Here is a 576716-nt window from a genome sequence, read left to right on the forward strand (position 1 = left end):
AAAGCAGAAAGTTCTTTTAAGGATCATAAAGAGATTAGTAAGTTGATAAAATATTGTTTGAGTATAGAATTATATCCAAAAAGTTCGCCTTACAGGGAAAAAACACAAATTATTTTAAGGGGTGTAAATTGACTCTCCTGTCTTTGCAGCTAAGTACAGAGAGAGTACATGTGGAGTCAATGAAGCAGCATGGGGAGACTCTTGCCAACACCATCAGAAATCTGGTTCAAACCGCCAGGTCAGTCTGTGTAACCAATCATTTACAATGTGTGCGGGAATGGTAAAAATCTTTGATAAAAAATCACTGGATGGTCTGTTCTCATAGCAGACCATAGATTAATCCATGTAGTGAAGATTGTGATTAATTTCTGTTTTGTTTGCTTGTAGTTCCCATGCCGATGTAGCCATTTCCTCCCTTGCAGCAGACATCTTGAAAATGACTGGTTATTTGAAATAATTCTGATCTTATTCATGCCCTAAAGATCTAAAAGTGTTCAGTTGTTGAATGTTTATTCATATTGTGTATGTTGTTATAGTATTAAGCACAGATTGACAATTGTTGCTTGTATACTTTTATACATCTTGTGTACATCTAATGCTATACTATTAGACAAAATACTAGTGTCTAGGGGCTTTACACCACATTATACCTATAAAATTTGTGTGTATTTATTTTCTAAAGAAAATCCGTCCTTAATAGAAACTTGACTATATAACAAAGAATAAAAAAGATTTAAAAAAAAACAATTTTGTTATTAAATGAGTCCTTTCTTCTGTTGTAAAACACAGGAGAAAAATAAGAAATAAAACGATAAAATGTATAAAGTAAACAGTTGGGTACAATTTGTGTGTTCCAGATTTGACTGTCACAATTTCCTGTTTTAAACATCATTCTTTTTAAAATGCATACTGGATATTTACCAGGTAGTTTTATTTCATAATAGCATCAAATAAAACAATGGTAGTAAAACAAGTAAAGAGTAAGTCATTAAAATTGGTTAGACACGTGACTGTTATCTAACTATTTTAAAATTAAAAAAGAACTTGTTCCTTCAATATGACCATTCTGGCTTTATAATTTTGAGGTTGGTGCATGGTGCAGGCTACTACTCATGCATATCCCATAGCATGTTTAAAACAAAAAGGGCATTTAATTTTTAAAACAATGTTATATTTGAATGAATGTAAATGTATCATGGCGAAATACTAGTAGGTATTTAGTTTCCCAAACGAAGTTTGGAAATACTGTTTTTGTACGGTTTCTTCTTCTTTTTTCTTTCTCGCCTCCGAACTTGTCCATCATGTTTCTCAAAGATGGGTGATCAGAATTGTACATTACTCTAGGAGATGATAGGCCTGTATATCTAGTTGGGCACCCATATTAATTTTTTTTAATTTGGGGTTGGTCTACCATATTTTTGGGGGGTCAAATTGGGGTGGGGTCTAACATTGAATCCTATGGGAAAAATTGTACACTATATCGTAAATGCTTATAATTTGAAAACCGTTAAAGATATTGACATGGGGTCTTCAGATGAATATATTGAGTGTTATCGGCAATATATATGATACATTAGATATGGTCCCTGGGGTCATCCCCAACTCCCAGGTTTGGGAAATTATTTAATATCTTAAAAACTTTTGACATCTTCATCTTTACACCATATATCTTCTTGTTTCTTTGACATCATATGGTATATTCATGTAGGTTATGGCCATATGGGGTGGTTCCGTCCCCCCCTGAAACAGGAAGTGTCCTAATATCTCAAAATCCATTGAGATCCCCACCCTCAAACTATATAACTATATTCTTTTCCTTTGTTTAAAGGGACATCAAATGATATGTAAGTCATCAGCCCCTGAAGGTGGTCCTGACTCTCCTCAAACAGGAAGTGCCTAAATAATCTTGAAAACGGTTGAGATTCCCACCCTTTAACCATATATATTTTCTTGTTCCTTGTCTTAAGGGGCATCAAATGGTATGTATGTTATAGGCCATATGGTGTGGTTCCATCCCTCCTGAAACGTCCAAATAATCTTGAAAACGGGTGAGATCCCCAACCCTAAACTGTATGTATTCTTGTTTCTTGTGTCAAGGGGCATCAAATGGCATATAAGGCATGGGCCTCGGGAATGGTCCTGAGCCTCATTTTGAACAGGAAGTGCCCAAATATCTTTAAAATAATTGAGACCCCCACCCATAGATATATATATTCTTGTTCCTTGGGTCATGTAGGTTCACCTGAGATAGAGTAAATGACCCTTGGGGGGCATCATCAAATTTCAGAAATGGAAATTATCAAATATTAAATCTTTTTGTCATTAAAGTTTGACCCATGGGGGTTAATTTACAACATGTATCTGCTATGAAATAGAATCTCCCCTTTGAGAAATAAAGTCTTGCTGTGGAGCTAAATTCTACCTCTTCTTTTTTTCTATGTAATCTCAATAAAAATTACTAACCTCTCTTTAATAAAAATCACAGTATCTAATAGGTCCCCTAATTGAACAAATATAAGTTTGATTTTAACTGGTTTGCCTACCACTGACCCCGTATATGGATAAAGTATGGTTCCATATGTTTGGTCTGCAGAACTGCAGAACGTTATATGAAGGTAATCATTTTGACTTGGAAAGAGTGTCCAGGTGACTTTGGTGCCCTCTCCATAATTCATGTATTTTGTCTTTGTAATAAGCAATCATTTATTTTAATCCCTCTAATGATGTAAGATATATATATATATATATATAGATAAAAGTTGTTTGAGCATTGGACTTATTTTTGTGTTTTTATATATATATATATATATATATATATATATATATATATATATATATATATATATATATATATATATATATATATATATATATATATATATATATACGTAAATGTTAATCCAAACTTTGGCTGGTAAATGGGGGACTATAAAACTCAAAAATGAAAACAAAATTTATGATAACTGATGGATGGCACCAAAATCTTATTGAAATGATTATTATTGTTTTTAAGCATCCGTGACCCCATTGATCATAGTATGTGCACATTCGTGACAGTTTGATACGACTTTGGCCTACTCATCTGTTTCATTCGTGATGATGCTGCAATAAACAATATTTAATGCCTCGGGCGGATTGCAAATACCAGTAAATACCAGTAAATACCAGTAATTCAAACTTTCAACAAATTCAAACCAGTCGGCGATTATTAAAAATCAGGTGATTCTGTTGTCGGCTTTCAAGTTGATTTATTCACGAAACACAATTCAAACATATGATACATGATAATTAGGACAATATATTAGGACAATATAGAACGTTACAAAGTACACTTTAAAGTTGTGGGGAGAAAACTCGTGGAGGAGACGAACTACGACATACTATATACAATCACCTTCACTGCATGACTATATGGATTAACATATATACGGCACGCCAAACTCACAAAAATGAGCTAATCATTGTTTCACCGTCGATAAACTAGGTTTTACGGTTGTACACTATAGTTTACGGACAGAAAACTATTATTATTAAAAATAGTTTACGGACAGAAAACTATAGTTAACGACATCTGTAAACCATAGTTAACATGATCAACATGTTTCAGAGGTGTTAAACTATAACTAACACTGAAAATAGGCATTTGCGATCGCAAAACATTGTTTATCTGATAAATATGGTTTTACCATTGTGAAACTATGATTAACAACTCTTAACCATAGTTATCGAATGCAAATTATAGTTTACAGATGTGAATCTTTATTTATCAGCAAAATCTATTGTTAACGTTAATTGCAGACAGATAAACATAGATTATCATTTGTTAACTATAGTTTACAAAAGTTTAATAAAGTTTTACAGATGAAAACTATAGTTCACGAATCATTAACTATAGTTTGCGGTTCGTAAACTATAGTTACCAGTCGATGAATCTATGTTTAGCTCATTTTTGTGAATTAGGCGTGCCATACATATAGGCGTTATATGAATCATATTATTTGTTTAAAATAAACAAACAAACAAAAGACATGAAATGTGAATTTTATACAGTTAATTGCTTCATATGATCTCTAAAAACTATCTTTAAAGGAGATTTACAGATTGAACCGGAAAAAAGTCCGTTTTCAATTGTATTAAATGGGTTTTTTTTTTCAAGCAAGACTCCGGTGCTGATGTTTTTACATTGTATTTGATACACAGAGTTAGCCAAGACGACACATGGCTCAGGTGAGCAACATATTATGTCAAAATTGTCATTGCTCTTAAATGTTTCACAAATCTTACGATTGGTAACTACATGGGCAATTTTGTCACATTTGATTCTCATATGAATTGCCTTTTATAAGAGGATCACACTGTAGTTTCATCAATGTTCGTGGCCATCAACTTTTGTGTATTTTGGTAGATATAGCATTTTTAAGGATTTGTAAATTTGTGCTCGACGATGATTACTATTTGTATGTAAATTTGTGTTTCAAATGGGGGCAGATCATGTAAAATAAAAATCATTAAAACTCGTTTGTTGATCATATGAAACAATTAACTTTTATAAAATTCACATTTCATGCCTTTTTGGAATTCATATGAAACAACTCATATGACTCAAATGATGCTATGTCGTATTTCGTCTCCCCCACAACATTAAAATGTACATAGTAACGTACTATATTGTCCTAATTATTATGTACCATATGTTTTAATGATGCTTAGTGAATGAATGAACCTGAAAGCAGACAAATCAATTTATTAAATGATATGATCTCCTGATTTTCAATAATGTGCCAACTGGTTTGGATATTTGCAATCCACCCAAGGCATTAAATTTTGTTTATCGAAGCCTCATCACGAATAAAACAGATGAGTAGGCCAAAGTCGCATCAAACTGTCACAAATGTGCACGTACTATGATCAATGGTGTCACGGATGCTTAAAAAACAGTAACAATCATGTTTTGGTGCCATCCATCAGTTATCAGTACATTTTGTTTTTATTTTTTTAGTTTTATAGTCCCTCAGTTACAAGCCAAAGTTTAGATTCACTTATACGTATATATCTTACATCATTAGAGGGATTATAATAAATGATTGTTTATTACAAAGACAAAATACATGAATTACTTGAGAGAGCAACGAAGTCACCTAGATACTCTCTCCAAGTCAAGTGTTGACTCTCAAAAAGTTCTACAGACCAAATAATTTTTTTTGCCAACAAGCCGAACCATATGCATCCAAATACTTGGTCAGTGGTAGGCAAACTAATCAAAACTTAAACCTATAATTGTCTAATAAGAAGATAATTTATATACTGATTTTTTCTGAGAGTTTAGTTATTTTTGTTGAGATAACATAGAAATATAAAAGGGAAAAATTATATTTACACCCATTCATCCACCCAGTAAATTCAAAATTTTAAACATGACAGCAGAGACTAAATGTGAAGTCGGCAATGGATTCAATAAAAGTTACAGAGAGTTACATTTATCAATAGTAAGTCACGTTTGCAATCTGTCTCATGATTGATCTTAATGACAAGGCCTAATGCCTATATATACCCACTCCAACCGACTTGGACCCCCAGATTAGTATCATGCACCTCTCCGTGTTCGTTAGATTCTGTTTCGGTTTGTTGTGTATCGGTAAGTTTTAAGTACTCAGTACTCACTACTCATTGTTTTCTTCTGTCGATGACTTTTAATAATGTTATTACTCTTTGAAAGTGGGTATTATATGTTCTTGATTCTTTTCCCTTTTACAATTGCAAAGAGAGTGAAATATTTTCGATATTTCCCATAAGTCAACGTTAAATCAAGAGTTGCCATAGAGTATTACTTAATTGTATTGGCCGTTGTGTATGAAATATTTTTTATAGCTACTTCTCTAAAACCATTTGAGATAGAGATTTGAAACTTTTACCAATGTCTTTTGTTCCTTTAGAGGCTTCTCACTTTTTTCTATCGAAAGGGGCGGATGGCCCCTTCTAGTAGTTATTGCCACTGAAAGTTTATAAAGTTCAATTAAAAACGCTAACAACTTTTAAACAATTCATCTTCAAGACATCGTACTACCTGGGATGGAAGCGTTTACCATGGCCGATCAAAATGACATAAGGGTCAAAAATCAAGGTCATTTGTAAACTATTATTCTTTGTATCATTTTTTTGTGTAGGGCGGTGTAGAACAACTTTTCCATAATGTAGAATGATGTAAAAGAACTTCGTAAGAAAATTCAGTACTAGTATAGATCCCTTAAGCCCCCATCTAGAAATAGTTATAGTTATATGTTTTATAAAGCCGTAACAGAAAGTCATTATGTACATTCTCATTCAAATGAATCTAGCACTTGCTTAATCATTTACCGTTTCTTCGATCTCATGCAGGCAGATTATTTTTTAAAACAGGACTTTGACAAAACCGACTAACGGAAGTATTTTTTCCACAATGTTTTTTTTTATTATATACAATATAATCACTGAAATGTCAGGATGATGACCTCTTTCGAAAAATCGCCCTCATAAAATGTTTTCTTTATCTCTCTTTTTAGGTCATTGGACCAATGGTTTGGAAAATGACCCCACATTTCTTCCTAATGCTTCTGTGCCATCTATCGGTAAGTTTCATAAACTTAAAAAATCAAATTCAATTAGATGTCTAAAACTTGAAGAACTTCATACTGTAAAAAAAATTGATGTAAATATATTTTATATACAATACAAATTACCACATTTGATTAAATGTTTAAGATAATTCTTTATTTTTCAAATGTCACCTTTAACCTGTATTTAAATCTTCCGGCTGCCATAGTAAGGAGAGGTAAGTGGATATGAATACCATACCTTTAAGGGCCACGGTTACGAATTAGGTCAAAATTTATTTTTCCGTTTTCATTTTTTACAATGCTTTTGGAAAACAATTCTATTAATCAACCAAAATTTGAGTTTAAAGCTCAGGTCATGTTTTTGTTTATATTTTAAATGTTTTAAATAAAATTCCAGGTTTAGATCCAATATAAATGTAAGCAACGTTGGGAACTGTTTAGCTATGTTCAACATGAATAATCAGATAGAAAAATCAGCTTGAAAAGGATCTTTTAAAGATACATTGAACCAATGTAAACAAAAATACTGCACGAGCCTTGTTTACGTAACAAAGAATTGTGAACTCTGTATATTCCTTATAACTCTGACACTTAAATTTTGGTTGTCAATTAGAAATACTGCTGTGTACGTACTCGGTGTTTGCTAATTTAATAGCTCTGCATCAAAGGTTAATGTAAATGAATGAATATTCAAATTTTTCAGCTGCTAAGGAAAAGTTACTTCTTCCCAGATTTTTATTTTTTTTTTAGAAAATAATTCACTCCTATCGTAAAATTAACCAAAACTTAACCATCCATTTTCCAGGAGTTTTAAATATCTCAAATACATAAAAGCTGTTTTTATTTCATTTTAAGAAAATTGAAAACTTGAGAAATGAACAAATGCATACTCGTAGATTTTGTGGGTTGTTACATGGATCAAGAACCCCGAACCTTGAACGAAAAGATGACTGTCTCTACAACAATGACAGTGGACAGCTGCCGAAAAACGTGTACGGATCTGAAGTTTAAATACTACGGTGTAGAGGTATGAATTAATCAGAAAAGGACAAAAGATTAACTGCTGCTTGAGTCACAGTTATGCATTGATGTTCAGGTGAACACTGCTGACTATGGGCCTTTGTATAGATGTTTTTTTTTATATCTACAGTATAGTGCACAGTGTTTTTGTGGAAATCAACCGTTGAACGTGAGGAAAATGAGGGAGGGCGACTGTTTGAAACCGTGCGCAGGTGATAGAACTCAGGCTTGTGGTGGGTCATGGAGAATTGCTGTGTATGAAAATCCACAAAACATACCAAGTAAGTACTTCAATAAACAATGTGTTTTTTTTTTAAATAAGAAATAATTTTTTTTTAAATTGCCGGTGTAACGAAGAATTTTGACATGGGTTGAAAATTGAACGATGGGTATTTTTACAATGTTGAATGTTGAGACCAAAGGTGTTGAATAAAGACCCTGTTAAGTTGAAAAGTGACCCGCATCGTGGAATTTTGATCATGAAACCGGTTCAAAATTCAACACTGCATAAGCACAAATAAATGAATTTATAGGTATAACTTAGTTTTATTTAACCCCAATTTTACAGTTTTATTCATATTTATTCTTTAGATTAATATCTTTTATATGTTTACATATTTTATCGATAGGACAAAAAAATGAAACAGTTTAAAGATTATTTTTCTAATTTACATATTAACCCTTCAAATATACATGAAACAGGTTTTTAAAAAAATATTTTCTGGATAGGTGTACAAATATAAAGATATAAATAATATATAAAAGTTTGCATTACGTCATATTGATTAATTTTGGTCTTACATTTACCCACTAAATTGAAATTTTGATATTGTTCATTATAAGTTTTCGTTATAGGTGTAAATACAAAATTTACAATATGACATATTATAATTTTTGTTCTTGAACACAGTTTGTTAAAAATGTGGTTATCTAAAGTTTTACTGACCCAGTAAATAACAAAATCACAATATGAAACTACGCTAACAGTATTCTCCTTATATGTTTTTTTAAAGAGAAAAAACCAGCAATCATCTTTTTGTTTTTTAAATTCATTTCCCCTAACATTTGTTATATTACTATATCGGAAATGTTAGCTTTTTGAGACACATTGTACATGTACATTTTTATGTATACTCTTTTTCAATGTTTTGTTTTGCTGTAAAAAAAAATTACGATTGGGATAAATCAGAATGTAACTCAATGCAAATTGTCCCTAGGCAATAATCATTCTGTTAATTGGAATATATAACAAGTTAGTATCCTAATTTTTGTACAGGATGACAATTGATAACGTAATTTTGCTTCTATAGTTTCTAAACAGTTTTGATCACGAAAACGTATCAGAAGTTTTAATTGATTATTTGAATGAAATGGTAAATTGCATTTTTTAAAATAAAGACAATTGTACATGAAAATGAAGTAGAGGGTCATGCCACTGGGTCAGAGTTGGTGTTGGACCTTCCTATCACTCGCACCTTCATTATAAGTGTAAAGAGTTTAATTTTTTATTATGAGAAAAATATATAACGTCATGTCCATGTGTTTTAATCTACACGTAAAATAAGTAATAAAAAGGACAACTTGAAAATAATAGAGATCAACTGTAATATTTTTTATAAAGAAATGTGCATAATTATGCAGAAAGTAAGCTTGTGCTTCAAAAATAGTTTATCTGACAAGTTTACGAATAATATTGTTAAGTAGAATAAATTGAATTAAATGTGTTGAGAAATTGTCAGATAAAAAAATGACAATTGTTCATTTATTATTTTTCAAAGTATGCCTTCTACCAAATAAAACAGTTTTAATTATCATTAATAATAATTAAAACAGTTGGTATATATTTTTTTATCATGAGAAAAATACAACTTCAGATGCCCGTGGATTTAAGCTATGTCAATTTGCTTAAAAGGTACCACTAAAGGTCAGTATTTTATCAAAGATAATGACAAGTTAACATCAATTAAAGCTGAACACCGCTCGTCAATAGGCAATGTCCGCCATATTTCTCCCTGACCACCGTTATCCCTACAACCCCTATATAAGCTGCAGACCTCTAAGCTGTTCAAAGTAGTTCGTTGTAGTGTAAAGTAGTGGTCTCACCAGTGTGGACGTATATCTTGTCTCGCCGTATTACTCGGACCCGATGACAAGTTTTACGCATTTTTTTAACAGAATATGCACATAAAATAAGAATTAAATGCACAAAATCCAAAGACCACGAAAGGAATACTACAGTCGTCGGCCACGAGGCTCGGATGTGCAATCGGGTTTTATAACGAAATCGAAGGGTTTATATACCAGGTACCTGTGTGATGGTGCCTATTTACGAGCGGTGTTCAACTTTAAAGGGGCATGGTCACGATTTTGTTCAAATTTTATTTTTCTGTTTTTATTATCTACAATGCTTAAGAACTGCATTTCTAACGATTAAATAAAATTTGGGTGCCAGTCGATGAGTTTTAAGCAAGATATAGGGCTCACAATTCTTCGTCATGTAAACAAGGCTCGTGCCCTGTTTTTGTTTACATGGGTTCAATATACCAGTGAAAAATCTTTTTCAAGCTGATTTGTCTATCTTCTTATTCATTTTAAGCATAAATAAACAGTTCCTAACGATTGACACATTCATTTTAGGTCTAAAACTAGAATTTTTACTTCACCATTCAAAATGTAAATAAAAGCTTTGTTTACATACTGAAAAAATGTAAGCTCTGTAACTCGCTTATAACTCAACAAATGACACTCAAATTTTGGTTGTCTTTTACAAATGCCTTACTGAAGCATTGTAAACATTAAAATCGAAAAAATAAGTTTTGACCAAAATCGTGACCATGCCCCTTTAAGGGACAATCATTTTATCCTAATAAAGGGAAACGGGAGGTCGGGGTGAGTTTTTTATAATCTGAATAGAGACATTAATTTGCATTCTGTTCTAAAACACTTGAAGACAATTAACCCATTTTCTTTAAGCTACAAAGATGACAATAAAGACTATTAAATAATCTGGCATTTGTGACCTTTAATTTCTGTCCCAAGAGGGATTGAAAATCAATTCAATGACCAAAAAATTGCTAGCCCGATTCGCCCTCCGATTATAAGGCAAAACAAAAAATCATCATCTTGACTTCATTTACATAGTATAATAAATGAGTTTTCAGTCTTAATATTAAATTATTGTAATCGGACAAATCAATCTAAAATAAATCAGCAACGTCCGCATGTGTATCGGACAGAACAAAGGCTTTAAAAATAAAGCTTCTAAGTATATACGTTTAAACCGTGTAAAGCAAGTTCCAGTTCATTTCAAAGACAGTTCAAAATAGTTGGAGTCAATTTTCAACGTGTCGAGATCATTTGTGTTTAAATTTTTTTTTTTATTAAGCTGTTGAAAAATGACCTGGGTATAATTTTCACGACTTTTGGTCTCAATTTTCAGCGTTGAAAAATGACCCTGCGGTCAATATTCAACGTTGAAAAATGATACCCGGGTCAATATTCTTCATTACAGAAGTTTAAATAAATTATTTTCTGTTAGGAATATTTTGATAAATTGTTGGCTTTCATTATTCACTATCTACAAACATCAAAGTTTGTACCAGAATTCGGAAAAAGATCAATCAATTAGGTGTTTTAAAACATTTTTCTACTGAATTCTTTCAAGTCTTAAAGAACTAAAGATAACCACATATTATACTATATACCCAGTAACATGCCTTTTTTAATCGTTCGTTAACAAACGTTAATGTAAAAGAGTGTTCAATCTTTCAGCCGCCATCGTAAGGAAAGGTTAGTCTTTTCTCAGATCTTTTTTTGTTGTTGAATTAAACCATTCATGTGCTAAAATTAAACAAAAAACTAAACCATACATTTTCCAGTAGTCACGAATACTAGTATCTCAAGTATATAAAAACTGTCTTTATTTCAACTAAAGAACATTGAAAACTTTAAAAATGAACTTTGTTGTTTTAAAACTAATGCATATTTGTAGAATTTCTTGGTTGCTACATGGATCAAGAAGCCAGAACCTTGAACGAAAAGATGACCTCCTCTACAGCAATGACAGTGAACAGCTGCAGAAAAACGTGTACGGACCTGAAGTTTAAATACTACGGTGTAGAGGTATGAATTGATTAGAAAAGGACAATGATTAAGAGAAAGTTCCGATACGGTTAATTGTTTCATAAAAGATTGAAGTCAGGCAATAGAATTATATAAGTGTTCCGTCATTTTGGAACAAACACTTAATTGTAAAATATGACATATAAAATTGAGTATTTACAGTCGTAATTTGTCGAGCAAAATCGTGCATTGTTCTCAACAAGATTGTCAGAGGGTTACAGTTTATACACTCATATCATATGATATATCATACTTGATTCATGCAGGAAGCTAGCATGTATGGCAAAACAAGTGTGAAATAATTATCTTTTTTTTCGGCAGTGCTTGCTTCCTTCTTTGCTCGTTTATAATATTGTTTTACTTGGGTACAGTTATAGAAATTGCTGCTTGAGTCACCGTTAGACATTGATGTTCAGGTGAAAACTGCTAACTATGGTCCTAATGTATAGATGTCTCTTGTATATCTGCAGTGGAGTTCACAATGTTTTTGTGGAAATCAATTATTGAACGTGAGGAAAATGAGGGAGGGCGACTGTTTGACACCGTGCGCAGGAGATAAAATACAGGCTTGTGGTGGAAATTGGAGAATTGCTGTATATGAAAATCCTCAATACAGACCAAGTGAGTACCTTGAGAAAACAATACGGTTAAAAAACTATTAAAATTCGCCGGTTTAAAATTCTTTTTCTGTTATTCATATTTTAATAAAATGTTGGTTTTCATTATTCACTATCTACGAAAATGAAAGTTTGTACCAAACTTCGGAAAAAAAACCAATCAGTTAGATGTATTGTTTTTCCTCCTAAGAATACCTTTCTAATCTTAATGATTAACTATTGATAACCCCACATTATACTAAATACTTTGTTATATGTCCTCATTAATCGTTCGTTATCAAACGTTTATGTAAATGAGTGTATAAATCTTTCAGCTGCCATCGTAAGAAAAGGTTAGTCTTTTTTCAGATTCTTTTTTGTATAAAATAAATCAATCGTATGGTAAACTAAACCAAAACCTTACCATCTATTTCCTTAAGAGTCATAAATATCTTAAGTACATATACATATACGCTGTCTTTATTTCATTTAAAGAAAACTGGAAAAGTTTTAAAATGTTGTATTTTGTTTAAAGACAAATACATGTTTGTATTTAGAATTTGTTGGTTGTTACATGGATCAACAAGCCAGAACCTTGAACGAAAAGATGACCTCCTCTACAACAATGACAGTGGACAGCTGCCGAAAAACGTGTACGGATTTGAATTTCAAATACTACGGTGTAGAGGTACGAAGTAATCAGAAAAGGACAGTGATTAAGAGAACGTTCAGATACGGTAAATTGTTTCATAAAAGATTGCAAGTCAGGCAATAGAATTATATAAGTGTTGCATCATTTCGGAACAAATAATTAATTGTAAAATATGACATATAAAATTGAGTATTAACAGGTTGTAATTTGTCGAGCAAAATCGTGCATCGTTCTCAACAAGATTGTCAGAGGGTTACATTTTATACACTCATATCATATGATATATATATATATATATATATATATATATATATATATATATATATATATATATATATATATATATATATATATATATATATATATATTTTTAATTGAAATAAGAAAATCTTCTTTTAAAGAGTGTACATGTACATAAGTTGGCTACATTTGTAAATTGAATTTAACATTAATATGCGTTCATACTTGATTCATGCAGGAATGAAGCTTGCAAGCATGGCAAAACAAGTGTGAAATTATCTTTTTTTTCTGCAGTGCCTGCTTCCTTCATTGTCCGTTTAAAATATTGTTTTACTTGGATACAGTTATAGAAATCGCTGCTTGAGTCACCGTTAGACATTGATGTTCAGGTGAAAACTGCTAACTATGGTCCTAATGTATAGATGTCTCTTGTATATCTGCAGTGGAGTTCACAATGTTTTTGTGGAAATCAATTATTGAACGTGAGGAAAATGAGGGAGGGCGACTGTTTGACACCGTGCGCAGGAGATAGAACACAGGCTTGTGGTGGAAATTATAGAATTGCTGTATATGAAAATCCTCAATACAGACCAAGTGAGTACTTCGAGAAAACAATACGGTTAAAAAAACTATTAAAATTCGCCGGTTTAAAATTGTTTTCTGTTATTTATATTTTGATAAAATGTTTGTTTTCATTATTCACTATCTACGAAAATGAAAGTTTGTACCAAAATTCGGAAAAAAAACCCAATCAGTTAGACGTATTGTTTTTCCTCCTAAGAATACCTTTCTAATCTTAATGATTAACTAGTGATAACCCCACATTATACTAAATACTTGGTTATATATCCTCTTTAATCGTTCATTATCAAACGTTTATGTAAATGAGTGTATAATCTTTCAGCTGCCATCGTAAGAAAAGGTTAGTCTTTTTTCAGATTCTTTTTTGTATAAAATAAATCAATCGTATGGTAAACTAAACCAAAACCTAACCATCTATTTCCCTATGAGTCATAAATATCCCAAGAACATGTACATATGAGCTGTCTTTATTTCATTGAAAGAAAACTGGAAACGTTTTAAAATGTTGTATTTTGTTTTAAGACAAATACATGTTTGTATTTAGAATTTGTTGGTTGTTACATTGATCAAAAAGCCCGAATCTTGGGAGAAAAGATGACCTCCCATACAGCAATGACAGTAAACAGCTGCCGAAAAACGTGTTCGGATTTGAATTTCAAATACTACGGTGTAGAGGTACGAAGTAATCAGAAAATGACAAATATTGAAGAGAAAGTTCAGATTTAAAAAAAATATTCCTTTAATAGGGAAAGGTAACTCAAAACACGTTTTTCAATAAATTCAAAACCACAGTCAAAACAACAGATGTAGCAACGAACTTTGAACAAAATTAAAGAATTTGTTTTGATTTTCAAAGTGCGTGAAGTTTGGGAACAAGTAAACGCATGAATCTTTTTCTTATCGAAGTGCACTATGAATGCACATCAACATTTTTAAATATCGAGGCACTTAACACAATTTGAAAAAATGGGTAAATAAAAAATTCTAGATCTTGATGCCTCTTCATTTGATTTTACTGATTTTTTAACCCAAGGTGTGCAAGTTTTTAAACTGCGTTGAAACATTGTTACATGTATTTTCATTGCCCGTTTGAGAAATCATATTGGTAGTGTTTGAGTCACGGTTAGACAAGGGTGTTTATGTGGTCAATGCTAACTATGGTTTTTTGTTATTAATGTATAAACTCGTATATTTGCAGTATAGTTCGCAGTGTTTTTGTGGATATGACCTTATACATGCAATAAAAGTGAGTGAGGAAGACTGTCTGAGACCGTGTTCAGGAGATAGAACACAGGCTTGTGGTGGGTCATGGAGAATTGCTGTTTATGAAAATCCTAGATACATACCACGTGAGTACTACGAGGAAAACAATGTAATTTTTTTTTAAAATAGGAAATAAAAAGTATTGAGATTTGTCACTTTAAATAAATGTGTTCTGTTAGTTACACTTTGATAAAGTATTGGTTTTTATTATTTACTATCTACGAACACAGAACTTTCTACCAAAATTCACAAAAAGACCTGTCAATCCGATATTGTAAATGTGTTTTCTAAGAATACCTTTCTATTGTTAAAAAATAATGATTTTTCTTATTTTATTATACATATTATAGTTCATGCTTAGATCAGTGATATGCCTATTTTAATTGTTCTCTATCAAACCTTCTTCTAATAAGTGTTAAAACCTTTCAGCTGCCATCGTAACAAAAGGTACGTCTATTTAGGCCTTTCCACCTCTGGTGAAATACATTTTGATTTTCTTTTTTTCTTTACATATTTAATTCATGGTGACTCTTTTTTTAAAATTATATTTATATAAGTAATTGAAAATTTATGTCATTTTTCATTAAAAGTTGACCAAGATTTTTCTTTGGCCTAAAATTCCAGAATTTATAGAGTTATTGCCCTTTGTTTTGAAAATGCTTGTTATCACTTCTCTTCTCCTCTCTCTCAATCATGAGATATAGAGAATGTGAACATTAACCAATGTCTTAAGTTAATTGTTAGGATTCTTCAATCTATTCATACCAAAAGGCCCTGAGGCCCCCTTTTAGCAGCTGTTGCCCCTGAAGTATTTAGAATTTTATAAAAACAACTTCCAACTTTTTTACTCTTCGTCGTAGAGACTTCGTACCACTTGGAATAGGATAGATTAATCAAAATGACATGAGGATTGAAGTTCTAGGTCATTTAAAAATATGTGATATTACATGAATAGTGCCTGTTTGGGAGGGTAACAGTAAATTGACACCCCGAGAAAACCATTGTCAACCGACGTGAAGTGGAGGTTGACAATGGTTTTTGAGGGGTATTAATTTCAACTGTTATCCTCACAAACAGGCACTATTTAATGTCTTAATTTAAATGACGTGAATTCTACGGCGAACCGTACGCGCCTAATTTACGAACATGTAACAATTCGTTGTGTTTCCCGTTGCCAAATGTGTTGCTAACGCTGAGGGTAATAGAACGAATTATTAACTGCGTATAAACCAATCAGAATTCAGTATTTAACATGGAAGTATAATAAAATGAGTTTTCACGTTTCTATTGTTTTGGGTAGTATTGAAAGTTGTATATGAATGTAGTAGGACTTCTTATAACATTTCAAAATATAGCCCTTCAGCCCTATCTTGAAATAGCGACATAGTAATTGCCCCTATTGTATGACTTGTTTGTTATTGCTTTTCCTCTAAAACCAGAACAGCTAGAAACTTGAAACTTTCACACTTTTATAAAAGTGACGAACTTAACCAACCAAAATAACATAAAGGTAATATTTCAAGGTAATATGACAATTTGTGAATTATTGAATTTTCATATTTCAATTTCTAGGGTTGTATAGAAAAACTTTATCATGTATGTAGTAGGTACTTCTTTAGACAATTGAAATATGACAGAGATATTGCTCCTGATACATGAATTGCCTGTTATTGCTACAACGCTGGATCAATAGGGAACTTTTACGAATGTCATAACATGTAATTTACTTTAAGGATCTTTCACTCTATTAATACCAAATGGATTCAGAGCCTCTATTGATTGATCCTGATAGTTTCTTTATTTCGTTGACAACATTTACAAATGTTAAACTATACATGACAGGGACATTGGACAATAAAAAAAAATTGACCATGTCAAATGACATAAACGTCAAAGATCAAATGGAAAAGTATCATTAAACAATCATTTGACTTTATTTTTTTAAACCGCAGAGGTAGCATTTCATCAATTCTATTAAAACAAATATGTTTTAACATAAAAATGATGAGGAAAGACTTCTAATAAATCAGGAACAATTAGTCTAATAGTTTACTGATATTTTGTGTAGTAACTAAACCATTAATACAGCGAAATAGACTAATACTTTGCATCTAGTTTCCAGGAGTAATAACTATCTCAAGGATAAAAACTAAAAAAATCTAAATTTTATTTTAAGAAACTAGAAAAAATTGGAAATGAACTTCAAATGCAAATTTGTAGAATTTGTTGGCTGTTTCGTGGATCAACAAGCCAGAACCTTGAACGGAAAGATGACCACTTCTACAACAATGACAGTGTACAACTGCAGAAAAACGTGTACAGATCTGAAGTTCATGTTCTATGGTGTAGAGGTATGAATTAATCAGAAAAAGACAAATGAATTAGAGAAAGTTCAGATTCAAAAAATGATTATTGATTAATAGTCAGATAATTGATTTGGATTTGTATTGTACCATTTAATTAATAAAACTGTGACATATAAATATTAGGTATTAGTCGAAAAAATATTTTATTTTCGCAATGAATGTGAAATGAATGTGTCATAATTTTAATATCACGTAATACCATTAATTATCTTTTAAAGAGTAAACTTGCACGATATGACTACATTTGTAATTTGAATTTTACAATAAAATACAATGATTCGTGCAGATATAAAGTTTGCTAGCATGACAGAAAAAGTGCGGAATTTATTTTTTTTCTGCAACGCTTGCTACTTTTATTGCCTATTTGATATATTCTTTCACTCGAATAAAGTTATATAATTTGCTGTTTGAGTCACGATTAGATATTGGTGTTCAAGTGAACACTGCTGACTTTTGGCCTTTTGTATAGTTGTATCTTGTATATTTGCAGTATGGTATACAGTGTTTTTGTGGAAATATACTAACACACTTCCAAGTAGTGAGCAAAGGCGACTGTTTAAAACCGTGCGCAGGGAATAAAAGACAGGCTTGTGGCGGACCCTGGAGAATTGCCGTTTATAGAAATTCTTAAATCATCAATGTGTTTGCTCCGGGACAAGATTGTTTTTAAACAAGAAATAAAAACTATTGAAATTTGACGTTTTTTACTTAGATATTAATTACATGTTTGCCTTTGTTATTCACATTATACGAACATAAAAACCTGCATCTAAATTTGCAATAGGGCCAATTAGATATTATAAAAATTGTGTCTTGAAATACCTCTCCGTCTGATAGAAAACTTGATAATAAGCATATATTAGACTGCATACTTATTGGTATGCCTAATTTGGTCGTTCTTTATCAAACATTTTTGTAAATGGGTGTTCAAACCTTTCAGTTTCAAAAGGAAGGTTCTGTAAGGAAAGATAATTCATTTTTCAGATTCTTTTTTTTTTTAAATTAAACGATTCAAATTCATATGGCGGAACAAAGCAATTTTTGCCATCTATTGTTAAAATTTTGCAGAAGTAAATAATATCTTAAGAATTTAAAAGCTGTCACTATATCATTTTAAGAAAATTAAAATGTAATTATAACCAAATACATACAAGCAATTGCCTCTGTCGTCAAAGAAAATACGGGAGTTACTCTAATACAGTGCAGTTACTATAAAAAAAATCCCAAGAGTTTCGAATGTCAACATGGTGTGTAAAAAACGTTGTTGAAATATGTTGAATTCTGCAATTATAGAATTAAAATTTTCGAAGAAAGGTATTTACAGCTTCAAAATGGTTTGTTATGAACAATTTGACTGTTATTTTCAATGCAACTTTAATTATTATCCCAAATCCTTTTGGAACGATTCTGCAATTTTCTGCAACATTACGGGTATATGGGATTCATTTTAACTGTGGTGAAGGCCTTTCCCGAGACACAGGTAGATTATTCCAACTCAGCAGAGTGTGGTGAAATTAATACCATTATTGTAGGTTTGAAGTTTGGTTATGCAAATGTCAACAATATACGGTGTTTCGATGTATCTATTTTGTAAATGCCCGATATCATAAAATTATGCAATGTCAACCCGTGCACGCACGGGTCAAAGTCTAGTTGTTTAATATGAAGATTATGATAACCTGATACTTTATTATTTAACGATCACTGATACATGTATTCAGATATTGATCACTGCTATTTCAGTAAATGACAATTATTTAATTGACTTATAGAACATTTATTGCAGAGCAGTTTTAAATGTTTATTAATTTTAATGAATTTAGTAATGTTACGGTAAAGTACTAAGCTGATGCCTAACGCAGAATGTTATTTAAGGATCATAAGGAGACTGTTTGATGGATCATACTCATTTTATAGGACAAAATCTCATAAAATCTAAACAAAGAAAAAATCACCACAACTATGTTTGATCAATTCCAAATAGCCGTACTTTGATCCACCTAAGTACAAAGAGGTACAATATGCATGTCAAGTCAGTGAAGCAGCATGGGAAAATTTTGACAAAACCACCAGAAATCTGGTCCAAACCGCCTGATCAGTCTATTAAACCAGTAAATTACAGTTTGTTCAAAATTGGAAAAAAATCATAGCTGAACACCACTCTTATATAGGCACAGCCACACATGAAGTACATGTAGTATATAAACCCTTCGTTTTTTTACATGAGTTTTAAGCACTTTTCTGAAGCCATTAGAATAATAATATCTATGATATAGAGGTATATGTAAATGCATTCGTTTAAGGAGTCCATAGCAGATATAAAGACTGTGCTGACATTAAGAAGCACATAACCCTGAATAGAGATGGCGTGTACACAATTTATCAAACATCGGGGACAAACAAACAGTAATTTGTGACTTAACCACTGATAGAGGGTAATTGACGGCGAGTAATAACAAGTAATAAGAAATAGAATAATGCAACAATAGAAATCGTTTTGTGTGTGTAATCCAAAGAAAACAAGACGGGGACATAAACTTTCTTTAAATCTGGAAGGACTACAAAACGAGGTTGGTAACGCTTGATGAATATTGGCTGGGTAAGTTACTTTATGATATAGGCTGGGTAGGTTGATGTAGGTTATTGGCTGGATAGGTTACTGAAGAATGTTGGCTCAGTCAGTTACTGAAAATTGTTGGCTTGGTAGGTCACTATAGAATATTAGCTCAGTAAGTCACAGTAGAATATTTGCTCGATAAGTTAATGTAATATATTGGTTGGGTAGGTTACTGTACATGTCGAATATTAGCCCGGTACATGCCAAGTTTTTAAGGCGTTATTAAATTTTCTGGAATCGTTATGAATTAGCAAAATTTAAACTTTTTTCATATAATGTTAACATGAAAAAGATGCCAAGGCTGCTTGATAGGGACTGAAGTGTTTGTACAAAGCTTCTGCGTGTAACGGCCCATTCCGTGCTAAGAGTGTTCACTTCGCATTCATTACGGGCTTAATTCTCTGACCAGATGCCCTTCATTCTTGTGACGCAATGACATTCTAAAGGACTGCGAGAGAGCTCCGTCTAAGCGCACTCGACTTATCACTGTCTCTTTACTGCGATTATGTGGGTTACCGAAGGGCACCAACGGAGCTCTTGTGACACTGCAACGGCGATAACACCTCGTTTCTAGTGCTTGTTTATCAGAACGCAGAGACACGTCGCGTGCTTTGTGCATGATTAAAGTACCCGCCGTCGAATGTCGCTTTTGGCTACACAACGGCGACTTATAATGCAGATGCCGTTGCTTTGTTGCGCCGCTGTAGGAGAATCTAGTGCGTTCTGTATGTACATAGAACACAGCAGAATCGCCTTAAGGGTGTTCACACGCTCAAAAAAAATTATATTTATTTTTGTTTGATTTCTTCTTTCAGGACACGATGCCATTCATGCATTGTCAGAAGATAATAAACACGTTCTTAGAATTGACCAATGTAATTTTAAGGGAGAAGCTCAGGCAACCTCTTCTTCATTTTTCGTGGAAGATGAGGCTAAAAAATAAAAACTGTCGCTAGGAAATTTTATTCAAGCATTGTCTAGGTATGTAGGATTTCTAACAAAATGTTGTAGCTTTGGAAAAAGTATTACCCATAGGTAACAGCGTGTATATTGAATAAAATGTGAGCATCCTGAACCACTGTCAAAACGCCCGTATAATAACAGCGTGATTTATGAAGAAACATATTGAAGATGTAAAATATCTATGAAACATTGAGATTAAGTCTACAAAACCAAATGGTTCTAAAAAATGGGTTGGTCTTTATGAGAAAACAGTTCATAATCACTGATATCTAGAATAACTACATTTATTATCTGATTCAGGTGTAAACATTGTTTTTATTTCCCTTCAGGGTATAGTATTGCCTCTTCCAAGAACGCGTACTTCAGTATACTGTGGAATCATTAGAATTCGTGGTGGCTCAATTTTCGTGGTATTCGTGGGTACCCCATGCCCACGAATTTACATCCTCAACGAAAATTAATTATTAAAGATTTAGTTTACCTACTCAAACTGAAAACTGACACATCCTCGAAATTACATCCCCACAAATAAGCAAAAAATCCACAATCCACGAAAATTGGCCCCCATGAAATTAAATGATTCCACAGTACTTGTAATAAGTATAGATAACGACAAAAAATTCAAAAACGGAGGAGATTGTGCAAGAATGAAAGAAGCAGGATGGAGGTTTAATTCATGCATCTATTCTTATAAATGAGGACTTTTTACCAATAAGCTTAAAATGCCTGCACCAGCGTAATTGCTTACACCTTTGGTAATTCAACAGGTGTTATATGATGTCCGTAATTAAGCTATAGTTGAGTTTACCTGATAAGTAAATAATGTAAAAATTAATTAAAAAACTACTTCAATTTTCATTAAACCAGCAAATAGCGAAAATGTGAGTAAGGTGGTGGACACACTTTGGCGGATCCAAGTCAGGGGTAGTTTGCATCAAAATATATGCTTGCAATTAAATAATATTGAATGATTACCTAAACAGTGAATAAAATAATAGGAACTTACACAGATCACATTAAGATATCAAAAAGTGCCATCATTTTTTAAACCTAGAAAACTACAAATTTTTATTACAAATGCACATTTGTAGACTTTCTTAGTTGTTATTTGGATCAAAAAGCCCAAATCCTGGGCGAAAAGATGACCACCTCAACATCAATGACAGTGGACAGCTGCAGAAAAACGTGTACGGATCTGAATTTCAAATACTACGGTGTAGAGGTAAGCATTAATTAGAAAAGGGCTGTTGATTAAGAAAAAACACGGATTCGGCAAACATATTACTGTAAAAATCTAAAGTCAAGTAATAGAATAGTATAAGTATTCTACCATCCTCATTGAACTTACAATTAATTGTAAAATGAACGTTTGTGACAATTAATTCAATAATATTTACATTCTACTGTGTTTTTTCATTTAATTCTGTGATATTTAAGTGCCTCTAAATGCAACAACTAATCACTGCGTATTAATTTACATGTAATTTGAATAAGTAGTTCCCAAACAGTGATTTCTTTGTTATCGGTTAAAAATATATTTCATACAGGTTGTCAACACAGCAATTTTTACAATTATTCAACAAAAAGATGATTTTATTGTTATAAGCAAAATTTCAAGAGTTATTTTTTATGGATTATTTTCATTCTCGTCAATCTCAACTCAACAGTGTATGTGATAACAAGTTTAAAATGGTTTTATAAAACAGCTGTTATTGCTGTTCAAACTCAATAATAACTTCACAATCACATTATGAAAATAAATTGCATTGTACAAACATTTAAATGTAGTCGACCAAAGGGTCATTGGCATTTTATTGCAATGATATTCTACAAGATCATTTTGTGTTAGATTGACGTAACTACGTATATCATATTTCTAGTAATGTTTGTTCACTAGTAATAGTCCATTTAAAATAATTTATATATCGATCAGTTTCTTTTCTGTTTTTGCATATTCTGTTGTACCAAATTAAAGATCCTCGTTAAGGAAGAAATTTGCTGCATACAAATATATAAAGGTAAAAGAATGGGAGAAAGAACGGACAGTTCTTAGCAGTGCAGCTTTTTTCCTATTTGATTAAAAATTTCACAAATTATTGAAAATGTGAAAAGTTTACAGACAGACGGACGGACAAACGGACAGACAGACGGACGACAGACAAAATGTGATCAGAATAGCTCACTTGAGCTTTCAGCTCAGGTGAGCTAAAAACTAGTGACGGCGACTGTGTGAGACCGTGCGCAGGTTATCAAACACAGGCCTGTGGTGGGGACTTGAGAATTGCTATTTATGAAAATCCTCAATACATACCAAGTAAGCACTTCGAAAAAAATAATGTGTTTTGTAACAATGAAAAGTACCTACAATTTAAGTTTGACGATTTAAGTTTTTTGTTGATTTTGTGTACATAAGAAATGGCTTCCATTGTTTAATATCCACAAAACCTCAGGTTTTCACCTATATTTACAAAAATACCAATCAATGAGATATTGTAATGAACATTTCTAAGAAAACAAGTCTAAGAGAAAAACTTATTATAACCGCATATTAGGTTGCATACTTACTGATATGCCTATTCAAATCATTGTTAATCAAACGTTACTAAAATGAATGTTCAAACCTTTCAGGTTCCATCGTAAGGAAACGTGAGTCTTTCTTTCTTTTTTTTTCTTTTTTTTTTTTAGAAATCAAACCATTCATTTGGTAAAATAAACTAAAACTTTGTCCTTATTATCCTAGAGTAATAAATATTTTAAGTGTATAAAAGCTGTCATTTAATTATAAAACGTTTGAAATGTATTTTGTTGTTTTCATACTTCTGCATTTTTAAGACTTTCTTGGCTGTTACTTGGATCGAAAATCCCGTACCTTGAAGTCACATTCGACCACCTCTACATCAATGACAGTGGACAGCTGCAGAAAAACGTGTACGGATTCGAAGTTCAAATACTACGGTGTAGAGGTACGAAGTAATAAAAAAAAGACAAAAGGTTTCAAAACAATTTGAATTCGGAAAAAAATATTACTACAAGGCTGTATGGCGTGCAATTTTACTATATCAGTTTTAGTGGTTGCAGTATTTTCCTTGAACTAACAATAAATTGTAAAGTGTAACAGAAATGTATTTACTATTTATAGCCCATTAATTGTCAAACAAAATAGATTAATGTTCGTGAAAAATTTTTCAGAAGGCTACTGGTTGAGAACGTATGATAGCAAGTAAAAAATGTTCCTTTAACCAGACTACATTAACGTAAGATGACTAAATTTGAAATTTGAAATTTTACATTAAAATGCTTTAACTGGTAAATCATGCGGATACAAAGTAATCTTATATCTTTTTGCAATGTTTTCTACATTTATTGCCCATTTGAAACATCCTTTCATTTAATGCACTCGTTTATAACTTTTTAAAAAAATAATTAAGTGAAGCTCGCCCTCCCCCATTGTAACTGATATTATTACATTATGTGAACATGATTAATCCTTTATAATGTTACCTGTCTCTATTACGCATGTCACGTAATATCTAAATCGGTAAGCGTGTCAGATGTGAATTTATATGCCATAAAAATTAATGCAAATGCATTTTTTGTAAGTGCTACCTTCAATGGATGTTATTTCTGATTCCACAACGGTAAGATTTTGGCGATAAACAATGTCATGTGATATGAAAATAAGTCTTGTCCTATTTCCATTTCATTCATTTTTTGGGATTTAATTTTTAATCAACTCTCCTATGCAGTCACTCTGGCAAACCGAAACTGAATCAGTGTTTGGACCTAAGCACAAATCATCACCGCTGACAAGATTTAGTTTTTGAAAATAATCCATAAATTCGATGTAATTTATCTTTAAGCATTGTGTTTTAAGAAATTTATTATGAACACCTTGAAAATAGTCAGATGTTAAATAGTACGAACAATTTAGATATTTTTTGCAGTCGTATGTATTCATACGCCAGAGTTCAATATAGAGCGAGTTCGATCACGAACCACGGTCGCCGTAGTTCGTCTAAAATGAGATCGAACTCACTTTAGTCCGACTAAAATGAAACCGTGGTCCTACCAACGGAGAGTCTCTGGTCTGTCTCTGGTCAGGTAGTTTAAAGATGGCGGCGGAAAGCGAAACCTCCAAAAATTGCTTTTTTTAATCAGCACAACATGCAATGTGTTAAATTTTAGCGCGCACACATATGATTTAATGTGTTTACAAGGTATTGTCCGTCCCTTTTCATGAACAGTAAAATTATGAGTAGCAATTAACATCTTTCTCATTTTTGAAACCAGACATTGACCAATGTGCGTTCAAACACAGACATGCGCATCATAAGTTTTCCTTACTACCGTGGTTTAACTCTAGTTAATGATCTAACTCGTCTATAGTCTCGTTCAACCTTCGGCTGTATCCGTAAATCCCTGACAAGCAGAGAGTCATTCCATATTTAGAGGTCGCGTCATCAAGCTATCACGTGACCTGGTGTACACAATTCTCTTGCTTGTGGGAGACCCGAACATCTGGTTGAACGAGACTAGAGTTATTATTCCTTGGATCCATACAATTCTCGGAATATTTCAATTACTTCTACATAGTTTGATGGAATCAATTCTATCTTTAATTATTACATAATTCATACGGGGTTTTCTCGAAATTCTTGTCGGAAAAGTCCAAGAATTCATATTATAAAAATATACGTAACTCAAACACAGGTTATAAACTACTTGCCGAGTAAAGTAACATATCGTTGATTTTAAAATGAATAATAATCGATATAATCAACTCTCGTCAGTACTTCAGTAGTTTGATTATTCATTGTAAGGACAAGGTCACAAAGGAAACAAAATTCCACTGTTAGTGGTTCTACAAAATCTTCTGTTAAATCAAGATTATTAAATCATCAAGTGATCAAAGCCATTAACACTCATTTATATTTGTCACTTTGTTCACTCTCATTTTAAAAAATGTCAAACTTATGATACTATATTTTATTTATAATTCAACATGTAAAAAGCAACAGACGTCATATGTAAAATGTAAATACTTTGCTGTTTTGTTAGGCATTGATTTTCAGGTAAACATTGCTGACTACGGACCTTAAGTATAAATGTATTTTGTATATTTGCAGTATGGTAAAATATGTTTTTGTATAAACGTAAAGAAAATGGAAGACGACGACTGTTTGAGACCATGCGCAGGTGATAGAACACAGGCTTGTGGTGGGGACTGGAGACTTGCTATTTATGAAAATCCTCAATACAAGCCAAGTAAGTTCTTCAAGGAACACTATGTGATTTTTTAAATAAAAGCTTTGATGTAAATAAATGTTTCACATTAGTTTCTTTTGATAGAATGTTATCATTCATTTTCTAACTCTAAAAGGTTAATATAAGTATTGAACAGCAATGATAAAAGATCACCGGGATATGAACTTGATTGGTACATGTAAATTTGATAAAATCTTCAGAGAAGTCCTTCGGGCTTTGCAGGATTTGATCACGTGACAAATCTCTCGGGCTTCGCAGGTTATGATCACATGACCAACCAAGTTCATATTCAAGTGAACTTAAATCGCTCTTTATTTCTGAAATAATTATTCTGTAGAGAAAGTTGTTGTAAATGAGTGCATAAATTTTTCAGATGCCATCGTAAGGAAGGGCAAGTTTTTCAGATATCTTTTTTGTAGAAAATAAACCATTTAAATATTAAAAAAATTAACCATCCATTTCCCAGGATTCATATATATCCTAGTATAAAAGCTGTCTTTATCTTATTTCAAGAAAATTGAAAAAAAATGAAATTTATTTTTTGGTTTTCATACAAATGCATATTTGTAGACTTTCTTGGTTGTTACTTGGATCACAAAGCCCGAACTTTAAACGAAAAGATGACCACCTCTACAACAATGACAGTGGACAGCTGCAGAAAAACGTGTACAGATCTGAATTTCAAATTCTACGGTGTAGAGGTATGCATTGATTGAAAAGGAACAAACTTCAAAAAGAAAGTTCAGATTTGGCAAAATGTTTCACTAAAGATCAAAAGTCAGTCAATAAATTGTTTTGATATTGCAGCATTATCCTTGAACATGTATTGCTAATTGAGACACACATCTTTAAAGTATTAACAGGCAATAATTGTTGAACAAAATGTTGCGTTGTTCTTGACTAAAGTGTCAACAGGCTACAGATCTAGATCATTCAGTGTTAGCAAGTAAATATTATTGAAAAACAAAATATTTTTAATAAGAGTTAACGTTCATGAGAGGCTACATTTGCAAGTTAAATTTTATCATAAAAATGCTTTGATTGTTGATTCATGGAGGAATCAAGTTAACAAGCATGGCTAAATAGTGTTGAGTGTATCTTTTTCAGCAATGCTAAGTGCTTCCGTCATTGCCCATTTGAAATATCATTTCCCTCTGGCACAGTTATAAAAATTCACTGCCTGAGTCATGGTTAGGCATTGTGTTCATGTGAACACTGCTGACTTTGTATAGATGTATCTCGAACATGTATATCTGCAAAATATTTCACAGTGTTTTTGTGGAAATAAACTAACAGTAAATTGGGAGCTAAATGAGAACGACTGTCTGAGATTGTGTGCAGGTGATAAACACAGGCTTGTGGTGGGGTATGGAGACTTGCTCTGTATAAAAATCCTCAATACATACCTAGTGAGTACTTCGAGAAAAATAATGAGATTTATTTGAATAAGAAATAAAAGGTATTGAGATTTCAAGGTTTAAATATTTTTTTCGGTAATTTATTTGAATTAAATGTTTGTTTTTATTTTTAGCAATCTATACGAACACACAACATTGGAACAAAATTTGCAAAAAGCCAATTAATTAGATATTGTAATTGTTTTTGATACCTTTCCAATATATGAGAAAAACATGATTGTAACGACATATTATATACTCAGTGTATTGTCTATTTCAATATTTCTGTAAGTGAATGATTAAATCTTACAGCTTCCATCGTACGGAAAGGTAAGTCTTTTGGTAGATAAACACAGTTTCGTATAAAATTCAGGGGGGGGGGGGGAGGGGTGTTTCTGGGGAAATGAGCATGATAGGTAGGGATTTTACTGCAGTATACATGAAAATTAATATTTTGAATTCTCAGTTGCATAAAATAGAGGTTTATCTTTTGAATACATGAAAAAAGTATGCAGAAAATTTTTAAAAATTAATTTTGTGAAACTTTAAAATAAAGAGAGGTAACTACAAAAATTGGTTAATTAGAGTTAAAACACCAAATGACCTTTTGTCTAAAAACTTTAGGAACTTACAGAGGAAATGCCTTTTGACTAGGAAATGCTTGTTTTCGCTTCTCCTGTAAAATCATGAGAGATAAAATCGTGGAAATTTTACCAATGTCTCAAGGTTACTTAGAGGGTTTAATATATAAAAGTTTAAAAAATTCAATAAAACTCTTTCAACCATTTTTTTTACTTTTGACGTAGTGACTACGAACCACTCGGGATAGGATCAAATGACATAAACGTCAACGGCCAAAGTCATTGAAAATCTGTGAAATAATGAGTTTTTATAACTCTTTTGTTCAGGGTGGTGTGGAAAAACTTTTTCATGTGTAGTAGGATTTCCAAATCTTTTCAAAATAAAGCCTTTAGGCACAACTTATTTTTTTTTTTCTTGAAGTAATGCTCTTATATGAATGGGCTGTTGTCGCTTTTTTTATGAATCCATAAAGTATTTTACCTCTTTAGTTTAAGGTTGCTCTATACACCCACAGTTTATTCCAATTTTCAATAGAAGCCACAAAACATATACTTATCAAATATTAAGATGTTTATAGGGATACAATAAGTATTTTAAAAGAATTTTTTAATGTTTTTTTGTGTTTTTGTAAAATAATTTTTAAAAAGTTAACTATTAACAAATTGAAAGAATTTTTTTTGTCATATGATGGATATTTCCTTCGGATATCTAAAAAAATATATAACACTTCTTAACATTCAAAAATGTTATTATTGCAATTTTTTTAGTAATTCCCCAAACCATAATTTTTCATATTTTCTTACTCTGTTCACAAACCAACTGAAAAAGCTGCTTTATGTTATAAGAAAATGTATTTTAATAAATGTGACATAATAAAATTGAATGAAAATCATTGCAAATAAACACAAAAACTATTTTAAATTTTATTTGGTATAAAAGATCCTCAGGTAAGAGTTATCGTTCCTAAGTCCCAAGGCCCAAACACTTTAGGGGCTTTTCATTTCTGAGTTGAATAAAATTTCTTAAATATCATGTTGGAATGATACATTTATACATATTTCATTATAGGCCAATATAAATGAAGATATTCGCTTTAATACAAAACTAAGTCAAATAAATAAAGGAGAAAATTAACTATAGTTTGTCCCAAGTTATTGCTTCCATCACTTTTTGATGATTTTTAATAAAAATACACACACATGAAAGAAATACAGTTGAAATCGATGAAAGGGAATATATCCAACATATCTTCATTGAACAATTATCATTTTTCACTCATAAAAGTTTTCAGGAACGAAATCAAATTTCTTACGGAGATTTATAATGGAAATTGTTTACATCTTTTCTTTTCTCAATTCGGAAGTACTCGGGATACCTCGCGCAATTTTTCAACGTTATCATCCGGGCTTATAAATGACTGATGCAATGCAAAATTCCCGTAGACTTTTTATTTTGGGATGTGCATTGAAACCTGAAGCAGTAGAGGGGGCGTTTCAAAACAGATAATCTGGACATTTTTCATATTAGTGGATGAACGTAGTTTGAGCACAAAGGTATTTATGATTATCGAAAGATCAAGCAAAAAGTGGTGGAGGCAAAAACTCGGGACAGAGTATAATAGGTTTTATGTATCCCAACCTGAGAGAAATTCAAAGCCACCCTTCCATCCCCTAAAGTTTAATACAATTAAAATACTTTCATCGGTTTAGAAATTTCTTTAACAGTATTCGACCAAAAAATTTGTTTTACAAAATTTTATCGTCCTCAACAGGATTCGAACTCATGACTTACAGGTTTGTAGTGAACCCACTTTTTTTTTTTTTTTATCTTTTGTTGATATTCAACATAATAAACACTGAACATATCTATTCTTAAAAACAGCAATGTCTAATAAACAAATGAATTTTTACAAAAGGAAAAGTATTCAAAAATAAATATCAACACACTCTCCGTTTCTTTAACTAGAGGATTTCTGTTTAAAAATAATTTGGAAAAAATATTTCTTCTGTTTTTCTTGATACACAATTGGTAATGATTATATGAATTGTCTTAACATGTATTTACAAAATTTAGTAACATCCATCTTCTGTTGACTTTTGATAAACAGTTTTCGTCGTTTGTATATACTTAATCTTAATCTATACTTAATCTACATACTGATAAAAAGAAATTAACAAAAAATGTATTTACATTTTTTATACCTGTTGACAATGACGAGAAAAACATCTCATCAAATCTTAAAGCTATACACGCTATAATTTGCGTCAATTTTGAATGACAGTGAAAACGCATGTGTTTGTCTACTTATAAAAGTTATCCTTAATCTGTAAATTACAAGGGTGAATTCCATCTCGTTGCAAAGATATAGATTTTTAATTGTTTATTTTCCTGCCAGGAAAATATACCTTTTCATGAATATTGATGAAGGAAGAGCAAACCGACCTCATTGCGCATGTCCGCGGAGAACTAGGTGGTCGTTATTGTTTGCCTAATTAAATATCCAAATTGATTTTTAATATGCTTAACAGTTGTTAATTTGAAATACATACATGTATAATGAGTAAAATACGCTTGCCATTTACGATACCCTTACTTCTGCATTAACACTTATAGGATCTATAAATAGCACATAGGGGAAAAACACAGGTCTACGTCATTTTTTTAAAGGAAGTATTCATATCTACTCACAGGCTTGTATTTTTTTTCTTTTGTTTGTACTCGTATATCTGACAAATTTATGCTTTACTGAAAATATCCTTTCCTTTGTGAAACTATCACAATTATGAAGATGTTGACCCTTCACCAGTTTTGGTATGATAGGCTAAATTTAGCTGTCGATATCACGTGATAGATTGATATTCACGAGGAGGCATTACTTTCCTGGCAGGAAAATAAATATTTTTTATTGTTTAATATTTGATATATTTGTTACGTGATCGAATTGAGCATTATAATTAACAGAATAAAGGTAACTTTTATTAGTAATCAAACACATACATTTTCCCCTTTATTCAAAATTGACGCAAATTATAGCGTGTATAGCTTTAAAGTATTGAAAATATTTACATCTACATCTTTAAAATGTTTCTAAATGATACACAACAAATTTGTTTATAAATTCATATAGTTCATTACAGCCAATAAATAAATTTATAATAACTTTATTTTGTAATGAGCAAATTGGGCAACAATTAGATTCTGTTTTACCGATTTTAAAAAATTTTCATAATGTACCCCATCTTTTGAAAAATACATCAGAATCATCAATATTAAATTTTTCTTTCCAAAATCTATTTGATACAGGATGTTGAAACAATTTGTGTACCAGTAATTTGTAAAATATTTTAACAGTTCATGTACTTAAAACTATAGATTGTTTTTCATATTTTACACAAAAGTCTGCAAGAAAACCAGTATTGTGAAACTCCTTTTTTTTTTTTTTTTTTTTTTTTTCCATATTCTGTCCATTCCCTCGGAATGCTTTCTAAAAGAGTTCTGTAATTTTCCTTGATAGCCAATACATTTACATCAGGGTCATACTCTTGAATAATATCAACAATATAAGAACTTGGTAAAAAAAACCCTGGTATAACTTCATATGCGATATGTTTTACATGTTTACTCCTGCCTTAATAAAAACATTCCACTTTAACATTTTACCATTGTTTGTTACTTTTGGATTACAAAAAAGACAAAAATTATACACGTCACTTTCTTTTCCGTTAAATATCACATAATCTTCTGTTGCATACCATGCGCTAAACATTTCTTTGTAAAACTGAGGTAATGTAGGTAAGTCTTGACTAAACAATCTCAGTAAAAATATTTCTGAATTTGCGCCTAAAGATTTTAAATGATTGATAAAATTAATCAATTCTTAAGAGCTCGGGTAAAGCCGGAAAAAAAACCCGACCTCAAATCGTTACAATTAGTTTATCCGTTATACCCAGTAATAATTCTTCTTTACTGACGCGAGCATTAATTTCAGCAAGCACTCTTTGTAATTTTTATGATTATATAAATATGTTCAACATGTTTAAAGTTTTATTCATTTATATTTTATTTTATAATATACAACATTAATTTCGGGAATAACTGATCATACGGCTGAATATACACGCAAGATCAAGTTTTTGGATCGACATCGTAACAAAGCATTCATGAAAATTACAATCGCAAATTGCCAAAGTAGTTAAAATCAGTCATTGATTATTTCTGACTGTTAGGATTAACAAGTCTCGGTCAAAATTGTAAAAGCAAAATCACACGCAGAGCTTTTTTGTTTAGTCCATTCACAGTCAAAATTAACTCCTTCTGCTTCTTTGTCCTTTTTGTTCCGTAAAAAAAGTTAGAATAGCTTGTCTCTATAGGGAAAAGCCTACCAATTATTTTCCCATAGAACTCCATACAAACGTTATGACCTCTCAGTACTTTACTATAATAGGTTCAGTCAAATCTTTGGTATGATTTGAAACTTCAATTCAAGACCTTTCAGGAAATGACAAAAAAATTATAGGGTCCCGTGGCGTTTATAGGTCAAATTTGCAGATGTTTACAACTTACAGCGATCGGCATAAATGTCACTCTACATAAAAAAATCAACCCCCACCCCTACAATTTTTCCTACTGATGCTATATTCTTTAAAATATTCCCCCATTTCATCATTTATTTTAAAAACTAATATTTTTACTACAAAATGAGAATGTCACCACCTGAATTCAGTCAATCGCGTAACGCCTACTCATTCATTCCTTAATACAACGTTCTATAATTTTTTGTGATGTAAACATCCGGGGATTTGGTACTCTCATTCCTATAATGTATACAAGCTTATCTTTTAAAAAGATTTGTGAGCTAGCGCTGTAGCAATCACAAAACACAGAATCAGATTTCTAAAACATTGGTTTAAATTTCTAAATCGATTAATTAACAATAGGAGGCACAGTGGTGTACTGGAATTGTGCTGGAGTGGGGTCTCAATTTAAAATTGTGAATCTTGAGTGGGCTTCACATCGGCATTTGCATAGCTCACTGACTGTGCCTTAATCATTATGTATCTACTGTAATTTTAATTTCGAGGTGAACATTTTCAAGAACCATTGGCACTGTTTTGTAGCAATCGTATCTTCTCGGGCTTTTACGGCAAGCTCGGAAAACATATCCGAAGCTGTTTTCCGAGGGAGTTTAAGATAAAGCTAGCTATAATTTATTATAATATTAAAAATAACTTTGCATTATAAGACCTAAGCTACTGTTACTTTTCGACATTTACAATAAAACACAAAACTTCATGTGAAGATGATAAAACGAAATTCAAACGGTACAGTTTATCTACAATAGTACAGTATTCCCAAAATCCCCTACTATGGAGTCGAGCATGCGTATTCCAGTGAAAGAGACTAACGTAGTTGCTAGCGCTCGAGAGCGCTAGCAACAAGCTTATTCCGATCCCGGGTGTAGTAAATGACAAAACCGAATGAGGAGAAAATATTTCCGAAATAAAATCTATATTTCTATTGTACTGAAATCGCCATTGTAATAACAATATGGCCGCTATGCAAATTAGTAAAATGTAAACCATTTCTCCATATGAACGCTCACGTATTTTCTTTGCTACAGACACAATGCACGGAGCGCATTCAATCGTAAAACCAGGTCCGTAGGACATTTATCATTTTAACGATAAAACATTCAATCTTCACTCTCCTAAGAAATACAATGATTTTTTTTTGCATGGAATCAAATTTTTTTTTGCCATCACGATGACAAAAGTAAGTACTAAGTTGATATGTATAATAGTTATTTTATAATTTCTCTCAAAAGAAATCATATAAATATATATATGAACAGAATATAAGGCAAATTTCCAATGAAAATGTACACGTATGTCGCTTAACATAATTCAGCCACTGTAGGAAGACAAGGGGTCCTCTTAAGTGGAATATCCATTAGGAGACCAGAGGTAACCTTAGGTCTTTAACCAATAAAATAATTTTGTTAGTCTAAAGAGTATGGGTCACTTTAAGTAAACTATTCAAAATAACACCAGAGGCCATCTTAGGTCCTAGATCAATGAAGTAATAATTTGTGAATCTATAGAGAGACCAAAGGTCACCTTAATGTAATTTTGAAGATGGATATTCACCAAAAGTCAATCACTGTAAGAAGGCTAAATATCAATTTACATTCACAAGGAGACTAGAGGTCAACGTGGGTCTGAAATCAATGGAGTAATAATTTTTATCTATAGGGAGACCAGAGGTCACCTTATGTCATTTTATAGTATGGAGAGTCACCAGTCATTTGATGCATTTTGCAAATTGGAGATTAATCAGTCTTCATCCATCCATTGACTACCTGGTGTTACCTCAGATCATTTTACAAGATGGATAATCACTAAGGTTATTCACTGTAGGATAACCATAGGTCACCTTAGGTAAAAAAAAAGAATAAGTGACGTCACCAATGGTTTTAGATTGATGTTGTAATTCTTTGAATCAATATTGAGACCAGATTTAATAAATATTTTAATATACAAGGTGAAGATTTACCAAAGCCAGAGGTTACCTTATAGGGGCATGGTCACGATTTTGGTAAAAAATCACTTTTCCTATTTTAATATTTACAATGCTTCAGTAAGGCATTCGTAATAAGCAACCGAAATTTGAGTGTTATTTGTTGAATTCTGAGCAAGTTACAGAGCTTGAACTTCTTTGCAAAGTAAACAAAGCGTTTGTTTATATTATAAATGTTAAAGTGAAAATTCTAATTTTAGACCTCAAATGAATGTGTTAAACGTTAGAAACTGTTTATTTATGCTTAAAAAAAATTAAAAGATAGACAAATCAGGTTTACATTTTTTTTACTCGTATATTGAACCTATGTAAACAAAAACAGGACACGAGCGTTGTTTACATAACAAAGAATTCTGTATCTTGCTATTCACTCCACGAATGACTATCAAATTTCATTTGATCATTGGAAATGCATGTCTAAAGCATTCTAAATAATAAAAAAAGGAAAAAATAGAAAAATAGAATTTGACCAAAATCGTGACCATGCCACTTTAATTGAAATATGCCTAGGGAGACCAGAGGTAACTTAAGTTTTTTTTTTATCACTGTTGTATTAATTCTCTATATCAATACGGAGACCTCGGGTCACCTTCTGTCAAATAACAGGATGGAGAGTCACAAGTAATCCACTGCAGGGTGCCCACAGGTCACCTTATATCATTTTACACAATGTAGAGTCACCGGTCAACCACTGTAGGGTGACCAGGGGTCCCCGTAGGTCATTTTACACAACGAATAATTAAAACATGCCTAGGAGGACCAGAGGTAACTTAAGGTTTTTTTTATCACTGTTGTATTAATTCTTATATCAATGCGGAGATCTCGGGTGACCGTATGTCATATAACAGGATGGAGAGTCACCAGTTATCCTATGCAGGGTGCCCACAGGTAACCTTATATCATCTACACAATGGAGAGTCACCAGTCAACCACTGTAGGGTGACCAAGGGTCCCCGTATGTCATTTTACACGATGAATATTTGAAATATGCCTAGGGGGATCAGAGGTAACCTAAGTTTTTTTTTATCACTGTTGTATTAATTCTTTATAACAATACGGAGATCTCGGGTCACCTTATGTCATATTACAGGATGGAGAGTCACCAGTTATCCACTGCAGGGTGCCCACAGGTCACCTTATATTATTTTACACAATGGAGAGTCCCGGTCAACCACTGTAGGGTGACAAGGGGTCCCCGTATGTCATTTTACACAACGAATTATTGAAATATGCCTAGGGGGACCAGAGGTAACCTTATTTTTTCTTAATTTCTTTTTATCAATACGGAGACTTCGGGTCACCTTATGTCATATAACAGGATGGAGAGTCACAAGTAATCCACTGCAGGGTGCCCACAGGTCACCTTATATCATTTTACACAGTGGAGAGTCACCGGTCAACCACAATAAGGCTACTCAGGGTCCCCGTATGTCATTTAGCACAACGAATAATTAAAATACCGTACAACGGGTACTTTTTACTGCTGTAATTTTTTACGAATTTTACTAAAAGTAGGCCGATTTGAATTTTTGCGCGTTATTTTTTTACGAATTGAACATGTCCGTAAAATTCAAAATCATCTGTGGAAAAAGGGGGGAGGGGGATTTCACCGTGACTTTGTTACAGTTAACACACATACAAATCAGAAAATCGTTTTTCTGTTAGCTTCGTATCTCTGTCATAGTTATTGACTGAGTGATTGAAATCTAGCTACTAACGTGGCATTATACGTAGTTTTAAAAAATACTCAAGACTAAATAGAAAGATCTGAACTGTTAACACCACGTGACCAAAAACGCTCAAATATACCTACATGTACAGCCGTCAGGGACTGAGCTGAAGGTCATGAACATTACTCTCATACGTACGATGTAGAAAATTTACGTGCGGTGTGTTTTTACTTCTATAAAATTTACGCGTTTAATTTTTACGGATTTATAAAACTCGTAAAAATTAGTAAAAATTAGCAGCACGTAAAAAATACCCGTTATACGGTATGCCTAGGGGGACAAGAGGTAACTTAAGTTTTTTTTATATCACTGTTGTATTAATTCTTTATATCAATACAGAGATCTCGGGTCACCTTATGTCATATAACAGGATGGAGATTCACCAGTTATCATATGCAGGGTGCCCACAGGTCACCTTATATCATTTTACACAATGGAGAGTCACCGGTCAACCACAAAAAGGCTACCAAGGGTCCCCGTATGTCATTTTACACGATGAATAATTGAAATATGCCAATGGGGACCAGAGGTAACCTAAGTTTTTTTTCTGTTGTATTAATTCTTTATATCAATACGGAGATCTCGGGTCACCTTTTGTCATATTACAGGATGGAGAGTCACCAGTTATCCACTGCAGGGTGCCCAGGGGTCACCTTATCTCATTTTACACAATGGAGAGTCACCGGTCAACCACTGTAGGGTGACCAGGGGTCCCCGTATGTCATTTTACACGATGGAGAGTCACTGATCATCCTCCAGAGGATGACCGATGACTCTCCATAGCGTAAAATATCATAAGGTGACAACTGGTCACCCTACAGAGGAATTCACCGGTGACTCTCCATCGTGTAAAATGACATAAAGTGACCCCTGTTCACCCTACAGTGGATGACAAGTGTCTCTCCATCGTGTAAAATGACATTAGTTGACCCCTGGTCACCCTGCAGTCGATGACCGGTGACACTCCATTGTGTAAAATGACATAAGGTGACCCGTGGGCACCCTTCAGAGGATGACTGGTGACTCTCCATCATGTAAAATGACATACGGGGACCCCTGGTCACCCTACAAAGGATGACCGGTGACTCTGCTTCGTGTTGCAGTGGATGACCGGTGACTCTCCATTGTGTAAAATGGTATAAGGTGACAACTGGTCACCCTGCAGTGGACGACCGGTGACTCTCCAAAGTGTAAAATGACATAAAGTGACTCCTGGCCACCCTGCAGAGGATAACCGATGACTCTCCATCGTTTAAAATGACATACGGAGACCTTTGGTCACCTACAGTGGATAACAGGTGACTCTCCATCGTGTAAAATGATATAAGGTGACCCCTGATCATTCTACAGTGGATGACCGATGACTCTCCATCGTGTAAAATGATATACGGGGACCCCTGGTCACTCTACGGAGGATGACCGGTGACTCTTTAAAATGATATAAGGTGACTAGTGAGCACCCTACTGTGGATAAATGGTGACTCTCCATCATGTTATATGACATAAGGTGAGAGTCACCGGTCATATACTCTAGGGTGACCAGGGATCACCTTATGTCACTTTACAGGATGGAGAGTCACCAGTCATCCACTGAAGGGTGTCCACGGGTCACCTTATGTCATTTTGCACAATGGAGAGTGACCGGTCTTCCACAGTAGGGTGACCAGGGGTCACCTGATGTCATTTTACATTATGGGGAGTTACCGGTCTTTCACAGCAGGGTGACCTGGGGTCACCTTAACAGAAATATCATGAGAGAGAGAAAGAGAAGTCACCTCCTTACATTTATTTCCCACACAATGTCGTTATGATTATGTGAACCTTATGTAATTTTACACGATGGAGAGGGACTGGTCATCCATTGTAGGGTGACTAGGGGCACCCTTATATCATTTTACAATATAGAGAGTCACCAGTCATTTACTGTAGGGTGACCAGGGGTCACCTTATGTCATTTTACAGAATGGAGAGTCACCAGTCATCCATTGAAGGGTTCCACGGGTCACCTTATGTCATTTTGCACAATGGAGAGTTACCGGTCATCCACTGTAGGGTGACCAGGGGTCACCTTAACAGAAATATCATGAGAGAAAGAGAAGTCACCTCCTTACATGTATTTCCCACACAAATGTCGTTATGATTTTGTGAACTTTATGTCATTTTACACGATGGAAATTGACCGGTCATCCACTGTAGGGTGCCCAGGGGTCACCTTAAGTGAAATATCATGAGAGAAAGAGAAGTCACCTCCTTACATGTATTTCCTACGCAAATGTCGTAATAATTTTGTAAATCAATATATACGGAAACTGGAAGTCGGCTGATGCATTTTCCAGATGGAGATTAATCAGTCTTCATCCATATCTTTGACTACCTGGTGTTACCTCAGATCATTTTACAAGATGAAGATTCACTAAGGTTATTCACTGTAGGATAACCAAAGGGTCACTTTAAGTGAAAAATGAATAAGTGACGTCATCAATGTTTTTATATTGATGTTGTAATTCTTTGAGTCATTACGGAGACCAGATTTAACAAATACTTAAATATTCAAGGTGAAGATTTACTAAAGCCATCCAACGTAGGGACACCAGGGGTCACCTTAATTGATATATGCCTAAGGGGACCAGAGGTAACCTAAGTTTTTTTTTTATCAGTGTTGTATTAATTCTTTATATCAATAGGGAGACCATGGATCACCTTATGTCATTTTACAGGATAAAGAGTCACCAGTTATCACTGTAGGGTGCCCAGGGGTCACCTTATGTCATTTTACACTATGGAGAGTGACCGGTCATCCACTGTAGGGTGACCAGGGTTCACCTTATGTCATTTAACAATATAGAGAGTCACAAGTCATTTACTGTAGGGTGACCAGGGGTCACCTTGTGTCGTTTTACAGGATAGAGAGTCACCAGTCATCCACTGAAGGGTGCCCAGGGGTCACCTTATGTCATTTTATACTATGGAGAGTGACCGCTCATCCACTGTAGGGTGACCAAGCGTCCCCTTATGTCATTTTACAATATAGAAAGTCACTGGTCATTTACTGTAGGGTGACCAGGAGTCACCTTATGTCATTTTACAGGATAGAGAGTCACCAGCCATCCAGCGAAGGGTGACCACGGGTCACCTTATGTCATTTTACACTATGGAAAGTCATTGGTCATCCAATGTAGGGTGACCAGGGGTCACCTTATGTCATTTTACAGGATTGATAGTTACTGGTCATCCACTGTAGGGTTACCAGGGGTCACCTTAAGGATGTTGTTTACTAAGGGTTTGAGTTCTCAAATTCGGATTCTTATAAAGTTAAATGTCACGAGTAAAATTTGTTCTAAACACTAAAAGTATTCATGAAGTGAAAATTTATTGACATGCCATTCGATTGTTTTACTACATTATGGAATTAGGCTCAAACAAAGTTGGACTTTTAGCAAAACAGAGGAAATTCGGATTAAAATTTTCAGATTTTGTTTTTCACTGAAATATTTTTGGTAGTACTGTAATATTCAAAGTAAAGAATTTATTTCTTAGTCAACATAATTTTGCATATTTTCTGTTGGTTTTATCTCATTTTTTCGTTTAGATAATCAAATTACACGCATTACAAAAATATTGAAAAATGCTTAAAAACGATAAAAGACGCCATATCTCAAAATTTTGATCATTGACCTCATATAAGTTTTATGCCTGCAGAGTAAGGTCAATATACCTAGTTTAATGCTATAAATTATTTAGTATTATCATCATTCAGTTTTTTGTTAAATTGAATCAAAAAAGGGTAAGAATTTGAAAACTAACAGAGGAAATTCGGACTGGAATATTTATAAAAATTGTGAATGAAAACTTGATGTTTTGTGTCCGTTTAGTGTCACTGCCAATCATAAACTGTATTTCATTTATAAAAGAGTTTAGCAATTTGTATTATTTTCATAATTAAGAAAATTTCAATCTTAGTGTAAACATTTTAGGGATTTTTCTTAAATTTTCAAAAAATATTCAATGGCCATTATCTCAAAAAGTAGGTCATTGACCTACTTTTTTGAAAGTGAAAAATAGCACTACCATGATAGGTCTCTAACACACAATAGATGGTTTTTCATTATCATCAGTGGAATTTTTTTTCATTCTGAGTAAACGTATACCTTAACAGAAATATCATGAGAGAAAGAGAAGTCACCTTCTTACATGTATTTCCCACACAAATGTCGTTATGATTTTGTGAACCTTATGCCATTTTACACGATGATACGTGACCGGTCATACACTGTAGGGTGACCAGGGGTCCCCTTTTGTCATTTTACATGATTGAGAGCTACCGGTCATCCACTGTAGTAATTGAAATATCATGAGAGAAAGAGAAGTCACCTCCTTACATGTATTTCCTACACAATTGTCGTAGTGATTTTGTAAATCAATACGGAAACTGGAGGTCGGCAGATGCATTTTGCAGATAGAGATTAATTAGTCTTCATCCATTTTTTCACTACCTCAGATCATTTTACAAGATGGAGATTCACTAAGGTTATTCACGGTAGGGTGACCAGGGGTCACCTAAAGTAAAAAAATCGACAAGGGGACCAGAGGTCACCAATAATTTTAGATTGACGTTGCAAAAAAAAGTGAATATCTAAAAGGCTACCAGACGTCAACCTGGGTCTAAGACAATGTAGTTTAAATTTTCTTAAAATGACATGAAGTCCAGATGTCAACGTATGTCATTTACAGGAACACCCATAAGGAGACCAGAGGGCAGTTCATGTCCCCATCAATTAAATGATTATTTTCCTTATCTATAGGGAGACCAGAGACCTTATGTCATTTACATGATAGGTATTCAGCCATGGTAGGGGGGTCAGGGGTCACCTGAAGTAAAACTATGCACACCATGTCACCTCAGGTCCTTCATCAATAAAATAATTTTAATATAGAAACGGTCAGCTAATGTCATTACAAGATGGATATCCCTAGAAGCCATCCACTAAAGGGCACCTTTGGAAAGCGATGTCTGTCGTTATAATTTTGTCAATTAATAACGGAAATCAGGGGTCACCTAATGTCATTTTACAAGATGTAGATTCAAATAAGTCATTTACTGTAGGGAGAGCAGAGGTCACATTTAGTAAAATAACCATGAGGAGTCCTGAGGTCCCCTTATGTCCTACAATAATGTAACAATAATTTTGTTTATCAATAGGAGACCAGAGGTCCCCAAATGTCACTAAACAAGATGTATACTCACTAGATGTCATCCATTTGTTAGATCATGGGTCAACTTGAATGGAATTTCAAGATGATAGGTCCCGATATGTCCTAAATCAATGTAATAGTTTGTTGATAAACACGAACACCAGATGTCACCTTCTTTTCCAAAATAAACATTTACCTGAAGTCATTTAGTGTAGAGAAACCAAGTGGTCATTATAAGAGGAATATGTAAAAGGAATTTAGAGGTCACCTTAACTTCAAAAAGGTTTAGATTTAATTCAAAGATCAATACATTATCCAGAGGTCAGCAAATGTCATTTTACAAGATGGAAATTCCCAACAAACCATCCACTGTAGGAAAACCAAAGGTCACCTTTGGTAATCGATCTATGTCGTTATATTTTTGTTAACTAATAACGGAGACCAGAGGTCACTTAATGTCATTTTACAAGATAGAGATTCAAAAAAGTCATCTACTGTAGGGGACCCAAGGGTCACCTTAAGTGGAATATCCAAAAGAAGACCATAGGTCACCTTATGATCTAAATTAATGTAGTAATTATTAATTCTATAAATCAATACGGTGATCAGAGATCCGTTAATTTTTTTTTACAAGATGGAGAATCATAAAATATCATCTATTGTAGGTAAACCAGAGTTCGTTTTAGGTCTTGGATATGTGTCGTAATAATTTTGTTAATTAAGAAGGAGATCAGAGGTCACCTTATTTCATTTTATAAGGTGGAGATACCAAAGTAATCCACTGTAGAGAGACCAAAGTAATCCACGGTAGAGAGATCAGGGATAAAATTTAATGAATTATCAATAAGGAGATGAGAGGTCACCTTTAGACCTAAATTATTGTAATAAATTGTTCATCAATACAAAGACCAGATGCCACCTTCTTTTACAAGATGGAGAATTACCATGCAGAATTCATTCACTGTAAAGAAAGCAATGTCTATTAGGAGACCAGAGGTCACCTTAGCTTCTAAATCAATGTAATATTTTGAAAATAAATACGGATATCAGAGGTTATCTTATTTCATTTTACAAGACGAAAATCATGCACTATATTAATATTGTTTATTAGGAAGAACATAATTGTTAGAGGGAACAGGTGTCACATAAAGATGATAATAAATACGTAAAGCAGAGTTCGCCATATATTGTACATCATTGGGGAGACCAGAGATTGCATAACTTATAAGGAGACAACAGGTTAAAAATGTGGTGTGTGAAAAATTATACTCTAATCTACTCAACACAAAAGTTCAGACTATAATTTTATAAATAAGCAAAAACGGCACACATTTCGATCACATTTATTCCTTATTTTTTGTCGTCAAAGGATGTTGGGGGGGGGGGGCGGGGGTAAAGGGGTGACACTTTGCTCGTCTTCATTTATTTCTCAGATGCAATTCACAATATTTACTATATTTATTTTAGCAATTTAGATATTTTTTTTTAATTTGATGAGTGAAAAGCCAGTCCACGGAAGTGGTAGGTGGAGCGGGGGGAGGGGGGGGGAGGGGAAGTGTTGAACTCAAACCCTCATGCAACACCTGTAGACAGGGGAACACCTTCTTCGTAATGATAATAAAGAGACCAGATGTTAGCTAGAGCATTAGGTTTATAAGGTTGCCTTTGTTGTATGATGTATCTTTAGTTAAAACACAAATTTGATGTCATTCCTTTCTTCCAGCAGTCTAAAATGTTACATGTACAGTCCGATATAAGTGAGCTTCTAAAAATAAGACCGATACTCGTGGTTACAGTACTGATATCCTTCAAAATCAGACTGTCTCAGGTAAATCAACAATAAAATTCAATAGCAGTGTTTTAAGTACGATGTATGCCGAAAACAGCTCTCATCACTAACTGGCTCGAAAACTGTTTTTGCATGCATCCATTACGGAAACCAGAGGTCATCTAATGTAATTTATTATCAAATCATTTTGCCATTATATTAAAGTATCAGTAAAAAGTCTATGGGTGGGTGGCTGGGGGGGGGGGGGTGGGGGCGGGGGGGGGGGGGGCAAAACTACATCTTTCTACAGGCTACACCTACGTTTACAGAGTAAGAAGGTGAAGTACTTTGATATTTTAATGAGGAGGATTTTGTGTTACATTTAACTTATATATCCTTAGGGGGACCACAGGTCACCTTTTGTCTGTATAACGTATAGCATATATCGTAAATGTTGATTTTTTTATCCTCTATAGTGTATTTCCAATACTTAGAGGGGTATTCTTTGAAAAAAAATACATTTCTGCAAGCTGTATATCATTTCTAAAGGCTAAGTAGTGGTACTAGTTATTTACTTTCACTTTGCGGTTGTAATGCACTACATTTTGTAGAGGAGTGCACAGATTTGGTAGTTGTGAATGAGCAGGTGTCCTGGTGTCCTAGTTGAGCCTAGTTTATCCCCCTGTGCATTATCGTGTTTATTTATTGCAGCAAAATCACTAGATACGTTTACATTCATTTTGGAGGCCGTGCCCGATAACAAATAAATTTACATATCAAATTTTATTTCTATCGGGCACGGCCTCCAATTAAAATGTAAGCGATAAACTAAAATAATATTTCGTGAATGTTTACACCTTATTGTATTCATCCGCCATTCTTGATTAGGCAAATTTATACTTATGCAATGAGTTGTCAATAACCAGGTAGGCAAAGTTGGATTTTTTGTACACAATGTAGTTGAATAAATGGAATAAACATCTGGTAATACGTTTAATACTTTTAGGAACTTATTTCTTGTGCGCATTTAAAAGGCGGTGCAGAGCATGAATTTTTGGACGATTGCCAATCCAGACCATCGCTAGAAGACTGCCGAGCATTAGCTCGACGCTTTAAAAACTAGTGCTTTCTATCTTATTTCTTGCGATTTGATAAAAACGGCGGAATCGCAGAATTATGGTATACAAGATGCAAGATGCAAAAAAAAATGCTATATCCCGCACTATTTCTGCCAGATAAATTAACACCTGCATTATTCACCAAAAAAGTATGTTAATGTTAAAATCAAATTCAGTAATATTACGCATGTTTACGCTAATTTAAAAAAGATTTTGTTTTTTAATATTAATAATATTAACTTTATTATTGCTATGTGTGTGCTTTTCTAAATCGTTAAAGTTTATTGAATTTTTAATAAAGTTATATCTAGACATTGCGACGTGACACTTCCTTTTGCTGCAGAAAAATTTATTCAGATTAATATTACATTCAATATAGGAAAAAATTAAAACGTTAAAGTAAACAATGTAGACGATATAGTTTTCATTTCACCGAATTTCTAACATCCATGGGCCAGGGTGTCCTGTATCACAAGGTAGTCTCCCATTACTTTGAAATAAGCACACTTGTTGACGCTTTTTCCTTCCTTAAGAGAAAACTTTGTTGATCCGTATTTGACACCTGCTTTCAGTTTCCCAGCGCCATCTTTATCTGTTTTTACACTGTATTTGCATTCGTTTCTATAGTGTGACTGGTAATAGCAACCTCCATGTATCTTGTAAAGAACCTTGCAGCCAGGACCTTTCTCTTGTTTAATTTCACAGGCAGCTAATAAATGACACCGATTAAATATGTAAATGATAAAACAAGAAACTACGATTTCTATTACTTCTTAAAATTGCTTTTCTTAGATATATGTAGATTTGGTATTTATAAATGATTTAAGCAATTTTAACCACGATTACAAAGTGTGTATGAGAAATTCCCAGCAATATTATTCCGTTCTTACCACATTCCGGAATATCACAGGTTTCCAAGCGGGTGTCTTTCTCTGTCGTGTAACACCGAGGTTTTGGCTCTCCATCAGGGTTTCTGCAATAGTTCTCTTGATTGCCGGGTTAAAGAATGACTGTGAGGCGTCTTCACAGACCAGACTTGGCATTTCAGTCCTGACTTCATTACATTTTTGGTTCCCTGGTAGATTTGTCCTTTTAGTTCCAGAAGACATTCTTCAATTTAAACAATATTCAAAAAATGCCATTTTAAATTAAGTAAATGTTTCGAAAGGAAATTGCCAATGTGATTTAACAAAATAAAATGGTTCATAAAATATTATTTTTCAGTTCGTAACGTTTCAAATATAGAGGTAGAATAATTACCGTCTGCTTCTCCTGGAGCTGGCGTCTCTATTAAACAGTAGTATAAATAATGAGTATTTTATTTTCAATTTTATTGTCACATTTGTTATCAAACACGAATGAATTTTGACAAATTGTTATCGTCATTCTTGCTTACATTTGCATATCTTAATTTTCTGCGATTTATAATTTTATTACTAGCTCATTTAAAACAAAATGATTAAATTATCAAGAAATGCATTTCAACACGCACTATAACACTACCACGCGTATATTACGTAACTAGTGTACACGTTAAGAAAAAGTCTTAAGTGATCGAATAGTGGTTTTATTTGACAAAAGGCAAACTAAATACACAGTCCCAATTCGGGGAAGTCAGAGAGCTATTGAGAGTTCAAGAGAACCTCGGAATTAACCTAACTTGCGAGAAGTTGGTAGTTTAAGCTATTTGGGGAAATCAACTAGCAAAGTAAAACAAGTGTTCATTGGTTGTTGAAAAGCCCCGTAAGAGGGCACCACCAGCTTGTTACTACGATGCTCCAAGATGGCGTCAAGCCGGTCAGTCAAGAACCCGCCTTCAATCAGTGTTCTTAGGGTCAACCAAGGATGCGACAGATATTTATTAGGGTGAAGGGTCACTGTATCGTGACCAATTATTGTCATCTACATGATTCAACCAAAGGACTAATTGACTTCAATAATCAGATTTAGGTAATTGTTAAGTTTACTTTAAACTTTACCCCCTTTGGGTATTTGTGTACCAATCTGGAAACATAATGTCCAAATTGGAGACATACTGACCAGCAAGAACTTAATTACTGTTATCAAAGGAACATTACCTTAAAACAAAACACCCCAGCAATATGTAAACATGGTAGCTATTGGCTCTCTCTGACTTTCCTTTAAAGCAATGTAGTCTTTGATGGACACATAATATTCGTGGTTCAATTAACATGGAATATACACCAAAAAACGGTATTTACTTTACAAAAGCATTCGATACTGATTCTGAAATTGAATATTAAAGTCAAATCACAATAGTCCAACGAATAATATATAACGTCCAATCAGTATAGTCAAAGTTATAGAATACGCAAAATATAAAGTCCAATCACCAGTGTTCGGTTATACAATTATAGGTAACAAGTGCTATTTTGTAAAAGCACTGCACTGAAAAATTTCACAGAACTCCCATCGACTGTTGGGATCGGTGGTGTAGCACCAAGCGTGGGGTTCACCATCTGGATTACGACAGAAGTTGTTTGGAAGGGAGGTAAATCTGTGTTTATGTGGTATTTGAGATGACCAGGCTTGGCAGGTTTTGCCGGATTTAGTTTTATTTAACGTCCCTGTGTAATCAGTACCATCTGCTGTCTTTACGCAGTCTACAAAGATATGGATGCAAAGCTAGTGTCACATGAATAGGTTTGTTTGAGTTTGAATAATGAAAAGTTTGAATATGGGGGTGGGGGGGGGGGGGGGGGGGTCCAGATCTTCCCTCCAAAATTCAAATTTCTTTAAATTTCGACGATACATTTTAAAATTCCACCCCTCCCCTCTCACCTGCATACTCAAATTCATGTCCCACCCCTTGAAAAAACTTTCTTGTTCTTCTCATGTATACCTTCTTAAATTGTTTATATAATGAAGCCCCCCACCACCTCCCGAATGATCTATTAAGATTAAAATATAATTTGGGACCTAAACAGTTTATATCTTAATATCTGCATATATATATATATATATATATATATATATATATATATATATATATATATATATATATATATATATATATATATATATATATACTGTAAAACGAGAAAATTTGGCGCATACGTATTTTAGCGCAAACCCAAGTGCTAGTACATTGGCGGAGTTATATTTTAGCACACGTCACCTTTCTTTCAAAAATAATACAAAAAATGTTCTTGTTTGATAAACGATCACGCCCAAATTTAGTTCTTTGTTCACTCAAGCACGTGAACACAACGACTTTGATTTCTATCTCGCATGCACGGTAAACTGTCGTTGAGAACACTTACTTTTGTATAAATCGTCAGTTGATAAATATTAAAACTACATTTATTGGCGATGATGTGTAATTTTTGTTGGTAAACAAATTTGAGTTATCGGACTTTAACGTGTCGACTTGGATAACACTAGAAGAGTCCCGAAACTAAAAGAGAAATCGAATGCTACATTTACCATGAGTTTAGATCACCATGAGCGTATCTTTTTTACAGTAATTTTACATTAAAATAACACAAAAGAGGTATCGTCTTGTTATATCCACTAATCAGAGATCAAAGAAATTAATTATGATCAATCATGTATTGTCAGCGTTAACGATCGCCACGCTTAATCACATTTTCAACTCAAGGCGCTTAATGAAAGTGGCATGGGAAGAAGCCCAATTTTCAAAGTGCTAATGAGATATATTAAAAAGCAATTAAAATTGAATCAATTAATCCGTTTTAGGCACTTATACCTGATAACCCATACCGTTTACCTGTGTAATTGTTTAAACAAACAAAATCGACGGCATCTGATATTACGTATACGAACACTTCTATATAGCATTAAAAATGGACTGACGTTATTGTTTTGCAACTTGAAGAAATTTACTACATATGGAAAATCGTTGGCGCACTTTTAATTTTAGCGCTCAGAGGCAGTTGCGCCAAAGGCGCTAAAATTTGTAGTGCGCCATATTTTCTCGTTTTACAGTGTATATATATATATACTACGTGTGTGGATTTATACTATTTATATATATATATATATATATATATATATATATATATATATAGTATATATAGTATAAATCCACACACGTAGTATTATATGAAAAAAATCACAACACCGAAATAAACTCAACTAGTTTCATTTTAAATCATCAGGAGTTTTGTATAAACTCCTGATGATTTAAAATGAAACTAGTTGAGTTTATTTTGGTCTTGTGAATTTTTTCATATATATATATATATATATATATATATATATATATATATATATATATATATATATATATATATATATATATATATATATATTTATTGATTTATCTCATACGTGTGGTGTATATTACCCGTGTGATAAACCTTTGCTATATCAAACGGGTGATGCTTTATCAAATACTTCCGGTCCGAACTATTTTTGACACATCCCCTCGCATCAACGCTTCAGTAACTTATTTTCGAAGATTCGCTAGTACTTTCATCATAACTGTATCTACTACAAAAATTGATATAAAATGGATTTTGTCAAAGATTTACATTACAAATACGAAGGAAAACACATAACTGCGTAGCATAGGCGTCGGAACTGGGGGGGGGGGGGGCTAACCCACCCCCCTCTCACAGCCCCCCCCCCCAATTTTTATTCAAAGTTATACATAACCGTAACCACAAGACCCTTTTTTCTTGTTTGTCAAGATTTTTGATAAGTTTACCCCCTTTCAACTTTCAATTTGCTATATGAAGTTTATAAAAACTACAAATTACGTTAACTATAAAGGAGTTTATCATGCATCCTGACGACGCGATGAAAACAGAGCGCTCTGGTTGTGTTTATATACAAGAACTTACCGAAATAATGTTCCATAAGACTTTTATTCCACCACCAGTAAGCATCCTTATTCACTATTTTCAATTTCGATTCATTAGGCTAGTGTTTGTTTTATAAAACATCAACAATTGTTCCTCGTTCGAGTCAATTCAAACTAACGAGCATTCCCAACTTTGTGTATGTCAACAAACGTGATTATTCAAGTCTTCTGATCAGTATTTCCATTTGATCAAGTTAATTAGCTCTAAGAAAAATTATTTAGAGCTAAGAAATTGTTTTAAGGTTTATTTCAGTGAAACTTTACATTAAAACAATTAGATTTATCTCAGAAATGACGTACTAAATTGTATTGCGTAAGGTCACAATAACCGCATAACACAACGTTGCATCATTGTTTATAATCTTTGAAAAAAAAATCAATTCGGGTCATATAAGGGGCTGTCTCAAAAGCTTCATAATATAAATCAAATTGTATGAGATAAAAAGAACATCTATAATTGTGTGATTTTATATTTGCTATATCCAACTCGTTGAAATGGTTATATTGTATATATATACACCATTTCAACTCGTTGGATAAAGCAAATATAAAATCACACAATATAGATATCCTCTATATATATATATATATATATATATATATATATATATATATATATATATATATATATATATATATAATTTCCCAATACAACAAAAAATAAATCGGCACAGTTTTAAATAATTTAGAAATATTAAATATCCAGAATAAAACCACAAATTGATCCTATTTACTGCAAACTCTTTCGCCATTCCTGGCTCTTCAGCCAGGAATGGCGAAAACGGTAACGATATAGAAAGGGGTTTTCAGTAGACGATAACACAATAATCCATTTCGTTCGCGCCTCGCTGCGCTCCTATAAAAATCAAATCTTCATCAATCATTGTACAGAGAATGCCTATCACTTTAAGCTTGATTTTAGTCATCATTGCTCATTTGCTGTTTACGCAGTACAGTTAAGGCGGTCAATAAAAATATGGGCAAATTTTTGTGATGAAAACACGTATACTTTAGTTAAACTGGCATGTCCTTTTTAAAATCATTAACAGTCACTCAAATGCAATATATTTCTAAAATATATATATAACAGTACAATCTTTTATGTTCATAGTGGTCACGTGATATGGCAGTCGCATGGTACAAGCAGATGTATTTGTGGTTTTGAGGTCATTTAAAAAATTCAATATTGCAAGGGCGTAATCATGTCAAAATTCACAACTGAATTATGAAATAACTTGATGTTATATCGTAGATTTTGAAAAACGGTGCGAACTTTTTAAGATAAGAATATTTGTTAGTAGAAACCGTAATTTATAATGCATATGGTGAATAATTTTGAAGGTCACAGGGTTAATTTCATTAAAAAATAATTAATTTGTAAGATTTTACAAGGATCGTAGAAGTTTTTAAGTAACATAGCATATTTCAAATTCACATGTAAAAGTTTGTCGGGATCAGGTAAGTGTATGCCCTTGCAATTAAGTGATTTATTTAGGTACTCAGATTTTAGATATACGATATTTTATACAAAACCGAGGTGGCTTCTTTATACGATGCATACTTTTAACAAAATGAAAATAAGACTATATAGGTAGCATTCTACTACTAATAATTTTAAACAAAATATTCATTTATACTTTTCCGTTAATGTATGACATTTATTTTTCTTCGCTATAAAACTGCACGATAGCCTTCAATGATTTAACTTAATGCGTCATTTTGAAGCATATGACGTCATATTTTGTAGTACAGCGAGAACGACATCTCGCTTATTTTCAGTGTGTACGATATAACGGACATCAAAATTGTAAGTAATAGCATTTGTTGTTTTTAATTAAAAGATTAGTATAAGTTAATTTTACTAATAAATAGATTAATAAGTACTTTCGAGGTTTGTAATATACTGTGATGTCATAATGCACATTTCCCGTACTTTTTGTCTGAACGGAGTTTATTGACAGCCTTAACTGTGCTGCGTATCTATTACGTCACCTAAATAACCTTATTCCCGCAAATTTGCCAAACAAATGAAATTATTCTCATTTTTGCTTTATATTTTGCAAAAATAGTATAGAGCGCAAGTCTGCTCAAGTACAATTTTAACATTTGTTTTTCTTCAAATAGTTATACACATTATACTAAAAAATGATACTTGAGCAAGTCTGCGCTCGATGTTTCCCAGTCGAAAAAACATCGGAAAACACCAATAATTTGCTACAAAACATCATTTTTTTCAAAAAAGGCAAATGTTCATGACGTCATTTCTACATTATAACGTCACTGTGGTGATTGTCTTTTACACCCTCATTTTCAATATGATTTTAACTATCTTTGACGTTATTTTCAAAGCTTTTTATAGAATTTGCTTTTGGAGGCAAAACATGCCTAATACCGCACATAGTCCTTTACTGAAGAGTCCGGTAGGGCGAAAGCGCAATAGATAAAAGTTGTTTGAGAATTGGACTTATTCTTTGTGTTTATTCATTCCCGGTACCAAGAAAAAGGATTTATTGAATATATATATAAATTTATTTATTTCACACACACACACACCTTTAAAATGAAGTATGCTATATTACTACTAATATTTATAATTTGTAGAATATATAGTATATTCTTACTGTACATGTAGTTGTGGAAAAAATGCTTTCTTTATCTCATCTGAAATTTATATATGCCAACTCTTTCTTCTTTTTTTTTAAAAAGTCTAAATATGTGATGTTCCTTCTTAAAGGGGCATGGTCACGATTTTGGTCAAATTCTATTTTAATGTTTTTATTTTTTACAATGCATAAGAAATGCATTTCTAATGATCAAATAAAATTTGAGAGTCATTTGTAGAGTTATTAGCAAGATACGAGGCTCACAATTCTCTGTCATGTAAACAATGCTCGTCCCCTGTTTTTGTTTACATTGGTTCAATATACCAGTAAAAACCCTTTTTACAGCTTATTTATCTATCTGTTTTTATTTTAAGCATAGATAAGCAGTTTCTAATGTTTAAAACATTCGTTTTAGGTTTAAAACTGGAATTTTTACTTCAACGTTCAAAATGTAAACTAACGCTTTGTTTACATAGCGAAGAATTTCGGGCTCTGTAACTCGCTTATAACTCAACAAATGACACTCAAATTTCAGTTGCCTATTAAAAATGCCTTTTTGAAGCATTGTAAAAATAAAAACCGGAAAAATAATTTTTGACCAAAATCGTGACCATGCCCCTTGAACACAACGATCGATAGCGTGATTTTCTTCGTAAACAACGATCGATTGAAAGAAGATAAGATAAGATAGGTTTTTAACCTGACATTTACAAAGTATTTGCAAGGTAAAGAGGTTCATATGGGGATTTTAATGTGTATTTATATTACTTATTACTAGTAAAGGAACAATTCATATTTTACGTCATTGCCACTCTTTTTCATTGGAATGTACTCTATAAAGATATGCAAGTCAAACATTAAACAAACGCTGTGCAGATAAAGGTTCTTTTGTATGTGCGTCCCCTCTGATACCCGATTTGCTGTAAAATGTTGTAACATATTTAAAGTTCTTATCTCAAATATTTTGCAGTCTATCATATCTAGTCGTACTGTTAGTGTGTATTTTATTTTTATTGATAGCTATAACTGCACATTTTGTGAACAGGCGGCATACGTTGAACTTAACAGTTTATATTGGGATATAAGAAACATTTGTAACATCGTTTCCCTACTATATGAGTATGTAAGTATAAAATCTACTTGATCAAGTTGATAAAACCCTACTTCTTTTCTTTTTTCAACAGACCTGAATTGTTTTTCAAAGATATTTTGAAGATTTTTATTCCATTTTAAATGTTTTTTCTATAAAGCAAATGCTCAAGGTTAAAAATCGACAAGAAATACGCATCAACGATTTATTCCGTATAATTACTTTTCAGTTGTACACATGCACACGCTTTATTTGCCAAAATATATGCATTAGAAACTCAATTACCGTACAGATACTAATTAATTTATCATAATACGGAGAGAAGCCCAACTTTGGAGGTGCTAATGATAATAATAAGCAATAAAATTGTAATAAATAATTCCGGTGTAGAAGAGCTTACTCAATTACCAATGCTGTTTACCTGTGTAATTGTGTTGGGTAAACAAATTGTAACTTCAAGATAATTAATATGTGTACATGGCGCACTATCAACGTTAGCACCAAAGGCGCACACATTTGTAGTGCGCCCTATTTTTTCGTTTTAATATATATATATATATATATATATATATATATATATATATATATATACGACTACCGACTTGACTGTACCTGAAGTATGAAAAACATACGGCTTAGCGCCGTCTCGGTATTGCAGGCTGTTTTTGGAACAGCCTGCAAGTCCATGCTCTTTGTATTTAAATGTCGTTTAGTTATCCGTAAATCTGTTAAGCGAAAAAGAAACTACAATGTTTCAGCTTTCAATCGGTGTATAAATTATTCATATAGACAATATACAAGAACAGTAATTAGACATCAAAGGTGGGTACCCTCTCAAAGTGTATATCGAATAGGGTAAAAACACAGGATTACGGGACTATGCTGGTTTTTGTCAATTTTCTTTATTAAATGACATACATAAGAAGATGGTTGCACTATCTATCCATGCCAGGACTGCCTTTACATCTCTGATTGAAAGAAATTGCGTTAATTCTCCTGCTTTTATTCATAATCATTGTTTTTCTATTTTACCTGTGCAACTTTTGCAGTTTGTTTTGATGTATATAACTACGCATGCTCAGTGCATCGAAAATGTTACAATATAGGTCATTACAAAATGGCGTTTTTGTTCGCCTCGAAATGTTGTGCTAAGAAGTTTTTGATTATTTGTTTCTGTGTCAATTAATAGTGGAAAATTTCTCTGTGGAGTCTAGAAATTGGTTATGTATCATCCGATAGATAAACTAAAGGAGTTAGGAAAGGCAAGCCGAAGGCTATTAAACGTCTAAAGATAAGTATTCAATTGTTTATATAAAACTTGTATTTTTTAACGGTACAGTGATCTAAAGATATGATGTGTATATGCTGTTTATGGAGAAGGACATTTTCATATTTTTTTATTGTTCATAATAGTATTGGTTTATTAATTAACGGTGATATAAATGAAAAACATAATACCCGAGTTTGTAGACACTCTAATCCTTGTAATGTAAACAAAGTTTTTTCTTAAATTTGATGCTGAATAGAAAATATAGTTTTGATTCCGTCACTTTATAATATTTATTTATGCATTTAACAAACTAACAATGGAGACATTTGCTTAAAACAGATTATTAGTGCATGTAAAAACGTAAACAAATTCATGACCCAATCCTTGTTTACATAGCAAAAATGATACGTACTTGTGAAGAGATTTGGATTATATTTAATCAATTCACTATCTACAAAAAATTGATAATTCTCTCATATTTAAAACAAACTACAAAAAATTAACTGAAATATATCTATATACATAAAAAGAAACGGCAATTTTTGATTAACATCCAGATAGCTTAAGGAAAAGCAGCCATGATAATTGAAATCATCATGGATTATCTAGGTTCAAGTCCTAGTCTGGATATATAATCTACCAAAGTTGTTCTGTTTTCTTTGAGTCTTTTCAGTCTGAATTAACGAAAAACCGCATTCCAATCATGCACTTTACGTGAACTGATGACCCAGATAACATTACCTCCCTTCCATTAGGAGTTTGCGTCTCAGCACAGAAGCATAAACAGATGTCTAGATCATTTTCCAGTAGCAGAATGTTTAGCTTTTACACGATACTTCTGATATTAAAACAGAAGGTGTACTTTTAGTTTGTATTACCACTGATCTTTCATCATTCCTAGCACACGCTAAATATATGTATGCAATAAAGAAAATACATTTCAATTTATCCTAGAATGTCCAAATTACTCTCTGGACATAATTTACAAAAACCCTTTACGGTAACTTAACATGTACATGTATTTTTCTAATAAATGGCAGTGAGTACTGAAACAATATTTTTTGCCGTATTTTTAGATGAAATTCAATTGTGTGTGTATATTCAGCTTAATTTGATAATAAATGAGTTATTTATCTGATTTTTGCAATTTTGTATTGCAATTTATATCCAATCAAAGCAGATATGTTGTCGAATTGTTAACATTGATTAAGCATTTCTTATTGCATCTGCTTTTGAGTTACTAGACAGTAAATCACAAGAACCACAAATAATAAAAATAACTGTGTAAATAAAATCTGAGGATTTTATCTTTACAAATTACTCAGAACAGGCAATCACAAACTGTCTCAACACTTCAAATCAGGTGTTAATAATTAATATCTCATGTTTTGTCATATAAAAGCATTAGAAAAAACCCTTTTGCGCTCTCTTTTTTATAATTGAGGTAATGGACTTCACGTCCTACCATACCTTACGATTTCACCATTATAAAAACATCAGAGTAAGCTGAACTTAAAAGATAAATAATAAACATATCCTGTTTAAACACTTTAAAACAAGTGCTATTGATCAATATCTCATGTTTTATCATAAAAATGGTGTTAAATATCCAGTTTGTGCTCATTATTTTTATATTGAATAGTTAACATGCCTTTCACTACCATAGATTTGTTCCATTATAAGAATACACCTTGGAAATTATCTCATTCACTGCCCATTTCCAATCATTATCCATGTGCTCATGTGCAGATGGCAAATTAGAGGAAAATTGACTAAGTCCAATTTGTAACAACATTTTCAGTTTGCTCTTGAACTCCTTCAGAGCCTTCATTTCTAACAAGCACCATTCCTCCGCATTATAAATGTGATCAAGATCACACTTTTCATTCATGAAACATTACACATCATCAATAATTATTCCTCCCAATCAAATACCCCATTGCGCTCTACATTAAATAGCTTGCAGGTCTCCTCCATAGAGCTCAGCTCCCTTGTTTCTATCATATCTTAGGATTTCACCATTATAAACTCATCAGAGTAAGCTGAACTTAAAAGATAAATAATAAACACGTCCTGTTTAAACACTTTAAAACAAGTGCTATTGATCAATATCTCATCTTTATCATTTAAATGGTGTAAAAAACCCAGTTTGTGCTCACTATTTTCATATTGAAAGGTTCACATGCCTTTCACTACCATGGATGTGTTCCATTATAAGAATACACCCTGAAAATTGTCTCATTCACTGCCCATTTCCAAGCACTATCCATGTGCTCCTGTGCAGATGGCAAATTAGAGGAAAATTGTCTAAAAGCAATTTGTAACAACATTTTCAGTTTGCTCTTGAACTCCTTCAGAGTCTTCATTTCTAACAAGCACCATTCCTCCGCATTATAAATGTGATCAAGATCACACTTTTCATTCATTAATCATTACACATCATCAATAATTATTCCTCCCAATCAAATACCCCATTGCGCTCTACATTAAATAGCTTGAAGGTCTTCTCCATAGAACTTAGCTACCTTGTTTCTATCATATCTTAGGATTTCACCATTATAAACTCATCAGAGTAAGCTGAACTTAAAAGATAACTAATAAACATGTCCTGTTTAAACACTTTAAAACAAGTGCTATTCATCAATATCTCATCTTTTATCATATAAATGGTGTAAAAACCCAGTTTGTACTCACTATTTTTATATTAATGGTTCACATGCTTTTCACTACCATAAATGTGTTCCATTATAAGAATACACCTTGGAAATTATCTCATTCACTGCCCATTTCCAAGCACTATCCATGTGCTCATGTGCAGATGGCAAATTAGAGGAAAATTGTCTAAGTGCAATTTGTAACAACATTTTCAGTTTGCTCTTGAACTCCTTCAGAGTCTTCATTTCTAACAAGCACCATTCCTCCGCATTATAAATGTGATCAAGATCACACTTTTCATTCATTAAACATTACACATCATCAATAATTATTCCTCCCAATCAAATACTCCATTGCGCTCTACATCAAATAGCTTGCAGGTCTCCTCCATAGAGCTCAGCTACCCTTTTTCTATCATATCTTAGGATTTCACCATTATAAACTCATCAGAGTAAGCTGAACTTAAAAGATAACTAATAAACATGTCCTGTTTAAACACTTTAAAACAAGTGCTATTCATCAATATCTCATCTTTTATCATATAAATGGTGTAAAAACCCAGTTTGTACTCACTATTTTTATATTAATGGTTCACATGCTTTTCACTACCATAAATGTGTTCCATTATAAGAATACACCTTGGAAATTATCTCATTCACTGCCCATTTCCAAGCACTATCCATGTGCTCATGTGCAGATGGCAAATTAGAGGAAAATTGTCTAAGTGCAATTTGTAACAACATTTTCAGTTTGCTCTTGAACTCCTTCAGAGTCTTCATTTCTAACAAGCACCATTCCTCCGCATTATAAATGTGATCAAGATCACACTTTTCATTCATTAAACATTACACATCATCAATAATTATTCCTCCCAATCAAATACTCCATTGCGCTCTACATCAAATAGCTTGCAGGTCTCCTCCATAGAGCTCAGCTACCCTTTTTCTATCATATCTTAGGATTTCACCATTATAAACTCATCAGAGTAAGCTGAACTTAAAAGATAACTAATAAATATGTCCTGTTTAAACACTTTAAAACAAGTGCTATTCATCAATATCTCATCTTTATCATTTAAATGGTGTAAAAACCCAGTTTGTGCTCATTATTTTTATATTAAATGGTTCACATGCTTTTCACTACCATGGATGTGTTCTATTATAAGAATACACCTTGGAAATTATCTCATTTACTGCCCATTTCCAAGCACTATCCATGTGCTCCTGTGCAGATGGCAAATTAGAGGAAAATTGTCTAAAAGCAATTTGTAACAACATTTTTAGTTTTCTCTTGAACTCCTTCAGAGTCTTCAATTCTAACAAGCACCATTCCTCCGCATTATGAATGTGATCAAGATCACACTTTTCATTCATTAAACATTACACATCACCAATAATTATTCCTCCCAATCAAATTCCCCATTGCGCTCTACATTAAATAGCTTGAAGGTCTTCTCCATAGAACTCAGCTACCTTGTTTCTATCATATCTTAGAATTTCACCATTATAAACTCATCAGAGTAAGCTAAACTTAAAAGATAACTAATAAACATGTCCTGTTTAAACACTTTAAAACAAGTGCTATTGATCAATATCTCATCTTTTATCATATAAATGGTGTAAAAAACCCAGTTTGTGCTCACTATTTTTATATTAAATGGTTCACATGCTTTTCACTACAATGGATGTGTTCCAAAATAAGAATACACCTTGGAAATTATCTCATTCACTGCCCATTTCGAAGCACTATCCATGTGCTCCTGTGCAGATGGCAAATTAGAGAAAAATTGTCTAAGTGCAATTTGTAACAACATTTTCAGTTTGCTCTTGAACTCCTTCAGAGTCTTCATTTCTAACAAGCACCATTCCTCCGCATTATAAATCTGATCAAGATCACACTTTTCATACATTAATCATTACACATCATCAATAATTATTCCTCCCAATCAAATACCCCATTGCGCTATACATCAAAAAGCTTGCAGGTCTCCTCCATAGAGCTCAGCTACCTTGTTCCTATCATATCTTAGGATTTCACCATTATAAACTCATCAGAGTAAGCTGAACTTAAAAGATAAATAATAAACATGTCCTGTTTAAACACTGTAAAACAAGTGCTATTGATCAATATCTCATTTCTTATCATATAAATGGTGTAAAAACCCAGTTTGTGCTCACTATTTTTATATTAAATGGTTCACATGCTTTTCACTACCATAAATGTGTTCCATTATAAGAATACACCTTGGAAATTATCTCATTCACTGCCCATTTCCAAGCACTATCCATGTGCTCATGTGCAGATGGCAAATTACAGGAAAATTGTCTAAGTGCAATTTGTAACAACATTTTCAGTTTGCTCTTGAACTCCTTCAGAGCCTTCATTTCTAACAAGCACCGTTCCTCCGCATTATAAATGTGATCAAGATCACACTTTTCATTCATTAAACATTACACATCATCAATAATTATTCCTCCCAATCAAATACTCCATTGCGCTCTACATCAAATAGCTTGCAGGTCTCCTCCATAGAGCTCAGCTACCTTGTTTCTATCATATCTTAGGATTTCACCATTATAAACTCATCAGAGTAAGCTGAACTTAAAAGATAACTAATAAACATGTCCTGTTTAAACACTGTAAAACAAGTGCTATTGATCAATATCTCATCTTTTATCATATAAATGGTGTAAAAAAACCCAGTTTGTGCTCACTATTTTTATATTAAATGGTTCACATGCTTTTCACTACCATGGATGTGTTCCATTATAAGAATACACCTTGAAAATTATCTCATTTACTGCCCATTTCGAAGCACTATCCATGTGCTCCTGTGCAGATGGCAAATTAGAGGGAAAATTGTCTAAAAGCAATTTGTAACAACATTTTCAGTTTGCTCTTGAACTCCTTCAGAGTCTTCAATTCTAACAAACACCATTCCTCCGCATTATAAATGTGATCAAGATCACACTTTTCATTCATTAATCATTACACATCATCAATAATTATTCCTCCAAATCAAATACCACATTGCGCTCTACATCAAAAAGCTTGCAGGTCTCCTCCATAGAGCTCAGCTACCTTGTTTCTATCATATCTTAGGATTTCACCATTATAAACTCATCAGAGTAAGCTGAACTTAAAAGATAAATAATAAACATGTCCTGTTTAAACACTTTAAAACAAGTGCTATTCATCAATATCTCATGTTTTATCATAAAAATGGTGTAAAATATCCAGTTTGTGCTCATTATTTTTATATTGAATGGTTCACATGCTTTTCACTACCATAAATGTGTTCCATTATAAGAATACACCTTGGAAATTATCTCATTCACTGCCCATTTCCAAGCACTATCCATGTGCTCCTGTGCAGATGGCAAATTACAGGAAAATTGTCTAAGTGCAATTTGTAACAACATTTTCAGTTTGCTCTTGAACTCCTTCAGAGTCTTCATTTCTAACAAACACCATTCCTCCGCATTATAAATGTGATCAAGATCACACTTTTTATTTATTAATCATTACACATCACAAATAATTATTCCTCCCAATCAAATTCCCCATTGCGCTCTACATTAAATAGCTTGAAGGTCTTCTCCATAGAGCTCAGCTACCTTGTTTCTATCATATCTTAGGATTTCACCATTATAAACTCATCAGAGTAAGCTGAACTTAAAAGATAAGTAATAAACATGTCCTGTTTAAACACTTTAAAACAAGTGCTATTGATCAATATCTCATCTTTTATCATATAAATGGTGTAAAAAACCCAGTTTGTGCTCATTATTTTTATATTAAATGGTTCACATGCTTTTCACTATCATGGATGTGTTCCATTATAAGAATACACCTTGGAAATTGTCTCATTCACTGCCCATTTCAAAGCACTATCCATGTGCTCCTGTGCAGATGGCAAATTAGAGGAAAATTGTCTAAGTGCAATTTGTAACAACATTTTCAGTTTGCTCTTGAACTCCTTCAGAGTCTTCAATTCTAACAAGCACCATTCCTCCGCATTATAAATCTGATCAAAATCACACTTTTCATTCATTAAACATTACACATCACCAATAATTATTTCTCCCAATCAAATACCCCATTGCGCTCTACATTAAATAGCTTGCAGGTCTCCTCCATAGAGCTCAGCTACCTTGTTTCTATCATATCTTAGGATTTCACCATTATAAACTCATCAGAGTAAGCTGAACTTAAAAGATAAATAATAAACATGTCCTGTTTAAACACTTTAAAACAAGTGCTATTCATCAATATCTCATTTTTTATCATATAAATGGTGTAAAAAGCCAGTTTGTATTCACTATTTTTATATTAAATGGTTCACATGCTTTTCACTACCATAAATGTGTTCCATTATAAGAATACACCTTGGAAATTATCTCATTCACTGCCCATTTCGAAGCACTATCCATGTGCTCCTGTGCAGATGGCAAATTAGAGGAAAATTGTCTAAGTGCAATTTGTAACAACATTTTCAGTTTGCTCTTGAACTCCTTCAGAGTCTTCATTTCTAACAAGCACCATTCCTCCGCATTATAAATGTGATCAAGATCACACTTTTCATTCATTAAACATTACACATCATCAATAATTATTCCTCCCAATCAAATACCCCATTGCGCTCTACATTAAATAGCTTGAAGGTCTTCTCCATAGAACTCAGCTACCTTGTTTCTATCATAGCTTAAGATTTCACCATTATAAACTCATCAGAGTAAGCTGAACTTAAAAGATAACTAATAAACATGTCCTGTTTAAACACTTTAAAACAAGTGCTATTCATCAATATCTCATCTTTTATCATATAAATGGTGTAAAATATCCAGTTTGTGCTCATTATTTTTATATTGAATGGTTCACATGCTTTTCACTACTATAGATGTGTTCCATTATAAGAATACACCCTGGAATTATCTCATTCACTGCCCATTTTCAATCATTATATATGTGCTCCTGTGCAGATGGCAAATTAGAGGGAAATTGTCTAAGTGCAATTTGTAACAACATTTTCAGTTTGCTCTTGAACTCCTTCAGAGTCTTCATTTCTAACAAGCACCATTCCTCCGCATTATAAATGTGATCAAGATCACACTTTTCATTCATTAAACATTACACATCATCAATAATTATTCCTCCCAATCAAATACCCCATTGTGCTCTACATTAAATAGCTTGAAGGTCTTCTCCATAGAACTCAGCTACCTTGTTTCTATCATATCTTAGGATTTCACCATTATAAACTCATCAGAGTAAGCTGAACTTAAAAGATAACTAATAAACATGTCCTGTTTAAACACTTTAAAACAAGTGCTATTCATCAATATCTCATCTTTTATCATATAAATGGTGTAAAATATCCAGTTTGTGCTCATTCTTTTTATATTGAATGGTTCACATGCTTTTCACTACCATAGATGTGTTCCATTATAAGAATACACCTTGGAATTATCTCATTCACTGCCCATTTTCATCATTATCTATGTGCTCATGTGCAGATGGCAAATTAGAGGGAAATTGTCTAAGTGCAATTTGTAACAACATTTTCAGTTTGCTCTTGAACTCCTTCAGAGTCTTCAATTCTAACAAGCACCATTCCTCCGCATTATAAATGTGATCAAAATCACACTTTTCATTCATTAAACATTACACATCATCAATAATTATTCCTCCCAATCAAATACCCCATTGCGCTCTACATTAAATAGCTTGCAGGTCTCCTCCATAGAGCTCAGCTACCTTGTTTCTATCATATCTTAGGATTTCACCATTATAAACTCATCAGAGTAAGCTGAACTTAAAAGATAAATAATAAATATGTCCTGTTTAAACACTTTAAAACAAGTGCTATTGATCAATATCTCATCTTTTATCATATAAATGGTGTAAAAAGCCAGTTTGTATTCACTATTTTTATATTAAATGGTTCACATGCTTTTCACTACCATAAATGTGTTCCATTATAAGAATAAACCTTGGAAATTATCTCATTCACTGCCCATTTCGAAGCACTATCCATGTGCTCCTGTGCAGATGGCAAATTAGAGGAAAATTGTCTAAGTGCAATTTGTAACAACATTTTCAGTTTGCTCTTGAACTCCTTCAGAGTCTTCATTTCTAACAAGCACCATTCCTCCGCATTATAAATCTGATCAAGATCACACACTTTTCATTCATTAAACATTACACATCATCAATAATTATTCCTCCGAATCAAATGCCCCATTGTGCTCTACATTAAATAGCTTGAAGGTCTTCTCCATAGAACTCAGCTACCTTGTTTCTATCATATCTTAGGATTTCACCATTATAAACTCATCAGAGTAAGCTGAACTTAAAAGATAAGTAATAAACATGTCCTGTTTAAACACTTTAAAACAAGTGCTATTCATCAATATCTCATCTTTTATCATATAAATGGTGTAAAATATCCAGTTTGTGCTCATTATTTTTATATTGAATGGTTCACATGCTTTTCACTACCATAGATGTGTTCCATTATAAGAATACACCCTGGAATTATCTCATTCACTGCCCATTTTCAATCATTACCTATGTGCTCATGTGCAGATGGCAAATTAGAGGGAAATTGTCTAAGTGCAATTTGTAACAACATTTTCAGTTTTCTCTTGAACTCCTTCAGAGTCTTCATTTCTAACAAGCACCATTCCTCCGCATTATAAATCTGATCAAGATCACACTTTTCATTCATTAAACATTACACATCATCAATAATTATTCCTCCCAATCAAATACCCCAGTGCGCTCTACATTAAATAGCTTGCAGGTCTCCTCCATAGAGCTCAGCTACCTTGTTTCTATCATATCTTAGGATTTCACCATTATAAACTCATCAGAGTAAGCTGAACTTAAAAGATAAATAATAAACATGTCCTGTTTAAACACTTTAAAACAAGTGCTATTGATCAATATCTCATCTTTTATCATATAAATGGTGTAAAATATACAGTTTGTGCTCATTATTTTTATATTGAATGGTTCACATGCTTTTCACTACCATAAATGTGTTCCATTATAAGAATACACCCTGGAAATTATCTCATTCACTGCCCATTTCCAAGCATTATCTATGTGCTCATGTGCAGATGGCAAATTAGAGGAAAATTGTCTAAGTGCAATTTGTAACAACATTTTCAGTTTGCTCTTGAACTCCTTCAGAGTCTTCAATTCTAACAAGCACCATTCCTCCGCATTATAAATGTGATCAAGATCACACTTTTCATTCATTAATCATTACACATCATCAATAATTATTCCTCCCAATCAAATACCCCATTGCGCTCTACATTAAATAGCTTGCAGGTCTCCTCCATAGAGCTCAGCTACCTTGTTTCTATCATATCTTAGGATTTCACCATTATAAACTCATCAGAGTAAGCTGAACTTAAAAGATAAATAATAAACATGTCCTGTTTAAACACTTTAAAACAAGTGCTATTGATCAATATCTCATTTTTTATCATATAAATGGTGTAAAAAGCCAGTTTGTATTCACTATTTTTATATTAAATGGTTCACATGCTTTTCACTACCATAAATGTGTTCCATTATAAGAATACACCTTGGAAATTATCTCATTCACTGCCCATTTCGAAGCACTATCCATGTGCTCCTGTGCAGATGGCAAATTAGAGGAAAATTGTCTAAGTGCAATTTGTAACAACATTTTCAGTTTGCTCTTGAACTCCTTCAGAGTCTTCATTTCTAACAAGCACCATTCCTCCGCATTATAAATGTGATCAAGATCACACTTTTCATTCATTAAACATTACACATCATCAATAATTATTCCTCCCAATCAAATACCCCATTGCGCTCTACATTAAATAGCTTGAAGGTCTTCTCCATAGAACTCAGCTACCTTGTTTCTATCATAGCTTAGGATTTCACCATTATAAACTCATCAGAGTAAGCTGAACTTAAAAGATAACTAATAAACATGTCCTGTTTAAACACTTTAAAACAAGTGCTATTCATCAATATCTCATGTTTTATCATATAAATGGTGTAAAATATCCAGTTTGTGCTCATTATTTTTATATTGAATGGTTCACATGCTTTTCACTACTATAGATGTGTTCCATTATAAGAATACACCCTGGAATTATCTCATTCACTGCCCATTTTCAATCATTATATATGTGCTCCTGTGCAGATGGCAAATTAGAGGGAAATTGTCTAAGTGCAATTTGTAACAACATTTTCAGTTTGCTCTTGAACTCCTTCAGAGTCTTCATTTCTAACAAGCACCATTCCTCCGCATTATAAATGTGATCAAGATCACACTTTTCATTCATTAAACATTACACATCATCAATAATTATTCCTCCCAATCAAATACCCCATTGTGCTCTACATTAAATAGCTTGAAGGTCTTCTCCATAGAACTCAGCTACCTTGTTTCTATCATATCTTAGGATTTCACCATTATAAACTCATCAGAGTAAGCTGAACTTAAAAGATAACTAATAAACATGTCCTGTTTAAACACTTTAAAACAAGTGCTATTCATCAATATCTCATCTTTTATCATATAAATGGTGTAAAATATCCAGTTTGTGCTCATTCTTTTTATATTGAATGGTTCACATGCTTTTCACTACCATAGATGTGTTCCAGTATAAGAATACACCCTGGAATTATCTCATTCACTGCCCATTTTCATCATTATCTATGTGCTCATGTGCAGATGGCAAATTAGAGGGAAATTGTCTAAGTGCAATTTGTAACAACATTTTCAGTTTTCTCTTGAACTCCTTCAGAGTCTTCAATTCTAACAAGCACCATTCCTCCGCATTATAAATGTGATCAAAATCACACTTTTCATTCATTAAACATTACACATCATCAATAATTATTCCTCCCAATCAAATACCCCATTGCGCTCTACATTAAATAGCTTGCAGGTCTCCTCCATAGAGCTCAGCTACCTTGTTTCTATCATATCTTAGGATTTCACCATTATAAACTCATCAGAGTAAGCTGAACTTAAAAGATAAATAATAAATATGTCCTGTTTAAACACTTTAAAACAAGTGCTATTGATCAATATCTCATCTTTTATCATATAAATGGTGTAAAAAGCCAGTTTGTATTCACTATTTTTATATTAAATGGTTCACATGCTTTTCACTACCATAAATGTGTTCCATTATAAGAATACACCTTGGAAATTATCTCATTCACTGCCCATTTCGAAGCACTATCCATGTGCTCCTGTGCAGATGGCAAATTAGAGGAAAATTGTCTAAGTGCAATTTGTAACAACATTTTCAGTTTGCTCTTGAACTCCTTCAGAGTCTTCATTTCTAACAAGCACCATTCCTCCGCATTATAAATCTGATCAAGATCACACACTTTTCATTCATTAAACATTACACATCATCAATAATTATTCCTCCCAATCAAATGCCCCATTGTGCTCTACATTAAATAGCTTGAAGGTCTTCTCCATAGAACTCAGCTACCTTGTTTCTATCATATCTTAGGATTTCACCATTATAAACTCATCAGAGTAAGCTGAACTTAAAAGATAAATAATAAACATGTCCTGTTTAAACACTTTAAAACAAGTGCTATTCATCAATATCTCATCTTTTATCATATAAATGGTGTAAAATATACAGTTTGTGCTCATTATTTTTATATTGAATGGTTCACATGCTTTTCACTACCATAAATGTGTTCCATTATAAGAATACACCCTGGAAATTATCTCATTCACTGCCCATTTCCAAGCATTATCTATGTGCTCATGTGCAGATGGCAAATTAGAGGGAAATTGTCTAAGTGCAATTTGTAACAACATTTTCAGTTTGCTCTTGAACTCCTTCAGAGTCTTCAATTCTAACAAGCACCATTCCTCCGCATTATAAATGTGATCAAGATCACACTTTTCATTCATTAATCATTACACATCATCAATAATTATTCCTCCCAATCAAATACCCCATTGCGCTCTACATTAAATAGCTTGCAGGTCTCCTCCATAGAGCTCAGCTACCTTGTTTCTATCATATCTTAGGATTTCACCATTATAAACTCATCAGAGTAAGCTGAACTTAAAAGATAAATAATAAACATGTCCTGTTTAAACACTTTAAAACAAGTGCTATTGATCAATATCTCATTTCTTATCATATAAATGGTGTAAAAACCCAGTTTGTACACCTAATTTTTATATTAAATGGTTCACATGCTTTTCACTACCATAAATGTGTTCCATTATAGGAATACACCTTGGAAATTATCTCATTCACTGCCCATTTCGAAGCACTATCCATGTGCTCCTGTGCAGATGGCAAATTACAGGAAAATTGTCTAAGTGCAATTTGTAACAACATTTTCAGTTTGCTCTTGAACTCCTTCAGAGTCTTCATTTCTAACAAGCACCATTCCTCCGCATTATAAATCTGATCAAGATCACACTTTTCATTCATTAATCATTACACATCATCAATAATTATTCCTCCCAATCAAATTCCCCATTGCGCTCTACATTAAATAGCTTGCAGGTCTCCTCCATAGAGCTCAGCTACCTTGTTTCTATCATATCTTAGGATTTCACTATTATAAACTCATCAGAGTAAGCTGAACTTAAAAGATAAATAATAAACATGTCCTGTTTAAACACTGTAAAACAAGTGCTATTGATCAATATCTCATTTCTTATCATAAAAATGGTGTAAAAACCCAGTTTGTACACACAATTTTATATTAAATGGTTCACATGCTTTTCACTACCATAAATGTGTTCCATTATAAGAATACACCTTGGAAATTGTCTCATTCACTGCCCATTTCCAAGCACTATCCATGTGCTCATGTGCAGATGGCAAATTAGAGGAAAATTGTCTAAGTGCAATTTGTAACAACATTTTCAGTTTGCTCTTGAACTCCTTCAGAGTCTTCATTTCTAACAAGCACCATTCCTCCGCATTATGAATGTGATCAAGATCACACTTTTCATTCATTAATCATTACACATCACAAATAATTATTCCTCCCAATCAAATTCCCCATTGCGCTCTACATTAAATAGCTTGAAGGTCTTCTCCATAGAACTCAGCTACCTTGTTTCTATCATATCTTAGGATTTCACCATTATAAACTCATCAGAGTAAGCTGAACTCAAAAGATAACTAATAAACATGTCCTGTTTAAACACTTTAAAACAAGTGCTATTCATCAATATCTCATCTTTTATCATATAAATGGTGTAAAATATCCAGTTTGTGCTCATTATTTTTATATTGAATGGTTCACATGCTTTTCACTACTATAGATGTGTTCAATTATAAGAACACACCCTGGAATTATCTCATTCACTGCCCATTTTCAATCATTATATATGTGCTCATGTGCAGATGGCAAATTAGAGGGAAATTGTCTAAGTGCAATTTGTAACAACATTTTCAGTTTGCTCTTGAACTCCTTCAGAGTCTTCATTTCTAACAAGCACTATTCCTCCGCATTATAAATCTGATCAAGATCACACTTTTCATTCATTAAACATTACACATCATCAATAATTATTCCTCCCAATCAAATACCCCATTGCGCTCTACATTAAATAGCTTGCAGGTCTCCTCCATAGAGCTCAGCTACCTTGTTTCTATCATATCTTAGGATTTCACCATTATAAACTCATCAGAGTAAGCTGAACTTAAAAGATAAATAATAAACATGTCCTGTTTAAACACTTTAAAACAAGTGCTATTGATCAATATCTCATCTTTTATCATATAAATGGTGTAAAATATACAGTTTGTGCTCATTATTTTTATATTGAATGGTTCACATGCTTTTCACTACCATAAATGTGTTCCATTATAAGAATACACCCTGGAAATTATCTCATTCACTGCCCATTTCCAAGCATTATCTATGTGCTCATGTGCAGATGGCAAATTAGAGGGAAATTGTCTAAGTGCAATTTGTAACAACATTTTCAGTTTGCTCTTGAACTCCTTCAGAGTCTTCAATTCTAACAAGCACCATTCCTCCGCATTATAAATGTGATCAAGATCACACTTTTCATTCATTAATCATTACACATCATCAATAATTATTCCTCCCAATCAAATACCCCATTGCGCTCTACATTAAATAGCTTGCAGGTCTCCTCCATAGAGCTCAGCTACCTTGTTTCTATCATATCTTAGGATTTCACCATTATAAACTCATCAGAGTAAGCTGAACTTAAAAGATAAATAATAAACATGTCCTGTTTAAACACTTTAAAACAAGTGCTATTGATCAATATCTCATTTCTTATCATATAAATGGTGTAAAAACCCAGTTTGTACACCTAATTTTTATATTAAATGGTTCACATGCTTTTCACTACCATAAATGTGTTCCATTATAGGAATACACCTTGGAAATTATCTCATTCACTGCCCATTTCGAAGCACTATCCATGTGCTCATGTGCAGATGGCAAATTACAGGAAAATTGTCTAAGTGCAATTTGTAACAACATTTTCAGTTTGCTCTTGAACTCCTTCAGAGTCTTCATTTCTAACAAGCACCATTCCTCCGCATTATGAATGTGATCAAGATCACACTTTTCATTCATTAATCATTACACATCACAAATAATTATTCCTCCCAATCAAATTCCCCATTGCGCTCTACATTAAATAGCTTGAAGGTCTTCTCCATAGAACTCAGCTACCTTGTTTCTATCATATCTTAGGATTTCACCATTATAAACTCATCAGAGTAAGCTGAACTTAAAAGATAACTAATAAACATGTCCTGTTTAAACACTTTAAAACAAGTGCTATTGATCAATATCTCATCTTTTATCATATAAATGGTGTAAAAAACCCAGTTTGTGCTCATTATTTTTATATTAAATGGTTCACATGCTTTTCACTATCATGGATGTGTTCCATTATAAGAATACACCTTGGAAATTGTCTCATTCACTGCCCATTTCAAAGCACTATCCATGTGCTCCTGTGCAGATGGCAAATTAACTCCTTCAGAGTCTTCATTTCTAACAAGCACCATTCCTCCGCATTATAAATGTGATCAAGATCACACTTTTCATTCATTAAACATTACACATCATCAATAATTATTCCTCCCAATCAAATACCCCATTGCGCTCTACATTAAATAGCTTGAAGGTCTTCTCCATAGAACTCAGCTACATTGTTTCTATCATATCTTAGGATTTCACCATTATAAACTCATCAGAGTAAGCTGAACTTAAAAGATAACTAATAAACATGTCCTGTTTAAACACTTTAAAACAAGTGCTATTCATCAATATATCATCTTTTATCATATAAATGGTGTAAAATATCCAGTTTGTGCTCATTATTTTTATATTGAATGGTTCACATGCTTTTCACTACTATAGATGTGTTCAATTATAAGAATACACCCTGGAATTATCTCATTCACTGCCCATTTTCAATCATTATATATGTGCTCATGTGCAGATGGCAAATTAGAGGGAAATTGTCTAAGTGCAATTTGTAACAACATTTTCAGTTTGCTCTTGAACTCCTTCAGAGTCTTCATTTCTAACAAGCACCATTCCTCCGCATTATAAATCTGATCAAGATCACACTTTTCATTCATTAAACATTACACATCATCAATAATTATTCCTCCCAATCAAATACCCCATTGCGCTCTACATTAAATAGCTTGCAGGTCTCCTCCATAGAGCTCAGCTACCTTGTTTCTATCATATCTTAGGATTTCACCATTATAAACTCATCAGAGTAAGCTGAACTTAAAAGATAAATAATAAACATGTCCTGTTTAAACACTTTAAAACAAGTGCTATTGATCAATATCTCATCTTTTATCATATAAACGGTGTAAAATATCCAGTTTGTGCTCATTATTTTTATATTGAATGGTTCACATGCTTTTCACTACCATAAATGTGTTCCATTATAAGAATACACCTTGGAAATTATCTCATTCACTGCCCATTTCCAAGCACTATCCATGTGCTCCTGTGCAGATGGCAAATTACAGGAAAATTGTCTAAGTGCAATTTGTAACAACATTTTCAGTTTGCTCTTGAACTCCTTCAGAGTCTTCATTTCTAACAAGCACCATTCCTCCGCATTATAAATGTGATCAAGATCACACTTTTCATTCATTAAACATTACACATCATCAATAATTATTCCTCCCAATCAAATACCCCATTGTGCTCTACATTAAATAGCTTGAAGGTCTTCTCCATAGAACTCAGCTACCTTGTTTCTATCATATCTTAGGATTTCACCATTATAAACTCATCAGAGTAAGCTGAACTTAAAAGATAAGTAATAAACATGTCCTGTTTAAACACTATAAAACAAGTGCTATTCATCAATATCTCATCTTTTATCATATAAATTGTGTAAAATATCCAGTTTGTGCTCATTATTTTTATATTGAATGGTTCACATGCTTTTCACTACCATAGATGTGTTCCATTATAAGAATACACCCTGGAATAATCTCATTCACTGCCAATTTTCATCATTATCTATGTGCTCATGTGCAGATGGCAAATTAGAGGGAAATTGTCTAAGTGCAATTTGTAACAACATTTTCAGTTTGCTCTTGAACTCCTTCAGAGTCTTCATTTCTAACAAGCACCATTCCTCCGCATTATAAATCTGATCAAGATCACACTTTTCATTCATTAAACATTACACATCATCAATAATTATTCCTCCCAATCAAATACCCCATTGCGCTCTACATTAAATAGCTTGCAGGTCTCCTCCATAGAGCTCAGCTACCTTGTTTCTATCATATCTTAGGATTTCACCATTATAAACTCATCAGAGTAAGCTGAACTTAAAAGATAAATAATAAACATGTCCTGTTTAAACACTTTAAAACAAGTGCTATTCATCAATATCTCATCTTTTATCATATAAATGGTGTAAAATATCCAGTTTCTGCTCATTATTTTTATATTGAATGGTTCACATGCTTTTGACTACCATAAATGTGTTCCATTATAAGAATACACCTTGGAAATTATCTCATTCACTGCCCATTTCCAAGCACTATCCATGTGCTCATGTGCCGATGGCAAATTAGATGAAAATTGTCTAAGTGCAATTTGTAACAACATTTTCAGTTTGCTCTTGAACTCCTTCAGAGTCTTCATTTCTAACAAGCACCATTCCTCCGCATTATAAATTTGATCAAGATCACACTTTTCATTCATTAAACATTACACATCATCAATAATTATTCCTCCCAATCAAATACCCCCTTGCGCTCTACATTAAATAGCTTGCAGGTCTCCTCCATAGAGCTCAGATACCTTGTTTCTATCATATCTTAGGATTTCACCATTATAAACTCATCAGAGTAAGCTGAACTTAAAAGATAAATAATAGACATGTCCTGTTTAAACACTTTAAAACAAGTGCTATTCATCAATATCTCATCTTTTATCATATAAATGGTGTAAAATATACAGTTTGTGCTCATTATTTTTATATTGAATGGTTCACATGCTTTTCACTACCATAAATGTGTTCCATTATAAGAAAACACCCTGGAAATTATCTCATTCACTGCCCATTTCCAAGCATTATCTATGTGCTCATGTGCAGATGGCAAATTAGAGGGAAATTGTCTAAGTGCAATTTGTAACAACATTTTCAGTTTGCTCTTGAACTCCTTCAGAGTCTTCAATTCTAACAAGCACCATTCCTCCGCATTATAAATCTGATCAAGATCACACTTTTCATTCATTAAACATTACACATCATCAATAATTATTCCTCCCAATCAAATACCCCATTGCGCTCTACATTAAATAGCTTGCAGGTCTCCTCCATAGAGCTCAGCTACCTTGTTTCTATCATATCTTAGGATTTCACCATTATAAACTCATCAGAGTAAGCTGAACTTAAAAGATAAATAATAAACATGTCCTGTTTAAACACTTTAAAACAAGTGCTATTGATCAATATCTCATCTTTTATCATATAAATGGTGTAAAAAGCCAGTTTGTACACACAATTTTTATATTAAATGGTTCACATGCTTTTCACTACCATAAATGTGTTCCATTATAAGAATACACCTTGGAAATTATCTCATTCACTGCCCATTTCTAAGCACTATCCATGTGCTCATGTGCAGATGGCAAATTACAGGAAAATTGTCTAAGTGCAATTTGTAACAACATTTTCAGTTTGCTCTTGAACTCCTTCAGAGTCTTCATTTCTAACAAGCACCATTCCTCCGCATTATAAATCTGATCAAGATCACACTTTTCATTCATTAAACATTACACATCACCAATAATTATTCCTCCCAATCAAATTCCCCATTGCGCTCTACATTAAATAGCTTGAAGGTCTTCTCCATAGAACTCAGCTACCTTGTTTCTATCATATCTTAGGATTTCACCATTATAAACTCATCAGAGTAAGCTGAACTTAAAAGATAACTAATAAACATGTCCTGTTTAAACACTTTAAAACAAGTGCTATTGATCAATATCTCATCTTTTATCATATAAATGGTGTAAAAAACCCAGTTTGTGCTCACTATTTTTATATTAAATGGTTCACATGCTTTTCACTATCATGGATGTGTTCCATTATAAGAATACACCTTGGAAATTGTCTCATTCACTGCCCATTTCGAAGCACTATCCATGTGCTCCTGTGCAGATGGCAAATTAGAGGGAAATTGTCTAAGTGCAAATTGTAACAACATTTTCAGTTTTCTCTTGAACTCCTTCAGAGTCTTCATTTCTAACAAGCACCATTCCTCCGCATTATGAATGTGATCAAGATCGCACTTTTCATTCATTAAACATTAAACATCACCAATAATTATTCCTCCCAATCAAATTCCCCATTGCGCTCTACATTAAATAGCTTGCAGGTCTCCTCCATAGAGCTCAGCTACCTTATTTCTATCATATCTTAGGATTTCACCATTATAAACACATCAGAGTAAGCTGAACTTAAAAGATAAATAATAAATATGTCCTGTTTAAACACTTTAAAACAAGTGTTATTGATCAATATCTCATTTTTTATCATATAAATGGTGTAAAAAGCCAGTTTGTACTCACTATTTTTATATTAAATGGTTCACATGCTTTTCACTACCATAAATGTGTTCCATTATAAGAATACACCTTGGTAATTATCTCATTCACTGCCCATTTCGAAGCACTATCCATGTGCTCCTGTGCAGATGGCATATTAGAGGAAAATTGTCTAAGTGCAATTTGTAACAACATTTTCAGTTTTCTCTTGAACTCCTTCAGAGTCTTCATTTCTAACAAGCACCATTCCTCCGCATTATAAATCTGATCAAAATCACACTTTTCATTCATTAAACATTACACATCATCAATAATTATTCCTCCCAATCAAATACCCCATTGCGCTCTACATTAAATAGCTTGAAGGCCTTCTCCATAGAACTCAGCTACCTTGTTTCTATCATATCTTAGGATTTCACCATTATAAACTCATCAGAGTAAGCTGAACTTAAAAGATAAATAATAAACATGTCCTGTTTAAACACCATAAAACAAGTGCTATTGATCAATATCTCATCTTTTATCATATAAATGGTGTAAAAATCCAGTTTGTGCTCACTATTTGTATATTAAATGGTTCACATGCTTTTCACTACCATGGATGTGTTCCATTATAAGAATACACCTTGGAAATTGTCTCATTCACTGCCCATTTCGAAGCACTATCCATGTGCTCCTGTGCAGATGGCAAATTAGAGGAAAATTGTCTAAGTGCAATTTGTAACAACATTTTCAGTTTGCTCTTGAACTCCTTCAGAGTCTTCAATTCTAACAAGCACCATTCCTCCGCATTATAAATCTGATCAAAATCACACTTTTCATTCATTAAACATTACACATCATCAATAATTATTCCTCCCAATCAAATACCCCATTGCGCTCTACATTAAATAGCTTGCAGGTCTCCTCCATAGAGCTCAGCTACCTTATTTCTATCATATCTTAGGATTTCACCATTATAAACTCATCAGAGTAAGCTGAACTTAAAATATAAATAATAAACATGTCCTGTTTAAACACTTTAAAACAAGTGCTATTGATCAATATCTCATCTTTTATCATATAAATGGTGTAAAAAACCCAGTTTGTACTCACTATTTTTATATTAAATGGTTCACATGCTTTTCACTACAATGGATGTGTTCCATTATAAGAATACACCCTGAAAATTGTCTCATTCACTGCCCATTTCCAAGCACTATCCATGTGCTCCTGTGCAGATGGCAAATTAGAGGGAAATTGTCTAAGTGCAATTTGTAACAACATTTTCAGTTTGCTCTTGAACTCCTTCAGAGTCTTCAATTCTAACAAGCACCATTCCTCCGCATTATAAATGTGATCAAAATCACACTTTCATTCATTAAACATTACACATCATCAATAATTATTCCTCCCAATCAAATACCCCATTGCGCTCTACATTAAATAGCTTGCAGGTCTCCTCCATAGAGCTCAGCTACCTTATTTCTATCATATCTTAGGATTTCACCATTATAAACTCATCAGAGTAAGCTGAACTTAAAAGATAAATAATAAACATGTCCTGTTTAAACACTTTAAAACAAGTGCTATTGATCAATATCTCATTTCTTATCATATAAATGGTGTAAAAAACCCAGTTTGTACTCACTATTTTTATATTAAATGGTTCACATGCTTTTCACTACAATGGATGTGTTCCATTATAAGAATACACCTTGGAAATTGTCTCATTCACTGCCCATTTCGAAGCACTATCCATGTGCTTCTGTGCAGATGGCAAATTAGAGGAAAATTGTCTAAGTGCAATTTGTAACAACATTTTCAGTTTGCTCTTGAACTCCTTCAGAGTCTTCAATTCTAACAAGCACCATTCCTCCGCATTATAAATCTGATCAAAATCACACTTTTCATTCATTAAACATTACACATCATCAATAATTATTCCTCCCAATCAAATACCCCATTGCGCTCTACATTAAATAGCTTGCAGGTCTCCTCCATAGAGCTCAGCTACCTTATTTCTATCATATCTTAGGATTTCACCATTATAAACTCATCAGAGTAAGCTGAACTTAAAAGATAAATAATAAACATGTCCTGTTTAAACACTTTAAAACAAGTGCTATTGATCAATATCTCATTTCTTATCATATAAATGGTGTAAAAAACCCAGTTTGTACTCACTATTTTTATATTAAATGGTTCACATGCTTTTCACTACAATGGATGTGTTCCATTATAAGAATACACCCTGAAAATTGTCTCATTCACTGCCCATTTCCAAGCACTATCCATGTGCTCCTGTGCAGATGGCAAATTAGAGGAAAATTGTCTAAGTGCAATTTGTAACAACATTTTCAGTTTTCTCTTGAACTCCTTCAGAGTCTTCAATTCTAACAAGCACCATTCCTCCGCATTATAAATGTGATCAAAATCACACTTTCATTCATTAAACATTACACATCATCAATAATTATTCCTCCCAATCAAATACCCCATTGCGCTCTACATTAAATAGCTTGCAGGTCTCCTCCATAGAGCTCAGCTACCTTATTTCTATCATATCTTAGGATTTCACCATTATAAACTCATCAGAGTAAGCTGAACTTAAAAGATAAATAATAAACATGTCCTGTTTAAACACTTTAAAACAAGTGCTATTCATCAATATCTCATTTCTTATCATATAAATGGTGTAAAAAACCCAGTTTGTACTCACTATTTTTATATTAAATGGTTCACATGCTTTTCACTACAATGGATGTGTTCCATTATAAGAATACACCCTGAAAATTGTCTCATTCACTGCCCATTTCCAAGCACTATCCATGTGCTCCTGTGCAGATGGCAAATTAGAGGAAAATTGTCTAAGTGCAATTTGTAACAACATTTTCAGTTTTCTCTTGAACTCCTTCAGAGTCTTCAATTCTAACAAGCACCATTCCTCCGCATTATAAATGTGATCAAAATCACACTTTCATTCATTAAACATTACACATCATCAATAATTATTCCTCCCAATCAAATACCCCATTGCGCTCTACATTAAATAGCTTGCAGGTCTCCTCCATAGAGCTCAGCTACCTTATTTCTATCATATCTTAGGATTTCACCATTATAAACACATCAGAGTAAGCTGAACTTAAAAGATAAATAATAAATATGTCCTGTTTAAACACTTTAAAACAAGTGCTATTGATCAAAATCTCATTTTTTATCATATAAATGGTGTAAAAAGCCAGTTTGTATTCACTATTTTTATATTAAATGGTTCACATGCTTTTCACTACCATAAATGTGTTCCATTATAAGAATACACCTTGGAAATTATCTCATTCACTGCCCATTTCGAAGCACTATCCATGTGCTCCTGTGCAGATGGCATATTAGAGGAAAATTGTCTAAGTGCAATTTGTAACAACATTTTCAGTTTTCTCTTGAACTCCTTCAGAGTCTTCATTTCTAACAAGCACCATTCCTCCGCATTATAAATCTGATCAAAATCACACTTTTCATTCATTAAACATTACACATCATCAATAATTATTCCTCCCAATCAAATACCCCATTGCGCTCTACATTAAATAGCTTGCAGGTCTCCTCCATAGAGCTCAGCTACCTTATTTCTATCATATCTTAGGATTTCACCATTATAAACTCATCAGAGTAAGCTGAACTTAAAAGATAAATAATAAACATGTCCTGTTTAAACACTTTAAAACAAGTGCTATTGATCAATATCTCATTTCTTATCATATAAATGGTGTAAAAAACCCAGTTTGTACTCACTATTTTTATATTAAATGGTTCACATGCTTTTCACTACAATGGATGTGTTCCATTATAAGAATACACCCTGAAAATTGTCTCATTCACTGCCCATTTCCAAGCACTATCCATGTGCTCCTGTGCAGATGGCAAATTAGAGGAAAATTGTCTAAGTGCAATTTGTAACAACATTTTCAGTTTTCTCTTGAACTCCTTCAGAGTCTTCAATTCTAACAAGCACCATTCCTCCGCATTATAAATGTGATCAAAATCACACTTTCATTCATTAAACATTACACATCATCAATAATTATTCCTCCCAATCAAATACCCCATTGCGCTCTACATTAAATAGCTTGCAGGTCTCCTCCATAGAGCTCAGCTACCTTATTTCTATCATATCTTAGGATTTCACCATTATAAACACATCAGAGTAAGCTGAACTTAAAAGATAAATAATAAATATGTCCTGTTTAAACACTTTAAAACAAGTGCTATTGATCAATATCTCATTTTTTATCATATAAATGGTGTAAAAAGCCAGTTTGTATTCACTATTTTTATATTAAATGGTTCACATGCTTTTCACTACCATAAATGTGTTCCATTATAAGAATACACCTTGGAAATTATCTCATTCACTGCCCATTTCCAAGCACTATCCATGTGCTCCTGTGCAGATGGCATATTAGAGGAAAATTGTCTAAGTGCAATTTGTAACAACATTTTCAGTTTGCTCTTGAACTCCTTCAGAGTCTTCATTTCTAACAAGCACCATTCCTCCGCATTATAAATCTGATCAAAATCACACTTTTCATTCATTAAACATTACACATCATCAATAATTATTCCTCCCAATCAAATACCCCATTGCGCTCTACATTAAATAGCTTGCAGGTCTCCTCCATAGAGCTCAGCTACCTTGTTTCTATCATATCTTAGGATTTCACCATTATAAACTCATCAGAGTAAGCTGAACTTAAAAGATAAATAATAAACATGTCCTGTTTAAACACTTTAAAACAAGTGCTATTGATCAATATCTCATCTTTTATCATATAAATGGTGTAAAAAATCCAGTTTGTGCTCACTATTTTTATATTAAATGGTTCACATGCTTTTCACTACCATGGATGTGTTCCATTATAAGAATACACCCTGAAAATTGTCTCATTCACTGCCCATTTCCAAGCACTATCGATGTGCTCCTGTGCATATGGCAAATTAGAGGGAAAATTGTCCAAGTCCAATTTGTAACAACATTTTCAGTTTGCTCTTGAACTCCTTCAGAGTCTTCATTTCTAACAAGCACCATTCCTCCGCATTATAAATGTGATCAAGATCACACTTTTCATTTATTAATCATTACACATCATCAATAATTATTCCTCCCAATCAAATACCCCATTGCGTTCTACATTAAATAGCTTGCATAGTATTCAATTATGTATTTGAATATTATTATAAATTCATGTTTTAATGATATGAGATTCCTAGGTGAACAATAAAGATGTCTCTAATTTTTACTCTTAATGATAAATGATATAATGACCGTTCTATCATGGTTTGTTCTCATTTTTTTTAACAGGCAGGAGTCCTATAATATACGACTCAACATTCAATTATGATATTTTTTAATATCTTGGATTAAAATTTTGTTATGCCTCTCCCCCCCTTTTTTTTTTGTTTAAAACTCCAAGCAGTTGCTGAGGCTCTGAGTCAGTGGAAATACCTTGTTGAAAGATTAATGTGATGTGTGGATATGGGGTACCATACGGTTTAATTTTGTTTTGCAGATTAAAAAAACCCAGAATCGTGAGAGAGATATTGTTTGAGTACATCATAATGTAAATCATAAGGAAAAATTAGATGTACTGTAAAATATATATGAACTATCATTGCAAACCTTTCCCCCAATTTACCCCCTCTTCTTTCTGGAACCCTATGGAATTTGTGTTGTTTTCAATCTTCTGCCCTATGTTGCAGTGCTTGTCGCATACGAAAAATTTGCAAAGTTGGATTTCACTTGTGAAAACTGTTTACAATCTAAATTTCTGAATTGGCGTTTCTGATATTGTTTGATTTTATTTTTACATTTGGAAGCTGAGTATTTTAACTTGTGGGTTTGTTTTTAAAGTAGAAATTCTATCATTTTTCTGTCTTCTAGTCCTAATTTCAGATATTCATTGGATTTGGATTTAACCCTCTCATCTGAAGTAAGTTTCCTTTTTTACTTAATTTAATGTGTATATGATTCCTTATCATTTTTACCACACAACTCTTTCACATGTATAAAATATACAAACACCATTCAATTGAAGGATTCTTACTTACAGAATTTACATTTAATTTACCACAGATATATTGGACTGCTCTCTCTCTCTCTCTCTCTCTCTCTCTCTCTCTCTCTGAAATCCCCATCTATTCTCTCTCTCTCTCTCTCTCTCTCTCTCTCTCTCTCTCTCTCTCTCTCTCTCTCTCTCTTTTGAATATTTTACAGTTCTTACATGGTTCTCTATTTAAGGATGGCTGGAGAAAACCCAAGACGTTTTAATTTGAGAAGAAAGAAGACATCCGAGGTAATAGTCATAAATTGTGGTGATTTACCATAGTCATTAACGCCTATGCTAAAATCAATAACTGAATATTTCAATAGACTTCAAAAATATACAAATCCAAACAAAAACTAAAATCATGTATTACTTTTTTTTTTACTGAAAGGTTATTCAATGCAATGAAATAACTTCAAAGCCCAAATTCATCCCATCTCTCCCCAATTAGCACAGAGCCTCTCTCTCTCTCTCTCTCTCTCTCTCTCTCTCTCTCTCTCTCTCTCTCTATCTCTCTCTCTCTCCACTCGAGTTTTATTTAATCATGATGTGGTGTTTAGAGGGACACTTACTTCAATTTAACCAAATCAATTAATATTTGGCAGTTTTTAATTTTCTTATGATCTAGAAAATGAAAAAAGATAATGTATTTGCACAAAGTAAAAACAAGTTATTTGGAAATAATTGTGCCATGCAGTAGCAATGTATAGAGATGTTTCTATTACTGATAATTCATATAACCTTTCGTTTACAATTAGGCAGAAACTAGATTTTGGAATTAGAGAGCCTTTCTCACATTATTATCATTTGAAGAGTCCAACCATGTTGTGTACATACGGGAAATCTCAGTTAATACCTCACAAGTCTGTTGTGTACGTCTCCAATTTCATGTCACGCACACGTAGATTATAGTGGTTGGTCTTATCAAACAATTAATTCTTTTTATACAGAATATTGTGTTATAATACATAGATTGGGGAGATGGGGGGGGGGGGGGGGTTACTCCATAGGAGCCTTCCGCTTCGCTAAAAATAATGGGGGAAATTCCCTCCCCCAAATCTGTTGATTATGCGTATGCGCGTTTTATCATGACACAAATATTTTATCTTGCACATACACCAAATGCTGAAAAACGAAGTTTGTGTCAGCTCAGTGTGGACGTTTCTGATCTACAGACACAATTGGAATCAAAATGCACATTAACTTCTCTAGTTACGCCACGTTCCCTTACACTTTTAATCGTGCAAAAGTAGATAACATTAAAGCTGAACACAGCTCGTAAATAGGCAATGTCCGCCATATTTCTCATTCATCACCGCTTTCCCTACAACTCTTATGTATGGAGGTCTTAGTCTGGTACCACACTTGTTGACCTTTCACAGCTACTACGTGGGAGAATCTCCCCTTTACCAACTTGACTTTTCTTACGCAAAAGTTGTTATTATTATAAATAAAAAAATAAATAAAATACCTTATATTTATTTTACAATTTGAATGCATTTGCAATCAATTTAAATGTGATTACTTCTATATGACTATCAGTTTGCAATTACAACTTGTATTGCTGTGATCAAAAAACCATTATTTTGTTTGCATGTTACAATACAAGGCTCAAATGGTGTCACTTCTTTTATTATAGGTATTATTGTTCAATATTGCAAACATTGTGCAAAAAAATATCTGTGAACCATCAATGATGACATCAAGGATAAACTCAGAAAATTTATTTTGCTTAGACTATGAATTTGTAGTGAAACTCATTGAAATATAATACCAGTTTAATACCGAGCGCAGCGAGAGGCGGGCGAAGCCCGCCTCGCGAAGCGAGGATTAATGGTAACACGTATATATAAGAAAATCAGTGAAAAATGAAAGTTGAATCAGGGGTACTAAGGCCAAAAAAAATTTCTTCCAGCCCTGGGCGCCGCCATTTTGGCAGCCATTTTGTTTTTAAAAAGTTAATTCGATCATTATTTGACCGGTACTTATCGATGTTTGTTGCCCCTAAACTCGATTAAAATGTTCCAGTATTTAAATAGAAGGTAATTTGAATCAAAAGAAATAAAAGAGGACACCGAATAAGTTTCAATAGTGCTTCAGTCAAGAAACACGACTAGGTCTATGTATGTCTTATCAAATTATCAGATGGAAAATAAAAACATTAATATCAATGATCTGATCTTTTATATATTGAATAAAGTATTCAATTTTATAACTGCGGCATTTATATGAATTAAATTGATAAACAATGAAAGAAGAAATAAAAAAAAGTTCGGAATAACGTAACTCTCTTCGGCTATTTCCGAAGATGAAACGTGTATTACGTTTGAAACATGACGTCATAATGTAGACTGAGCACGCGACGTTTCGTTAAACTTTGGCTAATGCTTTGAGTAGTCAACCAGACGGATCCTATTTATTCTACAAAAATCAAACTGCACTGAGTTAAATCTGCGCTCGGTCCAACGGTCACACCGTTTACATATTAATATTTATTACCTAGGATAGATTTTTTAGTACACAAAACTATTTCTCCAATATTATTTTGGACTGGTCTCTGTTTTAACCTCTGTAATATCCCTTATAATAATCATGATACTGGTTTAAAAAATTCTGTCAAATTTAATGGTTTTGCACTTTTTCCACGTGCTACACAGCTCTTATCGGTAGCATGTACAAACGGGTCTTCCCAATCACTTTGATTTTTACTGACAGTGCCGGCCAGCCAGGATTAATCACGCCTCACTGCACGTGGGTTGGCTACTTCACCTGGCAAGTGGCACCACTGGCCGAGTATTTTTTTTTTTAGTTGCTTCAGAGTAAAACCTGGGTGTTTATTATATCTTTGTATAAGGCCTACTGGCACTGTACCAGTTATCGGCTATAATTTAACATTTTCTTTTCGTGTTTTCTTATTTCTTGATATATTGGAATAAAACTTTATGGCTAATACTTTAAATTGTGAACTCCTTATTTATCCATCGGTTAGATTATATCATTATTTAGAACCCAAAACATATTGTTTCTGTGCCTTTTACCACGCCCCGAATTTGCCGAGGTTTTATGATTTACATTTACTGTACCAGTTATCAGCTTCGTGATAATAACAGAGTCAAATCCTTGTACATGTTGATTTTATATTCTGCAAAGTGTTGATTGAATTATGTCCCTTGCGGGGTCAGCCTATTAGGTCTTAGGGGTTATTATAGCGAGCGCAGCGCCGGCGAGCGAAGCGAGCTCTAAGAACCAGTGTGCGCGGGAAAAAGAACGAGCTAAACCTTCGTCCCATAATGCTCTCTAATGTTTTCACCCGTGGTGCTATGCCAAAAATGGCCGACTTTTAACTCGTAATTTACAGTGACTTAAAGTTTGAAGACACGTTTTAAGTACCGCATATGCTATGGCGAGACTCAAAAGATTTGTTACATGCTTCCATACCTCCGTATTGAGCAGAGAAACGTAAACAAAGACGAACAAAGTCATGGATGACGTCACAGTGCACTCGCGCTTTATTTCCCGCGATAAATTTAGAGGTGGATCAAACATCTGTAATGCTTTTACTAGCTATTCCAGAATAGACTGCGATACCTGCCTCATTGACGGATGATATGTTTTTATTTATTTTTTAATATAGAGATTTTATATATATATATATATATATATATATATATATATATTAGCAAGAGTCATACTTTACTGTCATAACGATCCATTTTTAAGCTAATTGTGCATGCATGAGTAGGGAGGAAATAAACAATAGGACATTTTGAAATAAATAAAAAGGAATAAAATGAAAAAATAAAGTTAAAAAAATTATGTAGATATTGCATATAGTCAGACCATTAAATTTAAAAGTGGGAAATTACACACCTACAAACAGATACCGGACTCTCTCTCTCTCTCTCTCTCTCTCTCTCTCTCTCTCTCTCTCTCTCTCTCTCTCTCTCGCTGGGAAGGGGGTTGCGCTGTATGTATCATAACCATTAAAATTAGTACATTTGACATACTTATTGTAGAGCAATACTCTCTCAAAAATTCTTTGACGTTCGTTGATACCTAAATAAAACTATACGTTGCCAATGATGCAAGGTATGTGTAATTTTTGCTGCGCTTGCCATAACGGTAGCACCGTAAAACATATAACATAAATAAAACTCAACAAATTATTCTTTTATCATCATACGGTAATATACACAATCATACGCTAATCAATGCATAATTATACAATCAGGCGTTCAACTGCGCAATGAATCTCTCAGAATTTAGTGAGTTCCTTTTGTTTATAAATGTTATAGCGAGCTCCATAGACAACGTGTACGAACGGAGGAAATTCGAGTTGAAATCTGCACATTGTTCAAAGAAAATTTTGTGGACCCGCGTGAAAACATTCTACTATCCCAATTGGATACTATCTACTGGTGATCCTTTTCGGTCTTCACCAATAACGTGCGAGTACCCATTATTGCCGAGTATCCATTATTGCCGATTGTTATTAAAACAGCAAGATTTCCGCTATCTATTCGTAGTTTTCAGCTACAAGCCAAAATAAATAAATAACAGAATTTTTAAGACACTTAGTCTATAAGAGTTGGGAATGAAGAAAATCTTTTTCAAACAGTTTGAACCCATGCACCTTACACTGGCGTCGGAAGCAAAATGAAAGTGGGGGGGGGGGGGGCTAGACTAATCCTCAGAAATATTGAGAAAAAAGTAATTCCCAAAATCTTGGAAATCCTAATCCGGGGGGGGGGGGGGGGGGGGGGGGGGGCTAGTATGCTTCTGAATCCAACTTCTCAATCTTTCAAGGTAAATTTTTGAACAATTATCTTTCCTGCAAGAAAAAGTCAGTGGGGGGGGGGGGGGGGGGCTGAACCCTCTACCATACTATGTTTCTAATGGTAAGGTATAACTTTGTAAAAAAAGTAGGGGGGGGGCTAAGCCCCCCCCCCCTAGCCCCCCCCCCGGTTCCGACGCCTATGCCTTAACAATGGTAAGCCTATCAAAACGTATCACAGCTGTAGTGTATCCGTGCGATGACACATGCCACTGAATCTTTGACTTGTAATCCACTTTGATGACAGGGCATTTTTTGTTTAGGTCCAAATTCGAAGAATATTTACCTCCGTGTTATGATATTTGACAAAAAATAAGCAAGATACAATTCCTATTACACAATATTTAAAAGGTAGTACAAAACAGATAAGCAAAATTTTTCCTATCATTCAATTTTTCTGAAATTTTTATATTTTTTTCTTTAGAATAAAATCTTACAATACGTAAAATTTAAAAAAAATCCGACCTCACAATTTTTGCCCACATTGCCCCAAACCTACCATTTGAACTTCCGCTCGGTCGTCCGCTTGCTTGTAAGACGCCATTTTGTTTTCAACCTGAGGCGGATCAAAGATTTATCAACACGCACCTGCGCTGTAAATCAGAGGCGTTGCTATTAACTTGCACACACATTATTTCTTTAACTGGACTCACTAAAACTTATTTTTAAAAAGCTTTTATTAAATAAACAATGCATTCTTTTTAATTTTTAATCATTTATCCCAAGACATGCGAAGCACATGTTCCCCCGTTTGTGTGCATGTGGCCGCAGGAACATTGAAAAGAATATTGCTTATAATCTGATTAAATTGCGTTTCTGATATAATTTTTTTTAATGTTATATTCTTACATTTTATCTTATATTGATAGATTCTTTTAAATTTGTGACCTTTTTACCGATTAATTACTGGAAAATAACGAAAAGATATGAGCGGCAATAATGGGTACTCGAACTTCCTGTAAATCAAGGTCATGGACAGGGTTTAATTTTAGCCAGCAGTAAGTCGATATTAATAAAATATATTCCTCAAATTAACTAAATGAACAGTGCAGAGATTTGCCTAGAAATTTTTACATTTTATGTGGGCGTACAAGATGCCTCGCCGTGTTATTCGTTTTTCTGTCTTTTTTTAACGTTTTTGATATTTTATATGCCAGGTTTTCCTGGCAAGTATAATTTCAAAATCGTTAAATTTTGGACTAAGACATGTAGTGTCAACCGTTTTCTATGGCAATATATTTTAACATAACTTTTTTTAATTGCTAAAAACCTATCTTTCTACAATACATCTAAATTTTCCAGGGGATAAACATTAATGACTTCATATCAAATTTCATTTTTTTTTAAATATTTTCAAATGTATATAAGTTAATATTTTATTTTAGTAATGTTAACGGTAAGGGAATTGTTTAAATAAATAATTAGCTATAAAAATGCCGAAATCGCAGGGTCCGTAAAAGCTGAAGACACGAATTGTGTAGACACCTCTTGGAAAGAAGATTAGGCGCGTGAAAGCGAACAGTACAGTGAGTACTGTCAGCAGACCTTAAGTTAGTGAGTTAAACGCTAAATATGGGATAAATCCGATCGCTACCGTATATATGAGACAGGAAAACTTGATTATTAGGCCTACTATAAAAACATGGACATTTCTGGATGATATCTGAATCATGCCTAAAGGTAATTATACATACGTATTGTTTATCGTTCGACCGAGCCGTTGACATTGATGATTGAAGCAATTCTCATGAAACAATATATCCTGGGCCCACACTGTGGCCACAGGGCTTTTGTGATCGACAGTTGTGTATGTCCGAAGTATTCGACAAATTTGGACACGCAGTGCCTGTGATCTGCAAATATGTTCGTTCCTTGAGCTTTGGTCATTTGTGCATGGACCTCTGTATAGACCAATCCACACTTTACAAAAGTTATGTCCCTTGGCCGCCATATTTGGGGGGAAAACCCACAGTAGCCTTTGTAGTTACGAGGTCTGTAACTTTGTCATTTGACCATAAAATTCGTTCCTTTTCCGTTGTGTATTTTGATTGCCCCAGAATGGGGCAACATACACATCAAATGAATAGATTAAATTTAAAGAGATTTTATCACATGACATCCAAATATTTGGTACAGTGAGGTTGCCTTTAACGAATCACTAAGTAAATTCGCGTTGATAGTACTGTACGTAACCAAGCCCGAGTTAAATTCATAATACAACATTGTTTTATTGTTCCATGCTTGACTCATAACATCATATATTTCTTTCCCATCACCCAATGATTAAACAAAAATTATCGCTGTACTTTGATGAACAATGTTTTCTCCCTTAGCGGATCATTTTCTCCATTACCGAATCATGTGATATACAGCTGATTATTTTTTGTTAGGGACAGTGTCAAATATTTTTTTTTATTAAGTTTTAATATGCAGTTATAACTCATGTCGCGAGGGGATGCTCCGCTTAGCAGTGCCCATACATGTTGATAGCAATTCAGAGGCCTGTGATTTGTGCAAGTTTAAGTTTTCTTAAAAAAAAATAGGACATCCATTACTTTTCAGTAGAGAAATACTCGAGTTATTATTTTTTTAGGGTATCAATAGTGTCAGCTTGCTCTCAGGAATTACAGAGTAATTTCCCCTTATTTAACATGATTGAGTCATTAGAGTTCATGTCCGTTAAGTGTCGACTGGCTCCTTAAAAACTCCCCTGATAATTAAAACTAGGTGTAGTATATATTTTTTTTTTTTTGCTTATATTTACCAGGGACGTATATACGTCCCTGTATTTACATTTTCTGCTGTCTTTGTGTGTAAGGCCTAAAAACAAAAATTGTGTGTTTAAGGTAACATTGATGAAAACATTAGGTTAGGTAGGTAGGGATTTTTTTTAATTTTATCATATATTTTTTGTATGAATCCTAAGAATGTTTGTTTCTTTCATATTTAAAAACGTATTTTTTATTGGAAATAAGATAATATTCACAATCGGATAAAATCAGACATCTTACAGAAAATTTTTGAAGCATGGGGGGAAGTTTGTCAGAGTAAGTGCGCGGTGCAGCATTAAAGCGCCTAAGCGGGCGAAATCACTGTGCGTAATAATATAACCATTTGATGAAACGTACTACATGATTAATCTCAGCGAGATTCGTCGAGACTGAAAAATTTTTGACGGACGTCTCTTCTGAATCACAGACCAGTGCCACACAAAGTGATTCGGGAAAATTTGCCCCAACTTAGGCCGGTTGTTACGATAGAAATACGCTGAATTAAATCATCTGCTCGCTTCAACTTTTTACTTTGAACATCCCTTTAACTCCCTATCAACATAAAATGTTAGCTTCCTACTGTTAAAAGAGTTATATCCCACAAAATATGAACTTGTTTATTTTTCAATTCATTTCCACACTCATTCACATCTCCAATGCTGAAGAGTTCCAGTCAAGGTCACAAATAGCCTGTTTCAGAATATGTCGTGCTCAAAGATTTCAACCTAGCATTTAATGCGCATCTTTTAACCCCAAGGAACCCCAAGGAAACCCCAAGGAACCCCAAGGAAACCCCAAGGAACCCCAAGGAACCCCAAGGAACCCAAATTATAGAATTTAATAACTATTAATACCCTAGGGGGTCTCATTAGAGTGCAAGGGTCACCCCTCAGTACCCCAAGGATACCCCATGGATACCCCAAGGAACCCCAAAGATGCCGAAATAATACAGATTTATAACTCTTGATGCACCATAGAACCCAAAGGAACCTCAAGGATACCCTAAAAATAAAAAATTTAAACTCTTGGTACCCCTGGGGACTCATTAGTATCCAAGACCCACCTCTAAAAACCCCAGGGAATCCCATGGATATCCAAGGAACTCCAAGGATACCCTAATAATACAGATTTATAACTTCTGATACACCATAGAACCCAAAGGATACCATAATACCGTATATCAGGTTTTTTCCGCGTGTATTTAATTTCCGCTTTGTTCGCGACGATTTCCGAATCGCGGAAAATAAATCAGCGTAAATTTGATACAAAGTTTCGTTTTTGTAATAGAGTTCTCTCTTTCCTGATAAAGTGTACAGGTAAATAAAAGTACGGTGAACTGTGTTCAATTAGTTTACTTAGAGGTACAAATTGCGGGATCGGAGGACAAGATTTGTAAGCCTCGTTGTTTATTTAATAATCCACTGACAAGCTTATTAATTAAAACGGTCGCTTTCCTTACGTAAACCGATGTCTAATTATACCTAAGCCACTGGTACATGTAACGATACATGATCTATTTATTTATGACTGTTTGCGTCTCCGAAAATAATTATCGGTAATTATTTCACATTAAGGAAAACGTGTAATGGATTCATTGTCCAAATTTTTCATTACAAAGAGCGACAATTTAGATACTTTCCCCCTCTTTCCTTACATGTTTAAACAATCGTAAATTATATTTACAATGTGACTTTGAAATAGTGAAAATTGGATTCGCGTAAATTTAATATACCGTTTTAGGCTCTGATTCGCGGAAAAAACATGACGCGGAAAAAACCTGATATACGGTAATACAAAATTAAAACTCTTGATACCCCTGGGGACTCATTGACTTTCCAGACACACCTGTAAGAACCACAGGGATATCCCAAGGAACTCCAAGAATACCCCAATAATACAGAATCATAATTCTTGATACACCATAGAGCCCCAAAGATATCGCAAGGAACCCCAAAATTACCCCAAGGATACCCTAATAATACAAATTTAAAATTCTTGATACCCCTTGGGACTCATTGTTATCCCTTACACATCCTACAGATACTTCAAGGAACTCCAAGGATACCAGTACACCAGTAATTTAAATTTTATAATTTTTGACATCCCAAGGAACCCTAAGGATACCCTAATAACACAATTTTATATCTCTTGATACACCTTGGGGTCTTTTTTGATATCCCAAACACCACAAGGTATCCCACGGAACCCCATGGATACCCCATGGAACTTAAAGGATACCCTTTAATACAGATTCATAAAAGTTGATACCCCATAGAACCCAATGGAACCCCAAGGGGACTCATTGGTATCCCAGACTTACCTCTAAAAAGCCTAAGGAACCCCACGGAAATCCCAAGAAACTCTAAAAGATACCCTAATAAAACAGACTTATAAATCTTAATACACCATAGAAAAGGATACCCTAATAATACAAATTTCAAACACTTGATAGCTAGGTCATCACTAGGTATCCAAAGGAACCCTATGGAACTCCAATGATACATCCATACATTTATGACCTTTGATACACCAGGGCACTTAGTGTATACCATTAATACTCTGTGTAATTTGGTTCAATTGGAGACCATAATACATCATATGCTTTATATGCATTGTTTTTCAATGCCTATTTGTGACAACTTTATTTCCCAAATAACCTAAGATAAACTCATCTATGGTGACTTATTTTTGCAATCAACCTTAATCTACAACTGTGTTGTTCTAACACCTATAGGGCAAGAACTGATTCTTAGCAAGAAATATTTGTGAGGATGAGATTCCCGGGACCTCTTGAAAAATTCTTTCCCGCAAGTAAAAGTTAATTGCTTTCCAGTATTTGATAAACACACATGAAAAAAATGACATTCTCATAAAAATGTCAACCCGAAGAACCTTAAATATACTCTAATGTACTCGAACAACACTCCAATTGTATGGTATTTACATGTACCTAGTATTACCTAAATTGATAAACTAAAACAAGATGCATTGATTATTTGAATGACTCCTTTTAGGAAAAAGGAACAACTAGCTCTCGGTCTTTATACACAAGTTATTTACTGATGATATCTGTTTAAGCTTAAATAATAAGCTTAAAATGGTTGATATAAATCAATGTGTTTTTTTTTAATCCTTATTTTTAGTTTAGTATGTAAAGTTCTACTATGTAAGGGGGGGGGGGGTATATTTTTTTCGCACAGTAAACAGCACTCCTTGCACACGTACGCTTTTCACCGCTGCAACCCGAGTTCGATCCCCCTGATCGACAGTGGTTGTATGTGATAGGGTATAGCATTCGCCCGCTTGGACACGTGGATTCTCTCCGGGTACTCCGGCTTCTTCCCACACCAATGACCCCCTCGTGTTAACATCCGTGCCAACGAGAGATATTAATATAAGTTGTAAAACTTGCTTATTAATCGTTGTAAAATAAAAAAAAGTTCAGTTTTTTAAACAGCATTTCTTGAAACATATTTTCCAAGTTTTTGCATCCTCTTTTCCTTTGATTTTTATGCACATCATAAGTTAAATGTACCTCAAATACAACCAGGCTGGTATATACTTTTTATTATTCTTTCTCCTTGTAATTTTATTCAAATTTTTTATTGTCTTATAAAAAAAACACCTTTTTTTAAGGATTTTAAGTAAGAGAGAGGAAGAGAGGGGGGGGGGGGGGGGAGAGAGAGAGTATTAATAAAATTGTTTGATATCGTCAATTATCAATCAATGGCCTACATGTCTATGACTAAACAAGTTAATGAGAGTAATATAATAGTTCAGATTTTATCTTTGTGAAAAAGGGCTAAAACTATTCATTGTGTTTTAATTTGAGTTTTGATAAACAATTTGCTGTAGGGATTCTCCAGATGTACATTTTTATTAAACATAATTAATCAATACAAATTCAGCAACAATTAATAAGGATTGTCTTGGGTCCAAACTGTGTACTGCTTTTGCTTTGAATTCCCCTTGTAATCCAGACAAAAAGTCCATTGGAGCTATCCAAACTTCATGAGGTTTGTCTACCCCCAATAAACAAGGAAATGTAGGTATCAGGGTTGTCTACCCCTAATAAACAAGGAGATGTAGGTATAGGTAAATATATTGCAACAGTGATGGTGAAGCCATTGTGTCTACATGTAAAGGGTGATGTTGGCCCTTTAATCCCTGTCCAAGAGCTACTACGAATAAGGAGATTAATAATAATTTAGTTTAAAATGACCATCCAGCCCTCTTAAGGTACTTCACTACACCTAAGCTTATACTTTTTAAGACACTAGTCACAAGATGGCGATATAATGTTTTTTAAATTTTGTTTCAATCCATTCAGATGTATATCGTCATAGCTTTGTGGTTAAAGCAGGGGTGTGCAATTACAAAATTTGGCCACTAGCCCAGGGGCTAGTGGGAGTACCAAAGTTACTAGCCCAAGATTCAAAGTTACTAGCCAGACTATTTCGGACATGTCAACATTTCATTTTATAAAAAAAACCTAAATTTTATGTACATAATTTTTTCTCCTGTATGATACTAGTATATAATTATTAATATATGAAATATTTATTACTTGCATGTTTTTTGTGGTAGACTAGTTCAAAAATATTCAACTTCATTGATCTCTCAAATTTTAGTTACAAAATTGGTTTGGGTACTGTTTATATACATGTAATAAAACCCAAACATAACATTGTGAATGTGAACAGACTCTATAAAATCACTGCAACTATATAATCTATGTGTGCATGCATTTTATCCTGTTTAATTTCCATGTATGAAATACAACTATGCAATTAATTACGTAATGGTAAATTTTAAATAAAAATAATGGAAAATGCACAAATAATAATATGCAAAATATGAATATTTTCTTAATTCACCAAGCAGGTCACTTTAAAATGTGTTCATGAGAATAGTTAGTGCAGAAATTTATAATATCTCTGTAATGCATCTCTCTCTCTCTCTCTCTCTCTCTCTCTGTAAAAAAAATTATATTAAACTAGAGCAAAGCTCGTTGCAAAGCAACGAGTGGGTCTTCCGTTAATGTCGGAAGTAAAGCTGGAAGTTCCTGTAAGAAGCAGAGCTCTTAAACCAATAACAAGAATAACTAAAATAAAAAGATGAAAAAAGTCGAATTATTCCTGGTACGACTTAACAAAATCCGAATGATTTTCAGTACGACTTAACAAAAATCATTTTAATTTCAAGAACGACTTAACAAAAAAATCCAAATGTGCTCAAGTACGACTTAACAATTCTTATTGGTACGAGTTAATTTTACTCTGAACGTTAAGCTATTTTTTAAACCAAGGACGCGGAAGGAAAATTTCCGGAATAATCAATTTTCAACCCCGATATCTCTGTAATGCATCGGCCGATTTTCAAACGGATTTCAGTTTGGTGTTCAGCATAACCAACTCTACAAACTGCATAAACATTTGAAATTCAAACGAAAAATTCGAAAATTTTAAAACACTTCCAGTTTGGACCGGAAGAGATGGAAACTAAATTCCAGCCTTATATCCAAATAAAAATGATCAATGCTTCAACACAAAAAATTTCAAGTCTTTATCTTCAAGCGTTTTCGAAAATTGATCAAAAAATTCAATTTTTCGAAAAATTTGATTCACTTCCGGTTTTGACCGGAAGTGACAGATTTTCATTCCGAGCCTTATTACAGAGGTAAATCGACAAAATCATAACCATTGAAAATTTCAAGCCTCTATCTTAAAGCGTTTCTAGAAACGCTGCGGACAAAATGAATTTTTAATTTTTTTTTATAAATGACCTAACGTAAAAACGGAAAGGACGTTTTCAAAGAAACTTTAAGATCTTAGAGGCATAATAGTTGCACATAATCTCTCAAAGTTTCATCTCAATCGGTTATAAACTTTTTGAGTTATAAAGCCGAAAAGGAGTCAGAAACAAAAGATGTCACCTATGACCTTCCAAACTGTGTGCTTGTTGCACCATCAAAAGTCAACACAACAGTCTTAGCCGCAAGTTTCACCATTCAATTCTCATGTACTTATTAAACATTAAGAGTCTTAATTCATATTGCATACCAACTCCAACAAGGGAGATCCCTCTAATGATGATCATTAAAATTCATTTTATGAATCTTAGCATAAGTCTAGGTGTAGTGATGTACCTTAGTTTTACAAAAAATATTAACGGGTACTTTATCTGAATCGTCCCTTGCTACCTTTAACTTAGTACATTTTATTCTTTTACTCAACACAGATTTACAGGGTTCTCCATAGTAAAACATCTGTACCTGACCTTTTACAGGTCAATTGTTGTTCAACCACCTTTAATAAGAAACCTTATTCAATACAACATACATCTACATGATATTATCTTGATAAAAGCATCACATAACTTAGAAATGCCCTTACATGTATACCCAACCCCTATCTTTTGATTTTCATAAAAAGTCATGGTTTGAAATCTTTTACCTAATGTTCTGAAACTTGTGACAATTTCTATGAGTCATTTCTCACACATATTTGAAAACAATCATCAATGATACTAAAATTTGATCGTTTTATGTTTCTTGAATGAGTGTAGCATTTTAATAATTAAATAGACAAGTATTCCTGCATGTGATTTCTTTTTTCCATGAAAAAAAGTAAGCTAACAATCATATTTATTAAATACATGTATCTAATCTATTCTGGTTTCTTGTCTCTTTTTAACCATGCTAAAACAGTAAGATCAACAAGTTCAACAACTGCCTTAAATAAAATTAAATTCAAACACACCCGGGAAGCTGGAGGCGGAGAATTCCATTAAAAATGTTCAAATTTGACATCTTTTTTTCTACTTTTTTTATGCATATATACCTTAAAAGGATGAAAAAAGATTGTTTCTTGCTCATTTCATAAGTAATTATCATTGCTGGTGTTATTCAAAAGTCAAATGTACATTTACATATCCTACATGTAATCTTAATGGAGACAATTGGAAAGAGTTGGGTGATTTTTCAACTATGTAAACACATCTAAATATCTTTATAAAATAAAAAATGAAAGAAACATAATTGCATACTTTTATTGAAAAACAAATTTTCACAACAATTATATTTCTTTAAACAGCCTTAATTTCTTATCAAACATGATGCTTTCTTAAAGTTCCATTATTGTTTGTGCATTATCCGATTTAATTTGAATTACCGGTAGATAGTCTGTAGAACACAAGGAATATGCATGTAGGTAGAGGTGACAGGTTAACCTCAAGAGCTGAAACCACAAGAATCAACAGGTAAAAGCCATGTGGTAACAAGAGTCTGCTTTAAGCTGAAATAAAAAAAAAAATTAGCTGTGTTAACATACATGTACTTGTAATAGCTGTGTTTACATTATCATATATATGGTACATAATATTTTTGGAAAAAATACACTGACCATGCAGTGTTATAAGTATGACATTAACATTTAGGCAGTACAAAAACCAAAATGTGCATATCAAGTCATAATATCATAACATTAAAATAATTTTTTGGTATAGACATATCAGATTGAGAGAGAGCGAGAGCAGGAGCGAGAGAGAGAGTTTGTTTTACTTGAAGTGCGACAGCAATATTTCAACTCATAAACTACAAAGGAATATTACCAATGCAAACAGTGTTAAAGTATAAGCTTCTGCTACGTGTATACCATGTTTTGTCAATTCTACTGGGGTTTTTTGCGAATAAATTTAGCGAGGGTTTTTTTTTTCTTACGAATTAATTGTTTTAAAAACAATACTATGTATAATGCGCATAAAAATGAGGGATTAATAATACATGCTCATTTTAAAATTCAATGCACTTTGGATTTCTTTTACAAGACCAAGCTATTTTTGTCACAAAATTAAGTTGCCCTCTGACAGTTTCAGTCTTTGCCAAGAATAAAAGAGAGAGAGAGAGAGAGAGAGAGAGAGAGGGAGAGATCTGAGGCACATGCAGTAAAAATTATTTACATACTATGTAGATGTGATATGCATGTAAAGCTTACCTAAAATGAATCAATATGAATAAAAGATAAACTAATCTCTCAAATTACAATGATTCTGTGAAATACTTATACCTTGAGAAGACTGTTAAATAGATATCATGGAACATTGACCTAAATTCTGAGCTTGATATAATATAAAATTTGAGACTTTTCATCTCGCACCCTGTTTTACATGCCTGTTACCATGGTTACACAAGCAATAACCATATTTAACAGAGAGCGAGACAAAGGGTCTAATTTTAATTAGATTGAATATTAACTTTGTCAAATATATTTATTTAATTAAACACAAGTCTGAGTTTTTTAATTGATAAATTAAGTGAAGGCGATATGGTAAAGATCTGCTATATTTAAACATTTAGGGTAAAGTTATCATCATGCAAACATGCACTCTAATTACAACATTCTATTCTTGTGTACCCTAGGACTCCCACCGTTTTTAATTCTAAATTCTTCATGCAATTTACTACTGATATTCTCTCTTCACTTGCCTCGGATAGTCTTTTAAACACCATCACCAGTCCCGTAAATTCATGTGGTCCACTTTGTTTACATGTAAAAATGGCGACTCTCGATCTCGATGTAAATTCAACATACTTGATTTTCCGAGGTCGGTAGCGTGTTTTGGAGAAAGTCTGAGGCAAATAAAGAGGCGATATCAGTAGTAAATTGCATGAAGAATTTAATGGTACTAATTGTTTTCACAGAATTTGCGTATAAATAAGGTAAATCAGTCCAAAACTAGCGCACGTTTTTCTGCGCAATAAATATACATGTACAATTTTTTCAATGGGTGGCCCTGTAGCTCTCCGGTCTGTCGATATTTTTTCCCCGGAGAGCTACAGTTCTGCAGCTACCGTGAAAATACACTGGACAGATAATATTCCGAGATTCCTCTGACTCTAACTCCCGCTTTTATATTGTGACGTACTTCAAAAGCGGAGGTTAGAGTCAGAGGAATGTCGGATTAGATTGAAAAGTGCAAATACTTTGAAAAGAAAAAGTCAATACGACATATCCTGTATTGAAACATACCTTTATAATCTGTCATACGTTAGTTGAGCTGAAATTTCCACTATCGACGTCTTGCAGGCCATGCTTCTTTTAAAAATGTAGACACACCGCTATCAGCTGTTTGTTCGCAGTCAAAACATGGCGAGTTGAAATGGGGAATCGTACGATACTTATTTCGATTAAAACTGATAAGACTAATAAAAACTAACAACGTAATTATCGATCGAAATAACGAAATTGTATCGATAAACACTTTAATTAACTATTAAAAAAACAAAGTCCGGTTTTATGACCTGTACGAAATCTTTTCAGCAGAAGTTACTTTCAATGTGAATTTTACACTATTTTTTAAACCAAGAACACGGAATCAAAATTTCCGGAAAAATCAACATTTAAACCCCGATATCTCTGCAATGCATCATCCGATTCGAAAACGAATTTCAGTTTTGTAATAAGCTTTGCAAACTCTACAATATGCATATAATTTTGTGTTTTATATATAGTTTAATGATCAGTACGAATTGTTTTCAGTAGAAATTATTTTCAGTGTGAAATTCGCACTATTTTTAAAACCAAAAACACGGAATCAAAATTTCCGGAAAGATCAATTTTTAAACCCCGATATCTCTGAAATGCATCAACCGATTTGAAAACGAGTTTCAGTTTTGCATTAAGCTTTGCAAACTCTACAACATGCATATAATTTTATTATTCGCTCAAAAAAATGAAAATTCCGAAAAATTAGAATCACTTCCGGTTTCGACCGAAAGTGACTAAATTAATTTTTTTGTTCAAATGCCATTAGTAAATCTGCAGATTTACAATCACAGAAAATTTCAAGTCTTTATAAACAACCGTTTACGAGAAAAGTCCTGGACAAAATCACTTTTTATATTTTTTTAAAATGACGTAACTAAAAAATGAAAGTAATTTAATGACTGAAACTTTGAGAGCTTCAAGGGACAGAAATTTAACATAATCCCTGAAAATTCCTTGCAAATCGGTTGAATAGTTTTTGAGATATAAAGCAAAAAAGAAGTCAGAAGGAAAAACAAGAAGATTAATAATAATAAAAAAAAAACAATAGAATAACAAAAGGGTCTTCCGTTGAAAACGGAAGACCCTAAAAAGCCAATGAATACATATTAAAGGAAAAGGAATCATTTTACAGTGATGTCACTTGAAACAGCTGCACAGGTAACTACGGAAGCCATGTGCAGTGAGGCGTGACTATCTCGTCTAGCCACTGGTCAGGTCAACACACACTGTCGGTAAAACTTCAAAGTGTGAAACTTACAGCAGAGTGTTTTTTCTCAGAAGAATGTAGCACGAGAAAAAAATGCTTAAGAAATTTTTAATCTATCATGACTTAAAAGGAGCAGATATTATGCCTCTGTGATAACAATGATGATACACTTTTCCTACTAGGACACTGCAAATTTATCGGCATATTTTGCCAACTCTGGTTATGATTTACTAGCCCGACGGGCTACCACAGTTAATGTTTTAGCTAGCCCGACCTCTAAAATCGGTAGCCCCGGGCGTCGGGCGATGGTAATTGCACACCCCTGCAAAGTATCAGGCTTGTGAACAGCAGATCATGAGTTCGAATCCGCCTCTGGCTTTTGTTCATGTTTACCAAAAGAATTTTTTTCAAATATTGTTTTTATCCAAAATCGCACATTTTTTCACCTATTTGACAATACTTCTTATCCTTCATGCTCTCTATCATAATCAAGTAATTTTCTGCTGATTTGAGAAACTATTTGAAGGTGTAGTGAAGTACTTTAAGTCAGATAAACTTAGTATACATGCTGCAAATGAACTCAAAGTAGAATATCCCTCAAAACTTGCATTGCTCCATCATATCTTCCTTTCATCACCTAATTCTTTTCATCTCCCTATGTCAAGTGCTTCTGGCGTACTCCGAGTAGTGGAGGGATCGAAACCCTTGACTTAAGAAGATGAATTCATCTATTCTCTATATTGCTTCAAAACAGTTTGAATTATAAGATGGTTTATACCTGATGTGTATACACAACTTGCGCAAGCATTGTTAATAGTGTTGTCAAGATGAACAATTTTTAATCGTTGATCAGTTAAAAAGGTTGTCAATTTACATAATCGATTTTGATATTAAGATCAATTCTATTTAAGAATCAAAATTCGGTGGTCACGCATAGTCACTGATTATCTTCGTACTTTAAACATGTTAAAATTTGATAGATTTTAATAAGTAATAAAGCCTAACAACATTTATTTGTTGCTATGTGGTCCTGTTGTCATGGTAACAGAGCATAAAGATGTAAAAATGACATTTTAATGCTTATTAAGGTCTTCCGTTTCCAACGGAAGACCTTTCTATTATTGTGCGGGAAAAAAATTAAGATTATTCTTATTTTTCTTTTTTTTTTTTTGTTTCCTAGACGCGAACTTTGAGGCTTCATATCTTGCTCATTTCTAAACGGTTTTTGCTCAAATTTTCAGGGCTAATGTACTTTACAAAACACTATCTTAAGCAATTCATAAAATGTAGAATTCCCTTTCCGTTAAAGAGTTATTCCCCTTTTAAATTTTTTTAGGGCCTTTTGTTTCCAGACAAAGGCTCCGAGACTATGATAGCAGGGAATGGGAATCCAACGAATTTGAATAACAGAGACATTGTAGTTGTGCACATCTGTTTATGTTTTTAGATTACGTTTTTTATTTAGGAAAAGGTAGGGGGTCAAAAAACAGGATTCAAAAAAGTGCAAAAATTTAGACATGTTTTCCTTTATATCTTTTGAACGAAAAAAATTTTGTAAAGACATGTAGAATAAAAGTTGTGCAAAATAACAAGGGCTTTCATTTGACACCAATAAAAAGGGGCTGGCCCCTTAAATTAAGGGCCAATGGCCCCTAAAAAATTTTGCTTAATAACTCAAAAACGGTTAGGATTTTGATATGGCTGTTGCTGGAAAAGTTGTTTGTTGGGATCTCATGAAGGTCGTTTCAATGTTATTTTGTAAGTGGTTTGTGTAGTATGAGTGTAAAAAGCTTTACATGTTAGCATGTACCTGTTTTTATTTGACAAGTTAACGAAAGACTTTGTGCGTACAACTGGCATGAAGTTACCGCAGAAAGTATGCTGGTTTATACAGGAGGCATTAATTCATAAGAATTTTTTTTTTTAGAATACATGCTTTTTTTTAGGAGTTTAAGTCGTTGTTAAGTTCTTATAGTGCACAATCCTTAAAAACGGGAATTGGAAAACAAAACATTCTTTTTCCTTTCCAGTAAAACACAAAATATGGAATGAAAAAATATATGCATTACCTTTTTAATATAAACATCTTGCATTCAAAATCTACCTTGAATCAGAGCTGTGTGTGTACCATTACGTAAGCTCTCCCTCGCCCGCGGCCGATAAAGTCGGTCACCGTGGTCGCGGCTGGACTACCTAGCGGTCAGTGGTTATCTAATACACGAGAGTTGCGTCTCTCATATATGAATTTATTTAGCCGCGAACTCAAGAATTGTTTTAGTTTTGATTACACAAAATCTTTTGTGGATTAAACGATTGGATGTCAAGTAAGAAATACATGTAGTTCATTTAATTAATAAAAGCAATGTCATTCTCTAAAGCAATAATAGACATAGATCAATTGTGGGTTTTTAGTTTAAAATAAAGAACTTCTATTTGATAGAGTAAGGTCATTATACTGCAAACTTTTCAAATCTTCCTTGGTTCTGAGCTGTGCGTTTCTGTGCGTTGTACCTTTACGTAATCTATCCTTCGCCCACGGCCGTGGAGATCAGCCACGGCTGCATTACCTAGCGGTAAGCGGTTATTTAATACACAAGATTCGCACACCGCGACTTACACTTGCATGCATATGAATGTGTTTGAGTTAATATAGCCGTATATACAAGAACTGTTTTAATTTTATGTTATAAAGGTTTGTCCTACTTGTATATATTTAATTAAATATTTGAGTGTAATTGAATATTAATGAACGATATTACTCCATATCGGAAAAATCGTTAGACATAAACTAATGGTTGGTTGGTTTATGTAAACTACTTTAAAAACTGTACAATTAATGTTTTAAATCAACACCCCCCACCCCACCCCCCTCAAATATTAAACCTTTAAATAATGATCATCCCTCGCACATGGCTGAGGAGATCCGGCGCGAGTGGTTAAGTGATCCGCGGTCGGTTCGTGTTCTTCTACATGTACCTTATGACGCGTTTATGTTTCATATTTTGCACGGACACAACTTTATTTTATTATGTTTTCAACTATTATATTGGTTTAAGATAAAGTTATTTTACTTTTACAGTTGATTAAGCATTGATTTATACGATAGCGTACAAGGTAGTTTAAAAATCAAATCAAATTATAATCAAAGTTCCATGTTACATGTTTGCGGTAGGTGCTAGCACGATAAAGGAATGCCCTGAATTGAGGCATTCGATGATTATTTTAGAAAATATTCACATGAGTTTAAACAACTTTAGATTAGATTCTATCGGTCACATATTAATCACTTCTGTAGTTTCATTGTGGAAGCGAACTCATTGCTGCCCCCCCCCCCCCCCACTCCTCCCGCCCCGCTGACAGGTGCTCGCGCTGGATTTTTTTTTAATTGGAGAAAAGATATCAAGATCTGTCGAAAAACATTTTTGGTGGTTTCTTCTTATGTGTAACATTTTGTTTCACTTTCCCACCCCTTTGTTTATTCGGCCAGTCTGTGTTAATTCAATTGCCGCATGCGATCGAGAATCTTGTGCCGCTTCAGCGCACACAGCTCAGAACATATATAGCCCCAGGTCATCAATTGTTATGTAATTGAGTAACAGTTGGAAGGGTGATTTTACTACATAAAATAATAAAATCATAATATAATCTATTTTAATTGAGTACCATGCGTATAGATTCCCATAATAATTAATTTTTTTATTTCCTTTCAATGTTTACATTTAATTTTGTTCAAATAATTAATAAATTTTCTATCATTTAAATTGTGTGCTTTATCAAATTCTGATTCCGATTACCTTGAATTCATTAATTTTCCATTGGCTTTTGACAAAAGAGAGACGCCTGACCATCCAATGAAAACAAATACACAGAGTTTGATTGACAGGTTCAGCCAGGTGCAGGTCTCGCCCGATGTCCGAGGTTATGTGTGCTGCTTGTACACAGCCGAATGGTCTCAGTAAGAGTTATCGATGTAAATAGATAATAAAAATACATGCTTATCAAAACATGATCGTGCAAGTTAAAGTTGATTTAGCTTTGTTCCAATAGAAATCATGTTTCGCTAACTGTATTTAATATTTTTTATGTATAGCGAATTTTAATATTGTTTCAGTACTGAAACATCGCATGAAAACGTTAAATATACATGTACTCTGTAACTAGTCGTCTTTTAATACATATACCTTTCTTTTGTTTGTTAAAAATTCGTTCAATTTTGTTAAAGTAATGTAAAACACGCGCGCCATTTTGAAACAATTAACTTGTCAGAGAGTTCCGAATGAAATCTGATGAACGTTTCAAACGGTTCTCGCACGCTTTGCTCGAAACGATTTACACGCTTTGCCCGAAACGCTAGACGGTTTACATGAAACTCTAAAAGGTTTACACGAAACGTTTCTCGCACGTTGGCCGCACGCTTTTTTGGTGTAGTAGTACGTTTTAGGGTCTGTAAATTTTGTCAGCACGCAATTCTAAACTTGCACATAGTCTTCTAAAATTTAGAAATATTTTAATATAGAAGTTATCTTTGAGAAAAGTTTACGTGTTTTGTAGGCGAGTTCAGTTTAAAAAAGAAATACAATTCCTGACATGAATCATGAGTACATACTGTTTAATGTTTATAACAATGCTTGCTACCCTTTGAAAATTTAACTCGCCATTAAACATGATCTCATTTTTTAAACAATGTTTGAAACGATTACATAAACTCTGCTCGACAAATAGTTTTCCTGAAATATTTTCTTCATTTCTTTTTTCAAAACACGTTTTATATACAGACTTTCAATTACAACACATTTTTATAACAAAAGCAGAACTGAAAGTATAGTCATTATAATCGTAACATATATTTTCAACTCGCAGCAACAACGGAAGACCTACTCGGGGCTTTGCCACGAGCTCTGCTCTAGTTAGAGATATTATTGTAAGTAATGTACATAACCTGGGGCTTTTAGGAATGAATAAATTATTGAACAAAATTGTCATTTTTCAAGTAAAACATTTATGGGGAAACACATCTTTTAAAAGTGTTTCCATGGTAACTAAAGAGAAATTTCAAAATATGATTTTATCTTTTAATTTGAATAATAATTGTAAATCTGTTTTTTGGTACACACTATCATGGTTTTTCAATTCAGATTTCAAAAATAAAAATTGAAAACTGTTGCTATGGTAACAAGCTGAAAAATAAAGTATTTTTAAAAATAAGGTTACCCAGAGATGTTTTTATGATATTCCATTGAGTCATTCGGTATTAATTAGAAATATGTTTTACAGTAAAACCATTGGGGTGGTTATTAGATTGTATCATTTGGGTACCTTGGGGTTCCTAACTTCCTACAGGTATCCTTGGGGTACCAATAGTTGACCCGTAGACTCCAATAAGTATCCTTGGGTATCAATAGTTATCAATTTTTATCATTGTGGTATCCTTGGGGTTCCTTGAGGTGACCCTTGATATCAATGAGACTCCTGGGGTATCACTTGTTACTAATTTCTATTATTGGGGTTCTTGTGAGTATCCTTCGGGTTCCTAGGGGTATCCTTGGGATACTTGGAGGTGACCCTTGGATTCCAGTGAGATCCCTTCGGTATTAATAGTTATTAATTTCTATCATTGGGGGTACCTTGGGGTGAGCCTTGGATTTGAATGGGACCCCTGGATTTTCAGTGGTTAATAATTTCTATCATTGGGGTTCGTAGGGGTATCCTAGGGTTTCCTTGGGGTGTCCTTGGAGTACTAAGAGGTGACCCGTGAACTCCAATGAGACCCCTTGGGTATTAATAGTTATTAATTTCAAACATTGGGGTTCCTTGGGGTTTCCTTGGGGTTTCCTTGGGGTTCCTTGGGGTTAAAAGACGCACCCCATTTAATGAATATAACATTATAAAATTAAAAGGTTTAGTTATAAATACCGGATATTTCCTTTTTATTTATTATAAATTCCATATTTTATTTTTTTGGCAAATAACTTGACATCTAAATGCATTTATAAAGTTTCTGTTTGCCCTATTATAGTTTTCTATGTAAAACTACGAATACGACATATTCTGAAACAGGCTATTTATGACCTGGACTGTGATTACCGTAATGTCGCGTGTATAACACACACTTTTTTTCAGCCAAAATTTGATCAAAAGTGGGGGGTGCGTGTTATACATAGGACTAAAATTTTGCCCCATTTTTTCAAGCCGTGATTCTTAATACCCCGGGAGACGTGACTGCCGATATAGCGTGTTATGCAAGTTGTATGAGTGTATATTTTCTGCTGATATAGCGCGTTATGCAAGTTGTACGAGTGTATACTAAATACTAAATTTACTGCATCAGAAATACCTTATTCTTAGTTTTATTTCCATGTATTGAAATATTTATCCACTCTCAACACTATTTCTTGCATCAAACAAGTTTAAATATCGCCAGTGTATTCGCCATTACGTAAGCAATCACCTGTTGACTCGGCGCGTGGTCAATGTTTGTTTAACAATTTCCGGTGTCAGAAGCATGCACCTGTCTTGTGTCGGACTTCACAGGGTGTTTTCAAGTGCATGAAGATTAGCGATTATTCTGATTTTATTAAACTTGATTACTACGTGTCCAGTTATGCAGTTAAACGTTATTGCTTTACAAAGACACTGCTAAAAATACATCGATCATTTGTACGACTTGATAATGACGATATACGACATACATACGTTTCTTCAGAATGTTTATTTAACAACAATCAATCAGTTTGACTATAATTAATCAATTAAATCATTTCTTTTGATGTTGTTTTGGTTTATATCTGCAAACATTATAACTTTTAAGCTCGGTTGCCGTTCTTCCCTACGTATGATCTTCAACTTTTCCACTGTTTTACGAAGTGTCTAATGATATTTGATACCGCCCATGTAAATCATGCCGTCCTTTTTAAGTAAAATTGTAAGAACTTTGACTGTAATATCGCTTGGGCAATGTTCCGATCACGAATTTACAGTAATTGCGCATGGGTTACAAAATTATCATTAAACATCGATAGTTATTTGGAAAAATGGCGGCCGTCGATTTTCATCATTGTGCTATGTTCCGATCACAAAATTAAAGAAATTGCCCATGGATTATAAAATTATCATGAAACATCGATTGTTTTAGGGGAAATTGCGGCCGTTGATTTCGCCATTTTTTGGGTGCGTGTTATACATAGGACCTGCTGTTTTTTCGCTATTTTTTGGTCAACTTTGGGGGTGCGTATTATACACGAGTGCGTATTATACACGATACATTACGGTACCTATGTTTTGTATGATTACAATCGGGTTCGTTATTGGGTTGGTCTGTTGATTCAGGGTACAGAAGACGGTAAGAAATGATATACTTTCAGAATGCTTGTTGTTGTTCAGATTATTGTTCAGATCAACATTGTCACATATTTATTTCCAATACATGTATCAGATTAAGGTACGTGTATCTCACTCCTAACATATATATTAATTGATTTCATTGTGCAGATGATCCTTTTTTTTTAATGAATATGATTTTATATATTTTATCATAACATGCAACAGAAAGACTATTATTTTATAATACACAACATTCATCTGAAATCAAATCCATCTGAATTCGAGAAATGAACAAGTTTTCGGGGGAACTATAAATTTTTTTGTGTGGAAGGTTTTTTTTTTTTTTTAGACGAAAATGACAGAAACAGCAGTTTTAGGCCTAACAAAAAAATATTCTTGTTTACGGTTACCCGACCGACCCTATATTTAATCGCCGACCCTAATTGTTTTTATCCATCGTTAGAAATCCGGAAGTCACACGTTGCCTCAATTAACTTTTATATTCATCTTAATCTGTCAAGCGTTTGAAATCGAAAGTGAAAAAAAAACATGGCGTCAATATCTATGTCCACATGTTCTCTGCAGTTTGAAGAATGCGCACATATAAAGCAAATGCAGTTGATATTGGCATTGCCGAATAATATGACATCTTAATCTGTCAAGCGTTTGAAATCGAAATCGAAAGTGAAAAAAAAACATGGCGTCAATATCTACGTCCACATGTTCTTTGCAGTTTGAAGAATGCGCACATATAAAGCAAATGCAGTTGATATTGGCATTGCGGAATAATATGACATTTATCCAGGTGTTCGATCGATAACATGGGGGAAATGAAAAGGTTCCCGTTTTTGAAATACGAGGCAAACAACATGGAGGCAAGATAGTTTTGACCACAGGAGTCGGCGATTTTACCAATTTCTTGAAAATAAATGAGAAACAGGCAAAATCCTACCAGTGAGCTTCGTGAGCGTGGCGAGCGAAGCGACAGGATGGCAATGAGTTTTCTAGATTTTCTTTATTTCGCTATCCAACCAATATTAAACACCAGACATCAGTGGTGTTATCTTATCAATTTCTTGCATTTATTTCCCTAAAATTATCCTCCAAAATCATTTTAAATTTATTTTTGCACATCTCGATCATGGCCATGTTTGATGCTTGTGGTGTGCAATATCATGTTTTTAAAAAAATAATGGGTGTCTGTTTTGTATATAAACTTAGCATATCGAGCCATTTTCAAGGAACATTCTGCATAAAAATATATAGTCTGTTGCACTATTGATACTATTACTAGGTCAGGTGCAAATCGAAAATTAACCCTCAGGGGAGATCTCTACTAAGCATGTTAATTGTTGCAACAGCAGACATAAACTATTTTTAGCTCACCTGAGCTGAAAGCTCAAGTGAGCTATTCTGATCACTTTTTGTCCGTTGTCCGTCTGTCCGTCTGTCGGTCTGTCTGTCCATCTGTAAACTTTTTACATTTTGAACTTCTTCTCTAAAACCGCTTATCCAATTTCAACCAAATTTGGCACAAAGCATCCTTATGGGAGGGCGAATATAAATTGCAGAAATAAAAGTCTGATCTGTATTCAAAGCGGAGAAAACCTTGAAACTGTAGAAAAAGGGGGGTGCATTTTTAAAAATCTTCTTCTCAAGAACTACTGATTCCAATTCAACGTAGTTTAGCATAAATTATCCTTATGGGAAGGAAAATATAAATTGCAAAAATTAAGGTCTAATTCTGTTTCAAATCTGAGTTATTACGAAAATAATAATAAAGGAAAGGCGTGTTTCAATCAGTTTAATAGCCTCGGATTCGGCATCCGGTAAAATGGGTAGACAAGACTTGGCCTGGGCAAAACAAAAGATAAGCAGTTATTAATCTGCCAATCTCATTAAAATTTCAGGATATTTGATGGACCAGTATATTTGTATTTGCTGTAAATATTGCTGCAAAATAATGCTTATTTGGAATTGACGATTGCCGATTTGCCCCGGCTTTTATTTTGCCACGGCCCGGTTTTGCTTACCCATTTTACCAAGACTCGTATTCCATACTTCTAAAACGAGGTTCTTTGTTTAAAGCAGCCATGACATTATACAAAAAAGGGTCGATCTGACTATGATGAATTTGCTTGTTTTGCAACAGTTCGCGTATGAAGGGAAATTTTTGAAACATGAAAAATATATTGGTGCCGATTTTGTGAAGTAAATTGAGGCTAAATATTTCAATGCGTTGACAGTTTTCACACATGACGTTGATGTTAGCTTGTTCTGATTTTCGTTTCGTTTTCATTATTTATGCTTTGTAACCTGGAAACTGTCGTCTGTATTTCGTGATTTTTACGTATCAAATCAAACAGAGACTTCGGTAAATCAAACAGTTACGTTAACTGTTTACCTGCGCAAATTAAGCAAAATCTGATGTAGGAGTACTGAAATACAATTCATTCTATCGGTAATTCGGCATTATTTTTTGCGTAATGGTAGATTAATGCAATAGGTTTTTGTTGAGATGCTCGGCATTTTCTCTAGTTTATTCAGTTTAAATAGAGTTTGATATCGCTTACGGAAATATGTAGGTATATACATGTATATATATGATTCATTTCGAAAAAATAAATTGTGTTCTTTATTTGTTATACATGTAGTGCATGTTTCTTGTGTTTAATTATTAACAATTTCTATTTACTAACCATTTTTGAGTGTTTGCTTCGAATTATAAGCAAGATACAGAGATTTGCTAACAATTCTATGTTTGTACACAGATCTTAAAAGCTAAAGATTAAATCAAAGTACTGATAGTACTGAAAAGCGCTAACCCAGCTTCTGTATGTATATAACAGATATATGTATATAGCATTTCAGCTTCTGTATACGCACTATATTTCCTCATCACTGCATGACAGTCCCTGCAATGATGTATGTAAGCCCCGTACATTAATTTCACAATAACCCGTAAATTAGATTCACAATAGCCCGTGCAGTTATGTGCATAAACCCCTGAAACTGGTTCCCTAACCAGTTTAAATGATGTATACTTTTGCTTAGAGGGGGCGGTTATTCGATGCACCGGAAGTTGAAGTCTAACGACAATAAAGGGCTGAGCTATGCTTAGCGCTTTAAAAAGTAAAAAAATTGTCAATATTTATTACGAAAATTTTCAAAATCTGTTCTTCCAGAAACCAACTTATTGAATTGTAAACTTAACCTTTTTAGCTCACCTGAGAATGCGGCCACAATGGGGGGTCGAAGTTTAACAAATGAATATATAGAGTAAATCTTTAGAAATCCTCTTCTCAGAAACTAATCGGCCAGGAAAGCTGAAACTTGTGTGGAAGCATCCTCAGGTAGTGTAGATTCAAAGATGTGAAAATCATGACCCCTGGGGATAGGGTGGGGCCACAATGGAGGGTCGAAGTTTAACATATGAATATAAAAAGTAAATCTTTAAAAATCTTCTTCTCAGAAACTAATTGGCCAGGAAAGCTGACACTTGTGTGGATGCATCCTTATGTAGTGAAGATTCAAATTTGTGAAAATCATGACCCCCGGGGGTAGGTTGGGGCCACAATGGGAGATCGACGTTTTACATAGGAATATACACAGTTAATCTTTAAAAATCTTCTTCTCAGAAACTAATCAGCCAGGAAAGCTGACACTTGTGTGGATGCATCCTCAGGTAGTGTAAATTCAAAGTTGTAAAAATCATGACCCCCGGGGGTAGGGTTGGGCCACAATGGGGGATCGAAGTTTAACATAGGAATATATACAGTAAATCTTTAAAAATCTTCTTCTCAGTAACTAATTCGAAGGCAAAGCTGGAACTTGTGTGGAAGCATCCTCAGGTAGTGAAGATTCAAAGTTGTGAAATCATGACCCCTGGGGGTAGGTTGGGGCCACAATGGGGGATTGAAGTTAAACATATGATTATATACAGTAAATCTTTAAAAATCTTCTTCTCAGAAACTAATTAGCCAGGAAAGCTAAAACTTGTGTGGAAGCATCCTCAGTTAGTGTAGATTCAAATTTGTGAAAAGCATGACCCCTTGGGGTAGGTTTGGGCCACAATGGGAGGTCGATGTTTTACATAGGAATAAACAGTCATCTTTAAAAATCCTCTTCTCAGAAACTAATCAGCCAGGAAAGCTGGAACTTGTGTGAAAGCATCCTCAGGTAGTGTAGATTCAAAGTTGTTAAAATAATGATCCCCAGGGGTAGGGTGGGGCCACAATGGGGGGGGGGGGGGGGTGAAAGTTTAACAAAGGAATTTATAGGGTAAATCTTTAAAAATCTTCTCAGAAACTAATCAGCCAGATGATTCTTTATAATTGTTAAGACTTTGGCCCCAGGACAATTCTTTGGCCTCACGAGAAGGTTGAGAGTTTACTGTACGTTTATATCCCATATATAAACTATTGTAAGGGATCTTTTTGAGAACTGCAATACTCAACACATGATATGACTATAAAATCATCCTGTTAGAAAAGGGACTAATGATTATAAACATAAGAATATCCAGGGGAAAATGGATTTTATTTATACAGGATTTACATGAATTATTGTATATTGTCCAGATAGTTTGTATTATGACTCCATTGAGCTGATTTTATCATACCTATTGTTCCTCAGGTGAGCGATGTGGCCCATGGGCCTCTTGTTTTGTATTGTCTTATTTATTTCTAGAACACATTTTATCCACCAATTAATGAAGATAAAGTTTAAAATCAATAAACCTCTATATTTTATATTTGATTACAAGTACCTAGATTCTATGAAATAGACTACAAACACGAGGCACGATTTTTACTGCGAAACTGAAAGGGTCAAATATAACCACGTGGTCTAAAATTTAAATGACAATAAAATTCGCAGGGGTGCATATGGCAAACAAAAGTAAGCATAACACAATGGCAAAACAGTTTTGTATTATCAGTTTACGAGGGTTGTTTGGAAATTATTGAGACATTTTCTCTTATTCTTTTAGGAAAAGAGATAAACCCTTGAAATTTCACCAAAATGTAAATCAGAATAGAGTTTATCAATGTAAAAAGTTTCTTTTCCATGGCATGAATAGATCATTATTGGTAAGTGGATCAACGTACCTGTGTCCAGTGACCCAGCGCAACCGCAAACTTTTCGCAACTTCATTTTAACGCTTCTCATTGCTCCTGTGTTTAAACACCTTACAAACGACCGGAAATAAGAATTATTTTTTATTTCTCATCTTTTGTTTTGATTTCAAAATGTCATCATTTACATTTTCTCTCATTCTTGATTTTTATTTTGAGTTCTGTTTACCCTAAAATCAAATTACAGTGAATGTCTCCTGCTTGTTTTTATTTTAGAACTGTTGACAACAGTTAGTGGTAAACAGTACTTGATATTTAGTCTATTTGTCTTAATTCTAGTTAAACAATCAGTGAAAAAAATATGATGAACTGAAGCTCTGTATCCCTGGTTATCGTATAGTTTTGGTTTAAGGAATTGCGTGGCCTTAAAGGTCTTTTTCTGAGATTTCCACCAGTTTGATGTATATTCGCTGTGCCGTCTTGAGGTCAAAATTCAATGTAATGTCGTTGTCTTATTTCTATAGCTTGGTAAATATATTTGTACCATATCCGTATTTCAGCTCAAAAATCAGTGAAACGTAATCAAAAGTTAGTTGCAAAATATAGCAAAATGAACATATTTAATTTGATTTCTTTTATCATTAACTGTAATTCTACAGACACTTTGAAATGGGATGTTTAAGTTTTTTAATCTCGGAGATTATGCCTGCGCCAGGTACCCCGACCACTGACTTGTTTATCTACCGTCGTAAACAAAATATTTAAATAGTAAAATATTTACTTTCAATATTACTTTGTTTATTTATTTGTTTTGGATTCTTCAATGTTTGTTTTGGATTCTTCAATGTTTATGCCAATTTTCGTCAAAATTTGTCACTTAGAAAGGGATAAGGGATATATTTGAGTTGTCTCAATAATTTAATGTAAGTGACGTTTCTGAAGTTGTGTAAAAAAAAAATAATAAAATAAAAAAAAAATCCTACCTACCGACCCTATTTTTTTTCAGCATGTAACAGTAAACAAATATATTTTTTTGTTTGGCCTTATGAATTTTCAGTATACCTTTCTTTTTATTATACTTTATTAATTATTCACATTTTTAACATCTGGTAGGTTTGTAATATATTCTAAAGGTTCTTTTTGACATGTACATAATTCAATCTTGAAAGAGTGATAGTTGTTTAGCATAAAATATTAATGCAAATATATAGAAAATGTTAGAATTTTTTAAAGGCAAATTTTTCGAGAATTTTACCTTTGAAACCATATATATATATCTAAAATTTGACATCACTGACCCCCATGTTTTATTATGTCAAAATGATACTGAAAACATATCTAGGCAAACTGGATTTATCTAATAATTAAATTCTTGATATTTAAAAAGGTTTTTATTTCAAATCAAATTGTAACTGTTACAGAAATTGAAGCAAGAGCCCAAGTAGCTCAGTCGTTAGAGTTGTGAAGGCTACCTGGGTTCAAGCCCCAAGAGCCGAAATTTTTTAAAATAATTTTTTGTGTAGATTTTCTTATTTACTCAAAAATCAGATGGAAGACCCATTTGTTGCTTGCAATGAGATTGTCTCTAGTTATTATTTTTTTTCTTGTAACGTTTTGTCAGAAACGCTTCAGCCGATTTTGATAATTTTCCCAATTTTATAACTAAGCAAATTTACTCTTGATCTCATGATCTCTGATCTCTTTAAGTTCTGGATTTCTCGAAGTAAAACCTGGGTCTTGTTATACTTATAAAAAATATTTCATTGTAATTATCATAATTAAGCTCCTTGTGGACCTCACCTGGATGGTCGATCAAAGTTCGATACATCCTGTCACCTGTATAGAGAGAAATCTTTAAAAATCTTATTCTCAGAAGCCGATTGGCCAAAAACACTATAACTTGTTTGGAAGCATCCTCATGTAGTGTAGATTTAAGTCTGTTGAAATCATGATTCAGGGGGTAGGGTGGGGCCACAATGGGGTGGGTTGAATTTTTACAGAAAATGATTGGCCAGAAAAGCTATTACTCGTGTAGGAGCATCCTCATGTAGGGTGGATTCCTTTTTTATAGGTGCCAGCTGCAGAGGCAAGGAAAGAAGCGGACCACTACATCAAGCTGAAGTTAGATAAAGATGGCTGTGAAGTAAAGCATATAAATGATGTTATTGGTAAGTGTTAGCAATTACATTTTACATAAAGAATCTTATTTTTTAGCTCACCTGAGCTGAAAGCTCAAGTGAGCTTTTCTGATCACATTTTGTCCATCATCCGTCTGTCTATCTGTCTGTCCGTATGTTTGTCTGCCCGTCTGTAAACTTTTCACATTTTGAACTTCTTCTCTAAAACCACAAGGCCAATTTCAACCAAATTTGGCACAAAGCATCCCTATGGAAAGATGAATAAAAATTGCAAAAATGAAAGGCCAGTTTTTATTCAAAGCAGAGAAAAAATTTTAAACTGCAAGAAAAGGGGGTGCATTTTTAAAAATCTTCTTCTCAAGAACTACTGAGTCAAATTCAACATAATTTAGCATAAAATCATTCTTATAGATAGGAAAATTTAAATTGAAAAAATTAAGGGCTAATTTAATCCCAAATTTGAGTTATTACGAAAATAATAAAGAGGCTGTTAAATCATTTCATAACATTGAGTTCAGTATTCTATGTCCAAAACAAGGTTCTTTGTTTTAAGCAGCCATGTTGGACGTATGATATCTGACAAAAATGAATTTGTTTGTTATGGAACAGTCACGTGCTAAAAGAATCTTTGAAACATGTAAGATACATGCTCAAGTGAGCTTTTCTGATCACATTTTGTGCAGTGTCTGTCTGTCTGTCAGTAAACATTTTACATTTTTGACTTCTTCTCCAAAACCACTGGGCCGATTTCAACCAAATGTGGTACAAAGCATCCTTAGTTAAAGGGAATTAAAATTTGTTAATAATATGTTTTAGGGTGTGACTGTTGGGGCGAGCGCAGCATGTCATCATAATGAATTATGAAAATAATCAATAAAAATAAAAGTAGCAACATAATGTAAATGAATTTGAATGCAAAATAAAATAAAACTTACTTATTTTTTTTCAGTAAATTTTCATTAGATTTTAACATAATGAACCTCAAACTTACATATTTAAAAAAAAAATATTTTTTTTTTTTTTAATTTACGTAAAAAAAATTTGCTAATCATAGTCATATAAGGAAAATGGAGCCCCCCCCCCCCCCGCGGAAGCGTGTAATAAATGGAAGTGAAAATAAAGATACCATTGAGCAGCTAAAGAACTAAAGGCATACTACGCACTCCCCATTCCTCACCCCGGATTAGAATTTTTCTGATTTTGAGAATTATATTTTTTTCTTTTTGCTTGTGAAGATTTTTTGAATGAGGCTGCCACGCCCCTTTTAAAGAAATTACCGTAAATATAGTGAATAAAATAAATATGAGTATTCATCCAAATGAGAGCAAGTTACAAAGTTCTGTTCCCTATCTTTGAAGAAATGTCCCCATTCGATAGCTCTGCAAGATTTTGAGAAGATTTTGGTATTTACATATTTCAGCAGATTTACAATAAATAGTTACAGTAAGAACAAGGGACGTTATTGGCCGAAATTTGCCGCGTTTCAAATATGTACAGCACAAGACAATTTTAAAAGCCTTGAATTTATTAAATACCAAACATTTAAACGCGACGTCATGCATCTTTACGAGAGAAACTGCCGATTTTTGTTAAAGCTGCAGAATCCGGTTTTTTTTAAATATTAAATATGTACGCAATAAACGATGGCTTTGTATAATGAATGTATGATTATTAGCATAGCAGTAGTTTTTCCGGTCAATAAGGCCATATTTCCATGGGGAAATGAGTTTCAATATTTGTGTATAAACAAAGTTTAACGTTACATATAAATACCGCGTTATTTCGCCGGTCCCTTTGCATCCTGGTCGAGGCAAGCTTTACTGTAATAAAGAAAATAAGATTTGAAAAAATCATTTTGCAAATTATAAATACACTTGTGTGCATTTTTTAAAGAGGTATAGCGCCTTTTTCCATTATTTCGCCTACACCTGTGTTTGGACGGAAAGTACCTGTTACTAAAAATAGCTTCAGGTACCTATAGCTGTCGCAATATGATTTTCGAAACCTGGATACACTGTACTGATTTTATAATGGTGTCTGTAACAACTGATTTGTCATAAATTCGGGAAACTCTGTGTATAACAGTAGTTTATATTCTGAACCGAAAGCAGAGCAAAATGCAATGAATCTAAGTGTTAATAGAGTACATGTATAGTGTTAATGAAGAGACCTGTTTATATTGGGTATGCTCATACTCAGACTGAATTAAACAAGATAATTTTTAAAAAAATCCAGAAGAATAGATACATGTAACTTAACCTCTCTATTCTGTTCATGTTTCAATTTAAGTGAGAAAAAAATTTACTTCTTAGTGGATTCGATCCAGCGACAACAAAATCAACTAGATGCTGTCATTAGACAGTAATACCCGCACCAAGTGTTTGCCCCTAAATAACACTGTTTTGTACCAGTTTAATTAAAAATGAAGGCCACATGCAAACTCCGGTAATTCATTTAAAAATTAAAATTTTCATAACTGATGGATGAGATCCCTTCCCATATGATAAGACACATGAGCAGCATTTTATGTGCAATTTGGGGTTGAACTGTTTGCAGTGAATTTTCAGTTAATCAGTGAATAAAATATCAACAAAATTGAAAATTAAATTATGCCCCCTCCCCGTGTCGGTTGCCGGTTTCAGATTTGCTTCTGTGTGCATACATATGTACATCATCGTGTGCACAGATTTAGAGAAGGGGTGGGAGTGAGGTGTCCAGACCCCCCCCCCCCCATGAAAATTCATTTATATCAATTGTAAAATTACCAAAAATACACCTTGGACCCCAATGCGCTTACAGACATGTAAACGCTCTAACCCACTGCGCTTCAATGTGAGGTAACATTATTTGGGGGGTAAATATTTAATTAATATTTATAATATACTTTATTGTTTATCTCAATAGGAAGTATACATCACAATATGCAGGTGTCCTGCACTACCTTAAAGCTGTTATTTACCTAATAAAATGGTGCAAGTGGATTTGAAGAATAGGTCATAACAATACATGCATGTTACAAATAACTGATCTTTGTCTGAAGTTATGTACACTGGTCTGCAGGTATCATTAGTGGGTACTAGTTTTACCCAGCTCTTCGATTAGATAGGTTCGCGTGTACATGTATGTCTGTGTTTTCCATATGCAGAAAAGGATTAGTTAAGATCAGCTAAAGGAATTCATTATTGTGTTTTAATTGGATTATCATTATGATGCTGATCAATATAGGTAAGCATAATACATGTAGTAGCAGTAGCACAATATAATGAGATGCCAGCATACATACATTGTAAGTTCTACTTTCACTTTCTAAATGTGATCTCCCTTTGACAGCATACTGTATCATCATCTTTTAATATTTAAATAAGCTTATCATCGTTACCTATCCTATTGCATTTGTAAAGTTTCTGTCATTTTAGTTGCAAGAGTTATTTTTTTCATTTGTCAGACTTAGAGCTGAAACGAATGTTCGAATATTCGCGAATGAATAGTAAATTTCTAATATTCGAATAGATATTTGGTATTCGAATATTCGGTCACATGTTTAATACCCGTATGCATTGCTGTAAACGATGCAGCATCGTGTTATTTCGTCACGATGGAAAAGAGAAGCTGGGTGTGGGAGCATTTCACGTTGAACGAAACCAAAGACAATGCCATTTGTAAACTATGTCCTGTCGGCACAACTAGCCTTATTTATAAAGGCACGACATCAAACCTTATTAATCACCTTAAAGGCAAGCACCCGTCGGCCTCATGGTTTGTAAAATTTATCATTTCTCCGAACTGCCATACTTGTTTACATTGGAAGTAAAAGCAGAGTTTACATCGCTCGGGTAGAAAAAATCCGGATTTTTCGATTCATATTTATTAGAACAATTTATACGATGAATGAATTATAGCATGATATACTGAAAAATATGTTTGAGCTAGTGTGAATAACGCAGTGATAATTCTATTTTTACTTGAGTTTATTAACAAGAGTTGTCAACAAAAAATGCCATTCGTTGTTTCAACCTGGCGATTTTAGCTAGTAAAACATTTTGGCGATTTTAGCTATTAAATTTTTTTAATAAAATTGTTAAAATAAATCGTTTGTAGGTATTGTATGTATTACATAATACAGAAATTCTGTATTATTATTTTAATTGCTAGTGTGCAGCATACATCTACATGAATTACTAGGTAAGTTCAAAGTCATGTATTATGATGTATATCGACGGTTTCTTAATCTATTTAGATACGTCGATATTTTTTTCTTCAATTTGAAATAAACGGAACGTTTCCGGAATTGATGTCGTTATTGGTTTTTTAAAGTACTATAATCAAACATGGCGGAAAGCTTTGTGTACGTATCGACAGGAGTTGGGACCTTACAACTGCAGTATATCAAAGTTATTTTTCGATTGTAGTTGAATGAGATATCATTTGCATAAAAGAATGCACACCAAATACAACGGAGAAAGTTTATTAAATGACTACATGTACCAACATCGAACTGAGGTGTTTACGTAACATACACATAAATTAATACTGTCATATAAGGTAAACATGCATAATACATTGCACATGACGTCTACGAATATTCGAATACGAATAGAATAGCAGTCACGAATATTCGAATATTGATTTTGGGTATTCGTTTCAGCTCTAGTCAGACTTGCACTATTTGCACTATTGAGTTGACCCCATCTTGACCATGTATTAACAATTTCTTATTAAATTTGTGTATTACATGTAAGTAAGTGTACTAGACACATAATTATCATTTTTATATGAGTTATAATGGGAAGGAAGGAGTATTTCTTTCTTAATGTATTATAATGCATCAAAAACAATGTAGGTCCTGACCTTATGGGAGTAGCTGTTCTGACCCCACGAAACAGGAAAATACAAAATATCTTGTCATTATGATGCATCAAATGGTGTTAAGTACATTAATGACCCCAAAGTGTTGTCTTTAACTCGCTTTGCCCGAGTAAGTGCATAGAAGAGTTGATTAAAACAAATGCCAATAAAGTATTTTATCTTATCCATATGTTACAGTAGTGTTTGATCCATGTGGGTAATTCCTATAGCCTAATGATGTCACTGCTTTATTTAGGAGACTTTACAATTGCCCCAAATAGGCGAATACACATGCATATAACATTTTGTTTATAAATCTTAAAAATTGAATTAAGCAATAATTTCAAAATGTTAATGTGCATCAGGAGAGAAAAAGCAATCAAGAAATGATTTAAAATTTGCTACTGCAAACATATAAGAATGTATTAAGAAGACTGAATCTTAAGAACCAGGTTAGATTGGGGAGGGGGTTGAATGTGGAGTATAAACATTTGTACAGGGGCTGACAAATCCGATTGCCCGACGCCCGGGGCTAGTGCTTTTTGCGATCGGGCAAGTGAAAAATCAGTAGGAACTTGCCCGAGGGCAAGTGAATTTTTTAAACACAACAAACGACTACACTGAAAATAGATTTACGTACGAGTTAACAATTTATCATCTAACTTTACATTCAGCAAACCTCGGTCGATAGCTTTTCTGGGCACTGGACTGTGGGGAATTTATACGGAGAAATTCATAATTTTGAAGCAAGCAAAGCGAAAGGATCGACGTTCGAGGCATTAAATGAGTTCTATTGAGATGACGAGTCATTTCCCATTTATTGTAAAATGTTTTGTAACACACAGGGCACCCATGTTGGGGCTCACTATCATGTTTCTTCATATGTCTCTTGGGGGAAGAGAAGAGCCTAATTAAGAGTTAGTTTCCACATACAGCTTACCTAAAAAAACCAGTTAAATATAATGTAAAGGTAAAATAAAATGTCAAGTTAAAAAAAAAAAGTAATTGCCTACCTACCTACCCTAATTTTGGGGGACATGTTACCGGAAACACAAATATTTTTTTTTGGCCTAACCTCTCTGTTATCTCCTAAAACACATTGTCTAGAAAAGCTCTAACTTTTAAAGTCAGTTCAGATAGTGTAGATTAAAATTTTTCAAAGTCTTATTCTTCAGGAGTAGAGTTGGGCCACATGGGGGGGTGGGGGGGGGGGGGTTCAGATTTTACAAAGGTAAACACTTAAATTATTCGCAAAAACTCAAATGTTATTATAAATGGTTTTACTTATATGTAAGTATTTTGACATATTGTTGATTCCTCAAAATTGTTTAGACTCTGGCCCCTGGACAATTCTTGGACCTCACAAGTGGTTCAAAGTTTGATGTAGGTTTATAATCCATATATAAACAGTTGTTTAAGTCTGATCATCATCTTGAGAACCGCAATGCTCAATATGTGAAATGAATTAAAATTCATCCTTTTACAAAGGGGCTCAATGATAAACATAGGAATATGCAGGGGAAATTTTTTTGATACATGATCTATTATACGACATTGTTTTGATATTTTGTATATGACTCCATACAGCTGATTTTATTATGCCTACTGTTGCTCAGGTGAGCGATTTTGCCCATGGGCCTCTTGTTTTTATAATTCCAAATAGTTTACATCTGTATGAAAAATAAAAACATGATTTTAAAACTGCGAGATGTGCTTCTGGCAATTAAATTTGTGCGGAATATATATTAATTCCTCACATTTAATTAGGAATTTATTTACAGTAGCTTTCATTATGATAAATTTTCATATGATATGGCAATTGTGGTCTCATAAAGTTGATTCCTCTTCTCTGTGATATTTGGTTACCTGCAGTCATGTTTATCTTGATTTGTAGGGAAAGGAGTTTTTGCCAAGAAGGATTATAAAAAAGGGGAGTTCATTTTGGAATATGATGGTGAACTTATTAGCAGAAGAGAGGGAGAAAACCGAGAAAAAAACTACTCTTCTGCCTTGGGAAGTTATATCTTTTTCTTCAAATCACCCCAAGGAGGAAAAAAATTGTGGTAAGTATTTTGTAGTTATTCTGTCTTCTTTAAATTTTGCTCTAGGTTGGTCCCTTAATTGAATCAAAATGGAATCGGCAAGGTAAAGATCATTTTTTAATCTAATTAAAATGAAAAGTATTAAGATTAACGGAACTGTGAATCGTCCCAGCCTTAATTAATAACGATCATTTAATGCTTTTTCTATACAAAATTTTTTTTTTTAGTTTTTGATTTAAAAAAATATTTGTTTCATAGTTAAAAGCTAGATGCTTCCTACCAATCTTGATTTGGTATATTTATCTCACTAAATACAAGTGCCACCTGCAATGCAGTGCTAGGTGGTACTAAGAATTTAATCATTTGTACATTAAAAAAAGAATATCCCTACTTTTACCTCGTAATTTTTTTAAAGATGTTACATGAACCACACAAATTTTTTTATTTGGCCTTACTAACTTGGCTAGACATTCATGATTGAGGGGTTGGGTTTTATGTTTACAAAAGTTTTTTGTTTTATTTATAATGATTCCTATTGGGCTGATGTGTACACCTTTTTTTAGCATCGATGGAACATTTTCAAAAAGAATGGGACGTTTTGTCAATGATGCTCCACGGCATGATCATCAATGCAATGCCGACATGGAAAAACTTTTCATCGATTACAGGCCTGTGTTAGTTTTGTTCGCCAGAAGATTCATTAAAGCTGGTGAAGAAATTCGATATGACTATGGAGTGAAGAATTTGCCATGGCGATGCAAAAAGGTAAAAAGAGTTTTTCATGGAAGGGAATTAGATATACCAATATTTAGAGAGGCTTGATAGTCAACAAATTACCTAGCTTGATTTTTGAGTCGGCTCGCGAAGCGAGTGAGTCCTTGTTATCATAGCTGTTTCTGCAAACATTTTGCACTACATTATTCATGCACTAAAGAAAATAGTGCATGCATTAACAGCTTTTGTTGGCATAATTGCTATTTCGAAAGGGTGAAACAATCTCATCTTTATTTACACATTTATTTTTTTTTATTTTTAAAGTTTTTCTTGTTGTTTGAAAAAATAAAACAAATCAAAGTAAATTTTGTTAATTTGCTGCCCATGAATTCAACAACAAGCGGGGCAAACCTTTTGACTGTTCTGTAACTATTTGAGAAGTTCTGAATGGAGATGTGCGTGAAATCTGTTTTAAGAAAAACCATTTTCTTTATTGAGGTCGCGAAGCGTTTAGACCCTTGCTGTCATCGGCACTCTCGGAGTGGATTTTGAGCACAAATGTGAAATGATAATGTGCGATATAATGCAAATAGTTCTTATTTCTTCGTCATTGAAATAGACTGGTCCTCTGTCTCTTTTTTATGAAATATGCACATATCAGACAGGCATTGCCAGTCTATCATTGAAATATCAGCAGAACGTGGTAAAAAATGTTATCCCTTTCTTATTCTTTGTCTATGAAAACATAACTAAGTATGCTTATACGAGATAAAACATCCAATTTACCCCTCAGATAGTCTTTTTATTCAAAATGTGTAAATGATATTACATGTATGAGTATGAACTGATGAATATCTTGTTTCAAGAACAACCCGTCTAACTCCATGTGATTGCCTTGTGACTTAGAGGTTTAAAATTGTGTGTTTACAGAAGATTTTGCAGTGCAGAAAAGAATAATTTAACATATTAATCATAATTACTTTATATGAACATATTGTAATTAAGGAAGATTCTTGTATAATATTCGACGATTCTTTTCGGCACGTTCGATGTCCATTATAAGAACTAGGTAATGTAATGTAAACAAGCTTATCTTTTATAAAGATTGGTGAGCTAGCGCTGTAGCCATCATATAACATACAAGTAGATTTCTAAACCATTGGTTTAATTTTCTGAATCGATTAATTATTAATAGGAAGGCACAGTGGTGCACTAGAATTGTGTTGGGGATTGGAAGGGGGGGGTCTCAATTCAGAACGATGAATCTAGAAGTAGCTTCACATCGGTAATGACATAGCAGTGATTGGGAAGGCCAAAAATGTCAATGGGACTATGGCCCCACAGTTATTGATTTTAATGGGCCATTTTCATAATGAAAGGGCCATCTTTTTATTTATTGGGGCCATTTTGTAAAATTGAAATTATCAAGGACCAACCTAGAGCACAACTTCTATAAAATTTAAAAACTTAACCAATTGGTTAAATTTCATTTATTTGATGTGTTTATACATTTCACTGATGCAATTTTTGTAATGGTGTTTGCTTAATGATAAATAAAATCAGTCTCTGTACTTCTGTGTTTTTTGGAGGTTACCGTTAGCCTCGGTTAGGTAGAGAATCTTTCAAACTTAGAAGATAACTGTAGGAAAACAGTTTTTCTTATTATTTAAACATTAATTTTGCGAGTTATTAACTAACTACAAGTTACAACTAATTGTAGTATCGACACTTAAATAAATAAACATCGGTTGTAATTTTCAAAGCACAGTGTTGTTGCATCACCCGCATTTATAGCCCCTACAGTAACAATAAGCATGGTAAGGCAGTAGTGAGTTTTAATAATCACAACAGGGATTAATTGAGGCTGTGAAAACGTCTTTTCAATTAGATAAACATCATTTTACTGCATTTGGGGTTAGTTTACATAATTGAGAACTCAGGATACTGGGCGACTTCAACTTCTCTTTCGGAGGAAATTCTAAAATGATCTACCACTGTCGTTTTTATTGGTTGTTTATTTCTGTTTTACCAAACACGACCAATGAAATTTGATGTTTTAAAACGAATGTATTAAAAGACGATTAGGTTAGTCGTATAGAGTAAATTTCCAGCGGACATCGCTAAAACTTTTATAACCGATGGGAAATTTGAATGAAATTTGAATGCGCACTTCGGCGCTTAGAGTAATTGATTTAATGCGCCATTTTTCTCTTAAATGCGACTGGCGCGTGGCGCAGGTCCTTCCCAATCACTGACATAGCTCATTAACTGCACTTTAATCATTCTGTATTTACTGTAATTTCAATTTTGAGATGAAAAATAAAGACCAGTAGAACCAATGGTACTGTTTTGTAGCAAGATTCGTATCTAGCTTCATGGGCCTTTCCGGCAAGCTCGGAAAACATATCTGAGGTTGTTTTACGAGCTTAAATGTAGTTAAGAAAACTGGCTATTTATTATAATTTTAGACATAACTTGGCATAGAAGACCTAAACTACTGTTGACAATGATAAAATGAAATTGACATGGTACAGTTTATCTACAGTAGTATTCCCAAAATGCCCTACCGTTAAGTCAAGCATGCGTATTCCAGTAACAAGAATAGATAAGGGTTACCCCATATCCAAGATATTCGACGTGAATTTTTACTGTGCTAAGTCGATGTCTAAGTTAAAATCACTGAACTTGTTAAGGAAACTGGCGAATATAATTCTTCATGTTCGTAGCAAATACTGCTACAAGTCTTGCATCACTAGCAAACAGTGCACACATCCTAAAACAGAGTCTACACGAGTGCAATCAGAAATACAGTGCAGGTGTTGCATAACAATTTCGTCATTTAATAAAAGAAAAACACACACACTCATACACTATAAATAATTAAAAGAGATTTTGTGATAACAAACAACAATAATCATGACAGTAATATAATTGTTGTAATATAATACATGTACAAGCAATATTCATAAGTGAAAAAATTGTCAATCGAAGAATGACCTATATTTTCGTGAAAAAAGACTGAGGAGGCAGCTAGCCTAGGAATATAAATACTTCACTTTTACTTTTCTTGGGGGAAGGTGCCTTTTAAAATTAATTTTACGTTAATTTGGTTTTCTTACACTTATTACATATACAACGATATTCTAAACATTTGTTGTAATATTGTATCTGCATGCTGATCATGAATAGAATTATATTTTTTTTTTAGCGCAGTTGTGTAAAGAGTATCTGACTATATATCTTGAATAGATAGTAGGCTCGAGAGCACTAGCAATAAACTGGTGTAAATGTCGCGTAAAATTCAGATTCGTAATCAACAAAAAATGAGGAAACGGCGAAATTTTCAATCAACGGTTTAAGCTAAGAAACCGATCAATCATGAGGAAGTGCCATAAGAATTTAATATTAAAAGACTTTCAAATAGACGTAAAATTTTCATTTTGCATTTGTTTATCTGTGAAAATTTAAACCGTCGTAGTATTTATCTAAAAGAGGAATTGAACTGAGATATATCTTGTTATTTCGATTGTTGTTGAATCATATGTACATATTTTCCCTTGAACTTTCCCCCTTTGAATTTCAAATTATGACCAATAAAGATACAGTATAAGAATATTATAACATTGAATCATGATATTTTGAAGTATACAGTCTCATAACTGCAGCGTTGTGTGCATACAGATTGAGTAATGCGCGTTAGCGCGTCATGAAAATTTGTATGCAAGCATCGCTGCAGTTATGAGACTATACTTCAAAATGTCATGATTTAATGCTTATATTTACATTTATTATTTTAACTTCATGCCTTGTTTGAAAATGTGATTTATACCTTAAAATTCCTATCTTATACTAAGGGTAAGTTCATATTAATGGAAGAGCCACAGTAACAGCCGCAAGCGTGAACTTTGATTTTCGCTTGTGACTTTGCAGTTAACGGCGTTCAACGTTTGTGACGTCATAATAAAACTCGTCATTTTAACCTTTGAGTAACTTGTGTGCATTACAGTGTTATAACTGCCGTAGCTTTCAATACACTTTACAAGCAAAAAATATGTGAAATGTTAATATACATTGTTTTTAGCAAACCCCCTTTGCAACTGCTTTATGGAAATTTTAAAAGATAGAAACTTTGAGCTATTAGGACATAATGTGTGGATGTGCATTATAATATACAGGACATTCTGATTTCATTCTGATTTCATTATCTTTTGGAAGTTTTTAAAAACAAGGTTTTTAAGTTAACTGAATATATTACTGATCATAAATAGTTTTTCAGCGCAACTCTTCTAAATTGGATATCACTTTAGTTACTAGAAATTCATCAAACATTGCTATCAAAGACTAAGGTTTTCAACTATAGTTGGTTTACCTTTGCATGTAAAATGCCATCTTCCCAATATAAGGGTTTCTGATCCGCTCTGCTCTACATAAACCCTTGACCGAATAGGCAGAATTTGACAGGGTTAGAAACCTCGCACGCTGGTTGATGTCATACAAGTTTGCATGATCCAATAAACGTTGTTTCAATAATGATGTAAATTGTGAATTGATCAATGTTAAACCGTTGTCAAATGAATTTGAGACGGAATAGTAAAGTATTTGACTTACTGATATCGGTTTTTAGCTCACCGAGATGAAGTCAGGGGGAGCTTATGCTATACCCTCGGCGTCAGTGTCGGCGTCGGCGTCCGGACCTGGTTAAAGTTTTTGTTGCAGGTCCTGTATCTAAGCTATTACTTGTCCTATCTTCACCAAACTTGCATGGATGATGCATCTGGACCTACTTATGGACTTGAAAGACTTAGATGCTGAATCTGAGTCCTAAATTTCAGATGCTGGAGGAGGTTAAGGTTGTTGGACCAGGTTAAAGTTTTTGTTGCAGGTGCCCTTTGATAGCAATATCTAACTTACTGCAGGTCCGTACTTCACCAAACTTGCATGGATGGTGTGTCTTATGATACTGATGCACCAGACAGGCTTGGGTGCTGAATCTGAGCTATAGGTTACAGATGCTGGAGGAGGTTAATGTTTTTGTTGCAGGTGCCCTCTGATGATTATATCTTAGTTACTACTTGACGTAACTTCACCAGACTTCCATGGATGGTGCGTCTTATGATACTGATGCACCAGACAGGCTTGAATGCTGAATCTGAGCCATAGGTTTCGGATGCTGGGGGAGGTTAAGGTTTTTAGAGCTGGTTAAAGTTTTTGAAACAGGTGCCCTCTGATGATCATATTTTAGTTATTACTTGTCCTAACTACACCAGACTTCCATGGATGGTGCGTTTTATTATACTGATGCACCTGGCGGGCTTGAATGCTGAGTCTGAGCCATAGGTGTCAGATGTTGGATATGGTTAAGTTTTTTGGAACAGGTCACATGTTTAATGGATAATAGTACTATTTCAATCTTGCATAGTTGATTAAACTGTAAATAAATATGAATGAATCACAGAGGAAGCTTCAGATGCAGAGCTTGATCTCCATTATCAAGGCTGCTAAAAAATATATCTTAGTTAATACAGGTCCTAACTTCACCAAACTTGAATGGATGGTGTGTCTTATGATACAAATGCACCTGACAGGCATGGATGTTGAATCTTAGCCATTTTAGGTTGCGGATGCTGGAGGAGGTTAAGGTTTAATTGCTAGTGCCCTCTGATGATAATATCTTAGTTATTACTGGTCTGAACTTCACCAAACTTGCATGGAGATGCGTCTTATGTATACTGATGCACCTGACAGGCTTGAATGCTGAATCTGAGCCATAGGTTTCGGATGCTGGATGAGGTTTAGTTTTTTTGGAACAGGTCACATGTTTTATAGATGATAGCTTGCATAGTTGATTTCACTATATTATAAATGAAACGCAGAGGTTGCTTCAGATGCAGAGCCTGATCTCCATTATCAAGGATGCTAAAGAAATCTCCCACCTCACTCAAACCTGCTCGATAGATAGATGTGTTTGTTGATAAATGATATAACATGATTCCTATGATATAGTATTGTATGGTATGAAACAATATTGTTTAATATGATACAATATAATATCATATGTAATATTATAAAAAGTGATATGATACGATATGATATTGAATCATTTTTTTTATATTTTATGTTATGATATTGTAACATGATATCGTTATGTATAGTATTGTATATTATGATACAATATAATTGTATAATATTATATTGTATTATTAATTTATTATTTTATCACATGATACTATTACATAAGATATTGCAAAATATAATAGTGTATCCTATGATACAATATTGTATATTCTATAATATTGTATCATACGATATTGTATAATATGATATTAGTTTCTGTAATATAGAATTATATCACATGAAATTGTATATTAATATGATACTGTAATATTATATAATATCGTATCATACGATATTGTATAATATGATTTTGGTTTATAATATGATATATTATCACATCACATGAAATTGTATTGTATGATATTGTTGAATATATTATTGTATCATATGATACAATTTGTATAATATAATGTTGTATTATATATTTTACTTCATCACATAATATTGTATCATTTGATATGATACAATGTTGTATCAAATTTTATTGTATCATATGATACAATATCATATTATGTTTCAAAAATGATACAGTATCATACAATATCATACGATATTATACAATATAATATCATATGTTTCAATGTTATGATGTATTATGTAATATGATATTGTAATATAATACTATATTGTTTTATATATTATGATATTGTATTATGTGATCAAATACAATAACGTATAACACAATACAATGTCATACCTTACGTTACAATATCAAATCTCAACATTGTTTATTATGGTATTTTATTGTATTATATGATATATGTTGTAAATATGATAGGATGCAATATTTAATTCTATATTATTGTCTTGATTTACATATATGAACATATGATTATCGTACAATTTTTTAACAGATGATATACGATATTGTGTCAAAACAGAATCCATGAATATCCAAGATCATAAAGTATGATTTTCATTTAATATGATAAAGGTGGTCTCATAAAGGTGAAGTCTCATAGGGTGATGTCTCGTCTCGGTGAGCTTTGTAATCTGTGATTACCTATGTTTAGTACTAGTGAATCCATAATTTCTACGAATTTGATTTTGTTCATGGGAGCAGCCATATTGTTATACTGTTTCTGTTTATAAAGCATTCTCTGATTGGTCAGAACAAGAGGTCACAAAGGTTTAAAAATGAGTACTCTTACTAGATGGCGCAATTATTAACCCGCATATGTGTTGCCTTTTCAGTCAAGGGTTTATGTAGAGCGAAGCGGATCAGAAACCCTTGACTTGGGAAGATGGTAACATGCAAACAATTTATAGTTCGAATGAATTTGAATTTAAATTTTATCCCATTAAAACATAATACATGTCGAAGTTAATTAAAACTAGCTTATATTGTTACACATAATGCAAATGTTAAAATTAATAAATATTAAGAATACATACATATATAATGTAATGCACTACTCATTAAAAAAGCAATATTTCTTTGGACTACACGTAAAAATATATCAATTTATCTCCCTATCTACAAAATATGAGATTAAGATATTGAATAAGGAAATTCATTAACTAAGAATCTTTAATCATTTGTCAAAATATTAATGATTATAACATGTATATGCAAAACTAATCATTGTATTGTGTAATTGTATTGTGTATTTGAAAAAAAAAATTGCGAAAATCTGCAGAAGCAGAGTTATGAAGTGTACTATTTCAATTAAATTGATGTTGATTTATTATTTTTTAGGTTTTAGACATGCATATGAATTCCTCTTCAAATGCCAATGATATACATCGGGTAAGTCAATTTATATATGGAGGAAATAGTTTGAGCTAATGGCATCTAGCTTTGCCTTTAGGGAATACTCTAAAAATTCAGCTGTCAAAGTTTTATACATTAAGAAATAGAAATATTATTGCTGGTATCCAAGGTTTTATACCCCTGACTTTAGAAACAAATATTATCATTATGGGATGCTACAGCTGGCATGGATTTGATATTAAGGAGGTATTGGAAACTTCTATATTAGGCCACATAAAATAAATATTTAGATTCTCATTCTGATTTGCAAAAAATATGGGGAGAGTGGGCGAATTTTATTAATTTTTTTTTTAAAACAACTTTTGCACAGTTCAAATTCTAGAAATAACAACTGCTCTATTATTTTAAATTGTTTATGCTAATATGAGTACACAAATAACTTATAATCTTTAATTCCATTTTATTTTAACTTAACAGGGTGTTAATTCACGAAAACATTTGTATCCTTATGATAACAATCATGACTGGACTCAAACAGTGATCCACATGCTTAGGCAGCCATTAAAATGTTTCGAATTTTTAGTATACCAAGCCCAATTTTTTTTCTTGAAATTTTTTTTTTTCACATAATTATTTTTTTCAAGTAAAATTAAATGCTTCTTGGGCCCAATTTTCAGAGGGGCGGATTGGAATGAGAATCAAAAAATTAATTTTATGTGGCCTTGTGACCTAATTTTATTTTATTTTTTAAAAATAGACAACTAGCGCCAAGCTTGTTGCAAAGCGACAAGTAGGTATTCTGCCGCAGCTGTGTCATAAACGTTACGTAATACAAAGTTGATATGTATAACCTTTCCTTGATACAATGTAAGATATAAAGGCCTTTACTACATGTATTGGTATATGTTTGTTTTAAGACGATGTGCTTGTGAAATTTAATTGCCCTCTAACTTATTCTGTACATTTGAATTTTTAGCTCACCTGAGCTGAAAGCTCAAGTAAGCTATTCTGATCACATTTTGTCCGTCGTCAGTCTGTCCGTCCGTCTGTCTGTCCGTCTGTAAACTTTTTACATTTTGAACTTCTTTTCTAAAACCGCTTGGCCAATTTCAACCAAATTTGGCACAAAGCATCCTTATTGGAAGGCAAATATAAATTGCAGAAATGAAAGACCGATCTTTATTCAAAGCGGAGAAAACATCGAAAATGTAGAAAAAGGGGGGTGCATTTTTTAAAATCTTCTTCTCACGAACTACTGAGTCAAATACAACGTAATTTAGCTGAAATCATCCTTATGGGAAGGAAAATATAAATTGCTAAAAACTAAGTGCTAATTCTGTTTCAAATTTGAGTAATTTACGAAAATAATAATAAGACAGAGAGAATGGGGGTCAATCAGTTTAACTTCAGGCTTGATATTTCATATATCGAAAACCAGTTTAGAGGTAGAAGCAGCCATCTTAAAGTTGAACGGAGATGAATTTAATTTGGTTGTTGTGCAACAGTTTACGTGCGAAGGGAATATTTGAAACATCAAAAATATATTTGGGTCTCAATTCAGAACGATGAATCTAGAAGTAGCTTCACATCGGTAATGACATAGCAGTGATTGGGAAGGCCAAAAATGTCAATGGGACTATGGCCCCACAGTTATTGATTTTAATGGGCCATTTTCATAATGAAAGGGCCATCTTTTTATTTATTGGGGCCATTTTGTAAAATTGAAATTATCAAGGACCAACCTAGAGCACAACTTCTATAAAATTTAAAAACTTAACCAATTGGTTAAATTTCATTTATTTGATGTGTTTATACATTTCACTGATGCAATTTTTGTAATGGTGTTTGCTTAATGATAAATAAAATCAGTCTCTGTACTTCTGTGTTTTTTGGAGGTTACCGTTAGCCTCGGTTAGGTAGAGAATCTTTCAAACTTAGAAGATAACTGTAGGAAAACAGTTTTTCTTATTATTTAAACATTAATTTTGCGAGTTATTAACTAACTACAAGTTACAACTAATTGTAGTATCGACACTTAAATAAATAAACATCGGTTGTAATTTTCAAAGCACAGTGTTGTTGCATCACCCGCATTTATAGCCCCTACAGTAACAATAAGCATGGTAAGGCAGTAGTGAGTTTTAATAATCACAACAGGGATTAATTGAGGCTGTGAAAACGTCTTTTCAATTAGATAAACATCATTTTACTGCATTTGGGGTTAGTTTACATAATTGAGAACTCAGGATACTGGGCGACTTCAACTTCTCTTTGAATTCGGAGGAAATTCTAAAATGATCTACCACTGTCGTTTTTATTGGTTGTTTATTTCTGTTTTACCAAACACGACCAATGAAATTTGATGTTTTAAAACGAATGTATTAAAAGACGATTAGGTTAGTCGTATAGAGTAAATTTCCAGCGGACATCGCTAAAACTTTTATAACCGATGGGAAATTTGAATGAAATTTGAATGCGCACTTCGGCGCTTAGAGTAATTGATTTAATGCGCCATTTTTCTCTTAAATGCGACTGGCGCGTGGCGCAGGTCCTTCCCAATCACTGACATAGCTCATTAACTGCACTTTAATCATTCTGTATTTACTGTAATTTCAATTTTGAGATGAAAAATAAAGACCAGTAGAACCAATGGTACTGTTTTGTAGCAAGATTCGTATCTAGCTTCATGGGCCTTTCCGGCAAGCTCGGAAAACATATCTGAGGTTGTTTTACGAGCTTAAATGTAGTTAAGAAAACTGGCTATTTATTATAATTTTAGACATAACTTGGCATAGAAGACCTAAACTACTGTTGACAATGATAAAATGAAATTGACATGGTACAGTTTATCTACAGTAGTATTCCCAAAATGCCCTACCGTTAAGTCAAGCATGCGTATTCCAGTAACAAGAATAGATAAGGGTTACCCCATATCCAAGATATTCGACGTGAATTTTTACTGTGCTAAGTCGATGTCTAAGTTAAAATCACTGAACTTGTTAAGGAAACTGGCGAATATAATTCTTCATGTTCGTAGCAAATACTGCTACAAGTCTTGCATCACTAGCAAACAGTGCACACATCCTAAAACAGAGTCTACACGAGTGCAATCAGAAATACAGTGCAGGTGTTGCATAACAATTTCGTCATTTAATAAAAGAAAAACACACACACTCATACACTATAAATAATTAAAAGAGATTTTGTGATAACAAACAACAATAATCATGACAGTAATATAATTGTTGTAATATAATACATGTACAAGCAATATTCATAAGTGAAAAAATTGTCAATCGAAGAATGACCTATATTTTCGTGAAAAAAGACTGAGGAGGCAGCTAGCCTAGGAATATAAATACTTCACTTTTACTTTTCTTGGGGGAAGGTGCCTTTTAAAATTAATTTTACGTTAATTTGGTTTTCTTACACTTATTACATATACAACGATATTCTAAACATTTGTTGTAATATTGTATCTGCATGCTGATCATGAATAGAATTATATTTTTTTTTTAGCGCAGTTGTGTAAAGAGTATCTGACTATATATCTTGAATAGATAGTAGGCTCGAGAGCACTAGCAATAAACTGGTGTAAATGTCGCGTAAAATTCAGATTCGTAATCAACAAAAAATGAGGAAACGGCGAAATTTTCAATCAACGGTTTAAGCTAAGAAACCGATCAATCATGAGGAAGTGCCATAAGAATTTAATATTAAAAGACTTTCAAATAGACGTAAAATTTTCATTTTGCATTTGTTTATCTGTGAAAATTTAAACCGTCGTAGTATTTATCTAAAAGAGGAATTGAACTGAGATATATCTTGTTATTTCGATTGTTGTTGAATCATATGTACATATTTTCCCTTGAACTTTCCCCCTTTGAATTTCAAATTATGACCAATAAAGATACAGTATAAGAATATTATAACATTGAATCATGATATTTTGAAGTATACAGTCTCATAACTGCAGCGTTGTGTGCATACAGATTGAGTAATGCGCGTTAGCGCGTCATGAAAATTTGTATGCAAGCATCGCTGCAGTTATGAGACTATACTTCAAAATGTCATGATTTAATGCTTATATTTACATTTATTATTTTAACTTCATGCCTTGTTTGAAAATGTGATTTATACCTTAAAATTCCTATCTTATACTAAGGGTAAGTTCATATTAATGGAAGAGCCACAGTAACAGCCGCAAGCGTGAACTTTGATTTTCGCTTGTGACTTTGCAGTTAACGGCGTTCAACGTTTGTGACGTCATAATAAAACTCGTTATTTTAACCTTTGAGTAACTTGTGTGCATTACAGTGTTATAACTGCCGTAGCTTTCAATACACTTTACAAGCAAAAAATATGTGAAATGTTAATATACATTGTTTTTAGCAAACCCCCTTTGCAACTGCTTTATGGAAATTTTAAAAGATAGAAACTTTGAGCTATTAGGACATAATGTGTGGATGTGCATTATAATTTACAGGACATTCTGATTTCATTATCTTTTGGAAGTTTTTAAAAACAAGGTTTTTAAGTTAACTGAATATATTACTGATCATAAATAGTTTTTCAGCGCAACTCTTCTAAATTGGATATCACTTTAGTTACTAGAAATTCATCAAACATTGCTATCAAAGACTAAGGTTTTCAACTATAGTTGGTTTACCTTTGCATGTAAAATGCCATCTTCCCAATATAAGGGTTTCTGATCCGCTCTGCTCTACATAAACCCTTGACCGAATAGGCAGAATTTGACAGGGTTAGAAACCTCGCACGCTGGTTGATGTCATACAAGTTTGCATGATCCAATAAACGTTGTTTCAATAATGATGTAAATTGTGAATTGATCAATGTTAAACCGTTGTCAAATGAATTTGAGACGGAATAGTAAAGTATTTGACTTACTGATATCGGTTTTTAGCTCACCGAGATGAAGTCAGGGGGAGCTTATGCTATACCCTCGGCGTCAGTGTCGGCGTCGGCGTCCGGACCTGGTTAAAGTTTTTGTTGCAGGTCCTGTATCTAAGCTATTACTTGTCCTATCTTCACCAAACTTGCATGGATGATGCATCTGGACCTACTTATGGACTTGAAAGACTTAGATGCTGAATCTGAGTCCTAAATTTCAGATGCTGGAGGAGGTTAAGGTTGTTGGACCAGGTTAAAGTTTTTGTTGCAGGTGCCCTTTGATAGCAATATCTAACTTACTGCAGGTCCGTACTTCACCAAACTTGCATGGATGGTGTGTCTTATGATACTGATGCACCAGACAGGCTTGGGTGCTGAATCTGAGCTATAGGTTACAGATGCTGGAGGAGGTTAATGTTTTTGTTGCAGGTGCCCTCTGATGATTATATCTTAGTTACTACTTGACGTAACTTCACCAGACTTCCATGGATGGTGCGTCTTATGATACTGATGCACCAGACAGGCTTGAATGCTGAATCTGAGCCATAGGTTTCGGATGCTGGGGGAGGTTAAGGTTTTTAGAGCTGGTTAAAGTTTTTGAAACAGGTGCCCTCTGATGATCATATTTTAGTTATTACTTGTCCTAACTACACCAGACTTCCATGGATGGTGCGTTTTATTATACTGATGCACCTGGCGGGCTTGAATGCTGAGTCTGAGCCATAGGTGTCAGATGTTGGATATGGTTAAGTTTTTTGGAACAGGTCACATGTTTAATGGATAATAGTACTATTTCAATCTTGCATAGTTGATTAAACTGTAAATAAATATGAATGAATCACAGAGGAAGCTTCAGATGCAGAGCTTGATCTCCATTATCAAGGCTGCTAAAAAATATATCTTAGTTAATACAGGTCCTAACTTCACCAAACTTGAATGGATGGTGTGTCTTATGATACAAATGCACCTGACAGGCATGGATGTTGAATCTTAGCCATTTTAGGTTGCGGATGCTGGAGGAGGTTAAGGTTTAATTGCTAGTGCCCTCTGATGATAATATCTTAGTTATTACTGGTCTGAACTTCACCAAACTTGCATGGAGATGCGTCTTATGTATACTGATGCACCTGACAGGCTTGAATGCTGAATCTGAGCCATAGGTTTCGGATGCTGGATGAGGTTTAGTTTTTTTGGAACAGGTCACATGTTTTATAGATGATAGCTTGCATAGTTGATTTCACTATATTATAAATGAAACGCAGAGGTTGCTTCAGATGCAGAGCCTGATCTCCATTATCAAGGATGCTAAAGAAATCTCCCACCTCACTCAAACCTGCTCGATAGATAGATGTGTTTGTTGATAAATGATATAACATGATTCCTATGATATAGTATTGTATGGTATGAAACAATATTGTTTAATATGATACAATATAATATCATATGTAATATTATAAAAAGTGATATGATACGATATGATATTGAATCATTTTTTTTATATTTTATGTTATGATATTGTAACATGATATCGTTATGTATAGTATTGTATATTATGATACAATATAATTGTATAATATTATATTGTATTATTAATTTATTATTTTATCACATGATACTATTACATAAGATATTGCAAAATATAATAGTGTATCCTATGATACAATATTGTATATTCTATAATATTGTATCATACGATATTGTATAATATGATATTAGTTTCTGTAATATAGAATTATATCACATGAAATTGTATATTAATATGATACTGTAATATTATATAATATCGTATCATACGATATTGTATAATATGATTTTGGTTTATAATATGATATATTATCACATCACATGAAATTGTATTGTATGATATTGTTAAATATATTATTGTATCATATGATACAATTTGTATAATATAATGTTGTATTATATATTTTACTTCATCACATAATATTGTATCATTTGATATGATACAATGTTGTATCAAATTTTATTGTATCATATGATACAATATCATATTATGTTTCAAAAATGATACAGTATCATACAATATCATACGATATTATACAATATAATATCATATGTTTCAATGTTATGATGTATTATGTAATATGATATTGTAATATAATACTATATTGTTTTATATATTATGATATTGTATTATGTGATCAAATACAATAACGTATAACACAATACAATGTCATACCTTACGTTACAATATCAAATCTCAACATTGTTTATTATGGTATTTTATTGTATTATATGATATATGTTGTAAATATGATAGGATGCAATATTTAATTCTATATTATTGTCTTGATTTACATATATGAACATATGATTATCGTACAATTTTTTAACAGATGATATACGATATTGTGTCAAAACAGAATCCATGAATATCCAAGATCATAAAGTATGATTTTCATTTAATATGATAAAGGTGGTCTCATAAAGGTGAAGTCTCATAGGGTGATGTCTCGTCTCGGTGAGCTTTGTAATCTGTGATTACCTATGTTTAGTACTAGTGAATCCATAATTTCTACGAATTTGATTTTGTTCATGGGAGCAGCCATATTGTTATACTGTTTCTGTTTATAAAGCATTCTCTGATTGGTCAGAACAAGAGGTCACAAAGGTTTAAAAATGAGTACTCTTACTAGATGGCGCAATTATTAACCCGCATATGTGTTGCCTTTTCAGTCAAGGGTTTATGTAGAGCGAAGCGGATCAGAAACCCTTGACTTGGGAAGATGGTAACATGCAAACAATTTATAGTTCGAATGAATTTGAATTTAAATTTTATCCCATTAAAACATAATACATGTCGAAGTTAATTAAAACTAGCTTATATTGTTACACATAATGCAAATGTTAAAATTAATAAATATTAAGAATACATACATATATAATGTAATGCACTACTCATTAAAAAAGCAATATTTCTTTGGACTACACGTAAAAATATATCAATTTATCTCCCTATCTACAAAATATGAGATTAAGATATTGAATAAGGAAATTCATTAACTAAGAATCTTTAATCATTTGTCAAAATATTAATGATTATAACATGTATATGCAAAACTAATCATTGTATTGTGTAATTGTATTGTGTATTTGAAAAAAAAAATTGCGAAAATCTGCAGAAGCAGAGTTATGAAGTGTACTATTTCAATTAAATTGATGTTGATTTATTATTTTTTAGGTTTTAGACATGCATATGAATTCCTCTTCAAATGCCAATGATATACATCGGGTAAGTCAATTTATATATGGAGGAAATAGTTTGAGCTAATGGCATCTAGCTTTGCCTTTAGGGAATACTCTAAAAATTCAGCTGTCAAAGTTTTATACATTAAGAAATAGAAATATTATTGCTGGTATCCAAGGTTTTATACCCCTGACTTTAGAAACAAATATTATCATTATGGGATGCTACAGCTGGCATGGATTTGATATTAAGGAGGTATTGGAAACTTCTATATTAGGCCACATAAAATAAATATTTAGATTCTCATTCTGATTTGCAAAAAATATGGGGAGAGTGGGCGAATTTTATTAATTTTTTTTTTAAAACAACTTTTGCACAGTTCAAATTCTAGAAATAACAACTGCTCTATTATTTTAAATTGTTTATGCTAATATGAGTACACAAATAACTTATAATCTTTAATTCCATTTTATTTTAACTTAACAGGGTGTTAATTCACGAAAACATTTGTATCCTTATGATAACAATCATGACTGGACTCAAACAGTGATCCACATGCTTAGGCAGCCATTAAAATGTTTCGAATTTTTAGTATACCAAGCCCAATTTTTTTTCTTGAAATTTTTTTTTTTCACATAATTATTTTTTTCAAGTAAAATTAAATGCTTCTTGGGCCCAATTTTCAGAGGGGCGGATTGGAATGAGAATCAAAAAATTAATTTTATGTGGCCTTGTGACCTAATTTTATTTTATTTTTTAAAAATAGACAACTAGCGCCAAGCTTGTTGCAAAGCGACAAGTAGGTATTCTGCCGCAGCTGTGTCATAAACGTTACGTAATACAAAGTTGATATGTATAACCTTTCCTTGATACAATGTAAGATATAAAGGCCTTTACTACATGTATTGGTATATGTTTGTTTTAAGACGATGTGCTTGTGAAATTTAATTGCCCTCTAACTTATTCTGTACATTTGAATTTTTAGCTCACCTGAGCTGAAAGCTCAAGTAAGCTATTCTGATCACATTTTGTCCGTCGTCAGTCTGTCCGTCCGTCTGTCTGTCCGTCTGTAAACTTTTTACATTTTGAACTTCTTTTCTAAAACCGCTTGGCCAATTTCAACCAAATTTGGCACAAAGCATCCTTATTGGAAGGCAAATATAAATTGCAGAAATGAAAGACCGATCTTTATTCAAAGCGGAGAAAACATCGAAAATGTAGAAAAAGGGGGGTGCATTTTTTAAAATCTTCTTCTCACGAACTACTGAGTCAAATACAACGTAATTTAGCTGAAATCATCCTTATGGGAAGGAAAATATAAATTGCTAAAAACTAAGTGCTAATTCTGTTTCAAATTTGAGTAATTTACGAAAATAATAATAAGACAGAGAGAATGGGGGTCAATCAGTTTAACTTCAGGCTTGATATTTCATATATCGAAAACCAGTTTAGAGGTAGAAGCAGCCATCTTAAAGTTGAACGGAGATGAATTTAATTTGGTTGTTGTGCAACAGTTTACGTGCGAAGGGAATATTTGAAACATCAAAAATATATTTGTGCGTTTATGTGAAGTACATGTAAATTGAGGTTACCGGTATATATTTCAATGAGTTGACATTTTCATTTGTGACGGTTGGTTTAGCTTGTTTTGATTTTCGTTTAGCATGTTAAGTTTCTTTTAATTTAACTTGAGAGGAACCATCATCTTTATTTTAGAATTAAAAATTTTTACGTGTAGACCGGTTAATCAGATAGCTGATTGCTTACATGTACCAGCGCAAAATCTGATGCACTGACAACATATTACAGAATACTAGAGAGCTCTCTTCATTATGTTGGTACGTGTAATTTGGTACAATCTCTACGTAATGGTTGATTAATGCAACATGTTTTATTAAGATGCTCAGCAATTTCAATCTAAACAGAGATTATTCTCGCTGCTTAAAATATATAAGTATATATATGATGAAAAATAAATTTTTCTCTTGTTTTAATTGTTAACAAATTTCTATTTACTAACCTGGCCTAGGAGTCAAGTTTCGGGTTATAAAGCAAGATACAGAGCTTTGCGCACAATGCAACTGTATGTTTGTACACAAAGCTGAGGTCATGCTTTAGTTCGTTTATATTTAAATGCAGCTATGCTGAATAGGAAATACCAAGTTTAAAAATCTTAAGTTGAATGTTATATACTCATGTGAACAAAAACGTGACACAAACCAAGCTATGTATCTTGCTTATAATTCTATGATTGACACTGAAATTTTGGTTGATCAATAGAAATGTCTTGCTTAAAGGATGGTATGCTGTAACTACTTTCTGGTGCCCCTTATTCAACGATTAATTGCATAAAATCTACACAAATTTTTGATACTTTTTCGAACAGAGTAAATGAAAATGACGTCTTTTAAACAGTTTCCATAGTCCTGACACATCATTGTTATGAAATTGCTTATAATTCTACGATTATTGCTGAAATTTTGGTTGATTGATAAAAATGTCTTGCTATATAGGATGATATGCTGTAACTACTTTCTGATGCCCCTTCTTCAACAATGAATTGCATAAAATCTACACAAATTTTTGATAGTTTTTCGAACACAAGTAAATGAAAACAACATCTTTTAAACTGTTTCCATAGTCCTGACACACTATTATTTTAGGATAAAAGCATTATCGGTGTTCTTAAAAAAATATTGCAACAGAAAATCATCTTTGTTTGTGGACATTTGTTGTTGTTTTTCAATAAAGTTGAAAATAATTGGTACAATAGAGCGACATGCCTGCCAATACATTAATTTGAATTATAGCTTTTAACATGTGACAACATTTTTTAGTTAAGTTTATTCATCAGTCAAGTGAGTTTAGATATGAAACGTCATACGAAATGAATTCATGCCTGGTAAACGACAATAATTTATAATGGAGAATGCCAATTAAAAATTTTTCAATGTTTTTAGTTTGAGGAATTGTGTAACACAGCACAAAGAAAACAGAGTACTAATGTAAATAAGTTTAATAAAGTTATGCAACAAATAATAAAAATAATAATATTTCATATGATTAATAGTTCTGATATAATATCACAGTCCAATTATAGTTCACTGATAATCAATTGTTCTTGGAATCAAAGAAATGATTAAAAGAATTAAAGTCACTGTCCAAATATCGAGGTAAGCCGGGAGTCTTGGTACGTAGGAACCTTCCTCACTGGTGGTGGGTTGAGGACTAACTCTTCTTGACCAAGTATGGGTATTAAACGTGGCTGAGGAAACAATGGGCGATGTTTCTTCATATCGTAGTGGACAAATGTATAGATGAAAGTACATTCATTATTACTTTGATGTTTATGCCATGGGGTTCCACGTAATCTATGTCCATAAAAGAGATATCAAGCACTTAATGTTTATTTATGATTACCACGCCATGGTCAAGATATTCATATCAAACCCAAAAGAGATATTGTTTATTTATGAACTTGGTTGATCAGCACGCCATGGTCAAGATGTCTCCCTGGCTATCAAATTAATCCAGCACAAAATGTATGTCTGTTCATGATTATCACGGTATGGGCAAAATTATCCTCAGTTGTTATCTGGTGTTTGTAAAAAAAAAAGGAAACTGGTTTTAACCGTGAACACCAACTGAAAATTTAGTTATTTACTAGTCTTTGACCCATGCCTGCACGGGTTGAGATATTGCATATGATATCTGACATTCAGGAAATAGATACATCGACACACCGTATTATTGACATTTACATAAGCAAGCTTTAAGCAGCAATAAAGCCTATAATAATGCTATTAATTTTACTACACTCTGCATAGTTAGAATAGTCTGTGTCTCAGGACAGGCCTTCACCACCATTAAAATGCCTCTCATATTCCCGTAATGTAGCTAAAAATTGCAGAATCGCTCCGAAACAATTTTGGAGAAAATTAATGAAGCTGCATTGAAAATGACAGTCAAATTATTCATAACAATTCATTTTGGGGCGGTGAATACCTTTCATCTAAAAATTTAATTCATGTTAATGAAGAATTAAACACTTTTTCACCAATGTTTTTACTCGTTTCAAATTTACACACCATGTTGACATTCCCAACTCTTGAGATTTTTCATATTAAATGCACTGAGAGTTATCTCCTGTATTTTCTTTGATGAACAGAATAGATAGCAAATTTTCAATGAAAATTTACACATATTTGTATTATCGTTTCTGAGTTTATCCATGCAAATGTGATATTGTGGAAACGTAAACTTAGTAATTTAGTGTGAATGTAATGCGCATGCGCAAGATTGTAAAATCCAAAAAATCCAGATGAGTTCCGGAATTTTTAAAGGAATTTTCATTGATTATTAATTAGCGAAGCTTGATTTAGAAAAAATAAAAAAAAATTGGTAATCTTCAAGTACCGTATATACTCGCCTATAAGTCAGATTTTTGGGAGTAGAAAATTGAGTGAAAAGTGGGGGTCTGACTTATAGGTGAGACATAGTAAAAAAATATTCACAAGAGAGAAGTAAGTTATATTTCTTTTTAAATAATAAACAGATAAATGCATTGAACATGTGTTCATAAAAAGAAAATTCAAGCAGTCTGTTTTTCACACCTAAGGTGATAATAGATATAGGGGTCATGTCACCTAAAACAACACAAGCCAACACCCCAGTTTAAGGGGCTAATAACCAACCTAATCAGTCAGTAAGGAAATAAATCGCTATCATCAAATTTTCAAAAGGACTCTTTTTAAATACTTGGTAGTTTTGAAGCTATTACCAACTTGTAATTAGTGTTATAAAAAATAATGGCATTTAAATCAAAAGTTATTTACATCATAGACCCATGATAGAAATAGTCTAGAAGCAATTATGGGGTGAAAAAAGGACATTTTTTTTTTAGAACTCAAAACATGTATGATAAAATGTGGTATTTTATTGAGAGTATCTGTACATCAATTGTCCCGACTTATAAGGGAGTCAACAGCAAAATCTTCAAATTAAAGCTGGAAAAAGACAACCGACTTATAGGCGAGTATATATGGTACCCATGATGTTTTAAATATAGAAAACAAAAGATAGTACTCTTCCGATTTCTTGGTATTAAAGCCAAAAATTTTAGTCTATTATTTTAATATAGTAGTATAGATATTGCATATGATCTTATTTTCGGTAAAAATGGTATTCCATAAAGATAAATATGTCAAATGTTAAGTATATGCAAAAATAAGTGTAGAATTCGGATATTCATTTTTATTTAATCTACCGAGGGGCCACATGGCACAGTATCCTTTGAACGCCCATATAAAGCTAGTGTTGCTCAGGTGAGCGATGTGGCCCATTTGGCCTCTTATGTAATATATTATGATGCAATAGAACATGGCAAAATGTGGAATTATTGACTTAGAGTTTTGTTTTAAATAGTTCTTATACTCTTGATTTTAGGAGATAAAGAGTTGTTCAGTAGTATTGACACGACTTCCCACAAAGAGGAAACTTCCCTTCAAGAGTAAGTTTCAATAGATTACATGAAAATAAAGTGAAACCAGCTGAAATAATGAAACAAGTTGAAATTAATTGTCAATAATTAGATGTATGAAACAAGAGAACAAAATTTCAGAAAATGACAAAAAGCTATTGGAGAATACTTTGATATATACTCTTATGGCAGAGAAAATATTAATTCTAAGAATTATGTTATTAATTTACCTGTAGTGGAATTTTATCCCAAAATAAGTACAGGTAACTCTTGATGGCTCGAACTTTGATTGCTGGAAGTTCTGGATTGTTCAACATGTCTCTGGACCTGATTTTTTTCCTTATATAACTAAACAAATTTAAACTTGATTTCTCGAACTCTTTATCTATCGAAACCTTCAATCCCTTGAAGTCAAACTGCAGCCCCATTATTTATAATCTATTGTTTTTAGCTGACCTGAGCTGAAGGCTCAAGTGAGATATTCTGATCACATTTTGTCTGTCATCCGTCAATCTGTCTGTCTATCTGTTTTTCCGTCTGTAAACTTTTCACATATTCAACATCTTGTTAAGAACCACTGGGCCAATTTCAACCAAACTTGGCACAAAGCATCCTTAGGCTTAGGGGATTTAAAATTGTGAAAATTAAGGACCATGCCCTTTTGCAAAGCGAGTTAATTAGTAATTATTGAAAATTTTGGAGAAATTTTCATAAATCTTCTCACGAACCATAAGACTGGGAAAGCTGAAGCTTGTGTTAAAGCATCCTCAGGTAGTGTAGATTCAAAGTTGTGATAATCATGACCCTCAGGGGTAGGGTGGGGCGGCATTGGGGGGTCAACATTGCTTGGAAAGCAATCAGTCAGGAAAGCTGAAAATTGTGTGGATGCATCCTCGGGTAGTGTAGGCTCAAATTTGTGAATATCATGACCCTTGGGGTAGGAAGGGGCTGCAATAAGGGGTTGCATTTTAACATAGGAATATATAAAGTAAATCTTTAAAATCTTCTCAAAAACCATTTGGGAAGGAAAGTTGAAACTTGTGTGAAAGCATCTGTAGCTGGCGTAAATTCGAGGTTGTGAAAATCATGACCCTCGGGGTAGGGTTGGGCCACAATGGGGGGTCAAGTTTTTACAAAAGAATATATACAGACCCTGAAACGTGCTACTACACCTCTAAAACGAACCGTACCGTTCCGTGCAAGAAACGAACCGTACCGTTCACAAAACGAAACGTTCCGTTCACAAAGCATACCGTACCGTTCACAAAACGAACCGTACCGTTCACAAAGCGAATCGTACCGTGCAAAAAGCGTGCAAGATAATTTATGCAAGCCCCGCCTCTAGACGGACAAAAAAGCGTACCGTACCGTGCAATAAGCGTGCAACTTCCATATACGGCTTATTGACCTAATGTCTTTAGATGAGTATGGACGGAGATTATCGCTGACCAGATAAGTTCAATATTTAGCTAGTTTTTTTTTATACGGGATAAGATAACACATACAAAGATTTAAAGCTGTTATTCTTATTAAAACAGTTACAAAAATATTTCCTTTCTTAGACCGTAATCATTTCTTTGTTTTTCGACAAAACTTGCATCGCTGATTTCTTAAACATTGTAAACTATTAACGTTCACACAATTATATTTATTAAATAATTTTATTAAATGCAAGCATTGAACGGGAAAAAGTACACGCATTCCATAAAATAACTTTCAACTTTATTTCCCGCATAGCTGGTAATGGCGTCGTGATTTCACGTGAACAAAAATCACTCGCGCGAAACACGAGTACAGAAGCTGATCTTTGGTTCTATACACAACAGGTGTTATTGTCTTTCTTTGTTTTTAGCAGTTATTGTACTTTACAACTAACTCTGTATATTTGGACGCTTAAACAGGTGTACACGAGATGCCGGTATTCACACCTTTCCACGGACACCTGTTAGGTAACTCATCACAATCTGTCGTGTGTATAGTCTAAATATATCTTACTTATACTTTGTTAGTTTCTTGGCTTTTCTTAATCTCTAGAGAACACAAACAAATACACGTAAGACTATCGGCGCGTGGATCCGTAGAACAATTCAGCGACTCTGTACATGCGGGATTTTCACATATTAACTTGCGATAAAATATCATTTACCGGGTACATTAATGTATCATCAAATGATTAATTACATCATAAATAGTTGAATGAGATAACAAGTACATGTAAGCACAAACACAGCTCTTTTTAAATTTATTTTCAATCTAATATCTTTGATGTGAAATAGCGTCGAAATTTTAACCGTCGAGATCAATCTATATGTACATCGTCCACTGTACAAACTTTTAGTCATTGTGTTGAAATCGTTGTGAAAACCATGAGTCTAAAATAAATGAATTAAATTCATACAAATAAAAATCTAATAATTGTAAGCCTTCTGTCTTACAGGATCCTATTGAGGGTCAGCTCAAGCTTATGGATGACAAGTCCAGTATTTCTTTCTTAAGCGGTTTTATTAAGCGTGATCGTATAGTTAAGATTACAACAATCTAAAGCAGCCCAAATCAGGAGTCTGCACAATCTCATTTCATATGGGTATATATAAGGTTTTACTTATGATGGACAGTTTTGACTAGTTCGGCCCATATACGACGATCATGAGTGAACATTTAGTGTTCAAAATTAAGATTAATATTTTATTTCTAAATAAAGTAACAAAACCGTCAAAACTGCCAATCAAAGAGTCTGGATGCAGGATGTGGGTCTCCGAGTCCTGGGTCTCGGAGCCCCCCCACCTAGTATGAGGCATCACTTACTCACAATACGTTCATTCATACACGGCATAAAAGGTTACAAAGGTTAATATATAGAATACACAATACATGACTCAATATAGAATACTAGAGCATTCGTTGCAGACACATAATCGCCAAATAGGTCACATGTTGCTAAACTCTCAATTTGGATATTATTCTGCCCGTATTATGACCTGGTTTCATAACATCATTTAGGAATACTACGCATTGCTACAAGAGTCACAGAGTTCATTCTGTCAATTATCATTAACAGCATTCAGTGCGCAGCATCTAGGTACACATAAATATCATAGTGACCATTATGTAATACTAGCAATTCAAGGTCATAGCATGGCTATCTGTTTACATAATTCAAAATTGTTTGCACACAATCACAAACGCCCTCAAATTGAGAGAGAGAGAGAGAGAGAGAGAGAGAGAGAGAGAGAGAGAGAGAGAGAGAGAGAGAACTTGTGTGTTGATTATAATATTTAAATTTAAGTTTTATTACTGAACTTTATTATTTCGCTTTAAGTTTCTATAGTTGGTCATTTGAGCGAGATTTTATCTCAGGACTCCACGTGCTTCGCCTGTAAATCAGTTTAAGTATAACAGTACAGATCACGCCATGCGCCGTGTGCTACTTGGCTCCTCCTATAGGGCTAGAAGAAAATTATCGAATGAAACATTTTTGTTTTATGTTTTCTTAAATCCCTATTGAAAAGAGTGTTCCTATTTTAAATTATTCAACAATAATTTCTTTCCGATTTCATGATTATAATTCAGGTACTGGCGATCAGAGTCGTTTTCCCTCGCTGTCGTATTATTTTGTTACTTGATAAATTTTTATATATTTATCACTTTTAACATTCATTTGTTGATTACTGGGTATTTGTTCGTGTCCTATTTACAACAAGTTTGTGTGTAAAAAGGTAAATAAAATATAAACAGGTTAGTCAGCATTTGTAAAACGTCAGCTAAATCGCATGCATACAGTGAAGAGCGGACACTTGTTCAACAGAATGATAAATATCGCCATAAGATATATAAAAGTTATTGACTTGTTGTGTATATCCAGTTGTGTACATATCGTAAGAATATGTTACATGTACATGTACATGTATAGTTTAACGGAAAAACAAAAACTTATTGTCATATTTTGACTATACACGCGATCTTAGTTGAGATAAGAGAAGCGATGACGGGTTACATGTAGGTATCATCTGTGTATACGAACAATTGCAGAAAATCATAGAATCAATATTTAAATGAATAAAATTCGTGTCAAAAAACTATATAACAGTTTAATTCAAGATTTCTTATCTGAAATTCATTGTTTATCTGATCATTAATTTTACATCGTCTATTCACTAAGGCAATCGGCGATCGGCAGTAGTATTACAGTAATACGCAATAAAGAATGATCATACGAATTATGAATAATAACAACTAGCCGAGAATCAAGACAACGATAAAGGAAACTAAAGAAATATCGGAATAAAGTCGGGGCAATTTTTTGTAGAAATTTTTAATGGATTAGAAATATTTAATGACTTCAACTCAAGTACATGTATAGAAATAAAAACTTAAGATGATGTGTAAAATTATCGACAGCACACTAAATGAACAAAAATATATCGGATTAAAGTCAAACAGTTCTTTTAATCTGTCTTAATGATTACATTTATCTAAATGAAATACTAATAATAACAGATTGATCAAAATTAAAATTACCCCCGCTTCCCGGTTGTCACTGAGTACACGTTTCGCGCAACGTATCAAAAACGGGGGAACGGATGGAAGTCCTGATTTTAAATAGATCGATTGAAATACTTTTGTAATATATCATATAAATAAAGAAAAATTCTTGTCATAATTACCACCATGCTGAAGTAGATCGGGCAAAAACTAAACAAAATTATATAGAGAAAAATCAAAGCGTGCAGGCCACGCCTACCTCATTAATAAAGCGCGCAAACCGTTCACAAAGCGTGCAGCTTTTTTTAGCAAAGCGTACCGTGCAAGAAGTGAACCGTTCCGTTCACAAAGCGTACCGTACCGTTCACAAAGCGAACCGTACCGTTCACAAAACGAACCGTACCGTTCACAAAGCGAACCGTACCGTTAAAAAAGCGTAACGAACCGAACTGTGCAACTGGTGTAGTAGCACGTTTCAGGGTCTGTAGAGTAAATTCTTTAAAAATCTTCTTCTCAGAAACCAATTAGCAAGGAAAGCTGAAACTTATGTGGAAGCTTTCTCATGTAGTGTTGATTTAATTTTGTGAAAATCATGACCCCCAGGGGTAGGGTGGGGCCACAATGGGGTGTCATACTTTTACATAGAAATATATTGTGTAAATCTTTTAAAATTTTCTTCTCAAAAACCATTTGGCCAGAAAAGCTGAAACTTGTGTGGAAGCATCTTCAGAGGGTGTATATTCAAGTTTGTACACATCATTGTCCCCATGGATAAGGTGGGGCCACAATGGGGGGTCAAAGTTTCACATTCTAATATACAAAGTAAATTTTTTAAAATATTTTTCTCAGAAACTAATCAGCCAGGATAGCTGAAACTTGGGTGAAAGCATCCTTAGGTAGTGTAGATACAAATTTGTGAAAATCATGACTCCGGGGAGGGTGGCGTCCCAATGAGGGGGGGGGGGGTCAAACTTTTACATTGGAATATAGTGTAAATCTTTTAAAATCTTTATCTCAGAAACTATTCAGACAGGAAAGCTGAAACTTGTGTAAAAGCATTCTCAGATAGGGTAGATTCAAGTTTGTTCAAATCATGGTCCCTGGGGAGGGGGGTGTGCAAAAATTTACAAAGGAATATAAATAAGAACAATTTAAAATATCTTTTTCTAAAAACCATTTGCCCAGAAAAGCTGTAAATTTACTGAAAGCAACCTCAGATAATGTAGATTTAGATTCTTTCAAATCAAAATCTTGAGGAGTAGAGAGGGGCCACATTAGGATTACAAAGGAGAATATTTTAATTATTCACGAAAAATGAAATGTTATGATGTATGGACTCACCTATATGCAAGCATTTTGACTTATTGCCGATTCTTTCAAATTGTTTAGACTTTGGTCCTTGGACGAGTCTAGGGCCCCACAAGGGGTTCAGAGTTTGATGTAGGTTTTTATCCTTTATATAAACAATTGTTTAGGATCTTTTTGAGAACTTCAATGCTGGTGATATGACTATAAAATAATCCTTTTAGAAAAGGGACTTAATTATAAACATAAGAATATCCAGGATTTAAAAAAATGGACCTTTACTTATACAGGATCTACATGTATTATTGTACATTTTTTGTAGTATATACATGTACAGCCTGTATAAGTAAGAGTTCTTTTTTTTTTTATCCTGGATATTCTTATGCCAAGATAGTTTGAATTATGACTCTGTTAAGCTGATTTTATCATACCTATTGTTGCTCAGTTGAGCGATGTGGCCCATGGGCCTCTTGTAATACCAGAACCATGTTTTGTTGACAATATTATGCCATTTTATTAATAATTATGATGTGCCCACTGTATGTATATTAGCATCTTTGTCATCATAGCAATGTGGTCAACTCATAATATGATGCATAAAATAAAATGATATTTTGCATATGACTTTACTCAACATTTGTTTCTATTTCGTTTTAAATATCCAGATCTGAATATTTAAGTGAAAAGCAATGTTGTTCAAGCACATGCGTAAGGTTAGCAATAAAATAAATGACTTAATATCATAACATCCTGTAAGACTAAATTAAAAACCCATTGGTCAATTGGAAAATTTCAAACTCTTGAAAAAAATGTTCCTTGGGTGCCATGGACTTGGAGCCATCGAGAGTCACCTGTATACTATATTTATTATTATGTTATTGTAAATGTTTAACATCTGATTTGTATAAAACTTAAGGATAGATGCAATGTTCCTTATAGTTTTATATAATTTTCCTTGATAAATTATTTCTTCTTTATTAACATTAAAAATAGTTGTTAAAGCCCAAAAACTCAAGGTGCGAGCGCATTACCAGGCTATTTTTGGAGTTAGAATATTTTGAATTTTTCTTTTAATTGCATACAAAATGCAATAAAATGCTTTAAAAAAAAATAAAAACATATCTTTGATTGAAACCATATATCCAAATAGAAAAAAAGTCATGTAACATGAAAATATTAATTTGGCATAATGCAGTGGAAATCTTTGCACTGCGGAGATAGAAAGAATGAGAAAATAATGGAAGACAGGTCGCGTCTGACCTTCAAATTGCTTTCAAAGAATTAACAATAAAAGAAACTTTTTTTCCTTTATTTATTTAAGCCCTGTTCTTAAACTTTACAGATCAAAATGCTAAATTAAAGGTATGCTGTGTATATTCCATTAGACTCTACATTTTTGCTCTTTTGTTTTTTCTTTGAGAATATTATAAGTATTATAAGTTTTGAATTTCTTTATGTTTGAAGCAGAGGCAGTTGAACAGTCCATTGCTTGTAACTTGTTTTCTTGGCATGCATGAAGGTTATATGTGATTTTTTTCAGGAGATATTTTAAATCTTATGCATGTATTGATTAATTTGAAGTCCTATATATAATTAGTATCCTACAGCTGCATTAGAACTTGCACTGGCATCTTCATTTTTGGGGTAGGATTGCCAAGAACGCATTTGATAGCGCATATCTTGACCATGCACAAAGTCTGTGCCATGGCTCTGCTCTCTGATAAACATACAGTAAAGAAAAAATTGTGGTTACTGTGGCGGCACAGTTTAGTCTCCAGCAGCACCACTAAAGCTTCAACTGCAAGCCCTAATAAGGCACATAATGGCAGTATCAATGCAGTGATAAGTCGAGTGTGTTTGCATGACTACCTCTCAAGAGTCCTTTGGGATGTCCCTCCTCAGAGTTCTGTCAATCTCCAACTTGGGGCGACATGGCCTTAATGAATTATGTAAATTTGTTATCTTTTTCCAAAGAATTTCGATTTTACACATTCCATAGTATACCTTACTAATTTATTGAATTCCAAGTACCGTATTTTTCAGGGCATATGCCGATGTGGGGCATAGGCCGAATTGCTCATTTTCAGACAAAATTCAGGAAAAATCCATAGACTAGCCGAATTGGGGGAGAGGCCGATTTTCAATCGATGATTACTGTGGTGAAAGTATGATCGCTGCATGATGAAGGAATTTAAGTTGTCGTATTAAGTATATACTTTCAGAATATCGATGTAGAAAGTCAAAAGAGTAATTAAAGTTATTAAATTTGCTTAACATATATATTTTAAACATTTAAAAAAAATATAATTGTGTTTTGTGGTTGTTTGGTCTCTTCCGTATTCGTCGGTATATATCGTTAGGTATCGTAATTTTACATAATGTAAATTTAATTGCAACACCAACCTCCGTGGTACTGTCTGATAGAACTAAGTATGAAATTTTACCAAACCTTTTATATTTTATTAAAACCTTACTGCTCAATTTCATTTAATCAAGTAATACTTTGAAAGCTACTTGTAGATCGGGGTATGGCGTCCATTAGCTCAACAGGTGGTTTCATATTCAAATAGAGTTATCCCCCGTAATCGCATGAATGAGAAAACGAAATACCACACATAAAATATTTAATTTGTGTTTTTTTTCATATTTAATAAATTAAAAAGTGACTTGCCGTTATGCAAAGAAGTTGTAATGTTAAAAACACAATTAATGCGGTGAGGTGTAAGGGTGTACACTACGTGCCCCCAGGCTGTGTAAATAGTCACGGGTTTCACACCTTTGTATATACACACGACACCAGAATACCGTTATTTCATCCAACAGAAAATTAACTGTAAAAACACAAAGCATTGATATATTCTGCACCCAAGACCAGTGATTCCCACGAACGCAGACAAGAAGAAATTCACAAAAGTTCCGTCATATTTCATTCTACCCGGTTCCGTTTTTTTTTTACTACGCATTAATAGTTTCCAGTGTTCATATGTGAACGTGGGGGAAAAAATTCTTTTGATTGGGGTTGTAAAGAAATACCTCGTACAGTACTGTACATTTTATTACTCGCAATGTCATTACAAAAATTATCAACGGGACAACTATCAGAGACGTATATATTAACGGGCTCTGTTATATCTATGTATCTGCAACTATCGAACAATAGTTCAAACGGACGAAAAAAAAACAACAACCCTGATGATAAACTGCTAAAAACAGTGGATTTTAAATTTGACTGTTTAATTTTTTCAACTTTGAGCCTATGATTAGCCGATCCCGGGGGATAAGCCGATGCTCGCGCATTGGAGAAAAAAAATACCGGCCTATGCCCCGAAAAATACAGTATTCTAAATTTTAGAGCGTGTAAATAAATTTAGATTGTAATGAATGTTTATACAATGTAACAGAGAGGAATGCATTTTTTTCTTGGCGGGGGGTATCAATTGTGAGCTCGCTCATAGTACCTCTAGTTAAAACTGTAACTCATGATTGCATCAGATCATTAGTTAGATTCAGTTGTTTCGTTGCTCAATGCAGTACAGTATCTGTGGAAGTGTGTACCTACTTGCAAGATTTAGGATAATATTGGAATTTTTTGCAGTTTAAAAAAAAATCTTCTTCTAATTAAAAGAATTATTTGGCAAGGAAAGCTGAAACTTATGTGGAAGTATCTTTAGGTAGTGTAGATTCAAGTTTGTTCAAGTCTAGACCCCTGGCAAACAACCCTGGTGACCATCATAAATTAAATGACTTTGTATACTGTGGAATCATCATTTTTCAAGAGGGGGGGGGGGGGCATTTAGTGGATTTTGTTGGTGACCTTAACCCATGAATTTACATCCTAACAAATGTGTTTTCATATATTAATATATCTTATTGTTTATCCACAACAAAGAGTTGAACACAAAAATTACATCCCAACAAACAAGTAAGATTTAGGTTATCCTCGAAAAAATTGGGGCCCACAAATTGAAATGATTCCACATACAGCATATTAAATGATATGCCTTTTGAACAGAGCTGACACCATATGTTTAGGTGTCTGATTGTTGTATCCGTTTAGATGATTGTTGTATCTATATTTAATTACTTTTCCTTTAGTGGAGTCATCAGTTGAGGTGGATTTGAAAAATGCTGTTACAGTAGTCTCTAAACCAGTGCAAAAATTTACAGGTAACTTTGAACTTTAATAATTAAAAGATGATAACTTGAAATAATTTCTGTAGACGAACTTGCAAGAAAATATCCTGAGAATATTATGTGCCTATATATAGTCGTTGCAAACCTTTTTTGTAACAAACTAGTATTTGATCGTCTTTTGTCTTTTGTTTATCATTAATAATATAGGTTTAGTCATAAAAATTAGTCAGTATGAATCAATTTTAGCCTGCTGATTGCGAAACAAAGTCATCAGGAAAGATCTGGTTTACAGTTCATTTTTATTTAAATTCAGAAAACGGCTTTAAATTACCAGGAAATACCTTAATGAACTTTGATTTTACTGAAAATACAGTAGAATTTTCTAATTGCTAATTAGCAAATTAAATGCAAGCAGAAAGCCAAAATTTTATTGAAATTTATTTCCTTTTTTGCATTTATCAAAATATATAATATTACTTGATTTTTTCTATTACTCTTTTACAGGATATACCTGTCATGTATGTGAAATTCTTTTTCGCCATGAATCATCTTTACAAAGGCATAACTTGTCATGTCATACAGGTAAATGCTATTATTACAATTATCATGATGGTATTAAACTTAACAACAAAACATAGTGATAGACCTAAATGTATTAGGGTCTTTTGTTTCTAAAAGAAGACCCTCTTGTTATTCTATTGTTTCTTCTTAGAGTCTTCTTGATACTTGATAGTAGAAAAAGTTAAGCTGATGACGTCACTTCCAGTTCAAGATTTTGATAATTTTATCCATATATCTTCTCCAAAACTAATTGTGATAGAAAATTGAAACTTTCAGTGGTAGTAGATAAATGTCTGTAGATATCCTATTTATTTGATATTTTGATAGATGCACAAGGTGCAGAAGCTCGCCTGCGCTTAAAAGTTGACACCTAATTTTTTCATAAAATTTCCCACATTTTCTGCACTAACTTTTAATGTGTTGAGTCTTTTTATAATAACTCTTTACAGAGCAATAATTTGTTATTAATGATAGAGGCAAACGTGTTCATTGAAAGGCTGTGTATCCATACAGTACAATACTTAAATCATTATGTTCGTTATTAGGGGTTTCAAGGGGCCAGAGGTCTAAAACTTTTATCAATAATATCTAAAAAAGGAGAAATATTTTTAAAAGCTGGCAGAGGAAAAGTTGCTCAGAATACTGTTCTTAACAAAATGCTACCTAAAAGATTTTTACTGGTGGCCTCGGTAAGGAGTTTAAGGGTACGCCCCTAGATATCTGTAGAACGATCAACAATTCTTCAAGACTTGTTGAACAAAATATGTTTGTATTTTCTAGACCTTTTATTTGATATCAAGAAAAAGGGGCTGACCCTTTCAAGTTAGGGCTAAGAGGTTTTACTGAGTGATAATTTGTTATTAATCATAGAAGCAAGAAAGAGCTTATTAAGCTGAATTTAAAACTGAAATTCGTTATAAAATCAGACTATGCATTACAGAGATACTGGGGTTAAAGCATTACAGAGATACTGGGGTTAAAACATTAATTTTACCGAAAAATTTTTATTATGTGTACTTTGCTAAGAAAATAATTTAAAGTTCAAAGTTAATTTAAATCATACAAGAAATAATTCGATATTTGTTAAGTCGTTCTTGAACAAATTTGGATTTTTGTTTGGTAAGAGGTTATTGAAATTGTGAAGATTTTAGTAAATTGACTAAATTAAAACTTAGAATCATTTGGATTTTGTTAAGTCGTACTAAGAAGCATTTGACTTTTTTTATCTTTTTGTTTCAAATACACTTGTTATTTATTTTAGAAATCTGCTTTTTACAGGAACTTCAATTCCGCCATCTCACTGGTTTGTATCAAATCGTGGGAATATAAAATCGTAAACATGGAAATTTTCCCCCTTATTTCTTGCAGTTTTCAACTCTCAGAGAATAATGGCGAGATTTTAAAATCCGGGAAGGATGCTTCTTGCTATTTTACGCGGATATGAATTTCACACAATTAATTAGGAATTTACAGTGCTTTCGGCATTAACGTTGCTTTGCAAAGAGGTTTGCTCTAGTTAACTTTTATTTTTTTATTGTCAGGTGCCAGATGTTTTTGGTTTCAGTTGTGTTTGGTTTGAGATGTGTAAATTGTGAGATATGTCAAGTACGAGATGTGTCAGGTGTGAGATATGGCAGGTGTATTATGTGTCAGGTGTAAAATATGTCAGGTGTGAGATGTCAACTTCCCTTCTAATGCAGATATATACCTGGTACCTTTTTGAGACCTAATTATCTGCATATGGGGTTTTAAATTACAGTTAAGTGATATATAGCACTTATAAAGTTCCCCATTTCTTTTCTTTTTTCAGTCAATGAGGAAAGGACTGCACAAGTTTGTTCTTCTGATAATTGTTTTGAGGAACCAATAATAGAGACAGTAAGTAGCAACTACCTGAAATTAACAAAGTAAACATAATTTTAAACAACCTAGATGTGAACTGACATTGTTATAGCTGCAGACACAAACTTCAGTCCCCCCCCCCCCCCTCCCCCTTTCTTAAAAAAAGTGAAGCTTAATTAGATTGATAAAACTATTACAGTGTGATGATGCAGTCAGATTATTATACCTCATTATAATAATTCTATGTAACACCTCATCTGATTGGTTCTAGACAGTCACATGCACGGTCAGTAAAACTTCTTATTTCCATGTCATGTTCTTCCCCTTCGGCAGCCTCGTGCTCTTTTTTGCAGGAGTTAGCACTTGCTAAATGAAAACTCCTGAGAGCAATTTAATGATGTCACAATAGGTGGCAGGGGACAGTTTTTTTGATACAATTCACTGTAGCCAGGGGATGTGTGTCTACGGAACTCTGTAACTAGAATGTTCTCAGTTCCCATTCAGCACAAATACCTTTAATTCACTCTTTCTGAAGAAAATTACTAGTCAAAACCTGTAAAATTCTCTACATACTGGTTTTTATGAGATTTTGACCCTTTCTAGACCTCCCCCAGCTAATTCCCTGCAAAGGGTTGACCTTCCGTACCGCGTGCATGTTGCACCATCACTTGTCAGAAACTTACCGGTGTATAGTTTACAATGTCCCATCCACCTACTTTTCATGTTATTTTGTCTCCTGTCTGTAACTTGCATTTTCACTGTGTAAAGTCACTACAAGAGTCATAGCCGCAGGTTTCGCATTTTACTTCTGATTCTCATGTACCTAACATATGGGGCCTACATATTGGATATCAATTTCAACAAGAGACACCCCTCTAGCTAATAATAATCATTAAAAATCATTTCATGAATTCAAGCAACACTTATAAGCCTTCAAGTACAGCAACTCTCAATTTTACAAAAATATTGACGGTTACTTTATCCGAAACTGTCCCTTGCTACCTTTAACTTACACTAACATTCTCGGAAAAGTCATCATGTCTCAAAATTAAACAGCTTATGTTATTCTGAGAAAAAGTACACCACATATTGCCGATTCCATTGAGGTTTAAGAAATTTAAGTGAACCCACCATTTCCACTTTCCTCTATTTAACACAGATTCATAGGGCTCTCCATAAATAAAGCATCTTTACCTAATCTTTTAGAGGTCAACTGTTGTTCAACCTCCTTAAAAAAGAAACCTTATTCAAAACTACATACATCTACTTGATATTATCATGATAAAAGCATCACATCACTTAGAAATACCATTACATGTATACCCTCTCCCTATCTTTTGATTTTCACAAGAAGCATTAGTTTGAACACTTTAACCTAATTTTATAAAACTTGTGGCAATTTCCTTGAGTCATTTCTCGCATATACTTGAAAACAACCATCACTGATATTTAAAATTGATCTTTTTTGGTAAATGGATGATTTGTAGCATTTTTATTCACAAAAAGACATGCCGCCATACATGTGATTTCTTGTTTTCATGAAAAAGTAAGCCTATTATCATATTTAGTGGATATCTTATATATTCTGGTTTCTAGCCTCCTTTTCACTTTGCTAAATTTGTAAGATCTACAAGTGTGATGTCTGCCTTTTATTAAAATGAAATTCAACCACACCCGGGTACCTGGGGACGGATGAGAATTCCATGAAAAATGTTCAAATTTTACATGTTTTTCTACATTTTTGATGCATATATACAATCAAATGGTAAAAATATATTGTTTTTTATGATCCTTTCAAGAAGAATTATCATAGCAGATGTTATTTCAAGGTCAAATGTACATTTACATATCCTACATGTAATGGTAATGGAGTCAATTGGAAAGAGGGGGTGGCTTTTTCAATTCTGTAAATACATCTAAAATATCATTTTTGGATAGGAAGGAGCAAAAACTTGATTTTTTGACATATTGTATACTTTGATAACTGCATTTGTCTACATGTAAAGTTCATTTGAAATAAAAATATGCTGTTTTAAAAACTTGGGTCATATAAGTCAGGTGGCTTAATGTTATTTCATAAAATCAGACAGCAAAATGGCTGCAAATTCATAAATTTAATGATTCAATTGATCAAAACTGTTTTAAAGTATTTATTCTTATCTCAGTAATCAACTTAAGCTTATTTATTGTCATCAGGATAGGAAATACCTACTCTCTAAGCCAATTTACTCTAGTGGTGGTCATTCTACACATTTAAGAGGGAGTTACTCCCCTTGAATATTTTTGCTAATAAATCATGTAATGACATCTATAGCCAAAAAATCATCCATTTTCAGAAAATACATTAATTACTTATGGTACAAAATCCACTCAAAATTACACTGAAATGAGAAATCTGAAAATACCATGTAGTTTTAAAGGTGGCACGGGACAGTTTTTTTTATACAAAAATATTGACGGTTACTTTATCCGAAACTGTCCCTTGCTACCATGATAGCATATATTGTGGAACTGTTCAAACAAAAGAAAAGAGATTCAAATTGCTGTAATTATTTTTTTTAGTAAAATTATAATTTATTGCATGAACATTTGGGAGATAAGAGGAACGTTACTCATTTTAAATGTCTGTGTAATGCATTTAAATGTCAATGATTCAGGAAAATTCCATGAACTTTGACTTGTAAAGGCTTATATTGTAAAGGAGATTTTACGCGGATATTAATTCCTCGTGTTTAATTAGGAATCTACAGTTACCGGTACTATAGTTCTTATAACTGTTGCTTTTATAACAAAAGCATTCCCTTGAGACATGATATATTGAACATAAACACTTAAAATATCATACACACTAAAACACTAACATACACAGTAGCAATGCTAATCATGCTATATCCCCTTCCCATTGAACAGCACAAGGGGATTATGAATTTTAATATTAGGGCAACTAAAAATGTTGTAAGCATCAGAATTTTTTAACTGTACTGTTTTAATTATAACACATATATAATTTTTGTAGAATGAACTGGATGTAGAGAACCTTTGTGCATTGGCCATAATGGGTCATTTCCATCAATCTTCTGACCAGTACTTTAGACATGCAGCTGCTGGCTCTCAATGTACAAGCAATAGTCTAATGGCTATAGTTGCTTCTCATGTGAAATCAGTTGACAACTGGAACTCTGGATTTATTGATGAAGTTCTTCTTGAAGGTGATAAACTTCACCTTAGTGTTCTCAAGAAGAAAAACTGGCCATTTGGTAGAAAAGAATCAAGGATAGACATTGATGAAATCCCTGAAAAAATAAGTTGTCAAATTGATGGATGTAAAATAGAGGCTAGTGTTGGAGTTTTGCAAGAAGCAACCTTTGCTCTCTCTACAGAAATTGATAGCACTGTTAGAACAGCTCTGGAAAGAATGCCAAATCGAAGTTTCATTCTTAGAATGTTTGGATCATGCACAGCAATCATCAAGAGGGAAAATCAACAATATTGCATATTTGATCCTCATTCTAGAAACCCTTTTGGTTTCATTGATCCCAATGGCTTTGCTGGTCTGTTTTATTTTGACACTCTGTTAGATATGATAAGATATCTTAAGAGTAATGTTGGAGAAAGAGCAGAGCAGATAGACTTATTTCCTGTTTTTGTCAACTTGTTGAATTCAGATGCATTTAAATTTGAACCAAGTCCATCAAAACCTGAACATGGAAATGCCCGTGAGTTACCCATGCAGGAAAATTTTCAGGATTTATTGACAAACACAAGTAAGTGTCTATTTCTTATGAAAGAACTGTCGAGTAAGAAAAGCATGTGTAATTACGTCTCCCAATTAAAGTTTGGAGACTTACATGTATTTTTTTGTACGGATTCTTCTTCATTTTCTTCTTCTTTCTCGCTCTGAACATAATTGTATAGAATCTAGGATATGATAGACCTGCATAGTTGTGCGCCCTGTTTTAAATTTTTTTATTTGGGTCGGTCAACCATATTTTTGGGGGGGTCAAATGGGAGTGGGGTCTAACATTGAATCCTATGGAAAAATTTGAACATCATATTTTAAATAGTTATAACTCAAAAATCATTAAAGATATTTACATGGCATCTTCAGATGCATATATTGAGTGTTATGGGCAATATGTAATGGTACATTAGATAAAGTCCCTGGGGTCATCCCCAACCCCCAGGTTTGGGAAATTATTTAATATGTCAAAAACTGTTGACATCCTCACCCCTAAACCATATATATTTTTGTTCCTTGTGTAATGGGACATCATATGGTATATAGGTTATGACCATAGGGGGGTGGTTCTGTCCCTCCTGAAACAGGAAGTGCCATAATATCTCAAAATCCATTTAGAACCCCACCCCAAACTATATACGTTCTTTGTGTTAAGAAGCATCAAATGGTATGTAGGTCATGGGCCCCTGGAATGATCAAGATTTTAAAACAGTATTAAGATTTTAAATCAACAAAGGCCGAAACATGAATGCCATTTAATAAACATAAAGTATCTTATTGATGAAACATCAAGACCAACATTTTTAGCTCACCTGAGCTGAAAGCTCAAGTAAGCTATTCTAATAACATTTTGTCTATCGTCCATCTGTCTGTGTGTAAACTTTTCACATTTTTAACATCGTCTCGAGAACCACTGGGCCAATTTCAACCAAACCTAGCACAAAGCATCCTTAAGCTAAAGGAATTCAAAGTTGTGAATATTAAGGACCACGCCTTTTTACAAGGGAAGATACAGACCCTGAAACTTGCTACTACACCAGTTGCACGGTTCGGTTTGTTACGCTTCTTGCACGGTACGCTTTGCTAAAAATAGCTGCACGCATTGTGAACTGTTTGCGCGCTTTATTTATGAGGTAAGCGTGGCCTGAACGCTTTGGTTTTTCTTGATATATTTGCGTTTAGTTTTTGTCCGATATACTTCAGCAAAGTGGTAATCATGACAAGAATTTTTCTTTATTTATATGATATATTACAAAAGTATTTCAATCGATCTATTTAAAATCAGGACTTCCATCCGTTCCCCCGTTTTTGATACGTTGCGTGAAACGTGTACCCAGTGACAACCGGGAAGCGGGGGTAATTTTAATTTTGATTAGTCTGTGATTATTAGTATTTAATTTTAGATAAATGTAATTATTATGATAGATAATAACAAAAATAATACGAGGGAAAAAGACTCTGATTGCAAGTACATGAGTTATATAATCATGAAGTCGGAAGTAAATTATTGTTGAATAATTTCAAATAGGAACACTTATTAAACATAACTCATGTACTTGCGATCAGAGTCTCTCTCTCTCTCATAGAGTGTATGTAATTTTGTGCAAACCATTTGGAATTATTAGATTTTTATTTGTATGAAATTCAATTATTTTAGACTCATGGTTTTCACAACGATTTCAACACAATGACTAAAAGTTTGTACAGTAGACGATGTATTCACATTGATCTCGATGGTTAAAATTTTGACGTTTTTTCACATCACACATATTAGATCAAAAGAGCTGTGTTTGTGCTTATATGAACTTGCAAAATGTTATTATCTCATTCAACTATTTACAATATAATTAATCAGTTTTTTGGTACATTAATGTACCCGGTAAATGATATTTTTATCGCAAGTTAATATGTGTGAAAATCCCTCATGTATAGAGTCGCTGAATTGTCCTATGGATCCACGCGCCGATAGTCTTACGTGTAGTTGTTTGTGTACATATCTACAATCAGTTCTTTTGTTTTTTTAACTCACCGAGACGAAGTCAGGGGGAGCTTATGCTGTACCGTCGGCGTCGGCGTCCGGACCTGGTTAAAGTTTTTGGTGCAGGTCCTGTATCTAAGCTATTACTTGTCCTATCTTCACCAAACTTGCATGGATGATGCATCTGGACCTACTTAATATGGACTTGAAAGACTTGGATGCTGAATCTGAGTCCTAAATTTCAGATGCTGGAGGAGGTTAAGGTTGTTGGACCAGGTTAAAGTTTTTGTTGCAAATGCCCTTTGATAGCAATATCTAAGTTACTGCTGGTCCGTACTTCTCCAAACTTGCATTGATGGTGTGTCTTATGATACTGATGCACCAGGCAGGCTTGGATGCTGAATCTGAGCTATAGGTTACAGATGCTGGAGGAGGTTAAGGTTTTTGGAGCAGGTTAAAGTTTTTGTTGCATGTGCCCTTTGATGGCAATATCAAAGTTACTGCAGGTCTGTACTTCTCCAAACTTGCATGGATGGTGTGTCTTATGATACTGATGCACCAGACAGACTTGAGTGCTGAATCTGAGCTGTAGGTTTCGGATGCTCGAGGAGGTTAAGGTTTTTGGAGCAGGTTAAAGTTTCTGTTGCAAATGCCCTTTGATAGCAATATCTAAGTTACTGCTGGTCCGTACTTCTCCAAACTTGCATTGATGGTGTGTCTTATGATACTGATGCACCAGGCAGGCTTGGATGCTGAATCTGAGCTATAGGTTACAGATGCTGAAGGAGGTTAATGTTTTTAGAGCTGGTTAAAGTTTTTGTTGCAGGTGCCCTCTGATGATTATATCTTGTTACTACTTGTCCTAAATTCACCAGAGCGTCTTATGATACTGATGCACCAGGCAGGCTTGAATGCTGAATCTGAGCCATAGGTTTCGGATGCTGGAGGAGGTTAGGGTTTTTAGAGCTGGTTAAAGTTTTTGAAACAGGTGCCCTCTGATGATTATATCTTAGTTATTACTTGTCCTAACTACACCAGACTTCCATGGATGGTGCGTCTTATGATACTGATGCACCTGACAGGCTTGAATGCTGAGTTTGAGCTATAGGTTTCAGACAATAACAATTGTTATGTATAGAACCAAAGATGAAAGACACTGCTGTGTTTCTGATCAGCTTCTGCACATCTGTATCGCACGAGTGATTTTTGTTCATGTGAAATCACGACGCCATTACCAGCTAAGTGGAAAACAAAGTTGAAAGTTATTTTATGGAATGCGTATACTTTTTTTCGTTCAATGCTTGCATTTAATTTACTATGATTTTGTACATGTATTGATTTATAATTTATCATATGTCATGAGTGATTTTTTTGTTTATTTATTGCTACATAAATGGCCGAAGTACAAATCACTCGAGTCACCGGTATTATGTGGTTGTCATTAAACTACAACACACCCATTATATTTAAAAACATGATCTAAAATGTTTTCTTTTCTCATTTTCAATTGGTTTAAAGTTTAACTGTAAATTAATTAACAAATCAAAAGGTGTTCTATCAAAAGGGTTTTTCCGATTACAGTAAATAAGACATTAAGGCAAGCTCCCGACATTTTAATCGGATTGTCAGTTACAACATCATTCTTATTTTTTTTTAATTTGAAAAGGATATAATTATATAAATAGTGCCTGTTTGGGAGGGTAACAGTTGAAATTGCCACCCCGAGGTTGAGAATGGTTTTCGAGGGGTGTCAATTTCAACTGTTATCCTCCCAAACAGGCACTATTTATTTTATTATACTGAATGTCAATTTAAAGAAAACTTAACTGCTTTTCTATAGGAATGATTTGAATTCTACTGCGAACCGTACGTGCATCATTTAGGCGCATGTAACAATTTGTAATGTTACCCTTTGCCAAGTGTGTTGCTAACGCTGAGGGTAATAGAACGGATTATCAACTGGGTCTAAATCAATCAGATTTCAGTATTTAACATGAAAGTATAATAAAGTTATATATATCTATATATATATATATTTCAACCCTTGTTTAACCATAATGTATTTTTATGGATACCTGATAGATACACCTCCTTAATAAGCAACGTAACACCAATCTGAGGAATAGAAGAGGTCATTTATTCATATAAATAAATGACAAATATAAAACAATCCAAATGCATAGAATAACTACTGCAAAATAAACAAATTAAGTCATGGCACAATTTATAAACAATTATGCAAAAATCAGAGATCCTGTGTTACGTAAAAAGAACAATTATATACAACTTTTTTGACTAGCAAATTACATACAATATCAAGGTATATATAAGTAACACAAAATTGTGTAAAAAGATGGGGCACATTTGCCTATACAACACAAAATTGTGGAAAAAGATGGGGCACATTTGCCCCAAAAAATATCAAAACATATAGAAAACTACAAAATATAATAGAAAGCACACATTCGTTAACAAAAAGTGAGCAAATTTGATACGTTTTATACAGCAAAGGATAGTAATGGTGTAATAAAAAGAGCAATAAAGGAGGTGGGGTGGGTGGTGGTTACTTAATTTTTCCAAATGCTTCTTCAGTAAATCAAAACAAAATGGCGAGTGACGCTAAGATATAGCGCATGCGCATCTAACATAAACAGACAGGCTATCTTTAGATATGGCGCCAGATATGAACATCAAAACAGGGACAGTATCCATAAATGTTTTATTGACATAAACATGTTTTATGGATACCTGATAGATACACCTCCTTAATAAGCAACGTAACACCAATCTGAGGAATAGAAGAGGTCATTTATTCATATAAATAAATGACAAATATAAAACAATCCAAATGCATAGAATAACTACTGCAAAATAAACAAATTAAGTCATGGCACAATTTATAAACAATTATGCAAAAATCAGAGATCCTGTGTTACGTAAAAAGAACAATTATATACAACTTTTTTGACTAGCAAATTACATACAATATCAAGGTATATATAAGTAACACAAAATTGTGTAAAAAGATGGGGCACATTTGCCAACGATCATAAACAGTTTACTGTTTTTGATCTGCCCCATCATCAACCTGAAGGATTCAATAGAAACAAGAAAATAAAATGAAACGTGTTAAAAACAGAAAACCAATAAATGTTATACAAATAATGATAAAGAGTTCCTGAGTCTATTGGTCATTACACAACAAAATACATGTATTATACGAAATTTAGGATCAAAAGCTCCTGACTTTATGATCCATAAAGGCAGGACGGAAGTAACTGAGAGCTCCTGACTCTACAGCTCTAATAAAATTGTAGGGCGGTATATTTAGGGCACATTACAACTGAAGATTGAGAATTGGGATGCGTATGTATTTCTTGAAAGCTGCTGACTTCCAACGGCCCATACTTTGGATCTGAATGTCTGAGGCACCAGATTCCGCTGCGGAAGTTGCAGCCCCGATGCGAAAGCTGTGTGCTTGATAACGCTGCATTGGGAGTCCGCAAGCAGATATCGCCCTTTGAAGATGTTCCGTGAAAAATTTCCTTGGCACTGGTGCTCCGTCCATAAAGGAGAATAAGGGTTCTTCAGGCGACTTGTGATATCGCAGAGATAAAAATTCTTTGCACGCTACATAAGGGCAAAGCCGTAGATTTTGATTCTTTGGTATTTGTAAGGTAACAGATTTATGGGAGTGTTTACTATGAGGAATTGTTAATTGAAGGTTTTCATCTTGCTTGTCTTCCGATGCGATTTTTAAGTGTTTGACAAGGATGAAATGTTGTTTCATGCTGCCAGTATTAGTCATCTCTCCAACTCGAAGGAAAGCATAGAATGCTAATAAAAACATTGCCCGCAGCATTGATGTAATGAATGCTGAGTTTGAAATATGAGGCAATACGGTGATTAACTTGGTCAAAATAGATGGAGTTATTGGTAGTCTAGAATCTGATGATGGATTAAGCTTGGTGAATCCTTGGAGTTGCTTCTTTATTAGGAAATGCTGAGTTATATCTTCGAATCCCCCTAATTGGAAGGTGAAGCTTAATGCCGAAATATGAGTTCTGGTGGTACTGGCAGCTAGTCCTTGGGTATAGCAATAAGCTATGTATAAGACCATATGGTTTAACGATGGTGGAAGTGGACTGTGTAGAGGATGAACATACTGTTTCACAAAGTCTTTATATCTTGAAAAGATATGTTTGTAAGAATACAAAGAATCTTCTGACAGAGAATTGCTGATCAGGAAGTCCGCAGTTTTGGTTAGAGATGAAGAGATGCTGGTGGAATTTTGGTGCAGTCTTTGTCCATGCCTGGGAACTGGACTTTGAATTGCTGGACCTGTAAGCGAGACAAAAGGTCAGCGGCATTGTTAAGTAGTCCTGGAATATGTTCAGCATGAAAACTTATATTGTACTTAAGAGATGTAACCATGAGGCGTCTCATAAGTTTCATTAGGTTTGAGTCTTTAGAAGTTAGTTTATTAATCACATACACCACTGCTATATTATCTGAATGGAGCACAATAGATGTATTTGTCAGTAATGAACCCCAAATTTCTACAGCTAGAATAATTGGAAAAAATTCACGCACAGAGATGTGGTATTCCAGCCAACTGGTGTCAAAAGAGCCAAAGAACCACTTAGTACCGAACACACAACCAAAACCTACATTACTAGCATCGGTGAATAAGTGTAGGGTTTTTGAAGTGAATGACAGTCCAGATGGGAAAAAGGCTTTGCCATTAAAATGTTCTATAAAAAGGGACCAGGCGGCCAGATCAGCACGAGCATCCTTATCAAGGTTGCGGTGATGATGAGGTTTTTGGATGCCTCTGGTAAGGTCAATGATTCTTCTTAGGAAAGTTCTGCCTGGGGGAACAACGGCACAAGCGAAATTTAACAATCCAATGAGCGATTGCAATTCACGAAGTGTGGCTGTCCGTTTACCCTTAAATGCGCTAATTGTTTGTCTCAACTTGATTAATTTGTCTTCGGGAAGACGTATTTCAAAGTTCAATGAGTCAATTTCCAATCCCATGAATGTTAAGGTAGTAGTAGGTAACACAGTTTTTTCAGACTTGATAGGGAGATTGATATCTTGAGCTAGAACATGGAATGATGCTAATGCATCGTGACATTCATTGGTTCCTGGCTTCCCAAGAAAAAGAAAATCATCAAGAATATGTACACAATGTTTGACAGAAAACTTGTTTTGGAGAATCCAGTGAAGGGAAGAACTAAATTTTTCAAAGAGGTTACATGCATAACTCAAACCGAATGGTAAAGTTTTGTCAAAGTAAAACTTTTCATTGACACGAAAGCCCAGCAGCTCAAAATCATCACTATGGATAGGAATTTGCTTGTATGCATTTTCCAAGTCAGTTTTTGCAATAAGGGCACCAACTCCTATTTCTTTAAGGGCTATGATTGCATCCTGGATTGACTGGTATTTGACAGTGCAAAAATCATGTGGAATTTTATCATTGATTGAAGATCCTTGTGGATAAGACAAATGGTGGATGAGACGAAATTCATTAGGTTGTTTTTTAGGTACTAGTCCTAGAGGTGATACCTGTAAGTTTTTGAAAGGGGGATCATCATAGGGGCCAGCAACCCGACCTGCTTTTATTTCTTGCTCAATTTTTTGTTGAAGAATGTCTTCCTTGCCAAGGAGGGAAGGAAGATTTCTAGATAGACGAAACTGCCGATCACCTTGAAAGGGGATTCTAAAACCCACTTGAAATCCTTGGATTAGGAAATGGTAAAGTGTTGAATTGTAACCTTGAAGATATTTCGCATAAGTGTTAAGAATGACTGGAGTATGGATGGTTTTAGTCTGATTTAGCAGGTTGATTTCTTCTTGTGTTGTCGGGAATTTTTGGTCTGTGGTCCTGTCCTGGTTTTGGTTTGGAGCAAGTGAGTCTAGAGTGTTTACCTGCGCAATATTGGCAGACATGCAGGTATGAGCAGGTGTTACCTCTTGCGCAGGATCCCTTGTTGTTGAAGGTGAAACAGTACTTTTGTTTCTGTGAAGTGAGACGAAAGGGCTGTTTCTTTGGTTTTAACTTATACTCTAATCCTGACACCATAGCATCCTGGAAGAGCTCAGTATTTTTTTGATTCCAGGGACAGGAAGTTGGGGATGTTTCACGCCATTGTCGGAACTTTTGGTCATAATCAATGGCAGCATCATCGCCACAAGATTTAGCTATACCCTGGACAATTTGGGCATAAGTCATGAGGTCCGCGACTTCTGAAGGGTGGATAGAGCAATAAATAGATACAAAGACGTGGAAGGCCTCCATCCATTTGTGGATAGATTTGATCTTGGGGCCTTCATTATTTTTCACAAAAACCAGTTGACCATCTTTCTCCACGGTATGAAATTTTTCGTCAAGTTCCTGAGATTTAGGGAGAAGGGATGAGAATTTCACATATTCATTAGCCAGAATTTTGGATTTAATTTTTGGCTCAACTCCCAACCCGACAGGCTTTGCAATGCCAGGTATGGTACACGTACCTGATGCAGGATAATCTGATGTTATGATCGAGAGAGCAGATGGCTGCGAAGGACTGCTAGCAGATGGCTGCGAAGGACTGTTAACAGTTTGCTCAGGGGGTGTTGTGGAGGTCTGCGCATTATGTATTACAGAAGTAATTGTGTCCTTAATTTTCGGTAGAAGAGCAGTCATGCAGGCTTCGACTAAATGGTTGATGTCAGGGGTTGGAGGGTCCGTAGTTGTTACTGGAGCTGGAGAGGAGGCTGGGGTGGATGTTCTCTTCCTCTTGGATCTCGATGCCATTCTAAAACATTAATGCAAATTTATAAATCCAGTACACATTTTACAAACTAGTAAAGCCTTGTAGCATAAACAACACATATTACAACGAACGTGCAATATTTTTATTTTGGGGTGTTGTTCAAGGTACGATCCATATTTATATTTATCACAGATAATCCTATTAAAATCAGAGGTTGTGATAGAAGCAGCCAGAGCTATTATTACCTAAAGCCAGAGCAATTGTAAATTTTTGTAGCCAGTGCTATGAAAACAAATCAAGGTCAGAACCAAGATTCAAGCATCACATTGCAGTAGTGAAATGAATTCTAAATAAATAGCCAGTGCTATTTTTAACTAACTCATTGCCAGTGCAAATGATATTGAAAGTTAACTGTTTAAGCATTACATTGAAGTGGAAGCTCAGGTCCAAATATACCCAGAGGTATACAGGACTGTAACTAAAAATAATGACTTAATACAGATACCGCCAGTGCGATTACTGTACGTAATGTCCAAATATGGAGCCAATAGTTTTACAGTACCATATACCACAAATCAATGCCAGTGCAATGATATCTATGAGGTATAAGCACATCTCTGTTCAATATAAAATTTTAGTACATGTATACAGAATGATTATGATACCTTGTTGACTTGTCAAAACTTCCGATACCTTGTTGACCTGTCAACCTTTCAATGTCGGAACAAACGTTAATACAAAAGGATCACAGCAAAGCTATAAAATAGAGAAAAACCTGGTTAGTACATAAATAAAAATATAATCATACATATACGAAAGATAAATACAAGCAATATTGTTGGGACAAAAGTTAAACAATATCTACCAATTATTAAGTAAATAATAATCATTTAATAATTCAATTATAGCCAGAAGCACCTGACATCATGGCTATATAAACAATCAAAAGGTGTGTGAAAGCAAAATTCCTCTCAGTTGTCGGAAATATTTGTTCATTCCAACAGAATTGAGGTGAACACCATCAGCGAAAATGTTTGTTCCACTGTTTGTGAAGCCGCGCATTCTCCAATACACTAAACCCGTCAATGCACACTGATCTTTCAGAAAGGTATTCGCGGCTATGACACGCTGATTATAAAAAACTGGATCAACATGTCTTGTCTGCTCTCTTGGTAAAAGTTTCACAACGGTCACCTTGTGTATGGTAAAACGTACTTTAACAGTTTGAAGAAATGCGATAAGTTTTAAAACAACTAATTGTGTATTGTCTTCGTCGCTGTCAAGATCATTGCCACCTAAGTGCACTACGAGAAATTTCGGTCGGTGATGCTGGACCGCTGCCAAGAATGACTCTAAATGTCGAGGATTTGTTACAGTTCCACCACTGAGCCCAAAAAATCGAACAGGGGGAAGTCCGTCTATATTAAACAGCTCCGCTGAAGTCCCTCTATTTCCTAAATACGACGAAAACCTTTTCACGTGCGAACTTCCTATAAATAATGTTGTCATTGCTTTGGTCACGTGACCCGTTAAATGTAAACAAGCACTGCACTACTATTACAAATGTTAAACAATCAGTGTATTTAAGTCCATAAAATCTTATCAAATATACAAATACGTTTCACTGACGGCCATAATGACTGACTGTTTATACACATCTTCGGAAATGAACTGCCTCGGACTCGTCCATGACTAGTCTACTGACCAACGTATTCACTGGCCGAAATGAAATATCACATTTGTCAAAATGCATATACCAGTAAATGTACACGTTCACGAATACAGTCACTCCGAAACAAAATAAGGTTATCCTTGTGGTTTCTACGTGTTTTATATGAATAAAACACCGCAAAACTTACTTAATTTTTCCAAATGCTTCTTCAGTAAATCAAAACAAAATGGCGAGTGACGCTAAGATATAGCGCATGCGCATCTAACATAAACAGACAGGCTATCTTTAGATATGGCGCCAGATATGAACATCAAAACAGGGACAGTATCCATAAATGTTTTATTGACATAAACATGTTATTTCTAAACATATGCTATTTTTTTAACGCCTCAGGTAACGATCGCTATCTCTCTCTTTCTCTCTCTCTTTCTCTCTCTCTTTCTCTCTCTCTCCTGAGAATCACATAAAGCAGTAAAGCAGTAAAGTCAAGTATGTACCCAATGTTTCAAACATTTCATAAAAACAATCAAGATAGTATTACCACAAATTGTGTGAACATCAATAGTCTACAGTGTCTAAGAAATCGGCCATGCAAGTTTTGTCGAAAACCAAAGAAATGATTACGGTCTAAGAAAGGAAATATTTTTTAAACTGTTTTAATAAGAATGACATAAGTCTTAGCATGTGTTATCTTATCCTGTCTAAAAAATCTAGCAAAATATTCAACTTATCTGGTCAGCGATAATCTCCGTCCGTTTTCATTGCAAGACATTAGGTCAATAAGCCGTATATGGAAGTTGCACGCTTATTGCACGGTACGGTATGCTTTTTTGTCCGTCTGGAGGCTGGTCTTGCATAAATTATCTTGCACGCTTTTTGCACGGAGCGGTTCGTTTTGTGAACAGTACAGTTCGCTTTGTGAACGGAACAGTTTGTTTTGTGAACAGTACGGTTCGCTTTGTGAACGGTAGGTTTCGTTTTGTGAACGGTACGATTCGCTTTGTGAACGGTACGTTTCGTTTTGTGAACGGTACGGTTCGTTTCTTGCATGGAACGGTACGGTTCGTTTTAGCGGTGTAGTAGCAAGTTTCAGGGTCTGTAATTAGGAATTATTGAAAATTTTCAAGAAATTTTCAAAAACACTTCTTCACAAGAAACATAAGACCAAAAAAAGCTGAAAATTGTGTTGGCCAGTCCTTAGATTGTGTAGATTTAAAGATGTGAAAATCATGACCCATGGGGGTAAGGTGGGGCCTCAAAGGTGGTTCGAATGTTTACATAGGAGTATATACAGTAAATCTTTAAAAAATCTTCCGCTCAAGAACTATTTGGCCAGGAAAGCTGAAACTTATGTGGAAGCATCCTAAGGTAGTGTAGATTCAAAGTGGTAAAAATCATGACCCCCGGGGCACAATAGAGGGTTGAATTTTTTACATATTAAGAATATATAGAGTAAATCTTTAAAGATCTTCTTCTCCAAAACCATTTGGCCAGGAAAGCTGAAACTTACGTGGAAGCATCTTCAGAGGATGTAGATGCCAAGTTGTGAAAATCATGACCCCCATGGGTAGGGTGGGTCCACAATGGGGGGGGGGGGGGGGGGGGAGGGGAGGGTGATCAACTTTTTACATAGGAATACAGCCTACTCCGGATAAATTGAAATTCAGGGGACCTTGCAAATTATTTCAATACATCCGTATTTCAATATAAGCGAAATTGACTGACGTGAAGCCGCCATTTTTAAAAGTTCAGTCCCGATGTAAGCATAGAAAACCAAACCTGAACAAATTATTTGGTTATCATTTATTTATTACAGTGAACAGATTACATGGAATATTAGTCCTTGAAAGTTTGATTAAAATTATATCCGTAAGTTTTGTAAGTTTCATTTTGTTACTTTCTTAAACCTCATCATAACCTCCGATCGCATTCTTTTACGTTCAAGAGAAAAATCACCAGTCTCAAACGCTTCAAATACTGCTGAACGCTGCTTGTATATCATCGTAAGTGTACGCGATAATATCAAAATTCTAAGCTATTTCCAATTTAGGCTTTGTCCTTTTATCCATAGCCATAACTAGTTCGTATTTTGTGCCCGAAGATCAGTTTTTTTTCCTGTGGGGTTTCCATATTACGTCAATACATCTGTATACGTAAGAACAAACAAATCAACAGTGAATAAATTTTACTATTTAAAAGAAGTATAAAAACACACATGATGAGAACCTATCAATTCACACCTTTGTATATCAACCGGTCAGTCTTTTATAATTACTGTCACCAACTGTAACGACAGCCGCCAGGGAGTACTTCAATATATATTACCGTTATAAAAACAACTAATTATCACCTTTGGGGACCGATCAGTGGCTTCAATATAAGCGATATTTCAAAAAAGCCGATTTCATTATATCCGTTAAATCAATGCAAAGAAAATGAGAGGCAAAAACAGGGGATTTATTTCTATTTCATAATAAGCGGAATTTCAAAATAAGCGATTTCAATATAAGTGGAGTAAGCTGTATATAGAGTAAATCTTAAAAAATCTTCTTCTTAGAAACCGTTAGGCCAGATAAGCTGAAACTTATATGGAAGCATTCTCAGGTAGTGTAGAATCAAAGTTGTGAAAATCATGATCCTAAATGAAATAGTAGGGCCACAGAGGGAGGTCAACTTTTTTTACATAGGAGTATATACAGTAAATCTTTAAAAATCTTCCCTTCAAGAACCATTTGGTCATGAAAGTTGAAACTTATTTGGAAGCATCCTTAGGTAGTGTAGATTCAAAGTGGTGAAGATCATGACCCCCTGTGGTAGGGTGGGGCCACAATGGGGGGGGACACATTTTTACATAGGAATATATAGAGTATATCTTTAAAAATCTTCCTTCTTAAAACCCATTTGGCCAGGAAAGCTGAAATTTGTGTGGAAGCATTCTCAGGTAGTGAAAATTCAAGTTTATTTGAATCATGATTCCCGGGGGTAGGATGGGGTCACAAGGGGAGGGGGACAAATTTTTACATAGGAATATACCGGTATATAAAAATATTTTTGAATCTTTTTCTAAAAAACATTTGTCTAGAAAAGCTGTAACTTTAGTGAAAGCAACTTCAGATAGTGTAGATAGAAATTTGTTCAAATAAAATTCTTAAGGAGTAAGGTGGGGCCACATTTGGAATCCAGTTGTACAAAGGAAGACATTTTTATTATTCACAAAAGATGAATTGTTATTATATGCTTTTACTTAAATGCAAGCATTTTTACACATCACTGATTTTTAACTGGGTTTTCCGACGGAGAAATCCGGATATTAAAATGGTAAAAATGGTGGGTGTGTTAATGGCGGCTGCCAAAATTAAGGGTACCCTCATTGTATGGGTAACTCCTCTTACAGTTTTCAAGATAGGAAGTCGTTTGTAGATCAATTGTACATATATCAGAGGTGTGCATATTGCAAGGATTTTGATTTCTGATATTTTATGAAAAAAATACCAGCTTTTGAGGTTATTCATTTTTTGACAAAATATTGCATATAGGGTTCTCCCTTTCACTGGATACAGTAGGTAGTGTTTATCAATTCAGGGTTGACATGGATTATGGTTACAGTTTACTGAAAGAAAACCTGGTCTGCTGTCACATTCACAGCTTTTCACTTGTCTAAGATTGGTTGAACTTTGGCCCCATGATGATTTTTCTGCCTCACAAGGGGTTCAGAGTTTGATGTAGGTTTATAACCTGTTGCAATGCTGAATGTGATATGTGACTATAAAATAATCCAGTTAGAAAAGGAACTTGATTATCAACATAAGAAAATCCAGGGGGAAACAGATTTTTTTTTATACAGGATCTACATGTACATGTATTATACCACATTGTCCAGATATTTTTATTATGACTCCATGAAGCTGATTTTATCATGCACATTTTTGCTCAGGTGAGCGATGTGGCCCATGGGCCTCTTGTTTTATCAATTATAATTCCCTTGCTTATTTAGCTGTATTGATAACTAAGTTTGACCATCTATTTTAGAGAAAAACAAAGGGAAATCAAGACCAAAAAGACCATGTCCATTTTGTGGTCAAGTGAAAGGCAGACTAACAGAACATATCAAGTCAAAACACAAAACAGAAGAAAAAGTGAAGCATGCCCTAACGCTTCCCAAAGATCTCAGGGACAGAGCCTTTGACACAATGAAAAAAGAGGGCATTTTTATGGCAAACAACCAGTTGCTTAAGTCTCGTGATGTGGACATGACCAACCTTATCCGAGAAAGAAACCAAGGAAAGAAGAGTTTGAAGGTTTGTTCAACATGCAAAGGGTTTTTCAGTACATCACAGATTTATAAACATATAAGGAAATGTCTTGGAGCTGAAGGATCTACCAATACACCTGTATCATTGTCTACAAGAAGCTTAGTGGATGATTCGGAGTTCACCACAGATTTTAAGGAAGAGGTTTTGGAAAGTTTCAGGGATTCTGACTATGGAGATTTGATACGAAATGATAATTGGATCAAACACTACGGTTACTTTCTTTATGAAAACATGCAGGGAAGCTGTAAAAAGTTTGAAAAAAGGCTGTCATTAAATTCAAAGCTGAGACGATTGGCTCATTTGTTTTTAGAATTTAAAAGTGTTATGGCAGATAGAAAACAGAAAGTTGTAGAAAGTTGCAGTGAGATGTTTAATATAGATTACTATGAGGAATTGAAGCAAGCTATTGGAAACATGACAAGAGACAAAGAAAGCAACAAAATTAAGAATGGTCTAAAGCTAACATTGAAGTACCTGGTGAAAGATGTGTGTGATGCTATGCATGTATACTACCTGAAAAGAAAGGAAAATCAAAAAGCAGCTGATCTTGGAAACTATATGGTAGTCCTCAGCAAATCATGGTCATCCTTCTTCAAGAATGCAGAAGAATCTATAATTACCAAAAGACTTACCGAACTAAGGGCACCCGTCAAGCTTCCCAGTAAATCTGACATTGTGAAACTTCGAGACCACACAAAGAAAACTATCCAGGATCAGACAGGAGATGGGTATTGCTTGCTAGAAAATGCAGACTTCTGTCAGTTAAGAGATGCTCTTGTATCAAGACTAACTCTATTCAATGCAAGAAGAGGGGGAGAACCAAGTAGGATGGTTATTTCTGAATTAGAAGATGCCTTAAGTGACAAATGGGTAGATAAGAGCAGGATAGATTTTGTTAAGGATGACATTGAAAAAAAATTATTATGTGATACTAAAATAGCTTATCTCCATGCTTCCAAAATTGCAAAACTTGTCCCAGTCATAATCCCAACCGACTGCTTAAAAGCACTGAATGTTTTAGTTGATGTTGAAGTTAGGAGAGCAGTAGGAATTAACCCTAACAACAATTTTGTTTTTCCAAATACTAAAAATTCCATGGGCCATGTAGTTGGCTGGGATTGTGTAAATAGAATGTGCCAGGAAGCAGGACTGGAAAAAAGAATGAATGCTACCAGTATGAGGCATTATGTTGCTACAGAATATGCTCTTTTGGATGTTGCAGCACGTGACCGTGACTTATTTTATAAGCACATGGGACATTCTGAGACAATTAATGAAAATATCTATCAATGCCCCCCTGCAGTGAGAGAAATTACACATGTTGGAAGAGTTCTTGGTCAAATGGATGCCATGAATGAAGGTAATTGATTTATTCATTCTCTAAAGGTATTTATTTAGATTATCGGTGTGATGTACACAAGTTTCCTCTACATTAAAAAAGCAAGTTCAAGGTAAAAAAAAAAAATGATTTTTTGCAACAGTTGCAGAACATGTACTTGAAGTACTAAACACACTAAATTTTAATGTAGCCAAATTTGCAGGGGCAATACACTAGCTATTGTAAACCAAATTTTATTAGCGATTACTTTATTTCGTGACGTACTGGAGATAAATTGGTATGTGACTAATTTTTGCAACCAAAATATATCCAGACCCGGGTTGTTATTAAAACCATACCACAAGTACTGTTAGCAGCGAGAAGCATTTGCAACGGCGAGGCTCTCGCAGTTCTGAAACTTTCTTTCACGTGAATTAAAGTTGGTTTACAGTAACTGTTTCTTGCAGGAAAGATTTTTAATGTAAAAGCATGTTTGCCCAAAATTATTTGCCATTTCAATTTTGTTTTAAGATGAAGCTGATTTGCCAAATAGAGATATTGACTCTGGTGTCAATGATGAAGAAATTGATGCAATAGAAGGTTTGCTGAGTTTTGTTCTTTTTTTAAAACAAAATTAGGAACAATGAAACAAAAACTATTCTTTAACACAGAATTTTGTGAGAAATGATCTGCTTTTTTGTGAATATTTTTAAAAAAATCTTTTCAGTTATTTTGTGTGTAAAATATAAAAAAAAATTAGCTGCCCAAAATATATTAAAGTAATCTTTTGAACAACCAAGTGCATCGTCAAATACAATTTAAATGTTCTTTTTTTTGGGGGGGGGGGGGTATTTTTTTTTTTAGCTCACCAGAGCTTAATGCTAAAGTGAGCTTTTCTGATAAAAATTTGTCAATTGTCTGTCATTGTTGTTGGTATTGTCGTTGTTTTAAACTTTTCTCATTTTAATCTTCTTCTCCAGAACCACTTGGACGATTTAAACCAAACTTGGCACAAAGCATCACTGGGTGAAGGGGATTCACCTTTGTTCAGATGAAGGGCCACACCCTTTTTAAAGGGGAGATCATTTAGAATTATTAATTTTTTTTGGTATTTTTAAAAAATCTTCTGAAAAACTATAATCCAGAAAACTGTATTGAATGAAAGCATCCTCAGTTAATGAAAGTTCAAATTTGTTTAAATCATTGTCCCCGGGGGTAGGGTGGGACAACAATGGGGGGGGATATATTTTACATGGGAATATAAAATCTTTAAAAATCTTCTTATAAACTATTAGGCCAGAAAAACTTAAATGTGTGTGGAGGCATCCTCAGGTAGTGTAGATTCAAGTTCATTCAAATCATGGTCCCCGGGGTAGGGTTGGGCAACCATAGGGTTTTCAAGTTTTACATAGAAATATATAGCAATAATCGCTACTTCTTATCTTCTGCCTAAAAACTATTTTGCCAGAAAAGCTCAAATTTGAGTTGAAGCATCTTCAGATAGTGCTGATTTTAGTTTGTTTAAGCATGGTCCCAGGGGTAGGTTAAATGTGAATGTATAGGGAAAATCTTTAAAAATCTTCTTCAATATTTGGTCAGAAAAACTTGTGAGGAAGCATCCTAAGATACTGTAGATTCAAATTTGTTCAAATCATGATCTCCAGGATATGATTGGGCCACCTTGGGGGGGGGGGGGGGGGGGGGTCAAATTTTTACATAGGACGATATAGTAAAAAATCTTTAAAAATCTTCTTGAAAAGTATTCAGTCAAAAAAGCAGTCAAAGCACAGGTTGTGCAGATTATAGTTTTATCAAATCATTTCCTAGAGAAAAGTGGGGCAACAAAGGGGGGATGTAATAATAGAGAAAAATCTTATTACAAATACTTAAACAACAAAAGGGGCTTGGAATTAAACGTAAAAATATGTGGATAAAAATCAGTAGATTTTTTTTAAAAAAATTGAGCAAGTTGTACTGTACTTAAATGTCAAGATATTTTAATTTTGATACCGTAATGTTGATTTGATTAATTAAGACTATTGTCGCTCAGGTAAGTGATGTGGCCCCTGGGCCTCATTTTTTATTTTTTGCAGAATTTCTTGGTCTGATGGCAGAGGAAGTTTCAACTTTTCAGTTACTTGATCTTAGCAAGAAAGTAGAAGAAAAGGAAGTCACGGTTGATGTAAAAAAATTGACATCAAAGAAGGCACTACTTCTTGACAAAAATCTCCAAAAAAAGGCAAAGCAGTACTTTACTTCAAGTGCTTGGCTTGCAGTCAAAAATACTTTGAAAATGCTAGAAGGTATGTCATTATGATATATCTTCAAACTGAAAAAAAAATGTTATTAAAGTAATGAAGAAGTTTCAATATTTAAACGAAGAATTGCTCTATTTTTTACATTGTTATACAACCATAGCATTTAAGTTATACAATTTAGTGTTACATATTGATGATTTTTTTTCTGATGGTGCATTATGAATGGGATTTCTACTGTTTTTGGTCCAGGTTGCTTGCTTTTGATCAAAAGCAATTGCTTAAAGTAGTCCGAGTATCGCATAGCTGCAATAATGTAGCCCTCTCCAATTTTTTATATTTGATGTTTACTGGAGAGGGCTACAATTCCACAGGATCTCTGTAATGGTGCAAAATTAATTTTTTAATGTGACTGACTTCGGTCTAACAATTTCGATTTTATATTTGACTTCCTTTAGACAAAACCAGATAAAACACATAAGCATGATTACCAGTCGTCTTTTTCAGCAGCCATGACAGTTCTCGCGTGATTGTATGGGATATACGCTTGGAGTTTTGATGGCCTTGATAACGTGAATGACAGTGTAAATAATTGATCTTACCTCGTTCTATCACTAAAACATCGTTTCAGGAAATGGTATATAAAGGAAAATTCATATTTACCGCGATATGTTTAAAATAGGGAAAATCAACGGCCGCCATTCCCCCCCAAACTATCAATGTTTCATGATGGTTTTTATAATCCATACGCAATTTCTTTAATTTTGTGATCGGAAGATAGCACAAAGGATGAAAATTGACGCCTGCTTTTTTCCCAAATAACTATCGATGTTTAATGATAATTTTATAACCCAAGATTAATTACTGTAATTTCATGATCGGAACATGGCCCAAGCGATATTAGAGTCAAAGTTCTTACAATTTTACTTAAAAAGGACGGCATGATTTACATGGGCAGTATCAAATATCATTTGACACTTCGTAAAGAGTTTCTTATACAACATCGGAGAAGTTGAAGATCATCATACATAGAAAAGAACGGCAACTGAGCTTAGTGCTCAAAAGTAATATTGTTTGCAGATATAAACCAAAACAACATCAGAAGAAATGATTTATTTGATTAATTATAGTAAAACCTTTTGATTGTTGTTTAAATAAATATTGTGAAGAAACGTATGTATGTCCTATATCGTCATTATCAAGTCGTACAAATGATTGATGTAATTTTAGCAGAGTGTATATTAAGCAATAATGTTTAACTGCATAACTGGACACAAAGTAATTAAGTTTAATAAAATCAGAATAATAGCTTATCTACATGCACTTGGAAACACCCTGTGAAGTCCGACACGAGACAGGTGCATGCTTCTGACACCGGAAATTGTCAAACAAACATTGATCACACGCCGAGTCAACAGGTGGCTGCTTACGTAATGGCGAATACACTGGCGATATTTAAACTTGTTTGATGCAAGAAATAGTGTTAAGAGAGGATAAATATTTCAATACATGGGAAAAAAACCTAAGAATAATGTATTTATGATGCAGTAAATTTAGTATACACTCATACAGCTTGCATAACACGCTATATCGACAGTCACTACTCCCGTGGTATCAAGAATCATGGCTTGAAAAAATGGGGTAAAATTTTTGTACTATGTATAACACACACCCCCCACTTTTGATCAAATTTTGGCTGAAAAAAGTGTGTGTTATACACGCGACATTACGGTATGTAAAGCATGCATTTCAGTCTTAAGGTGGTACAGTAACCTTGCATATCGTGATGTACTCCCTATTGAAATAAACAATAAAGTATGAATATAATATTTTCCCCCAAAATAATGTTACCTTACAGTGAAGCGCAATGGGTTAGAGCATTTAACTGCATGTCTGTAAGTAGAAAATTCAAATCCTGCTGGATTTTTCCAAAATCCTACCAGCCCCTGGACACAAAACAAAGAGTCAATATACTGGGGCCTTATACTGATAGCTTTTAAGTGAAATTTACTATATATTTCGAGATGCGAACAATCCATAGTCTGACCTTTAAAAGAAATTCTTGTTAAAATATTCTATGTAGGTTTTAGCCCCTATGAAGTTTTTTTTAAAATAATTTTATTGATATATTTTCTGACTGGTTATCAGTATTGGTCACCCTTACACCCAAAACATATGGTTTTCATTGTATTGCAGGATTGAAGCGAAAAGCAGAATATGCTTCTGGTCAAGGAGTAAATACTGAAACACCAGAAGAAATGAGAGTTGAAACACCAGAAGAAGTGAGAGACGAAATACCAGAAGAAGTGAGTGTTGGAACTTTTTTTGCTGTTTAACGGACAAAACAAAAAATTACCCCCTTCCCCCCCCCCCCCCCCCCCCCACACACACACACACACACACACAAATAAGTTTTGGGGAGTATATAGGAATCATCTTGTCTCTGTCCATCTGTTTGTCTTCAGCCTGTATTCCTCTGTCTGTCCGTCTGTATGTCTGCCAGTTTCTACTTCAGAGTTCAAACTTACCTGTAAGAAATAGTCATGTCTTTGACCTAGGGACATTGGGGAAAGTTCAAGGTCACATTCGCTTATATACCCTAAAACCTCTAAAAATAAGACTGATTTAATAAAATGCCAGTTTTGAAAATAAGCTACCTCTTTCTTGCACTGAAAATGGCTCGAAAATAAGCCTGTTTTTAAAAAGAAAAAAAAAAGTCATGACAATTCCAGTTTGAATCAAAGATTTCAGACTACCGTAAAGTCTCATGTGTAGCATACCCTGTGTGGATCTATATCATGCTGAAAAAAATCCTGTTGTAACTGTGCATTATGCGCATCCCCAAAAAGACGAAATATTTTAAAAGCTAGATACTGTGGTTTCATTAATATACGTTGAATACCAATTTTCGTGGATTTCGTTGTTAAGTTTATCCATGAAAATAAATGTTCATTGAAGTGAAATTTCTACTAACATTTTGTATTGATAGGATTCATTAACCACGAATTTACGTATCCTTGAAAATGTGTTTTTCACTTTAACCACGAAAAATATTAATGAAACCACAGTATGCATGATGTGTACATTGTATATTAAATTTGTTTAAAAGTAATAACGTAAGCAACAGCAGTAATTATTTACGGTAACTGATATTTAATCCAATTAATTGAACATTGTAAAATAAACATTGTGAAGAAACGTTACAGCATAACAGGACGTTAAGTAAATGATTTTTAATTAAATCGTAATTATTGCTGATCTTCCTGTAGTCATAGTGTATCTGTTTGTAAATACTCAGAGCAAAAGAAAATTGTTATATGCAAATATACTTTAATCAGTTTAGAGAAGATTTATCTGCAAAGTGAATGTGTGATACTATGTAGCAATTGTTCCATTTGTTCTTCCTTACATTCAATTAATTGAATTTAAATTCTAATGTGTAGTTTTTAGCACCACCTAGGAAAAAAACATTTGAAGAGCATAGTTCAGATTTTCATGAAGAAAGTCTGAATGGTTCCGAATATTTGGAACCTAGTTCTTCACCTCAAGATAGTGAAGATGAAAATACATTTGAAGGTGAAGAAATTACTAAAGAAGAAAGAAACGCACTTAAGGGTATGTATTGAGAAACTACACAAATAAACTCTATTTATTAATTAATCAACATCTTGTGATTGCATTTTAGAAAATATACAATTTTCTGATGGAAAAATAGATTGTTTAAAAACTATAGGAACTATTCTTATTGAAGGTTCAATCAAGAAAGTCAAACGTCTCAGACATGTATGGTCCTCGGAAGAAGATAAAGCGGTTTACTCCTTCTTCCAAATGGAAATAGAGGATTCACCTGGTACTGGAAACGAAGGAACCTTGAGAGGTGAGTTGGATTCTAAAAGCAGTAGAATTGTGCACGACCTTTTTCTTACATATTTTATATGTACCGGTACACATGTAATAAAGGTTTCTGATTAGTAATTAACAATATCAACTAAAGTATAAAAGACTTTTGAAATTGAGTTATATCAATGCATGCAATAAAAAGGTTTACATGCATTTTCAATCAAGTGGATTAAGCTAATTTTTTTTTGAGAAAAAATCTGTGAGTGTAGAGACTTTAAAAATTAACAATAATTTCCTTTGTTCAGTAAAAATAGGCAAAGATGGTCAACTTTAACATATGAGATAAATAAGAACTAGTAGGAAATTGTATATTCTTTAAATGATGTTAACATGCTTATCACAAATCATGCAGTGCAATAAACTGCAAGTCAAGTTTACTGATATGGCCAAGTTAAAAGAAATATTCAGTCATCATTAAAATTGCATATATAGCTTCTTTTTCTTCACAAACTTCAAGATAATATTGACATGTCTGGTAACTAATGAAATCACTAGAAGTGGCTTCTTTCATCTTCAATATTGGTAATCATATGCTTAAAAACTTATTATTCATTCGCCTTATAAAAGCATTTGTGTGTCAGGCTTGTGATCCGTACATTCTGAGTTCGAATCTAGAAGGGGCTTTTGTTGTTACTTACTATTGAATTTTTTAGATATTCATTTTTTATCCCCAAACTTGAAATCTTTTGCTTATTTGACATATGTACAGTTTATTTATGATTAAAACTTTCATAATTAGATAATTTAATGTTAATTTGATTGACTTTTTCCAGGTGTGTTATTCCACCTTAATCACAGCTCACTGCATGTGGCTTGGGTACTTTACCTGTGCGCTTCTTCAGTGACACCACTGACTGTTTATTGTTTTATTTAGTGTTTTAGAGTAAAATCTGAACATTTAAAGCTTTCATTTTTTTTTTAAATTTAAGGCGGATGCACTACAAAACACGCTACTGATTTTAGACAAAACTGGAAGTATTCATAAAAAGTGAACTAGATAAAAACATGACATACTATGATAAAGGTAGACAGTACTTTGATGGATTTTGATATATCCAAGCTACACAGCAGCTTTTTAAGGCCAAAATCACAAAAAAAAAACCTCAGTTGTTGTTGAAATTTGCATGTAAAGATTTAGAAGTTAGGAGGGAAAGGGGTATGGGGAAGACCAATGTGGTTGTAGGAGAATTTAGTCTCCAATGGGGGAGATTGGTCGGATGCGGGATATTTTAGATTTTCAGGCCATTTTGCCGGAGTCTCTCACCCAATTCTGGTGGGTTAAAACCTCGGTCAAGACTTCCGTCTACTGTCAATTCCAGTTGTCACTGGAAGTTAATTTTAAAAAAATTAATTTTTCAACTTTTTAATTTTTTAGCTCACTTGAGCTGAATGCTCAAGTAAGCTATACTGATCACATTTTGTCCGTCGTCCGTCTGTTTATCCGTCTGTAAACTTTACATTTGAAACTTCTTCTCTAAAACTGCTTGGCCAATTTCAACCAAATTTGGCACAAGGCATCTTTATGGGATATGGCAAATTTAAATTGTAGAAATAAAAGACCGATCTTTATTCAAAACGGAGAAAACCTCGAAACTGTAGAAAAAGGGTGCATTTTAAAAATCTTCTCAAGAACTACTGAGTCAAATTGAATGTAATTTAGCATATATAATCCTTATAGAAAGGAAAATATAAATTGCAAAAATTATGGGCTTATTCTGTTTCAAATCTGAGTTATAGCGAAAATAATAATAAAGCAAAGGCGTGTTTCAAACAGTTTATAGCTTCAGGTTTGGTATCCATGAGTCTTGGTAAAATGGGTAGGCAAAACCGGGCCGGGGTAAAACAAAAAAATGGCAGTTATTAATCTGCCAATCTCATTAAAATTTTTACATGTAGACCGGTAAATCAGACAGCTGATTGTTTACATGTACCTGCGCAAAATCTGATGCACTAATGTTCAACATATTATAAAATACTATTCATTCTCTTGGTACATGTATTTCAGTACGATCTCTACGTAATGGTTGATGAATGCAACATATTTGATTAAGATGCTCAGCAATTTCAATCTAAATGGAGATTATTCTCGCTGCTAGAAATATATAAGTATATACAGGTGACACTCAATGGCTCGAACTTCGATCTCTTGAAGTTCTTGATCTCTCGAAGTGAACTCACAGTCCCAATTTTCTTTCTCTATATAACTAAGCAAATTTACTCTTGATCTCTCGAACTCCGATCTCTTGAAGTTCTTGATAACTCGAAGTAAAACCGAGGACCCATTATACACATTTCATTGTTTTTCACTCTTGATAACTCGAAGTGGTTGCTGTGTACACATGCGCCCAAAAAAACGTGATACTACCCCTTGCTTCCTTTATCGCAAATCTTACATGAAAGTATTCGCTACGACCGATGTAGCATTGCGTTGAGTGATGACACTTTCTAATCGGTGTGTATTTCAATTGTGATTTGAAATAAAGATTCTGATTGGTGCATTTATATAGACCCGCCCATTTATCAAATGCATGTTGAGAACATGATGCTAACACGTGGAAAGATATGTCGGAGAGAAAACATATCATAAAGTTGTACTAGCAAGTTAAAAATTTACGTACAGAGTTATGTAATAACAAACGAGGAGATGTTCACGTACATGTGTAAAATATTAATGAAAAGAAAAAGAAAAAGTTCCCTAAAAGCAGGGATCGGCACATATAGATTATCAGTCACAGAATAAGATTGTACTTCGCTTATCGAATAATGTCATTCAGTTCATTGTGAAAAAAAAATCGCCAGAAACTGTTTAGTGAACAAATAAATTTTACGTTACCGTTAATAATGTACCATATACTGTATATATTGAAAATCGCATGAGTTTTAACTGTTTTTCCTCATAAAAAACTTGTTGCAAAATGAAGATCCACGGGAAAATTCGGGTTGACACGCCGTGAAATCCATTAGACGTTTTACAGCATATGTCTTCACTGTTTTATTTACAATAAATATGTATTGAAATCTTTGAAACATCGTCAACAGCTCCGCAAAATGAAGAAGTGTGGTTTGTTTATATTCATTGAAAACTGTAAAATGGCGACTCGATCTGCACGTGAATTATACAATCCGAGGTCGATTAGCGTGTCAGTCATGAGTGTCAACATCAGAAGTAAATATTGTGTGATTAATATCGAAGAACATATAATAAAATGAATGTTTATACAGACTAAGTGAGTTACAAAATAACGTTGATCACAGATCAGTCCAAAATTGAACACGTTTACATGCCGTAAAATTCAATGTTTTGGTATGTTTGAAAACACATGCACATTTGCAGTTTTAAGTGTGTCATATTAATCAGTTAAAGTTCAACAAAATGCAATATAGGCTATGTAATATTTATTGTCAGTATTGATGTGAATTCTTTGGAATAAGCTACAACAAAATAAATATAGCCTTATCTTAAATTGATGCGTTTAACAGCTAAAAGGATTTGAATTTTTCGATGAAGTATGTATTATATTTAAAAATGAATTGGGGATTGAACCTGTCTTAACAGCGTGTTTTTGACAATTGTTTACACAAAAAAAGAAGATGCGATTATTGTGAGAACTCTTAGTCAATTATTGCAGAAACAACACAAATACCACGTCGGCAGGTAAGGGTGGGCGGGTACTAAAACGGCCAATGAAAATGCTTGTTTATATAACTGGAACTCGCAATCCCGATAGTGTCGTCACTCAACGCATCAGTTTATCACTCGCAGCGAATACACCCGTGTAAGATTTGCGATAAAGGGTAGATAGGTTATTTGTAACTGATCTATTAATTTCAACATTGTGAAAGTTACGGTAAACTGCTCTTTATTTAAAATATTCTAACTTTATACTTAAGAAAACATAATAAAACATAATATGCTTAAAAGTTTTTTAACATGAAAAAATACATTTAATAACCACACAACTATAAGTTCTGTATTGTTTAAATTGGTTTAATAAATAATTAATGTAGCAGAAAATACGATTGAAATCATGTCAGACTATCCTTCCATGTTATACATATAGATTTCCGGCTACTTTAATTTTAGAACCAAAATGATGGAACAAAAATTTCCGTTTTTTTTTAAACTTTCAATCTCTCGAACTTTTGAAGTTTAATCATGGTCCCCTGAAGTTCAAGTTATCGAGATTCACCTGTATATGATGAAAAATAAATTGAGTTTTTTCTTTGTTTAGTGCATTTTTCTCTTGTTTTAATTGTTTCCAAATTTCTGTTTACTAACCTGAGAGTCAAGCTTTGAGTTATAAGCAAGATACAGAGCTTTTTGCACTATGCTTAGTGTATGTTTGTACATTAAGCTTAGGTAATGCTTAAGTTCGTTTATATTTAAATGCAGCTATGTTGAATAGGAAATACGAAATTTAAAAATCTTAAGTTGAATGTAATTAACTGATGTGAACAAAAACATGACTCAAACCAAGCTATGTATCTTGGTTATAATTCTATGATTGACGCTAAAACTTTGGTTGATCAATAGAAATGTCTTGCTAAAAGGATGATGTGCTGTAACTACTTTCTGGTGCCCCTTCTTCAATGATGAATTGCAAAAAATCTACACAAATTTTTGATAGTTTTTTGAACAAAAGAAAGAAAAAAACCGACGTCTTTTAAACAGTTTCCATAGTCCTAGCCTGACACATTATTATTATGAAGATAAAAGCATAATCTGTGTTCTTAAAAAATTAACGAGCGTTACTCAATTTGTATGCACACACCGCTGCAGTTATGAGACTGCAGTATTCTTCAAAAAAATCATGATTCAATGCTATATGTCAGAAAATGTCAGTAAATTTTGGAGAATATTATTGGATTTTGAATTCAGTGATCTTACTTCGCTTAGCCTAGCTTCTGTCTCTGTTTCTCAAAATTTCAGTGATGATTGTTATTCTTCAGCTGCAGTGCACTTTGCACATCCGAACGTCTGCTGTCACTTCTGGTCGTCACCGGAAGAAAGTAGAAACCATTTATTTTTCAACTTTTCTTGTTTTTAAATATTTTTTTGCCACGTTACGATACAAACGCTTTACTGAATGTAGTATAAAATTATATATATTTTTGTTCTAAAATTGATCCAAGTTAAAGTGGTAGACTTTTGTCCAGGCGACCCGGGTTCAATCCCCAAGTGCCGAGTCTTTTTTCTTCCTTAATTGTGTTTCGATTCAAAATGTTATCCCTGAAATGATGAATTTTAAAAAGTTTTGTTTGAATTTTATCAAAACTCACAGTAACAGAGCCCTTTTCTAATCTTAAGATATGTCTGTTGAAATCCTTAGAGACGCTTACTGGAATTTGAGAAAGTGTTGAGAAATGAAAGAAACTGTCCTGATAGCTTAATATTTAATGTGTATTCAAACGGAAGACCTCTTCTTGTCCGCAACGAGTGTATTTTTTTTTTCGCTTGTTTTCTTGAAATTTATAGAAGTAATAGACTTTAAAAATACCTCTGGGCATTGTTTCATTTTTTAAGAAATCGCTTCCATTTGTCTTTGTCTGGTCTCGAGTCTAAAAACTTTGTTCCCTCCAGGTCTCAAAAACGGTAAAACTTGAACATCCAAACTTTGTGGGATAATAAACCTATGTATGTAGATGTGATTAAGTTATTTTTCCTGAGTTTTCATACTTTCCAGTATTCACCATAAGTATGTAAACATTAATATTTTTTTTAAGTTTTAAATGAAATGAGTTTATTAGTAGGTAAACTTACATATGTTATGTGTATATTAAATGTAAAATAAACAAAAAAAATCTACTTCCAGTGAAGATATCTCAGTCATGTTATCTGTACAGCAGTTTAATATCCATTTCTAAAACCAAAAATGGTTTGCTAGAGAAACAGAAACCTTCATTGATTTTTCTATGTTTTCTGTAATTGTTTTGTGTACTATGAAAGAAATTCAAAATAGATTCCTCATTCTGTCAAGTCTTGTTCTTTATGAAATCTCTAATATGAATAAAAACAACTCCAGTCACTACCTTCAGTACTTTGATTTTCATTTGGGGTTGACCAACCACATTTTTCATCCCCAATTCCCCACCCCTAAACCATATATATTCTTGGTCCTTGTGTTTAGGCAAATGAAATGGTATGTATGTCATGAGCCCCAGGGGTAGTCTTGACCCCCCCCCCCTGAAACAGGAAGTGCCCATAATCTTAAGAACAGTAGAGATCCCTACCCTTTTCCCCTGTATATTCTTGTTCCTTGTGTCAAGGTGCATCAAGCTGTATGTAGGTCATGAGTCTTGGGGTGGTCTTGGTCCCCTTGAAACAGAAAATGATATATAGGATATGACCCCTGGGGCACATTTAAACGTTCTAGAACTGGAAATAATCAAGTACTATAGCTTTTTTATGGCGTCGAGCAAAGCTCGAAAGCGTCCACGTCCACCGGAAGTGTAATGAGCTGAACAAGGCATGCTATCAATATTTCAGTGAAAATGAGTGCAACGTTTTCTTTTGTATTTGAGGAATAAAAGAAGACTTGCTTCCATTTAGAACAGAACTGTACGTCAATATAAGAAGTTGGCAGATAAAAAAAATAGTTGATGTCTTTGACAATGTTCATACTTTTAATTGTAAACAATATGTCTTGGTTTCAGCGGATGAATACTTCACACACTTGCGATGGTTAGGCCTACGTACTCAATTTGTTTATAAAATATACCTGCCTGCAAAACAGATTATTTTGAATCCATATCGAATGTTGACTATGTACAAATGCTTGATCTTTTAGTAACAAAAAACTTCCTGCACAGAACTATATCTACAACAAAAAGTATCTTTAAACCAACTAGCCTACTTTCACTTTTAACTGTAAACGATATGAATGGGTGCCTTCTTATATCTAACCCTGATCTTTTCGGTCCGGTCATTTGGACCCATGTGATTTTTAAATCAATTGATAATAAGAGACAGAGTTTTTATCAGCAATGTACAATATATAGAATTAAATACAATCATACTTTTAATACTTATTAATTGTATTTGAATAGAGAAAAAAAAATATCTGCAATGTTTTAACTCCAAGGATATTTCTATTAAAACTTTTAAGTTACATTCAAAACTTTTTAGGAATAAGGTGAGTCAATTTGTAATGAATTGAAATTTGATTAATTTTGTGATAAAATAATTTTTATTTATCTGAAAGTAGTCGACAGATGTATTTTGTCTAATATATTTGTTTTTAAAAAGGAAGTATAATTGATACCAATTTTTAAAGCTGCTTGGTCCGATTTTATTTCAAATTTTATGCACGCTTTTAAACGATGGTTATGCTTAGTTTACGTATAATAATAGACATTGCAGTACTTTTCCAGCCAATCAAGCCAAATTTCAATGAAGAAAAATTACGTACAAACTTTGCTAACAAAACAAACGAGATAAAAGGGTACGGCGTTATTTCGCCTCATGTTAAATTTCACCCCTGATGACGAGCCGGGTATGGTTGTATTACGACTTTGACATCGCTTGAAATAAAGGTCGAAATGATCAGACAAATTACAAATATGTGTACGTTTTGTTCGCCAATATCTCTGAAGTTTGCTTTATTTACAATCAATGCATAGCATGCAGGTTGGATAACCCCAATCATTCGGGGGACGAAACCAAACGGTTTCCTTTTCTAAAAGAGAAATTATTTTTAATTACTTTGAATATTTCTAACTTTGAAAGGAGACTGATTCTGCTGGTGTAAATAGGAGAAAGTCCATAACTTTCTAAGATAAATGGTTTGTATGGAAAAAAATATGATAGTTTATTAACAAAAAAATCGGACCAAGCAGCTTTAAATGAATGGTCAAAAACCAAATTAAAATGGTTTTTGATAATAAAAGAAATCGCAGTTCATTTTGATATTTTCATTATTTTAGTTGACTGCATAAAATCTATATTAAATTTTATTTGTGTTAATTGACCGCCCGACTCAATTTAAAAAAAAAATTAAATCTCCAGCAAAACAATAAGAAAAGTTGGTCTCATGTTATTGTACATACATTTCTTAAGAGTTACAGAACCATAATTTGTTTAAGGATTTTTTTAATCAAGTGTATATGTGATCAATGATGGAATACCATAAATTATTTTGACTTTTTAAAAAAGTTTTTCAGGTTTGTACTCTTCAAATTAACTTCAACTCGACACCATTGTGGCCCTTCAGGCCTTTGATTTATATATTGAGTTTGACACATTTAGGCCATATCCCTAGGGTACCCCCAATGATGGCCCCACTTTGTTCAGGAGCCTTCATAATCGCCCCAATTATAATTACATCTTGTTTATTATTGCAGTGGGAAAGAAAATACAAGATTTTCTTAGAAAATATCCAGAGGTTCTGAAAGATTATCAAAAGAGGGAAAGAGTTCATAAAATCAGAACTAAGATCATTAATCTGAGAAGGCAAAAGAGGGAAGAAATGAAACAAAAATGGCAGCGTCTCTTATCTGATGATGAGGAAAAAGAAGAAGGAAGAAAGAGAAGGAAAAAGACATGGAAAAATTAAGACACGGAAAAAGAGGGAAGAAATAAAACAAATTACACTATCGATGAATTTTAGCTTAAGAATTTGAATGTTCTTGATAACTTTATATGGAGCTTTTCTCCTCACAAAAATCAATGTGGTCTTAATATGGTTGAAACCACATAACCTCCCTACCCCTAATTATCTTGAATTTAAGTCTAATAAATGTGTAAAGCCCCAGTCCAGTCCAAGAAACACATTTTATTCTAGACACATGTAAATTATAATCAAATTTTTAAAATCTTTTATACGAGGGTTGTCCCAAAATAGCGTAGACATGTGGCGTTATTCAGTTAATCGAAGACAAAGGAAGATGAAATTTGTGCCTCAAAGGGTTCAAAACATTTGCATTCAAATAATGTTTAAAAATGTAATATTGTTTGAGATTAAATTAGTGAAATGAAAACATGTTAGATCAGAAATTCGACATGCGGCGCAATGTCAAAAACAAAAAGTTAAAATCAAGATAATGAAATGAAAATTTCGAGAAAAAGTACTTTTCGAATGAATAAATTCAAATAAAACATACATTGATATTTGATAACAATTCTATTAATTACTTAGTTTTGGCAATAAAAAAACTTTTAAATATTTTATAGCGTGTTTTGTGACAAGTTGAAAAGTTAGCTCGTAATAAAATGACGATGTCAGCGTTTAAGGCGGCACAGCAGTAACTGATACAATTTTGTAAAGATCATGAAATAAATCCTAAGCGGCTTTGGAAGTAAATGAAATTAACAAAATCGATTAGAAATGCGTTTTGTGAATAAGTAGTTAAAAACATTGAAAATATTTGAACAAGTATGATGACAATAAGTGGAAAAAAGAAAAACCCGAACGATATCAATGGACGTCAAAATGCTGAACGACACATTTCGGTAAGACGGACGTTAGACAACAAGTAATACAGGACAAGTTTGGAGCCGACAGATCGTTTGTGCTTAGAAAATATTTTTAAAAAATGTTGAATGTGCACTCGGGGTACATGTTCAAAAAAATTATTTTTTTCTGAGACATTTTCGGAAATAAAACTAAATGTTATTGTAAACGATGTGGAGGGTTAAGCAACAAGTCAACGTAAATTGGAAATTTTTGACGTCGCACATTGCGCCGCCTAACAAAACTTCATTTTCTCGAGAGATAAATAAAGTACAGATTTGAATTTTTCAGTATTGTTTGCCAAAGAGTCATTGAAGAAAACATAGAAGTCTAATGAAATTACAGTGAACAGATTTTAAATTGTGTGTCCTGTCTCCATTATTTTGGAACATCCCTCGTATGTACCGGTACTCTGGACACTTGGTTTCAGCATATGCAAAAAAAAAAAGGTTTTCAAGCACAACAGTCTTTTTGCCATCAACCTTGGCTCTATAAGATATTCTTTATTTTGTTTAACCAACCACTACCAAATGTATTTTTGTATTCTTTCTTACTTAGATCAAAAGGTCTACACATTTTGACTGTAATATTTTGAACTTTGGTGACTTTTATTTTTTTTTTAATCCATATTTTTATTGAATATCTATTTTTCATCTTTGATTATTTATTTTCAGCTCTTCTGAGCCAAAGCATTCTTGGCCCAAGGACTTTCCTTCATACTTATATAAAAGGTGTGGCCCTAAAACAAATGGAGATAATGAGGAAAGTATAAAGAAAAGTAGTGGTTGCTGAAATATATTGCTTTCAGAAAAAAAGGGAGAAGCATGAGAAATCAGGGAAACTTCTATTTCTTGACAATAGCACAATGCTGATGATGATATACAAACTTAAGATTAAGTCTTTAATAATTAAGATTGGATTAGAAACAAGTCAATAAAAACTAAAACAACTTAAATTTTTTTTTTAGATTACCCAATTAGTTGAATTTAATTAATTTGATACATTAGTTAATACATTTTATATATGGAATGTTTTGCAATTGTGTTAGCATAATGACAAATAAACTATGAAGTATTTTGGAGGTATTAGTCGAACCAGAGACATATTTATTTATGTCTCTGGTCAAACCCTTTGACCCACATTACAACCGTTATGCAGAGGATCTTTTATTTTTTAAAATAACTGTAAACAAGTGTTTATGGTTATTTCAGCATTAATTTGGTAGTGTTATGAACTAAATACAAGTAACCAACTAATTATAATATAAACACTAAAAGAAATGACTTATATCGGCTGTAAATTTCAATACATGGTATGTGGTTGTATCACCCGTATTTATAACCCCCCCTAAAGATAATGCAGCCACAAGTTGTTAATCACAACAGGGGTTAACTGAGGCTGTAAAAAAGCCTTTTGAAATTTATAAATATCATTTAATTGCCTTTGGGTTCAATTTACACGATTGTGAAGTTACCGGTCCAAAAGCGAGTATTTTGCCATTGTCGTCCCCTAGGTTGGTCCTAATTTATTAGCTCACCTGAGCCAAAGGCTCAAGTGAGCTTTTCTGATCACAATTTGTCCGTTGTCTGTCGTCGTTGTTGTCGTCGTCGTTGTAAACTTTTCACATTTTCATCTTCTCCTCAAGAACCACTGGGCAGATTTCAACCAAATTTGGCACAAAGTACCACTAAGTGAAGGGGATTCAAGTTTGTTCAAATGAAGGGCCAAGCCCTCTTTAAAGGGGAGATAATTGAGAATTATTGAAAATTTGATGGTATTTTTCAAAAATCTTCTTCTCAAAAACTATTTGGCCTGAAAAGCTTAAACTTGTATGGAGGCATCCTCAGGTAGTGTAGATTCAAGTTTGTTCAAATCATGGTCCCCGGGAGTTGGAAGGGGCCACAAGAGGGGGATCAAGTTTTACATAGGAATATATAGAGAAAATCTTTAAAAATCTTCTTCTCAAAAACTAGTAGGCCAGGAAAGCTCAAATTAAAATGGAAGCATCCAGTTAGTGTAGATTCAAGTTTGTTCAAATCATGGTCCCTGTGGGTAGGGTGGGGCCACAAGAGGGGGATCAAGTTTTACATAGGAATATATAGTGAAAATCTTTTTCTCGAAAACTATTAGGCCAGGAAAGCTCAAATTTGATTGGAAGCATTCTCAGATAGTGTAGATTCAAGTTTGTTCAAATCATGGTCCCCAGGGGTAGGGTGGGGCCACAATTGGGGATCAAGTTTTACATAAGAATATATAGATAAAATCTTTAAAAATCTTCTTCTCAAAAACTAGTAGGCCAGGAAAGCTCAATTTGGCGTGTAACCATCCTCAGATAATGTAGATTCAAGTTTATTCAAATCATGGTCCCTGTGGGTAGGGTGGGGCCCACAATGGGGGATGAATTTTTATATATAGAGAAAATCTTTCAAAAATATTCTGCTCAAAACTATTAGGCCAGGAAGCCCAAATTTGAGTGGAAGCATCCCCAGTATAGATTTAAGTTTGTTTAAATAATAGTCCAGGGGTAGGGTGAGGCCACAATGGGGGATGAATTTTTACATAGGAATATTTAGAGAAAATCTTTAAAAATCTTTTTTTAAAAGACTACTTGGCCAGAAAAGCTTAAACTTGTGTAGAAGCATCCTCAGGTAGTGTAAATTCAAGTTTGCAAAATCACAGTCCCTAGTGGTAGGGCGGGGCCGTGATTGGCGGTTTGAATTTTTACATAGGATTATATAGAGAAAATCTTTAAAAATATTCTGGGAAAGTTTTAGGTCCGAAACTCAGTACTTAGTGTGAAAGCACAGGTTATGCAGATTTAAGTTTGATGAAACCATGATTCCCTAGGGGCCACGAAATGGGGGGGGGGGGTACATAGGAATAGAGACAAATCTTCTTACAGGTACAACAACAAAAGGGGCTTGGTATTTACCCAAAAAAAAGAGGTGGATAAAAATTGGCAGATTTTCAATTTTTTTTTAGCAAGATCTACTGTACCTAGTTGTCAAGATATTTTGATACTGTAATGCTAATTTGATCAGAATTAAGACAATTGTTGCTCAGGTGAGCGATGTGGCCCCTGGGCCTCTTGTTTTATTGTGAGGTACACAAGGTACAAACTGCTCTTGATTTATCTTCTTTTCCATCTACTGATAGGAATTAAAATGTTCCCACACTTTATGTAACACTTAATTTTTGCCAATTTTCAAAATTTTCCGATTTTTCCCTGCTTTCTGTCATCGGCTCCGATATTAGATTTAGTTTCAGCAATGCGCATGGTGCCCAAAAAAGTTTAGGGTCGGGGGTTTAAAATAGGGACGGTCGGGTGACCGGAACCACAGGTATTTTTTTTAATTTGATGGCCTAAGCAGTTTTAAGTCTTTTGAACTTTGCTATAATTATATTTGCCTTGTTGCATCTTTAAAAATAATCATCTTTTTTTAAGCATCAAATTTATGTATAATACCATATATATATACATCTTTAACTGTCTCTACAGAATGATTTGAAGTGTTTTTTTCTTGTCAATGCATTAACTGACAATTGCTGGAGTATTATTACATTGGGCAAGTCCAAGAAGACTGTGAGTATGCAAACAACTGAAGAATTTGAAGTTAAAGATTTTTCAGTTAAAGGATTAAAAGACTGTGAGTATCTTATTGTTATTATATATTAACAATCAAGTCATTACTAATGCTTTTTGATATAGAATATGTACCTTTTTTACGGGTGTGAATTGGACTATTTATTTAGATACTGGTACTAAACACGAGGTCTCAAAATATTTTTATTTCCTTATTTGCCAAGATGTACAAAAAACTTGAAAAAGCATTTTAATTAAAACTAGAAGTAAGAACTAATAATAGCTATTTTTATCAGAAAGTTTGAATTTTATATTTTTGTTTGAAGCCATAGTGTTTGAACTGCACAGAAACGATAAGAAAAAATGCAATGCATTATTTTTTTTGCTATTAATTGTATATCCACATTCAAATAATGTAATCTTTTGATATCTTCAAAAATACCAGATATATATGTCACAAATTTCACCCATATAGTCTCATACCTTGTGTTTCCATGTGCTATGATAAGTATCAAGTCCCATTTAATGCACATGATCACTCTGAAATGAGCTACAATGAGTCCAGTGGCACTGGACGATACCCCTGCCATTGAGCAGATAATACAGTTGATGTAATTTTGATCTGACACCTATTTTAAATTTAATTTTAAACAGAGCATCTTTGTTCACTTGATGAATACATGTGCACATATATATGTCATAATCTTAAATTGGAGGTTTAGTGTCAATTGTCAATAGATGCCAAGCATCGTATGAAGATTTAACAATCCAGAAAATTTATTAGTTTATATATTTATTTATTTATTTTTTTTAAATAAAATACTAGAGGGAAAATACTTATAAATTTAAAATTCATGCAAGTTGAAACTGATAGTTACTTGTTTACTTAAATATAATTGTTTTTTATCATACTGTGGTTTTATCCATTTTCAAGAGCATCAAAAATTTTGTGGATTTCGCAAAACCCATAGTTTTATGGATATGTAAATTCATGAACAATGGCATTGCCTTAACAAATTGGTAACATATTTCTAAATTCAATGAACATTTAACTTAATGGATCTGCTCAATCTGTATTTATAATAATATTTGAAAAAGTGTATAATAAATAATTATGCCCCCAATTAGGTGTCAGATGCATTATTACTGCTGCTGGGGGACTCATGGCCAAGAGTCAGATTTTGTACTAGTATTTCAAGTAATGCTTGGACCCAAGTAAAATTCTCTCTCAATTAATTGGAGAGTAGGAAATAATGATTGTTACTTGCATGTAACAACCTTGGTATGATTTAGTGTAAATAGAAGTATAGTTTAAGTGAAGATTACGGAAGCCTGCTGGTGCCACCTAGGAAAAATGTTTTTTTCTGGCGGCTGCCAGATAGTTATGTGGCGGCCACCATTTATTATCAGGCGGCTGCCACATTATTTATCTGATATTTATAAATTATTTTGCAAAACGTGAGTGTTAGTGTATTTATATTTGGTTGGAAAGATAGATGTTGACACAGCCGCTGCTCTGTGTGTTCATATGGTGTTTACCTACAAATTAAGAAATGGGTAAACACCATGAAATAAACAAATTGTTTTCATTATATGCTGACGGATATTTGTTACTGTCATATTTATAAATGAACAAGAATATTGTGATATAGTTTTAAGTCGTCATGAATTTTTTAAATAATCGTGGAAGTGGCAGCAGTAATGTTTGATTTATGCCCTGAATAGGATTATCAATAAAGAACAAAATTCATTTTTAGGAATGAAGAAATTACAAGTATATGTAAAATTTAGAAAAAAGGTTCAGTGATAAACGTACATAATTACTAAACAATGTACTTAGTAATCAAAAAGAATACTATTGCAAAACACTAACTAGTCTCCTATTTTTGTACTAACTCATAGTTCACTTGCAAGGTTCTCGTATTGCACTCGCCCCTAATTGCCAGTTTTCGTATTGTATTTGCATCAAATCGACCTACATTCCCATTCACTCAGAAGACACTCGGGGAAGACTTGAGAAACAATGGCATGAACTCATAGAATACTCAGGGTATATCGAAGGATATTCGTAGCATCCTAAGTAGTTCGAAGTTTTGCGAGTTTCCTACGAATGTAAAAGATTTATTGTGACTATGTGCACGTGTGAAGTGCGAGTGTCGTGCGAAAGGCTACAAATACTTAAAAATCTTGCTGTGGGCACGATTGTTTTGAACATGCTTAAAACAATTGCCGCGTTTGGCGATTTGTTGAGATGATCGAAGGAATACAAAGGAAGAGTGTCTACAAATATCTTTATGATAAACCCCGTAAAAGTGCGATTATTGAATGCGTACACTATTGTACATATGTAGCTCAAAATCGTGACAGGTGCTTAACCGAGTACAAACTTGTGGAAAAGACAAAAATACTCATTATGCATTAATTATTTATCTCCTAATTTCTTGATAATTGTAATTACCGATATATCAAAATCCTACCGTAACAGATTATCTTTTACATTTACAATCCAAGTATCATTTTACCACCAGACCAATGGATTATTAGTCTGTTTCATAGGTACGACTCCGTTAGTACAGGTCTCACTAGGACTGTCCAAGAGGTATACTGTGAAAAGTCAGTGTGAGTCAGTTTGAGAGCAAGACTTTTTATAAACCTTTACCAGAAAAAACATAGACAAAGAAGAGATGTAGATTCATTGATTCAATCAACATATATTTAAATGGAGATATGCCCCTCTCCACTGGTTCCTGTGTGGAAGACATCCATTTTTATTTTATTTTTTATTTTTTTAATTAAATCAAGTTGAGGATGTGTAAAAACAATTACTTCCAAGATTATTGTATGACACAATATGAATAATTATTGTGAAGGGAAATTTCCTGACATGCTCCCGAAAATGTCAACATACAAACATTCATAACTGTCACAATTTAGTATATACTCGGTATGTTGAATTAAAGTGTTAGTTTTTATTTATTTTTGTGAGTAACGGCACTCCCTAGAGTGCTATTTTAGGTGACAAGCAGATCGAGTAGGTGTGGTTGATGATTTTATGGCTAAATTATCTGTGGGTGCAAAACAATTACAGACGACCCATAGTCGACGCAGGAAAAGTGACGCACATGGATGCGCAGGCACATGGTGCACTGGTGATATAGTCCATGCAGTTAATTACATCCGTGGTAAAAGGTTCATACTAAAGGGCTGTGTGTGTGTACAGTGGGGCAACAATTGGGGGTCGAATTTTTACATAGGAGTATATTCAGTAAATCTTTAAAAATCTTCTTCTAAAGAATCTTTTGGCAAGAAAAGCTGAAACTTTTATTGAAGCATCGTCAGGTAGTGCATGTAGATTCAAAGTTGTGAAAATCATGACCCGTTGCTAAGTGTGTTGCTAACGCTGAGGGTAATAGAACAGATTATCAACTGTGTCTTCACCAATCAGATTTCAGTATTTAACATGGAAGTATAATAATAAAAGGAATATACCATGTATAGAGTAAATCTTTAAAATCTTCTTATCAAGAACTATTTGGCAAGGAAAGCTGAAACTTATGTGAAAGCATCCTCTGGTAGTGTAGATTGAAAGTTATGAAAATCATGACCTTCAGGGGTAGGGTGGGGCCACAAAAGGTGGTATATAAAATGCAACTTAAACAGCTTTTTTTCTTCATTTTTGTTTATTACTGAGCATAAATAATGGACCAACTAAGGGCGACTTCATTCGCTTTCTGTAACTTCGCCAGAATTTCCCCATCGTGTGCATTAATTTCAACCGATGTTATTTGCTTTTATAGTGATGATTTTTAAAACTTTTAAAATGGTAATTTAAAATTAGTTTATATTTTGTACACCAATTTGGATAGTTTTTTTTAATAAAAATGAAGTCTTTTAAAAAGTTGCCATAGTTCTGACACATTATTATTATGAGGATATAAAAGCATTATTGTTGTTCTTAAAAAAATATTGCAGCGGAAGATCTCAGCATCTTTGTTTGTAGCCATTTGTTCTTTTTTAATGAAGATGAAAATAATGGATGGGCTTTAGCACTTATGCCTGTCAATACATTGATTAGAATTATCATGTGACAACATTGTTCAGTTTTATAGTTTATTCATCAGTCGAGTGAGTAAGGTTTATATGAAACGGATTACAAAATGAATTTACGCCTGGTAAACGACAACCATCTAAATGGAGAATTTTTGAATGTTTTTGATTCGAAAATTGAGTGCATTGAGGTACAATGTCCTTCTTTCACAGATAGGAATTTAAAAAATACAAAACCAAAATACATGTATGCCTAATTAGAGCCCCCATCCTGGCAAACTAAAAAAATAACCGTCGGAACCCCCTGTAAAAAAATGTCTGGATCGACGCATGCTTTTTGCTTCCTTTGTATGTAAATTTAAGAAAAATCTTTGCTGCGCAAAAAAGTGGGGGGGGGGGGGGGGTAGGGGGCAGGCCCCCCCTGCCCCACCCCCACCCCCACCCCCGAATGCTACGTACGTGCCTGACTCATGTTATTCTTTTTAAAAATATTGAAAAGTTACTTTAAAAAAATTGTTTCTAGCATGTTGACAGTACTCATCTCATAAAGTTAATAGCGAGCACAGCCGGCGAGCGAACCGAGTTCTAAGAACCAGTGTGCGCGGGAAAAAGAACGAGCTAACCCTACAGTTCATCAAACAAAATTTTTTGTCTACGTCCCATAATGCTCTCTAATTTTTTCACCCGTGGTGCTATGCCAAAAATGGCCGACTTTTAACTCGTAATTTACGGTGTCTTAAAGTTTGAAGAAACGTTTTGAGTACCGCATATGCTTTGGCGAGACTCAAAAGATTTGTTAGCCTATATGCTTCCATACCTTCGTATTGAGTTGAGATACGTTAACAAAAACGAACAAAGTCATGGATGACGTCACAGTGCTCTCGCGCTATGTTTCCCTCGATAAATTTAGAGGTGGATCAAACATCTGTAATGCGTGTAGATATCTTCATTGAACAATTATTCCTTTCTACTCAGAAAAATTCACAGGAACGAAAACAGATTCCGTACGGTGATTTATAATGGGGAATGTTTACATCTTTTCTCCATTCGGAATACACTTAGAATACATCGCGCAATTTTTTAACGTTATCATTCGGGCTTATTAATGGCTGTTGCAATGCAAATTCTCTGTAGACTTTCAAATTCGGGATGTGAATTGGAACCTAAAGTGGTAGAGGGGGCGTTTCAAAACAGATAATCTGGACATTTTTTATACTAGTGGATGAACTTAGTTTGAGCACAAAGGTATTTACTATTATTGAAATATCAAGCAAAAAGTGGTGGAAGAAAAAACTCGGCACAGAGTATAAATAAAAAGGAATAAAATGGAAAAAGTAGCAGTTAAAAAATTTATGTATATATTGCATATAGTCAAACCATTAAATTTAAAAGTGGGAAATTACACACCTACAAACAGGGACCGGGCACTCTCTCTCTCTCTCTCTGGGAATGGGGGGGGGGGGGGTTGCGTTGTATGTATCATAACCATTAAAATTAGTACCTTTGGCATACTTATTGTAGAGCAATACTCTCTCTCAAAAATTCTTTGACGTTCGAAGACTAGGTTTACAAGGTAAACTAGGTGCAAGGTAGGCCCTATGTGTAATTGTTGCTGCGCTCGCCAGAACGGTAGCACCGTGAAACATATAAAAAGTATATCTGATTTTCCGTTTTTCTTTATATTTTTTTATATTGTCTGTTCGTTCGCTCTAAAACGCGTTCGCCCTTGACGCCGTTCGCTCTAGTTTTCGTGACACCCTTTGGGAGGGGGGGGGGTCTTTTTTGAGTGACGTCACATCCTATTTTTGGAGCACAAAATCGAAAGTAAAAATTATGGCCACAGTTTCGCATTTTTATTATATGTACCTGATACAGTAAACACATGCTAAAGTGTCATATATGTGGATGAAATGGCCGTAAAAAGCTCCTTTAATCACACGAAATGAATGCAATTAATACTCTTACAATTGATATCCCTGAATTAACAGAGTCTCCCCTTTTTCCACCTCTCATGCGAAACTGCCCCTGCACATGGCGGACTCTGGAAGAAATAACAAGAGAACAGATAGAGAGATGACACCCGAGGATTGTAGCCCAGATACATCCTCTTGCGTATCTCCTCAGAAAAAAAGAAACCATTCGGACACTGAAACAGACATAACTTCAGAGACAGATAGTCCAGATTCCGATAGACAATGTAAACGGGTTCATTACGACCAATCGGAAAGTTCTTTGTCGCGGACAGATTCAGAAAGTCCAGTGTTTCTTAAAAATATCCCAAAGTACACGTCTAAATGGACCGAAGAAGTTCTACCGTGTTTAAGAATTCAAGTTGCCCAAGATTTCCCTGATATGCACAATGTATTTCTTCAAGGTTGTCTACATTTTATAGCTGACCCAACGAAATGTGCGGAAATCATGGATCTATTTGTATCAAAGAACGACAATGAACAAATGGTGATTGAGTGTTTTAGGCATGTAATGCAGAATGTTTTCACTTTGCATTGTGATGATATCTCAAATGTCAAATTGGATGAGCTTGGAAAAATGGAAAACATGTTGACAAGTCGTGAATGGATTGATAATTTTGCAGAAAGATCTCAAAACAAGAAATTTTGCAGAAGGTACGTTTGCACAGGGACGTATATACTAACGGGATAGGCAAGTCACAGATACACAAGTCAAGATCTGTAATGAAACAAGATTATTGAACAAGAAATGATTTGCTTTTGCATTCACATAAGTCTTATTCAATATTTTATTCTCAATCTTTCTTTTTCTTAGATTGATTTACATATATTTTTATCCCTTAGAACAGTCATGGTATTGGTCTGACTAGTTTTAAAGTATAATGCATTAATAATTAAAAAAGTTTAACACTACACACCCCTGCGAATGTTATTGTCATTTAGATTTTAGACCACGTGGTTTTATTTGACCCTTTCAGTTTCACAGTAAAAATCGTGCCTCGATCGTGTTTATAGTCTATTTTAAAAAATTTAGGTACTTGTTGTCAAAGATAAATTCTAGACGTATATTGATTTTAAACTTTAAGTTCATTAATGGGTGGATAAAATGTGTTCTAGAAATAAATGTGACAATACAAAAAATAGTTTTTTCTGCTGTTGCAACAATTAAAAAGCGTAGTAGAGATCCCCCCTTGGAATTAATTTTCGATCCATGCCTGACCTAGTAATAACATCAATAGTGAAAGAGACTATACTATTTTATGCAGATTGTTCCTTGAACAGGTCGAGACCACTATATTTTGTGACGTCGGCATAAATTTGCATACTGTTTACTTTTATCGACAAACCAATCAGGTGAATGAGTTGCAAGGCATTGTGGACTACTACAAGTTTCAATGTACACAAAGCGTATTGAAAATATATACCATTTTGAATTGTCCTTTGGAAACTCATTTTGAATGATTTTTCCGAATTTATAAAAGAAATATGGACAATTATGTCTGAACTCCAATTTCTATGCTCACATTTAAAAACTAGATGCTGTCATTAGACAGTAATACCCGCACCAAGTGTTTGCCCCTAAATAATACTGTTTTGTACCAGTTTAATTAAAAATGAAGGCCACATGCAAAGTCCGATAATACATTTAAAAATTATAATTTTCATAACTGAAGGATGAGATCCCTTCCCATATTATAATACACATGAGCAGCACTTTATGTGCAATTTGGGGTTGAACTGTTTGCAGTGAATTTTCAGTTAATCAATAATCTTAACATTTCATGTCATAGAAAGTATAACGGTCTATATAATTATTACATACAAAATTAAAAATTAAATTATGCCCCCTTCCCGTGGCGGTTGCAGGTTTTAGATTTGCTTCTGTGTGCATACATATGTACATCATCGTGTGCACAGATTTAGAGAAGGGGTGGGAGTGAGGGGTCTAAACCCCCCCCCCCTTGAAAATTCATTTATATCAATTGTAAAATTACCAAAAATACACCTTAGACCCCAATGCTCTTACAGACATGTAAACGCTCTAACCCACTGTGCTTCAATGTTAGGTAACATTATATGGGGGGTAAATATTTACGGTAATTAATATTTAATATACTTTATTGTTTATCTCAATAGGAAATATACATCACAATATGCAGGTGTCCTGCACCACCTTAAAGCTGTTATTTACCTAATAAATGGTGCAAGTGGATTTGAAGAATAGGTCATAAAAATGCATGCATGTTACAAATAAAAATAACTGATCTTTGTCTGAAGTTACGTACACAACACAGGTCTGCAGGTATCATTAGCGGGTACTAGTTTTACCCAGCTCTTCGATTAGATGGGTTCGCATGTATACATACAATGATACATGTCTGTGTTTTCCATATGCTGAAAAGGTTTAGTTAAGATCAGCTAAAGGAATTCATTATTGTGTTTTAATTGGATTATCATTATGATGCTGACCAATATAGGTAAGCATAATACATGTAGTAGCAGTAGCACAATATAATGAGATGCCAGCATACATAAGTTCTACTTTCACTTTCTAAATGTGATCTCCCTTTGACAGCATACTGTATCATCATCTTTTAATATTTATAAATAAGCTTATCATCGTTACCTATCCTATCGCATTTGTAAAGTTTCTGTCATTTTAATTGCAAAAGTTATTTTTTTCATTTGTCAGACTTATTTGAGTTGACCCCGTCTTGACCCTGTATAAACAATTTCTTATTAAATTTGTGTATTACATGTAAGTAAGTGTACTAGACACATAATTATCATTTTTATATGAGTTATAATGGGAAGGAAGGAGTATTTCTTTCTTAATGTATTATAATGCATCAAATACAATGTAGGTCATGACCTTATGGGAGTAGCTGTTCTGACCCCACGAAACAGGAAAATACAAAATATCTTCTAATGTCATTATGATGCATCTGATCAAATGGTGTAAAGTACATTAATGACCCCCAGGTGTTGTCTTTAACTCGCTTTGCCCGAGTAAGTGCATAGGAGAGTTGATTAAAATCAACTCCCAATAAAGTATTTTATCTTATTCATATGTTACAGTAGTGTTTGATCCATGTGGGTAATTCCTAGCCTAATGATGTCACTGCTTTGTTTAGGAGACTTTACAATTGCCCGAAATAGGCGAATACACCTGCATATAACATTTTGTTTAAAAACCTTAAAAATTGAATTAAGCAATTTTAAAATGTTAATGTGCATCAGGAGAGAAAAAGCAATCAAGAAATGATTTAAAATTTGCTACTGCACACATGTAAGAATGTATTAAGAAGACTGAATCTTAAGAACCAGGTTAGATTGGGGGGGGGGGGGGTGAATGTGGAGTATAAACATTTATAATTTGAATCATTTATTGTTATTAATTGTAACTTGTCAATGAATACTAGTTATTGATCCCAAGGTACATGTAGAAATATGACCTCTGATCATATCTCAATAGATCATTTATCAATTATGCAAGGTGTCATGTAATTTTTTTGAAGAATAACATTTTTACCAGTTTATAAAAGTTTTTAGACACCCAAATTATATTTTGATTTAATAGATCATTCGACAATTGGGGGGGGGGGGGTGTGTTATATTTGAGTTTGTTTGGGGGTGGGGGTTCCAAGTCATATATTTGACAATTTTTCACTGTAATTTAAAATAAGACTAAACCATACTACAGTCATGAACATGAATAGTATAGAACAAAACACAAACTAATACATGTATATATACATAGGAAGTATTACAAAACATAGATGATTGGGGGGTTATATTTGAGTTTGTTTGGGGGTGGGGGTTCCATTTAGTCATATATTTGACAATTTTTCACTGTAATTTAAAATAAGACTAAACCATACTACAGTCATGAACATGAATAGTATAGAACAAAACACAAACTAATACATGTATATATACATAGGAAGTATTACAAAACATAGATGATTGATCTATATCTGGGTTCTTAAGTTGAATCATATATCATGTACATATTATATGATTGTTTCTTTGTTCAAGGCATTTCAGATGGTATGTAGGTCATGATCCCAAGTGCTCTTCCTGAAATTATCAAATATCATAAAAACCATTGAGATCCCCACCTTAATCCAAAGATATTATTCCTCCTTAGGTCATGGCGCATCAGATCATTATGGCATGTAAGTCATGACCCTAACGGGTGTCAAAAGGGTGTGGGGTCTAACATTGAACCTTGTAGAAAGAATCGTAGACTCCATTTTAAATGGTAACTTGAAAACGGACAAAGATAATAATATAGGGTTTTCATAATCATATATTGACTGTTACTGGCAATATATAGGGTTTATTAGATCTGACCCCTGGGGTCATCCCCACCCCCCAGGAATTTGAAATTACCATATATCTCAGAAATTGTTATAATCATGACCCGTAAACCATATTTATTCATGTTTCTGATGTCAAGGGGCATCAAATGTTATGTAGGTCATGGGCCCTGTGGGTGGCCCTGACCCTCTCAAACAGCAAGTCCCTTAATATCTTCAAAACAGTTGAGATCCCCACCCTTTAACCATATATGTTCTTGTTCCTTGTGTCAAAGGGCATCAAACAGTATGTAGGTCATGGGCCCTGGGGTGGTCATGACCCCCCTGGAACAGGAAGTACAGGAATATCTCGAAAACGGTTGAGATCCCCACCCCTTAACCATATATATTATTGATCCTTAAAGGGCATCAAAAGATATGTAGGTAATGGGCCTCAGGGTTGAATCTAATTTTTCAAAACCGTAATGCACATCTACATTGATCTATGGAACAGTTCCTATCATATCCCAAGATATGATGTGTCTATCCATTAATAAAATCATAAAAGGAGTTCTAGGATCTATGTTTTTTTGAAGTGATAAACGTCAATTTTCTGCTACTTTTTGACTCCCTGGATGAAATTTAAATTTTTAAAACCTTACTGCACATCTATAGAACAGTCCCTATCATATCCCAAGATATGATGTGTCTATCCATTAAATCATAAGAGGAGTTCTGGGATCTATGGGTTTTTTTTGAGTGATAAACATCAATTTTCTGCTACTATTTGACTCCCTGGATGAAATTTAGATTTTTAAAATTTTATTGCACATCTATAGGACAGCCCCAATTATATCCCAAGAGATGACGTAGCTACCCCAAAAGTTGTAAGAGGAGTTCTGGGAACCATACTTTTTTTGCCAAAAAACGTCATTTTTTGTTGCCCACTGATCCCCTTAATAAAAAAAAAATTCTGGAACCTGATCACACTTCAATATGACACCCCCAATCATATTCTAGAAGATCATTTGGCTACTGCAAAAAGAAAATGACGTTTTTGAAACCATTTTTTTGGTTAAAAAACGTCATTTTTTAGCAATTAATTGACCCCCAGGACAAAATTGAAAACTCCGAAACCTTATTGTGCATCTATAGGATACCTTAAAACATATTCCAAGAGATGAATTGTCTACTGTTGAAAATGGAGGAGGAGTTCGAGGAAGAAGGTTTTTTGGTTAAAAAACGTCATTTTTTAGCAATTAATTGACCCCCAGGACTACCAGAAAATTTTTGAAACCTTTTTACAAAACAACATGACACCCCAAATCAAACTCTAAGAGTTCAGATTGCTGGTTTATAAGATGTAAGAGCAGTTTGAGAAAGTAAAACATGACAGATGGATGGACGGACGGACGGAACAGAGTAACAACAATATACCCGAACTTTCTTTAGAAAGTGCGGGTATAAATGGACTTATATCAACCTATTTGAATACCCCATTGTCAATGTTCAAAAGAGAGGTACGTCCTATTGAAATAAAAGCATGCAGTGGGTCCTGTTTTTTTCACGTGATACCCCATATTTGGGACAACATTAGTAGAATGCGCGTTGATATTTTCTTCAGGGACATTCATCAGAATGCTTAACGGACAAACTACTTTATGCTGCATATAGCTTGTGCTTCTGCGTTTGTATATTTGTGCATTTCTACTACCGTAGCTATTCACGTATGTTAAAAATGTACAGTTACCTGTATTTATTTCTAGTGCAGAATGATAAAGTCACCAATACACAAATGTGATGTTTTTTTTTCTTATTTATCATTTTTAAAGCAACAATTAATCAACTAAAACAACAGTATTTTTTAATGTGAGCATGGAACAAAGTTAATGGTACGTAATCTTTCATTTTTTACCTTCTAAAGTAAAAATCAAGATGTACAAACATTCCGGCAAGCAATTAATTATTGTGTATAAAACAGACAAATACTAGTGCGTTTGTTGAATCGTAAACACGTTATAGACCGTCATGCATTGCAACTCATTCACTGGATTGGAGAATCTGTTTGCCGAAAATACTGTCACGTGTTAAATAATGCTATCCATATAAGGTAGTGTACCCGACCTGTTGAAAATACTATTTTATGCAGAATGTTCCTTGAAAATGGCTCGACATACTAAGCTTTTATGCAAAAAATTCACTCATTATTTTTTTTAAAAATATGGCTATGATTTTATTTAGCAACCCAATGTTTATATTTTCAACCACTCTACACGTGGTTGAACACGAACGATTACTCTGTTCTGAATATCATCGTTTAATTTAAATAACCGCTAGATGGTGAAAAAAGACATACTTCTTAAAAGATTTTGATGTTTTAACATAAATCAAAGTAGGATATGATATGAAAATTGACCAGTACTTACGTATTTTGAGAATATTATCCGAACACTTATACTTCCGCTCGAAATTTCACAGGAACTGAACACATCTCTGTGAAGTCTTGTGAACTTTCATTCGAGCACCTCTGGATTTATTACATACTTAGCAACGATAAAGAAAACATTCCGAAAACATTAGCAGGGGTGTACAGGTCGGCCATGAGTTTCAGGTGTGCAATCAGGTGTAACGAAATTGAAAGTTGTTGTATATACCAGGTACCTGTGTTACAGAGCCTATTTACAAGCATTGTTCAGCTTTAAAATTGTTGCTCTGTTTGCCTAGTTTTGGGAGCATTGATAGCCATTTCTAAGTTCTACAGGTCCTAACTTCACCAAACTTGCATGAATTGTGGTTCTTGTATCAATTATTGTAAACATTGGCATTTCTTAGTAGAAATAGATAGTTGAAAACATTAGGTACATTTAAATGGGCACATATCCCACTTGGACACAAAGAATTTAGCTAGATTGGTTATTATTATAGTCCAGTTAATATTTCGTGACAAGATGATAATATAAAGCAGGGGTTCTTTATATTTCAATGGACTACTCTATAATGTGTTTCTATTTAGTATGTGGCCCATGGGCCTCTTGTTTAACAGAAATGTGAATGCCTTAAGGTTATCCGTAGGGGTGCAATGATACACTTGCCCCACGATACAATATGTATCACGATACAGACCTTATGATATGATACGTATCATGATACTTTTGATGTGCTTTTGATGTGCTTTTAAAAAATAACAAATAAACAATTAAGCATGCATATTTTGGTATTTTCCACATATTTTTCCTGATCAGCTGTATAAATATCAGAATGTCAACATGATCTGCATAAGGTAAAAATCTAATGTTGACATCAACATTGTTATTTCAACATTGACAACAATTAAATTATTTATGCTATATTTATAGATGTAATTAATTTTCTAAAAACGAAATATTAAATGACTAGGGTGAACATTATTTTAATTACATTTTTGTACATCTAGGAATGTGGCAATAACTTCTTACGAAACTGACAAATGTATGGATAATGCCGTTTTATATGTTGTTTATATTACAAAACCGAAAATGTTACCATATCAAGATTTATGGGATGCACTGTAGCAAGGGGCAAAATTGAATAATGCTTGAATAATGCTTCTTACGAAACAGACAAATGGATGGATAATGCCGTTTTATATGATGTGCAATACGCATGTTGTTTGTTAGTAGGAAAACGTCTGCAAAATAGTGCTTGCATGTAGAAACACTCGATATGGGAACTTTGTTAACCAATTTGTTTATATTACAAAACCGAAAATGTTACCATATCGAAGATTTATGGGATGCACTGTAGCAAGGGGCAAAATTGAATAATGCGAAGCACGTTTTTCAACACCGCAACCATTTTGAAAATATAATTTTCAAACCGAATGGGATGAATAAAAATTTTCCGGATCGAAATACCGAACCGCGGTATAGCCTACAGTATCGTGACATTGAACCGTAGCATATTTTTACCGTGATATACCGTCTCACGGTTTATCGTTGCACCCTTAGTTATCCGAGATTTAAACGACTCTAAACCCCAAATTTTATATTATGACATGTGCAGGGGAGACTAGCTCTGATAGTAAATTAAAGTGTTATAAGAATAATAGAAGCAAGTTTGGATATTGCACTTAAACCACTTTTGTACATTGTATCATGCATAGCTCTGACCCTTTTACCTCAGAAGTTAAATTGCAGATACCTAATTAATATAAAAATGAACATGTATTATAACATAATTATGAAATATATTAGTGAAGATTCGCTCAAGATTACATGTATAGTACATGTATTAGGCATTCGTCAAATTTTGCTATTAGCGCACACATTACGCATCAAGCTACTTTGTTAAAGATCTACAACATGTACAAAAAACTTATCTTTGACACAGAGGAATTAAATCAATTTAATTTTCAGAATTGAACATATTTTTACAGAGTTTTTAAGGATCTTGCAAAGAAACTTCAGCAGTTTGTGTGGCAGCTGATGCACATGGTGAGGAAATCACAGAATCAAGGGAAAGAAATAAGTGAAGGAATGTACCAGGAATTGTTTGTGCTCTTTGCCAAAACATTCAATCTTAATATCTTGTAAGTATTTGATAAAAACTGTTCTAACTTATAAATGCATTATATTATTCAAGAGATGAAATATGTATGATATATACTAATATTAAATGAGAGAATTTGGCGCATACATATTTTAACGCAAACGCAAGTGCCAATACATTGGTGCAATTAAATTTTAGTGCACGCATCTTTTATTTCTAAAAGATTTAATAAAATATTTTCTTGTTTGATTTACGGTTACCCTCATTTTTACATTTTTTACATTTTTACCTTGAGGCACATGAAATTGAAATGACACATGGAGAAGCCCAATTTTGAAGGTGCTAATGATAGATAATAATAAGCAATAAAATTGTATATAATTCCCGTTGAAGCAGAGCTTACTCCATTACCCTTACTGTGTACCTATGTAAGTGTGTTGTGTAAACAAACAGAATTGACCATCTTAATTACGTAAGTGCACACTTTTTAGGATAAGGAGGACTGGGTTATGGTTTTGTAACTCAAGATATTTAATATATGTACGTTGTTGGCGCACTACATATTCAAGCGCTTAAGAGCAGTTGCGCCAAAGGCAATAAAATTTGTAGTGTGCCATATTTTCTCATTTTTAACAGTATATGATACTGTAACAATATTATATCATATGATACATTGTTATACCCCGGTAAAATAGTTACTATATAACTCTATATGAAGAAAAGTCTAGCATTTTGACTGTTGGACTGGAACTGTTAGATTGGAACTGTTAAAATCGACTGTTAAAAAGACTGTTGACCGGTGACGTCACATTCAGCGAAAACGTGTTAATGATCAGAAGGGGTATAACAAAACAGTTGTTGACTGTGTCTCGAGCAACAGTTAATCTGTCGGACCTTGAAGAAGGGAGGGCATATTGCTTTGCTGCTGTCTGTCTGTTGGTGGGTCAGTATGTTGTTTCACCAACAGTTTCTGTCTCCGCTCATTTTCTTTGCAGAGGATTAATATATTGAAATGAAATTTGGTATACATGTTTGTCATGATAATATCTAAGTCAAACTCGATGTTGAGTACAATCGAACAATTTTTGACAAAGATATGCCCCTTAGACAGAAAAAAATTCCAATTATTTACAGTTTCCATTCATTTTCTTCCCAGAGGTTGTACTTGCTGAAATGAAATTTGGTGTCAGATTTATCATAATAGTATCAAGGTCAAGTTTGATTTTGGGTACAATCAAACAATTTTTGACAGAGTTATGTGCCTTGGACCTAAAAAAAATTCCAATTATTTGCAGTTTCTGTGTTTTTTTCTTTGCAGAGGTAGTACCTACTGATATGAAATTTGGTAAACAAATTTATCTACATCAAGTTTAATAATTTTGGTAAAATCAAAGAATTTTTTAGAAAGTTATGCGCCTTGGACTTAGAAAAATTCCAATTATTTGCAGTTTTTGTTCATTTTTTTTGCAGAAGTTTTCCAAGGGAGGTGCATAAGTGTTTTACAAACATCTCTTGTTTGGGGATTTCACAGTGATATATTGAACCTTAGTTCATGATATTGAAGCAATATCAAAATATTACAGTAAAACTTGTTGAATCCGGATGTTGTGCATTAAGACTTGTTGTCCATTCCGGTGAATTTATTCAGTGCCTTGACATCTTATCATTTTTAGAGCTGAAACGAATACCCAAAATCAATATTCGAATATTCGTGACTGCTATTCTATTCGTATTCGAATATTCGTAGACGTCATTTGCAATGTATTATGCATGTTTGTTACCTTGTATGACCGTATTAATTTATGTGTAGGTTACGTAAACACCTCAGTTCGATGTTGGTACATGTAGTCATTTAATAAACTTTCTCCGTTGTATTTGGTGTGCATTCTTTTATGCAAATGATATCTCAATCAACTACAATCGAAAAATAACTTTAATATACTGCAGTTGTAAGGACCCAACTCCTGTCGATACGTACACAAAGCTTTCCGCCATGTTTGATTATAGTATTTTAAAAAACCAATAACGACATCAATTCCGGAAACGTTCCGTTTATTTCAAATTGAAGAAAATAATATCGACGTATCTAAATAGATTAAGAAACCGTCGATATACATCATAATACATTACTTTGAACTTACCTAGTGATTCATGTAGATATATGCTGCAAACTAGCAATTAAAATAATAATACAGAATTTCTGTATTCTGTAATAAATCATTTAACAATGTCAGGTAAATGAAAAAAAATACGTAAACTTGCACAGAGAAAGGATCTAACTTTTGTTTTAACAAATGATCTTTAATCATCTTCATCATTATCTGGCTCAAGTAATGGAAGGGGTGGCAAACTTTCTTTCTTACTCAGACTTGGTGGCTCACTGGCTCGCTCTTGTTTGACTTCAAGTGCGCTCGTGGAAGCAGAATTTTTGTCGTCAGGAAGAACTGATTCCTCTGCGCTGTCGACTTCGGTTTTAGTCGAGCTTAATACAGATCTTAAGAATACCAATTGATTAACTGTGTCGGGGTCCAGACTTGCTCGCTTTTTCGTAACAATATTCCCAGTATCCGAGAAGACGCGCTCTGAGGGAACGGACGTGCCGGGTATACAAAGAAAAAACTTTGCAATGGGCGGCAGTTTTTTGTAGCTATCTGCTTTATTTTTCCACCAGTCTAAAGGATCGGCATTTCCCTTTACCGCTGTCTCTCTGACGAACATTTCATACTCTTGTACAAGAGATTTTTCCGCATCTACTTCTTCGCCCGTTAAATCGACTAGATCGCATAGCATTGACCTCAGCCTTGTTACTCTCTGCATTGTCAGTATTTTCCGATTTTACCGCAACCGGCGATTCCACTGGTACTTGTTCTGTTTGGGTGTCAAATTTTTATGGCGTCGAGCGAAGCTCGAAAGCCATCTAGGGATCGTACGTCCGGAAGTTACATTTTTAGGAGCCAAACAACTCAAATGAGTGCAAAGTTTTCGTATGTGTTTCAAGAAAAATAGATGACATACTTCAATTTCGAGCAGAACTGTACGTCAACAAAACAAGTTTGCAGATTCGAAATGGTTGCCGTCTTTAAAAATGTTCACATTTTATTGAAAACAATATGTCTCGGTTTCAGCGGATGAATACACTAGCACCGAGACACATGCGATAGCTGGGCTTACATACTCAATTTGGTTATGAAATGTACTAGCCTGCAAAATAGATGATTTTGTATCCATATCGAAAATTGACAATGCACAAATGTTTGATCTTGTAGAAACAAAACTTCCTAATCGAGCGATAAGTACATCTACATAAACCAACTAGTGAACTACTTTCACTTTGTAAACAACGTGAATGGGTGCTTTCTTTTATCTACCCCCGATCTTTTCGGCCCGTGTCATTTGGATCCTTGTGAATTTTAGATGAAATTGATAATAAGAGACAGAGTGGTTATCAGCAGTATACAATATATAGAACTAAACACAATAATAATTTAAATATTTATTTCCATATAAATAGAGAAAAAAAATCTAAAAAATTTTTAACTCCTAAGATATTACTATAAACTTAAATTTTCAATTGAAATTCAAAACTTTTTAAGAATTAGGTGAGCAAATTTGTAATGAATTGTAATTTTATTAGTTATGTGATAAATAACATTTTCTATTTTTTTTGAAAAAAATTTTTTTTTGATAATTTATGGAAAACAAAATACCAGCTTTTGAACTTGGTCATTTTTTGGCAAAATATTGCATATAGGGTACCATCATTGTATGGATAAGTCCTCCTACAGTTTTCAAAATAGGAAGTTGTTCTTTTGCAGATCAATTAAACATATATCAGAGGTATGCATATTGCTAGGATTTTGATTTTCGATAATTTATGAAAATAATACCAGCTTTTGAACTTGGTCATTTTTTGGCAAAATATTGCATATAGGGTACCCTCATTGTACGGATAAGTCCTCCTACAGTTTTCAAAATAGGAAGTTGTTCTTTTGCAGATCAGTTATACATATATCAGAGGTATGCATATTGCTAGGATTTTGATTTTCGATAATTTATGAAAAAAATACCAGCTTTTGAACTTTGTCATTTTTTGGCAAAATATTGCATATAGGGTACCCTCATTGTACGGATAACTCCTCCTACAGTTTTCAAAACAGGAAGTTGTTCTTTTGCAGATCAATTACACATATATCAGAGGTATGCATATTGTTAGGATTTTGATTTTCGATAATTTATGAAAAAAATACCAGCTTTTGAACTTAGTCATTTTTGGCAAAATATTGCATATAGGGTACCCTCATTGTACGGATAACTCCTCCTACAGTTCTCAAGATAGGAAATTTTTCTTTTGCAGATCAGTTATACATATATCAGAGGTGTGCTTATTGCTAGGAGTTTGGTTACTGATAATTTATGAAAAAAAATTGCTTGTATTTTGGTTACTGATAATTTATGAAAAAAAAATTATGTCATTTTTTGGCAAAATATTGCATATGATATAGCGTACCCTCATTGTACGGATAACTCCTCTTACAGTTTTCAAGATAAGAAGTTGTTCTTTTGCAGATCAATTATACATATATCAGAGGTGTGCATATTGCTAGGATTTTGATTACTGATAATTTGTGAAAAAAAAACCAGCTTTTGAAGTTAGTCAATTTTTAGCAAAATATTGCATATAGGGTTACCTCATTGTACAGATAACTATTCCTACAGTTTTATAGATAAAAAGTTTTTCTTTTGCAGATTAATTGTACATGTATCAGAGGTGTGAATACTTTTAGGATTTTTATTTCTGATTATTTATGAAAAAAATACCAGCTTTTGAACTTAGTCTTTTTTTAGCAAAATATTGCATATGAGGTACTTTATTTCACTGGATATGGGTTGACATGGATTATGGATACAGTTCACATATAAAAAGAAAACCCAGTTAGCTGTCTCATTGACAGCTTTTCACTTGTTTAAAAAATTATTTAGGTTTTTACTCTTCAAATTAACTTTAACTCGACGCCATTGTGGCCCTTCAGGCCTTTGATTCTATGTTTGATTTGACGAGATTCCTCTGCTCATCTGTCATGAATTTCAGGGACTTGTAACGTGGGTCAAGTGCGCACGTAAGAACGGCATGGTGTGTTGCTAAATCATGATCGCTCTTGGGAAACCGAGACGACAGATCTTTGGTAACTGCTTCCTTAAACTTAACGAGAACAGTGCTGTCTTCTCCCTGCACATTCAAATGATTTTTAAGAAGACCAATAACAATAGGGTAAACCATGCTGAGAGTTGGGAAACTGGTTCCACTTATTGTAGTTGTAGCAACCTGAAGTGGTTTTAAGACTGGCACTAAGTCCTCAATGACTTTCCAGACCTGATCAGGTAATTCTAGGATTCTCGCATCGGAAGGACTTGTAATGGTGTTGTTGTGCAGGACTGCAAAAATAGCAAGGCGCTGCTCTATGAGCCTTTCGAACATTATATATGTAGCATTCCACCTGGTTGGGACATCTTGAAGTAGTGTGTGTTGTGGTAAATCTAACTGCCTCTGGCGAGATTTGAGCTCATTAGAGGCCAGGGAACTTCTTTTAAAATGGCCGACAAGTTTTCTGGCCGCTGCTGCTGCACTAGAAATTTCCTTGATTTTAAGTCCAGCTTTCACACTTAGCTGCAGAGTATGCGCAAAGCAACGAATATGTGGCCAGTCGAGGTGTGTTGTCATAGTTACCATATTGGCGGCATTATCAGTTGTGATGCCTGACACTGGTGTATTGGAGATCCCAAAGTCCTCTACAATACATTTGATTTCATTCGCAAGGTTTTCCCCGGTGTGATGATTTTTTACCTCTATCGTAGCCAAGACATAGTAACGAAGTTGCCACATGCTATCAATAAAATGAGCTGTCAGGGTTAGGTACCCCTCTGTTGCACAAGATGTCCACGTGTCAGTGGTGAAAGCTAATGATGATTGTGACTGTAATTCAGTCGCTACTGTTTGCTTTAATGAGCCGTAGTAATAATTAGTGTAATTTTTCATGGTGGTGTGTGAAGGCACTACGTATGTTGGGTCAAGTGAGTGGACAACATTTCTAAACCCTACTCCGTTTACAATGCTAAGGGGGCGTAGATCTCTAGCACATATCTCGACCAGATACTTAGTAGTTAATTACCAACTTTCTCGCGACTTCGGTTTTTTCTTGCTAAATTGCAGCGTTGATTGAGATCTTAATGGCCTCTTTTTACCGCGGTCATTATCACTAAAAGAAAATATGGAATCAAATTAATTGAGCATACATACAATACCTACAAACGATTTATTTTAACAATTTTATTAAAAAAATTTAATAGCTAAAAACGCCAAAATGTTTTACTAGCTAAAATCGCCAGGTTGAAACAACGAATGGCATTTTTTGTCGACAACTCTTGTTAATAAACTCAAGTAAAAATAAAATTATCACTGCGTTATTCACACTAGCTCAAACATATTTTTCAGTATATCATGCTATAATTCATTCATCGTATAAATTGTTCTAATAAATATGAATCGAAAAATCCAGATTTTTTCTACCCGAGCGATTTAAACTCTGCTTTTACTTCCAATGTAAACAAGTATGGCAGTTCGGAGAAATGATAAATTTTACAAACCATGAGGCCGACGGGTGCTTGCCTTTAAGGTGATTAATAAGGTTTGATGTCGTGCCTTTATAAATAAGGCTAGGTGTGCAGACAGGACATAATTTACAAATGGCTTTGTCGTTGGTTTCGTTCAACGTGAAATGCTCCCACACCCAGCTTCTCTTTTCCATCGTGACGAAATAACACGATGCTGCATCGTTTACAGCAATGCATACGGGTATTAAACATGTGACCGAATATTCGAATGCTAAATATCTTTTCGAATATTAGAAATTTACTATTCATTCGCGAATATTCGACCATTCGTTTCAGCTCTAATCATTTTATGTTCAAATAATGTTGTTGCTATCTGGATCTTGTCTATTTGGCTGCAATGAAAAGAACCGACCGCTTATAATAAATGTTAGTTATCTCTTGTAATCCTGCCACTCATCAATCAGCCTTATGCGTAATATAATTACTGCTTAATTATCAATGAATTTTCCTGTCATTGCTATTGTTTTAAACAACTGTGAATAAATCAAAACTAGCAATTCATTTCAGTTTATACCATTAAGTCTTGTTATTAATAAGACCAAAATTAGATTAAAAGTGGTGGTTTTGTATTATACTTCACACCATATACCATAGGCCATGATTCTGAATACCGCGGGACTGCCGATAATGTTTGTATTGTGCGTTATACGGTTACAATTACAGAGTTATATTTTATTCTGTCAAAATGCTCCATTCTTTATCAAATTCTTATGTATTTGAAAATTAATCCTTTGTTCCCAGCACCAGTTCTCGCTATTACATAATCAGTCACCTGTTGACTTGTCGCGTGGTCAATGTTTGTTTAACGATTTCCAGTGGATCATGCACTTATCCAGTGTCAGACCTCTCAGGTTAATCAGGTGTTTGAAAGTTTATCAATTATGATGATTTGATTAAAAAAGTTTTTCCATTGTAGTATCCCATTATGCAATTATTATTTTCCAAATAGAATATGAAAATTGGTACCACAATCACAATCAAGGAGGGTTAAATACTTAGTCTAATATATTTCAGAAGAATTGAAAATTTTGCATGAAAAGATGATCAAGACCTACTGCATTAAATACTAGAATTTATTGTCAACAATGTCCTCTAAACCGGATGTTGCTTAATCCAGGCGATTTTATTCAGAACCATTCTTTGCTAGATTAGACAAATTTTACTGAATATGGCATGGCACTCGGTGTTTCCCCTCTTCTTATAGCAAATTCGATGCTTAGTACAACTAACTGAAACAAAGATTTTCTTTCATTAAGAAGAATATAACGATATTCCACAGGTGTCGTACTGTATTCATTTTTTTTTTAGATTTTCTTACCAAATTGCACAACTTTGGATACAGATTAAAAATTCAAATACACTTTAGAAAAAAATCCTCTTGACATCTTTAAAAACAACTTTTTATTGTTGGCATCCTCTAATTGTGTAGATTCAACATGTTCAAACTATGATACATGCGATAATGAAGGCCCACAATGGGTGCTGATTTTTAAACTGATACATCTTTAAAAATATATGAATTTTTTTTAAAAATATTTTTAGATCTATTACTGTGCAAAACCCGTAGGAAATAATATACCAGTGTTATATATGATTTATATATCACAATATATTTTCATCCCCACCCCTCTGTAAAATATTAAATCTTACATCAGAAAATTATGGTACTTAACTTAAAGCTGAACACTGCTTGTAAATAGGCACCGTCACACAGATACCTGGTATATAAACCCTTCGATTTCGTTACACCCGATTGCACACCTGAACCTCATGGCCGACATGTAGTATTCCTTTCGTGGTCTTTAGATTTTATGCATTTTTTTCTTATCTTATGTTCATTTTCTGTTCGTGAATAATACATTTACCAATTTATTTGATGTTAGTATTCTCCTGGCTTCAAAAAGTGCGTAAAATTTGATAATTTCATCGCGACCGGGTAACACGGGGAGGCAAAATGTACGTCCACACAGGTGAGACCTCTACAGCGAAGTACTTTGAACTGTTTAGAGGTCTATCCCTTATATAAGGGTTGTAGGGACAGCAGTGATTAAAGAGAAATATGGCGGACAGTGCCTATTTACGAGCGGTGTTCAGCTTTAAATTCAACTATTCATAATTATAATATATTTAAAGTGTTTTTAGTCTAAGAAGTTCGCCACGGTTGTTCAGGTGAGCAATGTGACCCATGGGCCTCTTGTTATTGTTTTCTTCTTTTGTTTTTTAGCTCACATGAGTTGAAACCATTTTGTCCGTCGTTCCTCTGTAAACTATTTACATTTTGAACTTCTTCTCTAAAACCGCTTGGCCAATTTAAACCAGATTTGGCACAAAGCATCCTTATGGTAAGGCGAATATAAATTGCAGAGATGAAAGACCGATCTTTACTCAAAACGGAGAAAACCTCGAAACTGTAGAAAAAGGGGGGTGCATTTTTAAAAAATCTTTTTCTTCTAAAGAACTACTGAGTCAAATTTAATGCAATTTAAGATTTTAAATCATCTTTATGGAAAGGAAAATATAAATTGCAAAAAGTATGAGAAATGGGTCAATCTGACAAAAATGAATTTGGTTGTTGTGGAACAGTTTGCGTGCGAAAGGAATATTTGAAATATGCAAGATACAGTACCGTCAACGCGGATCCCGTATTTTCCGCGCACTCCCGCGGTCCAAATTGCAACGAGGTTTAAATACCTGTCTCAGGTAAAAACCGCGTGCCCCCGTGGTTCAATCACCCATAATGACAACACCCCCAAGGTTTGAACGATCGATTACAGGTGTTAAAAAGTATCGAAAAGGAAAAGAAAAGTTATCTCCCTCGATTAAAAAAAATATAACATGCATTAAACATTAATGTAAGTTAACAAATGCATAAAGATAGTCATGATCCTTTTATAGAAAATCACATATTTTAAAGGTAAATATTTTTTTTTTAAATATTCGCTGTTTATTTGGTAATACTGGGGTAATATTTGAATTCTAATTATTTAAAGCTGTCATCTGTACAATCCAAGGTGAAATGAGCCATGCCTGCAGGTGGTTGAAAAATCATGCTTTACTAACTTATTGATATATCGATATACGATTAAATTAAATTTTAAAATCTAACCAAAAAAAATGTAAAATTATTAAGACTTATTTACTTAAAATAAATATTTTACTTTATAAATATTCAGGTATGTATATTTTTATTTTCAATATCATTGTATCTTTATATCCTATCAAACCGTCAAAAATTCATTCAAATTTTAAAAGTGGCTTAATCGCTCATATTACGGAAAATTACGTCCTTATAATTGCTGTAATAAGCGTCATTGTTTTGATAAAAAAATTATAATTTGTTCGGAAAATTTATTTCAACCAGCTCTGTAGACCGACTAGTTGTAGCCTTATAAAAACACATGCTCACACTTAAATGTTCAAAGGAAAATCAGTTCTCCTAATTAAAACACAAAGGAAAAAGGTACTCATAATTAAAATTGTATGATTCTTCACATCGCACGGGTTTTATTCAGTTTTAAACTAAGTGTTGCCCTGAAAAGATATATACACGTCATATATTCTGTGATTTTCATAAAACAATGGCTAATCGTTCTGGTGTGCGTGAAGATAGAAATTCCTTTACAAGAAATGGAATGAGGTTGTTACAATCACAAAACAACATGGGAATTTGTACATGTTATTAAATGCATACATCTGGAGTTACTTGAAAAAAATTCAAATGCCAACTATTTTTGTACATATTTCCTTTAGTGTGTATATTAATTATAAGTCGCGATCATTTCCTGTGTATAGTGATTAACAAACCTAAGGTAGAAAACGACATGCTCTAGGGGTTTTCACACCTATTCAAGACAAAAGAAAATCTCCAAATTGCGTACGGCTTCGTCTAACCGTACAACTATCTTACAGAGGAGGCTTCTTGATTGAGTGTCGCCGATCTTGATTTTATCTACGATCTTTATGTGAGAGAGAGAGAGAGAGGGGGGTTATGCTCTTTAACCCCCCCCCCCCCTCGACGCCACTGCATTCATTTGAAATATACTAATATAAAAATTTCCTAAGTTTAGTATTCATAAAAGAATAGGGATCGTATACATTGTGATTGAATCCATCATGCAGTTTCAGTCTGACAGTGCTGTCTGAGTCCACGTGCTTCACCTGTCAATCAAATCAGCCCGCAAGCTGCACCACGTGCTCCTTCCTTGATAAAGGAAAACAGTTTCGTTCTATTAGTTTTCAGGTAAAGGAAAAAAAGAAGTTTGTCTAACAATAAAGTATTTAACACTGTTTATGATGTTTAATTTAATGCTTGAAATTGTGTTTGTGAAGTTTAGTTCGTATACAACGTTATTTTAAAAGAAAATTAATTCTCTCTCTCTTTCTTTTCGGGGGAAGAGACATGTTAAACACCTTTTACAGTTTAAGAAGGCAGTAAAATGAAACAATTATATATTGTTACTGTTAGATAAATTGTTTGATATACGGGTAGAATTCCTGGTTGTCACTTGTTGCAAGGAATATCCACCTGCCTCATACCCGTGAATTCTGTGCGTTCAAGCGAAGAGTGATTTCCTGTCAGTGCGATGGTTTCACACCTTTGTGTAAAACAATTGGGACAAATACAGTTAACTTTGACAGTCATTAAAAGGTTGGAAAGGGGGTTGGGGGTACAAAAAACGTTATAATTCGCTACTGATTCGACTATGTGTAGTAGCTTCATATTCAACACACATAAAATGATATCAATATCTTTTTATATTTCAAGGGTAAAGTAAAATTTTCATATTTTGCCGTTGATCGTATGGTATACGTACACCGCGTACCGTGTGCTTGTCACGGACTAGGTTAATTGTCTTGAGTATTGACAGTCTCTCTCTCTCTCTCGTTTAGTCTATATTGAAGGTTTTAGGTTTTTTGCGGAGGGGGTGCATCTTAAACACTTTTAACAGTTAAACAGATACCAGTAAAATGAATAACTATTTATTGTTATTACTGTTAGTAAAATTGTTTGAAAAACAGATGAAATTCCTGATCGTTACACGGGGGCGGTTACGAAAAACGGTATTCGCAGCTGATACTACATGTACATTTATGTTGTAGCTTCATATTGAACTCACATAAAATTATGTCAATATAATTTAGTATTTTACGGTTTGAGTAAAATTTTCATATCATGCCGTTGACCGTAGGTAAACGTTCTCCGTGTAGCATGTGCCTGTCACGGACTAGATTAATTGTCTTGAGCATCAAGAGAGTGCCATAAAAAGAGCTAAAAACTGATAGGGATTAAAACATTTTTGTAGTTGGAAATGTTTAAAATCATTAAAAAATCGAAAAATAATATATTATAGTTCTAGTTCTAGTATAGAATGACTCTCAGTGTTAGGTGGCAGTCTTATTATCTAATAGCATACAGGTAAAAATCTCCGATCACCTTGTTCAACGGTAGGTCACACAGCCGCGGTTTAAACATGGCTGCAGCGAGGACCGCAATGAATTAACCGCGATGGTGTAACGTGGAAAGAATTAAATAACCGCGGGGGGAGCGCGGTCAAATACGGGATCCGCGTTGACGGTACTGTACATTAATGCCGATTTTGTGAAGTAAATTGAGATTAAATATTCCAATGCGTTGACATTTTCACCTTGGACTGTGGTTTTAGCTTGTTTTGATTTTCGTTTCGTTTTCATGAATTATGGTTTGTAACTTAGGGAAACTATCGCCTGTATTTAGTAATATTTACGTATCAATCAAACATAGACATCGGTAAATAAGACAGCTGAATGTTTACTTGTGGAAAAATAAGATACATTAACAGGTACGGTACATTAACATCTAAAATACAAATTCTAATGGTAATACGGTATGGTCTTTGTGTAATATTTGATTACTGCAGTGTGTTTTAGGTTAGCTGTCAGTATTTTCTCTAGTCTATTCAGTCTAAACGGAGATTAATTTTGTTGCTGGAAATACAAAATATGTGTACATGTAGCAGAGACATAAATAATTGTTAGCTCACCTGAGGTGAAATATACAGCGAAAAATCTTTAAAAAAATATTCTTCTCAAAAAGCAGTTGGCCAGAAAAGCTGTAACTTGTGTGGAAGCATCCTCAGGTAGTGTAGATTCAAGTTTGTCCAAACCATGATCCCCGGGGGTACGGTGGGGCCACAATGGGGGGATCAAATTTTTAGATAGAAATATATAGGAAAAATCATTAAAAATCTTCTTCTTAAAAACCAGTCAGCCAGAAAACTGTAACTTATGTGGAAGCATCTTCAGGTAGTTTAGATTTAAATTTGTTTAAATCATGATCCCCGGGGGTAAGGTAGGGCCACAATGGGGGGTCGAAATTTTTACATAGGAATGCATAGAGTAAAATCTTCAAAAATCTTCTCAACAAAAACCAGCGGGCCAGAAAAGCTGTAACTTGTTTGGAAGTATCCTCAGGTAGTGTAGATTCAAATTTGTTCAAACCATGATCCTGGGGATAGGGTGCGGCCACAGTGGGCGGGTCGAAATTTTGCGGTACATAGGAATACAGCGAATAATCTTTAAAAAAAATTATTCTCAAAAACCAAATGGCCAGAAAATGTAGTACATGTATTACTAATATGCAAACATATTGATATTAGTTGTTTAGACTGTGGCCCTGGATAATTCTTGGGCCACACAAAGGTTTAAAGTTTGATGTAGGTTTATATTTATATGTCGTGAACAGTTGTATAAGATATTTTTGAGAATGGTAATGCTTGATATGTGATATAACTATGAAATCATCCAGTTACAAAAGGGGCTCAATATAAGAAAATGGGTAGAACATTTTGAAACATTTTGAAAATCTTTTAATACCGGATCTGTTTTACTCATTCATTGTCCCAATAATTTGGATATGACTTCATGAAGCTGATATTATGATGTCTAATATTGCTCAGGGGAGCGATATGGCCCATGGGCCTCTTGTTTTGAGAAGATCCATTCTGTCTGCAGAAAGTTTTTGCATTATATGTTCAATTTCTGATTGTGTGTAATCTCTTTTGTTCAAGATGAGTTTTGAAATCTTTAAAAATACTTTCAATTGTATTAATACAGCTTGGTCACTAGTAATTCTCAGATGTTTAGGCATTCTCCTTTCATTAGGCCCTTGAAAACTGATGAGCCATGAGCACTTTATCTGTACAAGAATTGGAAACTATTAGTAGGTTTAATACATGTTGTCCAATCAGGCGAAATTATTCAGTCCCTTGACATTTTCTTATCATTTTATGTTTATAAAATGTTTTGCAATCTGGATATTGTCTATTCTGTAAACCGGCTGCAAAAAAAAAAACCAACTACTTATAATTAGTGAGAGTTACCTTCCGTAATCCGGCCACTTATCGATTGTCCTTATGCGGGATAACTACTGCTCAATTATCGATCAATTTTCCTTCGTTGCAACTGTGAATATAAGTCCAAACTAGCAACTCATTTCAGTTCATACCGTAAGGTCTGGTTATAATACATAAATATGCATTTTTTCTGCCAGAATTACATCAAAAGTGGGGGTTGTGTATTATACTTCACCTCATTTTTTTCAGGACATGATTCTGGATACCACGGGAGTAAGTCTGCCGATATTGTTTGTAATGCGTGTTGTAATGGTTACACTTACAGAGTCGCATTTTATTTCGTAAAATCCTCCATTCTTTATTAAATTCCTGTTCATTCATTTTTTAGCTCACCTGAGCTGAAAGCTCAAGTGAGCTTTTCTGATCACCCGTTGTCCGTCGTCCGTCTGTCCATCCGTCCGTCCGTATGTCCGTCCGTCTGTCTGTCCGTCTGTAAACTTTTTACATTTTGATCTTCTTCTCTAAAACCACTTGGCCAAATTTATCCAAATTTGGCACAAATCATCCTTATGAGAAGGAGAATATAAATTGCAAAGATAAAAGACCAGATTGTATTCAAAGCGGAGAAAACCTCGAAACTGTAAAAAAGGCGGGTGCATAAAAATCTTCTTCTCAAGAACTACTGATTTAATCTTAACGTAATTTAGCATAAATCATCCTTAGGGAAAGGAAAATATAAATTGCAAAAATTATAGGTGAATTCTGTTCCAAATTTGAGATTATTGCGAAAATACTAATAAAGAATGGCTCGTTATTCCATATATCGTAGACTGGCAATTCATTGCGATAGACTGGTCTTATGACAGGCATCGCCAGTCTACAGCATCTCGAAAACGAGGTTCTTTGTTTGAAGCTGGCAGTTTGTTGTGCAACAGTTCACGTGCGAATATAATCTATGAAACATGGAAATAACATTGGTGCCAATTATTGTGAAGTAAATTGAGGTTAAATATTTCAACGCGTTGTCATTTTCACTTGTGAGGGTGGTTTAGCTTGTTTTGAATTTTTCGTTTCTTTTTGCTTTTTAACTTGGGAAACAATCGCCTTGTATTTGGAACATAAACTTCGGTAAATAGGCAGTCGATTGTTTACCTGCGAAAATGATAAAAATCTGATGTGTTAACAATGTACTAAAGTGCATTTCCCTCTGTTTTTATTGTTTATTAATTTCTAATTGTGTCAACAAGGATCAAACATTAGGGAGCGACTTTGATTGAAATAATCGATTTTTGATCGGTAACTTCGCCGGAATTTCCTCCGAAAGAGAATTTGAAGTAGCAATGTATTCCGAGTTCATAATCGTGTAAATTAAATCCAAAGACAATAAAAAGATGTTTATGAATTTGAAAAGACGTTTTCACAGCCTCAGTTAAACCCTGTTGAGATTAATCACCCGCGACTGTCTTATCTTTAGAGGTTATAAATACGGATGATGCAAACACATATACCGTGCATTGAAAATTACAATCGATAATCATTACATTTCTTGTTGATACTACAATTAGAAGGTAACTTGTAATTATTTGATAACTCTGCCAAATTAATGCAAAACCGTTTGTTTACAGTTATCTTCAAAACTAAAAACTGTTGTAATTGGGTCATAGGGTAGGACTAATTTCTCCAAAATACACAGTGCATAAACTGATTTTGTGTCACCTGGCAAACTCAATTACAAAACATTTTATCTATATAATGTATGAATGCATTAAATAAAATGAAATTTAACAAATTGGATAAGTTTTTAAAGTTGCCTACCATTCTACGACTGACGCTGAAATGTTTGTTGATCATTGGAATTGTCTTGCTAAACATTAGATACTTGTGTACAGAAAAATCAAAAGGATGATGTGCTATAACTACTTTCTGGGGTCCTTTCTCATTTGATGAATTATTTGAAATCTGCAACAATTTTGGTATTTTTCAAACGAGTAAATAAAAACTTCTTTTTAACAGTTCTGGCACATTATAATTATGAGGATATCCGTGCATTATCATTATTTTAAAGAAAATATTGCAGCAGAAAATCATCTTGGTTTGTAGCCGTTTGTTGTTTTTGAGGGAATATGAAATAATTAATGGGCCTTAGTACAGAACTGATACCTGTATGCCTGACAATACATTAAATTATATAGCTTTTTAACACATCATATGACAACATTTTCCAGTCAAATGTTTTCATCGATCAAGTGAGTAAGGATATTAAACGTCACACAAGTTTACATCAGGTAAACAATTATATAAGGGAAGACCAATTAAGTTTTTTACTGTAGCCTTAGCAACTTTTGCCACAGAGTTCAAACACTGCGTACTGCCTTCCAGACTAACTGGCGATTCTCTGTCCGTCAATCTTTGTTATCTTTCACATATGAGATATCAGCTGTGAAAATGAAATGTATCTCATCTGCATGGTATATTCATAGAGCTTGGCATCTTAAATAAACACACTAAAAATATTCACTTAGATGTGGAAAATGATAATTACACTAATTTAAGTTCAATATTTTTTTTCATAAATACCAATATACCAAACAAGAAATATTGCATGTAAATGGTAACTACCTTTTCCAGTATTTTCATCATATAAAATGAATATGCATTGCATGGCCTCTAAGACAACATATTAATGAAATAAAGTGTTGCCATCCTTTAATTGTGTAGATTCAAAATGTTCAAATTATGATTACACACAATAAGGTAGGTCCACAATGGGTGCTGATTTTTTAACTGATATACGTCTTAGGAAATGTATGATTTTTTTTATCTTAAATGAGCTAATACTGTTCACATATGTGCAAAAACTGAAGGAAATAATATACCGGTGTTATATATAATTAATATATCGCAATATATTTTCACCCCTACCCCTTTATAAAATATTGAGTTTTAGGTCAGAAAATTATCATGGCACTTAACTTTGCTAAATATTAAATTTTACTGTTCATAATTATTTAAGGACACACGAGACGTTCCTCAATTTTATATAATTTTCCTTGATAAATTATTCCTTATTTATAAACATTTAAACCTGTTAATTCCCAAAAATTCAAGGTTTATTACCAGGCTATTTTTAGAGCTATAATATTTAGAATTTTCCATAAAATAGGATGCAAAATGCATTTGAATGCTTATAAATAAAGTCATAGTATATATTTTCAATTGAACACTTTATATCTAAATAAAAAAAGTATCATATAACAGGAAAATATAATTATGGAATTACTTTGTGGAAATCTTCACATTGTGGAGATAGGAAAAAATAGAAAATAATGGAAGATAGGTCGCGTCTGACCGTAAAGTGTGTTAAGTCAATGTAGTTCGCCATTGTTGCTCAGGTGAGCGATGTGGCCCATGGGCCTCTTGTTTTAAATTCCTGTATTTTAAATCATTGTCCTTGCACCAAAAACAGTTCTAACCATTATGTAATCAACCATCTGTTGACTTGTCGCGTAGTCAATGTTTGTGTAACAATTTCCAGTGATTCATGCACTTGTCATGTCGGACTTCTCAGGTTAATCGAGTGTTTTTGAAATTTATCAATTATGATGATTTGTTTGAAAAGCAGTTATTGTTTTCCAAATAGAAAATGAAAATCTGCACCGTAATCATGATCAAGGGGGACTAACATACTGTAGATTCTTAATCAAATGCGGGAATAATTATCCGCGTAAAATCGCGAGGAGCATTCTTCGTGTATTTTAAAATCTCTCCATTATTTTTTGAGAGTTGAGAACTATGAGAAATAAGGATAAAAGTTCCGTGTTCTTGTTTCATATTCTCGCAATTTGATATAAAACAGCGGGATTGCGGAATTAAGTACTCTCGTAATAAAAGGAATTTACAGTATTTCAGAAGAATTAAACATTGTGCAAGAATAGATGATCAATACCTAACGTTACTGCATTAAAAACTAAAATTAATTTGCAATAATGTTCTCAAAGCTGGATGTGGCCTAATCCGGCCAAATTTTTCAGAACTATCCTCCGCCTGATTAGACAAGTTTTACTGTATATATATATAAATGAATGTCTAATCGCCAGCTATCAGAGAATTTTATTCCTTTGTATATGGTCGTGTCTAATATAAATTGACACTGGTGTTAGATAATTCATGAGTTAATTTCAGATATTTATGACTTAGTCACAGTTCCCTTTTGTCAATAAATTCTTTAATTTCACCCGGGCTTCCATTAAGGTAGTCCCTGTGGCTTTCGTGTCCGGTTCTTTTTTTACACAGCATGATATTTGAACACATCGAATGGTCATTTAAGATGACTTGTATTTGATATCAGTGACTTCAGTACAAATATATTTCCCATATTTGTCAAAAGCAGAGGAAAGCCATAAATATGTTAATTAAAAATATTTGGTGGAAAGTTACTTGCCAAAAGGAGGGGGGGGGGGGGGGTACTATTGAACTTGTTTCGATGGTTTTGCCTGCTAGGACCAAAATTTTGATATTTATTACACAGTTTGAATGAGTATATTCTTTTAGTGGCTGTTAGATTATGTCTATTTGGTAGATTTTCAGTTTTTCCAATGTTTGCCACAAAAAAAAAAAACCTTGAAAAACTAGTCAAACAGTAATGGGGATATAGATGTTCAAGAGACTATCAAACGAAATCTAGCTGGTCAATTAAGATAAACTATGTTTTGTTGCTAACTAAATTTATAACTCTTAATAAATGTTTCATAAAAATGATATGTGTTATCAGAGACATGAATAACAGAGATTGGCAACTCCGCAATTAGCGTGTTTTGTTGTTGAAAAATGCTAAGGGACCAACCTTACTTTGAGAACTACATTTTAGTGAACTGAGATAATGATTTTAAACCAAAAGTATATTGTTTTAATGAAAAGTGTGCAAAGGTTTTAGACATTTGAAACAAAAAAATTGAAAAATTAATTAATATTATAGAATAATATATAGAAAATATATTGGCCAGCTATAAAACATCGGCGAAACCTCGGACGACGGATAGCCAACTGCATCTATATATGATAAACTTATGAAAATATAATATTTTGAATGTTTTGGTAATAGGTTATAGCTGTTTATATTTTGATGTAATTGTTTATTAGAAAGATATACTGATTTAAACTGTGAACACTTTACAATAGGGTATAGTCCACTAATGCTTTTTCCATAGGCGGTAATGTTAACGTTATGGTTCATAGCTCCGGCCCTAATTTTCTTTCAGCAACGAGGGACCTCTTGAATGAAAGCTCATCAAATTGTCTCTTTTCTGTTAAAATTTCGTGGTTTGAAGTCAGATTCGTTTTCCGGCAAAATGCGTTTGTATTGAAAAACTCTGAAAATGAAAGTAAAAGTAGGGAATTTCTCGGTTTTGGAAAGGGTGTACATCAAACAATTTCATTTCTTTTCTTCAAATGATAATTCAATTTTGACACTTGTTTTTAAAGTTGCAAATCCTCTTTTCTGACATGTGTCAAGCATTCTGATTTAAAATGTCCCAATAAATGTATATACACTCTGCAAGTACAGGGACTATTTTGCTTAAAGGCACTACTTTGTTGTCCTACCGATTCTAAAAATAGTTAGAGGGATATACCCAATAGGGACCACTGGATTAAGCGAGATTTCGATCAGCTGCCAATCTGTATATGTTTATGCCTCTGGTATTATGAATTTTTCGGAAGGTAGTGTGAAGAATGAATGCAATATATTTCTTATATTTACTGTAGAAAATCAGTAAGACTTTTTATATAACGAATGTCATAAGATTATCTTAAATTATAACCTAATTTAATATATTTTGGTGCATAATTTAATAATTAAGATTCTGCTTTATTGTGTTGAAATCTCGCTCTTGAATTGTTGGACATTGTGAGCTGAAGATCACTGTAGGAAAGCAAACATGCAAAGATATAAATATGTGGCTTCTGTAGTAAGAATATTTATAAGTTGTTTTAACTGTTCAATTTTTTAAAAAAGTTTGGTTTGACACAAATTTCTAAAACACTGGGATTACCTTTAAAAAAAAACCTGTCATCTCTTTATCTGCCGTGATACATGTTTTTGAGTCGTGAAAGTTTATTAGGGCCCGCTCTACAAATCAACCAATGTTATTCCCAGTCTGTAAATATTGAAAACATATTGACTGGTCAATATTTTTTTGGATGGACTAATATTTTAATTAAAGACTATTCATCTATATAGAGTTATATAGTGATAAAATACTACTAAATATAACAGTAGATTATGTGTTAATTAACAAATTCAGCTATGTTATTTATTTTCATAACGTAAGCAATTTACATAACTATTTTAGATCTGGATCTAATGTTGAAAAATACTCTTTGGATATTGGGGATGATGGTAGATTTGTTGCTGTACCAGATGCTGTGATCTGCCATCCAACTACAGAAGAGGACAACTTATGTGCTGTAGTAGAAGTAAGTATTCTGTGGTAGAAGTAGTCTACCAACTACCAAGATAGTCATATATTTATAACTGTGTATGAAGACACAATCATGTCTGCATGTATACCAAATAGTGTGTCTCCTTCAGTGTTTGGGAGGTAATCTGAAATCATCTTGCTTATCCCGGCTGAAAAACTTCTATGAAATTCTACGGATATTCCATGAAAATTGGAAAAGTGTTCATGAAAATAGCATGGACTCTGTTTTACAAAAGAACTTCTGACAATAACTACCAAATTAATGAATGCTTATTAATCAGAAACTCATAAAAAGTGTCAAAATTCCAATGGGGTATATAATAAGCATCACAGAATATGAATCACAGAGTTAGGTTCAGACCCAGAGCCTGATCTCCATTATCAAGAAAGCTAAAAAAAAAAAAAAACTCCTACCTTACTCAAACTTGCTTGATAGATGTGTTTGTTGTTAAATGATATAACAATCATGTTTTTATTAAATAGTATTGTATGATATGATACACTATTGTATTGTATGATGCAATAATATTTCATATAATATTACATTGTAAAAAAATAACATGATACAATGTGATATTGTATCAAACTTTTTGTATATTATGATATTGTATCCTGATTTTGTTATATATGATAATGTATATTATAAAACGATATTGTATTATATGAAATAGTATTTTATCAAATGGTATTGTTAAAAGATATTGTATCATATAATACAATATTATACTATATATTTCATTGTATCATATAATTATACCCCTGCTCCGAAGGAGAGGGGCTATACTGTTTTACCCTTGTGTGTCTGTCTGTCCGTCGTCCGTCTGTCTGTCTGTCTGTCTGTCTGTCCGTCCGTAACAAAAATTTCTGTCGCATTTATCTCAGCAACTATTTATCGCAGATGCTTGAAATTTTAACACAGTGTTTGTTAAGGCATGCCATATCGTGGGATATATTTTTGTACCAATCGGACGTCAACTTCCTGTTAAATGACGACTTTGCTTATTTTTTAACCAAAATTTTCAACCAATTTTTCGTCAAAGATTTCTCAGCAACTGTTTATCGCAGATGCTTGAAATTTTTACACAGTATTTGTATAGGCATGCTATATCGTGGGATGTATTTTTGTACCAATCAAACGTCAACTTCCTGTTAAATGACGACTTCGTTTATTTTTTGCCAAAATTTTCAAACAAATTTCCGTCAAAGAATTCTCAGCAGCTATTTATCGCAGATGCTTGAAATTTTAACACACTATTTGTTTAGGCATGCCATATTGTGGGATATATTTTTGTATCAACCGGACGTCAACTTCCTGTTAAATGACGACTTTGCTTATTTTTTAACCAAAATTTTCAAACAAATTTTCGTCAAAGATTTCTCAGCAACTATTTATCGCAGATGCTTGAAATTTTTACACAATATTTGTATAGGCATGCCATATCGTGGGATATATTTCTGTACCAATCGGGTGTCAACTTCCTGTTAAATGACGACTTCGTTTATTTTTTGCCAAAATTTTCAAACAAATTTTTGTAAAAGATTTCTCAGCAGTTATTTTTCGCAGATGCTTGAAATTTTAACACACTTTTTGTTTTGGCATGCCATATCGTGGGATATATTTTTGTATCTATCGGACGTCAACATCCTGTTAAATAATGACTTTGTTTATTTTTTGCCAAAATTTTCAAACAAATTTTCGTCAAAGATTTCTCAGCAGATATTTATCGGAGATGCTTGAAATTTTTACACAGTGTTTGTTAAGGCATGCCATATTGTGGGATATATTTTTGTACCAATTGGACGTCAACTTCCTGTTAAATGTGTACTTTGTTTATTTTAGCCAAAATTTTCAAACAAATTTTCCTCTAAGATTTCTCAGCAGCTGTTTATCGCAGATGCTTGAAATTTTAACACACTATTTGTTTAGGCATGCCATATTGTTGGATATATTTCTGTACCAATCGGATGCCAGCTTTCTGTTAAATGTCGACTTTGCTTATTTTGCATATTCACATCAGAGCGGGGGTTTCACTAGTGAGCATTGGCTCACAGATATCTTGTTCAATATGGTTAATGATATTGCATTATGAATTGCATAATTGTATCACATATATAATTATAACAACTGATTGTTTCATATGATATGATATTGCATCATATGATCTTGTATTATATAACAAGATACATTGTTGTATCACATTATATTGTATCATTATTCAATATCATATATCATATATGATACAATATCATACAAAACATTATCATATGATACAGTATCATACTTTATATCATGGTATCATATCTTAGAATATAATATCATATCTTTCAATATTGGGATTATGTCATATGATACTATATATAATTATATTATCATATTGTTTATGTGATGAAATACAAAAATATTTAAAACATACAATATCATTATATTTAATGATACAATATCATATCTTAATACAATTTCATATGTAACCTTATTATATTGTTCACTGTATTTTACAGTATTATATTGTATCACATGATATATCATATAACACAATATTGTATAGTATCATAGGATGCAATATCATATTTTATATTACTATATTGATTCAAGTTGCACAGATTTGTAATCTGTGATTACCTATGTTTGAGAAATGGCATATACAAAATTTAGAAGAAAAAAAAAAAGAATAGGGAAAAAAAACCTGAATGAAAACAATAAGGTCTTCAAACGGAAGACCTTGATAAAGGTAAATGAATGGTTTTATTTAAGTTTTGCTTATCAAAGATCATTTTATGAGACTGAAAATATTTACAACTTTGTCATTCATGTCACTACTTATTGTATATAACACAGCCCTGGAGTATTTAGATTCCTTTCCAGAATATATTTTTGACAAAATAAGGGTGGAAAAAACTGGAAAACGTCGATGGCAATCTTAATATAATAATATAATATAATGTAATGTAATATACAAATATGGACTCAATGTAGGTTAATATGCATTTATAATGACCCAGGATGACAGTATTGACCGAAGATACATGGAGGATATCGACCGAGGGCGCTAGCCCGAAGTTGATATCCTCCATATATACGAGGTCAATATATGTCAACATGGGTCATTATAAATGCATATTGACCATGCATTGAGTCCATATTTATTAAATTATATAATTTTCAAAATTAATTAGTACAATGTATATCTTCCTAATCTTTACAGAAATAGTGATATACTGTTGTTGTAAAGCATAAATAATTTTAATGAAAATGTTTCAGAATTTATTGAATATTACTTCCAAAACTAACAACCGGAGTTTCTTTTCATTGTGCATCAGTCCTCATAATATAATGTACAACATAAATCATAATAATGAACAATAATTGTAAATCTCTCACAACCTGAATAACAAATAAATGAAGAATAGATATCACATATATGTATTATTTTATCTACATTGATCTAGGCAATAAAAAGTGTCAATTTTTTCAACATAAAAACAACTTATAACTATGTCTAACAATAACAGTAATAAAATTAAGGTCAGACGACATGTTCCTCGAGCATCTTTTTTGTATCTCCTCTTTATAAAGAGTTTCAGAAAAATTATTATTATTTAAAATCATTTTTAATTTGATTGACATTTAATTTATATATAGATATATGCCTAGATGGCCAAGTGGTTAGAGCGGTGGCCGCTCCCTGCTAGGAGGGCAGGTTTCATAGGTCGTGAGTTCACACCCCGGTGAAGCTCCAATATAGTGAATTTTCCTGTGCTGTATATTTTTTTATTTTTATATCACCAATTCAAGTGTTTTTTCAAAAAGATTATGTAGGAGATTGCATACTCTAGTATTTTGCAGAAATGTGTGGTAAGGTATTCTAATTTTTTGCAAGAAAGCTTGTCAAAGTAGTAGTAAATCAACTAAGCCTAGCTCGTTTCAAGCAACGATGAAGTCTTCCATTATAGCCGGCCTCAGAGTTGTTTACTATTTCTTTTAAATCTTCCTCACTAAAACTCACAAACCTGAGAGCTTTTGTATTCGACGCCATATTTGACTGAAGCGAAAGTGAAAACGAGACAGCTCGTGCGAGTCAATATATGCTTTCAGCGGTCATTATAAAAAAATAATGATATCTTAGTGACTAATCAGATTACTGGATTTCACAAAAGTATATAATATTATGATATAATAATATTGGAACATAATTTTTTTTTACAGGTTAAGAAATATTGGTCAGATGAAGAAACTTCAAACCAAACTGTACGCAGCCTAAGAAAATGTGAAAGAAAAATTTCTAATCCACTTCATGTTGGATCAGATTTACAAGGTCAGCATGTTGGACAGATTCTTTGTGCTCTACCTTACTCATTGTTTGGAGAGAGGGGAAATTTTGGAATTCTGGTTCAAGGAACAAAAGTGAGTCTAAAATTTAAGGAAAATAATTTCAACAAAAATAATTTTAAGCAATATTGCATAAGCTTAGTGATTTGACTCGACCTCAGCTCTTTGTGTAGCTATATCTTGCTTGGTATTGATGATTAAAAGTATGTCAAATCCTCTCAAAATCCATTTGGCCAGAAAATCTGAAACTTGTGTGAAAACTATAACCAAGTTTGTTCAAATCATGGTGGGTTCATTATTATGTTTAGCTCACCTGGGCTGAACGTTCAAGTGAGCTTTTCAGATCACTTTTTTCTTGGCATTAGTCTGTCCATCTGTTTGTCTGACAGTAACATTTTCATGTTCTTCTCCAGAATCACTGGGTCAATTTAATCCAAACTTGGCACAAAGCATCAGTGGGTAAAGAAGATTTGAATAGTGCTGAAAAAAATACTTTAAACAGGTCTAGGCAACCTCAGTTTTGGAGGATATATTTTATCCTCCAAAATTGGAGGATTAAAATTCAAGACAGGGCGAAACTGTTTGCAATCATAGAAGGACAAAAACAAAACAGGGCGAAAATAATCCTGTATACAGTAATAAGGAATTTAATGAAATTTTATCAGAAATTTTAAAAAACATTTCAAAAACCATTTGACCAGAAAAGCTGAAACTTGTATGGAAACATCCTCAGGTAGTGTAGATTCAAACTGTGAAAATCATGACCCCCGGGGATTGGGTGAGGCCACAATGGGGGTCAAATTTTTACATGTGAATATAAAGAGTAAATCTTTAAAAATCTTCTTCTCAGAAACCAATAAGACAGAAAAGCTGAAACTTATGTGGAAGCATCCTCAGGTAATGAAGATTCAAAATTTTGAAAATCATGACTCCTGGGGATAGGGTACTGGGTTCACAATTTGAAGGGGGGTTCAAATTTTTACATACAAATATATAAAGTAAAAACTGGTAAAAAACTGGTAAAAAATGTTTTTCTTAAAATCAAATCACATTACACCTTGCATAGTTGACAAAGATCTATATTTGAGATATGATCAAAAGTCTTATTTTATCCCGGGGGATTAATGACTAATATTCAAGTTAAAATCAATAACAATTAATGGTTTAAATTAAATGAGAAAATAAACACCACCTTCAAATTTACTTGGTCAGTGTAACCCTGTCAATCATCTATATTTAGGCCCCAGATTGGATGTAAGAAAAAGATTGACATTTGTTTACTTGTCCTGTGTATACCATGTCTAGTGCTTGCAATGATCGTGCAATTAACTTTTGTCTCTTAATGCATACCTTGAAGATAAAACGCCATGTCTTTTAGCACTATGAGGAAAAGAAACTACTGTTTGGCGGAGATTAAAATTCTGCCATTAAAAATTTAAAGATAGGAATAAAAAATTTACTCATACTTGATTTGTGTACCACAACAAACACGCTAATTACCTGCAGTCTGTAAAATTTACGTAATGCTGATCATCCATGAAAACATTCTTTTATTAAATTAATAAAGATGTTTGTGAATAATTGAGAACATAGAATTAAATTAAATCAAATGTTGTGTCCACAATTTATAACGTTAGTTATTATATTTCTTTGAGAAATTTCATCACGAGCCGAAACAGGAAAGGGAACAAGTACAGACAACTCTGGTACATGCGCATCTGGTGCACTTTAGCAGCTGATCTGAGCTCACTCACATACACAAACATATATTGAACTAGATCTCGTTACGAGTAACGAGTAGGTCGTCCGTCCGATTTTGTTTTATGTGATACAATGAAATATCGATACTCTCTGCCAAATCTGAGATCCTGGTGAAACTAGGTTTTTTGTATCGAGACCGGAAACGGACAAAAGGAAGTGATTAATGAACATAAAAGCTAGTTTTTCTTTATACATTTGCCTAGTGTACATCACTGTTTATTATCCTTAGACTAGATGAAATACCAAAGACAATCAGTTAAACTTGTTAAAAACATGAATTGTATGAACTCTTTTCGTGAGTACCGGAAGTGACGGTTGACAAAAGAAACCTAATAAACAATAATTCTTCAGTCAATTGTCTATCATTCATAAATGTTTGTGTCTCAATCACTTACAGTGACTAAAATCTCGCGGGTATCAAATTTGTAAAAAGGATAGGTACCTAAGATATTTGATATAACTGACAGGAAGTAGAATATGTTTGCTTATTTAACATATATAAGATTTTAAGAATATGTTTGCTTATTTAACATATATAAGATCGTGTAATGATATACTGGTATTCATTCCATGTAAAAAAAAAAATAATAAGGAAAAAAATATTTTTAAGTGCTATCGGTGACGACAATTCAATCAAAATAATGTAAACATGGATACATACTCCGGGCTATCATCTCACAAAGTTTGGTTGTTCAAATCATCACTGTTTTTGAGATCTCATGGAGTTATTGGGGTTTTTTTTGTCTCTTCACAGGAAACGGACAAACGGAAATACTCAGCGAAAGTAAAAACTTAGTATTACTTGAACATTAGACACTTGTACTTTATTGTTTATTAATTGAACTAAAATTGTCAAAGAAAAACAGTTAAACTTTCAAACAGCTTGATTTGTTTTAACCCTTCCGGTGAGGACCGGAAGTGACTGTTGACAAAATGGAAGCGATTACACGCATTTTCTATCGAATGTCTATTATCTATATAAGTTTCGAGAATTGATCACTTTACTTTCTGAGATTTCGCGGGTAAAACATTTATCTAAAAAACGCTTTCTGAGATATTTGAGATATTTCACCGGAAGTGGAATTTTTGTTTTTATTTAACATCGGATACATGAAATATGTAAGGATTATTACTTTTATTTCAATTCTTTATGAAACAAATTAAATGCAAAATAAAAAAAAATTGAAGTGCTTCCGGTGACGACTGGAAGTTCTGACGAACAAAACAAAATAGTTTAAAGACAACTATAGTTCTATAATCCTACAAAGTCTGAATGCTCAAGTCATTATCATTTTTGAGATCTCAATGTCACAAGCTTTTTGTCGCGGGACAGGAAACGGACGACAGGAAATGAACTTTGAAAAAATTAAACATCGGATACTTGAGATATAATTTATTTCTATCACTCCTAAAAATTTCAAGAAAATCTATTGAGTTATCTTTGAGAAATCGTGTGTGCAAAGAAGGGGAACAAAATTCGTACCCAATTTTCGAGCCATAGTGAGCTTTTAAGTACGGCGCCAATGGCGTAAAACAAAAACAATAGGCACAACTTCAGGCTATGGTCTACCTAACCTAAAAATTTCATATTCATATCTCTGATAGTTTTCGAGATGAAGCGTGCACAAAATGGGTCGAAAAAGTTACAAAATCAGCAATAAATCAGTACCGGAAGTGACGACGGCAAAAATATTAAAAACAAAATAAATTCAGATCACTTCCTATCATCTGTGAAAAAATTGTGTAAATCGGTTGGATAGTTTCTGAGAAATCGCGTGCACAAAATTTGTGGAAAAAAAAAAAATAATAACTAGATCTCGTTACGAGTAATGAGTAGGTCTTCCGTCCGATTTTGTTTTCATATGATATGATGAAATATCGATATTCTCTGCCAAATCTGCGATCTTGGTGAATCTAGGTTTTTTGTCTCAAGATCGGAAACGGACGAACAAAAGAGGTTTATGAAAATAAAAGCTGGTTTTTTTTTTTATACATTTGTTTAGTGTACACCACTGTTAATCATGGAAGATGACACACCAAGGTAATCAGTTAAATTTGTGAAAAAAATGAATTGTTTGAACTCTTCTGGTGAGTACCGGAAGTGACGGTTGACAAAAGAAAACCTGTTAAACATATCTTCAATCGATTGTCTATCATTTATAAAACTTTGTGTCTCAGTCACTTACAGTGACTAAAATCTCGCTGGTATCAATTTTTTAAAAAGGCTAGGTACCTAAGATATTTGATATAACTGACCGGAAGTAGAATATGTTTGCTTATTTAACATATATAAGATCGTGTAATAATATACCGGTATTCAGTCCATTGAAAAAAAAATAGAGAAAAAATATTTAAAGTACTTCCGGTGACGACCGGAATTGACGACAATTCAAATAAAAAATGTAAACACGGATACATACTTAGGGCTATCATCCCACAAAGTTTGGTTGTTCAAGTCATCACCATTTTTGAAATCTTGTGGAGTAATTGTTTTTTGGGGGTTTTTGTGTCTCTTGACAGGAAACGGGGAAACGGAAATGCTCAGTGAAAAAAAAAAGTTAGTTCATGTATTTTATGAACATTAGACACTTGTACTTTATTGTTTATCAATTTTACTAAAATTGTCAAAGAAAACACTGAAACTTTCAAACAGCTTGATTTGTTTGAACCCTTCCGGTAAGAACCGGAAGTGACGGTTGACAAAATGAAAACGATTAAACACATTTTCTATCGAATGTCTATTATCTATATAAGTTTCGTGTAATGATCACTTGACTTTCTGAGATCTCGTGGGTTAAACATTTATCAAAAAAACGCTCACTGAGATATTTGAGATATCTCACCGGAAGTCGAGTTTTTTGTTTTGATTTAACACCGGATACATCACATATGTAAGGATTATTACTTATATTTCAATTTCATATGAAACAAATTTAATGCAAAAGAAAAACTAATTTTTGAAGTGCTTCCGGTGACGACCGGAAGTTATGACGGACAAAACAAAATGGTTGAAAGACATTTACAACTATAAGTCTATAATCCTTCAAAGTGTTAATGCTCAAGTCCTTATCAGTTTTGAGATCTGAATATCACAAGCTTTTTGTCGTGGGACATGAAACGGACGACAGGAAATGAACTTTGAAAAAATGAAAAATGAATCCTCTATATTATATATTTTTTTTCTATCACTCCTAAAAATCTCAAGAAAATCTATCGAGCCATCTCTGAAAAATCGTGTGTACAAAGAATGGAAACAAAATTCGTACCCAACTTTTGAGCCATAGTGAGCTCTTAAGAACGGCGCCAATGGCGTAAAACAAAAACAAAAGGCACAACTTCAGGCTATGGTCTACCAATCCTGAAAATTTCATATTCATATCTGATAGTTTTTGAGATGAAGCGTGCACAAAATGGGTCGAAAAAGTTACAAAATCAGCAATAATTCGGTACCGGAAGTGACGACGGCAAAAATATTAAAATCAAAATAAATTCAGATTACTTCCTATCATCTGTGAAAAAAATGTGTAAATCGGTTGGATAGTTTCCGAGAAATCGCGTGCACAAAATTTGTGGGGAAAAAAAAAATAAGTAGAAGAAACTGTACGAAAACTATAAGGTCTTCCGTAGGAAACGGAAGACCTTAATAATAAGAAACTGTACGAAAACTATAAGGTCTTCTGTTGGAAACGTAAGACCTTAATAAATGCATCAGTAACGGAGTAGGGTACAATGATCACATATTGCATAAAACATTGCAATAAAATCTCAGTAGATCCCCTCAGAAACTTGTTCTAACAAACAAAATATATAAATACAATATTTTTCTTGATTATCGGAAAACTTCTGTTGAGAGCATTTTAAAACCCCGTGTATATAGACATGTGTACACTAGAGAGCTGGTTTCCCTCTTTCAAAATAGGCTCCACCCTCACCTGAACTTACATGAGGTAAACCTTGGCCTTGAAATATTAAATTTTAGATATTCACAAAAGCTGAAATGTTATGATATATAATTTTTACAATCATTTTATGCAATCATTTTGACATATTGCTGATTCTTTAAAATTGTTAAGACTGGACGATTCTTGGGCCTCACAAGGGGTTAAGAGTTTATAGGTTAATATAGGTTTATATCCTGTATATAAACAATTGTTTAGGGTCTTTTGAGAACTGCAATGCTGAATGTGATATGACTCTAAAATCATTCTGTTAGAAAATGGACTAATGATAATAAACATAAGAATATGCAGGGGGAAAATGGATTTTTAAGGCATCGAGCTAATGCTTGCCACCCTTCTAGCAATCTTCTGGAGTGGCAATCGTCCATAATTCATGCTCTGCACTGCCTTTTAAATGCCCATAAAATATAAGTTCCTCAAAGTATATTAAACGTTATATTACAAGATTTTTATTCCATTTATTCAACTAAACTGTGTACAAAAAAAACCAACTTTGCCTCCTTGCTTATTGAAAACTCATTGCATAAGTATAAATTTGCTTAATCAAGAAATGGCAGATGAATACAATAAGGTGTAAAAAAAAAAAATCACTAAATAGTATTCTAGTTTATCGCTTACATAGGGAACGTGAGCTGGGTTTAGACCGTTGTGAGACAGGTTAGTTTTACCCTACTGATGACTGCAGTCGTTGCAACGGTAATCCTGCTCAGTACGAGAGAAACCGCAGGTTCAGACATTTGGTTTATGTGCTTGGCTGATAAGCCAATGGTGCGAAGCTAACATCTGAGGGATTATGACTGAACGCCTCTAAGTCAGAATCTCACCCAGATCTTAACAACAATAATTGAAGACCACGGTCGATAGAAATAAAATTTGTTATGTAAATTTATTTGTTATCGTGTATTGCTTTGTGAAGGTGATTTAAGTTTGTTCAAATGAAGGGCCACGCCTTTTTAGGTCACCTGAGTCACTCAGGTGACTGGGTCTCCAAAATAAATGTAAGCGATAAAGTGATTTTGTTTCAATAAATAAACATGATAATGCTGTTGGTTTGGTTGAGCATTTTAGATAGTACTTGTTCACCCCTGCGAATGTTATTGTCATTTAAATTTAGACCACATTGTTTTATTTGACCCTTTCAGTTTCGCAGTAAAAATCATGCCTCGTGTTTATAGTCTATTTCCTAGAATCTAGGCACTTGTAGTCAAATATTAAATCTAGACGTTTATTGATTTTAAACTTTATCTCCATTATTTGATGGATAAATTAAGTTCTAGAAATAAATGTGACAATAGAAAATATTTAAGTTTTTCCTGCTCCTGCAACAATTAACTGGCTTAGTAGCGATCCCCCTAAAGATTAATTTTAAATCCACGCCTGACCTAGTAATAGCATTCAAAGACTGTTTAAAGCAGAAAGAAAATAATTTATTTTTAGCTCACCGAGACGAAGTCAAGGGGAGCTTATGCTATACCCTCGGCGTTGGCGTCCAGACCTGGTTGAAGTTTTTGTTGCAGGTCCTGTATCTAAGCTATTACTTGTCCTATCTTCACCAAACTTGCATGGATGATGCATCTGGACCTACTTATGGACTTGAAAGACTTGGATGCTGAATCTGGGTCCTAAATTTCAGATGCTGGAGGAGGTTAAGGTTTTTGGAGCAGTTTAAAGTTTTTGTTGCAGGTGCCCTTTGATAGCAATATCTAAGTTACTGCTGGTCCGTACTACACCAAACTTGCATGGATGGTGTGTCATATGATACTGATGCACCAGACAGGCTTGAGTGCTGAATCTGAGCTAGAGGTTTCGGATGCTGGAGGAGGTTAAGGTTTTTAGAGCTGGTTAAAGTTTTTTGAGCAGGTGCCCTCTGATGATTATATCTTCAGTACTACTGGTCTTAACTTCACCAAACTTGTATGGATGGTATGTCTTATGATACTGATGCACCTGACAGGCTTGAATGCTGAATCTGAGCCATAGGTTTCGGATGCTGGATGAAGTTTAGTTTTTTGGAACAGGTCACATGTTTTATTGATGATAGCTTGCATAGTTGATTTAGCTATATTATAAATGAAACACAGAGGTTGCTTCAGATGCAGAGCCTGATCTCCATTATCAAGGATGCTAAAGGAATCTCACTCAAACCTGATTGATAGATAGGTGTGGTTTTTGTTAAATGATATAACATGATTCCTATGATATAGTATTGTATGATATGAAACTCTACTGTATAATATGATACAATATAATATTAATAGAATCATTCATTATTACGAGTGTGGGAATTTCACTATCCCTTACGAGTATATAATGAATGATTATTTTTCTCGCATTATATTAGCTTAAAAATGATGTTTGACAACTTTCTGTTATGACGTTCAAAAGATTACTTTCGGTTTATCCCTCTGCGTGCTTCAAATAGTGCAAGTTAAATGAAAGCATACGACATTTTTTTCAATTAAAATATGAAAAATAGTTATTAATTAAGCAACACAATTACTTAATGGATAATCTCAATGCACTATTTTGCATTTACCTACAGCAGACAACGTTTGTTTAGTAATACGTTTTAAAACGGCGTAGTAATACACAGTGTAAGACAGAAAAATCTCACACTGCTGTCTCACACCGGTCAAACCGATCTCACACCAGTGATAGTGCGAGAAAATATGTTATATTGTAAAAAGTTATATGATACGATATGATATTGTATCAATTTTTTTGATATTTTATGATATGATATTGTATCATGAATGTATAGTATTGTATATAATGATTCAATGTTGTATTATATTATATTGTATAATTAATTTAATATTTTATTACATGATACTGTTACATATGATATTGCATAATATAATATTGTATCCTATGATACAATATTGTATATTCTGTAATATTGAATAATAAGATATTGTATGATATGATATTGGTTTCTGTAATATAGAATTATTATAATATCACATGAAATTGTATTATATGATATTGTGATATAATATAATATCGTATCGTGCGATAATGTATAAAATGATATTGGTTTATATGATATATTTATTATAATATCACCTGAAAATTTATTATATGACATTGTTATATATATATAATTGTATCATATGATACAATATTTAGTTATAATAATATTATATAAGTTTTACTTTATCACATGACATTATATCATTTGATATGATACAATGTTGTATCCAATTATATTGTATTATATGATACAATTTTATATTATGTATCAAATATGATACAGTAGCATACAATACAATATCATACTTAGTCTATATTATACAATACACTATCATACTATATTATACAATACAATATCATACGGTTCAATGTTATGATGTTTTATGTAATATGATATTGTATCACATGATACTATATTGTATTATATATTATGATATTGTATTATGTGATCAAATACAATAAAGGTTAACACAATACCAAGTCATATCATTACAATATGTTTCAATATCATTTTCTCATTGTTATTACGATATTTTATTCTATTATATATATTTTAAGTATGATAGAATGCAATATTTGATTTTATATTATTGTATTGATTAACATATGAACATATGATTATCATACAATTTTTTTAAATGATATATGATATTGTGTCAAAACAGAATCCATTAATATGCAAGATCATAAAGTATGATTTTCATATTAAATGATGAAGGTGGTCTCATAAAGGTGATGTCTCATAAGGGTGATGCATCGTCTCGGTGAGCTTTGTAATCTGTGATTACCTATGTTTGAACTTTGAAATTTCTACGATTTTTGTAACCATGATGAGTTATTGTATTATAAACGCATCAGTACCTACTTTACAAGGAAATATACTGATTTTTATTTCTAAAGCAGCACAGAACATTATTAATTTACTTTTTTATTCTGATTTTATTTGATATACGACTATAAGTACAGAAATTCACATTATTGATATCATTTTATACAAAATGAAATGTCAGCTCGATGCCTTTGTGGCCGTTCCAGCCTTTGATTATTTATACAGAATCTACATGTATTACACTATATTGTCCAGATAGTTTGTATAATGACTCCATTAAGCTGATTTTATCATACCTTTTGTTCCTCAGGTGAGCGATATGGCCCATAGGCCTCTTGTTTTCTCATCTAATTGGCCATCAAAAGTTATGGTACCAAATGACCCTTTGCTTTATAACTCCCGGAACTTATAGAGTTATTGCATATGTGTATGAAAAAATTGTTTATGCCACTCCTCTAAAACAAAAGAGATGGGACTTGGAACTTTAACTAATGTATGTAGCTCACATAGAGGATCTTCCAGTTTATTCATACCAAAAAGCCCCTTCGCCTTCTAGCAGTTAATGCCCCTGAAAGATACTTACGTTCTTGAAAAACAACTTTTTAACGATATGTCGCATAGACATTGGACCAATTAGGATTAAAGCATGTACCTTGGCCAATCAAAATGACTTAAAGATCAAAGGTCAAGGTTATTTGACAGTCTTTGTATTAATGAATTTAATATCTCGTATGTTAAAGGTGATATATAGAAAAAAATTTCTGGATGAAGTCCTTTCTCAAGACATTTTAAAATATTGCAATTCAGCCCCCCCCCCCCCCCCCCCCCAACCACCTAGATAAAGTTGTAGAGTTTATTGCCACTTTTATACAAAATGCTTGTTATGGCTCCTCTTTATAATAACTGTTAGAGATAGAGACTTGAAGCCTTTCTCAAAAGGATCTTTCAATCTATTCATCCCAAAACGATTCAATGTCACCTTTAAGCAGTTATTTTTTCTGAAAGTCAAACTAGCAACTTTAAACCTTACATTATAGGGCCGTCAGACCACTTCAAATTGAAAGGTTGACCTTGACCAGTCAAAATGACTTAAAGATGAAAGGTCAAGCTCAAACAAAAAATTGGCATACTTCATCTATTGACACTTTTTTATGAAGTACCGCAGGGAAACATTTTATTAATTCTATGGAAACAAAAATATTTCAAACTTTAAAAAATGAGGTGGAAAGACCTTTAATTGTTAAAAAAATTATGTGAAAAAAATTAGTTTACAAGTCTTAAACTTAATATCATTTGTATTTATTTCTCCAGGTTACAATTTCATCATTCAAAGCAGACAATTCATACTACAAAAACCTACAAAATGGATTTCTAATGAAAAAAGGAGCAACAATAACATTCAGCAAAGAATGCAACATACTTCGAAAGGAAGGGAGAATTGAGTGTATTCAAACATTTCTTCATTTAAAGAAACTATTGGAGTTTTTAAGTAAAAAATCTTTTCCATGATTTATTTTCTAAGCTTTATATGTTTCACTTGAGTATTATTGACGTGGTGTTTGTTAACTTTTACTTTTCAAGCGAAGCATTTCTTGAATTACCTTGATTATAGAATCAAGTGAGCCATAACTCTGTTGTTGTCATTGTATATATTATTCTTTATCAGAAATGATATTTGTGTGCAGTTTTTACAGAAATGGCTCAGCCTGTAACTATTTTCTTTAAATTATCTACTGTATAACTATTAAAGTGGTCACATGATGTTTATTAATGTTTAGCTCACCTGAGCCTAAGGCAAATATGGCCAGAAAAGATTGAACTTCTGTGGGGTATCCTGAGGTATTGTGGATTCAAGATAGTTCAAATCATGTGAGGATGGGGCTAAAAATGGGGGATTAACTTTTACAAAAAAATTATATAGAAAAAATCTATAAAATCTTCTCAAAAATTTTTAGGGCAGAAAAGCTGGAACTTGTGTGGAAGCATCCTTAATTAATGTAGATTCAAGTCTGTTCAAATTATTGTCCCTGGGATAGGGTGAGGCCACAATTGGGGATGAATTTTTACATAGGATTATATAGAGAAAATCTTTTTTAAAAATTCTTCTTATAAACTATTGGGCCAGTCAGATTATTATTCAAATAAAATCTTCATGAACATTCATAAATATTCAAACACCTATATTAATGTGGCATCTTTAATTTTATAAAAGAAATATGTGATATATTATAAATTAATTATGTACTAAATTCAAAGAAACATGTAAATTCATTGACAAACAGTCTCAGACATCATGATCAAATGGTCATTACTAGATCCTAAATTCGATGCTTCATTTCTTAATTATAAAATTTATCTCCAAAAAATGACATAATTTATCAATGAATATTCAGTCTTAGCAGATGATACATTATGCTTGTTTTGTGATAAATAAAATCTTGTAAACTAGTGGTTTTATTAACCAAACTAAAAAAGTGAAATATTTTAAAATTGGCATAATAGTTTCTTGGGGAAAAAGTTATAAAGACTCAAAGGACTAAGTGCGGTTTTATGCATTTTTTGCCCCCAAAATCAAAGTTTATGAAAGAGCTTTTAAAATAAGGTGAAAGATAGTTAAAATCATGTTGGAAATAAATGTGTAAAAGGTTATCACCACAGTGACGTCATAATGTAGAAATGAGGTCATGAAGATTGCATTATTTTGATAAATTGATGATTTGTGGCAAAATATGGGTGTTTTCCGATGGTTTTTCGACTAGGAAACATCGAGCGCAGGCTTGCTCAAGTACCATTTTTTAGTATAATGTGTATAAACTATCTGAAGAAAACATATGTTAAAATCGCACTTGAGCAGACCTGCGCTCTATACTTCCGAATGCAAAATATAGAGCAAAAATGAGAATATTTTCATTTGTGTGCATATTTGCGGGAATTGGGTCATTTAGGTGACGTCATAGATAAACAGCGAATGAGCAATGATGACTAAAATCAACATCAAAGTTAAAGGAATCCTCTATACAATGATTTGTGAAGATTTTATTTTTATACGATACAATTTAAAAATTAGTTGAAATCAGGGGCAGATATTTGACCATACCGCACATAGTCCTTTGTGTGGAAGCATCCTAATGTAGTGCTGATTGAATTTTGTTCCATTCATGATATCTGGTGTTTGGTGGGGCCACAAGGGGAGGGGGGGGACTCAAATTTTTACATGTGAAGATATAGAGAAATCTTTAAAAATCTTTTGGAAAAGCATTTAGCCTAACATGCTGAAATTGTTGTGAAAGCAGAGTTTGTGCAGATTAAAGCTTGATCAAACTATGACTCCCAGGTCTTTTCGATGGCTGTTAGTGAAACCCCAGTGGTTTTGATAGTAGTTGTTTACATACAAAGATCTACTTTTTATAGGAGGAATAATGATGAAAATATATTTATTACAAACAATGTAATATGTAATTAAATGAATTTTCTAAAGGTAAAGTTCACCTCTTTTTTGTTTCCTTATACTGAATCAGAGGACACCTTCCTCAATATGCATGCTTGAAATGTAAATATCAGTAGTGCTTACTGCATGTACATATAGTAAATGTAATCCTGCTGTTGATATGTATTTTACATTGTTGTGGAAGGGTCATGTGAAAATGATTAAAGCTGTCAATGTGACATATCTTTTCGTTTGAACAAATCCTAATAATTCTGAATAAATAAGTTATTTGTACAAACAAATAGCAAATTGTCCCATCAAATCCTTACTTGTCAGAACAAACAACGTATTCGTCAAACCAAAATGATTATATGTCTGATGCATTTTTTAAGCAATGCACACATTTTATATGATTTTTAAAATGTGTTTTTCATGTATCTTTACAAATGTGTATTTATAAAATTGTATTTTGAATTTGCAGTTAATACATATTTGGTATAATCAGGTTAAATTTTACCAACTAAAAATATTTGTACCATAAACAATGTTTAAGAACTTGTTGTTTCTCAGATCATATTATTTATTATCTTATATTTACTGAGCTTTCCAAACCAGTTTTGGAGACTTTAAATATACACTGCTCAAACGGACTGGGGGGTATATTGTTTTACCATTGTGTGCCTGTCTGTCCATTGGTAGTAAATATTCATCGCATATGCTTGAAATGTAAACACTTTCTTTGTGAAAGCATGCCATGTGGTGGGATTTAATTTTGCACCAACTGGATGTCAATTTCCTGTTAAAGGTCAACTTACCTTATTTTGTATATCCACATCAGAGCAGGGGTATCACTAGGTAGCATTGGCTCACTGACATTTTGTTATTACTGTTATTAATGCAATTGTATGCTTTTTTAAGGGAAATGAACTCCATATTATAGCTGGTCCAGCTTATGCCATTTTATGTTTAGGAAGACAAGTTTAGGAACTCATGTTTGTGACCTGAAAGCTATACTAATTTTTCATGCAATTAAGTTGCTAAAATGAGTGAAATTTTACAAAATTTGGTCTTGGTTGAAATCAGAGACATCTCTACATTTTTCTGAGTATATTTAAAATGGATAATTTACTGCTCAGAAAGAAGGATAAATCTAATGACATCTTTGATTGAAATTCCTACTATTTTAAATCTTTATGTATAAATTGTTTCAAGCTTGGATTTTTTAAAGTCTTTAAATGTCTGCACAATTCAGATCATGCTTGGAATACACAACAGCGTTTCTTCCTTGATTTGCTCTCTGAATCACATACTTTGTCATTCTTTGGGTATTTTTCAGCATCTAAATCTTGTAATGTATATTCTATGAGATTTTATTCAAATGATGATTCTACTCAGATTATGGATCATACTACACAGAGATCAATGTTTGATAACAAAAAAAATATTTTTAATTTTTAGAAGGAAAAGCTACATATCATTGAATCATTGCTCATTGTTATATATTGTATATATCATTAAATTTGTTGATATTTGTATAAAAAATTAATTCATGAATGTAATAAATGTAAATCTAATAAAATTATCAGAAACATATGACTTTTTTAGCTCACCTGTTCAAGCACTTCTAGGGGATTTCAAGGGGATTCAAAGTTGTGAAAATTAAGGATCATGCCCTTTGTCAAGGGGAGATAATCAGGGGTAATCATGACCCACGGGGGTAGGGTGGGGCCACAATGGGGGGAGGTCAAATTTTCACATAGGAATATATATTGAACAAATCTTTTAAAATCTTCTTTTCAGAAACTAATAAGCAAGGAAAGCTGGTTAAGAGTTTGATAAAGGTTTATATCCCATATATATTGACAATTGTTTAGGATCTTTTTGAGAACTACAATACTCAACATGTGATATGAATATAAAATCACCCTGTTAGAAAGGACTGATGATTATAAGCATAACAATATCCAGGGGGAAAATAAATTTTATTTTTACAGGATCTACATGTTTTATTGTACATTGTCCAGATAGTTTGTACTAAGCTGATTTTATCATGCCTATTGTTCCTCAGGTGAGCGATGTGGCCCATGGGCCTATTGTTTAGGTCACTCTGGTGACCTTTACAATTGATCTCTGTCCATTGTCATGTTGTACATAGTGCGTTAAAGCTGACATGAATTCATAAAAGCATTTGGTCGCCATATTAGTTTCGATCGCTCCTCTTCGGCCACTGGGGAATATATACCGGTTGAGAAAGTTACGGTCGGTTGCTTTCCGATCGAGGCATTCACGTTGCACGGACTTCTAAATGCATGAACTACACATTGAAGTAAAATGTAGTAATAAAGAATAAAGAAAACAACAATCAATGAAATACAAATATATTTATTCTTTGAAAGGATGTCCAAGGTATCCGTATTATTTTTGCACAGACAGTGCTGCCTTACTTCGCATGCACATCGAACACGTGTGTCGTTCATAAAGAGTGCATAACGTCTGCATCTTCTTGAAAACCCCGGCGACACTACATCCAACACAGTAAATAAATCCAAGAAAGTAACAACGTTTCCATCCGTTCCTACAAAAACTCATCGTTTATAAAATCCATGCGATAATTGACATTGCTCGATCTGCAACAGTGTGTGGTTTGCGCATGTGCGATGTTATAACATACACAGGGAAACGGTCTACAATTATCGAGGAATTTTTGAAGTATCTGCGCCTGGATTTTCAGTCTGTCTTGTTTCGTCGTTTATTGATTATATCTAGCCAGTGAAGTGGTTGTCATATTATTTTTGTTCAAAACGCGTTTTTACAAGTCTTTTCGTCCAAGGTAACGTGTTCGGGTGTATGCAATTCCTGAATGCGTTGAAGCAAGACGAGGGCTCTCGGCCTTATATAGGGGGTGTGTAGCGATGAGCAGAACAATAGAAATCGACAACTAATATGGCCGTAGTCGGAGATAGAGGGAAATAATGCGTATTAATGAATTCATGTCAGCTTTAACAATTTTACATTTTAAATTTCTCATGAAAAGAACAAGGCCAATTATTATCAGTTTTGGTGTGAATCGTCAGGAATCTAAATTGAAATTCATGGCTCTACCACCCTCGGGGCGTCAACAGCTGGGCCTCATTGATGGAAAAAGAAAATGTTTTTCATAAAGTTAAAATTTCAAAATCTTCATTTTTACTCCCATACACATCTGTAAAAAAAAAAAAACTAATTGCATGGTTATGATTTCCTTGAAGTCCTCTACCGAAAGTGTGAAATTCAATGCTCCTGGGTTAGAGGTTAATACCCCAGGGTACAGCTAATGGCCATAGAGTAAAGTATTAGTATGTCGGTAGCTTTCACTTTGACGCTGTTCGGTTTTTAATGGTAGCGTTGGCGATTTGGCTGCTCTCAGCAAAGCCTGGCTAAAAATCACGACAAATTTTAATAATTGTTGCAATCAAACAGTTTATAATGTTTACATTAGATTCGTGACACTTTTTAACGCAAATAGCGACACATGATACTGTATGTTCATTAATGATTAAAACATAACTTGTCCTTAATTAAAATAATTATGATAGTTTTAACAGTGATACAATGTATTGCAGAAGTAGAGTTGTTGCAATAGGTACATTTAGAAATATATCTTACATTGTTTAAGATGTATTATATATCATTAACTGATATATACAAGAACGCGAATCAAGCATCGCAAGAACAACAACAATGAGAGGCCATGAAATCAAATTCTATGACATTTATAGGTGAATGTTGAAATCATCATAATATCATAAAAATGAAGAAACTTTATTCGTTGGGTTTTTTTAAGGGGTGTGCCAAAAAAAGCATAGCAATCGCAAAAAAAAGTTTGGTATGCATCAGCACCGAAGGTCTGATTCCAACTGACTATATTTTACAATTCAGATTTATATATAATGAACAACGGAATACCACAATGAAAGATTAACAAAATAAGTACTGATGTGATTAAATCAATTATCAAACAGCTATTGATCGAGTAAAGCATACCATTTTAGCAGCATGTTCATAAAAGGATTAATAATATGCATGACATAATCGCATGCAAAATAAAAATATAGGTAGTTAATATTTCATCTTTAATACAGTTAGAAGAATTATTAAAAATGTCGGCAGCCTATTACTATTATTATTGGGCATTTTAAAGTATGAAAATTTACCGTCTTAGCTGCGTCTATGCTAATTCTTGAATGTTTTCTCTTTAGACGCCGCTAGGACGGACAAGTTTCACGATGGCGAACAGACAACAAACAACATACAGTCGTTCAGGGAACAAACAAATATTAAATGCAAAAAACATGACACTACAAATAAACCTATTTCAATATTAATTCAGTATTAAAAATTATAGAAAATGAATCGGCGACCTAATACAATTATTATCATGCATTTTAAAAGATAAACAATTATCGTCTTAACGGCGTCTAAAGTATGTAAGATACCCGTATAGGCTCCAGATCTTTGGTTTAACGTTTTTTCGAATAAACACAGTTAACTCTATTTTTTGTAATAGTTTCCAAAGGGACAATTTTGGAACTGATGTGTTATGTCCGGACACTGATTACACTGTAACAAGCTCTTTAGTTTAACAGAATAGCCAAGTAGTAACTTACACGATCACGGCGCCCATTCCGATATTACAAGATTCATTTTTTACTGATACTCAGAGCAAATCTATTCTTATTGGAGTTTTGTATTTTGGTAATCACCTTTATTAGTTTTGTCCTTTGAATGAATATACTCCACACGATAATGTCATAAGTTTTGCATAAACACCAACGACGTGGGATACTTGTTTCCAAGAATCAGATCATGTATGTGTGACATAATCGCATGCGAAGACAATTTTTGGGCAGTTAATGTTCTATTTTGAATACAGTATTAAGAATCATAAAAATGTCGACAGCCTAGTATAGTTATTATTGGCCATTTTAAAGTATGAAAATTTACCGTCTTAGCGGCCTCTAAAGTATGAAAACTAGCAGTATTAGCGCCGGTTTTTGGCTGAGCGTTTATTGTTAAGAAACCAGTTGATAATTTTAATTAACTATTTTTATGTAAGGGTTTCCAAGTGATCAAGTTTTGAATTGATATGTAATATACGGACACTAGTAGATCTGTAACAAGCTCTTTGAATAAAGAAATGAGTTATGTGAATCTGTACATGTACTCAACGCCTGTTACGCAATATCCAATTTCAAGGTTACTCATATACTTGAATCAAATGAAGTCCCATGGGAATTTTACATTTTTTTCACACATTTATCAAACTCTGACTCTGACGATTCGGAAATTATTTTTATTTCCAGGAATCGGATGATATATACGTTATATAATTGCATGGATATTAACATTTTAGGCAGAAATCATTTCATCTGTAGTACAGTTAAAAGAATTATTAAAAATGTCAACAGCCTATTACTATTATTATTGGGCATTTTAAAGTATGAAAATTTACCGTCTTAGCGGCGTCTATAGTATGAAAAGTCCCAGTATTAGCGCCGATGGTCGGTCCAACGTTTATTGTTAAAAGCCAGTTGATGATTCAAATAGATTAACTTTTTTAATGTAAGAGTTTCCAAATGATCAAGTTTCGAATTGATAGGTAATGTCCGCATACTAATATTACCGTAAACATCTCTATTATTAAACAAACATATTATGCGAATACGTACATATACAAGGCGGATATTCCGACATCGGATATTTCCTGGCTACTCCGCTACACATTCTGGAATGTTTTCTCCTTAGACGCGGTTAGGACGGACAGGTTTCACGATTGCGAACAGACAACAAACAACATGACAATCGGCGAAATAAACATGGATGTTGCATGTAGATTTCAACAAATTGACACTTATTCTTGATGAAAATTGTGTAAGCAATTTGGTGTGTCATGGCATCGTGACGTGTTTGTTGTGACTAAAAATCTAGTATTTGCCTTGTACATGTTTGAACATTCAGAATTCCATAAACATGGTCAGTAGAGGGTTAGGATGTATACAGTCGTTCAGGGAACAAACAAATATTTAATGCAAAAAACATGACACTACAAATGAACCTATTTCAATATTTATTCAGTATAAAGAATTATAGAAAAAGAATCGGCGACCTAATACAATTATTATAATGCATTTTAAAAGATGAACAATTATCGTCTTAACGGCGTCTAAAGTATGTAAGATACCCGTACAGGCTCCAGATCTTTGGTTTAACGTTTATTCGAATAAACACAGTTAACTCTATTTTTTGTAATAGTTTCCAAAGGGTCAATTTTGGAACTGATGTGTTATGTCCGGACACTGATTACACTGTAACAAGCTCTTTAGTTTAACAGAATAGCCAAGTAGTAACGTACACGATCACGGCGCCCATTCCGATATTACAGGATTCATTTTTCCTGATACTCAAAGCAAATCCATTTTTTATGGAGTTTTGTATTTTGGTAATCACCTTTATCAGTTTTGTCCTTTGAATGAATATACTCCACACGATAATGTCATAAGTTTTGCATAAACACCAACGACGTGGGATACTTGTTTCCAGGAATCAGATCATGTATGTGTGACATAATCGCATGCGAAGACAATATTTGGGCAGTTTATGTTCTATTTTGAATACAGTATTAAGAATCATAAAAATGTCGACAGCCTAGTATAATTATTATTGACCATTTCAAAGTATGAAAATTTACCGTCTTAGCGGCCTCTAAAGTATGAAAACTCCCAGTATTAGCGCCGGTTTTTGACTGAGCGTTTATTGTTAAGAAACCAGTTGATAATTTTAATTAACTATTTTTATGTAAGGGTTTCCAAGTGATCAAGTTTTGAATTGATATGTAATATACGGACACTAGTAGATCTGTAACAAGCTCTTTGAATGAAGAAATGAGTTATGTGAATCTGTACATGTACTCAACGCCTGTTACGCAATATCCAATTTCAAGGTTACTCATATACTTGAATCAAATGAAGTCCCATGGGAATTTTACATATTTTTTACAAATATATCAAACTCTGACTCTGACGATTCGGAAATTATTTTTATTTCCAGGAATCGGATGATATATACGTTATATAATTGCATGGATATTAACATTTTAGGCAGAAATCATTTCATCTGTAGTACAGTTAAAAGAATTATTAAAAATGTCAACAGCCTATTACTATTATTATTGGGCATTTTAAAGTATGAAAATTTACCGTCTTAGCGGCGTCTATAGTATGAAAAGTCCCAGTATTAGCGCCGATGGTCGGTCCAACGTTTATTGTTAAAAGCCAGTTGATGATTCAAATAGATTAACTTTTTTAATGTAAGAGTTTCCAAATGATCAAGTTTCGAATTGATAGGTAATGTCCGCACACTAATATTACCGTAAACATCTCTATTATTAAACAAACATATTATGCGAATACGTACATATACAAGGCGGATATTCCGACATCGGATATTTCCTGGCTACTCCGCTACACATTCTGGAATGTTTTCTCTTTAGACGCGGTTAGGACGGACAGGTTTCACGATTGCTAACAAGACAACAAACAACATGACAATCGGCGAAATAGACATGGATGTTGCATGTAGATTTCAACAAATTGACACTTATTCTTGATGAAAATTGTGTAAGCAATTTGGTGTGTCATGGCATCGTGACGTGTTTGTTGTGACTAAAAATCTAGTATTTGCCTTGTACATGTTTGAACATTCAGAATTCCATAAACATGGTCAGTAGAGGGTTAGGATGTATACAGTCGTTCAGGGAACAAACAAATATTTAATGCAAAAAACATGACACTACAAATGAACCTATTTCAATATTTATTCAGTATAAAGAATTATAGAAAAAGAATCGGCGACCTAATACAATTATTATAATGCATTTTAAAAGATGAACAATTATCGTCTTAACGGCGTCTAAAGTATGTAAGATACCCGTATAGGCTCCAGATCTTTGGTTTAACGTTTATTCGAATAAACACAGTTAACTCTATTTTTTGTAATAGTTTCCAAAGGGTCAATTTTGGAACTGATGTGTTATGTCCGGACACTGATTACACTGTAACAAGCTCTTTAGTTTAACAGAATAGCCAAGTAGTAACGTACACGATCACGGCGCCCATTCCGATATTACAAGATTCATTTTTCCTGATACTCAAAGCAAATCCATTTTTTATGGAGTTTTGTATTTTGGTAATCACCTTTATCAGTTTTGTCCTTTGAATGAATATACTCCACACAATAATGTCATAAGTTTTGCATAAACACCAACGACTTGGGATACTTGTTTCCAGGAATCAGATCATGTATGTGTGACATAATCGCATGCGAAGACAATATTTGGGCAGTTAATGTTCTATTTTGAATACAGTATTAAGAATCATAAAAATGTCGACAGCCTAGTATAGTTATTATTGGCCATTTTAAAGTATGAAAATTTACCGTCTTAGCGGCCTCTAAAGTATGAAAACTAGCAGTATTAGCGCCGGTTTTTGGCTGAGCGTTTATTGTTAAGAAACCAGTTGATAATTTTAATTAACTATTTTTATGTAAGGGTTTCCAAGTGATCAAGTTTTGAATTGATATGTAATATACGGACACTAGTAGATCTGTAACAAGCTCTTTGAATGAAGAAATGAGTTATGTGAATCTGTACATGTACTCAACGCCTGTTACGCAATATCCAATTTCAAGGTTACTCATATACTTGAATCAAATGAAGTCCCATGGGAATTTTACATATTTTTCACAAATATATCAAACTCTGACTCTGACGATTCGGAATTTATTTTTATTTCCAGGAATCGGATGATATATGCGTTACATAATTGCATGGATATTAACATTTTAGGCAGATTACATTTCATCTGTAGTACAGTTAAAAGAATTATTAAAAATGTCAACAGCCTATTACTATTATTATTGGGCATTTTAAAGTATGAAAATGTACCGTCTTAGCGGCGTCTATAGTATGAAAAGTCCCAGGATTAGCGCCGATGTTCGGTCCAACGTTTATTGTTAAAAGCCAGTTGATGATTCAAATAGATTAACTTTTTTAATGTAAGAGTTTCCAAATGATCAAGTTTCGAATTAATAGGTAATGTCCGCATACTAGTATTACCGTAAACATCTCTATTATTAAACAGACATATTATGTAAATACGTACATATACAAGGTGGCTATTCCGATATCGGATATTTCCAGGCTACTCCGGTGCTAATTCTCGAATGTTTTCTTTTTAGACGCGGTTAGGACGGACAAGTTTCATGATGGCGAACATACAACAAACAACATGACAATCGGCGAAATAAACATGGATGTTGCATGAAGATTTCAGCAAACTGACACTTATTCTTGATGAAAATTGTGTAAGCAATTTGGTGTGTCATGGCATCGTGACGTGTTTGTTGTGACTAAAAATCTAGTATTTGCCTTGTACATGTTTGAACATTCAGAATTCAATAAACATGGTCAATAGAGGGTTAGGATTCATTTTTACTGATACTCAAAGCAAATCTATTCTTATTGGAGTTTTGTATTTTGGTAATCACCTTTATCAGTTTTGTCCTTTGAATGAATATACTTCACACGATAATGTCATAAGTTTTGCATAAACACCAACGACGTGGGATACTTGTTTCCAGGAATCAGATCATGTATGTGTGACATAATCGCATGCGAAGACAATATTTGGGCAGTTTATGTTCTATTTTGAATACAGTATTAAGAATCATAAAAATGTCGACAGCCTAGTATAATTATTATTGACCATTTCAAAGTATGAAAATTTACCGTCTTAGCGGCCTCTAAAGTATGAAAACTCCCAGTATTAGCGCCGGTTTTTGGCTGAGCGTTTATTGTTAAGAAACCAGTTGATAATTTTAATTAACTATTTTTATGTAAGGGTTTCCAACTGATCAAGTTTTGAATTGATATGTAATATACGGACAGTAGTAGATCTGTAACTAGCTCTTTGAATGAACAAATAAGTTATGTGAATCTGTACATGTACTCAACGCCTGTTACGCAATATCCAATTTCAAGGTTACTCATATACTTGAATCAAATGAAGTCCCATGGGAATTTTACATTTTTTTCACACATTTATCAAACTCTGACTCTGACGATTCGGAAATTATTTTTATTTCCAGGAATCGGATGATATATACGTTATATAATTGCATGGATATTAACATTTTAGGCAGAAATCATTTCATCTGTAGTACAGTTAAAAGAATTATTAAAAATGTCAACAGCCTATTACTATTATTATTGGGCATTTTAAAGTATGAAAATGTACCGTCTTAGCGGCGTCTATAGTATGAAAAGTCCCAGTATTAGCGCCGATGGTCGGTCCAACGTTTATTGTTAAAAGCCAGTTGATGATTCAAATAGATTAACTTTTTTAATGTAAGAGTTTCCAAATGATCAAGTTTCGAATTGATAGGTAATGTCCGCACACTAATATTACCGTAAACATCTCTATTATTAAACAAACATATTATGCGAATACGTACATATACAAGGCGGATATTCCGACATCGGATATTTCCTGGCTACTCCGCTACACATTCTGGAATGTTTTCTCTTTAGACGCGGTTAGGACGGACAGGTTTCACGATTGCGAACAAGACAACAAACAACATGACAATCGGCGAAATAGACATGGATGTTGCATGTAGATTTCAACAAATTGACACTTATTCTTGATGAAAATTGTGTAAGCAATTTGGTGTGTCATGGCATCGTGACGTGTTTGTTGTGACTAAAAATCTAGTATTTGCCTTGTACATGTTTGAACATTCAGAATTCCATAAACATGGTCAGTAGAGGGTTAGGATGTATACAGTCGTTCAGGGAACAAACAAATATTTAATGCAAAAAACATGACACTACAAATGAACCTATTTCAATATTTATTCAGTATAAAGAATTATAGAAAAAGAATCGGCGACCTAATACAATTATTATAATGCATTTTAAAAGATGAACAATTATCGTCTTAACGGCGTCTAAAGTATGTAAGATACCCGTATAGGCTCCAGATCTTTGGTTTAACGTTTATTCGAATAAACACAGTTAACTCTATTTTTTGTAATAGTTTCCAAAGGGTCAATTTTGGAACTGATGTGTTATGTCCGGACACTGATTACACTGTAACAAGCTCTTTAGTTTAACAGAATAGCCAAGTAGTAACGTACACGATCAAGGCGCCCATTCCGATATTACAAGATTCATTTTTCCTGATACTCAAAGCAAATCCATTTTTTATGGAGTTTTGTATTTTGGTAATCACCTTTATCAGTTTTGTCCTTTGAATGAATATACTCCACACGATAATGTCATAAGTTTTGCATAAACACCAACGACTTGGGATACTTGTTTCCAGGAATCAGATCATGTATGTGTGACATAATCGCATGCGAAGACAATATTTGGGCAGTTAATGTTCTATTTTGAATACAGTATTAAGAATCATAAAAATGTCGACAGCCTAGTATAGTTATTATTGGCCATTTTAAAGTATGAAAATTTACCGTCTTAGCGGCCTCTAAAGTATGAAAACTAGCAGTATTAGCGCCGGTTTTTGGCTGAGCGTTTATTGTTAAGAAACCAGTTGATAATTTTAATTAACGATTTTTATGTAAGGGTTTCCAAGTGATCAAGTTTTGAATTGATATGTAATATACGGACACTAGTAGATCTGTAACAAGCTCTTTGAATGAAGAAATGAGTTATGTGAATCTGTACATGTACTCAACGCCTGTTACGCAATCGCCAATTTCAAGGTTACTCATATACTTGAATCAAATGAAGTCCCATGGGAATTTTACATATTTTTCACAAATATATCAAACTCTGACTCTGACGATTCGGAAATTATTTTTATTTCCAGGAATCGGATGATATATGCGTTACATAATTGCATGGATATTAACATTTTAGGCAGATTACATTTCATCTGTAGTACAGTTAAAAGAATTATTAAAAATGTCAACAGCCTATTACTATTATTATTGGGCATTTTAAAGTATGAAAATGTACCGTCTTAGCGGCGTCTATAGTATGAAAAGTCCCAGGATTAGCGCCGATGTTCGGTCCAACGTTTATTGTTAAAAGCCAGTTGATGATTCAAATAGATTAACTTTTTTAATGTAAGAGTTTCCAAATGATCAAGTTTCGAATTAATAGGTAATGTCCGCATACTAGTATTACCGTAAACATCTCTATTATTAAACAGACATATTATGTAAATACGTACATATACAAGGTGGCTATTCCGATATCGGATATTTCCAGGCTACTCCGGTGCTAATTCTCGAATGTTTTCTTTTTAGACGCGGTTAGGACGGACAAGTTTCATGATGGCGAACATACAACAAACAACATGACAATCGGCGAAATAAACATGGATGTTGCATGAAGATTTCAGCAAACTGACACTTATTCTTGATGAAAATTGTGTAAGCAATTTGGTGTGTCATGGCATCGTGACGTGTTTGTTGTGACTAAAAATCTAGTATTTGCCTTGTACATGTTTGAACATTCAGAATTCAATAAACATGGTCAATAGAGGGTTAGGATTCATTTTTACTGATACTCAAAGCAAATCTATTCTTATTGGAGTTTTGTATTTTGGTAATCACCTTTATCAGTTTTGTCCTTTGAATGAATATACTTCACACGATAATGTCATAAGTTTTGCATAAACACCAACGACGTGGGATACTTGTTTCCAGGAATCAGATCATGTATGTGTGACATAATCGCATGCGAAGACAATATTTGGGCAGTTTATGTTCTATTTTGAATACAGTATTAAGAATCATAAAAATGTCGACAGCCTAGTATAATTATTATTGACCATTTCAAAGTATGAAAATTTACCGTCTTAGCGGCCTCTAAAGTATGAAAACTCCCAGTATTAGCGCCGGTTTTTGACTGAGCGTTTATTGTTAAGAAACCAGTTGATAATTTTAATTAACTATTTTTATGTAAGGGTTTCCAAGTGATCAAGTTTTGAATTGATATGTAATATACGGACAGTAGTAGATCTGTAACAAGCTCTTTGAATGAAGAAATGAGTTATGTGAATCTGTACATGTACTCAACGCCTGTTACGCAATATCCAATTTCAAGGTTACTCATATACTTGAATCAAATGAAGTCCCATGGGAATTTTACATTTTTTTCACACATTTATCAAACTCTGACTCTGACGATTCGGAAATTATTTTTATTTCCAGGAATCGGATGATATATACGTTATATAATTGCATGGATATTAACATTTTAGGCAGAAATCATTTCATCTGTAGTACAGTTAAAAGAATTATTAAAAATGTCAACAGCCTATTACTATTATTATTGGGCATTTTAAAGTATGAAAATTTACCGTCTTAGCGGCGTCTATAGTATGAAAAGTCCCAGTATTAGCGCCGATGGTCGGTCCAACGTTTATTGTTAAAAGCCAGTTGATGATTCAAATAGATTAACTTTTTTAATGTAAGAGTTTCCAAATGATCAAGTTTCGAATTGATAGGTAATGTCCGCACACTAATATTACCGTAAACATCTCTATTATTAAACAAACATATTATGCGAATACGTACATATACAAGGCGGATATTCCGACATCGGATATTTCCTGGCTACTCCGCTACACATTCTGGAATGTTTTCTCTTTAGACGCGGTTAGGACGGACAGGTTTCACGATTGCGAACAAGACAACAAACAACATGACAATCGGCGAAATAGACATGGATGTTGCATGTAGATTTCAACAAATTGACATTTATTCTTGATGAAAATTGTGTAAGCAATTTGGTGTGTCATGGCATCGTGACGTGTTTGTTGTGACTAAAAATCTAGTATTTGCCTTGTACATGTTTGAACATTCAGAATTCCATAAACATGGTCAGTAGAGGGTTAGGATGTATACAGTCGTTCAGGGAACAAACAAATATTTAATGCAAAAAACATGACACTACAAATGAACCTATTTCAATATTTATTCAGTATAAAGAATTATAGAAAAAGAATCGGCGACCTAATACAATTATTATAATGCATTTTAAAAGATGAACAATTATCGTCTTAACGGCGTCTAAAGTATGTAAGATACCCGTATAGGCTCCAGATCTTTGGTTTAACGTTTATTCGAATAAACACAGTTAACTCTATTTTTTGTAATAGTTTCCAAAGGGTCAATTTTGGAACTGATGTGTTATGTCCGGACACTGATTACACTGTAACAAGCTCTTTAGTTTAACAGAATAGCCAAGTAGTAACGTACACGATCACGGCGCCCATTCCGATATTACAAGATTCATTTTTCCTGATACTCAAAGCAAATCCCTTTTTTATGGAGTTTTGTATTTTGGTAATCACCTTTATCAGTTTTGTCCTTTGAATGAATATACTCCACACGATAATGTCATAAGTTTTGCATAAACACCAACGACTTGGGATACTTGTTTCCAGGAATCAGATCATGTATGTGTGACATAATCGCATGCGAAGACAATATTTGGGCAGTTAATGTTCTATTTTGAATACAGTATTAAGAATCATAAAAATGTCGACAGCCTAGTATAGTTATTATTGGCCATTTTAAAGTATGAAAATTTACCGTCTTAGCGGCCTCTAAAGTATGAAAACTAGCAGTATTAGCGCCGGTTTTTGGCTGAGCGTTTATTGTTAAGAAACCAGTTGATAATTTTAATTAACGATTTTTATGTAAGGGTTTCCAAGTGATCAAGTTTTGAATTGATATGTAATATACGGACACTAGTAGATCTGTAACAAGCTCTTTGAATGAAGAAATGAGTTATGTGAATCTGTACATGTACTCAACGCCTGTTACGCAATCGCCAATTTCAAGGTTACTCATATACTTGAATCAAATGAAGTCCCATGGGAATTTTACATATTTTTCACAAATATATCAAACTCTGACTCTGACGATTCGGAAATTATTTTTATATCCAGGAATCGGATGATATATGCGTTACATAATTGCATGGATATTAACATTTTAGGCAGATTACATTTCATCTGTAGTACAGTTAAAAGAATTATTAAAAATGTCAACAGCCTATTACTATTATTATTGGGCATTTTAAAGTATGAAAATGTACCGTCTTAGCGGCGTCTATAGTATGAAAAGTCCCAGGATTAGCGCCGATGTTCGGTCCAACGTTTATTGTTAAAAGCCAGTTGATGATTCAAATAGATTAACTTTTTTAATGTAAGAGTTTCCAAATGATCAAGTTTCGAATTAATAGGTAATGTCCGCATACTAGTATTACCGTAAACATCTCTATTATTAAACAGACATATTATGTAAATACGTACATATACAAGGTGGCTATTCCGATATCGGATATTTCCAGGCTACTCCGGTGCTAATTCTCGAATGTTTTCTTTTTAGACGCGGTTAGGACGGACAAGTTTCATAATGGCGAACATACAACAAACAACATGACAATCGGCGAAATAAACATGGATGTTGCATGAAGATTTCAGCAAACTGACACTTATTCTTGATGAAAATTGTGTAAGCAATTTGGTGTGTCATGGCATCGTGACGTGTTTGTTGTGACTAAAAATCTAGTATTTGCCTTGTACATGTTTGAACATTCAGAATTCAATAAACATGGTCAATAGAGGGTTAGGATTCATTTTTACTGATACTCAAAGCAAATCTATTCTTATTGGAGTTTTGTATTTTGGTAATCACCTTTATCAGTTTTGTCCTTTGAATGAATATACTTCACACGATAATGTCATAAGTTTTGCATAAACACCAACGACGTGGGATACTTGTTTCCAGGAATCAGATCATGTATGTGTGACATAATCGCATGCGAAGACAATATTTGGGCAGTTTATGTTCTATTTTGAATACAGTATTAAGAATCATAAAAATGTCGACAGCCTAGTATAATTATTATTGACCATTTCAAAGTATGAAAATTTACCGTCTTAGCGGCCTCTAAAGTATGAAAACTCCCAGTATTAGCGCCGGTTTTTGACTGAGCGTTTATTGTTAAGAAACCAGTTGATAATTTTAATTAACTATTTTTATGTAAGGGTTTCCAAGTGATCAAGTTTTGAATTGATATGTAATATACGGACACTAGTAGATCTGTAACAAGCTCTTTGAATGAAGAAATGAGTTATGTGAATCTGTACATGTACTCAACGCCTGTTACGCAATATCCAATTTCAAGGTTACTCATATACTTGAATCAAATGAAGTCCCATGGGAATTTTACATTTTTTTCACACATTTATCAAACTCTGACTCTGACGATTCGGAAATTATTTTTATTTCCAGGAATCGGATGATATATACGTTATATAATTGCATGGATATTAACATTTTAGGCAGAAATCATTTCATCTGTAGTACAGTTAAAAGAATTATTAAAAATGTCAACAGCCTATTACTATTATTATTGGGCATTTTAAAGTATGAAAATTTACCGTCTTAGCGGCGTCTATAGTATGAAAAGTCCCAGTATTAGCGCCGATGGTCGGTCCAACGTTTATTGTTTAAAGCCAGTTGATGATTCAAATAGATTAACTTTTTTAATGTAAGAGTTTCCAAATGATCAAGTTTCGAATTGATAGGTAATGTCCGCACACTAATATTACCGTAAACATCTCTATTATTAAACAAACATATTATGCGAATACGTACATATACAAGGCGGATATTCCGACATCGGATATTTCCTGGCTACTCCGCTACACATTCTGGAATGTTTTCTTTTTAGACGCGGTTAGGACGGACAAGTTTCATAATGGCGAACATACAACAAACAACATGACAATCGGCGAAATAAACATGGATGTTGCATGAAGATTTCAGCAAACTGACACTTATTCTTGATGAAAATTGTGTAAGCAATTTGGTGTGTCATGGCATCGTGACGTGTTTGTTGTGACTAAAAATCTAGTATTTGCCTTGTACATGTTTGAACATTCAGAATTCAATAAACATGGTCAATAGAGGGTTAGGATTCATTTTTACTGATACTCAAAGCAAATCTATTCTTATTGGAGTTTTGTATTTTGGTAATCACCTTTATCAGTTTTGTCCTTTGAATGAATATACTTCACACGATAATGTCATAAGTTTTGCATAAACACCAACGACGTGGGATACTTGTTTCCAGGAATCAGATCATGTATGTGTGACATAATCGCATGCGAAGACAATATTTGGGCAGTTTATGTTCTATTTTGAATACAGTATTAAGAATCATAAAAATGTCGACAGCCTAGTATAATTATTATTGACCATTTCAAAGTATGAAAATTTACCGTCTTAGCGGCCTCTAAAGTATGAAAACTCCCAGTATTAGCGCCGGTTTTTGACTGAGCGTTTATTGTTAAGAAACCAGTTGATAATTTTAATTAACTATTTTTATGTAAGGGTTTCCAAGTGATCAAGTTTTGAATTGATATGTAATATACGGACACTAGTAGATCTGTAACAAGCTCTTTGAATGAAGAAATGAGTTATGTGAATCTGTACATGTACTCAACGCCTGTTACGCAATATCCAATTTCAAGGTTACTCATATACTTGAATCAAATGAAGTCCCATGGGAATTTTACATTTTTTTCACACATTTATCAAACTCTGACTCTGACGATTCGGAAATTATTTTTATTTCCAGGAATCGGATGATATATACGTTATATAATTGCATGGATATTAACATTTTAGGCAGAAATCATTTCATCTGTAGTACAGTTAAAAGAATTATTAAAAATGTCAACAGCCTATTACTATTATTATTGGGCATTTTAAAGTATGAAAATTTACCGTCTTAGCGGCGTCTATAGTATGAAAAGTCCCAGTATTAGCGCCGATGGTCGGTCCAACGTTTATTGTTTAAAGCCAGTTGATGATTCAAATAGATTAACTTTTTTAATGTAAGAGTTTCCAAATGATCAAGTTTCGAATTGATAGGTAATGTCCGCACACTAATATTACCGTAAACATCTCTATTATTAAACAAACATATTATGCGAATACGTACATATACAAGGCGGATATTCCGACATCGGATATTTCCTGGCTACTCCGCTACACATTCTGGAATGTTTTCTCTTTAGACGCGGTTAGGACGGACAGGTTTCACGATTGCGAACAAGACAACAAACAACATGACAATCGGCGAAATAGACATGGATGTTGCATGTAGATTTCAACAAATTGACATTTATTCTTGATGAAAATTGTGTAAGCAATTTGGTGTGTCATGGCATCGTGACGTGTTTGTTGTGACTAAAAATCTAGTATTTGCCTTGTACATGTTTGAACATTCAGAATTCCATAAACATGGTCAGTAGAGGGTTAGGATGTATACAGTCGTTCAGGGAACAAACAAATATTTAATGCAAAAAACATGACACTACAAATGAACCTATTTCAATATTTATTCAGTATAAAGAATTATAGAAAAAGAATCGGCGACCTAATACAATTATTATAATGCATTTTAAAAGATGAACAATTATCGTCTTAACGGCGTCTAAAGTATGTAAGATACCCGTATAGGCTCCAGATCTTTGGTTTAACGTTTATTCGAATAAACACAGTTAACTCTATTTTTTGTAATAGTTTCCAAAGGGTCAATTTTGGAACTGATGTGTTATGTCCGGACACTGATTACACTGTAACAAGCTCTTTAGTTTAACAGAATAGCCAAGTAGTAACGTACACGATCACGGCGCCCATTCCGATATTACAAGATTCATTTTTCCTGATACTCAAAGCAAATCCATTTTTTATGGAGTTTTGCATTTTGGTAATCACCTTTATCAGTTTTGTCCTTTGAATGAATATACTCCACACGATAATGTCATAAGTTTTGCATAAACACCAACGACGTGGGATACTTGTTTCCAGGAATCAGATCATGTATGTGTGACATAATCGCATGCGAAGACAATATTTGGGCAGTTAATGTTCTATTTTGAATACAGTATTAAGAATCATAAAAATGTCGACAGCCTAGTATAGATATTATTGGCCATTTTAAAGTATGAAAATTTACCGTCTTAGCGGCCTCTAAAGTATGAAAACTAGCAGTATTAGCGCCGGTTTTTGGCTGAGCGTTTATTGTTAAGAAACCAGTTGATAATTTTAATTAACTATTTTTATGTAAGGGTTTCCAAGTGATCAAGTTTTGAATTGATATGTAATATACGGACACTAGTAGATCTGTAACAAGCTCTTTGAATGAAGAAATGAGTTATGTGAATCTGTACATGTACTCAACGCCTGTTACGCAATCGCCAATTTCAAGGTTACTCATATACTTGAATCAAATGAAGTCCCATGGGAATTTTACATATTTTTCACAAATATATCAAACTCTGACTCTGACGATTCGGAAATTATTTTTATTTCCAGGAATCGGATGATATATGCGTTACATAATTGCATGGATATTAACATTTTAGGCAGATTACATTTCATCTGTAGTACAGTTAAAAGAATTATTAAAAATGTCAACAGCCTATTACTATTATTATTGGGCATTTTAAAGTATGAAAATGTACCGTCTTAGCGGCGTCTATAGTATGAAAAGTCCCAGGGTTAGCGCCGATGTTCGGTCCAACGTTTATTGTTAAAAGCCAGTTGATGATTCAAATAGATTAACTTTTTTAATGTAAGAGTTTCCAAATGATCAAGTTTCGAATTAATAGGTAATGTCCGCATACTAGTATTACCGTAAACATCTCTATTATTAAACAGACATATTATGTAAATACGTACATATACAAGGTGGCTATTCCGATATCGGATAATTCCAGGCTACTCCGGTGCTAATTCTCGAATGTTTTCTTTTTAGACGCGGTTAGGACGGACAAGTTTCATGATGGCGAACAGACAACAAACAACATGACAATCGGTGAAATAAACATGGATGTTGCATAAAGATTTCAGCAAACTGACACTTATTCTTGATGAAAATTGTGTAAGCAATTTGGTGTGTCATGGCATCGTGACGTGTTTGTTGTGACTAAAAATCTAGTATTTGCCTTGTACATGTTTGAACATTCAGAATTCAATAAACATGGTCAATAGAGGGTTAGGATTCATTTTTACTGATACTCAAAGCAAATCTATTCTTATTGGAGTTTTGTATTTTGGTAATCACCTTTATCAGTTTTGTCCTTTGAATGAATATACTTCACACGATAATGTCATAAGTTTTGCATAAACACCAACGACGTGGGATACTTGTTTCCAGGAATCAGATCATGTATGTGTGACATAATCGCATGCGAAGACAATATTTGGGCAGTTTATGTTCTATTTTGAATACAGTATTAAGAATCATAAAAATGTCGACAGCCTAGTATAATTATTATTGACCATTTCAAAGTATGAAAATTTACCGTCTTAGCGGCCTCTAAAGTATGAAAACTCCCAGTATTAGCGCCGGTTTTTGACTGAGCGTTTATTGTTAAGAAACCAGTTGATAATTTTAATTAACTATTTTAATGTAAGGGTTTCCAACTGATCAAGTTTTGAATTGATATTTAATATACGGACACTAGTAGATCTGTAACAAGCTCTTTGAATGAACAAATAAGTTATGTGAATCTGTACATGTACTCAACGCCTGTTACGCAATATCCAATTTCAAGGTTACTCATATACTTGAATCAAATGAAGTCCCATGGGAATTTTACATTTTTTTCACACATTTATCAAACTCTGACTCTGACGATTCGGAATTTATTTTTATTTCCAGGAATCGGATGATATATACGTTATATAATTGCATGGATATTAACATTTTAGGCAGAAATCATTTCATCTGTAGTACAGTTAAAAGAATTATTAAAAATGTCAACAGCCTATTACTATTATTATTGGGCATTTTAAAGTATGACAATTTACCGTCTTAGCGGCGTCTATAGTATGAAAAGTCCCAGTATTAGCGCCGATGGTCGGTCCAACGTTTATTGTTAAAAGCCAGTTGATGATTCAAATAGATTAACTTTTTTAATGTAAGAGTTTCCAAATGATCAAGTTTCGAATTGATAGGTAATGTCCGCACACTAATATTACCGTAAACATCTCTATTATTAAACAAACATATTATGCGAATACGTACATATACAAGGCGGATATTCCGACATCGGATATTTCCTGGCTACTCCGCTACACATTCTGGAATGTTTTCTCTTTAGACGCGGTTAGGACGGACAGGTTTCACGATTGCGAACAAGACAACAAACAACATGACAATCGGCGAAATAGACATGGATGTTGCATGTAGATTTCAACAAATTGACACTTATTCTTGATGAAAATTGTGTAAGCAATTTGGTGTGTCATGGCATCGTGACGTGTTTGTTGTGACTAAAAATCTAGTATTTGCCTTGTACATGTTTGAACATTCAGAATTCCATAAACATGGTCAGTAGAGGGTTAGGATGTATACAGTCGTTCAGGGAACAAACAAATATTTAATGCAAAAAACATGACACTACAAATGAACCTATTTCAATATTTATTCAGTATAAAGAATTATAGAAAAAGAATCGGCGACCTAATACAATTATTATAATGCATTTTAAAAGATGAACAATTATCGTCTTAACGGCGTCTAAAGTATGTAAGATACCCGTATAGGCTCCAGATCTTTGGTTTAACGTTTATTCGAATAAACACAGTTAACTCTATTTTTTGTAATAGTTTCCAAAGGGTCAATTTTGGAACTGATGTGTTATGTCCGGACACTGATTACACTGTAACAAGCTCTTTAGTTTAACAGAATAGCCAAGTAGTAACGTACACGATCAAGGCGCCCATTCCGATATTACAAGATTCATTTTTCCTGATACTCAAAGCAAATCCATTTTTTATGGAGTTTTGTATTTTGGTAATCACCTTTATCAGTTTTGTCCTTTGAATGAATATACTCCACACGATAATGTCATAAGTTTTGCATAAACACCAACGACTTGGGATACTTGTTTCCAGGAATCAGATCATGTATGTGTGACATAATCGCATGCGAAGACAATATTTGGGCAGTTAATGTTCTATTTTGAATACAGTATTAAGAATCATAAAAATGTCGACAGCCTAGTATAGTTATTATTGGCCATTTTAAAGTATGAAAATTTACCGTCTTAGCGGCCTCTAAAGTATGAAAACTAGCAGTATTAGCGCCGGTTTTTGGCTGAGCGTTTATTGTTAAGAAACCAGTTGATAATTTTAATTAACGATTTTTATGTAAGGGTTTCCAAGTGATCAAGTTTTGAATTGATATGTAATATACGGACACTAGTAGATCTGTAACAAGCTCTTTGAATGAAGAAATGAGTTATGTGAATCTGTACATGTACTCAACGCCTGTTACGCAATCGCCAATTTCAAGGTTACTCATATACTTGAATCAAATGAAGTCCCATGGGAATTTTACATATTTTTCACAAATATATCAAACTCTGACTCTGACGATTCGGAAATTATTTTTATTTCCAGGAATCGGATGATATATGCGTTACATAATTGCATGGATATTAACATTTTAGGCAGATTACATTTCATCTGTAGTACAGTTAAAAGAATTATTAAAAATGTCAACAGCCTATTACTATTATTATTGGGCATTTTAAAGTATGAAAATGTACCGTCTTAGCGGCGTCTATAGTATGAAAAGTCCCAGGATTAGCGCCGATGTTCGGTCCAACGTTTATTGTTAAAAGCCAGTTGATGATTCAAATAGATTAACTTTTTTAATGTAAGAGTTTCCAAATGATCAAGTTTCGAATTAATAGGTAATGTCCGCATACTAGTATTACCGTAAACATCTCTATTATTAAACAGACATATTATGTAAATACGTACATATACAAGGTGGCTATTCCGATATCGGATATTTCCAGGCTACTCCGGTGCTAATTCTCGAATGTTTTCTTTTTAGACGCGGTTAGGACGGACAAGTTTCATGATGGCGAACATACAACAAACAACATGACAATCGGCGAAATAAACATGGATGTTGCATGAAGATTTCAGCAAACTGACACTTATTCTTGATGAAAATTGTGTAAGCAATTTGGTGTGTCATGGCATCGTGACGTGTTTGTTGTGACTAAAAATCTAGTATTTGCCTTGTACATGTTTGAACATTCAGAATTCAATAAACATGGTCAATAGAGGGTTAGGATTCATTTTTACTGATACTCAAAGCAAATCTATTCTTATTGGAGTTTTGTATTTTGGTAATCACCTTTATCAGTTTTGTCCTTTGAATGAATATACTTCACACGATAATGTCATAAGTTTTGCATAAACACCAACGACGTGGGATACTTGTTTCCAGGAATCAGATCATGTATGTGTGACATAATCGCATGCGAAGACAATATTTGGGCAGTTTATGTTCTATTTTGAATACAGTATTAAGAATCATAAAAATGTCGACAGCCTAGTATAATTATTATTGACCATTTCAAAGTATGAAAATTTACCGTCTTAGCGGCCTCTAAAGTATGAAAACTCCCAGTATTAGCGCCGGTTTTTGACTGAGCGTTTATTGTTAAGAAACCAGTTGATAATTTTAATTAACTATTTTTATGTAAGGGTTTCCAAGTGATCAAGTTTTGAATTGATATGTAATATACGGACAGTAGTAGATCTGTAACAAGCTCTTTGAATGAAGAAATGAGTTATGTGAATCTGTACATGTACTCAACGCCTGTTACGCAATATCCAATTTCAAGGTTACTCATATACTTGAATCAAATGAAGTCCCATGGGAATTTTACATTTTTTTCACACATTTATCAAACTCTGACTCTGACGATTCGGAAATTATTTTTATTTCCAGGAATCGGATGATATATACGTTATATAATTGCATGGATATTAACATTTTAGGCAGAAATCATTTCATCTGTAGTACAGTTAAAAGAATTATTAAAAATGTCAACAGCCTATTACTATTATTATTGGGCATTTTAAAGTATGAAAATTTACCGTCTTAGCGGCGTCTATAGTATGAAAAGTCCCAGTATTAGCGCCGATGGTCGGTCCAACGTTTATTGTTAAAAGCCAGTTGATGATTCAAATAGATTAACTTTTTTAATGTAAGAGTTTCCAAATGATCAAGTTTCGAATTGATAGGTAATGTCCGCACACTAATATTACCGTAAACATCTCTATTATTAAACAAACATATTATGCGAATACGTACATATACAAGGCGGATATTCCGACATCGGATATTTCCTGGCTACTCCGCTACACATTCTGGAATGTTTTCTCTTTAGACGCGGTTAGGACGGACAGGTTTCACGATTGCGAACAAGACAACAAACAACATGACAATCGGCGAAATAGACATGGATGTTGCATGTAGATTTCAACAAATTGACATTTATTCTTGATGAAAATTGTGTAAGCAATTTGGTGTGTCATGGCATCGTGACGTGTTTGTTGTGACTAAAAATCTAGTATTTGCCTTGTACATGTTTGAACATTCAGAATTCCATAAACATGGTCAGTAGAGGGTTAGGATGTATACAGTCGTTCAGGGAACAAACAAATATTTAATGCAAAAAACATGACACTACAAATGAACCTATTTCAATATTTATTCAGTATAAAGAATTATAGAAAAAGAATCGGCGACCTAATACAATTATTATAATGCATTTTAAAAGATGAACAATTATCGTCTTAACGGCGTCTAAAGTATGTAAGATACCCGTATAGGCTCCAGATCTTTGGTTTAACGTTTATTCGAATAAACACAGTTAACTCTATTTTTTGTAATAGTTTCCAAAGGGTCAATTTTGGAACTGATGTGTTATGTCCGGACACTGATTACACTGTAACAAGCTCTTTAGTTTAACAGAATAGCCAAGTAGTAACGTACACGATCACGGCGCCCATTCCGATATTACAAGATTCATTTTTCCTGATACTCAAAGCAAATCCCTTTTTTATGGAGTTTTGTATTTTGGTAATCACCTTTATCAGTTTTGTCCTTTGAATGAATATACTCCACACGATAATGTCATAAGTTTTGCATAAACACCAACGACTTGGGATACTTGTTTCCAGGAATCAGATCATGTATGTGTGACATAATCGCATGCGAAGACAATATTTGGGCAGTTAATGTTCTATTTTGAATACAGTATTAAGAATCATAAAAATGTCGACAGCCTAGTATAGTTATTATTGGCCATTTTAAAGTATGAAAATTTACCGTCTTAGCGGCCTCTAAAGTATGAAAACTAGCAGTATTAGCGCCGGTTTTTGGCTGAGCGTTTATTGTTAAGAAACCAGTTGATAATTTTAATTAACGATTTTTATGTAAGGGTTTCCAAGTGATCAAGTTTTGAATTGATATGTAATATACGGACACTAGTAGATCTGTAACAAGCTCTTTGAATGAAGAAATGAGTTATGTGAATCTGTACATGTACTCAACGCCTGTTACGCAATCGCCAATTTCAAGGTTACTCATATACTTGAATCAAATGAAGTCCCATGGGAATTTTACATATTTTTCACAAATATATCAAACTCTGACTCTGACGATTCGGAAATTATTTTTATATCCAGGAATCGGATGATATATGCGTTACATAATTGCATGGATATTAACATTTTAGGCAGATTACATTTCATCTGTAGTACAGTTAAAAGAATTATTAAAAATGTCAACAGCCTATTACTATTATTATTGGGCATTTTAAAGTATGAAAATGTACCGTCTTAGCGGCGTCTATAGTATGAAAAGTCCCAGGATTAGCGCCGATGTTCGGTCCAACGTTTATTGTTAAAAGCCAGTTGATGATTCAAATAGATTAACTTTTTTAATGTAAGAGTTTCCAAATGATCAAGTTTCGAATTAATAGGTAATGTCCGCATACTAGTATTACCGTAAACATCTCTATTATTAAACAGACATATTATGTAAATACGTACATATACAAGGTGGCTATTCCGATATCGGATATTTCCAGGCTACTCCGGTGCTAATTCTCGAATGTTTTCTTTTTAGACGCGGTTAGGACGGACAAGTTTCATAATGGCGAACATACAACAAACAACATGACAATCGGCGAAATAAACATGGATGTTGCATGAAGATTTCAGCAAACTGACACTTATTCTTGATGAAAATTGTGTAAGCAATTTGGTGTGTCATGGCATCGTGACGTGTTTGTTGTGACTAAAAATCTAGTATTTGCCTTGTACATGTTTGAACATTCAGAATTCAATAAACATGGTCAATAGAGGGTTAGGATTCATTTTTACTGATACTCAAAGCAAATCTATTCTTATTGGAGTTTTGTATTTTGGTAATCACCTTTATCAGTTTTGTCCTTTGAATGAATATACTTCACACGATAATGTCATAAGTTTTGCATAAACACCAACGACGTGGGATACTTGTTTCCAGGAATCAGATCATGTATGTGTGACATAATCGCATGCGAAGACAATATTTGGGCAGTTTATGTTCTATTTTGAATACAGTATTAAGAATCATAAAAATGTCGACAGCCTAGTATAATTATTATTGACCATTTCAAAGTATGAAAATTTACCGTCTTAGCGGCCTCTAAAGTATGAAAACTCCCAGTATTAGCGCCGGTTTTTGACTGAGCGTTTATTGTTAAGAAACCAGTTGATAATTTTAATTAACTATTTTTATGTAAGGGTTTCCAAGTGATCAAGTTTTGAATTGATATGTAATATACGGACACTAGTAGATCTGTAACAAGCTCTTTGAATGAAGAAATGAGTTATGTGAATCTGTACATGTACTCAACGCCTGTTACGCAATATCCAATTTCAAGGTTACTCATATACTTGAATCAAATGAAGTCCCATGGGAATTTTACATTTTTTTCACACATTTATCAAACTCTGACTCTGACGATTCGGAAATTATTTTTATTTCCAGGAATCGGATGATATATACGTTATATAATTGCATGGATATTAACATTTTAGGCAGAAATCATTTCATCTGTAGTACAGTTAAAAGAATTATTAAAAATGTCAACAGCCTATTACTATTATTATTGGGCATTTTAAAGTATGAAAATTTACCGTCTTAGCGGCGTCTATAGTATGAAAAGTCCCAGTATTAGCGCCGATGGTCGGTCCAACGTTTATTGTTTAAAGCCAGTTGATGATTCAAATAGATTAACTTTTTTAATGTAAGAGTTTCCAAATGATCAAGTTTCGAATTGATAGGTAATGTCCGCACACTAATATTACCGTAAACATCTCTATTATTAAACAAACATATTATGCGAATACGTACATATACAAGGCGGATATTCCGACATCGGATATTTCCTGGCTACTCCGCTACACATTCTGGAATGTTTTCTTTTTAGACGCGGTTAGGACGGACAAGTTTCATAATGGCGAACATACAACAAACAACATGACAATCGGCGAAATAAACATGGATGTTGCATGAAGATTTCAGCAAACTGACACTTATTCTTGATGAAAATTGTGTAAGCAATTTGGTGTGTCATGGCATCGTGACGTGTTTGTTGTGACTAAAAATCTAGTATTTGCCTTGTACATGTTTGAACATTCAGAATTCAATAAACATGGTCAATAGAGGGTTAGGATTCATTTTTACTGATACTCAAAGCAAATCTATTCTTATTGGAGTTTTGTATTTTGGTAATCACCTTTATCAGTTTTGTCCTTTGAATGAATATACTTCACACGATAATGTCATAAGTTTTGCATAAACACCAACGACGTGGGATACTTGTTTCCAGGAATCAGATCATGTATGTGTGACATAATCGCATGCGAAGACAATATTTGGGCAGTTTATGTTCTATTTTGAATACAGTATTAAGAATCATAAAAATGTCGACAGCCTAGTATAATTATTATTGACCATTTCAAAGTATGAAAATTTACCGTCTTAGCGGCCTCTAAAGTATGAAAACTCCCAGTATTAGCGCCGGTTTTTGACTGAGCGTTTATTGTTAAGAAACCAGTTGATAATTTTAATTAACTATTTTTATGTAAGGGTTTCCAAGTGATCAAGTTTTGAATTGATATGTAATATACGGACACTAGTAGATCTGTAACAAGCTCTTTGAATGAAGAAATGAGTTATGTGAATCTGTACATGTACTCAACGCCTGTTACGCAATATCCAATTTCAAGGTTACTCATATACTTGAATCAAATGAAGTCCCATGGGAATTTTACATTTTTTTCACACATTTATCAAACTCTGACTCTGACGATTCGGAAATTATTTTTATTTCCAGGAATCGGATGATATATACGTTATATAATTGCATGGATATTAACATTTTAGGCAGAAATCATTTCATCTGTAGTACAGTTAAAAGAATTATTAAAAATGTCAACAGCCTATTACTATTATTATTGGGCATTTTAAAGTATGAAAATTTACCGTCTTAGCGGCGTCTATAGTATGAAAAGTCCCAGTATTAGCGCCGATGGTCGGTCCAACGTTTATTGTTTAAAGCCAGTTGATGATTCAAATAGATTAACTTTTTTAATGTAAGAGTTTCCAAATGATCAAGTTTCGAATTGATAGGTAATGTCCGCACACTAATATTACCGTAAACATCTCTATTATTAAACAAACATATTATGCGAATACGTACATATACAAGGCGGATATTCCGACATCGGATATTTCCTGGCTACTCCGCTACACATTCTGGAATGTTTTCTCTTTAGACGCGGTTAGGACGGACAGGTTTCACGATTGCGAACAAGACAACAAACAACATGACAATCGGCGAAATAGACATGGATGTTGCATGTAGATTTCAACAAATTGACATTTATTCTTGATGAAAATTGTGTAAGCAATTTGGTGTGTCATGGCATCGTGACGTGTTTGTTGTGACTAAAAATCTAGTATTTGCCTTGTACATGTTTGAACATTCAGAATTCCATAAACATGGTCAGTAAAGGGTTAGGATGTATACAGTCGTTCAGGGAACAAACAAATATTTAATGCAAAAAACATGACACTACAAATGAACCTATTTCAATATTTATTCAGTATAAAGAATTATAGAAAAAGAATCGGCGACCTAATACAATTATTATAATGCATTTTAAAAGATGAACAATTATCGTCTTAACGGCGTCTAAAGTATGTAAGATACCCGTATAGGCTCCAGATCTTTGGTTTAACGTTTATTCGAATAAACACAGTTAACTCTATTTTTTGTAATAGTTTCCAAAGGGTCAATTTTGGAACTGATGTGTTATGTCCGGACACTGATTACACTGTAACAAGCTCTTTAGTTTAACAGAATAGCCAAGTAGTAACGTACACGATCACGGCGCCCATTCCGATATTACAAGATTCATTTTTCCTGATACTCAAAGCAAATCCATTTTTTATGGAGTTTTGCATTTTGGTAATCACCTTTATCAGTTTTGTCCTTTGAATGAATATACTCCACACGATAATGTCATAAGTTTTGCATAAACACCAACGACGTGGGATACTTGTTTCCAGGAATCAGATCATGTATGTGTGACATAATCGCATGCGAAGACAATATTTGGGCAGTTAATGTTCTATTTTGAATACAGTATTAAGAATCATAAAAATGTCGACAGCCTAGTATAGATATTATTGGCCATTTTAAAGTATGAAAATTTACCGTCTTAGCGGCCTCTAAAGTATGAAAACTAGCAGTATTAGCGCCGGTTTTTGGCTGAGCGTTTATTGTTAAGAAACCAGTTGATAATTTTAATTAACTATTTTTATGTAAGGGTTTCCAAGTGATCAAGTTTTGAATTGATATGTAATATACGGACACTAGTAGATCTGTAACAAGCTCTTTGAATGAAGAAATGAGTTATGTGAATCTGTACATGTACTCAACGCCTGTTACGCAATCGCCAATTTCAAGGTTACTCATATACTTGAATCAAATGAAGTCCCATGGGAATTTTACATATTTTTCACAAATATATCAAACTCTGACTCTGACGATTCGGAAATTATTTTTATTTCCAGGAATCGGATGATATATGCGTTACATAATTGCATGGATATTAACATTTTAGGCAGATTACATTTCATCTGTAGTACAGTTAAAAGAATTATTAAAAATGTCAACAGCCTATTACTATTATTATTGGGCATTTTAAAGTATGAAAATGTACCGTCTTAGCGGCGTCTATAGTATGAAAAGTCCCAGGATTAGCGCCGATGTTCGGTCCAACGTTTATTGTTAAAAGCCAGTTGATGATTCAAATAGATTAACTTTTTTAATGTAAGAGTTTCCAAATGATCAAGTTTCGAATTAATAGGTAATGTCCGCATACTAGTATTACCGTAAACATCTCTATTATTAAACAGACATATTATGTAAATACGTACATATACAAGGTGGCTATTCCGATATCGGATAATTCCAGGCTACTCCGGTGCTAATTCTCGAATGTTTTCTTTTTAGACGCGGTTAGGACGGACAAGTTTCATGATGGCGAACAGACAACAAACAACATGACAATCGGTGAAATAAACATGGATGTTGCATAAAGATTTCAGCAAACTGACACTTATTCTTGATGAAAATTGTGTAAGCAATTTGGTGTGTCATGGCATCGTGACGTGTTTGTTGTGACTAAAAATCTAGTATTTGCCTTGTACATGTTTGAACATTCAGAATTCAATAAACATGGTCAATAGAGGGTTAGGATTCATTTTTACTGATACTCAAAGCAAATCTATTCTTATTGGAGTTTTGTATTTTGGTAATCACCTTTATCAGTTTTGTCCTTTGAATGAATATACTTCACACGATAATGTCATAAGTTTTGCATAAACACCAACGACGTGGGATACTTGTTTCCAGGAATCAGATCATGTATGTGTGACATAATCGCATGCGAAGACAATATTTGGGCAGTTTATGTTCTATTTTGAATACAGTATTAAGAATCATAAAAATGTCGACAGCCTAGTATAATTATTATTGACCATTTCAAAGTATGAAAATTTACCGTCTTAGCGGCCTCTAAAGTATGAAAACTCCCAGTATTAGCGCCGGTTTTTGACTGAGCGTTTATTGTTAAGAAACCAGTTGATAATTTTAATTAACTATTTTAATGTAAGGGTTTCCAACTGATCAAGTTTTGAATTGATATTTAATATACGGACACTAGTAGATCTGTAACAAGCTCTTTGAATGAACAAATAAGTTATGTGAATCTGTACATGTACTCAACGCCTGTTACGCAATATCCAATTTCAAGGTTACTCATATACTTGAATCAAATGAAGTCCCATGGGAATTTTACATTTTTTTCACACATTTATCAAACTCTGACTCTGACGATTCGGAATTTATTTTTATTTCCAGGAATCGGATGATATATACGTTATATAATTGCATGGATATTAACATTTTAGGCAGAAATCATTTCATCTGTAGTACAGTTAAAAGAATTATTAAAAATGTCAACAGCCTATTACTATTATTATTGGGCATTTTAAAGTATGACAATTTACCGTCTTAGCGGCGTCTATAGTATGAAAAGTCCCAGTATTAGCGCCGATGGTCGGGCCAACGTTTATTGTTAAAAGCCAGTTGATGATTCAAATAGATTAACTTTTTTAATGTAAGAGTTTCCAAATGATCAAGTTTCGAATTGATAGGTAATGTCCGCACACTAATATTACCGTAAACATCTCTATTATTAAACAAACATATTATGCGAATACGTACATATACAAGGCGGATATTCCGACATCGGATATTTCCTGGCTACTCCGCTACACATTCTGGAATGTTTTCTCTTTAGACGCGGTTAGGACGGACAGGTTTCACGATTGCGAACAAGACAACAAACAACATGACAATCGGCGAAATAGACATGGATGTTGCATGTAGATTTCAACAAATTGACACTTATTCTTGATGAAAATTGTGTAAGCAATTTGGTGTGTCATGGCATCGTGACGTGTTTGTTGTGACTAAAAATCTAGTATTTGCCTTGTACATGTTTGAACATTCAGAATTCCATAAACATGGTCAGTAAAGGGTTAGGATGTATACAGTCGTTCAGGGAACAAACAAGTATTTAATGCAAAAAACATCACACTACAAATGAACCTATTTCAATATTTATTCAGTATAAAGAATTATAGAAAAAGAATCGGCGACCTAATACAATTATTATAATGCATTTTAAAAGATGAACAATTATCGTCTTAACGGCGTCTAAAGTATGTAAGATACCCGTATAGGCTCCAGATCTTTGGTTTAACGTTTATTCGAATAAACACAGTTAACTCTATTTTTTGTAATAGTTTCCAAAGGGTCAATTTTGGAACTGATGTGTTATGTCCGGACACTGATTACACTGTAACAAGCTCTTTAGTTTAACAGAATAGCCAAGTAGTAACGTACACGATCACGGCGCCCATTCCGATATTACAAGATTCATTTTTCCTGATACTCAAAGCAAATCCCTTTTTTATGGAGTTTTGTATTTTGGTAATCACCTTTATCAGTTTTGTCCTTTGAATGAATATACTCCACACGATAATGTCATAAGTTTTGCATAAACACCAACGACTTGGGATACTTGTTTCCAGGAATCAGATCATGTATGTGTGACATAATCGCATGCGAAGACAATATTTGGGCAGTTAATGTTCTATTTTGAATACAGTATTAAGAATCATAAAAAATGTCGACAGCCTAGTATAGTTATTATTGGCCATTTTAAAGTATGAAAATTTACCGTCTTAGCGGCCTCTAAAGTATGAAAACTAGCAGTATTAGCGCCGGTTTTTGGCTGAGCGTTTATTGTTAAGAAACCAGTTGATAATTTTAATTAACTATTTTTATGTAAGGGTTTCCAAGTGATCAAGTTTTGAATTGATATGTAATATACGGACACTAGTAGATCTGTAACAAGCTCTTTGAATGAAGAAATGAGTTATGTGAATCTGTACATGTACTCAACGCCTGTTACGCAATCGCCAATTTCAGGGTTACTCATATACTTGAATCAAATGAAGTCCCATGGGAATTTTACATATTTTTCACAAATATATCAAACTCTGACTCTGACGATTCGGAATTTATTTTTATTTCCAGGAATCGGATGATATATGCGTTACATAATCGCATGGATATTAACATTTTAGGCAGATTACATTTCATCTGTAGTACAGTTAAAAGAATTATTAAAAATGTCAACAGCCTATTACTATTGTTATTGGGCATTTTAAAGTATGACAATTTACCGTCTTAGCGGCGTCTATAGTATGAAAAGTCCCAGTATTAGCGCCGATGTTCGGTCCAACGTTTATTGTTAAAAGCCAGTTGATGATTCAAATAGATTAACTTTTTTAATGTAAGAGTTTCCAAATGATCAAGTTTCGAATTGACAGGTAATGTCCGCATACTAATATTACCGTAAACATCTCTATTATTAAAAAAACATATTATGCGAATACGTACATATACAAGGTGGCTATTCCAACATCGGATATTTCCTGGCTTCTCCGCTGTTAATTCTGGAATGTTTTCTCTTTAGACGCGGTTAGGACGGACAAGTTTCATGATGGCGAACAGACAACAAACAACATGACAATCGGCGATATAAACATGGATGTTGCATGTAGATTTCAGCAAACTGACACTTATTCTTGATGAAAATTGTGTAAGCAATTTGGTGTGTCATGGCATCGTGACGTGTTTGTTGTGACTAAAAATCTAGCATTTGCCTTGTACATGTTTGAACATTCAGAATTCCATAAACATGGTCAATAAAGGGTTGGGATTCATTTTTAATGATACTCAAAGCAAATCTATTCTTATTGGAGTTTTGTATTTTGGTAATCACCTTTATCAGTTTTGTCCTTTGAGTGAATTTACTCCACACGATAATGTCATAAGTTTTGCATAAACACCAACGACGTGGGATACTTGTTTCCAGGAATCAGATCATGTATGTGTGACATAATCGCATGCGAAGACAATATTTGGGCAGTTTATGTTCTATTTTGATTACAGTATTAAGAATTATAAAAATGTCGACAACCTAGTATAATTATTATTGGCCATTTTAAAGTATGAAAATTTACCGTCTTAGTGGCCTCTAAAGTATGAAAACTCCCAGTATTAGCGCCGGTTTTTGGCTGAGCGTTTATTGTTAAGAAACCAGTTGATAATTTTAATTTACGATTTTAATGTAAGGGTTTCCAAGTGATCAAGTTTCGAATTGATATTTAATATACGGACACTAGTAGATCTGTAACAAGCTCTTTGAATGAAGAAATGAGTTATGTGAATCTGTACATGTACTCAACGCCTGTTACGCAATCGCCAATTTCAAGGTTACTCATATACTTGAATCAAATGAAGTCCCATGGGAATTTTACATTTTTTTCACACATTTATCAAACTCTGACTCTGACGATTCGGAATTTATTTTTATTTCCAGGAATCGGATGATATATGCGTTACATAATCGCATGGATATTAACATTTTAGGCAGATTACATTTCATCTGTAGTACAGCTAAAAGAATTATTAAAAATGTCAACAGCCTATTACTATTATTATTTACTGATATGTAGTACAGTTAAAAGAATTATTAAAAATGTCAACAGCCTATTACTATTATTATTGGGCATTTTAAAGTATGAAAATTTACCGTCTTAGCGGCGTCTATAGTATGAAAAGTCCCAGTATTAGCGCCGATGGTCGGTCCAACGTTTATTGTTAAAAGCCAGTTGATGATTCAAATAGATTAACTTTTTTAATGTAAGAGTTTCCAAATGATCAAGTTTCGAATTGATAGGTAATGTCCGCATACTAATATTACCGTAAACATCTCTATTATTAAACAAACATATTATGCGAATACGTACATATACAAGGCGGCTATTCCGACATCGGATATTTCCAGGCTACTCCGGTGCTAATTCTTGAATGTTTTCTTTTTAGACGCCGCTAGGACGGACAAGTTTCATGATGGCGAACAGACAACAAACAACATGACAATCGGCGAAATAAACATGGATATTGCATGTAGCTTTCAGCAAATTGACACTTATTCTTGATGAAAATTGTGTAAGCAATTTGGTGTGTCATGGCATCGTGACATGTTTGTTGTGACTAAAAATCTAGTATTTGCCTTGTACATGTTTGAACATTCAGAATTCCATAAACATGGTCAATAGAGGGTTGGGATTCATTTTTAATGATACTCAAAGCAAATCTATTCTTATTGGAGTTTTGTATTTTGGTAATCACCTTTATCAGTTTTGTCCTTTGAGTGAATATACTCCACAAGATAATGTCATAAGTTTTGCATAAACACCAACGACTTGGGATACTTGTTTCCAGGAATCAGATCATGTATGTGTGACATAATCGCATGCGAAGACAATATTTGGGCAGTTAATGTTCTATTTTGAATACAGTATTAAGAATCATAAAAAATGTCGACAGCCTAGTATAGTTATTATTGGCCATTTTAAAGTATGAAAATTTACCGTCTTAGCGGCCTCTAAAGTATGAAAACTAGCAGTATTAGCGCCGGTTTTTGGCTGAGCGTTTATTGTTAAGAAACCAGTTGATAATTTTAATTAACTATTTTTATGTAAGGGTTTCCAAGTGATCAAGTTTTGAATTGATATGTAATATACGGACACTAGTAGATCTGTAACAAGCTCTTTGAATGAAGAAATGAGTTATGTGAATCTGTACATGTACTCAACGCCTGTTACGCAATCGCCAATTTCAAGGTTACTCATATACTTGAATCAAATGAAGTCCCATGGGAATTTTACATATTTTTCACAAATATATCAAACTCTGACTCTGACGATTCGGAATTTATTTTTATTTCCAGGAATCGGATGATATATGCGTTACATAATCGCATGGATATTAACATTTTAGGCAGATTACATTTCATCTGTAGTACAGTTAAAAGAATTATTAAAAATGTCAACAGCCTATTACTATTGTTATTGGGCATTTTAAAGTATGACAATTTACCGTCTTAGCGGCGTCTATAGTATGAAAAGTCCCAGTATTAGCGCCGATGTTCGGTCCAACGTTTATTGTTAAAAGCCAGTTGATGATTCAAATAGATTAACTTTTTTAATGTAAGAGTTTCCAAATGATCAAGTTTCGAATTGACAGGTAATGTCCGCATACTAATATTACCGTAAACATCTCTATTATTAAAAAAACATATTATGCGAATACGTACATATACAAGGTGGCTATTCCAACATCGGATATTTCCTGGCTTCTCCGCTGTTAATTCTGGAATGTTTTCTCTTTAGACGCGGTTAGGACGGACAAGTTTCATGATGGCGAACAGACAACAAACAACATGACAATCGGCGATATAAACATGGATGTTGCATGTAGATTTCAGCAAACTGACACTTATTCTTGATGAAAATTGTGTAAGCAATTTGGTGTGTCATGGCATCGTGACGTGTTTGTTGTGACTAAAAATCTAGCATTTGCCTTGTACATGTTTGAACATTCAGAATTCCATAAACATGGTCAATAAAGGGTTGGGATTCATTTTTAATGATACTCAAAGCAAATCTATTCTTATTGGAGTTTTGTATTTTGGTAATCACCTTTATCAGTTTTGTCCTTTGAGTGAATTTACTCCACACGATAATGTCATAAGTTTTGCATAAACACCAACGACGTGGGATACTTGTTTCCAGGAATCAGATCATGTATGTGTGACATAATCGCATGCGAAGACAATATTTGGGCAGTTTATGTTCTATTTTGATTACAGTATTAAGAATTATAAAAATGTCGACAACCTAGTATAATTATTATTGGCCATTTTAAAGTATGAAAATTTACCGTCTTAGTGGCCTCTAAAGTATGAAAACTCCCAGTATTAGCGCCGGTTTTTGGCTGAGCGTTTATTGTTAAGAAACCAGTTGATAATTTTAATTTACGATTTTAATGTAAGGGTTTCCAAGTGATCAAGTTTCGAATTGATATTTAATATACGGACACTAGTAGATCTGTAACAAGCTCTTTGAATGAAGAAATGAGTTATGTGAATCTGTACATGTACTCAACGCCTGTTACGCAATCGCCAATTTCAAGGTTACTCATATACTTGAATCAAATGAAGTCCCATGGGAATTTTACATTTTTTTCACACATTTATCAAACTCTGACTCTGACGATTCGGAATTTATTTTTATTTCCAGGAATCGGATGATATATGCGTTACATAATCGCATGGATATTAACATTTTAGGCAGATTACATTTCATCTGTAGTACAGCTAAAAGAATTATTAAAAATGTCAACAGCCTATTACTATTATTATTTACTGATATGTAGTACAGTTAAAAGAATTATTAAAAATGTCAACAGCCTATTACTATTATTATTGGGCATTTTAAAGTATGAAAATTTACCGTCTTAGCGGCGTCTATAGTATGAAAAGTCCCAGTATTAGCGCCGATGGTCGGTCCAACGTTTATTGTTAAAAGCCAGTTGATTCAAATAGATTAACTTTTTTAATGTAAGAGTTTCCAAATGATCAAGTTTCGAATTGATAGGTAATGTCCGCATACTAATATTACCGTAAACATCTCTATTATTAAACAAACATATTATGCGAATACGTACATATACAAGGCGGCTATTCCGACATCGGATATTTCCAGGCTACTCCGGTGCTAATTCTTGAATGTTTTCTTTTTAGACGCCGCTAGGACGGACAAGTTTCATGATGGCGAACAGACAACAAACAACATGACAATCGGCGAAATAAACATGGATATTGCATGTAGCTTTCAGCAAATTGACACTTATTCTTGATGAAAATTGTGTAAGCAATTTGGTGTGTCATGGCATCGTGACATGTTTGTTGTGACTAAAAATCTAGTATTTGCCTTGTACATGTTTGAACATTCAGAATTCCATAAACATGGTCAATAGAGGGTTGGGATTCATTTTTAATGATACTCAAAGCAAATCTATTCTTATTGGAGTTTTGTATTTTGGTAATCACCTTTATCAGTTTTGTCCTTTGAGTGAATATACTCCACAAGATAATGTCATAAGTTTTGCATAAACACCAACGACGTGGGATACTTGTTTCCAGGAATCAGATCATGTATGTGTGACATAATCGCATGCGAAGACAATATTTGGGCAGTTTATGTTCTATTTTGAATACAGTATTAAGAATCATAAAGATGTCGACAAACTAGTATAATTACTATTGGCAATTTTAAAGTATGAAAATTTACCGTCTTAGTGGCCTCTAAAGTATGAAAACTCCCAGTATTAGCGCCGGTATTTGACTGAGCGTTTATTGTTAAGAAACCAGTTGATAATTTTAATTAACGATTTTAATGTAAGGGTTTCCAAGTGATCAAGTTTTGAATTGATATGTAATATACGGACACTAGTAGATCTGTAACAAGCTCTTTGAATGAAGAAATGAGTTATGTGAATATGTACATGTACTCAACGCCTGTTACGCAATCGCCAATTTCAGGGTTACTCATATACTTGAATCAAATGAAGTCCCATGGGAATTTTACATATTTTTCACACATTTATCAAACTCTGACTCTGACAATTCGGAATTTATTTTTATTTCCAGGAATCGGATGATATATGCGTTACATAATCGCATGGATATTAACATTTTAGGCAGATTACATTTCATCTGTAGTACAGTTGAAAGAATTATTAAAAATGTCAACAGCCTATTACTATTATTATTGGGCATTTTAAAGTATGAAAATTTACCGTCTTAGCGGCGTCTATAGTATGAAAAGTCCCGGTATTAGCGCCGATGTTCGGTCCAACGTTTATTGTTAAAAGCCAGTTGATGATTCAAATAGATTAACTTTTTTAATGTAAGAGTTTCCAAATGATCAAGTTTCGAATTGACAGGTAATGTCCGCATACTAATATTACCGTAAACATCTCTATTATTAAACAAACATATTATGCGAATACGTACGTATACAAGGCGGCTATTCCGACATCAGATATTTCCTGGCTACTCCGCTAGAAATTCTTGAATGTTTTCTCTTTAGACGCGGTTAGGACGGACAGGTTTCACGATTTCGAACAGACAACAAACAACATGACAATCGGCGATATAAACATGGATGTTGCATGTAGATTTCAGCAAATTGACACTTACTCTTGATGAAAATTGTGTAAGCAATTTGGTGTGTCATGGCATCGTGACGTGTTTGTTGTGACTAAAAATCTAGTATTTGCCTTGTACATGTTTGAACATTCAGAATTCCATAAACATGGTCAATAGAGGGTTAGGATGTATACAGTCGTTCAGGGAACAAACAAATATTTAATGCCAAAAAACATGACAATACAAATGAACTTTTTTCAATATTAATTCAGTATTAAGAATTATAGAAAATGAATCGGCGACCTAATACATGGTTTAACGTTTATTCGAATAAACACAGTTAACTATTGTTTGTAATAGTTTGTAAAGGGTCAATTTTGGAACTGATGTGTAATGTCCGGACACTGATTACACTGTAACAAGCTCTGTAGTTTAACAGAATAGCCAGGTAAATACGTACATGATCACGGCGCCCATTCTGATATTACAAGATTCATTTTTACTGATACTCAAAGCAAATCTATTCTTATTGGAGTTTTGTATTTTGGTTATCACCTTTATCAGTTTTGTCCTTTGAATAAATATACTCCACACGATAATGTCAAGCTTTGCATAAACACCAACGACTTGGGATACTTGTTTTCAGGAATCAGATCATGAATGCGTGAGATAACAGCATACGAAGACAATATTTGGACAGTTTATGTTCTATTTTGAATACAGTATTAAGAATTATAAAAATGTCGACAGCCTAGTATAATTATTATTGGCCATTTTAAAGTATGAAAATTTACCGTCTTAGCAGCCTCTAAAGTATGAAAAGTCCCAGTATTAGCGCCGGTTTTTGGCTGAGCGTTTATTGTTAAGAAACCAGTTGATAATTTTAATTAACGATTTAATTTAAGGGTTTCCAAGTGATCAAGTTTCGAATTGATATTTAATATACGGACACTAGTAGATCTGTAACAAGCTCTTTGAATGAACAAATCTGTACATGTACTCAACGCCTGTTATGCAATCGCCAATTTCAGGGTTACTCATATACTTGAATCAAATAAAGTCCCATGGGAATTTTACATTTTTTTCACACATTTATCTAACACATCCCTTATTGAAAGACTTATATCAATACAATAGATATCCTAAGTTCTGCCTACACTCTGACTCTGACGACTCGGAGTTTATTTTTATATTCAGGAATCGGATCATATAATCGTTACATAATCGCATGGATATTAACATTTTAGGCAGATTACATTTCATCTGTAGTACAGTTAAAAGAATTATTAAAAATGTCAACAGCCTATTACTATTATTAAAGGGCATTTTAAAGTATAACAATTTACCGTCTTAGTGGCCTCTAAAGTATAAAAACTCCCAGTATTGGCGACAGTTTTTGGCTGAGCGTTTATTGTTAAGAAACCAGTTGATAATTTTAATTAACGATTTTTATGTAAGGGTTTCCAAGTGATCAAGTTTTGAATTGATATGTAATATACGGACACTAGTAGATCTGTAACAAGCTCTTTGAATGAACAAATGAGTTATGTGAATCTGTACATGTACTCAACGCCTGTTACGCAATCGCCAATTTCAAGGTTACTCATATACTTAAATCAAATGAAGTCCCATGGGAATTTTACATTTTTTTCACACATTTATCAAACTCTGACTCTGACGATTCGGAATTTATTTTTATATCCAGGAATCGGATGATATATGCGTTACATAATCGCATGGATATTAACATTTTAGGCAGATTACATTTCATCTGTAGTACAGTTAAAAGAATTATTAAAAATGTCAACAACCTATTACTATTATTATTGGGCATTTTAAAGTATGAAAATTTACCGTCTTAGCGGCGTCTATAGTATGAAAAGTCCCAGTATTAGCGCCGATGTTCGGTCCAACGTTTATTGTTAAAAGCCAGTTGATGATTCAAATAGATTAACTTTTTTAATGTAAGAGTTTCCAAATGATCAAGTTTCGAATTGACAGGTAATGTCCGCATACTAATATTACCGTAAACATCTCTATTATTAAACAAACATATTATGCGAATACGTACATATACAAGGCGGCTATTCAGACATCGGATATTTCCTGGCTACTCCGCTAGAAATTCTTGAATGTTTTCTCTTTAGACGCGGTTAGGACGGACAGGTTTCACGATTTCGAACAGACAACAAACAACATGACAATCGGCGATATAAACATGGATGTTGCATGTAGATTTCAGCAAATTGACACTTACTCTTGATGAAAATTGTGTAAGCAATTTGGTGTGTCATGGCATCGTGACGTGTTTGTTGTGACTAAAAATCTAGTATTTGCCTTGTACATGTTTGAACATTCAGAATTCCATAAACATGGTCAATAGAGGGTTAGGATGTATACAGTCGTTCAGGGAACAAACACATATTTAATGCAAAAAAACATGACACTACAAATGAACCTATTTCAATATTAATTCAGTATTAAGAATTATAGAAAATGAATCGGCGACCTAATACATGGTTTAACGTTTATTTGAATAAACACAGTTAACTCTAGTTTGTAATAGTTTGTAAAGGGTCAATTTTGGAACTGATGTGTAATGTCCGGACACTGATTACACTGTAACAAGCTCTTTAGTTTAACAGAATAGCCAGGTAAATACCTACATGATCACGGCGCCCATTCTGATATTGCAAGATTCATTTTTACTGATACTCAAAGCAAATCTATTCTTATTGGAGTTTTGTATTTTGGTTATCACCTTTATCAGTTTTGTCCTTTGAATGAATATACTCCACACGATAATGTCAAGCTTTGCATAAACACCAACGACTTGGGATACTTGTTTTCAGGAATCAGATCATGAATGCGTGAGATAATCGCATACGAAGACAATATTTGGACAGTTTATGTTCTATTTTGAATACAGTATTAAGAATTATAAAAATGTAGACAGCCTAGTATAATTATTATTGGCCATTTTAAAGTATGAAAATTTACCGTCTTAGCAGCCTCTAAAGTATGAAAACTCCCAGTATTAGCGCCGGTTTTTGGCTGAGCGTTTATTGTTAAGAAACCAGTTGATAATTTTAATTAACGATTTAATGTAAGGGTTTCCAAGTGATCAAGTTTCGAATTGATATTTAATATACGGACACTAGTAGATCTGTAACAAGCTCTTTGAATGAACAAATCTGTACATGTACTCAACGCCTGTTATGCAATCGCCAATTTCAGGGTTACTCATATACTTGAATCAAATAAAGTCCCATGGGAATTTTACATTTTTTTCACACATTTATCTAACACATCCCTTATTGAAAGACTTATATCAATACAATAGATATCCTAAGTTCTGCCTACACTCTGACTCTGACGACTCGGAGTTTATTTTTATATTCAGGAATCGGATCATATAATCGTTACATAATCGCATGGATATTAACATTTTAGGCAGATTACATTTCATCTGTAGTACAGTTAAAAGAATTATTAAAAATGTCAACAGCCTATTACTATTATTAAAGGCCATTTTAAAGTATGAAAATTTACCGTCTTAGCGGCCTCTAAAGTATGAAAACTAGCAGTATTAGCGCCGGTTTTTGGCTGAGCGTTTATTGTTAAGAAACCAGTTGATAATTTTAATTAACTATTTTTATGTAAGGGTTTCCAAGTGATCAAGTTTTGAATTGATATGTAATATACGGACACTAGTAGATCTGTAACAAGCTCTTTGAATGAACAAATGAGTTATGTGAATCTGTACATGTACTCAACGTCTGTTACGCAATCGCCAATTTCAAGGTTACTCATATACTTAAATCAAATGAAGTCCCATGGGAATTTTACATTTTTTTCACACATTTATCAAACTCTGACTCTGACGATTCGGAATTTATTTTTATATCCAGGAATCGGATGATATATGCGTTACATAATCGCATGGATATTAACATTTTAGGCAGATTACATTTCATCTGTAGTACAGTTAAAAGAATTATTAAAAATGTCAACAGCCTATTACTATTATTATTGGGCATTTTAAAGTATGAAAATTTACCGTCTTAGCGGCGTCTATAGTATGAAAAGTCCCAGTATTAGCGCCGATGTTCGGTCCAACGTTTATTGTTAAAAGCCAGTTGATGATTCAAATAGATTAACTTTTTTAATGTAAGAGTTTCCAAATGATCAAGTTTCGAATTGACAGGTAATGTCCGCATACTAATATTACCGTAAACATCTCTATTATTAAACAAACATATTATGCGAATACGTACATATACAAGGCGGCTATTCAGACATCGGATATTTCCTGGCTACTCCGCTAGAAATTTTTGAATGTTTTCTCTTTAGACGCGGTTAGGACGGACAGGTTTCACGATTTCGAACAGACAACAAACAACATGACAATCGGCGATATAAACATGGATGTTGCATGTAGATTTCAGCAAATTGACACTTACTCTTGATGAAAATTGTGTAAGCAATTTGGTGTGTCATGGCATCGTGACGTGTTTGTTGTGACTAAAAATCTAGTATTTGCCTTGTACATGTTTGAACATTCAGAATTCCATAAACATGGTCAATAGAGGGTTAGGATGTATACAGTCGTTCAGGGAACAAACACATATTTAATGCAAAAAAACATGACACTACAAATGAACCTATTTCAATATTAATTCAGTATTAAGAATTATAGAAAATGAATCGGCGACCTAATACATGGTTTAACGTTTATTTGAATAAACACAGTTAACTCTAGTTTGTAATAGTTTGTAAAGGGTCAATTTTGGAACTGATGTGTAATGTCCGGACACTGATTACACTGTAACAAGCTCTTTAGTTTAACAGAATAGCCAGGTAAATACCTACATGATCACGGCGCCCATTCTGATATTGCAAGATTCATTTTTACTGATACTCAAAGCAAATCTATTCTTATTGGAGTTTTGTATTTTGGTTATCACCTTTATCAGTTTTGTCCTTTGAATGAATATACTCCACACGATAATGTCAAGCTTTGCATAAACACCAACGACTTGGGATACTTGTTTTCAGGAATCAGATCATGAATGCGTGAGATAATCGCATACGAAGACAATATTTGGACAGTTTATGTTCTATTTTGAATACAGTATTAAGAATTATAAAAATGTAGACAGCCTAGTATAATTATTATTGGCCATTTTAAAGTATGAAAATTTACCGTCTTAGCAGCCTCTAAAGTATGAAAACTCCCAGTATTAGCGCCGGTTTTTGGCTGAGCGTTTATTGTTAAGAAACCAGTTGATAATTTTAATTAATGATTTAATGTAAGGGTTTCCAAGTGATCAAGTTTCGAATTGATATTTAATACACGGACACTAGTAGATCTGTAACAAGCTCTTTGAATGAACAAATCTGTACATGTACTCAACGCCTGTTACGCAATCGCCAATTTCAGGGTTACTCATATACTTGAATCAAATGAAGTCCCATGGGAATTTTACATTTTTTTCACACATTTATCAAGCACATCCCTTATTGAAAGACTTATATCAATACAATAGATATCCTAAGTTCTGCATACACTCTGACTCTGACGACTCGGAGTTTATTTTTATATTCAGGAATCGGATCATATAATCGTTACATAATCGCATGGATATTAACATTTTAGGCAGATTACATTTCATCTGTAGTACAGTTAAAAGAATTATTAAAAAGTCAACAGCCTATTACTATTATTATTGGGGATTTTAAAGTATGAAAATTTACCGTCTTAGCGGCCTCTAAAGTATGAAAACTCCCAGTATTAGCGCCGGTTTTTGGCTGAGCGTTTATTGTTAAGAAACCAGTTGATAATTTTAATTAACTATTTTAATGTAAGGGTTTCCAAGTGATCAAGTTTTGAATTGATATGTAATATACGGACACTAGTAGATCTGTAACAAGCTCTTTGAATGAAGAAATGAGTTATGTGAATCTGTACATGTACTCAACGCCTGTTACGCAATATCCAATTTCAAGGTTACTCATATACTTAAATCAAATGAAGTCCCATGGGAATTTTACATTTTTTTCACACATTTATCAAACTCTGACTCTGACGATTCGGAATTTATTTTTATTTCCAGGAGTCGGATGATATATGCGTTACATAATCGCATGGATATTAACATTTTAGGCAGATTACATTTCATCTGTAGTACAGTTAAAAGAATTATTAAAAATGTCAACAGCCTATTACTATTATTATTTACTGATAAGTACCAAACTCTGACTCTGACGATTCGGAATTTATTTTTATTTCCAGGAATCGGATGATACATGCGTTACATAATCGCATGGATATTAACATTTTAGGCAGATTACATTTCATCTGTAGTACAGTTAAAAGAATTATTAAAAATGTCAACAGCCTTTTACTATTATTATTTACTGATATGTAGTACAGTTAAAAGAATTATTAAAAATGTCAACAGCCTATTACAATTGTTATTGGGCATTTTAAAGTATGAAAATTTACCGTCTCCGGCGTCTTTAGTATGAAAAGTCCCAGTATTAGCGCCGATGTTTGGTCCAACGTGTATTGTTAAAAGCCAGTTGATGATTCAAATAGATTAACTTTTTTAATGTAAGAGTTTCCAAATGATCAAGTTTCGAATTGATAGGTAATGTCCGCATACTAATATTACCGCAAACATCTCTATTATTAAACAAACATATTATGCGAATACGTACATATACAAGGCGGCTATTCCGACATCGGATATTTCCAGGCTACTCCGGTGCTAATTCTTGAATGTTTTCTTTTTAGACGCCGCTAGGACGGACAAGTTTCATGATGGCGAACAGACAACAAACAACATGACAATCGGCGAAATAAACATGGATGTTGCATGTAGATTTCAGCAAATTGACACTTATTCTTGATGAAAATTGTGTAAGCAATTTGGTGTGTCATGGCATCGTGACGTGTTTGTTGTGACTAAAAATCTAGTATTTGCCTTGTACATGTTTGAACATTCAGAATTCCATAAACATGGTCAATAGAGGGTTAGGATGTATACAGTCGTTCAGGGAACAAACAAATATTTAATGCAAAAAGCATGACACTACAAATGAACCTATTTCAATATTTATTCAGTATAAAGAATTATAGAAAAAGAATCGGCGACCTAATACAATTATTATAATGCATTTTAAAAGATGATCAAATATCGTCTTAACGGCGTCTAAAGTATGTAAGATACCCGTATAGGCTTCAGATCTTTGGTTTAACGTTTATTCGAATAGACACAGTTTACTCTATTTTTTGTAATAGTTTCCAAAGGGTCAATTTTGGAACTGATGTGTTATGTTCGGACACTGATTACACTGTAACAAGCTCTTTAGTTTAACAGAATAGCCAAGTAGTAACGTACACGATCACGGCGCCCATTCCGATATTACAAGATTCATTTTTCCTGATACTCAAAGCAAATCCATTTTTTATGGAGGTTTGTATTTTGGTAATCACCTTTATCAGTTTTGTCCTTTGAATGAATATACTCCACACGATAATGTCATAAGTTTTGCATAAACACCAACGACTTGGGATACTTGTTTCCAGGAATCAGATCATGTATGTGTGACATAATCGCATGCGAAGACAATATTTGGGCAGTTAATGTTCTATTTCGAATACAGTATTAAGAATCATAAAATTGTCGACAACCTAGGATAATTATTATTGGCCATTTTAAAGTATGAAAATTTACCGTCTTAGCGGCCTCTAAAGTATGAAAACTCCCAGTATTAGCGCCGGTTTTTGGCTGAGCGTTTATTGTTAAGAAACCAGTTGATAATTTTAATTAACTATTTTAATGTAAGGGTTTCCAAGTGATCAAGTTTTGAGTTGATATGTAATATACGGACAGTAGTAGATCTGTAACAAGCTCTTTGAATGAACAAATGAGTTACGTGAATCTGTACATGTACTCAACGCCTGTTACGCAATCGCCAATTTCAAGGTTACTCATATACTTGAATCAAATGAAGTCCCATGGGAATTTTACATTTTTTTCACACATTTATCGAACTCTGACTCTGACGATTCGGAATTTATTTTTATTTCCAGGAATCGGATGATATATGCGTTACATAATCGCATGGATATTAACATTTTAGGCAGATTACATTTCATCTGTAGTACAGTTAAAAGAATTATTAAAAATGTCAACAGCCTATAACTATTATTATTTACTGATATGTAGTACAGTTAAAAGAATTATTAAAAATGCCAACAGCCTATTACTATTATTATTGGGCATTTTAAAGTATGAAAATTTACCGTCTTAGCGGCGTCTATAGTATGAAAAGTCCCAGTATTAGCGCCGATGGTCGGTCCAACGTTTATTGTTAAAAGCCAGTTGATGATTCAAATAGATTAACTTTTTTAATGTAAGAGTTTCCAAATGATCAAGTTTCGAATTGATAGGTAATGTCCGCATACTAATATTACCGCAAACATCTCTATTATTAAACAAACATATTATGCGAATACGTACATATACAAAGCGGATATTCCGACATCGGATATTTCCAGGCTACTCCAGTGCTAATTCATGAATGTTTTCTTTTTAGACGCCGCTAGGACGGACAAGTGTCATGATGGCGAACAGACAACAAACAACATGACAATCGGCGAAATAAACATGGATGTTGCATGTAGATTTCAGCAAATTGACACTTATTCTTTAAGAAAATTGTGTAAGCAATTTGGTGTGTCATGGCATCATGACGTGTTTGTTGTGACTAAAAATCTAGTATTTGCCTTGTACATGTTTGAACATTCAGAATTCCATAAACATGGTCAATAGAGGGTTAGGATGTATACAGTCGTTCAGGGAACAAACAAATATTTAATGCAGAAAACATGACACTACAAATGAACCTATTTCAATATTTATTCAGTATAAAGAATTATAGAAAATGAATCGGCGACCTAATACAATTATTATCATGCATTTTAAAAGATAAACAATTATCGTCTTAACAGCGACTAAAGTATGTAATATACCCGTGTAGGCTCCAAGGGCTCGTAACATAAAGGGTACTTAAGTTTAAGACAGTGCTTAAGTAGGACTTATGTACATTCTTAGACTTAAGTCTGTAACTAGAAGAGTGCTTAGCTAGGACAATTTACCCAAAATTTAGGCGGCCGGTAGAGGTGACTTAAGTATGTCTTAGGTATTTTTTTCACACATTTAGAAGACTTATTGTTAAATATTTCAATTCAACATATGATTACAGAGTATTTATCACATTATGATATTTACACAGAATAAATATCATAATACACATCAATATAAAATTTTTGATTTGATTGATCTAAATATTAACAGTGGTAGTAATGACCTGTAACATTTTCCATAAACCAGTTGTATGCAAGTAGATTGCTAAATAGGTTGTAAACACGTAATGGTCGGTTTACAAGAGGTAACTGCATATATAAACTCGCGAAACTTGAGAAATTAAAAAAGGATGTTTGAAGACAGAAAAACCCTCAGCGATTTTAAAGACGACGATTGCCTCATTTCAAAATATCGACTTAAGGAAGAAATTATACCCAGAATATATGAATTGCCTTATTGGTGAGGTAAGATGTAGAACAAAAGATAAAAAGAAACCCACTATATAATTACATCAAGTTCTTACGGCCTCGCGATATTACCCAACAGGCATTCTTCAAAAACGACTAAAATAGTGAATATTCGTCAAAACAGAAGCAACAACAATAACCTGAATATATTGCCTGAGATCCATCGCTTTGAGTTATGTTTAACATTTTAGGTACAAACGTATATATACTCATGCCACCTTGAATGTTATGTATGTACATTTAAATCTACCCCCATGATGGCATCAAATATCACAGATGTCGTGCACGTGTATCTATAAAAGTATGATTTTATTACCAATACATTCAAATTCGACAAAAGAATTGAAAAATACTTTTATACTTTTTTAACATAAACATGACTTAGCTGAGACATTGCTAAGTTTGCTTTATGTTACGGTATAAGACATAATTAAGCAGGACTTATGTAGGTCCTATAATTCCGTCTAAGTCCTACTTATGACCCTACTTAAGTCAAAATCTTAGCATGCTTTATGTTACGAGCCCCAGGGTAATTCAGGTGTAATGTCCGGACACTGATTACACTGAAACAAGCTCTTTAGTTTAACAGAATAGCCATGTAAATACGTACACGATCACGGCGCCCATTCCGATATTATAAGATTCATTTTTACTGATACTCAAAGCAAATCTATTTTTTATGGAGTTTTGTATTTTGGTTATCACCTTTATCAGTTTTGTCCTTTGAATGAATATACTCCACACGATAATGTCATAAGTTTTGCATAAACACTTGTTTCCAGGAATCAGATCATGTATGCGTGACATAATCACATGCAAAGACAATATTTGGGCAGTTTATGTTCTATTTTGAATACAGTATTAAGAATTATAAAAAAGTCGACAGCCAAGTATAATTATTATTGGCCATTTTAAAGTATGAAAATTTACCGTCTTAGCGGCCTCTAAAGTATGAAAACTCCCAGTATTAGCGCCGGTTTTTGGCTGAGCGTTTATTGTTATGAAACGAGTTGATAATTTTAATTAACTATTCTCATTTAAGGGTTTCCAAGTGATCAAGTTTCGAATTGATAAGTAATATACGGCACTAAAAGATCTGTAACAAGCTCTTTGAATGAACAAATAAGTTATGTGAATCTGTACATGTACTCAACGCCTGTTACGCAATCGCCAATTTCAAGGTTACTCATATACTTGAATCAAATGAAGTCCCATGGGTATTTTACATTTTTTTCACATATTTATCAAACTCTGACTCTGACGATTCGGAATCTATTTTTATTTCCAGGAATCGGATGATATATGCGTTACATAATCGCATGGATACTAACATTTTAGGCAGATTACATTTCATCTGTAGTACAGTTAAAAGAATTATTAAAAATGTCAACAGCCTATTACTTTTATTATTGGGCATTTTAAAGTATGAAAATTGCCGTCTTAGCGGCGTCTATAGTATGAAAAGTCCCAGTATTAGCGCCGATGTTCGGTCCAACGTTTATTGTTAAAAGCCAGTTGATGATTCAAATAGATTAATTTTTTAAATGTAAGAGTTTCCAAATGATCAAGTTACGAATTGATAGGTAATGTCCGCATACTGATATTACCGTAAACATCTTTATTATTAAACAAACATATTATGCAAATACGTACATGTACAAGGCGGCTATTCCGACATCGGATATTTCCTGGCTACTCCGCTGTTAATTCTTGAATGTTTTCTCTTTAGACGCCGTTAGGACGGACAGGTTTCATGATGGCGAACAGACAACAAACAACATGACAATCGGCGATATAAACATGGATGTTGCATGTAGATTTCAGCAAATTGACACTTATTCTTGAAGAAAATTGTGTAAGCAATTTGGTGTGTCATGGCATCGTGACGTGTTTGTTGTGACTAAAAATCTAGTATTTGCCTTGTACATGTTTGAACATTCAGAATTCCATAAACATTGTCAATAGAGGGTTAGGATGTATACAGTTGTTCAGGGAACAAACAAATATTTAATGCAAAAAAAACATGACACTTCAAATGAACCTATTTCAATATTAATTCAGTATTAAGAATTATAGAAAATGAATCGGCGACCTAGTACTATTATTATCATGCATTTTAAAAGATGAACAATAATCGTCTTAACGGCGAATAAAGTATGTAAGATACCCGTATAGGCTCCAGATCTTTGGTTTGACATTTATTCGAATAAACACAGTTAACTCTATTTTTTGTAATAGTTTCCAAAGGGTCAATTTTGGAACTGATGTGTTATGTTCGGACACTGATTACACTGTAACAAGCTCTTTAGTTTAACAGAATAGCCATGTAAATACGTACATGATCACGGCGCCCATTCCGATAGTATAAGATTCATTTTTTACTTATACTCAAAGCAAATCTATTCTTATTGGAGTTTTGTATTTTGGTTATCACCTTTATCAGTTTTTTCCTTTGGATGAATATACTCCACACGATAAAGTCATAAGTTTTGCATAAACACCAACGACTTGCGATACTTGTTTCCAGGAATCAGATCATGTATGCGTGACATAATCGCATGCGAAGACAATATTTGGGCAGTTAATGTTCTATTTTGAATACAGTATTAAGAATTATAAAAAAGGCGACAGCCTGGTATAATAATTATTGGCCATTTTGAAATATGAAAATTTACCGTCTTAGCGGCCTCTAAAGTATGAAAACTCCCAGTATTAGCGCCGGTTTTTGGCTGAGCGTTTATTGTTATGAAACGAGTTGATAATTTTAATTAACTATTTTAATGTAAGGGTTTCCAAGTGATCATGTTTCGAATTGATATGTAATATACGGACACTAGTAGATCTGTAACAAGCTCTTTGAATGAACAAATAAGTTATGTGAATCTGTACATGTACTCAACGCCTGTTACGCAATCGCCAATTTCAAGGTTACTCATATACTTGAATCAAATGAAGTCCCATGGGAATTTTACATTTTATTCACACATTTATCAAACTCTGACTCTGACGATTCGGAATTTATTTTTATTTCCAGGAATCGGATCACATATCCGTTACATAATCGCATGGATATCAACATTTTAGGCAGATTACATTTCATCTGTAGTACAGTTAAAAAAGAATTATTTTAAAATGTCAACAGCCTATTACTATTATTATTGGGCATTTTAAAGTATGAAAATGTACCGTCTTAGCGGCTTCTATAGTTAAAAAAGTCCCAGTATTAGCGCCGATGTTCGGTCCAACGTTTATTGTTAAAAGCCAGTTGATGATTCAAATAGATTAACTTTTTAAATGTAAGAGTTTCCAAATGATCAAGTTTCGAATTGATAGGTAATGTCCGCATACTGATATTACCGTAAACATCTCTATTATTAAACAAACATACTATGCGAATACGTACATATACAAGGCGGCTATTCCGACATCGGATATTTCCTGGCTACTCCGCTGCTAATTCTTGAATGTTTTCTCTTTAGACGCCACTACGACGGAAAAGTTTCACGATGGCGAACAGACAACAAACAACATGACAATCGGCGATATAAACATGGATGTTGCATTTAGATTTCAGCAAATTGACACTTATTCGTGAAGAAAATTGTGTAAGCAATTTGGTGTATCATGGCATCGTGACGTGTTGGTTGTGAATAAAAATCTGGTATTTGCCTTGTACATGTTTGAACATTCAGAATTCCATAAACATGGTCAATAGAGGGTTAGGATGTATACAATCGTTCAGGGAACAAACAAATATTTAATGAAAAAAAAACATGACACTACAAATGAACCTATTTCAATATTAATTCAGTATTAAGAATTATAGAAAAAGAATCGGCGACCTAATACAATTATTATAATGCATTTTAAAAGATGAACAATTATCGTCTTAACGGCGTCTAAAGTATGTAATATACCCGTATATGCTCCAGATCTTTGGTTTAACGTTTATTCGATTCTTAAAGGCGTCTAAAGTATGAAAAGTCCCAGTATTAGCGCCAGTGTTTGGTCGAACGTTTATTGAAAAAAAAGCCAGTTGATGATTTGAATTAGATTAACTATTTTTATGTAAAAGTTTCCAAAAGACCAAGTTTCGAATTGATAGGTAATGTACGCATACTAATATTACCGTAAACATATCTATTATGAAGCAAGCATTTTATGTATGATGGCGAACAGACAACAAACAACATGACAATCGGCGATATAAATATGGATGTTGCATGTAGATTTCAGCAATTGGCACTTATTCTTGAAGAAAATTGTGTAAGCAAATTGGTGTGTCATGGCATCGTGACGTGTTTGTTGTAACTGAAAATCTAGTATTTGCCTTGTACATGTTTGATCATTCAGAATTTCATAAACATGGTCAATAGAGGGTTAGGATGTATACATATATTTATGTCTGGGGAAAACAAATATCTAATGCGTGAAACGTACCTGTATTTATATAAATTAATAAAATAACAGTAAATATATCTGATTTATTGTTGCTTTGTTTTTGTTTCGTGTTACTTTACGTCAGATGTGGAAGCACAATTTTTGTGCGCCAAGATACAGTTTTGTAACCTTTTGACCTGCCAACTTCATCAGGAATTGATTAGTATAAATAATTGATTAACGTTCATGGTTTAATACTCTATTTATGATTTACATACTACTTACTTTATTAATAATATTAATATTAATAAACTTTAAAACCAATTTTTAATTTATGGTCATTAATAATACTGTTAGCAGTTCTAAAAGTAAATAAAAAAAATTAAAATCATACTTATATACATACTTAATCTTTTAAGGCAATAAAAAAGCGACAATTTCAAATGCGAATTATGTTACTGATTAAATGCAAGAAATAAGATAAATCTTTGTTTTCTTATTCGGATATTTGTACATATTTTATCTTATTAAATGATGAATCTCTGTCAGTATTTTACATATTAATAGTTTTTATTATTTACTTATTATTTAATATTATTTAAAATGGGTTATGCATATGAATTCAATTTATTTTATTTTTGAGGTTTGTATCATTGTATTATTCTTGCTATCAAAACATGTTTATTGTTATGGTTATAAAAAGATTCATAAAGTTTTACACGTTTATTTCATGTTTCATATTTGTAAAATCATTTAAGGGCTATAAAAACATTGGATTTTTATTATGGGTTGGCTTTCAAACAACTTTTTATTTTTCTAAAATACTGATTTTTATATATCACATATGTTGCCATTATTGTCATTTCAAATATAAGAATTTTGACCGTCATAATAATGTATTGTTATAAGTACCGGTACTTCTATAGTTTTTGCACATTTAACACATATGTATAAATACATATTTATATTTTTTTTGACTTTATTAGGTAATGGAACTGTAGCATTATAGTAAAAATTCACCGTAAATCACTAATACATTAATTTGAATTATTAAAGTACTCTCAGTACTTGAATTATGTCAAAACGAAAGACAACTCTTTTACAATCTACGTAGAACTATTTGTTTTTGTTTTCCTTACATTTTCCACGCCTTTAATATTTTTTTGCGATCCTGTTATACTAAAACTGGTCATGCTCTTAACAGTTTTATTCAAAGTATAAATCCATAAAACATATTTGTGAAATAAAATACTATTAATTTAGCCTTAGCAACACTACCTAAGTGCACTTCAAATCAACACTCCTTCACACGTTCAAAACAAATATTCTTCGATAAGTATTACTAAATAAAGATAGAGAAAATAAATAAAATAACTAATAAGCCACGTCTTTCTCTATTTCTAATCGTTTTCTTCCAAAATAAAATACATTAAACATTGTGTTATTTATTTAAAAATAGCAAATTATAGCACATAAGACTAGAACAGTTTTCCCCCTTAATAGCCTGTAAGACTGATCAAATGGAAAAAAATATTGCAGGCGGTTTTTTAAAACTACTTCACCCGCATTGCAGGAGGGTCAAAATATATATGTTCAATATTTTCCGTATCTTCGCTTTATAACCGCTGTTATTCATTAAGAACGCTTTTATATACCGGCTCTACATATCTAAAGTCCAAATTGTGCAAAAAATAATTGTAAAGAGTCTTTTCCAGTTACCCGCCTGCAAGACGGTGTTTTTATATAGTCTGGCGCTAAGGTGGGAACCGTAGTTATATATATATATATATATATATATATATATATATATATATATATATATCTATAGAGAGAGAGAGAGAGAGAGAGAGGTTATCTATATTGTGTGATTTTATATTTGCTTTATCCAACGAGTTGAAATGGTGTATATATTCGCGAGGCTTGCCGAGCGAATATAACCATTTCAACGAGTTGGATAAAGCAAATATAAAATAACACAATCATAGACGCTCTATTTATCTCATACAATTTGATTTATATTATGAAGCTTTTGAGACAGTCCCTTGTGTGACCCAAATTGGTTTTTTTTTTCAAAGATTAAAAACGATGATGCAACGTTGTGTTATGCGGCTATTGTGACCTTGCGCAATACAATTTAGTAATGTAAAGTTTCACTGAAATAAACCTTAAAATAATTTTTTAGCTCTAGATAATTTTTCTTAGAGCTTATTCACTTGATTAAATGGAAATTCCGATTAGAAGACTTGAATAATCAAGTTTGTTGACATACACAAAGTTGCGAATGCTCGTTAGTTTGAATTGACTCGAACAAGGAACTGTTGTTGATGCATGATGTTTAATAAAACAAACACTAGGCTAGCCTTATGATTCAAAATTGAAAATAGTGAAAAAGGATGCTTACTGGTGGTGGAATAAAAGTCTCATGAAACATTATTTCGGTAGGTTCTTGTATATAAACACAACCAGAGCGCTCTGTTTTCATCGTGTCGTCAGGATGAACTCCTTGATAGTTAACGTAATTTGTAGTTTTATAAACTTCACAAAGCAAATTGAAAGTTGGAAGTGGGCTAAATGTATCAAAAATCTTGACAAACAAGAAAAAAGGGTCTTGTGGTTACGGTTATGAATAACTTTGCAAAAAAGGTGGGGGGGGGGGGGGGCTAACACCCCCCCCCCCTCACAATTGCCCCCAGGTTCCGACGCCTGTGCTACGCAGTTATGTGTTTTTCTTCATATTTGTAATTTAAATCTTTGACAAAATCAATTTATATTAATTGTTGTAGTAGATATAGTTATTTTGAAAGTACTAGCAAATCTTCGAAAATAGGTCACTGAAGCGTTGAAGCGAGGGGCTGTGTCAAAAGTAGTTCCGACCGGAAGTATTTGATATAGCATCACCCGTGTGATATAGCAAAGGTTTATCACACGGGTAATATACACCACACGTATGAGATAAATATAGGATATCCATATTTTGTGATTTTATGTTTGCTATATATATATATATATATATATATATATATATATATATATATATATATATATATATATAATATAACCATTTCAAAGAGTTGGATAAAGCAAATATAAAATCATACAATTATAGATGTTATATTTATCTCATACAGTTTGATTTATATTATGAAGCTATTGAGACAGTCCCTTACATGACCCGAATTGATTTTTTTTTCAAAGATTAAAAACGATGATGCAACGTCGTGTTATTGTGACCTTGCGCGATACAATCAAGTACGTCATTTCTGAGATAAATCTAACTGTTTTAATGTAAAGTTTCACTGATATAAACCTTAAAATAATTTTTTAGCTCTAGATAATTTTTCTTAGAGCTTATTCATTTCAATAAATGGAGATACTGATCAGAAGACTTGAGTAATCAAGTTTGTTGACATACACAAAGTTGAAAATGCTCGTTAGTTTGAATTGACTCGAACGAAGATCAGATGTTTATGTTTATAACACAAACACCAGCCTAACGATTCGAAATTGAAAATAGTGAATTAGACTGCCTACTGGTGGTGAAATCAAACTTATGAAACATGATTTTTGGTAAGTTATCTGGTTGTATATAAACACAACCACAGCGCTCTCTTTTCATTACGTCGCGTCGTCAGGATAAACTTCTTGATAGTTAACGCAATTTGCAGTTTTATAAACTACACATGGCAAATTGAAAGTTTGAAGGGGGCCAAACTTATCACAAAAATTTTGACAAACAAGAAAAAGGTATTTTGGTTACGGTTAAGTATAACTTAATCTTTGCAAAAAAGAGTGGGGGGACGGGGCTGAGCCCCCCCCCCTTCCAATAGCCCGGGTTCCGACGCCTATGCTACGCAGTTATATGTTTTCCTTCATATTTGTAATTTAGGTCTTCGACAAAATCCATTTTATATCACATTTTGTAGTAGATATAGTTATGTTGAAAGTACTAGCAAATCTTCGAAAATAGGTTACTAAAGCATTGAAGCAGGGGGCTGTGTCAAAAATAGTTCGGACTGAAAGTATTTGATAAAGCATCACCCATTTGATATAGCAAAGGTTTATCACACGGGTAATATACACCACACGTATGTTTGGTTGTATGGCTGCATGTTTATGTAAATAACAAATGTAATTTTTTCTTGGGATAAGATGTTAATATGAAATACGACTACATTATGCTATGCAGGTGGTCGCCATAGAAATCATCAAAGTATTGCAAGTTAGGACAGATTAGTTTACTTGACTTACAGACTATAATATAGCGACACATTTGCCTCCAAAAAATATATGCGCTTCTCAAAGTTACACTTCAGTGAGATGGACATGTGTTCTTTGGGATTTTCTTTATTGCTAATTATATGAAAATTGATTTTAAAAAAAGTTTTATTGAAGTTGTGTGGTATGAGGATGTCATGCAACTTAATTTACTTACAAGGTTAGCTACAGCCAGTGGAATACTAATTTTAGGTCAACAATGATTACCCAATCTATTAAAATACAAGATAAATAGAGAAGGCAAATATTGCTAGTGACATGTACGTAGTTTTATGATATATCTTTATGATAAAGCAGAGAAAAGCCAAAAAAATAAAAACAAAAAACAAAAACCACAAAAAAACATGGAACTTGCATCAAATTTACTTCATGTACATGTTACCAAAAATCCAACCGAATATGCGCCTTTGTCACATTTATTTAAATTAACTGAAAATAAAAACCGTAACACCATTATTTTTCGCTTATTTTTATTGAAGTTTCTCCCTTTTTTTAAAATACATACGTAAACTTTCTCCGAGAGAATAACTGTTGATCCGATAAAGGAGAAAAAACTGACTTAAAAATAGGGATTTTGAATATTATTGCATCGTAGAGAGAAGTAATATTCATTTCTGTAAATAATGTTATTAAATTTTACGTTACATAGCGGTGTCTGTATATCAGGAGTAAAATTTAGACGCTCACTTATGCATACATTCTCCCGATGATCTTTGATAGCTGATTATTATTTTAAATGTTCAAGTCTACTCGTATTATCAAATAATATCAGCCCTGAATAAATGTTCATAGATGCCATCAATTTTGGCTATTTACCAAATTTTGACAGCACGAAACAAATTCAAACTTGCACAGTCTTCAAAAAATTAGAAAGATTTATTTACAGAAGTTACGTGTTTTTTATGCACGTTTTTACGTACATTTTTTTTTACATGAATCATGAGTACATGTAATATATAACAATCCATGCTACTTTGAAAAATTTAACTCGCCATTAAACTTCTCATTGTTTAAACCCCTGTCACACTGGAGCTGCGTCCTCACAGCGATCCCGCTGCGTAATTGACTAATGTAAAACGCCATGGTAACCGAACTAGAGTCTTCTACAGCGCCGTAACAACTCAACGGCATCTTCGTTCGCCGCGGTGGGAAATCCTAGCCCAGACCATTTTAGAACGCCATGCGACGGCGCGCACTTTGAACATGCACAAATTAAAGTACGCGCCGTGGCTCTGCGTTCCGATAAACACGTTGTAGAAGTGGAGTAAGGTCGCCATGACAGCGCCGTAAAGTCTCCAACAGCGCATGTGCACGCAGTTAGCGCGCAGAGCACGCTGTGGATGCGCGGTAAAAACTCCTAGCACGTCATGAGCGCTCGGCGGATACCCAGCGAGAGGGCAGTCAATCGGCAAGTAGAACTCTGTGGAAACGTAGTTAGGAGCTCTGTAAGAACGCCTTTCTGAATTTTCCTTGCGATCCTACGGCGATTCCATGAATTTTACAACGCCGTGAACACGCCCTGGGAACGCAACTTTGTGTGACAGGGCCTTAAAGAGTTTTCAAAATAATTACACAAACTGAGTTCGACAAATAGTTTTCCTTAAACATTTTCTTCCTGTCTTTATACAGGCTTTCAATCACAGCACGTTTTTATAACAAAAGCAGAAGTGTTTTAGTCATTATAATCGTTTGACACCAAATCACATAAATTTTCATCTCGCAGCTTTGCCACGAGCTCTGCTTAAGTTTATATTATGATTTTTTTAAAATTTAAATTGACCTATCATATATTTGCTGCCCTTGTTAAGGAGCATGATATAGTTCTGACTCTTGGTTCTAATCAAACCTTATGCAATACTAATTAAAATACAAGTCAAGAGCTTATATTGAACTGTAAGTTCTGAGTATTAGATCAGCCATTTTATTGATATGTCAATATTTTTCTATGTATCTGTGGATTTGATCGCTCTTTTTCCTCCTTAGCTTTGCTTGTTTGCTTTTAACAGCGGCGGTCACGCTCGCTATTAACACCTTCAACGTCTTTACATTCTAATAGTGTTATCTGAAATTAAAGAAAACCTTTCTACATTCTTATCATATATATATTTGTAGGAAATCTTGTTGACACTGTATGCGAGAAAGGATGTCCCTTTCAAAATATAAATCGAATCGGGGGACTACACATTTTGCTCGAATTGCCCGGGCGTTATTGGGTCCCTGCATTGATTTACTGCGCGAAGTTCTCGCAAAAGAGATATCTCCGCCTGGATTGGAAAAGAAAGTGAAAGATTACATACGTGACAACAGAAAACCTTTTATCAGTGAAAAACAAAAACAGCTCGTCTATAACAAAAAGTACTCCGACTTTGACATCACGTTGCTCTATTTCCTCTTACGTAACATTTGTTCAATTCATCCACACAAAAACAAATGGGGGAACGATCCAGAAACAACTGATAAAAGTGTGTCAGCAAACATAGAACGAGTTCGTATTTCTAGAAACGAATGGTATGGACATGCTACGGATTTTTCTCTCTCGGACTCAGATTTTGAACGAAAGTGGAATCATATTTCTCAAATCGTAAAAGAGTTGGAATGTTACCTGGGGACTGGAACCAAGTACCAGGACACTCTGATTTTGTTAAAAACTTGTTTTATGGACCCTGAATCGATAGAGCTCTACATAGATACACTCTTGACTGATATTACATATCTAAAAGGTAACAGACAAGTTGGTTTAACAAATTGATAATAAAATTAAATAAATATACAATAGAAACATTGCTTGTTTTAGATAAGTAACATGTAAATAAACCATGACTCACATTTTTCCAAAAGGTATTTGGATCTGTGATAAAAAAAAAAGGTGGAATAAAGTGAAGCTGAATTTTAATGTAAATGACAAACAGTTTCTACTATGCAAAGGTATCAAAAAGGATTTAAAATACGTTTATACATGTAAAGACTTTATCTTCATTTTTACAGAGAGTTTTGGAGAGTTACAGACTGATGTTACATACATAAAAGGTAATAGACAAGTTGGTTTATCAAATGGATTATAAAAATTAAAAACATTATGAAATAGAAACATTGCATGGTTTTGTTAACGAACAACTCAATACACCATGACTCACCTTTTTTCAAAAGGTATTTGGATCTGTGATAAAAAAGGTGGAATAAAGTGAAGCTGAATTTTCATGTAAATGACAAACAGTTTCTATTATGCAAGGGTATCAAAAAGGATTTAAAATGATTTTATACATAAAAAGACTTTATCTTTATTCTTATAGAAGGTTTTGGAGAGTTACAGACTGATGTTACAAACATAAAAGGTAACAGACAAGTTGGTTTAACAAATGGATAATAAAGTTCAATAAATATATGAAATAGAAATATTGCTTGTTTTTGTGAGCTAACAAATCACAAAACCATGACTCACTTTTTCAAAAGGTATGTGGGTCTGTGATAATAAAAAAATTTAAATAAAGTGAAGCTGCATGTTTATGTAAATAACAAAGAGTTTTTATTGCGCAAATGTATCAAAAAGGATTTAAAATACGTTTATACATGTAAAGACTTTATCTTCATTTTTACAGAGAGTTTTGGAGAGTTACAGACTGATGTTACATACATAAAAGGTAATAGACAAGTTGGTTTATCAAATGGATTATGAAATTTAAAAAAATTATGAAATAGAAACAGTGCATGGTTTTGTTAACTAACAACTCAATACACCATGACTCACCTTTTTTCAAAAGGTATATGGGTCTGTGATAATAAAAAAAGTAAATAAAATGAAGCTGCATACTTATGTAAAGACAAACAGTTTTTATCGCGCAAATTTATCGAAAAGGATCTAAAGTAATTTTATACATTTAAACATTGTTTCTTCATTCTTACAGAGGGTTTTGGAGAGTTACAGACTGATGTTACATATCTGAAAGGTAATAGACAAGTTGGTTGAACAAACGGATAATTGAATTAAATTAATATATAATAGAAACATTGCCTCTTTAGATAATTTAGCTTCACATTGAAACATGACCCACCTTTCTAGCTCATCTGAACTGAAGGTTCATCTCATGTTTTCCGATTGCCTTTTGTCTGTCGTCCGACCGTCCGTCTGTAAACTTTTCTCATTTTTTGCTTCTCCTCTTAAACAACTACCCCAAATTTAATCAAACTTAGTACAAAGTATTCTTATGGCACCTGGATTCCAAATTGTTAAAATTAAAGACCCATTTTAAAGGGAGAAAGTTCTGAAACAGTGAAACGAGGATGGGTGTCTTAAAAATTTTCTTCTGAAGAACCACTCTACCAGTATTGCCAATCTTACATCATAGCTTGTATTTATAGTGAATAATTCTAAATTGTTAAAGCCATTTCCCCCATACCAATACTGGGGCCCCAGCAGAGGTTCAAAATTTAACATATATAGAATATCACACTGTTGTTTTGATCTCGGCCCTGGTATCAGCCCGAGCATTAGTCCGAGGGCTGATACCAGGGACGAGATCAAAACAACAGTGTGATGTTGTTTATATCATATATCTAAAACCTTATTTATTCAAATTCAAATTCCAAATAAGGAATATAATTTATCATGAAGAAGCTATAGATTTTTTTTCGGATTTACGAAACTCGTTCGTTTTAGTCTTTTTTATATGTGTTAAGAACTGTAGGAATTGTCGGACTTTGTTGACAAACTATATGTCGTTTAAAATATATAGTACAAGAGAGTCTATCGTCTGAAATAAAGCACTTTCTATTATCGAGAAAGAAACTTCCATCCTTCGCAACGTCGTACTGCAGTAATGATTCAAATTCCTTCACTGGGATTTCGTTAGTTTCCTGTCAGATTCCATTCATAAAAATCCATACTGTTAGACCTAGCAAGTTGTTTGAGAACGTTCATAAGCGCGTCCATTACTTTAATCACTTAATTTTTACAGTCTAATCTCTGGTTTTCTAAGATTAAGTCTCGTTCCAATCCTCTCTATATCCTCCATAATTTAAATGTTGAGATATTAAATATAGCGTGCTATTGTTCTTAATACACAGCCGTTGTGTAGGTTACCTCCCTAAATATATTGAGTTGATCAATCTCATAGATGGCGAGGCAAAGCCGAGCCGTCTATGAGATTGATCAAACCAATATATTTCCGTTGTGAGTCAGTAACTTAACTTATAAGTGTTTTGTTTTCCCGAGGACTATCAAGCGACATATTTATTCACAAATAGCGATGATCTACGCAAAAATATTCAATCTCACCTGTCAAATACTCTTGAAAAATTTTTGCTTCACCCATGTTTACTTACAATGTTTTGTTGCTATTAAATTTTAAATTTTTTATCCCTTTCCTCTGCAGAGATTTGAGCAAATTTCGAAGCTGCTATTTTGTTTTGCTCCAGAGAAAACAATGTGACGTCAATATTCTAGGGGCAACTACTCTAATTTTAAAAAATTTCAAAGGGCAACTATTCCAAATACTTTAAGAACTTACGGCATGCGGTTTATGTATTAAATATTATGAAAGGTTGAAATGAGTAAGCGAAGCGTCGACCAGTGACGGCCATATTGCCTAATATTATTTCTCACAGAACAAATATAGAGATATATGAGGCAATCACGTGCTATGTTTAAACCAATGAAAGTGTGACATTTCATTCCGAGGGAAAACAAATATATATATATATATATATATATATATATATATATATATATATATATATATATATATATATATATATATATACTTAAATAAATAAAACAGAATGCGACAGTCCAAATGAAATAAATTGTTTTAATTTGTAATTTAATTTGGACTGTCGCATTCTGTTTTAAGTATTTTTTGCTGTACCAAGGCTAAATTTATCTATCTTTATATCTATCTATCTATGTATTTATATATATATATAACAAAATTTACAAATCTTCTTCTCAAGAACTTCAAAGATACAATTTATGATATTACTGTGCAGGCACCCTCATATAAAATGATTCTAAATTGTTAAAGTTGTCACCCCCAAACTTATACTTGAGGCACCATAAGGGGTTCAAAATTTTTGCATTAAAATAAACGGCAAAATATTTCAAAATCTTATCTCAAGAATTACAATGCACAGTTATTAGAATGGAAGCGTTCCTAGAAAATATGGATTATAAACTGGTTAAATTATGACCCAACACTAATACCTAGGCCCCAAGAGGGGCTCAATGTTTAACTTTAAAATATATCGGAAAAATATTCAAAAACTAAACTAAAATGATAAAATGAACTGCTGTTCAGATTAGCGACGTGGCCCATGGCCCTCTTGTTTCAAACAAAAAATAATAATTGGGGATTTGATAATTAAAAATTGAATAAAGTAATGCTGCATTCTAATGTAAATGGCAAGCCCTGTTTTTGTTAGGCAAATGTATAAAAAAAAATCCAAAATAATTTTACATGTTTAAAGATTTTATCTTCATTACTACAAAAGGGTTTGGAGAGTTGCAGTGTGGTTTTACAAATATGAAGGGTAACAGACAAGTGAGATTAACAAATGGGTAATAAGATTGAATACACATGTAATAGAAACAGTTCATGTTTTGGTTTAAAACGTCACAGTGAACCATGACTCACGTTCTTGCAAAAGTTTTTGGGGTCTTTAATGATCAAAGAATTGACTAATTAAATAAATAAATAATGAAATAAAGGTAACGTTTTCAGATGACTGGCAAACACAGCTTTATTCACGCAAATATATTAACGGATCCAAAATATTTCCATACATTTAAAGATTTCATCTTTATTCTTGCAGAGGATGTAGAAGAGATGAAAAAGTCAAACAAAATATCTACTCAAGGTATAGTTATTTAAAAAATCATTTCTTATGTATATATTAATATTATGTATATTTGAAAACATTTTGATAATCAATACTTTAGAAGGGACAGATGATATGCAATAATATTTAACAATCAATTTTTGGAACACAGCAAATTGCAATTTAAAATTGAATTGCATTTTAAATTCGAGCTTTGAAATTGTCATGGATTTATTCTTACCACTATTAATGTGAATAGCTACTTAATCTTAACTTGATATATGTACTCTTATTGAATCACTTTCTTACCCAAGAAAACAACTACATGGAAGATATTATATACATCATTTTCGGTAGGGGTATACACTGTTTACATTCAATCTCCGTAAAATTTTAGGTCCGCCACACATTTAAAATTTTTAAAAATAAGCGTGCGCATTAAGGTACATTTTTCTTTTTCATCTGGTCAATACACTTTGTCAAAATTTATCGATATGTATGAGGTAAAATGTACCTCACTGCACTCATATGTTACTTGTAAAATAAATGCAAAGGTCTTGTTGGTCTTCCATGTTATAAACTGATGTTATTTAACTTATATGAACTCTCTGAACCCAATGTACTCGTCTGTGCAACGCGTGTCGGGTAACTTACATTTCGCGGTAAGCGTGTTTGACGTGACTTTAATCCATTTACTTTAATTTATAAGAATACCCAAGGCCTATTTGTAAATTGATGAATCAACGAATTTCATTTCTGATCGCTAGGTTTTCCCTCAACTGATGAGAATTTGACGATAAAAAGTCACGTAATATGTAAGGGATATTGTCTGATCTGCTAAATTTCTTAATATACATATCGTCTAATGATCCACGGTCAACTTATTATATTTGTTTGTATTCATTGAAAGGACAAGGTCACAAACCAGAGCAAAAATCACCGTTACAGGGTGAACAAAATCATCGATAATGCGTCAATCATTACAATAAAAAGCTATGCAATATATCAACATTAATCGGAATGTACATTATTTATTCGCTCTTGTTTTAAAATTTTCACAAGCATAGTAGATTTTCTTTAATTTATTGTATAAAAAGGGACCGTTTTCATATGTTTAAGGAAATAATCCTTAATCGACCCGATTTTCAGATTTTGAACCGGTGTAACGAAGAATTTTGACCCGGGTTGAAAATTGACCCGGGGGTCATTTTTTAACGTTGAATAATGAGACGAAAGGTGTTGAATAGAGACCCTAATCCGTTGAAAATTGACCCGCATCGTGGAATTTTGATCATGAAACCGGTTCAAAATTCAACAGCAAAGAAGCACAAAATAAAGTAATCAATATTATATCCTTAGTTTATTTAATTCAAAATTATCAGTTTATACATATTTATTCTTAAAATTATCAGTTTATACATATTTATTCTTTATATTTATATGTTTCAATGCCCCCCCCCCCCCATTGAAACATATAAATATAAAGAATAAATATGAAACTTTATAAATGAATATTTTTTAATTTACATATTATCCCTTTAAATATGTGATAACTATTTTATTCATAATAAACTTTTCCCGTATAATTGCTGTTTTGTGTGATATCTATATATTTCTTTAAAAAATATATGTTTTTTTAAGACTATTTGTATATGTCACAGGATTAATTATTTTATTCAATTAGTATTCAAATTTGCGTTCACTTATTTCAACATTTCATGTTTTCATTTCCCATTGTTCATTTGTTTACATTCACACCGCTTCATTCATTCATACAATCATTCATAGTATGATAGTAGTACGAGAGGTCACGTGGTTACGTTTGGCAGGTGGATCAGTGAATGAATGGGTGTGTTAGACTGGTTTTTCGGGTTTAAGTGAGTGAGTGCGCATGTCCGTTTGCATTATCGAATTTTTAGCACAAACTTTGATTTAATATCACGATTACGCCACCCAAGACAGACGGTTGAATTATTAAGCTTCATAGCTTGTCAACCCGACTATTATCTTAGTTCATATTGCTGTTATACTTTGTGAGTTATTTTAATCAAACATTGTGTAATTTAAATATTATTTAACTAAATATAAATTTAATGAGTGAATGTAAAGAATGAGAGTGTCTTAGTAATATTATAATTGTATATGATTATAGATCACCTAGCTGTACTTGAGGAAACCATTTATTCGATATACAAATACAACAATAAATATTCAGCGTCATTTCCACAAAAGGCCTTGTAGTTCTTAATTGTTCCCAAATGTAGCCCAGAATATTATATATCAGCTACCCCTTGACATATACATAATTACACGTTAAAATATTCAATGCAGTTAAACTCCATTTTTTTAATTCGCTGGAGAAGTGTACAAATGTAAATATTTTAAAAATTACAATAAATCATATTGTTTAATTTTGGTTTTACGTTCATCCAGTAAATTGAAACTTTGATTTTGTTCATTGTAGATTTTCTAGGTGTGTGCAATTACAAAATTTAGAGTATGTCATATTGAGATTTTTGTGCTCGCACCCACTCAGTTTGTTAAAACTGTGATTATCTGAATTTTGTATTCACATCTATCCAGCCAATAACAGTGTACAAAATGATGATATGCTAACATGTACTATTTCATGAATAATGCTGTAGTATCTATATCTTGAAAGCCTTTTTATTTTAATTCTATTTGTTACGTAGTTACTAGGGTAACTAAATATCGTCAAATCGCTGATTTTTTTTAGGCATAAACAATTCTGCTTCATTGAATCGTTTTTTAGGCATAAACAATTCTGCTTCATTGAATCTGTAGCAAGTTAGCAACCTAATTTTTGTACAGGATGACAATAAAATAATTTTGCTTTAATAGTTTCTAAATTGCTTTGATTACAAAAAGTTATCATAAATACTAACAGTAATTGTTTTCGTCAATAAATAGGTAAATTGCATTTTTTTTAATAGAAATATGTAGAAGAAAATCATACGGCAGCGTTGGAGTAGATGGTTGGCCTTCCTATCACAGCCACCTACATTATTAATTCAATTTAAACGTGTTTTATTGAACGGAATGTTCAAATTATTGAATGGATTGGATAAGAGTCATAGCCTATGTAAACCCTTTCAAACATACAAAGTCAAGAAGAAATTATCTATAGTCATAAGAATATGGTATTGCCAGTTTACAGAATATCATTGATATTATGTGCATATAAGACAGGGGATACTTGAATATTAAATAATTATCTGAATATTTATCATATATGATTGTATGACATATTGTTGGTAGACATGTTGACTCACACATATATTAACAAACCTATCACCTTCATTTATACCTGCAGGGATACAAACATAAGAATGACATTTTCATGATCCAGCCCATTTGAAAAGAACAGTAAATAAAAGGGGACTATATATTAAGTAAATATACATGTATAATACTTAAATAGGTTTAAACCGTGTAACCTAAGAGAATCAAAAACGCTTTGGAGCTCTAATATAAATATAAACATGGGAAACAATTTTGCAATTTTACATGTATCTATATGAAAAATCAGAACTACCATAAAGTATATAGTTCATATAAAAAGGTACACTAATGTCAATAAGTTGTTTTAAAAGTTCGTCTCTTTGTTGAGTATATCTTGGATATCCAGGGGGGAAAATCACATTTCCTTCAGATGCAGACCTACACTATAAACATTGACTCCCATCAGTTTAAAATATCCTTAAAGTAAGCTTTACTAGCTTTATTCCGTAATTGACGTAAAATAATATTTCCTATTGCCTTAACTGAAATTTTTGTAAGCTTTAGGTACTTGTATATTTTGTTTTTTAAGTTTGACTTAAAGAAAGATAAAATTGATGAAATTTTCTTTCCTGCATAAATATTATTCCATAATTTACATGTAGACGGAGCAAAGCTATTGTAACAGGTATATAGTGGTAGATAGAAAAAAAGGTCATTCGACCTAAGATTATATGTATGTTCAGTTAGAAAATATGATTGAATTCAATCTAACATATCTTGTAGTGCTAAACCATTTATAATCTTGGAGAATATAATTAGTTTATGTTTATCCCTTCGAGATTGTAAGATTTCCAAATTAAGCTCACAATATAAAATGATTTTAGAAGAATTAGCTCTGATCCCTGTCACTATCCTGGTTGCTTAAATTTGTACATGTTTAAGCAAATCGGATTTTCCTTGATACAGCTGCTCCAAACAACATCACCATATTCCATTCTAGGTCTGATAAAAGCCGAATTTTAACAAGTGTTTATCTATCAATTGTATGCTTGAGTAATCTTAATATATTCAACTTTTTGCATGCCTTTTCATGTATACCATTCATATAATTAGATCAACCATCCTCCGACTGTATATTTAGATATTTAGATGCAAACCTATTTTTAAAAAAAATTGATAACATTTTTGCTGTTTGCTATATGTTTTTAATTTTGAGGAAATATATTTCGTCGGTTGCCTGTGTTTCTAATTTACTGGTAATTAATGGAATCGAAAACTCAAAATTATAGTTCTAAATAAATTGCATTTTTTAAAAAGAACTATGACTCTGAATATGCAGAAAATTGGATGGTGCTTCAATAAAGTTAATCGGACAAGTTTATGAAAAATTATTGTTAAGTATATATGTATAATACAGTATACATAAAAAAAGATAAAAATATGACAACCATTCATTTTTTTTGTCAGGGATGCTGACTTCTTCAAATTAAGCATAGGTATCTGACATTATATCCTTTTGTCTTGATATAAATATATATACCCTTTACCCAATAAAACAGTATAGAGGTTATATTTTCAATTATTAGAAAATACAACGCCAGGTGCTTGTCGAATAGAGCTCTGTTGAATTGCCTTAAAAGTGACAATAACGGGCAATACATTTGTTAGATATATTAATCAGAGATTATGACAAGTTGAAACTTAAAATTCTGTCACATGAGGGAATGAAAACCATGTCATCTATGTCAAAAAGTTTTCTAGCCCTACTCGCCTGTTCCATTCCGAAGCAAACGGTCATTTTCTTAGCTTTATTAACATAGTGTAATAATAATAATAAATGGATATCATATTTTCAGTTTCAAAATTAAATGATTAATTGGACCTATCAACCTAAAAGAAATTAGCCCGTCCGCATATGTATCGGACAGTATGAACATTTTAAAACTAAAACTTTCAAATATGAGCATGATTGTACATTTAAACTGTGTAGAGTAAGTTCCAGTTCAGGTCAAAACTCTGAGGTTGGGGTCAATTCTCAACAGGATCAATTTTCAACGTGTCGATGTCTTCAGAGTTTAGAAGAATCTTTCTCATACCGTTGAAAAATGACCCCGGGTATAAATATAACGATTTTGGTCTATGATAATAAAAAGTTTGATGTTTGCAAAAGCGCCTTTTTTAGGGCGTGATCAACCTTTTCTTACTTTTGTAATTGTAAAGACCTGCGCTTTTGCCTCACATACATGTAAATTTTAGTGAATTTGGTGGATTCACATTTTATGGTTTTACATTGTATAAAGACTCTTGATGTACAAAAGAAATTTTTATAGAACACACGGAGATTAACATTTTATGGTTTTACATTGTATAAAGACTCTTGATGTACAAAAGAAATTTTTACAGAACACACGGAGATTACATTATTTCTTTAAAATACGTAGCGTTTTCGTAGTGGCGAAGTCACACACAAGAAAATTGTTTAATTTTTTTTTTGGAGGGGGGGGGGGCACCTGACAAAACAACACCATGTTTTAAACTGTGACTAAAATATGTCGAAAAAGGAGTAAAAAACATTCCCCATACATACTATAAAGCAATTTAAAACCAGGGCATGGTTTTGGAAGAAGTTCTATTACCGCCTTTTCAACTCTTTTTTTTCATCTTACTCGATTAGCCTTGGAACCTGTGTGTGTTAATAGGTTACTGTATAGATATCTTTGAATATTATGGATCTACTTTTTTTCAGGTGTAAACTCAAGAATTGTTTCTGTTTTAAATGTAAACGATTTTTTTTCATTATAGAATCACGAATTGAAAAGGCCATATTCGATCAATGGAAACAAGACGAAGTCTGTTTTATTTCAACAAAGGTGTGTAATGAAGTAAGGAAAATAATTAAAAGCAGGAACATGGTAATTGTGGCTGGTCACTCGGGATCCGGAAAGTCAGCCATCATTCAACATATTGCGCTCAAATACAGAGAACAGGGCTGGACCGTAAAGCAAGTAAAAAAGGTAGAAGACATCGTGGATGAATATTCTTCAAGTCGATTTAAAAAAGATAAAACTATTTGTGTTTTTAATGATCCATTGGGAAAAGAATATTTTGATGAAATTTTGAATAATTCATGGCAAACATACGAGGAGGAATTACAGTTATACTTGAAAACATCAAAAATTGTGATGTCGTGTAGAAATCACATTATTTCTGATGCTAGAGTGACACATAATCTCGTGAATAAATCACATATCATAAACATCGATGAGAACAAATATAAATTATCTGTTAAAGAAAAACGGGAGATTTTTAACAAATATACATCCGATATGAATTTATCCGTCAAAGATCGTCATCAGATCGTTGAAGTAGAAAGGTATTTCCCGCTATTGTGTAAATTGTATTCTAGCAATGAGGAATACAAAAATAAGGGTGTAGAATTTTTTACAGAACCTGTAACTGTGCTGAAAGAGGAAATACTGGGGTTCAGAAAAAAAGACAAGGGTAAATATTGTGCTTTGGCCCTCCTTGTTCTTTTTAACGATGATCTTTGTTTAAGTGATATCTTCAAAAATAAAGACACGGAAAACAAATTTAAGCGTACGTTAAAACTTTGTGGATTACCAGAAAACACGCCACCTTTTGATATCGGAGACATCCTTAACTCCATGAAAAACTTTTATGTCAAGAAAGTTGAGGAAACGTATAATTTTTATCATGATTTTGTGATGGAAGTTACAACTCATGTGTTTGGAATAGATTATCCCACAGAAATAGTAGACTACGCTGATATCGGCTTCATTAAAAGAAGAGTAAAATTAGGAAATTCTGACAAACACGACGACTCGTTCACTATTTATCTGAGTGAAAAATACATTGAAAATCTTGGAGAAAGGCTTTTTACAGAATTGTTTAGAGAACGCCTGTTAGATGTCGTACTCAATCCCTGTCTCAGGAATGAAAGAGTAATTAAAGTACTGATACAAAAGATAGCAGATCATCCCAAAAATCATCAATTGTTATTAGAAACCAAGAACGTTGCAATTGATAAACAAGAACTTCACCGGACATCTAAAAACTTACTTTTGACTAAACTTTCCTTTTTGAATTTAGAAAATAAGATATCGCCACTTTTTGCTCTCATTGCATTTTGTCATACACAACTATCAAAATATTGCTTAATCAATCTACAAAAAATGCAAACTAATTTTATCGAATGTTTTCCTGCACTGTGTTGCAATGGTTCAATAGAAATGTTTTCTTCTGCTTTTAAAGACAATGCAAAAGGATCTTTGAAAAAGACATGGGGAAAACTTTATCCTATTCACATTGTATCTGTGTTCCATAATTATGAACTATTTGTTGAGTTGATTAAGATAGGCGTAAAAGTCAATGACCAGACTGACGATTACGGTGGTTGGACGCCTCTTATGTTAGCAGCTGGTAACAATACTGAAAACGGAAACAATAGCCATAGAGAATCAGGTGCAGAACGAAGAGATAAAACTGTACAACTTTTACTGAGTAATGGAGCAGACATTAATTTATGTAAAAAAAACGGAGCCAGTCCTCTCTATATAGCTTGTCAAAACGGACATGATACCACTGTACAACTTTTATTGAGTAGTGGTGCAGATATTCAGCTTTGCATGGAGGACGGTACAAGTCCTCTTACTGCAGCTTGTTTCAACGGACATGATAGCGTTGTACAACTTTTACTGAGTAATGGAGCAGACATTAGTTTATGCCAGAAAAACGGAGCCAATCCTCTCTATTTAGCTTGTGAAAATGGACATGATACCACTGTACAACTTTTACTGACTAATGGAGCAGACATTAATTTTTGTATGGAGGACGGAGCCAGTCCTCTCTATATAGCTTGTCAAAACGGACATTATAGCGTTGTACAACTTTTACTGAGTAAAGGAGCAGACATTAATTTATGTATGGAGGACGGAGCCAGTCCTCTCTCTACAGCTTGTCAAAACGGACATGATAGCACTGTACAACTTTTACTGAGTAGTGGAGCAGACATTCAGCTTTGCATGGAAGACGGAACCAGTCCTCTTACTGCAGCTTGTATCGACGAACATGATAGCGTTGTACAACTTTTACTGAGAAATGGAGCAGACATTAATTTATGCAATAAAAACGGAGTCAGTCCTCTCTATGTAGCTTGTGAAAACGGACATGATAGCACTGTACAACTTTTACTGAGTAGTGGAGCAGACATTCAGCTTTGCATTGAGGACGAAACCAGTCCTCTTACTGCAGCTTGTTTCAACGGACATGATAGCGTTGTACAACTTTTACTGAGTAATGGAGCAGACATTAATTTATGCAATAAAAACGGAGCCAGTCCTCTCTATGTAGCTTGTCAAAACGGACATGATAGCACTGTACAACTTTTACTGAGTAGTGGAGCAGACATTCAGCTTTGCATGGAGGACGAAACCAGTCCTCTTACTGCAGCTTGTTTCAACGGACATGATAGCGTTGTACAACTTTTACTGAGTAGTGGAGCAGACATGAATTTATGTAAGAAAAACGGAGCCAGCCCTCTCTTTATAGCTTGTCAAAACGGACATTATAGCGTTGTACAGCCTTTACTGAGTAAAGGAGCAGACATTAATTTATGTATGGAGGACGGAGCCAGTCCTCTCTATATAGCTTGTCAAAACGGACATGATAGCACTGTACAACTTTTACTGAGTAGTGGAGCAGACATTCAGCTTTGCATGGAGGACGGAACAAGTCCTCTTACTGCAGCTTGTTTCAACGGACATGATAGCGTTGTACAACTTTTACTGAGTAATGGAGCAGACATTAATTTATGCCAGAAAAACGGAGCCAGTCCTCTCTATGTGGCTTGTGAAAACGGACAATATACCACTGTACAACTTTTACTAAGTAGTGGAGCAGACATTCAGCTTTGCATGGAGGACGGAACCAGTCCTCTTACTGCAGCTTGTTTCAACGGACATGATAGCGTTGTACAACTTTTACTGAGTAATGGAGCAGACATTAATTTATGCCAGAAAAACGGAGCGAGTCCTCTCTATGAAGCTTGTGAAAACGGACAAGATACCACTGTACAACTTTTACTGAGTAGTGGAGCAGACATTAATTTATTTGAGGAGGACGGAGCCAGTCCTCTTTATATAGCTTGTCAAAACGGACATGATAGCGTTGTACAACTTTTACTGAGTAGTGGAGCAGACATTAATATATGTATGAAAAACGGAGCCAGTCCTTTCTATATAGCTTGTCAAAACGGACATTATAGCGTTGTACAACTTTTACTGAGTAGTGGAGCAGACATTAATTTATTTGAGGAGGACGGAGCCAGTCCTCTTTATATAGCTTGTCAAAACGGACATGATAGCGTTGTACAACTTTTACTGAGTAGTGGAGCAGACATTAATTTATGTTTGAAAAACGGAGCCAGTCCTCTCTATATAGCTTGTCAAAACGGACATTATAGCGTTGTACAACTTTTACTGAGTAATGGAGCAGACATTAATTTATGTAAGAAAAACGGAGCCAGTCCTCTCTATATAGCTTGTCAAAACGGACATGATACCACTGTACAACTTTTATTGAGTAGTGGAGCAGATATTCACCTTTGCATGGAGGACGGTACAAGTCCTCTTACTGTATCTTGTTTCAACGGACATGATAGCGTTGTACAACTTTTACTGAGTAATGGAGCAGACATTAATTTATGCCAGAAAAACGGAGCCAGTCCTCTCTTTATAGCTTGTGAAAACGGACATGATACCACTGTACAACTTTTACTGAGTAGTGGAGCAGACATTCAGCTTTGCATAGAGGACGGACCAAGTCCTCTTACTGCAGCTTGTTTCAACGGACATGATAGCGTTGTACAACTTTTACTGAGTAATATGATACGGACATGATAACACTGTACAACTTTTACTAAGTAGTGGAGCAGACATTAATTTATGTTTGAAAAACGGAGCCAGTCCTCTCTATATAGCTTGTCAAAACGGACATTATAGCGTTGTACAACTTTTACTGAGTAGTGGAGCAGACATTAATTTATGCAAGAAAAACGGAGCCAGTTCTCTCTATATAGCTTGTCAAAACGGACATTATAGCATTGTAAAACTTTTACTGAGTAGTGGAGCAGACCTTAATTTATGTTTGAAAAACGGAGCCAGTCCTCTCTATATAGCTTGTCAAAACGGACATGATAGCGTTGTACAACTTTTACTGAGTAGTGGGGCAGACATGAAATTATGTAAGAAAAACAGAGCCAGTCCTCTCTATATAGCTTGTCAAAACGGACATGATAGCGTTGTACAACTTTTACTGAGTAATGGAGCAGACATTAATTTATTTGAGGAGGACGGATCCAGTCCTCTTTATATAGCTTGTCAAAACGGACATGATAGCACTGTACAACTTTTACTGAGTAGTGGAGCAGACATTCAGCTTTGCATGGAAGACGGAACCAGTCCTCTTACTGCAGCTTGTATCGACGAACATGATAGCGTTGTACAACTTTTACTCAGTAATGGAGCAGACATGAATTAATGCAATAAAAACGGAGCCAGTCCTCTCTATATAGCTTGTCAAAACGGACATGATAGCACTGTACAACTTTTACTGACTAATGGAGCAGACATTAATTTATGTAAGAAAAACGGAGCCAGTCCTCTCTATATAGCTTGTCAAAACGGACATGATAGCACTGTACAACTTTTACTGAGTAATGGAGCAGACATTCAGCTTTGCATGGAGGACGGAACCAGTCCTCTTACTGCAGTTTGTTTCAACGTACATGATAGCGTTGTACAACATTTATTTAGTAATGGAGCAGACATTAATTCATGCAAGAAAAACGGAGCCAGTCCTCTCTTTATAGCTTGTGAAAACGGATACGACCCGGATTCCTATTTTTCTCTGTTTGTATCATGTCAGTTGGAAAGAGTGAGAAGAATGATATTTAAAAACTAGTGTAAATGATTTCATAGTTATATTATATTCAAATTGTTTAATAAAACTGACACACACACACACACAAACACACACACACACACATATATATATTTCCAGCTGATTTTTATATATGCTTATTCGTTTTGAACATCAAATAACAATGCTTGGCAATTAACATTCATTTTAGGTCTAAATATGGAATTTTTGTGTTCAAAATGTAAATATCACCATGACCTGGGCTTTATTTAATTCGATAAGAAAGAGTTTTGGTCTCTGTATCTTTCTTATATAACTCGACGACTGACACTCAAATTTTAGCTCACTGTAAGAGTGCTTTACTGAAGCAGCATTAACATTATAATTGAAAAAATAAGTTTTGACTGAAAACGTGACCCTTTTAATTTTAAGAGGAAAGAGCCAATACACAGCGTAGATCTTCAAATCAAAAGTAAATGTTAAAATCTGAAAAACAATTGGCAGCGGTGGGATTCGAACCCACGCCTCCGAAGAGACCGGTGCCTTAAACCGGCGCCTTAGACCGCTCGGCCACGCTACCTTGGCGGTTTTTCAATGAAGCACCAATCAATCATAAATATAAGTATACAGGTAATTTTTGGTGAATGAAATTTTCAGAAATATATCATCACTCTTTTCATAAAATAAACCCACAAAATTATCAATATTTTTATCAATAAAAATCATTTTCAATGAAATAAATCTTTTTCTCATTTGTTTGATTGCTTGTAGTAAGATCACTTTAAAAAGGACTAGATGGTCGTGGCCAATTTAACTTAAAAAGAAAAGCTCGATGTAACAATATAAAAGATATAATACAGTTAAAGAAGTTAAAAAAAATATTCTAAGCTAAATTTAAAAAATAAAAATGTATGATTTATTTCTTAATTAACTAAATGATGATTTATTGCTATCAAATTACATCTGAAATTTTCAAGAAAATCAAATAGAATATTATTGACCTTCGAGCCTCAATAAACAATAACAAATGGCTGTGGACTGTTTTATTTTTTAAAAAATGTAAGTCACCACCTTGTCCAGATCAACGATGTGGAACCTGTCCATATTTAAAGGAAGGAAACACCTTCAAAATCGGAGACCGGGAATTTAAAGTAAACTCCAGCACGACGTGCGGAACCAAAAACTTAATATACCGTAATTATTTTTGGGGATGTGGACAATACTACATCGGCGAAATCGGAACTACGCTCCGTACTAGGATCCGAGTTCACAAACAGCAAATTCAACATCCAGAATACCGTAAAATAAAAGTTAGCGAACATTTAGATATTTGCGGGAAAGGCCATTTTACCGTGATTCCGCTTTACAAGCTTTATAGCGACAACGTAGTAGAAAGGAGAGAAAAAGAAAAACATTTTATACAAACTCTCAAACCATCTTTGAACAGTGATTTAGTCAAAAATCAAAATTTATATGGATTAACGTTGCTTTACTATGCAATAACATGAACGTTATAAAACTGTTTCCTTATAGTAAATTGTGACGTCATAGTATTGTTTATATAACGTCATTGATTTTAACGTCACTTATTTTTAAATGTATTGTGAAACGTCTGAGGAAGAAATGAAAGTGCTTACGTTTTGCGATTAGTGTTGTTATTTTTTTATTTTAATATATATTACCGGACACTGTGATTTTTTATTATATATATATATATATATATATATATATATATTATATATATATATATATATATATATATATATATATATATATATATATATACTGGCCGGTGAAATGAGGAAACTTTGGATACTTTTGTAAATGCGTCTTTATTTTATTTTGGAGGGTGACAAAACATGTAAGATGTATGACGAATCAATAGACGTATGACGTATGACGAATGACAAATGACGAATGACGATTTACAATTAAGTAATTTCCTCCATTGAAAAGTAAATTCAGTACAAAATTATCTTGGACATGAGCCGGCCACACATAAGTTCACGGGCTCTACACACAAAAATATTGAGCTCTAAAACTGATGACATCACATCATAGGTATGACTAACTGCAGTATCAGCATAGATATGACTAATTACAGTATTGGCGGTAACAACCCAGCCCCCTAATTGTGGAATGAATATGACACAATTACATCGAAAATACTCTACATCATTAAGTTACAAACAACCTAGTTTTTATCAAATTTGTGTTTTGACTAGCAATTGTTCCTAGAAAATGTCAACAATGAACAAACATTCAATGATCACAAATAATAATACAGAAATTTACACAAGTTCGTAATAATCAAACAGTTCTAACAATCTCCATCTAGAATCCGGCAGAGTTTATCGACGGGGCGGATCAGAATATTTGTCGCAGTTTTAACTTTAACTTGTCGCACAAGTCCGTTGCAGTCCGGTATAGTTTCACAAATAATGCCCATAGGCCACGAGTTTCTCGGAGAATTAGAATCGACTATTAACACAACATCACCAATTTGCAAGTTCCGTTTGATTTCGTGCCACTTCTGTCTTTCTTGTAAAAGAGGTAGGTATTCCCGTACCCATCTATGCCAAAACAGGTTTGCCATATATTGAACTTGTCTCCACCGTCTCCTGTGATAGATGTCGTCCTTATCAAAAACTCCTGGAGGCAGGTTCGGCTTCCGCTTCATTAAGAGCAAATGGTTTGGTGTAAGTGGTTCCAAATCAGAGTGGTGATCTGTATTCTTCGTGATCGGTCGATCGTTGATCATATATTCGATTTCACACATCAGGGTATTAAGTCCTTCGTCGTCCAAGGTCTGTTCCCTTAGAACGCTGTTCATGGCCTTGCGAATATTTCGAATGATTCTTTCCCACACTCCACCATGATGTGATCCAGCTGGTGGGTTAAACTGCCAGTCTACATTCTTCTGTAACATTGACTTTTGAATCTGGTGTTGATTCCATTCCTGTATGGATCGGGCAAGTTCACGTTCGGCACCAACAAAAGTAGTTCCATTATCAGAACGTATCTTCTTAACTTGTCCCCTTCTGACAATAAAGCGTCGCAAGGCATTTATGTAAGAATCAGTGTCCAATGAAGCTGCTACTTCCAAATGTACAGCTCGACTTGCCAAGCAGGTGAATATTACGCCATAACGTTTCACACGACTTCTCTTTTGTTTTACTTCGAACGGTCCAAAGTAATCGACTCCTACTCTGCTAAATGGTGGTTCATCTGGAACGATACGATCCTTTGGTAGATTTGCCATCTTCTGCTCTTCAATTTTCGACTTGAATCGTCTACATGTAACACATCTTGATATCAGCTTCCTGATGGCTGACGGAGCATGAATAATCCAATACTTTTCTCTTAACTTTGCCAACATATGGTTTCTACCATTATGCATCAGTTCTTGGTGAATTTGTCTAAGAATGATAGTTGACACATGATGATCTTTGGGTAGAATAACTGGATGTTTCATCTCTGCTGGAATACTTGACTGGTGTAGTCGACCGCCGACACGTAAAATTCCATCATCCAAAAATGGATCCAAGTTCCTGATTCGACTTCTACGATGCACATGAGAGTTTCCTGAAGCAAGAGCATTGATTTCTGTGTCAAATTCTTGTTGTTGAACAAATTTCAGTATTGACTTTTCTGCCTCTTTAAGGTCTTCGTGCGATAGATCACTCTTATCATATGATTCTTGTAATATTGGACTATTCTTTCCGCACTTTCAGAATTCATGCCACTGTTCGTTTCAACAAGTACCACGAAGAATAATGTTGAATCAACTTATTAACACACTCTGTAGAATTGTCTGAATTCTGTTGTTCTGCGATGACTGCTCTGATGGTAACTCTTTTCACCTCTGGGTCATTGTCCAATGATTCTGTATCAGCGATCTCCATTGGATGTTTGGGCCACTGATCCTTTGGTTCCAATAAAAAAATCGGGGCCTTGATCCAGTTGTCTTGCATGATAAGGCTGTTGGCCGATATACCTCTTGATGCGAAATCAGTTGGGTTGACTTTCGTGTTAATGTATCTCCAATTGCTTGGCTGTGATCCTTCATGTATCACTGCTAGTCTGTTAGCTACGAAAGTATGAAATCTTGCCGTTCTGTTCTGAATATAACGTAATACTGCCATACTGTCGGTCCAGAATACAACGCGATCGATGGGCATGTCTAGCTCAGTCAGTAACATCTTGTTGGTTTTGATGGCTATTGTAGCTGCCGTCAACTCCAGTCTTGGAATGGTTGTCTGTTTGAGTGGTGTAACACGAGATTTTCCCATGATGAAGGAACAATGACGTTCTCCGTCTGTATTCTCCAGTAGTAAGTAGGACACTGTGCCGTACCCTGTTTCGCTTGCGTCGGAGAAGTGATGTAACTGCGTAATGACTGGATCAAATCCAAAGGGCTTCTACACCTGTTCACTTTGAAGTCTTCTAGTTTCTGGAGGTCCTGGTACCAATGATTCCACTGAATTACGAGGTCATCTGGAATTCTATCGTCCCACCCTAATTGCATCTTGCAAAGTTCTTGAAGGATACATTTGGCCTTGAGAACAAATGGAGCCAAAAATCCTCATGGGTCATATACACTACTGACCATCGACAGAATTCCTCGTCTGGTAAGCGGTTCTTTGTTCAATTCCAGCTTGAAGTTGAAGAGATCAGACTCGACGCACCACTGGACTCCAAGGGCTCTTTCAATCGGCAAAGTATCGTGATCCAGATCTTAAGTCTTAACTTCTTTAGCTCTCTCTGACACAGGTATTGAGTTCATGACATCTCGACTGTTGCTTATCCACTTTGAAATGTGAAAACTACCTTTGTCTAAAAGTCTTTGTAAGTCTTTCACTAAGATTACAGCCTCGTTCACAGATTTGACAGACTTAAGACAATCATCTACGTAGAAGTTTTTGAGAACGGTGTTAACAGTCTCTTCACTGAAATATCCTTTCCAATCCTGAGCTGTTTTTCGAAGACAAAAGTTGGCACAACTAGGTGAAGATGTTGCACCAAACAAATGCACAACCATTTGGTATTCAGTTACACTTTTCGAAGGATCTCCATCTTTCCACCATAGGAATCGAAGAAATGAAGCATCCTGGAGAGGTACACGCACTTGGTAGAACATGCTGTCAATATCACCCATTACAGCTATCTCTTCCTCCTGATCAGAGTTCCAATAAGTGTGTTTGTCAAGTTAGGGCCTTGTAACAACTGATCATTTAGTGAAGTTCCCTTGAACTTGGCTGCACAATCGAATACAACGCGCCGTTTATTCTTCTTGGGATGAAATACACCATGATGCGGCAAATACCACACACGTCCATCATTTTGTTGTAGGTTCTCAGTAGGAACTTGTTGTGCGTAACCTTCACTGATAATTTTGTCCATAAATGCTTTATAACTGTCACAAAATTCAATGTTGTTTTCAAATTTCATGTGAAGTAAGTTTGCTATTTTCTCTGTACAAAATGTTGCTGTACTCCCAGAATCCAAGAAAGCATATGTATAAATGTATTTGTCACTGTTTCTTGATTTCAGTCGCACTGGTATAATTGAAAGCGCTTGCCTCACAAGCTCCCCAGCCCCCATATGCGCTGCCGAAGACAGATGCTGAAGGTACAGATAATCTGTTGTTGTTCTGGTCCGAACGTTCAAAGCTCTGTCGAGGATCCAAGTGGAGTATAGATGGATGACATCTCTTACAATGAATACAAAATTACTTGCGTTGACAAACTCCCTTCTGGTGTCCAGATTTTAAACAAGAAAAGCACAGTCCTTTCATTTTTAAAACTGCATATCTGTCTTTCAGAGGAAGTTTCAAAATGTTCTTGCACTCTTCCAAGGAATGTGACGAACCTTCACAATAGATGCATGGTTTCACAAAAGCACAAAATTTTGGTTTGTATTGAACAGCAGCTGTGTGATTTTCTGTAGATGAATGGGACTCCATAGTTTTTGTAGCAAAGTTCCGGCTCGGTCTTGAAAATGTGTTCACTTTTTCATTCTGTCGTTTTGGTGCACTTGAACTAGAATTCATGACTTCTTTTCCATAGATAGGGTCATTCGCCTCTTTAGCTTCTTTGCGGACGAAGTTTACCAAGCTTCTTTTCTGTCCTTAAGCTCATACACCACATTTCGCCACTTTTCTTGTAAGTAGAATGGTAGCTTCCTAATTAGAAGTTTCATGGTTTCTGAGTATTCAAGAACTCGAGCACTGTTTACGTTATTCACAGCAAATTGACACTCGGTTAAGAATATTGCATAAGAGTCTAATGCCTTCGAATTGTCTGGTTTAATTGCTGGCCAATCCAACGCCTTCTTGACGTAAGTATGAGCCACAACATCCGGATCGCCATATCGATCCTTAAGTTCATCTAAAGCTTGTAGGTATCCTCTTTCTGCATCCAAATGTGAATATCCAGTTACTATTCTGTTAGCTTCACCACTGGTAAATTGAAGAAGAAAGTTCAAGCGCTATTCATATGAACTGGTGTTAGCGCACACTTTGGTGTTGAACTGTCGGATAAATCTTTGGTAGTCCATTGGATTTCCTTAAAATTTTGAATGTCAGCTTTAGGTTTGTTGAGCTCTCTTGCAACTGTAAACAGATCATCTGTGTTGTGGTGATTTTCTGTAGTTGTAAATGTTGGCTCTGACTGATGAGAAAAAACTTGAGTCTGTGGTTGACGACTTGTTGCATAATTTGAAACAGGCACATATGGTGTATTGTGGCGTGTTATTGTTGGCACATATGGTGTACCAGGTGTCATTGTACATGTAGATCTGTTAATTTGGTTAACTGTTTCACATGTTGGTAATGGTCTTGGAACGGACGAAAACACCGGTGCATATGGACTTAACTTTGACTGCTTTATAGATGTAGACACATGCATGATGGGATCATGTATTGATGTTGTCACTGTTGATAAAGGCAGATGAATGTCACCCACCGCCTCTGACAGACGTCCCACTTCCAGATCAGTTTTTTCCAGTTGTTCAATTATTTAAGTTCTCTCATCACATATTTTTAAAGCTGTCTTTATATCCAGTTCTTCTTCCTTCAATTTCAGCTGTAATTTTGCCTCTTCTATCAGTTTTTTCTCCTGAAATGATGCCGCACTGGCCTCTAATTCCGCTTTTCTCTGACTTTCCTCCAACTTCGCTTGCGAATAACTGCTCTTGCGACTTCCACTAGAACTCACGGAATTGTTATCAATCACAACACTTTTTGAATGTTTCGTAAACCAGTCCTCTACCGAACTTTTCAAATCCATAAGGTATTCATCCCTCTTCTGGAATCTTTCTTCATCAGGGACCTGATCGCTGGGAGAAAGCCAAGCCCGTTCTTCATCCTGAGACACTAGAAATTCTTCGTATTTATCGAGCCATTCGCTATACGCTCTTCTAATCGTTTCTTTATCCTCTGATGATAATAATAATTTCTGTAAGTTGTCACTAAGTGTCAACAGTATTTTAAAACACCTTTCTTGGTTTTTACTTTTACTTTCCAGGGTTAATTCAGCACCTTTTTGAGTCATTTTCCTACTTCGTTCACTCCTACGGCACTGTTCTATCTTCTCACCCTCCATCCTCCTCCATCATCTACTTAATTGTAAATATTTGTACTGGCCGGTGAAATGAGGAAACTTTGGTTACTTTTGTAAATGCGTCTTTATTTTATTTTGGAGGGTGACAAAACATGTAAGATGTATGACGAATCAATAGACGTATGACGAATGACGAATGACGATTTACAATTAAGTAGTTTCCTCCAGTGAAAAGTACATTCAGTACAAAATTATCTTGGACATGAGCCCGCCTCACATAAGTTCACGGGCTCTACACACAAAAATATTGAGCTCAAAAACTGATGACATCACATCATAGGTATGACTAACTGCAGTACCAGCATAGATATGACTAATTACAGTATTGGCGGTAACAATATATATAGAGGATATCTATATTGTGTGATTTTATATTTGCTTTATCCAACGAGTTGAAATGGTGTATATATTCGCGAGGCTTGCCGAGCGAATATAACCATTTCAACGACCTGGATAAAGCAAATATAAAATCACACAATTATAGATGTTCTATTTATCTCATACAATTTGATTTATATTATAAAGCTTTTGAGACAGTCCCTTGTGTGACCTGGATTTTTTTTTCAAAGATTTAAAACGATGATGCAACGTTGTGTTATGCGGCTATTGTGACCTTGCGCAATACAATTTAGTACGTCATTCCTGAGATAAATCTAACTGTTTTAATGTAAAGATTCACTGAAATAAACCTTTAAATAATTTTTTAGCTCTAAATAATTTTTCTTTGAGCTTATTCACTTGATTAAATGGAAATTCCGATTAGAAGACTTGAATAATCAAGTTTGTTGGCATACACAAAGTTGCGAATGCTCGTTAGTTTGAATTGACTCGAACGAGGAACAGTTGTTGATGTTTAATAAAACAAACACTAGAATAGCCTTATGATTCGAAATTGAAAATAGTGAATAAGGATGCTTACTGGTGGTGGAATAAAAGTCTTATGAAACATTATTTCGGTATGTTCTTGTGTATAAACACAACCAGAGCGCTCTGTTTTCATCGCGTCGTCAGGATGAACTCCTTGATAGTTAACGTAATTTGCAGTTTTATAAACTTCACAAAGCAAATTGAAAGTTGGAGAAGTGGGCTAAACTTATCAAAAATCTTGACAAACAAGAAAAAAGGGTCTTGTGGTTACTGTTATGAATAACTTTGCCAAAAAGGTGTGTGTGTGGGGGGGGGGGGACACCCCCCCCACTCACAATAGCCCCCCGGTTCCGACGCCTGTGCTACGCAGTTATGTGTTTTCCTTCATATTTGTAATTTAAATCTTTGACAAAATCAATTTTATATTAATTTTTGTAGTAGATATTGTAATGTTGAAAGTACTAGCAAATCTTCGTAAATAGGTCACTGAAGCGTTGAAGCGAGGGGCTGTGTCAAAAAATAGTTCGGACCGGAAGTATTTGATAAAGCATCACTCGTGTGATATAGCAAAGGTTTATCACACGAGTAATATACACCACACAATATAGATATCCTCTATATATCGCATAGCCCCCTACTCCGTCACTACCCTAACTCCGTCACTTTCGGGAAACTCCTCGCCGTTTGAAATCAAGTACGATTATGACGTAATTTTTTACATGTCAAAAATATTTAATCAAATGTCAACAATTTGCAGCGGTTAAATTTAAGAATGTTTCAAAAAATAACTGAATTAAATCTTGTTTATTTTATGCACCATTAATTGTGTGAAATCAGCTAAAACTTTTTCACGGGTGCACTACAATATCGATATTTCTGACATGCGGGCCCATTCGATCATTTACGGTGGCCATTTTTAAAGATGTCAATATGAAACATATCACATGTAATACATTTTGATTAAGGTAATTAACACATTTTTTTCAGTCCGCAATAGCCTTTATGCACTACTCTTGATGATAACGTCAAATCGCTCATGCCGTAACTTTTGCCTTATACAGGGTATAGATATATCCGGTATATCGCTATTTAGAATATGATACATTTCTAAAAATGTAATAAATAAATAATATAATAAGTAATATATTAATTAATGATATAAAATATTTGAAATAAGTAAGCTAAAGGACATAAATCAAACGGCATTCATACATTCTGAAAGGCCATTGTGATTGTTGTTACATGGACCCATTTTTTATTCTGGCGATCATTTCCATTCGATGAAATTAAATACAATTAAATTGTATGCAACATTTTTACTTATTATAACTTGGACTAGATACAAATGAAGTTTTAACTAAATTGTTAATGTGTCTTCATTCCCTGCCATATCATAGAGCATGTGGGTGACGGAGTTAGGTTCATAAGATATAATAAGCACGCGTGATAAACGTCGTATTCAGAGGGCTTATTTGAATAAAAATATTTTATTGTTAATAATTTTATAAATTATATTGCTTCAGATTATATTTAGTGATTGCAAATAAAAAAAAACGACAAAAATAATTGACAGAGAAACGCGGGAGGTTTTTTGCTTATGGTGACGGAGTTTGGGTTCTCGGGGATATATATATATATATTTGTTATATTCAGTAGTACATTCTCACTATATAACTCTATATAGACGAATAGTCAATGATTGTAATATCAGCTCGTCCGAAAAATATTGACCGGTCTATATTTTTTTTGATATTGACCGGCTAGGAATAATATCTAGAGAACATTCCCTCTATTTCAAATAATCGCCTCTGATTTTTCGATTCGTAAACGATGACGTAAATAACTCTTCGCGACTCCAAAACAAGGTGACGTCATAATAGACAGTCAGTCAAGGCAAGTAAACAACGGACGCGCAATGCGACGGTTTGCTATCATAACCGATGTAAAGATTTGCGAATCACTGTGAAGTAAAATCAGGTATAGAACATCTGTATGTTAATTCTTACGGTCGGCGGAATATCACCAGTGACCGTTTGATGCTGATGATATTTTTGAAATGAACTTTGCACAAAATTGAACTTCAATTCTTTGTTGATCTGAGAAAATTACGGCGATCTGTTTTCAATTACTTTCTTCAATTTTGGTTTGTTTCTTCATATAACAAAACAAATGTTGACTGTGTTTTCGTGCAACATTGATTATATTAGCCCCCTTGGGACGAAAATATTGCCCTCCGCTTCGCGTCGGGCAATATTTCGTCCCTCGGGAGCTAATATAATCAATGTTGCCCCCAACCCCAGTCAATATTTATATATATATATATATATATATATATATATATATATATATATATATATATATATATATATATATATATATAAGCACCGAGATATTCACCTTTTTGGAGAGAGGGAGAGAGAGAGAGAGAAATTCACTTTTGTTGGAACTCCACCTTCCGCCCCGACCGAGGCTTGAACTCACGACCTCTGGAACCCATTCTCCTAGGAGTGAGCGGCAATTGCGCTCCCCACTGGGCCATCTAGGCAAGACAAAAATCTTGCTTTCGATGACGAAGGGAAATTGACATATATATATATATATATATATATATATATATATATATATATATATATATATATATATATTTAACAAGCACAAACATTGCAATAACTCTCAAATGGACATATACCTGCCGTGAATGATACAGATATATATATAAGGCACAGAGAAATTCACTTTTGTTGGAACTCCACCTTCCGCCCCGACCGAGGCTTGAACTCACGACCTCTGGAACCCATTCTTCTAGCAGTGAGCGGCGCTAACCACTGGGCCATCTAGGCAAGACAAAAATATTGCTTTCGATGAGGAAGGGAAACTAGCGCGCTGGTCGCTCACTACACGGTCGTTTGAGATACAGGTGGAATGCAGTTAAACGACAATTTGAGAGGATCGGGACGATACACATTGCATAGATATATACAAATGATAAGCACAAACATTGCAATAACTCTCAAATTGACATATACCTGCCCATAGTGAATGATAAAGATATATATATAAAGCAAAGAGAAATTAATTTTTTTGGAGCTCCACCTTCCGCCCTGACCGAGGCGTGAGTCGTGAGTTCAAGCCTCGGTCAGGGTGGAAGGTGGAGCTGCAAATCATGAGAGATCCTATATATATATATAAATCTTAATTTTCTGAAATTTATAGTTTCATTACTAGCTCATTTAAAACAAAATGATTAAATATATCAATAAAAATGCATTTCAACACGCACTGTTTATGACAGTAGTTGTTTGGAAGGGAGGTAAATCTGTGTTTATGTGGTGTTTGAGATGACCAGGCTTGGCAGGTTTTGCCGGATTTAGTTTTATCTAACGTCCCTGTGTAATCACTACCATCTGCTGTCTTTGCGCAGTCTACAAAGATATGGATGCAAAGCTAGTGTCACATGAATAGTTTCGTTTGAGTTTGAATAATGAAAAGTTTGAAAATTGGGGGGGGGGGTCCAGATCTTCCATCCAGAATTCAAATTTCTTTAAATTTCAACGGTACATTTTAAAATTCCACCCCTCCTCCCCCCACCACCCGCATGCTCAAATTCGTGTCCCACCCCTTGAAAAAACTTTCTTGATCTGCTCATGTATATCTTCTTAAATTGTTAATATAATGAAGCCCCCCCCCCCCCCACACCTACCGAATGATCTATTAAAATTAAAATATAATTTGGGACCTAAAAAGTTAATATCTTAATATCTGCATATATCTTATATATATATATATATATATATATATATATATATATATATATATATATATATATATATATATATATATATATATATATATATATATATATATATCTGCATATCTTAATTTTCTGCGATTTATAGTTTTATTACGAGCTCATTTAAAACAAACTGATTAAATATATCAAGAAATGCATTTCAACACGCACTGCACTGAGAAATTTCACAGAACTCCCATCGACTGTTGGGATCGGTGGTGTAGCACCAAGCGCCGGGTTCACCGTCTGGATTACGACAGTAGTTGTTTGGAAGGGAGGAAAATCTGTGTTCATGTGGTGTTTGAGATGACCAGGCTTGGCAGGTTTTGCCGGATTTAGTTTTATTTATCGTCCCTGTGTAATCACTACCATCTGCTTTCTTTACGCAGTCTACAAAGATATGGATGCAAAGCTAGTGTCACATGAATAGTTTCGTTTGAGTTTGAATAATGAAAAAATACGATTGGGATATCTTGACCTGGTTTATCTGGTGTCGAAAACGTCATCGTTTTTGTAGTAGCCAAATGATCTTCTAGAAAATGATTGGTAGTGTCATTTTGAAGCGTTATCAGGTTTCAGGATTTTTTTTATGCAAAAACTTCATAGCAAAACTCTTTTACAACTTTTGGAGTAGCTATGTCATTTCTTGGGATATGATAGGGGTTGTGGTATAGAAATGCAATAAGGTTTTGTTAAGTTTAAATTTCATCTAGGGAGTCAATTAATTGGGTATATCCCTCTAATTTTTTTAAAAATCGGTAGGACAACAAAGTAAGACCTTTAAGCAAAATAGTTTCTATACTTGCAGGATGTTAATACATTAATTAGGACATTTACAATAAAAATGCTTGACACATGTCAGAAAAGAGGAATGGCAATTTTAAAAACAAGTGTCAAAATTGAATTCTCATTTGAAGAAAAGAATTGAAATTTTTTGATGTACACCCTTTCCAAAACTGTGAAATTCTCTACTTTTACGTTCATTTTCAGAGTTTTTCAATACAGACGCATTTTGCTGGAAAACGAATCTGACTTCACACTACGAAATTTTAACAGGAAAGAGACAAATTAAAAGGTCCCTTGTTGCTGAACGAAAATAAGGACAGAAGCTATGAACCCTAACGTTAACATTACCGCCTATGGAAAATCCATGAGTGGAGTATACCCAATTACAGGAAACTGACTTTTTTTTGCAAAAAACCAAAACAAAACAGGATCTCACAACCCCTCTTCTGATTAAATGAATAGACTCATCATATTTTGAGATATAATAGGAGCATGCCTGTATATGTGCAATCAGGTTATATACATTTCATTCACCAGGGAGTCAAATAATAGCAGAAAATTGACGTTTATCACTAAAACAAAACCTTGATCCTAGAACTCCTCTTATGATTTAATAAATAGACATATCCTATCTTGGGATACGTATGATAGGGACTGTCATATGGATTTACAATACGGTTTGGAAATATCAATTATAACCCTTGTAGTCAAACAGTGGCGGAAAATTAACATTTATTCTTTGTGCGAATCTAGAGAGAGAGAGAGAGAGAGAGAGAGAGAGAGGGGGGGTCAAAATCTTCCCTCCAAAATTCAAATTTCTTTAAATTTTGATGGTACATTTTAAAATTCCACCCCTCCCCCATCCCCCCTCCTCCCCGCATACTCAAATTACTGTCCCACCCCTTAAAAAAATTTTCCTTGATCTGCCCATGAATACCTTCTTAAATTGTTTATATAATGAAGCCCCCCCCCCCCCCACGTCCCGAATGATCTATTAAAATCAAAATATAATTTGGGACCTAAAAAATTTATAAACTGGTAAAAAATGTTTTTCTCAAAACAAAAATTACATTACACCTTGCTTAATTGACAAATTCATATTCATCTATTGAGATATGATCAGAAGTCTTATTTTTAATCAATAACTAATATTCAAGTTTAAATTACTAATATTAAATGACTACAATTAAAGTTTTATCCTCCACATCCCCATTCCACCCCTAATCAAATCTGGTTCTGAAGATTTTTAATTTTTATGATAAACAAAATGTTATATGTTTTCGGGGCAATTGTAAAGTTTGCTTAACAAAGCATGGTCATTATTAGGCTAGGAGTTCTGGAAAGTCAGGGTGTCTCAAAGGGGGCAAAACCTATACACCATTTGATACTCAATTACACAAATAGCAAGGATAAATATGGCTTAGTGATGGGGATCTCAAAAGTCATCAAAATATTTCATCAATTCCTGTTTCAGAAAGGGGGAATAAAGACAGCTCCTGGAGTTCATGTACTTTACACCATTTGATTCATCATAATGACATTAGATACAAGGGTATATATGTTTAAGTGATTGGGATCCTAACAGTTTTCAAGATATTTGTATTTTCCTGTTTCTTGGGGTCAAAACTTTAATCCCATAGGGTCATGCCTACATTATTTTTGATGCATCATAATACATTAAGGTAAAAAGATATCTTCCTTCATATCATAACTCCTATAAACATGATTAGTCTCTACATTTACTAAAATGTAATACACAAATTTAATACAAAATGTTACATAGTGAATTTTGGGTCAACTCAACAGTGCAAGTCTGACAAATGAAAATAACTTTTCCAATTCGAATGACAGAAACTGTACAAATGCAATAGGTCAGGTAACGATGATAAGCTTATTTAAATATTAAAAGATGATGATACTGTATGATGGCAAAGGGAGATCAACTTGTTTAGAAAGTGAAAGTAATACTTGTGTATACTGGTGTCTCATAATAGTGTGCTACTATCTGTATTAACTATCACGCTTACCTTTATTGGTCAACATCACAATGATAATCCAATTAGAGCACAATATGAATCCCTTTAGCTGGTATTCACAAAAGAAACATTTATGCATGTTAATCCTATTTTTTCATATGAAAACACATACTGGTATGTCCATCTAACCGAAGAAGAATTAAAAAAACCCTGGCCCCCTCCCCGTCATTTCAAGATTCCATGAATATTAAAACTTAGAAAAAAGTCTGCTCCATAAAAAAAAAATATGTAAAAAGAAGAATCGAAGAAATGAAATATAGCTAACATTAATTTTTTCCATCGGGCGGATCAAAACTTGCAATGATACTGCGTACAGGTATAGTTATAATTGATAAAAGTGATTTATGATTTTTAAATATAAATGCAAATCATTTTGAACATGTGTGCAATTCCTCCTTTTACAATTATTTGTTTGCTAAATAAATTCAAATAGTCAAATTAATGCTTATAGGAGTGTAACCGTAATGGTTTATAGATGGTCAGTGAAATATACACGTACAGAAATGTGATGTCTATTGCAACAGACTCCGATGATAACGATGAAAAATTGCACGAGGCATTCCTAGTGGATTCCGAATGAAGAAATGATGTCAACATACCTCATTATAAATCTTTGTAAGAAATCGTGATCAGTTCTCGTTTCTGTGGATATTTTCGAGTAAAATATGATAATCTGTAATTGAAATTATCTTGGAAAATTTCCCCTTCATCTTTTTTTATTTACACTTCTATCACAGGTTTGTATATTTTGATTAAGAATCGTCCAAATGTGCTGCTAAAATATTTTGGGACCGAAAATAGCAATATAGACTAGATACTAATCTCCTTCAAACTTCAATATGTGATACACTGAATAACACTAACAAGACGGAACAATTTTAATACAATTAAGGTCTTACGATTGCCACATGACGTCATTGTGAGCATTCCGGAATATTTTACCGTTATCGGTTATAATATTAGTGTAATGTGATGCATGGTTTTGCCAATATTTCTTGATTTATACTTGTGTTTAACACATTTTAAGCTATGTAAAGTTTGAGTTGTAATCGCTGAATTCAATGAAAAACTGATGAAACATAGGAAAAACTTGACAGAGTACAATTCAAAATACTTACCTGGCAAGAAAACGTCAGAATATATAATGAAATACAAATGTATCAATTTTCAGTGAGTATGAACCATTATTTCAAAAGTTATATACGTTTTATGTTGCCAAATGTACTTATTCGATGTTGAAAAATTGTATCAAAATGCACTGTAAATGTGATAGCTTTCATACTGGCAAGTTTAAATGGCCTTAAAATGTGAAGATACATCAGATAAAGGTTTGTGATAAATTTCTTTAAAAAATTGTTTTAATTATATAGAAATCGGTTTATAAAAAAGTGATGTTTGATTGGAAAGCAGTCGCCGCTATAATTGCCCTGACAGTGTACCTATGTTAGCTCCTACAGCATGAACAAAATATTTGCAACATACCAATATTTAGGTTCAATTTGAATGTTTGCATATTATCTTCAAATTTAAACAAAAATTACACGGATTAAACCATAATAATATCAAGGATGGAGAAACCTTAAAATCATTAAATATCATAATACATATTAACAACACTCACTGCATTTCTCAATAATTTGTCTGAACTTGAACTTGTATAGCTTTGTCAACATTCGTACTACTGTAGTTTACCTTCTTTACAGAAGAGCGCAACAGGGAAGACAATTCTAACAGTAGTGATGAAATGCAAATGTAATGAAAAAGAATTCTTTGAGAAACATTGATAACAATTATTATTTTTTAATTAAAAGCAAAATAAGGGTTTTTTAATGTTTAACTACAAATACTGACTTCAGTGGATTAAAATTGCTTGTAAAAAAAAAACAAATTTAAAAACCAACAAATTTTCATTTTATTTGAAAATTGGATGTTTTTGTTAATTTATTACTTTTTAGTCCTTGAGAGTCCAAAGATGGATTTTATATATTTGTTACAAAATTTAAGACAGTTTCTAAATAATATAAATTTCAAAAAATATTGCGCCACTTTCTGAGAAATTCTTCCTCAAAAATTGACAAAAAGTTATAACTATCATTTCTTGGCATACTTACAACATTTACACCCTTGGGAGTTTATGGTGTATATAGAAATATGAAAAAATAATATGCAACTATAAATGGTTTGAACTTCTTGTTTAAGAATATAGTCTTATTTTTTTCAAAAATTGTTTATACATTTTGTAAATTAATTACTAAATTTGTCAATTTTTCTCTTAAATTTTCTGGATTTTAGAGGCTAATTAACCAGAACGCAATACTGACTGTTACTATAAATAGAAACAACCATTGCAGAAAGAAACAGCATAAATCTGACTCTAAATGGGTATCCTTCAAATCTTTCATAAAATTCTGTTCATTCTTGAGACTTGCTACCACAGCTTTTTTCCATATTTGCATGGTTTTCTCGTAGACATGCTCTTAATATACATAGAGGGGTGCTCGTGTGTATTTTTGGATGGGATCTAATCCTTTATGAAATTGAAAATAATAATCTTTAAAAACTACTGGAAATTGCGTAAGGTCTTCGTTTTTTCCTAAATGGGTATAAAACAGTGTTATTAGGGGGCAAACACTTGGTGCGGGTATTACTGTCTAATGTGCGGGTATTGCTGTCTTATGACAGCATCTTGTTTAGATTGGAAAGCTATTTGAAGAAACAAAAAACTATATATTTTTGCCCCCATAATTTGCAATTTTTTAAAGTGTTTCAGGTACATTAAAATGTTGTTATTTTTCAGAAGAGTTGATATTAAATATATTGTTGGCCTATTTATTAGATTTCTTGCACTCACTGGCAGTATATGACGTCAGAAGTGACGCTATTTTTATAATTTCATTAAAATCAGTGAAAATTTGACATTTTTCTTATCTTTTTTTCGAATGGGAAATATAGAGCGACGCTTTGAACAAGAACACACTTTTTGTCACACTTATTAGTACTGGATAGATATATCTTTGGTGGAAATATTTTGGTTGTTCAAGCAATCGCTCAATATTTTCTTTAAGAAAAACTGCTTCAAAACAAGCCATCATATATTTAAATTATGGGCATTTAAATCAAAAGGAAAGTTATGAAAAAACTATATGTGTACAAAGAAAACACAGAATGACAGTAAAATGGCGATGTTCATTTAAGGGGGCTATTTTAGGCTCAAACAATATCATTACAAAATCTGATGAATGATCTTTTTGTGAACTTATGTGCAAACTTTTGAATAATAAAGACCAACATTTCATCCAAATGTCATTTACAAAAACCTGTATCTAAAGCTGTAATTTTTTGATAATCATTTCTTATTCTAAACACAAATCACTACATCGTTTTTTCTAGAAGTACTCACTTAGTGTGACTATGTTTAAAGATGAAAAAAATTGTAGGACATTTTCGGAAATAAAAAGTAAATGTTATTGTAAACCTTGTGAAGTTTCTATAGCGACGTAAACATATTGCACAGTGCCTCGCCTCGCAAAAATTGTCGTTACTAATTTTTCTTAATCTCATATAGAAATATAGCACGGTCTTGACTTTTTGGGGCATTGGCTCACAAAGTGTTATGAAAACAAATAGAGTTGTAAAATAAATTTTCTGTAAACTTGTTTAAGTTTTGTGTTCTGTCTACGTAATGTTGAAACAACCTTCGTACATATCTATACCCATGTACTATCATCATGGGAAAATACAATGCAGTAAGATATACCTGACAGGTGACGTTTGATTCCATTGACATAAACACTCCAGACGACAATTGAGATTGCGACTAATGTCCACATAGTGAATCAAATTGTTGACAAAAAAGAAACAAACCAGACAACTATCTGCATTATATAATCTGATATTGCTGTCCTTAACAAAATGATTAAAATGAAACCAAATATCTTGAAAACATGATACCAAGTTATCGATCGTTTACATTTCGTCAAGCTCTTTATTTACTTTGAATGTTGTATTATAACCTAGAGCAGCCTTTTTTATAGAGATTTACATTCATGAAATTCAACGAAACTCAACGAAACTAAAGAATTTGTAGACATGATTACTATGGTATGGGTTGTAATATATTGCTGTTGGCAGATGGGCACTGATTCCACACTTGACACCTTCCATTCCTTTTGGCCTTTATTAAGGTCTTCCGTTTCCAACGGAAGACCTTGTACTGATTCTGTTGGAAATTCTTCATTATTAGGGTCTTCCGTTTCCAACGGAAGACCCTCTTGTTATTCTTCGGTTTCTTTTTAGGGTCGTCCGTTTCCAACGGAAGACCCTCTTGTTATTCTATTGTTTCTTTTTATTAGGGTCTTCCGTTTTCAACGGAAGACCCTCTTGTTATTCTTCGGTTTCTTTTTAGGGTCTTCCGTTTCCAACGGAAGACCCTCTTGTTATTCTTCGGTTTCTTTCTATTATTATTATTATTCTTTTTATTTTTTTTCTGACTCCTTTTCGGCTTTATAACTCAAAAAGTTTACAACCGATTTTAATGAAATTTTGAGAAGTTGTGTGCAACTATAATACCTAAAAGTTTGTGAAGTTTCTTTGTAAACGTCACTTCCGTTCTTGCGTTACGTCATTTTTAAATTTTTCAAAGAGTCATTTTGTTCACGGCGTTTCTGAAAAACGCTTTAAGCTAGAGTCTTGAAATTTTCAATGGTTATGATTTAATCGATTTACCTCTGTAATAAGGCTCGAAATGAAAATCTGTCACTTCCAGTCGAAACCGGAAGGGAATCAAATTTTTCGAAAAAATGAATTTTCTGATCCAATCAAAAACGAAATTGTGTTTTATAGAGCTTTTTTAGCTGAATCTAACACTGAAAGCCGATTTAAAATCGGACGATGCATTACAGAGATATCGGGGTTTAAAAATTGATTTTTCCGGAAATTTTGATTCCGCGTCCTTGGTTTAAAAAATAGCGTAATGTTCAAAGTAAAATTAACTAGTACCAAAATTAATTGTTAAGTCGTACTTGAACACATTCGGATTTTTTTTTTGTTAAGTCGTTCTTGAAATCGGAAAGGTTTTTGTTAAGTCGTACCTAAAATCATTCGTATTTTGTTAAGTCGTACCAGGAATAATTCGATTTTTTCATCTTTTTATTTTAGTTACTCTTGTTATTGGTTCAAGAGCTCTGCTTCTTACAGGAACTTCCAGCTTTACTTCCGCCATTAACGGAAGACCCACTCGTTGCTTTGCAACGAGCTTTGCTCTAGTTATTATTATTATACTTTTTCTTTTTTTTCTGACTCCTTCTCGGCTTTATAACTCAAAAAGTTTCCAACCGATTTTGATGAAATTTTCAGAGACAATGTGAAAATATTTTCCCTCAAAGATGTTAAAGTATTTATGACAATGTCACTACCGTTTTTACGTTACGTCATTTTTAAAATTTTCAAAAAGTCATTTTGTCCGCGGCGTTTCTCAAAAACGCTTTAAGATAGAGGCTTGAAATTTTAAATGGTTATGATTTGGTCGATTTACCTCTGTAATAAGGCTCGAAATGAAAATCTGTCACTTCCGGTCGAAACCGGAAGTGAAACAAATTTTTCGAAATAATGAATTTTCTGATCAAATCAAAAACGAATATGTGTTTTGTAGAGCTTATTAAGCTGATTCTAACACTGAAAGCCGTTTTAAAATCGGACGATGCATTACAGAGATATCGGGGTTTAAAAATTGATTTTTCCGGAAATTTTGATTCCGCGTCCTTGGTTTAAAAAATAGCATAATGTTTATCGTAAAGTTAACTCGTACCAAAAATAATTGTTAAGTTGTACTTAAAACATTCGGATTTTTTTGGTTAAGTCGTTCTTGAAATCGGAAAAGTTTTTGTTAAGTCGTACTTAAAATCATTCGTATTTTGTTAAGTCGTACCAGGAATAATTCGATTTTTTTTCAATTTTTTATTTTAGTTACTCTTGTTGTTAGTTAAAGAGCTCTGCTTCTTACAGAAACTTCAAGCTTTACTTCCGACATAAACGTAAGACCCACTCGTTGCTTTGCAACGAGCTTTGCTCTAGTTATTATTATTATACTTTTTCTTTTCTTCTGACTCCTTTTTGCCTCATAACTCAAAAGGTTTTTAACTGATTTTGATGAAATTTTCAGAGATTTTTGCAAGTTAGCGTCCCACAAAAATGTGATAGTTTTAAAGAGAACGTCACTACCGTTTCGACGTGACGTCATTTTTAAAAATTTCAAAAAGTCATTTTGTCCCGGACTTTTCTCAAGAACGCTTTAAGATAGAGGCTTGGAATTTTCAATGGTTATGATTTGGTCGATTTACCTCTGTAATAAGACTCGAAATGAAAATCTGTCACTTCCGGTCGAAACCGGAAATGAAACAAATTTTTCGAAAAAATGAATTTTCTGATCAAATCAAAAATGAATATGTGCTTTATAGAGCTTATCAAACTGAATCTAACACTGAAAGCCGTTTTAAAATCGAACGATTCATTAAAGAGATATCGGGGTTTAAAAATTGATTTTTCCGGAAATTTTGTTTCCGTGTCCTTGGTTTAAAAAATAGCGTAATGTTCAAAGTAAAATTAACTCGTACCGAAAATAATTGTTAAGTCGTACTTGAACAATTCGGATTTCTTTTGTTAAGTCGTTCTTGAAATCGGAAAGGTGTTTGTTAAGTCGTACTTAAAATCATTCGGATTTTGTTAAGTCGTACCAGGAATTATTCGATTTTTTTCATCTTTTTAGTTTAGTTAAGGTCTTCCGTTTTCCAACGGAAGACCTTATTGTTTTCGTTCGGTTTCTTTTTCCCTATTATTATTATTTTTTTTTCTTACAAAATTTGTGCAGGCGATTTCTCGGAAATGGCTGAACCGATTTTCGTGAAATTTTCAGATCTAATAGATATTAATCCGAACTTAATATATATTTTTTTATTTTGATGACGTCATTTCCGTTCTTGAGAAAATGACGTTTTAGCGATTTTCAGAGGGTCGGCTTGTCCAGGGATCTCCTCCTAAACGGTAAAAGATATTGAGTTCAAACTTTCAGGGATTGTAGACAAGAGATTGTAGATGTGCAATTTGGCATTCAAATTTGTCATCCTCAAAAGGCGTTAAAGCTCGCCTGGTCCCGAAAATTGAGATGGAAAAAACGCCTTAATTTTTTATGGTTTTCTTAGTTTATCTCTTTTCTGAAAAATATTTTGTTAACACATGTAATGCAAAAAATGTTTATATGTACAAGACCTTTCCTTTGATATCAAGAAAAAAGGGCTGGCCCCTAAAATTAGGGAACCAAAGGGTTCTAAAGTCTTTCATCTGTAGCCCTTTACTGAGAGATAATTTTTGAAATGTTATAGAAGCAAATATGTTTATCTCACAGTTATGTATTCACGCAGTGTAATGATTTTGTCATGTATTACGTAATTAAGGGTTTTTAGGGGCCAAAAGTCCAAAATTTCGATCTCCCAAATATCAGAAAGGAAAAATATTTTGTTATGCAACACAGAAGAAAAGTTGTTCAAATTAATGTTCTTAACAATATGCAACCTTCAAAATGTTGTTAAACGGCCCCTATGAGGAGATAAGGGATCGGCCCCTAAAACCTTCTTTCTCATATATCTCCAGAATGGTAACAAATTTCTGAACACTTGTTGAACAAAATTTGTTTAGAATTAAATGACCTTTCATTTGATATCAAGAAAAAGGGAATGGCCCCTAAAATTAGGGAACCAAAGGGCTCTAAATTCTTAAATCTGTAGCCCTTTACTGAGAGATATTTTTTGAAATGTTATAGAAGCAAATATGTTTATCTCACAGTTATGTATCCAAGCAGTGTAATGATTTTGTCATGTATTACGTAATTAAGGGTTTTTAGGGGCCAAAAGTCCAAAATTTCGATCACCCAAATCTCAGAAAGGAAAAATATTTTGTTATGCAACACAGAAGAAAAGTTGTACAAATTAATGTTCTAAACAATCTGCAACCTTCAAAATTTCGTTAAACGGCCCCTATAAGGAGATAAGGGATCGGCCCCTTAAACCTCCTTTCTCATATATCTCCAGAATGGTAACAAATTTCTGAACACTTGTTGAACAAAATTTGTTTAGAATTAAATGACCTTTCATTTGATATCAAGAAAAAGGGGCTGGCCCCTCAAATTAGGAAACCAAAGGGCTCTAACGTCTTTAATCTGTAGCCATTTACTGAGATATTTTGTGAAAGGTAATAGAAGCAAATATGTTTATCTCACAGTTATGTATCCAAGCAATGTAATGATTTTGTCATGTATTAGGTAATTAAAGGTTTAAAGGGACCAAACGTCCAACATTTTGATCACCCATATCTCAGAAAGGAAAAATATTTTGAAATGCAATACAGAAGAAAAGTTGTTCAAAAAATGTTCTTAACCATATGCAATCTTCAAAATTTCGCCAAATGGCCCCTATAAGGAGATAATGGATCGGCCCCTTAAACCTTCTTTCACATATATCTCCAGAACGGTAACGAATTTTTAAACACTTGTTGACAAAATGTTTTCAGAATTAAATGTCCTTTCATTTGATTCCAAGAAAAAGGGACTGGCCCCTTAAATTAGGGGATCAAAGGGCTCTAAAAGTTTTTATATATAGCCCTTTAATGAGAGCCATTTTGTGAAAGGTTATTAATGCTAGATAAGGTATAATACGTTTCTATATCCTTACAATATAATGATTTTCTCTTGCGTTAAACAATTGGGGTTTTTAGGGACCAGATGTAAACAAAATTAATCTTTTCATTCTTGATTGGAGGAAATGCAAGCATTTAAAAAAAGCAATGCAATAGAACTTATAAAAAGCGATGCAATGAAGCATAAGTACTTCACTCCTTTTTCCATATCATGTTTTGTTGTCGAAAATCAAAGTCGATGATGTCATATTTACTTCTAAATATCGGACGGAAGACCTCCTCGTTGCTCGCAACGAGATCGTGTCTAGTTACTCTTGTTATTGGTTTAAGAGTTCTGCTTCTTACAGGAACATCCAGCTTTACTTCTGACATTAACGGAAGACCCACTCGTTGCTTTGCAACGAGCTTTGCTCTAGTTATTATTATTAGGGTCTTCCGTTTTCAACGGAAGACCCTCTTGTTATTCTTCGGTTTCTTTTTATTATTAAGGTCTTCCGTTTCCAACGGAAGACCTTATTGTTTTTCTTCGGGTTTTTTTTCTCATTCTTCTCCTTTTTTTTTCTTACCGATTTTGTGTCAGCGATTACTCAGAAACTCTTTGATCAATTTTGATAAAATTTTCAGATCTTATTGATATTAATTTAAACTTGATCGGAAATTTTTTTGGTTGATGACGTCATTTCCGTTTTTGAAATATCGACGTTTTCTTGATTTTCAGAGGGACGGCTTGTCCAAGAGAGTTATGAAAAACTATAAAAGATATTTAGTTCAAATTTTCAGGAATGATAGACAAAAGATTGTAGATATGTAATAAGGCATTAATCACTTTCAGGCACAAAAGGCGCTAAAGCTCGGTAGGGCTCGAAAAATGAGATTAAAAAAGTGTTGTGATTTTGCCTGGTTTTCTTAGATTATCTTTTTTCTCACAAATATTTTGTTAAGACATGTAGAAGAAAAAAAAATTATATTTACAAGATCTTTTCTTTGACATCTAGAAAAAGGGGCTGGCCCCTCAAATTAAGGGCCTAGAACCCTTCAAAGTTTTCACTTTATAACTTAAAATTGGTTAAGATTTCAATATGGCTGTCGCTGCAAAAGTTGTTCATTATGATCTTATTAATGTCGTAACAATACTATTTTGTTCGGGTATTGCGTAATATGAGTGTAAAAAGCCAGACTTGTTACTATGTATTTGTGTTTTATTTGGCAAGTAAACGGGGTATTTGTGCGTATAACTGACATAAAGGATACCAGTTTATATACGGAAAGTGTTTAAACATTTTAGTTATTTTCTAGTGAAACACATTATGGATGAAAGAACTGGTTCTATGCAATTCATTTGAGTCGCATTTTAAATCTAGCTGTATTCCGAGCTGTGTATGTGAACAGTTACGTATCCACCCTTGCCCGCAGCCGAGGAAGTAGGTCACGACTGGACTAGCGAGCGGGTCTGCCGTTATCAAATACACAAGATTTGTGTCTTGCTGTAATGCACACATGAATTTTTATATGTAGCTGCAAACACAAAACTTCCGATTTTAGTGATTTTAATAGTAAATAAAAAAGATTATACCTTTACCTACTACCATAGACAGTGTACTAGCTTGCATTCGGAAAGTGTTGAAACATTTTAATTCTTTTCAGGGGAAACACATTATGGGTAAAAGAATTACTTCTATGCAATGTATTTGAGTCGCATTTAAAATCTAGCTAGCTGTTTTCCGAGCTTCATGTATGTAAACAATCATACGTATCCGATCCTTGCCCGCGGCCGAGGAAATGGGTAGCGGCTGGACTAGCGAGCGGTCTACCGTTATCCAATACACGTCAAGATATGCGCCTTACTGTAATAAACACACGGGTTTATTTATTTTGCTGCAAACACAAAGAATTCAGATTTAAACGATATTAAAGAGTGAATGGAAAAAGATTATACCATTACCTACGAAGTATTGCTTTTTTGCTCACGTAATAAAAAAAAAATAGATTGTATGACTGTCATTGAACAAGGGGCGTTCTTTGTGATCTTGTCTATGTCATGAAATAGTTTTATTGTTGGAAAATAAAATTTAGTTATCAAACTGCAAACATTTCAAACCCACCACGTTGAGTGTACATTTTCATCACACGGGCCAAGGAGAAGCCGCGCTAGTGGACAGCCGATTCGCTGTAGGACACATGCTTCTCGTGTTTATACGTTATCACACATTTCAATGCCCTTTGATTCGTTGTTATTTTCATTTCCAATGATATCGGTTAACGATGCATCAAACCATTGATTCATAGTTCGTAAAATAAAGGAAAAAATCTGCCATCAATTAATATAATACGTTTTACAGTCGTACGATTTGAAATGTAAATGAATTCACCTGTTTCTATTTGTGACATTTTGCTGCTGAGAATTAAATGCATTACACTACCAATTTCAACAAAATATTGGCGATATTCACATAAGTATCTGTAATCTATGATAATGTGATTCTTCATTTGTCTAACAAAGTATTAGAATTTTTTATGAGTTGAGAGAGAGAGAGAGAGAGAGAGAGAGAGAGAGAGAGAGTTAAGCAGGATGTAGTAAGTAAAAGTTGAAATATATTTAAAAAGCGTTCGAGATAAGGCAGCTTAAGAAGTACAATTTTACATGCTTGCGGTAGGTGCGGGCACGATAAAACTAACCATTTTATAGAAGTTGAAAAATTATTTACATTCAGGCCGTAAAATAATAAGGGTCACAATATTGGTATAATAACCTCTTCTCAATGGTGGTCAGATTCATTAACAAGCATACTCATTGCTGATTTTATTAATTTATTATTAATCAAATTTTATTTTTATTTTTGATTCTGAAAGAATATGTGAGTTATAAAAAGTTTATGTACATGTGCATTCATTGTAAATATTTTGATTGTATTCGGATGGTTAAAAATCGAGTAGAGAACACATGGTTAAAAATACTACTTAGTAGATTAATTATCTAATAAAATCGAATTGGCTTTAAAATTTGCATATTCAAGCACACTTAAATAGTTAATACATAAATTATATATATATATATATATATATATATATATATATATATATATATATATATATATATATATATATATATATATATATATATTAATAAAACCGTCTGTAGGCTGTATTATGTATTTGCTGTCTGATTAGGACTATTTTTCCCAAAAAAGAAGCGCTCGGCAATCGCGTAATTTTTTAAACGTTCTGTAAAGTACAACACCTGATTGGAGTACATGCTTATATATGGTTTTTTTAAAAATGTTATCGTTTAACTAAGCGAAATTGTAGATGTCATGGAGTCAATAGGCAAATCAAATTCGCCAATCAGGCAATAGCAGTTATCTAATGCCTATGATTGATAATTTTACACGGTAAATTATTACACGTCAATATGAATTTTAAAGCACTCCCTGCTCCCCTGTTAAAAGCTCCCGTTACCTGCATTCTTTTAATATACGATTTTTGTGCACACAGTTATTCGGAAATGGCTCAAATTTTGTTACACGGGCCCGATAAAAAGATGAAAGGATGACCCCTAAAATTTCTTTCCCAAATATTTCAAGAACGGTCTTAAATTTCAAACACTGGTTGAATAACATATAACTTATTTTGTACAAATTTATGTGCATGAATGACAATGTTCCTGCAACTTAACAATAAATGACACTTTTTGAAATCTATAAGTTTCTGAATTCATCATTAAAATTAATAATGTTAGACGGCCCATGCAGCAAGTTTTTCTAGTCGAGTCTTTCGTTCAACAGCGAATCGATTGTAATCATTTCAGCGGGGTTTACAACAAGACGGTGAAACGACCACGAATTTTTACAGGTTTGGCTAAAAAGAGTTTAAAAGAGATGGATACAAAACACAGGTGCGATTATATCTTGTAGGAGATAAAAAATGATTAATCTATGTTTGCCAAAAATACAATTTTTTATCATAAGAATACTTTAACGTTTATATCCGCCGAATATTTCCATTTCCCTTTATTGTTTGGTGCCTGATTTGAAATAACGTTTCGAGGTATAAAATGTTGAGAAATTTCTTTAAGCTGCATGTTCCGATTTGTCGGCCATTACAGTATCAAATAATTTCCCTTGCAAACCAAGTGAATGATCTTACAAAGTTATAGATGTATTTACACGGAATTGCTCTCCCTTCAACGTTAGAAATATTCAAAGTAAATAAAAATAAATTTTGGGCATACAAAAAACCCCTCAAAATACATCATTGGAATGTTTAAAAAAGGAAACCGTTGGGTTTCATCCTTCGAGTGATTGTGTTTATTCATCCTGCATGTTTTGCAATGATTATAAACAATGTAAACATAAAACCTATTAATGAACAAATGTACACTGCTTTATTTTTGTTTAAATAATCATGCTGTATATTTCATATGTTATAATAGATTATATAAAAAAGACAGATGTCAAAGTCGTAATACAATCATGTTAGCTTCAACGTAAGGGGCCAGTTTAAACACGAGGCGAAATAACGCAAAACCCTTTTATGTCGATTATTTTGTGGATATTCACCAAAAATTGTCTAATCCGGCGGAGGGTGGTTCTGAAAAAAAATGGCCGGATTAGGCAACATCCGGTTTAAAGGACATTGTTTGAAATTAATTTTAGTATTTAAAGCAGTAGGTCCTGATCGTGTATTCTTGTAAAATTTTCAATTGTTCTGAAATATATTAGATTTCATCGATCTTATCTATACGGTACCAATTTTCATTTTAAATTATTTTTTGGAAACAATAAATCCATAACGGAATACATACGATGGAAATACTTTTTGAATCAAATCATCGTTATTGATAATTTTTCAAACATCCGATCTACCTGTAAAGTGCATGCTTAACCGTAAATTGTTAAACAAAACATTAACAAGTCAACAGGTGGCTGAAACACCTGATGGCGAGAACTGTTATGATACAGGGAAACAATGGATGAATATTAATATAATGAGAATTTTATTTTAAAAAAATAGCATTTTGACAGATCTAGAATAATATGCAACTCTGTACGTGTAGCCATACAACGGGGATAACAGACAATATCGGCAGTCTTACTCTCACAGTATCCTGAATCACGGCCTGAAAAAATGGGGTGAATTATTATCTAATTATCTAATTTTTGCAATTCATAACAAGACTTTACGGTATTAACTGAAATGAGTTGCTAGTTTGGATCTATATTTAGAGTTATTTAAATCAATAGCAACGACAGTAAAATTAGTCGATAATTGAGCATTTAAAATATCTCGCAGTAGGCCGACCGATCGATAAGTAGACGGACTACGGGAGATAACTCTCACTAATTATAAGCAGTATGTTTTTTCATTTCGCCGGTTTACAGAATAGACAGGATCGGGATTGCACAATTTTTTTAAAACAAAAATGATGGGAAAATGTCAAGGGGCTGAATAATGTCGCCGGATTGGGCAGCATGCCGTAATACACAACATCCGGATTCAACGAGTTTCAACATGTACATAATTTTTTTTATTTAAATATGGCTTAATTGACCGGGAAAACTACTGCAACGTATATTATTGCACACATACTTAGCATAACCATCGTTTAAAAGCATACAATTATTTTTTTGAAAATTGGACCAAGCAGCTTTTACATTAAGATTTACATGTGTAAGACACTTTATTTGTCATGTGCATGATCATGTGCATTAATTATGTTCAATACCCGCTTATTCTCCAAAATGATCTACAATTTCATTCACAACTATGGTCATTCAAAATCACATGAATTAATCAAAATTTTAAATTTTGTGTCGATCTCAACTGTTATGTATCCAAGAAATCTATTGATTTTATCATGTGTTACGTAATTAGGTATTAACGTTTTTTAGGGGGTCAAACTTCATTCAGAAATTACTAATTTTCCTTCGTAAACATTCACAGGATCAAAAACAGATTTCCTACGGAGATTTATAATGGGGAATGTTTACATCTTTTCTCAATTCGGAAGTCTCATGGAATATCTAGCACAATTTTTCAACGTTTTCATCCGGGCTTTATAATGGCCAATGCAATGCAAAATCCCCGTAGACATTCTTTTTTTAGCCGTGTATTGAAACCTGACAAGCTAGAGGGGACGTTACAAAAGGGAAGTCTTGGGATTTTTTCATACTATCGAATGAACCTCGTCTGAATCAAGACATATTTACAAATATCGAATAATTTGAGAAAATGTGTGGCAAAAATATCTTGGGACAGACTTTATGTATAATACGTTTATATATCCCAACAATATAATGATTTTCTCATGCGTTACCTAACTAGGGATATTAGGGGCCAGAGGTAAAATAGTTTAATCTTTTCTATTTCAATTGGAAAACCTTTTTCTATTTGAAAAAGCAACGTAAAAGAACTTATAAAAAGCATTACAGGAAAGCATAAGTTCTTCGCCCCTATTTCCATATCATGTTTTGTTGTCGATAATTAAAGTCGATGACGTCATTTCACCTTCTAAAAATCGGACGGAAGACCTCCTCGTTGCTCGCAACGAGATCGTGTCTAGTTATTATTAGGGTCTTCCGTTTTCCAACGGAAGACCCTTTTGTTTTTCTTCGGTTTCTTTTTATTATTAGGGTCTTCCGTTTTCAACGGAAGACCCTCTTGTTATTCTTCGGTTTCTTTTTAGGGTCTTCCGTTTCCAACGGAAGACCCTCTTGTTATTCTATTGTTTCTTTCTATTATTATTAGGGTCTTCCGTTTCCAACGGAAGACCCTCTTGTTATTCTTCGGTTTCTTTTTATTATTATTTTTTTTCTTTTTCTTTTTTTTCTGACTCCTTTTCGGCTTCATAACTCAAACAGTTTTCAAATTATTTGAACGAAACTTTCAGGGATTATGTGCAATTATGATGCCTCAAAGATGTTAAAGTTTCCATAACAACGTCGATTCCGTTTTGACGTTACGTCATTTTTAAACTTAAAAAAAAGTCATTTTGTCCGCGACATTTCTCAAAAACGCTTTAAGATAGAGTCTTGAAATTTTCTGTGGTTATGAATTTGGCAATTTACATGTGCAATAAGGCTGGAAATAAAAATCCGTCACTTCCGGTAGAAATCGGAAGTGAAACAAATTTTTCGAAAAAATGAATTTTCTGATCAAATCAAAAATGAATATGTGTTTAATAGAGCTTATCAAGCTGAATCTAACACTGAAATCCGTTTTAAAATCGGACAATGCATTACAGAGATATCGGGGTTTAAAAATTGATTTTTCCGGAAATTTTGTTTCCGCGTCCTTGGTTTTAAAAATAGCGTAATGTTCGAATTAAAGTTAACTCGTACCAAAAATAATTGTTAAGTCGTACTTGAACACATTCGGATTTTTTTTGTTAAGTCGTTCTTGAAATCAGGAAGGGTTTTGTTAAGTCGTACTTAAAATCATTCGGATTTTGTTAAGTCGTACCAGGAATATTCGATTTTTTTCATCTTTTTATTTTAGTTACTCTTGTTATCGGTTTATGAGCTCTGCTTCTTACAGGAACTTCCAGCTTTACTTCCGACATTAACGGAAGACCCACTCGTTGCTTTGCAACGAGCTTTGCTCTAGTTATTATTCTTTTTATTTTTTTTTCTGACTCCTTTTCGGCTTTATAACTCAAAAAGTTTACAACTGATTTTGATGAAATTTTCAGAGGTTGTGTGCAACTATAATACCTCAAAGTTTGTGAAGTTTCTTTGAAAACGTCACTTCTGTTTTTACGTTACGTCATTTTTAAAATTTTCAAAAAGTCATTTTGTCCGCGGCGTTTCTCAAAAACGCTTTAAGATAGAGGCTTGAAATTTTCAATGGCTATGATTTAATCGATTTACCTCTGTAATAAGGCTGGAAATGAAAATCTGTCACTTCCGGTCGAAACCGGAAGGGAATCAAATTTCTCGAAAAAATAAATTTTCTGATCAAATCAAAAATGAATATGTGTTTTATAGAGCTTATTAAGCTGAATCTAACACTGAAAGCCGTTTTAAAATCGGACGATGCATTACAGAGATATACGAGTTCAAAAAAATGATTTTTCCGAAAATTTTGATTCCGCGTTTTTGGTTAAGAAATTAGTATCAAGTTCTTGGTTAAATTAACTTGTACCTAAAAATCAATTGTTAAGTCGTACTGTAACACATTCGGATTTTTTTTGTTAAGTCGTTCTTGAAATCGGAAAGGTTTTTGTTAAGTCGTACGTAAAATTATTCGGCTTTTGTTAAGTCGTACCAGGAATAATTCGATTTTTTCATCTTTTTATTTAAGGTACTCTTGTTATTGGTTCAAGAGCTCTGCTTCTTACAGGAACTTCCAGCTTTACTTCCGACATTAACGGAAGACCCACTCGTTGCTTTGCAACGAGCTTTGCTCTAGTTATTATTATTCTTTTTATTTTTTTTTCTGACTCCTTTTCGGCTTTATAACTCAAAAAGTTTACAACCGATTTTGATGAAATTTTCAGAGGTTGTGTGCAACTATAATACCTCAAAGTTTGTGAAGTTTCTTTGAAAACATCACTTCCGTTTTTACGTTACGTCATTTTTAAAATTTTCAAAAAGTCATTTTGTCCGCCGCGTTTCTCGAAAATGCTTTAAGATAGAGGCTTGAAATTTTCAATGGTTATGATTTAATCGATTTACCTCTGTAATAAGGCTGGAAATGAAAATCTGTCTCTTCCGGTCGAAACTGGAAGGGAATCAAATTTTTCGAAAAAATAAACTTTCTGATCAAATCAAAAATGAATATGTGTTTTATAGAGCTTATTAAGCTGAATCTAACACTGAAAGTCGTTTTAAAATCGGACGATGCATTACAGAGATATACGAGTTCAAAAAATGATTTTTCCGGAAATTTTGATTCCGCGTTTTTGGTTAAGAAATTAGTATCAAGTTCGTTCTTGGTTAAATTAACTTGTACCTAAAAATTAATTGTTAAGTCGTACTGTAACACATTCGGATTTTTTTTGTTAAGTCGTTCTTGAAATCGGAAAGGTTTTTGTTAAGTCGTACGTAAAATTATTCGGTTTTTGTTAAGTAGTACCAGGAATAATTCGATTTTTCATGTTTTTATTTAAGGTACTCTTGTTATTGGTTTAAGAGCTCTGCTTCGTACAGGAACTTCCAGCTTTACTTCCGACATTAACGGAAGACCCACTCGTTGCTTTGCAACGAGCTTTGCTCTAGTTATTATTATTATTCTTCTTGTTTTTCCTTCTGACTTCTTTTTTGCTTTATATCTCAAAAACTATTCAACCAATTTGCAAGAAATTTTCAGGGATTATTTTAATTTCTTGTCCCTTGAAGCCTTCAAACTTTGAGTCATTAAGTCACTTCCGGTTTCTAGTTACATCATTTTAAAAATTTTCAAAAAGTGATTTTGTCCAGCACTTTTCTCGTAAACAGTTGTTTATAAAGACTTGAAATTTTCTGTGATTGTAAATCTGCGGATTGACTTATGGCAAATGTACAGAAAAAATTATTTTGTCACTTCCGGTCGAAACCGGAAGTGAAACAAATTTTTCGAAAAAATGAATTTTCTGATCAAATCAAAAACGAATATGTGTTTTGTAGAGCTTATTAAGCTGAATCTAACACTGAAAGCCGTTTCAAAATCGGACGATGCATAACAGAGATATCGGGGTTTAAAAATTGATTTTTCCGGAAATTTTGATTCCGCGTCCTTGGTTTAAAAAATAGCGTAATATTCAAAGTAAAATTAACTCGTACCAAAAATAATTGTTAAGTCGTACTTGAACACATTCGAATTTTTTTGTTAAGTCGTTCTTGAAATCGGAAATGTTTTTGTTAAGTCGTACTTAAAATCATTCGTATTTTGTTAAGTCGTACCAGGAATAATTCGATTTTTTCATCTTTTTATTTTCGTTACTCTTGTTGTTGGTTTAAGAGCTCTGCTTCTGACAGGAACTTCGCAGCACAGTTAAGGCTGTCAATAAACTCCGTTCAGACAAAAAGTACGGGAAATGTGCATTATGACATCACAGTATAATACAAACCTCGAAAGTACTTATTAAGCTATTTATTAGTAAAATTAACTTATACTAATCTTTTAATTAAAAACAACAAATGCTATTACTTACAATTTTGATGTCCGTTATATCGTACACACTGAAAAATAAGCGAGATGTCGTTCTCGCTGTACTACAAAATATGACGTCATATGCTTCAAAATGACGCACTAAGTTAAATCATTGAAGGCTATCGTGCAGTTTTATAGCGAAGAAAAATAAATATCATACATTAACGGAAAAGTATAAATGAATATTTTGTTTAAAATTATTATTAGTGAATGCTACATATATAGTCTTATTTTCATTTTGTTAAAAGTATGCATCGTATAAAGAAGCCACCTCGGTTTTGTACAAAATATCGTATATCTAAAATCTGAATACCTAAATAAATCACTTAATTGCAAGGGCATCCACTTACCTGATCCCGACAAACTTTTACATGTGAATTTGAAATATGCTATGTAAGTTAAAAACTTCTACGATCCTTGTAAAATCTTACAAATTAATTATTTTTTAATGAAATTAACCCTGTGACCTTCAAAATTATTCAACATATGCATCATAAATTACGGTTTCTACTAACAAATATTGTTATCTTAAAAAGTTCGCACCGTTTTTCAAAATCTACGATATAACATCAAGTTATTTCATAATTCAGTTGTGAATTTTGACATGATTATGCCCTTGCAATATTGAATTTTTTAAATGACCTCAAAACCACAAATACATCTGCTTGTACCATGCGACTGCCATATCACGTGACCACTATGAACATAAAATATTGTAGTTATATATATATTTTAGAAATATATTGCATTTGGGTGACTGTTATTGATTTTAAAAAGGACATGCCAATTTAACTAAAGTATACGTGTTTTCATCACAAAAATTTGCCCATATTTTTATTGACCGCCTTAACTGTACTGCGTTCCAGCTTTACTTCTGACATTAACGGAAGACCCACTCGTTGCTTTGCAACGAGCTTTGCTCTAGTTATTATTATACTTTTTCTTTTTTTTTCTGACTCCTTCTCGGCTTTATAACTCCAAAAGTTTCCAACCGATTTTAATGAAATTTTCAGAGATAATGTGAAACTATTATAGCTCAAAGATGTTAAAGTTTACTTGACAACGTCACTTCCGTTTTGACGTAACGTCATTTTTTAAATTTTAAAAAAGTCATTTTGTCCGCGGCGTTTCTCAAAAACGCTTTAAGATAGAGGCTTGAAATTTTCAATGGTTATGATTTAATCGATTGTCCTCTGTAATAAGGCTCGAAATGAAAATCTGTCACTTCCGGTCGAAACCGGAAGGGAATCAAATTTTTCGAAAAAATGAATTTTCTGATCCAATCAAAAATGAATATGTGTTTTATAGAGCTTATTTAGCTGAATCTAACACTGAAAGCCGTTTTAAAATCGGACGATGCATTACAGAGATATACGAGTTCAAAAAATGATTTTTCCGGAAATTTTGATTCCGTGTTTTTGGTTAAGAAAGTAGTATCAAGTTCTTCGTTAAATCAACTTGTACCTAAAAATTAATTGTTAAGTCGTACTGTAACACATTCGGATTTTTTTTGTTAAGTCGTTCTTGAAATCGGAAAGGTTTTTGTTAAGTCGTACGTAAAATCATTCGGATTTTGTTAAGTCGTACCTGGAATAATTCGATTTTTTTTCATTTTTTATTTTAGTTACTCTTGTTATTAGTTTAAGAGCTCTGCTTCTTACAGGAACTTCCAGCTTTACTTCCACCATTAACGGAAGACCCACTCGTTGCTTTGCAACGAGCTTTGCTCTAGTTATTATACTTTTTCTTTTTTTTCTGACTCCTTTTTTGCTTCATAACTCAAAAAGTTTTCAACCGATTTCAATGAAACTTCCAGAGATTTTAGAAAGTTATCGTCCCTCCAAGATGTTAAAGTTTTAAAGACAACGTCACTTCCGTTTTGACGTTACGTCATTTTTTAAATTTTAAAAAAGTGATTTTGTCCGGGAGTTTTCTCAAAAACACTTTAAGGTAGAGGCTTGAAATTTTCAATGCTTATGATTTGGTCGATTTACCTCTGTAATGAGGCTATATAATAAAAATCCGTCACTTCCGGTCGAAACTGGAAGTGAATCAAATTTTTCGAAAAATTGAATTTTTTGATCAAACAAAAAACGTTTACGTATTTTGTAGAGATTTTTAAGCTGAATCTAATGCTGAAAACCGTTTAGAATTCGGAGGATGCATTACAGAGATATCTGGGTTTAAAAACTGATTTTCCCGGAAATTTTGATGCCGCGTTCTTGGTTTCAAAAATAGTGCAAAATTCACACTGAAAGTAACTTCTACTGTAACAATTCGTACTGGTCATAAAACTTTATAAAAAACATAAAATTATATGCATATTGTATGGTTTGCAAAGCTAAATACAAAACTTAAATTCGTTTTAAAATCGGATACTGCATTGCAGAGATATCGGGGTTTAAATATTGATTTTTCCGGAAATGTGGATTCCTCGTTATTGGTTTAAAAAATAGTGCAAACTTCCCACTGAAAGTAACTCCCGCTGAAAAGATTTCGTACAGGTCATAAAACCGAACTCCTTTTCTATATAGTTAATCAGAGTGTTTATCGAAACGATTTCCTTACTTCGATCGATAATTACGTTGTTAGTTTTTATTAGTCTTATTAGTTTTAATCGAAATAATTATCGTACGATTCCCCATGTCAACTCGCCATGTTTTGACCGCGAACAACAGCTGATAGCGGTGTGTCAGAAGAATGGCCTGCAAGACCGCGATAGTCGAAATTTCAGCTTAACTAACTTATGACAGATTATAAAGGTATGTTTCAATACAGGGTATGTCGTATTGACTTTTTCTTTTCAAAGTGTTTGTGCACTTTTCAATCTAATCCGACATTTCTCTGACTCTAACCTCCGCTTTTGACGTGCGTAACAATATAAAAGCGGGCATTTGAGTCTTGAGAAATCTCGCGATATTATCTGTCCAATGTATTTTCACGTGTATGTTTTGCACACTACTCTTTTGAATTTCTATTTATTATTATGTATATGTATGTCTTATTTTGTATTGAACAACACACTGTAAAACAGTGCAATTAAAAGGGGTGGGGGTCCAAAGGCACACAAGAGTAGAATGTTGTAATTAGAGTGCATGTTTGCATGATGATAACTTTACCCTAAATATTTGAATATAGCAGATCTTTACCATATCACCTCCACTTAATTAATGAATTAAAGAACTCAGACAGGCTTGTGCTTAATTAAATAAATATATTTGACATGGTAAATATTCAGTCTAATTAAAATTAGAACTTTTGTCTGGCTCGCCGTTATATATGATTATCGCCTGTGAAAGAGCATGTAAAACAGAGTGCAAGGTGAAAAGAACTTTAAGTTCAGATTTTAGGTTAATGTTCCCTGATATCCATAAAACATTCTTCTCAAGATTTGATTATTTCCCAGAACATTGTAAATTCTTTGAGATTAGTTTATCTTTTATATATATTAAATTTTATTGATTCATTTTAGGTAAACTTTACATGCAGAACACATCTACATTGTAAACAATTTTTACAGTAAGACAAATGTATGTAATAATTTTTACTACATGTGCCTCAGATCTCTCTCTCTCTCTCTCTCTCTCTCTCTCTCTCTCTTTCTCTCTCTCTCTCTCATGCTTTTAATCTTGGCAAAGCATCACAGAGCAACATCATTTTGTGCATATCTCTATCTAGGAAAAGAAATCAACAATGCTTTAAATTTGAAAATGAGCATGTATTATCGTGCAATCCCTCATTTTTTCATTGTGCAACTAAAATCCAAAGCTTTGTAAAATTGTTTATGGAATTTTATACATACTTAACATGATATTGTTTTTAAAACCTCTCATTAATAAGAAAAGAGAAAAAAAATCCTCGCTAAATTTATTTGCAAAAAAAAACCCCAGTAGAATTCATTTTTAAAAAATAGTATAGCAGAAAATTATACTTTGAGGCTGTTCGGATGAAATACTGTAAGTCGTTTTAATTCCACCGTGTTAAAATTTCATGATTTTGACTAAAGTATCAATTGCGATGGTTTTAATTTCACGCTGCTTAAAAATTCAATTGATCAGAATAGAAGCATTTAAATTTCATAATATTTGGTTAAAGTGTTCAAACTAATGCTTCTTAGGAAAATCAAAAAATAGGGGGAGGGTATACATGTAAGGGTATTTATAAGTGATGTGATGCTTTTGTCATGGTAATATCATGTATATGTATGTAGTTTTGAATAAGGTTTCTTATTTAGGGAGGTTGAACAACAGTTGACCTCTAAAAGATTAGGTAAAGATGCTTTATTTATGGAGAGCCCTATAAATCTGTGTTAAATAGAAGAAAGTGGAAATGCTGGGTTCACTTAAATGGCCATGTTTTTCTTAATCCTTAATAGAATTGGCAAAATGAGGTATACTTTTTCTCAGAATTGCATAAGCTTTGTAAGTTTAAGACAATATGACTTTTTAGAGAATGTTAGTGTAAGTTTCAAGACTACATGGTATTTTTCAGATACCTATTGTTCCTCAGGTGAGAGATGTGGCCCATTTGCCTCTTGTTTTAGTTTTTCATTGTTTTTCAATATTAAAAATTAAACATATGTAACCTACGGTAATTTTCATGATGAGTACAAAACTAAAATCCGTTTTTAAATCGGACGATGCATAACAGATATCGGGGTTTAAAAATTGATTTTTCAGAAATTTTGATTCTGCGTTTTTGGTTTCAAAAATAGCGTAAAATTCAAACTCGTACCAAAAATAATTCGAATTTTGTTAAGTACTTTGACACCTTCGGAATTATATTTTTGTTAAGTCGTTCTTAGAATCGTTAAGGTTTTTGTTAATTCGTACATAGTATCATTCGTATTTATTTTTATCTTTTACTTTAAGTTGCTCTTGTTATTGATTTAAACACTCTGCTTCTTGCAGGAACATCAAGCTTTACTCTTGACATTAACGGAAGACCCACTCGTTGCTTTGCAACGAGCTTTGCTCTAGTTATTATTCTTTTTCTTTTCTTCTGACTCCTTTTTTGCCTCATAACTCAAAAGGTTTTTAACCGATTTTGATGAAATTTTCAGAGATTGTTGCAAGTTGGCGTCCCTCAAAAATGTTAAAGTTTTAAAGAGAACGTCACCCCCGTTTTGACGTGACGTCATTTTTAAAAATTTCAAAAAGTCATTTTGTCCCGGACTTTTTTCAAAAACGCTTTAAGATAGAGGATTGAAATTTTCAATGGTTATGATTTGATCGATTTACCTCTGTAATAAGGCTCGAAATGAAAATCTGTCACTTCCGGTCGAAACCGGAAGTGAAACAATTTTTTCGAAAAAATGAATTTTCTGATCAAATCAAAAATGAATATGTGTTTTATAGAGCTTATCAAGCTGAATCTAACACTGAAAGCCCTTTTAAAATCGGACGATGCATTACAGAGATATCGGGGTTTAAAAATTGATTTTTCCGGAAATTTTGATTCCGCGTCCTTGGTTTAGAAAATAGCGAAATGTTAAAAGTAAAATTAACTCGTACCAAAAATTATTGTTAAGTCGTACTTAGACAATTCGGATTTTTTTTGTTAAGTCGTTCTTGAAATCGGAAAGGTGTTTGTTAAGTCGTACTTAAAATCATTCGGATTTTGTTAAGTCGTACCAGGAATAATTCGATTTTTTCATCTTTTTATTTTTAGTTACTCTTGTTAATGGTTTAAGAGCTCTGCTTCTTACAGAAACTTCCAGCTTTACTTCCGACATTAACGGAAGACCCACTCGTTGCTTTGCAACGAGCTTTGCTCTAGTTATTATTCTTTTTCTTTTCTTCTGACTCCTTTTTTCCCTCATAACTTAAAAGGTTTTTAACCGATTTTGATGAAATTTTCAGAGATTTTTGCAAGTTGGCGTACCTCAAAAATGTGAAAGTTTTAAAGAGAACGTCACCTCTGTTTTGACGTGACGTCATTTTTAAAAATTTCAAAAAGTCATTTTGTCCCGGACTTTTCTCAAAAACGCTTTAAGATAGAGGCTTGAAATTTTGAATGGTTATGATTTGATCGATTTACCTCTGTAATAAGACTGGAAATGAAAATCTATCACTTCCGGTCGAAACCGGAAGTAAAACAAATTTTTCGAAAAAATGAATTTTCTGATTTAATCAAAAATGTATATGTGTTTTGTAGAGCTTATTAAGCTGAATCTAACACTGAAAGCCCTTTTAAAATCGGACGATGCATTACAGAGATATCGGGGTTTAAAAATTGATTTTTCCGGAAATTTTGATTCCGCGTCCTTGGTTTAAAAAATAGCGTAATGTTCAAAGTAATATTAACTCGTACCAAAAATAATTGTTAAGTCGTACTTGGACACATTCGGATTTTTTTTGTTAAGTCGTTCTTGAAATCAGAAAGGTTTTTGTTAAGTCGTACTTAAAATCATTCGGATTTTGTTAAGTCGTACCAGGAATAATTCGATTTTTTTCATCTTTTTATTTTAGTTACTCTTGTTATTGGTTTAAGAGATGTGCATCTTACAGGAACTTCCAGCTTTACTTCCGACATTAACGGAAGACCCACTCGTTGCTTTGCAACGAGCTTTGCTCTAGTTATTATTCTTTTTCTTTTCTTCTGACTCCTTTTTTGCTTCATAACTCAAAAGGTTTTTAACCGATTTTGATGAAATTTTCAGAGATTTTTGCAAGTTGGCGTCCCTCAAAAATGTAAAAGTTTTAAAGAGAACGTCACCTCCGTTTTGACGTGACGTCATTTTTAAAATTTTAAAAAAGTCACTTTGTCCCGGACTTTTCTCAAGAACGCTTTAAGATAGAGGCTTGAAATTTTCAATGGTTATGATTTAGTCAATTTACCTCTGTAATAAGGCTGGAAATTAATATTTGTCACTTCCGGTCGAAACCGGAAGTGAAACAAATTTTTCGAAAAAATGAATTTTCTGATCAAATCAAAAATGAATATGTGTTTTGTAGACCTTATCAAGCTGAACCTAAAACTGAAATTCGTTTTAAAATCGGATGATGCATTACAGAGATATTAAGGTTAAAAAATTGATTTTTCCGGAAATTTTGATTCTACGTCCTTTGTTTAAAAAAATAGCGTAATGTTCAAAGTAAAATTAACTCGTACAAAAAATAGTTGTTAAGTCGTACTTGAACACATTCGGATTTTTTTTGTTAAGTCGTTCTTGAAATCAGAAAGGTTTTTGTTAAGTTGTACTTAAAATCATTCGTATTTTGTTAAGTCGTACCAGGAATAATTCGATTTTTTTCATCTTTTTATTTTATTTACTCTTGTTGTTGGTTTAAGAGCTCTGCTTCTTACAGGAACTTCCAGCTTTACTTTGGACATTAACGGAAGACCCACTCGTTGCTTTGCAACGAGCTTTGCTCTAGTTATTTTTCTTCTTCTTTTTCTTCTAGACGTTTCTTTAAACTGTAATATCTTGCTTGTTTGTCATTAGATTTTATTCAAATTTTCAGGGTTTATTGGCAATGACAATAGCTTACTATAGCACAAAACAATTTGAAATCGCTACTTCCGGTTTTGAGTTATTCCCCTTTGAATATTTTTTTAGTGGGTCTCGTGTACCCGCAAAGGCTCCGAGTTGATCCGTAGCAAGTAGTTTTAATTTACAAATCCTTAATGTACACATCTTGAACGTTGTCCTCCTAGTTTTACATGTTTGATTAACCCACGTATACTTCTTAAAAAATTACATCGAAATTAATGTTTCAAAAAATGTTAAATTTTGCTTATATCTTTGCTCAAGAACTTTTAGTTGTAAATTTTTTCTAGACACATATAGAACAAAAGTTGTGCAGAATATTAAGGGCTTTCATTTGATACCATAAAAGATCCCTTAAAAGTCTTTGCTTCATAACTCTAAAACGGTAAGTTTTTCGATATGGGCGTCGCTGCAAAAAATGTTGTTTGTGACTTTATTGATCTCATAAAACTGTTTTTGTGTTCGGGTATTGCATAATATGAGGGAAAAAGTAATACGTGTTGACCAGTACTCGCGGCAATTTGGCCAAGTTAACGAAACTCTCCCTCGCCCGCGGCCGAGAAAATCGGTCACCATGGTCGCGGCTGGGCTACCTAGCGGTCAGCGGATATCTAATACACGAGAGTTGCGTCTCTCATATACGAGTTTATTTAGCCGCCAACTCAAGAATTGTTTTAGTTTTGATTACACATAAAAGTTTATCGATAAACGATTCGGTGTCAATTAAGAAATTGTTCAGTTAACAGTTGGTTAATAAATAAGAGCAATGTCATTCTCAATCTAAAGCAATATTAGACATAGATCAATTGCGGGTTTTAAGTTTAAAATAAAGAACTTTTATTTGATAGAATATGGTCATTATACTGCAAACTTTTCAAATCGTCCTGGGTTCTGAGCTGTGCGTGTCTGTGCGTTGAACCTTTACGTAATCTATCCTTCGTCCATGGCCGAGGAGATGAGCCACGGCTGCACTACCTAGCGGTAAGCGGTTATCTAATACACAAGATTCGCACACCGCGACGCACACTTAGATGAAGAAGAATGTGTTTGAGTTTATATAGCCGTAAATACAAGAACTGTTTTAGTGTTATGTTATAAAAGTTTGTCCATCTTGTATTTATTTAATTAAACATTTGAGTGAAAATGAAAATTAATGAACGATATTACTCCAAATCGGAAACATTGTCAGACATAAATTAATGGCTGGTTTGTATATCTAAAAAAATTTAACCCCCCACCCCTCCCCCGATATTAAATGATGATCATCCCTCGCACATGGCCGAGAAGATAAAGCGCGAGTGGACAAGTGATCCGCAGTCGGCTCGTGTTCTTCTACATGTACCTTATTACGCGCTCATGTTTCATATTTTGCACTTATTATCTTTTCAACTATTATATAGGATTAAGATGAAAAGATAAATTTATTTTGCTTGTACAGCTGATTGAGCATTGATTTAATTATACTATAGCGTACAAGGTAGTTTAAAAATCAACTCAAATTATAATCAAAGTTCCATGTTACATGTTTGCGGTAGGTGCTAGCACGATAAAAGAATGTCCTGAATTGTCCTGAATGGAGGCATTTGATGATTATTTGAAAGAATATTCACATGAGTTTTAAACAACTGAAGATTAGATTCTATCGGTCCCATATCAATCACTCTGTAGTTTTTCTAATACATGGTTGTTCGTTTGAGTGTGGAAGCGAATTCATTGCTGCGTCCCCACCCCCTCCTCCCGCCCCGCTGACAAGTGCTTGCGCTGGATTTTTTTTAAATTGGCGAAAAGATATCCAGATCTGTCGAAAATCATTTTTGGTGACTTCTTCTTATGTATAACATTTTCTATTCAACGTGTTTCACTTTCCCACCCGATTGTTTATTCGGTCAGTCTGTGTTAATTCAATCGCCACGTGCGACCGAAAATCTTGTGTCGCTTTAGCACACACAACTCAGAATATATGTAATTGAGTAACAGTTGGAAGGTGCTTTTATTAACAATAAGACTATTATTCGAAGTCAGTCATCTTTACATTAAAGATGTGGAATCGTTACCTGAGAGTGTGGCTAATAAATTAACCCGTTAAACACACTAAACTTCTATAGTTATGAACAGAATAATTCATAATATATTATAATTGAAAGTTGGAAGTCAAAGGAAATTTTGTTCTTTAGAAATACGACTACATTATGCAATGCAGTCGATCGCCATAGAAATCATCACAGTACTGCAAGTGTCGACAGATTTCTTATTTCTTTGAAAGACCATAATTGTTCAATTGACTTGCAGACTATAATATAGCGACATATCCAAAAAAATATATGCGCTTCTCAAAGTTACACTTAAGTGCGTTATTGGGGATTTTATTTATTGCTAATTGTATGAAAATTTATAAAAAAAATTAATTGAAGTTGTGTATTATGAGGTTGTAATGCAACTTAATTTACTTACAAGGTTAGCTACAGCCAGTGGAATAATAATTTTAGGTGAACAATGAATACCCAATATATTAAAATACAAGATAAATAGTTTCCAGAACTATAATACTATGCATGTGTATATGAAAGTTGCACCCTCATTTGTATGGATGTAGGTGAGGAGGTAAAGGTGTATCGATATACATACAATGTATGACTGCACATACGGATTCCGGACCGTGGCTACAAGACGATACACATAATAGTTTTTTAATACATCAATGCGCAGTTTGATCTAGAAACTGACCAGTTTCATAACTTCTTCGAATTTCTCTAACACGGACTGTCTAATTCCTTCCCAGAATTCCAATTTACGCAAGCGCAATTGAAGTTTTTTTTTCAATTTCATAAATCAACCCACTGACATAAAAATAAGGAGTTTGCATATTATTACATCGTCGAGAGAGGTGCTATTCATTCTGTAAATAAGGTTATTTAATTACATTACGTTACACAGCGGTGTCTTTATGAAACAGAACCATCTGGTGTAAAATTTAGATGCTCGCTTTTGCATAAATACTCCCGCTGATCTTTTTTTTTAGCTGATTATATATTATTTTGAATGTCCAAGTCTACTCGTATCATTAAATAATATCAGACGACACACATTTCCCTATAGAAAAGTTCAGAGATGCCATCAATTTTGACTAATTACTCAAGTTTGTCCGCACGTAACAATTCTAAACTTGCATATAGTCTTCAAAAATTTAGAAAGATTTGAATAAAGGAGTTATCTTAGAGAAAAGGTTACGTGTTTTGTAGGCGTGTTCGGTTTTAAAAGAAAAATACAATTCCTGACATGAGTCATGAGTACATACTGTTTATAACAATGCTTGCTACCCTTTGATTTAACTCGCCATTTAACATGATGTCTCATTTTTTAAAGAATTTTTGAAATGATTACACAAACTGTGTTCGACAGTTTTCATACAGCATTTTCTTCCTTTCTTATCAAAACATGTTTTATATACAGGCTTTCAATCACAACACGTTTTTATAACAAAAGCAGAACTGAAAGTTTAGTCATTATTGTCGTTTGACACCATATCACATATATTTTCAACCCGCAGCAACAACGGAAGACCTACTCGTGGCTTTGCCACGAGCTCTGCTCTAGTTTTACATCACTTATTCTTTTTACTGTTGCATTATACTGATGTAACTTTTGAGGTCCATACACGTTCTTGGCTTTCATAAACTACGAGTTTACTAAATGGCAATAAATAAACTTATAATTTAAAGGTAAAAAGTCATATCAAATAAGGTGTCATCTACAACTATGAATCCATGTTAAAATAATTTTTTTGTAAAGTATTTCATCATATGTATTCAATTCTTTTAAAATTAATTTATTATTTTACAGTGATTTTATCACAAGCTATAACAGAATATCTATGCTTGTACGAAAATTTATTGTCTAAGCCATCTCATATATGTATTAACCTTGTAGTAGGACGTTGAAACTGGCACCTAATTTTAGATAGGTAAAGTAAGCTTCTAGTAACTGGCTACTAGTAACTGGCTACAAGAAGTAAGAAAAGCTAGCTACTAGTAACTGGCAACGAGATGGAAGAAAACTTGGCTACTAGTTACTAGTTACTGTCCATGTGAGAAAACATACCTGGGATTTCTATTTGTGTTCTTAATATGTGCATTGCACTATATCATCCACATGCTTTATTATCTTTTGTGATATCGTAAGCTACAAAATGCCTTACAATATCTCATTATTAACATCCTTGTTCAAACCTTTTAAAAAGCTGCATAGTAGATAAAATATGTTTATAAGTAAACTTAGTATTAACATTTGACTGAGTTACCTACTCATATTCCTCTCATCCTCTCATCAGTACTTGTGCATTTTGTATAAAATATCTGTATTTTAGACAATATTGTCCATTTGACTCAAATAGATATACAGATACAAATTGAAAATATTAACAAGTGTTATTAATTATAACAATCTATCATGTCATCCGCATGATCTTACAACAAATTTACTCAAATATTTTTTTATCTCGTCAGCTACCAGCGTATTTCGTTCCGAATATCTCTATTTTAAAGACAATTTCCATGTAACTCAAGTAGCGTACATTGAAATTGAAGACATCTTCACGGGTCGTTAATATCAACATTGCATCAGGTCATCCACATGATATTACGACAGAATTACGCGGAAATTTATGTCGTCAGCTACTTGTGCATTTTGTTACAAATATCTATACTTATTGGCGGTTTTGTCAATATATCTCATGTAGCTGTAAATAAATTAAAGATATGTATCGGTGTTGCTAATTTCAACATTCTATAAGGTCATCTTCATGATAATACGAACATTTACTCAGATATCTTTCTTTATGTCGTCAGCTACTGGTGCATCTTTTACAAATATATTTATTCTTTTAGGGTTTTGTCAACATATCTCAAGTAGTTGTATATAAAGATTGATGATATGTACAGGTCTTGCTTATTTGAACATTCTATTAGGTCACCCACATGATATTACGACACAGCTACTCAGATATCTCTATTGATCTTGTCAGCTATTAGTGCATTTCGTTACATACATCTCCATTTTTTACGGTTTAGTTCTTATGACTCAAGAAGCTGTATTTATAGATTGAAGATATCTACAAATGTGGTGTGTTTTTTTAAACATTCTATCAGGTCACCTACATGATATTACGACAAAATTACTAAGATATCTATTTAAATATCGTAAGCTACTTGTGCATTTCGTTACAAATATCTCCATTATTTAACAATGTTCCGCTTAACTCAAGTACATATAGTTGTACATATACATTGCAAATAGCTACAAATGTTGTCAGTTCTAACATTATATCAGGTCATCCACATGATATTACGACACAATTACTAAGATTTCTCTCTTAATGTGGTCAGCTACTTGTGCACTTTGCTTTGGATATGATAAGGACTGTATAATAGGGTTTTGAAAAATTAAATATAATCCTGGTAGTCAAATAGAAGAAGAAAATTAAAATTTATCCTATGTGCGAATCAAGAGGGAAGTTACACCGCTATATGTTAAATTTCCAACCCATCCCCTCCGGCAAACTCAAATAACTGTCGCCCCCCCTCCCTTGGAAAAATGTTCTTGTTCCGTGCAAATATCCATCCTTAAACTGAAAAGCCAATGACTTTTATTTCTTATAATAAAAAAATTGCATTCACACTCTTCTTGATTGTCGAATGATATATTAAAATGAAAATATTATTTTAGACCTAAAATGTTTTATAAAAATTGTAAACTTCTTTTAAAAAGTAAACCATTCATAATTGACAAATAATCTATTGAGGTAATGTCAGAAATCTTATTTTCTACATGGGAATCAATAACTAAGTTTAGTTATAGTCTGTCCCAAGATATTTTGCGGTATATTTCCTTAAATTATTCGATATTTATAAATACCTCTTGGTCCAGACGATGTTCATTCAATAGCATGAAAAAATCCCAAGATTTGCCCTTTGAAACGCCCCCTCTAGCTTGTCGTGTATCAATATACGGCTTAAAATAAAAAGTGTTCGGGGTTTTTTCCATTGCTAGGGAGATGAAGATGCCCGGATGATAAAAGTTGAAAAATTGCGCAAGGTGTCCCGAGTACTTCCGAATGAAGAAAAGGTGTCAACATTTTCCATTGTATATCTCCGTAGGAAATCTGTTTTCGTTCCTGTGAATTTTTACGAGGGAAAAATGATAATGTGTGAATGAAGTTTTCTTGGAAATTTTTTCTTTCATCGATTTCAATCACAGGATGAATGACCATCTTTAAGTCCTCCTTAAAGATAGCATAAAGGTGTTTAAAGGTAGCTTAAAGACGATCTTTAAGCCACCTTTAAGCTACCTTTAAGCTATAAGTATTGCTTAAAGGTGGCTTAAAGAAAGCGTAAAGATGGCTTAAAGGCAGCTTAAAGACTATCTTTAAGCCACCTTTAAGCCACCTTTAAGGACAACTTATAGGTCCTTAATGTCCAAACTTCTTTAAGCCACCTTTAAGCCACCTTTAAGCTACCTTTAAGCCACCTTTAAGCCATTAAAAAAAATTTAATTCAATATTGTGCTTAATTTCCAACAAAATGTAATAACTTCATGAAAGAAAAGGTATTAAAACGGTTTTTGTTCTAGAAAGAAAAATGAAAAAAAAAACACAAAAAAAACCTGCAATGGCGAGAATTGAACCCGGGACCCTTAGTTTACTAGCATCACCACACATCCTCTTCGCCACGGCAACTTACATATGAATGAGCGTTTTTATATCCTATATATCAGTGGATATTGAATCACTGTATTGAATGTGTTTACTTGAAAAGATTTTGACAAACCATTCAGTTTGTAACAATCAATTATATCTAATTTATAAATTACATGCATGCATGTATTTAGAATGAAATACGGAACTTGGTCTTCAGTGAACAAAAATATATTATACCTAAATGGAAACCGTTAGGTTCACTATAGTAGGCTTTCTTAGTTAATAAATTTAAACTGAGTAGATATACGTTCATCTAATTTATAACTATAAAAATGTAAGAGAGAAAATGAAATCATTTCTTTTATTAAATGCATTGATACTATTAGGGTATTTGTTCAATTTCCCGCAATTTCTTGGTTTTCATGATCGCGGCGCCGTTCCAATATGTTTAAATATTTACATGTAATTGTATGTACATGATTTATAAACTATCAATTCTATAACAAACAAAATTACCAATTACCGGTGACGTATTTACTGCATGTGGCAATTGCAAATGACTTGTACATACAATTGTATGATGTGCCAGTCCGGGTATATTTGACATATTTACCCTTATACATATATTTAAATAATCAACCCCTATTTATGATCACCGGTACATTAATTAATTAGCCTCAAGATATTACTCTTACATACATGTATCGTTAATTTGTAGACGTAACATCTTTGAAACCCAGAGCTAGGAAATAATACTTTGAAAATGAATTACAAATGTAAATTAACTTTTATTCACTAGACTTATCGTATACTCGTACATACTAAGATTCAACGCCTTTAGAAACCCTGACGTGCACCTGGGCACACGACACACCTGTTGTGTATATCTTTTATATTCTGTGTTAGTTCCAGGGGTTTTCTTAAGTTGGAAAAACAATAGACTTTAATTAGATATACACAAACATGCACCTGGGCACACGACACAGCTGCTGTGTATATCTTGTATATTCTGTGTTAGTTCCAGGGGTTTTCTTAAGTTGGACAAACAATAGACTCTAATTAGATATACACAAACGAACAAAACTATGTCTAGACAAACAAAGCAGTAATATCCTGCCCGATATAACAAAGGCAGTTGAGAGTCTTTTCATCTTTAACATGTATCTAGCAGATCTAGAGTTAGAAATAATGAAAATTGAAAAAAAAAATACAAACCTTAAACCGATTAACAAATTAAATCATGCATTTTTGGTTCATTATCTTTATTTTGTTTAATAACCGGATGAACTGAGAGAGAGAGAGAGAGAGAGAGAGAGAGAGAGAGAGAGAGAGAGAGAGAGAGAGAGAGAGAGATTTTTCACCGATTAATTTATAATAGGAAACAAACATACTTTAATTAGTTTTATGCACATATTAAGATACAGAGACTGCGCTCATACCTACAATAATTTTGAAACCCCCAAAAATTATAAAGAATTTTATAACGGCAATCTGTGTCCATCAGAGCAGTGCTGATGATAGCGATCTGTGTTTAATGGAGCGACGATTAAAACCGCCTGGAACACCCCCCCCCCTTTCCTTGGAAATTATATTATCACTCGGATGACCCCCCTCCCATCTCTATAAAAGAGCTTTTGCATTTAATATATGTTTTAATTGTTCAGCTTGATCAATATTGACTTAAAGGCCACTTAAAGACAGTGTAAAGGCAGTGTAAAGAGAGCGTAAATGACACTTAAAGATGCTTAAAGGTGGCTTAAAGGTGGCTTAAAGGTAGCTTAAAGAAGTTTGGACATTAAGGACCTATAAGCACTTGCTTAAAGGTGACTTAAAGGCGGCTTAAAGGTTGTATAGCCTTTAAGCTCCTTTAAGTCACCTTTAAGCCACCTTTAAGGACTTGTTTAAAGATGGTTTTTCGCCCTGTGAATTGCAATTCTTTCACAGGTATGTGTATTTTTATAAAAAATCGTTCAAATATGCAGCATAAATATCTTGGGACAGACTTTAATAACAATATATTATTAGAATTAAATGTTTATCCTTGACACCCCAAATCAAACTACAGAGTCTTTTTACATTCTTACATGTGTACAGTAGCAAATATGAAATCATTTCTTCTTTGTATTTTTCTTTAGATGGACATTAGGATTTTGGAAAATGCTTTTTAATTTTTAAGATAGACAAAATGTTATATATATTCGGGGCACTCGTAAAGTATCCTTAACAAAGCAGGACATCATTAGGCTAGAAAATACCACAGGGGTCAAACACTACTTGCTGAAGAAGATAAAATATTTTATCATTTCCAGTTCTGGAATGTCAGAGTGTCTCCAAGGGGGCATAAACGATATAACATTTGATGCGCAATTACACAAAGAGCAATAATAAATATGGCTTAGGGATGGGGATCTCAACAGTTATCAAAATATATCACCAATTCCTATTTCACAAGGGGGGGGGGGTAGACAACTCCTGGGGCTAATGAACTTTACATCATTTGATGCATCATAATGACATTAGTAACAAGAATATGAATATATATGGTTTAGTAGTGGAGATTTCGAGAAGCTTGTATTTTCCTGTTTCATGGGGTCAGAACAATAAACCCATTGAGTCATGATGCATCATAATACACTAAGAAAAAATGACCTCTTTCTTCCTATTATAACTCATATAAAAATGATAAGTCCCTACACTCTCTTATATGTAATACACAAATTTATTACAAAATGTCACAGAGTCAATAGGGGGTCAACTCAATAGTTTAAGTCTGACAAATGAAAATATAACTTTTGCAATTAAAATGACAGAAACTGCACAAATGCAGTAGGATAGGTAACGATGATAACCTTATTTAAATATTAAAAGATCATGATACAATCTGCTAGCAAAGGAAGATCTCTTATTTACCCCTCTGTCAACGCCCGATATACAAAATTTTTGTATAAACTGGAACGATGAGCTAAATATGTCTAATATCGATGTCTTTACTTCTTTTATCTATTAATATGATTATATGTGATTCAATTTAAATCTTTAATACTTTTATTTATTTCCATTTCAAGGGGAACTATTTCGCAGAGGTAAGAATTAAAATTTGATCAGATGATATAGTTTGACAGATGTTAGAAAGTTTTAACGTAACTTTAGACAAAGATCATTTATTTGCAACATGCTTGTTTTTTCATGACTTTATTCTTTAAAACCCCTTGCACTATTTTATTAGTAAAAAAACTATGTATTACACACAATTTGGCTATAATGTGGTACAGGACTTATGCATATTGTGATGTACTCCCTATTGAAATAAACAATAACGTATATAATATTAGCCCCAAGATAATGTTACTTAACAGTGAAGCACAATGGAGTGTTAACTACGTGTTTGTAAGTAGTCTGTAAGATTTCAAATCATGCTGACGTTTTTAAAACGTCACCATCATAGAATTTTGATTATTACGCAATTTCATCCATATAAATATTGACATGTGTCCTATACGCCCTTAAAGGGACTTGGACACGATTTGAGATCAAAAATTTTATTTTTATTTTTTATGTATAAAATGGTTTACTGGTACATTTTAAAGGATTCACCAAAATATTGAAAGTTACAGTCTAGTAACATGCGAGATACAGAGGTAAGAATTGATTGTTATGTAAACAAAGCTCGAGTCTTATAGCTGTTTACAAAAAATGAAATGTAGAGAATCACCATTTCTTGGACAAAATGACATGTAAAAAACAATTTAAACTAACTCACTTTCTTCATAAATGCTATTATCAACAAAAAAAGTTACATTTGATTGAAACGTACGCCAATACAACACATATGTAAAAATGACAATATTCGAGCTTTGTTTACAAAACAAAGAATTATGACCTCCGTATCTTACCTATAACTTGATATTTGACTTTCAAATTTTGACTTGATATTATAAACTTCTATATTTATCAGTATAAAAATTGAAAATGGAAAAATAAAATTTGAAAATTTTAAGTCAAATTGTGTCCAAGTCCTTTAAATTAGTAATTATATCTTCTGTCCTCGCAATTCTGCTTTGAAAATCATTGTGTAATACAATTATTTCATTTATTATGCACTATCTTATTGTTGCTATCTTATTGTTGCATGTACAAGCTTTCATTAATTTCAAATTATTCTGATGTTTATTTATCCATGAGGAGTGTGTGTGTGGGGGGCGGGGGGGGGGGCGGAAGGGTGGTCAGAGTATTACATGTAAATGTGTTTGCAGGGGTGTGGGGATTGGGGTCTGAGGTGTATTTTTGGTAATTTTACTACTTATGTAAATACATTTTTCAAGGCGGAGTAGGTTCTGGACCCCTCACTCCCACCCCTTCTCTAAATCCGTGCATACAATAATGTTGGCACCTAGAAGCAAGTCTAAAGCCGGCAACCGCCGAGGGAAGGGACATAATTTAATTGTTTTTGTAATAATTATATAGACCATTATACTTTCTATGACATGAAATGTTAAGACTATTGACTAACTTAAATTTCCCATGCAAACAGTTCAACCTCAAAATGGACATCAAGGGGTACTCATGTGTATTATTGGATGGGATCTCATCTTTAATGAAAATAATATTTTTTTAATTTCTTGAAATTGCATGTGGTCTTCATTTTTACTAAAACTGGTACACACCGATGTAATTTAGGGGCAAACACTTGGTACGGGTATTACTGTCTAATGACAGCATTTAGTTTAGATTGGAAAGGTATTTGAAGAAACAAAGTTTACAAAATCTGAGGGATGATGTTTTTTGTGAATTTAAGCGCAAACTCTTACCAAAATGTCATTAACAAAAACATGTATCTAAAGCTGTCATATCGTAATAATCATTTCTTATTTTAAACACAAATCACTACATTGCTTTTTCTAGAAGTACTCATTTAGTGTGACTTAATGGTTTTCATATTTTTTATTTTACCTGATTTGATTTGAAGTAAAAAAAATGATCCCAATATAAGCCCAGGTGAGCTAAAACTAAAATACACTTATAACTAGTTCATAATGACGTCTCCCGACTCTTTTAGACAATTGCTCAAATCAATTGCAGTTTTGGTGATAACAGAATATTTTTTTTTTCCATTGTTTTAACAAATAAACTCATTTTCATGCAGGTGCAAGGGTTTTATCAAAGTAGCATAGACAGGTGGTGTTATGCAGTTATTTGAAATCACAGAAATATGAAATTTGTGTCACAAAGGCTGCAAGTAAGTTGCATAAAAATTATGTTTTGATGTCAAATATTGTATGAGATTAAATTAGTGAACTTGAAAGCATACCACTAATTAATATCACTTATTAAACAACGGCGCAATCTGTTCTTATCGACATAAAGGAATAAAAATCGCGAGGAAAAGTACTTTTCAAAAAAAAAAATTCCAGGAAAATGGCCTTTAAATGTGCTTGTTATTGTTACATAAACCCAAAAAGAATTTTTTGCTGGAATGCTTTTAAAAAAAAAATATGGCACATTTTGCGATAAGTTGAAATGTAAACTCGTAACGACGTAAGCGTTTTAGGTGGTGTATCGGTAACATTTAATTTCATTACATGCTTGAAAATTTCATAAAAATGCATTTTGTGATCAGTAGTTTAGCAACCCTGAAATCTTCGGTCGAGTATGATGACATTTGGTGTGGAAAAAAAAACGACGATAAAAGTGAACGACAAAATGCTGAACGACACATTTCAGGACAACAGAAATACATGTTCAAAGAAAAAAATGTATGACATTTTCGGAAATAAAAAGTAAATGTTATTGTTAACCTTGTGAAGGTTCTAGAAGTGACGTACAGACGTAAAGATATTTCACAGTGCGCCGCCTGGCAAAGGGACATGTAATCGTTACTGGTTATTCTTTCTTTCATAAAGAAATAAAGCACAGTATTGACCTTTTAGGGTATTGCTTGACAAAGTGATATGAAATAAATTGATTTTTATCAAATAAATTTTTTTATCTTCTAATACATAAGTTCGCAAATATTTACTGTAGAATATGCTTTGTTCATGTTTATAGTACAATTCTCCTCTGTCAAATAATTAAGGTGGAATAACACATCATCACAAAATGACTGACCGATGATCAAAACGACATTTCGTTTAATTAAAAGAGTTTTTTGGACTGAAACATGTAACTTACTCCATAGGCGAGTGGATAAATTGTAAGACTTGTGATTCGTACATCCCGAGTTCGAATCCCGCAGGGGCTTTTGTTGTTACTTACTGGAATAATTATTTTAGATATTCATTTTTTATCCCCAAACTGCAAATGTTTCGCTTATTTGACATTTGTACAGTCTATCTATCATTATATCTTTCATTATCAAAAAATTCCCTGTTAATTTGAGTGACCTTTTCCAGGTGTGTTATTCCACCATAAGAATTCCCTTTGGATTTTTTGAGTTTCTATGTATCTCGTATTTAACAAGCACGTAAGTGTTTAAACATTAATAAAATAAAACATCAAATTTGCATATTGTTGCTCGATTATAGAGTGCAATATATTTTAATAGCATCTTTACACAAACTCTTTGCTGCTTTTCTGTCTACAAGAGAAAATATTCAAATTAATAAAACAAACTACCGACAAAAATGCTAATTTTACCAAAGGTTTATTCATTAAGGTTGCTTACTACATCAAAAAGTATCCTTTGACACAACGTCACAATATGGCTTTAAATGTTCTGATAATTGATTGTATATGTATCAATCGGCTCTGTTGGTTGAATATCGTCGATATTAAGTGGTTAATGTATCGGTCTTGTGAACCGCAGATCATTGATCATAATAATTGTATTTTTATAGTGCATACACTACATGTACTTATTTGAAGTCGTGATTAAAATATTGTTCAATTCTTAAAATTCAAGGCAGATCAACCGGTTAGAAAGAACTAAGAAACGTTGTACATGTAATGAGTTTATCGACTGTTTTAAGTAATGAATCTTCTATACTGACACGACAATAAATATCAGCATTGTATTTGTTATCAATATATTCATGTGCAAGGTATTCTACAGGTCATAACGAAACAAGACACTGTAAATCCTTGAGATTTTTCTTCAGTCGTGAAAAGTATTAAGTTTTGATTTTGCTGTTGATAAGTTTGGTATTTATATCTACAAAAATTTTAGAAAACGAGCTTTCTAAAAGCAAAATCTAATACAAATCATAATGGAATGATAATTCTTTTAAAAAAAACCACGATAAAACATATTTGTTTACTAAGTTCAAACAAAAGACACCAAAAATGTATGAAAAATAAGTTTCAGAATTTAAAACACCCTGTGTTAAACAGTGTTATTATTGATGTTGTTACGTCATATGCATATTAGTACATTTCAATGTTTTCAATTTCCTTAAAATGACATAGACACAGTTTTTAACTTCTTGAGATAGTTATTGTTCCTGCGAAATTAGCAAATAGATGTCAAAAATTTGCTGTATTGCCTTATTTTACCTAATGAATATAAATCATTATATATTAACAAAACACATATAAAAAAAACCTTACCTTTCCTTAAAATGGCGGCTGAAAGATTTCAACAATCATTCATGGTAATGTTATACCGGGTTTCTCTCTGTGTACTCGCTTTGCTGAGGTACCGGGGAATAAAGGATCTTTTCGGGGACTTTGAAATAAAACCAAATATTATAATAAGGCCAAAATAAAAAGTTTATTCATTTAGATTGCTAATGTCAAAAGGTGTAAACTCACAAACGACCTCTGGTCCTCTTTTGATAAACAAAATTATTGTTACATTAATGTAGGACATAAGGGGACCTCAGGGCTCCTCATGGTTATTTTACTAAATGTGACCTCTGCTCTCCCTACAGTAAATGACTTATTTGAATCTACATCTTGTAAAATGACATTAGGTGACCTTTAGTGGATGGCTTCTAGGGATATCCATCTTGTTATGACATTAGCTGACCGTTTCTATATTAAAATTATTTTATTGATGAAGGACCTGAGGTGACCTCTGGTCTCCTTGTGCATAGTTTTACTTCAGGTGACCCCTGACCCCCCTACCATGGCTGAATACCTATCATTTAAATGACATAAGGTCTCTGGTCTCCCTATAGATAAGGAAAATAATCATTTAATTGATGGGGACATGAACTGCCCTCTGGTCTCCTTATGGGTGTTTCTGTAAATGACATACGTTGACATCTGGACTTCATGTCATTTTAAGAAAATTTAAACTACATTGTCTTAGACCAAGGTTGACGTCTGGTAGCCTTTTAGATATTCCCTTTTTTTGCAACGTCAATCTAAAACTATTGGTGACCTCTGGTCCCCTTATCGATTTTTTTACTTAAGGTGACCCCTGGTCACCCTACCGTGAATAACCTTAGCGAATCTCCATCTTGTAAAATCATCTGAGGTAACATCAGGTAGTGAAAAAATGGATGAAGACTAATTAATCTCTATCTGCAAAATGCATCTGCCGACCTCCAGTTTCCGTATTGATTTACAAAATCACTACGACAATTGTGTAGGAAATACATGTAAGGAGGTGACTTCTCTTTCTCTCATGATATTTCAATTACTACAGTGGATGACCGGTAGCTCTCAATCCTGTAAAATGACATAAGGGGACCCCTGGTCACTCTACAGTGGATGACCGGTCACGTACCATCGTGTAAAATGACATAAGGTTCACAAAATCATAACGACATTTGTGTGGGAAATACATGTAAGAAGGTGACTTCTCTTTCTCTCATGATATTTTTGTTAAGGTGACCCCTGGTAACCCTACAGTGGATGACCAGTAACTATCAATCCTGTAAAATGACATAAGGTGACCCCTGGTCACCCTACATTGGATGACCAATGACTTTCCATAGTGTAAAATGACATAAGGTGACCCATGGTCACCCTTCGCTGGATGACTGGTGACTCTCTATCCTGTAAAATGACATAAGGTGACCCCTGGTCACCCTACAGTAAATGACCAGTGACTTTCTATATTGTAAAATGACATAAGGGGACCCTTGGTCACCCTACAGTGGATGACCGGTCACTCTCCATAGTATAAAATGACATAAGGTGACCCCTGGGCACCCTTCAGTGGATGACTGGTGACTCTCTATCCTGTAAAACGACACAAGGTGACCCCTGGTCACCCTACAGTAAATGACCGGTGACTCTCTATATTGTTTAATGACATAAGGTGAACCCTAGTCACCCTACAGTGGATGACCGGTCACTCTCCATAGTGTAAAATGACATAAGGTGACCCCTGGGCACCCTACAGTGATAACTGGTGACTCTCTATCCTGTAAAATGACATAAGGTGATCCATGGTCTCCGTATTTATATAAAGAATAAATACAACACTGATTAAAAAAAAAACTTAGGTTACCTCTGGTCCCCTTAGGCATATTTCAATTAAGGTGACCCCTAGTCTCCCTACGTTGGATGGCTTTGGTAAATCTTCACCTTGAATATTTAAGCATTTGTTAAATCTGGTCTCCGTAATGACTCAAAGAATTCCAACATCAATATAAAAACATTGATGACGTCACTTATTCATTTTCACTTAAAGTGACCCTTTGGTTATCCTACAGTGCATAACCTTAGTGAATCTTCATCTTGTAAAATGATCTGAGGTAACACCAGGTAGTCAAAGATATGGATGAAGACTGATTAATCTCCATCTGCAAAATGCATCAGCCGACTTCCAGTTTCCGTATATATTGATTTACAAAATTATTACGACATTTGCGTAGGAAATACATGTAAGGAGGTGACTTCTCTTTTTCTCATGATATTTCACTTAAGGTGACCCCTGGGCACCCTACAGTGGATGACCAGTCACTTTCCATCGTGTAAAATGAAATAAAGTTCACAAAATCATAACGACATTTGTGTGGGAAATACATGTAAGCCGGTGACTCTCCAAAGTGTAAAATGGTATAAGGTGACCACTGGTCACCCTGCAGTGGACGACCGGTGACTCTCCAAAGTGTAAAATGACATTAAGTGACTCCTGGCCACCCTGCAGAGGATAACCGATGACTTTCCATCGTTTAAAATGACATACGGAGACCCTTGGTCACCTACAGTGGATGACCGGTGACTCTCCATCGTGTAAAATGGTATAAGGTGACCCCTGATAATTCTACAGTGGATGACCGATGATTCTCCATCGTGTAAAATGATATACGGGGACCCCTGGTCACTCTACAGAGGATGACCGTTGACTCTTTAAAATGATATAAGTTGACTAGTGAGCACCCTACTGTGGATAAATGGTGACTCTCCATCATGTTATATGACATAAGGTGAGAGTCACCGGTCATATACTCTAGGGTGACCAGGGATCACCTTATGTCACTTTACAGGATGGAGAGTCACCAGTCATCCACTGAAGGGTGTCCACGGGTCACCTTATGTCATTTTGCACAATGGAGAGTGACCGGTCTTCCACAGTAGGGTGACCAGGGGTCATCTGATGTCATTTTACATTATGGGGAGTTACCGGTCTTCCACAGCAGGGTGACCTGGGGTCACCTTAACAGAAATATCATGATAGAGAGAAAGAGAAGTCACCTTACATTTATTTCCCACACAAATGTCGTTATGATTATGTGAACTTTATGTCATTTTACACGATGGAGAGGAACTGGTCATCCTTTGTAGGGTGACTAGAGGCCCCCTTATATCATTTTACAATATAGAGAGTCACCAGTCATTTACTGTAGGGTGAGCAGGGGTCACCTGATGTCATTTTACAGAATGGAGAGTCACCAGTCATCCATTGAAGGGTGTCCACGGGTCACCTTATGTCATTTTGCACAATGGAGAGTTACCGGTCATCCACTGTAGGGTGACAAGGGGTCACCTTAACAGAAATATCATGAGAGAAAGAGAAGTCACATCCTTACATGTATTTCCCACACAAATGTCGTTATGATTTTGTGAACCTTATGTCATTTTACACGATGGAAAGTGACTGGTCATCCACTGTAGGGTGCCCAGGGGTCACCTTAAAAAGGTTCGATCCTGCTAAATTTGAGTTTGCCGCGCAACTCGAGCTACCAAAAAACGGGTCATACGTTGTAAAATTTTGCATTATGAAATTAATGCAATTAACAACTATTCTTCAAAAGATAATCATAAACTAAAGTGATTAATAACAAATAATGCTTAATAGATGTTATTTAATCAATACTACTTCATATTGAATGTTCGTAAAATTTTACGACATCAGTGACAGCGAACCAGTCTACAGTGTCGTATGCTTCGAATGTAAACAAACAATGGTGTTTACATCATCGAAAAGGAAAAAACGAGAAAAGAACGTTGTTAGTGCAACAAAAGCTAGATGGGTGATTAAGAAACAATCGGCCCAGATATCGGAAGAGCATAATTATGCTAATGCAGGTACATGTAACGCTACATCATCCCTGTCTCTAAATCTTCAGGACCTAAACAACATCGTCGCAGACGAAGAAGTTGACGATGCCAATGCCGACACAGACGACGGTGATGACTGTGAATCAAAACATTCAAGCATGCCATGGGACAGTGGAAGACGCGTCGTTGAGCTTGGGGTTCTTCCCAACGCGTTGGCGTCCTGCAAAAACTGCACAAACCCCCTCCAACTGTCACATGCCACCTCAATAAGAACGTACGGTCTTGCTGCCATTTTAAAGGTAGGCTACATGTACATGTATTTTAAAACTATGATATCACGTTAAATAAATAAATAAGGATGAGAAAAATATATAAATTTGAGTATATTGATGATTATGATATGTTGGGGTTTTTTTTACAGGTCCCATGTAGCAATACAAACTGCAGGTTCGTAAACAATGTACCCACAGGGAAACAACATGAAAAAACCCATATATGGGATGTAAACACTAAACTAGCTAACGGTAGGTTACATTTTTAGTTTTCTGATTTAAGAAATATTAACATAAATAATTTACTTTACTAAAATATAAATATATTTTGTAAAAACTCTCTCTATCTCTCTCTCTCCCTCTCTCTCTCTCTCTCTCTCTCTCTCTCTCTCTCAGACAAAGGGCACTGCATAGTTTGTTTTTTAATGCATTTACAGCTTTGATACATTCTGGTGTGGGAGTATCCGAAATGAATAGCATTTTAGCAGCTTTGAATATTCCCCAAGTTCAACATAAACTCGTCAGTAAGCGACAAACCGAGGTTGGACAGGCAGTGGAAGTGGTGGCAAACAGTTCTGTTTTAGAGTGTCTCGAGGAGGAATGTAACGCAACTGAGAAGTAAATATTTTATCTAACATTACACTATTTTAGTTAGTTTTATCCTCTTGGATTATATGGTTTATTCATATATAACTTTCTAATTGGCTAAAAAATTATTCTATATTGTATAAAGAATGTTCCCTACCTCACAGTAAGACTAACATCAGAAATATATTAATCTGCCTGACTTTACGTTTGAATTTCTTCTATCCAACCAAATGCCGCGTTACAACCAGAATTAAATTATTATACAATAGAATATTTACTATACTATTAATTTTTTTAATCATGGGTCATTATGCCTTTAACATCTCTTGCATTATATATGCATCCTGGTATTGATTTTTATCTGAATATAAACTATAAATTTTCAGAGAAACTGGCTCTAAGGATATTTGTGTCTCTGTCGATGCTGGATGGCAAAAACGGGGAAGTGGGAAAGCCTATGATAGCATGTCAGGTAAAATCATGGAGCACCAATTTTAATGCTATAAAATTAAGGACATTTGTAAATATTTTAGAAATTGATGAAACATGACACTAGATATATAATACTCATTTTGTCCTGTATAATACATTCATGTATATTTGTGTTTAAGGAAAGCAACATGTAATTTATTTAAAACATTTTCACATATAATTACCATATCTGTCTGTCCCAGCTGTAAATGAACTTTGAAAAGGTTTAGAAGGTTAAAAAATCTTGGTTATATTGATATATATTTAACTTTAACTTTTTAATTTTAGGGCATGCAACCATGATTGGTACTAGAACAGGAAAGGTGGTCGGATACAGTGTTCGGACCAAATCCTGCCGCGTGTGCGGTCATGCATCTAAGACAGGGACTAATCCTCAGCCACATGACTGTAAACAGAACTGGAATGGTAAATATGTTTACAGGTGGAGGAACAGAATTAAATCACATAAGATTTTCTGATAACCCCTTGATCAACATCCACATGTTTGTCTGTCCATCTGAAAATTCTTTTATATATTATTTTTACTTCTCCAGAACAACTTGTTGAATTTAAACTAAATCTACCAAAATTTGCATATAAAAATCAATATGCAGAGCAATCTGATTAAAATCAGCTGTTTTGATACGCTACCGCTCTCGAACGAGCGGTAGCGTATCAGAACAGCTGATTTTAATCAGATTGTATGTAGAGAGCTTTCAAATTTGTTAATATGAAATTAGGATGAGGCCTTCTTCAAGTGGAAGATAATTATCAGAATTGAATAAAGAATCAAGGCGATATTGGGGTCAAAGATGTAGTTCAAATCAAGATGCATTGTAATATGTATACCGGTATATCAAGTTATTTCGAAATAAATTTAACCTTGTGTTTTAATAGGAAGTGCGAAAGCTATGGAACAGGATATGGTAGTGGAAATGGTTAAGGAAAAGAAGCAAGCTGGAATACGTACAGCAGCCATTGTCGGAGATGACGATGCCACAACCATATCTAAACTACACCAGACTGTTGGCCAAATATTAAGAAGAGGTCTGACAAAAACCATTTGAAAAAGAATCTGTCAAACAGCCTCTATGTCCTGAAACAAACCTACCCATCTTTATCAGTTAGGGTAATCAGGTGAGTTTCAGTACTGTGAGTTTTTCTAGACAATAATTACATTCATACATGTAAGAGTAACTAGTCCTCATATTATATACAATTTTCTTTCCCAAAGAACTACCGGTATATGCAATAAGGTCTTATTTCTGCCCCCTTATTTTATAAATTTGAAAAAACATAATATCATAAAGAAATTTTGATAAAACACAAAACTAAATATGCTAGTTACTTAAGAAATAAACAGCATTTTAAAAAGTTCACTGGGAAATGAACTTGGTTGGTCAGGGCTTCTCAGATTTGATCATGTACCAACGAAGTTCATATCAGGGTGAACTTTTTAACATTGCTGATTATTACTTATATTTACCTTTGATAATGGCCAACCATTCAGGATCATTAATATAATGTTGTTTTTATGTTTAAAATTGTTATGCATTAAGCGGGTGAGATTATCATTGGGATATGAACTTGGTTGGTCATGTAAACAAATCCTGTGAAGCCAAAAGGGCTCTACAAATAATATGATCATGTAACAATGAATTTTGTAATGTCAAAAACATGGCCTCACTGTACATTTAAACTAATATTCGCAAATTTACAGGTACATTCAAAAATGTTGGGCATATATGGTTGCTCAGAACAAACACAATCCTGCTGGTGTTGAAGTTGGTTTGGATGCAATGGGGAAACATCCGTTCGGAGACCATTCTTCTTGTTCGGACTGGTGTACACATAAAGAAGATCCCCATAAGCAGTACAAACATCTTCCATTTGGCCAATGCCTAACAGACAAAAATCTACAGGAATCTCTCGCTGATATCTTCAAGAAGTACAAAAGCCATTCGAAGAAGATAGCTGAACTAGGTTCAACACAGGCCAATGAAAGCATTAACAACTCTATAGCATCTAAAGCTCCTAAAAGGTTGCATTTTAGTGGATCTGCCAGTCTCAACTATAGAGTTTCAGCCGCTGTAGCCCAGAAAAATATTGGTCACACTTATGTTTCCAAGGTAGATAGAAATATAAATAGATGGAAACACTTATGTTTCCAAGATAGATAGATAGATAGATAGATAGATAGATAGATAGATATCATAGATAGATAGATAGAAACATGTATATCAGGCTTGGGGTAATGCTAAATGTAATGGTAATGCATTGCAATGCATTACATGTTTTCAAAATATTGCTAGTAATGTGTAATGCCACAAAATTAGCATTACAAGTAATGGTAATGTAATTCATTACTTTCCAAAATTGAGTGTAATGCTGGCATTACATGGCATTACTTTGCATTATTATGCTAATTTATGCATGTTCACTTTAAAAATGTGATGAATAAATGAATAGCTGAAAATGAATTTGATTAACTTTATTATAAAGAAGAAAGAAATAATTCTTGAAATAAAAATGTTGTAGATGTATTATTAAAAAAGATTATAAAATTTAATTTTTAAATTGTTCATTTTACTAGATATAACAACACAGTTTCATAACATTTTTATGAGTGTTGTTATTAAGAGTTTTAAATCATTTAAACAATTTACTCCAATTAGTTTGCACTTCAATAAAGATGTGTCAAGAACACACTATGCCCCCAGGATAACCTAAGTATCAAAACAATCTATTGTTATAAGAAGTGCTAAACACCCCAATCCCCTTTCCTATGCCATGTCCTAATAGAAAAAGGACAGGCATGCACCTTTAAGGGCAAAATGAATGCACTGTCCATCCATGATGAAAATCAAAATCACTTCCAATATTATAACCCATTTGAAAATATTTTCTCTCTCTCTCTCTTTGTTGTATTTTAAGTACATTAGTTTGGACTGATAGAAAATACAAGATTCATGTATTTCAATTTCTATTTTTGCACTTTATCCTAATATAAAGATTATCAAACAATCTTTCAGTCCTGGCTTCCACCGCTCCTGTAGAACGTTTATTTAGTATAGCTGGAAAGAATTTTAAACTAATAGGATGCAGTTAAAAGATGATAACTTTGATCATAAAGTGCAATCTTTTGTCTTAAAGAGTCCTCAGTATAAAGAAATCCGGTTAAAATATATGAAGAAATATAACTGGGAAAAACCCTCTGTTTATATTGTAATACAATTAAGTGTCCAAAATTATAAAGATTTGTCTAATCTGGGGAAATATCTCTTTTAAGCTTTTTGATAACCACCACATTATTCCATAAATTGTTTTCTATTATGCATGAATTCTGTGTCTCTCTTTTATATCTGATATTGTATCATGCCAAATGTCTATAAATATCTTTATACTTATGTAATATGCTGTTCATAATGCCACAAGATCATTATATATTGAGCGAATAAAGAATGACTCTTGTATATATAGTCATTGAATTTGAACCTGCTGTAGATATGTTAAAGAGTGTTTTATAATTGAAACATTTGCAAAAACTCTTTATTAGCTTTACTTTTTTAAAACAAAGTTATGGAAATGGTAATGCATTACTTTACACATGTAATGGTAATGTAATGCATTACTTCAAGAAAATCAAGTAATGGTAATGGTAATTTAATGCCCAAATTCATGAAGTAATGGTAATGTAATGCATTACTTTACAATGTAATTCGCCCCAAGCCTGATGTATATATATATATATATATATATATATATATATATATATATATATATATATATATATAAAGTAATATTATTTTAAAAAGAAAATCTATTTTAAAGAGTGTACATGTACATAAGATGGCTACATTTGTAAATTGAATTTTAACATTAATATGCGTTCATATTTGATTCATGCAGGAATGAAGCTAGCTAGCATGGCAAAACAAGTGTGAAATTATCTTTTTTTTCTGCAGTGCTTCCTTCCTTCTTTGCCCGTTTATAATATTGTTTTATTTGGGTGCAGTTATAGAAATTGCTGCTTGAGTCACCGTTAGACATTGCTGTTCAGGTGAAAACTGCTAACTATGGTCCTAATGTATAGATGTCTCTTGTATATCTGCAGTGGAGTTCACAATTTTTTGTGGAAATCAATTATTGAACGTGAGGAAAATGAGGGAGGGCGACTGTTTGAAACTGTGCGCAGGAGATAGAACACAGGCTTGTGGTGGGTCATGGAGAATTGCTGTATATGAAAATCCTCAATACAGACCAAGTGAGTACTTCGAGAAAACAATACGGTTAAAAAACTATTAAAATTTGCCGGTTTAAAATTTTGTTTCTGTTATTAATATTTTGATAAAATGTTGGTTTTCATTAATCACTATCTACGAAAATGAAAGTTTGTACCAAAATTCGGAAAAAACCAATCAGTTAGATGTATTGTTTTTCCTCCTATGGATACCTTTCTAATCTTAATGATAAACATTTGATAACCCCACATTATACTAAATACTTGGTTATATGTCCTCAATAATCGTTCGTTATCAAACGTTAATGTAAATGAGTGAATAAATCTTTCAGCTGCCATTGTAAGAAATAAGCTGTCTTTATTTCATTTAAAGAAAACTGGAAATGTTTTAAAATGTTGTATTTTGTTTTAAGACAAATACATGTTTGTATTTAGAATTTGTTGGTTGTTACATGGATCAAGAAGCCCGAACCTTGAACGAAAAGATGACTGTCTCCACAACAATGACAGTGGACAGCTGCCGAAAAACGTGTACGGACCTGAAGTTTAAATACTACGGTGTAGAGGTACGAAGTAATCAGAAAAGGACAATGATTAAGAGAACGTTCAGATACGGTAAATTGTTTCATAAAAGAATGCAAGTCTGGCAATAGAATTATATAAGTGTTGCATCATTTTGGAACAAACAATTAATTGTAAAATATGACATATAAAATTGAGTATTTACAGGTCGTTATTTGTCGAGCAAAATCGTGCATTGTTCTCAACAAGATTGTCAGAGGGTTACAGTTTATACACTCATATAATATATATATATATATATATATATATATATATATATATATATATATATATATATATATATAATTGAAATAAGAAAATCTTCTTTTAAAGAAGGTACATGTACATAAGATGGCTACATTTGTAAATTGAATTTTAACATTAGTATGCGTTCATACTTGATTAATGCAGGAAGAAGCTAGCTAGCATGGCAAGACAACTGTGAAATTATCTTTTTTCTGCAGTGCTTGCTACCTTCATTGTCCGTTTATGATATTGTTTTACTTGGATACAGTTATAGAAATCGCTGCTTAGGTCACCGTTAGACATTGCTGTTCAGGTGAAAACTGCTAACTATGGTCCTAATGTATAGATGTCTCTTGTATATCTGCAGTACAGTTCACAATGTTTTTGTGGAAATCAATTATTGAACGTGAGGAAAATGAGGGAGGGCGACTGTTTGAAACCGTGCGATGGAGATAGAACACAGGCTTGTGGTGGAAATTGGAGAATTGCTGTATATGAAAATCCTCTATACATACCAAGTGAGTACTTCAATAAACAATATGGGTTAAAAACTATTAAAATTTGCCGGTTTAAATTTTTTTCTGATAGTCATGTTTTGATAAAATGTTGGTTTTCATTATTCACTATCTACGAAAATGAAAGTTTGTACCAAAATTCGAAAAAAACCAATCAGTTAGATATATTGTTTTTTTCTCCTAAGGATACCTTTTTAATCTAAATGAATAACTAGTGATAACTCCACATTATACTAAACACTTTGTTATATGTCCTCTTTAATCGTTCGTTATCAAACATTAATGTAAATGAGTGTATAAATCTTTCAGCTGCCATCGTAAGAAAAGTTTAGTCTTTTTTCAGATTCTTTTTCGTATAAAAAATCAATCGTATGGTAAACTTAACCAAAACTTTACCATATATTTCCCTAAGAGTCATACATATCTCAAGTACATGTACATATAAGCTGTCTTTATTTCATTTAAAGAAAACTGGAAATGTTTTAAAATGTTGTATTTTGATTTGAGACAAATAAATGTTTGTATTTAGAATTTGTTGGTTGTTACATGGATCAAACATTCCGAACCTTGGGCGAAAAGATGACCTCCTCTACAGCAATGACAGTAAACAGGTGCAGAAAAACGTGTACGGATTTGAAGTTTAAATACTACGGTGTAAAGGTACGAAGTAATCAGAAAATGACAAATATTGAAAAAAAAGTTCAGATCCCAAGAAAATATTCCTTTAATGGGGAAAGGTAACTCAAAACACGTTGTACAATAAATTCAAACCACAATCAAAACAACAAATGTAGCAACGAACTTTGAACAAAATTACAGGACTTGTTTTGATTTTCAAAGTGCGTAAAGTTTGGGAACAAGTAAACGCACTTTGAATCTTTTTTTTTGTTCGAAGTGCAGTATGAATACACATCAACATTTTTTAATATCGAGGCACTTAACGCAATTTAAAAAAATGGGTAAATAAAAAATTTTGGATTTCGATTCCTCTTCATTTGATTTTACTGATTTTTTTACCCAAGGTGCGTTGAAACATTGTTACATGTATTTTCATTGCCCGTTTGAGAAATCATATTGGTAGTGTTTGAGTCATGGTTAGGCAAGTGTGTTAATGTGGTCACTGCTTACTATGGCTCTTTGTTATTAATGTATAGACTCGTATATTTGCAGTATAGTTCGCAGTGTTTTTGTAGATATGACCTTATACATGCAATAAAAGTGAGTGAGGGAGACTGTCTGAGACCGTGTTCAGGTGATAGAACACAGGCTTGTGGTGGGTCATGGAGAATTGCTGTTTATGAAAATCCTCGATACATATCACGTGAGTACTACGAGGAAAACAATTTGGTTTTTTTAAAATAGGAAATAAAAAGTATTGAGATTTGTCGATTTAAATAGATGTGTTCTCTTATTTAGTTACACGTTGATAAAGTATTTGTTTTTATCATTTACTATCTACGAACATAGAACTTTCTGCCCAAGTTCACAAAAAGACCAGTCAATTCGATATTGTAAATGTGTTTTCTGAGAATACCTTTCTATTGTTAAAAATAATGTTTATTATTATTATATTATACATATTATAGTTCATGCTTAGATCAGTGATATGCCTATTTTATTGTTCTGTATCAAACCTTCCTCTAATAAGTGTTAAAACCTTTCAGCTGCCATCGTAACAAAAGGTATGTCTTTTTTTTAGGCTTTTCCACCTCTGGTGAAATACATTTTGATTTTCTTTTTTTCTTTACATATTTAATTCATGGTGACTCTTTTTTTAAAATTATATTTATATAAGTAATTAAAAATTTATGTCATTTTTCATTGAATGTTATGACACAAGATTTTTTTTTTTGTCCTAAAATTCCAGAACTTATAGAGTTATTGCCCTTTGTTTTGAAAATGCTTGTTATCACTTCTCTTCTCCTCTCTCTCAATCATGAGATATATAGACTATGAACATTAACCAATGTCTTAAGTTAATTGTTAGGATTCCTCAATATATTCATACCGAAAGGCCCTGATGCCCCCTTTTAGCAGTTATTGCCCCTAAAAGTATTTAGAATTTGATGAATACACTTCCAAATTTTTTACTCTTCGTCGTAGAGACTTCGTACTACTTGGAAAAGGATAGATTGATCAAAATGACATGAAGATTGAAGTTCAAGGTCATTTAAAAATATGTGATTTTACATAAATAGTGCCTGTTTGGGAGGGTAACAGTTAATTGACATCCCGAGAAAACCATTGTCAACCGACGTGAAGTGGAGGTTGACGATGGTTTTTGAGGGGTGTTAATTTCAACTGTTATCCTCCCAAACAGGCACTATTTATTTTATTATACTAAGTGTCTTAATTTAAATGACGTGAATTCTAGGGCGAACCGTACGCGCCTAATTTACGATTATGTAACAGTTCGTGGTGTTTCCCGTTGCAAGTTTGTTGCTAACGCTGAGGGTAAAAGAACGAATTATTAACTGCGTATAAACCAATCAGAATTCAGTATTTCAAACGGAAGTATAATAAAATGAGTTTTCACATTTTTATTGTTTAGGGTAGTATTGAAAGTTGTATATGAATGTAGTAGGAATTCTTATAACATTATACAGTTGTTGACTGGGGTCGAGGGCAACAGTTGATCTGTCGGACCGGCTCGCAAACTGTTGCCCAAGGCCGAAGGCCGCGGGCAACAGTTTGCGAGCCGGTCCGACAGATCAACTATTGCCCGAGACACAGTCAACAACTGTTTTGTTATACCCCTTCTAATCAATAACACGTTTTTGCGGAATGTGACGTCACCGGTCAACAGTCTTTTTTAACAGTCGATTTTAACAGTTCCAATCTAACAGTTCCAGTCCAACAGTCAAAATGCTGGACTTTTTTTCGTATAGAGTTATATAGGAACTGTTTTACAGGGGTATAACAATTCAAAATATAGCCCATCAGCCCTACCTTGAAATAACGACATAGTAATTGCCCCTATTTAGACTTGTTTGTTATTGCTTTTCCTCTAAAACTATAAGAGCTAGAAACTTGAAACTTTTACACTTTTATAAAAGTGTCGACTTGGCCAATCAAAATAACATAAAGGTAATGCGTCAAGTTAATATGACAATTTGTGAATTATTGAATTTTCATATCTCAACTTTTAGGGTTGTATAGAAAAACTTAATCATGTATGTAGTAGGTTCTTCTTTAGACAATTAAAAATATAAAAAGGTTAGAGATATTGCTCCTGATATATGAATTGGCTGTTATTGCTACAACGCTGGATCAATAGGAAACTTTTACGAATGTCATAACATGTAGTTTACTTTAAGGATCTTTCACTCTATTAATACCAAAAGGATTCGGTGCCGCTATTGTTCGATCCTGATATTTTTTTTTATTTCGTTGAAAACATTTACAACTATACTTGACAGGGACATTGGACAGTAAAAAGAGTTGACCATGGCAAATGACAAATGTCAAAGATCAAATGAAAAAGTATCATTAAAAATCATTTGACTTTATTTTTTTAAACCGCAGAGATAGCATTTCATCGATTCTATTAAAACAAAAATGTTTTAGCATAAAAATGATGAGGAAAGACTTTTGACAGTTCAGGAACAATTAGTCTAATAGTTTACTGACATTTTGTGTAGTAACTAAACCATTAATATAGCAAAATAGACTAAAACTTTGCCATCTATTTTCCAGGAGTAATAATTATCTCAAGGATAAAAACTAAAAAAATCTAAATTTTATTTTAAGAAACAAGAAAAAATTGGAAATGAACTTCAAATGCATATTTGTAGAATTTGTTGGCTGTTTTGTGGATCAAGAAGCCCGAACCTTGAACGGAAAGATGACCACTTCTACAACAATGACAGTGGACAGCTGCAGAAAAACGTGTACGGACCTGAAGTTCATGTTCTATGGTGTAGAGGTATGAATTAATCAGAAAAAGACAAAGGAATAGGGAAAGTTCAGATTCAAAAAATGATCATTGATTAATAGTCAGATAATTAATTTGGATTTGTATTGTACCATTTTATTCAAAAAACTGTGACATATAAATATTAAGTATTACAGTCGAAAAAATATTTCATTTTCGTAATAAATGTGAAATGAAGTGTCATAATTTTAATATCACTTAATACCATTAATTTTCTTTTTAAGAGTAAACGTGCATGATATGGCTACATTTGTAATTTGAATTTTTACAATAAAATACAATGATTCATGCAGGTATATAGGTTTGCTAGCATGGCAGAAAAAGTGCGGATCTTTTTTTACTGCAACGCTTGCTACTTTTATTGCCCATTTGATATATTCTTTCACTTGAATAAAGTAATATAATTTGCTGTTTGAGTCACGATTAGATATTGGTGTTCAAGTGAACACTGCTGACTATTGGCCCTTTGTATATTTGTATCTTGTATATTTGCAGGTTGGTATACAGTGTTTTTGTGGAAATATACTAACACACTTCCAAGTAGTGAACAAAGGCGACTGTTTAAAACCGTGCGCAGGGAATAAAAGACAGGCTTGTGGCGGACCCTGGAGAATTGCCGTTTATAGAAATTCTTAAATCATTAATGTGTGTGCTCCGGGACAAGATTGTTTTTAAACAAGAAATAAAAACTATTGAAATTTGACGGGGTTTTTCTAGATATTGATTACATGTTGGCCTATGTTATTCACATTATACGAACATAAAAACCTGCATCTAAATTTGTAATAAGGCCAATAAGATATTATAAAAATTGTGTCGTGAAATGCCTTTCCGTCTGAGAGAAAACTTGATTATAAGCATATATTAGACTGCATACTTATTGGTATGCCTATTTTGGTCGTTCTTTATCAAACATTTTTGTAAATGGGTGTTCAAGTCTTTCAGTTTCAAAAGGAAGGTTCTGTAAGGAAAGATAATTCATTTTTCAGATTCTTTGTGTAAAAATTAAACGATTCATATTCATATGGCGGAATAAAGCAAATTTTTGCCATTTATTTTTTTAAATTTTGCAGACGTAATAAATATCTCAAGAATATGAAAGTTGTCACTTTATCATTTTAAGAAAATTAAATTGTAATATAACCATATACATACAAGCAATGGCTTTTGCCGTAATCAAATTCTTGATTTGAGTCAGTAGTTTGATGTGATAACCACTACGCCACGATGTTGTACACAAAAAGGTGTTGATATAAACAAATCCCAAATGCAATTAAAGCTTTATGTGACATACCAAAGCAGGTTCGAACTTGTGATATGCGGTTTACAATGCCGATACTTTAACCTTTTAGATTGGACGATATTCAACTAAGTCGATTAAATTAATCAATTTAACAAAACATTAAAAAAACCATTTGGTGACGTTGTGTTGCAAAACGGATACGTTTTGATATAGTGAGCTACCTTATTGTAATATTATAGGGTTTTGAAGTACATCGATGATTCGCTGCATTAAACGGCAATGTACATGTATCTTCCCGTATAAAACCTTTAATAAAATTGTAATATTGTAATATTTCTGTCATTAGAATATTCTATAAATTTTGAATATTTTTTTGTAGACGGAAAAAGTGGCAAACATTTTGTGCAAAGATGCTAATAAAATCTATTGCACTCGAAAATCGAGCTACATAATGAAATAGTGTGCTTTGTTTTATAAACCTTTTACATTCTAAAGTACTTCTTGCATGTAAGTAGAAAATACATTAAAACCCTGGAAAAGGCAGTTGAATATCCGTATTATTTGATTTACAAATTGACAGTGGAGAATTGTGGAGTAAAAAACCTATACAACCTTATTTTTCAAATTATACAATTAAGATACCCGAACTTAATATATTAGAAAATAGCAAATGTATTTTAGAAGAAAAAAAAATCATGCATTTCTTGTCAGCGTGATCGTTTGTTTCCAATAGATTGCCACGTACTTCTTTTGATATAAATTTTAATTCCAATCGCCTACTCGCTTGTATTTTGTTTTTAAAGTAAACTGTATATAATTTAGGAGTTCTACATTGATGGAAGTACTTAATAATTTTGTTGAATCTCTTAATTTCTATTTAATTTTGCTCTTTTTCTGAATTTGTACACGCAATATCTTCGAAATCACTTTGTTTGTTTTGATAAAATGTTAGATCGGATACAAAATATCCGGATTTATTTATGGCATATTTGGTTTTGATAAACGTCATTTACAAGATGTATTCTATGTTTAAGTTCATGTGTAAATGTATGCATATGTGCAGCATCTCAGAATAATGTTCAATGTGTAAATGATGTACAAGAGGCAAAAATATAAATGTAGATATAAATCTATTAGGTAATGTTTTAGGTGTGGAATGAATAAGAAGACACTGATTTGCAAAACGAATGTCTTTTTATTTCAACACCCAACGTCCGTCAATATCCAGATATCTACAGTAAGAGAGTCTTACGAGTGCAATGTTCTTTCTGCAAGCACTAGGCAGTCAGTTATTCTCAATAAGACCATGAAGTGTTGTAGTTGATGATTTGTGTGACTAAATAAATCTATTTTAGATTCTAATTTTGATTGTGAGAAAATTAGAGATAATTAATATAGCATTGTGTTGCTGTTTGAGAGGTCAAGAAGGCTGGAAGGAAGGGAGGGAATCAGAAGGCGGAGCATATGTTTCCGACCAAGTCCCTAACTGACATGACCACAATATTGACCCAGCTGGGAGCTGTTATTGTATAGGCACTGTATTTTAATCGTTGATTTCTTGCCTATATTTCAAATTATAAAAGAAACGTTGGCTATAGATTTACTATTGCTTCAATTGAGTTTGGAGGTGGGATTCCAAGACTATACATTTTTCTTGGTTTATGAAGACATGTTGCTAGTTTAGGCACAAAACGTAAATTGGCACAGTCATTAAACTAAACAAAAGCCCACCCGACCAACAGTTCCTTGTATCATTTTATATCAGTTTTTAAAACATTTCCCCCTTCTATTTCTATGTTTACAGGTGAAACCCCTCTTGGAGTCCCAGTATTGGTTCGGGGGTCAGAATTTTAACAATTTTAAATGACATTTTTTGTGGATGCTTTCATAGTAATCTTACAAATCGTAGCATTGTAGTTTTTCTTCAGAAGGGTTTTAAACAATTTTCCACATATTTCTATGTTAAACTTTGAACCCCTCTTTGGGCCCCAGTATTGGTTCTAGGGTCACAATTTTAACAATTTAGAATCGACATTATTTGAGGATGGTTTCATTGTATTTCTTCAGAAGAAGACTTTTAAACAATTTCTCTTTATATTCTCTGTCAAACATTGAATTACATGCACCCCTCTTGCAGCCTTTGTATTGGTCCAGGGGTCACGATTTTAATGATTTAGAATCTAAACCTTTTGAGAATGCTTGCATAATAATTTCACAAATGTAGCATTGCTGATTATAAAAAGAAGACGTTTAAACAATTTTCCTGTTTATTTTTATGTTAATCTTTGAACCCCTCTTGTGACCCCAATATTGGTCCAAGAGTCACAATTTTCACAATTTAGAATCTTCATTATGTAAACAAGCTTTTGTGTAAATATTGACATTTATAGTGCAATAGTTCTTGAGAAAAAGATTTTTAAACATGCATTTCCCTAATATATTTGTACGTTATATTTTGAACCCATCTTGGGGTCCCAGTTTTGTAACAATATAGAATTTTCTCAATATGTACAAGCTTTGGTGTAAATATTGGCATTTTTGGTACGGTGGTTCTTAAGGAAAACATTTTTAAGGACACGCACCCAATTTTCACTGTTTTGCAATTATGGCCCTTTTAAAAGGGCCTTTCTTTTAACAATTTAGAATCCCCGTCCATAAAGATGCTTTGTACCAAGTTTGGTTAAGTTTTGCCCAGTGGTTTTAGAGAAGAAGTCAAAAATGTGAAAAGTTTACAGACAGACGAAAGGACGGACAAACGGAAGGGCGGACAGACAGATGGGCGGCCGATGGACAACTAGTGATCATGAAAGCGTACTTGAACCTTTGATTCAGGTGAGCTAAAAGAGAGCTACACAGGACCAAGATAGTTTATGATGCTGCCATTATTTAAGGATTCAAGCACGAATTTCCTTTTAAATTTCTAATAGTAATTTATTAAATAACAAAAGTGTTCTTCTCTGTTAAATGAACGTTGGTTACTGTGTAACCATCATTGTTCGTTGGAGACCAATGTTCGTGGCTTTCGTTGGTAATCCTTGCTTACGAATTTACATCCCCACTAATGTGTATACAATCACTTGTTTTATATTTATTGAAATTATCCCGATTACACTACCAACGAAATTATGTCCCTACGAACCAGGAAAATTTTGACTGCCTACGAACATTGAACCCCACGAATAAAAATGATTCCAATGAAATCAATATTTTCACCTTGTTTTAAAAAAGTTGCATTCAATTAAAATGTAAATTTTTTGTTTCGAATCTTTTGTAATTACTAGTAAGTGGTTTTCAACTGTTTTGAGGACACAATTTTTCAGACATTTTATTAAATTCTTCTGCCGGTTCAGCCGTTTGCCGGTAATCTTGCACAATGCATTTGAAGGTAAAAGGAAATCAATATCATTTTGATAAAGGGTAACGTCTCTTTAAAGGTGGAGATAATTAAAAATATGTATAATAAAGGGTGTGTATTTTAATAATCATCTTCACAGAAACCACTGTATCAGAACTGCCCTTTAAAATATATATATACATTGTGTATATATATATATATATACGAGTTGTCCAAAAAGCATTTTTGTCATTTTAAATGTTGTTATTTATACATATTGTATATCTAAATCTTTGTCATAAAATTTCAATTCAAACAAAAGTGGTTTTGAATGTTTCCTATAGAAATAAATTAAAATTTTAATGTATCGTAGGGTTGCGGAAAGTACGCACGGCCAAGCGTAAAAATTGTCCAAAGTTTTTAGATATCAATATTTACAGTTTTCATAAAACATATCAAAACTTCATAATCTTCTAAAATGATGTAGTCTGTATGGTGTATGTCATTTTCATACGTCGTTTGAAAGTATTTTCAAACCAGCAGAAGACTTTTAAAAGATTTCACGGCATAAATATGTTTTTAAAAACGCCCGAAAATGCGACGTCATCTGACCGCACGGAACAGCGCACCATCATAAAATTTTGTCGACTGAGGTAAATCACCGATAGAAACAAAACAAACGATTGAGGAAACAGGAAAACATCAAAATATTTCGAGTTTACATATCCACAAGTGGCACAAGTGATATTCTGATGGAATATGCAATTGTACCATTGATTCATTTTTACAATGATTTTTTCATCTTTAATTACTAACTTGCATTACCACATATTCCACTACATGCGGATCGATAAGTAAATGTATGTTGTACACGAGGTGTATGCTCTCGGGGCGATGGAAAGGAGGTCAAGGGATGGGTATTGTTGCATGTCATGATTGTTAATCTATAAATCTTATTTTTAAAATATTCAGATTATTATACAATGCGAAAATAAAAAAGAGAGTTTGAGGGGGCGTAAACGTTCGATAACTTGATATAATGTTTCCAAGATATTTGGTTTCATTTTAATAATACGTTTTGAAGAGGACACCAATATCAGAGAGTATATAAAGCAGATAATTGTCTAGTTTGTTTTTCTTTCGAAAACAATTCACAATGTGGAAACTTATCATATTGTTAGTGGTCGTCTGTAATGTTAACGTCATTGGAATCAAACTTCACTTGACAGGTAGATCCTACAGCATTGTATTTGTCGATACTGTTTGTATATATAATATGTACATGCATAAATATGATTTTATTTGTTAAACCAAATTAACGAAAAAAAGGTTCTTTTATCACCAGAACTACATATAATATGAGCAAATACTTAAAACAGTCTGAAAACGTCGATAGGAACAAATGTTAAGTGTATCGGTGATCACGTGACAGCCGTCGGAGATGGCCGCTTAAAAATTCTGTCCGGTGTTTGGTTGATATATAGCCTAAAAAGGATCTTATTCCGTAAAAGTTGATTGATGTGTGTGTGTCATTGATTTATGTTGGATTCTATACATCAAAAATCGAGATCAGGGTGCAACAAACACACATGCAATGGAACCTGGAATTAAATCAAATAATCTAAGGAAAAACTCTGAGAAGAGTTCACAGCAGAGTGCGGCCAAAACCCAGACCCAGACCAAGACAAAGACCAACTCCCGACAGCTTGCAAAACCGGTTCATACCTTGACTCAAGTACCGTTAAATGATCCGCCAGAAGTAAATGTAACGGTGTCACGTTCTTTGAAAAATTTGCAAAATAATTTTAAGGAGATGCGAGATAACCAACAAGGTCTAAATGAAAACCTTAAATACGTCGGTGAGCAAGCGGAGTGCAATTATGATGATATTTCTACACTCAAGACCGAAAACATCAATCTACGCAGAGAGCTAGAGCTTTTGCGATCAGTGGTTATTCGTATGGATCGGAGGATGTCCATAATGGACAACGAAATAACCGATCTTCGATCCAGGTCTATGCGGGATAACATCCTGATACACAATTTCAAGTATACCCCTAACGAGGACTTAGCTGCCAGCATGCCGGCGCTCATTAAACAAACACTTGGGGTAGATGTCAGCTTCGTCAGAATTCACAGAAATGGAGTTCTTCATAAGAAGTCTGATCGACCTGTAACAATCACAGCCAAGTTGACTGACCGTAACAAAAAAGACGAAATTCTAAATGCGCAAAAAAGTAAAAAAATTGCAAGAGTCTCCCTTCCATTTTATATCACTCCCCAGCAGCCCCCCGCACTTGTATCCGCAAGAAACAAACTCTTTGACAAATCAGACTCACTTAAAAAACAAAACATCTCTGTCAAGATATCTAGAAATAGCATTGTTCTGCCAAACGGATCAAAATATAGTGAGGAGGTACCATTACTTTCCAATGCAGCTGTTCTGAAAATTGATCAGACCGAGAGTGAGCAACTGGATGACATCGTCACGATGAACACCGAACCCATACAAAAGAATGGATCGGAATTCTACGCAACTGGAACCAAAGTTGGGTCTGTAAACCAGGCCCAAAATTTCTACAAAAAAGTCTGCATTGATCCATATGTCGCCAGTGTAGACAGTAGAATACTCATCTACCGTTTCATGGAACAAGGGAAATTAATTGAAAACTATCATGACGATGGCGAGCATGGAGCAGGTCGTCGTTTACTCAAATACATGCGAGAAAATCAAATCATGGACGTTGCCATAGTTGTTACGAGGTGGATGGGGGAGCACATTGGGCCTCAACGCTTTACCATCATGGAGGGTCTTGTCAACGAGGTCGCCAACCTGATCCTTGAATAAAATATTCTACATTCCGTAAAAGTGTTAAAGTGAACATCTTTTTAATATAAACTTTTGCTTTCACGCAACCGTTTATTATTACGGAAATAAGAATGCCGCCTGAAGCTTCAGTATATTATAATCCGTAACCGGAATTATAAACTCTGTATTGACATATTTTGTAATTAGCATTCGGGTGGCATATCCGATGTAAATTTATAAATTGTAAATAACCAAACACCTAAGTACTCTCTCTTAACGATGCACAGATCTCTATATCTAATCAGTATGCACTCTCTATCTACTCTCCCTATCAATCTATTCTTACTTTCTAGTTGTGAACATGAGGACGACTCAACAAGACATACAGCTAAGGTAAAATATTCTCATCGTTATATTCCACCCTAAATGTCTGAGCTTAAAATAATATCAGCAAATTGTCAGGGTCTGCATAATTTTAAGAAAAGGAAATATGTTTTACAATACTATAAACAATTAGAATGTAATATTTTATGCTTACAAGATACTCACTTTACTATTGATATGGAAACAGACATACGTAATGAATGGGGATACGATGTTTATTTTGATTCATTTACCTCTCAGTCTAGAGGTATAGCAATATTTATAAATAATAATTTTGAGCACAAAGTCCATAATACAGTAAATGACAATTCTGGTAATTTCCTTGCCCTTGATATTGAATTGAGTAATATACGTGTAAGTTTAGCAGTTATATATGGCCCTAATGAAGATAATCCTGGTTTTTATAACATGGTATCAGAGGCTATAAATAATTTTAAGAATGATAATATCATTTTAGTTGGGGATTTTAATCTTGTATTAAACCCAGACAAAGACTATCACAACTATAAGCATATCAATAATGCCAAAGCTAGGGACAAACTGTTGGAAATAAACTCTCACCACAACCTATCAGATATATTCAGAGAACTTCACCCTGAAAAACTAAGATATACATGGCGCAAACCTCACCCATTCAAACAGGCACGTTTAGATTTTTTTTTGGTTTCAAATTCTCTGCTAAATATGGTACAAGAAAGTGAGTGATATTTTATCAAGTTACAAGTCTGACCATTCTCCAGTTTTATTAACTCTAAAAATTGGAAACTTTACTCATGGAAAAGGTCTATGGAAATTTAATAATTCCTTGTTGCATGATTCAGATTACATTAAAACCATTAATACCATAATCATGCAAATCAAAGAAAATTATGCATTGCCCGTATATAGTAGAAATGGCATTTCCACTATATCTGACTCTGAAATACAATTTACAATTAATGATCAGCTTTTCCTTGAAACTCTTTTAATGGAAATTAGGGGCAAAACCATATCTTATTCAAGCTTTATAAAAAAAAGAAATAATGAAAAAGAAAAAAAAATAGTAACAGAAATGAATAGATTAGAAGAAAACTATGAACAAAATATAGGTCTGATTAATGAAAAAAAAAAGGAATTGGAAAATTTAAGAAATCATAGGCTTATAGGCAGTATGGTGAGATCTAGAGCTAAATGGGCAGATGAAGGAGAAAAACCTACAAATTATTTTCTGAATTTAGAAAATCGACATTATACAAATAAAATAATACCAAAACTAATAATAGAGGAAGAGAATTTGAAAGAAATAACAAACCAAAGGGAAATTTTGAATGAAATTGAAAGTTTTTATAAGAATTTATATAATAAAAATGATGAAAACTTTGACTATAATCTAAATGAAATTTTAACAAACATTGAAATAAAAACACTTAATAATAAACAAAGAGACTCCTTAGAAGGTGAAATTTCCTTTAAAGAAGCTACAACAGTTGTGAAAAATATGGCAAATAATAAGAGTCCAGGTAGTGATGGATTTACAACAGAATTCTATAAAGTTTTTTGGAACAAGATAGGACATTTCGTGGTTCGATCTCTAAATTATGGGTACAAAGTTCGGGAACTCTCGGTCACACAGAAACAAGGAATTATTACCTGTATCCCAAAAGATGGTAAAAGTAAATTTTTTTTAAAAAATTGGAGACCAATAACACTATTAAACGTTGCTTATAAAATAGGTTCTGGATGTATTGCTCAGAGAATTAAAAATATGCTTGATACTATTATTAGTCCCGATCAAACAGGTTTCATACCAGGGAGATATATTGGTGAAAATACTAGACTGATATATGATCTTATGCAATATACAGAGGAAAATGACATCCCTGGTGTATTGTTAATGATTGATTTTGAAAAAGCCTTTGATACTGTTTCCTGGAAATTTATTCACAAATGTTTAGATTTTTTAAACTTTGGAGTATCCATTCAATCTTGGATATCTACTTTTCAATGTAATATAGAATCATCGGTCACACAAGCTGGATATCTTTCAAAATTTTTCATACCTAGCAGAGGATGTCGCCAAGGTGACCCGATCTCTCCTTATTTATTCCTACTGTGTGCAGAAATTTTGGCCTATAAGATAAAAAGTAATAAGAATATACAAGGAATAGTAATAGATGATACTGAATATCTTATATCTCAATATGCTGACGACACTGTACTAATTTTAAATGGCTCAGAAAAATCCCTCAAAACAACTATTGATGAATTGAATAATTTTAATACAATCTCTGGACTCAAGATTAATTTATCGAAAACACAATTAGTCTGGATAGGCAGCAAAAAGTATTCTACTGAAAAATTATGTCATGAAATGAATTTTCATTGGACAACACAATTTAAATTACTAGGCATCCAATTTGACGTAGATCTAGCAAATATTCCAAAACTCAATTATGATAAAAAGTTAGTTAAAATTAAAGAAATCATCAATCAGTGGAACAAAAGACATACAACTCCTATTGGTAGGATTACTTTGATCAAATCTCTTATTATATCACAAATGAATCATTTGTTTATTTCACTTCCAACACCATCAAGTAAATTTATTAAAGACTTAAATGAAATATTGTTTAATTTTCTTTGGAAATCTAAGGTGGACAAAATAAAAAGAAAACAAATTACACAAGATTACTCAGATGGTGGTCTCAAAATGATTGAAATAAATAATTACATCCAAAGTCTAAAGTCATCCTGGATCAGAAGATTGATAAATAGCCCAAATTCAAAATGGAATATATTATTAAATAAATCGATTAATACGGACATAGTGCTGAAGACTGGGCCAGAATTCATATCCTGTATATTAACTAATTTAGTTAGAAACTCCTTTTGGAAGGATACATTTATTGCTTTTAAAAATATACAAGATAGAATGAAATTACTTACATGGCATGAATTTATTACACAACCCATATGGTACAATAAGAATATTACAATGGGGGGGGGAAATCAATTTTCTTTATTGATTGGTTCAATAAGAATATTGTTTATATCAATGATTTGCTGGATGAAAATGGGTCCTTTTTAAGTTTACAAGACCTTCAAAGTAAGTTTGATGTCAAGTCAAACTTCCTTACTTATCTTGGTTTACAAAAATCTATTTTAACTAGTTTACATTATCATGGAATCTCAAAAGAAGATGATAACCCAAGGCCTTTTATACCTTTCCACATTAAATTATTTTGCTCACCTCGAAAAGGATCTAAGATTATGTATAATATTCTAAACATGGAAAATGTCACATCTTTCAATAAATCAAAATGGGGATTATTTTTTATGTTGTCAGACTTACAGTGGAAAACCATATACCAGTTACCTTTTGTCAACATTAAAAGTACCAAATTACAATGGCTGCAATTTAGAATTAATCACCACATTCTAACAACTAATAAATATCTATTTAAAATAGGAAAGGAATGTAGTAAGTTGTGTAACTTTTGTAAACAACATGATGAAACAATTTTTCATGTACTATGGGAGTGTCCTAATGTTCAAGAACTCTTTCAGCAATTTTTTGAATTCTGTCAATCAAAGAGAATTACAATCCAAAGATTATATTCGGGCTACACTCTGACCCTATTTCTACAGACATTTATTCTATCTTCTTGGTTATGAAATCCTATATCTATAGGAAAAGATGTCTTAATGAAGCACTAACAATTCATGAATTACTTATAGATATTAAAACACATATATCAACTCTAAGATATATAGCTATCCGAAATTGCAGATTAGATGATTTTTATAAGAGATGGGAAACTTGGCTTTTTCTTCTTAATAGACTTCACTAAACAATTATAGCAGACTCTGACTATATAGAGATGATATAAAACTATAAATCAATTACTTACTCATGTTCAACAACCAATTCTCTCTCTCTCTCTCTCTCTCTCTCTCTCTCTCTCTCTCTCTCTCTCTCTCAAGGAAAAATTTTGTTTTGAAGTAAATTTTCTCAAAGCTGTTATCACTTTATTGTATACAAATGCATTTGATTGTTCAACTTCAAATAAAAAAAAAAAAAAAAAAAAAAAAAAAAAAAAAAATAAGTGTATCTTTTAGTTAATACCTCCCTTATATATTGGTATTCATTTGGAAACCTAATCCACACAAGTGTATCTAAAATTGTCTTCATTTCAAAACACAGGTGACTGTCTTTGTAAATTACACTTCGAGTGCATATTTGTAGAATTTGTCGGTTGCTACATGGATCAAGAAACTAGAACATTGAACGGAAAGATGACCATCTCTACAAAAATGACAGTGGACAGCTGCAGAAAAACGTGTACAAATCTGAAGTTTAAATACTACGGCGTAGAGGTACGAAATAACTAGAGAGGGACAATTTAAGAATCGGAAAAATATTACATTCATGATAAAAGTCATTGTTGAATTGTACATTAGAATTGTATCATTCCCCCTGAAACTTTTTTCAATTGTGTCAGGCATATATTGGGTAATGACTGAATATAACTAGTTGTTTGATGAACAAAATGGTTTAGTGTTCGTAGGAATTGTATCAAAAGGCTAAAATGTTGAAGGTGTGTATGTTGTCATATGTTGTCATACATATTGAATAACAGGTAAATACCATTATAACAAACTCTTATTTGAAGTAAAGTTCTTCAGATCGCTACAATTGTGAATTACAATGTAATTTTATTCATAAAATGCTTTCTGTGGTAATTCAGGTAGGGTTACATCAATTTTTCTACAATGATTGATACCTATATTGCAAATTTCAAATATTTGTGTACTTGGGAACAATCATATCAATTATCGGCTTTAGGCACATGTACAGTAAGATTAATTGTGTTCGAGTGAACACTGCAGACTATGGGCTTTTTCCTTAAATAAGTGCGTGTGTTTCTTGTATACCTAAAGTATAGCGAAGAGTGTTTTTGTGGAAATAAACTGACAACCATAACGAAAATGAGAGACGGCGACTGTTTGAAACCGTGCACAGGTGATAAAACACAGGCTTGTGGTGGAGACTGGAGAATTGCTGTGTATGAAAACCCTTATATCACACCACCAAGTGAGTCCTTCTATAGATAAAATGTTGGTCTTCATGATTTACTATCTACAAGTACATATGTTTTACCTAAATAATCAATCATAGTGGAAGAAACGTTTTTTTGAAATACCTTTCCAATCTGAAGAAAACCCTTACAACAACTACATCTTAATCTTCATTATCAGTGATTTGCTGTTTTTATTCGTACTGTAACAAACGTTACTATTATAAGTGTTTAAACGTTTCAGCTGCCATTGTTATGAAAGGTGAGTGTTTTGTAAAACCTAAAACATTCAGATTTCAAAATAAACGAAACTTTTGCCATCTAAATTTTAAGGAGTAATGAATATCTAAAGGTTACAAAAACCTGTTTTATTCAATTATAAGAAAATAAAAAAATGTATAAAAGTACTTTGTTGTTTTAATACAGGTAAATATTTGTAGAATTCGTTGGTTGCTACATGGATCAACAAGCCAGAACCTTGAACGAAAAGATGACTGTCTCTACAACAATGACAGTGGACAGCTGCAGAAAAACGTGTACGGATCTAAAGTTTAAATACTACGGTGTAGAGGTACGAAGTAATCAGAAAAGGACAATTTTAGATTCAGAAAAATATTACATTAAAGATTGGAAGTCAGGCATTAGAATTGTATTACATGTAGTATTGCACATTATCCTGCAACTAACATTTTAGTTATCAACTGTGTCCGGTATATATTGAATATTTACTTGTCATAAGTTGTCGTTGTTGAAAAAAAAGATACGTGTTCGTACAAGACAAGACTTAAATGTTGAAGGTTTGTTTGATATCACACATTTTGGATACACATGTAGCAGGAAACTATCATGGAAAGCAAAATCTACTTTGGGATAACGTTCTTTAGATGGCTAAAATTGTGAATTTAATTTTATTATTAAAAAGTTTTGTTTGGTGATTCAGGTAGGGTTTATCCACTTCTCTGTAATGACTGCTGCCTTTGTTGCTTGTTTCAAATATTTATCTACATGGAAACAACTATATCAAATTGTACGAAGTAATCAGAAAATGTCAATTTTAGATTCAGAAAAATATTACATTCAAGATTTGAAGTCAGGCAATAGACTCGTATTAGTATTGCACCACTCTCCTGCAACTTACATTTTAGTTATCAACTGTGTCCGGTATATAGAGGATATCTATATTGTGTGATTTCATATATATTTGCTTTATCCAACGAGTTGAAATGGTGTATATATTCGTGAGGCTTGTCAACAAGTTGGATAAAGCAAATATAAAATCACACAATTATAGATGTTCTATTTATCTCATACAATTTGATTTATATTGTGAAGCTTTTGAGACAGTCCCTTATATGAGCTGAATATTGATTTTTTTTTCAAAGATTAAAACCAATGATGCAACGTTGTGTTATGCAGTTATTGTGACCTTGCGCAATACAATTTAGTACGTCATTTCTGAGATAAGTCTAAACTGTTTTAATGAAAAGTTTTACTGAAATAAACCTTGAAATATTTCTTTAGCTCTAAATAATTTTTCTTAGAGCTTATTCATTTGATTAAATGTAAATACTGATCAGAAGACTTGAATAATCAAATTTGTTGACATACACAAAGTTGCGAATGCTCGTTAGTTTGAATTGACTCGAACAAGGAACAGTTGTTGATGTTTTATTACACAAACACCAACCTAATGATTTGGGATTGAAATAGTAAATAAGGATGCTTACTGGTGGTGGAATCAAAGTCTTTGAAACATTTTTTCGGTAAGTTCTTGTATATAAACACAACCAGTGCACTCTGTTTTCATCGCGTCGTCAGGATGAAGTCCTTGATAGTTACCGTAATTTGCAGTTTTATAAACTACCCAAAGCAAATTGACAGTTTGAAGGGGGTTACACTTATCAAATATCTTGACAAACAAGAAAAAAGATCTTTTGGTTACGGTTATGTATAACCTTTCAAAAAGAGTTGGGGGGGGGGGGCTAAGCCCCCCTCCCCCATTACCCCGGGTTCCGACGCCTATGCTTACGCAGTTATGTGTTTTCCTTCATATTTGTAAGTAATGGAAGTCTTTGACAAAATCCTTTTTATATCACTTTTTGTAGTAGATATAGTTATGTTTAAAGTACTCGCAACTCTTCGAAAATAGGTCACTGAAGCGTTGAAGCGAGGGGCTGTGTCACAAATAGTTCGGTCCGGAAGTATTTGATCAAGCATCACCCGTTTGATATAGCACAGTTTTATCACACGGGTAATATACACCACACGTATGAGAAAAAATAGAGTATTTACTTGTCATAATTTGTCGTTGTCGAACAAAAAAGATAAGTGTTCGTACAAATTGTGTCTAAAGACTTAAAATTAATGTAAAAGGTTTGTATGTTATCACACGTTTTGGATACACATGTAGCAGGTAACTACCATGGAAAGCAAAATCTACTTTGGGATAACGTTCTTTAGATGGCTGAAAATGTGAATTTAATTTTATTATTAAAAAGTTTTGTTTGGTGATTCAGGTAGGGTTTATCCACTTCTCTGTAATGACTGCTGCCTTTGTTGCTTGTTTCAAATATTTATCTACATGGAAACAACTATATCAATTTGCCGCTTTAGGCACAGTTGGACAAATTGTGTTGCAAACTATAGGCCTTTTCTTCTTAAAATGAAGGTATCTTGTATATCTACAGTATGGAAAAGAGTGTTTTTGTGGAAATAAACTAACAACCATAAAGAAAATGAGAGACGGCGACTGTTTGAAACCGTGCACAGGTGATAAAACACAGGCTTGTGGCGGATATTGGAGAATTGCTTTGTATGTAAACCCTTATATTACACCACCAAGTGAGTCCTTCTAATAACACAATGTAGTTATTTTTTTTAAAAATAATATATAAATCCTTTTGAAATTTGATGGCTTAAATACAGGTGTTATGTTAATTACATATTGATAAAATGCGAGTTTTTATTATTCCCTATCTACGAACACAATGGTTTGCACCTTAATGATTAATCAAATTGTAAAAAAAGGTTTCCTGAAATGTCTTTTCAATTTGAAAAAGAACCCTGATAATAGCTACATCTTAGTGTTCATACTTAAACATTTGCCGTTTTTAATTTCGTTCCGTATCAAACGTTACTATAAAAATTGTTAAAACCTTTCAGCTGCCATCGTTAAAAAAGGTGAGTGGTTTTTCAGATAAATATGTTTTGTAAAAAATTCATCCGCTGCAAAATTAACGAACAATTTACTTTGCCTTGCCCTCTTTTTCAAAGGAGTAATGAATATATAAAGGTTACAAAAACATGTTTTATTCAATTATAAGAAAATTTTAAAAAAATGTATAAAAGTACTTTGTTGTTTTAATACATATGAATATTTGTAGAATTTGTTGGTTGTTACATGGATCAACAAGCCAGAACCTTGAACGAAAAGAAGACCATCTCTACAACAATGACAGTGGACAGCTGCCGAAAAACGTGTACGGACCTGAAGTTTAAATACTACGGTGTAGAGGTACGAAGTAATCAGAAAAGGACAATTTTAGATTCAGAAAAATATTACATTCAAGATTGGAAGTCAGGCATTAGAATTGTATTAGTGTTGCACATTCTCCTGCAACTTATATTTTAGTTACCAACTGTATCCGGTGTATATTGAGTATTTACTTGTCATAAGTTGTCGTTGTCGAAGAAAAAGATAAGTGTTCGTACAAGACAAGACTTAAATGTTGAAGGTTTGTATGATATCACACATTTTGGATACACATGTAGCAGGTAACTACCATGGAAAGCAAAATCTACTTTGGGATAACGTTCTTTAGATGGCTAAAATTGTGAATTTAATTTTATTATTAAAAAGTTTTGTTTGGTGATTCAGGTAGGGTTTATCCACTTCTCTGTAATGACTGCTGCCTTTGTTGCTTGTTTCAAATATTTATCTACATGGAAACAACTACCGTATATCAGGTGTTTTCCGCGTCATGTTTTTTCCGCGATTTAGAACCTAGAACGGTATATAAAATTTACGCGAATCAAATTTTAACTATTTCAAAGTCATAGTGAAAATATAATTCAAGATTGTTGAACCCTGTGAAGTAAGAGGGTAAAAGTATCTAAATTGCCATTTACACCATTTCCTTCATGTTAAATAATTACCGATAATTATGTTCAGAGGCGCAAACAGTCATAGATAAATAGATCATGTACCGTTACAGTAGCTCAGGTAAAATAATTAGACATTGGTTTACGCAAAAAAAGCGACCGTTTTAATTAGCTTGTCAATGGATTATTAAATAAACTATGAGGCTTACATACCTATTATCTTACGCTTGCTTCCAATCCCGCAATTTCTACTCTAAACTTAATGAACACAGTTTATTCTAATTGTACATACCTGTTTACTTCATTAGGAAAGAGAGAACTATATTATAAGAACAACACTTCGTATCAAATTTACGCTAATATATTTTACGCGATTCGGAAATCGTCGCTAACAAAGCGGAAATTGGATACACGCGGAAAAAACCTGATATACGGTATATCAATTTGCCGCTTTAGGCACAGTTGGACAAATTGTGTTGCAAACTATAGGCCTTTTTTCTTAAAATGAAGGTATCTTGTATATCTACAGTATGGAAAAGAGTGTTTTTGTGGAAATAAACTAACAACCATAAAGAAAATGAGAGACGGCGACTGTTTGAATCCGTGCACAGGTGATAAAACACAGGCTTGTGGCGGAGATTGGAGAATTGCTTTGTATGTAAACCCTTATATTACACCACCAAGTGAGTCCTTCTAATAACACAATGTAGTGATTTTTTAAAAAAATAATATATAAATTCTTTTGAAATTTGATGGCTTAAATACAGGTGTTATATTAATTACATATTGATAAAATGCGAGTTTTTATTATTCCGTATCTACGAACACAAAGGTTTGCTCCTTAATGATTAATCAAATTGTAAAAAAAGGTTTCCTGAAATGTCTTTTCAATTTGAAAAAGAACCCTGATAATAGCTACATCTTAGTGTTCATACTTAAACATTTGCCGTTTTTAATTTTGTTCCGTATCAAACGTTACTATAAAAATTGTTAAAACCTTTCAGCTGCCATCGTTAAAAAAGGTGAGTGGTTTTTCAGATAATTATGTTTTGTAAAAAATTCATCCGCTGCAAAATAAACGAACAATTTACTTTGCCTTGCCCTCTTTTTCGAAGGAGTAATGAATATATAAAGGTTACAAAAACATGTTTTATTCAATTATAAGAAAATAAAAAAAAATGTATAAAAGTACTTTGTTGTTTTAATACAGGTGAATATTTGTAGAATTTGTTGGTTGTTACATGGATCAACAAGCCAGAACCTTGAACGAAAAGAAGACCATCTCTACAACAATGACAGTGGACAGCTGCCGAAAAACGTGTACGGATCTAAAGTTTAAATACTACGGTGTAGAGGTACGAAGTAATCAGAAAAGGACAATTTTAGATTCAGAAAAATATTACATTCAAGATTGGAAGTCAGGCATTAGAATTGTATTAGTATTGCACATTCTCCTGCAACTTATATTTTAGTTATCAACTGTATGCGGTGTATATTGAGTATTTACTTGTCATAAGTTGTCGTTGTCGAAAAAAAAGATACGTGTTCGTACATGACAAGACTTAAATGTTGAAGGTTTGTATGATATCAAAAATTTTGGATACACATGTAGCAGGTAACTACCATGGAAAGCAAAATCTACTTTGGGATAACGTTCTTTAGATGGCTAAAAATGTGAATTTAATTTTATTATTAAAAAGTTTTGTTTGGTGATTCAGGTAGGGTTTATCCACTTCTCTGTAATGACTGCTGCCTTTGTTGCTTGTTTCAAATATTTATCTACATGGAAACAACTACCGTATATCAGGTGTTTTCCGCGTCATGTTTTTTCCGCGATTTAGAACCTAGAACGGTATATAAAATTTACGCGAATCAAATTTTAACTTTTTCAAAGTCATAGTGAAAATATAATTCAAGATTGTTGAACCATGTGAAGTAAGAGGGTAAAAGTATCTAAATTGCCATTTACACCATTTCCTTCATGTTAAATAATTACCGATAATTATGTTCAGAGACGCAAACAGTCATAGATAAATAGATCATGTACCGTTTCAGTAGCTCAGGTAAAATAATTAGACATTGGTTTACGCAAAAAAAGCGACCGTTTTAATTAGCTTGTCAATGGATTATTAAATAAACTATGAGGCTTACATACCTATTATCTTACGCTTGCTTCCGATCTCGCAATTTCTACTCTAAACTTACTGAACACAGTTTATTCTAATTGTACATACCTGTTTACTTCATTAGGAAAGAGAGAACTATATTATAAGAACAACACTTTGTATCAAATTTACGCTGATATATTTTACGCGATTCGGAAATCGTCGCGAACAAAGCGGAAATTGGATACACGCGGAAAAAACCTGATATACGGTATATCAATTTGCCGCTTTAGGCACAGTTGGACAAATTGTGTTGCAAACTATAGGCCTTTTTTCTTAAAATGAAGGTATCTTGTATATCTACAGTATGGAAAAGAGTGTTTTTGTGGAAATAAACTAACAACCATAAAGAAAATGAGAGACGGCGACTGTTTGAATCCGTGCACAGGTGATAAAACACAGGCTTGTGGCGGAGATTGGAGAATTGCTTTGTATGTAAACCCTTATATTACACCACCAAGTGAGTCCTTCTAATAACACAATGTAGTGATTTTTAAAAAAAATAATATATAAATTCTTTTGAAATTTGATGGCTTAAATACAGGTGTTATATTAATTACATATTGATAAAATGCGAGTTTTTATTATTCCGTATCTACGAACACAAAGGTTTGCTCCTTAATGATTAATCAAATTGTAAAAAAAGGTTTCCTGAAATGTCTTTTCAATTTGAAAAAGAACCCTGATAATAGCTACATCTTAGTGTTCATACTTAAACATTTGCCGTTTTTAATTTTGTTCCGTATCAAACGTTACTATAAAAATTGTTAAAACCTTTCAGCTGCCATCGTTAAAAAAGGTGAGTGGTTTTTCAGATAATTATGTTTTGTAAAAAATTCATCCGCTGCAAAATAAACGAACAATTTACTTTGCCTTGCCCTCTTTTTCGAAGGAGTAATGAATATATAAAGGTTACAAAAACATGTTTTATTCAATTATAAGAAAATAAAAAAAAATGTATAAAAGTACTTTGTTGTTTTAATACAGGTGAATATTTGTAGAATTTGTTGGTTGTTACATGGATCAACAAGCCAGAACCTTGAACGAAAAGAAGACCATCTCTACAACAATGACAGTGGACAGCTGCCGAAAAACGTGTACGGATCTAAAGTTTAAATACTACGGTGTAGAGGTACGAAGTAATCAGAAAAGGACAATTTTAGATTCAGAAAAATATTACATTCAAGATTGGAAGTCAGGCATTAGAATTGTATTAGTATTGCACATTCTCCTGCAACTTATATTTTAGTTATCAACTGTATGCGGTGTATATTGAGTATTTACTTGTCATAAGTTGTCGTTGTCGAAAAAAAAGATACGTGTTCGTACATGACAAGACTTAAATGTTGAAGGTTTGTATGATATCAAAAATTTTGGATACACATGTAGCAGGTAACTACCATGGAAAGCAAAATCTACTTTGGGATAACGTTCTTTAGATGGCTAAAAATGTGAATTTAATTTTATTATTAAAAAGTTTTGTTTGGTGATTCAGGTAGGGTTTATCCACTTCTCTGTAATGACTGCTGCCTTTGTTGCTTGTTTCAAATATTTATCTACATGGAAACAACTACCGTATATCAGGTGTTTTCCGCGTCATGTTTTTTCCGCGATTTAGAACCTAGAACGGTATATAAAATTTACGCGAATCAAATTTTAACTTTTTCAAAGTCATAGTGAAAATATAATTCAAGATTGTTGAACCCTGTGAAGTAAGAGGGTAAAAGTATCTAAATTGCCATTTACACCATTTCCTTCATGTTAAATAATTACCGATAATTATGTTCAGAGACGCAAACAGTCATAGATAAATAGATCATGTACCGTTACAGTAGCTCAGGTAAAATAATTAGACATTGGTTTACGCAAAAAAAGCGACCGTTTTAATTAGCTTGTCAATGGATTATTAAATAAACTATGAGGCTTACATACCTATTATCTTACGCTTGCTTCCGATCTCGCAATTTCTACTCTAAACTTACTGAACACAGTTTATTCTAATTGTACATACCTGTTTACTTCATTAGGAAAGAGAGAACTATATTATAAGAACAACACTTTGTATCAAATTTACGCTGATATATTTTACGCGATTCGGAAATCGTCGCGAACAAAGCGGAAATTGGATACACGCGGAAAAAACCTGATATACGGTATATCAATTTGCCGCTTTAGGCACAGTTGGACAAATTGTGTTGCAAACTATAGGCCTTTTTTCTTAAAATGAAGGTATCTTGTATATCTACAGTATGGAAAAGAGTGTTTTTGTGGAAATAAACTAACAACCATAAAGAAAATGAGAGACGGCGACTGTTTGAAACCGTGCACAGGTGATAAAACACAGGCTTGTGGCGGAGATTGGAGAATTGCTTTGTATGTAAACCCTTATATTACACCACCAAGTGAGTCCTTCTAATAACACAATGTAGTGATTTTTTTTAAAAATAATATATAAATCCTTTAGAAATTTGATGGCTTAAATACAGGTGTTATGTTAATTACATATTGATAAAATGCGAGTTTTTATTATTCCGTATCTACGAACAAAGGTTTGCACCTTAATGATTAATCAAATTGTAAAAAAAGGTTTCCTGAAATGTCTTTTCAATTTGAAAAAGAACCCTGATAATAGCTACATCTTAGTGTTCATACTTAAACATTTGCCGTTTTTAATTTTGTTCCGTATCAAACGTTACTATAAAAATTGTTAAAACCTTTCAGCTGCCATCGTTAAAAAAGGTGAGTGGTTTTTCAGATAATTATGTTTTGTAAAAAATTCATCCGCTGCAAAATAAACGAACAATTTACTTTGCCTTGCCCTCTTTTTCAAAGGAGTAATGAATATCTAAAGGTTACAAAAACATGTTTTATTCAATTATAAGAAAATTAAAAAAAAATGTATAAAAGTACTTTGTTGTTTAAATACAGGTGAATATTTGTAGAATTTGTTGGTTGTTACATGGATCAACAAGCCAGAACCTTGAACGAAAAGAAGACCATCTCTACAACAATGACAGTGGACAGCTGCAGAAAAACGTGTACGGACCTGAAGTTTAAATACTACGGTGTTGAGGTACGAAGTAATCAGAAAAGGACAATTTTAGATTCAGAAAAATATTACATTCAAGATTGGAAGTCAGGCATTAGAATTGTATTAGTATTGCACATTCTCCTGCAACTTATATTTTAGTTATCAACTGTATCCGGTGTATATTGAGTATTTACTTGTCATAAGTTGTCGTTGTCGAAAAAAAAGATACACGTTCGTACAAGACAAGACTTAAATGTTGAAGGTTTGTATGATATCAAAAATTTTGGATACACATGTAGCAGGTAACTACCATGGAAAGCAAAATCTACTTTGGGATAACGTTCTTTAGATGGCTAAAAATGTGAATTTAATTTTATTATTAAAAAGTTTTGTTTGGTGATTCAGGTAGGGTTTATCCACTTCTCTGTAATGACTGCTGCCTTTGTTGCTTGTTTCAAATATTTATCTACATGGAAACAACTACCGTATATCAGGTGTTTTCCGCGTCATGTTTTTTCCGCGATTTAGAACCTAGAACGGTATATAAAATTTACGCAAATCAAATTTTAACTATTTCAAAGTCATAGTGAAAATATAATTCAAGATTGTTGAACCCTGTGAAGTAAGAGGGTAAAAGTATCTAAATTGCCATTTACACCATTTCCTTCATGTTAAATAATTACCGATAATTATGTTCAGAGACGCAAACAGTCATAGATAAATAGATCATGTACCGTTACAGTAGCTCAGGTATAATAATTAGACATTGGTTTACGCAAAAAAAGCGACCGTTTTAATTAGCTTGTCAATGGATTATTAAATAAACTATGAGGCTTACATACCTATTATCTTACGCTTGCTTCCGATCCCGCAATTTCTACCCTAAACTTACTGAACACAGTTTATTCTAATTGTACATACCTGTTTACTTCATTAGGAAAGAGAGAACTATATTATAAGAACAACACTTTGTATCAAATTTACGCTGATATATTTTACGCGATTCGGAAATCGTCGCGAACAAAGCGGAAATTGGATACACGCGGAAAAAACCTGATATACGGTATATCAATTTGCCGCTTTAGGCACAGTTGGACAAATTGTGTTGCAAACTATAGGCCTTTTTTCTTAAAATGAAGGTATCTTGTATATCTACAGTATGGAAAAGAGTGTTTTTGTGGAAATAAACTAACAACCATAAAGAAAATGAGAGACGGCGACTGTTTGAAACCGTGCACAGGTGATAAAACACAGGCTTGTGGCGGAGATTGGAGAATTGCTTTGTATGTAAACCCTTATATTACACCACCAAGTGAGTCCTTCTAATAACACAATGTAGTGATTTTTTTAAAAATAATATATAAATCCTTTTGAAATTTGATGGCTTAAATACAGGTGTTATGTTTATTACATATTGATCAAATGCGAGTTTTTATTATTCCGTATCTACGAACACAAAGGTTTGCACCTTAATGATTAATCAAATTGTAAAAAAAGGTTTCCTGAAATGTCTTTTCAATTTGAAAAAGATCCCTGATAATAGCTACATCTTAGTGTTCATACTTAAACATTTGCCGTTTTTAATTTCGTTCCGTATCAAACGTTACTATAAAAATTGTTAAAACCTTTCAGCTGCCATCGTTAGAAAAGGTGAGTGGTTTTTCAGATAATTATGTTTTGTAAAAAATTCATCCGCTGCAAAATAAACGAACAATTTACTTTGCCTTGCCCTCTTTTTCAAAGGAGTAATGAATATCTAAAGGTTACAAAAACCTGTTTTATTCAATTATAAGAAAATAAAAAAAAATGTATAAAAGTACTTTGTTGTTTTAATACAGGTGAATATTTGTAGAATTTGTTGGTTGTTACATGGATCAACAAGCCAGAACCTTGAACGAAAAGAAGACCATCTCTACAACAATGACAGTGGACAGCTGCAGAAAAACGTGTACGGACCTGAAGTTTAAATACTACGGTGTTGAGGTACGAAGTAATCAGAAAAGGACAATTTTAGATTCAGAAAAATATTACATTCAAGATTGGAAGTCAGGCATTAGAATTGTATTAGTATTGCACATTCTCCTGCAACTTATATTTTAGTTATCAACTGTGTCCGGTATATATTGAGTATTTACTTGTCATAAGTTGTCGTTGTCGAACAAAAAAGATACGTGTTCGTACAAGACAAGACTTAAATGTTGAAGGTTTGTATGATATCACACATTTTGGATACACATGTAGCAGGTAACTACCATGGAAAGCAAAATCTACTTTGGGATAACGTTCTTTAGATGGCTAAAAATGTGAATTTAATTTTATTATTAAAAAGTTTTGTTTGGTGATTCAGGTAGGGTTTATCCACTTCTCTGTAATGACTGCTGCCTTTGTTGCTTGTTTCAAATATTTATCTACATGGAAACAACTACCGTATATCAGGTGTTTTCCGCGTCATGTTTTTTCCGCGATTTAGAACCTAGAACGGTATATAAAATTTACGCGAATCAAATTTTAACTATTTCAAAGTCATAGTGAAAATATAATTCAAGATTGTTGAACCCTGTGAAGTAAGAGGGTAAAAGTATCTAAATTGCCATTTACACCATTTCCTTCATGTTAAATAATTACCGATAATTATGTTCAGAGACGCAAACAGTCATAGATAAATAGATCATGTACCGTTACAGTAGCTCAGGTATAATAATTAGACATTGGTTTACGCAAAAAAAGCGACCGTTTTAATTAGCTTGTCAATGGATTATTAAATAAACTATGAGGCTTACATACCTATTATCTTACGCTTGCTTCCGATCCCGCAATTTCTACCCTAAACTTACTGAACACAGTTTATTCTAATTGTACATACCTGTTTACTTCATTAGGAAAGAGAGAACTATATTATAAGAACAACACTTTGTATCAAATTTACGCTGATATATTTTACGCGATTCGGAAATCGTCGCGAACAAAGCGGAAATTGGATACACGCGGAAAAAACCTGATATACGGTATATCAATTTGCCGCTTTAGGCACAGTTGGACAAATTGTGTTGCAAACTATAGGCCTTTTTTCTTAAGATGAAGGTATCTTGTATATCTACAGTATGGAAAAGAGTGTTTTTGTGGAAATAAACTAACAACCATAAAGAAAATGAGAGACGGCGACTGTTTGAAACCGTGCACAGGTGATAAAACACAGGCTTGTGGCGGAGATTGGAGAATTGCTTTGTATGTAAACCCTTATATTACACCACCAAGTGAGTCCTTCTAATAACACAATGTAGTGATTTTTTTAAAAATAATATATAAATCCTTTTGAAATTTGATGGCTTAAATACAGGTGTTATGTTAATTACATATTGATCAAATGCGAGTTTTTATTATTCCGTATCTACGAACACAAAGGTTTGCACCTTAATGATTAATCAAATTGTAAAAAAAGGTTTCCTGAAATGTCTTTTCAATTTGAAAAAGAACCCTGATAATAGCTACATCTTAGTGTTCATACTTAAACATTTGCCGTTTTTAATTTTGTTCCGTATCAAAAGTTACTATAAAAATTGTTAAAACCTTTCAGCTGCCATCGTTAAAAAAGGTGAGTGGTTTTTCAGATAATTATGTTTTGTAAAAAATTCATCCGCTGCAAAATAAACGAACAATTTACTTTGCCTTGCCCTCTTTTTCAAAGGAGTAATGAATATCTAAAGGTTACAAAAACCTGTTTTATTCAATTATAAGAAAATAAAAAAAAATGTATAAAAGTACTTTGTTGTTTTAATACAGGTGAATATTTGTAGAATTTGTTGGTTGTTACATGGATCAACAAGCCAGAACCTTGAACGAAAAGAAGACCATCTCTACAACAATGACAGTGGACAGCTGCAGAAAAACGTGTACGGACCTGAAGTTTAAATACTACGGTGTTGAGGTACGAAGTAATCAGAAAAGGACAATTTTAGATTCAGAAAAATATTACATTCAAGATTGGAAGTCAGGCATTAGAATTGTATTAGTATTGCACATTCTCCTGCAACTTATATTTTAGTTATTAACTGTATCCGGTGTATATTGAGTATTTACTTGTCATAAGTTGTCGTTGTCGAAAAAAAAGATACGCGTTCGTACAAGACAAGACTTAAATGTTGAAGGTTTGTATGATATCACACATTTTGGATACACATGTAGCAGGTAACTACCATGGAAAGCAAAATCTACTTTGGGATAACGTTCTTTAGATGGCTAAAAATGTGAATTTAATTTTATTATTAAAAAGTTTTGTTTGGTGATTCAGGTAGGGTTTATCCACTTCTCTGTAATGACTGCTGCCTTTGTTGCTTGTTTCAAATATTTATCTACATGGAAACAACTACCGTATATCAGGTGTTTTCCGCGTCATGTTTTTTCCGCGATTTAGAACCTAGAACGGTATATAAAATTTACGCGAATCAAATTTTAACTATTTCAAAGTCATAGTGAAAATATAATTCAAGAGTGTTGAACCCTGTGAAGTAAGAGGGTAAAAGTATCTAAATTGCCATTTACACCATTTCCTTCATGTTAAATAATTACCGATAATTATGTTCAGAGACGCAAACAGTCATAGATAAATAGATCATGTACCGTTACAGTAGCTCAGGTATAATAATTAGACATTGGTTTACGCAAAAAAAGCGACCGTTTTAATTAGCTTGTCAATGGATTATTAAATAAACTATGAGGCTTACATACCTATTATCTTACGCTTGCTTCCGATCCCGCAATTTCTACTCTAAACTTACTGAACACAGTTTATTCTAATTGTACATACCTGTTTACTTCATTAGGAAAGAGAGAACTATATTATAAGAACAACACTTTGTATCAAATTTACGCTGATATATTTTACGCGATTCGGAAATCGTCGCGAACAAAGCGGAAATTGGATACACGCGGAAAAAACCTGATATACGGTATATCAATTTGCCGCTTTAGGCACAGTTGGACAAATTGTGTTGCAAACTATAGGCCTTTTTTCTTAAGATGAAGGTATCTTGTATATCTACAGTATGGAAAAGAGTGTTTTTGTGGAAATAAACTAACAACCATAAAGAAAATGAGAGACGGCGACTGTTTGAAACCGTGCACAGGTGATAAAACACAGGCTTGTGGCGGAGATTGGAGAATTGCTTTGTATGTAAACCCTTATATTACACCACCAAGTGAGTCCTTCTAATAACACAATGTAGTGATTTTTTTAAAAATAATATATAAATCCTTTTGAAATTTGATGGCTTAAATACAGGTGTTATGTTTATTACATATTGATCAAATGCGAGTTTTTATTATTCCGTATCTACGAACACAAAGGTTTGCACCTTAATGATTAATCAAATTGTAAAAAAAGGTTTCCTGAAATGTCTTTTCAATTTGAAAAAGATCCCTGATAATAGCTACATCTTAGTGTTCATACTTAAACATTTGCCGTTTTTAATTTCGTTCCGTATCAAACGTTACTATAAAAATTGTTAAAACCTTTCAGCTGCCATCGTTAGAAAAGGTGAGTGGTTTTTCAGATAATTATGTTTTGTAAAAAATTCATCCGCTGCAAAATAAACGAACAATTTACTTTGCCTTGCCCTCTTTTTCAAAGGAGTAATGAATATCTAAAGGTTACAAAAACCTGTTTTATTCAATTATAAGAAAATAAAAAAAAATGTATAAAAGTACTTTGTTGTTTTAATACAGGTGAATATTTGTAGAATTTGTTGGTTGTTACATGGATCAACAAGCCAGAACCTTGAACGAAAAGAAGACCATCTCTACAACAATGACAGTGGACAGCTGCAGAAAAACGTGTACGGACCTGAAGTTTAAATACTACGGTGTTGAGGTACGAAGTAATCAGAAAAGGACAATTTTAGATTCAGAAAAATATTACATTCAAGATTGGAAGTCAGGCATTAGAATTGTATTAGTATTGCACATTCTCCTGCAACTTATATTTTAGTTATCAACTGTATCCGGTGTATATTGAGTATTTACTTGTCATAAGTTGTCGTTGTCGAACAAAAAAGATACGTGTTCGTACAAGACAAGACTTAAATGTTGAAGGTTTGTATGATATCACACATTTTGGATACACATGTAGCAGGTAACTACCATGGAAAGCAAAATCTACTTTGGGATAACGTTCTTTAGATGGTTAAAATTGTGAATTTAATTTTATTATGAAAAGGTTTTGTTTGGTGATTCAGTTAGGGTTTATCCACTTCTCTGTAATGACTGCTGCCTTTGTTGCTTGTTTCAAATATTTATCTACATGGAAACAACTACCGTATATCAGGTGTTTTCCGCGTCATGTTTTTTCCGCGATTTAGAACCTAGAACGGTATATAAAATTTACGCGAATCAAATTTTAACTATTTCAAAGTCATAGTGAAAATATAATTCAAGATTGTTGAACCCTGTGAAGTAAGAGGGTAAAAGTATCTAAATTGCCATTTACACCATTTCCTTCATGTTAAATAATTACCGATAATTATGTTCAGAGACGCAAACAGTCATAGATAAATAGATCATGTACCGTTACAGTAGCTCAGGTATAATAATTAGACATTGGTTTACGCAAAAAAAGCGACCGTTTTAATTAGCTTGTCAATGGATTATTAAATAAACTATGAGGCTTACATACCTATTATCTTACGCTTGCTTCCGATCCCGCAATTTCTACCCTAAACTTACTGAACACAGTTTATTCTAATTGTACATACCTGTTTACTTCATTAGGAAAGAGAGAACTATATTATAAGAACAACACTTTGTATCAAATTTACGCTGATATATTTTACGCGATTCGGAAATCGTCGCGAACAAAGCGGAAATTGGATACACGCGGAAAAAACCTGATATACGGTATATCAATTTGCCGCTTTAGGCACAGTTGGACAAATTGTGTTGCAAACTATAGGCCTTTTTTCTTAAAATGAAGGTATCTTGTATATCTACAGTATGGAAAAGAGTGTTTTTGTGGAAATAAACTAACAACCATAAAGAAAATGAGAGACGGCGACTGTTTGAAACCGTGCACAGGTGATAAAACACAGGCTTGTGGCGGAGATTGGAGAATTGCTTTGTATGTAAACCCTTATATTACACCACCAAGTGAGTCCTTCTAATAACACAATGTAGTGATTTTTTTAAAAATAATATATAAATCCTTTTGAAATTTGATGGCTTAAATACAGGTGTTATGTTAATTACATATTGATAAAATGCGAGTTTTTATTATTCCGTATCTACGAACACAAAGGTTTGCACCTTAATGATTAATCAAATTGTAAAAAAAGGTTTCCTGAAATGTCTTTTCAATTTGAAAAAGAACCCTGATAATAGCTACATCTTAGTGTTCATACTTAAACATTTGCCGTTTTTAATTTTGTTCCGTATCAAAAGTTACTATAAAAATTGTTAAAACCTTTCAGCTGCCATCGTTAAAAAAGGTGAGTGGTTTTTCAGATAATTATGTTTTGTAAAAAATTCATCCGCTGCAAAATAAACGAACAATTTACTTTGCCTTGCCCTCTTTTTCAAAGGAGTAATGAATATCTAAAGGTTACAAAAACATGTTTTATTCAATTATAAGAAAATAAAAAAAAATGTATAAAAGTACTTTGTTGTTTTAATACAGGTGAATATTTGTAGAATTTGTTGGTTGTTACATGGATCAACAAGCCAGAACCTTGAACGAAAAGAAGACCATCTCTACAACAATGACAGTGGACAGCTGCCGAAAAACGTGTACGGACCTGAAGTTTAAATACTACGGTGTTGAGGTACGAAGTAATCAGAAAAGGACAATTTTAGATTCAGAAAAATATTACATTCAAGATTGGAAGTCAGGCATTAGAATTGTATTAGTATTGTACATTCTCCTGCAACTTATATTTTAGTTATCAACTGTATGCGGTGTATATTGAGTATTTACTTGTCATAAGTTGTCGTTGTCGAAAAAAAAGATACGTGTTCGTACAAGACAAGACTTAAATGTTGAAGGTTTGTATGATATCACACATTTTGGATACACATGTAGCAGGTAACTACCATGGAAAGCAAAATCTACTTTGGGATAACGTTCTTTAGATGGCTAAAAATGTGAATTTAATTTTATTATTAAAAAGTTTTGTTTGGTGATTCAGGTAGGGTTTATCCACTTCTCTGTAATGACTGCTGCCTTTGTTGCTTGTTTCAAATATTTATCTACATGGAAACAACTACCGTATATCAGGTGTTTTCCGCGTCATGTTTTTTCCGCGATTTAGAACCTAGAACGGTATATAAAATTTACGCGAATCAAATTTTAACTATTTCAAAGTCATAGTGAAAATATAATTCAAGATTGTTGAACCCTGTGAAGTAAGAGGGTAAAAGTATCTAAATTGCCATTTACACCATTTCCTTCATGTTAAATAATTACCGATAATTATGTTCAGAGACGCAAACAGTCATAGATAAATAGATCATGTACCGTTACAGTAGCTCAGGTAAAAAAATTAGACATTGGTTTACGCAAAAAAGCGACCGTTTTAATTAGCTTGTCAATGGATTATTAAATAAACTATGAGGCTTACATACCTATTATCTTACGCTTGCTTCCGATCCCGCAATTTCTACTCTAAACTTACTGAATACAGTTTATTCTAATTGTACATACCTGTTTACTTCATTAGGAAAGAGAGAACTATATTATAAGAACAACACTTTGTATCAAATTTACGCTGATATATTTTACGCGATTCGGAAATCGTCGCGAACAAAGCGGAAATTGGATACACGCGGAAAAAACCTGATATACGGTATATCAATTTGCCGCTTTAGGCACAGTTGGACAAATTGTGTTGCAAACTATAGGCCTTTTTTCTTAAAATGAAGGTATCTTGTATATCTACAGTATGGAAAAGAGTGTTTTTGTGGAAATAAACTAACAACCATAAAGAAAATGAGAGACGTCGACTGTTTGAAACCGTGCACAGGTGATAAAACACAGGCTTGTGGCGGAGATTGGAGAATTGCTTTATATGTAAACCCTTATATTACACCACCAAGTGAGTCCTTCTAATAACACAATGTAGTGATTTTTTTTAAAAATAATATATAAATCCTTTTGAAATTTGATGGCTTAAATACAGGTGTTATGTTAATTACATATTGATAAAATGGGGGTTTTTATTATTCCGTATCTACGAACACAAAGGTTTGCACCTTAATGATTAATCAAATTGTAAAAAAAGGTTTCTTGAAATGTTTTTTTCAATTTGAAAAAGAACACTCATAATAGCTACATCTTAGTGTTCATACTTAAACATTTGCCGTTTTTAATTTCGTTCCGTATCAAATGTAACTATAAAAATTGTTAAAACCTTTCAGCTGCCATCGTTGAAAAAGGTGAGTGGTTTTTCAGATAATTATGTTTTGTAAAAAATTCATCCGCTGCAAAATAAACGAACAATTTACTTTGCCTTGCCCTCTTTTTCAAAGGAGTAATGAATATCTAAAGGTTACAAAAACATGTTTTATTCAATTATAAGAAAATTAAAAAAAAATGTATAAAAGTACTTTGTTGTTTTAATACAGGTGAATATTTGTAGAATTTGTTGGTTGCTACATGGATCAACAAGCCAGAACCTTGAACGAAAAGAAGACCATCTCTACAACAATGACAGTGGACAGCTGCAGAAAAACGTGTACGGATCTGAAGTTTAAATACTACGGTGTTGAGGTACGAAGTAATCAGAAAAGGACAATTTTAGATTCAGAAAAATATTACATTCAAGATTGGAAGTCAGGCAATAGAATTGTGTAAATATTGCATTATTCTCCGGCAACGTACATTATAGTTGTCAACTGTGTTGGGCATATATTGAGTATTTACAGGTCATAGTTTGTCGTTTGTCGAAAAAAATGAAAAGTGTTTGTAAAATTGTGTTTAAAGACCTCAATGTTGAAGGTTTGTATGATATCACACATTTTGGATATACATGTAGCAGGAAACTACCATTGAAAACACAATCTTCTTTGGGGTAGCGTTCTTTGGATGGCTAGAAATGTGAATTTAATGCTGTCTTTGGTGATTTAGGTAGGGTTTTTCCATTGGTTTGCAATGACTGATGCCTTCGTTGTTTGTTTCAAATATTTATCTACATGGGAACAAGTATATCAATTTGCCGCTTTAGGCACAGTTGGACAAATTATATTGAAGTGAACACTGCAGTTTATAGGCTTTTAAATGAAATCAATGTATCTTGTATATCTACAGTATGGTAAAGAGTGTTTTTGTGGGAATAAACTAACAACCATAAAGAAAATGAGAGACAGCGACTGTTTGCAACCGTGCACAGGTGATAAAACACAGGCTTGTGGCGGAGATTGGAGAATTGCTTTGTATGTAAACTCTTTTTACTAAACAAGTAAGTACTTTGAAAACAATGTTATTGGTTTTCATTAAATATAATAAGCTCTTATCAAAATATGTTAAATTACCTTTTATGGGTCTTCAATATTTTCAAAAGTTTCCATGTATACGAACACAAGACAAGCATTTTTATGGAGATTAGACAAAATATAAATTATTTGTGATATACATTTTACATTGGTAGCAAATGTTCCTGCTGTATTTGATTTCTTGATATATGTCAGTAGTTTTAATGTGATGTCCACTGTGCCTCAAAGTTATTTTTGAAAGACATAAGTATCGAAATCATTAAGAGAAAATTCAATATTAGCTACATGTATCTAGGTCATTATTAGTATTCATGTCTTCTTTTCTTTATAATCCACACATATGGTTGCTTGCTCAGCATCCAGAAGTTGGATTTTATTCGCTTTTCGCTATTCACTATTCAAATAGCAAATAGTATTCTGTGGTCTATTCACTATTCAAATTACTTTAAGTATGCTAATAAATGTACTTTCAAAATCCACATAGCTTACTTTTTTTATTGAAAACAAACAAAGAGTGATATATTAAAAACTGTCACTTTCTGCAATGACCTGACAACTCCCATAAAAAGCTAGCCTGACGAAAAGATAAGAAATACATCATATACTGTTGCAATGGGAGTATCATTCAAAGAGCTGGCAAACACTTTATTTCCCATATTCGGGGCTTCATATTCAATGGAGATACGGCTCCGGGAGAGACCAATCGACCCTCAAAAGGAATTGGGTTTGCACGACCAGTAATAGGCAGAGTTAGTCTGGTAAAATTTGGGAATGTCGTATAATCCAGTCGTTATTGCATTATTATTCAAGAGGCTGGCTAATACACTGTATTCCACATTAGGGCTTCATATTCGGGAATGGGGCCCGGGGAAAGACCCGTCGTATGTTGGTGTAGCATCGATAATGAATTGAAAGATATATACAGCTTATTTTACACATCGCTTTGTTATTTGAAATTCTTATTTTTGTCTAATTATTTCTTCAGTCTCTGCTGATTTACGAGATGTACTGTTCTAAAACACCTCAGGTTGAAGAGGACAGCTTTTTTCTGTGAATCAAATAAAGGTCGGATTTCTGTCTTAATTTTAGCGGATTTTTATTTTTGTTTAAACTGGTTTACATGCAGGGGAGAAATGGTCATGACGCTTTCATTTAAGACATTTCAGAATAAAACATGTACAATTAAAATAAACATTTTTTTTAAAAAATTGCCCTTTTTTAGTTTTTTTTTTTATATATACGTAGGTCCAAATCCCATGAACTAGGATATTTATGTTAATGTTTACCTATGCCAATAATCAACAATTGATTAGATTCGAGTAAGATTTCATGTTTTAACCGCCTCCCTTTGAACAATAAAATTGAAAGTGAAAACTTTGGCCACAATTTCGCATTTTATTCCATATTTGAGAAAAGGGGCTACAAGTACTAGAGTGTCATATATCAATGAAATAGACACGAACTTCTCTATCCACAAAATAAATAAATAAATATTCTAGCAATTTGTACCCCTTCAAATAACCAACCCAAATCCCATACTTTGTAAAATTTGAACGGGTCCTTCCTGCGAAACTATTCCATGCCACCTACCAAAAAAAACTAAACAAGAAATCGTATTAGTTTGTTGACATGAAAGTCAAGGTCGCCTTCATTATTTAAAAAATAACTGCACACGACACAAATTTGACTAGTCATGTCTATTTCTTTATCAATATTATGCATTCAAATAATTTATACGAAGCAATGACCACACCCTATCCCTACTGAAATATGCCCTTTCTTTGGCCAAATACTCAATGTTTTCTAACTTTTTTTCATGTTAACAAGGCAGATCTAGTTCCAACGGTTATGTATATGACATTAAGTCATTTGAGATTATTTAATTTTTAATGATACCAAAGAACATTTTTTGTGTCTGTAGTGGGCTTCTCCAGGCGTAAATATAGAGGGAGGGTGTTGGACCATCTCCCCCTACCGGCAAACAAAATTGCTTTTAGCCGCCCTTACGGGTGTTTTTTCTTGATCTAGAAGGCTCTCTCTCTCTCTCTCTCTCTCTCTCTCTCTCTCTCTCTCTCTCTCTCTCTCTCATACCAACACACTGAGTTTTCGGGACGATGAGCGAATTCGAAAATAATTTCTTTTTACTGACATGCAAAATTGTAATAAATTTGGAGAAATGAGTTTATACTATGGAAGCTGAATATGTCAGATATTGTAATAATATCAGTGACTAGTACATGTGTGCATTTATATGTATGCAACAATTTATCGTTTGAAAGAAGGAGATAATCCAGGAAAGGATTAATGACTTTTAATCATTGTCTAAATTACTCTAAATTAGTTTATAAAAAGCTGATTTTAAAATCAAATAACATATTTGTTTATTCATTTTTTTAATATGGTTCTCGGCTCTTCCATGCCGCCGTACATACCATAGCATGTTGTATTTTAAAGAAAAAATGTGATGTGCACATATCTATCTCATGATTTTAATTGATGTTGCACCATTCGGTTTAATAAATTTCGTTCAATTTTATAAATCTAAGTCTCTTCTACAACCACCACCTCTCTTACGAATCCAACGCGTTTGCGTGCATTTGATTCACCACTGATGCGCTGTCCCAACTTTATTTATAGTCTGTAGGTGTTCTTAATTGTATATATCAGGGAAGAAGCATCTGCTTTGAAAGTTTGTGCCAGATTATCTGATAGCTGTTTAAAACGATAATAGACACATCTTCTAAATCATTATACTAGTATATCGTAAATATTCAATAATTCTTTAAAGCGGGTATAATCAAATTCAATTTCTTTATTGACCATTAAGGACATTCATAATGCACAATAAAAACCCAATTTTATCTGTGTGGACTAGGACAAATGAAGATAAAGTGCCTTGTCTAAGGACATAACACACATTAAGTGGCCACACCATGGCTTGAACCGTCGACCTTTTTAATATTTTCATATAACACTCACATAATATATAATGATGCATATGGTATACGAATCTTTCATTCGGCCACATCATTACCGAATATGAAGCCAATATATAGGATGCAGGGTGTTAGCTAGTCCCTTGAATGACATTCTCATTACAGATGTATTATACGAAATGTCCTATTTTCACCAGGTTAGCTAAGCCTGTTAATGATTGTGTAAACCCAATTCCTTTTGGGAGTCTACTTAAATTTTTCGAGACCCTGTCCTTACCAAATATTAAGGCCCAAATATGGTATACTAGGGGTTAGTCAGCCCCTTGAAAAATATTCCCATGGTATCTGTAGTATAAAAAATGACCTATTTTCACCAGGCTATATAAAGGCCAAGTATGTGATAAGGGTGTTAACCAGCCCCATTAAAGATATATTTCATTTATACAGTAACAGTACAATAATCATAAGGCTTAGAAATCATCTATTTCACCAGGCTAGCTAAGCCTGTTACTAGTCGTGAAAACCCAATTTCTTTTCAGAGTCGACTGGAATTTTCTGCGGCCCCATTATTATGGAATTTGAAGACCTAAATTTGGGACACAAGGTCTTAGCCAGTCCCTTGAAAAATATTCCCATTACAACTGTATTATACGAAATTTCCTTTTTACACCAGGCTAGCTAAGCCTATGATTGGTGGGATCACCCAATTCCTTTTGAGGGTCGACTGGACTTTCCTGGGACCCCATCCTCTCCAAATGTGGGATACATCGTTTTTGCCAGCCCCGTGAATACTTTTCTCATTGCGAAGAATATGATCATTTTCATACCTTCTCGCTCACTATTCTAGTAAATATTTTTTTCTATAATATTGTTTCTTTAAATAGAACATAAGGACATTTATGTGGATTTTGAATATACGTTTATGAGCATGTTTATAGTAAATTGAATAGCAAACTGATCACAGAATACCTTTTAAATTCGAATAATGAATAATCAAAGCGAATAGAACTTCAACTTCTGAATGCTTGCTTGCTGATATTTATGGTCGTATTCGTATAGATTTGCGACTATTGCATCAAGATTGTTTACTAGGTACATGTACATTGGGTAAATTAAAAGGAGCGTTTTTGTGTTCTTTTTAATTCGGTTGCTCTGTCTGGGCCATTTATAGTTGATCAATTTTCCTAGTCACAACTTTAAACTTTCAGTATTATATACACTTTGACCCTTTCTTTTCTTTAGCTAGAGCACGAACGCTTGCTACGACGCTATTGAGTAGATTAACTCTAAAGTAGTACTTAACACCGAGCTTAGTCGACCATAACCATTGTACTAATCTTTATAACAGAATTCGAAAGCCTTTGAGGCACGTAAGACCTAACTAACAAATTAGACTCTGTTAAGGTGGCACCGGACAGGTTTTTTTTATACAATTCATTGTAGCCAGGGAATGCGTGTCCTCGGAACTCTGTAACTAGAATATCCTCAGTTCCCATTCAACACGAATACCTTTAATTCACTCTTAATAAGGCCAATCACCAATTTCTGAAGAAAATTAGTAGTCAAAACCTGTAAAATTCTCTACATACTGGTTTTTGTGAGATTTTGACCCTTTCATTTTCGCTAATTTTTCATGATTTTCCAGCTTTTTAGACCTCCCCCACCTAATTACCTTCAAAGTGGTGACCTTCCGTACCGTGTGCATGTTGCACCATCACATGTCAGAAACTTAGCGGTGTATAATTTACATTGTCCCATCCACCTACTTTTCGTGTTATTTTACCTCCCGTCTGGATCTTGCAATTTCACTGTGTAAAGTCAACACAACAGTCATAGCCGCAGGTTTTGCATTTTACTTCTGATTCTCATGTACCTAACATATGTGGCTTAAAAAATATCAATTTCAACAAGAGACACCCCTCTAACTAATGATAATCATTAAAAATCATTTCATGAATTTTACCAACACTCATAAGCCTTCAAGTACAGCAACTCTCAATTTTACAAAAATATTGACGGGTACTTTATCCGAAACTGTCCCTTACTACCTAACGTTACCAGCTGGCTTCAGTCGTCGATTGTAATTTTTAACCATAAGAATGCCTCTCAGTTCTTTATATACCCTCGGAATACATTTAGAAGTATAATACAAGAAGTAAAAAACACAAAAAATAACCGGAAGGGTTTATTGATTCTTATTAACTCCTTTCGCTTTGTGGGGTAACACAGGAGACGCGATTCTTTTGTAATTTAGGTTGCTCACTTTACCTGGATAGTTTCTCAAAGCATCAAAAAATTGCTTAAAAAAAAGCATGATGCATAAAAAGTATAGAAGTCAAAAAGACGAAAGAAATATGCATTTTTGAATAAGAAATTATGATTTTCAAAACTTTAATTTAGTAGATTTTTCGCCTATAATTCAAATAGGCGAAAAATAAGCAAACTGGGGGGTGTGATTTTTAAAAAAAATATAATTAAGTAAATACTAACCCAAAAAAATCACAGGTGGGTTCAAATTCGTGATTTGTGCTTATCAAGCCGAATAATTTTACCACTGAGCTATATAGGAAGATATTTAACCCAATTGATTAATACAAGTTTGTGAGATACCTTGATGTGCAATTGCAGGCCTAGGGTTTTTCAAGCTATTTAATCTTTTGCTCTATTGAAATGCGATGTATCCTCTCTTAATAAACCTTTAGTAAAATTGTTATATATTTAAAATATGTTCTTTTTTTATATTTTTTTTTTTAGACAGGAAAAGGCGATATCTAAGTGGCAAACATATGGTGTAAAGATGCTAATAAAATTTATTGCACTCGTAAATCGAGTCCCCTTTTGCTTTTGTGTTCTGTTTTATAAACATTCCATGTTGTTACGCACTTGTTAAATGGAAAATGCAGAGAAACTGAAAAAAAATTCGAACGGAATTTCTTTATTATTTGTTCTAAAATTGACATTTTAGTAAAAAAAAAATTCAAACTTTTTTTCAAAATTCTATAGTTAATATTTGCAAACTTATAAGAACATATCTATTACATTTCTGAAAATAAAGTATTCCTTCATTTTATGTCAATGATTTATGTTTTAAACAAGATATTTGCACTTCTTTTGATAGAAATTTATTTTCAATCGACAATTCGCTTTGATAAAAAAAAAATGTTCGTATTCAGCTATGCCAGTTTTCGATTTGGTTAACGTTTCTTCTGGTTTTGAGATATCAAGTCAGGGTTGTTGCAAAAATTTCCTTGCTCCCAAATTGTTATAAACAAAGATCGATTTATCGGAACACCTGTTTCAGAGGTTGTTTGACAGCCATATCAAGTTTAGAGATTTGCGTCAGGTTATAAAAATCCATTAATTATTGTGGAGGGCGTAATCAATATCAATTAAAAAATTCAATGAAGACTAATGTCGGTCAAAAGTTTGAGTACTAGGAGACGTTTTATCGGAGTTCTATTTAATTTTATTTCTATCACTGCAAATGTTTTCTAATTCCTTATGGGTTTTTTAAATTCTTAATAATATATATATAAGTCGGTCATTGACCAAATCGCTTATATGTCAAAATTTGAGCCTAGTGGCTCACTATTATATTTTAATTGGTATATTCACATCTACTAGGTATTTTTCTATTTCTTAAGGAAAACTAGTTTAATTTTTGGTTCTTCAGAAACTGGCAGAGCTGAAACTACATTATCAAGTTCTATCCAGTTTGATGATCGGTCAAAACCTTCTACAAGCTAAAAAGAATAACCGAATGAACAAAATTACGTCAGATTCAAATTCTCAGACTTAAATAAAATGGCCATTTCTTCTACTTAACGTACCGACATACCTAACGATATTTTGGTTATTTTTATGAACTATTTACATGTACAATTAATCAATTAAGTAGTTAAGAGTAAGGTATAATAAAAAAGCAATAAAATGCGTTCTTTGTCGATTCACTAAAGAAAGTATTGAAAGAGACACTACAGCTCATTTTACGCAAATACTATAAAATGCCAGTTTTCCCGTACTTAAATGAATATCTTGTAAATTTAAAGGATGACTTTTGCAAAACAATTCAGCATGTCTTTTAGTAACACGATAAAAAATACAACGAATTTCGACAGTTTTGGCTAAAAAGTGATTAAAAGATGAAAACAAAACACAGGTGCAAACTATATATCTTGTAAGAGATAAAAGTAATAAATATCAATGTATCGTCAATACATCATTTAATGATAAGACTATTTTAACATCTAGATCCACCGAATATTTCCATTTCCCTTCTTCGCCAGGTCAATCATTTACAATTACTCCTTGATGTCGTAACAAGGTAGAAATTTCTTAACATTTAGAGTTAAGACGCTTATTTGTCTTGATCCTGAATATGAAATATTTTTACTCCTTTTTTTTTTTTTTTAAATACCCCCAATTTTATATTGACAACTGCTTTCATTAAAAATCACGTGATGTTAATTCAATTTCAAAATTCTATTCGATATGCTGTAACTTTGAATTCCGGAACATTTTCAGAACACAATCGCGAGCTTCTTATTGCAGTAAAAAGATTCGAACTTTCAGTACATGTACATGTACAACTTCTATTCTTTTACTGAACTGTGTTTAAAAGAAGAAATAACCAAGATGATGAAAATTAGCTGTAGTGTCTTTTTAATGTTTAAGTATATCACGGATGTCTTAATATTGTCAAGTTGTATGACTTCTCTATATAGCTATTATTCTCCATTAGGACTTACGATTTTCCTGCGTCATTATTGAATATACCAAAGAGGATTTATTAAGGGATTAACACATTTCATTATTTAACGTCTGACACTATCATTAATCAGAAATAGCTATCAATGCGCGAAATTCAACCAGGGTAAAGATTTTCGTGTTTGCAACCTGTTTCCAAATTGACCTGAATGACGAACCCAGTATATAAACCCTACCAAACGACTGTTTGGTAGGGTTTGACTAGTCCCTAAAGTATCAACAATGGGACTCTCTGTGTGTCTTAGCCTCTGTCTACTGAGCATGGGTAAGTTTGAATTAACGATTGAAGAATGAGATTCTTTCTAGTATTATGATAATGTAAAAATCATAATTCAAAGAATAAACTCTCTTTCTTTTTCTTTCCATTTTCACCATTACAGCTTAATTTGAAGGTCTTAGAAACAGTGCCGTGGGCTATGAATTTTTTTTTTTGCAAATCCCTTAATCATAAAACCAAAATAATTCAAACCAAAATAGAACTGTTATTTAAGTAAAATTTAATTTAGACTAGACTAACTTCAAACAATTTAAGCATATTTTTATTTAGAGACAATACCATCAAACTTTTTTATTTTAATGCTCCACCCTACCTTACGGCTTATTTTTTGGGAAGATATAATAGAAGTTATAATTTTCATCCGGTCGTAAAAAAGTTTATGGTCACAATTTAAAAAAAAATAAAGGTCAAAGATCAATAACTGAAGTATAACCAAAAATCTACAAACTGAAATTAGCATATTATTTATTAATTGTAATAATTTTTGTAAGAGTTTTGTATTTTAAAGTTGCATAAATTGATATGAAACAAAAATATTTACCTTTAATGTATGTTTGTCTGTTTGTATGAATAAGCGTTTTTCTTATGTAAGATAATTATTCTTTATAAGGCTGAAATTTAATATGGTATATTTCAAAAGAATCACACAATAGTTAGAAATATTTCTAATAAATGAAAATTAACATGAGGACAAACATTTCAGTTAAATAACTTTACATGTATATGTAGTAAGTATTAATTATTACTTTGAATTCATCGAGATTTTTTAAAAAGTGATCCAGGTAAATAATGATAATTTATATCTTATAGAATTGGTAGGCATGAAATGTATTTTTCCATCTGTATGTCTGACTTGTTTGAAGTATTTGACTTCAACTGTCATACAAATAATGAGTTTTCTTTCTTGCATTTAACCGATTGGACACATGGCAAAGCTAAATCTGTACAAGTTGAAATTAAAATTTTCAATTGAGTATGCCGATCTAGAACATCTCATCGGCATAACGCCATAACATGGGCCTCAAACTGTTATTTAATCCCATGTCTGTTAGATAAACAGTTTAATTCTAGCAAGAACAAAGTTTTCTCCACTGGAACAAACACGATTTATTACGAAAAATTTGTGCAACGAAGATTTTCTTCCTCATATTTGTTAATCATGATTTTTAAAAAATTAGTTTAGTATAGTATCAATAGCTAAAGATCGAAACTAACAGAGATTAAGATATGCTTGAGTTTAAGAAGACCTCTTTGATATTGTAATATATCAAACTCAATTTATCATACTGGTTATAGTTTAAACTTTTTTTTAATAAAATGAAGTCAGCAAACCAAACGTATGGTATTTTTGCTTTTTTATTCGTATATGGTACGAATATCAAACAGATAATATGGTTACAAAATAAAAATCTTCGAACGATTGAAAATAAAGAAAACAAAACTCATTGAAAAATTGTAAAATTTTGATTTTGTCCATTTAAAGAAATATTTGTCTTGAGGAAACTCAACGGCCATTAGATATGTTTGAAGAGGGTGATATCTTTAAGAAAAAAATATTCAGCTGTGAGGTATGCCGGTCCATTAAACTAAAAAAATTAAGATACTTTTTCTGTCTGTCATTCCACTATATTGCATGCAAATTCTCTTTCTAGGTCACATGACCAGTGGTTGGCTCTGGAAACCCAAACCCGCGCCAGCACCAAGTAATAATTTCCACCCGGTCGTAAAAAGTTTATGGTCACAATTTAAAAAAAAAATAAAGGTCAAAGATCAATAACTGAAGTATAACCAAAAATCTACAAACTGAAATTAGCATATTATTTATTAATTGTAATAATTTTTGTAAGAGTTTTGTTTTATTTAGATGTATAAATTGATATGAAACACAAATATTTACCTTTAATGTATGTTTGTCTGTTTGTATCATTAAGCGTTTTTCTTATGTAAGATAATTATTCTTTATAAGGCTGAAATTTTATAGGTATATTTCAAAACAATCACACAATAGTTAGAAATATTTCCAATAAATGAAAATTAACATGAGGACAAACATTTCAGTTAAATAACTTAACATGTATATGTAGTAAGTATTAATTATTACTTTGAATTCATCGATATTTTTTTTACGTGATCCAGTTAAATAATAAAAAAATTTGTTATACTTTCATGTTAAATACTGAAATCTGATTGGTTAAGACGCAGTTAATAATATTTACTATTACCCTCAGCGTTAGCAACGCACTTGGCAACGGGTAACATTAAAAAATGTTACATGCGCGAAAATTATGCGCGTACGGTTCGCTGTAGAATTCACGTTATTCCTATATAAAAGCAGTAAAATTTTCTTAAAAATTTTAAAAAAGACATTCAGTATAACAATATAAATAGTGCCTGTTTGGGAGGATAACAGTTGAAATTGACACCCCTCGAAAACCATTGTCAACCTCCGCTTCGCGTCGGTTGACAATGGTTTTCTCGGGGTGTCAATTTCAACTGTTACCCTCCCAAACAGGCACTATTTATATAATATCTTATAGAATTGGTAGGCATGAAATGTATTTTTCCATCTGTATGTCTGACTTGTTTGAAGTATTTGACTTCAACTGTCATATAGATAATGAATTTTCTATCTTGGCGTTTAACCGATTGGACACATGGCAAAGCTAAACCTGTACAAGTTGAAATTTTCAACATCTCATCGGCATATCACCTTAAGATGGGCCTCAAACTGTTATTTAATCCCATGTCTATTAGATAAACAGTTTAATTCTAGCAAGAACAAAGTTTTCTCCACTGGAACAAACACGATTTATTACGAAAAATTTGTGCAACGAAGATTTTCTTCCTCATATTTGTTAATCATGATTTTTAAAAAATTAGTTTAGTTTAGTATCAATAGCTAAAGATCGAAACTAACAGAGATTTAGATATGCTTGAGTTAAAGAAGACCTCCTTGATATTGTAATTTATGATATATGATATTCAATTTATCATACTGGTTATAGTTTAAACTTTTTTTAATAAAATGAAGTCAGTAAACTAGAAGTACGGTATTTTTGCTTATTTATTCGTATATGGTACGAATATCAAACAGATAATATGGTTATTAAATAGAAATCTTGGAACGGTTGAAAATAAAGAAAACAAAACTCATTGAAAAATTGAAAAATTTTGATTTTGTCCATTAAAAGAAATATTTGTCTTGAGGAAACTCAACGGCCGAACAGATATGTTTGAAGAGGGTGATATCTTTTTAAAAAAATATTCAGCTGTGAGTTATGCCGGTCCATTAAATTAAAAAAAATTAAGATACTTTTTCTGTCTGTCACTCCACTATATTGCATGCAAATTCTCTTTCTAGGTCAAAAGACCAGTGGTTGGCTATGGAAACCCACGCCAACACCAGCAATATCTAGTAGCTGTAAGTGTTGGCTGAATATTCATTTATCGACCCCTTTTTCAACCATGTCTAATAGTAAAATAAATACCTGTGTTATCACTTAACAACGTTCTTTGTGTTTTACCGCAGCTTAAAAAAAGAAACGAGTTTTTTATTCGGATGAAAAAAATTATTAACATAACTTACTTATCTTATTCTTATCAACAGACCTCCATGGTTGTTATGTCGACCAGTGGTCCAGGACCCTTAATGGCGGGATGACAAAATCAAGCAGTATGACTGTCGATAAATGCCAGGACATTTGCAAGAAATCAAACAAGAAATATTACGGCCTTGAGGTAGACGCAAGCTAGTGCCATTTACTCACATGAGAAATATCGCGAAGGTTGTTTTTGCTCTCGATAAATAATGTGAAAAATTGTTTTTCAAACGCCTTCCAGTAAAAATATAGAAATACTGCACTCTACGTGCATGTATTGTCCAGTAGCATGACAATTGAAAAACACATCACCCTTTCTCGGTTTTATGTATTTTTAAATCCGACATGTTTTTGAGCAAATAATTATTTAATATACCGTAAAAAACTTAAAGAAATAATTATCCTAAACAAAATACCCACTAAATTTGGATATGTATTATAACAGGTAAAGAGACTTAATATTAATGCATTCTAATACTTATATCTTTTTATGTATAGAATAAAGAATTAATTATTTTATAATTAAAGCATACAACTAAGTTTTTTTATTTAAAGTAAAAAACGGTTTGACATGTAGATGTAGACTAAAACTAATATTTAGATTAATACATATACTTGAAAAAGGTTTTCAAAGGGGAATTTGTAATAAAGTAAAAGTTAACAGATAAACATGGTTCAAGAAAATCAGGTTTGATGTACACATACTTTATCAGCACAGGTATATGCTACCCTTAACTTAGAATTCCTATTGCTACGTTCCTACTGATTAATAAACTACGTCCAATGCTATGATGTGTTGTTTAAATTACACATCATAGCATTAGACGTAGTTTATTAATCAGTTTGGAAATGTGTCAGAAACTTTCCTATTTCATTCAAAATATAAAAAGGAAATATTTTGTTACGTTTCACAAATATCGAACAATATATATTTGCACAACTCGTATTGATACGAGAAATTCTATTACTTCATACCAGAATGGCGAGGAGTGTTTCTGTGGAGACTATTTAACCAAAAGTTATAAGAAATCTGATAGCGAATGCAAGATGGCTTGTAAAGGTAAACGTGCTCAGGCCTGTGGGGGTACTTGGAGAGTTCTCATCTACAGAAATCCTTACTACAGATGTAAGTTGTTCAGTCAGCCAACGCAAGAGCTTAACATACCGAATTTCTGTACTCTTACAATATTTTGAAATCATCTTTTTTTTAATTATAACTGTCATGAGATTTATCAATTTTTTGTTTTTTTAAGTTTAATGTTGGTTTATTTTCCATCAGTTTGGATAATTATTATTAATTTCATATCCTTATATTGCTTTTACAGCAATCCTTGTAAAATCAGGTAAATGCTCTGCTCATGTAATGAATGAAAACAACACTTATTGAATTAATTTACAAATATCAACTTGGGAAAATAAAATGAGTACTGACAAATGCGTATAAAACGTCTCTAATTTAGGATACCAGGGATGTTATCAAGACCAATCGAGTCGCACCCTGAACGGTAAACTGACTAGGTCGAGCTCCATGACCGTATACAAATGCAGGGACATCTGTTCCAAAGAAAACACCTACTACTATGGCGTGGAGGTAGATAAGCTTGTTAACTATATATTCAGATAATTTACATTTTCAAAACACGGGGAAAAAGCATTATGTTGACGCGAGGTTAGTTACTGAGCATAAATGTATGCAAAGAACTTCAATGACATGAGTGATGACACAAATTTAAATACACAGAAATCAGGGGATACCATAAACTCATTAAATGTAACTACTTATGATTTTGCATCGAGTTTTGTTTGTTAAAAATAACGCTTTTTTTATAAACATGTCTTCTCTCTTCCAGAACGCAAATGAGTGTTTCTGTGGGAATTCGTTGACAAGATCTGTGAGGAAGTCAGATAATGATTGTTTGACGCAGTGTCGCGGAGATCGTAGCCAGGGGTGTGGGGGATCCTGGAGAGTGGCCGTGTACAGGAACTACAACTACAAGAAAAGTATGCTAAAAATGACGTTCTGTTTTGCAAGAAAACATACTGCAATAAACATAAAAGACTATTAAAGTTTACTGTGAACCTGCATGATAAAAAAAAAGCCTGTGTATTTTTCAGGATACCAGATTTAACATTGTTTTGTGATAATCAACAACCATATAAAAATGAATTTATTAAAAATATTTGAATAGACATGAACCTTTATAAATACAATGAACACTAGAACATAAAAGAATTACCACTCAAAACAATTATAAATTTAAAAAATATTACTCCAAAAATTAAATGGATTTTGAATTTATAATGAAAACATCAATGTATTGCAAAAAATATTCACTTTTAGTTTCCATTACGGAGAATGCATCTTTTAGAAATATCAGCACTTCATTTAATATGAAACATCGACATGCAATATCTGTAAAGATAAACATTGAAAATCAAAAATTCACACCATTTATAAATTGGGTTATTCATAAAAGAAAAAACAGAAAATAAGTACAAACATAAGTTTACTTAAATCACTCTAGACTTGATAGAATTAATTTGCAATGCTTATATCATAATTTTACTATCTACCTTTTTTTATTTTCAGCTGTTGTGCAAACGTCAGGTAAGTAAAAGATAAATCCATTGTGAATTTCTTGTCTTATTTGCATAGGGAAGTTGTTGCTTTGTTATTTTGTCATTAATTTTTTTTTTTAAATTGAAATTGTATATATTGATATGGTTACCGAATAGAGACCAAACTCAACAGAAAAAACTATACATGTAATTTTGTTTTGCAAAATTATATATTTAAACTGGTTGTTCTGGTAATTCTTAAACCTATTCAAACTTTTACGATGAATACATGTATTAGCACAAAATCATTAATCTTTCTTTTAAAAAAATTTCCGTACTTTTAAAAATATAAGCAGAATATTTTTTTCAGGCAAGCAATTTTTTTTATTTTGCATATATCAAAACGACTCAAATTTAGAATAGTTAAGTTCAACGGTAGCGAACAAAGTATCTAAATTAGAAGCTTAAAATATAGGTTTGGAGTTTTTCTTTTACTCGTTATTGTGTCATGACGTCAGGCATATCTAAGGTTTAAAAGTTGCCTTCTCCGAAACAGCGCAGACAATGGGAGCAAGCAATATCAAGATTTTCACGCACAACAATTAACAGATGCATGTTTAATGTGTCAGCATTTACATTCACAATTGATAAGAATGTTATATGGGATGTAATAACATCAGTGAGTAAGAGTTTTCAAGTAAAAGGACTGGTCACCATGCACGTGTGTAATCCCGATTTAAAAATAGATTAACCATATTTGAAAGGTGGAAAAGGGGGGGGGGGGGTCATCGCAACAAGTTGTTACATATTGTCTATTACAGTACAATGTAAGTAATAATTGGTATTGGATTGTCATCATTACCGAAGAATCATCAGTTCGGATTAAAACAAATATATATTCATATAGCTTGAACGTTTACTGGACGAACTAAATCGCCGAAGCGGGGTGTGACCCGATTTTCGATCAATTGGGCGATTTCATACAACTTTCATGGCCCGATTTTCGATCAATTGGGCGATTTCATACAACTTGAAAGGGGCACTAAACTTGTGTGTCTTACTAATTGTACATTAATACTACATTAAACAATTTCTAGTCAAGTGTGTGTTAATTCGATAGATTTCTTCCAAAACATTCGATCCAAAGTATAATATATGAAGTTGTTACAAAACAAATGTCAAAAAATTTATTTGACCTCCTCCCTATGGATCAATGCCAATGGATGAGTTCATTTAAACCATCTGATCGAGATCTCAGCCGTTGCGTGAATGGTAAGGCAGGACTTCGCGCCAAAATGTCATAAATAGTTTTTGAGCGCCGAATAGTGGCCGAGTTCAAATTGGGACCACAGAAAAACACTCCAGCGCACCGTGTGTACACATCGCAGGCACGTAACAACGGGGGTGGGGAGTGGGGGGCTGCTTCCCCCCTTTTTTTGCAGCAGGCACTTTTCTTAACTTTACATATATAATAAATGGAAATATCATGGATTTGCCCTCCTCCACTTTTGTTGGAGCATGTTATAAATGAATCTGAATATAAGGAATCTAATTGAATTGATTAGGATTTTTTTCGTGATTTTGAGAAATCGCCCTTTTATTAATTGCATGTCAAGATGTTTTGGATGAAGCTGCCCCCACACACTTTCAAAAACAATACGTGCTTGAATATCCTTTCCCATTTTCTATGGTTGGACATTTCATGAAATAATTTAATTTCAAGTGATTATGTATACATGTACCTGCACAAGAATTTATGATAAGCCGCGAAAAATTCATTTCTTATTAGACGGCCTAATTAAAACATGCATGCTTCCATTGAATAAATTTGTTTAGTCAGGCAAGCTTTTTGGAAAGCTATTACTTGTACTGATTGAAGGTTTGGTTGGCTGCTACATCGACCAAAGAGACAGAGTGTTAACAGGAGGAAAGACCAAGTCCTCCTCCATGACACTCTCGAAATGCCGATCCCGATGTGAAAGAGAAAAGAAGAAGTTTTATGGACTAGAGGTAGTTATATGACGGGTGAACGATATCAATTAAGTATTCTATTTTCAGTCCAAAATGAATCATCTGTGTTAAAAAGGATTATATAAAATACGGACACGTAATGATGCTATGTTTTCAAATAAATTTGTTCTAATTTTTTTTTTAAATAAATTTTTTTTATAAAAATAATATTGACCTTGATAAATCCAACTGTCAATTTGAAAACTCAATTGTAATCTAGAAATTTCAAATATTGTATGTGTAAAATATCTAACTTTGAACATGAAGACCTCAACTTTAGAGTTTGAAATTATAGTTTTTACCTTGAAATTGATAATAAATAACATTAAATTTCGGTTTCCCAACTTAAATCTTGGGGAAAAACCAGTTAAAAATTGAAAATAAGAACTTTAACTTTGGAAACTCTAATTCTAAAGTAAGAATTTCCAACTATTTTATTTTTTACAAAATAAGAAATATCAAAGTTGGCGATAAGTTATATTTTAATTCTATGTAACGAAACCTGATTATGATAAGCCATAGAAATGTCTTAGCAGTTTCATGAATGTGATTATTCTTCCTCTTGATAAGAAGTCTAAATGTGTTCTTGTAACTTCTGTCAAAACAAGCATATGTTCTCAGTTATAGGTATCGACGAAGCGACTTTTGATATAACAATATATAAAATCCAGTTTTAAAGTTGGAAATTCTAAGATAATAGTTGAGTAATTTAACTTTAAAGTTGGGTTCTCTAATATTAGTTTTGGAAAATCCAACGTTTAAGATTGATTTTCAAAGATTAAAGTTTGAGTTTCAAAGATCAAAGTTGAAAGTTCCAACTTACATGTAGGCATTTTAAAATATTACGTTTATTGCAAGTGGCATGAATACGTTTCCGTTGAAATAAACAACTTTATTCGATTAATATTGTTACTTTTTTGTAATTAAATCATGTCTATATTTCTTCTTTAAAAATTCCGAAGCTTGGGCGAGTTTGAATTTCTGGTCTTAAATTAATATCATTTCCAATATTTGGCAAAATACGCATTTGTTAAAGTATATAAGTTATCATAAAGGTCGGAACAGAGTGTTTCTGTGGGAACTATCTGAAGACAAGTAGCAAGCGATCCACGTCTGAATGTCTGACACCGTGTACAGGAAATAAGGCCGAGGGCTGCGGCGGGAATTGGAGAGTCGTCATTTACAGGAACAACAATTATAGAAGTAACAATCAATTCATCATCAAAATACAAGCATGTTCTTATATTTCAAAGGTTTTTATAACAAAATAAGTACGATTCACGGAAAATATATATTTTCAGAGGGGAAAAAATGACGTGCTGTTAATGCCAATAATTTTAATTTTCCTTTATTTGAAAGTTTTTGGTTTCAAAGTGCCAAAAGATATAATAATATATTTGTATATTGTTATCATTTTTCGAACAAAACTTGCAAATACACTTTTATAAAGAAGTTTTAAGCAGGTTTGCCGGGAAAAGTATATTTATTTCGATTATATCCTCTATAATTTTTCAGAGTATGACAATAATTCTTATCATTTCTATAATAATTAATATGTTTTCATAATCTTAACGTTCAGTTATTAAACTTGTGAAGCTTAGGTAAGCGACCAAATCTATTTCATTTTACATATATATTAATAAAACAATGTGTTAAAGACATAGAATCAAACTTTGATGAGAAAGTTTAAAATTTATTGTCATTGTTTTATTATTGCAGCAAATCTTGTCAAAACGGGTGAGTGCATCATTTAATGCCGTATAATAAAATCTTAAATAATTATGTCATATTAAAATAGAAAGTTTTCGAATAAAGTTGGGGTTTTTATTCAAATTTTTTTCAAATTCTAAGTTTTATAACATTGTACTGTTCATACTTGAAATATGTCTATTTAGATTTCGTTGGTTGCTATCGAGATCAGTGGTCAAGGACTTTGAATGGAAAGAAAACAACAGATAGACACATGACCTACAACAAATGTAAAAACATTTGCTCACACAAGGAAATCAACTCCAAATATTTTGGGCTTGAGGTAATTTTGTCTTGACTTGGAGCTGTTTAATTGTTGAAAACATTTTCTCATAAAATTTTGTTTTTTTGGAAGCATACAACAAACAAAACAGTTGAATAATTTTTATGTGTTGCAAATGCTTTTAATGCCTAAGATAAATGTATATTCTAAACAAAAAAGTAATTCTACTATTACAGATATTTGTATTGATATGTTCTATAAAATCCTATCTTAGTTTCAAATTGCCATACCAATTTTTCATTTTCGTCATTAGTTTATGCCTGGATATTTCATCCATTGTTGTTATTGTTTTGCAAGAATCGAGATGAATGTTTCTGTGGAAATTCGCTGACAAGAAGAGTGATACATGATTCTGAGGAGTGTACCGAGACCTGTAAAGGAAACTCCATACAAGGTTGTGGGGGTCCATGGAGAGTTGCTGTCTACAAGAACCCATCTCATAAACAAAGTAAATATCTTGAGCTCTTATTGTTTTTTACCGATGCATTTGAGAATGTTTCCTTGCTTAAAATTAATCAAAGAAGCAATATCAAAACCAAAGAGTTCATCTCAATAAAAGAAAACCCTTTATTCTTTCTTGCTTCCTGCAGGTATGAATGTAGCTAGCATTCCCCCCCCCCCCATAATAAATGAATCTTTACTATTCGTTGCGTGACTCTGCAATGTACACAATAAATTATGTGCATTCCACTTCGGATCATATTATATTCAATTCCAGTAAGAAATAGAGATAAACGGACATAGTGAATGTAAATATAGTATATTATCTTTCAAAATCTAATTTTGAAATTCTCTTTCAGCTGCTGTCTCATCGCAAGGTAAGTCTTGCTCCTCCTTGTTTCCTAACGTTTTGTTTACCAATAAATGGTTAAAAAAATTTAACGAAGTTATTACACCATTTTAAGGATGAATAGCTATTATGGTATGTTTTACACAACTGCTATGCTAAAAGAAGAAGGAAACATTCTTTGAGTATTATAAGATAATTTTTGTCAAGGCGTGGTCAATTCAATTCAAATTTCTAGGATTTTATGATAGATTTGTTCGAGGTCCGACCAATATTATCACCTCATGATATTCAAATAATAATTCCTTATTTCTTATATCTATCTATTATTCAGCAATTGTGCTATTTGATATTAGAATATTAACATATTTATGATATTTTCATATCTTTTTTATAATGCAAACCCCGCTTGAGCTCCAACAATTCGTCATTTAAATTTATTGGACTACACAATACAAAATCAATTCATAGTGTTTTCACAGACAAGATCACAGAAAAATGTAAATATGTGTGGATGTTTCTCTTTGATAGATCTCTTTGGTTGTTTTATTGACCAAAAAAACAGAGTCCTCAATGGGGGTAAATCTAAGTCAAGCACCATGACACTTCAAAAGTGTAAAAAACGATGTGTAAGGGAAAACAAAAAGTTTTATGGATTAGAGGTAACGACTATTTATATTATTATTTCATGATCAGGAGTTGGGTCTATTTTCTAATTAAGTCTTTCTGAACAAAGCTATAACTATAACTCTCGGTTACCTTATAGGTCGGGACGGAATGCTTCTGTGGTAACTATTTGACAAAACACAACCAAAGACCAAACAAGGAGTGTATGACCCCGTGTAAAGGAGACCGATCCCAGGCATGTGGGGGCGGATGGAGGGTTCTGATTCACAATAACACCAAATACACATGTACGTGTGAAGAATATTCATCATTTAACAAAATTACCAGCGCTTTTTTTAAATTAGAAATAAACAAGTTTGAAAATAAATTCATTTAAAAAACAAAATGATAGGCCTAAAATATTGCTCCTTTTCCTAATAATTTTGGTTTTTTTATCTGCCTGACTCTCATATGATATCTAAATGAACATTTTTTTTCTTCTTTAGCAAATGTTGTCAACAAAGGTATGTTGTTTTGATTTGTTTTTCGTATATTGTATGAACATTAGTTGAAGATATAAAAAAAAAATTATATCTTGACTTTAGATTTTAAGGGTTGCTACGTAGACCAGAAATCCAGAACCTTAAAGGATTATTCTACATCCTCGTCAAAAATGACAGTTGAAAAATGCAAAGACACCTGTCATAAAAAGAATTACAAATACTACGGCGTAGAGGTAGGAACAGTGAGACATTAATGATGGCACTTTAATATTTATTTGATTTAACATCACAAATGCATATAGGTAGATAGCACTTCATTGAAACTTGGTCATTGACCACCACATTTTTTTTTATTATAAAGATCTTTATTGCATAAATCATTATTCAAAAAGAGAGAGCGAAAGAGAGGAAATGATTTATTGTCTTAGATTTTGAAAAGAATATTATGAAACGGCTGTCAAGTTTATTAAAGTATACATTTGAGTTAATAAGGAAAATATATCATTCAGAGTTAGTGACCGTCGGAATTTGCTTGTTTTGAATAAAATTTATCATGGACGATTTTTAAAGGAAGATGGTACCTACAAGTACAAGATAATTATTATACACTTTATCAAAGGGATGGGATAAAGATGTGAATAACGATTTTCTTATTTAACCAGGCAACCAAAGAGTGTTTCTGTGGTAACAAACTGACAAAGACAGTGAAGAAAGACACGGAAGAATGTAGCAGTCCATGTAAGGGGAACAGAGCCCAAGGATGTGGCGGAAACTGGCGACTGGCTGTCTACGAAAACACCAAGTTCCCAAGTACTGCCATGCACTATTTCTTACTAATCATTATCATAGATATTTTCATATAATTATATACTTTATAAAATAAAATGAAATATGAATTGATATTTAAAATTTCAGCTTCGTTTTAAGATGATATGTAATGCACTAACCTTTATTTTGCAGCAAAGATTTCAACTACAGGTAAGTGATATTTGTATCAGATAATACATGGTTAAACTTTGAAATATGGGAAATAAACACCTATTATTTACAGTAACTTTAACAACATAGATCTGTTATAAAAGGGGGGGGGGGGCGTATATCAGTATCTATAAGCTAATTTACGTCTTCGCTCTTTTGAACAGATTTACGCGGATGCTTCGTAGACCAACGTTCCCGCACCCTAAACGGAGGAGTAACAGTTTCAAAATCAATGACCATTGAAGAGTGTCAAAAAATCTGCACGAAAAAGAACACGAAATATTTCGGTTTAGAGGTATAAAATGCAGCATTTCAAAACTCATTTATAATAATGTCTTGTTCAAGATTAAATTCTGGGTTTTGACAATCTGTGCGAATTTATTTTTAACATACATGGGTATTAATTTTCACATCACATTGTGTATGCCAAATGCCAGATTATATCTAATTTTTAATTTTTTTTACTTTGAAAGGTTGGGAAAGAATGTTTTTGCGGAAACTATTTTACCAAGACAAATAAAAAAGACAAATCAGATTGTCTGATGGCATGCAAAGGAAACATCAAACAGGGTTGTGGGGGGCATTGGAGAGTGCTCGTGTACAAAAACAAAAACTATAAAAGTGGGTATTTTTGACATTAATGAACGGAATTTTTAGCAATATATGCAAATTTAACACTTCAATAGCATATGTACAGTAAAATCAACTCTTTAAACTTTAGCCACTTATCTCTAATGACTTTCATCTTTTTATTCCATTACTAATTTTAAATTTCAACTTTTTGTAGCAAATATTGTTCAGCAAGGTGGGTAGCAATTTATTAAACTATTTCAAATTTCGTATATAGTTTTTCTTTATCTGTTACATAAATTTAATTTTATCTTTTTAAAGATTTTGTCGGTTGCTATAAAGACCAACGTTCCCGAACACTCACTGAGAAAAAGATATCTTCTAAAAAGATGACTGTTGATATGTGCAGAAAAGAATGCCTTACTTTGAAGATGAAATATTATGGTCTAGAGGTAATATTTAATCAAAACTACACTTTAAAAATTTTACTAAAACACCTGTATAGAATCATATTTACTGTACTTAAATAAACTTTTGTGTCATATTCGTAACGTTTTAAGTTCACTGCGCACATGATAATTTTATTTTAAAAAGCCATAAATTTATTTATCAGACTAGCACAGAAAGAGTTTACTTTATTGTTAAACAACACGCATTAAGAAAATAATCTGATATTAATAAATAGGTAAGTTTTGTCAGTAACTGAAGATTTCTAGAGAAATATTATCAAAATCATGCATTCTTTAAGATTAACTAACATTTACACATAGTTTTATGTTTTCACATTTGCGTTTGTGAGGACACAAACTATCAACGTGTGATTTTTTAAAAACATTTTCGAAGATCTGTTTTACATCTAGAAATGAAAAAATTTGGTTGAAGCCAAATTTATCAATGTTTCGACGTTTAAAGACCTCTTTAAAAAAAACTATATCATTAACTCCCATGGATTATTTTGTCAATTATATACACAGTAACTGAGGTCCAAAAAGTTCATGGACACAAATAATTTTATTTAAAATAACGGCGCCATTTTCAGATCTATGATATTTCAATATAGAGTTTAATAATGTGTATGTATAAAAATCAGACCAATTTCGTTTTTATATTGGAGTCACCATACATTGCCTAAAGAGGCCACACGGCCCAATCTGATGTTGGGTTATAACGAAGAAGTCCTCGGTTTACCCGAGAGTGATATTGTGTATTCACCGACTTACAAGAGGGTACACTTGCACGATCCATCAAAAAATCGCTCGTGTCACTTGTAGACGAAGACACTCGAACTTTTTCGATGTTTTTCCGGTTTCCTTTTATCATTTGTTTTGTTTTTATCGTTGGTTTATCTCAGTCGATATATAATTTTTTTTATGGCACGCTGTTTCGTTTGGTATGCCAATGTCGCATTCTTTAGTATTTTAATGACATGTTCATGCTGTTATATCTTTAAAAATTCCTTTGCTAGTTTAAAAGCGGCTTCAAACTACGTATGAAAATAACATACACCATACAAATTACATCATAATAGAACTTATGATGTAAAAAACTGTATATTTCAATACCTAAAAACTCAGTTACAAAGTTTGGACAATTTTTACACTCGGCCGTGCGTACTTTCCGCGACCCTTTGATACAATAAATTTTTCGTTTAATTCTAAGGAAAAAGATTAAAACCACTTTAATTTGAAATTTTATGCCAAACATTTTGATATATAATGTGTATATTTAAACTCATTTAAAATAGCGACCATGCAATTGTCTACGAACTCTTTGGACAATCCTCGAAAAAGACAAACTGCATTGGTTTAATTAAAATATTGATGTTTAGGAGTAGCTGATTTCAAACCAAATTGTTATACATGATAAATATGCAAGTTTTAAAAGCAAATATATGATAAAAGATACGAGACTTCTTAAAGGTAATAGTCTTAATCAAAATATTTACCTAATCATTGTGCATACTTTAAAACAATAATTGATGGTGTTTTTCCGCTTTGTTCAAAATACTGGCAACAAATGCCATTACAGCAAAAATGCATTTTGAGTGCAAAAATGCCAAATTAAATGCATCCTAACTCAGTGATAATAACTGGCCCATATATTTCTTTGTTTTTTATATTTATATTTTGTTTATAGATTTCATTTCATATTGACAAAATTCTTGAGAAATTCTTGATACAACTAAATGCAGGAGAGAGATACCTTAAAACGCATTCTGAGTTCCACAATTTCGAGTTTTGAATCGCATAAAACACATTATTTATGAATATCTTAAAAATTCCAGGCAAGGGATGAATGTTTCTGTGGTAACAAACTGCAGAAAAAGGTTGTTGTGGCTGATGGGGAGTGTACGGATACCTGTAAGGGAAACAAAAATCAGGCCTGTGGAGGCAGCTGGAAGCTGGCTGTGTACGAAAACCCTAGCTTCAGACACAGTGAGTTTATGATGAGAAACCTGAGGTCTGATAATTTATTGTTAAAACAATTAATGAATTTTCAAATTGAATATTTTAATCATAAACTGTTTTCTCTTTCCAATAGCTGCTATAGTGAAGAAAGGTATGGATTTTGACAATGACTTAATTAGAATAAATACACATAATTAATGTAGTTTTTTTTACCCTATGTCTTGATTTTTTTACTCAGTCAAATGTGTTGCCCATATCCGTTTAGGAAATAAAATTTGGGAATGCGTATTACTTTAAGACCATTGAGTTACGTAATACATGTACTTTTCGGTCTGTTCTTGGCAAGAATTTTGTACCCTTTTTGTCACATGTTCAAAATAATTTGTCTCAACGGTTTTCAATTATTATATATTTATATCGAACTAATGGAAAGTTTAACGTTATATCTGTAATTATTTACCGGTATAATTTATAGCTTACAAGGGCTGCTAAGTTATATCTGTGATTATTCACCGGTATGATTTATAGCTTACAAGGGCTGCTACGTTAAATATGTGATTATTCACCGGTATGATTTATAGCTTACAAGGGCTGCTACATTATATCTGTGATTATTTACCGGTATAATTTATAGCTTACAAGGGCTGCTACGTTATATCTTTAATTATTTACCGGTATAATTTATAGATTACAAGGGCTGCTACATGATATCTGTAATTATTTACCGGTATAATTTATAGCATACAAGGGCTGCTACGTTATATCTGTAATTATTTACCAATATAATTAATAGCTTACAAGGGCTGCTACGTTATATCTGTAATTATTCACCGGTATGTTTTATAGATTACAAGGGCTGCTACATTATATCTGTAATTATTTACCGGTATAATTTATAGATTACAAGTGCTGCTACGTTATAACTGTAATTATTTACCGGTATAAATTATAGATTACAAGGGCTGTTACAAAGATCAATACGCCAGGACACTGAACGAGAAGAGAAAGAATTATGCATCAATGACGGTCGACTACTGCAGAAAGATATGCTCAGACGGCAAATTCAAATACTATGGTGTCGAGGTGATTAAAATTAGAATCTACATTTTTCCGGACATTTTCAAGCATCAATTACTGGTAATGAATTGCATCTTGTTTTCATACATCAAATGATTTAAAATGGAGTCAACCGTTCTGTTTGCAGGCAGGTCATCAGTGCTTCTGTGGTAATAAATTAACAAAGTCTGATAAAAAGAAGGACAGTGAGTGTATGAATCCGTGTAGAGGGGACAGGGAGCAGGCGTGCGGGGGTGGATGGAGAATCGCTATCTACCAAAACCCGAACTTTAAACCAAGTACGATCAATTTAAATCAATCAAATGTATATTTTCGCCATGAACATTTCTTTAGATTTTTTAAATATTTTATGATGAAAAATAACATAATATCTTTTAACAGTGTTCTTAGACAAAAAGACCTTTGTTAAAGACTCCAATCTAACGAAATATATTGTTATATTATACCTGATAAATTAATGTCATCGTATACATTTTTTCCAGCTGCTATTGTAAAGAAAGGTACGTTTAATATAACATATAATAGTCAAACATGTAACTGATAATGCGAATATTAAAATCAAGTTTAATAAAAGTTAAATGTAATTTCTTGTGCTTGTTAACACATTAAACAGCTTTGTAATTTCAATGCATACAAATGTTTCTAGAATTTGTCGGCTGTTATAAGGATCAAAGGAGCAGAACTCTAAATGAAAAGGATACTAAGTCTTCTTCAATGACGGTAGACAAATGCAGAAAAACTTGCACAAGTCTGAAGTACAAATACTATGGTGTAGAGGTAAGAACTTGTAACAAAATTACTAACACAATTTGAAAAACAAAGGTTTCAGTAAAAAAAATTCAAACCTTCCTAAACTTATTTACATGTAAAGTCTTATAGGGAAACAATTAGTAAAGATTTGCGATTCTTTATTAACTATGATGTCAACATTTATCTGTAGGATCAAAATGAATGTTTTTGTGGTGATAAACTAACAAAGTCAAAGAAAATGAAGGAGAGTGACTGCATGAGACCGTGCAAAGGGGACAGAGAACAGGCTTGTGGCGGAAGCTGGAGAATAGCTGTTTACAAAAACCCTGATTTCAAACCAAGTTAGTCTTTAACAGCAAACATATTTCTCCCAATTCAAAGAAACAAAAATAATGAAAAGAATGATTGAAAAGTTGCGTTTGAAATAAATTCTATATCTTTGTTATTTTGTTTTTCAGCTGCCATTGTTCAGAAAGGTAAACCAGTTTTATTCTAATGGATATGTTTTTGTACTATTTTTGTAAAAAAAAAAATAATATGCTTAATTAATTGCTTTGACTGAATCTGTACCATGATCTTTTACACTTTGTTTACATCAAAGCCATTTGGAAAGAAAAATTGATGTAAATCCTTGTGTGGATACATTAGTGACAGAATTGTGTCGACTTCGGCAAAAGTTTTCTTTAACTGTACTATTAACTTCTTGCATCTATTTATGTTATTTTGAATAATACCGAGCAAACTTTGCAATTGTCATTTGAAAATTGGGTCATAATGCATATCTCATTTTCCTGTTTTGAGGAGGTTGGGTGGTTTTAAAGAAATAACCCTCAGATCTGTCTAAAAATTTGAGATATTATTTGTTAAGCTAAAAAATATCATTTAGTAAAGAAACCAAATATCTTCTTATATAAAAGTTTTGACATTTTTCATTTTTAATAAATAGAACTCTTCTTCTAAAAGACATAAATACTGTCTAAAAATGGCTCCAACCATCGAGCTCTCTTGATTGCCTTTCCCGTTTTTCGTTTTGCTGTTTTGAATCTCCATATTATTTCAAACAATTTAAGCCGGGTTTATTTAAAGTGATTTATTTTGTCGAGTTTGAAAACAAAATCAATTATATGAAATATCTGTTTTGTGCTATTAACTATTACGCAATATTGTTTGAGATACTATTTATAATTAATATTTACATGATTTAATTCCTATAACTTTACACATTGTATGCCTCGATAACTATTCATATGCTGTCACAAATAATATTTGTCACATGTATGGTGAATGATTTAGATTACGTTGGGTGTTATGTTGACAAGCTGCTGGCAAGGACACTTGGTACTAAAAAAACGTCCTCTCGTTCAATGACGGTGGAAACGTGCCGTAAAACATGTCTGAAAGCTGATACAAAGTACTATGGACTGGAGGTATTAACGTGAAAAACACCTTATATAGCAAGATTCTCATCTGCCACATCCACCCGTTCATGTGCTTTAAACAGTTTTGAATTCAATGTCATCTTTTTTTCCAAATTCTACATTTTCTTAATTTTGTAACATAACAGATAAAGATAAACCGGTTTACCTCTGTTATTTTTTTCTCTTCTTCTTTTTTTTTCATTTTCATTTTTTTTTTTTTGGTCAAACGCTACTAAAAATATGTTATATTTACACAGAACATTACATTTTTTAATTGTTTTTTTTTTATCAAAAATATTGTTTCAAAAAACTAAAAGTGTTGTAGAAACCTTATAAGCGTAATACAATATCAAATTGAATTGATAAAGACACGTTATATGCTTGTATTTAAGCCTGTTTTTAATCAAATTGCTGGCAAATTATTTTTTAAAGTTAACTTTGTCAGGTTTTTATAGAATCTGAAAAAATATTAGAATTAGGTTTGCTTATCATAATAATGGTAATGTCTGAATTGACTGAATACAGAAGTTTATCTGGTCATTAGTATCACTAAGCCATGAAATCTTTGGGAAAAAAAACTTTTTGGGATGAGATTTCCCTATTTCAAAATAGTTCAATTGAAAATAGGCTTTTTAAAGTTTTTAATAAGCATAATTTTCAGTTTAAATATGATATTTATATTGAAAATATTTTAAAAACAATTTAAATGTTTCTCGACCCCCAAGTATTAAAAAAAGTGTTTGATGTTTTTGGGGGTTTTTTTCGAAATTTTTCATCTGGTCAATGTTATGTTTCTTGAAGTTGAAATATCGTTTTAATGGTAGGCATATTTAAACTATTTCGCAAAACTGGACTATTTTGCAATATTTTAGGATGCGTCATGTATTTTTTTAAAATAAAACTAAAGGTCGGTTTATCACGAGAACCATGTATTATTGAGGCAATGTTATTGTTATATACATAAAGGCTGGTGATGAGTGTTTCTGTGGAAACAAACTGGGGAAAAAGAAATCGGACAGCGAGTGTAAGACGCCATGTACCGGAGACAAGGAGCAGGTTTGTGGGGGCAGCTGGAGACTTGCGGTCTACAAAAACACCAAATTTGTCCCACGTGAGTTGTTGTCTTTTAAGCAGGGTGATAAAGTTACTTTAACCAAGACATTTTTTGATTAATAAAAAAGTTTGGTTACATTTTGAATTATTCTATACTGAACCTATTGGCTTTAATTTTATGTAATCTTTCGTTTTTAGTTACCATTGTTAAATCAGGTATGTATACCCTTAACTGATGCATAGCTGCACATATTCTTTATCACACCTAAAACATAAACAAGTGTCTTAATTATCATTCACGCGTGGGTTTTTTTTTTGGTAGGGTACAAGGGATGTTTCAAAGACAAAAGGTTTGGACGAGCTCTCCCTGATAAAGTTACAAAATTAGGAGATGGGATGACGGTTGAAACTTGCAGAGACATATGTAAGAAGGAAAAAACAAAATATTACGGATTGGAGGTAACTTAGGCGTAAATTATCAAAATATCGCATTTGAAACAAGTTTTCCCAATATCTAAATGAACTTCAAATAAAATTAGGTTTAGAAAAAATCTTCTTCTAATGAATGATTAAATCTTCAGGCGAAGAAGGAATGCTGGTGTGGTAAAAAGATGCCAGATTCTTCCGCAAAGACCTCAGATGCTGATTGCAAGAGTCCTTGTTCAGGAAATAACAAGCAAGGATGTGGAGGATCTTGGAGAATCGCTGTGTATAAATTACCAAGTAAGCAGTTTTTATACTAATATTAAACTTTTTCTAATTGTTGACAGATCTCAAAAATCAAATAAACAGTGCCTGTTTAATTATTTCTTTGGCTTGTATAACTTATAGCTCGACTTAGTGAATCAGTGATAACCTTGTTTTTCAGCCAAGAAATCTACAGCTGCTTGTAAAGATAAGAAAGGTGAAGTACAGTGTTCGACGTCCAATGGACAGCGATCCGTCTGCATTGTTCCTCAGGCTGACCTAGTTCTTTATGTAGATCCGAAGGTACCCACTGATGAATGCGAGCCTGGGGAAACTTATGGAAGACATGGGGATGAAATTTGGGTGTCTGGAAAATGCGGAGGGAAATTCGAAATTTGTTATAGAGAAGGTAATATTTACAACTACCATGAATGCCTTTGTATAATTAATATCATTTGGCATATTTAGATTTATTATGATGTAAACGGTATTTTACTTAAACTGGCTTTTATTTTGTAGTGGCTGTTGAAGAAGTTTCTGAAGGTAAATATATCCCAATCATACATTTGCATTCATTATTCAAAATCAAACGACACTATTCATGTGACACTGCCTTTGAATTCATACCTTTGTAGATTGTGTCAAGACAGCAGATGGAAGCGATTACACGGGGACGTGGAATAAAACTAAATCCGGTAAAACCTGCCAGGCTTGGTCTTCTCAAACACCACATAAACACGGATTCACCTCCCTTCCAAACAACTACTGTCGTAACCCTGACGGCGAACCCCACGCTTGGTGCTACACCACCGATACCAACACTCGATGGGAGTTTTGTGATATTCCTCAATGCAGTGCGTGTTGATATGCATTTTCTAATATGTTTTTGCGTTTTTAGGGAGCTCGTCATCATATTAAAACCTTGCAGAATGTTAAGATGCGCAACTTTAAGCAATTATTAAAAAAAACCAATTAGTCAAAACTATTTCGTCTCTGATACTAAATGTTACAATAAGATTGAAAATGAATTACTGATTATTTGTTTTACTTTGACAGAAACGCCAGCTCCTGGAGAAACAGACGGTAATTATTTTTCCTATATATTTGAAAACCATTTTATTTTGTTAATTTTTTACTAAATATTTACTTGATTTAAAATGGCATTTTCGAATATTGTTTAAATTAAAGAATGCCTAACGGAGCCAAAAGGACAAAACTACCAGGGAACCAAAAATGTAACGAAGTCAGGACTGAAATGCCAAGCCTGGTCTGTGCAGACGCCTCACAGTCATTCCTTCACCAAGAGTCTCGGCAATCAAGAAAACTATTGCAGAAACCCTGATGGAGAGCCAAAACCTTGGTGTTACACGACAGAGAAAGACACCCGCTGGGAAACCTGTGATATTCCGGAATGTGGTAAGAATAGCATAAACTTGCTAGGATTAATTTACAAACTTTGTAATCGTGATTTCAGATTTTTAAAGTCAATTATATAGAATAAATATACATGTGCATATAATTATGAACAGTTTTTAAAAAGTAATAGAAATCGTAGTTTTTAGTTTCTTAGTTTAAATTTTGATTTATTTCCTTTTTAGCTGCCTGTGAAGTTGAACAAGAGAAAGGTCCTGACTGCAAAGTCCTTTACAAGATTTCTGGAGGTTGCTATTACCAGTCACACTATAGAAACGAATGCAAATACAGTGTAAAACTAGATAAAGATAGCGCCGGGAAACTACGAGCAGATGTCAATTACGGAGCCACAAAGTTTTCTCTTAAAGAAGGAAAAGGCGTCAACAAGTGTGCTTATTTCAAAGTAATTGGAGACTACCTTGTGATAGAGGACACCCTGGCCCATGGATGTTAGGAATGTCGTGAAATGAAAACTCTATCGTCTACATTGAAAACTTGAACGTTTCCAATTTTTTCTGATATTGAATGTAATTTAAATCTGAATAAATTTATCTGCAGCAAAAGGAAGTGTCATGTCGCATTATTTAAAGATATTTGTAAAACTGTAATCCACTTTTACTGTAAGTGTCTCTTGGCGTAGTCTTTTATTATTTTTATTATCTTTTTATTAATTTTCACAGTTTTTATATGAGACAGACAGAACAGTTTTTTAAAAAGTTCTCACACACAGCAAGTTGGTGTTGTGATTGAAGCTAATGCATACATGTAATATAGACATGAATATAACTTGCATATCGAACCGAATTCTTTATATACAGTGCATATGTGCGGACAAAAACGGCAAAGCGTTAATTTATAATAATTTGTATATCGATGCCTATAAAGTGACATATAGGTCCTATGGGCCGGGTGTTTATTCCCTATAATATTACATAATATATGTATCTGAAATTGCTTAGGAAACATATGTCACAAAAATAAATCATTTATTTACTTACATACTACGCTCAACAAATAGTCTCGGAGAAAAAAAATACAGTTATTCTCATTGTAACACACATGTATATAAAATTTTTACAAACAGGTTAAAGACGATTCCATGATGACCGTTGGGAGTCCATTTAGATTGATCTTGTTAATTCCCTACCGGTAAATCTTGAGTCGACTGTCTTTCCATAAGTCTGTCATTCATTCGATTTTTTTTAATTTTTTTTTTTTTTTGATTTTTTTTTTTTGATTTTTAATATTTTAAACGGCGGAGAAGATCTAGACTTCCTGTGTAGATTTATAATGGGAAAGTAGAATTTTTCAGTTTTAGTTTTATTTTATCTCTATTGTGAAAAAAAGGAAGTACAAGTAAAAAGTTTAAACTACTCATTTAATTGATGTTCTGGAGGTTATTTGTGGACCTCATATTGTCCAAATAGTACTGTTTAGTGTTATGGAGAAATTATAATGTTTAACATAATCGAATCAAATATCGAATGCTAATATGTGTTTTCAAACAAATTGAATTGAATTTTTATGCATTAATATTGTACAGCTGTGCAGGCAGCATGCATGCAATATGCATGGTCATTTAGAAACGATATTGAACAAAACTGAACAGTAATATAGGTAATCATAATTATTTATTCTTTACATAAGATAAATGATAAATGATAAATGATAAAAAAAAAACTTTTTCCCGCATATCAACAGAGTTCCAATTGATCTCTATTTAACACTTGTCATGTTTTACAAATATTTACGTTCGGTTTGAAAAAATACATAAGCGGATGTGGCACGAGCCTGTAAGTTAGTTATTTCTGACTGAGTACCACGGCGAGGCAAGATGTACTTCCACACAGGTGAGACCTCCACAGCAAAACATTTTATTTGAAGAGGTCTGCGGCCTATATGGTGGTTGTAGGCATAGAGGTGATAAAAAAGAAATATGGCGGATAGTACCTATTTACGAGCGGTGGTCAGCTTTAACTTTGACCTTGATTCCCAATGGTCCCGCTTTGAATATATTTTTTTCAATAAAGCACAAATTATAAACCTAATACTTAAAGATATCTATTTTTCAGACTTTTAATGGAAAAAATTTTCTCATGTTTTAGAGAACATGCAATCATGTCCCTTGCATTACAAATTAAACCATTCAAATTGAAAAAGAACAAACAACTAATAAGCATATAACAGCTTGCAAAATGATGTGTCATCCAACATGGTACCCAATGAAACTAAACACGATGCACAATATGTTGATCATATGTTGGCAGTTCGTAAATATGCATTGGATGTTTCCTATTTGATCAATCATTAGGAATTATCTCTAGGAATAAAGTGAACATCAATTTTGATCAAGATGTGCACATGAAACAGTTATATATATATCAGGTTCAAGTTTTATTATGTAAGTCTTAAAATGAAAACTCTGTTTCTATTCACCTGTCTCCTACTTTTATTTGAAGGTAAATTTTTATTGTGTTTTAGTGGACTCTAACCCTTAAAATTCTTCATATCACATACCAAACTAATGTTAAGAAAAAATTGAATGATTGAAAAAGAAATTTGTTTTAAATGTTATAGAAAATTACATTAAATATATTTATAGCAGTCAGTATTCTCATTTGATGCGTATTTCTTCTTATTTATACTGTTTATATATTTCAGTTGGAGAGTCATGGGGTAAGTTATTAAAATAATTTTTAAAAATGATTTTAAATGGGCCTAGATGTACAAGTCAACTGCTTTCAAAATTATTAGGCCTAATTCTTAGGTCTCTTAAAAAGCTTTGAGAGTATCTATGACATGGAAAGGAAAACCGACTATTAAGCAATTTTTTTTATATTCTCCGGTTTTCTTCTTTGTCGCATTATTCATTTAATTAAGCATACTCTTCTTTTCACTGTTAATCAATGATGGATGAACACTCGAAGGTATATCAATATTTTTCCTTTTCACTATATATTTCATTGAAAATTAATGTTTTTCAAGGAACTGATAAAAAGTAACCCCTTGACCTTTTTTGAAAGATTAGAATTAATAGATTCAAAATTTCTTCTCAAGTTAATATTTTTTATATTATTAAAATATTTTTCCAACTTTCTACTTTAGATATTTGATATTAAAAATGCCAAGTAAAGAACATTTGGCTCGCATATTGCAATATGTCGGGATTGAAATATCAAATTCTACAAATGAGTTGTCAAAAACCTATTTTAATTCATATCAAAATATGTAAATTAAATCTTCTTTGATATTAACTTCTTTTAAGCCCGACAGAAAAATCACATCAGACCTTTGACAAATGTCTTCTTCTCTATGTGTTATACCGTTAAAAAAAAGAATTAACATACTTTTGACACATAAGTGTACACGTAGATTATGTACATGTAATTATGCCCATGTAAAACCATGCTCAGAAAACGATTTACGAATAAGACAATAAGTTTTAACTACACATTGAAAACTTCATATTGATCGACCTAACTGTGTGTATTGATGTGATTCTACTGTTGATTAAGCTGTTTAATTTTTTACAAATATATTATATAAAATGGACTGATACTTCTGTTGATTAAAGTTTGGGGAGGCAGCAGCTGGTATGGAGCGACAACAACATCAATTTGTCAGAACCAGAAACTCACTCTGCATTGTGGTCATGGCAGAGTGATTAAAATCCGGCATGCCAACTACGGTAGGACAAACTACTTTACCTGTCCACGAGGAAATCTTCACACAGATGATTGTGAAAGCAGCGATACAAAGGAAATTGTAAAAAAGCGCTGTAATGGAAGAAGAAAATGCACGCTTACAGCAACAAATTCCATCTTTGGTAATCCTTGTCATGGTACAACGAAATACCTGGAAGTGACATTTAAATGTATCCGTAAGTTATAAATCGCATGTGTATCTTTTTCATTACGGTTGACTTCACAACGAAATCTGGCGATTTAATTTTTTTTGTATTGATTGATTCGATTGAATATCCTTATAAACGCTGTGCTGGATTATTAATTCCAGTGCCAAGATGACATTTTTGTTATGCTTAGTAAAAATCCATGCATACCAGATAATAGACCAATGTTTAGAAAATATATAACCACTTTCGTTCACCTGACATGTGAGATATTTACCTTAAAAAATTAATATCCCATAATAACCCCGTTAGGAGAAATAATTTCTACAGGATATTTAGAAATCTTGTAGGATTTTCTAGAAATCCTATAGTCCTCGTACAGGAAATTAAGATTTCTAGAATTCACCAAACAATTTTGTTCTTTTTACTGAATTAAATTAGTAATAAGCCCCAACCCCTTCCGTTATTGCTTATTTTTCACATACTTCACTTATATCTGTCTTATGCATCATGCTATCTTTTATAATCAAGTCGTCCTCTGCTCATTTGAGCAAATATATCAAGGTAATGAGTTACCTTAAACACACTTAATAAATTAAGTAACAATATACCTTATAAATATCAGGTATGTATGACATTATCTATTGTAAATACCGATTCTTTTGTAGATGACGATGAAAAAAGATCTTTAAAGAATGTGAAATAATAACTTCAGAGCATGACCGCTACAGTGCAATCGGAACGTTCTTTATGAATAAAGAAAAAGTCCAAACAGTTCAGTTTACAAAATGATTTTTAGCCGGTCTTTGCTGAAAGCAGAGTCCTGGCTGTAGGCAGCAAATCGCCAATGTTACTATAAATAGCACAACTTCAAAAGTAAACAAAAAACAGAACAGCGTCAAAGTAAAAGTTTCCGCTATACCAAATAGTTACACAAAGAGACACGTTTTGTCAAAAGATGCATTTTGGACACATACAATGCGCATGAATTTCCATAAAAAACTTTGCTGCGCGTTGAAGAAATGGGGATTGAATTCATAACGCTTGTTGCAAAATTCAAGGCAGCAACTGTTGAATTTTTTCTACTAGACAGACATATTTTTGTTTATAGCCGCTTACAAAATTTTGTCGTTCTCTGACGCTTTGCCGACATTAAAAGCATGTGTGTGTGTGTGTGTGTGTGTGTGTGTGTGTGTGTGTGTGTGTGTGTGTGTGTGTGTGTGTGTGTGTGTGTGTGTGTGTGTGTGTGTGTGTGTGTGTGTGTGTGTGAGAGAGAGAGAGAGAGAGAGAGAGAGAGAGAGAGAGAGTTTCAGTCTTTACTACACAATATGCATAAAGACACATCAAAAGAGCCCGGCTTTCAGTACTTCAGTACTTTGATTCCTTTTGCCATTTTACGGATATTTTAGTATTTTATCGTTGCATCAATCAAGTATTAAAATAAAAATAGAAAAAGGTGAAAATAATCAAACAATACATTATTTTTGTAGTCTATAATCTTTCATGACCAATTCCGCCCTTTAAAAAAACAACGCTCATAATATATGCCATATCCTTTTATTTCCTTAGTACAAGTGTACGTAATATGAAGACATTTTGTCAGTTTTGTGTTTATTTCGTCGGGGGAATTGGAGGACGACACGACTGCTTACATGTGTCTTCGACTATTGTCAGAACGTCGTTTTTCATCTCAAACTCAGCGCACGTACGTAAGCTACCTCCTTCCTTTAGAATATGGACCTTGTCTGCTATTACAACGGACGCTTCTGTGACGCCATTTCTGTAAGCGCCTAGATTTGCTTTGAATTTGCAATTACTGATAGCGCTGGACTCAAAGAAACATTTCCCAGACACCTTGTAGATAATTTTGCAATTACGACTTCTTTCCTGTTTGATTTCACATTGGCCTAAAAATGTTAAAACGTTAAAAATAATGAGATTTTATGACCTATGAAATGATTTTTGCGTTAGCAATTATAAAAGATAAGAACAACCGCAATGATTTCAAAATCTGTCCTAATCCCTTTAAAAGGTCTAAACCTTTCTAAGTATAATATCGTGGGTTAGCATCACAATAAGATTTTAATTCGTAAACCATAAATTGGCTACTTTGATTGAACCTTAAGCCTTTGTGCAACCTTACCACAATCCGGAATGTCACATAATTCCCACCTGGTACCACTCGATGTAGTGTAGCACCACGGAGCAGCCTCGCTGTCAGGATTCCTGCAGAAATTTCCTTGAGCGGCTAATCTTTGGAAAGAATGACTGTGGGGTCTCTGTTTACCCCAAGCCTGACATGTTTTGCCGGATTTCGTTTTATTAACCAAACCATTATATTTCAGACCCTTCGGGTCGTCTGCACCAAGACACTCTGAAAATAAATGTGGTTCTCAAAGCAACTAAAACCTTTTCTTTACTGTTACTTCTACTGTCACTGAAGTTTTTTACTGTCTAAGTTTACTTGGAGGTGTCATGTTTAACATTATCAATTTAAATATATACCATTTGCGAGTTATTTTTTTTTCTTTAAAAAATGTACGTCTTCTACAAATTACAATAAAAAAAACCCACTTACCAATGGAAGGTGTACCTGGGGTCTGCGGACCAGCTGAAATCAATATAAAATAGGGGCATTAACTAACTTTAGTCAACAGGGTTATGGATTGATATTACATATAAATTGAAATTACATACGGCAAACAGGTACAGAGCAAAAATCCCATCTTTTCTTCGGATTGGTCGTGTAACACCACACACCAGGTTCATTGTCAGGATTTCGGCAGTAGTTGTGGGTTTCAGTTTTGAGTAACGTGTGCTGGTGGGGACTCTGGGAAGACCACTTTTGACATGTATAACCTGATTCTGTGGTTGCCATTGTACCTCGGTACTTTTGACCCCGTGGATCGTCATGGGTAACACATTCTACAGTAAACACAAAAACAAGTGTCATCATCAGGGAGAATCTTTACTACACCCGAGCAATTATATGTTATAGGAAAATAAGGATTTCAATGAGATAAGGTCAAATTACCTGCGGGTGGATCCTCTGGAACTATAAATTAGAAATAAATACAATCACAATTAATTTGATTTCAAGATATTGATTTCGAAAAAAATTCACGTTGGTATTATTTCTCATTAATTTTCAAATGTAAACTTCAGTTCAATCAATCCAAAACTTTGAAGATTTTTTCTTTTCTTAAAATATTGACATACCTGGTATATAGCAGACAGAAAACGTTCCGCCACACCCAAGAGATACCCAGATTCCGTCCGCTGACAGGCCGTACGTTAACCCATATTTGCAGTCTTTTGAGGTGGACCTCACATGAACTACAGTTCTTGCCTTTGGCACAGTACACACTTTCTTTTTTCCGTTGGCAGACGAACAGGATGTATCTGCTTTCTGATCCTTGCAATCGGGGTTTTCCTCTGCAAAAATTATTGAGTGACATAAGACCAACTTAAGATGAAAAAATGACAATAACAAAACTGTCAACCATCTCATAATTCCATGTAGAGCAAATGTTGATTGTGAACACAATTAGTCTTAGAATGAGATTTGTATCCCTTAAAAGCATACTTATACATCCGCTTTTGCCATTTTGAATGTATCCTGGTTTGCATACACAACTTGGAAAGCCATTTGATACTAAGCATGCTTGGTTTTCTCCACACGCAGGCCGCTGTAGAATTGTTTTAAATTCTATTGTCCCTCCTTCCAATTTACATTGCTGCACTATTGTGTTACTTGTAATATTAAGTATCCCTGTGTTCTAAGATGACTGCTCAAGAGCTAAAATCAAGTCGTTAATGTATACTAGATAGAAAAAGGTCGACAAAACACCCCCTTATCTAACACCTTGTTGCACTGGAAACCATATAGACTGTGTTTGATTTACAAGTGTCCATATTACAGTCATGTAGAATAGACCACAAGTGTCCCTTTATACCCATGTTAAAGAGCTTAACTAGGAGCCCATGCCCCCACATAGTATCGAAAGCTTTGGTACTGTCCAGAAAGATGACATACACACGATTTCCTTGTTCCAGGTTATGATAAATAGTTTCATGTAAATTAAAGGAGGCTGTTAAGCAGCCGAGTTTTCCCTGGAATCCCTGTTGATGCGTACAAGGAAACAGACTGGAGTCAATAATATGTTGTTTTATACTGTTGTTGAGAACACTTTCGAATATTTTGAGGAAACACGATAATAAAGCGACCGGTCTGTAACTATTACATGAAGTTTTTGGTTTGTCTGCTCCTTTGAATAAGGGGACTATAAAGCCCTTCTTCCAAGAAAAAGGGATTCTACTATCACCGTGTGCAATGTTCCCGTTGGACATGACACCTTTTCCCCTGTCACTGGCGTTGAATGACTTTGATCCGGACACCCTTAATTGACTCACAGTTTATCTTAGTAATCCGCTAATTTGAAGTAACGCTCTATATTTACTTTTCTATTATTATCGTTTGTTAAAAATGTTTTGTTATCTATTGTTACCACCGACTCCCGACCTCGCAGAATAGTGTAATAAGTTTGCGGAGTTTTAATAAATCTTGTAAAACGAATACCGATCGACTTATACTTTTTCCCTGGGTCACACTACCTTGGATGACGATTTCGTTAAATAGTTTGACAAAGACCTGGGTTGCTAATTCTCCACCGAAGATGATATGTTCGTACGTGATCTTGTTTAGGCTAGGTGCTTTCATTCGTTTGAGGTTCCGGATGATTGGTAGCAGTTCGTCGGTTGTTAATGGTCCGCCTGGAAGTTCTCCTTTCAGCTCAGAGCAGTCTTTTTCCATTTACGAGAATTTAGTTTCAACGTGACACCGAAATGCGTCATCAAACGAATCGTGGTCCGAAAGAGAATATATATTTTCGTATTATAAAGCTAATGCTTCTGCAACTCCCGAAGGGTCGTCGCGAATTTCCGGATAGGTGCGAGAGGTTCTATTCTTCTGTCGTTTTACTAACTTCCAGAAAAGCCTAATATCACATTCGGCTGCGTGTGTCAAGGTCATGGTATACGGATTTCATATAGTTGTTAAATTCGTTGTCTAGCGCAACTCTAAAGTGTCTCTTTGCGCTTGTAGTTCCGGTAGAATTCGAATATCATGCCCCTTGGTCTACCTTCCGCCAGCCAAATCCGGCGCATTTCTCGCTCTTTAGTGTGGAGATGCTTTACATCTTTTGTCCAACTAGGACGGGTACGGGGATTGTAGCCAGAATGCGGAATGTTATGTGTGGCTGACTTTGTAAGTGCTGAGACGAGATCGTCTACAAAGTGTTCACGTCGGCCAGTGTGTGTACTTGACGGGACAGTAATTTCTCTAACACGTGGCACATACTTGTCATGTAGGCTACAATAGCGTCGGCAGAAGCTTTGTGCCAAGCTGGGAATTTTGCGTTCGAGCGGTTCAAAAACTGATGTGTACATGAGCAAGCACTGGCAAGTGATCTGATGTAATTGGTATCAGACCCTCTTCGAAAATTCTGTACCTAATAAGATTACTTACAAAAATTTGCTAAACAAGATATAATCTAGCATTGTACATTTGGGAATAAAAGTATGTTTTTCACCTTGGATGTTAAAATCTACACTAGGCATATGCATACAATTATATACAACATCTTGTGATAAAGGCCGTCAAGGCCTGTGCTTTCATAGTGTTTGTATGGTTTCTGCTAATACAACTACTATTTAAGTCACGAGCTATTAGTACATCACCATATGTACTATAGTAATTATACAATGATTCTACAGTATTCAGCTTATACATATATTAAGCATCAATATTGTTGTCAGCAGGCATATATACACCAAAAATATACAAATTACCACCTGAGATTTTAACCTCGACACCAAAGACACGATTTGATTCATGACAAGGTGTATCTTTGACTGAATACATGAGATGGGTTTTTTTTAAAATCAAAAATGCAACACCTTCCTTACCAATGAAACAAACGTTGTTAGCAGTGCTATCAGTATTGTTATCCACTTTTACAATGCTAAAATAGTTTTTGTGTATTAAATCAAAATACATTTTGACATTTTGAATGTCTTTCAACTTGTGTTCTGTTACAATAGCAACATCGCATTGTGTGTCATCTAAGAGATTTGACAGACATATTGTAGACGACATAGCGCCCCTTACATTCCAAGACATAATGCGCATAGTATGAGAGGATACAATATACAGGCAAAGAAGTAATGCAGGAAACACAAGTGTTACTAAATATCTACCCATAGTTGTAATATAACAATGTCTAGTAAGGAGATTGTTTTATAACAGTTAGTCTCGATAATCGTTTTTTCCGTAACGACTGGCGGACCAATCACGGTCGCGCATTTCACGTCGGTTTTCACTCCGGGAGTTTGACTCGTCATCATCACAATCGCGCGCGTTCCAACGGGCTTCCCAGTCTCGGTTACTGAACCACTTGCGACACCTTACCACGACACCTTACCACTTTAATATTTTTCTATATCTTTATACATAGCTCTTCTTCCTAGAAGATTAATAAGGTCTAAAAATGGCCACTACCATCCAGCCCTCTTAAATGCGATTTATCTATCTTTTCATAATTATAACATATGTACAATCAATTAAAACGCCCGATGTATTCCAAATCAATCGTTCATCTAGCGTTTATCGTACGTTCACCGTCCCAAGCGCTAGAGTCTGTCCTTCGTTCACGCGCTCCGTATAATCATTGTTCACTAAGCGCTCACCAAATTCCGTTTAGCATTCATATACCGTTCACAGTCTGTTCGTTCTTCATTCGTTCAGCATTCGTTTGTTTTAGTCCCCATTTGACGGTGTGTGTATCAATTTGACCTCTGTTGACAGTGTGTATATCAAAGTCCTCATTTGACGGTGTGTATATCAAAGTCCCCATTTGAAGGTATGTGTATCAATTTGACCTCTGTTGACGGTGTGTATATCAAAGTCCCCATTTGACGGTATGTGTATCAATATGACCTCGGTTGACAGTGTGTATATTAAAGTCCCCATTTGACGGTATGTATATCAATATGACCTCTGTTGACAGTGTGTATCAAAGTCCTCATTTGATGTGTATTAGTTTGACTATGTAATTACAGTACTCATTAGTAGATGATTAACGGCGTATTTGTTATTTTTCTTGCACTGTATTAATCAACTGTCTATATATTATTTTGTTTTTATTAAAATGACTGATGACTGTATTATTTGATATTATTGTAAAACAACGTTGATAGATTGCAGTTTGTGCTTACGAATAAAGTCCTATTTATACGACAAACATGATCCAATGCAATCTTAGTAAATGACATAGGTGTTTACATATCATTTTTTAGAAAGAAATGATTTTATCAAGAATAGGTATCAATAGGTCAGTCAAAATATACAGATATATAATGTTTTTAAAATTTGCGTTGATAAGTAAAAAGATTGGAAGGCCAGTAAAATTCTATTGTTTTTATTTTTAATTTTCATAGAATATTTAAAACTCGGATATCATGACAGATCAAAATTTTGCATTTTGACTATGATTACTTTTGCGAAAATAGAGGTCAAACCGAGAAAACTTAAGTCATTTCGTTGACATACTCTAGCTGTATATAAAACCATTGGTTTTATTTAAAAGTGTTAGTATTTCACGGAAAGCAACGCATTTAATTTTTATTTGTTTGTTTATTTTGCTCAAAGACAGATACGTTGCTCGCACTTTGTCTCATTTATAAGACATGGCCAATATTAAAAGTACAACTAATAAAAGGCCAAGTAACTCCACAGAAAGTCTCGTTCCTGCAATGTTCTCAGTTACCACTGTGTATAAGGTGTCCTCAATTGATCTTGTGTATCTTGTGGTCTTTAGTAAGCAGGATGTATCTGAACCGGAAATCCTCACTTGCAGGTGTTTTGTCTTATTATTAAATACTTGTGAAATCAAAATTTCAAATAGCACATGTCAATAGTAATAGTAAAATAAATACGTAGCAGAAAAACCATTGCAAAATACCAGCTAGAAAAGGGGGTTCCCATGAGCCTGTGTTACGTTAGAGGACCCAACTTGAAGGTTCTTACGCGTATGTGTGTGTGTGTGTGTGTGTGTGTGTGTGTGTGAGAGAGAGAGAGAGAGAGAGAGAGAGAGAGAGTTTCAGTCTTTACTACACAATATGCATAAAGACACATCAAAAGAGCCCGGCTTTCAGTACTTTGATTCCTTTTGCCATTTTACGGATATTTTAATATTTTATCGTTGCATCAATCAAGTATTAAAATAAAAATAGAAAAAGGTGAAAATAATCAAACAATACATTATTTTTGTAGTCTATAATCTTTCATGACCAATTCCGCCCTTTAAAAAAACAACGCTCATGATATATGCCATATCCTTTTATTTCCTTAGTACAAGTGTACGTAATATGAAGACATTTTGTCAGTTTTGTGTTTATTTCGTCGGGGGAATTGGAGGACGACACGACTGCTTACATGTGTCTTCGACTATTGTCAGAACATCGTTTTTCATCTCAAACTCAGCGCACGTACGTAAGCTACCTCCTTCCTTTAGAATATGGACCTTGTCTGCTATTACAACGGACGCTTCTGTGACGCCATTTCTGTAAGCGCCTAGATTTGCTTTGAATTTGCAATTACTGATAGCGCTGGACTCAAAGAAACATTTCCCAGACACCTTGTAGATAATTTTGCAATTACGACTTCTTTCCTGTTTGATTTCACATTGGCCTAAAAATGTTAAAACGTTAAAAATAATGAGATTTTATGACCTATGAAATGATTTTTGCGTTAGCAATTATAAAAGATAAGAACAACCGCGATGATTTCAAAATCTGTCCTAATCCCTTTAAAAGGTCTAAACCTTTCTAAGTATAATATCGTGGGTTAGCATCACAATAAGATTTTAATTCGTAAACCATAAATTGGCTACTTTGATTGAACCTTAAGCCTTTGTGCAACCTTACCACAATCCGGAATGTCACATAATTCCCACCTGGTACCACTCGATGTAGTGTAGCACCACGGAGCAGCCTCGCTGTCAGGATTCCTGCAGAAATTTCCTTGATCGGCTAATCTTTGGAAAGAATGACTGTGGGGTCTCTGTTTACCCCAAGCCTGACATGTTTTGCCGGATTTCGTTTTATTAACCAAACCATTATATTTCAGACCCTTCGGGTCGTCTGCACCAAGACACTCTGAAAATAAATGTGGTTCTCAAAGCAACTAAAACCTTTTCTTTACTGTTACTTCTACTGTCACTGAAGTTTTTTACTGTCTAAGTTTACTTGGAGGTGTCATGTTTAACATTATCAATTTAAATATATACCATTTGCGAGTTATTTTTTTTTCTTTAAAAAATGTACGTCTTCTACAAATTACAATAAAAAAAACCCACTTACCAATGGAAGGTGTACCTGGGGTCTGCGGACCAGCTGAAATCAATATAAAATAGGGGCATTATCTAACTTTAGTCAACAGGGTTATGGATTGATATTACATATAAATTGAAATTACATACGGCAAACAGGTACAGAGCAAAAATCCCATCTTTTCTTCGGATTGGTCGTGTAACACCACACACCAGGTTCATTGTCAGGATTTCGGCAGTAGTTGTGGGTTTCAGTTTTGAGTAACGTGTGCTGGTGGGGACTCTGGGAAGACCACTTTTGACAGGTATAACCTGATTCTGTGGTTGCCATTGTACCTCGGTACTTTTGACCCCGTGGATCGTCATGGGTAACACATTCTACAGTAAACACAAAAACAAGTGTCATCATCAGGGAGAATCTTTACTACACCCGAGCAATTATATGTTATAGGAAAATAAGGATTTCAATGAGATAAGGTCAAATTACCTGCGGGTGGATCCTCTGGAACTATAAATTAGAAATAAATACAATCACAATTAATTTGATTTCAAGATATTGATTTCGAAAAAAATTTACGTTGGTATTATTTCTCATTAATTTTCAAATGTAAACTTCAGTTCAATCAATCCAAAACTTTGAAGATTTTTTCTTTTCTTAAAATATTGACATACCTGGTATATAGCAGACAGAAAACGTTCCGCCACACCCAAGAGATACCCAGATTCCGTCCGCTGACAGGCCGTACGTTAACCCATATTTGCAGTCTTTTGAGGTGGACCTCACATGAACTACAGTTCTTGCCTTTGGCACAGTACACACTTTCTTTTTTCCGTTGGCAGACGAACAGGATATATCTGCTTTCTGATCCTTGCAATCGGGGTTTTCCTCTGCAAAAATTATTGAGTGACATAAGACCAACTTAAGATGAAAAAATGACAATAACAAAACTGTCAACCATCTCATAATTCCATGTAGAGCTAATGTTGATTGTGAACACAATTAGTCTTAGAATGAGATTTGTATCCCTTAAAAGCATACTTATACATCCGCTTTTGCCATTTTGAATGTATCCTGGTTTGCATACACAACTTGGACAGCCATTTGATACTAAGCATGCTTGGTTTTCTCCACACGCAGGCCGCTCTAGAATTGTTTTAAATTCTATTTTCCCTCCTTCCAATTTACATTGCTGCACTATTGTGCAGTCTGACGAGGTTAAAGTGGTTCCCAACTAAATTATAAAATCAGAGCTATTTTAGACAACAAGGTTTGTTTTATTAATGCGTTCAATCAAACGTTTTCATTGTATTTATAGACAATTTTGTGCTCTTATCTAGAAAAATAATTAGCATTTGAATTAACACTTTCATGGGATAAAGATGATTTACCTCATTTACCTCAAATTACCTCTGAAGTAAGCGATAAATATTCAAAGCTACATAGGTATTGTTTGATCATATTTCATAGTATGTATGTATATCAGATAAATTTATCGACCATGATATGAAAAGACCATACGACATTAATTTGTTTATTGTGTTACCCCAAAATCAATGAACTACATTTGCTAAGGTCTAAAATCTGAGACACCCCCTTCCTCTCTAATTTTTACCAATTTTTAAAAAGCATCAAAATCATTTTGATAAAACATTAAGAAGGCTGGATGGTCAACAAACTAATCATCAGATCTGCTTAAAATTTAGGAAATTATTTGTTTAGCTAAAAACTAATCTTCAGCCAAAAAAATCAACATATTTTACATTTTAAATTTGCGTATTCTCCTATATTTCTATACAGAACTCTTCGTTTACAAGAGATCAATGAGGTCTACAAATAGGCACGACAATCGAGAATTCTTAAGTAGAACACGTTTATCACAAAAATTTTGTTTTTAGTCATCATTGTGCAATAGTTGTTCATTTATGCCCAAGGAATTATTCCGGACATTTTGCAAACGAATGAAAAAATATATTGTCAGTTTTCCTCATAGTTTGCCTTCGGAAGAATAGAGCGCAGATATGTTCAAGTACCATTTTCACATATGCCTTTGTTCATATTATACTAGTAATACACATCAGGGTTAAAATTAATCTTGAGCAGACATGTCTTCGGTAGTCAAAACATCCAATGTTTGTTTACCATTTTCCTAAATACATGTAGTAACACATTGACATTTGATTGAAGAAATGAAGTACAAAATACAAACACAAGTTATCATCAATATTATCAAGACTACAATCTCACTTCTATACCATGTACTAAAGTACGCGTATGCAATTTCACAGTCATGTGATTTGGACTCGGGTTCTCTCGGTTGGAAAGCAAGATAAAACCGCGGGTCGAATTTTGGAGTTTGTTTTATCTACATGTATATCTACGTGTTCGTTGCTTGTATGATACAAGTGTTCCGAATGATATCTGTTTCATTTAACTTAATGAATATCGATAAAGCTTCAAACGTTTAATATTCAAAATCAACAAAAATAGACCGTATGTAATGCTAAGAAAATTTTTTGTAAATTAAATGAATTACATACTGGATAGTATTTTGAATCCGCTCCTTTGCATCCACATTTTTCTTTCTTGACACATTTGTTATCACTCAGAACAAACCCATCTTTACATCGACATCCTTCGGTTGGTGGTTGGTCACACTGCTTCTCCGAGTTTGGATCTACACAAGAGGCCGGACAGCCGCTCATTTCAGCATCATACACCATGTTTTCACCACAAGGTAGGGCTAAGGATAAAATGTTGCCATTATATGCTAGGAATCGGTTCAAATTCGAAAATAAACGAAAATAGTTTGTAATTGAAGAATATTAATTTATATATCTGTATATAGTTATATACTTGTTAAAAACTTTTTCTCTTTTGTGTGTTTAATCAAATTATTTATTTAGCAAGATTGTAAATGCACCATTGATACGTACGACAAAATGATTCATCTCGCCATTTTGCTGTTATTCCCATGCTTCCGCAAAAATCAGCGAAACCAGTGACGCTCTGGCATACACTCGTCTTCCTTTGAGCTGGGTCGTCATAGTAATAGCAGAAATCAAATAAACAGTTGTCAAACATTTTTTTACTTGTAGACGGGCTCTCTAACATACAGTCTTTAAACGGGCTTTCCTCCTTTTTAGCTGGGTTGAGATATCCACAAGCCTTTCTGTTCAACGCTTTCTTCCGTAACAAAGGAGTGCATTTATTTTCTACTTCATATGCCTTGCAGCTGAAAGCAAGACATCATTTATCAACACCAACATTTTTAAATCATACTGGTACCGGAGACTAAACTTGATTTTATAAAAGAAAAACCAAACAAAACCAAAAAAAACCCACACAATTTGGATAACGTACGAGCAAACGGCATTTCCGTTTAATTCATTTTTTTAAAAAACAAAAATCATAACAGATGGAAGCTATTCTCTGTACTCTCTGTTCCTTTGTAGGGTACTTTGGTCTATTTATGGACAATATTTTTAATTATGAAACAAGTCTTTAATTTCTTACTGTTTGTGGATCTGATCAGTGTCATCTTTAACAGTGAAACTATTGCCTATTAAGGAGTATCTGTTAGGTTTTTTAGACATGTCTACGCCGTATTTCGTTCGATAGTCGTCTCGTCTTCCATTACAGTTCCCACACAGACCAGTCATACGCTTTCCAAGAGGTCTGGGAATGGTGACTGAGACCGAACTATGGCCGTCCCAGGTAACTGTGGCGGGTCCCTCTTTGGTTTCGGCTATGACTTTAACCTTGCACCCACTTCTAAATATTCTGAATTTCCCTGCTTTTGTGTAGGGTAAGTATGTTCTTAAACCATTTATCTATAAAATGCATTTTAAGGAACATCAATTACGTATAATTATGTAAATGGCATTATTTCAGTGTTTGTTCAGAGAAAAAAATATAGTTAGTATGGTCAACTCACATATACGTGATGTCTTTTGTGGAGACGTATTGTTGTTTTCCCCAACTTGACGTCGACGAGTCTGGTATATGACACTCGTTTATTTCGACCATGGTATTCATTCTTCACCTCAACGTTAAAGATATTGGATCGACTGTTTTTCACTTTGGTTAAAGTGTATTTACAGACCCCCATAAAATGAATCATAGATCCATCATATGTTCTATAATGAGGGTCACCTGATGCTGTGCATGTACATGTCTCTGAAAAAGAAAACATACACACATGTAGACATTTTGTTCAATTATACATATAAACTTACAAAAGTATACCCCATTTCATTTGCGATTACGGTAACTACAATTCTTACAGAAAATGACAATTTATCAAGAATTTATATGGTATTGTTGATAATAAGTTTTATTTGGTAAAACGTTTGAATCTTATTTGATTTTTAATGTTTGTAATGTACAGAAAAGGAACGTTTTTAAAAAAATTTCAAAGATCATTCTTACTATAACACAGCCTCACGCCATCACCGGTGTATCCCTTTTTACAACGACAATCTCCATTTACACATCTACCATTTCTATGGCACTTTCTGTGTCTTCCGCATCTGTTTCCTTTATAAGACAAAAAAAACCAAAAATTACTGAATGAAAACACAACCTAAAGAATTCGGCATAAAAAGGAGGAACGCTTCTTCGCAAACTTCGATTATCCGTAAAATAAGTTTTATCTTCAGGCAAAAACCCAATTAAATGGCTTTTCGTGTTTGTAAAGGGATTCATTTCGTTGTTTAAGCATAATTTAAGGGAATCTAATACAAAAAAAACGGTGCATATTGTGTATTTACTTGTATGTGTCAAAAAGTCAACAACACTTTTTCACCGACGTTTCTTACTCGCTTCAAATTTACATACCATGTTGACATTCGGAACTCTCGGGGTTTTTCATATTAAATGCACTGAGTTTGCGTTATTTCCCGTATTTTCTTTGGTGAACAAAATATATAGCAAATTTTCAATGAAAATTTACACGTATTTGTATTATCGTTTCTGAGTTTATCCATGCAAATATGATATTGTTGAAACATAAACTAAAGAGCCTCCCTTGATTTAGCGTGAATGTAATGCACATGCGCAAGATTTTAAAATCCAGAAAATCCAGATGATTTCCGGATTTTTAGAAGGAATTTTCGTTGATTATTAATAAGCGAAGCTTGATTGAGAAAAAATAAAAACAAATTGGTAATCTTCAAGTACCAATGATGTTTAAAATATATATAACAAAAGACAGTACTCTTCCGATTTCTTGGTAATATAGCCCAAAAATTCGAGTCTATTATTTTAATACAGTAGTATAGATTAAAATGAAAATGTAAGATTTCAGGTAATGATTGAGAATTAAACGCATTCGTGCATTGGCTCGATGAGATATTATTTTCACTGAAAAAAAAAATAAAAAGGAATGATGTTTACCATTTTTAATGCCAGTTTTATAAATAGCAATTCTCCATCTCCCACCACAGGCCTGCTTTTTATAACCATAGCAAGGCATGTTGCATTGCGAATTTGCTCTTTTCTTCTTATAGCGAAGAGCATTTCCACAATAACATTCTGTCGCCGACTAAAATAATCAAGGGGTTGAGATCAAATAATTACGCTTATTGCAAACCAAAAGGTGTTGATAGAAACTAGCTTACATAGGCATTGCCTACTGCCTAATCCATTTATGTAAATGTATATTTGCATAATAAAATATATTCAAATCAAACCATAGACGCGTATTCTGGGGTTTGAAATTACCTCTACTCCAGCAAATCTAAACTTTCTCTTTTTACAGAAATCTACACATTTGATGATGGTCATATGGTTACTTCTCCTAAAAGCGCCACCAAGTGTCCTATAACGTCTATCAACGTAACAACCCAACAAACCTACAGTGAGATACATTGATAAAATAGGTAAAATCAATTTTAGAAAAAATAGAATGTGCTTAAATCATATCAACGAGCCAACGGTTAAAACTTAACTCTTTTTGACCACAGTTTTGAGGCATTATTTTGGTAGTATTTTTGCTAGGACAATGTAAAAATAGTTTATCTAATAGTTGAATAAAATGCTTCGTTGAAAAGAACATATCGCTTTTTTAAATATCATAATTAGAAAGGGAGATTATTTTCAAGATGAGGATCTTTCTGTATTACTTACCTTTTTTGGGGATAAAAGCTACAAATTAAAGTGCTGAGTTATACAACTTTTTAAGATACCTTCAAAATCATTTCCAGAAAAATATTTTGCTAACAAACAAATAAATGACTCACGTGTTTTGCGGTATCTCCTATTTCTATAAATCAAAATCCGCCATGGTCCTCCACAGGCCGCTCTGCTGCCCTTGCATTTTACTCTGCACTCACGGATAGGTTTCTTGACTTTTGATCTTATACAATTCCCACAAAAGCATTCATTCCCAGCCTATAAAAAATAAACACGAAAACAATTATCCCTGAGTTTTTCTTTTTAAGTTTCTTTATAAGGTTGTATGGTAAGAAATTCCCACAAAAACATTCATTCCCAGCCAATAAAAAAAACATACATCCAAAAACAATGTTTTCCCTACGTTTTTTTTCTTTACAAGATTGTATGGTAAGAAACCCAACTTTTTGCTTTTACCTCCAGACCGTAGAATCTTGAGTTTTCTTTTTCACATCTTCTCCGACATTGGTTGACTGTCATGTGATTATTCCACGTTCTGCCTCCCTCAAGGACCCTCCTGCTAGAATCCTTGAAACATCCAATCATATCTGCAAAAATTTGATTCATTTAGTTTTGAAATTCAAAGTTTTGCGTTTTTCGTTACATTTTAAACAAATACCGTCATCAAGGACAAGAAATCACATTATTAGTTGATAGATGGCGAACATGAGCATCAGAATATAAGTACTTTGCACGGTATATGGGTAAATAAAAATAAATAGTCATATTTACTTGGCTTGTAGATATTCCCCTTCTTACGTCCACAGCCTTTCGAGAAGAACCAACCGAAAAGTCCATCAGCAGACCCTAAATTGAATGTTATTTCTTATTTACTTTTCACAGTATGATATGTTATACAGTTCCTTTCGAAGCATAAATTCGCCAAATTATTTTTTCATTATTAAAAATCGAGAATAGGCTTTCAACACATACCTGCGAGGAAAACAAATAAGAAAGCGATGAACAAGGAGTATCGCATGGTTAGGTGAAGAACCAAGAAACTTCAGTATTAGGGTGTTCCATCAACTGTTTTATTTAAAAATTAAAGATCAATATCAGTAACATGTTGGCGATCTAAACAATTAACAATATAACACAAGACTAAAATAATTGAATATAATTTTTTTATTCTTAACGATTTTAAGAACAAAGACTGCATTTATAAAAAAACAAGAACAGATGTACAATAGATAGTCGAGATAGATATCATACAAATTCACGCCTAATCGATGCTTTAATAGAACATCATTTTTCTTCTGTTTAAATATTCTAATATTATCATTCTTGACCATTTTTTATATTTCACGATGAAACAACTTTATAAATGATATCAGCAAGAGAAACAAAAAGTAATCCAAAAAAAGTTTTTATCCCATAGGGGTGAGTGTTCAAATCCCGCAAAAGCCTTATGCCGGTAACTGCTTTATTTCACGTTTTCTTTTCTTTTTCCTTGTATATAAGTTCAAATCTCCTCATCAACAGAAAGAACAAGGGACGTTATTGGCCGAAATATGCGTGTTTCAAATATGCACAGCACAAAACATTTTAAAAGCCTTAAATTGATCAAATCCAATGGTATATAACTCATATATGTGACTTTAACATATACAGTAAAACTCGTTTAGAACGAACACGGATATAGCGAATTCTCGGATATAGCGAAAATTTTTGAGTCCCCGGTAAAATTCTTAACAAATATTTGCAAAATTTTAAGGTTACAACGAATTCGGATATAACGAATTTACGGATATAGCGAACTGATTTTGAGTCCCCTAGAGGTGAAAAATAACGAATTGTAACTCCCTTATAACGAATTTTTTTTCAAAGTTTAAAAAAATGCACTATCATTTAACACAATATTTGAATGAATTAATTTTTATATGTTTTTTTCAATTCACAATCCAATTAATAAAGGTGCCAAAGTAATGAATTTTTATTTTAATCCTCAATTAGCAACAATTATAGTCTGGTGAAAGAAAACATGTATATAGTGAATTCGCAATACATATTTTTACGAATTCGTTATACGGATATAACGAATTACGGATATAACGAAGTAATTCCATTTGTCCCATGGACTTCGCTATAACCGAGTTTTAATATGTGTGTGTGTGTGTGTGTGTTAAAGTCACATATATATACTGAACACAACTATATAGGTTTTGGATTAATGATATTTAAAAGCGGAATACTAGTACAGGTATATGGATACACGTAATTATATTTACATTTACTTTCTTTCCTCCTATTAAATTGCATTGATGGATTTGAGTGATATTTACGCATAACACATAAGACCCAATCACTAAATCTGGTGCGTATGTATACACTCAGTCTTCCTTCAGAACATGACTGACTCTCCTCCCGACTTCAAACCGGATCACCACCTGATATTAATTATACGTGGGATGATTAATATTTCATGGATGTAAATATTTTTTCAAAGATTTGAATGAATTCAGTTGATTAATTTCTTAGTATACCAAAAATAAATTCATCAAATTACAGAATGAAAAATAAATTGTGTTATTAGAATTTAAAACGCTGTGCACTATATTTGTCAGTATAAATTCGGCTGTTCCAATGGCTCTTCCAGTAATTGCGCATTACTCGTTGAATAAGGCCAAGATTTTTAAAAATTGTTTAATAGCGTAAATATAAGCATTGAATCCTTATTTTTTGAAAGATGTGGTGTAATAACTGTAACGGTGTGTGCAAACAAATTTTCATAACGCGCTAGCGCGCGTTATTCAATTTGTATGCACACACCGTTGCAGTTATGAGACCACATCTTTCAAAAAATAAGGATTTAATGCTTAAATATTAACAAGTGGACTAGAAACTTTATATAGAATATACTTGCAGTATACGCAATAGTTGATAACTTGATAACTTTTAGTTGTAAATGATGCAAGGTATGTGTAATTCTTGCTGCGCTCGCCACAACGGTAGAACCGGAAAACATTCTGCTATTCAGCTTCTCACTCAGCGTCGATTATTTAATTTTTTGTGATTATCTGCGCAGATAGGGGACGGGGTACAGTTATAGATAGCGCATTAATTGATACTAATACATATGTACTAGTAATTGAAAATATAAATGTATGAGAATCATTAATATCTTACGTAATTTGGAAAAAAACAGGAATGAATACTAAATAATAATTACTCAATCGCAAAATGTCTGAATGATTTGTCATATTCCTCCACAGTATAAGCTTTTTAGCTCATCTGAGCTGAAAGCTCAAATGAGCTTTTCTGATCACATTTTGTCTATCGGCCGTCTGTCCCTCTGTCCATAAGCTTTTCACATTTTCAACATCTTCTCCAGAAACACTGGGTGAATTTCAACCAAACTTGGCACAAAACTTTTTTAGGCAATGTGGATTCTTTGAAATTTTAAGAAGGTTTCAAAAATCTTCTTTTGAAGAACCATTTTGCCAGGAAAGCTTAAACTTATGTGGAAGCAATCCCAGGTAGTGTTAATTCAAAGTTTGGAAAATCATGAACCCCGGGGGTAGTTTGGGGCCACAATTTGGGAGGGGGTCAAATATTTACATAGGAATACAGAGAGTAAATCTCTAAGAATCTTCTCAGCCAAAAAAGCTTTAATTTGTGTGGAAGCATCTTCAGGTAGTGTAGATTCAAAGTTGTGAAAATAATGACCCCTGTGGGTAGGTGTGGCCACAATAAGGGGGGGTCAAATTTTTACATAGGAATAGATATAGTAAATCTTTAAAAGTCTTCTCAGAGAGTAATCAGCCAGAAAAGCTGAAACTCGGTGGAAGCATCTTCAGGTAGGGAAGAATTAAGTTGTTCAAATCATGGTCCTTGGTGGTAGGATGGAACTAGAATGGGTGGTTGAATTTTTACATAGGAGTATATTGGATTTTAATCTATACAAGATATATATGTATTATACTACATTGTCCAGATATTTTGTTTCATGACTTTTTAAGCTGATTTTATCATGCCTGTTGTTGCTCAGGTGAACGATGTGGCCCATGGGCCTCTTGTTTCTTTTTTGTGAAAAATTTATGTGTTTTCTGTGGGGTATTGGATGTTTTATTTGATTTTGTTTTGAAGGTGGGGTAAGGGAGGCCGGGGTGTGATTTAAGGACTAGGGATGGAATCCCGCAGAAACTCAATGATCCTTTTATTCGATTATTAAAAAAGTCGGATGTCAATTAGCTTGTTTAGCTATCATCCCTGACAATTGTTCTAAAGTAAATATAGCCTGTCAAAATATCAGACTTTCATTATTCAAATGTTCTTGGGAAATATTAAGATATTTTCAACTGATTTTAAAATAGTTTTTTTTTTTTTTGGTATATGCAAAATCACTTAATTACATGTTTTTCCATACTGTAATAACTCTTGGCAAATGTAAGTTTTATTGTTAAAATGAAATGCAAAATAAAATGTTTTAAACAAAAAGGACTTGTACATCATTTGAATTTATTTGTCCTTTTTATTGAGTCTATCTTGTGTATTGTTAATTGTTAATCATAAGTATTGAATGATTTTATTTAATATGTTTGTTTAAGGTAATAAAAAAGACATGTAAATAACATTTATCACAAAATGTTTTAAACTGTTCATGCACTTGAAATAATTTTCATTCCAAATTCATATATATGTAATTTTAAAAAATGTCTAAAAAATATTGATTTTTGTTATCCTGCGAGCCTCCACAATATTGAATATATCATGTTTCTTAAACTGAACTGCGCATTTTTTGTACTAAAATGCAAACAAGTCCTTACTTAGCAATAATTCATTATCTTTCAAAAAAATGATGTAATTGTTGAAGAAAAGGCCTATATCAACTGTGCAGCATGTGTTAAACCATCTTACAATGATGATTTAAATAAAACAACCTGTCACAGAACCTCTCAGCATGAATTCAATAGATATGAAACGTGCTGGACAAGAAATCTATAAAAGATGTAATTTGTAAACTGATGCAGGTGGAACGCCTTTTTAAATTTTTATCTATTCTTAAATCAACACGTAATCAATTATGGTAATATAAAACGTTTTTGACAGGAAATCAATTGGTTATGAAATTTGTGTATTGATGCAGGTGAAACCCCATTTTTGCGGACGATCAAGTATGGGGCTCTAGAATTTTTTTATTCATCTTTTCCATCTTTTATATTCTGTAAAATGTCATCTTTTTACGGTATATTTTTCAAGAAAAAAAACAACGGTATAAATGCTAATGTTAAAAAAAATATTCAGAAATACTGTTCAGATGAAATTGTATCACAAGGTCAAAGAACCAAGTATTATTTTCATGTTTTTTAATTGATTTTACGCAGATTGGTTCTTACAATTTGTAGGACATAGTCATTAATATTTATTATAATATGAAACAGGAAGTAAATTGAAGTCAATCCCTTTAGAATACACACGTTTCCCTACTGTACTGAATAAAATATAAAATACATATAGTTTCATATCATTGCAAAATTTGAAATATATAACAAAAAGTAGTCATGATAGAAATTCATAAAACATATGCAGAAAAATTCGCCACTTTCTAATCATTCTTTCAACTTTTCCAACATTAGACAACGAACTGAATAGGCTCTTAATGTAAACTACATGCTTTGCTACCTGTTACTCAATGTACAAGATATACGATATGTTGATATCCAACACTTTTGTAAAGGCAGGGATTATTTTAATAACAGACAAAACCAACTGATGAATAAAAAACGCTGTACAAGTTGACAAACAAATGGTTTGGCCTTAGCTTAAGAAGGCTCTTGATGGTCAACAATTTACCCGCCAGTTCTACCTTAAAATTGTGATAAATTTTTTGCCTTAGATAACTATTTTGTGACGTCTAATTTCTAATAATTTAAATTTAAATTTATGAATATTTTTTATTGTATGAGTAACAATGAAATATATCATTTCACAAAAATTCCATATTTGTTGTTCCTCAAACTTGCTCGTAACAAAATAAAAGAGAAATAAATTTCAGAATAAATGAGACAACCAAATAATCTATACATTGTGGGCAGTTATACATAATGTAGCGGATAGAGAAGACAGGTAATTCAATATGCACAACTTCCATTAAAAGCGTGGTTCAATGTTGGAGAAAAAACGGAAAGAAAGAAAAAAACATGAAGGGAGGGGATGTTTTAACATTATAGATGTACTATTAAGGAATAAATAGGAAAAAAATATAAAAATAATTAGAAAACCACTAAATAAATGTACGTGTTTAAGAGACCATTTTTACAAGAAAATATTGAATTTTTTAATGTCTTAAGCATTGTATTACAGAATTTTAAATTAAGAACTGAATAAATTAAGAAGTATTTTAAAGTATTTTAACAACGGAAAGGTATTTTAACAATGAGCTGTATAAATGCAGTGTTTTACTGATATCAACATACATGTAGTACTAAATAGTTTTGAGAATTCATTCTTTTTACTTCGACCAAAAATTGAAGTTTCGATACTTTTAATTCAATATTTACCATAAACAAATACTAATAAAAAGTTTTGAAAATGTATAAACAAAGAAACAGATTAACTGATAAATTGTTTCTTCCTCTTCTTTACAAATTGTACACGTATTTGTTTCTGTTTTGCATATTGTGTACATAAGTTAGAATATGATGATTAACTCTGTATTGAAACCACTGCAATTTACTGTCCAGCGAAACAGAAAATGAACAATGCAGTGGGGCATTGTATATCCGGACTCCAGATATCCTTACGCTTCAATTTACGGACTATTATTTTTGGATACATAGTGTTTTTGTACGTTATTTTGTCTCATATATCCGGAATTTTGCGTTCCGGATCTGGACGGTCTTTTTTTACCACAAAACGCGGACTTACTATAATTTTAGCTTCATTTAACCAGAGACATAAATAACTTCTTATTTATGTCTCTGATTTAACCAGACGGTATCATTCAATAATACAATATAAAGATTACGCCTGTCAATTCAGTTTCAGACCTTTTCACCTGCTAGCCCCCATTGAATAGTTTGTATAAACAATCTGACTTCCCAAATCACTTTGAATAGTATCGACAGTATTGGTTAGCCAGGATAAGTCACACTTAACTCCACCTGACTTAGATATCGTTACACTGTGCAACTGTCAAATCCAATCACTTTTTAAAACACCCCTTTATTTTAAAGGAAGAGCGTGTTTATAAAATACATTAATTAAGTGTATTTGTATTCAAAAAAGTTATTTAAACGAAGTGTCTCAAGTATGTCTAGTTAGATTAAGTCAAAACCAAAAGTAGAAAACAACTAGATCTCGTTACGAGTAACGAGTAGGTCTTCCGTCCGATTTTGTTTTCATATGATACAATGAAATATCGATATTCTCTGCCAAATCTGCGATCTTGGTGAATCTAGGTTTTTTGTCTCGAGACCGAAAACGGACGAACAAAAGAGGTTTATGAAAATAAAAGCTAGGTTTGTTTTTTATACATTTGTTTAGTGTACACTAGTGTTAATCATGAAAGATGAAACACCAAAGATAATCAGTTAAACTTGTAAAAAAAATGAATTTTTTGAACTCTTCTGGTGAGTACCGGAAGTGACGGTTGACAAAAGAAAACCCGTTAAATATATCTTCAATCGATTGTCTATCATTTATAAAAGTTTGTGTCTCAATCACTTACAGTGACTAAAATCTCGCTGGTATCAATTTTGTAAAAAGGCTAGGTACCAAAGATATTTGAAATCTTGATTGTTTTCAAGTTATCTGTAATATAGTTTACGAGTGTCTTGGCCCCTCATTTAAGGGGCCAGCCCCTTTTTCTTGAGTTCAATCGAAAGTTCTCACGAATACTAACATTTTTTGTTCTTACACCCATCTAAGATTGTTGTTCATTTTTGAGATACAAATGATTGAATATTTTAGGGGCCAGCCCTATAGATCCTTAATGGGGACAGACTTTCGAGTTTTGATTAGTGGAATCGATTAGAATCATCAATCCAAACATTTTCTTTTCTACATTGCCTAACATAATATGTCTCCTTCTCTAGATATATTGCATCAAAGTTTAAGTACTTTGACCCCTAAAAATCCCTAATTACGTCATAAATAGGTGTGAAAATGATTTTGCCTGATAAATATTGCTACAATCAACAACTTTGCTTCTATATTGCATTACAAAATTTTGATCGTTTTTAAGTTATTTGTAATAGAGTTTACGAGTGTCTTGGTCCCTAATTTAAGGAGCCAGTCCCTTTTTCTTGATTTTGTAAGAAAGAACGTTTAATTATCTACTACTTTTGTTATATATGTCTTAACAAAATATCAACTGATAAAAAGATACAGATGAAAACGTATGAAAATTTGGAATGAAAATTCGTACCCAATTTTCGTGCCTAGGCGAGCTACAAGAAATGGCGCCACTGGCGTAAAACAAAATAATAGTGCACAACTTCAGACTATAGACTACCTATCCTGAAAATTTCATAGTCATATCTCTGATAGTTTCTGAGATCAGCTCTGCACAAAATAGGTCGTAAAAATGTACAAAATGGCCGATATATCGGTACCGGAAGTGCCGACAGGAAAAATCTCAAAAACGTATGAAGTTTACATCAAGACTCATCTTCTCTAAAAAAATGGTCGAAATCGGTCGAATAGTTTTCGAGAAATCTCGTGCACAAAATTTGTGGAAAAAAATAATAATAATAATAATAACTAGATACGACCTCGTTACGAGTAACGAGTAGGTCTTCCGTCCGATTTTTTTTTTTTTTTTTTTTTAGATAAAATGATACCATGAGATATCGATACAATTTCAAAATTATCCCCCCCCCCAAAAAAAAAAAAAATTTGAAGATAAAGAATAAAAACCCTAATTACGTCAGACATGGGCCTGACGATGACTCTTTCAAACCGATAATGTAGAGATCAACAACTTTGATTTTTATAATGCATAACAAAATATTTATCGTTTTCAAGTTATTCGTAATAGAATTTACGAGTCTCTTGGTCCCTAATTAAAGGGGCCAGCCCCTTTTTCTTGATTTTATTGGATAGAACTTTTGATTCTCTACTACTTTTGTTCTATATGTCTTGTCAAAATATCAACTGATAAAAAGATACTGATCAAAACATATGGAAATTTTGATTCGAAATCTGTACCCCATTTTTGTGCCTAAGCGAGCTCCAAGGAATAGCGCCACTGGTGCAAAACAACTAAATAGTGCACAACTTCAAACCATGCTCTACCTATCCTGAAAATTTCAAAGTCATATCTCTTATAGTTTCTGAGATCAACTCTGCACAAAATTGGTCGTAAAAAAATACAAAATCGACCGTAAATCCGGACCGGAAGTGACGACGACAAAAAATTCAAAAACATATAAAATTCAGATAATTTCCCATCATCTGTGAAAAAATTGTTCAGATCGGTTGAGTAGTTTTCGAGAAATCGCGTGCACAAAATTTGGAAAAAAAAAATAATAATAAACAGTACGAAAACAATAAGGTCTTCCGTTGGAAACGGAAGACCTTAATAAGAAATCGTACGAAAACTATAAGGTCTTCCGTTGGAAACGGAAGACCTTAATAAGAAATCGTACGAAAACTATAAGGTCTTCCGTTGGAAACGGAAGACCTTAAAAAAAACAAAAAGGGAAAGCATGTCAACTGATCGAAATTGCATTGGTGGAAAATTGACGTGTCTAGAAATAGAGTGTTAAAGAACATAACTTAAATAGGCACACTTCCCACTTTGATATTATTCATATAGCCTGATGTGGCTATTCTTATAGGTTGCCTAATATTTCCTTACTAAACAACAATTAAAAGCAGAGTTCCTTTTTTAAAATATAATGAACTTTAAAGGACAACAATTTGTTCTTATTTAGTATGAAAGGCAAAGAAAACAGTGTAAACAAATAAATTATCATTTATGACAACAATAGACACATTTCAGATATCCGGACGTTTCACCTATTCGGACCATTGGACTTGGGAACGAACATGTCCGGATAACAGATGCTCCGCTGCACTATGTCTTTGTTGGCTTTATTTTGATATCGGTATTTGTAATGACAGTTTTTGACACAATTGAAATCATCAGTAAGATTCATGGTAGCGTTAAATAATCAGACCAACCTTTAAAATGATTTTTAATTTGCAGAGATATATCAAGAATTATAACCGGATATTAACGCCATTATTCACTTTTAAGAATCTCCAGTTACATGTAATTCAAATTGAATCTTAATGGTTTCAAACTCTCCTGTCAAATCTGTTACATGTCTTTGATTGTGTGTATCTCCCCTTATTCAAAATAAAAGGCAGGGAAACTATTTAAGCGAATGATTTTTCTTCATTTTTACCGTTTGTTTCCTTCGAAGTCAAGTACTTGATGCAACATTATCACCAATTCAATCACAAATCCACTTCTTTTTAAAGTCAAGTGAGTATATCCCGAAACATACGCTTTTTTCTGCTAAAATTTCTTACATCTGTATACACGGAAGTATTTATCTCTATAAAGTACATGTCCATTGAATTATATATTCCTTTTTTATTCAAATGAATGTGGTCGCAGTTTTTGCTATTCGTCCTTGAAGTACCACTTGTTAATACAGTAAGTATTTATGTTATTGATAGAAAGTTGCTTTTAAGAGGACTCGATGTTCGTGGTCATTTTTATTCTGTATTGATCTATTTTAGAAGAAGTGTTTTGTAAAAAGGATTAGGAAAAAAATTAAATTTAAAAACTAACATTTTTGGAAATTTTCGTTCCTAAATATTAGTGCAAAGCTTATCATATCATAACTAAAAGTTTAAGGTAGATCTGATGGGAAACTTGTTGTCTACCCAGGGTCCTTAAGTTTGTATATTTATAATTAAGAATATAAGAACGGGCGTGTTTTACTACAAATTCAAGTACACTATATTGGATGTAAGTTCTGACTGTCATTTTAGACATTTTATTATAGTTGTGATTTAGAATAATGCAACCCATTTGTCATTTGTTAGATACATGTATTTAATCCTAAATTTGTAATTTTTAAATACCAATAACAAAAAACCGTTAAGTAAATGTCCTGATTTATAAGTAAAGCGGTCTTCAAGAAATTCAATGTAAGGGTCATGAAAAAATGGTAAGGTAAAGAAGTTTGATTTTGACCTACAATCTTTTTAAAACGCTGTAACACCAGATGTAAAAACAGTTATTTCATCTTGTAGTTTCATTCTATTTCATTATAAATAATCGTAATATGAGACTATTTTGTCAACAAGAAGCATGAAAAATACGTATTTCTTTTGACAATCATTTTGTGTATCAACGATATTAATCAAAGTACCGAAGAACTGACGGGAGTTAATTTTATCGGTGTTTATTTATTTTAAAAATCAATGATATGTTATTTTGCATGACAAGTACAGGTAGTTTCTAATCTGTATTTGAATTACGCACATTTTAATAATATGAATTTTCGGACTTTTTCGACACAAGAATGTTGATAAAACCCCATATATATCATGTTAAGTAATACTAGACTTTGACCCGTGCGTGCACGGGTTGACATTACATATCGGACATTTACGAAATAGGTACATCGACACACCGTATTATTGACATTTACATAACAAAGTTATAAGCCTACATGTACAATAATGCTATTAATTTCACTACACTTTCCTTAGTTTGAATAATCTGTGTCTCGGGAAGGCCCTCACCATAGTTGCAATGTAGAATGCCTCCCATATACCTGTATGTTGCAGAAAATTGCAAAATCGCTCCAGAACGATTTCGGAGAAAATGAATGAAGTTGCCTTGAAAAAAACCAAGTCAAATTCATCATAATAAACCATTTTATGAGACTGTAAATACCTTTCATCTAAAAATTTTAATCCATACAGTGGAAGAATTCAACACTTTTTTACCAACGTACACGTATTTTCTTTGCTACAGAGACAATACACGGAAAGCATTCTATCGTAAAAATGGGTCTGTAGGACATAATTCATTTTTACGATAAAACATATTCTATCTTCACTCTATTAAGAAACATTATGTGAATTTTTTTGCATGTTATCAAATATTTTTTGTCATCACGATAACAAAAGGAAGTACATGCAATTAGTTGAAATGTATATTTGTTATTTAATACTTTCTCTCATACGAAATCATTAATATATTATATATGAACAGAATATATAGCAAATTTCCCATGAAAATTTACCCGTATTTGTATTATCATATCTTGGTTTATTCATGCAAATATGATATTGTGGAAACAGAAACTAAAGATCCCGTTAGCGTGAATGTATTGCACAAGCGCAAGATTGTAAAATCCAAAAAATCCAGATGATTTCCGGGATTTTTTGAGGAATTTTCGTTGATTATTAATTAGCGAAGCTTAACTGGGAAAAAATAAAAACAAATTGGTAATCTTCAAGTACCAATGATATTTAAAATATGTAAAACAAAAGACAGTATTCTTCCGATTTATCGGTATTAAAGACTAAAAATTCGAGTCTATTATTTTAATATAGTAGTATAGATTTAAAGATAGAATAAATTCAATCAAACTATGTTTCAGTGATAGAAATATTTCTGGAAAATTTTTGGATCCAAGCAATATTGAACTCTCGTCTCGTTCAACCAAACGCTCGGCTATCGCCATTAATCCCCGACAAGCAAGAGGGACTCTCTGCTTGTCGGAGATTTACAGAGACAGCCGAGCGTCGAGTTGAACGAGACTATATTGAACTCTGGCGTAAGAATACATACAACTACAAAAAATATCTAAATTGTTAGTACCATTTAAAATCCGACTATTTTCAAGGTATTTATAAATATGTTTCCTTGAAAAATAATGCTTTAGCATACATTATTTCTTTATCAATTATTCTCAAGAACTAATTCTTGTCAGCGGTGATGATTCGTGCTTTGGTCCAAACACTGTTTCACTTTCGGTTTGTCAGAGTAACTGCATAGGAGAGTTGATTAAAATCAACTCCCAAAAATATAATGGTAGTACAGATGCACAAAAGAAATCGGATCATTAATAAAATGGTCAATCCTCTGATGTGCTTTCATTCAGGTGTTTCTCAAGTTCATAGAAAATATGTTATCACTTATCAGTACGAGTAATGACTCTGAATAACTTCCACGATACGTATTGTGAAACTATTTTTTTTTTATTAAAACTTCAAAATATTTGGTAATGATTAAAACCTACTCTGTCAAACATGCAATTTCTAATCAAAAATATCTTAATATGTAATCGATAGACTTGAAGAAAAGGCCTGATATTGTTATTATATATTTGTAACATTTTTCATCTTTTTTTCTACAACGATTTCGGTTAGGTTTTATGAGTCAAAAGTATGGGCGAGGATCGCTATTGTTTGAGTATTAGGGTTAGGGGTTATGATTTGGTTTAGGGACATAGCGTTTGGTTATGTCAATTTGTGAAATAATTATGTCGACCTGGTTGATCTCATATTTTTGTTGACTTGCCACTCATCTACGTGTTTCAAGATTCGATAATAAAAATAACATGGTCTCGCCTAATTGGTGCCATATAGTTAAGAGTGTCAATTTAGTAATAACCAATGGACTGAAGCAGAGAGAAAAAATACAATTTCCTATTTGAAAACTTGACTTACATGTAGCTAATATATTTGTGATATTAAAAAATTCAATTATCTTCCGGATTTTGGTATCAAAGAACAAGGAATCGAGTCGATGACTATTGTATAGCGGCGCTAAATTGCAAATATTTTGCCTAATGTTTAATTTGACATGCTTTCTGATAGAAAAAAAAAGTATATTTTAGAACATTTTGTGAATTATATACATTTTTCAGGGTATTTTGATGCTACAGTAACACTCGTCTATAGCGAACACGAGCAATAAGATGCGAACTACACAACATTTTTGTTATATCTCCTTTTCTCTTAATTGCACACAGAATGAAGTGTACATCAGCCAAAAGGGAGGTACTTTTTGCCAATGGAAGATGTCAAATGCTTAACATTGCGCTGGTTGTTATCTTTGTACTGAGTCTAAAACCAGTAGAGATTACGGGCGCATGTAATAACTACTGTAGCAAACAAACTGGGAAGAAAAACTACCAATGCACGGAAAAAAAATTAAACCGATACACCTCTTACACATCGTGCGGATTTCTCTGGCTAGGTAGATGCTCAAGACGGAGGTATGTTTACAAATAGTGTAGGTGTTGTCCCGTCTCCTTCTTTATTTAATAAAATAAAAACTTATTCTAATCTGTCCAACTTTCCACTCTTACATAATTTTGTTCTGTTTAAATTAAGAACGACGGGATAAAACAGTAATTTTGATTCGTTTATTCATACATATATTTAATATTCAAATCGTATCATATTTTGATTAGAAGTTGGTACTATCAAGCCTACAAATGCTGCATTACAACATGTTCGGGTACGTATCAGTATATCAATCTTAAAACTTCTCATTCTTATCATCATCCTCTACGGTATAAAAATGCAGTTATTAAATGTATTTTATGTATGTGCTCAGTGGACGGTGGTTGGAGCAGCTGGGGTAGTTGGTCCCTAACAACTGGGGCATGCTCGAGCACCTGTGGACAAGGGTCTCAGACGTACACTAGAACAAGAAGCTGCACGAATCCATCCCCTAAAAACGGGGGTAATAAATGTAATGGGAAAAGTACTGAGGTTAAAAGTAGCAGCTGTTTCATGTCTGAATGTACTGGTAAGCAACTAAATATTTTCACATCAGGAAAAGTAACATTAGTAAATGAAAAAATTTAAAATCAAATAATATCGAAAACAAAAATTTAAATCAGACCATTCCAAATCACATAAAAATTTCATATAAGATGTAAAGATATGCACGGTAAAAAAAAAAAACATACGACACCATGATCAAACAATGTCTGATTTTTCACACGGAGGCGCATCTTCTTCCTGGTCAAGATCAGAACTGAACATAATATGAACAGTGTGTTATACGCGTCATTGTCCGACTTCCATAAAATTAAAACTCATTTATACAGTGGACGGTGGTTGGAGCAGCTGGGGTAGTTGGTCCCTAACTAGGACATGTTCGAGCACCTGTGGACGAGGGTCTAAGACGTACACTGGAACAAGAAGCTGCACAAATCCATCCCCTAAAAACGGAGGGAAAAACTGCGATGGACCAAGTACCCAGAATAAAAATGACACCTGTTTTTCTTCCCATTGTCCAGGTTTTCATATACATAGTTTTCCAATTCACTCCCATAATACTGCATCGCATTGAAAGGAAAATTTACAGAAAACAACTGAATAAGATACAAAAAAGAAAAAAGAGCCTTAAGAACAGTCAATTTGCTTTTTATGTGATTTGAAAATATCTGCTATGATAATGATAAAGAGCACTATTAAACTCGCAACATTCATCATCAAGTGCAGTACTAGTATGTAGAAATGTTTATTCGGTTAACATTCTCACTTATGATCAAATTATGGTTATTTAGTGAACGGAGGTTGGGGCGGCTGGGGTAGTTGGTCCCTAACTACGACATGTTCGAGCACCTGTGGACAAGGGTCTAAGACGTACACAAGAACAAGACGCTGCACAAATCCATCCCCTAAATACGGGGGTACAGGCTGTAATGGGGAAAGTACTGACGTTAATACTAGCAGCTGTTTCGTCTCTGAATGTAGTGGTAAACATATAATTAAATTGTTCATTGTGTTAATCAAAATGCAATTTTAATAGGAAAAAAATAAAGAAATATAAGCAACTGAAACCAAAAAACCCATACTAATTAATATAAAATCCACAAATATAACTCTAAAAACAAAATATTGCAAATCATTTATTGAAATAACGCATAAGACATGCACAGTAACACGGATAAGAGAATATGATTATACAACTACTTTGTCTGAATTTTCACATCGAGACGAAACCCCTTTCTGGTAAAGATGAGAAATGTACACTAAGGTAACAGTGTATTAATGGACAGTGTGTAACATGTGCCATTTTCCTATTTTACATCAAACGTTTTTCATTATTCAGTAGACGGTGGTTGGAACAGCTGGGGTAGTTGGTCCCTAACTACGACATGTTCGAGCACCTGTGGACGAGGGTCTAAGACGTACACGAGAACAAGACGCTGCACAAATCCATCCCCTAAAAACGGAGGGAAAAACTGCAATGGACCAAGTACCCAGAATAAAAATGACACCTGTTTTTCTTCCCATTGTCCAGGTTTTCATATACATTGTTTTCCTATTTGCTCCCATAATATTTAAAGAAAAACCAACAAAACAACTGAATAAGATACAAAACCAAACAAAATAAACAGAAAGCATTAAGAAAAACCATTATACTTTTATGTGATTTAAAACTAGCTGCTATGATAATGATTAAAGCATTATTCAACTCACAACATTTACCATCAAGTGCATGATGTAGAACTGTTTATTTGGTTAACATTCTTACTTATGATCAAATTATGGTTATTTAGTGAACGGAGGCTGGGGCGGCTGGGGAAAATGGACTATGTCCACGACCTGTTCTAGTACATGTGGTCGAGGGTTTCGAACGTATGCAAGAACAAGACGCTGCACAAATCCATCCCCTAAAAACGAAGGAAAAGACTGCAGTGGACTAAGTACTCAGTATTACAATGCCAGCTGTTTAAATACATGTTCAGGTGTGCAAATATCTTTTCTGTATCTTATCTGTGAAAAAAAAAATTATTTTATCCATTATAATGCAAATAATAAATACATATACATACTTATTTAGAAGAGTAACAGCAATCGTTTGAATATATACATGTTTATCTATTTTTCATATTTTTCATGATAGTTTGCTATCTGATTTTATAATGTTTATATAAGAATAACAAAGCTATCATATTATGCACGAACATTTTAAATCTTATATTATTTCTCTGTCTATATCGCGGCTCCTTTTGTGTCAGATTTTAAAAAATAATATGTTTTTATATTTCTATATCCTGACATGATATAAATAGTGCCTGTTTGGGAGGGTAACAGTTGAAATTGACACCCCGAGGAAACCATTGTCAACCGACGCTAAGCGGAGGTTGACAATGGTTTTCAAGGGGTGTCAATTTCAACTGTTCTCCTCCCAAACAGGCACTATTTATTTTATTATACTGAATGTCTTAATATTAAAGAATTTTTTTACTGCTTTTATTTAGAAATGACGTGAATTCTACGCCGAACCGTACGCGCATAATTAACGCGGATGTAACAATTCGTTGTGTTTCCCGTTGTTAAGTGTGTTGCTAACGCTGAGGGTAATAGAACGGATTATCAACTGTTTCTTAACCAATCAGATTTCAGTATTTAACATGAAAGTATATTGAAATATATCATAACAAAGTATAGTATCAACACTTTCTATTAAAATTTTCTATTATATTAATTATGTAAAAGTTGATTGAACACCTCTTTATTACCTGAAATCTTCAATGAAAAAAATCAGGGTAGCAAGGAATACAATGTAACAAATTACCACCATTTAACTTTTGAATTTAGTTTTGATTTGACACACTTTGAGAAAACCTGCCCAGGAAGTAACTATATTTTGTTAACTGTAATTATAATTACTACATGTTGATATACCAATATGGTTTTTTTTTTCATTTAAATCTCAGTTTAATTTATTACTATTTGTTTTTTGTTCAGAGAGGAGTGGTTGGGGCAGCTGGGGTAGTTGGTCCCTATCCACGACTTGTTCCAGCACCTGTGGACAAGGGTCTCAGACGTATACTAGAACAAGGCGCTGTACAAATCCATCTCCTGAAAAAGGAGGGAAAGACTGCATTGGACAAAGTGCAGAATATAAAAATAACAGCTGTTTTATCACTCAGTGTCCAGGTATGTGTATGTTTAATTTTCTAATTCATTTGCTAAGTAGAAAATGGTTTTAGTAAGTGAACTTTCATATTAAAAGCCTTTTTTAAATAAAATGAAGTAATATCCGGTCAGTAATGAAAATTGTATTGTTGCAGGACATTCAAAATATAAAATCAGTTTAACATATTTTAAACTTTTTTGTCAAAGTTTAGACAACTATGGAAAAAGTCAACAAACAATATCAGACTTTAATTAAACTTTGTTTTGTTTTTAAAATCTCAGCGTTAATTAATATCTAATTTTTATTATCTCATAACTCAAACATAAGACCATCAAGTTATTTCTGCATTTCACTGTAAGTATTCTCATTGCATTGTATATTATACGTTTTATTTGTTTAAATTCTCAGTCTTAATCTAATTTGTTTGTTTAGTAAATTACGCATGGGACATGTGGGGTAGTTGGTTCTTGTCCAGGACCTGCACTAGTACGTGCGGCCAAGGGTATCGGACGTACACGAGATCGCGACGCTGTACGAATCAATCCACTGAAAACGAGGAAATAGATTGCGATGGACAAAGTACAGAATATAGAAATGACACCTGTTTCCTTACTCATTGTCCAGGTGAGTGTTCAAATGTTACATTTTCTTGTTCTGTGTTTCATTATTAGAGTTCTTTATCAAAAGGGGAAAGTAATTTTTCACCATATATATATATATATATATATATATATATATATATATATATATATATATATATATATAAGCAAGCTTATATAAATAGAATAGACTTTTCAGAACAAATATAATACATGTAGCAAATCATGAATAGTGTAGCAAATTAAAGCATGCTTTTGTAAGTGTTTCCTTAGCTTTTGACCTGAGACACTATTCCGGAACTTGCCTTGCTAGGAAATAGAACTCCGATTAGCATAGCGTGTGGAATAGAAAAACATATACTGCTTATTTAATAATAATCGTGATTTCGCAATTTTGTTTGTTTTTTAAGCAAATGAAGGTTGGAACAGCTGGGATAGTTGGACCCTGTACACGGCTTGCACCAGTGAGTGTGGTCAAGGGTCGCAGATGTACAAGAGAACAAGACGTTGTATGAATCCTGAAAATGGAGAAATGGACTGCAATGGACTGAGCACCGATTATAAAAATGACAGCTGTTTTATCACTCAATGTCAAGGTATTTATATACATGTACTAGTACTTATTCTTCTTGACCATAATTTGGACAAAATTACAAAATTGTAAACAAAAAGCATTAAAAACCAACAACATTTTTTTAATTGTGAAATTTAGAAGATGATACATTACAATAAGCAAAATGTAATTTAAAAACAAAATAAAGCAAGCATAGAAAGAAATAAAGCACAACAGAATAAAAATAAACATTCGCGAAACCATATGCAAACAAAAGAAAGAAAAACATTCAACAATGGACATGAAGGACAGAAGGCAAAGGTAGGCTTTGATATTTTTTTCATTAGAGTTGATGTAATGGTTATGCATCTCGCCAAGTATGGATGAGAGCAATATTTTATTATATATATATATATATATATATATATATATATATATATATATATATATATATATATATATATATATATATATATATATATATATATATTGTCAATATCAGTTCAAAAATAAGTTCATTAATCTGAATTTTAACTAAGATCTTATATTTACAAATAGTGATTTGAGTCATCTGGGGTTGATGGTTTGTGCCAATAGATGATTTCTCCAAGACATATGGACCAGCAACTCAGATGTACACGAGAAATAGATACTACGCAAGTCTATTCTCTAAACAGAGGGCTGATTTGATCAAAGTTTAAGAATGATTTGATGACACTTCAGCATACATTTATTTTCCAGTTTCGTTTCTTGATAACAATTCAACATGAAAAAGATATGATAGAACTTAAATATTTGAAAAGGATATTCATAAACAAATGCAAAATATCTAATGGTATATTGTTTGTAGTATATTTGGCGCCGTTTGAATTTGACACAATGCACCGTATACATGTTACTTTGACTTGAACTTGATAGGGCGACAATTTAGTATTATTAAAATTGGTATGTGTTTGACTTCTTTCTATAAATTCCACAATGAATTATATTACTGTTATCTAACAAAATTATCCAAAAATGTGTTTAAAAAAATTAAACTATAAAATTTGCTTTCATGCACGGCAATACTTATGCTGAAGGAACGTTTGCAAATAGAAACATCATGTCACAAAAAAGTATACACTGGACTTCTTGCTGTTCTGTAATTGACTTTCTCGACTTGCAATGATGCATATATACATGTACATGTATCTATGGTATTTTCATGCATACAATCATACGCAGATGTTACAAGATAAAAACAGTACACCTGATTCTCATCAACCTACATTCACAAATATGTATATCTGTGTAACTGTTCCACACTTTAGGTTTGGATAAAAAAAAATCTGCTTTCATTTTACGCTTCATCCCAACTGAAATGTTTGTTATAACTCATTTGTTTAGATTTTGTATCTTGTATTTTGTACCAAATTTTGTACTTGTTCTTCTATTGCTTTTTAGCTTTTATTACTTTTTAGTATGTGATTGTGTTTGTTTAAAAGAAAGAAAGTCAAATAAAATTTTGTTGTTTTATTGTGTAGTGTCAAATTTAAGATTATTATTATTCAATTTTTATCGTATCGATGTGCAATATTACGCCCTTTCTAGTCCATTTTCGCTGACATCAATGCCCTCATCTGTGACGTCACGTTTCTCCTCCTCCTCCTGCTCTTCCAGATCTCTTCTGGTCTTACGTTTTATACATTTCTTGAATCCGTGCCCTTTGTACCCTTTCTTACACTTACAGGTGTTTCCATTGAAGACTGCGTTCTTAGCACATCTTTCTGCAAAAAAAAAATAAATAAATAAAAGCATTATAATTATGTTATAATTATAAATTGTGATAAAAGCCCTGATTTAACAGAAAGAGGAGTTTGCACTAGGTATTTAGACTTTCGAATGATGCAAATTATAAATGTCACATGCTATCTTTATTGTCAAGAACAACTGTAGGATGCTAACGGAGTTTGATATTAACGTAAATAACAAAATAACTAGGTTTCAGACATTTAAATCATGGATTGATTTCCTGAATATATCTCTTTCTTTATTCAATGTTAATTCTGCCTTCCTGAAGGATACGAGAGGATTAATTAGACACATTCTTGATTAACTTACTTCTGCATCCGTAGATCACCGTCAAGTATTTGAAAGTCCCCTTACAAGGGTCGCCATAGACTTTGTTACTAGCTCTCAGTCGACAAGTTTGCTTTCCCTCACAGCTCTTTTTCGCTATCTTATTGGCATTCTTGGCCTTGCATTTTGTGGTTTTGATAGGCTTGCCCTTTGCGCATATTCGTTTGTTTCTACGACCGTATAGAGAGTAGAACACCCTGATGACTCTGCCCTTACTACACCTCAGGGTCAGGCTTTCATGTTCACAAACCTGTCCTCTTCCAACTTTTAACCCTGTCAAGAAAAACACTTATTAAGGGACCATATAGCGAAATTCTCATGAAACTGTGATTGCTGGTGAAAGTTTACGTAGGTTTTTCCTAAATAGTATTTATAATATTGAAAAAAATAATTATAAAATAAAAATGATATTATTAATTGATATTATTAATTTGGGTATTTACATAGAATTGTTCTGACGCACTGTTTCTTTCCTTTAGTGAATCGATATCCCCGACGACATCGACATTTTCCCCTGACGCACACGGCATTCTTTACACATTTCTTACTGCATTTCTTTGCTGTAAAATTAAGTCTTTATTGAACTAATGTGAAAACTTCATGCAAAGGCTGGATTTACGTACTAATAACTTTAAAACCGTCTATTAAATTGAGATCAAATATACTGAAAGGACCATTAATTCTGTTGAATAATTCTCTTCTAATTTTTCTTTTGTAGATTTCGATCTAAAATTAGAACAGATTTTTAGGCGCCGATTTTACAAATCTGATAATGTAATTGGCAGATATCTGGCAATGACTGTTGCTGAATTTACCACTTGCAGGCATTCCTGACAAACAACAATACATAGATCCACAAACAATATATATAATATGTAAAAAAAAAAAAAATTGTATCTGTTTGCATGTCTTACACCACAGAAGCAATGTTTGGCTTTCGCAGTTTTGGTGCAATCACGCACTGAAAAGATAATTATTTGTTTTTTCTTCAAAATCGAGCTGGTTACTTCACCCAGACTTCTTTTAGAGTTTGGGTCTATTCTAACATAAAAATCAATCCTTTGAATTTCCATTTTCATTAAGTCCATTTTCAGTTTTTGTCTTTGGAATTCTCAAGAAATAAGATAAAATTATTTGTCGAGACATTACAACAACGTCAACAATCGGGTAAAAAATCGTGGTCTGCATGGTCTGCGTGGTCACAGCGTCCATTTATTTACAAGATATCAATGAACACTGGTTTCACTCACTCTCTCCAACATTCGTTTTCCCATCTTTGTCTCTTTTTGCATTATATTAGGTTCAACGTTATGTCCTTTGATTGATTTGTCCTTCTTGCAAGACCGTCTCTTGACTGTTCCTGTGACGGTGGGTAAAGTGGAACAACTTGGTTATTTTACCTTTTCCCTGCATCATGGTCAGGTTTTTATTTTCACACACACTGTGTCCTTGCTAACTTTTATTTTCGATTAAGAAAAGGAGTCAAGGGAAGTGTTATATGAGGAACATATAGCACAATGCTGGTTGACCACATTTTTTTTTCATCAACAATATTTTATACTCATAACAGTTTGGGTATAATAATACTTAGTTTTATAACATATGATCAACCGATTGGCTTTTCAAGTTTAAGTTCATTTATTTATCCAGCTACATAATTTATTAATTATAGTATTTACGTGGGTTATTCCTTCTGACGCATTGTTTCTTTCCTCGGTTCCATCGATATCCACGACGACAGCGACATATACCGGAAACACATCGTGCATTCTTTCCACACCTACGCTTCTTGCTGCATATCCTCCACCTTCGCACACATCTACGTTTCGATGAGCTCCATCTATGGCCCTTCTTACAGCGACATCTCCCATCGACACACTCGGCATTCCTCACACATTTCCTGCTGCATTTCTTTACTGCGGTATGAAATTAATTTTTCAATTTAAAAAAAAACAACAAAAAATGTCACTTTACTCATAGGGGAAAGCAAAAGAGAAATAATATTTTGATAAAAGGCTATGGATAGTGAATATGTCCACTACTATCATAAACGTCGCATGGTGTTTGATAAGTCATCTGGATGAAAGCGAGGCTAAAACGTAATGCTCGAGTATGATTTACTTTCTATAGCATGATTGTCAACGAAAGAGTGTCAATATATTGAAACTATCAAATAAGTTGCTGAATTTTAAATTCATTTCAAGACTACAACGTCTAAATACAAATGGTATATCCAAAAAGACATTTTGCCTAAACATGAACTAACCCTTGCGACAAGCGTAAACAACATTAATAGAACTGGTAGATCTTCGACACCGACTTGCAGACCAGACCCAGCATCCTCTTTTTCCGTTACATGACTTCCGGATTTTACCACGTGATCTTCCTGACCAACATTTATACCTAGATCCTGGACATCTCCAGTCATTTAGTTTGTACGTAATGTAAAATAATTGTATCTGCCTGCCTGTCCCACACCACAAACGCAGGTTTCTGTTTTCACATGCAAAAGAACGCTGAAGCCCTGCGGAATTGAGTACCATAGAGACAATCTTTGAATAACCCAACCAGCGCCATAATCATTAGTTTCGATATACCACTTTAAAAGTCTATAATCAATTAAACGAACGTTTCTTTTGGTTAAAGTATCTTAATCATGTACTTTACAGTATCTTCAAATAGATCAAATTACCTTTTTGTGACCTTTTCGTTATTTCTTCATTGACATCTCTTGCTGCAAAAAAGAAAAGTTCTGTGAAAAAATTTGCTTGGTACGGTAACCACTAAACATATTCAGCAGAAGTTCTCAAGGCGACATATGTAGCATCACAGAATAAATCAAATTTCAACATTCCATTTCTCACCCGGAAGTTGGACTGGTTTCCCCTGCTCCTCCTTCTCCTCCAAAACTTCATCCTCTGCACCAGAAAAAAATGAAGAAATAATTATGATATTTCAAAACCAAACTTCTTTGTTAATCTGTTGGTATCGTTACACCGTGCTAATATTGCTAAGAACAAGTCACGTGGAATCTTTATAAAACCTTTCACATACCTTGTGCAGACCTTGCTGTCAGGACGTCCTCGTCCTCAGTGTCTCTAGCTACAGTTAAAACAAGAAGTAAGTAAAATGAGTAATGATAAAGTAACAAAAGCATTATAAGAGACAAAACTTGGCTACAGTAAAACAAGTAGTAAAATGAGTAATGATAAAATAACAAAAGCATGCATTATAAAAGACAAAACTTGGAACAGCGTGAAAGATACCTGGTAGTTGAACAGGTTTTTCTTCTCCGTCATCTGAGACCTGGGCCGGGAGCTGGACAGGTTTTCCTTCCCCCGTGTCCGAGACCACAGCAGCCTGTCCCACTTCCTCTTCCTGTAGGGAATCTGAAAACGTCAAGTTTTCAATTCAATGTCTAATAAAACATACATATGCTAACGAACGTTCTTTGGTTTAATTCGTCAAGTCTTACAATGGGCTGAGACCAAAATCACAGCTAGGACAAAGAAGAACCTCATCTTTCTCGTTGGCGGGGTTGTGGGTATCAGATGTGTGGTGTTTAAGCCTCTATATATATGGTTTGTTGAGACTTCAAGGAGAGATTTATGCTAGATACCCATCAGTACAATAGCCTCTCTAGGGGAAGCAGCTGGGTTAGAGAGAGGCGTGCGATGTTTGGATTTCTGTGTAAAAGTCATGGATTTAGATTTACAGCAAAGAATAGTTTGCCAAGCAAACACAAAATACATGCGCACATGAAGGCCTCAAAATTGCAACAATTTATTTAATAGTACGCAAAATAACACAAACAGCATATTGGGAAAATCAAACAGCTATGATAGTCTTTCTCTCTTTTTTTTTACATAAAAACTGTAGATAATGCTGATTATTTGGGTGGTTGGTAGCAATTAATGCATGTGAAATTTTACTTTTTCAACTATTTTCGGATGTTTATATTGTTGTCGAGCTTCAGGAGTTTGAGAAAAGGATATCTGCATGCAATAGAACATCACTTTTAGCACTATAGTTCAAAAGATCTTCTAAGTGTTCCGCTCTGATTGGTCTGTGGGTATGTTTAATCAGAATAACTCAGAAATAGAGTTAGTTTATCAGAAGACGTTTAAAGGTTTTCCATCTATAATCCTATGTTGAATTTACACCTCATTGCCCATTTATGAGACCCTGGTCATAGTTTAAACAAACAGGATGTTTGCATAGATTCCAATCTATGCTACAAAGAGAAGCTCCACTATAAAAAAAAATATAGCATTTCTGGTACATTTGCTCTTTACAAAACATTATTTTAAGACATTCAAATTTGTATTTATTTATTTTATTTCATAAATTGACATCTTTTCAAGAAAGCGTGGCAGCTCAGTTTCACCCAGTTTGAAGTTTCACCCAAATGCTTATTGAGCAAGTCCGGTTGAATATGGTGCAGTCGTTCTGGAGAAGAATCCGAATGTGTGCAAAGTTTATAGACGGGCAAACGAACAGACGCCGTACATAACACTTCACATCAGTCTTCAAATGAGTTAACCTAGACACATTTACTTATTTCGCTGCCACATCGTAAATTTTGGATTAACTGGGTGGATGTTAATTTTGTAAATTTTGTGTTAACATCAAACTTTTAAATTCAAAATTTACGATGTGACATTTACAAATGTGCGGTTTGGTATTAGATACAATAACTAAATTATCAAAAATGGCTGAAAATAGGCAACGAGATTGACTTTGAACGTACCCTACGCGAGGTTGTCAAAAAATAACGCATTTAACCTTCAAATTTTTTTTAAGAAAATGGCCAAAGTTGTAATTTCATTGTTTGGTTTTTTTATTGTTTGGTTGCAGGACACACGATGCATGTTGAAAAAAAAATAAACTTGTGACAGAAAATGTGAATTGAAGTGTCTTTCCTTACAATTCGTTGCTATCTTGATTCTCAATCGCTTTGCCTTGAACACATGGATTTAAACTGGTACATTACATCTTTATTTCAAGTTGTTTATTTCTAATAACAATAAATAAACTTCCCTTGGAATATTTCAAAACTATTACGCAATATAACGAATGTTCTAGAGAGAGCACATTTTTGGAGTGATAGGGTGCAATTACTTCTGTGATTTTTCGTATTTCTATGATTGCTCTTCCAGCTAAACAGTTTGGTCCTAAGCATGAATAATGTGCAAATAAAAAATTGAATGTGGTTTTTTAAACTTGGGATTATGGTGGCATAGTTCTGCCACCACTTGTCAGATATCCATGTCGACTTGTCAGATCTTGATGTCGACTTGTCAGATAATTATGTCGACTTGTCACTTATTCTCGTGTTGGAATAAGTCAACACTAAAACGTTTCCACGCCCAATTTGTGCCATCCAGTTGACAAACATTTTCTGACAAGTCGACATTGGGATTTGACAAGTCGACATAATCATCTGAAAAGTTGACATCATTATTTGACAAGTCGACATAATTATATGACAGGTCGAAATTATTATTTGACAAGTCGACATAATATCTGACAAGTCAACATCATTATCTGACAAGTCAACGTATAATATGAATGATATATTTTTTTTATTTTATTTTTTCTGTCAAATAATTATGTTAACTTGTCAAATCATTATGTCGCCTTGTCGGATATTTATGTTAACTTATCAGATTTTTATATCGGCTTGTAATATAATTATGATGACAAGTAAATGACAGTTAGTGGCAATAACACGCTTTGACAACAAATTATTGAGTTTCTACGCAATACAATAATTTTCTGACAAGTCAACAAAAAGATCGGACAAGTTGACATAAATCTCTGACAAGTCGACAAAATCATCTGACAAGTCAATATAATTATCTGACAAGTGGTGGCAGATCCATGCCACCATATGGGATACTTGCATTAAATATTTTATTAAAATTTCGCTTTTAGAGAACTTTAAGAAGCTTATTTAACGTGCTTTGATATTTAAGAAATGTAAGTCTCTTCGAAATGTACTGAAATCAATATGAAAACAATCATTTAGTACAAGAATAAATACACGCAATCTAACGTTCCACTAAAGAGTAACTTTCCCATACATCTTAAAAAGAATAACATATTAGTCATGTACATATTCAAGCCACGCATATATTTTCCCCAAATTTAAAATTCTCATTTGAGTTTGTACAATTATAAAATGAACATAGAGGGACTACGGTATTCTCTTAAGAAAGATATTGTAACTTCTTTTCACTAGTCTGACCCTATATCAGCTGACACTAATAACTAAACCATGTCAGGAACACCGATTTAAGGAGGTTGAGTGATCAACAAATTAGCAGTCATGTCCATCTTCAACTTTTTTTTAAATATTAATTGTTTGGGTATAAAATATTATTAAGTAATGAAAATTTGATGTATTTTAGCATTTAAAGAATGTTTGTTTTTCGATCTCTTTAAACAGAGCTCTTCCTTTAAAGAAGATATACCGTATACAGGGAAATATTCACCCCCTTTTATTTTCGCCCCTTTTTAAGACTTGGCGAATTCCGATTTCTTCAATTATTTCTCTTTAAACACAACTGTGTCTAGGCAAATTCAATAACGGGGAAAAACTGCTTGCAAGTGTAGAAGGGCGAAAATTACAGGAGGCGAAAATAACCCTGTATACAGTATATAGTCTAAAAATGGCCATGACAATCCAGTCCTCTTATCTGTTCACATTGATTCCACAACTCAACACAAGAAAAGTAAATAGTGAGATGTTTATTGTTCTCTCATTATAAACTTAAATACACCTGTGCACAGGTAACAAGTAGCCACGTCTGAAATATTATCCTTGTCATCATAGTTATAATCTTTATCATCATCATCATCATAAATAAAGCAAATATGTAGCTGCGCATGACAAGTCAGTGAATGGCAATTAAAAATGCAGTAATAAATAACCTCTACAAGTCATGGTGCACATTCACCTTTCTTGCAATATAAATGAATATGTACATCTCTTAAAATTGCTAATATTTTTTCTCCAGTTTGGAAAAAAAAATTACGTTACCGTCAACACACATATAAGGATAAACATTTTTCTGTACAGCATTTAAACTGGCATCGAATACTAATATTAACTGACTGAGAGAAATTTACTAAACTAAACTTGCATGTGGTGGTCATCTTTACATTCTAAGACCGAAACTGATAGCAATGAACATCTCAACACAGATCTTTAACAAAAAAGTTTCAAATTAGAAGAAAAACTGTGTCAACCATTACAAATTACAGATACAGTTTGATAATGATGCTATTATAGTCATACAGCACACTTGTGGGGATTTACTCTTACTTCCCGGGGATTTTTCTTTCAAAACTTTTTTTATTCAAATGACATAACTTTAATCAACATCCTGGTTGAAGATTAGCAATTATCGGTTTTGATCAACAAGGAAGTGAGATTTTTGGATTTCTCAGATTCATACAAAATATCAAATCCATTAAGTGCAGGGCACTGCAGTTTGTTTTCTGAAAGGGTGGAATTGATGTAAAATTGCACAGACAAAAATTTGTATTTTTTCCTTTTTTAAATTTGCATGTCATAAGAGAAATGAAACCACTTGGTAATAATTATAAAGAATTCCACTAATGTTCAAGTTCATGAATAGATAAAATTCATCTTACATCTATCAAAAACTGACATGACATGTGCTTGTGAAGACCAACAATGAACACTTCATCAGTCCTGAGAAACCTTCGACTTTTTTTTCCTTTCCTCATTGAACGAGCTCAGATTCCGTTGTCTGTAGGATGGTCTGTCCGTCGGCATCCATTGCCAGCAGGGCTTGTACAGTCTCCAGGGGGATAGGCTCCCCATCCCCTCCCTGGAGCTGTACCGTGCTGCCATCCTCGTTCTGAATGATGATAAACCCATCAGGGGTCTGGTATATGTTGGAGGCGGTGATTATTTGGTTGGTTTGAAGTCCTGACCCCTCCAGGGTGGATTCATCCACATATTGAATCAGCCCTTCCTGAGCCTGTGAATCATCTTCCATGGTCTGTTCCACTTCACCGACAACTTGCGCAGTTCCATCTATGCTGACTGCTTCTGCTGTCATTAGGTTTTCTGATGCGCCAGGAGTAGAGCCAATGAAATCTGTTGTAACAAAACTCTCCTCATCGTTATTTGCTATTTGAATGTCCGCACTTGTGGTTTGAATATCTGCTCTTGTGGTTGGCAGTGAAATCATGATACTGTTAGGGATTTGAAGAGTCTCAGCTTCTGTATGGGTGACAGTTAAGTTTCTCACAATACCAGTGTTGTCTTGTACTACAACAGAGGGAGTGACAGTTACTGTATTCCTAGCCCCATTACCCACTTGACTGACGGTAGCTGTGGGAGTTGAATTGATTGGAGTTTCACAAGTGATGAGACCTTCTGGTGACACGATTCTCACAATCTTAGTCTCTCCTGATGAGGAGATAGATGGAGTGGTTTTGTTCACCTTATTTAACAGACTAACTCCTCCAGAAATGACCTGATGGGGCACATTTTGCACCACAACAGGTGCCCCACTCGCGATAGTTGGCTGGACTCGACTCCGAGCAGAAGCCGACTGAACAAGAATCGGGGCGGACGGTTGGGACTGAGAAATGATGAGTTTTTGAGAGTTCAGAGTTGAGGATAAGGCAGCAGTGCCTTGCGTCTTCACTTTGGCCACTGCCTTACTCATTGTGGAGGAAGAAATTGGATGGATGACAATGGGGGTCTGGTTGGAAGATCTTCCAAGGTTATTCAATGCAGGATCATTGTTAGAGAGGGTCATCTTCTTATTGGCCGTGGTAACAGAGCTCGGATGCACAACAATACTGCTGTTGGATGAATTCTGAGACGATAATGACGATGAAGATGGAGAGGCAGGGATCAGACCTGTCATTGTCGGTTTGAATTTTTTTGCGGGAGAGGAGATCTCATCTTTTATCACTGTGTTCAGGTTACGTTTCACTGCACTGTTCACCGAGTTCACAGCTATAGCAGCTCTGGGCGGGAATGTAATAGATTCCTGAGTGGCAGGCATTTCTTTGATCTCGTAAACACCTGCCTCCAGGCCTACAGCACCCGCCAATTTCTCATCCTCTATCTACAAAAAAGAGAAATTCATTAACAAAATTTTTCATCCACAATCAACCAAAGAAATTTTTAAAAGAGAAAATTATAAAGGAACTCTGAAAATTAATGGATCAGATTAGAAGATAATCAGTAACAACTCCTTGGGTTTTTTTCAGTAAATATCAATGGAATATACAGCTTACTCAACTTATATTGAACTCGCTTATTTGAAATTCCGCTTATTTTGAAATAATGAAATCGGTTATTTTGAAATATCGCTTATATTGAAGCCACTGATCGGTCCACAAAGGTGACAATTAGTTGTTTTTATAACGGTTATATTGAAGCACTCCCTGGCGGCTGTCGTCATGGTTGATGACAGTAATTATGCCAGACTGACCGGCTGATATACAAAGGTGTGAATTGATAAGTTCTCTTCATGTGTGTTTTTTACTTCTATTAAAAAGTAAAATTTATTCACTGTTTAATTTTTTGTTTTTACGAATGCTACGGATGTATTGATGCTAGACGTAACATGGCAACCCCAAGGAAAAGAAATACCTTATCTCGGGACACTAAATACAAACTAGTTATGGCTATTGATGAAAGGACAATGCCTAAATTCGAAATAGCTAAGGATTTTGAGATTATCGCGGGTACACTACGATGATATACAAGCAGCGTTCAGCAATATTTGAAGCGTTTGAGTCTGGTGATTTTCTAAATCCTAAAAGAATGCAATCCGAGATTATGAGGTTTAAGATAGTAACAAAATAAAACTTACAAAACTTTCGGATATAATTTTAATCAAACTTTCAAGCACTAATGTTCCATGTAGTCCGTTTATTGTAATAGATAAATGATGACCAAATAATTTGTTTGGGTTTGGTTTTCTATGCTTACATTGGGATTGAACTTTCAAAAATGGCGGCTTCACGTCAGTCAATTTCGCTTATATTGAAATACGGATATATTGAAATAATTTGTATGGTCCCCTGAATTTCAATATATTCGGAGTAGGCTGTATACTGTGGAATCATTTTATTTTGTGGGGGCCAATTTTCGTGGATTTTTTGCTTGTTCGTGGGGATGTAATTTTGTGGATGAATCAGTTTTCAGTTTCAGTAGGTAAACCAAACCTTTTATGATTAGTTTTCATTGAGGGTATAACTTCGTGAGCGAGGGCTACCCACAAATACCACGAAAATTGAGCCACCGCAAATTCTAATAATTCCACAGTATGAAAATCACTTTTTCTAGTGCTTGTAAAGTTGATAAATTGTAAATTATACTTCCTAAGAGGAATAACTCTTAAAATATTTTTAGGTGTACTACACCATTTCAAGAAATCATGAGAATGATGCTCAAATGTTGTATACTGCTGACCTTCACTTGCATTATTCAAATAAGGAACAAGTTTAGACAACAACATTATGAAATCAGTGAAAAAAAATGGTCAAGTGCTTGCACTATCAAGAATGAACAAAGGAGTGTTTTTAACATCTATAAATATTAATATCTGATTCATATCAATCAGGATATTTCTGTTTAATGGGGACAACCCAAGGTCAAGTTCTTGTTCTTAAAACTCGCAAATTTAACATTGCTGCATATACACATGTGCTGCACGTGGTTTCATTAATATCCGTGGGGGTTAATTTTCGTGTATATTCTCTGAGAAAATCAGTTTTAGGATATGTAAAACCCGAGTATAACAGTCAATGATCCTATTAAATGATATGCCATTAGATTTTGCCTTTCAATAAACATTAAACTTTGTGACTCAACTATTATACTCGGGTTTTACATATCCTGAAACTGATTTTCTCAGACAAGATCAAAGGCCTGAAGGGCCATAATGGCTTACGGGTTTGAAATGACTATATTTACATGGATCGAGTATGATTCCCTCTATTTCTAACGGAAACTTTAGTTTATTTATAGCTCTATAGAAAGTAACTAGCTACATGTAATTCATAGATCTATAAAAACTAACAGGACCAATATCAACATGCCCCATTTGTTGATTGGTCGAACCTTAGTGACCGAAACAGACAGGATTGAAATCTAGACGCCTCTTTTATCAATTGATTGAAACCCCCATTGCTTTTAGGAAAATCATAGACTGCATAAAATAATAATGATGATGTCAGACTCAAACTCCAATATGAGACAATTTGTTTCTTTCTTTTATCCAATGACTGAAGTATATTAACTGTAAATTCATTCAACTATATAGGACACAAAAACACTTAAAACCAACATGCTCTCAAATATCAGTATACCTTGTATTTCTACGCACTATGAACTTGCGCGAGAGTTGGTGCACGGTGCGACGTAACAGCGCCACAGCCAGCGCGAAATCACTGCGCGTAAAAATAATATAACCAAATGATGAAATGTACTGCATGTTATGTACTATCATTAATGAATTCTAATGAAATCTACACCAACAATTAAGTATTATTCCATTTTATTTGTATTTCATAAATGTATATTTATTCATATTTTTCGGGGTTTTTTTTCTACTTTTTCAAGAGGCTGACCTTCACAAGCTTTTATAAGAAATATAGATTCACAAGGCAGTTCTAACACCTTCTGTTTTATTTTTTCCCTTTGTACAGAGATATAAACTCTTTGGAGGGGGGGGGGGGGGGGGGGCAAGAAACAGGCAGAACTATGCAATTACAGCAAACTTGTTTTGACACCAAATTTAATTAAAATTAATTACTGCACTTTAACTTTGCAGTCAGTCTCTCTTCACATGACATATGTACACAGTCATTTACAGAGGCATACTATACGATGTCTCTCTGTTATAGTAATGTGACATCGCTTCCGTATATGACTTGCAATCAAGCTTAACTGCATATTGTTTTCTTATTTGAGTACATTTGGTCTCAAGTTTTCAATATTTTTACGACAAATAAACAGTTCAATCATAGCACAACCAAGGTAAGTCCATCGAGGGAACATTGTGCTATTTCTAGATCTTGGAAAATCCCCAACTTTCGATAATGGCGGAGGTGTCGAAGACGGCACATTATATTAAAACAAGTAGTAATTGCCCCTCTATTTATGCATTTATTACCGATTTATAATCCCAGTTTCAATATATCTCAATCATAAGTTCAGTTCTTTAACCGTTAAACACTTTCCCCCTTGCTGAGATCGATGTCGATCGAAGTTAGCGACGCTCTCTGCGGATGCAAACGTTTTTATGAAGATTGAAATAAATAACGACAACTTTACATTTACTTATAACTGTTAGGATCTGAAATAATTGGGAAAAGATTTTTTGCTTATAATACATGTAAGTATGCATAGCGGAAAGCATGGCGGCACTGTGTGATGCATGGCGGGGGCCTATACCTCTATAGAAAAACGGCCTACGGAAAACACTGCAGTTAATATTCATTCGCGTTAGATTTCGAGTTTGTTTAAATAAAGTCAATTCATAATGGTTACAATAACATAAGTGATAATAACATATGGAAAATATAATCTTGCTTAAATATATTTATTATGAACATCAAACAGTTAACTTTGCAACAATCGAATAGAACTATTTTTTGTCGCGCATGTTCAGATAACTGAACTCTTTGCCGTAAAGATTATCCGGCAACTAGATGGCCGTAAGCCATAAAAAAAGCTGTCAATGAGACAGCAAACCAGGTTTTCTTTTGTGTGAACAGTATCCATAATCTATTTGTCAACCTTGAATTGCTAAACACTACCTCCAGAGAAATGGGGTACTCTATATGCTGTATTTTGCCCAAAAACACCCATGAAGTTCAATAGGCCATATTGGCAAAATTCAAGTTTTAAAAACCCACATCTCTGATATATGTACAATTGATATGCAAAACAACAACTTCCTGTCTTGAAAACAGAAGGAGAAGTTATCCGTTCAAAGGGGGTACCCATTTGGCAGCCACCTGCCTGCCATTTACACCATTTCAAAAACCAGATTTTTCCTTTGGTAAACTTGGTTAAAATTTGTACTCAACCAATATTGATGAAACCTGAGTATATTAGTCAAATATTCCAAAAGTTAACAAAAACTTTATAATTCTTAGTTAATGTTACATACCTTTAATGTATTGGTGCTTTTCTCTGTAGCAGGCTGCATAAATGTGCTACAGACTTCCTTCACCTCCTTGGCCAGTGTTTGGAACTCCTTGTAAATGTCATCCGCATGGGGCCTCCTAGGAACACCTTTCTGCACTTTGAGGAGGAGGAAATCCCAAAGAGTGAAAACCTTGGCTATTCGTGGCAAAACTAAGCCAATCAGATCTTCATCAGAACAGCTCGAAATCATCTGAAATCAAAAGGAACAAAATATTAAAAAGACACCTGCAATGTTGATTGACTTAACCTTTAACCCCTATAGGCATTACACAACAAAAAGGTCAAATTTTTCCTCAACTTTTTTTTTTTTAACTCTTAAATATTGAGTCTCTCTTTATGTGTATCATTTGTATCAACCCTCCTGACATCACAATTGTATTTGTACAATTTGTTCAGAATCCCATGATAGGGATTTGATTTAAAATGCTACAGAATTTCTTTGGTTTGGAGCACTTTTTATAAACCCTACAGTTTACAAAGCGTATACCGTATTTTTCAGGGCATATGTCGATGTGGGGCATAGGCCGAATTGCTAATTTTTAGACAAAATTCAAGAGAAATCCTTAGACTAGCCGAATTGGGGGATAAGCCGATTTTCAATCGATGAATACTATAATGAAAGTATGACGGTCACCGCTGATTGAGGAAGTCATCGTATTGAGTATATACTTTCAGAATATCGATGTAGAAAGTCAAAAAAGTAATTAAAGTTATTAAATTTGCTTATATATTTTAAGCAATTTTTAAAAATTAATCTGTGTTTTGTGGCTGTTTGGTCTCTTCCGTATTCGTCGGTGTATCGTTATGTATCGTAATTTTACATAGTGTATTTAATTGCAACACCAACCTCCGTGGTTCTGTCTGGTAGAACTAAGTATAATATTTTACCAAACCTTTTATATTTTATTAATACCTTATTGCTAAATCTCATTTAATCAAGTTATACTTTGAAAGCTACTTGTAAATACGGGGTATGGCGTCCATTAGCTAAACACGTGGTTTTATATTCAAATAGAGTTATCCCCCGTAATCGCTATGAATGAGAAAACGAAATACCAAACATAAAATATTTAATTTGTGTTCTTTCCATTAGTTAATTAAATAGTGACTTGCCGTTATGCAGAGAAGTTGTAATGTTAAAAACACAGTTAATGCAATGAAGTGTAACGGTGTACACTAGACTATGTGCCCCCAGGCTGTGTTTTAGTCACGGGTTTCACACCTTTGTATATACACACGACACCAGAATACCGTTATTTCATCCAACAGAAAATTAATTGTAAAAACACAAAGCATTTGATTTATTCTACACCTAAGACCAGTGATTCCCATGAACGCAGACATGAAGAATTCACAAAAATTCCGTCATATTACATTCTACCCGGTTTTGTTTTCTTTTTTACTGCGCAATAATAGTTTCCAGGGTTCATACACGAACGTGGGAAAAAAATTCTTTTGATTGGGGTTGTAAAGAAATACCTCGTACAGTACTGTACATTTTATTACTCACGATGTCATTACAAAATTTATCAACGGGACAACTATCAAACAATAGTTCAAACGGATGAAAAAAAAACCAACCCTCATAATAAACTGCTACAACAGTACAATGGATAAAAACAGTGGATTTTATATTTTACTGTTTAATTTTTTCAACTCTGAGTCTACGATTAGCCGAGCCCGGGGGATAGGCCGGGGCTCGCTCATCGGAGAAAAAAAATACTGGCCTATGCCCCGAAAAATACGGTACTGTCCAACCGAGTTTGTTCTTTATAACTTCTGTAGTGTAAGCTATTAACTTTCTTTATCCCTCAATTATAAGAGACAAAGAAATAAATGTTGGTCATGGTTTACACACACCAGAAACTCATGCCAGGAATAGTAAAATGGGATCAATCCTTGCTGAGAGAAATAAACATTTCTTTGTGTTTCAGCTAGCCAAACAAGAACAGCAACAAGTGGAGAATTCCCAAAATGAATCACTTTTGAAATGTGTTTTAAACAAATTAATTAACTCATTTGTTTTTCGTATAATGTTGCATATTATTACTGGTATGTATCCAATCAATATGCCACTAAATATGTTTCAAATATATATGTCTGGTCTTAAGCAAAACATGCACAAATTATATAGGCAAAATTTCAGAGTCGGACAAATCGTGTTGATTTCAATGAGCCGTGACAGAAAGGCCTACTGAAAAAGACAGTCACGTTGCTTTTTGATACAACAACCCAAAATTCATGTTCATGTTAGAATGGCTTCTACTTTACTGAATTTCATATATGATGATGTTTCCTGACAAACAGAATGTCAGCCATATATAGACTTACATCTTGGAGTCTAGACCTGCGTCTGAGTGCTGCATTAGGACCCGGGGGTCTCCCCCTGCTCCCTCCCCTTCGTGGGTAGTACCCCCTGGAGGTGGGGATGCGGGGTGGGGTGCTGGAGGTGGAATCTTGGGTATTGCTGTCCTCCGACATGTTACCTGTACTGTTGAATCCATTGTGGGACATGCCTATTTAAATGTAGGAAAGTAACATCCAATCCAACTTTTCAACATCTTACATATTTTTGAATATGTGGTGTACATCTCTGACAAGACTTGCAGTATCAAAGAACAATCTGACTTCTTTATACAGGTTTTCATTTGAATTTTTATGAAAGAAATTAAACATATAAACCCAATAACCTCGGTCTTTTGTTCCTATCAATATAGCTAATACAGCTACTAATAAAGATGATGCTTAAATATATATATATATATAAAGAAGCCAGTCATCAATATATAAAGAATCCTTATTTCACTGTATATTTAAATTATGTATGAATTTAAATTGGTGAAATTAAACAACATCTTTCATTTTGAAGTAAAAAAGATTTACTAGAGACTGGTGTTGTAAATTGCATTCCTTCTGGGGCATGGTCTGGGTGTGACCGGTAATGTCTCTCTAGGCTGCCTTGTCCAACATAGGCTTTATTGCAAACAGAGCACTGAAACTTCTTTGGCTTTCCTGTAGATCCAAATCCTGACAATGAAAGACATTCAAAATTAATTCATTGGTATAAATATTAGACAAACATAAAAAATCTGTTTAAATAAAATGAATGAAAAATCAAAGTTTCTGAAATCAATGATTTTTTTCATAACTTTCATGGTTTGATGACAAGTCTGTTATGACTCCCTTTTACTTTAAACTGGGTATATGTTTATGTTCCAACTACCTAAGGAAAAGGTGAATTCCTCTTGTTCCTCAATCACATGGTCATTCTCGTCTTCCTCATCGTCACTGTATTTATAGTCTGAGTATCCTCCATCAGAATCATCAGCTGCCTCTTCTTCCTCAAAATCCAGCACATGAAGATGTTTATAGTCCTTCACCATGTGCTTTGGGGGTTTTGAAATTCTCCCTGAGCGAGTGCGAGGGCGGTGCTTTTTTCTCTCTTCCTTTTCTTCTCGGGAGAGATCTGGCGCCTCGAAACGATCTTCGTCGTCTTCTTCATCTTCTTTCATTCTCTTCTTGTACTGTCTCCTCAGACCATCTTTGCTGAAAACCAAAGTCTGTGTTTGCTGCCCTTGTGATTGTTTCTTCCCCCCAACTGTCTTGATTATAGAGGAAGGGGAATTTTTGTGAAGTTCTGAAGGGTAAATCACCCTGTACACTATTCGTGTGTTGGTCTGCGGATTAAAAAGAATGCTTGATCCTTCTGCTGTAGAAGATTTTGCCACTTGCTGTTGCTGAACGACCTGCATTATTTGTTGCAGTTGCTCAGCGGACAGATTCTGCATAGGTGTGTACTGGTTCCCTTGCTGTATGATTCGAATTGGATTTTGACTAGAACCTAAAGGGGCCCCACTAGCTTGATTTGATGGCATTAAAGTCACACTGATTCTACCCGATGAAGTGTCAAGTTTCAAGACATTGTTCTGAACACTGCTTGGGACGACTGTAGAATTATTGGTCATATTATCTGTCTCCATTTCTTGAGAAAAATCAGAGTCAGGTTTTACGACTGCATATTCAGAGTTGGAATAGTTCTCCCCACTTTCAGCCACATTTTCACTGAAGGCAGTCACAACAAGTTGGTCATTGATACTGTCGTTTGTCGTTCCATCAAACGCAGTGTTCGACCCGTCGTCTATCACTAACTGTCCCCTCTCACCATTCATCTCCTCCTCAGTGACAAATGCCTCCGAGGGAACCACACTAGCGATGAGATCTTCCTCCACACGCGCCTCGGGATCCGTTCCCGTTGTATATTCAACACCAGCTTGAACAAACGTTCCCGTCGCTTCGTCCAAAGCTTGTTGGATGATGTCTTCATCTGTAACCTCGGTCACAACTGTTCCATCCATGTCCTGTGTGGTTATAATGGTACCATTATCCAACACATGCGTTCCATTCATATCAATAACATTACCTACAGTGTCCGCCATGTTTGTTTTGACTTCACCGTATATTTTTATTTTTTCAAGAAAATTCCCACATTAAATATCTTCAGTTGTCTCTCTGGTCATAAATAATCTCATTTTTGACAATAGTCAAAAATTTCTTTGGTATAATATTCGCACGTTTCCGTAGTTCACGATGGCGCGAACACATTCATTCATTTTCCTGTTTTTCGTTCGTCAGAGGTCGCTGCTCACAAAGGATTTCGCAGTCACAAAGCTGCGACTACCGCGAATTATTGAAATTAGCCGAATATGCGTTGTGGTACTTTTAAACCATTTTCAGAACAATTCATTGTGGGCTTTAGAGTTAACAGAGGCATAAAAACAACATATCTAGTTTATTTATGTGTCTGGAAGGTTATAAAATTATTAACAGTGACATATTATTTTTTCTTTTCAGTACATTACTGGATTATTCGGCAGCTGTTTGCGGGACGGTGAGAAAGTAATTTTGTGAAATAGGCTATAGCCTACATGTACATATATGTTAGAGCGGATTTGAGTAACACAATATAAATTCTATTTCTAGTGATAGATAAGTTAAGTAAGTACATGTATACCGTACAAAAAAATATCTTTTTTCTAAAATAACTGCCGGAGCCCGCCAAAATGAGAAACAATTCCTTTAGTGTTCCTTTCAAGAATGCTGTAAACAGAATTTGGAAAAATTGAACAAGAAAACGTTATTGTGAATAAAGTGTGCAGTATACTGATAACAACATGCCAGTCGATAGCAGATTCAGCGGGGGCGGGGTGCATGGAGGCAGTGGTTAGCCCTCCCCATTCCAAAAAAAAAAAAAATCTCGATCCGCCATTGCTAGTGATGAAAGTGGTCATTTGAAATACTGATCATAATATCACACAACCTGTAAATACAACTAGTTCAGACATGTATAGTTTACGTGCTCAACGATGGGTAGGGTGGTACTTCAAGCCAGCTAACCAACACCCCCCCCCCCCCTTCCGGTACTTTCGCTTGAGCGTTTACGGCGCTTGTATACCTGCGAGAAACGTTCGCCTAATAGTAAAATTATTATTATAACAACAATATCAACATACACTTCATTGCAAAAACAAATGCATATAAAAAGTAAAGAAACGAGCTAGCCTACCACTACCATCACCCCCCCCCCCCCCACCCCCCACCCCCCCCCCCCCCCGGTAACATATTAGAGGTTTGGCAACGCGTTTTATCTTTTCATAGAAAAAAAAATAGCGGAAACTTTCCTTCTTTCACATTCTGAATATCGAGACGTGCCTTTAGCTTTTATTAAACTTAAAATAAAATATCTTATGAGTAAATTGTTTTACAAACAAGTCATAGCGGTATTATATCCTCCTTTATATTTATTCTAATCCGAATAATTATGATGAATAAAATATGCGTTTTAAAAAAAATAAGTACACATTTCATCAACAAAATAATCTTTTCACACTCTATTGAGTTGCACCACCCTTATCCGACAACCCCTCCCACCCCGGGGTACAAACTGTGGCCTGACCAGTAAGAATTAGGAAGAAAGACGATCTGTCTTTAAATTATCTAATCAACTTTTAGAATCGGATGGGTTGTTCCGCTGTCCCTAATATAAGTACACCTATACCAAATGATTTGATATGTCCAAAACCTGACATATGATCATTTTATTTGGTGTTTAAACTTGTAAAAATGTCCAAATGCAATGGGAGGGGGCTATGAACTTAATTAGAATTAAATTGTGTCTAATCCTTTATAAATACATACGACAATAACACTTAAAAATTGTTCAATCCAATTCAATTTATCAAAATACTGCCCATGCGCTCTCATTTTATAAATTTTTATACATCTTTTTTATTTTAAGAAAGAAAATGGTTTTCAACATTTCATGTTATATTTTCTCATAAAAGTTGTACAGCTACATTGAAAGGCATGGTCTATACATGTGTTTCATCATTTGTGTGATAAAACTAGCGTAATTTTTTATTTGTGCGCCCATGTACATGTATTTTTACTATGGGAGGCACTGTAGCTCCCAGGTCGCCCATCCCATTTTTTTTCAGACCGGAAGCTACGGACCTGCAGCTGCAGTCAAAGAGGATGACCGATAAATCGAAGCAAATTATGTCATTGTGTGTACTCTTTCAATAACATTGAACCATTGGTTGGACTTTTTACATGATCAAACATGATTTAATTTTTCTATATTCTGCAGAATTGTTTTAAGTATTAAATACTGACAAAGTACACAATAATGCATGATATATCTAAAAGAAAATGGAGAAAAAAACCCAGAACAATTTCGATTCTCTCAAACTTTTTATCAATGTTTCCATTCCATTTTTTTCCCACGTTGTATATATACACGGAACCAAAGAACCTGCCTGTTGTGGAAATCCATAGTAGAGTTTATATATAAGTTAACTCTCTTGAAAGTTCGACGCATTCAATTAGACACGAAATACATTTATTTAGATCTCTTCCGTAAACAGTTTATCTTACACCATTACATGATCGCGAGAATCACGAAGGGAAGGGGGGGGGGTCATTCATAGGTCGAAGTGGTCATTAATTTACACAATTTAACGACGTTGCAAGTATTATACTGAATCAATAAACAGTCTCCAGCTGTCATGATTTTTTTTAAATATCACTCATATTATGACTGCTATTTTATCTACGTCCCAGGATCACGGCATTTGAGCTCTGTTTCAGGAATGAATCTGAAAAATATATCATTATAAATAAAGTTTGCTCTCATCTATCATAAATCTGTGAAATAATCGGTGAGAAATAAACCTTTCTTTCTACTGTCCTGTAAAGCGTGAATAGGGATATGGAAATAAAATATCATTATTTCAATGCATCTTATAGATTATTTTGCGCTGTATACCGCATCTATATGCGTCAATGGCACAATATATAAAGTCTCTATGTTACACTACATATATTATCATGACGATAAGGTTGTAAACGTATTATAGATAATAGGAATGTTTTTTTTTTAATGTTTGTGTTTTAATAGTTTTAATGTTTATGTTTTAATGGTGTAAGGTAATTTTTCGCAATGAAGATACATGTATATGGATACACTAAATTAGAAATATGTCATGTCATAAAGGACAATTTAATGAAGAAAAGGAGTAAAGTCCCGGGGGTCTATACTTGGGGGTGTAGTTTGAAAGGGGGATCGGTCCTGTCCACAAGCACCTATGGCCCTAAAACTGACAAATGTTTTGCAGAACAGCAGTCATATGGCATAATGAAGTTTTAGTCTAATAAATCCACTCATATTTAATGAACACGTCTTTTCAATTTTATTTTCCTTTTTCAAATATTCGCCAATCGGATTTGCACTTTCAGAATTATATACCTGATATCTACCTTAATTTTCAAAGTTATATTTATTTATCCAATTGGATCAGGCTATAATTGTCAGCTTGTTTTTCCATTAATTGATCAGTTTTTAATTAAATTACAAACTTCTTTAAAATTGACAATATTGTGGTTTGCGACAGTGCAGCCTCACAGGATATACAAGCACATCAGATTAGTTTTATATTTCATTCCCAACGCTATGCATCTGCACCTTAAACAAGACATCCCATTTATCCATCTTCATTGGTGCATATACATATCCAAAGCAAGCAACCTAAACTGCAGGTCAATAATTGTCATCTTCATCAAGTGTATGTTAATTCTTTTTTGTTTAATTAAACTCGATTAATTTATTTGAAAATTAATGAAGCTACACTACAATGATTGTCTCTAAATATAATCTGTATCCAATTTCTGACCAGTTTATTGCAATGTTATTGTAATATGTACTTTGATTATCTAACTCAGAAACTAAATTAGCTAAAAAAAACCAATGATTTATAACTTTCATCAAATAATATCATGCAAGTTGAATTACAAACACAAGATCTTGTGGGTAGAAGTTTATTGATCAGTAATTGGTAAGTTACTGACAAGCAAACTGATTCTAGCAGTCAGACAAGCAGATCTAAACATACAAGCACAGTTTTCATGTGGAAAATAATCGAATGTTTGATGCAGATTATTATAAACTGTTATGAGTTTACAAAATTTACAGTAATTCTTTAAAAATGTAATCTAATACGGCTATTACAGCATTGTATAACAATCTGAAAATGATATGCAAAATATCTTGAAGCCTTTGAGAGAAAAAAGAGTAGATTAATAATATAGAATGAGCAGTATTGACTGCAGTTTGTTCTTTGTACTACACAAATGTTGATCATATATTAAATATTAAGAATCTGAATTAAATACAGCTGGGACAATACAAACATCCCCAATAGAGCCTCGTCACTAGCGGGCACCTGTCAACACTGTTACGCAGTCCAAGCCTCTATTTACATAAATATCTACATACATGGGTATCCTCGCACACATTCTGGCAGTGCTGAAGGCCAACTTCATTTCCTTTATAACTCTAGAACCTCCCTTCCCTTAAATTTCATTATCCATATACAATTAGTATACATTATTATTATTGTCCTTTAAACTGAAGTTTAGAATTTGTTAAATGGAGTTAAGGAACTCTTAAACCTCTTTGAAGATTAAGCTATCTGTTTTCTCTGTTCCACAGGTTCATGGGCATGCAATTTTCACTACTGTGTACAGTTTAAACCTGATTATACATATGAAGGGCAACGTTCTGTATATCCGACAGCAGAAATCCATCGGGAAGACCTTTGATAGTGACACTCTGTATGGGATACAGGTTGTCTTTTTTTTCTTTTTTGAATGCAACATTTTTCATGGACACTGCAGCATAGAATCTCAACCTAACCCCATCTTTCAACATGCGTAGGGTTGTGTTCAACATAAAACTGGTAAAAAAAAATTATCAACTTCACAAAGCACATACAATAACCTCATAACTTAAACTTATTCATATGTAAAAAGATATTCAAAGTTTTTGCATATTAAGATAATGTTTAATTAAAAAAAAAAAAAAGGAACAAAAATTAAATTCAGTCCTAGTACATCTGTCAATGTATCAGTCAACGCATAAAATTATCATCATGGAGAGTTGCCTTGTATACATCTATCACTCTCGACTTCTATGCTGCAAGACCAGTCACACAAGGTGGTTGATTAGAGGAGTTCAAAGGTCACTTTCACCATATAGAGCCGTGGAGAACGACATGTAGTCTAAAGCACCAGGGACAGCGTCGCGGCCAGAATATGGCGCCATTCTCTGAATACAGTATTCTGCCTGATCCGGGGGCAATTCTTGTCGGAGAATCTGTGCTGTGATGTATGGCTGAAAGATCAAAGACTTGTGATGAAAAAAGAATTCCTTTTAAATCAAAATTTCTGTACCAATATTCTACTACACATGTATTATAATAGAAATGAAATGGAGCACCCTATTTAGCAGTTACAGTACACTAGAAAACTTGTTTTTATGACAATATATCTTACCTTGTCGCCAGCCAAAATCTTGAAGGACTGCATGACTTGCTCAGCTGTGTCTGTGTCAGCAGTCTCGCGTGTCATGAAGTCAAGGAAGGCTTCAAAGGTCACGTAGCCAGAGTTGTTGGGGTCAACAATGGACATGATACGCTGGAAGTCTGCATCTCCCTGCACAACAGATTTGTTTATTCATAATCATTCATTAAAAAAATTTATCGATTAAAGCTATGAAAAAACAGTTACTGGTATATAACAGGATGATTAAATTATATTCCAAGTTAACTTTTTCATATGTTATTTGAATTTCCCCTCTTTTCCTTTACCTGTCTATCATCTCTGATGTTGTAACCCAAACTGACAAGGCAGGCCTTGAATTCTTTAGGCTCTAGACGGCGTGACCTGTTCTTATCGAAATGGTTGAAAGAAACACGGAACTCGTTCATTTGGTCTTCACTGATACCCTTAGAATCCCTAGTCAAGATCTAAAAAAGAACAGATTTTAATATCAAATTGACAAGAAATATGTAACTGCAAGAAAAAAATCAGGCAGAAAATGTAAAATTCACAATGACGATTATTTCACATACCTGGTTTTCAACTTCATTGATGTTTCTAGCAATTGCTGTAAGAAGTTGTTCCCATCCAACTCGCAGGGTCTACAATTAAAGACATGTTCATTTTCATAATGTCATTTATGAGGTAGAAGAAATACATACCGGTATACAGTACATGTATTACGACAGAATGACTTCCTCAGTCGACTCACCTCCATGGTGTATTGTGTGTAGTGGTTTTCAAAGATCATAGCCTCTTGAATCTCCTACAAGACCAAAATAGTATGAGTAAAACCATGATGTAAAATTCATAGCAATCCTAATTCATATAAACCCGAATAGTGCTTATAATTCAAAATCTGTTCCCAAAACTCAAATTGACTACAGTACCTGGTTATATCTCTCCAGCTCGTCGATGTTGGGCTTGTACTGAGTGGTAGCCTGCTCGTACTGCCTGAGCTTCTTGAGCTGCTCCTCCAGCGAGCTCTTTGTCTGGATTCCCATGGAGGCCACGGCGTCCAGCTGGTTCTCGATCCAGGGACCCACTACGTTGGCCTTGGCAGCAAACTGCTTCCTCAGCCGCATGTTGTTCTGTTGCTTCATCATCTCATTCTGGAGAGTTCCATCTCGTTTTGGCACTAAATGCTTCACGTCAGCCCATTTGTTTGCTATGTCCTGCAATGCATTTATTACTTCTATTAGCAATTTACAAATACATGTAGATATTGAACCTATTCATATTTATGTCAAAATACACTGTTTTGTTTAATCAAGGAAAAAAAAACCTTCTGGATTATTTTACAATCTATTGTGTATTTTATGAGTAGAAAACTTATCAATTTAAATTCTCATCTCTTTAAATTTTAACATACTCAAAAACTAAAATATTTAAAGATTGCAGTATCAAGTTACAATGGATTAAAAAATTTCTCTTTTCAAACTGTTTCTCTTATTAAGAAAGAAAGACACCTTTGAACAAAATTATTTTTAAAAAAAAATTACAAGTAATCATTGAATATCACCACATTTAAAGTTTCTACCTTTTTTTAGTTGAGTGAGCAAGACAACCATTCTCTGTTCTAATGTTCATTATTAGATGATATGCCCTAAATTGCGTACTATTACCAGAAATGTGAAGAAATGAGATTCCACAGATTGGCCGATAGACGATGATAATGCTCTTTAATACTGTAGAAGCAGAAATATTCGTTGAGGATTTAATTTCGTTGGCAGTAGAAATCAACGAAATTAAATCCATGACGAATTTTTAACCAAAGTACTAATGAATACAAAGATATTAATATGTGACGAAATTAAATGCCAACGAATTTTATTTGGTTCAAAAACAACGAAATTTTGACCCAACAAAAATATGTGCTTCTACAGTATATACATGTAGATGTGAACCTAGTGATTTTGAGACAGGATTTTCTGATCAGACTTTAAAATCTAAGCATCTTGCAACTGGGTTCTGAATTAACTTGAGCTGCTCTTTTTGAGAATGATATTAACAATAAATATTAAGTTTGACAAATTCTTAACTGGTATTGTTTATTGCATACATTTTCACAACATTGCACCCTCTCCATAAATAAATGCCCAATATAGATTATGAGAAAAAATATCAATATTAAAGACTTAAAAATCAAACAATTTTCACCCATCTCCCAAACCTTTTTATTCTGTTTCCAACAAAAAGTAATATAGATTACCGAGTTATTTTTCTTTATTAATGATGTAAAAAAATAAAGTTTTTAATTAGAAACAACCAAATTTAAATTTATATCTGCAAATTTTAGATATATTTTGCTACAACACAAAACATGAAATACTGTGGAATTATTAGATTTCATGGCTACTCTATTTTTGTGGAGTTTGTGGGTACCTCTTAACAACAAATAAAGATCCTCCATGAATTAATACATTTATGTTATAAAGTCATATTCCTTTTTGTAGATATAAGAAAATACACAGAATTACATCCCCACAACCCTATAAAATTTTAGAAATCCACAAAAAACTGCCCCCCCCCCCCCCCCCACAATTTTAATGATTCCACAGTAAATGAAACACGAAAAAAAGGAACATGTGAAAAGCTCTCCCTTTACCCATTGTAGTAAAAATCAATATGATTATAGCTAAGGTTAAAGTTTTACAGAATAAGACATTGAAGAAAGGAGTTAGTAGACCATCACAAGACATGAATAAGCAGGCTCCAGTTATGTAAAATACTAACCTCCTGTTGATAAATCAGCATCCATTGGAAAGTGGGAAAAAACAAAAATAAAACACAAGCATAAACAAAGCAATCTATTTTCCAAGCTTTGCCTAATCATCATATCATGCATTACATCTACTGGACCTAAAAATCACCAGGCTTTTAATTATAAGCTAACGGTACTTTTTAATGATATTCGTGGGAAAATATATGGTTTTCTTCACATACATGCAATTGTACTGCTTTGTCAAGATATTAAAAGGCAAAAACGAGCAGTCCTCTGTTCAACTCCTACTTCCTAATTGTCCCCCCCCCCCCCTTAAAAGCTTCGAATGTCTTTAAAAAAGCCCACACTGCACACCATGCTATAATGTATGTAACATAAATCTTCAAAGCATTTTTTTTTTACATATTCCCTCAAATCTTAACGTCAACACTATCATATTGAACAAAATGACATCAACACATATTTGCAACCTATGCTGAATTGTGTGCATTTGTATAATTGCAACCAATGTAGATCTTGTGTACCTATGTCTTTACACAGCCCTCTTCATGCAGCATTAATCTAGTGAGAGGAACACCTGTACGTACCTGAGGATCAACTGTGGTGTAGGGATTATCTGTCAGCTGTAAGCCAACTTGATTAGCCAGCCTCTGGACTTCAGAGGCTAGAGCCATAATGGCATTGAATTCCTTGTCTGCTTCAGGCAGGGTCTGCTTAAAGGTTTCATGTGCTTCTAAAAGTTGCTGAAATGAGGAGAAATACAATATTCAATGTTTCTCTATGAAATAACCACAAAATTCCTATCAAAGTTTTACAACTAGAAAGAGTCTTAAACACATATATGTACTGTGGTTTCATCAATGTTCATCAAAAACTAATTTTCATGAATTTTATTTTTGGAAAAGATCAACGAAACAAATGATTCTCGAAGGAAGAAATGCAGCAATAATTTGCATTAAAAGATTTAGAGCTAGTGTCCACAAATTATGTATACTCAAAATTGTATGCTTTATGAAAATTCTTGCCCACAAATCTTACATTGCACCTCATAATCTTTCATAAGAAGTTTTAAATATGCATGTATCAGTGCAAAAACACCTCTTTATTTTCACTGGAGAACAGCTTGAAGCTCACTACTACATGTACTATGTTTTCAGAAGAAACATCTTGATATACATATAATAAACAAAAACAATTCAACAGATGACCAATTCAATATTAAATATTACCTGAATTTCTTCTACAGAGTGAACAATAAATATATCTAATAAATCTTCTTTTGCACCATCTAACCAGTTGTTGAAAGGCTGCAAAGAAACAAGACATGTGTTAAGGTCTCAAACAACCAACAAAATTAATGCACTTAATGGTAACAAAAAATAGAATATTATGTACTCACAGCTGCCCGTTTTGCAAAGTCCAAATGAAGGGTATCTATTTTCTCTAATATTTTTTCTGCTTCCTAAATGGTGAAGAAAATATGGATACATGTAAATATTGATATTTAAAATGGAACACATTTAATAAAAAGCAGATAGGCATATTTGATATTCCTCAGGAATGAGACCCATGCATTCCATAACATATTTACTGCTGTTTAATGCATGGATGAATGGACAATGACAATAGCAGCATGTATTGACTTCACCAGCAATCTTTAATTAATGGCACAATTTTACACCCATGCATTCTTAAAATGCCCATACATTACAAGCACTTTAATATTCTTAATTAAATGCCGAGACATCTACCATGATAAAGTTAGACAGGTGTGCACGTAAATATTGACTTACATCTAGACCTTGACGTCTCTGGGCAGTTAAAGTTCCTAATCTATCCCACTGGTCACAGATTTTCTGAAATACAAAGACCCAATTTTATTTACCTACATGTATTCGAAAAATAAGTCCACTTTCACAAATCATCAATGATCTTGAAAAAAGCTATCAACAGTAACATTTACCTGACATCTCGTATTGACAGTGAGAACATCGTGATATTCTAAAAGGCTGTAAAAAAAAGAAGAAGAAAATAGTCACAACGTATGAATAAATAAAGAGTTTCTCTAATGTAAACCTATCTGCATTTAGTGTAATTTGATATTTGACAAAGATTTACAAATTGCCCTCACTTAAGCTCCTGTGCTATTGCTGCAATTTGTTCAACTCTATCTTGATGAGCTGCTAGGTCACTCTCAAAAGCTTCATGTTTCTTCTTCATAGCCTACAAATTAAATTTTAAAAGGAATCAACTCTTCATTTCATCCCAAAATTTTAAAATGCGTCTCATTTAGATTTAAATAATGATGTCTAAAACATATGTCTAGTACATGTGATTGTTACCTTCAATTGATTAAGTCCACATCTAAGATAGTCTTGACTCTGAAGCATTTCTTCTTTGCCCTCAGCCCATTCTTCGTGAATTTGACATCGATGTCTGAACTTCTGAGCCAAATGATCAAGGCGTTCAAGTCTGTAAGTAAAAATTGTATTTCATTGGTTATTGTTTTTCAAACTTTTCTAGAGTAAGTGGGCAAAATTAAATTTTTTTTTTAAATGTCAAACTACCTTTGCAATTCGGACAGTAACCACTCCTCGAAACCTTTCTCAGCAAATTCCAATCCTTTCCATGCATTAGCAATGTCCTGTAATGTTTAAAAAAAATTGTTTATTTTTAAAACAATCAAACTTCACAACAATCAACAGAAAATTAAATTTTCTTTTCAATGAATACAATTTTTATCCATAAGAAATACATTATATCTCTTAATTTGTTAAGTCACCTTTTAAAATGAATAAAATTTTCATTAATACAAAGTACAGAATTTTTGACAATTTATTTTAGAGTCACTTACAGACACCATTTTGCCCTCAGTGGGGAGGTAAGCAGGCCTGTTGCTCAGTCGTAGTCTTGTCTGCAGGGTGTTAAAACTGTTCTCCAGCCGAGCTTTGTCTTCAAGCTTGGGGGGTTTATGTTTGCGTCTGTAGTCCCTAAACTCTTCCAGTTTTCTCTGGGTTCCAGGTAAAGTATTGTCAGTTGTTCTGTTTTCTAACCAAGGTGTTGTTTTCCTAATCCATTCCAAAAGCTGCAATACATTATTTAGATTTTGTGTACATGCTTCAATGAAGAGGGTTTATAATTAAAGATATTCAAGCATTGTTGTCCATATTTTTTGTTTAACCAGTCCATGTACTTACATCACTTGCTAGTCTTTCATATTCCTCCATAAGGCGTTCATTTTCCTGGTTGACCTTCAACACTTTGCAAATTCTGTTTGCAGCTGTCTCGGCCTACAAATATCATTTATGATAATAACTACAATATTTCACAAGTTGAAAATTTGGTACTTATCTCAATTTTTTGAACAGTTTACCTGTTGAGCCCCAGAGAATGCATGATAGTATGATGAAACATAGGCCATCACAGATCTTTCATCTGGTTTAACGGAGTTCACCATATCTAGAAAAAGTAAAATTTAAAATACTGTAATTCTTTCAAGACTACATACAACTGACATTTTCAAAATGTATCAGATTTTAAAGTAAAAAAAAAAAAACCAACATAAATATCATAGCTTATTCTTCACCTTCTGGATCTAACATGCGTGGAATATCGAGATGCTTTTCTGCAACATCGAAGGCGGTGTTCAAGTTCTCTAATGGATTGTCCTATAATTTGAGAAACAGGTATTTATACAATTATCGTGCCAAATTACAAAGGTATGCAAATGACATCATTTTTATGAATCAAATTCTCATCTTTATATCAGATTAATAGCGTTTATAGTACATGGCTGTTAAGGATTTGTCAGTAAAGGGGCAGAGGAAATTCTGGTTAAACAGGTACATTCCAGCCGCATGTTATGTTATATCTGCGTTGTCCATTCTTATGTTTTTTCTCAAAGCAAATAACAGTTGGATCAAGATTTTACTTTTCATTGTGAACACAGAAAAAGAAAGACTACCAGAAATGAAAAGAATGCACATTTAAGCAGTTTTGAAATAAAAATGAAGATCTCCATTTCTGAGTCAGTTAGAGGACTCACCTTGGACAATTTATGGTAATCAATTAATTCAGGTCTGTGTCTATGAATCAGGGCACAAAACGCCAACCCATCTTTAAAGCTGAAGAAATATTCAAGAGTGACATGCAAGGAGTTTAAACATGATTATAAGAAGGAAAATTTAGCAATGCATGCTCTTCTTTTTTTTCAAATTCAAACAACAGAGAGTGCAGGTACATTAAGACCATGCATTTTCTGACATGGCAGAAACATTCATAATGAATGCAAAGAAAAAAGTTCATGTCATGTCTGATGCATGGTAGACATTATCACCTTCTTGCAACATCACAAAAGTTTTTTCCAATTTTGCAAACTTTTTTTGGCGCCCACTTATTTGTCGGTTCCCCTTTTTTTTCGCTCCAAAGCAGATGCTTTGACAAGAGCAATGAAGATTGAGCAGAAAATGTCAAAAAACTTTTACGAGCATTATGAACATGGTGAATATGCCTTGATGAAAGAATGGCACGACAATCTATGAAACATAATTAAGAAATCAGCACACTTGTAAAAAAACAAAAGTCTAGTGCATAAGCGAAGAGCCAGGTAATACCTCTTAACACCTTGCTCTTGATTCCAGAAAAAGAATCAAATAAAATGTGCCATTCCTTCATACAATATTAAAGTCAATTCGACACAAAAAGAACACCATGCATTATTAACTGTGGTGAAAAGCATAATATAATAGTTTCAGAACCATTTCATTTTCTACTCAAGTTTTAAGCTTGACAGCGTTGCGAAAAGCATTGACAGAAATGGTGCTCAAACTGAATTTCATACAGAAGAAAAATGGGGGGAAGACAGCGGCAAGTAACATAACCATAATGAACTGTCAAAAGAACCATTCCAGCAGATTCAACTTGTATTTTACCCTGGATAACTTGTAATAGTCTAATAATTCTGGACGATGCCGATGAATCAATGCACAGAAAGCCAGACCGTCCTTCCAACTGAAATATTAGAGTGACTCAGTGTCAACAATGTGCACCAGTCCAAATCACCTGCCCAAATTGCTTCTGAGGCAATGCACAGTGCTTTTTATCTCTTTTTCTCTCCCAGGACAATCAATTTCAAGACCCCTTTTAAGACCCCTTTAAAGAAACATAAAAGTGCATGCACTTGGTGCATGTAAAATGTTAAATCAATGCTTGAATTTTGTGCACATGAAAATATTAACACTGAAAGCTTTAATTCACAAGAAGATATAACAATGAGGCGACTCTGTGCCTCATGAACCCCCTTTTCTGAACTTAACTTTTGTTTTCAGTAGTTATCATGTACTTACCTAGTGTATGTTAATAATACAGTGTTTGATTATAAATGCAATTTATCCACTTTTACGATATGAATGGTATATATATCTACCTGAGATGGAAGTTCTGTACATTGACATTTTTGTAAGGAGCTGTCTTACGTTGGCACCACAGCAGAAGTCCCTCCTTAGCGGTCAGCTCTACAATAACACACAATATGGTCACTCAAATATTTCAACTAAAACATTCACTTATATCTTATCACAATACTAGTTAGTCTAGTTAATGCTTTTTAGATTACAAAAGAATCGAGATGACAATGGATTCATAGAGTTATTATGTATGCTGCAATATACATACAAATTGAGAGGGGAGGTCTGAAGATGTATTTTAATCTTTAGACATTTATAATCCAGGTCACTTGATCCATGATGGTGGCAATGTGGCCTCTTCTCATAAAATCTACTGCCTATCATTTTTAATTATAAAACTCCAGTAAGTTCATCAACTACTCCTACTACATTTAACAATTAGCTTTAGAAGATCTTAATCCAGAATATCAGTTTAAAATAAACCCTTGTAGAAATGAATATGTGCAAGTGCATCCAATATCTTCTTCCATAAATTCAAAATTAACTTAGAGCAAAATTTATTGACATGTTTAGATTCAGGTCGCGACAATTTATGATCCCCTCTGTTTGCACTTCATAAAAACTTATCTAACAGTACTAAGTGAAAGGTTACTGTTAAAGGAATGTTTAATGGCCCCAACCAAATTTTCATATGCAATTCTTAGCTCCAAAACTGTAATGTAAACTAGTAAATTAATCGAAGAACAATTGAAAAGTTGTCTTCTTATTTCATTGTTGATCAAAAATTAAAGAAAGTCTTGATTCATTGCTGAATTGTGTACATGATAAAGCACTGAGACAAGCCCTGAAGTTTTGCTGATCAATGAACCATGAAATATTTTGACACACGGTAAGGCATCAACCACGACTGACATTGGTGCATCAGGTTTTTACGAGTGACTGACTGCTCATTCATCTGGAAAGTTTTTTAGGGTTTTATGCGTGCATTTAAAAAAAAAAAAATTCCTGGCAATTTTCAATCATGCTGCTGCTTTTATAATTATCTATTTTTCACTGGAGCTCTAGCCAAAAGACTTCTTGCAAGCTTTCAGATGTTTCCATGACTCCCTCAAATCTTCATGCTTTAACTTTTGATTGCTGAATAATGATCTACGTGTATTTTAGGGGCAGCTTCTTGAAACACAAGTTTCCACCAATTCATCATTCTGATCATAAATTTAGCCTGTCGTTGAGCTCCATAATAAACACATATGAGCTATAACCCTCTTCTAACATTTTTGGTCATTATTATTCTGAAATATCTGAGGTGTTTCCCATTAATTCATTTCATTTGCATTCCATTCAAGGCTTGATTTTAGGATTCATACACCTTAATTAGCAAAGGTAATTCACACATATTTATCTGATGTATGCAGTGGTGTTCAGATAACAGATGATTATTAATAGAGAACATCTGTCAGAGGAAATCCTGTATATATACATGTGAAATCTGAACATAACACTGATGACCAGTCATCATATGGAGCATCTCAATGGGTGAAGCTTTGCACACATGGGTGAAAATTGACACAGTACAATGTATGCTACTTGATAAGCTTAATTAAACAATCTGATTTTTACTCTCTCTCCATGTTCCAATTTTTTGTTGGCTCTAGTGGTAGGTACTATAGACGCTCTGCCTCTGCTATAGCCTACTGTTTACAATTAGTGTGTATATATCTACCGGTATACTGGTTATCTTATTCAGCCTATAAATACACCACTCTGAATCTTAACAAGCTACATGTGTAATATGCTGACACTGGCAAATATTTCAGCATGCTGAACCATAATAGCAGATAACCACTACTCTATCTCTTTCTCTCTATTCTTGTTCTGAGATCTAGAGTTATTTCACTCCAATACACACCTTCTACTGTAATATCTTGAATGGCAAAACGAAGAATGATGGTCCAGATCATACCCAGGGTCATCTTGGGGTTTCCATCCACAATTTCTAAAAGAAAAGACAGTCACATTAAAAAAATTAAAGATCATCATCTATTATAGTGTGATGCAACTTGTCAATTTGTTTGACATTCTGACTGGTATTTAAATGACAGAGACCTTCAATAGTGTAATGCATATCCATGCTTTACAGGGTGTCAAAATTCTACAGCTAAAGATAGATTTTTAAAATGAAATTTTTAAATGAGAAAGGATTTTTTAATATATGCAGTTTTATTTAAATATGCACATGGATCCATGACAGGTCCTGAATATCATTCATTTCAAAATGTGTTTTCTCCCATAAAAATTTGCATGCATATATGTCATGAATATTGTGCAATGTAACTATAGTATTTCACCGACACTAACTTAATCTATCCATCTAAATGTGACTAGTCAGTTAAACATAGCAAAAGTAAAAGTTGGCCCAAAATATTTGCTTTGGATTAAATAGGACACCTAACATAGAAATATGTGTGCAGGGTGACACATAGCCCTGGAGGGAATCTCCGCCATTTCTCTGCTGTACAACAGGGTTTATGTGGTGGTGGTCTAATTTATCAGCATGGACAGTCGACTAGACTCGAGTGTCTCTTTTAGTCACCTTTTAAGCGTAAGAATTATACAACTTGTGTGTTAAAACCTCATTGCAGACATGATAAACCCGACACCTGCATATCTCATTCCAACACAATTCACACATGCAATTTACATGATCCATATATTGCAAAGAGATTTGTGAATTCTCCTTTTTTTTATATTGAGAAAAGAAAATCCTATCTATTATGTGTGCCTTCAATGAGAATATGACCTTCAAACCTTCAAAGCTATTACGAAGGCAGACATATGCCATAATCAGGAAATTAAATCTTTGTTCATAAAAAATGTTACACATGAGTGAAGAGATCTCTCCCTAATTTTGTGTGAACAAGGTCTGTGACCTAGGGTCCCGACTTTATCAGTGAAGATTAATCAAAAGGTTACAACTGTGAACTGCTAAAGGCATCCCAAGAACAAACAGAAGGGGGGCTTTGTACAAACTTATCTTTTTTTCCACTGACATTACAAATTTACAAAAGATAACCATTATGAAAGGCCACAAAACTCTCAAAGCTTTCTTTATTCAAACAGAATTAACCGGAAATCCCCTAAATTTATTGTGTGACTTCTCTTTTTCTTCAATAAAATACCAGGTGGAGTCTAACGCTACAAGTAAGTAAATCGCTGCCAATGACAATGCCCCCAAAATATCGATGTATTCTTGTATGCAGATTGGTAACAAGGTTATTTTTCTACACCTTTTAAACTGGATGTTCTTGGTATGCATAATCACTAGATCTTTCTGAAAATACCAAAAGTTACACCTTCACCATTAATGGATTTGTTTAAACATTTTTCCCCTACTCATGACAAGCCCACATAGGGATCTCAAGTATGCAAAAGAGTTGACAGATAGGTACAGTTCTCACCACTTTCAAAACAAGGAAAATGACTCAAGTCCCACAAAAATTAAAACAGGAAGTATATGATTTTCATTTAGATTTTAAACCTAGTCTTGATATTCAATTTCCCTATACCTTTATAATATAGTCACTAGAATTGAGAAAAAAAAGGTCCATGACATGTTGGTTCAACACATGTATTTTACATGTATTTTGATTTTTTGATATGGTCTAGCTGCTTTCTGTATTGCTTGATCCAATTTAGGTGAAATGCAACAGATGAATAAATACTGTGGATGTACCTTCAGCTCCAATGGACACCAGTCTGACACCCTTGGATGCGATGAAGTCCAAAGCTTTGTTGACATTAGCGATTTTATGGAACCTCATCTTTCCTCTGTCGGGCTTGGGGAGCTGCTCCCCAGAGATCACTTCTAATAATAACATCAATTTTAAACCATTTCGAAAATCCTCTTCGATGTTTTCTATTTGAGTACCAGCCTTTCTTAAATGAGAGTTGCACCATGCTGTGAATGTCTGAAAATTTAAGGAAAAATAATTAAATATAGATATTTTTTGTTTTGATTATTTATACACTTTAGATATTATCTTTGTTAACAATTTATACATGGTCTTACAAAACTTTAATTTTCTATTCTACAAAACTCATGTTACATCTACCTATAAAAATCTTTATTCTTAGAATAATCAATGAAATGCATATGCAAACAAATAAACACAATGAAAACCTAATGCCTCTGAATTTTACTGACTGAAAAATTACAATCAAAGTTATTTCTAAGTGTCAAATTTTAGGAAGTGATAAGATGAGTCATGGAGTTTTCAGTTTCCTTACAATATCAATTAATAGGTTTAATAAATATCTTCCGCTTTTAATTACAAAAAAATGAAACCAAAAGTAAACTAAGAGGAAATACCAAAGAGGATCATTCCAACTCTTGCCTTTTAGTGAAATAAAAAGTATTGTCATACACTAAAACCATGAAGAAAAAGGAAGTTAATGAACCAGACTTGTTTAAATTGCATGAGGTCAAGAGAGATTTTATACTTCAAGGGAAATATTTTACATGTGTCATAAAGAGGAGAAACCTAACTTGAACCATAAAATGAGAGTTTATGTAAAGATACTTGTGTATAAAAACATTGCTCCTCATGAAAATCTTTATTCAGCCACTTACTCTGATGATAGAGAAAAAATGCTAAAAATAAATGGAGCATTTGAATGTTCGTTGGTGTAAAGAACGAAGGTTATCTTTGCTAGCTTATATATAGTTTCTCTCCTCAAGGATAATGTATTCCTGTGTGCAAGCTAACGGAAGGCTGTACTATAATAAGTAACAGGTGTATCATATTTCCTTTCCTTCAATTGCGAGATTGTAATTGGTTGAAAAGGGAGGACAGCTGATTTCAAATACATGTAACACCAAATATTTTCATAAATATTTTATTTGATGATGACAAACCCTTCTATAGTTCAAAGGAGTGCTGACTAGCGCCAATTCCTTAAATGGCCATCACATAATAGCACAACAATATGAAACAATCTGGCTCTAATTAGACTCCATGTAGTTAGTACATGCTATTCAATATGGATTACGGCTCCCTGTGAAAATCTGGACAGATTTGTTTACACAAAATGTATTTTAAATGTACACTGGCTTATCTGTTTTACAAAGAGAGGAATGTGCTACAATTTCTGGTATGTGGAGTGTTGCATATTTTGACAGGTTCCACATGACTAAGCACAGACACTCCGATATTGTTTTATCCCTCTCCTAAACATTAGGCAAGATGTGACCTCTAAACCCCCAAATCAAATTCATGTAATCGACAAGGGGACTCTCTCGTTTTTGTCCCAGGTACTGAATGAAGGATGTGACCTACATTCTAAATATTATACTGGTTCTGCAAGTTGATCCATAGAGTTAAATATAAGGTTGAATCAAACAAATTCCTAAGGGTTTAACCATATTTAAAGCTTCATTCAACCCATTTCGATAAGATACTAAATTTAAGATGTTACTAGATTTAAAAGTCTCATTATCATTAAAATCCACCGGACGATAACTCCGCCCTCTTTACAACGCTTCCAAATTTGGCATCTCGACGTAATTTCTCATCATGGCGGCTGAATTCGCAAACTTTACAAAACATGAACGTCAAACCGGTCCAAAATACGCATTTCACATTAACACGGTAAAATAAGAGCGTTATCATTAAAAATTCAGCAAAATTCGCTACAGAGCGCTCGTGTAATCCGTATAAAATATACACAATGCCATCAAACATGTAAAGGAAATGAAACCAACCTTCTTTTGCTGTTTTTCCCATGCCGGATCGAGCAACCCCTCTCGATCCCACTCCTCTTCCCCTTCCATATATCCATCATAATCTTGTTCAGACATTTTTTCAGTTTTACGAGGTTTGAAAAGCCTCTCGAAATGGCAAAATTGTTGCTATCCAGTTGGTAAACTCTCCCTGCTTGTATTTTTACATGGGGCTTCTGTTCCACCCCGCCAGAGGTCGCAATCACGTGATCACTTCCGGAGGTTTATTCGGTTTGCTTCGCGTGAACTATCGGAACTTCTCTTATGTGATTGTGAGCAGCGGGAGGCGGATCTATAATAAAGTGTAATCTCCAATAGCTTTATAATAATCAATCTTTCCAGATTACGCGTTATATTTTCATTATCTTTAAACTAATTCACAGAATATACATCTGTCGAATAAGATTAATTTATCTAAATTTTCTTCAATATAAGAAGGGAACTCAGTGTCTACCCAAGTTATGAATTATTATTGTTGACAATAAATAAAAAAAAAAGCCAGAACAACGGAATTTGCTTACACATTATTATTATTTATAAAGATATGCTCCTATCTAATCATAATTTGGTAGGAGATTTATTTTTTAATACAAGATAAACTAATAACCTCAGGTGCATGAAAATCTTTCAATGCTGAAAATATAGTCATTGCAGACAAACCGAGAAAATACTAGTAAGTCGGGAAACAGATCGGGGTCTTGATATTATGAGTTCTCATTTCTGTCGACTTGTTGATTCTGACACTTTCTGACGAGGCAGCTGCTCAGAAATTCGTCCGACACCCTCGCAGAAGTACAGAGAGTAATGCAAGCAATGTTATACCTGGATCAAGAGATAAAGTGCGCAATACACTCGCTTTATTTTTAAGCATTGTTTCTGCTTCAAATTGACAAATAAATAAAAAAAAATTCAGGAAAACCATGGAATTTGGTTCTGAGTAAACTAATAAAAAAACACCTAATTTAAATTATAATTTCTAGGATTTTTACGCGACAAAGATATCGACAATATCGATTTATGTACTATATATATGTGCAGATTACACACATGTGTATATGTATACATGCAATCCTTACGCCAATGTTCAATACTGAGGTTGTACAGCATCTGGTACTACTGATAGATAATTAGGAACACGTGTAAGTCGACCATATGATGTAATTTGTCAATTCAGCAGATCCGTACAGGCCTCTATCATAATCAAAGCTCTTCATCAATTAAATCGAGGATACGCCTGCACATGTACACCAAACCCATTATAAATTGGGACGTCTCTCGGTGTCGTTCAATTATTAATATGTGCAGTAAAATACAAAGATATAAGGGAAAGTGTCTATACGACTAATATCAGTTTACAACAATTTCATAAGGATAAATGAAAATAGGGAACTCCACAAAAATGAGGCGAGGGGGTGGGTTCTTAGATTACGGGTAACCGTATTGCCAGCATTCATGTTCATGTGCGAAATGTGTCCATATCTTTATAATTATCTATAACCACCAAAACATACTGAGGAATATGGCAAGCTTGATGACAGGGATTGGGTTTCAATACTTACTTTGGCATGATCAGAATTTCATAATTTTCCAAGGCGGGGAAAGGGGATTCAAGAAGGAGCCCCCCCCCCCCCCACTCCTCCCGACCTATCTATAGTAGATCCAGGGATGCTGTAAGTCATGTTTAAGTTAATGACAAAATTGATTTTAGATCTAGACATATATCAAAAAATTAATAAGCAATAAAACAAACGTTATTAAACTCATAGAGAAAATAAAAGTATTATGAATAAGTTAATTCATAAGATGATTACGATTATCAAAATAAAAAATTCAATTCACAGATGTTAGTTAACTCTGATGCACATTAAACAAACACAGGTGAAGGATATTTCAAACGAATATGAAAAGTGAAATGTATTATGACAGTTAGAATTGAATTCATACTTATACATATGTATATCATAAACACTTTTCGTGCAATGGTCGAGAGTCCAGACACTATAGTAACTGCCGATTTTTACTGCAATAAAACAGCTTGACTAGCATTCTCGCTTGTCTGCGAAAGTCATCAAATGTCTAACCGAGGGGTGCTCTTGAAATGTATTAGATTAGCTGTAATGCTTTGTGATATCTTTGGAATATTGAAATAATCTGGAAGGGGAGTAAAACAACAAATAAATAACAGATTGATATATTTCCATTATATTGAATAATACGTATATAAATTAAGAATGGCTTTTGTAAATGCAGGGATGGAGCAGCACCTATATACACATATACCAAGGCGTTTAATATATAGCCTTTTTATTCTTACAAAAATGACAAGCAAATATATATTTGCTGACTAGCCCATAATGCATACAGGGGAGCCGGAAGTTTATATTAAACTGTGAATATACTGAACAATGCAAAAGTGTATCATGTACATACAATATAAAAAAAATCACTGCCTCACACTTTTTAAAACACACTATTTGATCCTTTCATCGACAACGTGACAGGCCTTAAAAAAAGAACAGAAATAAAAAACTATTAAATAGAAAAATCTCTGAAAACTTGTATTCCATACCATGTCAAAATCGCAGAATGCGCGGTTTCCAGGGTAGTGCAGGGACTTTGCAACAAAAATTTGGAAACTCTTTACATTTAAATCATAGCAAATAAAAATGATTTTGTTTATTGATGAAAATGTGATGCGTCTTTGTCAAAAGACGGTATAGAATTGATTTCTCGAGCTAATCGAACACCAATCATGCACTCGTCACCACGTGACACGTAACTATGAATTTCATTGCATGTAATTTTTTCCTCGAATCAACAAGACAATTATTTTCCGCTAATCTCTGTACCGCGGAAATTATTAATTCTAGTACATGTAATATTGTATATATATATATAGATCTAAGCACATTCACCTGACGTAAAAATCATTTTTTTTTTTATAGAAAGATCGAGTACTTTCCTCTATTATAATTTAGTAGAGAAAACTATCTTACTATAAAACGAAATATTTTAAACGTCAGGTACCTGTTGATGCAAATAATGTTATTTTGATTGACATGTGGTAAGCACTGGTTTAAATGAAGAATATTGAAAGTTGAATTTTATTGTTAAATAGAAGAACCAATTTTTACAATATCTGATTTTTGCTTGATATGCAGCAAGAAAAAATAAAACAAACAACCGACAAGGGATAATCTTATGTCGATTGCTGAATAAGTTTGGAGAAAAACACCTGGACTGCATTTTACAAAAGAACTTACGACAAATTCGTAAATATTTACAGTCTCGTAAGATGATCTTTAGAGAATAGAATTGACATAAAACCGTTTGTTTACAAATGTTTCAATTTCCATAGTTATATTTTCCAGCCATAAAAATAAATCATCGATTAGTTGGTGATTAATAAGCAATCATTAATTTGGTTGTAAGTCGTAAGTTCTTTTGTAAAACGCGGCCCTGTTTATTTGATACCTCCCCTCCCTGACTTTGGAGCGTGGCATCAATCAAATGAATTGATAATATCGATAATACACGTATTAATCAACGTAACTTTAATATTATGTTGATTTCATTAAAACAATTATATTTTTAAAGGATTGAAATCCATTTTGGTTTCCTCTAAACAAATTTGATTGAGTGATTGATCAAGGTCAAATTTAAAAGGAAAATTAGAAACTGTTTTGGACCCCCTCCTCCCCGATCCAAATCCTGAGCGTATTTTATTAGTCTAGTGCCGCGTTTTGAGAGATAGAGGACATACATGTAAATAATCATACTTAGTATTAGGAGGTACAGTGCTTTGATGTGTCGACTCTTTCGGTGGATTTGATGAATCACTTGATTACGATCTCCCCTCCTGATCTAACCATTGAAAAAAAAACTATTTTAACACAGGTTCCACATTTTTGTTCACATTCTGTAATTAACCCACAAAACCCACACTAACGATTGGTCAATGATGTCTGATGGTACCTTTCATTTTTTTTTCATTTCTATTAGATGGATCCTCTTTCTTAACTATTATCTTCCGCTCCACTCTGTATAAATGTATAGCGGAGCGGATCAGAAACTCTTGACTTGGAAAGATGTCTTGACTAGAGACCTCTCGACTATAAATAATAAAAGAAAACCTAAGCTTACATTGATTGTCAGAGTTGTGAGCATCTGCAATCTTTCAATAACAAAGTTTGTTTTCTATAAAACATAAAATTCTATTCAAGTGTCATAGACCAAATAGAAGCTATTTTAAGCAACTTTTAAATTGAACGGGTTATTCATTTTCTCACCCTGACATATACCACTTGATTTTATTGCAAGGCCATTGCATATTCTAACCACAGGAAACAGCATTGTGTCAAATTCATGCAATCAGATTATGTACAGAAGGAAATTCTGTTTAAAGCTACTGTGAAGACCTTGCTTTTACGTCAATAAGACACAACACCAGGTCAAATAATCCTTACATTTTTTCTGCTTGGTTGCTGATGCCAAAATCAGCACAGTAATGCAATTGAAATATCACTGTGACAGTTAGACATTAAGTAGTACAGGTGCAAAATATTTCTTTATTTCATATATTATCAATATATTTAGATTTAAAGTGAACTCTGATGAATAATTTAAAAGTAATAATCTGTAGACACACTATGTGAAACATTTATTTGTTGCAAACATGTAAAAGCAACAACCTAATGACATCCAACATTCTCACACATTTTCACTTGATAAATGTCAAGAATATCAAGAAAAACACTTCAAATACTCTGAAAGACAAGAAAACTACATTTACAAGTACATAAATAAGTATTCATTCAACACAGACACAGCACTTGCATATGACTCAACAAACATGATGATTAAGCACTGACAGTTATAAAAAAAGTCATGATCCCATCACTTATGTAATCTCTTGAATACTTCTTTTTTTAACAGCTTCAACATTCACTCAAGTTCTCCATTCACATAACACTTTTCTCCTGTATCTCTGTTGGCAGGTATCTCTCTCTGGCAGTAAATCATCCAGTAAGGCTACAAGAGGCAGACTGAAGTTTCACTGGATCAGCTGCCAATAGTTTCCGTCTTGGTGTTCATCTCCTGAAAAAGTCATAAATTAAAATGAAAGGCTCAATAGACAGTTCATTGGTCATTTTCATGTATGTCTGGCACGATAATGCTCCAGACTGGAAATATACCAGAGCATTACAATAACATTTAAGTTTGCCAACTTTGACCACAGACAAACCAACACTTGTTGACCATCAACCTCATTCATCTGCTTAGCATTCCTCAGCTATCAAATATTCCTGATGCACATAAAAGTAAAATATCTTTTGCACAAAGAGAAGATAAGCTAGATAATTAGGTCATAAAAATCACTGTCAGTGGTTTTTTTTTCATCCAATTAAAAAAGGGGAAAGGGCAGACAATACAGACATCTGGTGTCCACCTGTTAATTGTTTGAATATCCTTCAAACTATGACCATTCTTAGTAAAATACATGACAGTATTTTGGTTTGGAATCACACGCATCGATCAATAATGTTTCAAAGTTGTTTTTTTTAAATGCATGTAATTAAAAAAAAATCAAACAGATGGATTTACCAAACAAATCCATATTAAATGCATATAAGTACACTGACTTTTCTTGACAAGAACATTCAGGATGAAGTTCAGTAGATGAATATCATATAAAAATTCTATCAAGAAAACTATTACCGTATATAATAAAATAAATACCAGTAAATGAAATTTAAAATGGTTTTCTGTAAATGATTATTCTAAAATGGTGCCTTTTGTGTTTTTTTGCAAGTTCAAGTACATGCTGATAATTAATAAATACCGGTATGGATAAAGAAGCTTTTTCCTAAATGTTTTAAGTTAAGACTATGCTTAATTTGAATGGACATTTAACAGTTTGTAAAATTTATACTGTACAATGATGTATTTACCAACTGTATTTACCTGTTTCTGCTCTAACACAGAATATATAGCACATAGGTGATGTGGTGAGAACATCCTAACTATTTGTACTTAATGTCACAATATATATGAATTCCATTGCAAGAAATTCTTCTACAGAGGCATTCATTTTCATATCGTTCCTGAAAAATAGAATTGTTATCCAACCGAGAAATACCCTTCTTTTTTTTTTACACTTTCCCTGCAAACAAAAATAGCCCCAATTTTTTTTTCTCCATACAGACGTAACACACATATGATCTTAAACAGATTAAACCATCCGCATACCAAACATCTCTATGCCATGAATCCAGAAATCTTCACTAAATTTGCCAGACAAAGCAAGTTTCACTATCGACCTTTATAATGGCCTGAAAATGATTTTTTTAATGGTGAGAAATACCACACCTAGAGCGGAGTGACTCTCTGAATCAGAGAGAATGAGAAGCCAGCTCTCCACAGGGTGTCAGGTCTATTTTTTATGACAATCTAATTATTTTTTTTTCGTTTCCTTCATTTTTTTTCCTACTTGTAATAGTGAGATAAACCTCAAACTGCCACACAGTGGGTTAAGTAATTCTGAGGATTTCTGCATCGTTTGAGGTTTCTAAGAGCTTAAAATGTAGACATTGTGTTAAACTGCTCCCACAATATGTACCGCTCGAGTTATCACAGCTATCATTCAATTCAACGGAAGTTCTTTGGCATGGTATCTTGACCCAGTGGCTACATTACTGTAAATTCCAATTTCATGTATACATACGAAAGTGCAAGTGCATTTGGCAACATTCTCTAGAACTTGTAAACATTTCATGTTTCCCCAAAGAAAACACAAACAATGCAGTAAAATGTACATGCTTGTCTGTAGGGTACATGGTAAAAGATATTTGCCAGACAGACTCATTCTCTGTAAATTCCCAGACAATACCTGATGCTTAATAAAATAAAACAATTATATTGATAATCAGCTGTTTGAAATACTCCAACACTTTAAATTCTTCTTGCTATCCAAGATGTTCTATATAGCTTGTATAGATGAACTGATTACTGTTCACTGCATATCATTTGCAAGCATACGTCTAATCAGTAATATTCATGGGGGCTCAATTTTTGTGGATACTCTGTACTCACAAATTAGTATCTCCAATAAAAGCTGACACACAATCCTAATTCATTACAAATATACTGTAGAGGCAGAAATATTCGTTGAGGATTTAATTTCGTTATTTTCATGGGCAGTATAAATCAACGAAATTAAATCCATGACGAATTTTTCAACCCAAGTATTAATAAATACAAAGAGATTACGATATTCGTGACGAAAATAAATGCCAACGAAATCTTATTTGGATTAAACAACGAAATTTTGACCCGACGAAAACATATGCTTCTACAGTATGTAGGAGAAAATCAACAAAATAGCATCCCTGCATGTGAAATCTTAAAAATTGACAATTCATGAAAGTTACAGTTATATCCCCCCCACATTTAATAAATGATTGATCCAAAGTACTGGACTGATTCATGCTAAGCAACAAAATTCCATAGGTCTGAATTTTTTATCTAGTCAAATCTGATCTCCAGATCCAATCAAGATTATATTGGTATTACTGTATGTTTATTTCATACATACATACATACATGTACTGATGCCCAATCATATTGGGGATTAAGAAAAGATGGCTAGAACTTAATAGTGAACTTGTTCTGTTAAATGAAGATGGCAGTGCATGGACAAGAATTGGTATGAGATCTGGCACAGCATCAATATAATAACAAGAGATGTTTGTGAAACACTTATGCCCTCCTCCCTTGGAAACATCCACAAAGAAAATGAACGTAAACTGCAAATATTTGGAATTTTTCTAAGTCCAAGGGGCATAACTCTGTCAGAAATTGCTCTATCATACCCAAAATCAAACTTGACCTAGATATTATTTAGATAAATCTGCACACCAAATTTCATATTAATATGTGCACCCTCGGCGAAGAAAATGAGCGGAAACTGCAAAAAACTCGAATTTTTCTAAGTCTAAGGGCCATAACTCTGTCGAAAATTGCTCAATCGAACCCAATATCAAACTTAATTGACCTCGATATTATCAAGATAAACCTGTATACCAAATTTCATTTCAATATCTTTATCCTATGCAAAGAAAATGAGCGGAAACTGCAAAAAACTCGAATTTTTCTAAGTCTAAGGGCCATAACTCTGTCGAAAATAGCTCGATCGAACCCAATATCAAACTTAATTGACCTCGATATTATCAAGATAAACTTGTTTACCAAATTTCATTTCAATATCTTTATCCTTTGCGAAGAAAATGATCGGAAACTACAAATAACTCGAATTTTTCTAAGTCCAAGGGCCATAACTCTGTCGAAAATTGCTCGATCGAACCAAATATCATACTTGACCTAGATATTATCATAATAAACCTGTATAGCAAATTTCATTTCAATATGTTTATCCTTTGCAAAGAAAATGAACGGAAACTGTTGGTGGACCGACCGACCGACAGACAGCAGCAAAGCAATATGCCCTCTCTTCTTCAAAGGGGGGCATAAAAATATCCCTATTTCTTGTTTTATCAAATTTTTGTTATCAATATTAACTAACGATTTGAATAATATTAACTCTGAAAATGAAAATTTATATCGCTTTGCTGAAATCAATGTAATACCTACAATTCTGATAAAAAAGATAAATATTGGTTGAGACAACGGATAACTAGGTGATTTTGAAAATGGAAAAACAAATGTATTGATATTTAAGAGGAAATTTCAGCTATAGTTCCACAAAATTCCAGTTGTGCCTTTTTTGACGAGCACTTACATGTAAAACCACACTTGAAACAAAATATTGTACTCTGATATATAATTTGATTTATGATAAAATACTCCTTAAAACACTTCAGATATACTATTTAATCTTAGAGCATTGATAATATGTGAAGTTTGTACAATCATTATGTACAGGTACTTCAGATGATGACTATTAAAGATTATTACTTAAAATACATACACACATAGCAAAAAACTTAAAGTCAATATTCTCCTCAAAGATAACAATGAAAAACTCTTAAATTTTAGATTAGGGAAGGAAACTGAGAAAATAAGCTCTGACTGTACAAAGTCAAAGCAGGCATATGTCGCCTGTACCTTGAAATCTAAATATCAACAACATGTCATATTTATAATATGTGCATCCTTATATTTGTCCTACTTATAATTGTCATGTAATCTATGTATGCATCCCTACATATATATTCTGATTATACAAGTTATTATAGAAAATATGAATCAGGCCTTGGAAATGTTAAGAAACAAACACAGAAACATAACAAAAAGATATGGTCCAATTTAAAACAGGTGGGGTGGGGGTTACAGGAATGTGTCTGTGTTGATAGCATAATTAAATGTTAACTTCACATTTATTCTTAATTATTCATTACTTTCATGTATAGATCCATACGAATATTTGCTATCTACAGTAAATTCAAATATTCATCTACTTGTGGTGGTCAGGGCTTGTTATGATTGCATAACACTAGCATGTTTCAGCCCATAGTATAAGTACTAGTGCATACATATACATGTTTTTACATGAATCAATTTACCTAGTGGGGTATATAATCCATTTTACATGTGAAGTTTACTATCAGCGCTTTTCACTTAATTTCATTATATTTTATAAAACTTAAGGTATTTTTGTTTTGTTTTCTAAGTATCTGTGCATGTGCATTGAGGACCTTTAATTGGTAAATAAAGAAATTGAAATTGCATACCTGCAACATCTTATTCTATATAAATGCAGTAAGTAATGCCTCATAGCCTATAAAATACCACATAGCCTATATACATAACATGTATAATTAACTCTGCTTAGAAATAAAGTTCCAGATTTCGTTTGCTATATTACCTACATAAACACTCCCAAAATCATTTCTAAATATTTATATGAAATTTTTTGGAAAGCTATATGAGTGTCTAGGGAAATGAGCCATATCCTATTTGATAGGATGCAAACTTTAACGGTCAAATAACAGGAAACTTTAATGAGGAAGTCTACAATTTCGATCAAAACACAATACATATATTGTATGCACAGAAATACAGGCAAAATATCAAGATGCAATGTTTCCTTTTCATACAATTTGAAGAATAAAGATACTGAACAAAAAGTTTGCCAAAATGAGCTGCTGTGCCATGATAAAATGCTAAGATATTGCTTTTTATTAGTTTTCACAGTGCTATATTTTTTTTTTGTCTACCAGTACTTAACCATTAACAATGTAGTACTGTCACTCAAAAATAGTTAAGACTTGGGTGGATGTCATATGAACATGGCTATAAAACCAAAGGTACATGATGCATAGAAAGAGGTAAACATAGTAACTTGGAAATACACATGGTCAGTTTCCTTATATTATGAAAAAATTGTAATTCAAGTCAACAGGAAATGAAAATTTTTACATCCCTTTTGCCCATATGGAAAAATAATACAGATTTAAGCTATGCAGCTACAGATAAAAAAATTGTTGTTTTATGTCCCTTTGAGACCATTCAACAATGAAGTTTTAAATCTAGATGTTCTGTCAATGAATCAGAGATTATCACTGTAGAAATCTATAGGTCTTGATCTTAATTGTTTAAGATATCAATTTTTTCTCTCTTAATTGATTTTTGCATTCCCCAAATTTTAAACAATTTTGTTTATGAAATACTGAAATTCCACTGTAGTATACCTATAAATTCTGGTAAACATTACATGCCTTTAAGCCTTTTATTTATTGCATTATCCACCTTATGTACCTTCCCTGGATAGAAGCCAATCTGTGGTACCAGTAGGTATATAATACCAGCCAAACTCATTTACTGATACACAGACTGAGACAATGCAGATAATGTGCTTGTAAATGTCTGGATGCATAAATTAAAATGATAGTAATTATACCAACACCCACCCCAAATAACTGGTTAGGAGGTTGGAGAGAAACAACCTATAATCACAAGATTCTGATATATTATAAAAGGAAGCTTTTGACAAGTCACTTATCAAACAGAATCAAGATGCAAGGTTTTCACACCAGTTTTTGCAAATAGGACAATGACCATTAAAACTAGGAACAGAAGCAACATTTTTACATAAACTACAGAAACCTCATGAATAGATTCACTATCACATTTTGGTGTTCACGCGGAATAACCGATACTTATTTTACTTTTTGGCTGTATATAAATATTTTTTTTAAAGTTTTGTAATTTAGGAGGGGGTGGGGTTTAGTTGCTTTGCTTTTAAAATATGTTTTACTAATTCTTTTGGAGTTGAAAATTTAAAAAAACCCAACAACTTAAAAGATTCAGAGAGAAGATGTCTGATTTGTATTGGAGTTTGAGCCCTTCAATGGCCTTAATAAAGGAGCTCTAACATACTGATTACCTGTACTAAAAGGGCAGTAACTCCTCTTTCTATGCAGTTCATATAAATGAAATCTGTTTAATAATTACATGTACCTTCATATAAAAAGAGGAATAATATTTTTTCTACTAATTAAAGAAAATATACCCTGGTACATTTAATTCAAACTTTTAATAGTAAAAAATCAAATTATTTCTGGATTTATAGGTGTTATCACTTATCAATTATTGCTGAGGAACAGAGGTCATGAAATAATGTTAACATGGTTTTCCCCTTACCTGGTATCTGCATGGCTTTTCATCCAAAAACTTGTTGAGGGTATAAATATCATAAGACACACGCAAGTTTGGTGAAGTTAAAACCATGCAGTAGTAAGTTAGATATAGTCTTCAAAGGGCACTTGCTAAAAAAACTTTAATCTGCTCCAAAAACCTTAACCTTGTTCAGGATCCAAAACCTTTGGCTCAGATTCTGCATTCAAGCCTGTCAAAGACGCACCATCCATGCAAGTTTGGTGATGTTAGGACCAGTAGTAAGTAAGATATAGTCATCAAAGGGCACCTGCTCTAAAAGCTTAAAACCTTTGAGTTAACCTCCTCCAGCATCTGAAATTCATGGCCCAGATTCAGCATCCAAATCTTTAAAGTCCATAAGTAGGTCCAGATGCACCATCCATGCAAGTTTGGTGAAAGTAGGATGAGTAATACAAATGTAACTGAGATACAGGACTTGCTCCAAAAACTTAAACCAGGTCTGGTTTCTGACGCTGATGCTGGGGTATAGCATAAGGTCCCCCTGACATCATCTTTGTCAGCTAAAAACCACTACCATTTAAAAAGAACTCTTCTTTAATGTGCTTAAGAACACAAACGCTGTTCATTGTATACTACAGTAACTCAGTTATAGCAAAGTCCTAAGAACAAGTGGATTTACTTTGCTATATCCATAATTCATTATATCCATATACCGGTAATGATTTCTTAATACAATGTCATAAGCAATTCAAAATTATTACGGGATTTTTTCCCTTAAGAGGACCCCAGTTTGTGCTTACTTATGCAGGCATGAAATAAAATATCTTCTCTAGAAACTTAAAATGATTAGATGGTAAATATCAGGATTTTTGTGAAAATAAATTCATTCAAACATTTACTTCATTTGGTATTGCTAAGTTTTAAATTAAAACAATGTAAATTTTGAGTGTTTTTTCATGTCTAAATCATTTTTTCATCTCAAAATCATTTTGCTTTATTTGTAAATTTGTTATAAATGAGTTCTTTATAACCCATAAAAGCTTGCAAGAATTGCAGGAAATCCAACAAGTTTCGATTTATCCTAGATTTTGCTACATCTCAGTTTGTATTTGACAATTTTTTCTGTATATGTCATCAGTCTCAGAGAGTGGTGATATGGAATCAGAAACACAACATAGTGTTCAGAAAATGGGATCAAACTGCGTCAAATTAACAGCATCAAAAAAGGAAAATCATTGGGTATATAAAATAAAGAACTAGGTACAGAACTTTTCAGTATAATTTGGCCCTGTTTTAGAGTGATTTTTAAAATATCACAAGAAATTTAAATGTAACGTTTATTTACACAACAATTTTTTTAGGTAGCCATTTCAGAATTTATGGTCGTCATCAAAAAAAAATTTACTCGCCATAATAACTGATAATAATTTTATAAACAGGTTAAATATGAAACAAATAAAAAAGACCTCTGAATATACAGTAACATATATCCTTTATCACACTTTAACAAATTGACAATTTAAATATGCAGCCAGCAGGATTGGAGGTCTACTATTGTGGAATTTGGATGGCATTTGGCCATCCTTCATATTTAACATTACGTTTCTGAGAAAACCAGCGTTCAATAACGGCATTAGTTTTAAATTCCTCAATAGGAGGACCTTCACTGCTAATTCTAATCAGTCATCGTGGCCACGTGACTGACCATCCTTGGCCATCCTTCATATTTAACATTACGTTTCTGAGAAAACCAGCGTTCAACAACGGCATTAGTTTTAAATTCCTCAATAGGAGGACCTTCACTGCTAATTCTAATCAGTCATCGTGGCAACGTGATTGACAATGTTAATCTACATTCCAGCAAAGCTTGATTCAAGCTAACACTTATTCAAACATTACATTGACCGAGAGTTGATTTTTTGTTAATTTCGATCCCGATCACGACAAATTTCGATCCCGAGACGATCACATGTCCAAATTTTCTCCGTCGCAAAAATGCGAGTTACTATGAAATTTTGGTCGCAAAATTGAAATTTTAGTCGCAAATGCGTCCGTTTTAGTCGCAACTTGGAGCACTGTAGAAAAATATGTCCGCAGCTGTCAGCCACGATGAAACTCACATAATAACTGTATCATTTGATATCCCATAAAATATATTAATTTCGTTGTGGGCGACGGCTGCGGACACATTTTCCTCTTCAAAAAACTATAAGAAAACCGGCCATTTTTAATAATTTTCGACCAAATCTTAGAAATATGCCAAACTGTTGAAGTCATAATTACGGTATTTTTTGAAACAAGATATAAGTGTATAACTTGGTATTTTATATACACACAGGTTCAAGATGATATATGTGTATTTTAAGAGATTTACCGGTAAACAACTTTTGAATTTTTGGGCCAATATTGAAAGAAACTGTACCTTCTTCTTATTACAACACAATAGAAACTAGAAACTCAACAACCAGTATAATTATGTATAAGGCAAATCAGAATTTGGTAGGCTGAATTTGGAAATCTATCAGTAATTCTACCTTTATTCCCTTGTCCATAACTCATTTTTTATGAAGAATTTCATCTAATAACGATTGTTATCAATAAAGAATTAGTTGAGAGTTTGAGACTAATTTTGACCAAAGTAGCAGAATTCATTTATTCTGTTACATAATTATGTGTTACAAGTTAAACACATACTTCTCGTTTTCTTCTATTTTCTGCCTTCTTTGCTTCTTTCCATTCATTCCAGGATTTCTTTTGTTCTGCAACACTTTCAGCTTTTTTATCTGCCCTCGCTTTCTCCATCTCTCTCAAAATCCCTCGTCGCATTCGCTTAAGAAATAAAAAGAAAAACAATTACAAACCATAACATGAAAAAATATTGAATAAATATAATAAGGAATCATAATTTCTCATTGTCAGTGTCATTTCTAGTACAGAACATTATGGTGATAGTGATTTATAGGCTCAAGCAGTACTGTCACACTCCGCATAGCACTAGCTTGTGGATTTATCTTTACAATCAGTTGGTAGCGCATTACTTTATATGTGGGCAAAATTAAGGATTAAATACAACTAGAGGTACCTGTGAGCAAGCTTAAAAATGATACCCCCCCCCCCCCCAACTAAGAAAATATATATAACTTTTTTGCTGTATTGCAAAATTTTGCTTTCAATTCAGACCTTGAACTTGCACAAATAGCCAAAGCTCATATTCAGCAGAGATTTTATAGGACAATTCAAAAGTTTCTCTGAGGTTACCATGTACAAAGAATAGGGGAAGTTTCTAGAATGCAAGTCTCCATTCCAATTGAAGAATAGTGACTAATGTAATTATTAAGTCTCCCATGACATCAGTCTTCGACAAATCCCAGGAGTGGTCATGTGAAACTTATACACTTGCAAACCCAAGGGGCACGTAAAACTTCAAGCTTTTATACCATATATCGTATTTATGTTGCCATTTTTTTCATTTTCAACATTGATTCATTCGATAAATTAACGACCATGAATAACCTTTGTGCAAATTAACTTGTTTAATTATACAAACATTTGCAATACTTGATTGCATTTGTAGATGATATGAAAGTCTTATTGTTTTTTGAAATTAATGGGAACCCCATCAAATTGGCTGGCATAATTGTTCATATTAAATGATTGAATGTCAATTTGTCTTTAATTTTGTCCAGTTAAATGCATTGTTTTGGCTACAGATGGCATAATGACATGTAAATTATTAAAAAGATAAAAAATGATGAAATATCATTATATCTGAATCTACTACCAGACAAACTCTACTGGCGTGCGACCAGTTCTCGCCGAGTACCATTTCTCACTAGTACATTGTGACGACATTTCATCAACACATAAAATTATAGACGAAAAATGATGTCACAATGTACTGGTGAGAAATGGTACTCGGCGAGAACTGGTCGCACACTAGTAGTCTACAGCAAAACAGTTGGACTAAAAGGATAAATATATGACCAGAGAGAATATACACATAATGCAAATAAAAATAAATGAATATAACAATTTTGTGAATTTTTTCTTGGGCATGTAAATTTTTGTTAGGGATGGATCATGGTACAATTCATGGATACACCTGCCCGAATGGCCGTGTATATTAATATGCTTAATCCAGGCCAAACATACGAGGAAATTCGGAATGGTGTATTCTACAAATATTTTTCTTAGTGAAAAAAAATCAAACTGGTACGATTTTTGCCGATATTTTCTTTTCTTAATAAAGAATTTCGCTTAAATTTTGGAACACAATGCCAAAATTCACGTGTTATACAATTAACCAGAGGAAATTTGATTGTCCATGGTGCAACATAACGCACGGCGCACGCTGCTTTCTATGGTCAGTAGAAAGATTGCATTTCTTAAGATATACTAGTATTCTTACTGTTTTCTCTGATAAGGAATCATATACGACAAAGACCGTTGCAGACGCTACAAATACACCACAAAGACCCAAAACAATTTTTGCTTGGGTCGACATCCCGTTATAAAGAGAAATTAACCCGTACTTATTCTTTTCCTGCACGGGGTGCGTAGAAACGAAGGCATAGCTAAGAAAATTGTTCTAAATGTTTTAAAAACATTCACCGGGATATAAACTTGGTAAGTCACATGATCAAATCCTGTGAATCATCGTATAAGCGCGTACGTGCTGCAATCATTGTGGCGTTATGAAAAAGAAAATGTATAAAAAATAAAATAACCTTCAAAGATATAGGCCTATATCTAAAAGTCACAATACTGATCGAATACATAATTTTTGCGATCTAAAGACCCTGTCACACCAGGTTGCGTTCCCACGGCGTGTTCACGGCGTTGTAAAATTCATGGAGGCGTTCTTACAGGGTAGATGGATATGGAAGCACTGTGCCACAGCAGGGCAGCGCGGGGGGTTTGGGGCCACCCTGAGGCCTCCAATGGTCCAGGATAGAAGCTGACGCATTTTTCACAATTAATATCTCCAATATACATTTTTTCTTCAATTGTAAATGTATTTTTTGTGCAAAATTCAAGCTTTTCATGCGAATTTTTTTTTTTAAATTATGCGGCGTACATGTATTTGTAATTTAATATTGTTAATTTCTTTAGACTTAAGCCAATAAATGGTGTGTTTTTTTCATTTCACGAAACAAAAAATAAAAAAAAACAAAAACATTTGTACATGACACAATTTATTGTATAACTTTAATTATCTTTATCAAAGAGGAAGCCCAGTCTTCTTGTTTTCTTTAATGCAAAAGAGTCAAAGGTTTTGTCTGTGTCTATAGACCACTGTTTGTACGCATACATGTAGTTCCGAGAGACTTGAATGTCCCTCTGATAAGAGAGATAACTTCTGTAGAAAATAATATCACTTTGTTTCTGTTAACTCACAATTATTGAGGCATGTAACAACAAAGGAGGTGGTGCTGGGTCCCAATTTATGTTGGAAGGCGATACACTTATTTAAATTCAAATATAGAAAAAGAGATTTTGAACGCAACGAACTGACCTCCAGGGCTCTTTTGAAGCAGGGGGCAAAAAAGTAAAGAAAACTTTTACAAAATATTACAAGAAATTAATCATAATGATAAAGTATTTATGAGGCAATATCTACATGACTATTTTGGTTATGAAAATTTTGCTTTTTCTAATCACTATGTGTAGTTTTCTTCATATCATGATTAGACACATTATCAATTTTTGAAAAATCTAGCAGCGCTTCATCACTTAAACTTTGTTTTATATGAATCGATTGATATTGACTTTGATGAAAATCAATATGAACATTTCTTTAAAATACATGGCAAAATTAATAGCAGAGGGATATTACACCTTAAAAGCATTGTTTACCTGACATGAGTTTTCACTACAGCGATCTGAGTGAGCGAATCAAAGGATCTGATTTTAATCAGATTGACTAAAACTGCGTTGTGAAATTATTCAAAATTTTTACCAATTTTATTTATATTAATTTATTTGAGTTCAATTTATAATATTTTAAGTAAGTAATTGTTTTATTTACCTCTATTATTATTTTTTTTTTTTTACAAAATAATGTGGAAGCACGTGCTTCCATGCTTCAATGAAAGCTACGCCACTTGATCCACGGCTTGTAACAGCGCTTTCACAGAGTTCTACTTGCCACCGAGCGCTCATGACATGGTAGGAGTTTTTACCGCGCGTCCACGGCGTGCTCTGCGCGCTGACTGCGTCCACATGACGTTCTTTACTTCTTGGTAGATTAATGTTAATTTGCACAATTGTATGAGAAACAAACAAGAATTTACAACTAGTAAATAAATGATAAAAAATTGTTTTGTTTTGATGAATAGGTACATTGTAATTGAAAGGTAACTACTTCTAATTAACTTGTGAAGGACTTGGACAAAACTCTTAGCAGTTAGATCTGCAAAAAAGATCCGTTATTATAGTTGTTAGAAAACATAGAAAAACTCTGAAAACATCGGAACCAAATGTCATAAATTTCATCTATGTCATTTGATAGGTCCAGGAATATAATCAAATGCTACTTTTCGAGTGTTCGTGGCACTAGAGACGCCGTGAGAGCGCGGTACAAACGCTAATAAACGCAGAGGAAACGTGATGAGAGTGCGATGAACGCAGCAACAGCTCTGGGGTTACCGTGTGAACGCAACCAAATGAAACAACTTGTTAAAACGCTATGGATGCGCAGTGAGAGCGCGATAGAGACGTAGTGAGATCTCAAAGGACTCCAAAAGGTCTCCGTGCAAGCGCAATTGACTTATCACTGCGTCTACAATGCGATTAGCTGCGTCCCTTGAGCGCGCGAACGGAGCTGTCGTGGTGCTGTTGGAGACCTTATTGCGTTGTCACTGCGACCTCACTACGCCTCTACGGCGTGCTTATCATAACGCAGAGCCACGACGCGCACTTTGTGCATGTTCAAAGTGCGCGCCGTCGCATGGCGTTCTAAAATGTTCTAAGCGATCGAATATGCCCTTGCGTTGTTACGGCGCTGTAGGAGACTCTACGGCGTTTACCTTAGCGTTTACATTATTTAAGGACGCAGCGGGATCGCCATGAGGACGCAGTTCCGGTGTGACAGGGGTCAAGTTTAACGCAGTGGCGTCGGAAGCAAATTTAAAGGGGGTGCTAACGTTCATACATGGCCAAAAATAAGTCCTGACTTTTACCCCTTTCTATTTGTAACCAGTTACATTGGTTATACATCGGTAACAATGTTTGATTATGAATGATTTTCAAACTTTGATGTACTTGTGACATGTTACAGTGGTTACTGGTAACGTTGGTTACAAAATAGAGTTAGGTTTGGGTTAGGGTTAGTTAAAGGTTATTAGGGTTAGGGTAACCATTGTAACCAATGTTACCAATGTAACCAATTTAAAAAAGACCCCCTGTAAATCATGAAAATGACTGTCACCACTGTTACCCTATGTCACCAAGAGAATATAGAACCATTGTTACCAAATAGAATAAGACCCTCAGCTAAACAGAAAAAAGGCTCGTCACCTCCGTTACATTTTGTCACCAATAGAATATACAATGAAGTTGTAACCATTGTTACTGGATGAAATTAAACCATCCAGCGGAAAGAAAATAATTTGTTTTGTCTTAGGTTATGTTACTTTTGTCACCAGAAAACAGTGCCTTGTTACTGGTTACAAATGAAATGGGGTAAAAGTCAGGACTAATTTCTGGCCATACGCTAACGTTAGACCAATCATCAGAAATCTTGTGACAGCAAAAGAAAAAAAATACGGAAATATCACTATTAAAATTTCAATTTTGTTAAAAGGTAAATTTAAGAATAATTATGTTTGCTGAAAGAAAAAGGGGGGGGGGGGGCTCACCCCTCCCTGACGCTATGTGGCTGATGATTAGGTCTAACTTTGAAAAAAAAAAGTGGGGAGGTGAGGGTTAGCCCCCCCCCCCCTCCCCTAGCTAAGCCCCCGAGTTCTGACGCCTATGTAACGAGATATGTAACATTTGCAAATAAACGCACGTTTCATTTTTGCGTTTAAATGTAAAACTTATGCGTTATATTGCGAAAATTATCATTTAATCTCAAATAATTTTCTGTTATATCAAGAAAGTGACGTGTTTATCTGCAAAAATTTGGCGTTTAAATGCTAAGATTATAAAACTTATTATACAATGATAATTTCGGTCGGGCGTGATCAAATCTATCATTAAGCCCTTCGGGCTTTATTGGATTTCATCACGCCCCGACTGAAATTATCAACTCATAATACTCAAAAAGAATGATTCCTTATCTCGAAGTTTTCAACCATTTTTTTAAAGCTGCTTGGTCCGATTTTATATCAAATTTTATGCACGCTTTTAAACGATGGCTATGCTTAGTATGTGTATAATAATAGACATTGAAGTAGTTTTACCCGTCAATTATGCCAAATTTCAATGAAGAAAAATACGTACAAAATTTGCTAACAAAACAAACGACATTAAAAGGTACCTCGTTATTTCGCCTCATGTTAAATTTCACCCCTGACGACGAGACGGGTACATAGTTGTATTACGAATTTGACATCGCTTTAAATAAAGGTCGAAATGATCAGACAAATTACAAATAAGCATATGTACGTTTTGTTCGCTAATATTTCTAAAGTCTGCTTTCTTTACAATCGATGCATAGCATGCGGATTGAATAACCCCAATTATTCGGGGGACGAAACCAAGCGGTTTCCTTTTCTAAACATTCCCGTGATGCATTTTGGTTTGTTTTTTCGTTTGCCCAAAGAGAAATTGTTTTTATTTACTTTGAATATTTCTAACTTTGAAAGGAGACTAATTCTGCTGGTGTAAATAGGAGAAAGTCCATAACTTTCTAAGATAAATGATTTGTATGAAAAAAATTTTGATACTGTAATTACAAAAAAATCGGACCAAGCAGCTTTAAACATAACGAGGTTTGACTGTATAAGCTGATGAGTATTGACTATTTACCGGTATATGTGTGATCAGCTCTACAAACCTTAATCTTCTCAAGCATCATCTTGGTGTGCTAAGAAATAGTTATAACAAGATAAATAGTCGGAATAAGTCATAATGATGGCTTTTATCTCATTACCTTAAGTCATAATGATAACCTTTTTAAGACTTTCTGTTTCAGAAGTTAAAATAATGAGTTCTTTAAATTCTCATAACAATCTTTATGTTATATCAAGTTATTCCAACTTCATACAAGAATATCCAGTTAATATACAAAGAAGATTCAAATAACTTATACATGTGTATATAAATAAATCTTTTTAGAATGGTTGGTTTGTAGGTTTGTGTGCAAATTGAGGCACCATTACCCAATGACAAAATATCACTACATTATCTCCAGAGATTTTTCTCTGGGTATAAGTCATAAAATTTCATTAAAACATGGACAGAAAATCAGATCATTTTAAGAAATCATTGTTGGGTGGTTTCATCTTGACAGTGACCTCTCCTTGACCTTTGTGTTTTCTTCCTGGAAGTCTGCCAAGGTTTGCCGAAACTCATTGATGTAGTTAAATTGCTGGGAAGAAGAACAAAATACTCTCTGTTTTTGTTTGCTCTACACAACATTACACAAATAGCCTTTTAAATTGTCATAATGTTTCATCAAAATATTGACTAAAATCTGCATCTATCAAAACTTTCTGGCAAAATGTTGCTTAATGGTATAATAAATGAGGAAAGATGTTCACTTAAAACAGAAATTGACATGTGTGTCATTAATCTTATACCAGAATTTGCCAAAAAAATTCTTAAGATTATCGAAGAATTGATTAAAGAACAAACCTTAACAGTTTGAACAGCTCTTGGCCCTCTCAGTTCTTTCATTTTTTCTATTGCTTTCTCAGGGGTCATCTCAGAATCTAGAGCCATCAAGAAGCAGGCAGCAACTAATAAAAAGAAATGAAATCAACTAAAATGTTTTCATAACTTAATATTTAATTAAACACAATTTATGAATTAAATTGATAAGCTTTGAGGTATAGAAAAAAATTCTTACCCACACAAGATCTCCCCAATCCTCCATAGCAACTGAAGGGGAAAAAATAACCACTAAAGAGAATACAAAATATGGCACAACACATGCAAACAAATAAAATGACTTAAGGTCAAGGTTTCTATAAACAACAAGGTCACTGGCAACCTTTGTGCAAGGTATGTGCCCCCCCATGAAGTTATGTACTAGGCATCAAAGGGGAGGAAGAAGGGGGAGGGGGTAGTTGAATGGGGTGAAATAGGTGGATTAATTACTACAAATACATGTGACAGGTGGTGAAAAGTCAAGTCTCAGCTGGGACTCAAACCCAGGGCCTTTAACTTGGTGATTTGTAGTAGAGAGACACTATACTCTTTCCCAAATTGCTCTTTAATTATTGGTAAATGTAATATTCAACAGCAAGCAATCCATGAAACCATGTACATACTGTATAATGGGCTTTTTCTTGTTGTTGAGTATAATCTTGAGTTCCTCCAATATCTTCATCAGCTGACCAGTAGTGGGTGGCTGTCCGTCAGGGAAGGGGAAGTGATGGACGGTGAGACTGGCACCAGTCATCTCATGAAGTAGCCATTGGACGCGGTATTTACTGAGCTCACCCTTACTGCACAGACAAACCACATCTTGTACCCCCTCAGACAGCAGACACTCTGAAAAAATAACAATACTGGTAGTACATGTGTGGTAGAGTCAGATGGTATGTGCACCCTGAATCTCATGTCAGGTTCTCTACCAACTGAGCTATCTGGTGTCAGCATTTGAACAGTTCTAACCACCACATTCTTCTCTCTTAAATGACCTTTGTCCTCGAAGACATACCGGTATATACCGGTTCTTGTTTCCTATCATATCGTGGGTTCTATGGTATCACGGTATTTCTGTGTACGTATAGAAGCACGCACTGAAATTGACATTTGACATCGGGATATTTTTAGACAAAGTAAACAGAGACACGCTGAACATCACTGAGGTATATAATAGAGGAAACTCACAATAACACTAGTTTCTGGAAATTTTTCCGTATTGATAGATTTTTTCGACAAAATGATTTAACTAATGCGATATCATAGGATGGGCTCATATATCTCTCCAGGTTCTTTCCCCTGGCAGGATCAAGTTCATTTACCTTGTGTCAGTCCCATGCAGGGGTTGGCATGGCACCAAATGTAACAGGATGCGTGATATAATGACAGACCCGACTGGAAAGTTCAAAATCTGGTCCCCTAACTGAATCTCTAGTCCGGTACTCTGTCAACTTAGCTGTCTGGTTCCAGTTTTTGAACCAGTCTAACTGTCACAAATCCTTAATATTATGTAAAAAACAAAATCTTACTTATGTCATTTTGAAGAGATCTCCATACATCTTTGAAGCGACAACCTATAAATAGAAAAGGTTTGTTATATAATAAATATATTAAACTTCAACAATTACACAGCTAATACATTCATACATGATCAGAGACATAAATAACAGAGATAGGTAACTGATCGAAATCTTGCGGTCCCTATTGTAAAGTATTCCCAGTTTAAATCAGTATATCTTTCAAATGAACAATTATATCGAAATGTAAACAGCTAAAACCTATTACCAAAACATTCAAAATATCATATTTTCATGAGTTTATGTTTTATAAACAATATTAAAAGAGGAGGTTTTGGTGGCAGTTGGATACCCGTCGTCTGAGATTTCGCAGATGTTTTATAGCTGGCCAATATACTGTATTTTCTATATACATGTATTAATCTTATTTTTTTAATTTTTTGTTTCAAAAATGTCTAAAACCTTTGCCTATTTTTAGAAAAACAATATACTTTTGGTTTAAGATTATTATCTCGGTTTACTAAAAAAGAGTTCTCAAAGTGAGGTCGGTCCCATAACAATTTTCAACAACAAACATGCTAATGGTGGAGTTGCCAATCTCTGTTATATGTTATATATGTCTCTGATCTTATTAATTAATCATACATACAGCTGTACTGTCTTGTGGCATTTATCGGGTTGGGACCAATCTCCCTAATGGGATATAATAGCCTGTTTGGGACATAATGCCCCAAATGGAACATAAATTTGAAGTGCAAAAAATTTATTTAACAAAAAATAATTAAGTCAAATCAGCATTAGATTCCAGTGTAGATAAAGTGCAACAACTTTTGATAAACAATTAGTTTTTTTGTAACCCCACTGTTGCAGATATTGATCCCTCAGTTTATCAAAAACTTCTTGGGGATCACTCTGACAAAGTACATTGATTTCAGAAAAACTTTCTAACCAAAAGTTGTTGCATTCGTATGAATTTATGCGGATTAATATAAAAAGTTACAAAACCTAAAATGTTATTAGATTTTTGCACTTCAAATTTATATTCCATTTTGGGTATTACATCCCAAACAGGCCATTACCTTACATCCCTTTTGGGAGATTGGTCCCAAACTGTTTATCTATAGCTGTTTTATATTAATGACATATGTAACCTAAACATGTATATATATAGCTATAGAATAAATGTAACGTATCAACAACAAAAAAACTTGCCTGGTAGTGATGTGACGCCCAATGGAGTTTCAAATCCATAACACGTCAGGTCTAACCTATGTGTAGAAACAAAATAAATATAGACCTAATCTCTGTTATAGTTTCTCCCTATTATCAGCAGTTTATGTCAATAAAATTGTAAGTTTCTGTACATATACTGCAGAAGAGTTCGATATCGCGGTATACTTAATTTACCAAGATATTTCCAGTGGTGACAAATCAACTTCTCCTGTGTCATCATCCGAAGAATCGAATCCAGACCCAGAAGCATCGGCCATTACATCAGAATTTGTTGTTGCTGGTTCAACTTTCATTTTAAAAAAGATTTTTGAATTTCGCGCTACTTTCAAAATTCACTTTCACTTTCCCAAAATTATTTTTTAAAGAATATATCAATTTGATTAAATTAAGAACTGTAGTTAAAAGGTGTCATTTTTTATATATACTTCATATCTTTTCAACTTATATAAAATAAAAAATGAAATACCACGATGTGTTCCGAATAATCTCTCGTTGGAAACAACCAAGATGGCGGGATAGGATATAAACATTCAGATTAGCATTAGATTTTTTCTCTCTTTGGTAAGAATAGAGTCGTTTGATCAAAAGTTAATCTGTTTAACTTACTGTATATATGTTTATTTTATTTTATTTTAATAAATGATTGTAATTATGATTGTTCTTTTTAAAAAACAATAATCCATTCAAACTAATCCATGTCCTCTACGTCACAGAGCACCTGCCATATGCCATGTATGCAGGGTTTTAAACAGTTTTATTGTATAATCATCTTTTTCCTTGAAAAGAGAAAGTCATTGTTAATTGCATGACAATTCACTGTATTGAAATACCGATATGACTTTTCCATTAAAATTTTGACAAAACAACTCATGTAAAATTATTGTGTTATACACTATTCTCTTTTGAGAAGTGGAGAGACATAGCCTACATCCACACATGGATGTAGGCTATGCCTGTCCACTTCTCAAAAGAGAATATGATATACACAAGATATCCTTGATTCATATTTTGCTAATTAAATTACCCAATAATCATAAATACCTCGGACTTCAAACGAGGTTCATTCAAAAGTAAAATTTCCAAGATTTCTCTATGAAATGCCATCTCTATCTTATCAGGTTGCAATACATCGGCTAAAATTAATTAAAGGAGTCTACAGGGTTTCATACCTGTTACTCATCCCACATTGTGCAGAAGACTCCCGTAGAACGTACGGCTTAAGAATCTAAAATCTCCCACATCCAACCATGCAATCTCCTGCGCGGGAGACTAAATTCCTGCACTAAATTCTCTCACAAACATATTTTTCTTCCCCAATAACATCCCCCCAACTTGTGTATCTTGAAATGATAAATTCAAATGCTATATATTTCAATAACCACTGAGGATTTTTTGTAATTTTGTCTAAAAATCTGCTATAAATTGTTTGAATTAATCAAAATCTATTCAAGAACTGTTTACCGTGATCAATGTATGACATGTTTTCATCTTAGTTTACTTTTTATGATTACCTCCGGTTTTGATTAAAATCAGTTATATGCCTTATATAAAGATAAGTGAAAGGTTTAAACACTTTAATATATTAAACACCAAGATTTTACTCTGAAACAGCAAAGAATAAAATACACTGCTAGTGATGTCACTTGACAGGTGCACAGGTAAAGTATACCCAAGCCACATGCAAATGTTGTTTACACAAATTCTCCCCTTAGTCAGGTTGGTGAGAGTGGGGATTCTCCAACATAGTAGCTTTGAAAGGTTAACAGGTATGGGGTTTTTGCATTGAACAGTACCCGAATGATAACGTTGAAATATGTGTGAAACATTCTGAGTGACTTCCAAATAGAGAAAAGCTGTCAATATTTCCCATTATAAATCCCTGTAAGAAAACTGTTTTCGTTCATGTTCTTGTTCCAAAGTATACCTTTTGCAATACATGTACTTGCAGTATTTCAGTTATTGTGAAAAGGTATTTTTATTATGCTGAAGTTAATTTATTTTAAAATTTGTATGTGAAAGCAGATTAGCAATGCATAACATAACGGGAAACTTTGCCAAACAATATTTATATATTTATTCTTTGCAGGCATCATGCCCAGTACCATTGTGCCAATCAATCTGACCAGGAGCCATTCTATGAAGGCGGCTCCTGAGGGTCTGAGATATGGCAATTTTGAGGGCATTGTCTACCTTCCACCAGTGAAGTCAGACTCGTCTTTAGGTGTCCAGAGTTATTCCAAGTATAACAATCAACAAATTTACAAGACCATTTGTGATTGGTTTGATTCTTGGAGGCCATGGCAGCAGAAGACTCTGTTGTATGGAATTGTAGACAGGTGGGAGCAGTTGTAAACAAAAAACCTAAGTGTGATACATTTTGATACATACAGAGCTTCCATTGCTCTGTAATACACCTATAAGGCATATGAGTACCAGTACTTTATTTTTGCGTACCGGCAATCTATTCATAATTTTAAAGTACAGTGTGTATTTTCATGGGTAGTATTATTTTGCTTAGGTGTTTTTGTGATACTTTGTTATCGCATCAATGATTTTTTGTCTTTAACAGGTGCAGCACACGACAGCTAGATATCCTGGCTACCACTCTGGAGCCTGTCAAACACAGGGACTATGCAGCTGCCTACAAACTCCGCTACCCACTCTCTCCCTTCATGAACTCAAAGACTAGATCTGACATTCAGGAAAGTAGAACCCCATCCAAAGGAGGGAGCAGGCAGTCTTTGAGGAGCGAGAACAACAGTGTGTACACCATAGCCAGCATGTATGATGAAAAGGTTTTAATTGGGTCTCCTCAGAAGCAGCCTTCGACTGCACAGTCTCTCAAGTATGAGCAGGAGGATCTGTTGTCCGACTCCGCAGTCAGTTCAGTGCCCTCAACAGTCAATAAAGAAGGCACTGCTGGGAACATGGTGTCGGGAAAACTGGGAGTAATCAGAGAAAGAGCTGTCTTCTCAGAGAGGACAGAGTTATCTCCTGTTCACAACTTTGCCGACAACTTGGCAAGTACTATCATGCAGAGTGCCATGGAGGAAGTAGCTATATTGGAGAAGTTTGTGGAGAGAGAAAATACAATGTTTACTGAAGAGAGTAAGCCACCATCTAGGAGGTCCAGTCTGAAGAGGAGTCAGTCACTGACGGCTCGGAAGAAGTCGGATCTAAGTCTCATTCCTCCCCCAGGTAGGGAATTTCGAATCATCACTCCAGGTGTGCGGTCTATGGTGGAAAAGACTGAGCTGCCAAAACCAGGCACTGAGCTGACCAGAAGTCTTTCAAATATTTCGAGGAAAAGTGTGTCAAACCTTAGGTATGAGTTCTATGGAGCCCCTAATACTATCAGCACTCCTGATTTCTTCTCCAAAAGAGGACTGGCCAGAGAAGGTAAAGTTTGAACTAACTATGCTTGAGTCTTTTCAAATGCTTAAAACGATGAAAATTTCATGTTTTTAGTAAGAATTCTTAGGGTTTAAAATGTGTCCATTCTCAGGGGTTGTGTAAAAAATTTAAGAATTTGCAGACTTCTAATTATCCTCTTACTTTTTCAAGGTTCAATGCAGAAAGAGATTCGACATGGGCATGTGAAGAAGCCCAGGTATCTTCGAAATGTTCCCATTTCCTTACAGCGGTCATTTAAAGGAGTCAAGTGGTGGACAGAACAGCCTCATGAGGGAATGGTTTTCATGAAAGCCAAAAAGAAAGATCTGATTGCTCACTTCAAGGAGCAGCTTCTTAAAGTCTGGAATGTAAGTGGGGATTTTGTTTTTTTTTGGGGGGGGGGGGGGGGGCTGTTACTATAGGGTAAAATTTTCAATTAGTTCATTTTATTTTCATCATGTCAATATGTTTTAAAATTGGGGTTGTTTTTGCCAGTCTCTTTACCATAACCAGTCAACTTTGATTAATATATATAAATTTTTTACATTTTGTTATAAAATGGTATTGCAGAGAGAGGTAAATTTAACTTAATAGCCCATGTATATAATATCAAAGGTTTTTAATTGTATAGTAAATTGTTAGATTTGTTTGTGTTTTTTACCAGTGGCTTGATATGTGGGAGGATTATGAGAAGATTATTTTGCTGAAGGAAATTATTAAGATTGCTGGTTCAGAGGTGTTAAACTCCATGTATCACCATATACAACAGAGGTAAACAAAATATGAAAAAGATCATACTGATCATTTTTCATAACCACGATTGGGAATAATAATTCATAATTTCAGAAACACTAGTGCATGTGCATGTGTATTTTTGAGACTTGAAAACTTAAATCAAAGTACTGAAGTACTGAAAGCTGGGCTCTTTTGGTGTGTCTTTATGCATATTGTGTAGTAAAGACTGAAAATCTCAATCTCTCTCTCTCTCTCTAGATAGACAATTCATTCGAAATTTAAAAAAAAGAAACAAAATGCCAACACTTTTGACAAAACGTGGCTCTTTGTGTAACTATTTGGTATAGCGGAAGCTTTACCTTGACGCTGTTTGGTTTTTTGTTTATTTGTGCTATTTATAGTAACATTGGCAATTTTCCTATAGCCAGGACTCTGCTTTCAGCAGAGCCCGGCTAAAAATCACATAATGTTTAAATACCAGGATCTTTGTATGCATATGAAGACTGGACTGTTAGGGTTTCAGTTATACATTAGTTTTATCTTGTTTATTTGCAGACTCCGGGGTTCAAGAGACATAAACAGACTGTCGGACAAAATTCTCCTGTACATTTTTTCCTTGTTGATGCCAAAGGATGTGTACATTTCAGCTCAGGTACCTAATTAAATTCATTAAAAATGGTGACAACTAAATTTTTCCTGATAACAAAACACCCACTAATTTAAAGTACTTCACTTTTTGTAAATTATATATACACTCATCGTCGAAAACCCACGGTCAGTCTCGCTTCTCTTATGAGGTAAGAGAAGCGAGACCGACATTGGGTTTCCGACGGTGATATACACTTTACTTATATAAATTCATGTATTTGTCATTGTTTTGATAGGTGTGTCGGCGATGGCGGTTCCTGTGTGCCACTGATAGTTTGTGGATGATCAAATGTCATGAACTAGGTAACAAATGTATAAGTTTTCCCCATAACACAGCAATACACTTCTGTCTTCAAGTGTTTTCAGTTTTGATGCATGCCAGTTTTCAAAGGAATGCTGAAAATATATAAATTTGAAGAACTTAATTTTCTTGTCATTTACATGTACTGGTAGTACGAAAGTTTTATAAATCAAAGGTTTTATAGGTATATACAGGTATTCACAGATATTTCATTAATTAATGTTATGGACAAAGAACTTGACGTGTATTTTAGGGTTAGAGGAAGGAATAATGAACATGGAAGAAATAGTACTGAAGGCCAACACAAGAAAGATGGGAATTGACTGGCGGCTGGCTTATAATGAATTAAAGAGACTGACTAACATGATGAAGAGAGAGGCCAGAGAGAGGGGTAATTAGAGGATGACCCTCTATTTATGACTTTTACAGAATGAATGGGGCTTTTAAAAGTCATAAATATACAAATTAAATGAATTACCAAATGAGTTATTAGGACATTATTATTAGCATTTCAGTACTATTGAGTTATGACGATTTTGTTCTGTATTGTCTTATCTAAATATGTCTTGTAGAAAATGTTCACTTGTAAATTCTATCTATTTTGTCCTAACAGAGTTAGCTGCAAGAGAAGAAGCTGAGAGACTTCGACAACTCAGAGCTGAGCTAGAAGGTAGACATATTTATTAGTAACAATTACTTTAGGTATCATACATCAGATAATTTATAACAGAAAGTGCATGTTTAAATAAAAAGCCATTTCAAAGTTTATGCTGCCAATAAATTGAATTGCAACATTTACATTATTACATGTATTGTATCTATGTATAAATGTAGCCTCAAAACGAAAAATAGTTTACCGAAAACCAAGTTTAGCCAGTAAGTAGTTTCAATGTTCAGTGTAAAAGAGGGTACAATATGGGTTTTAACATTAAATTAAATATAGTTTGATTTTTAATTGCATGATGATATTAATGATTTTGCTTAAAATACATAATTTATGAATGATTACCTAATGACTGTGTTTATCAAGATATTAATGATTTTGCTTAAAATACATAATTTATGAACGATTACCTAATGACTGTGTTTATCAATTTGATATCATAACCTTTGACATTAATTGCGACTGCATTCATAAATCTTAATGATTTAGTGTTTTTTATATCCTACTTACATGTAATTTTATCAGTATGAGTATAATGTTGCTACTATGCCTTATTTCAATACATGTCCTAGACAGTTCATTCATTTTAGTTTTTTTTAAATTTAAATATATTTTTTAAGCTTTTTATACTTAAATATTAGTACTTATTATGATAGAACTCATAATTGAAGACTTTTTTCATTTACTAAAATGACAAAATAAAATTGATTTTACATAACAGTACACATTTTTTTGAGCCCATTATATGAATGATAAATTGCATGAAATCAACCCTATATTTATGAAAATCAAACCATTATATTCTATGATAAATGCATGTGATTGAATTCCTTGAATGATAAATGCATGTGATATATGACTTGAATCAGCTTTTGATTTTTAATGATAAATGCATGCAGCAGTCTTAAACATCAGCGGACGACCCTGTGTCTCTAAATGTGTGTTCTCCTTTCTGTTCCAGTTTGCTTTCTCTTCTAACGTTGCAATGTAAGACATGATACGATGGCCAAAAGGCAGACTGTGCATTATAATGTCTATAAATAAATTTTTTACTATTTTTAAAAAAGGAATTTTTAAAAATGGATGAACGGGTGGGGGGGGGGGGGGGGGAGGAGGTTGCTGGCACAGCCTGTCTTGTTGATGTTGTTGCATGGCTGTTATATTTTACATGTCTTGTGTGTGACTTGATGTGGTTAAGTCAGATTTTACATATTTTGAAATAGTGAAGTGTTTGGCTCATACTTTACATAGGAATTTTTTTGAAGCGACTATAGATGCCAGAAATTTTTGTTATTTTATGAAAAATTACCTTGACTTTGAAATAAGTGCGTATTTGTTTATCATTATTGAGAGTACAGTCATGTAAGTTGCCATTTATAGTTCCTAAACATTGGGTGTGGTGAGAATGAGGTTTGTAAAACTTTTTTTTACAGCATGTTATCAATTGTAGTAGAATATCTTTTAAACATGAAATTTATTACACCGTTAACTTGTTGGAATGCAATTACAAATATTTTTATGGGTCACAACTTATTTCAGAAACAGATCAATCATGATTTATGACAAACGCTGTTAATTAATGAGCACTTAACAAGAAAACAATTAGGACATGTCATGTGTTGTAGGTTATGCATGATTAGAATTGGACACAGATCAATTATTAATTCTATTTTGAAATATCGAATTTCCATAGAAATCATTGATGGATCAACCAAGAATGGTTTCATAACACTGAATCTAAAATTATCAAGTTACATAAACTAAAAACTTTTAGACTTCTGTCAATAACCATGATAACAGTGAACTATATGTAAATTCTAAAATGTGCCCAAAAAAATACAATTTATGAGAGCTCGTTCGTTTTGATCAACTTTTTTAAATGTTCTTTTCTCTAAGTTTATCTGCTGATAATTTTTTCCCTTCCCATAACAAATATTAGTAGAAAACATAAAAGATTCAGGATCTGAATAAGTTAGAAAAATGTTGACATCTGAGGGTGTCTGGATTGAATAGGTGGATTAAATATGAATAAATGTATCTAACATCATGCCCTCTGGCATCTTGCATATAAAGGTAGATTTAATATCAATTCAGTTATGTGATTGAAAGGCTAAAATTGTTACCCATTACTTCAGTGCATTCAACTTTGAGATCCACCTCTGACTTTATGGAAGAGAGGGCTAAGTAGACTGAACACAGCTCTATCTGATATATAAACATGAATATATTACATGTATAGATATTGCCTACACCCATGTAACTTACTGTAATCACCTTTACTGGTGGAGAGAGATTTAGATATATTTGCATGTTGGGAAATCTCAGAATTCATTATAATTAGTTGTATGTAGATCTATAAACAGCCTTTTAATATAGTGATATGCAATAGCCGTGAACTTTATTGTTTCTTAAAAAGAAAATACTAAATAAATTTCCTTTTTATTTACGTTTATTTGGTTTAGCTTTATGTTGTACATTTACTCCAATTAAAACTTAATTATTACAGTAAAGTGAATTCATTTCATTTAATTTCCAATTGATTTTCAAGAAAGAAACAATTGGCTGCAATACAAATTATTTTATATTTGGTCATTGTTTTATGTTTCGATCAGCAAAGAATTTAATTTCAGGTGATAAACAAAATATAGATTCTACCCATACAATAAATCAGGTTGCCTCAGAGCAACCTCCGAAATTTCAGCTGAGATCTGAAGACATTTTAATTCAGTACCAGAGGATGTTTAACTATGACGTCTACACTCCTCCCACAACAGCAGGTACTCTAAGGGAGATGACTCTGTATATAGACACAGTCCTTAGAAAGAGTTATCACCCTTGCTTTTGAGATATTGAGTGATTTTATACTACACCCTCTAGCTTATATAATAATTTTCCCCTTTATTGCTTTAGAATACATACACAGAAATATATATTTTGTAGATTGCTTAGTCTGTACTCAATCTGTAGGTAGCTTTTGTATAATTTTTTTATAATTTTTTTTTGTATGTCATATGGACATGTACTGGTTAAATGTTACAATAAAGTTAGTTAACAATTTATGTTTTTTTAAGTCCATTTTTTTTGATGATATTAAACTAACCAGTTGTTTATACATTTATGATATATGCACCAATTCTTTGAAAATGTTGTTGTTTAAAATATTTGTATTTTAAAACAGGTATAGTTTTTCCTCTCATTCCTTTATTATAATCCATACAGTTTAATATGACTTGGATTTCGGCACCTAGATCTACCCTGTTATCTGAAAATGTTCATTTTTCTGGGTATGCTGTGAAATCATTAGAATTCATGGTGGCTAACAATTTCATGGAATGTTTTATATTTGTTGGTAGCCCTCCCCAACAAATTTACATCCTCGACGAAAACACATTTTGAAATAGTGTTTTTTTACTGAAACTGAATACCGATGCATCACCGAAATTACATCCCCATAAATAATAAAAATCATACAATCCATGAAAATTAACTCCCACAAATTTAATTGATTCCACAGTTAAAATAGTACATGCAACCAAAAAATTTTACAGATGTGTATGTTTTGATAATCTGCTACATGCAAATGCTTATAGATCCTAACTATCTTTGTCTTTATAGATTAAATGTAATAAATAGCATAAGTTATATAACATATTAAATAAAGACATCATTATTGATAATATTCCTTCCCACTGTCTAGTTTATGGTACAAAAATGAAAAAAAGTGAGTCCAGCTAGCACAAGACAACCGTATGGTTTAACAAGTGCTTTACTCATAGTGTTAGTCATCAGATTTTCGGAACTGTAAAGTACTTAATGAAGAATAATTTAGCTAGAACTTTTCTAAGATTGATAACTGCTAGATTGCACAAATACCGCTACTTTTTGCATCAAAATTTTTTTCTTAATCCTTAATTATCAATGAGTTTTACTAAAATTCAAACAAATGTAATTGCTTCCAAATGTAAAAAACATGATCTTTTATACATGGCTGAAATTTAAACCTGCTATATAGAGTACATGTATATCCTTCTAAACCCCTGACTTTATTGATAACATGACTTTCGATGATAAACAAGTTGACTGTATTTAGGAGATAATGCTATTATAATACATCATATAGTGAAAAATAGGAGAAAGAAAAGAAAGATTGTATGCGTGTCCAAGTCGTAATCCTCAAAATCTGAACTGTATATTCATTGATTTTTAATTACAAAATGTAGCAAACCTAATAGCCATGCAATGCACTGCTATTTTTTGTAGTAGTCTTTTTTTATATAAAAATGCTTTGCTCATTATGTACATAAAAATGCAATGCTTTGCTTGAAGTTATATTTCTTTGTTTATAAACTTTCTGAAATACATGCATGTATAATAATTTAATGTTTAATTCTTAAATATTGGAATAAAACAGTCTTTTATTTATTTATTTTTTTACATTATTGACTCATATTAGTGAAATTGCAATAAATAATACTTGTACATGTGCTTGTAATTGTTACCAGGTACTTTATACTGAGTTTACTGATGAAAATACACTGTCATTATTTTGATATTTGAAGATGGTGTTGTATGTGTTAACATTCATTTTGAAATGACCATTTCAGATGATAGAAGAAACATTTCTACTGCACAAGGTAGCAAAATGTGCTTTGTATTCAATGAATATAGAATTGTGTATTCTTTATACCTGTAGAAGTTTATAGAAGTGTTATGTAGCTAGTATTATAAAGAATAATTATACGCATTGAAATATATATTATCATAGTTAAACACAGTAAAACAGAACCCTAGAAGACCAAAACATTTATAGAGTGGAATCTAGCTCTATAATCTGAATACCAATAATCTGTACATGTGAACTGCACAATAAATTATATTTGAAAAAAAAAAATATCAATGATGTAAAAAAGTTCTAAATTTTCAGATGTATCTCTGCAAGGGTTTTGCTTTATGCAAGTAATGACTTGTAAAATTTTACAATTTCTGTGTTTGGAAAACACCAAAAGTAATTTACTAGTTCAATATGAGCATGGATATATCATGAATTCACAGTTATAGCAAAGTTTTATATGGGTCCTTGGCAATTAACATCCTTTACAATTATTTGTAAAACATACTTGGAAGTAAAAAAATTTTCAGTAAATAAAGGGAATTCATTCTGTCTCTCATAGTTCTTAAAAATAACAAAATTTCATTACACCTTTCAGGATGAATGTTTAATGCCAGACTCACATACATTGTGTCAATCTATACTCTCAATGCAAAAACTTATATTTTTAAGTAACCAGGCGTGTTTTGATATTACATGTAATACATACCCAGTCATTAAACTTTTTCTGATTGGATAACTTGTAACTAAAACAAGTATATCATAAATTTGCTTGTATATGCTTTAATTTCTACAAATTAGCTGTATTTACCAGTATATATGCAGTAAGGGATAGCCAAGTAAAGGAACAGTTACAATGTACCAAGACTTTGCTAATCTGGTCTCCAAATCAGACTGCTTGGACATAGTAAATTTATTGTAATTTATGCCAAATTTTATCCATCTCTGTGAAGGTTTTTTTGAATGTAATTCTGTTTTACTCTTTATACCGGTACATAAAAGTGCTGCAGTAGATAGAATTGTGTTGCAGAATTAATCATTTTAATATGCTTATTATAGCATTCATTTGTACAGAAAGCATGATGAAAACCAGGTCAATTTTCTGCACTCTCCCATTGCTAGAGAGTGTGAGGGAGCAGAATTTAATTACATCTTACGTAAATTATTAATTACAAATGTCATTAGAGCTTTGAACCTTCAAACTGCTTTTGTCTCTTTCTTTTGATATTGAGGTCAAAGATTTGCTTAATTTGTCATTTTCTCATCTTTCATGTAGAATTTTATAAGACCGATTTAGAAAAAAATATTTTGTTTCAAGACATCAGTTGTTGATTTCATCAAATAGTCTGCCTACACAACCATCAACGGTTAACCACATTTCAGATTTCACGCAGCCTTGCACATTTTCTCCCCCATCAAAATTTGTTAAACAAATCTTATCCAAATACTAAACTTCCAAATGCTTTGCTATTACTGGACCCGTTTTCTCTTTACAGTGATTTTTCATGTAATTATTCAGATTAGAAACTAATTAAGAAATATATATACAAACAAATTTTGATGAAATAATATTTATTTGTTACATTTGCGTCACCAGGAGGACATTTATTATTTAGGTTTATCTTTTAAAGTCTTTGAAGTCCTATGAATAATGCTGAGAACATTACCCTTTGTTTGTTGCTAATTTAGGAAAGATATAATGATGAATAAATGCTTAAATTCTTTTTAAACAATGCTTTTTTTTAAATTTTAACTGTTGTCATGCTAGTTAACTTGAGGGTGAAATGAACATTTTTGTCTCCCTGTTCATTTAAAGTTTATTGGTATTTAAAAGATATTTGAAAATTATGCCATAATTTCTTTGTTACCTTAAAATTTCTCTTTAAAATTCAAAGTATATTTTTTGATGCAGTATTGGTAGAAAAGAATATATGAAAAATATTAGCCATGGACATGAAGAATTGACATTGTTATTTTACAGTTGATATTGAGGTTAAGCGGGGTACTCAAGCTGCAATTGAGCAAGAAGAAGCTGAGAGAAGGCAGAGAGAGGAGGCAAGAAAGAGAGAGAAGTATGCCATCAAATTTAAGAGAGAAAGAAAAGAGGATGCCAACAAAATAGAAGAGGATGAAAAAAGTGATGAAGGAGATGATGTGTCTGATGAAGACCTCTCTCAGTATGGAGATTTTGTATATCAGGCATGTGAAGAGGAAGATGATGATCTAGGTTTGTTACTTTTATAGTTCTTTTGACAGTAAATGCTCAACTTATCAGTACATGTAGTACAGTAAAACACGGTTATAGTGAAAACACTTATAATGAATTGATGCTTACAGCAAAGTGATTTTCATTCCCAGGGACTCTATTACGTGTTGTCAACTTGGCGGATATAACGAGTTATGCTTATAACATAGTAAAATCGCCTATCCCTGGCACTTCATATAAGCATGTTTTACTGTATGTTAGAATACTACCATAAATTCACAGCCCTTTTATGAGATTTTTAGTGCTGTACATGCAATTAAATGAAATACTGATAATGAATTAATCTAAATTTGCAGATGAAAGAGAGCAAACCAGATCTCAGCCATATTGGAAACCATTAAGAAAATCTGGGGCAAATGACAAACCAAAAGAACTGGAGAAGATTGAGGCAGACCACCAAATGGAGCAGAAGCAAAGAGAGAAAGAAGAGAAGAAGAGATACCTAGCAAGGAAGCAGAAGACTAATGTCAGGTATTAAAAATGACACTTTATTACCCAGTAATATAACATGTACATTCACAAGGCTTTGAGAGGGCTTAATTAATGGTCATTGCCATTTTTAGGCTATATTTACCTTCTTTTGATAGAGAGCCTTTTATAAAGATTTAAGGAAAATGTTCCAATTCTAAAGGCAAAATGTTTGGATTTTTTCTTTACTTGATGACAATTTATGGTCAAAAATATCACATTTAAATGTTTAAGGCAGATTTGATGGAAAATCTGCAGACCACTCAGCTTTCTGAAGATTGCATTTGACTTGAGTTTTAGGAAGATGTTTTTAAATCAATAAACTTTAAAACAAAGTTGAACCTCAATGTTTCTGAAGTTCAGTGTCATTGGTTAAAGGTCATTGAAATATGATGCCATGCAGTACTACGTAGTATGTTATGACATGTTGAAAATAGACATATTCAATAATTGTCAAAGAGATTTTTTTTCATTACATTAATATTTATTTATATTTCATACTTTTGTCAAAAGTGCTTTACCAGAACAAAAGGACATAGAATATGAAATCAAGGTCATTGCTTTTGTTTGTTCCACATTGAAATAAGGGGTTGGTAGAAAAGAAAGTTCACAAGAATGTAGGTTGTACACGTATTAGGTTCAGAGTGTAGTAGAAGCTTGCGAGGAATTGCACTTCTCATTCTATTTGGGGCTTAAATTTCAAATAAATGACACAACAAATAAAGGAATTGCTTGTTTCCATTTAAGTACATCTTCTCTTAAAATGAGAATTAAAACAAACCCACTAATTAATATTAAGTGTGAAAGAAATTGATGAATCCATAATGTGATAGAACGGGATGTTGAGTGATGAATGTACTTCCTCTGTTCAGTATTAATTTTCGCAAAAATGAAAAAGAGTGTTTTTGGACAGTACCGGTATTTTATTTAGGGAAACTGCCATCCATAATTTCTAAAATGAAATGCCAAAAGTGATGTTTATGGTTAAAAATTCTCATTGTGTTGCTAATGAATTGGCAAAAACAATCAAAAATTATTTCAATTTTTTCTTTTTTTTGGTTGGAAAACGAGATTAATCATTTGTCAGAGTAAATTCTGGATGGTAGTAACAGTGGATTAGTTAAACTTTTAGAAATTAAATGTACTTTTGTTTTCTATAGTGAGTTGAAATCAATGGTTAAGCAAAAACCTCAGCCAAGAAAACCAAAAGATGAGCTAGCTCTAGATGTGAGGACAGATCTGGTACAGGCGGAGGATTTACTGGTAAGACAGTTTGTCGTTTACTGTCCTATCAAGATAGTTTAATTCTCCCAAGGATTGGATGTATACTTCCATCAATATTTTCTGAAAGAGAAAAATGAATTGGTTACATGCATTCTCAATTCGCTATTAAAGGATTTGATAGTCACCATATTTTTTTGTATTTATATTGTCTATAAACTTATTGCCTGATAGAAATACAATACCTAGCCTGAATATTTCCTTGGGCCATCCTTAAAAAAATTTTGTTTGGAATTGCAGCCAGAAGGTTTCTAGACCCAGGAAGGAGGGAGGGAAATTTTTGTCAATTTTTCAAACCTGAAGTTTAGCTAATTAAAATTGGTAATAAATAAACATCTTCATTTAAAGAAAATTCTTCATTTTTTGTTATTTAAACTTTATCAGCGTTGAGTATTTCAATGAGGCTGGAGGCAATTCCAAACTAACATTGATTTTATTTTGGCCTTATATCCAGTATGATCTCTTGTTTGGAAAATGATATCCAAATTGTAATTCAAGCATTCTATATAAACAAGCAAGCCAACAATTAAAAAAAACTCCTCCCATTTACCCAATATGCTGGAAAAGAATTTTTCTAGCTCATGATAAAAAGTACACAATACATTTTACTCAGGCTGGCTTTGGAAAATGTTTGATTCATTGGAGACAAGGATTAAGATGGCTAGTTTCAATAAACATATCATTAATTTCTTTTTTTCATAAACATAAATCCATTCATTTGATATTTTATCACTTGCATTTTGATGATGAATTTGTGTTTTAAGTTTTTTTTTTTTTTTTTTACCTCTTTAAGGGCTTGTTGATCAATACCTAAGCTTACAAAGCATTTCATATCTCTTTAGTCCAAATCAGTCAGTGTTATTTATTTCATCTAAGTCTGGTGTATTATATCATGATATTTCAAACGCTTAGATGATTTCTAATGATGACCTTTGCAAACATAATGCGCATGCTTTTTGCACCGGAAATGTTTTTTATGCTGCTTTATTCAACGATATGGTTTTTTCTCTGAAGCCTTGATCACTGTAAAATTGGGGGAAAAAATGTTTTTTTTTTATTTCTATTTATGTATTTTAGGTTGTGTACAGTATAATCATGAATGATATTTGTTTAATTTAATTATTTAACAAAAATTTGCTTTTTTGACATTTTAATGTAAAGCTAAGTGTATTTTGTTAATTTAGAACAATAACGCTGATCCCATATGTTCCACGTCAAAAAGAAAATATGCTAAATAAAGAATTAAGCAGTCATCTCATGGACTGTGTGGTCTAGCTCTTATCGCTACTCCCAAAATTCAAATGAAGTGATTTTTGCAGAAAATAAACGTATATGTTTTTAAGTAATATAGGCTCAAAAAAATAATATAGAATGCTTGGCTATTTCAGGGTAAATCTGCTCCAAACTTGCATTTGGAGTGGAAGAAAGAAGAAGCTCAGCAGGAAGAGGATGAATACAAACTTTCTGTCCAGAGATACATGGGGGTGGTTAAGAGCGTTCGCAGGGTCCGGAAGCTTCAGGGCCACATGAACGGGGTGGTCTGTGTCCACTTTGACAAGAAGCGCCTGATCTCGGCTGGATTGGACCGGTGTATACGATTGTGGGATGTCCGCAGTGGTCAGAGCATCCACAAGTTTTATGGACATAAGGTATCCAAAACTTGAGCAGTAATTTATCAAAAAATTTTATACCCCCTGTAAACAAAGTTTTGGGGGTATGTAGGAATCATCTTTTCCGCTTTTCCGTCCGTCTGTCTGTACAATCGTGTCCGGTCCATATCTTTCCTAAAAAGGAACATTGGAAGTTCTTAACACAAGATTGCTGATTGCTTATAACCTTAGGATGTGTTATGATTTTGACCCATCGTCATTTGGGCAAGTTCAAGGTCACTGGAAAGAAAAATGCTTAGTTAGTGTCCAGTCTATATCTTTCTTATGAAGAAACATTTGAAGTTCCTACTTAACGTAAAGAATGCCTATGACCAGAGGATGTGTCATTATTGTAACCTTAGGTCATTAAGGCAAGTTCAAGGTCATTGTAAAAAAAAAATTAATTCCTGTCTAGGCCATATCTTTCAATGGAAAAGACTAAAAGCTCTCCACTTCACACAAAGCATGCTTATGACCTGAAAATATGTCCTGACCCTGAGCTTTGATCATTTTGTCAAGTTCAAATTCACTATAAAGGAATTGGTGCATTCATTTCTTTCCAATAGAGAAATACTTGCATAATTATATTTTATTAGCTGGGGATATCATTTGTAAGCTTGCTCACAGTGCCTTTAGTTTATTGTGCATTCTGCAATTCCTGATTCCTTCATAGCTTACATAAGATTAATGGATCTTTGATATGGTCTATGTTTGTTATTTGATCTTTAAAGAATGTGGGTGTAGCCATTTTTTTTCTTTGATTTAAGGGAGGGGTGCGTTGTCTTCAGTTTGAGGGAAACACACTCGTAACAGGATCATGGGACACAACTCTAATTGTAAGTGGTTACTTCTTGTTGAATATAATTTTTTTTTCATTGCAGAATCACCAAATTTTAGTGATTCATTTATTGAAGTGGATATTTTTTGGAAACAGATTTATTTATTTTGAAGGTTTGGGATCTGAAGACTTTTGAGAAGAAAGCTATTCTTGGCGATCATCGGGGTTGCGTGTCTTGTGTCCAGATGCACCATAAGTATATGTAAGTACAGGTCTCCTGCAACACAAACTAAGTGGACTCACTTACTTATGAATGCTTGTCTTACAGATACCATACTGTAAACCAACTGTTATTTGCGACGACTTTTTTTTCGCGATTTACCTCGGGTGAACTGGTTTGGGGCGACTAATTTTTGCGACCAAATCTTATCAACACCTGGGTTTTTAATAACAACTATTTGGCAAATACTGGTCCGTGGTGAGAAATATTCATGATGATGAGGCTCTCACGAACCTGGCGAAATTTTTATTGCACATGAGTGAAAGTTGGTTTACAGTACATAAAAAAAAATGTGCGACATGAATCTTAAAATGAACTGTATCATATAAACATACCGGTAAATCATGAATATCTTTGGTTCTTACTACATATATCATGGACATACCAATAATGTCTTGGATGTTAAAGTACATTTTACCAATTTACCATGCAGTAATTACTTCCTTTTAACATATATACCCTTGATGGGTTTTTTAATGTTTGGCTAATATGTACTACATGTGTATATACATCATGTATTGACACAAGTCACTGAAATATAATTTGTCATATTACAAAGCCCTGTTTTGAAATGATTTACAGATACAATAAATCAACAAAATAAGACAAAGTGGTTCGTGATTTTGAGATTATAGGTACTCTTGTTGTAAAATGTGAAAGATAGGTTTAGATAGAGGAGAGTGATTAAGAGGTTCTGTTGGCAGAGTGTCTGGGTCTCACGACAAGACGGTGATGCTGTGGCACAGACTGACCTTTCTACACGTCAAGACCATCGTGCCTGGCCACAAATCGGGGATTCAATGCCTGCATTATGACGGAGAATGTGTCGTCACAGGCTCAAGTGACATGTAAGTACCTGCAGCCTAATTAATTAATCACACTGTATCCAGAATTAATGCAATAAGATGTTGTATATTCCATAGTTCATATATAGGTTTTTTTGTGTCTGTGTGAATTAATTATGAAAGTACGTAGTTACGTAACACATATTTTTAGAGTTATATGTCATGTTGTGTATTTGTTGCATTCTTCTGATTTAAACCAGAATTATTCATCAGCTATGCATATATAAAAATCTCTGAAAACAAAGTAGCAAACCACAATTATTATAAAGATGCTAGATGAATTGGTTTAAGAAAGAGCAGACAACTTGGATCTGATACAGATGTTAGCAAGAGTTACCGCTCTTGAGATTTAGCTCAAGTACAACCTTCTAGGTGGACTTGAAGAGACCCCAGTATTAGAGAATATATTTTACTTTTGTGGTCTGCATGCACTTTCTTTGATAAAATCCTCCAATTGAAATGTAGAAACATGTATCATTAGAAGTTTGCCATATACCATTCATATATATTACAAAGCATCTGCTTGCATACTGGATATACTTGCCGTCACCGTAAGGCATGGGTTTATAGTGTCATTCTCTTCCAGTAGAATGGACAATTACCAATTGCTTAGAAATAGTGATGCACAGTTGCAGGAATTTACATGTAGCAAAGTAATTTAATCGCTTTCATAAATAGAATTAAAATGCAACAAAAGTATATTGTAAGTAAACATGCAGTGAACATAGAGACAAGAACTGCAATTGCACAGCTGGCATATCTACATATACCCCATGAGTGCAGTAAAGTCTGCTATGGAATATATACATGTACTAGCAGAGCAATTAATTATATACAGGTCATTTAGCAGGCTTTCCTTATATTTGTAGAAATGCAGTTTTAGTTACAATTAATCTAGTGTAAAATCTTTTTAAGCATAACAGTAGATATTTGATAGTTTGCCTTATGGGTGGGGAAAGGTGACACTTGATAAAAGGACATATTTGCAGTCTAAATTAGGCTAGCCTTGCCATGACTTAAGTAGCTCTAGTATCTTAGCCTTTGGCATGGTGGACATTCAATATGACCATCCCACATAAGAGCATTGTGCAAGATCACAGGCACCTGACGTTTTATATTTTTTTCTTAACAAAAATATATTGGGTATATATTATTATTATTATTTTAAGAAATATACATAATGTCAGGTGCCAATGTTTAACATGAAGGATTAATTTCTTACTAAGTTTTATAATGAGAATCATTATGGTCATTTCAACATGGAGGCAGCAATAACGGTTCACAAAAAAGTTGCTTAGATTTTTGTGCACTTACATTTGACATACGGGTAATAGCATGAAAATCTCTGTCATGGTTGCCCCTCGGTTTACAAAACCAGTGAAATATTGCAAAGAAGAAAATGAAATTATCATTTTGGATGACTTATATTGCTAAACAAGATTGATATAAATTTGTAAATTCTGTATAATACAGGACTGGATTTTGGTACAAGCAAGTGCTGGAAAGATTTTGGACAATCCTGTATGAATATTTCATGCCCAAGTTATCTTTCTTTATTTACTCACAGTTTCAATCCAAAAAACTTTGAATATCTAATAACAATTTAGACAGATAAGTCATATATCATTGTTCTTTTAGTGACTATTGGAAATTAATTTATTGAATTATTTTCATCCCCTATTTGGAATGATAATTCAATTGTTATTGGATTGTGGCAAATAATTGAAAAGGTCAGAACTGGTATGCGAGGTTAATTCTAATATTTTGAGAGAGTACTCCCACCTGTTCAATTAAAGAAACTAGGGGAATTTAACAGAGGAATTTTAATTATCAATATAACATATCATTATGGTATCGCATGGAGAATAGGAAACCGGTTGGGATGAAATTCAGCATTCTTTTTATGTTGCCACATTCTGGTCTGTTGTTAAAATGAATTAGCTAATTATTCAATTGATAATATTAACGAGTTTGCTTCTGTGGGAGTATAGAGAGAATGCATTTCAATTCCATTATTGAAAAAATACTCATTTATCCTGCATTGGTGTGGAAAGTTCAAGAAAACAAGAAGGAAGGGGTTTCGTTTTTATTGTAATGGAATTCAAAACAAACTTTCACTATTTGTCAAAATGAATATACTAAGTGTCTGAGAAGTGCACAGTTAAAGAAGTGGAGGTTTGAAGATATTTTCCAAGTTGTCTATTAATTTTCAAAATTAGATAAACCACTTTTTCTGACAGCTGCCAAAAACACAAAAAAGAAATACCCAACTTACTTAAAGTATGTATTAAAAAAAACCCAATAAATATATACATGTACCAGTATTACAGTCTAATGTGTATTATTTCGAATTCATTGAATGTGGGCACTGTATAATTAATTATAAATTTCACTAATTACCGTACATTTGTAACTGTTCTTGAAAATTGATCATATGTTTGAAAGCTTAATTTACCTGGACAGTTTATTATATATTCTCGGACCAAGTTTGTTTTAGCTTTGTGTCAATTCAACTGTCTTTTCTGTTATTATGA

At 33.3% G+C, this 576716-nt stretch overlaps 21 protein-coding genes, 2 long non-coding RNA genes and 1 other non-coding gene across 49 annotated transcripts in view; 12 read left to right on the forward strand and 12 right to left on the reverse strand.

The window, feature by feature from the left end:
* Positions 1-729, forward strand: part of LOC105343229 (serine/threonine-protein kinase ULK4) — a 19391-nt gene extending 18662 nt beyond the window's left edge. The window contains exons 30-32 of the mRNA XM_034468382.2: positions 1-37; positions 150-238; positions 388-729. The exon at positions 1-37 is cut by the window's left edge and continues 38 nt beyond it. Coding sequence (XP_034324273.2) covers positions 1-37; positions 150-238; positions 388-457 — 196 coding nt within the window. The 3' untranslated portion in view covers positions 458-729. The remainder of the gene's footprint in view (positions 38-149; positions 239-387) is intronic.
* A 6718-nt stretch (positions 730-7447) lies between these two features.
* Positions 7448-18121, forward strand: LOC136276505 (uncharacterized). Its single transcript, XM_066088689.1, has 14 exons — positions 7448-7620; positions 7744-7894; positions 11385-11402; positions 11605-11735; positions 12206-12356; positions 12667-12684; positions 12889-13019; positions 13667-13817; positions 14128-14145; positions 14350-14480; positions 15004-15154; positions 15498-15515; positions 17289-17419; positions 17925-18121. The coding sequence occupies exons 1-14, from the start codon at positions 7468-7470 to the stop codon at positions 18063-18065; spliced, it is 1494 nt and encodes a 497-aa protein (XP_065944761.1). The 5' UTR covers positions 7448-7467; the 3' UTR covers positions 18066-18121.
* A 26858-nt stretch (positions 18122-44979) lies between these two features.
* On the reverse strand, positions 44980-368541 carry LOC136276615 (plasminogen-like). Of its 4 annotated transcripts, XM_066089056.1 has the most exons (5): positions 339965-340074; positions 333557-333775; positions 45904-45930; positions 45534-45753; positions 44980-45352 (listed from the first exon to the last, which is right to left on the reverse strand). In XM_066089056.1, exons 1-4 carry the CDS (start codon positions 340035-340037, stop codon positions 45608-45610), a joined length of 465 nt encoding a protein of 154 aa, XP_065945128.1. In that variant the 5' UTR covers positions 340038-340074; the 3' UTR covers positions 44980-45352; positions 45534-45607. The 4 variants fall into 4 exon arrangements, 1 of the variants encoding a protein (XP_065945128.1); XR_010715142.1 differs by lacking the exons at positions 333557-333775; positions 339965-340074 and adding an exon at positions 47049-47268; XR_010715144.1 differs by lacking the exons at positions 44980-45352; positions 45534-45753; positions 45904-45930; positions 339965-340074 and adding exons at positions 332856-333017; positions 368423-368541.
* Positions 53079-320226, forward strand: LOC136269712 (serine/threonine-protein phosphatase 6 regulatory ankyrin repeat subunit B-like). 2 transcript variants are annotated; one of them, XM_066089048.1, is made up of 9 exons: positions 53079-53218; positions 305228-305835; positions 306101-306142; positions 306406-306447; positions 306712-306753; positions 307018-307059; positions 309920-309964; positions 315971-316182; positions 316616-316710. In XM_066089048.1, the coding sequence occupies exons 2-9, from the start codon at positions 305247-305249 to the stop codon at positions 316622-316624; spliced, it is 1023 nt and encodes a 340-aa protein (XP_065945120.1). In that variant the 5' UTR covers positions 53079-53218; positions 305228-305246; the 3' UTR covers positions 316625-316710. The 2 variants fall into 2 exon arrangements, with proteins under 2 accessions (XP_065945120.1, XP_065945119.1); XM_066089047.1 differs by having other exon boundaries at positions 315971-320226.
* Positions 79933-188963, forward strand: LOC105341065 (uncharacterized). 3 transcript variants are annotated; one of them, XM_034478548.2, is made up of 18 exons: positions 79933-80170; positions 80479-80533; positions 112610-112706; positions 119416-119584; positions 120127-120328; positions 128091-128141; positions 141670-141733; positions 151586-151657; positions 152129-152206; positions 153996-154063; positions 157044-157791; positions 172210-173853; positions 174343-174411; positions 175905-176114; positions 178263-178372; positions 179510-179681; positions 179818-179943; positions 188307-188963. In XM_034478548.2, exons 2-18 carry the CDS (start codon positions 80480-80482, stop codon positions 188516-188518), a joined length of 4146 nt encoding a protein of 1381 aa, XP_034334439.2. In that variant the 5' UTR covers positions 79933-80170; position 80479; the 3' UTR covers positions 188519-188963. The 3 variants fall into 3 exon arrangements, with proteins under 3 accessions (XP_034334439.2, XP_065945121.1, XP_065945122.1); XM_066089049.1 differs by lacking the exons at positions 79933-80170; positions 80479-80533 and adding an exon at positions 86615-86798; XM_066089050.1 differs by lacking the exons at positions 79933-80170; positions 80479-80533; positions 112610-112706; ... (1 more) ...; positions 120127-120328; positions 128091-128141 and adding an exon at positions 136223-136269.
* Positions 139223-187033, reverse strand: LOC136276617 (uncharacterized). Its single transcript, XR_010715146.1, has 3 exons — positions 186690-187033; positions 186198-186282; positions 139223-139819 (listed from the first exon to the last, which is right to left on the reverse strand). It is a non-coding gene; the product is annotated as an uncharacterized lncRNA (long non-coding RNA).
* LOC136276616 (uncharacterized) lies at positions 162534-168369 on the reverse strand. Its single transcript, XR_010715145.1, has 2 exons — positions 168138-168369; positions 162534-162816 (listed from the first exon to the last, which is right to left on the reverse strand). It is a non-coding gene; the product is annotated as an uncharacterized lncRNA (long non-coding RNA).
* Positions 162534-168429, reverse strand: LOC136276614 (uncharacterized). 4 transcript variants are annotated; one of them, XM_066089053.1, is made up of 4 exons: positions 168368-168429; positions 167174-167264; positions 166267-166550; positions 162534-164085 (listed from the first exon to the last, which is right to left on the reverse strand). In XM_066089053.1, exons 3-4 carry the CDS (start codon positions 166547-166549, stop codon positions 163082-163084), a joined length of 1287 nt encoding a protein of 428 aa, XP_065945125.1. In that variant the 5' UTR covers position 166550; positions 167174-167264; positions 168368-168429; the 3' UTR covers positions 162534-163081. The 4 variants fall into 4 exon arrangements, with proteins under 4 accessions (XP_065945125.1, XP_065945124.1, XP_065945123.1 ...); XM_066089052.1 differs by lacking the exon at positions 168368-168429 and adding an exon at positions 167427-168142; XM_066089051.1 differs by lacking the exon at positions 168368-168429 and having other exon boundaries at positions 167174-168142.
* On the forward strand, positions 199080-254984 carry LOC136276030 (uncharacterized). Of its 3 annotated transcripts, none has more exons than XM_066086712.1 (5): positions 199080-199669; positions 207731-207883; positions 228194-228317; positions 232527-232724; positions 254872-254984. In XM_066086712.1, the coding sequence occupies exons 1-5, from the start codon at positions 199119-199121 to the stop codon at positions 254923-254925; spliced, it is 1080 nt and encodes a 359-aa protein (XP_065942784.1). In that variant the 5' UTR covers positions 199080-199118; the 3' UTR covers positions 254926-254984. The 3 variants fall into 3 exon arrangements, with proteins under 3 accessions (XP_065942784.1, XP_065942785.1, XP_065942783.1); XM_066086713.1 differs by lacking the exon at positions 254872-254984 and adding an exon at positions 251383-251485; XM_066086711.1 differs by lacking the exon at positions 254872-254984 and adding an exon at positions 243483-247191.
* Positions 321605-321686, reverse strand: Trnal-aag (transfer RNA leucine (anticodon AAG)). The gene has a single exon. It is a non-coding gene; the product is annotated as a tRNA-Leu (tRNA).
* An 11829-nt stretch (positions 368542-380370) lies between the features above and the next one.
* On the forward strand, positions 380371-383747 carry LOC136276592 (uncharacterized). The gene is made up of 7 exons (XM_066088977.1): positions 380371-380896; positions 381019-381121; positions 381307-381487; positions 381844-381929; positions 382217-382354; positions 382826-383065; positions 383649-383747. Exons 1-6 carry the CDS (start codon positions 380426-380428, stop codon positions 382993-382995), a joined length of 1149 nt encoding a protein of 382 aa, XP_065945049.1. The 5' UTR covers positions 380371-380425; the 3' UTR covers positions 382996-383065; positions 383649-383747.
* Positions 383748-383916: 169 nt separating this feature from the next.
* LOC136276593 (uncharacterized) lies at positions 383917-392756 on the forward strand. 3 transcript variants are annotated; one of them, XM_066088978.1, is made up of 10 exons: positions 383917-384057; positions 386043-386192; positions 386604-386734; positions 387343-387493; positions 387800-387815; positions 388018-388150; positions 388661-388811; positions 389155-389172; positions 391285-391415; positions 391920-392756. In XM_066088978.1, exons 2-10 carry the CDS (start codon positions 386090-386092, stop codon positions 392058-392060), a joined length of 975 nt encoding a protein of 324 aa, XP_065945050.1. In that variant the 5' UTR covers positions 383917-384057; positions 386043-386089; the 3' UTR covers positions 392061-392756. The 3 variants fall into 3 exon arrangements, with proteins under 3 accessions (XP_065945050.1, XP_065945051.1, XP_065945052.1); XM_066088979.1 differs by lacking the exon at positions 389155-389172; XM_066088980.1 differs by lacking the exon at positions 387800-387815 and having other exon boundaries at positions 388020-388150.
* A 4375-nt stretch (positions 392757-397131) lies between these two features.
* LOC105345066 (uncharacterized) lies at positions 397132-429783 on the forward strand. 3 transcript variants are annotated; one of them, XM_066088690.1, is made up of 32 exons: positions 397132-397230; positions 403420-403550; positions 404115-404268; positions 404496-404513; positions 404692-404822; positions 406939-407092; positions 407414-407431; positions 407635-407765; positions 408882-409035; positions 409357-409374; positions 409577-409707; positions 410824-410977; positions 411299-411316; positions 411519-411649; positions 412766-412919; positions 413239-413256; positions 413460-413590; positions 414707-414860; positions 415401-415531; positions 416649-416802; positions 417123-417140; positions 417343-417473; positions 418590-418743; positions 419284-419414; positions 420532-420685; positions 421006-421023; positions 421226-421356; positions 422472-422625; positions 422948-422965; positions 423169-423299; positions 423837-423987; positions 425007-425104. In XM_066088690.1, the coding sequence occupies exons 1-31, from the start codon at positions 397158-397160 to the stop codon at positions 423981-423983; spliced, it is 3345 nt and encodes a 1114-aa protein (XP_065944762.1). In that variant the 5' UTR covers positions 397132-397157; the 3' UTR covers positions 423984-423987; positions 425007-425104. The 3 variants fall into 3 exon arrangements, with proteins under 3 accessions (XP_065944762.1, XP_065944763.1, XP_065944764.1); XM_066088691.1 differs by lacking the exons at positions 404496-404513; positions 425007-425104 and adding an exon at positions 429712-429783; XM_066088692.1 differs by lacking the exons at positions 404115-404268; positions 404496-404513; positions 404692-404822; positions 425007-425104 and adding an exon at positions 429712-429783.
* A 2123-nt stretch (positions 429784-431906) lies between these two features.
* LOC105345065 (uncharacterized) lies at positions 431907-455014 on the forward strand. The gene is made up of 44 exons (XM_034468377.2): positions 431907-431989; positions 433654-433704; positions 435363-435422; positions 435609-435739; positions 436579-436726; positions 436926-436943; positions 437061-437191; positions 437451-437601; positions 438191-438208; positions 440039-440169; positions 441225-441372; positions 441889-441906; positions 442065-442201; positions 442499-442649; positions 443002-443019; positions 443520-443650; positions 443755-443902; positions 444101-444118; positions 444200-444330; positions 444760-444907; positions 445058-445075; positions 445240-445370; positions 445549-445696; positions 445863-445880; positions 445967-446097; positions 447930-448080; positions 448187-448204; positions 449006-449136; positions 449258-449408; positions 449613-449630; positions 449777-449907; positions 450071-450221; positions 450339-450356; positions 451174-451307; positions 452265-452409; positions 452550-452567; positions 452674-452810; positions 452933-453074; positions 453220-453447; positions 453558-453581; positions 453674-453892; positions 454095-454121; positions 454227-454454; positions 454637-455014. The coding sequence occupies exons 1-44, from the start codon at positions 431947-431949 to the stop codon at positions 454903-454905; spliced, it is 4716 nt and encodes a 1571-aa protein (XP_034324268.2). The 5' UTR covers positions 431907-431946; the 3' UTR covers positions 454906-455014.
* Positions 455015-456770: 1756 nt separating this feature from the next.
* LOC105345064 (D-galactoside-specific lectin) lies at positions 456771-459076 on the forward strand. Its single transcript, XM_011453042.4, has 4 exons — positions 456771-456910; positions 457113-457127; positions 458026-458331; positions 458970-459076. Exons 1-4 carry the CDS (start codon positions 456865-456867, stop codon positions 459005-459007), a joined length of 405 nt encoding a protein of 134 aa, XP_011451344.3. The 5' UTR covers positions 456771-456864; the 3' UTR covers positions 459008-459076.
* A 765-nt stretch (positions 459077-459841) lies between these two features.
* Positions 459842-463114, reverse strand: LOC136276152 (uncharacterized). The gene is made up of 8 exons (XM_066087256.1): positions 462810-463114; positions 461888-462054; positions 461521-461736; positions 461336-461356; positions 460999-461226; positions 460880-460912; positions 460445-460675; positions 459842-460208 (listed from the first exon to the last, which is right to left on the reverse strand). Exons 1-8 carry the CDS (start codon positions 463112-463114, stop codon positions 459913-459915), a joined length of 1497 nt encoding a protein of 498 aa, XP_065943328.1. The 3' UTR covers positions 459842-459912.
* Positions 463115-466683: 3569 nt separating this feature from the next.
* On the reverse strand, positions 466684-474932 carry LOC105348773 (uncharacterized). Its single transcript, XM_034468375.2, has 19 exons — positions 474796-474932; positions 474595-474669; positions 474280-474410; positions 473931-474081; positions 473818-473835; positions 473413-473543; positions 473086-473233; positions 472120-472227; positions 471626-471867; positions 471205-471521; positions 470625-470923; positions 470229-470431; positions 468730-468922; positions 468363-468578; positions 468178-468198; positions 467841-468068; positions 467722-467754; positions 467287-467517; positions 466684-467050 (listed from the first exon to the last, which is right to left on the reverse strand). Exons 1-19 carry the CDS (start codon positions 474839-474841, stop codon positions 466755-466757), a joined length of 3087 nt encoding a protein of 1028 aa, XP_034324266.2. The 5' UTR covers positions 474842-474932; the 3' UTR covers positions 466684-466754.
* A 9401-nt stretch (positions 474933-484333) lies between these two features.
* LOC117688977 (coadhesin-like) lies at positions 484334-494317 on the forward strand. Of its 3 annotated transcripts, XM_066086696.1 has the most exons (12): positions 484334-484471; positions 487815-488060; positions 488259-488305; positions 488405-488599; positions 488904-489095; positions 489366-489557; positions 489914-490105; positions 490365-490553; positions 491560-491751; positions 492164-492355; positions 492741-492926; positions 493442-494317. In XM_066086696.1, the coding sequence occupies exons 2-12, from the start codon at positions 487816-487818 to the stop codon at positions 493447-493449; spliced, it is 1830 nt and encodes a 609-aa protein (XP_065942768.1). In that variant the 5' UTR covers positions 484334-484471; position 487815; the 3' UTR covers positions 493450-494317. The 3 variants fall into 3 exon arrangements, with proteins under 3 accessions (XP_065942768.1, XP_065942767.1, XP_065942769.1); XM_066086695.1 differs by lacking the exon at positions 493442-494317 and having other exon boundaries at positions 492741-493255; XM_066086697.1 differs by lacking the exons at positions 488405-488599; positions 493442-494317 and having other exon boundaries at positions 492741-493257.
* A 63-nt stretch (positions 494318-494380) lies between these two features.
* LOC105336849 (uncharacterized) lies at positions 494381-498618 on the reverse strand. 3 transcript variants are annotated; one of them, XM_011441702.4, is made up of 10 exons: positions 498477-498618; positions 498268-498390; positions 498056-498103; positions 497866-497919; positions 497694-497735; positions 497268-497525; positions 496681-496917; positions 495445-495561; positions 494984-495274; positions 494381-494649 (listed from the first exon to the last, which is right to left on the reverse strand). In XM_011441702.4, the coding sequence occupies exons 1-10, from the start codon at positions 498520-498522 to the stop codon at positions 494459-494461; spliced, it is 1407 nt and encodes a 468-aa protein (XP_011440004.3). In that variant the 5' UTR covers positions 498523-498618; the 3' UTR covers positions 494381-494458. The 3 variants fall into 3 exon arrangements, with proteins under 3 accessions (XP_011440004.3, XP_011440784.3, XP_011441541.3); XM_011442482.4 differs by lacking the exon at positions 497268-497525; XM_011443239.4 differs by lacking the exons at positions 496681-496917; positions 497268-497525.
* A 3120-nt stretch (positions 498619-501738) lies between these two features.
* Positions 501739-512892, reverse strand: LOC105338759 (uncharacterized). Its single transcript, XM_011444410.4, has 5 exons — positions 511444-512892; positions 511104-511247; positions 510552-510736; positions 508183-508410; positions 501739-504120 (listed from the first exon to the last, which is right to left on the reverse strand). Exons 1-5 carry the CDS (start codon positions 512654-512656, stop codon positions 502756-502758), a joined length of 3135 nt encoding a protein of 1044 aa, XP_011442712.3. The 5' UTR covers positions 512657-512892; the 3' UTR covers positions 501739-502755.
* A 4540-nt stretch (positions 512893-517432) lies between these two features.
* On the reverse strand, positions 517433-532282 carry LOC105326760 (alpha-actinin). Of its 2 annotated transcripts, none has more exons than XM_066086698.1 (23): positions 532045-532282; positions 530017-530251; positions 528193-528279; positions 526304-526391; positions 524924-525002; positions 524465-524546; positions 524252-524337; positions 524076-524168; positions 523733-523963; positions 523446-523522; positions 523221-523350; positions 523010-523101; positions 522842-522887; positions 522672-522734; positions 522278-522340; positions 522108-522185; positions 521466-521621; positions 519044-519328; positions 518866-518919; positions 518687-518755; positions 518423-518581; positions 518109-518267; positions 517433-517947 (listed from the first exon to the last, which is right to left on the reverse strand). In XM_066086698.1, exons 1-23 carry the CDS (start codon positions 532138-532140, stop codon positions 517789-517791), a joined length of 2667 nt encoding a protein of 888 aa, XP_065942770.1. In that variant the 5' UTR covers positions 532141-532282; the 3' UTR covers positions 517433-517788. The 2 variants fall into 2 exon arrangements, with proteins under 2 accessions (XP_065942770.1, XP_011425276.1); XM_011426974.4 differs by lacking the exon at positions 524924-525002 and adding an exon at positions 525810-525888.
* Positions 532283-536705: 4423 nt separating this feature from the next.
* LOC105326896 (protein PET117 homolog, mitochondrial) lies at positions 536706-548264 on the reverse strand. Its single transcript, XM_011427165.4, has 3 exons — positions 548108-548264; positions 546394-546528; positions 536706-537159 (listed from the first exon to the last, which is right to left on the reverse strand). The coding sequence occupies exons 1-3, from the start codon at positions 548201-548203 to the stop codon at positions 537124-537126; spliced, it is 267 nt and encodes an 88-aa protein (XP_011425467.3). The 5' UTR covers positions 548204-548264; the 3' UTR covers positions 536706-537123.
* Positions 548265-552863: 4599 nt separating this feature from the next.
* LOC105333369 (cyclin-dependent kinase inhibitor 3) lies at positions 552864-556551 on the reverse strand. The gene is made up of 7 exons (XM_011436304.4): positions 556440-556551; positions 556245-556300; positions 555045-555089; positions 554139-554361; positions 553715-553746; positions 553501-553604; positions 552864-553234 (listed from the first exon to the last, which is right to left on the reverse strand). The coding sequence occupies exons 1-7, from the start codon at positions 556520-556522 to the stop codon at positions 553145-553147; spliced, it is 633 nt and encodes a 210-aa protein (XP_011434606.3). The 5' UTR covers positions 556523-556551; the 3' UTR covers positions 552864-553144.
* Positions 556552-556751: 200 nt separating this feature from the next.
* LOC105333367 (uncharacterized) overlaps positions 556752-576716 on the forward strand; it is a 36262-nt gene continuing 16297 nt past the window's right edge. The window contains exons 1-19 of one of the 6 annotated variants that reach the window (XM_011436297.4): positions 556752-556826; positions 558352-558601; positions 558835-559664; positions 559830-560026; positions 560323-560429; positions 560949-561045; positions 561278-561344; positions 561596-561733; positions 561956-562012; positions 562177-562218; positions 564637-564783; positions 566611-566640; positions 568597-568842; positions 569178-569352; positions 570510-570612; positions 572019-572279; positions 573047-573115; positions 573231-573319; positions 574042-574185. In XM_011436297.4, the coding sequence (XP_011434599.3) occupies positions 558357-558601; positions 558835-559664; positions 559830-560026; positions 560323-560429; positions 560949-561045; positions 561278-561344; positions 561596-561733; positions 561956-562012; positions 562177-562218; positions 564637-564783; positions 566611-566640; positions 568597-568842; positions 569178-569352; positions 570510-570612; positions 572019-572279; positions 573047-573115; positions 573231-573319; positions 574042-574185 (3044 nt within the window). In that variant the 5' untranslated portion in view covers positions 556752-556826; positions 558352-558356. The remainder of the gene's footprint in view (positions 556827-558351; positions 558602-558834; positions 559665-559829; positions 560027-560322; positions 560430-560948; positions 561046-561277; positions 561345-561595; positions 561734-561955; positions 562013-562176; positions 562219-564636; positions 564784-566610; positions 566641-568596; positions 568843-569177; positions 569353-570509; positions 570613-572018; positions 572280-573046; positions 573116-573230; positions 573320-574041; positions 574186-576716) is intronic. The other 5 variants (XM_011436299.4, XM_011436298.4, XM_011436300.4 and 2 more) reach the window with 5 other exon arrangements.

Source organism: Magallana gigas, chromosome 6, assembly GCF_963853765.1.
Source record: "Magallana gigas chromosome 6, xbMagGiga1.1, whole genome shotgun sequence".
In the NCBI taxonomy this organism is placed as follows: domain Eukaryota; kingdom Metazoa; phylum Mollusca; class Bivalvia; order Ostreida; family Ostreidae; genus Magallana; species Magallana gigas.

Excerpts from the sequence above, each read along its gene's own strand:
- LOC136276505 (XM_066088689.1), top strand. The coding sequence starts at position 7,468 with ATGAACAAATGCATACTCGTAGATTTTGTGGGTTGTTACATGGATCAA. Across the intron at positions 7,621-7,743 it reads TTAAATACTACGGTGTAGAG|TATAGTGCACAGTGTTTTTG; the intron begins GTATGAATTAAT and ends TTATATCTACAG. Across the intron at positions 13,020-13,666 it reads TCAAATACTACGGTGTAGAG|TGGAGTTCACAATGTTTTTG; the intron begins GTACGAAGTAAT and ends GTATATCTGCAG.
- LOC105341065 (XM_034478548.2), top strand. The coding sequence starts at position 80,480 with ATGGCTGGAGAAAACCCAAGACGTTTTAATTTGAGAAGAAAGAAGACA. Across the intron at positions 141,734-151,585 it reads GAGGAAACTTCCCTTCAAGA|TGGAGTCATCAGTTGAGGTG; the intron begins GTAAGTTTCAAT and ends CTTTTCCTTTAG. Across the intron at positions 154,064-157,043 it reads AGGAACCAATAATAGAGACA|AATGAACTGGATGTAGAGAA; the intron begins GTAAGTAGCAAC and ends TAATTTTTGTAG.
- LOC136276614 (XM_066089053.1), bottom strand. The coding sequence starts at position 166,549 with ATGGCATCGAGATCCAAGAGGAAGAGAACATCCACCCCAGCCTCCTCT. Across the intron at positions 164,086-166,266 it reads ATCAGATTATCCTGCATCAG|GTCCAGCAATTCAAAGTCCA; the intron begins GTACGTGTACCA and ends TCTCGCTTACAG.
- LOC136276030 (XM_066086711.1), top strand. The coding sequence starts at position 199,119 with ATGACACCCGAGGATTGTAGCCCAGATACATCCTCTTGCGTATCTCCT. Across the intron at positions 199,670-207,730 it reads AACAAGAAATTTTGCAGAAG|AGTTTTTAAGGATCTTGCAA; the intron begins GTACGTTTGCAC and ends ATATTTTTACAG. Across the intron at positions 232,725-243,482 it reads TTCTGGTTCAAGGAACAAAA|GTTACAATTTCATCATTCAA; the intron begins GTGAGTCTAAAA and ends TTATTTCTCCAG.
- LOC136269712 (XM_066089047.1), top strand. The coding sequence starts at position 305,247 with ATGCGAGAAAGGATGTCCCTTTCAAAATATAAATCGAATCGGGGGACT. Across the intron at positions 306,143-306,405 it reads TGATGTTACATACATAAAAG|AAGGTTTTGGAGAGTTACAG; the intron begins GTAATAGACAAG and ends TTATTCTTATAG. Across the intron at positions 306,448-306,711 it reads TGATGTTACAAACATAAAAG|AGAGTTTTGGAGAGTTACAG; the intron begins GTAACAGACAAG and ends TCATTTTTACAG.
- LOC136276615 (XM_066089056.1), bottom strand. The coding sequence starts at position 340,037 with ATGTGGACATTAGTCGCAATCTCAATTGTCGTCTGGAGTGTTTATGTC. Across the intron at positions 333,776-339,964 it reads AATCAAACGTCACCTGTCAG|ACTGCGTAAAGAAAGCAGAT; the intron begins GTATATCTTACT and ends ATATCTTTGTAG. Across the intron at positions 45,754-45,903 it reads AGCTCCAGGAGAAGCAGACG|AATGTCTTCTGGAACTAAAA; the intron begins GTAATTATTCTA and ends TTTAAATTGAAG.
- LOC136276592 (XM_066088977.1), top strand. The coding sequence starts at position 380,426 with ATGTTCGTAAAATTTTACGACATCAGTGACAGCGAACCAGTCTACAGT. Across the intron at positions 381,488-381,843 it reads GAATGTAACGCAACTGAGAA|AGAAACTGGCTCTAAGGATA; the intron begins GTAAATATTTTA and ends ATAAATTTTCAG. Across the intron at positions 382,355-382,825 it reads CTGTAAACAGAACTGGAATG|GAAGTGCGAAAGCTATGGAA; the intron begins GTAAATATGTTT and ends GTGTTTTAATAG.
- LOC136276593 (XM_066088978.1), top strand. The coding sequence starts at position 386,090 with ATGAGGGAGGGCGACTGTTTGAAACTGTGCGCAGGAGATAGAACACAG. Across the intron at positions 386,193-386,603 it reads AAATCCTCAATACAGACCAA|AATTTGTTGGTTGTTACATG; the intron begins GTGAGTACTTCG and ends GTTTGTATTTAG. Across the intron at positions 388,151-388,660 it reads TTAAATACTACGGTGTAAAG|TATAGTTCGCAGTGTTTTTG; the intron begins GTACGAAGTAAT and ends GTATATTTGCAG.
- LOC105345066 (XM_066088690.1), top strand. The coding sequence starts at position 397,158 with ATGTGGAAACTTATCATATTGTTAGTGGTCGTCTGTAATGTTAACGTC. Across the intron at positions 404,823-406,938 it reads TTAAATACTACGGTGTAGAG|TATGGAAAAGAGTGTTTTTG; the intron begins GTACGAAGTAAT and ends GTATATCTACAG. Across the intron at positions 409,708-410,823 it reads TTAAATACTACGGTGTAGAG|TATGGAAAAGAGTGTTTTTG; the intron begins GTACGAAGTAAT and ends GTATATCTACAG.
- LOC105345065 (XM_034468377.2), top strand. The coding sequence starts at position 431,947 with ATGGGACTCTCTGTGTGTCTTAGCCTCTGTCTACTGAGCATGG. Across the intron at positions 444,331-444,759 it reads ACAAATACTACGGCGTAGAG|GCAACCAAAGAGTGTTTCTG; the intron begins GTAGGAACAGTG and ends TTATTTAACCAG. Across the intron at positions 449,908-450,070 it reads ACAAATACTATGGTGTAGAG|GATCAAAATGAATGTTTTTG; the intron begins GTAAGAACTTGT and ends ATTTATCTGTAG.
- LOC105345064 (XM_011453042.4), top strand. The coding sequence starts at position 456,865 with ATGAAAACTCTGTTTCTATTCACCTGTCTCCTACTTTTATTTGAAG. Across the intron at positions 458,332-458,969 it reads AGTGACATTTAAATGTATCC|ATGACGATGAAAAAAGATCT; the intron begins GTAAGTTATAAA and ends ATTCTTTTGTAG.
- LOC136276152 (XM_066087256.1), bottom strand. The coding sequence starts at position 463,114 with ATGGAAAAAGACTGCTCTGAGCTGAAAGGAGAACTTCCAGGCGGACCA. Across the intron at positions 461,737-461,887 it reads TGGCAAAAGCGGATGTATAA|AGGAAAACCCCGATTGCAAG; the intron begins GTATGCTTTTAA and ends TAATTTTTGCAG. Across the intron at positions 460,209-460,444 it reads ATGTGACATTCCGGATTGTG|GCCAATGTGAAATCAAACAG; the intron begins GTAAGGTTGCAC and ends TAACATTTTTAG.
- LOC105348773 (XM_034468375.2), bottom strand. The coding sequence starts at position 474,841 with ATGCGATACTCCTTGTTCATCGCTTTCTTATTTGTTTTCCTCGCAG. Across the intron at positions 472,228-473,085 it reads TAAAACTGGCATTAAAAATG|GAAACAGATGCGGAAGACAC; the intron begins GTAAACATCATT and ends TGTCTTATAAAG. Across the intron at positions 467,755-467,840 it reads TTGCTCTGTACCTGTTTGCC|CTGGTCCGCAGACCCCAGGT; the intron begins GTATGTAATTTC and ends TATTGATTTCAG.
- LOC117688977 (XM_066086695.1), top strand. The coding sequence starts at position 487,816 with ATGAAGTGTACATCAGCCAAAAGGGAGGTACTTTTTGCCAATGGAAGA. Across the intron at positions 488,306-488,404 it reads CTGCATTACAACATGTTCGG|TGGACGGTGGTTGGAGCAGC; the intron begins GTACGTATCAGT and ends GTATGTGCTCAG. Across the intron at positions 488,600-488,903 it reads TTTCATGTCTGAATGTACTG|TGGACGGTGGTTGGAGCAGC; the intron begins GTAAGCAACTAA and ends TCATTTATACAG.
- LOC105336849 (XM_011441702.4), bottom strand. The coding sequence starts at position 498,522 with ATGAGGTTCTTCTTTGTCCTAGCTGTGATTTTGGTCTCAGCCCATT. Across the intron at positions 497,736-497,865 it reads GAAACCAGTCCAACTTCCGG|CAAGAGATGTCAATGAAGAA; the intron begins GTGAGAAATGGA and ends TCTTTTTTGCAG. Across the intron at positions 495,562-496,680 it reads CGTCAGAAGGAATAACCCAC|CAAAGAAATGCAGTAAGAAA; the intron begins GTAAATACTATA and ends TTAATTTTACAG.
- LOC105338759 (XM_011444410.4), bottom strand. The coding sequence starts at position 512,656 with ATGGCGGACACTGTAGGTAATGTTATTGATATGAATGGAACGCATGTG. Across the intron at positions 511,248-511,443 it reads GGAATTCACCTTTTCCTTAG|GATTTGGATCTACAGGAAAG; the intron begins GTAGTTGGAACA and ends TTTCATTGTCAG. Across the intron at positions 508,411-510,551 it reads GCAGGTCTAGACTCCAAGAT|ATGATTTCGAGCTGTTCTGA; the intron begins GTAAGTCTATAT and ends TTTTGATTTCAG.
- LOC105326760 (XM_066086698.1), bottom strand. The coding sequence starts at position 532,140 with ATGTCTGAACAAGATTATGATGGATATATGGAAGGGGAAGAGGAGTGG. Across the intron at positions 524,338-524,464 it reads ACGCATGTTAGATCCAGAAG|ATATGGTGAACTCCGTTAAA; the intron begins GTGAAGAATAAG and ends TACTTTTTCTAG. Across the intron at positions 518,582-518,686 it reads TCAATGAAGTTGAAAACCAG|ATCTTGACTAGGGATTCTAA; the intron begins GTATGTGAAATA and ends GTTCTTTTTTAG.
- LOC105326896 (XM_011427165.4), bottom strand. The coding sequence starts at position 548,203 with ATGTCGACCCAAGCAAAAATTGTTTTGGGTCTTTGTGGTGTATTTGTA. Across the intron at positions 546,529-548,107 it reads ATTCCTTATCAGAGAAAACA|CGAATGCGACGAGGGATTTT; the intron begins GTAAGAATACTA and ends TTATTTCTTAAG. Across the intron at positions 537,160-546,393 it reads AAAATAGAAGAAAACGAGAA|GAGATGAACACCAAGACGGA; the intron begins GTATGTGTTTAA and ends TGACTTTTTCAG.
- LOC105333369 (XM_011436304.4), bottom strand. The coding sequence starts at position 556,522 with ATGGCCGATGCTTCTGGGTCTGGATTCGATTCTTCGGATGATGACACA. Across the intron at positions 556,301-556,439 it reads TCACCACTGGAAATATCTTG|GTTAGACCTGACGTGTTATG; the intron begins GTAAATTAAGTA and ends TTCTACACATAG. Across the intron at positions 553,235-553,500 it reads GAGCTGTTCAAACTGTTAAG|CAATTTAACTACATCAATGA; the intron begins GTTTGTTCTTTA and ends TCTTCTTCCCAG.